Source organism: Zootoca vivipara, chromosome 14 (assembly GCF_965207765.1).
Source record: "Zootoca vivipara chromosome 14, rZooViv2.hap1.1, whole genome shotgun sequence".
Taxonomy (NCBI): domain Eukaryota; kingdom Metazoa; phylum Chordata; class Lepidosauria; order Squamata; family Lacertidae; genus Zootoca; species Zootoca vivipara.
This window is the reverse complement of record NC_142597.1, coordinates 11,912,097-12,439,951: the sequence shown is the minus strand read 5'-3', so window position 1 is coordinate 12,439,951 and position 527,855 is coordinate 11,912,097. Positions and strand designations below refer to the sequence as shown.

At 44.7% G+C, this 527,855-nt stretch overlaps 2 protein-coding genes and 1 non-coding gene across 19 annotated transcripts; 1 reads left to right on the top strand and 2 right to left on the bottom strand.

Annotated features, from left to right (window-relative positions):
• Positions 1-31,226: 31,226 nt before the first annotated feature.
• Positions 31,227-49,238, bottom strand: TMEM218 (transmembrane protein 218). Of its 12 annotated transcripts, none has more exons than XM_088657601.1 (7): positions 49,127-49,238; positions 48,789-48,817; positions 48,024-48,067; positions 47,827-47,899; positions 46,323-46,433; positions 43,948-44,050; positions 31,227-32,236 (listed from the first exon to the last, which is right to left on the bottom strand). In XM_088657601.1, the coding sequence occupies exons 5-7, from the start codon at positions 46,430-46,432 to the stop codon at positions 32,099-32,101; spliced, it is 351 nt and encodes a 116-aa protein (XP_088513727.1). In that variant the 5' UTR covers position 46,433; positions 47,827-47,899; positions 48,024-48,067; positions 48,789-48,817; positions 49,127-49,238; the 3' UTR covers positions 31,227-32,098. The 12 variants fall into 12 exon arrangements, with proteins under 12 accessions (XP_088513727.1, XP_088513725.1, XP_088513724.1 ...); XM_088657599.1 differs by having other exon boundaries at positions 49,166-49,238; XM_088657598.1 differs by lacking the exon at positions 48,024-48,067.
• Positions 49,239-98,777: 49,539 nt separating this feature from the next.
• On the top strand, positions 98,778-510,723 carry PKNOX2 (PBX/knotted 1 homeobox 2). Of its 6 annotated transcripts, XM_088658017.1 has the most exons (16): positions 98,811-98,935; positions 155,633-155,735; positions 192,724-192,791; positions 278,581-278,796; positions 337,762-337,921; positions 338,494-338,595; positions 369,072-369,180; positions 398,391-398,530; positions 421,717-421,888; positions 440,442-440,630; positions 477,437-477,566; positions 481,672-481,769; positions 485,368-485,487; positions 500,255-500,331; positions 505,270-505,448; positions 506,664-510,723. In XM_088658017.1, the coding sequence occupies exons 7-16, from the start codon at positions 369,097-369,099 to the stop codon at positions 506,906-506,908; spliced, it is 1,434 nt and encodes a 477-aa protein (XP_088514143.1). In that variant the 5' UTR covers positions 98,811-98,935; positions 155,633-155,735; positions 192,724-192,791; positions 278,581-278,796; positions 337,762-337,921; positions 338,494-338,595; positions 369,072-369,096; the 3' UTR covers positions 506,909-510,723. The 6 variants fall into 6 exon arrangements, with proteins under 6 accessions (XP_088514146.1, XP_088514145.1, XP_088514143.1 ...); XM_088658019.1 differs by lacking the exon at positions 338,494-338,595 and having other exon boundaries at positions 98,799-98,935; XM_088658016.1 differs by lacking the exons at positions 98,811-98,935; positions 338,494-338,595 and adding an exon at positions 146,284-146,312.
• Positions 492,150-492,251, bottom strand: LOC118097434 (U6 spliceosomal RNA). Its single transcript, XR_015947144.1, has one exon. It is a non-coding gene; the product is annotated as a U6 spliceosomal RNA (small nuclear RNA).
• Positions 510,724-527,855: the final 17,132 nt, after the last annotated feature.

Sequence of the window (527,855 nt, the reverse complement as noted above, 5' to 3'; positions counted from 1 at the left end):
CTGTTGTGCTCTGGATTTCTAACCCCTGGGTGAATGGCACATGACAGGGGTCAAGAATTTCCTTGACACACTATCCTCATTTTGCAACGACGTTTTGTGGCCCCCCAGAGCACCATCCTGCTGCTGCAGCGAAAGTGCCTTGCACTTGCCACAGAATGGTTTCCAACAAGAGACTCTGCTGGGTACTTAAAGAACTCGGGGCACAGGCCCAGGACCCAAATTTGCATCAAATTTGCCTATGCTGATTACCAAGCATAGGTGCCTCTGGGAAATTAAGACAGTAGGTGAGCTTGATAGGCATTGCCATTCAAATGGTATGCATGTACCACATACAGTCGTACCTTGGATCCCGAACACCTTGCGAGTCGAATGCTTTGGCTTCCGAATGCCGCAAACCCCAAAGTGAGTGTTCTGGTTTGCGAACGTTCTTTGGAACCCAAACATCCAACACAGCTTCCGCGACTGCAGAGCCTTCCTGCAGCCAATCGGAAGCCACACCTTGGTTTGCGAACGTTTTGGAAAATCGAACGGACTTCCAGAACGGATTCTGTTTGACTTCTGAGGTACCGCTGTATCGCGGTCGATTATGCAGGGCGGAGATTACCTCCTTCCCCACCCAAATATTTTATTCTAGTTGGCACTCTTGTCTGGGACCCACTGTAAAACAAAACTGGGACTCCATTGCCCCTTGCTAACAACATCCCTATTTCCACCACTAAGTAGCATGAATAGGATATATAAATACGATGCCCCATTTGCAGTACTGTTAGGAGAACTTCACTGAAGAACCTTTACTGGATCCAGCCTCTGGGCCACCTGGCTGTTGGAAGAGCCTTTCGTTCCATCCAAATAGCAGAGTAGCCTGAGACATTTGGCTCCCAGCAAGCCAAGAGTCACCACGACTGTTCATTAAGAGGTACATTGTAACCAGATGTGTAATAACCAACCTGTTCTCCAGATGTGAGATGCAGTTTTGTGCGCGAGTCCTTTTTTTTTTATTAAAAAAAGGCAATATATGCTGGAAATAAATTAATCTTTTAAAGGGTCCTTTTTGCCGAAGACAGCCCGATCTTTTCCCCGCCGGGGAAAATATGTGCCAAGGTGGCAGTCAGACTAATTACCCAACAGATCTTTCCACTGGTATTATTAAACACACTGGTGCCAAGTGCAGTGTTTATTTACAGTATAAACCTGAAGTCTAATTGACTTCACCTCCTTGGAACTTAACACACTGAGCAACATCTGTGCCTGATGTTATTTTATTAAGTGCTGATTCCTCCAGTAAAGGCGGGGAGGGCGAGAAAATTGCATGAAAAGCAATCCGTAAGGGCAGTTTTCTGTGTGCAGCACCATGCTCTCATGAGGAATCAACAGCAATCCTATGCACGCTTGCTGGGATGTAAGCCCTGTTGAAAACGGTGGGTCTTGCTTCAGAATTAACTTCTGCAAGGCTGCCATTTTCAAAACAAATACATCTGTTACACAGATGCAATAGTTACAACATATAGAGCGCAACAGGCTGAATGGTAATGTTTGTACCAAATTTATTTACATATGAATCAAGTCCAGGGTGTACACCATATACAATCCTTAAGCAAGGCATATTTAATTAAATACAATTCATTCATTCATTGGATTAATTAATTAATTAAACCTACTTTATTAAATCCAATGCAGATATATTTCTTCCTTTCTTAATACAGTCCTCGAATGCGGTTAAGGAAAGGTCCCCGGAATGTCACAGACAGTACTGCTGATGAGGTTGGCTAGCATAGGTAGCAGACACAATTTTCTGCATGCTAATTTGGAAATAAATCGAACACAATGTGACTTACATCCCACTGAACATTTGTAAGATCATACCATAAAGCTTCAGATTGTATTGCAAGGAAGGAATAAGGAGTCTTTTTTAGCCGGGGGGGGGGGCATGTCACATTCCCTTCTGGGAGATCTTTGGGTGAGGGCACCTGCCAGTGTGGGTGGAGCCGGACCCCCAAGTGTCCCGAATTTCCAGAGATGGTCCTGGAATTACAGGCGCCATCCTGGTTTCTGATTTGATCCTGAAATGTCCCGGTTTTCCATTTTCCTTCCCTTCCACATCTTGGAGAACAATTAAAAGTGTGTGTGTGCGAGCGCGCAGGTGCAAAAATGGAATCCTGCTTTTCCTGAAAATAAAATACTTGCACCAAATGAAGGAAATGATGAAGCTGGCATACAAAGCCCTTCCTATAATTTCAAAGGAAAATGTAACCAATCCACTTACAATTCTTTAATCACAATGCTTCCGAATCCTACCTTTTTTTTAAAAAAAAAGAAACGCATGGAGTGTTTATCCCTTTACTGTACATAGTGCCTTCCATGGTAAGCCTTTGTGTGTCTACCCAGAAGTAAGTCCCACTTTATTCAATGGAGATTACTCCCAGGTAGTGCATTTTTTTCTATAAAAAATAATAATGTTTAGGGGTCCTCTCATTTTCCTACTCATATTGAAATACTGCCCTTCAATGAGGCCAAATGAGGCTTCACAAAATGTTCAGGGGTATGCATACCCCTGCGTTCCCCCCAGAAAAAAAAGCACAGCTCCCAGGAAAAAGGCAATGACTGTGCAGCCTTACACTGCAACCCTAAGCATTTTTATACAGAAGTAAGTCCCACTTACTTAGGGACCCAGGTGGCGCTGTGGGTTAAACCACTGAGCCTAGGGCTTGCTGATCAGAAGGTCAGCGGTTCGAATCCCTGTGACGGGGTGAGCTCCCATTGCTCAGTCCCAGCTCCTGCCAACCTAACAGTTCGAAAGCACGTCAAAATGCAAGTAGATAAATAGGAACTGCTGCAGCGGGAAGGTAAACGGCGTTTCCATGTGCTGCTCTGGTTCGCCAGAAGCGGCTTTGTCATGCTGGCCACATGACCTGGAAGCTATACGCCGGCTCCCTCGGCCAATAATGCAAGATGAGCGCGCAACCCCAGAGTCGGTCACGACTGGACCTAATGGTCAGGGGTCCCTTTACCTTTAAGTCCCACTGAGTTCAATAGGATTTACTATCTGGTTTGTTCCTGATATTCTCACAGTTTCCATCATCATTCATCATCATCATCATTTTTCACCTTTTTCCCTGACAGGGACTCAAGGCAGCTTACAGCAACAATTCTATTTCATTCCATTTATCTATTGAAGTTTTGCCCATGGTCCCTTTCCTCACACATTTTCCTTTACAACAATCCTGTGAGGCAGATCAAACACGGGAGAAGCTTCCTGATGTGGAATGGAATGTCCCTATTTTCATCGGAGAAATGTTGGAGGGTATGGAGGGAGACATGCAAATGTTACCTTTGTAAAATAGGCTGGTTTATACACAGACACACACAAACATGATCTTCTAACCAACCAAGCAAGAAGATTGAGGGCTGTGGCCTGGGGAGAATTCTGAGGGCCAGACAGAAAGGCCTCATTCAGCCCCCAGGTCTAAGATTCCCCACTCCTGCTGCAAGCGGATGGTGTTGTTGCACTCTGGTCCTGTTGTGGGTTTTCCACAGGCATCTGGTGGGCCACTGTGGGGAAAGGATTCTGAACAAGTTGAGCCTTTGAAACAATCTCCTTCAGTGGTACCTCGGGTTGTGGACCCAATCCACTCCGGGGTGCTGTTCGCACCCCAAAAAGTCCGCAACCCGAGCAGAGCTTTTGTGCATGTGCAAAAGCATGATAGATTGCTTCTGCGCATGCGCGAAGTGCGCAGACCGCTTCTGCACATGTGCGCACAGCGGAACCCAGAAGTAAACACTTCCGTGTCCGCTGTGTTCACAACACAAAAAAGCACAACCCACAGCGGACGTGTGCTGCTCTGGTTCGCCAGAAGTGGCTTTGTCATGCTGGCCACATGACCCAGAAGCTGTACGCTGGCTCCCTCGGCCAATAGCGCGAGATGAGCACCGCAACCCCAGAGTCGGTCACGACTGGACCTAATGGTCAGGGGTCCCTTTACCTTTACCTTACCCATTGACATTCATTGGGGATATGCAATAGGCATTATGAGAGTTAAAGAACAGCTCCACCATGCAACTGACCATTGGCCATGTGGCATGGATGGAAATTGGGGTCCAACAACATCTGGTCGGTCCTTCCCTAATTTATAGGGTATGTGAGTGGGGGGGTGCACTGTATTGGTACCTAAGGAATGTAGCTTAAATACTGTATAAGGAAGGTGGGGGGAACCAAGGATAGAGACCCTGCAACTTTGATAGCCACAAAGAAGACTGCTGATGGGAGTTGTAATCCACCAACATCTGGAGAGCCACAGAACCCCCATCCCTGTTTTTGTGTGTGTGTTTACTGGTAACTTAAGGGAAGTAGCTCAAACATAAAGGTGCAAAAAGAAAGGCCTGACCCCTTTAATAGCTATTTAGAAGAGGGAATTTCAGCAGCCCTGACCTCTTCTTCTTCATCTGGTCACCTTACTCAAAATACTTTGCAAAGCAGCTGAAATGAAGGCGTCTTGAACATGCCCCAAAAGGAGGAATACAAAAAGTCATTTCATCCTGCTTGATTTATGATGTTTGTGTGTTTAAAGGAGAAGGCAAGGGGGTATTTATTTATTTTTTTATGCACAGGGCAAGATAAATACATGCTGTTTGAGGACTCGGTTGGTGTGCGTGCTTTGAATTGCAAAACCAGTGTTGTCTCTGGAGAAGGATCACTTGCCGGCTTTAAGAATCTCAAGCATGAAAGAAGATGTGCCAAGGGGGAAGGGCTAAACCATTTTCTTCTGAGCACACATTCAACATCTCTTGCACTTTGTTGATGGAGCCACTCATAACAGAAGCTTGTTTTAAAAGGAAGGTTCTGAAATCGTGGCATGAGACAAACCAACATTCAGCACCCAAGTCGCCAAAAGAGGTATCCAAGGCCACATTCACACCATCAGGGGCGTCTTGCCCATTGAGGCAAGTGGCGCGGGGCACCAGGGCGCCAAGTTTGTGCCGAGTTCTGGAGGGCGCCTGGGAAGAGGTGGAGGCTGGACGTGGCACCTCCCGGCATCAGTTCACTGCCCTCGTCCGCCGTGCTGAAGCAGCACGGCGCCCGGAGCCTCCGCCTGCCATGGCCACCGCAGCACGGGCGCCAGGGAAGAGGCAGAGGCGGAGGCAGGGTGCAGAGCCCTCGCCTGCCGCCCTGAAGCAGTGCTGCGCCCGGAGTCTCCACCTCTTCCCTGCCAGAGGAGCCGCCCTCCAGCCGCTGCCCACCTCCTCCAGCCCCGCAAAGCTGCTGGCAGCATTGTAAAAAGGTCATCAGCTCTGGGAAATGGGGGGCGGGTGCCGGAGGGATCTTTGAACCATGGTGCTGGATAGGCTTAAGACGGCCCTGTACGCCATAAGCTTAAAGCACTACAATACCACTTTAAGCAGTGATAGCTTGATGCAGGGCCTTCTGGGGCCTGTAGTTTGTAAAGTGTGCTGAGAGTTGTTCAGTTCAGAGCCTGCTATTCCCCTTATGGAGCTACAGTTCCCAGAATTCCTTGTAAAGAGGAATTGACTGTTAAACCACTGGGGGGGGGATACAGGTCTCCTAACAACCCTCAGCACCTTTAACAAACTACAGCTCCCAGAATTCTTTGGGAGAAGCCATGCCTATTTAAAGGTGCTTTGATTCAGCCATTTGCATGTACACCAAACATTTCTTCCCACTTGATGACTCTCAGCTGAATGTGTGATCAGTCAAGAGTCAACTGTATTGTGTCTGAAGCGATATTAATTTACCGCTCTTCAAATCTGAGTTATTAGTTTGTAATGTGAAAAGAACTGGAAAGGGCCAGCTATTCATCTAGATCCGAGCTTTCCAAACTTTTAATGTGGGTGATGCACTTTTTTAGACGTGCATCCTTTCATGACACAGTAATTCAGTTTTACTAGCAAACTGGAGGTTAAACTAACCCCTTTCCAGACCCGGGAAGAGCCCAAGGAGCGTTCATGGGACACATCTACACACTGCAGCCGACACACTTAACGTGTCGCGACACACAGTTTGGAAAGCTCTGTCCTAGATGTTTGGGGTTTTTTTTAAGTATTTCTAAATCAGCTCACTAGGTAAAGGTAAAGGGACCCCTGACCATTAGGTCCAGTCGTGACCGACTCTGGGGTTGCGCGCTCATCTCGCATTATTGGCCGAGGGAGCCGGCGTATAGCTTCCAGGTCATGTGGCCAGCATGACAAAGCTGCTTCTGGCAAACCAGAGCAGCACATGGAAACGCCGTTTACCTTCCCGCTGTTGCGGTTCCTATTCATCTACTTGCATTTTGACGTGCTTTCGAACTGCTAGGTTGGCAGGAGCTGGGACCAAGCAACGGGAGCTCACCCCGTCACAGGGATTCGAACCGCCGACCTTCTGATCAGCAAGCCCTAGGCTCAGTGGTTTAACCACAGCGCCACCTGGGTCCCAAAAATCAGCTCACTAGGTGGTGCTAATACTATGTGAAACATCTTGTGATGTTCAAAGATGGTCACATGTATAACAGTGTTTTCAAATACAGTGGTACCTCTACTTACGAATTTAATGCGTTCCGAACGCACATTTGTAAGTCAAAAAAAATTGTAAGTCGAATCCCATAGGAATGCATTGGGAGAAAAAATTCGTAAGTAGAAGCAACCCTATCTAAAAATTCGTAAGTAGAAAAAATCCTATCTAAACCACATCCAAGATTGCGGATGGAGCTCCATTCTTAAGTAGAAACATTCGTAAGTAGAGTTATTCGTAAGTAGAGGTACCACTGTATCTGTTTTTCTTGAATCTGGAGAGTCAAAGACATTGGGTGACCCTCTCCAAGTCTTGCTAAGGAAAAAAAAGTGGGGGGGCACCTTATTTCTCTTTCCAGTTACTCTATACCAGGCATCCCCAAACTGCGGCCCTCCAGATATTTTGGCCTACAACTCCCATGAGCCCTAGCTAAGAAGACCAATGGTCAGGGATGATGGGAATTGTAGTCCAAAACATCTGCAGGGCCGAAGTTTGGGGATGCCTGCTCTATACCCTGAACCATGTTCTAAAGCTTTATTATGTGCCCTCTTGCTTTCCCCCCTAAACTAAAAGAACCAGAACACTTTAGCTTTTCCTTACGCCAAAGGTGTACCAACCTCCAGTTCCCTTCTCTCTGAGATCCTTTTACAACACAAGCCTGTATGCAGGAAGCAGGCCCCGCAAGGTCCAGTGGGTCTTGTTCATGCACAATAGTGCAATGGGATAAACCTAATTATGTTTACTCAAAAGTAAATCCAGTTGAGATCCATGTGGCCTACTCCCTAGTAAGCGGGTTTAGGATTTGCAGGGTTACAAGGCCTTGAACTCAATTAGGACTTAATTATGAGTGAATGTGCACAGGATTTTGCTCTTACAGAGCTACCTTGAAAACTATGGACTCAGCAACATTGGCAAAGAAAAAACACTTTATATGCGTTGTTTATGCATTCTAACATTGTGAAACCAGATGGCACTGTGGAGTTCCCATTTTGCTTACCTGATTTCCCTTACAAAGTTTGCAATGCATTTAACTGAAACATTTCTTTGATGTGTCTAGATCAGGGGTCAGCAAAGTTTTTCAGCGGGGGGTCAGTCCACTGTCCCTCAGACCTTGTGGGGCGCTGGACTATATTTTGAAGAAGAAAAAATGAACGAATTCCTATGCCCCACAAATAACCCAGAGATGCACTTTAAATAAAAGGACACATTCTACTCATGTAAAAACATGCTGATTCTGCGGGCCGGATTTAGAAGGCAATTGGGCCAAATCTGGCCCTCGGGCCTTAGTTTGCCTATCCATGGTCTAGATCCAGCCCATGTACCATATTTATGTGAATCTAATGCACCATTGCATCTAAACTTAATTGTAGGGACCCAGGTGGCGCTGTGGGTTAAACCACAGAGTCTAGGGCTTGCTGATCAGAAGGTCGGCGGTTCGAATCCCTGCAACGGGGTGAGCTCCTGTTGCTCGGTCCCAGTTCCTGCCCACCTAGCACTTCGAAAGCACAAAGTGCAAGTAGATAAATAGGAACCGCTCTGGTGGGAAGGTAAACGGCGTTTTCGTGCGCTGCTCTGGTTCGCCAGAAGCAGCTTAGTCATGCTGGCCACATGACCCGGAAGCTGTCTGTGGACAAAGGCCGGCTCCCTCGGCCTATAGAGCGAGATGAGCGCCGCAACCCCAGAGTCGGACACGACTGGACCTGATGGTCAGGGGCCCCTTTACCCCTTTAATGCGCCATTGCATCTAAAGCACATCTCAACTTTCAAAACCTTGAAAGTTGTATGTATGTATGTATGTATGTATGTATGTATGTATGTATGTATGTATGTATGTATGTATAATGGGACGTGGGTGGCGCTGTGGGTTAAACCACAGAGCCTAGGGCTTGCCAATCAGAAGGTCAGCGGTTTGAATCCCTGTGACGGGGTGAGCTCCCGTTGCTTGGTCCCAGCTCCTGCCAACCTAGCAGTTCGAAAGCACGTCAAAATTTTAAATTTTTAAATTTTTTAAATTTTAAAAATCCGCCCGGATGGTGATTTTACCTCAGAAAAAGAGGACATGTCCAGGAAAATCTGGACGTATGGCAACCCTAAATTATTCCATGGCTTCCTCATGCAGGGGGGGGGAGGATGAGGAAGAGGAAGAAGAGGAAGAGTAACAAGTGGAGCTGGGATTTTGGCAAGAAAGTGTATTTTCCCTGACAACCTGTTAGTCTCAACCCTACCCTCTGCTGACTGCAGGCATGCAAGCTTGCTGAAACCCACCATTGTATTTCCATTGAAATTATAGTTAACTATTTCTCAATGTGCATCTACGCATATAAATTAGCATATGCACATTTTATGCAAATCTTTCTCTCTCTCTTTTGTCTTCCACCCTCCCCCCCCCTTTTCTTTTCTTTTTGGATGATGCATTCCATGTCTTCTGGTCATGCATTAAATGGCCCATTCTCAGCTCTGGGGGGCCTCTGCGTGGTCCTCGGCTCCGGTGCCCTGTCTTGGCTCTCGGTTCACTTCTGACAGCTGCCTGCGGGGCAGCACAAGTTAAAACGGATGGCTGGGTGGTGTGTCCTGCATGTGCGTGTTCACCTAGGCGCATCAGCATGGCCTCCTTCAGCAGATGAGAGAGGGACTCTGCCAGACCTCCCACATTCCCACCTCCCACCCGTCAACCCGTTGCTTTTTGCCAACCCCTATGTCTCTGTAGCTGTGTCTCTTAATTGAATCTGTACTTTTAATTCAGTACCTATAAATGTTAATGGAGTTCTTTAGGGCTCCCTCGCTGGAGATCTCATTGTGCCTGGTAACCAGGGCAATCACATTTTATTGGTTTGGCCCTTCTGGAAGTACCCATGAAATTTCCAGCGAACAAGTGGAGCTCTGAGGATTGGCATTAGTGATCGGGGGCGCTGTCTGAATGAAAGTTGTCGGAGGTTCAGCTCTGTTACAAATGCCTGTGTAACTTGAGCTAAGTGGGAACAATTTAATTCAGAGCGTGAACACACCCATGCAGGGCAAGATCGTTTTTGGAAGCAGAACTCCGCTTTGCGATCCCCACAGGGTCATCTCAATGGACACATAGGACTCTGCCTTATACCAAGTCAGATCATGCATTGTCTCTGAATTGTCTACACCAGTCTTCTTCTTCTTGGCGATCACTCACAGCCGAGTAAGATTGTCTTCCATAAACACGGTTTTAACAATGAGTCCGTAAGTGGCTGTGGAGGCCAATTCTGGATCCACACGTCCTTCCACAGTGGGGACATTGGTTTCTGGGCAGGAGTTGACCACAGTGTGGATTTGCCAAGTGTGCCTTCCTCTTAGCACGTTTCTCACTTGCGTTCTGAGTTGGAGTGTCTTTAAAGCCCATGACACCTGGGCCGCAAAGGGCTTTAAAGGTCAAAAACAGCACCTTAAACCTGACCCTGTACTCCACCGGGAGCCAGTGCAGCTGGAAAAGCACTGGGTGAATGTGGTCCTGCGGTGAGGACCCTGTAAGGAGCCTCGCCACGGCATTCTGCACCCGCTGGACAACTTCAAGGGCAGCCCCACGTAGAGTGAGTTATAGTAATCAAGCCTGGAGGTGACTGTCGCATGGATCACTGTGGCCAGATCAGGGCAGGAAAGGTAAGGGACCAACTGCTTGATATGGAAAAGTAGTGGGGCTAAATGGTCCCAGTCTATGCCGAGGTTCAGGGAGGAGAGTTTCCAAGGCACTTTTATATCTTACCAAAAGAAACATATTCAGAGATGGTGAACTTTGGACATAATGGAGATGCAAAAATTTGGATTATTATAAAAGATGCAGGAGGAAAGGACTAGCAACAGGACCCACAAAGGGGAGGAGGGAAGTCCAGGAGATTCTTTGGAATCTTGTTTCTATATTGTATGTTCATATATTATTGTAAAATTTTAATTTGGAAAACCCAAATAAATAAATTTACACAAAAAAGAAACGTATTCAGAGACGACATGCATCGAAACCAGCGCTCCTTTAAAAGGTGGATCACCTTAACACTCCGCCAGGCAGCCCTGTTTAGGGAAGCTTTTAATCTTTAAGAAATTAGTGTATTTTAATATTTCTGTTGGAAGCTGCCCAGAGTGGCTGGGGAAACCCAGCCAGATGGGCGGGGTATAAATAATAAATTATTATTATATTATTATAAGAAAGCTGTAACGGACTGGGCTGGCTTGCGATAGAACCCCAGGGTGGAAAGGGTTAATCCCAAACTCATTGTTGAGTGACACATTCCATTCCTGAGGGGCGGGACTGCCATGAGTTTAAAAGGAATGGGGAGCAGTTATTTCAGTTGATAGAGTGGTTAGAGTGGATAAAGTTGAGAGGGGTTTTTGGGGAGAGGGAGCGTGTGGATAGTAGTAGGAGATATTAGAGTGTTTTTGGAGAAGTTTACTAGTATTAGAACTATATTATTCAGTCCATCTTATCTGTAACTAAGAACATGATCCAAGAGCTTATATGCATGAAACCATTGCCATTTTACATGTCCTCTAGATTAATAAAGCTTTCTTAAATGTTACTTTAAAAACGGACGTGCCTAGTTATTCCAGTGAAGTATCCTAACTCAAGAGGGTGGTGATGGTAGTGAGGAGGTTAGACTAAACCTGAGGAGCAGGAAAATAGTTTAAAACCTCAAGGTCAAGCCCAGGGAAGACAAGTGCCAGGAAGAAGGTGCCACAAAGTAGCAACACAGGCTGCTGGGGTGAACCTTAGGTAAAAGGGAATCCTGACTGTGAGCACAAGGTATAGAAAGGGAGGCACATCACATTGGTGGGATCCACACATATTAGGTGGGATCATTGAAAGTTTTTAGTGACAACGCCGGGATTGTCGCATTTAATTGGTGGCAACGTCCTGGGTTTGTCGCGAAAGCCACCTTATTAGCAGGTGTCCGAACACGAGAAATGCAGTTCCAAGTAAAATCTGGGATTGAGACACAACTAACTCGTCACAATATAAAGGTCTCCCACATTTCTACTACAACTAGTTGCATGCAGTGTTAACCTCTCTTGACATACCTATTTATCAACCTGTTTATCTATCAAATCATAATATGTGTATATTCTCTGTACATGGACATAGAGGAAAAAATGTTAGCCTGGGGGCTTGATATGGTTCACTTTTCTGGCCATTAAGTTCTTGGTGCCCATCTTTTGGATAAGTGGGGAAGGATATTTTCCTTGTTAATTTATTGTTGTGACTGCGTACTTTCAGTATTAATTATGGTGATGCTTGTTCTTTTCTCATTTGCTGTACTTTAATATAAATTGCTTTGTGACTCATCTGTTGTAAAAAAGTGTCAAATTATTTAATTAAAGAGCAGTAATCAGTGTGATCTTCCTCGCATCACAGTGCTGAATTTAACACTTGCAATGGCAGAAACAGAATGTTGGGTTGTATCTGATGCTAGTTCTACTGAAGAGTAGATCCATTCAAGATAATGGGTGCCTACTTAGGCTCATTAATTTCAGTAGGACTACACTGAGTAAAACTTTGTTGGATTCAAGCCCCCGTCTCCACCGAGCCTTAAACAGCTAGAATGAGACTTGCTGGTGAAATTCTAGTCCAGCAAATTGGTATCCTCCCTTGGACATATCACATCTATTGGGCATCTGTGAAGCCGCCAGAACTCTCAAGGCACCCTTCTGAAGGTCCGTAGGCTGTTAAATCATTTTAGTGAGTTGCTTTGATTTACAGGGTTTCCTGGCGAGTCTTTACACTCCAAAGCAACTGAAATGGGCACGTTCATTCCCAGAGGAGCTGGATAGTTCTCTCTGTGTGTTTGTTTTTCCCTAGCAAGAATGTAGTCATCTGCAAAAGGCATCAAGGCCTCTTCTGCCTGCTGTCCTCTCTGGTCGCTTTATGTCAGCTTCTGTACAATCTATTACATTGTTAGCTGCCTCCCGATAGCCATTTGCACCTCAGCTTTCTGGTCGGCTGGGTTCTTCCTCTGAGCTGTTTGGTCTGCTCATCTTACTTCAGAAGTACTTCCTTTGGCTCCCCCCAAAGTGGATTTTCAGCTACCTGCATCCCTCCTGCTCAAGGCTGTGGTGGGCAAGGAAGGAACTCCCACATCGGCTGCTTCTGTTGCAGAGACTTGCTGGCAGGGGGGGGGGGAGAGAGGTTGTACCATGATCTCACAGAGATGACTTGGAATAGATCCCTGGAGGCAGCTAAATCTTAACCGTAACAACCAGCAGCAAATCTGAAGGGATGAAGGATGCCACAGTTTAAGCTGGAATTACAATGACTCCACTAAGGCCCAATTCTTGTGGTGATTTTTAAAATTGAATACGGTTAGTTACATCCCCCTTTTTACATGCATAGCTGATGTCTGGTTGCATGCTCGTGTGAGCTTCTCACTATTATACAATTCAGTCTGTCTCAGATTGAATTGTACATTCCTGGTAAGTTCCCTTGAAAGAATAAAGACGCCACAATCTTATTCAAAGTCAATAAAAGTTTACTTACATCAGTTCACAGTTGGATTCCTGAAGGCAGGCTTAGTTACAAATATGTACATGTGGATCTACCCCATATGGGGGAATAATCCCAGTGCTTATGTTAGCTGAGAGCTAGCAGAGCAGTCCTAGCTAAAAGCTGGTCAAACGAAGAAGGAAGTCAAAAAGAGGGAAGGGTGCTGCGTGACTCATCCTTTTGTTACCTGGACAGGTAGGTCCCGCCCACCTTCTATCACATGCAAAGGGAAGGATGCGCCAGGCCAGAAGGAACAGGAAGTTTCAACTGGCTGGACCAAACATTCCCTCGCATGTCTTCTCTAGCATTACAAGGAATGTTGTACTTGACTGCCTCTCATGGATCACACCCCACACTTAGGTGGCAAAGTCGTTGGAGGGTGACACGTCCTCTTTCTTCTAGGTGTGTCTTTCTTCTGGATGAGGTAGAATAGACCGAGAGGTCGCGACTGGCCCCAAAGGACACATGGACATGTTAGCTGGGAATGACTCCCTTCCAAATCTTGAAGGGCTGCAGCACCTGCAAGTCAGTGTAGACAGTCCTGAGCTAGGAGAGCCAATGCTCTGAGTTGGCATAAGGCGCTTTCCTCGGTTCCTATCATTCTACCCATTTTAAAGATGGGGAAAGAAAGAGTGGCGAGTCTGAGGCAACCAAGGAATCCAAAACCAGGGTATGTCTGTGGCCTCCGATCCAACGCCACTGGATGCTGCAAACGTGTGAACCGCCCTGAGATCTTCTGATCAATTATTATTTTATTAATTATTATTAATTGAATTTCTATACCGTCCTATATCCGGAGGTCTCAGGTCTGAAGGGTGGTGTATAAATTTAATTAATAAACAAACTCCCCCCCCCCCATCAATAGAATCTCAAGAACTGCAGTTTATCTACCACAGAGCTACAATTCCCAGCGCCCTGAGCAAGCTACAGTTCCCAGGATCCTAGGGGGGGGAACCACATGCTTTAAAGGGATGGTGCAGATTTCCCCTTGCCAGGAAGAACATTCGTTTCTCCTTTGAAAGTCTCCCCACCCTCGATATCCTTTCTGTTATTTTGCTTTATCGCTTCCAATTTTAACTCCGTTGCTTCATTTTAAAAAAAGAAAATTAAAGAAAAACTTTCAAATCCTTCCACCCTTTTTAAAAGACATGAAAAAGAAAAGTTCCTTCCCCCTCCAAATCTGGTTCCCAGCAGCGGGGTTTAAAAATACCCTCAAATATCACGAGAGTTGTGATAGAAATCGTAAGCGTTGCCCGCGCAGGCAGAGACGGAGGCCCCTCCAGGCTTCCTCCTCGCTGGAGTTCTGTATCCTTCTTCAAAGCAAGAGGAGGAAGAGAACCCTCCACACTGCTGTCATTTGCATAAAACCAATTTCTTAAAATCTTTAATTAAAATCTTTGCAGATTAGGTTTGCCAGGTAAATGGGAAGCGCGTCGTTCTCTGCTGCCTGCCAGCTGCTTAGGTCCTTCAGAGTCTAGCTGTTTATATCTTCCTGTCTTCTGACCTTTCCCTTCTCAGGCCTTTCCTGACCAGTTGGCATTTCTCTCTCTCTCTCTTGTGTGTGAGTGTGTGCTTTCTTTGTGCTCTTATCAGCTCCTGCATCCATAGCTTATCTGATGGAATTTCCTGGATGAACAGGAACCTCGAGGGCAACAGCACAGCTCTGAAACACCAACTGTGCACGACCCCCAGCAAATCCTTTCCGGTCCCAATTTCTGAAACGTACACCATAGTCCCTCTTTTGACATTTATTTATTTAAAATACATTTTAACCACCAACTAACAACAAAATATCCCTTCCAGGAGCTTCACAAAATGTTCACAAGAATCACGTAAAAGCCAAAACACTATTTTTTAAAAAAAATAAAACGAAAGTCTAACAAGGGCCTTTTAACTAAAACAAACTAGCCCCCAACAAAACTGACCAATTATCAGAAGCTGGGGAGAAGGGAGATATTTTAATTTAGCAGTTAAAGCACAAGAAGGGTGGTGCCCAAGGGTGGCCAGGTCTGTCGATTTCAGTTTCTCCTAGTTCAAATCGTAAGCTTGGTTCGCTACATTTCCACATTGGTTTGCAATTTAAAAATAAAACAACTCGCACAAATTCACCACGATTTTGGTGTGAATTTCTCCTTCTCTGCACATTTTTGTTTGTAGTTTTTCTTAATATACACATTTCTGAAAAGCAAATTCACACACACACACACACATTTCTATGCACACTTTAGTAGATGCATTTTTATATGCACGACTTTGTTGGTGAACTGCATCGCAAAAATTGGAAAAATGCAAATTTCGAAAGAGACCTTCAGTCTGCCTTTAAATGAGAGGTGAATCAAATCCCCTCTCCCATCGCTGCTTCCGCCTCATGTCAAGTTGAATATCACTCAAGGCACCAGAGGACCAAAATCCTACAAGCCTGTCTTCTCATCCCTTGCTACAATAATAAAGTGAATAATCAATAATTTGCAGACCTTTCATGACACCCAAAATCAGCTAAGTAAGAAGACCTGCCCAACGGTAGGGCCAGCCCTGCTTTCCTGTACAGAATTTAATAGGAGGAACCTGTTGCAGATTGACAACCAAGGGCAGTTGCATTTCCATGGGCACAAAGTGTCAAACATGGGGGGAACTGGCAAAATCATAGAATTGTAGATTTGGAAGGGACCCTGAAGATGATTTAGTCCAACCCCCTGCAAAGTTGGAATATGCAGCTGTCCCATACAGGGATCAAACCTGCAACCTTGGTGTTATCACCAACTGAGCTATCCAGGCACAAATGGTATGGTGATGAACAGCGAAATCTAGCTTGCTCACTCAGACCATCTCCCCACATCTTTATGTGGAGACAAACCCTTTTGCAAACAGGCATCTTTGGATCAACTCTGCTGAAATTAAGGGGCAATTCACACCCATGCTCTGTAGTGCTGACACGGGGCAATTCATATGCCCTGCCATTTTCTGTGGTGGTGATAACAAAGCAATTTTTTTGATGTGGGAGTTCAGGTTCAGCATGCATGATGAGATGAGGAATCTCCACCTCCAGCTGCATTTTAGCTGTTGTTCTTTTTCCTTTCCTGGCAGGTTGCCATGTCAACATTTGTCAGAGAAATAGCCTCTGCTTTATGCCAAAAAAAGAGAGAGCATACTGCTGGACCAAGAGACACTGAGCAGAACATCGATCCGTGATTTGTTCTAGGGACAGGAACTTGAATTCTACTAATATCCCCATCCAGTGAAATACTGGAACAATAAGAGCAGGAAACAGATGCTTGCTCTGTGATATTTGCGAGTGCAGAAAGTGCAAGCTCAGCTCTTGCCGGACTCTGGTCCGATTGATCTCAATAACTGCTCAGGAGAAAAGGAGGACAGTGCGAGGAGTCCTGCGTGCCAGAATGAAGGAGTGTTATTGCCCAGCTGTTGTTCCCCTACATCTTATAAGAAGGAGCCACAAAGCTGCTTTTAAGGTTAGGTCAGCATCTTCAGTTTTCCTGCCTCTGCATTGATTGGATGGCTCTGCATTCACATTCCCCTGTGGCATCATGGTTGGTGCTGTAAGCGGGCATGGTTCCGCGGCGAGAAGTTCCTGCCTATATGGGTTAGCCCCCCCAGTGCAGCCGTCTTTAATGGAAGGCAAGGTTCCCGAGCAGATTAACACCTTGTAGGGCATTACGGAGTCCGTGGCAGACTTTCGCACTAATGACTGCAGCCGCTTTGTGCTGGGTGATGCTAATCCTCAGCTGGCTGGCCTGCTACTTTTTCAGCCAGGGTTTCCTGTACATGTTAATCCCTCCCTTTGCTCATGAAGCAAGAGGTTTAGGCTGAAAAGAGAAGGGCTCATTCTTTGATGCAAATCGGGGCATGGCGATGGCTGCCAGTGAAAAGTCTGGCTCTGCAGGTGCGTCTGTTCCAGCGGTGGAAAGGAAAGCAGCAGAATTGGTTCTCTGGTTCTCTTAAGGATGAGAAAAGGCAAATGTATTTTGTAGGGTTGCTGCCTCCCCATCCCGATGTGACTCCTGTGCCTTTGGCAGCTGCAGCACAGACAGGAATGCAACAGGCAAAGCTTTTTGAAGCACGGGGGTAAGACGTTAAACTCTGGCTCTCTGCCTGTCACACAGCTGGTAAATGCATAGGAGTCCCACTTGAAAAGGTGGCAACCTGATTTTGAAATCCTCAGGGTTGGGCCACCCATAGCCACAGATTGGAAACCAGTGAACACTGTTATTACCAAGGCAAAATTCTAGCCTGATCTAGAAGCTGCCACAATTCTTCCAGCTCAGAGAAGTCTAATGTCTGGCCAGGCGCAATTCAACAATTGTAGTCTCTGCATTTAATTGCCTTACATCGCAATGTAGTAAGCTAGTCCTACTGTGTTTAGAGGCCCTCCTCATTCTGCTAAATAGGATCCTGGACGTTTGTCCTAAAGACATGTCCCAAGCATGGACAGCTCAGTTGGTTAGAGAGTGGTGCTGATAATGCCAAGGTTGCAGGTTCAATCCCTGTATGGGACAGCTGCATATTCCTGCATTGCAGAGGGCTGGACTAGATGATCCTCAGGGTCCCTTCCAACTCTACAATTCTGTGATGCCAGAACTCGCAGGAAAAGGAGGCAAAGATGGTGGCAAGAGTGCCGCACTGCAAGCAGCTCAAAGTGAGCAACTTGCTCAACAAACGTTGGGAACAGAATGAGGTTATTTCAAACCACCGAGGGATACCTCAGTCGGTAGAACACGAGGCTCTTAATCTCAGGGCTGTGAAATATGGGTTGCCATATTTCAAAAAGTAAAACCCAAATTGTTGAGCTTTCTTAGAGAAACCTGACGTAAGGCAAGCCTATTCAAGCCCCACCTTGGGCAAAAGATTCCTGCATTACAGGAGGATGGACTCGATGATCTTTGCGGTCCCTTCCAACTCTATGATTCTATGACAGTAAGGTAAAGGGACCCCTGACAATTAAGTCCAGTCACGAACAACTCTGGGGTTGTGCCGCTCATCTTGCTTTACTAGCCGAGGGAGCTGGCGTTTGTCCGCTTCCGCAGAGTTTTTCTGGGTCATGTGGCCAACATGACTAAACCGCTTCTGGTGAAACCAGAGCAGCGCACGGAAACGCTGTTTACCTTCCCGCTGGAGGTATTTATTTACTTGCACTGCGTGCTTTTGAACTGCTAGGTTGGCATGAGCTGGGACTGGACAACGGGAGCTCACCCCGTCACGGGGATTCGAACCACCGACCTTTCAATTGGCAAGCCCAAGCGGCACACTGGTTTAACCCACAGCGCCACCCGCGTCCTATGATTCAATTGAACCTAGGGCAGAGTTGGGGAATTTGTGGCCTTTAGTTTTGTTTGACTCAAATTCCTGCAAGCCCCAGGCAGTATGGCCAAGGGTCAGGGATGATGGGAGTTGTAGTCCAATGCCACCCCAGACTCCGTAAATAAGGACAAAGGACATAGGAAGAGCTTGGCTGGATTGAACCAATATCTCATCTAGCATCTTAGAGTACCAGGTGCCATTGGGAAGCCCAAAAACAGGACATGGGAGGCCATTGCCTTCTCTCATTGTTGCTCCCCAGTGGCACACTGCTTCTAAACCTGCATGAAACCATCATAACTAGTACCTTGAATTGATCTATTCTTAATGAATCTATCTAATCTCTTAATGTCTTTGAGCTGTTTTTAACCAAAATTGGAACACCTTACTTTAACTGTAAGGTGTGTATGCAGCCAAGGTTGTTTCTTTCTTCTGATAAACAGATGAACTTAAGTCAGAACAATCCGTACTATGTTTGGTTTTAATGAAACGTTCTCTCCGCTCCAGTAAAGGCAAGTGAATGAAGAAAACAATGGCTGAGAGCGAAAGCAAGGCAATTTTACTCTTCAAAAATATGAATGGATTTTTATTTGGAATATCATAAGGTGAACTGCAACCTTCAAATCAAACCTAGGTGGAATCTACACACATATACAAACCATTCTGAAGATGCTTTTTAAAAAAGCGTTTTTAAAAATACACTGTATTTTCCATAAGGCTTGCCATCACATTGTATATAACACTTAAAACATACTTTAAACATTTTATTTGCAGCTGCATAGAGGAGTCCCTAATCTGTACACCATGATACCAGTTACTCTGGCTCCAGTGCACTCCACTGCTGGTGTTTGAAGCCATTCACAGAGTGTTAGCCATAATCCCTGGGTGTCCTGCAGTTTCCTGAAAAGTGCTGCTTTTTGATGTGCTGCCCCTTAAGCCAGCTTCCATCCCATTTGAAAATATAAGCCATGGTCATGCAGACCGTGCACATTTGTGGCAGCCATTGTGCATGCTCAGAGAACAGCTTTACTGGAGTTCCGCATGTGTGTTGCAAAAGCGAGGAAACAAATCAAGTAATGCACATGGGGTGAAGAGAGATGCATCTCTGCCCTGTCCCCAGCGTGTATAGCAACGTAAAAATGCAACTCGAAATGCAGTGTAGGGGACAACCTCATTGCACTTTAAGCCACTAATGCATACATAGCTCTTTTGCTTTGGTGACGTTTGCTCTGTCTACTCTGGAGATGCTTGGTCGGTATCTGCCAACCTCTTCACCAAGAATTTAGTTCATTCCTTTATTGTTGGAATAGAACTACTGGAAAAGTTCCACACTACATATGAGGCTGGTTGGTGAAAAAGCACAATGGGAACAGAAAGTGGACATTGTGGTACAAAGGAAGAACTAGATGTAAGAACGAGGAACTGCAGAACGTAGCCCTGTCTATGGTTGCCTCTAGGCTGTCAGGGATTTGAGTGCATACCTAAAATTAGACTTAAGCTATTAAAATGGATTCCCCTAAGGCAGGCACCCCCAGACTCGGCCCTCCAGATATTTTGGAACTACAGCTCCCATCATCCCTAGCTAACAGGACCAGTGGTCAGGGATGGTGGGAGTTGTAGTCCCAAAACATCTGGAGGGCCGAGTTTGGGGGTGCCTGCCCTAAGGCAACAAATCCACTTTTAAAAAAAACCCTCATACTTTCTGCAGTTAGGAAAGTGATGGGGAAATGCACTGAAAAGTGTGGGATGAACAAATTGGTTAAAGGGAAGACATGTAAACGCTGCGCAAGCAAATTGGGACAAATGCTCACTGTCATATAAATCAGAACAGCTGCTCAATAAAGAACACACATGGCCTAAACTCCATATAAGCTTTATGTCAGCAAATCAGGAAGACTGCTGAGAAAACCGGTGATCTGGAGGAGCCTTGTATACATCATTCCGCATTTCCCTTTGGATTTGTCACTAGATGGAGCCAGAGTAGGGAAAAACAGAGGACTGGGGCCTTGTTCTACAGTTCTGTTTTCCTTCCCTGCAGGCCTCCCAGCTGCCTGGCTTTCTTCCGCTGCCACCCTCATAAAAAAACCACGGCGTGAACCTTTGGCTTCTTTATGAAAAGCCTGGCAAAATAGCCCACTTCAGGAAACCACACTATTTTCTTTTAACCCAGATATATGAGGTTGGGAAATGGCAGCCACCGAGTTGAAGCCAGCCCATTGAGGAATCCCATTGGATTTAGGCAAGCTTCAGAACGTAAGTAGGGCCTTGTTGGATCATGCCAAGAGCCCCTTGAGTCTGGCACTCTGCTCTTACAGTGGCCAAAAAGATGCCCACCAGCAGAACCTGAGTGCCTCCCCAAAAAACCAGAGTCCTTTCTGTTGGGGATAATTCAGACTGAGATTCCCAGGTGTCAAAGAAAAGTTTATTTATGTATGCCACTACTGCAGCCCGTGTTTTGTTAGTCCAAAAATGGAAAACGAGCAAGGCCCCAACCAAAGAAGAGTGGCAACTTAAGTTGACGGAATATGTGCAGCTTGCAGACTTAGTATCTAGAATAAGAGGAACATATGTTTAGAGAAGATTGGAAAACGTTTATTGAATATATGGGAAATAACTGTGTACAGCTAAAAATGCTGGCAGCATTAAGATAAATTCAACAGTGTAAATAAGTTATGATGGAAGTAATAATGGAATACTGAATGGTATGGTTTTTGTAAAATATGCAGCGATTTATGATATGCAAAATGAACCATGGAAAGAGAAGAAGGGAAGTCATCGATATTTTAAGGATGTACAAATGAGTTGTTAAAATGGTAAAACAGAAAATTTAATAAAAATTATATACAAAAAGAGAGAATTGTATAGGGAATAGGGATTCCTTAACAATTCTCAGCACCCTTAACAAACCAAAGTTCCCAAGATTCTTCGGGGGAAACCATGGCTGTTAAAGTGGTGTAATACTGCTTTAAATGTAAGGTGCAGGTGTGGCCTGAGTGTCGTTGGACTACAACTCCCATCAGCCCCAAGTGGCCTGGCCAGTGGTCAGCGATGATAGGAGCTGGAGTACAACAACATCTGAAGACCCACAGGTTCCTCATCCCTGAGCTGTGTGGTAAGGTAAAGGTAAAGGGACCCCTGACCATTAGGTCCAGTCGTGACCGACTCTGGGGTTGCGCGCTCATCTCGCATTATTGGCCGAGGGAGCCAGCGTATAGCTTCCAGGTCATGTGGCCAGCATGACAAAGCCGCTTCTGGCAAACCAGAGCAGCACATGGAAACGCCGTTTACCTTCCTGCTGTAGCGGTTCCTATTTATCTACTTGCACTTTGACGTGCTTTCGAACTGCTAGGTTGACAGGAGCAGGGACCAAGCAACGGGAGCTCACCCCGTCACAGGGATTCGAACCGCCGACCTTCTGATCAGCAAGCCCTAGGCTCAGTGGTTTAACCCACAGCGCCACCTGGGTCCCTGAGCTGTGTGGTATGAAGCACTAATTCCCATGTATGCCTGAGAACACTGTGTACTTTACATTGGTCAATGAGGCTGGTCCCTCTGTAAGAAAATAAAGACAAACAGATCAGACATTTCAGAGAGAAACATGCTCAAGCACTGGAGCATTTCAGTCTCCCTGGACACTCCATCTCTGACCTTAGGGTTGTGAGACTTAAAACAGACCTACTTGACAAATTACAGCAGGAGGCTGCAGAATTAACACATTTAATTAAGTCTCCCAGGGCCTGGACAAGAACTATATGCGATTTTCTCAAATGGGAAGGAAGCGAGGAGGGCTGACTCTTGGGCTTGGCTGCCATGCAAATAGGCTGCAACTTTTATTAAACTTAGGAAGAGCTGGGCACTTAAAAAAGCAGGAGGGCCTGAGGAACGGTAGACCCTTTTCCCTTCTGACATCCTGTGGGCAGAACAGAAGGGATACAGTTTCCTCTCGGGAAGTAGCCCTGTCTGGCAGCAGTTAGGTTGGCCTGGCACTCTTTTGTTTCCCACAATGCCCTCCATGTGCCGCTCTGGGGCATTGTGGGAAATTTTAAATGGTGGCTTGCTTGCGCAGTTGCAGCACATGGGAGGGGGGCTGAATCAATATTCTAAAGCAGGTTAGGTTAGGAGATAGTGGCTGCCCAAAAGTCAACTGGTGAGTTTCCTGACTTGAGTACAGATGTGAGCCTGGATCTCACCTAGCCTAGTCCAATGCTCCACCAGTTACAAATGTTGTGCCCTCTGGATGTTGTCGGACTGTAACTCCCATCATTCCTGACCCCTGGCCACATTGGTGGGGTGCTGATGGGCACTGGAGTCCAACATCTAGAGGGCAGCTCCCCCTGAAATAACCACACAATATGGGCCAACCTATTGCCTATGAGGATGCGGGTGGCGCTGTGGTCTAAACCACTGAGCCTAGGGTTTGCCGATCAGAAGGTTGGTGGTTCAAATCCCCGTGACGGGGTGAACTCCTGTTGCTCAGTCCCAGCTCCTGCCAACCTAGCACTTCAAAAGCACGTCAAAGTGCAAGTAGAGAAATAGGCACCGTTCCAGCGGGAAGGTAAATGACGTTTCCATGCGCTGCTCTAGTTTCGCCAGAAGCGGTTTAGTCATGCTGGCCACATGACCCAGAAGCTGTACGCTGGCTCCCTTGGCCAGCAAAGCGAGATGAGCGCCGCAACCCCAGAGTCGTCCGCGACTGGACCTAACAGTCAGGGGTCCCTTTACCTTTTTTATTGCCTATTAATTTACCTACCCCGTTTTGAATCGATCTAAGCTAGTAGTTTTCAATGACACCCTGCGATAGTAAATTCTGTATGTTACTTGATCGCCTGCCGAATTAGGCATGTTTAAATATATTGGGTGGTACCCAGGGTTAGTCATATTCAGAGTTGTCCACTGAAATCAATGGGCATTGCTCACTTTGGTTACTTTGGTTCATTGATTTCAATGGGCGAACTCTGAGCAGAGCTTAGTTGGATACAAACTATGGATTTAAATTAACTTAAATTGCACTTGCCTTGGTACTGAATTAATACTAATGTACTTTTATTTAAATGGGTTATTTGCTGCTTTTTTCCCCATTTATGAGCCAAGCTCATACTTTTCAGCTTCTTCTCTGCAGAAATGAAATCACAGCCTTATTACTTTATCATCGTGAGGATTGTGATTTTTGCCTATAAGATTCCCCTGCTTCCTGCAAAAGATGAAATGGCAACTGCAAAAGAGAACTGGCAACTTTGTATTTTGCAATTTCTTGCCACCTCCCCAGCTTTTTACGGGTTTCCAAATGGGCTGTTGCCAATTAATATGTGATATGGAAACACTGGCAATCTATTTCAGGAAGCTCTCCCTGCTATTTGCTGGGTTTTAAAGTATTCCTTAGCTGGTGTGAGGGACAGGGGATATCGCGAAGTCCCTCCCCTCCTGAGTTCAAGCCCGTCCCCGAGCAAAGGGGAAAGCAGGGAGAGTTCCGATTCCAGTGGGGAAGCAGGAAGTCGTGTCCGAGGCTCAGGCAAGGTAGAGGAGCCAGGGTCCCAGGTGGGACAGGAAGGGGCAAGCAAGGGGGGAAGACCCATCCCCCCAACTCCAGAATTACGCAGGAAGAGGAGGGGCAAGAGGATGGGTCTGCCAAAGCTTTTGTGTTGGAGAAAGACGCGCCAAAAGCCATTAGGAGGTTCTGAAACCGACTGACCACATCACTCCGTGTAAATAGCAATGACTTGAGCACTGTAAATACGCAGCACCAATAAAAGAATAAAATGCAGAGCTGCGTGGCGTCGTTACTCTGAAGTAGTCCACTCCGGCCACCGTGACAGCAACCTCCTAATCATTTTTGGGCTACTTTGGAGTTGCCGGGATGAGCGTGTCAGAGGCGGAGAAGTGGCGGCAGATCGCGGAGCAAGCCCAGCTAGAACTGCAGCAGCTGTCGCTGCAGGCGCAGGGAGAATTGAAGGCAGCTAAAGAGGAGACTAAGAAGGTCCAGGACGACCGGCTACAACTTGCGAAACAGGTGAGAGAGCTTCAGGAAAAAGAGCAGCAATTAAGGGCGGTGGCGGTAGACCTCCAAAACAAGCTGGATGCAGAGAAAAACAAGGCGGGAGGGGCACCCCAAGTCCAAGTGCTGCCAGGAAGGAGAGCTGGGACCCTAGTTAGCAAGTTCAATGGAGACCCGAAGGAATTTCAAGGCTTTGAGACTGAGATTGTGTATGCTCTTGAGCTGCACCACGATGAGTTCCCTGATGATGAGCACAGAGTAGCGTTTATTGTGGAGCACCTTACCGGGGCAGCCAGGGAGTGGCTAAGACCGTTAATTGCAACAAGGAATCCTTGCATGAAGAATGTCAAACTATTTCTAGAAGGTTTGAAAACGATGTATTCGTCCGATAGTCATATGGACCAGACTAAGGAGGAACTTCATAATTTACGCCAAGGAAATATGACAGTTCGCGCGTATTGGGCGAAATTCACCATGCTGGTGCACAGATTGGGGTGGGAACTGGGGTCCCCCCCAATGCAAGCGGCGTTCTACTTGGGGTTGCATGAGGAGGTGAAGGATGAGCTCTCGAGAGGTCCAAAGCCCAGTGATATGGATCAGCTGAGCAAAGCGGCTCTGGCGGTGGGGGTGAGACAGGAATCCCGGTGGAGCGACAAACAAGCAACGCGCGCAAAGCGGGCTTGGTTCCCACGGTCGCAGGAGAAACCACTCCCCCAACAACCCTTTCAAGCCACGCCTGGGGCCAGCCAGGACCAGGAACCCATGCAGATTGATAGCGCGCGCGCGCGGGCTTTTCAAACCCCAGCGGCGCCAAGACGCAAGGAGGGAAAGGGCGGGAATTGCTTTCTCTGCAACTCCCCCCAGCATCTCGTCAGAGACTGCCCACATCGCAGGGAGTGGCAAGGAAGGGCGGGAACGGTGGTGCCCTCCCCCACTGACGCAGCACCACAGCAGGGAAACGGGAAAGCCTGGCTGCAGGAGACAAGGGGCAGCAGCCAGGCACAGTCAGCAGACAACAGCCCCAGCCCACCCACCCGCACAGAGAGGAGCAGAGCCAGCCCACCCCTCCCAGAGCAGGAGTGGTTCTAGAAGTCACGCTAACGCTCCCTAATGGCTATCCCCTGACAGTCCTTGCCTTAATTGACAGTGGTGCCTCAGCGAACTTCTTCTCGAGAAACTTTGCAGAAGAGCACCAGATCCAGCTTCTGCAGCTGGATTTTCCCCTTCACGTGGCAACCATTGACGGCAGAGAGCTGCTGGGGGGGGCCATCACTCATCAAACCCCCCCCATGAGAATGACGGTGGGAAGGCACTCAGAGACACTGGCATTCAACGTCACCACCATCTCAGACCCCCCCATCGTCTTGGGCATGAGCTGGCTGGCGCGCCACGACCCCTCCATCAGTTGGCACCAGAGATGCATCACTTTTGGATCGGACTTTTGCCTGGAACATTGCATGCAGCACCAACCAGGGGAGGGGCCTCCGATAGCCACGGTGGCCACCATGCACGTCAAAGGGGGTGAGGCGATACCCAAGCCGTACTGGGACCTGCAGGAGGTCTTCAGCGAAGCGGAGTCCGACCACCTACCCCCACACAGGCCTTTTGACTGCCAGATCAACCTGGTGCCAGGGGCAACTATACCCCCAGCCAAGCTGTACGCCATGTCAGACCAGGAACTGGAGGATCTGCGCGCTTTCATCGACAAGAACCTCAAGCGGGGGTTCATCAGAGAAAGCAAGGCAGCAGGGGGCAGCCCGGTCTTCTGGGTGGACAAGAAAGACACGCAACAGCGCCGCCTGGTGGTGGATTTTAGACGGCTGAATTCGGTGACAGAGCCAGTGGCTTTCCCCATGCCCAGAGTGGATGATCTCCTGACAGCAGCACGCAGGGGCAAGATTTTCACCAAGCTAGACCTGAGGGGGGCGTACAACTTGATCAGGATCCGGGAAGGCGATGAGTGGAAGACCACGATGTTCACGCCTCTCGGCTCTTTTGAATATCTGGTGATGCCCTTCGGTTTGCAAGGGGGCTCAGCATGCTTCCAGGCCTTCATGCACCACGTCCTGGGGTCCCTCCTCTTCAAGAACTGCCTGGTCTTTCTGGATGACATCCTTATCTATTCCAATGACCCAGTGCAGCATGTGAAAGATGTCAGGGAAGTGTTGCAGCGCCTGAAGGAGAACCACCTGTATGTGAAGCTGGAGAAGTGCAAGTTTCACACCAAGGAGGTGGACTTCCTGGGCTACAAGCTGTCAGACAAGGGGCTGGCGATGGACAAGGACAAGGTGCAGGCCATCCTGGACTGGCACAGCCCCAGGACGCGCAAAGATGCCCAACGCCTACTAGGCTTCGCCAACTTCTACAGGAAGTTCATCAAGAACTTCTCTCGCGTTACGGCTCCCATCACTGACTGCCTGAGAGGCAAGCAGAAGTTCAGGTGGACACCAGAGGCGCAAGCAGCGTTCGAAAGCCTCAAGAGGGTGTTCGCCTCGGACCAGAACCTGTTCCACGTGGTCCAGGACGCGCCCCTACGCATTGAGACAGATGCTTCTGAGAAAGCTGTGGGCGCCATTTTGTTGCAACTGGACACCAACAGGGAGTGGAGACCCTGTGCCTTCTTCTCCAGGAAGTTGACACAGCCCGAGCGCAACTACACCGTGTTTGACAAAGAACTTCTTGCGATCCACGCTGCGTTCAAACATTGGAGACACTTCCTGGTGGGCGCCAAGCACCCCATCCGGGTGTGCACAGACCACAAGAACCTGGAGTTCTGGAGAACTGCCAGGGTGCTCAACCAGCGGCAGATACGGTGGGCAGAGTTCTTCTCGAACTTCAACTTCTCCATACACTACATCCCGGGAGAGCAGAACGTCAGGGCGGATGCCCTCTCCCGCAAGCCAGAGTACATGGAGGAGGAGGAGCCACCAGCCCCAAGGCACATTTTCCCCCCGTCGGCATGGTCCTGCGGAGCAGCAGTGGTGAGCGAGGCAGAACTCACAGCACTGACGGCAGCGGATGACTTTGCCAACCGCATCTTCAGAGAACTGAGAGGGGGGAGGGAGCAGGCAAAAGACTTTGCAGAACGCAGAGGGCTGCTTTTCTACAAGGGGGCACTGTACCTGCCCACCACCCAGCTCAGACGTACGGTCCTCAAACAGATGCACGACAACCCAACGGCGGGGCATTTTGGAAGGGACAAGACCACTCACCTAGTCATGAGACACTTCTGGTGGCCAGGGGTGAGGGAAGATGTTCGAGACTATGTACGGGGCTGTGACACCTGCCAGCGGGCAAAGGTGGTCAGAGCAGCGCCACCAGGGTTGCTGGAGCCCTTAGCCACGCCACGCAGGCCGTGGGAAGTGCTGTCCATGGACTTCATCACAGATCTGCCTTCTTCCCGGGGTAAGACCGCAGTGTTGGTGGTGGTGGACCTCATGTCCAAAATGTGCCACTTTATACCGTGTGCCAGGGCAGTCTCTGCAGAAGAGACAGCCAAACTGTTTGTTGATCACGTTTTCAGACTGCATGGATTACCTTTAAGGGTTATTTCGGATCGTGGCCGCCAATTTGTTTCCAGGTTCTGGCGGCGGCTCATGAACCTCCTGCAGGTGGAGGTCAGCTTGTCGACGGCTAGACACCCGCAGACCAACGGACAAGCGGAGAGGGTCAACGCCATTCTGCAGCAGTACCTGAGATGCTACGTCAGCCAGAGGCAAACGGACTGGGTGGATCGCCTGCCACTAGCAGAATTTGCCTACAACAATGCAGTGCACGTCTCCACAGGGGTGTCGCCCTTTAAGGCCAATTACGGGCGCGACCTCAGATCTTTCCCAGAGAGGGAGGGGGAGGAGGAGGAGGAGGGCCCACAGGCTGAGGATTGGGCAGAGGAACTGGAGACGGTGCACCAGCAGCTCAGAGAACACTTGGAGAGGGCCAAGGAAGCGTACAAAAAGGGGGCAGATCGCCACAGGCGACTAGGGGAGGTCATCAGGGTGGGGGACAAGGTGTGGTTGTCCTCGGAGGGCCTTCCCACCAGAGGGAGGTGCAAAAAGCTGGCACCCAAAAGGCTGGGCCCCTTCACGGTCACGCAACAGGTCAACCCGGTGGCATACAGGCTGGCACTGCCAGAGGACATGAGGGTGCATCCAGTGTTTCATAGATCGCTGCTGTCGCCGTACAGGGAAAGCAGCAGGCTCCGAGACAGCGAACAAACCCCCGAGGGAGGGGGGGAGAGGGAAGGCAGGGAGCAACTCAATGAGGCCACGGCCATCCTGGATTCAAGGTGGGGGGTGGGGGGACTGGAGTACCTCATGGCATGGGAGGATGCTCCACCGTCCCAGAATGAATGGGTCCCAGCCACTCAGATACAGGAGGAATTCTTGGTGGAAGAATTTCACGCCCTCTTTCCCCACAGACCCAAGCCCTGGCACATGGAAAGGGAGGGGGAGGAGGAGGAGGCACGGGAGAGCAGCTCACCATGGCGCTGGGAAGCGGAGTTTGAGGAACCAGAGGATGAGGTATGGGTGTCACCGAGATCCACCCAGTCAGAGGAAGGAGCAGATTGGCAGAACGTTTTTACCCCCACCAGCTCTGACGCCACGGACTTTTTGGGATTCCCGTCCGCCCAGGCGGAAGGGGGGGGCTCGCAGGACTGGGGGGAGGTATTCACACCAACGGGCTCGGAGAGCACTGAGTTCTTAGGCTTCCAGTCGTCACCGACACATGGGGGGGGCCTGGGGAGGGGTGAAGGAGAGCTTGGGAGGGGGGTGGATGTGAGGGACAGGGGATATCGCGAAGTCCCTCCCCTCCTGAGTTCAAGCCCGTCCCCGAGCAAAGGGGAAAGCAGGGAGAGTTCCGATTCCAGTGGGGAAGCAGGAAGTCGTGTCCGAGGCTCAGGCAAGGTAGAGGAGCCAGGGTCCCAGGTGGGACAGGAAGGGGCAAGCAAGGGGGGAAGACCCATCCCCCCAACTCCAGAATTACGCAGGAAGAGGAGGGGCAAGAGGATGGGTCTGCCAAAGCTTTTGTGTTGGAGAAAGACGCGCCAAAAGCCATTAGGAGGTTCTGAAACCGACTGACCACATCACTCCGTGTAAATAGCAATGACTTGAGCACTGTAAATACGCAGCACCAATAAAAGAATAAAATGCAGAGCTGCGTGGCGTCGTTACTCTGAAGTAGTCCACTCCGGCCACCGTGACAGCTGGCCAATTACTTTCCTACTTATTTCTCTTGTTAAAAATGAGGTTCAGCTATTTTAGAATTATTCTAAGGTGTATTAAAAAAAAAGAACCCACTCCTGGGGCAAGCACCTTTAATGAAGTTAGAAAATGTATCTACACTCTTGTTAGAAAGAGCCCTTTGCCATCTCACATAGCTCTTTCGTTAGGAGAAAAAAGGGGGCTGTTCTCCCATTTCAAGTTTAATTTTTTAGGCCAAATGAAATTATTCTGCAGCTAGTGCCAGAAAAAAATGGGAGATCTTAGTCCAAGGAAAATTTGAATGGCCTGAGGAGGGTGGTGGAGCAAGAACTAAGACGGTAAGTTGAAGCAATGAGACTGTTTAATATCCAGAAGTTATGGAATTATAGAACCACTAGCCTTAAGTGTGTGTGTGTGTGTGTGTGTGTGTGTGTGTGTAAAGGGTAAGGACCCTACTATGGTCCGCCAGTTCCAAATCTGGGTTACGTGCATTCCACAACACACTTCTGCAATTGCACAAGGCAAATATAAAATATGATACTGGATGCAGAATTAAGGTCCTGGAAGCCTGGTTTCCATTTTGTTTCTTTCCCATCAACTGCTGGCTGAATTTTTATCTGAACTGGAGATGCCAGAGTTTGAACATAGGACCACCTGCCATCTTACCGATTAATTTCATTGACAAAGCTTAATTGTTAATATCTTCAAACCAGTTAACACATAGAATAAACTAATAAAACTATTGATACAAACTGGTATTTTTGTTTCAAAAATGATTTAAAACATTCCAAAAAAAAATTGATAAACTAAAAACAGATTAAAACACATGTCAGTATTCTACATGTCTGGGCAGGCTTGCCTGAACAAAAATGTTTTAAGAGTACAGTGACGGTACCTGCCTGATGTCAATAGGCAGGGAGTTCCAAAGTGTACAGGCTGGCACACTAAAAGATCAATTTCTTACAAATACAACCGGAATATTATGTGGTACCTCTAACAAAGCGAGTTCTACAGATCGAAGTTGTTGTGTGGGTATATGTTAATATAGTCAGAACCAACCATCTATTTGGCAAAGGAGATCTTTGCAAATTGCATGGCATGCAAGGATATTTAGATCAGAGAGCCACTATTCAAGAACAGAAAGAATTGATACAGAAAATATGATTTAGCACTCTAAGCAGTCCTGGGCATGGATACTAATTGTAATCGCCATCATGTGTAGGATTTTTTTAAAGAAGCAAGTAATAAAGAATAATATAATTATGTGACCCATGAAATCAATTTGAAACTTCAGACTTTGTGTGAGCATAAACAAGATCTCCAACTCATCCATTCAGACATTACATTTTCCCCTTTCTGTGTGTGCAGGCAGATGTGAAATGACTCCCAGCTCAGTTTTTTTTTAATGCACCATGAGGTTCAGCCCCAAGAGAGGCATTAAATCAGATATGGGTTTCCTTTGTACTTTTTTTAAAGGGGTGGACAACAATAATTTGGTGACTAAGAAAAATGATCTGTTTCCCTTTTGTCCTCCTGGAACAACTCAGCCCAGCCACTTCTCAGAGGGACTCATTAGCATGTCTCACCTGTGTCAGGAAGGAGGGGGAGACAATAAATAAGCCCTTGGGGATCCATTAAATTAAATCCACTAAATACAGAAGTTACCACAAAGAAATACACAGGCATAGTTTCTTTGAATACAGCATAGAGGGAAACAGAAACTGGTTAAAAGTCAAATTAGAATTTAATGTGAAAAAATGTCTATTTAATAAACTGTCCTAGCTACAGAGCAGCTACTAATACTATAGTTGACATGGAATCAATACAGCCAACCTATACTGCTTTGCAAACACACCTTATAAACATATTTTGCAAGGGGGGTGAACTGAAGGGGGGGGCGACCACAACATGAAGAGCAGGCTTAGAACTTGCAGTACATTTAAATGTATTTACAAAATTTGCAATCTCTCTTCTCCCAAAAAGCTCAGGATGTCATACAACATGATATTAATAACAAAATTATACATACATAAAGGTAAAGGGACCCCTGACCATTAGGTCCAGTCGGACTGACTCTGGGGTTTCGGTGCTCATCTCGCATTATTGGCCAAGGGAGCCGGCATACAGCTTCCAGGTCATGTGGCCAGCATGACTAAGCCACTTCTGGCGAACCAGAGCAGCACATGGAAATGCCGTTTATCGACTTGCAATTTGACGTGTTTTCGAACTGCTAGGTTGGCAGGAGCAGGGACCGAGCAATGGGAGCTCACCCCATCGCAGGGATTCAAACCGCTGACCTTCTGATTGGCAAGCCCTAGGCCCTGTGCCCTAGGCTATGGTCCATGGGGTCACCAAGAGTCGGACACGACTAAACGACTAAACAACAACAGGCTCTGTGGTTTAACCCACAGCGCCACCCACGTCCCATTATACATACATACATACATACATACATACATACATACATACATACATACATATATTTAAAAATTAACAGAACGTTTTGATCACAGCAATTTAAGTTTGCTTTCCTTTTGTTACAGGAAAATATTTCTCCCTAAGGCCAAAGTGGAACCAGCGATTGGCAGCCTGTCTTCTTAGGAGGTGGTTCTCAAGGGCTTGGCATACACTGGTTGCAGTACATAGTGAACCAAAACCATGAAAAGGCACCCAAGGAAAACCACACAGAGAAGGGACAGCAGGACAAAGCGGCCGATGAAGAAGGTGTCGACAATCTGAGAAGACAAAAACGCACAAGTGACAGCTGAGCATATCAATGACAGCAAAATTCCTTGTTTTTCTTCCCCTTTGACTAATAATAATAATAATTTATTTATACCCCGCCCATCTGGCTAGGTTTCCCACTCTGAGCGGCTCCCAACAGAATATTAAAAATAGAATCAAACATTAAAAACTTCCCTTCAGATGTCTTCTAAAAGTCAGATAGTTGTTTATTTCCAGCTCTATAATTCTAAGATAATATGGCTGGCTGGAGATCAGATAAAGGCCAGACAGGCTGAAGTTGTTGGTGTATGAAGGCAGTGAAGGGTTGCATTAAAGGCACACAAGGCCCAATTTGAAAAATGCTGCATAGATGTGCAATTAGATGGTTCCATTTCATTATCATCATCAACAACATCATTTATTTATACCCCACCCATCTGGCCCCAGCCACTCTGGACAGCTCCCAACAGAATATTAAAAACATGATAAAACATCAAGCATTAAAAACTTCCCTAAACAGGGCCACCTTCAGATTTCTTCTAAAAGTCATATAGTTGTTTATTTCCTTGATGGGAGCGCGTTCCACAGGGCAGGCGCCAATATCAAGAAGGCCCTCTTAAATAAATAAAAGGGGGGGCTCACAGATCAATAAAAGCAAGACAAATCTCCTGCGCTCAGGGTTACCATCTAAAAAGACATGACACAAAAGGAAAGTGTATTTGTAGCAGGGAAAGCAAACTCAGGAAATAATTATTTGTTACAAAGCTCTTACACTGAGCAGCTGGAATGGAAAACAGTTCAACGAGAGGAGCCAAGCATTGATGGTCTCTCAGCAGTGCCAATGAAGTGTCCTTGCACACTTCTCTTTCCCTGCCTGCCACGCAGCTACTGCCAGATGGAATGGCTGCTGCATCGCATCTCTTGCTCCCTCTGCCTGGGTGAGCAAACATCACGGAAAGACTTGAACATCAACCTTCTTGTGCGCCAGGCTCACTGGCAGAGGCTCTCCACTAGGGGGCCTTATTGTGGGAGGCGAGGCAGGAAACTAAGGAAAGTGTTAGGATCTCTTACTTGCGAGTAGGACCCTGGCAGGGACACATGCCCGACTAGCATGTTCTCTCCCTCCTGGTTGATCGTTCGGGAGCTTCTTCAGCCCGAACATCACAGCGACTGATGCCAACTGACATCAGCACACTTACGGATCCGCAGAGTTTGCGCAGTTGCATAACAGAACTCAGCAACTCAGCATTTTGGCTAATCTACTTTTATTTACATATAAACCACACACGGAGCACTGCAACATGGCTCCCTCTCTCTCTGGCATCAGACAGCAAAGAGAATGAACAAAGGACAATGGTCCCACTTCAGGAAACACAGTAACACAAACATCCTGTTTCCGCCACGTTCGACTCTGTGGAATGAAAACATACACCACCATGTGATAGACAACAATCCCATGAATGCAAACACAGGGAATGAATCTCTAACAGAAAGGGCTTCTTCATTGGTGATGGAGTGTTTGTGCTCATGGAACTCTCTCCCTAGGAAGGCTTGCTTGGCTCCTAATCTGGTATCTTTTCAGGGCCATACAAAGACCCACATTTTAAAGTCCTACACTAGTGGCCAAAATTCTGGAAACCTTTTGGAAAAAGTGTTTTTCTGAGGGTTGATGACTAGCTCTCGAACACTCATGCTCATTGGTGACATTCAAATGAAGGAAAGCTACTGCATATCAACCTAAGCAAGTTGTGCTTCCTTTTTCTGATAATTTGGCTATAACTTTTGATAGAATACAGATAATTGAACAAACTTTGTTGCATTACATTCTTCATTAAATTATATTTCCAGTGATAAATAATTTTATGGTATTACTCCAAAACAAAGTGGTGTTATGAGCCATCAAACCTCGGAAACACACTTTTCCCAAAAGGTTTCCACAATTTTGGCTACTATTGTATGTATATTTTAAGTACTCCTCTGTTGTTGGCTGTTTTATAGTCGATTTGCATTTTCCTGTCTTGCATTGATTTCATTGTTGATTGTATTTCATTACGAGCTATCTTGAGAGTCATATGTTAAAACTGCCACAACCAAAAGCCAAATATTGCAATGTCTCGCCAACTTCAAGGAGGAGACGATAGGTGAAAATCAATGTCTTGGGATAAAAAAAATCAAGAAAGAGTTAAAGAGAGACTGTAGCAACAAAAAGAATCAACAGCATATACTGTAGCTTTGGCCTCCGGTCAGAGGACTTATCCCACCAAATTCAACAAACTGTATTTCGTATCGAATATATTCTCACGCAAGAGTGACTTCAATTCTTGTTTACAGTAAAAAAACAAAAAAGCTGCTGGAATTAATAAATGCACAAATTAAAAATGTGTGTTTTCCTTCCATGTTCATTAAGGCTTGAATTATTTGCAAGAAGCCATGGGTTCGGCTGGCTTGTGCTCTGCCTGCCCCACGGTTGCCCCCATACCCTTGCCATGAAAACTGAACTCCAATAAGTTAAAGCGGACAGTTTGCCCTACAAATATAAGTAGAGATGCATGCTAGGACAAGAGAGGAGGAGTGAGGTTAAAGCTGCCATATAAGAACCCATGAGCCTGGAAAAAAATATAATAAAAAGAAGAGTTTGGTAGTGAGGCAACCCACCCCACCAGTAAGAGACGGGTTCCCACACCCTCTTCCCAGCTCCTGGGACTGCCCTACACTCTGCTTACAGCAAAGGTGAGTTTCATGAAACAGCATTAACACAAGTTTGACCTCGGCTCTGCTACAGAACAAGTCTCCTGTGGGTGACATGTTTGCTCGCTCAACAAGCTGCACTTTTTAATTAGCCAATTAGCAGGCTTTGGGTGCCGAAAGCTCAGGGCATGTATTATTGATACCATATTGTGCTGGGCTGCTGCCGAGGTGAGTCCTAGAGATCCTCGGAATGGACTCTTTTTGCGGTACAGGGGCGTCTCTCAAAGAAAGACTGCACTGCTAAGTCCAGTATCCACAGTTTCTCCTGATCTTGCTGTGATTCTATAGAGGAAAAGAACAATATGGAGGGTAGAACATGGTAGCTGAAATAGGGCCGGGACCGAAATTTCAGAGATACAGGGACAGATTTGGTTTAACACCAGGCTTAACCTAGTAATGGGTTGCAAAACAGAAGGAAAACTATATTGGCCTGAATACAAGCCTCACTTTTTTTTTCCAAATTCCGACCGCAAAAAGTTAAAGTGCAGCTTAAATTCGCAACCTTACAAAAATGGGCTTTTACGATATCGCTGCTGAAACAGACGTACAGTAAAATGGAAAGGGTGTGAGTGCCTGCGGAATTTTAAGGGAGCGGCTTATATTTGGGTTTTGTCTTTTTTCTCTCCCCCCCCCCCCGAATTTTAAAAGCAGGGCTTATATTTGGGCCAATACGGTACTACTTTGCAAGACTCTACCCTAAGAGCAGACGATTGGCCCTTGCTGACGCTTGCTAGGTATAAATATTTCCATGAAACAGGGCATTAGCTGAATGCCTGAATAGGGCATTAGCTGGCCTGCTTCTTAGGCCATGCAGCCTTCTTCACTGAATCCACTGCTCTTTCTTCATTGCTTCTCCTTGCCTTTTTGCACTACCTCCATCACCAAGGCCAGAACATACTCGTGATATCACTTGTTGCCAGCTCCATATGTACAGCAGACTCCTGTTCATCTCCAACATAGACTTGTTACCTGCTGAACTCTACTGCTGTAGCCCCCTTGGCTCCTGGAATGGACAGATCTCAAACCTATGCCACCTTTCCCAGCTCTTAAGAAGGTAGGAGGTCTCATCTTGAACCAGTCTCCAACAGGCACTTCTTGGTGCCTTACTTAGCTCCTATACTACCAGCAGTCTGGTCCTTCAGGATACAAGGCAGATCTGCCTCTGTGGATCAAGGGTGCCCTTTAGGCTGTTTTAGCCTGAATACAGTCACCTGATTCCAAATTATATAAACATCACACCCATGTCAGTTCCTCAGTCTGAGCATCTTGTAGCCACACAAAAACTCAGTGCAGTTCTGCCATTATTAGTTTTTACTGCGAGAAGCGAAGTTACAGGGAACCAGGCAGAGGGCCTTCTCGGTAGTGGCACCCTCCCTGTGGAACGCCCTCCCTTCAGATGTCAAGGAGATAAAGAATTACACAACTTTTAGAAGACATCTGAAGGCAGCCCTGTATTGGGAGGTTTTTAACCTTTGATGTTTTTATTATGTTTTTAGATATGCTGTAAGCCACCCAGAGTGACTGGGGAAACCCAGCCAGATGGGCAGGGTATAAATAATAAAATTATTATTATTATTATTATTATTAATCAGTGTTAAGCAAAAGTGCATGTACAGGACTGCAAACCAGCATAGGTAGTGGCTTGCTGGTTCAGACCAGGAGACGGGTCAGCATTCTTGGCAAGAATTCCAAGTGACCAAGTGGGCACAATGTGGCCAACCAGGCATTGCCCAGTGGTCCAAAAAGTGGGCACTGGTCTACCTTCTGCCTACCCTTGAGCGAGAAAATAGCAATTCTACTAACCCTAGTTGCTCTCTGGAATGGAGTAGGGTGGAGGGAAAACTTTGCTGTGTGCATACGAGGAAGCTGTGCAACACCCACTGTGCTTCTTTTCTTTTGCAAATATCACACGGCATGCATCCAAGAGCATACCAGGGGGTGGGGGTGGGGGCACAATCAAGGCAAAGTCTGGATTTCTCATACTTAGTACCCAGTGTAAATCTCCTTGCAGCTAAGGAGATGGGAGAAGTTGTATTTTGTCCTTGTTACCTAGAAGCACAGACACTACCTAACAGGTGTCCATGACACTCTTGAAGACAGGAGTGCCTGGCGTGCTCTGGTCCACGGGGTCACGAAGAGTCAGACACGAATAAACTACTAAACGACAACAACAACATGACACTCTTGCTGTGGCAGAGTGGCACATTACATGCTCTGCATGCAGAAAAGCCCCAAGTTGAATCTCTGGCATCTCCAGGTAGGACCATCTGGAACCCTGGGGAGCCACTGCCAGTCCATGTTGACAGTAACTAGCTTGAAGGACCAGTAGTCTGACTCGGTACAAGGCAAATTCCTATTTTCCCATGCAATCACATTCTGGGCACCACTCCAGATCGCAGTGACCCAGTTGGCAAGGGAAAATGCAATTCCACCCCCCAACAGATGCTCTGGGGTCCGAGAAATGACGCCTTAATTCCTTGCAGCAAGGACGCATGCGCTATAAACGGAAATTGCAGACAATAAAGTTCTTCTTCTTCAGAAGAAAGAAAGATACAGCTGTCCTAAGTAAGTCTAGGTGATTTCCCCTGCTGTTGGAGTGTGGCGGCAGCAGCGCCTTGCAGAGGAATGCAGTCAGGAAGGAGCCTTGCACCAGAGAGCTCAAAACATTCCCAGTGTCTCCAGGAGATGAAGACAGGAGAAGGACTGTGTAATGAATGTGGAGTTTAAATAATTAGGACCAGGAAACCTTTGGGAAGAGGGAGAATTTCCTCCGAAGCTGATCCATGAGGGAGCCAAACTGCTGGTAATGGAAATTCAGATGGGGTGGGGGGAGGTTGTTAATCTTGCAGCAGGGGAAAGCCTTGAGAAGGAACATTTGATTATCGGTGAAATCTGCTGGAGGCAGCAGCTGTGCTAGTGAAAGTGGGGGTTTGGGGGGAAAGAGGGTAGGATTACAGTTGCCTCTGGAGAAAGGGCACCTGGAGGTGGGATAAGCACTCTAATAGCAGCCAAGTGTCAGCACCAAGATAATTAAAAAAGAGCTTCCAGGATCAAAGATGATGTGATCATCACAATTAAAATCTGCATCTTCATTGCCAGCCATTTATACAGCGGTCTTCTTAACAGCCTGTCAGTCTGTTAAATCAAAAGATTTAACTCTGAAGCAACAAAAAACTCCACGTGAATAACTTTTCTCTTTCTCTTTTTAAATTTAGGGCAATGTAGAGAAATGGGTTGAGGGTTCAAGGCTTCTGAAAAAGAGGACACGGAGAACAATCCAGTAACTCTTTGGATCAAATAGTTTGGCCTTCTGCTTGTAGCATGTAACAGCACAGATTTATGCGTCTCACTGCAGCATTTATCGCTCCACCTTCCAGGCTACAAATCCTTGCAAAGTGACGTACAAAGTAACAAAGATTTATACCCTGCTTTTCCCTTTCAATAGAGGTGCTTGAAGGGCTTTCCAAAAATGCAAACACAGGCACAAATTTAACAACAACCCATCATTAAAACACAATTGCCAGGCTGAAATTAACATCAAAGACCTAGCAGACAAAGAGCCCAAACTAACCATGAATACATTAAAATTAAGCAACAACAGAAATCAAAAGCGCGGGGGAAGAAATAGAAGGGAAAAACAACCTCTTAGGCAGGGTATCACCCTGAGAAAGCTCCACTGGATGCTGGAGACTGTTGGAGGCAAACAGGTAGGACGCAGTAATATCAGAGCACAATAATCAGGCAACGAGGCAGGTAGAAGAGGGAGGAATAACAGGGAATGTGGCATTGGTGACCATGGGGTCACAGTGGAAAGCTTGCTGAATATATACAAGCTTTCAACCTATGCAGGTTCCTTAGTCAGAACATAAAGGTAAAGGGACCCCTAACCATTAGGTCCAAACGTGACCGACTCTGGGGTTGCGGCACTCATCTCGCGTTATTGGCCGAGGGAGCCGGCGTACAGCTTCCAGGTCATGTGGCCAGCATGACAAAGCTGCTTCTGGCGAACCAGAACAGCACATGGAAACGCCGTTTACCTTCCCGCTGTAGTGGTCCCTATTTATCTACTTCCACTTTGATGTGCTTTCGAACTGCAATGGTTGGCAGGAGCTAGGACCGAGCAACAGGAGCTCACCCCGTCACAGGGATTCAAACCGCCAACCTTCTGATCAGCAAACCCTAGGCTCAGTGGTTTAACCCACAGCGCTACCTGGGTCCCAGTCAGAACATAGGTACGGTATTAAGCCAATTTCAGTTAAGAGCAAAGGCAACCATTAATGGAAGCTTGCATAAGATTTGGTAGGTAGAGAAGAAGTAGCACTAATTCACACAGGCCCCTAGCTATGTTGATGCAGGATGCCTTTGAATACCAGCTGCTGGGAACTACAAGTTGGGAGGGTACTGTTGTGTTCATGTCTTCCTTGTGGGCTACCCAAAGGCACCTGGCTGGGTGCTGGGCTAGGTGGGTCTTTGGCCTGGCCCAACAGGGCTCTTTGTATCTTATGGCAAGGCTTTTAAGAGAGGATGAAACAAATCTACATAGGACACATCAACTGATTTAGCCACTATGACTAAATGAAACACCTGTGTTGAGAGGCCATGTGCCACTGCCTACCATTTGGGGTGGGGGGAAAGAGTAGGGAGGGCTATTGTCTTTATGCTCTGCTTGTGGGCTTTCCAGAGCCACTGTGGGGAACAGGACACTAGATTACATGGACCTTTGCTCTAATCTTAGGACTTTTCACTACAATGAGATGTGGTGGAGCAGGAGTTAAAACAGTTATGCGAAGAGCTGTCAGGAAAACAAGGTGAACACATAGAGAGAAAGCTGGACCGTGTATAAATGATCAAACCTTTGTTTAATAGGCTGGGATATGCATGAGCTCCTTGCAGCAGCATGCAGTCCCTTCCGACAAGCAGGGAAACACACCAGGAAGCCACAGTTAACCATAGTTTCCTGTTATATGCAAACAACGAAAATATGGTCAATGGCTTTCAAAGAAGCCAAGCTACAGAGCCATGGTTTAAAGCTGGCTTCTGTACAAACTGGGATTTGTAAACCAGGGTATAGTTTAACTGTGGCTTCTTGGCTTGTTTCCTGCCACGTGCAAAGGGAGGAGTGACGGGGCTGAATATTCAGCCCAGGAACTCTCAGACAGATCCCTTCCATTTCTCTCCCATGTGTGCACATACTTGACTTCCTAATTTAGGAACTAAAAACAGCTTTCTCCCCCCCCCCCTATTGTTGACTTCCACTAGGAGTTGGAAGGCCTTGCTGATCTGCTGCAAGTTACTCAGAGATCTACCAGTTGATCCCGATCCACCTTCTTCCAACTACTGCTGGATATCAGAAAAATGAAAAATGAGCAGAAAGAGGTACCAGATAGCTCCCACAATATTTTAACAAGCAGTCGCAACCAGAGTTTCCTGCTAATATGCAGTAAACCTGGTTACAGGCAAGTATGCCCATGTGATGATGAACGCCAAGCCAGGCATCTTCTATGCACCTTCTAGTGAAGCAACCTATTTCTCTCGCAAATGACCCAGAGTGGAAACAAATTCACTTTGCAAACAGACCTCAGTGTAAAAGCATTTCCCCTCAGGCTGCTACAAGGCACCTAGTAGGGTGACTTGGGTAAATAATGCAAACATTCCATTCAAGGGTCATCTTCCTAGCTCAAACACTTAAAAAAAAAACTCCAACATCTGAAGACAAAATGAGCTTCAGTCAGATCCCATTCGCCCCCAACAAAGGTTCAATCGAGGACTGTCCAGACAAAAAACTCACTCTCTACTTTGGAATTAAGAGTCCTCTGACATCAAGCGGATTGCAGAAACCTAAGATGCTGCCTTACACCAGATCAGACTATTTGCCCTCCTCTGACTGGTACTCTCCAGGATCTTAGGCAGGGTCTGTCTCATTACCTGCTCATCATCTGCACTGTTTTTACCTAGAGATGCATAGGTCTGGCCCATGAAACCTTCCCCACCAACTGCTCTCTTCTTTTTGTGCTGCACGGCAAGGAAGGTGCTCCTTTTTTCCATGGGCAGATGGCAGCATTCCTATGCTGCATGAAGAGAAAGAGATCACTCTCTTTCCTTGCAAGCAGACTGCTTTGCTTCTGTGCTACACACTGAGAAATGGAGCCCATTTCTCAATGCATAGCAAAGAAGTGCTCTCCTGGCTCTTTCTCCCACATTCCAGCACCTAGGTCTTGCTTTTTGTGGTTCTGCATGCACTAAAGGTGTGGGATTGTACAAACTCTTGGCTCTTGCCCTGTCCAGTTATGGAAAGAGTAATTGACAGCTTCCCATTGGGGTAATGCAGTTCCTGGCTTGACTAAGGATCCAAACCCCATTTTTGCACATGCTTTACTACTAAGCTACCATTCCTTCCCTACACTGGAGATATCAGCAGTTGAACCTGGGACCTTGCATGCAAAGGACATGCCCTGCACCTATAGCCCTTCCCACTATCTTGAGATCTTACTCTTTCAAATGGGTAAAAAGAAGCAGAGTGTAGATGGACAAAAGAAAATGTAAGTAAACAACAGTGGCAATGTGGAGGCAAAATGTCCTGATGAGTATTGTAAATTAAGCTATTGATTAATCTCAGCCAACAAACCACAATGCTTTTTATACAGATTGATTTTTCCTTATGTGTATCGCTGTATCACACATAACACCATTGTCTTTTAGAGGTACATTAGGAAGAGCACCCACACTTCAATATTTTCTATGAAACATTAGTCGAATGCATTTTGATTGCCCTTCATTTATCTCCATTACACCTAATGGTAATTATAGCTCTTATATTGGTACTGCAACCTCTCTCAATCTCCAGCTAATGGGAGATTGCAATGGGAAACAATCTTTCTTGTTTGGGAGATGCAAACCCTGAAGAGGCCGGGTTCACATTTCTCTGGCATGTAGGGCCTTAACATAGTGAACTTCTGAAGCAAGGGCACTCTTGCGCCCATCTCTGCATCCAAGGCCATGACCGTGTGATCCATATGCACCTGACGTACCTTCCTTGTGCCAGCATGTGCCAAATAAAAATGTCTGCAGGGGCACACACAAATTCCCATGTATGGTCATAGATGTGCAGTCTGCTACATCTGCAAATAAGCCCGCCTGCATGAATCAACAACATCTGAAATGGTTTTGTTCTTTTCCCTTCCTACCTACCTAATGCCATCAATCAAATGAAGAGATTAAGGGCCTCTCCAGAAGTCCTCTTCATTGTGCATTCACGATGATTTGTATTAATGTATCGGTATGGTTATATGTCATTTTGTTTCCAATACAGTATTTTCCTGGCCTGGGTAGTCAGGTAACGCTGAGGCGATACAAAGGCCTGCAGAAAGGCCTGTACAGTGGTACCTCGCAAGACTAAATTAATTTGTTCCGCGAGTCACTTTGTATAGGGAAATTTCATCTTTCAAAGCACGGCTTACCATTTACCCGGTTTACCCGGTCTACTCATTTAATCAATGCGTTCCTATTCGTCTTGCGAAGTGCGGCCATAGGAAACTTCGTCTTGCGAGATGCCTCGCGCAACGCAAAACGCTTTCGTCTTGCGAGTTTTTCGTTGCACAAGGCATTCATCTTGCGGGGTACCACTGTATTTGAAAGCGGGGTACTCAAACTGCAACCTTCTTTGTCTTGAAGAGGAAGGGCCCATTTCAGCTAATAAGAATCCTCAAGTTACACACACACCCAACCACTTTTCAAATGAAAGGGGTTTTGTTTGTTTGTTGGCTTTGGGAATGGGAAGGGTCCAAGGGACAGCGAATAAGCTGCTAAATCAGGCTGTTTGAGAGATGTAATTAAACACTAACCACCACCCCACCACCCTCAAGACTTTCTTTTGTTTTTAATGGTTGACAAGAAAACTGTTTTCACAGGCCCCATCTGTATTATCTTCTATTTCAGTATTTCACTTTTTTTTTACGGTGGGTTTATTGTTTGTCGGGTGGAGTTGGTTTTTACTAGACACTGCAAGCTGCTCTGGGAAGAAAGTTCCTCAAAAAGCAGGGCTATAAATTTATGAGTGAGTGAATGAATGAATCCTGCTGACTGCTCAGTCTGGGCAATTAGCTACGGTACTAGGGCATCCCACCTGGTTCTCTTCACTTCCAAACTTACTGGCTCCCACCTGACCTCTAAGCTTGCCTTCAGTCCACTGACGTCCAAGGTACCTAAAGACACATCATCTGTGTCTCGGATCCCTTTTCTGAAGGATGATTCAGAGTGTGATGATAAGGGAGAGCCTTTTCAGTTGTGGCTCCTCATCTGTGGAATGCTCTCACCACTGAGTTCCATCTAGCACCTTCCCTTACACCCCATAGCTGTCAAGTTTTCCCTTTTCTCACGAGGAAGCCTATTCAGCATAAGGGAATTTCCCTTAAAAAAGGGAGAACTTGACAGCTATGTTACATCCTTTCAGTACTAGCGAAAGGCTTCCCCTTCCCCGCCTTCCTATGGCTCGTGGGGTGGTGGGACTGTTTTTGATTGTTGAATGAAAACATTTAATGTTTTATATGATCTCTCCCCCCCCCCCCCCGCTATGGTATAATGCATTTATGTTTATGTTTTTAAATGTAAGCTGACTGGAGACCTTCTAGGTAGCATGAGATTAATAAGTCAAATAACTAAATAGGTGCCTGCTCTCAGCCTGAACACCTGACTCCCAACTACCAATCGCAGCCTTAGTCATCTAGCAGCCCTTTCGTGGCAGCATGCTGACTTCTCTTCTCCCTTTCCCAGCAATAATGCATTTGACCTGGCAGCATTTGCTTTCCCTTGGAAAATGGGCAATTAGCCAATCACCTGTACTGATTCACTGGGACTATACTTAATGATAGAACTTGGCCCTCTTGAAATCTGTGTTGGCTTGTAAACAGCACACATTTGAAACAGTTAGTATGAAATGCTACAGATTTGTGGAGGGGGAGCTTCCCAATAATTTTACCTTAATTTCTGTAGCCGGTGCAGGCAACTCGCTGGCACGAGGGAAAAGCAACAGAACCAAGGTGATGATCACAGCACCTAAGAAAACCACAATGACAGAGAACCTGGGGAAAGAGAGTGGGGAGAAACCACAGGAATCACTGCTAATCCTAGCCACACTTTCTTAGAAGATTTAAATAAACCAATATAAAGTTGCTCAATGTCACTACCCGGGCACACACTCCTTTAAATGCCCCAATGGGGCAGGGCAGAAAGCAACCAGGATAGCTCCCACCCTTTACCTTCCCGGTCAAAGCATCACTCATTCCCTTGTCTGCTACCAGCAAGCAAGAACCCAGGAATCTAGATGGAGAAAGTGGTGGGAACAGGTAGAAGGGAGCTATGGCTGCCTTCTCTACCACTGATCCAGGAAATTTAACAGACTATGCCAGGCATCCAGGTGTGAAGACCTGCACAGGGTTTGGCTTCCAGTATGCTAGCATCTTCTGCTGTTTCCAAGCACCTCAGTTCCTCCCAGAGCAGCCCCAAATGGACGGATCTGTAGCAAAGAGTGGCATTCAATGCACTTATTTCATTAGTGCAGGGATTTATGTTTGCACAACAGAACTCCACCCCCCTTCCCTCTTCAAATCTGTCTAGAGGATTGAGGGAACCCCAATAACAGATTTTGGGTTGGGACAAGCGGGAAGTCCCATTCTGCACAAGCGTAAATATTTGCTAATGGATTGAGTAACTTAGTGCTACATTGGATACAGCCCAAAGTGTTTAATGACTGTAACTTTAGGGTGCAATTTTCAAGAATCAATTCAATGACGCCAGTGAAAAGTGCACTATGAATTTACCAGGACTGGATTCTACCTTACTACACTACAGGAAGGAGCCTCAGAAGGATATGGCCATGGCCAGTTCTGGGGGGAAAGTGTATTCTGCAACCCACATCCATTTGATGCCAGCTTCCTTTCCTTTCTTTTTAATAGACAGAAAAAGGCTGGGCAATAACTGCCAATATACACCATGTCTTGAGAAGCTAAAAGATCCACTTATTAGATTAAGTAGAGGATACGTGGCTGCCAATATTCCTTTGACATTCTTTATTATTTATAGACTTTGCCAAATAAGAACAAGAACAAAAACATTGACAATAATGTCCACTGCAAAGATAAAATCATAAAATGTGGTCTACATTTTTTAAGGGGGTTGGGCAGAAACATAAGGTGACTATCATATGGGTCCTGTGAGGGGGGCCATAGGATACAAGACGGCTCCCTCCCTGATGTTGGTTGGGTCTTCCCAGCTGCTGAAGACATAGATACCCTAGCCATACCAAAATTTGGGTACCTAGTCAATAGCTGGAGATGAATTAGACAAGCAAAGGCTCCCTAATTTATCAAATCATAAGTAAGAAAAGAAAGCAAAGTACACAAGCGAAATGATCAGGTAGCCCTTTCTCATTAAAAGTGCTATGAATATTTGATTTTACAAATGAAACATTATGCAGTAAAAAGGAAGATATTAAATATCCCAAGTCTTCCTTGAGAATAATTGTATAGAACATGGAGAAGTCTTTCATTTTGTTTTGGTGGTGGCAGGGGATTTAATGAGTCTATTATACTTTTCAAATAATTTCACAATCCACATTATGAATACTTAGGGTTTTGTTTTTTAACGGCTGCTCTCCAATTAAATAAATCTTGGCTGGTTAATTATACAAGTTTCAGCGGATTAATTGATTAAATAAAACTTGCAACTTCAGAAAAACAATAGTTCTGAAGGAAAAAAGGATGCTCCTATTTTACATGATATCATAAGCAGGCATCACCCTAGAAAAGGCATTCACTCCTATGAGAGAAAGATAAGGAAAGTTTCTTCTAAGCTGGTACTTGCTATCTGCAGTTTCCATTAGCACCTGCATTTTTAAAAGATTAGCTGTGACGAATTGGTGCACCTTTTCAGTTGATCAATTTTTATTTTTAAAAACATCGCCTAAACATTGATGCCCCTTTTTTAAAAAAACAACAACAACAACCCATTAACTTGCAATATTCTCCTCCCCTCTAAACATAGTTGCTTCACTGCAAAAAAACACATGCAGAAAAATAGCAATTCATAATACAGTAGATCAGTAGTATGCTGGTTAGCACCTCTGATATCTTTTCTGTCCCCTCCAAAAACCAATCAAGGGTCTATTGTGACAATGCACTAAAAATCACCACACCTTGAGCTCCCTGGAGTGATAGGTGGGAAAGTAACATGTAATTAATTAAATGATGGAACCCAACCTTCTTCTGAGGAGGAATGACCGAAATATTTGCCTGAAATCCATGTGGTTAGCAGTTTCCTCTCCAATTACTTTCCCAGCAGGAGATGGCACCTTACCTAGCGAGTCCAGAAGCTCTGGATAACAACACGCAGAGCAGCAAGGTCAGTACCCAGAGCAGCGCTAAGATAAATACTCCTGGCCCAACTCCAAGAACTGTGCCAGGCATCCTGCAAAGAAAGAAGCACTGCTAAACTTTTTGTTAGCATAGCACCACCTTTCCCATTTATCCCTGGGGGTTTGGTGTCTGTGGAAGCTGTGCATTTCAACACCTCTTAAGATATTGCAGCCCAATACTGCTTGATGGCTCTTGAGATCAGGGGGTAAATTTTCATACCATTGGGTGGCTTTTTGAATCAAGATGACAGAAAAACTGTACTGATTCTTTGGTTTCTTAGAATTCTTGAACATCACTGAGTACAAGGCTGCTAATTTACAATATTTAGAAGCCACCTTTTAGGGGGAAATAACATTGTAAGGCAGTTCCCAAAAGAGATTTGAACTAGAGTTATGAATCAAAATTTAAAAATTACAAAAATGATCTTAAGAACCGTCAGTGTCCCCTGAAAAAAAAAAGGATGGTGTATCATTACAATTACATGCAACAAGATAATACTATCGATGCATCAATGCAGTGTGTCCAAGAACTGTACACTTTGAATTTCTTTGAATTGTACAATTTTTGAATATATTGTATGTAAAATTCTATTTTAAAAATAATATTAACCATAAATAACCATAAAAACATTATCACCCAGCATAATGTAATTTTAAACCAGTTAAGTAAAGCCATGAACATGTCATTCAGATACCAGTAAGGCCATTCAATTACTGGTAAAAAGATCAAGAGGATCACAGGGCTTGTTTAGGGGGGGAAAGCAAACTGAAAGAAATATGGTAAGTCTTTACTGCCCATCTGGAAGCTTGTAAAAAAAGTCTAGCAGAAGGGACAAAATTTTAAAAGGAGGAACATATGGCAACCCTAGACATGGGTTTAAAAAATGATCAAAAATAATGGATATTGAACCAGAAATGTAGGTCACTGGCCAGAGTCAAACAAGATTGCTGCCCCATAAATTGTGAAACTCCCTTAAGAAAACTCATGGGTGAAAACATTGCATTGTCTTTATGCCCAACTTGTGGTTGGCCACTCTATGAAACAGGATCTCCGGGATCAGCAGCGGCGTGGCACCGGAAGTCACTTCTACGGATGCCCAAACATGCGTAGAAGCAAATTCCGGTGCCGGCGCTGCCCGATTTCCGGTGCCCAGACATGGGCAGTGGCACCGAAGTCGCTTCTACGCGTGTCTGGGCACCATAAATCGCTTCTGCACATGTCCAGACATGCACAGACAGCCGGGAGCCGGGACATGGCCGCCGGCAGGAGCTGCATTCCAAATCCGGGGGATTTACGGGTTATAAATCCATTTGGGATAACAGCGGGAAACGGTAACAAAATACGGGGGTTTCCCGTGAAAAACAGGAGACTTGGCAGCTATGGACGGAGGTCTGATCTTAGGTTCTCACTTCCCAACTTGAGAAATAGCAATATTACAGACTTACTTCACAGTAAGTGAACACTGCTTTTTCCTCCCTTTGGTGGGGCCTCTTGCGCCTTTCAAAGCAGCATCACAAGCTAGGGGTAGAAATGCAACAGATTAAGCTTTCTCCCTTTTGCTGTGTTGTTTCCATCCCACCTGATCACTAGAAGAACTCAGTAACCAAGAGGATGAACTTTCCCTTTTCCTTTTGCAACACACCTGAGCCTGATTCCGTCTTGATCCAAATACTATTCTGAGGGCTTCTGGGGAAGTGGAAGTGCAGGGTAAAAGATAAATAAAGTACCCCACCAAGGATCTCCAAGCTCAGGGCAGAACACAGGGTATTCTCGTTTGAGTTATATTTTTATTTATTCCATTCATTTACCACCCTTTATCAAAAGATCCTAGGTCATGTACAACATTAAGAACAAGCTTTACAAAGCATAATACAGTGGAACCTTGACTTTCGAATGTAATCCGTTCCGGAAGACCGTCCGAGTTCCGAAACATTCTAAAACTCAATATGGAAGCCTCAAAACAGAAAAAATAATACAAAAAACTCAATACAGAAGCCATCTCAGGAGTTCTTATGAGGCGCATTCAAAAACGGAAGCAGTTACTGAAACGTTCGTCAACAGAGACGTTCGAAAACCAAGGTTCCACTGTGATAATAATTTTAAAAAGCATAACGATACAATGGCAGTTATTAATAAAATAATCATTTTAGCAGTTAATAAAATAAATGACAAAATAAATAATAAAATAACAATTAATAAAATAATCATTTTAGCAGTTGATAAAATAAATGACAAAATAAATAATAAAATAACAATTAATAAAATAATCATTTTAGCAGTTAATAAAATAAATGACAAAATAAATAATAAAATAACAATTAATAAAATAATCATTTTAGCAGTTAATAAAATAAGTGATAAAATAAATAATAAAATAAACATTAATAAAATAATCATATTAACATACCCCCAGCTTTAACAGGCCTCACAACAACCCTGCAAAGTAGGTCAAAGTGGGAAGTGGGAGGGGAGGGGGAAGAGAGAGAGGAGAGAGTAAAATAAATGACTATTAAGTGCTTCTATGCTTTTAACAGTTGTGTGAAGGAGGAATGGTGGGGGGGGCGTGTTAGATAGATACAGCTTCTCCCAACAGGGAGAGGCCATAAAGCTTCACCTGTTGAATCCCTGCCTGGCACAACAAGGTGAGCCCAACCTCGCAGGGCTGTTGTGTAAGAGGAAGTGCGAGATTGCCCTTTGGAAATCAAAGATTTGCAGCTGTAACAGACCCAGGGGTATCCCACTCACAGAGCGGAGCCCAAAGCGACGCCTGCTCCCTTTTCATACCTGCGGGCAAGTCCCGGAGAGGCCCGCACAGGCGGCGAAGGCCCCTCCGCGAAAGTTTTCAATCCTCGCCCCTACCAGCGGCGAAACACCTCAACCAATCCCAGCGAAGATTCTAGTCAACCCCGCCCGGCAGGAGCCAGTGACCACTTTCGTTTCATCTCTCTTTCCAGGCCGGATTGGAGGTTACCATGGGCAACCCGAAGCCTTCTGTCGGAGGACGCCGCGGCTTTTTCGGGAACGCGCCGGCTGATTGGCTCAGGGGACGAGGGGAAGTGCGCTATGCACCAATCGGCTTCTCGCTTTCTTCCCGCCGTCCTCCCCCATCGGAACGAGACCCGTCGCTCTAGCCGGGAGTCGCGCAGAATCCGTCCAAGAAACAATGCAATGCATGTTAGTTGTATTTAAATAGATGCCGTTTTTTAAAAACAAACAAACAAACTGTCAAATTAGCTAGCGCTGGGGATGAGCTAAAAATAAGGATAACGAGAAGCCCTAGAGCAAGAAAGTGGCAAAGCAACTGCAGGAACAAAAAGCAATCACAACTTCCTGCTCTCCCCCCCCCCTCCAAAAGTTATTCCGAATTTTTGACCCATTTTTACTGTTTAAACACGATGAGGGTTTAACTCTGCTTTTTCCCATGGTGCCCAAGATCACTTGACAATAAAATGTGTCACACTGAAATAGGGGGTTATCATTCTATTATTATTATTATTATTATTATTATTATTATTATTATTATTATTATTATTATTCTAATGTTCCTATTGTACCAAAGCCCAATACAGTACTAAGGCCATAGCGCAGATCCACAAATATGAAAAGTGAAAAGCATTGAAAGTCCTCAATTCTGCCCCCAACTTTGATTTCCTAAAAGAAAGCCCAACAACTTTGGGTGCCCCCCTCCCACCCAATACTGTACTGTATATTGATTCATTTTTGGGCAAAGATGGTGGGTTGTGCAGAGATGAAATAGTGGTATATGCACATGTGTCTCTGCATTTTCTACCTCTCTGCTAAAAAAAACTTTATATAGAGGAAAACATATTCCTATGCTTGTCATGCTTGTGGTATTTTGAACATTAAGAGGAGACCCAAAATAGAAACACTTGTAATATCAACTTGTGACTAATTTACCATCTGTCCTCCCCCCCTTCCCCCCCCCTTTTCCCAGATTTGCTAAGGGACTGCAGTATCTGGATTTCTGTTTTGTTTAAAAGTCCAGCAGCGTCAGTAAGAAACGAAGATGCTGTGTGAGCTCATGTTGACATATCCTCCAGCAGTCAGCTTTAAAAGGGCATTAGACACATGCATTCATGATGCAGGGCTGGAGGGTGGGGATGCCAGAGGGCCATTGGGTGGGGGGGGGGAGGGCACAGATTTAGACAGTTGCTGATTTGTTGGCATTTAATAAGTTTCTCAGCTTATTTATAGGCACAGGACAGAGACCCAAATGTGACATGATCTCTCAGCTTTGTGTTGCAAGTTTAAGCAAATAAAGAGGATGCGGTTTGGTAAAAGACATAGCTTTTTGTTTTGTTAGCTGATACAGATTAGTTATTTGGTTTATTTGAAATCATTTTTATATGGTTTTAGAAATACAAAACTATAAGAGTCCAAATATGTATCCATATACAGAAATCTTGTGATTTCTCCCCACCCCATCCATGGGGCCCCTTTTTGAACATTTACAGCTGCATATTCTTCCATACTCTTAACTTTTATATCAATCCATATTGTCCATTGTATTTGTTACACTACAAGTGAAATCAAAATACAGATACAGATTTGGTCATAATAAAGGGTTTTCAAAATGTTCATGATATATTCAAATATATCAACCCTGATGGCAGAAGATCAGACACAAGATTTAGTGTGTCATCTTAAAAAATATATATGTTTTTTTTTACTATGGCTAGGGGTCTCGTAAGCTGGAAAGGGCCCTGGGTCTCTATGAACTTCTAAGAGTGTGGGATGGAACACTGGGGCAGACAAGTCACAACAGTTCCTAGAGTGTCCACTAACAGGAACTCACCTGGAGGGACACCTGACTACAGGTCAGTTCCTGTTCCTCCAGATATGCTGAAGAGATTAGGTGGGACAAAAGCCCTAGCCTGCAATCACTCGCTCTCTTAGCTACTTCCTCCTTCGATGAGGACACATCTCCAGAGAATCTCTAGTTAGCATGGTTCTCACTCTAGGCCTGCAGCCAAGAGTGAGACCAAATGGAGTCTTACTTTACTAAGTAGTCTCTAGATATATATATACTTGTAACTTTTCTAAGCAAGCCTGCCTTTCTGAGATTATGCTGTAACTCAGGATGAAACTGTAAGTAAACTCTATCTTATTTTATAAACACTGTGTTGTGTATTTCTTTTAAGAGGGACAAAGGGGACCTTTGCCAGGAAGTGTAATATTGAACTATAAAGTGTAATATTGTTATAGAGATTCTAGCGAATCTAACGCACATGCTTTGCTGCGCACAAAAGGGGAATGTCACTCTGCTGATATTGGAAGCTTGCTAACACAAGCCTGGATAGGATCTATCTAATAATATATCCTAATCCACATCCCTAACATTCCCACAAAGGGTTATTAGGGCCCAGGACTGCGTATTTTTGTGTATTTTTGAAGGATTGCTTTGGATTGTGATTTTGAACTGAGTAGGATTTTTTCAGTTAGAACTTCCTGGTAAGCACATGGTCTATTGTTATCCAGTGTGCCTAGGGGATTAGCTACCCCTCCCCTCCCTCAGAGTTTACAGCACTGAGAACTCAGAGGCAGTGAAGATTATTTTGCATTTTGAGATATTTTTTTTAGAGATTTTGATTTTGGAATTTTTGGCAAATTTTTGAATTTTGAGAAATTTTTAGAATTTTGAGATTCCAAGATGGCTTTTGCAGATTTTGATAGTGGAGTTAAGCCAGGATTCATGGCTCTAGATGATGACAATTATGTATTTTGGAAACAACGCCTGATAGCATTTTTAGATGCAAGGAATGTTTTGGATGCCATTGAAAAACCTATGCCTACTGGCACAACAGCAGAGGATTTAGCCAAGATAGCAAATTGGAAACGCATGAACAGCGAGGCCAGATACATAATTTTGAGTGGACTTCGCAACAGGCATCTAACATCAGTTAATAGCAAAGATGATGCAGCTAAAATCTTAAAAGATATTGAGCGCAGGTATGGAGCATCTACTAAGAACTCCTACAGGAATTTGATGAGCAAATTAACTGCGCTGAGGATGAATTCAAGAGAAGAATTCACTGACCATATCAGCAAATTTAGTGAAATTGTTCAGAGGATTGATCTTACTACTAAAGCCCTTGATGAAGAAACAAAGGTTTCATTTTTGATAGCATCTCTAGGACCAAGCTTCAGTTCATTCAAGAGTTGCATGGATCGTGAAAAAGACCTGACTTTTGAAGAACTGATTGATCATTTGAGAGAGGAATGCAGAGATTACCTTGATTCTTCAGAAAGGAATACAGGGAGAAAGGACACTAATTATGCTTCCAAGCATTTTCAAAGGTCCAGACAAACGCCAAAGGAAATAATTTGCTTTAACTGCAATTTAAAAGGGCACATGGAGAAGGAATGCCGGGCACCTAGGAATAAATCCCGCCCCTTTCCACCAAAAGGCGAAAAGAAGGGGGGTCGTGGGCGTGCAATGATATTGCAAGAAAGAAATGTAGCTTTCCAGAGCTGTGAAGGAAAGCGCAATAAGTGGCTTCTGGACAGTGCAGCAAGCAGCCACTTCTGTTATAAAAGGGAATATTTCAATGAAATAGACAATAATAAACAGTCTGAGATTGAAATTGCTGATGGAAATGTTATAAAGTCAATAGGTGCAGGATCTTTGAACTTGAATTTCAAAGTGAACAATGAGTCTTTTGATACTACAGTGAGTAATGTTAAGTATGCACCAAAGCTGAACTGTAACCTAATAAGTGTGTCTAGCTTGGACAAGAAAGGTTGTGAAATTATATTTAAAAATGGACAATGCAATGTGATAAAAGATGGTGAAGTGTTTATTCAAGCCAAACTAATCAATGATGTGTATGAGATTGATATTTCAGAGAATGAGTCTGCAAGGGTTGCACAACCCAGCGAAAAGGATCAACCAGATCTGGAACTCTGGCACAAAAGGCTTGGACACAGGGACACCAACGTTATCCTGAAAATGCAGAAGGAAAATCTGGTAAAAGGTCTACAGGTAAAGAATTGCAGTACACCAATGCCAAACTGTACAACTTGCATAACTGAAAAGGCAGTCAAGCCTTCCTTCCCACGTTGTACAGAGAAGAGAAGCACAAAAGTCATGGACACTGTTCATACTGACCTATGTGGTCCGCTGAATGTACCTTCCCTAGGAAACAATAAGTACATTCTGATATTTATAGATGACTTCTCAAGATATTGTGTTGGATATTTTCTAGAAGAAAAGAGTCAGACACCGGAATTGTTCAAACTGTACTTAAACATGGTGAAGAACAAATTCCAGAGAGCTCCTTCCACCTTAATTTCGGATAATGGTGGAGAGTTTTGCTCACGGCAGATGAAGGCCATCATGGCACAAGAAGGCATAGCACATGTAACTACAGTTGCTTACACGCCTCAACAGAACTCCATTGCTGAGAGAAAGTTTAGGTCTATTATGGAGATGACAAGGTGCATGTTAAAAGAGGCCAACTTGTCACAGAAGCTATGGGCTGAAGCGGCGAATACGGCGATTTATCTGCAAAACAGATTGCCTACAAAGGGTGCAGAACGCACACCATTTGAACTTTGGCACGGGAGAGTCCCAAGTCTGCAGCACATATGTGTGTTTGGAAGTGTCTGTTATTACCACGTGCCCAAAGAGCGCAGACACAAGCTTGACTCCAGAGCAAAAGCAGGTATCCTGGTTGGATATGCTCCTGGAGGAAAGGGATATAGAGTTCTAGATCCAAAGAGTGGCAGAGCAGACCCATGCCATGTGGTTCATTTTGATGAACTAGGAAAGTTTGATACAAAGAACACTGTTATTGACTGTTCTAGAGAGTCACCAGATGAAGAGTTTATAAGTTTTCCTTTAGCACAAGGAACTAATATACCTTCTAGTGTCACAACACCCCCTACAGGCGACACCCCAGAAGACGCAGAGGTCCAGACCCCTGGCGGCACCAGAGACGAAGAGGAGGAGCTGTATGTGGACATGCCAGCGTTGGAGGAGGATGAGGATGCTGATGCGGTTGCACAACCAGAGGTCAGATGCTCATCCAGAACCAACAAGGGCGTTCCGCCACTACGACTGTCCTACTTTGCAGGGTCGGCGTCTCCACCAGAACCTTCCACTTGGGAAGAGGTAGAGCAGATGCCAGCCACCGAAGCCAGTCTCTGGAGGAAAGCCGCGCAGGAGGAGATTGACGCACTGCACAAGAATAAGACCTGGACACTCACAGAATTACCTGCTGGTAAGAAAGCAATTGGGAGCAAATGGGTGTTCAAGGTTAAAAGGGGTTCAGAAGGGGAGGTGCAACGTTACAAAGCAAGACTAGTGGCACAAGGTTTTTCACAGCAATATGGCCATGACTATGACCAAGTCTTTGCACCGACAGTAAGATACAGTAGCGTAAGATTACTTTTAAGCATCGCAGCATCTAAAGGGATGGAGGTGAAACACATCGATATAGCTACTGCGTTTTTGCATGGGGAAATTTCTGAAGAAATTTACATGAAGCAGCCTAAAGGTTTTATAAAGCCAAATGAGGCACATTTAGTTTGCAAGCTTCAAAAGGGACTGTATGGTTTAAAACAAGCAGCCAGAGCCTGGAACTTGAAATTGCATGGAATGCTGGTGAAACTTGGGTACAAGCAAGGTGAAGCTGACAAGTGTTTGTACACTAAGCAGAGTAATGGACAATTTTCTTATATTCTTGCCTTCGTTGACGACCTTTTAATCGCAACGTCAAATGACAGGGATTATAAAAATGTAGTCCAGCACCTCAACAAGGAAGTGCAAGTGAAGGAATTAGGACCAGTTGAGTATTACCTCGGGATTCAAGTGGAAAGAGAACAGGATGGTTCATTTCTACTCAATCAGAAGCAAAAGATAATTGAACTGTTGGAGAGTATGCAATTGCAGGATGCAAAACCCGTCGACACCCCGATGGCTACAGACTTCTTAAAGAACCAAGAGGATTCGAAGCTGCTGCCAAACAACACAGAGTATCGTTCAGCAATTGGTAAACTTTTGTATTTAGTTACCACATGCAGACCTGATTTAGCCAATGCAGTAGGGATTCTCAGCAGGAAAGTGAGTAGTCCCACTGAGCATGATTGAGTTGGTGTGAAGAGGGTGGTTCGATATCTTAAGGGTACAATGGATTGTAAATTAAAGTTACCAGCTGTCAGTGACCCTAAACTCATTGGGTACACTGATGCTGACTGGGCGGGTGATAATTCTGATTATAAATCCACAAGCGGGCATGTCTTTATGTATGGGGGCGGAGCTATCACATGGGGCAGTTATAAACAGAAATGTATAGCTTTATCGTCTACAGAATCGGAATATGTTGCGGCTACAGAAGCGTGCAGAGAGATTTCCTGGCTGGACCAACTCCTAACAGACTTTGGCGTGGAGAGAAAGGAACCTATAAGCCTGCTGGAGGACAACCAAAGCTGTCTAAAGCTGGCGCAGAATGAGAAGTTCCTAGCACGCTCAAAACACATTGGGGTCAGGTACCACTACGTTCGCCAGATGATACAAGATGGACTTGTCGAACTGTCGTACTGCTGCACATCGGAGATGACAGCAGACATCCTGACGAAACCCCTGCCAAGACAGAGTTTCCAGAACCTGCGTGTCAAGCTGGGACTCTTGGGTGGTTGAATAAAGTTGCTTATGTTTTGTTTTGTATGTAATGAATGTTGTGAATTGCCTGAGAAGGGGTTTGTGGGATGGAACACTGGGGCAGACAAGTCACAACAGTTCCTAGAGTGTCCACTAACAGGAACTCACCTGGAGGGACACCTGACTACAGGTCAGTTCCTGTTCCTCCAGATATGCTGAAGAGATTAGGTGGGACAAAAGCCCTAGCCTGCAATCACTCGCTCTCTTAGCTACTTCCTCCTTCGATGAGGACACATCTCCAGAGAATCTCTAGTTAGCATGGTTCTCACTCTAGGCCTGCAGCCAAGAGTGAGACCAAATGGAGTCTTACTTTACTAAGTAGTCTCTAGATATATATATACTTGTAACTTTTCTAAGCAAGCCTGCCTTTCTGAGATTATGCTGTAACTCAGGATGAAACTGTAAGTAAACTCTATCTTATTTTATAAACACTGTGTTGTGTATTTCTTTTAAGAGGGACAAAGGGGACCTTTGCCAGGAAGTGTAATATTGAACTATAAAGTGTAATATTGTTATAGAGATTCTAGCGAATCTAACGCACATGCTTTGCTGCGCACAAAAGGGGAATGTCACTCTGCTGATATTGGAAGCTTGCTAACACAAGCTTGGATAGGATCTATCTAATAATATATCCTAATCCACATCCCTAACATTCCCACAAAGAGGGCCTGCATTCATATAGGATAATAAATAATAATAATAATAATAATAATAATAATAATAATAATACAATTTGTATGCAACAGCAAGAAGGCTGTTTATCCTCATGCCTTACTTGTGGACTTCCTGAAGGCATCTGGCTGAGTTGGAAGCAATATCCACGCTAAACAGAAAAGCCATGGATATGAAGATATTTAATAGATGCCCTCTAAAATCCTTCAGTGCAAAGAGGTTTCAAAGATTGTCTAAGTTTCCATTATTTTCCAGGAGTGGCTTGTCAGTCTTTCTGAACACCCTGCCCTCACACCAAACCATGATCTAGAACCCAGTGTCTCTCTCCTCTTTGTTTCATAACAGAGGATTTCATAACACAGGGAATTAAGCTTTTCCAGATTCGAAACAGAGTCTGGAGGTGAAGAGGTGGGTGAGAGGGGGGAAAGGGTGATGGAACTGAACTGGAAAAAGAAGTTAGGGCAAATTACAGCTGACTGACCTTTCTGAAACACCACTAACTTGGAGGAGAACATGCATATGGGAAAGGTCATAGCAACCCAGAGACAGAGGGCAGGGAATGTGAATAACACAATCCTTGCTTCTATTTCCATAAATCAGCATTTGCAGTCCAGATCCAGGTGTGCCACAGCAAGACAGGAATGCAGATTCCATCCCGTAGTAAGAAGAATGTAGGAGGGGGGGTGAATAATACAATCATGCTTAGGATGACCTCCCCTTAACCCAAATGTGTGGTTTTTTAAAAATCACCTTTGAAAATATTTGACCTTCACCCAAATGGCAATTAAAGAGGGCACAGAAGAGAAAAGCATCTTAGAAATTTGTGAGGGCGTCTCAGCTATGAACCGCAAATAACCACTAACTCAAGGTAAGTACAGTATGCCTTTCCTGACCAATCATTGAGGAGTGGAAATATTCTGTGGAGAAGCTCACCCCAAAATGGACCTTCCCTAATGTATAGCCTGTGTTTCTTTGATCAACATTTCTTACATCGCTGTGGATCACAGACTGAGTGACCCTGCCCTGGATTTTCACCCCCCACCCACCCCCCAAAAATGGTCCAGGTAGTAGATGAGAGGAAAGACTTCAGGAGAGTGCACCAGTCAGTTTAGCTATTGTGGGGATCTATTTATTTAAAAATGTAGGCATTGCATACGCAGAGGTCACAGCCTTTCTCCATAACCGCTGAACTGTAATGAAACGAATTTGGCCACAATGTTCCATGCCCATCAGTGAGGGATCTGGCATAATTCCCCCCCCCCAAAAGCAAACCTTTCATGCCTAAAATAATGATTAAACACACAAAAAGTGGCACCCAAATTAGACATCACCAGCAGAAGCTCTGAAGACTCCAGCAGCATCCAATAGAAGGCAGATTGCCCACTGCTGCCTCAAAAGCCGCACCACCAGATGACATCACAAAATTCCACAGCAACCAACTGAAAACAGGCCTTTTGCAGCAACAAGGCCCAACCAACTGAAAACAGGCCTTTTGCAGCAACAAGGCCCAACACTGCCAAGTGGAGGTAGGGGCCTGCCGGGGGGGGGGGACTGAATAGAGGGCAGGGATAGGTAATGGGTCAGAACAGGGTGGGGGGAGACACAGGGAGGAAACCTGTCCTCTCCACAGTATCTCGCCTTGGCTTTGCAGACTGGATTTAGGGGCCTCCCTGGGTGGGGTGGGGCTGAATAGGTCACAGCATAGAATCAACTGAATATGGGCCTTTTACAGGGCCGTGCCTTTGGGTAGAATAAATGTTATTTCACATAACACACACGTGGGTAGGGGAGCCAGGGTTGGGATATGGCAAAATTTTACAGTACATGCGCATTGGGGGAATGATTGTGTGCAAAATGAACGGGTCACAGGGATAACCCGGGGGGGGTGGACGGAGGAGAGGAGGGAAATCACAGAGGTAAGTGGGGGGGGGGGTTAGCGGGAGGAGAGGGGGGAAATCACAGGGATAAGCCGGGGGTGGGGGGAAGAGGGGGCATAATAGGTTATGGATCAGGACAGAGTTGGGGAATTCACAGGGATAAGCCGGGGGGTGAGGGGAGGAGTGGGGGAATCACAGGGATACATCATGGATCAGCACAGGGTAGGGGAAATCACACAAATAACCCACAGCAACGCGTGGCAGGGCCAGCTAGTATATTAATAAATAGCCTGACTTGGTATTTGGCTGCTTAGATTCCTGGTTGTTAGTGTGGTTTCTTTGTCCTACTCTGAAAAAATCCTCAATTTCAGGGGTGGGGCACCTGTTCTGGCTGGCGAAACAGATCATAATCTCTCCTACCCCTCAGGGGGGGGGGTAAATTTGACAGGTGGGCATGGCTGGACACCTGTCAATCGGCTCACCTCACAATGAAATCACATGATTTTGGGACTTCAAAGCACCACGCAGGGTCTTGCACGATGCCCTGGAACACTGCTGACCAGCAGGCTTGAAATCATTGGATGGGTGGTGGCTGGTATATGCAGACATTTGTACAGTGGTACCTCGCAAGACGAATGCCTCGCGCAACGAAAAACTCGCTAGATGAAAGCGTCTAGCGATTCTTTGTTGCCTCGCAAGACCAAGCTTTCTATGGCCGCGTCTTGCAAGACGATTTTTTTCGCTTTTTTTTTTGCCGTCTGCCGTTTGTTTCCGCAAGACAAAAATTTTCGTGAGATGGCACAACCCGCGGAACGAATTATTTTTGTCTTGCGACGTACCACTGTATTAATGCATTTATTTTGTATGTTTTAGCTTGCTGTGCACATCATAGAGGGTTTTAAGCAAATATATATATTAAGGAATATGGAAATGGTCTAAGTTAACAAAATAGGTAAAGATAAAGGGTAAAGGGACCCCTGACCATCAGGTCCAGTCGTATCCGACTCTGGGGTTGCGGTGCTCATCTCGCTCTATAGGCTGAGGGAGCCAGCGTTTGTCCGCAGACAGCTTCCGGGTCATGTGGCCAGCATGACAAAGCTGCTTCTGGTGAACCAGAGCAGCGCATGGAAACGCTGTTTACCTTCCCGCCAGAGCGGTCCCTATTTATCTACTTGCACTTGGATGTGCTTTCGAACTGCTAGGTGGGCAGGAGCTGGGACCGAGCGACGGGAGCTCACCCCATTGCAGGGATTAGAACCGCCGACCTTCTGATCAGCAAGCCCTAGACTCCGTGGTTTAATCCACAGCGCCACCTGGGTCCCATGTTAACAAAATAATAAATATTATTACTTTTTTCACCCTGCTTTTCTATAATGTAGTCCGTGTCATTATGCATAAGGTTTCTGGGTGTTTCCATGTGATCTCCCATCCAGGTGCTGACCAAACCCACCTTAGGCCTTACCAGGGTTGCTCCATCACACCAAGGATTCTGCACTGTGCGCTGGAATTGGAGCAGGCCCCTTCCAGCTCTGTGAAATTCATTTCATCTAAAGCTGCTGCCAAACATCCATTAAGCAGGAAACAATTTATAGCCCCTACTGAGTGGATCTGCCAGAACTTCATAAGACGTGCCCTTAGGTGCCTAGTTCCCAGTAAATGCTAATATTACGACAGCTTCCAGAATAAGGCTTTACTTTGTGAAAGTGAAAGATTATTTTGACCTTTTCCAAGTTTACACAAGCAGTGAATTTCTCTGTCGGACATCCAGTTCTTCTTGCAGTTTCTTTCTTTCTCCCCCCCTCCCTTTTTTTTTGTTCTAAGACCTGTTCCAAAATGGAGCATCTCTGATTTCCTAGGCTATGTGCACATTACCATTTACTCTGGCTCCAGTGCGCTTCCGCCACTGCTGTTTAAAGCTGAGTACTGTACACATGATGCTAGCCACAATCCACCTCTATCCATTCGTTTCTTGAGTAATACTGTTTACTGATGTGTTTCCCTTCAACTTCCACCTGGTTTTAAAACTTAAGCTACGGTTAAGCTGAGGTGTACATTTTATACATCCGCTGCACATGTGCAGATAATGTCCTCACTGAGGGTGCATTCAGTTGTGGGGAACGTGACATTAGTTTTCCTGATTATAATGCTAGCGTTTTTGTCCCATGCTCTAATGTTCCTTTCACACTGCAGTACCTGTTGAGTTATGGAACTGTGGCTACTTGACGGATATACCAACAGGTTTCACTAAATTTCACTCACACCTCTGGGTGTGACACAACAACTGGGCAACACCACTACTCCCCCCCAATTTCTGCACATGTGTGCTTCCGTTACCACATGATTCTCCCGTGAAAACAGCAGGAAAGAACTACGTGCTGGAGAGATTTCTGAACATGTACCATTTTATTCTATCTTGTGGCCACAACCAAGCGATGGAATCATGAAATACCTGCAGAGCAAAGTAATTACTAAGAAGAATCAACACAGCTATGCATCTTTTCTTGAAATAACAGCAGCTGATGTTGCATCTAAACAGAAGCACTGTGGTGACAGAAAATAGAAAATGATGTTGCCATTTCTAACAAAGCAGAATAAATACAACATTAACACAACTTGTACACATTTGCGTTTTAAAATGGCATTTCACAGCTGTTGCTTGATGCTTTTGCACAGAGAAACCTTTCCATCTGATTTATCCCCAGCATTGAATTCATAATATTCAAGCCCACAGCGCAGCTCTCTTCGTCTTGAACTATGAATCAGTCAGTACAGCACCGATCAATTTTATTTATCAGTTTTAATTTTATTCTTTTCCAGTCTATACCAAAATCAGGGAGAGTACCCTTATCTGTGGATGGGTGAATCCCATGGAATGTACCTAATACCGTGCAATAAGTACTCCACTAAAAGGAGATTTGAGCCCAGCTTGAGAGCTTAACACCGTCTACTACACTACACAGACTCTAATATAAACATGAACCCATTTCCAACCCTCAAACAAATCCCAGCCAAGGAACCTTGAGAACTATCGCTCTATGAAAAGAAACCTGTGACAACTTAATCTGATTCATAGTGGTCTAAGTTTGCATTATAGATGAGACACAAAATCACTTTCTTTGCATTTTGTAGGATGAGTGATGTGAATGCAAAATTCAAACCAGCTAGAAGTTTTGGGTTGAATCTCTTTAGCTCCCCCAATCCCAGCCCACCCTACCAGTTTTGTACTCCGCATCAGGGGCACCCATTCTTGCAGATAAGAGGGCATCAAAGGTGATTATGCTGTCGTGTGTGAAAACACCCTTGGTTTTGTGTGTCCCCCAACTTCAACTTTATGTGTCAGCCAAGAGTACTGAGAGCTGATCCCTGGCTGGAGACACCACCTGGAGATTTTGCATGTCTTCTTTTAACAGCAGGGAAAGATTATGCAGCACATTAAGGTTGGCCTTGCCACCCAGCAGAGAGAGGCTGCAAGGTGCATGAGTGAGGTGTAGGAGGACAAGAGCACCATGTGTGTGCCACACGACCTGCCTTGCATCCCCCAAGTTAGCCTGCAACTTCCAGGAGCACTGTCCCCTTCAAACCTGCTTCAATTGGCCACCTGGGGCAATTCTGGTCCAGTCTGCTGGATTCAATCACATAGGGCTCATCCAGATTTCCTTTTGCATCACACTTTCCAGGCACAGGTCTGTGCTTTAAAGCTCTGTGCCTGGTGTGTCTGAGTGGTTATTTTTTTGTCCTGATGCTTTCCCCGGGGAAACCAGTGTTTTATCATTGAATCAGAGCAAACGGCAATCTCCGGGAAACCGGGAAACTCAGCTACATTAGGAAAGAAACAGCGTTTTGAATGCACTATAAACACCAGATGGCGCCAGAGAGCAGGGAATTTTTAAACATGATTTTCAATACGTATTTTCTTTTTCTTTAGTTATAACGATCTAACTTATGACTACTTATAGCGTTCCACCCCCCCTGTGTGTAGCTCCACCCTTGATTGATGTTTGCTCTAATTTAGTGGTAAAATGTGGATTTCCCCAGGAAGAGGCGGGGAGGCACACTTGGACACAGAGGTTTAAATCCCAGACCTATGCCATCCAGACACAGCATCTGGGTGAGCCCATAGATAGGCACATTCAGGTTGCGCAATGAAACCTGATTTAGAGCTAATGTGCAAGAAATCTGCTTCCCCACAAAGATTGGGCTTTCTGCTGAAAGGAAAGTAATGGGGAAATGCACTGGAAGGTGTGGGATAATGCAATGTCATCTAATCCCACCCAGAAACAAATCAAGGTGAGCAAGTCACTAAATAGCCAACGTCATCTAGCCTCCCTGCAAACAAATCAGATGAATCCTTAAATAGGTCATCTGGAAGCAGGTTCTGTATGTGGACTTGGGGTAGACTTAACTTTAGACTCCAGGGGTGCCATCTCACCCTCAGGATTGTGGATGCCCACTGCTGCAACGTGGATGTGCGACGTCACACGCGCACACCTGCACATAGTGCGTGTGACATCACAAACACCACGTGAAGGTGTGGGGATGTGAAGTTGCACCTCCAGGTTGCGGTGGCTGGCGGTGGTGGCAGATCCTCTCCCTCCTCCTTTCCACAGCCAGAAAGGCACCCTTTTCCACAGGGAAGGACTCAGACTTGGAGGCAGAGAGACTCTGCCTTCGCATCTGAGCCCCCCACCCCCCAAAAGGCTGCCTCATAGGCTAGCTGAACTGCTTCTCTCTTGAAGGCAACACCACTGCTGCTTGCTGGCAGTTCTCATTGCCTTTATGGGTGCTCAGCCCCCATAATCAAATTATTGTGGAAGCCCAAGCACTCACGGCCCCCTGGAATTGTCTCCTATGTTGGACACTCCTTCCATTCCTGTTGTGCTCCAAGCCACCCTCTTTTATCTGTTGTAGGCAACTCATAATAGCAGTTTTACTTGTTTTAGCAGGTGGGAGTGGAAACTGGGGAAGATCGCGGTGGAAACTACATTATCTTTCACCTCCACGGAGATGTATAATATCTGACGCAAGCTGGCAAACTGTATTGTTAGAGGGAGAGAGAGGTAGCTAGGGGGATATTGCATTGCTTTCCTAAACAAGGTGGCTGTGTGTCTGATTTTGTGGAGGACAGTCCTCTATTTGAAAAGCTGTCGGGTGACAATCCTCTGCTCAAAGCCCTGTCTGGTCCAAGTCTGGTTTAAAAGAAAAAGAACCCTAAAAGGTGTGACCAGGAGGAGACTTGAAGTCAACAGTTAGCACTTGTGCAGCAGAATGAGAAGGCTCCCAGGCGTGGATCCACCGGGGGTGGGGACCCCTATAAATAAGTCAGATATTAGATCGTTATAACAAAAGGGAAAAAAAAACCTTATGGAAAATCGTGTTTAAAAATTTCCTGCTCTCTGGCGCCACCTGGTATTGCATGTTTATAGCACATTCAAATCATTGTTCCTTTGCTAATGCAGCTTAGTCCCAAATCTCCTGGTCACAGTCTTCTCTGGCAAGATGCATTCCACATTTGAGGTGTTCGGAACGAGCATAGCCAGGATTTATTTTGGGGGGGTGGGCAGGCTTTATGTTAGGGGGAGGAAAACCTCAGTGTGTTAAGTTGGGTTTTTTTATTGATGTACTTGATTGGGGGGAGGGTGCAGCTGCCCCCCTGCCCACCCCCCTGCTATGCCCATGGTGCTCAAGTGCAGAATCTCGACAGCCAGCCCACCTCCTCCATTTTGTTTCTGCTCCCATGCTGTCGAGGCGTTCCAAACACGGAATCTCAATCAGTGCAAGGTGATCAGAAAGCCGGTTTAATACTGTGCGAAGGATGCTTTAATTAACAGGAATTGTATAGGAAAAAAGTGGGCTGGACAAAAATAGCAAATTGCTTTGTTATTGCCTAAGCTGCTTCCATTCAGGGGAACCGCTTTTGATGCCCAACAGGAAGATGGGAGGTGGAGGAGAGAGAGAGAGAGAGAAAGAGAGAAATCCATTGTGCAATGCTAGAAAGCTCAGTTCTGGTTACTTTTTGGTTTTAATAAACCTTTTCCCATAGTCTTGAGTTTTTCCCTGTGATGTGGAGCTGACAAAATGAGGCTGGAGGGCCGGAAATCAAACCAGCGAACCTTCTCCCAGCTCTCATTGTGTCTGATGAAAGCAATCTTAATATTGGGGTGGGGAGGGGCTCCCGGGCGAGAGCTCAAAGTCATGCAAAAGTTCTCTGCTCTTCCTCCGAGCCTTGATTTCTTTGTTCTTGCTGGCTATCTGAAGATCTTGAAGAATGGCAAGGCATTAACCATTTTATTATAGAGAGGGAGGGAGGGAATATCGACACGGCTAGGCAGGAGAAAATAACAGGCCAGGCCAGAATAACAGGCCACATTTCCCCAACATGGTTCCCTCCACTGCAACTCCCATGTTCCCTAGCTAGGGAAGGAAGACGAGGCAACCAGAACCACCATATGGCTGTTTTAATGCAGTTGTTTTAATTTAATGTAGTTTTGTTTTAATTATGGGTAGCTGTATTGTCTGCACTAATGATGGGTAGCTGTATATTTACAATTGGCTTTATCCTTGTTATTTTGCTGTTTTATTTGTGAACTTTTTTGGTCTTTCATCTTAAAATGAAGAGGAGGAGGAGGAGGAGGAGGAGGAGGAGGAGGAGGAGGAGGAGGAGGAGGAGGAGGAAACCTTGAATAACTGACTCCATCCAGGTTCCATAATGCTCCCCCTCCTTAAAAACCGACACCACAGGGTTGTCTGAAGGACCCTCTTGCCCTAAGGGGTGAGGGGTGGAGAAGAAACAGTAACAGTTTTTACTAAACGCACAAATTGTCTTTTCCATTCTTTTGTAACTTTTTTTTAAAGTGATGCTTCTTGGAATAATCTTACGTAAATTGCTTTGTGAGGTCTGCCTGAAAAGAGGTATATAAATACTGTAAATAGATAATAGGCACCAGCAGTGCTATTTTTCTAGAAAAAAAGAGGTGCGGAACACCTCCCTCATTCTCTTAGAATGGCAATGGCGCCCACCTGAGAGTCCCGGCTGGAAAAAAACACCCCTGGGCATCAGTGAGGGAGGACTATAACGCCATCAAGCCATCAATACTCAGGCAGAATTACAGTGGTACCTCTACTTACGAATTTAATGCGTTCCGAACGCACATTTGTAAGTCGAAAAAATTCGTAAGTTGAATCCCATAGAATTGTAAGTCGAAGCAACCCTATCTAAAAATTCGTAAGTAGAAAAAATCCTATCTAAACCGCATCCAAGATGGCGGACGGAGCTCTGTTCGTAAGTAGAAACATTTGTAAGTAGAGTTATTCGTAAGTAGAGGTACCACTGTACAAGATCTGACCTGTCCTTCTGGCCTGGACACTGTCACCCCCTCTGCTCTTGGATCTGATGGGGGCAGAGGCAGGCAGGTAAGAGCATTTCAGAGGCAGGACTGACCGTTTTCAAGGGCGAGTCCATCAGAACTGGCACTGCTACCACGACTGCAGCTTTAAGGACTGTAACTTTCAAGAACCGTTGCTTGAGCTTTAGCCTTCTCCCTCCTGTTCCTCTTTTCCTTGTGTGCCATGTACAGTGTTTTTACTTAGTGAGCCTGGCGACAAAGGCTATATATGAAATTATTTTTGTAAGCTGCCCTGGGATAAAAGGTAAAGGGACCGCTGACCATTAGGTCCAGTCATGACCGACTCTGGGGTTGCGCGCTCATCTCGCATTATTGGCCGAGGGAGCCGGCGTATAGCTTCTAGCTCATGTGGCCAGCATGACAAAGCCGCTTCTGGCAAACCAGAGCAGCACATGGAAACCATAGCTGCCAAGTTTTCCCTTTTCTCGCGAGGAAGCCTATTCAGCATAAGGGAAAATCCCTTTAAAAAAGGGATAACTTGGCAGCTATGATGGAAACGCCGTTTACCTTCCCGCCGGAGCGGTCCCTATTTATCTACTTGCACTTTGACGTGCTTTCGAACTGCTAGGTTGGCAGGAGCTGGGACCGAGCAACGGGAGCTAACCCCCGTCACAGGGGATTCGAACCGCCGACCTTCTGATCAGCAAGCCCTAGGCTCAGTGGTTTAACCCACAGCATCATGGGGGATACCTTCAACTAAAAAGCAGGGTATAAATTGTGGAAATATCAAAATAGGGACAGTGAGGCTGCAATCACTTAAACGCTATGGGACTTGCTGCGTGCGTGCGTGCGTGCGTGCGCACACACACACACACTGCACCATATATATAACTTGCAAATATTTATAAACACACACACACACACACACAAACATTCATTCTGCTGTGATTTACCACCAGCCAGTATCCAAAAATAGGAACTGTTCTCTGGTAAATAGGACCTGGTTTCTGGATTTTAGCTACTGTGTGGGGAAAGAAGTGTCTGGCCCCCGTGGGGATTAATTCTGAACTTTTTTTTTTTGCTCAGGAATATAACTTGGGGTTTTTGTTTGTTTTTACAGTTTTAGCAGACCTATTCTGGCTTGATCATCAAATATTAGAACTAGAAGAAACAAGCACTGATGCAAATAAAGAAATATTCTGCTGCTGATTTAAAGACTAGTGAATTGCTAAATATTTTTATTAGCTGCTTGCTGGAACTAATTTCACGCCCTGTAGATATAGTGCTTAAGTGGGAAGTAGCGTTAAATTATTCTCCTTTGCAAAGGCAGGGCGATCTCCATCACCACAAGACACCACTAGGTGGCAGGCACATGTCTGAAAGGCAGAGCCAGGAACTTCGTGCTTCTGGATAGGTTGTCTGAAGGGGACAGGGAGAGAGAAGATCCTAAATTCATTCCCCCTTCCCGCAAAGGAAGCTTTTAGTCTGACATGGATCTGAATTGAAATGCAAAAACGCTAAGGAAGGATATGAAGCATGGCTGGTGTAGGGTGAAGCCTGGAGAAAGATGATGTGACTGGGGAGGAATGTGCATTCTGGGGAGAGTCCTGAGGGCCAGATGGGGAGGTCCAGAGGGCCACTTTTGGCCACCAGGCTCCCTGTTCCTGCCCTAGAGAGCTCAGGATGGAACACAGCAGGTGTTCCTAGTCTATCTTCACAAGAACTCTTTGAGGCAGGACATGGGACTCACCCCATGTCACCCCAGTGACTTTAATGGGCTAGCCGAGATTTGAATCCAGTTCAAGTCTCCCAAGGAAATGTTCGTATCAACCTCCTCACACCTGCTATATATTTCGGAAAGTTCTGCTTTGTATACATTTGGACAGCTCTCAAGATATCGTAACCAGTTTTTGCATAATGGTTCCTGAGGTGACGGAGCAGTTTTTTCACCGTTGCTGCCTTGAATTCAGTTGGACGCTGTTTTGAATTAAGATGGCGGATTGGAACTTTCAAAAAGGCACTAATTTCTACTCCCTGCTTATCATTCCCGAGCAACGCTGAATGCCACACTCTTAGTACTGTACTGTACTTAATAAATTTGTGGCAGACTAGCGCAAGTGTAGAGAACTTGTAGCCCCCCCCCCCCCCGGTCTTGCCATACTACAACGTAGCAAGGATGGGTATGTTTTGGGTCGCATAGTGCAGGCATCCCCAAACTGCGGCCCTCCAGATGTTTTGGCCTACAACTCCCATGATCCCTAGCTAACAGGACCAGTGGTTGGGGAAGATGGGGGTTGTAGTCCAAAACATCTGGAGGGCTGAAGTTTGGGGATGCCTGGCATAGTGTTTCAGAAAGTGTGAATTAGCTGGGTTTGCTTTTTAAATGCAAACCTTCTTCCCCACTTCCCAGCTTGTGCTGTTCTCCTCACTCTTTCCTACAATGGGCTAAATCCCTTCGCTCCATGTTGTTCCCAGCCCAGCTCTTTAAAGGGGTCTTTACTCTAAACGTCACCTCAATTTGGGGGTCTGTATCATCACTTGGTGCTGTTGGGCCGCTGCTGGGCCCCCAGCAATATGGCAGGGCCTGACACCTGCCCTACCGTAGGTCTTCCTAAAAAAAACCTCTGGCCCCGCATTCAGAGCAGCACTGGGTGGCTAAGTCCATCCACCATCTTAGTTTCCCACAAAGGCTTTTACTGTAGTACCATTCTGGGGCATTCTCAGAAATTTAAATGGCACTTAGACTCTGCCACAGGGTCCACTGAAGAGGGTACATTCCCTAGTGCCTCCTCAACCCTAAAGCACCCGTCCCATTCTTGGGATTGCTATCTATTTTAAATTGTTTTTAAGCTGGTATTTTAAATTGTCGTGGCCCACCCTGGGTGAAGGGCAGCTAATAAATCAATTTGTTTTTTTAATGATCGCTACTACTACTTCCCTGACCTTGTTCCACAGACAGCAAAGAACCAATGGCATGGATATCCATAATGTTCCTTACGTTGTTTTAAGTTACAAATAATGCTATGACCATCTTACATGTGATATGAAACCAAATATAAAGCTGATTTTTCCATAATTCTTTATGATGGACAAAGATCCCTGTGTGTGTGTGTGTGTGTGTGTGTGTTCATATTCTGCCATGGAAACAGTGAAGGCCAAAAGCTTCTCGCCAGTTTTCTTGAAATACAAGTTTGTTCTATAAACAGCCAAGGGATAACTTGGCCTTTTCTGGGAAGAACAACAAGAAAAAAAGAAAGTTCAAATAATATAAGGGGTTGTAATGGCTCCTGTGGGGATAAAGTGTGTATGTGGTGTTTTTTTAAAACCTCTCCTCACAGGAACCCATTTTGTATTATCTTTCTCTTGCTGATGGCGGAAATCAATTTTAATAGAACTGACAGGAAATGAGGATGTAAAACTTCAAATAGAACAAATCCTGCAAGGTTCAGAAAAAATAAAATAAGATATGAAGTCATTTATAAAGTTTAGAAAAATCTGATTTTTTTCCCTCAAGTGAGCAGCCTTTTAGAAAGATCCAAACACCACAGCCATGTCTGGCAAAAGTCTCTCAAATGGCAAAGCCAGAAATGTGCAGTTAAAACAGTTCCTTCCAGTAGCACCTTAGAGGCAGTGGATCTGAAGAAGTGTGCATGCACACGAAAGCTTATACCCAGAACAAACTTAGTTGGTCTCTAAGGTGCTACTGGAAGGAATTTTTTTTTATTTTGTTTAGACTATGGCAGACCAACACGGCTACCTACCTGTAGTTAAAACAGTGTACATCTAAAAATATAAATCAAATTGAATAATATAAATATAATTTATGTTCCACAGACAATACCGTTGTGGGGAAATATATAACAAGGAATATCACTCAAACCATTATTCTGCTTTTGAGCCATATTGTCAGTTATAACAAGAGAAATTTACAAGTTCATGTTCTTCACATTAGGCTTGATGCTTGCCCCAAATTGCAACTTGGATTGAATATTGTGGTTCTGTCACTTCCAACCACCATTCCAAAAATTAAAAATCTGGCAGATATTCCAAAATCTGTCATGTTTTTGATCAATCTTCTTATAATGAACTATGCTTAAATGAAGGCTTATTATACATTCCTCACCTCAGTGCTCACAGAGACGGTGGGGAAGGGGTAAAGGGAAGATTTTGTTTTTCAGCTGGGCCAGTTCGGTTCCAGCCAATGAAAAGAGTTGGATGGCTTTAGATCTACCTGAAAAGGGTTTTGATGCTCTCCCCACCCCACCTTACTTTGAGCTGTGATCCTCTTCCCATCTCGTGTCTGATGTGTTAACAGATTGGATTCACTCCAACAACATATTCGATTGGGCCACCTACGGTTTGAACATTATCAAGGGACAACCTTTTCCATTGGTGCAAGATTCACAGTAAGGAAGGGGAAGGAATTCAATTCAGTTTGCGTTGAAAGGGGAATTTATATAATCTGCACTTTCTGAAACAGCATGTGGAGTGAAACACAGCCATCTATTGAAATTCACACTTCTATGAATGTATTGTTATATTGGGGGAAGGTGTGTATTAGGCAGAATTGCATACAGAATGTGTGTGTGTGTGTGTGTGTGTGTGTGTGTGTGTGTGTGTGTGTGTGTATCCCACTGAAATACTGCTTAGTTTTCATCATGAGGCCTTTAATTTTTTTTAAAAAAAGGATATGAAAATCTGAATACTGTAACAGAATCCTGGAAAAATAAAAAACTGGAAAAAAAACTGGATTCTAGATTCAGGTAGGTTGGTCTGACGCTGTTGAAATAAATAAAAAAGTAAAAAATTGTCCAGTAGCACCTTAGAGACCAACTAAGTTTGTTCTGGGTATAAGCTTTTGTGTGCATGCACACTTTAGATACACTGAAGGGTTTTTCTCAGAAGGGTAGTAGGACCCACCCCCACCCCCACTATATATAAGGGCATGGTGACCTGCCTTTTAGAAAGATCCAAACACCACAGCCCTGTCTGGCAAAAGTCTCTCAAATAGCATAGCCAGCAATGTACAGTTAAAACAGTTCCTTCCAGTAGCACCTTAGAGGCAGTGGATCTGAAGAAGTGTGCATGCACACAAAAGCTTATACCCAGAACAAACTTAGTTGGTCTCTAAGGTGCTACTGGACAATGTTTTAATTTTTTGAAATAAACTGAGATTGACATATTTGCCCATGCCTGTTTTGCAACAAGGACTTGGATGGATGCAAAAATTAAACTACCAGAAAGAAATCTGTGTACTTTAAGAGCATTTATGGTAGTTCTTATCTCTCATAATAATCAGAGATACTTGTTCCTGAAGAATAATCACATTAGAATCCCAAAAACCTCTGTATGGAGGTGTGAAAAAAACCTATTGTAACTTTTGGCACTGATTGGCGCTTCTCCACCACCACCAGCAGAGGTGGCAAGGTGGGGAGCGCAGGCGGCAGCAGACTCAAGCGGCGAAACAGGATGTGCAGCCTCTGGATGCCCCACAATACATACCAGTACAAGATATGCTTTCAATGTGTCATTTCTGTGCAAACAATGTTTAACCATCTGCACCTGATTTATCCTCACAGGTAAAGGACCCCTGGATGGTTAAGTCCAGTCAAAGGCGGCAATGGGGTTGTGGTGCTCATCTCGCTTTCAAGCTGAGGGAGCTGGAGTTTGTCCATAGACAGCTTTCCGGGTCATTTGGCCAGCATGACTTAACCGCTTCTGGCGCAACGGAACACCGTGATGGAAACCAGAGCGCACGGAAATGTCGTTTACCTTCCCGCTGCAGCAGTACCTATTTATCTACTTGCACTGGTGTGCTTTCAAACTGCTAGGTTGGTAGAAGATGGGACAGAGCAACGGGAGCTCACCCCGTCATGGGGATTTGAACTGCTGACCTTCTGATCGGCAAGCCCAGGAGGCTCAGTGGTTTAGACCACAGCACCACCTGCGTTACCTTGTGAGACAGTGGAGGCTGGTCCAACAGGTCTAATGGGTCGCTGCCCCAGAAGTCTCAGTCTTCCCTCACTAAGCCCCCACCTGCCTGCCTTCTTTAATTACAACGGGTCCAGGAGGGAGCACGGGCTGTCAGCTTCATCCTATGCAGTCTTGCCTTTGTAGGACCCGTCAGGGAAGAGTGTGGGGGACGGGGCACGCTGGCTCTGCCTGTCATTGGCTTTGCCTCCACTTCCTGTCAAAACGTGTGCCATGCTCTGAAAAGAACAAATTGCCCCAGAGATTCCCTACCACGGCCAAAAAGAAAATGAGAGAAGGCTGAAAGGCACAAATTGCATGCAGACAACAGCGACGATACACAATCTGCAGACATTCTGCTCATTTGTAGCTTTGTCTCTCCGAGTCCGAGAAATCACTGCAGGCACTTAGCCAGAAAAATATGGTGGTAAGGGAGCATGATAACCCTAGAGGGGGCATTGAATCATTGCACCAGAGCCAGAACATGAATGCAGGAAGCCTAATAATGTTTTAAGTTATTTGATTGCATTTCTTCTTAGTGAGCAATTTGGCAGAATGCTGCCTGTGCAATTTCTCAAAGGGGTTAGCTGCTCCTCTACGCCCTACAGCCCTGGATCAGAAGCACTAGTTAGCATCAGCAGAGGAAGATGATTTGCACAGCATCATCCTGGAGCCCATCTATTCCAGCTACCCGATCCTTTTGACTGAGGATTGAACCTGTGTGTGTGTGTGTGTGTGTGTGTGTGTGTGTAATGGTAGACTCTAAAATTTTAGGAACTGCTTGGATATTGTGACCTTAGGGCAAGTCCTCAAATTGCCAACTTCTGAATACTAAGGGACGATTTCTAAATTACAAATCGTCCCTTAGTATTCAGAAGTTGGCAATTTGAGGACTTGCCCTAAGGTCACAATATCCAAGCAGTTCCAAAGATTTTAGCTTTCTCAAACCCTTCCTCATTTCTCCAGTTTTTTCAGTGGACTCTGAATCATTACATGGTATACGGCCCCCAGGAGGTTGACTACGAGGGAATGTGCCCCTTAGGCTGAAAAAGGTTCCCCAGCTCTGTTCTAATCCATGGTCAGCAATGCTATCCATTGCATGCATTGTACCCCTTCTTTTACCCCCACCCCTATATTTCTGGACACACATTACATCCCAGGAGCAGAAATATATCAGGCCAGTTATGCCTCTGCACAATGAGTAGCTTTTGTTTAGAATTAATGGCCTCTGTAGTTGCTTTTACATTAGCCATTTCTCTGAAAAGGGCTTCCACTTTCCAGTGTTGTGTTGTTGTTGTTTTGTAAAAGCTTTAATGTCCATGCTCTTGCCTGGTAGAGCTAGTCAGCTTCAATTCAACACAGCTGGGTTGCACTGCTCTCTCTCTCTCTCTCTCTCTCTCTCTCTCTCTCTCTCTCTCTCTCTCTCTCCCCATAGAATGTGATAAAGAAGATCTATATCCCAAGCCTCGGAGCAAATTCCATGCCCTGAACACATGGCAAATGTTGTCAGATGGCAGCATCCAGACTGAGTTCCAAGAGAAGCCATCCAGTCATTGATAATGAAACTGAAATGCTTAACTGTAAAGTGGGTAATCATCATTAGTTCCTTTGGTATTCCTCATAATGACATTAATCATGGCGTACTCATTAGATTTTAATAGGCCTATAATATGTTAATCCATAGTAATTCTATTGCAGTTCAGCATTAGCTAATGCCCACTTCTTGGAAAGTGTTCTGTAAGTCCGTTTTATAATACAGCTTACGTATTCCATCTGGATAAAGAGAAGAAAAACGAGGTTTCTCCGAAGCTTAGGGCTGAGGTGATGGGTAAACGATAGCCCAGTGTGATTGTCCAAGCAAAGGGGTTCATAGGATCATGTCCCTGTACAAGGGGTGTTGAGTTGATATGGTCACAAGAATGCAATATAGCATCCTCATTTCAAGGCAATTTATATTCTTGTTACGACCCAGCAGCATAGACCAGTGATCTTCGACCAGTCCAGACCCAAGACCCACCTCTGACTCCCAAGCTGCAACATGGGACTCATGTTCACTTGTGATTTATTTTTAACTAGCTGGCCCTGCCTCACATTGCTGTGGGATATTTGTGTGATTTCCCCTACCCTGTGCCGATCCATGACGTATCCCTGTGATTCCCCCACTCCTCCCCTCATCCCCTGGCTTATCCCTGTGATTCCCCCCTCATCCCCCTCCCTCATCCCTGTAAATCCCCCAATTCTGTCCTGACCTATTATACCCCCTCTCCCCCCCACCCCCCAGCTTATCCCTGTGATTTCCCCCCTCTCCCCCCTCTCCCCCCCGCTTACCCCTGTGATTTCCCTCCTCTCCTCCATCCAACCCCCCTGGGTTATCCCTGTGACCCGTTTATTTTGCACACAATCATTCCCCCAATGCGTGTGTTCTGTAAAATTTTGCCCTGTCCCAACCCTGGCTCCCCTACCCACGTGTGTTATGTGAAATAACATTTATGCTACCCAAAGGCACAGCCCTGTAAAAGGCCCATATTCCCTACCTCCACCTGGCAATGTTGGGCCTTGTTGCTGCAAAAGGCTTGCTTTCAGTTGGTTGCTGTGGAATTTTGTGATGTCATCTGGTGGCGTGGCTTTGCAGGCAGCAGTGGGCGATCTGCCTTTCTATTGGATGCTGCTGGAGTCTTCAGAGCTTCTGCTGGTGATGTCTAATTTGGACGCCACTTTTTGTGTTTAATCATTATTTTAGGTACAAAAGGTTTGTTTGTTTGTTTTGGGGGGGGATTATGCCAGATCCCTCACTGATGGGCATGGAACGCTGTGGCCAAATTTGTTAAATTACAGTTCAGCGGTTACGGAGAAAGGCTATTACATCTGCGTGCGCAATGCCTACATTTTTATATTTTTGATAGCGCTAACAATGTATGTTATTAATCCTAACGTGGCAATTCACCGAGCGATATGCATTGTGTTACCTCAGCATTGCCGCTAAATGAAAACTAGTCCTGCTATGGGGCAGGAGAAAGTCACGGACATGCAGCTGGCCAGAAATATGTATCTTATTTTTTAAAAATGGCTCGCACCTTTCTTCTGCCACATTGCAACTCTTGTGGAAATGGATAAAATTAGCATCTCATCTGAATGACGTGTCCTGGTCACACACAGCGCTCCTTTGTCTTATCAGCCCAAGATGAAATCCAACATGGCAGCAACATCTTGGCTGTGGGTCCCAACCCACTGGTTGAAGACCTATGGCATTGACCAATGCTGGTATTGTCAAATGGGGTAGAGCATCAGTGTGCAAAATAATTTTTTGATAAGAGGGGATGTAGTGGGGGTTGGGGGGGAGGATGGCCTGCTTTTACCTTCTGGCTACCCCTGCCCCAGTGTTCAAAAATTGTCCCCCTGCATTTTGCACATATTGAATGCTCCTCTGACAGTGGAGTTAGGAGCACTATGTGGGCATGCTTATTCTGCATCTATGGAGTGCTCACATGAGTACATGACGCCTTCTTGGAGAAACTGTTGCCCCAGTCTGCTGATCACCTGGCTATTGGAACAACAGGAGAGTAATTGTACTAGGTTCTGTGAGACTTGGGTTCAAATCCTTACTCAGCTGTGAAGCTCACTGTGATCAATCACTGCCTCTCAGCTGAGCCTACGCCGTAGGTGTGCTGTGATGATAAAATGGATAAACATCTCTCCACTAATGAAAAAATAATTAATTAGTTGATTTGGACAGCTGTTTAAAGATTGATTCCCCCCCCAAAAAAACCTGATGATGAAATTAATGATGAAATGCAACTAGCCCACCCACAAGGTTCCCAAAAGATTTGGGATATGGAATATCATAGGTAGCTGAAAATAGCTTTGACAAACTGTTCCTCAACAAACTATTGAGGGGAAATGGAAATAAATCATATACAGATGTACTTTTGAGGGTATCTAACACATGCAGGACTCATTTGTACTTATGGGAGTGCAAGTAAATTGTGTTGGAGATATAAACAAATCTTAGAATGTACACAATGAGTTTCGATAAGAGTTTAATAAAGAGGATTAACCTTTCTTTCCCGTGCTATTGATATCCCCTGATAAAAGTCCTTTCATTTTGTAGTAGCACAATCTGATTGGTACAGTGTGACCATATCATGGTCCAGGAGTAGTTAGAGTGGTGGATTCTGAAAGATATGGCCCACAGTTCTCATCATTCTTGACCGCAGGCCATGCTGACTATAGCTGATGCAAGTTGTCATCCATAACATCCGGAGGGAACTACATTGGCTTCCCCCTCTACAGTCTATCCCCTGTAGATTGGTTGCGCACTCAAAGCTCAACTAGCTTGCATAATCTGCACTGAAAACATGTGCAATTGCTGGTGTAATTGTGTGATATGTGGTATGTACACAGCATCAGAAGCAGAGGCAGTGTTGGGTTATCTACAGCCACAACTCTCTCCTTCAAACAGGGACACTCTTGCTTAGGAATGGTTCTGTTGATGTCTGACACATGGTGTCTGACGCAGATATCGAACCTCAGCAATCCTATGCACAAAAAGTGGGGGGTGGGAATGAGGAACAGACAGTCAAACGAATCCTTGCAGATAATCAAATGAATTCCTGCAGATCCTAAGTCACACCAGAGGCCACGTATTTTTAAAGCCAGAATTCATTCAATATAAACCTGCATAGATATAATTTAAGCAGGGATAAAAAAAACCCACACTAACCTAGTAACTAAAGCTACTAAAAATGCAAAGTTTATAGTCCATCTGTCTCTTTGCTTCAGGGAGCCTGTATTAAATTCATTGCTAAATAAAACAAATAAGCCCAGCAAAAGTCGGCACTGAAATCTGCATACTCATAAGAGAATTAACAGAACTCTCTTGTTATGATGGCTGATTCTCAATTTGCATCTTTAAAGAGTTGTGACCATGTCTAGGTTTCTGCCTTCCTAGTTATATTGGAGGCAGGATGGTCTTATGGCTTTGGTGTCCTGCATGATTAACTTCTGAACAGGTGCTGGATGTGAGCAGGATTCTACAACGGGACCCGAGGGGGCTGGTAGGAAAGCAAGAATCAATAGGGATAAAATATTGTCTCAGCCAAAATTGAATGTCATTTATCTTTGGGGAAACAATCAAAGGTGTATTACTATACATTTATATACAGTACAGGATGTCTACGCCGAAACAATCAAAGGTGTATTACTTATACATTTATATACAGTACAGGATGTCTACGCCAAACTATTGGCTTTTTGGTTCTTCAACCAGTACTTGCCATTTTACTTGTACCACCCCACTTCCCCAAAATTCTGGAGTTGGCACTAACAGCTCCCCCAAACAGGTGAATTTTTTATTGCCTCCTTCTGGATAACTTCAGGATTCTTAAAAGCCTCTGGCTTGAAGATGGTCCCTCTGTTCCATAGCCCTGTGCCTGTACCACTGAAATTGTGAAGTATTGAGTGAGGCCTTTGGTTCCTTAGGTTTAGCTGCCCATGATGGTCTGGGCTCTGGCCCTGCAAGCTCTGGTGATATGGTTGTTCCAGGGGTTCCTGGCTGTCCGTGTGAGGCTCAGAGTCCTGAATCTGATCCGGCTCCCTACCTGAAGAATCTGCAATCTGTGACTTTGAGGTCCCACCTGAACTATACATTTAAAGCACTATTATGCCACTTTGAATGCCATGGCTTCCCCCAAAGAACCCTGGGAAATGTAGTTTAATGGTGCTGAGAGTTGGTAGGAGACCCCCATTCTCCTCACAAAGCCACAATTGTCCAAGTGATTTAACAGGCAATCCCTCTTCCCGAGGAACTCTGGGAATAGTAGCTCTTTGAGGGGAATAAGGGTCTCCCAGCAACTTGCCGCAACACCCTTAACAAACTACCCTCCCCAGAATTCTGTGGGGGAAGCCATGACTATTTAAAATGGTATGATACTGCTTTATAGTGCAGATAGGGCCTGAATCTTGACAGCAGCTGGACTCTGACATCATGGAATAATCTACTTCACAGATTTGTTGAGAAAATAAAAGATAGGGTGAATCTATGTGTCACCCTGAGCTTCTGGGAAGAAGGGCAGGATAAAAATGTAGTAAATAAAAGAATGTGATGTGTGGTATTTTTGCATACAGGAACTTGGGTTCTTGTCACATGGCTATATTTGACAGGCTGAAGAAGTCCTCATCAACTGGCTTTTTCAGAGGAATTGTTTACCCTAAACTTCCCCAGCATCTTCAATGTCTTTTATAAAATGCAGCCACTAGAGGTGTCCTTAGAATTCTTTCCTATACTGTATAATTACTTTCTTATGACAAGATGCTGCTGTTTTACAGGATTGTTATTAGGAATCATCTTTAAAGGCGTCTATCCACTTATTAATTGTCATGCTGATAAGCAGCAAACTCTGTTTGTTGCCAAGGGAAGAATTAAATATTTTGATTCTTTTTCTTCTCCCTGAGTGACAGATAGAACTAAAACTGTCTTGCGTTAATGGATACAGGCACGAATCGTGTTTTCTCCATCAGTTTGGCTTTTGAGGGCGTCCTCCTTCAAAGAGAGAGTAACTTTATTTTCTGCTCCGGAGAAGCACATTGCTAATGAGGATTTAAAACACTGCAATTTGGCTCCGTAAACAACACAATTTCTTACGCAGGCGGGTGGAGGTGGAATGGTCAGGATACAGGCTTGAAAATGCTATGTGGATAATTAGGTATCTCTCAAGGCTACTTATGACCTCTCACATACCGTACTATAGTCACAATAGCAAGCGGTGCTGAATTTGTTGAGGAGGTCTTGGGAGCTTTGAATGCATGTGATTCTGGTGCTTGCATTGGCTGCCTGTACATGACCAGCCAGGTTCAAGGTCCTTGTATCAATTTATAAGGCCCCTAACAAATTGGGTCCAGGATATATTAGGGACCACATGACTTATTATATCCCTGCCAGATCTTCATGGTGATCTTCAGGGGTGTCATGGTTAATGGTCCCCCATTACTTGGATACATGGCTCATATCCACCAGTCATCTTGCATTTTGGAATCACAGCTGTACATGGAGGTGCAGGTCAATTCTGTGTCCAGGGCAGCTGTCTACCAGCTCCATCTGCTGTGCAGGCTGAGATCCTACCTGCCCGCAGACTGTCTCTCCAGAGTGGTGCATGGTCTAGTTATCTCCTGCTTGGACTACTGCAATGTGCTCGATGTAGGGCTACCTTTGAAGGTGATCTGGAAACTACAACTAATCCAGAATGCAGCAGCTAGACTGGTGACTGGGAGTGGCCGCCAAGACCATATAACAGCTAAAAGACCTACATTGGCTCCCAATAAGTTTCTGAGCACAATTCAAAGTGTTGGTGCTAAACAGCCCTAACAGCCTTGGCCCTAAACAGCCTTGGCCCAGTATACCCGAAGGAGCGTCTCCACCCTCATCGTTCTGCCCAGACACTGAGGTCCAGCATCGAGGGTCTTCTGGCAGTTCTCTCACTGCGAGAAGTGAAGCTACAGGGAACCAGACAGAGGGCCTTCTCAGTAGTGGCGCCCTCTCGCCAGATGTCAAGGAAATAAACAACTATCTGACTTTTAGAAGACATCTAAAGGCAGGCCTGTTTAGAGAAGTTTTAAATGTTTGATTGCTTTTTTATTATTACTAATATTCTGCTGTGGAGTGGATTGGCTGGGGAAACCCAGCCAGGTTGGCAGGGTATAAATAATAAATTATTTATTAAATTATTTATAAATTATTTATTTATTATTATTATTTATTATTATTAGTATTATTATTATTGCATTCAGCAGTCTGGGCTCAGTTTTATGGAGCACATTTTCCATTGAGGACAGACAAAGCACAACTGTGTACATTCTTCTCTTGAAATAGAATGCTGATGGTTGTTGCAGTTGGGGAAATAAAGCAAGTGGGATGGGGAACAGAATGAAATATCCAGGAAAATGGCTTGCTCCTGAACAAGAGCATGTCATGACTCAGGGTTTTGTTGCTGGTCCCCATCACAATCTCCATCTCTTGACCCTCTGGTGCTCTGAGGACTAGAGAGTGAGGATCTTGGAGCCGGTGCAAATTTATTTAAAATTACAGAACTGGGTCCAGCTCAGGATTAAAACTTTCCATCATTATTATGGCAGCCTTACGCTATCCTTTGGGCCAACAGCTTTCAGGCTCTTTATCTGCAGAAAGCCAATGTGGAGTTAAGAATAAGAACAGCATTGGGCTTCCGGTTCAGCGCCAGCGCCGATCGGCGGGGTCCCGTCTCGTCTCCGAGACGGCCCGTCTCTGCTAGGAGTGGGGAGGGCAGCGAGAGCGACGCTGCGCCCCTTAGAACCTCGGGAAGAGCGTCCCAGGGGCGAATTTTGCTCGGCAGAGCCCCAATCCGGACTCCCCAACTCTCCGGCAAGCTCTAATAAGAGCTCCGGAGCGAGGAGGGTAGAAGTCGCGGGGGCCATCTTGAGCGACAACGTTATCCTAGCGGAGAGAAGCTTCAAGCCGAAGGCGGAGAGCGCTGGATTCTTCCGAAAAAAAAAACGATTGGAAATAAGAGTGTAAGTAATCTCACGATTTGGATTTGGACTATAAAATAATTTGGATTTGGGAGAGAGGGGAAAAAAGAGGAAGCCACCCCCCCCACCGGCAACCTAAGAGACAGTAAATAGAAACCCGAAGCCGTAAATAGAAGATTTCAATTTAAAAGGTTCCCTCAAAGGCATCAAAGAGGATCTCCCCTAGATGCAGGGTAAAAGGGGAGAAAGACTGTGGTTGTGAATACCCTGCAGAAAGAGGTTAAGATCAAGAAAGACCTTTCTTTTCCCCGGGAGCCGGCAGCCCAGACAACCCAGTGAGCTGATCAGGATCTATAAGTGGAATTTTATTTTTATTTCTATTTTTGGACTTTTTGGAAATCCTTTTTTTGGTTTATATGCTTTCGAAATGTGAGTTTGAACTTTATCTCTAATAAGATTTGGAGAATGCAGCCAGCTTGTTAAAATGGAGTCAAGAAAATAAACTGTGACCATTTTCCACCCCATGTGACAAGTTTTGACCTTGACAGGATTGAACTATGTCAACAAAAAGGTATTCGCCTGAGTTCCAGCGGACTGTTTTGACCATAATGTGGGAAGTAAGAATAGGACTATGTCAAGAGGAGACACAACAGCAAGAGTTAAAGCAACAATTCCAGATGGTGATGGCAGAATATGACTTCTTAGAGGATGAAGCTACTGAAACTGAGGAAGACGAGTGTGAGAATGACAGTGACAGTGATTTGGAGGATTTTGACAATGATGGGGACTGTGATTTGGAACGAAAAGATGAAGATGAGGACTGTGACAATATAATACAAAATGAAGCTCACCACGAAAAAAAAGATGATTTTACTCTACAAAAAGGTCAGGTGGAGTGCCCCTCCTTCGAGGGGGGTACGATTGGATTTACTGGAACTCCAGAATGCCCACAGGGAAGAGGAAAAAAATAAGCAGAGAAGAGAAGAAACTCAGGGGTGCTGTATGGAGGCCTGGATGGCAAAATACTGTAAAAAGGGGGTGGGGTGAAGGGAAAGTGAAGTTGTGATTAATAGGATGGATTACTAGGATTAAAACTGGACTGCTGACTACGGAACTTGCTGGATTGGGGGGTTGGAGCCGGAAATTGGGGATGAAAGGTTAGATTGGGAATAGTTATAGTTTAAAAGTGAATTGATTTCGGAAAAAGGTGAAAATATGGAGGCTTATAGAGGGGGGGGGGAATTAGGCACGGGAAGAAAAATGGGAGTGTGATTTTTCAGTGATTTGGATATTTGGTGAAAATGATAATAGCTAAGTTTTAAAGTAGTATAAGGTATAAAGGTAATTATTTCATAGAATAAGAAACTGTTGAAGAGGATAAAAAAGGGATGAAAACCGGGGAAGGGGGGAGGTTGGGGAAGCCCACAAAATATGGTTTATTAATTATGAATGAAAAAAGATTATTTTTGTTTTGTTTTTCCTTTTTTGTCTTTTTTTCTCTCTCTCTCTCTTTTTTTTTACTCTTTTTTGGTATGAGAATAGATGGTTGGATGGACGCCTTCCTGCGTACTGCCCTGGTTTCCTGGAGCTCTCTGGTGGCAGGGGGGGCTTTGGGGGCAGGGGAGGGGGAGGAGGACAGAAATCCAACCATAAAATGGACCATCTCTGACTGTTCACCTGCGTGGGATACTTCTGTGGCAGGGGAGGACCCATGGAGGGGGGCGGGAAGAAGGTAGAAAAGGTGTTCATGTATGTACCGTTTTTTGTAATTTGTAAAATCAATAAAAATTATGATTTAAAAAGAATAAGAACAGCATTAAGATTAAAATTGTTTATGACTTGAGAGTCCCATGGACTGCAAGAAGATCAAACCTATCCATTCTGAAGGAAATCAGCCCTGAGTGCTCACTGGAAGGCCAGATCATGAAACTGAGGCTCCAATACTTTGGCCACCTCATGAGAAGAGAAGACTCCCTGGAAAAGACCCTGATGTTGGGAAAGATGGAGGGCACTAGGAGAAGGGGACGACAGAGGATGAGATGGTCGGACAGTGTTCTCGAAGCCACCAACATGAGTATGACCAAACTGCGGGAGGCAGTGGAAGACAGGAGTGCCTGGCGTGCTCTGGTCCATGGGTCATGAAGAGTCAGACACGACTAAACAACAACATGACTTGACCTGAGCTTTTACAGCTAAACAAAAAATTGAAACTCGAGTGACACCAAAGGAAAACCTATCTGCTTTCAAGTAAACATGCTATACAGTAATACAGTGATACATCGGAAGTCAAATGGAATCTGTTCCGGAAGTCCGTTCGACTTCCAAAACATTCAGAAACCAAGACATGACTTCCGATTGGCTGCAGGAAGCTCCTGCAGCCAATCGGAAGCCGCAGAAGTCGGGTTGGATGTTCAGGTTTCAAAGAATGTTTGCAAACCACAGCACTCACTTCTGGGTTTGCGGCATTCGGGAGCCAAAACGTTCAACTCGCAAGGTGTTCAGGATCCAAGGTACCTTGGTTCTCAAACGGCTTAGTTGCCGAACAAATCAGCTCCCGAATGCCGCAAGTAAGTGTTCCGGTTTGCAAACATTTTTCGGGAGCTGAACATCTGATGTGGCTTCTACTTGAGTGCAGGAAGCTCCTGCAGCCAATCAGAAGCCCGTCTTGGTTTTTGAACAGTTTTGGGAGTCAAACAGACTTCCAGAATGGATCAAGTTGAACCAAGGTATTACCGTACATTACTTGCTCTGTATTTTTTTAAAAAGTAGATTAATAAAAAACAGTCATCTGGTCTTCTTTTGACCACCAAATAAAAGGATTCCTTTGACTTCCACATAGTCCATTGAGTCCAAACATACACACCCCAATGTGGTCCTATAGGCTATAGTGGCCAAAATGCACTTATTTATAATGTGGTTGGCCTCTGTGACTAGGAGTACCTATGCCCAGCTTCCAATGCTGTGCCAGCTGTGACCTTCCCCAGATAGGAATAGACTGCCTTCAGACACCCATGCTCTGGTAACCTCCTATCTAGACTACTTTAATGCACTCTGTGTGGGGCTGCCCTTGAAGACGGTTCAGACACTGCAATAATGCAAGTGCAAAACGCAATGGCCCGTGTTGACAGGAGGGGTGGGCTGAGGAGACATAACTCTGATTTAAAAATAACTACCTTGGTTGACAGTTGTTTTCCAGGCCCAATCAAATGTGTGTCCCCCCCCCACGATGGGTTCCCAATAGTTGAATGTGCTCCCCATTGTGGTGTGCTTACCTGCATTGTGAGTTAAGACACACCTCTTTTGTCAACCTTTGGGGGGAGGGAACTGTGACGGAATGAATTTACGAACCGTTTTATGCTTCTGCTTTATTGTGAGATGCATTGAGGTAATTGCTTTTAAGCGCTTGCTCTGTATGGCTGCTATATGCTGCTTATTATGCTGTGAACCGCCCCGTTGTCTTCTGGTGAAGTGTGGCATATCTATTTCTTAAAGGAAATATAATAAAATAAATAAATAAACGGAGTTATTCCATTTTGAAGTGGGAAAGGCGACTTTTCTTCATCTGAAGAGCTACAACGGGCATCTCCGTGATAAAATAAAAATAAAAATGGTGCTGATTTTTGAGCATACATTCTTCAATAATTTACTGTGCTTCAATCTTATGTATATTTAACTAGTTTCTCTCTTCGCATTTACACATAAACCTGTAAGCATTAATTTCCCTCTGCAACCTGACACAGTTCTTGTGGAGAAACTGCACACCAGCAATAATATAATCTTGTAAACAGAATTTAATTATTTATGTAAAAGTAGTGAAATGACTTTACAATCAAACTCAATGGATTTTTATGTAATTTGTTTTCTCCCCTAAGCCTGTTATGTAAAAGTGTAAATATTACAAATTATACACGCTGCTTCACTTGTAGAGTGTTTAATATTTTAACAAACTTAAGATGGCCTCCCCCCCCCCCAGTTCTTGTCACCGCAAAAGCTATTAAATGGTGCCTTTAGTGACAAATTCTTAGCACGTAGTAATTATACTTTTACTGGGATGTCTTTTAATAGTGTGAGATGGAAGCACATGGGATTTTGAAGCTGGACTCCTGGGTGGTGATGGGTAGGGGGTGGGGGAGAATTACGATGCGGTTTATATTTAAAGTGGAACCGACCTAATTCATGATTTCCGGAAGAAAAATGCACAGACCAAACACCGTAATCATTCAAAGCGCGCACTTCTCCGAATTTTGCTGTGCTCTTCTCCAGTTAAGTGAAATGCATATACCAGGGTGAAAATAATGTGTGGAAATGTACTGTGTTAGGGGAAATGGCTTTGCAAAAGTGTGGTCATTGGGGAAGACTGCATGCAGAAAACTATATTAGAAGAGCTGGGTATCTTTAGCCTGGAGAAGAGAAGGTTAAGGGGTGATATGATAGCCATGTTCAAATATATACAAGGATGTCATATGGAGGAGGGTGAAAGGTTGTTTTCTGCTGCTCCAGAGAAGTGGACATGGAGCAATCAATTCAAACTACAAGAAAGAAGATTCCACCTAAACATTAGGAAGAACTTCCTGACAGTAAGAGCTGTTCGACAGTGGAATTTGCTGCCAAGGAGTGTGGTGGAGTCTCCTTCTTTGGAGCTCTTTAAGCAGAGGCTTGATGGCCATATGCCAGGAATGCTTTGATGGTGTTTCCTGCTTGGCAGGGGGTTGGACTGGATGGCCCTTGTGGTCTCTTCCAACTCTATGATTCTATGATTCTATGAATATAGAAGGGACCCTGAGGATCATCTAGTCCAGTGATGGTGAACCTTTTGGAGATCGAGTGCCCAAACTGCCAAACTACTCTCATTTTGACTCAAGATTTGACCACGGGGGGGGGGGGATAAATACATTTCAAATTGGGGGGCAGGGCGGGGAATACAGTGGTACCTCAGTTTTCGAACAGCTTAGTTCTCAAACTACTTGGAACCTGAACACTTCAAACCCAGAAATGAGTGTTCCGGTTTTGGAACTTTTTTCGGAAGCCGAATGTGCTCTGTTCTGAACATACCTTCTGTTTTGAGTGCCACACTTCCGTTTTCCTAGTGAGGGAAGGCGGAACGGGCAGCAAGCAAGCGGGCACCTGCCGCCCTCCAGCACTGGGTCCCTCCGCTGCCTCCACAACAGCAAACTCCCCCTCCAGCTCTGGTGGTCCCAGCAGGCTCCCTCACACTTTCCATTGAGGGGTTGGTTGCAAGGTTTTTGGTCTCAGTCCTCGCGTACAAGAAACGAGCTGGAATGCTCCTTGAATATTGATACCCTAATATAGTTTCCTATATGTCTTATGTAAATACAAAATGATTCATCCATGGTTTATCCAAGGTTCTTCCCCCCAAATGCTGTAGTGTAATCCCACAGATCTACTCTATTTATATGTTAGAAATTTGTATCTCTGTTTTTTACGTCTGATTTATTTTTGTGGTGTGGGCTTATAGCCGAATAAAGATCTATCTATCTATCTTTCCACTGAGGGGTTTGCGGCTGCACTCCCCTCAAGGGAGAAGTTTAAAGGAGCCCCCACCTCCACATCAAATCCCCTGCAACCCCATGAAGGCAGCCAGGCTGAATAGTTGCTGGGGTTGGGGAAGGTGGAGGGAGTCCGGAAGTTGCACCTGAGAGCCCCTGCACCACCTGAAGGCAGCCAGGCACTCCTCAGCTGAGCTGCCTGATCCCACTCCTACTTGCATGCAAGCAGGAGTGGAGGCGGGGAATCTCTCAGAAGTGGAGCAGGGCGGGGAGGGGCACAGCGCTGGGACCGGAGGGCTGCATTCAAAATAAAAACTGAAAGTTTCAGAAAACCACAAAGCCAACAAACTTGCAATTCATGAAAAAGCAGCAACTGAAAAAAGCAAACCAACCACAAATGAATCAATATCACAAGAAAACATAAAACAACACTGACCCTAACCCTAACCCAGCCTTCCTCTGTTCCTCACTCCTCCCCTACCCCCGGCATGGAAGCTACGACACCAGGGCTGCAGGCTTTGGACGCATGTGTGAGCCTCCTCCTCCTCCTCCTCCTCCTCCTCCTCCTCCTCCTCCTCCTCCTCCTCCTCCCCCCAGCACTGAAGCTATGGCCCTGTTGGGGCAACGGCACGCGTGCCCTAGTTTCACCACCAGTGATCTAGTCCAACCTACAGCAATGCAGGAATATGCAGCTGTCCCTTATGGGCATCGAACCTGGGACCTTGGTGTTCTCTAACCAACGGAGCCATTGAGCAGGTGAAATTCATGCTAAAATGCTGATTAATTTTCTTGAGGGCATTTTAACCTAAAAATCATAGACTGGATGGATGCAGAAGAGTGGTGAGAAGCCCCAGTTGATGAACCCCCCAGGGGAAGAAGACTCAGAGCCAGGGGATTGGTGGTGGGACAGCAATGAGTGGTCAGAGAGAGAAGACTAGGAGGAGGAGGTGGAAGCTGAAGAGGCCACTGGGTTTAGTGAGCAGGAAGAGGCTGTGGCAGAGAGCTGTCCAGACTCAGAGGCAGCAGAAGAAGCCAGTGGGTCTGTGACCAGCTTCCCTCCCTCTAGTCTCCCAGAACACACAAAGGTATGAAGAGGGCAGACAGAGCAAAGGACAGGCAACACGAAGGAGCCTCATATTGCTTGGGAAGGACCCAGGTGAGGAGGAGACAGTGGGAAGGCTTTGTAGGAGGAAGATCTACTGGGACAAGTTGCTGTGCTCACTAGGCCTGGCCTCCTGAGCAGATCTTGTTTCCTTGAATAAAGAGCTAACTACACTTACAACATGTGATCCCCCCCCCCGACACCACAAACTGATGTCGAAATATGGAGAACTGAACTTAAGACCGGAAGAATGAGAGGCTAGGAAAATATAGAATGTTTCCCCCCATATTAATAGTGTTGAAATGTCATTCTTGGACCTGCATAAGGTTTTGCATTTCTTTTGTGGTAGTTTCTGATTCCCTTCTCATTTCATTCTCCCCTCCACCTAAGAAAATGATATGCAAACTCTTACTATGGCTTGCATGTCAAGACGGAGGTTTTCTGCTTTCCCCCTACTTACCGATCCTATTCCAATTATGCCGTCGCCAAAAATCTAGACTCTCCCCCGCCCCCACTTTCCGTTATTTTTCTTTTTCTTTTTATCTGGCACCAAATCCAACTGAAACAACTTAGCACTGAAGACAGTTTTATAGCTCCTTGTCTTCCCTTGCTCTTGTAGAATAATAATGAGTGTGTGAGGACCATCCTGTTTTTTGATTTACAAGACACTCCGAGGTCTCTACTGTATTCCAAGCCCAGAACAGTGAGAAATTATTATAAATCATTGTTTCCCACCACCACCACCCCGGGAAAAAAATATCTCTAAAGGCACCCTGACAGGGAGGGAGAAAAGGGAGTCACTCCAAGTTATTCTTCGAATGATGTTTGTCAGGCTGACATGCTGTACTGATAGCAATCTGGCTGTGTCTTGCGAAGACATCTTCTCCATCTGTCTCATTGGCTGAATAATATCCCTTTGATTTACAGTAGGAAGGCTTGGTGCAGTATCAAGGAGGCTGTGTCAAAGCTTAGGGATTGCAGTGTCAGGACTCAGTGACCTGTTTATTCACAGCTCTCAGCAAAAGATGAAGCCTTGTTAGCCTGCAAGCATCTGCCTGCTTGCCTTCCTGCCTCTTTCCAACCACCCCTATGCAATATCCACGTGCACAGGCCAGTTCTTATGTAACATTGCCCGGTGGATTATCTCATTTACTCCAACTGTCCCTGTTTCCTAGAGAGAGTTCTTATTTCCCCCCCCCCCCCGAGTTCTTTTTCTAGTAAATCACACGAGAATGCTCCAGACAACTTGGCCAGTCACCATTCTGTGGGATGGGTTTTAATGGGTAGGAAAAGCTGTTTTAATTGCAATTTATCTCTCCAGGCACCCATGTGTGTGGATTGAACAGAGTTTCAACATCCCGTCCTTGGTAGCAAAATTTAAATGATAACCTTGTTTAGAGCAAGTCTACCTATGAGGTAAGCTGGCTTCCCCCTTCCCCCACAAGAATCAGGCAACAACTTGTAAAGTAAGTTTAAAAATAAGATTTACTTACTTACTAATCATGCATTGGGAGCAGTAAAAACTATGTAGGCAAAATACTTACAATTACAGTATAACCAGCTTCATGTGTGTACCTAAAGCTAGAGTAAGCAAAGGCATGTCTGAATACAATGGACACACAACTTATAAAACGGTTTCTTAAAAAATATCCCAGAACTACTCTTTTGTCTTACCAGCTGCTTCTGCTGCTCTCAAAGTCATGGTCTGGGAAAGTCTCCTAGGCCTTGAGGGTGGGGCAAGGCAGGTGGAAAAAGCCCTTGCCTGATGACATGCTATTTGGAGGAACCTATAGCACCTGCATACCTTTGGATATGAATATGACATACTCTCTCTTTCTGGGGAGGCTATTTCTAGCTTAGACTCTTTGATGATTATTAACGACATTGGAAACATAGGACCACAGGAAGCTAGAGTCCACCTGTATTGTCTGCCATTGACTGGCAGCCACTTTTTAGATAGGAGTTTTTTCCTAGCCCTACCTGCTGGAGATGCCAAGGAATGGACCTGGGACCTTCTGCACACAAACCAGTTGTTCTACCACTCAGCTGCAACTTCTTCCCAGAAGGTAATGATGGAGCCACAGATAAAACTTGTGGACTAAAATCCAAATGGACCGCTATTAAGTTGTTGTGCCTTGCAGTTCCCCTCTTCTGTCTAAGCCCAAAGAGTCATTTATATTTCTTCTCTAATGTACTTCTGAATACAACAGGTATGATTCAGCCAAAGTGAAATGCTTTCAAGTCCCATTAATTTCAATTAACAGAGAGCATTTCAGCTCATACTTAACCTTCCCACTGAAATCAGTGGGACTCAAATGTGCTTCATATTGGCTGGATTGTGGCCAGTATCTTTTTCCTCAGTGATACAGCATGACTTGTCAACGTTGCAGCCGTGAAGCATTCTTAGGGTCTTGCTCTGTGTTAACCCCCCCTTTCTGAAATTGGGGTTGAAAGAAACAAGGGTGAATCTTCTCTCCCCAGTTACAATCACCTGTATAGGAAAATTGCTGCTGCCACCGCCACCCCATGCCAAATAAAGCTTCATAAAAGCTTTAAAAATGCTGATTCCTGATGCATTTTAGGTGTGCATGTGTTTGCAGTGGTTATGTGGGGTGAGTGCGATTGCTATGCATGCATGTGATTGTAGTGCATGGTGCCCGCAACAATTTCTCTGGTTTGCAAATGCACCCCAAAAGGCTTGGTGATTCCTGCATTGCAGAATTTGTGGGGTAACAGCACAACCCATGTGGCGAAACTGTATTATTGCTAAAGTAAGTATCACTGCCGTACCTCCACCTCCACTGGATGTGGGTATGGCTAAATTTAACTTTCACATTGTAGTTTTGCGTGATCAGTGTGCTCATCTCCATTATTTTGTTGTTATTTTGCCGATCACCATCTCAATGCTGCTGATATGGGAAGGGGGCTAAAGCACAGACAGGGAGGCCCTGTGACCTACTTTGCAGGGAAAATACCGTAATATTTTCTGCACAATTTCAGTGATCTGGGAAATTTTGTTTGCTAAAAAAAAGAGAGAGAGGAAGCCACAAACCTTGTTTAGCTCTCGATATCCCTTTTCACCAACAGAACCTTTAAAGTATGGTATTAGACTTGGGTGGAAATTCTTGCCTTCCCCTAAAACAGTTCAATTTATTAATGACTTGCTCTTGTGAACCACCTCGAAGAGAAGTCTCCCTCTGTTTGATGGCTAGCATATTTCTAGACCCGTTATATTTTTTATTTGACTGCCTCCAACTGAGGCACACTCTATTATTGTCAGTAATTCTCAAAACTAGCCTGATGCCCAGAGGCTCATCCTCCCAAGTTAAAAAGATTGGTCGATATCTTTATTGCAGTTGCCCAGAAAAATGTCATGACACTTTGGAGCAATCACTGACTGTGGGCTCCCATAAAATTGATTTAGAGAGCAATCCTTCGAGCAACACGATCCTGAGACAGCAAAAAAAAGGGGAAAGCCCAGCTGAAGTTTTCAGGCTACACTTCTTCATAAGTGCAGCTCCACAGTTACAAAAGTTCAGGCTGCTTTCTTGAATCCAATCCCCATGAACATCTGTGGGGAAAGAGGATACCAGGCAAGCACAGGATTCTCCCCCCTGAAAGCGTCTAGCAGGCTAAACATCAGAATGAACTTTCTGACAGCAAAGAGCTGTTCAACAGTGGAGGTGGAAGACTCTCCTTCCTTGGAGGTTTCTAAGCAGAGGTTGGGATGGCCATCTGTCATGGATGCTTTAATTGAGATTACTGTGTTGCAGGGGGCTGGACTAGATGACCCCCAGTTCCCTTCCCTTCTGTTCTGCAATTCTTTGTGCACCATCTTGAGCTCCCTGGGGAGAAACAAGGTGGGATATAAAAGCAATAAATGGACTCTATGATAATTGCCTATGTAGATCCAGGCATTTGTGCATAAGAGGGGATGATTCACTGCACAGAGTGAGCAGATACTTGCCAAAGCTCAGTGAAAGAGCAAATGTATATATGTATACTGTGGTACCTTGGTTCTCAAACTTAATCCATTCCGTAAGTCCATTCCAAAACCAAAGCGTTCCAAAACCAAGGCTCACTTTCCCATAGAAAGTAATGCAAAATGGATTAATCCGTTCCAGACTTTGCAAAATGGATTGATCCGTTCCAGACTTTTAAAAACAACCCCCAAAACAGCCATTTAACAGGAATTTTACTATCTAACGAGACAATTGCTCCAGAAAATGAAAGCAATAAACAATGTACTGCAATCAATCCATCAGTAGCTGAACTGGGTTCCACACAGTCACAAAAACAAAAGCTAAAAGATGCAGAAACAAAAAAGCAAAATAAATAGCAAAAGCAGACAGGACTCAGCGTAACACTCCAAACAGAAGTGTGGCACTCAAATCGGAAGCATAACACTCAAATCGGAAGTATAACACTCAAAACAAGAGTTGGCAAACCGGAACACTTACTTCCAGGTTTGCAGTGTTTGGGTTCCAAGTTGCTTGAGTGCCAAGGCGTTTGAGAACCAAGATACCACTGTATACATTGACAATGTACTGGGCTCAGTCCAGGTTGGGCTGGAAGGGACCCCTGCCTGAAACCGCAGAGAGCTGCATCCAGTCCTGACCTAGATGAACCAACCAACCCCCCCCCCCCATTTTATGAGGACCCGCCAGAATAAATCTGTACTTGGTAGATGTGCTGGTTTTTACACAGCATGCAATCTGAAAGGGGAGCTTGAGCATCACCCGAGATGTCACAAATAGCCAAAAGAAGCCCCACAAAGAAAGCTGTAGGTTTAGCCTGGGCATGTCTCCTACTTTACAGAACATGATCCTCTCTTTGAAAAGCTGTGTGGTGCAAGTCTGGCTTAAAGATAAGTAACTGTAAGAAGGGAAAGCAAGAGGGACCTTGAAATAAGCCGGTCAGCAGTGGGCAGCTGGGCAGCAGACCAAGGAGGCATACAGGTCACCTGGTCAAATGTGCCTTATTTCTATTCAAATCATGTTATTCCTAAATTTGCATCTGTACATCCAATGAGCATATGCAAACTTTGGATTGATGCGTTTCCTCTTTTTGCTTGTGTGGGTCATGTTGTAAGAAGCCACCTTTATTCACGATGCTGAAAAACACCTGTCTGATCATCCTGCACAGAAACAACCAGGGTGCAAGCAAAGGCTAATGGGCCTTAGTCCAAAACAGTTGAGGGCAGCCGCTTGGGAAAGTGTGCCCTGGAAAATAAATAGGCAAAATAAAAACAATTTCTGGCACGCTTTCTCCGCAAATGGCTGCTTGTCCTTCCTCCCACATGCCTTCTGTTGTCTTTCTCTTCCTTCCTCTTCTTTCAGTGTCACATAATCAGGGGTGGGTCAATTTGTTTGTTTGTTGTTGTTTTGGAGCGGGGGAATCTTATAGTGGACCATATGGTGGCATTGCTAGTCCAACAGATTTATTCTTTTGAAGGAAGCCATCGACCCAGCAAACCCCGTCAACACAAATCATTATTAATTGCATCAAGAAAGCTCACCTTTAGCTCCTTATACTGTACAAGCAAATATATTTTTCAGCTTCTCATTGCAGGCAGGGAAAAACTGTACTTTTCGGCCTTCCAGAAATTGTTGGCCTTTAGGTTTGTTCACCCTTGCCAGCTGGTTGAGGCTGAGGGCAGTTGTGGTTCCACAACATCTTGAAGGCTCACAGGTCCCCACTCCATGTCTTAACAGCAGCCCATCACATGACACTTTCTCCGCAGATTAGTACTGTTTCAGAAAAGGCTTGAGCATATTATAAAGAGATCATTCGTTGGGCCTCTTCAGGGATCACCTGCTAATGGTGGGCATGGCCAAAAGGTTGGCGTGGCCACACTTTCAGACACACACAAGTGAGGGAATTGCACGTCTACATGCACACAGCCCCCCCCCCACGCTTACAGGCTCACACTAGACTCTCTCTCTCTCTCTCTCACACACACACAGGAACACCCCCCCCCCCACATACTAACTCATGCTCCATGTTCCCCATTCTCTCTCTCTCTCTCTCTTTCTGGCACACATGCAACAAACTGGCAAAGTATTTACTAGTCAAACTTTCTTAGAACGTTTAGGGTCCTCGCCAATGTTAGCCATACTGAGAGCAGACCCATTGAAATCAATGGGCCTAGATAACACCAGTCTATTGATTTCACTTGGCCTGTTCTGAGTAAATTGGGAGATTACAGGTTAACTTCTAGAGGATCATGAATCCATCCTTGTGATCATTGAGGTTTGTTGTCTCTTGTCACCCTTTCTTACTTTACTCTAGTTTTGTTTTTGTTTTAAAAAAGACACCCCCCCCCAAACCCCACTGCTGCTGAAGCAATAATATCTAATGAGGTGAGCGCTGTTATCTTCTTGCTGCCAACTGCCTCACAGTGGTGGGAGGTATTTAGCTGACCCGAGAAGAAGTCAAGGGTGGCTAATGGTCCATTAAGAAGCATTTTCAAATTAGGATTATAATCCATCTCAACATTAAAAAAAAGAAGCAGCAGAAATGTTTCAAGTTATCTGGTTCCTTAATTGCATCTTCGAAAAAAGAAAGAAAGAAATTGGCAGGAAATTAACATGAGCAAATGGTTCTGAATTTGACCAATTGTGCTGCTCTCTGCTTTAAACTAGAGAGCTAGAATAATGAGAGATCGAGTCCCTTCCCCTTCAAAATATGAAAACAGCAAATGTATTATTATTTTTTGCTAATGGATGCAGACTTGGAGCTATTTACATGGTATAAGCCATTCTAAAACGAGCCCACAAAACATAACTGTATGATCACTCCCCACTTTCTACATAATTCAGTATATAATTCTTATTTTGGAATTTTATTCAAAGAGGGCCTAATCCATTGTTCTCCATCAGCTAGTTGCAAGGGCTCTTGCGCTAGCAGACAGGTGAGTTTGAGGCCTCATCTGCACTAAAATTTAAAGCAGTATCAAAACACTTTAAACAGTCATGGCTTCTTCAAAAGAATCCTGGGAGCTGTCATCTGTTAAGGGTGCTGAGAGTTGTTAAAGGTAAAGGTAAAGGGACCCCTGACCATTAGGTCCAGTTGTGACCGACTCTGGGGTTGCGCGCTCATCTCGCATTATTGGCCGAGGGAGCCGGCATATAGCTTCCAGGTCATGTGGCCAGCATTACAAAGCCGCTTCCGGCAAACCAGAGCAGCACATGGAAACGCCGTTTACCTTCCCGCTGTAGCGGTTCCTATTTATCTACTTGCATTTTGATGTGCTTTCGAACTGCTAGGTTGGCAGGAGCTGGGACCAAGCAACGGGAGCTCACCCCGCCACAGGGATTCGAACCACCGACCTTCTGATCAGCAAGCCCTAGGCTCAGTGGTTTAACCCCCAAAGCAACAGTTTTCACTGTATCAGTAGTTTAACAATCAATCCTTTCCCCCAGGAAACTCTGGGAAACTCTGCAGCTCTGAGAGGATATAAGGTCTCTTCCACACAGAATATATGTTGTGCTCTCCTATCTGCTCTTCCCACTGCTGATCTCTTCTGCACGGAATCCCTGTCCTCTTTTGCATCTGGTCTACCTAATGCTGCAACTCCATATCATGACTTTTTTTAAAAAAATGTTCCAGAGTAGAGCTGCCAAGTTGTTGTTTTTTAACTGGACTTTTCTCCATTGGCCAATAGCAGCAGGCTGATGCGTAGACAGGAATGGGTGCTTACATTTAGCTCTGTGTAATGAAAAGCTCCATTCACTGATGCCTGCAGATCAAACTGCTTTGATGTCTTTACAAGTAGGAACTGCAACAAAATGTTGCCGCACAGAGTGATCTGGTTTAGGGTGCTGGCCAGCCAGGCAGCCATGCTCCTTTCCAGAGTCCTCTATTCCACCTTTTCACATTTCCATCCTGCCTCCAGTGCCGCTTTCCCCCCTAAAGGGTGTTTGTTTTGTACTTTTACAAACTTTGGGGGTTCCCTCTTGTTCCTGGATGGTTTGATTTGGCTGCATAGGGAACAGAACTCGCAGGACTGAATCTACTCCTTGAACGCAACCATCACTATCACCATCACCATCAAAACGTCCGTTTTTCTATTGTGCAAAACCCATGGAGGCTTAACAAAATCAAAATACAAAACTAAGTTTTAAAACAAGAACACTGTTGTTGTTGTTTAGTCGTTTAGTCGTGTCCGACTCTTCGTGACCCCATGGACCAGGCACTCCTGTCTTCCACTGCCTCCCGCAGTTTGGTCAAACTCATGTTCGTAGGTTCGAGATCACTGTCCAACCATCTTGTCCTCTGTCGTCCCCTTCTCCTAGTGCCCTCCATCTTTCCCAACATCAGGGTCTTTCCCAAGGATTCTTCTCTTCTCATGAGGTAGCCAAAGTATTGGAGCCTCAGCTTCAGGATCTGTCCTTCCAGTGAGCACTCAGGGCCGATTTCCTTAAGAATGGATAGGTTTGGTATTCTTGCAGTCCATGGGACTCTCAAGAACACTAGAGCCACAGAAATGGCACTGTGATGATAAATATATATAAAAGCAACTGAAGTAAATGTACAGGCAATAGCAACTAGCTGGCAACCAAGGCTGCAATCCTACATACAATTACTTGTGAGTAGGACTTATTCAACACAGTGGGATTTACATCTGATCAAACTTGCATAGGGCTGTGTTGTAAGGTGCCCATTAAATACAGAAGACGGAGCCAGGTATCTTGGCAACGCTGTCCTAGCGGGGTTAATGCGACCTTCTTTTTGCTAATATCAAGACCAGGGGAAACTGAAATAATATTTTAGGAAGCAGTTAAATGTCAATCATGCTCATCGAAGAGCCCTGCTGCTCTAAGAGAGATGTTTGCTTTTCGGGAGAGCTGCTTGTTTTTGGAGAAGAGAGTCATGAAAGAGCTGGGATGACTTTGCAGAGTTTCCCTTGTGCCTATTGGCAGGGAGAGGGGATTTTAACAGCCAATTTGTCAGAGCATGTAGAGTGGAGGGGTGGGTGGGGGACAGGAATGTATCTTTAGAAAGCGTTTTAAGAACAGGATTTTTAAAAATGCATGGCAGACAGAATGAAGGAGGGAACTGGCATGAATCATGGCAGAGTTATGTGCTGCTTTGTGCCGTGGTGTTCATGCACATGGATTTTTCAGCACTAGGAACAAGATGCAGCCTCAGGTGCCACTCAGGGGCTTATTGGGATTGTGGAAAGGGCAGTGAATGAAACCCCAGAAACTAGCACTAGCACTGTTTTAACAAGGTATAGTCAAAAGGCAAAAATCTGGACATTCATAAATGGAAGTTGCAATAAACTGCTGCAGTACATCTTCACTCATTCTCAGGGTTTAAGGGTACCGACCATTCCTCTGGGATGCTATAATTAGGGGCAGAAGTATGCCAATTCACACCCCCACTGCCCCCATCAGTTTCCCTTTAGTCACTCAATTCAACATCACACTGATTTGGGAGAACCTTTTGGGGTACAGGTAGGTAGCCATGTTGGTCTGGGTCGAAGTAAAATAAAAAAATTCCTTCAGTAGCACCTTAAAGACCAACTAAGTTTTTATTTTGGTATTAGCTTTCGTGTGCATGCACACTTCTTTTGGGTAGTTTATACTTTTTTAAAAAATCACACTTCTGCAAAATTTTGAGCACCCTCTACTAATCATGTTGTTTTCTAAGGGTATAGTAAAAATACTATTGGACTTGCTTGTAGTAATAATTGAATAGATCAACTTTGAATAGTTTAACACCTCTGGAACCATACGACATCTCTCACTCCAGTCTATGCTTAACAGTTGTTTTCTGTCCCATTTTGGTTTCATTGCTATTTGCAAGGAGGCATCGAGATTCCCTATTAGAGGGAATGAGAGGGGCATTTTTTCGCAATGGCAGCTGGAATGCAAGTTTCCGGTAGTCTTATTTCCATAAGATGGGCTGTAGCTCAGTGGTTGAGTTTTCATGCAGGGGATCCCAGCGTCAATCCCTGGCATTTCCAAGTAGGGCTGGGAGAGATCTCTGTCTGAAATGCAAGAGAGCAGCTGCCGGTCAGTGTAGACAGCACTGAGTTAGATGGACCCAATGGTCTGACTTGGCACAAGGCAGCTTCTGATGTCCTGCGCAAGTCTGCCTAGGAATGCAGTAAGTTAGTTACAGTATACAAAACTCTTGTTTGGTTTTGTTTTCTTTTGGTGGCGGTAAGAGCAACAATAACAATTTGTCAGTAGCCCAAAGTTTTGCAACATTGTAGGACACTGGTCATGCAGGAAACACAAGGAGTGGAATCTAGCTGGAAGAAAGATACAGTTGCTTGTGTTTTCCCCACAGCTCCACAAGCATGGTTGAAATTCAATTACTGTACAGTAAATACAAAACTCTTGTTAAAAGGGTAGGAAGGAGAGATGCAAGCAATAAGAATGCCTAGGGATTCCTGGGTCCACATGCTGAAAGGGCTGTTGTATTTCTTAGGAGGCTGCATAGAAGGCAACATTTCACCCGAACGGCAGTGAGAGTGAAAGTCGCACATGATGGAATATTTTACATGCAGCTTTTCAATGTGCAGATGCAGTCTCACATTTGGCCATGGGCTGTGCACACACTAGACCTTTAAAGCACATTTCAGCATGTTCTTTCACTCAACGAATTCTGGGCACCACAGAGTTACCTTTAACCCTTAACAAACTGCAGTGCCCAGAATCCCCCAAGGAAAAGGAAGTGCTGTGAATGTGCACCAAAGGCATAATGTGTACACAGACATGTCCTTCCGAGTAAACATGTACTCTTTATGCTTTTGGTCTAAAGCAGTGGTGGTGGTGGGGCTGTGGCTCTCCACATTCTGTTGGACTACAACTCCCATCGTGGCTGACCACTGGCCTAGCTGGGCTGTATGATGAGTTCAACAAAATTTGGAGGGCCACAGGTTTCCCACCCCTGATTTATCTGGAAGGGCAAAAGCCCCAAAGCACATTGTTTTTCTTCTCCCCCTACCTCCCAAAATATCCCAGCCTCTTTCTGTTTCCAAAGAAATGTAATAATAGCATGAAAGATTTGAGCAGGGCTGTCACTGGTTGAAGAAATTTAATTGATTGATCTTCCGCCTTCTGACAGATTAATTGTTAATTTAATTTAAATAAATTTGCATATTGCCAAAAAACCTCAGTATTGTGGCCTTTTTAAATAGAGGCAGGGAAGGGAGTGCAAGATAATTGCCAATTTAAGGAACAAAAGCTTCCAACAAGTGGTTATGTTATTTTTTTTTCCATTCCCTGTCGCAGCAATGCAAAGAAAGAGAACTGCCTTGGGACTCACTCTCCAGTAAAAATACAGGCAGGTGGGAGCAACCAGCCAGCATTAAAATCCAGTCTTTCCTAGTCCTGTGTGCCCTTTTCAGAAACCTCAACATGCAGGAATCCGCCGGAATCACGGCATGCAGAAATCAGCACCACGTGCTGTGTAGTTTACTGTACAGAAACCGGTAAGTTGGCAACTCTTTAAACCGCAGCAAGAACAAGAAGAACTACCAAGGATTTCCTTCCGGCAAGCCGCACCTGCCGTATTTGTGCCCCTTCCCTTCCCTCAAAGTAGAGAGAGAGAGATGCTCTGTTTTGGCACCCACTGGGGAAGCATCTCTAGAAGCCAGCAGGCAAAAAGCTCTGGGAAAGGATTTCCTCTTAGCAGCGGCGGCGGCTGCTTGAAAGCCGAGAGAGTCCGCAAGGGGGAGACAAGCCGGCTGGGAGCGCGAGTGCGCGCGGGTGCGCGCCTCGCCTGTCGAGCACCAGCGCTCGGGGCCGGGCTGGGGGCGGTGCGCGGGCGGCAGGAGGAGGTGTGCCCGTCGAGGGCGGGGCCGGGCTGACGCGCGGCAGGGCCAGGCAGTGAGTATAGGCTGCGCTGTCAGGCCGGTGTCAGTCTGATGAAGATTGGCATGCAGGTAAGCTGTCATTCAGGGAGCCGAGTCGCGGCGCGTCGCAGACTCGCAGGGGCGGGCAAAGCGGGTTCTGCGCTCGCAGCAGCAGCAGCAGCTGCTCCCGCTGCTGTGCTTGCAGCTGGCGCTGGGCAGCAGGCACCGGCCACGAGCCAGGCTTGCGAGCAGGGGAGGGAAAGGGGGCACGCGGGGGCTTTCCGTGCAGCGCCGTCGGGGAGACGCCCCCCGGTTTCTCTTCTCCTCCCTCCTCCTCCTTCACCCTAGCCAGGGACTTTGGCTGAGCTCTGAGCCTTTGACGGGCAGGATAACCGAGCAGCCGGCGGGGTGGTAGTAACGGACGGAGGGGAAACGACTTGCGGGGGGGGGCAAAGCGGGCTTGGTGGGGACAGTGCCGTCGAGAAGGGCAGAGGTGGAAAGGACCCCGTGAGGATGTGTTTGGCGGAGGGCGGGCGTCTTTCTGGGTTCCTCTGCAGGTGCGAGGCTCCGTGGAGCGGCGGTGGGGTGTTTGAGTAGAGGCAGGCGCCGGGAGATCTCCGGAAGCTGTCGAAGGCGCAAGAACTGGGTTCGGAGGCAAAGGGGACCCTCCAAGGCCGAGTGGATGTGGGGTGGGGAGCGGGGGTAAGAGAGAGAGACTGGCATGGGGTTCTAGGGGGCGGAGATAGAGGTGAGGAGAGGCGCGAGATGCGGAAGGTTTGCGGGGCTGCCTTTTGGAGGAGAGGCTGGCGGAACCGCAAAGTTGAGAGAGGACGGGTCGGGAAAGGAGAAAAGAGGCGTCGAGGAGATAGAAACCCGACTTCTGGAGGATGTGCGGGGTGCGGTGGCGGGACACTAATTTTGGGGGGCTTTGAAAGCTTGGGGCGCGGGGAAAGAATGACCCCCCTTTTCGTACTTTTGAGCCGCGAGTGGTGCAGGAGAAGGTTAGGGAAGCCTCGCTGGTAGCGCTTTGGACGGCTCCGAATGCCGGCAGTGGCGGAGGCGGGCTGCTTCCGAGACGCGTCGTCGTCCAACTTTTGGGATGCACCTCGGCGGGGGCTGCTTCTTCTTCGGAGGCAGAGTCGGGAAGAGCGCCCGGGAAGCTGCCGCTGGCTCGCTCGAGGAGCCAGGAGAACGCAGTTCGAGGTGGCGGTGTTGGGGAGAGACCCTCGCTCAGGGCGCCACGAGACTTGGTGGCCAGCGGCCTATCTGGGGGGCCCTGGAGCCTATTTTGGCGGAGCGATTCAGGAGGGGGGGGGGGCTTGTTGCCGGATTCTTCCACGGGGCCTCGCGCTGGGCCGGAGGGCGGCGGAGATTCGCTGCTTGGGGTCCCTGGGCCGAGTCGTGAGCACGGCCTGCTGAAGGGAGATCCAGCCGATTGCGCGACAGGGACGGCCGGGGCTCTCCGGCTAGCACGCGCGGCTGGCTGGCTGGCTGGCGAGGGAGCAGGTGGGGAGGACGGCGGAGGACGGCGGCGGCGCTCTGCTGGAGGGGCGCCCGAGGCGGAGGCGGCGACCACCACCGCCCAACCTGGGCGGGGGCCCGGTGACCGAGGCCGGGATGGTGCTGTTCGTTCAAGCAGACTTTCCTCGGCTCTCCTTTTCTGCTGGCTTGCTCCGTCTTCCGAAGAGACAAAGGGGCGCGCGTCGCTATCGCCGCGGGGGGAGAAGAGGCTGCGCTCGCTCCCTGTCTCTCTCTCCCACCCGAGCCTTGCACGACGGCAGGCGCCCGGGGGAGCAGCGCCAGGCTTAGACAGGATCACTCGCCTCCTCGGGCGGCGCCCGTCTCCCGGGGAAGAAACTCCGGCCAGGCGCTCGTCGGAGAACAGGGAGAATCGCGCTCCCGGGCTGTTCTGCCTGAGCAACAGAAAGATCCCCGTCTGTATGTTGCCGGCTAGGGAGTTCGTTGGCGAGCGGATCTCTTGCGCGAGGCTGCAATCCGGTCCGCGCTGCCGGTGGGCAACCGGGACGGGGGTGGTGGTGGCGCGGACGCCTTCGCCGGGGCGCTCGCCGACTTGGCAGAGTTTCGAGGCCGTTTTCTCAAACGAAGGAGAAACCCCTTCTTAACATCCATCTGTTTCTTTAAACGCCGCGAAGCTGTTTTTAAGTCTCATTTCCCCACCCCCACCCTCCAGAAAAAAAAAACCACCGTCAGGAATTCGGTGGTGGCTCTCTATTTCCCGCACCTAGGGCAGCGCTTCTTAGGAATAAACCCTTTGAACTAGGTGGGACTTACTTCTGGGTAAACGTGGGTTGGATCGCGCTGCTGCTCCGTTAGACATTATTTGGCCATTCGCTCTCACGATTGGGCTCTAGGCGAGTTGGTTTCGCAGGAAGTTGTTAATAAAAAAATTAAATAAATAAAACTAGTAGCACTGTGGTAATATTTTTTTTCCTTTAAAACAGTATAATTTAATAATATTTTTTGTTGTGATCATGCCGATCCGATGATAAAAATGCAATTATGTATGTAGTTATATACAGTGTGTGTGTGTGTGTGTGTGTGTGTGTATTTCTTGTGATCATCCCCATCTGGAGAGGGTCTTCGGAGAGTGCTCTGGTCCCGGCTTAGCTTCTCCCTCCCTTTGACTCGCTGGAGAGGGAACAGGAAGGCGGAGGCCGGCTTGGAAATCTGTGTTGTCGTTTTTTGAGTTGTACGTCTCTCACCCTCGTCGTGTTTGCCTCGCTCGGCGTTTGTTATGTCTTCGATTCTTTCTCCTGTCTCTCTCTTCCACGCCGCCCTCCTCCTAAGACAATAGGTCATGCACGCTCCCGCAGAAATAGCAATAAGTTATGAAATCTCATTGGTGCGTGGTGACATAAAGAAATCACTTTGTTTGTTTGTTTGTGGCACGATTTAGTAAACTTCCAAGAGGGTCCAGCGGACTAACCTTCCCACTTAACAACTCCTCTTCCTTTCCTTAGAGAACATCTCTCGGTTTCTGGAATCTGCGGTCCCGATGGGGGCTTGCTGGGCTGGCGCCGTTCATTCTCTCTTTCTCTATTTTTCTCTCTCTATTCCCAGCTTATTTCTCTGGCTGCCTGCGGTTGTTTTTGCCTGCATGTCATACCCCTCCCCCCCAAGACCCTTGTGGCTGCCCCCCACCTCCAAAAGGGTCCGAGAGTTGCCTTTGATGAACTCCCAAACCCAGTTGCCTCCCGAGTTCAGGAGCAAAGAAGATTGGACAAAAACACTTGCAGCAAATATGATGAAATAAAAGGAGTGTATTGCACTATGTTTATCCCCCAGTGGGGCTGAGCAGAAGATCTGTCAAATGGGCTTTTAATAATAACTTAAAAGAAAAAAAAACACCCAACACCAGAGCCTCCCACTTTCGCTCTTTGGCTGCCCTCCTCTTCCAGCCTTTGCTCACCTGGTCTTCCTCCAGTTGTAGCACAAAACAGCTGGAGGGCACCTCGTTGGGGAAGACTGAGTTAGCTTAAAGGATTTGAAATTGACTTAAGGAGAAGGGGAGTACGGTGGGGAAAGTCAAAGCCAAACCAATTGTGCATAAAGGTGATTTTAAACTAAGCTGAGTTTCCTGGTCTTCACCTTGGGATATAATCAGTGTTACCCTTGGGGTGCTTCTTTCCAGAGAAGCCCAAGTATAGTGACTGGAACATACTGATTAAAATATCCCTTTAGAGATCATTCTCCTACTCTCCTGTCTTTCCTTATCTAGGATAGTTCATTTCATGACTTCCAAAGAGCTGTCATTTCTATAACCTTAGACTTACACATTGAGTTGCCCCCCCCCCCATCTTGAGCTTCACAGCAGCCCTGCGAAGCAGGCTAGGCCAGGGACAGTGACTGGCCCAAGGTCACACAGTTGATTTCTTACAGCTCGGCTGGGATCTGAATCTGGATCTTGCTGCTGCTTTAGTCTGGCTCTTCAACCGCAACAGCACAGTGGCTCGCTCTTGCTGGCAGTTGTGCCTTGGTCTTCAAACAAGCCCTATGGAGGAAAACTCCTTGTATTTTGAAGTCTGGTTAGGTTGTGAGAGCCTGAAGATACAGCCCTGCCTGTTATCTGTATTTACCCAGCACTATCCATGCATACCAGGTGGCGCTGTGGGTTAAATTACAGAGTCTAGGGCTTGCTGATCAGAAGGTCGGCGGTTCGAATCCCTGCAACGGGGTGAGCTCCCTTTGCTCGGTCCCAGCTCCTGCCCACCTAGCAGTTCGAAAGCACATCAAAGTGTAAGTAGATAAATAGGGACTGCTCCGGCGGGAAGGTAAACGGCGTTTCCGTGCGCTGCTCTGGTTCGCCAGAAGCAGCTTTGTCATGCTGGCCACATGACCCGGAAGCTGTCTGCGGACAAACGCCGGCTCCCTCGGCCTATAGAGCGAGATGAGCATCGCAACCCCAGAGATGGACAGGACTGGACCTGATGGTCAGGGGCCCCTTTACCTTTATCCATGCATACAGCAATCCCCAGAATTACATGAGGGAGGGTGGGTGGACATTTATCAACCTTGTTGGTTTATTATTGCTTTTATATATTAACTTTCCTCCAAGGAACACAAGATGGTGTTCTTGTCTCCCTCTCTCCCTATATTATCCTCACGGACAACCCTGTGAGGTAGGTTGGGCTGAGAGTTGACCCAATGTCACCCAGTGAGCTTCATGGTCAAGTGGGGATTTTATCCCTGGTCCTACACTCAGATGTGGGGATTCTTTGTACCTCCAAATGTTGGTGAATTGCATCTCTCATCTGCCCTAGCTATTTGACATGCTTACTATAGCTCAGGCATCCCCAAACTTCGGCCCTCCAGATGTTTTGGACTACAATTCCCATCTTCCCTGACCACTGGTCCTGTTAGCTAGGGATCATGAGAGTTGTAGGCCAAAACATCTGGAGGGCCGCAGTTTGGGGGTGCCTGCTATAGCTGATGGGCCACCAACATCTGGAGGACCAAAGGTTCCCTCCTCCCACTCTAATCAATGCACCACATGTTCCCCATGGAAATGAACTGCTGACCATTCTTCCTAATTCCCCCAACTCACGCTTACAGAGATTTGGGAACGAAAGACCAATGGAAACTAACATGGAGGGAAATGTGGCTGGGAAAGAGTATTTGGGTAGTGGCCTTCTTAATCTAGAATGCCCTATATTTCTGTGGTAAAAATGGAACTCTTATTCTTGCCCTTACAGTCTCCTCCAAGGAGCTCAAGGTGGTGAAGCTAGTTCTCTACTCCATTTCAGTCCATCTACAGCAGGAACGACTTCCACACCAGTGAAACTGGTCAGTTTCAGTGCAGACCAGAGTGGAGGGTAGACCAAGTGAAGGAAAGGGTCGGTGTGTGGATGATGCAGATGGACCAGAGTTATGGGGTTATGGGAGTCACTGTGGACAAGAGAGAGTCTACAAAGCAGATGTCAGAGGACTCAGATCTGGTTTGGATAGAATATATCTTTGGACGAGTGACAAACTGCAAGGAGGGTGAAATGCAGCTGTAAATACACCTTCCTTTGTTTGCTGTACATTTATATTAACCTCATTACAAGCACAGTATTTGTGTCTCTTATGCATGTACATCAACAGCAGGGGAGAGACTTGCAATCACTTCCTTGCAGCATGTTGAAAACTGTTTGTGTCATCCCTACTTCTAGCCCCGCCTCTCCCCCCCTCCACCGCCTACAACTTGGCTCCTGCCAAAAATGTTAACTATGACAAACCAACCCCACTTCATAGTTGCAATCAGAGTAAACTGTAATAGGAGTAGTTTGAGACTGACATAACTTAGCCTGATTGTAGAGTTATTTTGGAAGGTTGTGTGTGTGTGTGTGTGTGAGAGAGTGTGTGTGTGAGAGAGAGACAGACAGAGAGACAGAGAGACAGAGACAGAGAGAGAAACCAACCAACACATAATTCACTATCAGATTATAAAGTAGAGCTACAAAATAAGGATGCACCCATTTTAACTTTAAATAAACCTTCATATTTTTAGAAGAGGAGTTTTTAATAGGAAAAATAAATAAATATCTCAAGTAGAAACTCTGGTGTATCCTTTCATCTGGGCTGCTGCCAAAAACAGACCTACAGCCTTGAGCCAATGAGATAGCAACAACACACCCTTGCTCCTTTATTGATCTCTGATATGAAGCTCCTGGCACTATCTTGTTCTGAGCGAAGAGTATTGGTCCACCCAGTGCAGCTTTGACTGGTAGCAGCTCTTCAAAGGTCTTGGGGAGATATCTTGATGCCTCTGATCCTTTCCACTGAAGATGTAAAGAATTGAATCTGGGACCTCTTACGTGGAAATGTAGGCTACTGTTTGAGGGATGTATAAGGTTCATCAACATAAGCCGAACTCTGCTCTCTCCCTGCCCCATTGCAGCTCCATGCCTTTTGCTGTCTGTAGCTACCTTAACAAGACTTAAGCCTGACATAGGAAGATCTCTGCTGGATCAGGCCAAGGGCCCAGTGCGTGCAGCATTCTGTTCTCATTGCGGGCAGCCAGATGCCACTGGGAGACCTGCAAGCAGGAGATGAGTGCAAGAGTGCTGCTCTCTCTGCATTTGTGATTCCCAGCAGCCGGCATCCACAGGCCGTGGAGGTAGATCCCAGCCACGAGGCACCATGGATTGCATCCCTGAACTTATGGGGCAGTGGGGAAGCTTCTTGTGGCTCACATAGCCCAACCCGTGCAGATCCCAAAGGGTTTCTGCCTGCTCCTGGCTTCCTTTTAATGAGCCTCTGGAATTTAATAGCCTGGAATGAAAACGAGCTCCGTTGCTCTTTGGGGAGACATGGGTACTATTCAAGGTCGAAGAAGAAAGAAAGATGAATGTCGGAAAAGTCCTGCTGAATCTGATCAGAGACCTGTCCAGTCCAACAGCCTGTCCCCCTGCAGTGACCATGCAGGTGTTTGTGGGAAACCCATAGGTGGAACATGGGCGCAGTAGCCCTCTTCTGCTGCTGTACCCCAGCCACTGGCCTTCAGAGGCATGGCACCTCCGGTGGTGGCAATACACAGTCATGACGTCTGGTAGCCATTGCTAGACGAAGTCATTAGATGGTAGAGCTAATCCCCCTTTTAAATCTCTCATTGGATCTCGTGGGGCCAAATCCCACATTTCGATCTATGCTGTGTGAAGAAAAGCTCCCTTTTGTCTTTTCCTAAAATCTATCATTCAGATTCACTGGATGACTTACGAGAGAGGGAGTAAAACAGCTACCCGCTTTCTCTACACTGTGCATATTTCTAGATATATCTTCCTTGTTGAATCTACTTTCTTCTCAACTCAAAATCCCCCAATATTTGTAATCTTTCCTCATAGGAGAGTCGCTCCGACCCCTTGATTAATTCTGCACACCTTTTTCTGCACCTGAGTTTAGAGCTGTGCTTACAGACTGCTCAACAAATCAGTTGTTCCTCTCTTAAGAACAGCTAGACTAGGGAATTGGTGGCCTTATGGATGTTGTTGGACTACAACTCCCATGAGCTGCAGGCAGCCACGTCCAGAGGATTTATGAACTGTGGTCCAGCATCTTGATTCCCCCCACATCTGGATAGGTCCTGTATCCTGGTTCATGCTAGAGAGCCAACATTGCATGTGTGAACCTTTTGCCTGTGTTGTATCTCAAAACAAAAAGCGCTGACCATGCATATGTACCAAGAGGGGAAAAAGTAAAACAGTGGAGCTGAAGGGCCATGAATTTCAAGGGTAGCATTCTACACAGACCCCACATGTAATCTAAGGGTATGTTCACATTAGTGGCTTAAAAGACAGCGAGGCAATTACCCATCTCCAGTGCTTTTGGAGATGCATTTGCATGATGTTTACATTAGAGAGGGGGCAAGACTGTCTTCACCCATTGCAAATGACCTTTTTGGCTTCCCCACCCCTGCAACCCCAACTGCCCAGCCTCTTCCTGAAGTTGATGTGGCATTGTGGGACTAGGACCTAGGAGATTAGGGGCCAAATCCCCACTTGGCCAAGAAGCCCATTGGGTGACCCCGGGTCAATCACTGCCTATCAGCCTGACCTACTTCACAGGGTTGTTGTGAGGATAAAAGGAGGAGAACCATGGGTGCTACCTCGAGCTCCTTGGAGGAAAAGGTGGAACACAAACGCAATAAATAAATGAGAGATGAATGAACAAGACAAATACATAAAATACCGTGACTGTTAGGGTAAGCTAACATAACCGCTCCAGTTTTCTAGTCTGATTGAAGCCAGTTTGAGGAAAAATGCATTAAGCAGCAACATTTGTCAAGAAAATGCAGGCACATGGAACCTTACGAAAGGACAATATGCATGGACTCTCTGTGCCCTTACCACACCAGAAAGACTGATACTGATGAATTGGAAAAATAAAAATGTGGCTCCCTTCTCTGATTGGATAGAAGACTTATACAAACTCGCAACATATGAACAAATTGCATATAAATGCAGACTTGCCATGGACAAATTCAATGATATCATTCTTACAAATACTGTAATAGGTTAAGATCTGGTGAAGAACAATAACAACTTTGTAAAGTATGAAAAAAGAAAAGAAGATACAGGCTCTCTATGGTTTGTTGCTAGTGGTGTGTGAATGTGGCTTCAAAAACTGGATGCAGATTAAGCGGTATACTGTGAACATACCCAGAGCAGAAACAGTGGTCCACTTACAACTGCAGCTGCCAGTATAATCATCTAAGCTACTCTATGGGAAATAGCCACTAGAGGGGGATGAGAAGCATAGGTTTCATACTTGTTTGTTTGTAATTTTTATTAATTTTTATTTTTTAAACTAGAAGCCTCACATGACTTATGCCAGGTTAAAATGCATGCATTTTCAAGTATTTTCCCTGCTCTCCTCTCTTCCAGTTCATACCATAGCATCTTCCTCTGTACCCCTCTTGTAACAGCGCTCTTGTCTCCTCTGCATCACACACTTGTTCATGCCAACCAGGATGCCACTTTCCTGAACGTCTGGCTGTCGCCGTGCAGGCCACTGCTCCCAAGGCTTAATACAAATAGGTGCTGGAATAAAATGTTGCAATGTGGAATGCTCCTCTTCAGCGTGCCAGCCAGCCAGCCATTCCCTTTACAGGATATTCTATTCCTTTCCCCTCTGGTTTTCATTTGCCAGCTGCTGACAGTCTTTGCCCACTGAGCCTGCTCTGTTTTCATTGGGCTGTGCCCTGTCTTATATACACATGCGTGATTTGTTCTTCCCTGTTTGTACTTCTGCAAACTTTCCGTCGTGTCCAATGCTTGCCCTGCTCAGAGTAGACTTGCTAGGTTCATTAATTTCAACGTCCCTCTTCTGTGCGGAGAGAGGAATGGGTTTGTAAGAACGATGAGTATGTAAGAAGGAACATTCTGCTGATCAGAAGGTCGGCGGTTCGAATCCCTGTGACGGGGTGAGCTCCCGTTGCTTGGTCCCAGCTCCTGCCAACCTAGCAGTTCGAAAGCACGTCAAAATGCAAGTAGATAAATAGGAACCGCTATAGCGGGAAGGTAAACGGCGTTTCCATGTGCTGCTCTGGTTTGCCAGAAGCGGCTTTGTCATGCTGGCCACATGACCTGGAAGCTATACGCCGTCTCCCTCGGCCAATAATGCGAGATGAGCGCGCAACCCCAGAGTCGGTCGCGACTGGACCTAATGGTCAGGGGTCCCTTTACCTTTAACTTTATGTAAGAATGAATAGTGTTTGTTTGTTTTTTATTCACAAATGAAAGCTTTGCAGACTTCTTCCGATTCTAGGCTCGATTCATAAGGAACACAATTGCATCAGTGCTGCAGAGAGACTTGGCACTTTGCCTCTTGATGCAACCAAAGTTTGTGCTCAAGAGCAAGCTGCCTGATGTATTTAAGAGGTGGGGACATAAAAGTGAAACTGTGGAAGTTGTTGATCTGTTGGAACCTGAACTTAAAGGGTTTAGATTCCCAGGCTGATCCTACACTCAGAAGCAAACTCTGCTGGCTTCCTAGGTACATTGTTTACAGCCCAAAGCAAGACAGTAGCAAGGAAACCTTTTTGTTTGTTTTTGTCCTGTTGGTTCAACTTTGGCAGTGTGAGTAAGATGAAGTGGGAAACCTGTGGCCCTTCAGATCCATACCCTCCAACATTCCTCAGATGGAAATAGGGACATTTCTCACTACCTCCCAAGTAACCTCCCTCAAGCCCCAATTTTTGCCTTCTCCAGCAGAGCATTTTCACCGCCACTACACCAGTGGGCCGCAGCACACATGCCTTCCACCGTCCCGAGAAAAGCCCTTAATTCTAATTTTGTTTAATTTTATTCTTTGGAAATTTTACAAAAAGAAAAGCACACACCAATTAATAAATTTGAAAAGGGGCAAAATTAGACATGGACACACAAAGCATTGTTTTTAAATTTTAAAAAATCAAGACTCCCTCTTTCTTTCTGACCATGGTGGGCCTGCACCTCGGAGCTGGCACATAATGTGAGGCTAGGCCTCAGAGGTGGCAGTAGCCTCTCCACCTCGCCTGTTCTCTGGCAGCTGCTACAACAACAACAACAACAACAACAACAACAACAACAACAATTTATACCCTGCCCATCTGGCTGGGTTTCCCCAGCCACTCTGGGCGGCTTCCAACAAAATATTAAAATACAATAGTCTGTTAAACATTAAAAGCTTCCCTAAACAGGGCTGCCTTCAGATGTCTTCTAAAAGTCAGATAGTTGTTTATTTCCTTGACATCTGGTGGGAGGGCTTTCCACAGGGAGGGAGCCACTACCGAGAAGGCCCTCTGCCTGGTTCCCTGTAACTTCACTTCTGCCAGTGAGGGAACCGCCAGAAGGCCCTAGGAGCTGGACCTCAGTGTCCAGGCAGAATGATTGGGGTGGAGACGCTCCTTCAGGTATACTGGACCGAGGCCGTTTAGGGCTTTAAAGGTCAGCACCAACACTTTGAATTATGCTTGGAAACGTACTGGGAGCCAATGTAGGTCTTTCAGGACCGGTGTTGTATGGTCTTGGCAGCCGCTCCCTGTCACCAGTCTAGCTTCCGCACAGTGGTGTAGCGGGGGGGGGGGGATGAGGGCGGATCGCCCCGGGTGCCACCCTGGAGGGGGGGTGACACTCGGTGCCCTCTACTGGGGAACTTTATTCATTTATTTTCTGTTGCATGATATTTTTCAACTGTTCTTATATGTTCTTTCAATGCTGATTTCATATCTGAAGTCGGTTTTGTTCTGTAAGCTCTAGATTTTTTGCAATTCATGTTTTTCACTTTTCGCTAGAGCCATGGGGGGGTGGGGTGACAAAATAATTGCGCACCGGGTACCACCTGGGCTTGCTACGCCTCTGCTGCCGCATTCTGGATTAGTTGTAGTTTCCTAGTCACCTTCAAAGGTAGCCCCACGTTGAGCACATTGCAGTAGTCCAAGCAGGAGATAACTAGAGCATGCACCACTGGCAAGACAGTCCCTAGCAGTTAGGGCCTCAGCCTGCGCACCAGATGGAGCTGAATTGACCTGCGCCTCCGTGGACAAGCTGCTCAAAGGAGGAGGCTAGCGGCAGTGGCCATGGAGAAGCAATGGGAGGCCTCTGCTGCTGCTGCCACTGCTGATACCAGCTCATCCTGTCCCTGAAGCTTGCGATGGTGGCACTGGTGGTGGAAATAGGGATATTCCGGGATCAAATCATAATTTTTCGTAATTCCAGGACTGTCCCTGGAAAATAGGGATACTTGGAGGGGATGCATGTTGCTGGACACAGCTCCCATAATCCCATAATCTCCAACCACGGGGGGTCCCTAGCCCTGGAATAAGCAATGACTGCCTAGAGCAAGGTGTTAGCAGGAGATGGTCTTTGGGCTGCAGCATTAGATAAGTGACCTTTTCTCATTCTAAGGCTGTCTTAGGCCCATCAATGAAATTGCCCTACATGACTTGACGACTTGGTGGTAAAAGTATTTCCTGGAGTGGGCTCTGTGTAAGCAATTGCTGATTCTATCTCCACTGCCCCCAATTTTCTCAGTGGTTCTCAGTGTAAGGTACAGTCGTACCTTGGATGTCGAACAGAATCCATTCCAGAAGTCTGTTCGACTTCCAAAACGTCCGAAAACCAGATCACAGCTTCCGATTGGCTGCAGGAAGCTCCTGCAGCCAACCAGAAGCCGCAGAACTCCTGTCGGATATTCGGGTTCCAAAAGAACGTTCACAAACCAGAATAATCACTTCGAGGGTTGTGGCGTCTGGGAGCCAAAACGTCTGCGTTCCAGGGCGCTTGACAACCAAGGTACGACTGTAGGTTTAGACTTTAGGGCTCAGTGGTCCCTTCTTTGGACAGCAATGTGTATCATTTCAAAAGTGTAGTAAGCCAGCCCTGCTTCATTTTGCCGAATGGGACCCTTGACCTCTGCCCTAAAGTCCTGCCCTGATGACACCACTACATTCCTTGAGAAGTACAGGTACATGGAAGATTTCTGTAAAATTTATTTATTTTGTTCAGGAACAGCAAGATAAAGGAGGGACAGGATCTCTTCTGCATAGCTCTTAGCTCTGTATGGCAGGAGAGAAATGGATGCCAGTAGCAGCACACAAGGAAGACTTTGAATCACAGAGTTGGAAGGGACCCTGAGGATCATCTAGTCCAGCCCCCTGCAATGTAGGAATATGCAGCTGTCCCATACTGGAATCGAACCTGCAACCTTGGCATTATCAGCACTACGCTCTGCAGAGCGTGGTAATCACTAGGTATATAAGAGGGTAAGCAGGGCTGGCGCTAGGGTTTTTTGCGCCCTAGGCGAGATCACCTTCTGGCACCCATAAAAAATAAAATAATAAATAAATAAAAATAGAAAATAGAAAAAATAAAAATAAAATAAAAAACAGCTGAGACGCGCAGGGAGGTGGTCCCAGACTACCGTGCGGCTCTGGAGCTTCGCGCGGGAGCACGAGCCTGGGGCCACCTCGCTGCGCCTGTCAGCTGTAGCCTGTAGAGCGGTTTCAGGCCGCTCTCTGGAGGCACGCACGCGCCTCGGGATAGCGGCCTGAAGTCGCTCTACAGCTGACAGACACAGCGAGGTGGCCTCAGGCTTGCGCTCCCACGCGCCTCCGGAGCACCTCCGTGCGCCTCCGAAGCTGCTCAGCACCGGAGGGGGGGGCAGCAGGCGGCGGGCAGGCTGGCCAGTGCCCCCTCCATTCTGGCGCCCAAGGCAGCTGCCTAGGTCGCCTGAATGGACGCACCGGCCCTGAGAGTAAGACTCTTGATGCGCTTTTAACCTAAAATAGGCATTTTGGGACTCTTTGAGCTGAAAGTTGCGTTGCAGAAATTCAGGAAAAGTGTGAAAACTGAAGGATAATTACACTTTGATCTGTCTGTGATCTGTCCAGGAAGTGTGATTTGGTTCAATTCACCTGAGAATGCAAACTGAACATCCTCCAGCTGTCCCTACTGTGTGCCTGCACAGGTGTTTTTAATTCCATGTCACATCCCTGAAATGTATCCTAAACTCTTTTCTCCTAAGGGGTAAAATTGTCAGTCTCCTTCATAGCAGAATAGTAGCAGAAGTTAGAAAAGATTGGCTTGATGCCTTAAAATGTATGAGTGAGGGTCGTCTTCTTTTTTAAAAAGAGAGAGAAAGAAATGTAATTATGCAGGTACAGTCGTACCTTGGGTTACAACCACCTCGGTTTGCGAACAATTCGGGTTACGAACTGCGCAAACCTGGAAGCTTTTTTGCCGCGCGTGTTTGCGCAAAGCGCGAAAATCACAAAAAAGTGCTTTGCGCGTGCGCAAAATGGCACTTCGGGTCGCGTTCGGCTTACGAACTTTTCGGGTTACGAACTGCGATCCGGAACGGATTGTGTTCGTAACCCGAGGTATTACTGTATGTCTCTCTCTCTCTCTCTCTCTCTCTCAAATCAGAAGTAAACTTTTTTTGAGGGTGAGAAGAACCAGGGAGCTGCTGCTGACACATTTTGCAGGTTCCTACAATGAAGCACAATTTATAAATAGTTTTTGCAGAGGCATTAACATAATTACGGCTGCCGGGAGTTCGGCTTCAGCAGAGCTTGCTTGCAAAGGGTTGCCTTGTAGAGAGATGCCTGTCCGTCTCTCTCTCTCTCTCTCTCTCTCTCTCTCTCTCTCTCTCTCTCTCTCTCTCTGTGTGTGTGTGTGTTGTTTGGACTGCAGCAGAGCTGGCTTTCCTCGGTATCTGGTTACACGAAGCTTCCACGAAGGACCTTTATGCTAAGACCTATCTCACTAAAAACATATCCCTCCATGTAACAAGAAACCCCAAACCAAGCAGGATATTTTAAAACTGAAGCAATGAAGATTAGATTAACTCTCCTCCAAACTGGGCTCTTCTGTTATTATTTTTGGCTGGAATGTGGAGGAAGGCAGCTGTCTCCAACGAGGGTCAGGAGAGTCAGTTTGGGTTTCAAATGTGGGGTGGGAAAGTGGGGCTTTCTCCCTTTGTTTCTTTTGGGGGAAGAAAGGGGGAAATGACAAGGATGGGTCTTTGTGTTCCTTGCATCAATAACAGGGCAAAAAGGTACACACACACACACACACACACACACACACACACACACACACACACACATTTAGGACCCCTGGACGGTTAAGTCCAGTCAAAGGCAACTATGGGGTTGCAGCACTCATCTCGCTTTCAGGCCAAGGGAGCCGGCGTTTGTCCACAGGCAGCTTTCCAGGTCATGTGGCCAGCAAGACTAAACCGCTTCTGGCGCAACAGGACACCGTGATGGAAACCAGAGCGCGTGGAAATGCTGTTTACCTTCCCGCCAGAGCAGTACCTATTTATCTACTTGCACTGGCATGCTTTTGAACTGCTAGGTTGACAGGAGCTGGGGCAGAGCAACAGGAGCTCACTCCATCGTGGGGATTCAAACTGCCAACCTTCCGATCGGCAAGCCCAAGAGGCTCAGAAGTTTAGACCTGCGTCTCTATAAACTGGGCACAACATACCTTCTGGCTGGGCCTCTTCAAGCTTTTCTGCCAGCAGTGCTCCAAGTGGGGCTGGAATCTGCCCATTTCTCACCGTGCCCCAGAGCATTGTCTATGCTCTGCCTCCACTTTCAGAGGCTGTATATCAGTTGCTGGGAACCACAACTATGGTTGCACCTAGGTGCTATCATAGAATCAAAGAACTGGAGAGTTGGATGGGACCCCAAATGTCAATCTAGTTCAAATGCAGGAATCTCAACTAACGCATCCATGACAGGTGCCCATCCAACCTCTGCTTTAAAACCTCCAAAGAAGGAGAGTCCACAACCTCCTGAGGAAGTCTATTCCACTATCTGACAGCTCTTACCATCAGAAAGTTCTTCATGATGTTTAGGCGGAATCTCCTGTCTTGTAACTTGAATCTTCCAGAGCAGGAGAAAACAAGCTTGCTCCATCTTCCATGTCACATCCCTTTAGATATTTGAAGGGGGCTATCATATCTCCTCTCAGTCTCCTCTTTTCCAGTCTTCCAACTTTTCACAGACATTTTGTTAGCTCCTGGGAGAACGGGATACTGGGCTAGCTGGGCCATTGATGGTTCAAAAGGCTCTTCTTTTATTCTTAACATGGTTTCATTGGAAAACATCTTGGAAATTTTGAAATGCAGGTTTACACAGCCAGCTGCCCCATATGGAGGGCCTGAGACCAGTTTCAGAGCTAGTGGGTCCTGTTTTTGGGCCCCTGGTAGTGACCCTGGCATGGCTCCAGGCCTGATAGGTAGAAGAGAAAGTTCTGCATTACAACCTTGTGTAGTAATGCTGTAGCAGGGAAGAGTTCTGAGATTGTTATGGCATTTGTATCCTACTTCCCCTCTAAATTGCTCCAGGTGAAGTGCATTCCCCCCCCCCCGCCATCCCATTCAATCTTCTCAACAACCCTGTGAGTTGGTTAGGCTGAGAGATGGTGACTGGCTCAAGTCAGCTAGTGAACTTAAAGGGTGAGTCAGGATTTGAAACTTTATCTCCTAGGTCCTAGCCCAAAACACTAACAGCTCCATCAGTCTCACTCACATCTTACTGATACATCACATCTTACTTGGAAAAAAGGTGTCGGTACTCACCAGGTTCCCAGTAGCAATCCACCTGCTACCGCCACTGCCCTTTTTACAGGGGGGCATCACAGGAACCCCCCAATGTCTGCCACCCAATGGGCTGGCCAGGCAGCCAGCCACCCGTCCTGTCCTGTCCCTTCATAGCAGCTGGGCTGCACTGTGCCTGTGCCGCTGCCTGACCGCACATGTGCAGGCTTGCGGAGGCTGCATCTCCCTCTACCCCAGACTTCTTGTTTTGCCCTCCTGCCATGCTCCACCCACCACCACTGCCACTGGCTAAAGTGTGGGAAAGTGGTGCGCATGCGCGACAGCCAGGCGCCTGCGCTGCGGGTGTCTCTGAAGCCTTGCCCTGTTGCGTGGCTGGGAAGCGCAAGGGGATAAAAGCATTGATTCTTGCCTTTCCACCTAATCAACCTTTTCTTAGGAACTGGGAGCATGGAATGGGGGAGGCAATAGTTGGATCATAGAGTTGGAAGAGACCACGAGGGTCGTCGCAAGATTTGGGCAGGGGGCAGAAAGCTGATGGTACTGCGTAGTGTTGTGTGCCGCCAGAAAAAGAAGAACCTGATATCTAAAATTTGTTGAAGCATTGTAGAGTGAAGATGCTCCAAAGTGTTTAAAGTACCCTTGTATTCATTCTGATTCCTTTCTGGCCTTTTTAGTAGTGGTAGTCTCAAAAATAGTTTTATTGATGCACCCAAGCCAGGTTTTGTTTCCTTTGTGGTTGTCTTTAAAAGTTACAGCCAACTTTAATCTCTTTATAGTATGCAGCTGATGGAAGCTGTCCATCAAACCTCATGCAGCAATAAATCTGTTGGTCTTTAAGATGACACAGGACACCCTTGGCATGGTGATATCTCTCTCTCTCTCTCTCTCTCTCTCTCTCTCTCTCTCTCTCTCTCTCTCTCTCTCTCTCTCTCTCTCTCTCTGTGTGTGTGTGTGTGTGTGTGTGTGTGTGTGAGAAAAGAAAAGACCCGTGTTTGCTTTTATGGCTTGTGTTAAGGTTCTTCTTCCCTGAGACTGATGGCATAAACCTACAGAATTAACAGATTGCCTTGTTAAAAATTGGTTGTGTGAGAAATTCCTGCATCATGACACCCCTTGTCAAGGGACACCCTTTATTTCCAAAAAGCGAGGTTGGCGTTTTTGTTTTGTTTTTAATCCAACAACAAACAAATGGCACACTGCTTTTAGTGTTGCCACCTTATGGATATTCTGGCAGTACTACGGGTCCCAGCTCTGCTGAACTCTCCTGTCTATACCAGGGGAGGGCAGACTTCAGGCATGTGGGATCTGCCTTGCGTTTTGCTAGGATCCACCGACAGGAGCTAGGTGCAAACACTTGGCATGAATCGGTGCCTCTGCACAGCTGCTGAACATCGGGGTTTGGGCACTTGAGTTTGTTCTGAAAAAGTAAGTACTATTAAAAGTTGAGCAATTCTGGAAGTACACAAACCCCTCTGCTGTATGCCTTGGGAGGTAATAATGTGAAAGCTTGTCCAAAATGCTGTGGCTGGACTCTGCCAGGACATAACACTGGTGCTTAAAAGCTTGCACTGGCTGCCCACATGTTACCAGGCTATGTTCAAGGTTTTGGTGTTAATTTTACAAGGCCCTTAACAACTTGGGTCCAGGGTATCTTAAGAACTGCCTGATCCCTTGTACCCCTACCTGATCATAAGATCTTGGGGGGAGTTTCTGTTGATCTTCTCACTGACTCATTGTAACAACCAAGAGACATACAGTACTTTCAGTCTTGTGAGCCCAAGGCTGTGGAATTCCCTCCCAACTGAGATTAGACATGCACCCTCCTTTCTGACCTACAGACTCATGACAAAGACCTTCCTTATTCCAGCAGACATTTTAAGGCAGTTTTGCTGTTCTTACGGTGTATTTTTAATTGTTCTTATTTCCTGTATGTGTTTCTTTCTAAAACATTTTTTGTTTGTTTATGTACATTGCTTGGAAAGTCTGACTTTGCAGCGATATATAAATATCCGAAATGAATAAATGAAATATTACGGGTGGGGGAAGGAAAGAAATCACTTCTAAAGCAATTTGTCTGTTCATACAGCTACTTAAGGAGATGGCAGCTCCTAAGACTGGAGAGATCTGATTCTCTTCTTAGAAAAATTCGCAGCTACTTGTTACCTTGGGGCAGTGTGTGTTTGAAGAGACATTCAAAGCAGCGACACTATCTACTGGGAATGCCAATGCCCAAGAAAGATGTCAATGTGGTGATCGGAAAACATTCATGTAGTTTTTATGCAAATAAAGGCAGTACCTAGTTTGCATAGTCTGAGAATTAGCTCAGGCTGCAGATTAAACCTGGTCCCGTACCAACTTCCTTTCTTGATGTGGAATGCAAGTGGCCCAGTTCTCTAAGGCAGTTCGTCTTAAATGGCTAATCTGTGATTCATTTCTACTCTAGAAGTTGGGAAGTTAGCAAGGCAAGAGAAAGTTAGGACATGCTGGATTGCATCCAACCAACCTACTCAGAGTAGACCCATTGAAACGGATGGGGCTAAGTTAGCCCTGTCTATTAATTTCAGTGGGTCTGCTGTAGCATATGACTCTCATTGGATTCAACCCATTGACTTCTTCCTCTGTTAGAAAGAGAGAATTAACCAGTAATGGGCAAACATCCCTTGGGTCAATATGAAGTGAATTCATTCTGCAGAGCCTAATCTTTTGAAAAAGAAAGAAAGAAAGAAAGAAAGAAAACCTTGAAAATAACTTCACTTTCTCCCAGCCCAATTTGGGCCCATTTAATTCCCAATGAGATCACATGTGCAACAGGGTCTGAATGCTCTGTGGTGTCCCCAGTACAAAGTGCATGTATTTTCAGGGCCGTCTTAAGCATGTCGGGCGCCCTGGCGCCGTGGAACGGAGATCGCTCCGGCGCCCCCGCCCCGCCCTGTTTCGTGCTGCAGCTGGTGGGCGGGCACAGTGTGCAGCATGGCTGCTGTGCGGCGCCCCCTGGCAGCCCTGGCGCCCCGCGCCACCCAGTCTTCCCCTAGAGCCGGCCCTGTGTATTTTTGTCACCTGCCTTTTATTGCATTTATATCTCACCTCTTTCCCAAGGAGGTCAAGCAGCCACACATGGCTCCCCACTCCCCATGTTATCTGCACAACACTCCTGTGAGGTAGGTTCGGCCAAGAGAGAGAGTGGCTTGGACCCATCACCCGATGAACGTCATAGCATAGTGGAGAGTCTACGGCTGAAGGCAAAGAAACCAATAGCATGTGAAGCCAGGACCGGTGACTGTTTCGCCTCCCTTCTATGATTCTACCACTTTCCTCTTTGCTGAGTTCTCTAAGAGCAAAGGAGGGATAAATCTGTCCATTTTGGTTTCTCTCGGTTTTTCATGTTTCCAATCTTTAGTTTGGTTCTCCTTATTTCTACACCAGCTTGCCATTTTTTTAAAAAAAAAACCCTCCCCACGAGACTTCACCATCCTTTTAGTGCTAATTTCTCCTAATACACAACGTTCGCCTGCACTTTTGCCTAATATATGTGTTTCTGCAAAGCAGTTTCCCCGAATGCGATGCATTTTTTTGGTATATTATTTCACTAATACGTGCATTTTCACACACACTTTACCCAAGTATAGGGTTGTGTGTGTAAACGCTGGGCTGGAGAAGCGCAATGCAAAATTCAGAGAGCCACGAATTTCGAAGGTGGGCTGTGTTTTGGTTCTTGTAAGGTATTGTTTCACAAAGTGCGACTTCGGTGCAGTTTGCCTTAAAATGCAGACTGAATTGAATTTCTCCTCCATTCCTAACTGGGGCTGAGGAGCTGGAAGCTGGCAGGCAGTGCCACCTCTTTGATCAGCCGCAAGTAAGAAGGCAGGAAAAGGAAAGCTGGTTGAGGTTGGTGGTTGGGGGAACAGTGTGTCCCACCCCTAATAATAATAATAATAATAATAATAATAATAATAATAATAATAATAATTTATTTATACTCCGCCCATCTGGCCGGGTTCCCCCAGCCACTCTGGGCGGCTTCCAACAAAATATTAAAATACAGAAATTCATCAAACATTAAAAGCTTCCCTAAACAGGGCTGCCTTGAGATGCCTTCTAAAGGTCTGGTAATTGTTGTTCTCTTTGACCTCTGGTGGGAGGGCATTCCACAGGGTGGGTGCCACTACCGAGAAGGCCCTCCGCCTGGTTCCCTGTAACTTGGCTTCTCGCAACGAGGGAACTGCCAGAAGGCCCTCGGCACTGGACCTCAGTGTCCGGGCAGAACGATGGGGGTGGAGACGCTCCTTCAGGTATGCTGGACTGAGGCCGTACCAACCTGCCCAGTCCAACACTCGCAAACACTCCACTGCCCTGACTCATTTTTGCTGGGGCACCTTAACATCCATGCTAAGGGCTCGGGTACCCTGGGAAAATTATATTTCCCTGCTCACCAGACTTTGAAGGAAGAGAAGAAAATTGCTTGATGAATGCAGAGGGGAAGGCAAGGGAGAGGCTGCTGCTTCCTGGCTGTCAAGCTCCGTGTCTCAGTACCTACATTATTGATGATATGATAGCTGCCAGAAGCTACTTCTGCATGTAAGAAAGCAAACTTCCTCCTCAGCCAGTAAAAGCATCCTTTTTACCCTTCCGTAAGTGCTAAGACCATGACTTATGCAGCAAGCTGAATTTTTGACTATAGCAAGGTGGAAGAAATGGATTAACATTAAGAACCGGACATCTCGCTGGATTAAATATTTAAAGTGTGATGGGCAGAGTTTCAAGGAGTGATGTGCCGGAGCCTGCAAAGCATATGGTTGTTGGTTTTTTTTGGTCCATCTGCTGCTGCTGTGGAATTTCCCAATAGCTGCAGAATAATGGTCTGTTGCAGTGCAGATGTCAGGAGGCGACACGGCTCAAATCAAAATGTGATCTATTGCAAGAAGCCTCGGCTCCAGGACTATCATGTGCTGGAGGAGACAGCAGCTGTCTTCTGTTATTACTCATACAACGGAAAGTTGGGCCCAGCTCTCAAAGCTGGTCATATTAAATGTCAGCGGGGAAAGGATACTGCTATGTGCTCGAAAAAATGTCATCTCTTTAATCTTCGCCCGCATCCAGCAAGCGATTGGGCCCCGTTTGCTTATTTTCCTTGCACTCTTGCCAATGCATGTAGCCGGTTGGAGGCTGCCTATCTGCGGAACGCTGCCAAGATTGTCTGCTGAAGTATAACTTGTGTGCGAACAGAAGGGAATGAATGGCTGGTTAGGAAGTCCAGGAGAACGAACATGGAAATTCTTGTTCTGTTTGTCCATTTTGCTCATAGTTCTGGAAGTACAGCAGCAGGGATCATTCGGCTGGTCAAATAAGGGGTGGAGGTGTTGCAAAACAGCCAGACAAAATAGCATGATCTTTGCAGAGGTAACTCGTGTTCTGATTGACTGAGGGGAGTTTTCCGTTTGTTTGAATGTCTCCCTGCTATGTGCAAAGCCAGACTTAGGAAAGACGTTGTCACCTGTTGCTTATTATATGCTGGTTTTGTTCAGTTTTGCTCAGTAAAGTGTTATTGGGATTTCTTTTCTCCCTGGACTCTATCAGCTTTGATTAAATGGCATTGCGAATGTTGGCCACGGGTAGAGAGCACTGTGAAGATGCTGTAGTTTGGCTCTGTGAAGATGCTGTAGTTGGGCAGGTCTGGCAGGAGGAGTGGTCCGCATTGTGTTCAGGATTTGCTTGGTTCTGTATACTTCCAGAATGCGTGTTTTTCAAACCCTGTGTGATCTGTGGATTTGGGAGAAACCTTTGCCGTGTGTGTACCCAAATAGTTCTTTTAATCATGCAGATGAAAACGTTGTGTGAAACATCCCTTGTGAAAAGTGTAATAGTCCACGAATTGGACTGCAAACATGCATAAGAAGTCATTGAGGGAAGTCCTATAATCATCTGAGTCAGCAATGTAGAATTTGTGGTCCTCAAGATGTTGCTTCCATTAGCCCTGCTGGCTGGGGCCAATAGGCAGTTGGTGTCCATCAACTTCTGGAGCACCTCAGATCGTGGTCTGAGCAAATGGATTATTAAAATGTAGTCCTAGGGCAGCAAGAATGCAATTCCTTTCTCATTGTTAGTGTTTTATGCCATATGCACACAGAGCGGAACAGCCAGTGTGATTTAGTTCCAACAGAGTTGGGCTAGGATTTGGGAGATCAGGGTTCGAAATTCTACATAGCCAAGAAGCTCATTGAGTGACCTCAGGCCGGTCACCATCTCTCAGCTTCGCCTCCCTCACTGGATTGTTGTGAAGATAATATGGAAAAGGAGAGAGCCATGTGCTCTGCCTCCTCGGAGGAAAGCTTCATGAGGTGTCAGGGGCTGCACAAAATGAGGTTGGGGGCCACATTCTGCTCCTTGGCTGCTGGTTGGCCACCTGTGTTTAGGTTGCTGGTAGCTGAAAAACTGTTTTTGAAAGAGCGTTACCTGGAACTGGTTTTCTGTGTTAGTATATTTTAAAAGCTAAAGAAGCAGATTTAGGCTCTTCACCGCCTTATATAGAATTGCCCTCACATTGATCTTGCTTGGAAATAAAGACAATACCACGAAATATTATTGATTGCATTTCTTGTCCACCTTTCACCATAAGGTTCCAGGGTGGGTTACAGCAATTTAAAATTCAATATTAAAACCAATTTAAAGCAAATGACTGTCACAGGACTAGGGTGGGTCCTGAAAATACATATCCTCTTGGCTGCCCAAGGCTGAGGGTCTGAGGCTGCTCATATGGAAATAATGCAGACCAAACTTCTTCATTCTTGTGTGTGTGTGTGTGTGTGTGTGTGTTCCAGCCAGACCCTCCAAGTTGGAGAGCGGTTCCTTAGACAAAATGAGCTGCCTAAAGAGAAAGAGGTTCTGTAGAGTTGGGGTAACTTTCTGGGTACCCTATGGAAACTGGGAACCATAGGAAGCCCCAGAGATTCTTTTCCCCTGTCTCCCTGGTCCCAGGGCTCCTTGGGAATCTGATTATGAAGGTGTATTGAAATAAGAGACCCCTCTTTTCCAAGGTTGAACGGTGTTGTGCTGGAAGGAGAGGTAATGGCATGGGCATAGTCCGCGTTCCTTTATCCAGTAAATCCCAGGCTGGTTTGGGGAGGTGCCTGGAATGGAAAGTCAGTGGGCTAGTTGGAAATGGCTCTAGGGATCCAGCAGATGGCAACCTTCACTCTGATTCAACAGGAGACCTGTCAAATGCCAGCCACACAGAAGACGATCTAGAATAAATAACTGCCCTCTTTCCATCCTTCCATCCCTTCTGGCTCCCCTGCTCTGTGTTGTTCAAGGTTTTGCCCTTCTAGGATATAACTGAACACAGTGGTACCTTGGTAGTCAAACGGCTTGGCTCCCGAACAAATTGGCTCCTGAACGCCGCAAACCTGGAAGAGAGTGTTCCAGTTTGCGAATGTTTTTTGGAAGCCAAACATCAGCCGTGGCTTCCGATTGAGTGCAGGAAGCTCCAGCAGCCAATCAGAAGCTTTGCCTTGGTTTTCGAACAGTTTTGGGAGTCGAACGGACTTCCAGAATTGATTAAATTCGAAAACCAAGGTACCACTGTACCAAGACTGTCCACGGTCACTTCTAATGGCTTTCTGCCCTTTTCTTCAACCAGCGTCTAACTGTTTCCATTGCTCTAACCATTTCCTTCCTGGGTCTTTTTTCTTTTCTTTTTCTTTTGATAACAATTGATTTTCCAAAAACAACAACAAAAACCCAGAAAAAAAGGGGAAATATCATAAACAGATTTAACCACAATTTTTGGGTCAACTTCCCTCCACTCCCCCTCTTGGTTCCATTATAATACACTTGTTTATGCATGTCCATAAAACCATATATACTTAACAATCCAACTTTAAAACCTTCATCATCTTATTACAAGTGACTTTTAGAAGTTATACTAACGTAAAAATCTGTACACAAAGCTTAAGAAATATGCACTGAGCAATTGTCCTTTTTTTGTAATATTATGTCCTGCATAGTTCAATAATTTATTTTGCCAATCTTCTTCTTTATGTTCTTTGGCCGAGGCTTCTTCCTTCCATTAGAGCTGGCTGGTCATGGCCTGGCATCCAGTCTCACATATCAGAACAGAGTTTTTCGTTCAAACAATTCATCAAGTCCTTTACATCTCAATATTATAACTTCAAAAAATTTAACAACGACCATTTCCCACATTTTCTTCAAATCTTTATGTCTTTTCCCAGGCCTTTTTGACAATTTTATATTGCCACCACATAGGGTAGCGCAGGGGTCAGCAACCTAAGGCCCGTGGGCCACAAGCGGCCCACGGGGGTTGTTTAACCGGCCCATGAGCTGCCCCCGAACCGAGCCACCTGCTCGGTGAGTCCCCATGCGTTGCACTAAACCAGCACAGCACAGCGCGGGCACTCGCTTCCGCAGCACCGAAAACCGCGTCTGCGCAGATGCCGACGTCGGAAATTGCGGGTGCGCGCACTCACGCATGTGCATAATCCGGCTGACAGAGGGATCTCCGCGGGAGTGAACTGGCCCAGGTGAGGTAAACCTTGCCGACCCCTGGGTAGCGTCTTAAACCCTTTGCCCTCTCTTCTTGTTTCCTCTCTAACACAGTCAAAGCCTCCCAAATCATTTCCCATGAGGTGCCATCTTTATCAGTCAGGCCCTCCTATATCATTTCACATGAAATTTCATTTTTGTCTTTGACTATTTTTACTTTCCCATGTATTTTCCTCAGACCTTGTTTGTCTTACCAGTCCCACCTTGGTGCTTGGTGCTTTCACCTCTTTTAATTGTCTTGCAGCCTCTGAAATTTCCTTTTCTTCTTCTGTGCCTGGTTTCCCACGTGGAACCTGCCTAGCAGAAAGAATGTCTATTGCAGATCCCATGCTGCTTCTGTCTCTACCCCAGAAGCAGGTGCGTTCCATACATGGGAGAATCGCGTTCGGCTGCCAGTTTAAATATAGGCATATCTCCCTGTGTCTTCATGCGCACATCTATATAGGGACCGCCAGTTTGCACTTCTGTTGGAAAAGGTGGCAGACGGTCAATCCTGGCAAAATGTTTTGGTGGTGGGAACGGCGGTGTATGCTGAGGGATGCTGGAGAGCAGGGGTGGTCCCAGCGAGTGGCTAGAGCAGTGATGGCCAAACTTGGCCCTCCAGCTGTTTTGGGGACTACAATTCCCATCATCCCTGACCACTGGTCCTGCTAGCTAGGGATGATGGGAGAGGTAGTCCCAAAACAGCTGGAGGGCCAAGTTTGGCCATCACTGGGCTAGAGGATCCAAGCTGAAAGTTGTCTGCACTCATCCCAGGGTCTCCTGCCTCTTATTTACTTTTGCTTTCAGCAGAGATGGGAGACCTCTGACCTAGCATCCTATCCCCTTCCCCAGGCCTGTCTACATGGTCCTTGGAACTATTCCCCAGGTCACATTTCTTACCAGCTTTGGACGCTCCTTGAGTGTTTCCGTGTGGTTGGAGAGCCAGTGTGGTGTAGTGGTTAAGAGCGGTAGACTTGTAATCTGGGGAACCGGGTTCGCGCCTCCGCTCCTCCACATACAGCTGCTGGGTGACCTTGGGCTAGTCACACTTCTCTGCAGTCTCTCAGCCCCACTCACCTCACAGAGTGTCTGTTGGGGGGGAGGAAGGGAAAGGAGATTGTTAGCCACTTTGAGACTCCTTCAGGTAGTGATAAAGCGGGATATCAAATCCAAACTCCTCCTCCTCCTCCTCCTCCTCCTCCTCCTCCTCCTCCTCCTCCTCCTCCTTCTTCTTCTTCTTCTTCTTCTTCTTCTTCTTCTTCTTCTTCTTCTTCTTCTTCTTCTTCTTCTTCTTCTTCTTCTTCATTCTTGCAGTGCTGCTCGCCCGCTTGGTGGCAGATAGAAAAGGGCGTGTGCAGAAAAATGGCTGGCTGTACGACAGTAAAAATTATATTTGTTGCTCCTCTCATTCTTTTGTCTAGCCCCATTCGCCACTGGCCTGTGGCCCATAGGAGCTTGTGAAGAAGGAGGTGCTGCCCTTTGGCTGAAAAAGGTTCCCAGCCCTAGCTGTGCAGGGAAGCTTTCTCTCTGAAAAGTTGCCTAAATTGGCACATGCAATTTGTATGCAAATTTTTGCCCTAGGCCTTTTGAGGATCCAGCAGCGATCTGGACGGGTTGGAATGTGGCTAAAAGACTAACAGACTGAACCACTGGAAGCAATGAAATTAGACTCTTGTGTCTTCTGTACGCTTAGTTAATGCCTCTTGGGTGTGCTACTGAAAGTGATGGTCCCTGGTTTTTTTCTCCTTTGAAACCCTGCCCTGGTATATGCATTTTTCCTCCCCTTTTTGGCACAATAAAATGCATAGCATCAAATTGCAGGGAGTGTTAGAGCTGAAATTGTATGCACAGCTCTAAAAATGATATTTAGGAATGGTATCAGCCTGTTTGAAATGGGCCCCCTCTCAGAAACTCAGGTACAACCAAAAGGCATTAGGTTTTACTGGGTTTCAGGTCTGGTTACTGCTGCTCAAAGTTTATGATAGCATCCAGGCACATTGAGCATCAAAATAATGTAGCTGCCATGTTTTACCATGGCAACATTGGGCTTGCCAAACGTGGACAAACGTTACAACTATATCATACGCTTAAAGCACATGGCTTTCCTTAAGGAATCCCGGGAACTGTAGTTTAGCTTTCATAGAGCTCCAGTTACCAGGATCCTTAAGAAACTACAGTTCCCAGGATTCTTTGGGGGAAGCTGCATGCTTCAAATGTATGGAATGAATGGTTGCATGCCGGAGGTGTAGTTGCCCTCATTGACAAATTGCTGACGTCGTGATGGAAACCTTGTTGTTTGCTGACTAGCACTTTGGATGGCCTAAAAGCAAGGCATTTATTCCTTTAATAATGTGCTGGCCCAAACAAAAAAACCCATTTAATATCTACTTCCTTACTTAAATATTGGATAAAGTTATTTTCTATGGAGTGGCATTTTCAACACCAGCTGTTCCAAGGTAACGTCCAAATCTTATGTAACCTTTACAACAGAAGGATCATTTCTATGTTTTGGTCCACTTATAGATTTTTCACTGTTGTTAAAAAGAATGTTACTAAACAATAGAACAAACAAGAAAAAATATTTCAGTGCCTTGTTAAAATCCCTTTTTATATTCGAATTACTTTTTGCAGGAGAGAATATGCTCACTGCTAATGTGCAAGTCTGTTTGGCACCTTCTGATTTCTCCAGACTTTCCAGTTCAGGAGAGCTGAAAATGTTGTTCTTTCCCTTTTATTTACATTTTGGGGATGTTTCCTTTAAAGAGGAATTTGTAAATCTTAGGAATGTAGCTGCTCTCTCTCTCTCTCTCTCTCTCTCTCTCTCTCTCTCTCTCTCTCTCTCTCTCTCTCTCTCTCTCTCTCTCTCCTGAAGCAGCAGAATTCTCTCTTGAAAATGTCAGCAAACATTTAAGTCAGCTTAGACGGATATCCCCATGGGTGAGCCTTATTTGTCAATTACAATTCCATGAGAGATGCCAGTTGCTGTTGGTGCCTCTATACTAAATGTACTTGAGAATATGGGGATAATTTTCTGATGTCTTTGTTTTTCAGCACTGCTTGCCTCATGAGAGAACTCACTGTCCTTACAGATAAAGGAATGCTGCAAAATCTGTATAGTTATTATGATGCTGTAGATACAGGGAAATATGATTCTTGATGTTTAAGAGGATGTTTCTAGTCCATAGCAAAGTCCTTTTGCAACATGAATTCCTCTGTGTTAGGCTTAAACATCAGAGGTGATTGGAAAGGGGGGAGGGTAGGCATTTTCAGATTTGAATATTCCATATCACAGAGATATTTGTTGGTCAAGAGTAGGGATGCGCAATTCTGTCAGTTTTGATTTCTCCGAGTTCCTCATTTTTGTAGTCTTAAAGTTTACTTCTCTAGCATCTGTTTGGGATTTTGTTTTGTTTCAAAAACGAAGTCCTCATGAAAACTGCATCAACATTTTAAGGTGCATTTCCCCAAATCTGAACATTTGCAAGCAACTTATCTAAATACAATGCATTTCTGAATGCCATTTCCACTAGCCTATGACATTTTATGCACAATATACCCTTAATATGTGACTCAGGTGGCGCTGTGGGTTAAACTGCAGAGCCTAGAGCTTGCCGATCAGAAGGTTGGCGGTTCGAATCCCTGCGACGGAGTGAGCTCCTGTTGCTCGGTCCCAGCTCCTGCCAACCTAGCAGTTTGAAAGCATGTCGAAGTGCAAGTAGATAAATAGGTACCGCTACAGCGGGAAGGTAAACTGCGTTTCTGTGCGCTGCTCTGGTTCACCAGAAGCGGCTTTGTCATGCTGGCCACATGACCTGGAAGCTGTACGCCGGCTCCCTCGGCCAATAATGCAAGATGAGCGCCGCAACCCCAGAGTTGGTCATGACTGGACCTAATGGTCAGGGGTCCCTTTACCTTTACCTACCCTCAATATAGGTATCTTTGCACACATTACTTGGCTGGTGAGCTGCGTTGCAAAATTCAGAGAATTCAAAGAATGGTTTTGTTTTGGTTCACATACTGTTGTGGGAAGTGAGAATTAGGTAGGTTTATCTTTAAATGAGAACTAAACCCAATTTATCCACCTTCCCTTGCTAGGAGACGATTCATGTGTTTAGTACTGCTGCACTGGAGTGCAGAAGAAGCTGAGTTTGGGTTCTTTCTGCATGGCAGCTGTAAACCAATACAACAGTGTAATGGTCTACAATAGGGGTGGCTAACACCACCCAAATTTTATTGGACTGCGGTTTCCATCAGCTCTAAGAAGCACAGCCCATGTTCAAGAATGATGGGAGTTGTAGTCCCACAATATCTGGAGGGCCACAGGCCCTACGCCCCTAGTCAATAAGATGTTCAATACTGCCAAGTTTCAAGAGCAGTGTAACCTGAATGTGAACATCAGTGCATGGTCTGGGAAAAGTACAGGCAGGTTATTTTGCTTTCTTCTCCACTATTGGCAAACTTGATTGTAAGATCGGTCAGCTGTTTCCGTTCACAACTGCCATCGAGGGGTGTGTGTGTGTGTGTGTGTGTGTGTGTGTGTGTGTGTGTGTGTGTAATAGCTCTTTCCATGGTGAGCTCACAACTCTGGAATGATATCTTTGGTACAGCTGCACTGGAGTGCAGAAGAAGCTTGGGAGTTTCTTGTGTGACTATGGAACGGGCACCTGGTTAGCCACTGTGAGAACAGGATGCTGGAGTAGATGGGACATTGGCCGGATCCAGCAGGCTCTTTTTATGTTCTTCTCTCCCCCTAGAGATATTTCTGTTGGCCTCATTGTTGGCCTTCAGACATCGGAGACGTTTTTGGTTATCTAGGTTTTTGTAGTTTGATAACAGGATGTTGACTTCTCAGCAGCAACGTTTGGGACAGTGTTTTAAGGAGCTGTTAAAATTCCCTTTTAATGTTGTGTTTTATATTATGGTTTGTGATATGATGTTTATATGTATGTTATATAAATATAGTATAAATATAGTTATATTAATAACTATGTTATGAATATAACTATATTTATAGCTATTAATATATAACTTACATTTATATACCTTATACTATATAAATATAGTATAAACATAGTTATATTAATAACTATGTTATAAATATAACTATATTTATAGCTATCCTAAATGAAATAAGTAAAAGAATACTCAAACTTGGCAGTCCAAGAGAGAGAGTAATACTATTTTTTACAACAGTTAGGGTTGTAGCCAATGTTTGTCCTATTCAGAGTAGACCCATTAGCATTAATGCACCTAAGCTACTCATGACTATTCATTCCAATAGGTCTACTCTGTGTAGATCTAACATTGGTACAACCCTTAATTTATGGAGCTCACTGCTACAAGATTTAATACTCCAACCAATCTGCCCCTTTCCCAGTGCTTACAGTCAGCTGGACAGAGAGTTAATCCTTTCTATTGCACTTTGTACATATCCTCTAAAGCAGTGTTTCCCAACCTTGTGCCTCCAACTGTTTTCGGACTACAATTCCCATCATTCCTGACCACTGGCCTTGCTAGCTAGGGATGATGGGAATTGTAGTCCCAAAACATCTGGAGGCACAAGGTTGGGAAACACTGCTCTAAAGTTTTCTGAAATCTGACATGTATGGCGGAAATACCACACAATCCAGATTAGAGTCCATGTCCTTAGGAACTAGAAAATGCAGGAGGGTGCTTGGATGTTGCAGATCTGGGGCTAAAGGACTATTGTGTGTGATTTCCAGGTAGGCATTAAAAAAAAAACCCTCAGAATTTAAGTAGCTATTACACAATTGAGGCCTGTAATGCCATTTCCTTCTGCTTTCATTGTGTTCTGTCCACTTTGACCACAGATGTTATAAGCGAAGTGCACTGCCTATTGCATTCCTCCTGCTACATAATACGCTCCCAATACAACATTATGAATAGTTTGCTGATGACGCAACTTTTCTGTACAAGAAAATCAGACCGCAGGATGAGAGCTCAGATTGAATTATTCTGCTCCAGGACATGAAAGACTGTGATTATATAGCCAGGTTGGTACTTTTCACCCTGTAGAATGTTGACCCCCCCTGCTGATCCCTGGCGTTTTCTATTTTTATACTCACTCGGGAGATCATCATTTTCAACACTTGATGGCTAGAGCTTGTTGTCATGGAGCAGGAGAATCCGTTTAATGCGTGGCTCTCTTGGGCTGAGATGCTTCCAAGAATGTCATTCAGCCATTTCATGTTTTCTGCTCTTTTTGTTTGTGTCTCTTATTTTTGAGTGAGGTGGGAAACCAATCACTTGTACCGTAAATGTTAATTTACCGTAAATGTTAATTTAGGGTTCGGGAGCCTGTGACCCTTCACTTGTATCTGGACACACAACTCCTGTCAACTCTGGCCATTGGCCATGCTGTCTGGGGAGCTGATGGGAGTTGGGGGTCTAGCAACATAATGAGGGCCACAGGTCTTCCATCCCTGCGACAAACCACAATTTGCCAGATTGAGATTGATAGGCCCTATGTGCACCCAGGTGGTGCTGTGGGTTAAACCACAGAGTCTAGGGCTTGCTGATCCGAAGGTCGGCGGTTTGATTCCCTGCAATGGGGTGAGCTCCTGTTGCTCGGTCCCAGCTCCTGCCCACCTAGCAGTTCGAAAGCACATCAAAGTGCAAGTAGATAAATAGGGACCGCTCTGGCGGGAAGGTAAACGGCATTTCCGTGCGCTGCTCTGGTTCGCCAGAAGCAGCTTTGTCATGCTGGCCACATGACCCGGAAGCTGTCTGCGGACAAACGCCAGCTCCCTCAGCCTATAGAGCAAGATGAGTGCCACAACCTCAGAGTCGGACATGACTGGACATGATGGTCAGGGGCCCCTTTACCTTTATGTGCGCTATACATGTAAAGCAGTATCATACCACTTTAAAGGGCCATGGCATTTTGCAAAGTATTCTGGGAACGGTAGTTTCTTAAGGGTCCTTAGAGTTGTTAAGAGGCCCCCATTCTCTCCACAGAGCTACAATTCCTAGAGTTCTCTGGGAAGAGGGATAGAAAGTTATTCCACTCTGAGCACCGTAGCTTTATAAAGGGAATAGATGTCTCCTAGCCACTCTCAGCACCTTTAACAAACTACAGTTCCTAGGATACTTTAGGGGAAACCATGACTGTTTGAAATAGTATGGTACACCTTTAAATGTGTCATGCATAAGGGGTACCAGGTAGAGGGCCTTCTCGGTAGTGGTGCCCACCCTGTGGAATGCCCTCCCATCAGATGTCAAGGAAATAAACAACTATCTGACTTTTAGAAGACAGTTTAACTGGAAGCCGTTTAACTGGAAGCATAAAGTTGGAGCCCCGTTAAAGGGAAAGAGAGCTCATTTTTCAAATCTTAAATTCTGTTCTCCACATTTTGCAGCAATTCACAATTTTATTCTATTTCTTTTAACAAACCCTCATGAAAAGGCACCAGCCTATTAGTGCGAACTTCTGCTAACGGCTACATGCTTACCTGCAGTTTTTACTAAAATGTGCACATTTTTGCAGAGCAATTTCCCAATATATAATGCAGTTTTGCATGTTATTTCCACCATCTTCACTTTCATGCACACTTCCCCCTAATGCATGTCATTTCGTAAACACTGGATGGAGATCTGTGTTGCAAAATATGAAAGAGTGCAAATTTCAAAGGATAGTTGTCTCGGTTCACATATTGTTTAGAAAAGTACATATTTGCATAGATTTGCATCCTGAATTGAATTTCCCCACCGTCCCTAATGGTGGGACCTAATGACTTTTGCATGGCTAGAAGGTAATCTACTCTACAGAGGATAGAGCAGGGGTAGGCAACCCAAGGCCTATGGGCCACAAGCAGCCCAGGGGGGTCGTTTAACCAGCCCACGAGCTGCCCCCAAACCGAGCTGCCCACTCAGTGAGTCCCTGCACGCTGCGCTAAACCAGCACAGAATGGCACGGGGACTCGCTTCCGTGGTGCCGGAAATCGCGTCTGCTCATGCTCAGATGCAGAAAACCGCTCTGCGCAGACACAAATGCTGGAAATCGTGTCTGCGCAGGCACAGGCACCGGAAATCGCGGCTGGCCCACTGAAGCATCTTGGCTGGAGTAAAGTGGCCCAGACAAGGTAAACCTTGCCGACCCCTAGGTTAGAGGCTCGTCCATTGCTATTCCCACGTTTTCCATCTGATCCTGCCCAAGCACTCTGGAAGCCTGTTCAAAGGGAAGTGATCCTCGAGCTGAGAAAAGTTCCCCACTCCAGTTTTTGGCCATGGGACCGCTTGTGTATACGACCTCTGTGAGTGAATACAAATGGCACCGCAATGTGCAAATAGAGTAAAAGCCTGAATTGAATCCTTAACCAGTCTGTGCATTGCAGGCTTCTGGATTTGATTTTAGAGCGAACAGGCCAGCAGGGAAGCAATTCTTATACCTAACACATTCCTGCATTATGTGTCTATGGATATTACTTGCAGCAATAATACCTTAATTGGACAATGTACTGTAAATTGGCTCTGAGTCTGTGGGATGTCTTGGGCTATTGTCTCTCCTAGATAATCTGTTTTAAAGCTTAAAAGATTTAAACTAAATAGATTGATTCCAAATATGTATCTTTATTTCAGGCTGCTATTAGGACTAGTTGAAGCATCGTAAACAACCCCCTTTGTGCTCAAGATTTGATGAAGGAAAGGTTTTGCTAGAGCAAAGTCGGCTTCTAATCATTTGATAGATTATTTGGGCATGGGGGGAAATTCAGCCAACATGAAGCACACTAAAGTCCTGCAGACTTCAACAGGAAAGATTGTGTGTGCTTCTGTTTCCCCAGTGAAGTCAATGGGAAAATGAAGGTCTTAACTCTGAGTGGACTGTGGCCCTGCTTGTTTTAAGATGGACCGGCAGTGGTCTCTTAAAATGCTACCAAGGCAGGAGATGTAGCTGGTGCAGGGGACCACTTTTATGGCCTGTAAAATGCCTGTACTTTTTTGCAAGCTTGGGTGCCTGTGAGATGCCCTTGTTGTCTTTCCAGAGATCCCACCAAACGTCCACACAACTGTACGGCTACTGAACCAACTAAGGAACGGCATGGCAGCTAAATGTGAATTGGCTAAAACAGAATACAAACTGAAAAAATAAATATTAGGGTCTTAAAAGGCAGTTGTTTTCCTCTCTCCTTTAATGCAGGCTTCCTGCTTCTGTCTTATTTTCTACACAGAAATTCAGTAAGTTAAGCTTTTTCTCATATGCGAAAGCAGTTAATCACCATGATTGTCCATTTGCTAACTGTGTGTTCTGCCATGCCCTTGCCTGCAGACTTTTCCATAGACGTCCCTGATTTAGAGAAGCCGTCCTGGTTTCTGATTCAATCCCGGAATGTCCCTTTTCCTTAGGACACCCCTATTTTCATTGGAGAAATGTTGAAGGGTATGGTAGGGTGTCCCTATTTTCACTGGAGGGTATGGAGTTACCTGACCCCAGAGCCACCTGAAGGCAATCCTGTATAGGGAAGGTTTTTTGTTTTTTTTAAAAAAAGTTTAATGTTTTATTATGTTGGGAGCTGCCCAGAGAGGCTAGGGCAGGCTTCCTCAACCTCTCCAGATGTTTTTGGCCTACAACTCCCATGATCCCTAGCTAGCAGGACCAGTGGTCAGGAATGATGGGAATTGCAGTCTCAAAACATCTGGAGGGCCAAGGTTGAGGAAGCTTGGGCTAGGGCAACCCAGTGAGATGTGTGGGGTATAAATAGCAAAACTATTATTATGAAAGGGGATGCCCCTATTTTCATCGGATAAATGTTGGAAGGTATGCGCCTGTGGCAGCCGTTTTATGACTGACGCCCCCCAGCACTCTCTCAAACAGCTAAACGTGCCTCTAGTTCATGCAGCTTGGCAACCCCTCCTGTAGCTGCATCATAGCTGCCAAGTATCCCGTTTTTCGCGGGAAACCCCCGGATTTTAATCCGTTTTCCGCTGTTCTCCCGAATGGAGAAAAATCCCGGAAATCCCCCGGATTTCCTACCTGCCAGGGAGCCTCCATTTTGGGTGCTGCTTTGCCCATGTGTGGGCACCGGAAACAGGGCAGAGCGGCACCGGAAGTCGCTTCTACGCATGCCCATCTTGGTGGTGGCCGCATGGTAGAAGCGTGGCATGCGTAGAAGCGACTTCTGGTGCCGCTCTGCCCTATTTCCGGTGCCCACACATGGTCAGAGAGGCCCCGGAAGTTGCTTCTACACAACTTCCGGTGCCGCGCCACTTTGTGATCCTGCATTTTTCAGTGGGAGACTTGGCAGGTATGAGCTGCATGCATCCTGTCATGAGCTGGGGGCTGCCTTGGATGACTTCCACGGACCCCCACAACCCTGACATTCTATGAGAGAGGAGGAGCTTTGACTCTTAAGGCACCTGCAGATACACCATTGCATCCGGGGTGAGATTTGAAGTCACTGTGACAGTGTGGCCTCTCCGTCTCTTGAACACAGTTTATTGTTCTGACAGCGATATCACAATGCGGTGGTACCTTGGTTCTCAAACTGAATCTGTTCCAGAAGTCCATTCCAAAACCAAAGTGTTTCAAAACCAAGGCGCGCTTTCCCACAGAAAGTAATGCAAAACGGATTAATCCGTTCCAGATGTTTAAAAACAACCCCTAAAACAGCAGTTTAACATGAATTTTACTATCTAACGAGACCATTGATCCATAAAATGAAAGCAATAAACAATGTTCTGTACTATAAAATAAATAAGACAGAATTGCCGATGAAAATTTTTATTTTTTTTATTTTTACCTGCACTGATGATAGTCATTGTTTGGTTGTGGAGCTTTTATCTATTTCCGCAGTCACACAATCAATCAATCAATCAGTAGCTGAACTGGGTTCCAATCAGTCGCAAAACAAATTCACCGAAAAAGCCTCAAAAACAAAAAATGCAAAATAAATAGCAAAAACAAAAGCACCAAACTTAATCTGTTCGGGAAGTCCGTTTGACTTCCAAAATGTTCGAAAACCAAGACGCAGCTTCTGATTGGTGCAAGCGCCCCGGAAACAATAGCTGACAGCCGCATCGGACTTTCGGCTTCCAAAAATTGTTCGAAAACCAGAACACTTCCAGGTTTTCGCCATTCGAGTACCAAGACGTTTGAGAACCAAGGTACCACTGTAGAGCAGGCATCTCCAAACTTCGGCCCTCCAGATGTTTTGGACTACAATTCCCATCATCCCTGACCACTGGTCCTGTTAGCTATGGATCATGGGAGTTGTAGGCCAAAACATCTGGAGGGCTGCAGTTTGGGGATGCCTGCTGCAGAGTCTCTCACTGGTAATATCGGCCTCTAAGAACCCCAAATGCCCATTTTATGGCCACCAGGTTTATTGAAACATGGAGGGGGAGGTAGCCCTAAAGGGAAATCTTTGTCTCTCCTTCAAACCTGTCTTAACGACAGCTGGTCTGCTGAGAAGTTTATTTTATTGTAATTTACTGTCAGCAGTTGGCAAAAAGATATGGAAGCATGCATATGTGGTGGATGGGTATTTTCTTGGAATGCAGAAAGTGGGTAAATCAAATGTGCAGAAAGGCCATGGCAAAGAATACTAGATCCCCCCCCCCCATTTTTTTGGTACAGGAGGCACTGTAATGAAATACAACTTCAGTGGATTAGGCAAGTGCCACCAGTAATTTTATACATGTAGCTTTCAACTTTAATAAGGTGTTGCAAAACCTATGAAAACACAAGTAAGTAAAACCACATTTCCCCCCCCCCCCAGCCAGCCCAGCCTCTGTTCTCTCTGTTACAATGTGGTGCTTTGTACTGTAAAGAGAGAGGAGTTGGGAGCAGGAGTTGTTAAATCCAATTTGAAAAACTGGTAATTGTCCAATCTCTCCCCCCCCCCCTCAAATGATATATTTATATCATCAGTGTATGAAAAGTCCTGTATTGCTTTAGACCACTCTTGACAAATAAGCCGGGTTGTGTTTTGTCATGGGTACAATCAGCTTTGAGAATCCGTCTCCAAAATACGTTGGGGTTTTTTTTTTGGCCATTAAAATCACATCAAGCGAATTCAGGAAACTGGCCCATAATTATTTCCTGTTAAAGTATTAACATGGGAGGTGGTTGCAGAATTTAGAATTTGAGGATTGAGAAAATGATTTAGAGCTTAAGTCTTTCTAGATAATCTACCCGCTGTCAGGAAAATTGGTGAGTTGTTTGGGGAGAGGGATGGAATTAGGAATTTCTTTTTTTAATTCTAGCATCACACTTGTGTGCAACAGCAGGTATGAAATGTATTTGATGCTGTCTCGTGTCATGGGCAGATCTCCCTTCCCCAGCCTTGCTTCTTGATAATTCTTTTTAACTAGAGAAATTGTGGGAAGAAGGTTGCTGATGTTCTGCTTATGGGCTAGTTGGTCGCTGTAAGAACAGATTGCTGGACTTGATGGACCTTTGGTCTAATACAGGCATAGGCAGACTCTAGCCCTCCAGATGTTTGGGACTACAATTCCCATCATCCCTGACCACTGGTTCTATTAGCTAGGGATGATGGGAATTGTAGTCCCAAACATCTGGAGGGCTGGAGTTTGTCTATGCCTGGTCTAATACAACAGGGCTCTTATGAGACATCAGGGTTTGAAGCTCTGGCCATTTACACACAAGGCACATGCTGACCCATGATTATTCTCCATATACATGGAGTATACCAGACCCTCCAAGTATCCCTATTTTTCAGGGACAGTCCTGGATTGACAGAAGCTGTGCTGGTTTCTGATTTGATCCCACTTTTCCTTAGTGCGTCCCTTTTTTTTCATCAGAGAATTGTTGGTTATGCAACCCCTGAGCCAAGGAGATAAGTATACAACCTTTAGAAGACATCTGAAGGCAGCCCTGTGTAGGGAAGTTTTTTTTTTAAAGTTCAATGTTTTATTATGTTTTTATATATGTTGGAAGCTGCCTAGAGTGGCTGGGGCAACCCAGTCAGATGGGTGGGGTATAAATAATAAAATTGTTGTTGTTGAATAGGACATCCCTATTTTCATCAGAGATCACTGGACATCTGTGGTAGATCACTGGTGGATCATTGGCTCCCCACAAAGAAGCTGAACAACTGTGGTTCCCCTAAAAAACTCAACAACTTTGACCTGAACCCCCCAAAAGGGGGTAGATCACTGCTAGTTTTTAACTCTGTGAGTAGATCACAGTCTCTTGGGAGTTGGCCACCCCTGGTATACACAAAGAAAAAAATAAGCTATTCGTGAGGCCACCACATGTGACAATTTGCCTTCTGTTTCCTCAACAGTATTTAGAAGAGTATTTTATGGATAGTATAAGGCAGGCATCCCCAAACTGCGGACCTCCAGATGTTTTGGCCTACAACTCCCATGATCCCTAGCTAACAGGACCAGTGGTCAGAGATGTTGGGAATTGTAGTCCAAAACATCTGGAGGGCCGAAGTTTGGGGGTGCCTGGTATAAGGTCCGGCACTGAAAAGAGCCCATGCGGACACGATGCCGAGAAATGCTGGTTCCTGGTAAACCAGTCCCCTGTGGTGGAGCTGTGGTCTACATGAAACAAAAGGGGTGTTTATGGGTGTAGTCTCACACCCATCACAGTTTGGACCAAGACAATCTCACCCCTTATATACTCATCCCATCACTGCTCTCTGCAAGCAAGGGCCTCCTGCAGATACCATCTGACCAGGAAGTCCCTTTCCTCCCTGGGGCAGGCACCAGGTCTATCATGCCCCTATCTTGTGGAATTCCCTCCCCTTGAACATTAGACTTGTGCTATCTCTGCTGCCTTTTTGTGCCACCCATTGAAGACCTTCCTTTTCCAACGATCTTTTTTTTAAAGTCAAGGTCTTTCCTAGTCTCCATCTGTACTGGAATTGTTTTTCTGATGTATTTATTTTATTATCCTTTGTCATTTGCCCACCCTTCCTGGGCTCCATTGGGAGGAAGGGTGGGATAGAAATGTAATAACAATGATAATCACATATGACAATTTGCCTGCTGTTTCCTATGTGGAGAAGCTTTCTGTTTGTTCCGTATAACGAGGCCCCTGCAAAGTGTGATACATTGGCATGCTCCTAAATAGAAAGTGAGCTAGAATGTCCCAGGACTGCGGGGCACGGTCTCCTTTAGCTTCTGAGAAATAGAACTAGGAACCACCCAGCAAGCCAGAAGTCATTCCTTCTCTCTCCTGCCAGAATTCATTTCTTCTCTCCTTATTTTGGAGATAATTTCCTTAATCCCTTTCGAAAATTATATCTCATTTCCACTGTGCCATTTATGAGAACCTTGCATTGTAATAATCAGTGGTGTATGATCCCATGTCCGCAGTTTCTTGGCAGATTAGTTTCCTTTTCCCTTTCTTTTTAAAGATATATTACTTTTAGGTTTGTTGCGAGGCACTTTATAGCTTTATAAAGCCCTTAAAATGTTTTTAAACACTACTCCGAGCTTACAGGGCTAGTTTTAGAATTGCAATTACAAGCTTCCTTATCCCCAAGCAAATTCCCACTGTGATGGTGTATGTAAACTGTTTTAGACATTTTAATGCTCCTAAGCAATAAATCTGAAAAAAGGGGGAAAGCAAGCACCTCGGTTTGTATAAATGAAAAACATCGTGTCCTAATTTATGCGGCATATAAAACTCTGTGAAGTCGCTTTGTATCTTTCTGTGGAGAAGTTTTTATATATATATATATATTAATTGTTTCAAGCTGTTAATTTGTTTCCCCAACTTGGATGTTGCTTTCTGGTTAACAGGGACTGTGCAGAAATTGTTGCTGGGAGGAGAGGCTTATTGTTTATCATTTGCATAGTTCCAAGTTGGGAAGGAGGAGAATTTTGCTCAGTCCATGTTTCAGAGTGAACAGACCGCATTCGCACTTCCCAGGCTTACATGCAGATTGGGACAAGGTTACCCATCAGATTGCATCCTTCTCCAGATTGTGCAATACACAAAATACTCGACTATCAAACCTTTATTAGGCATTTTAAAATAGAACCGTGAGAAAAAGAATCACATACAAAAGTATTAAAAATGCATACAAAGAGGCAACAGTAAATTGCATACACTAATTGTATGTGTGTGTGTGTGTGTGTGTGTGTGTGTGTGTGTGTGTGTATATATATATATATATATATATATATATATATATATATATATATGCTGAGATTTCTTCCTATTAAACTACTCCTTGAAATCTAAAAAGATCTTAGAGGATCCACCGATACGCTTCCCCCCCCCCCAAAAGAGTGGCAAATGGCTGTATTTATGTAAGACAAAACCCTTCTCTGAGCTCAATAACTGAACTAGACTGACTAAACTCCGCAAATCAGCCCCAAACTCAAAAACAGACTTTACGCTTGCTGTCCTGGAACACCTCAGGGTGGGGAAATAAAGGCGGAGACCCAGACCTAATGAATTTTCTTAAAAATTTTGAATTAATATTTCTACAAGAAACATGGACAACTAGAGACATCAAGATCAGTGGATTCACCTCCTATATGACACCTGCACAGAAAACAAATACTAAGGGCCGGCCTAAAGCAGGCTTTTGCTGTCTGATTAAAGACACAAAATACAGAAATGAGTATTTTGTGGCCACATGGGTACAAAATGAATTTAAATGCAACTTTTTGTGCATTATTATTACTTAAAAACAAAAAACAAAAACACAATAAACAGGCCAAAATGGAAGAAGCGAGGGGCAGGGGCCCCCCCTATTTTCATCTGAGGAATGTTGGAGGGTATGGCACCACTGCCTCCGACCATAGAGACAGAACACAGCGATCACGGCTTGTAGGATCCTCTCCGTGCTTCTGAGATTAAGGCCTCATGTACACCATACCTTTAAAGCAGTATTGTGCCACTTTAAACAATTGTGGCTTCCACTAAAGAATCCTGGGAAAACTAGTTTTTAAAAAAGTTTTATTTATATTTTTTCATTATTACAATTTCCAAAACCACATTCACATTGAAATCAACAATTCCTTCATTCATATCTTACTTTGTAATAAAACAATCATTTACGACTTCCCTTCTTCCTGCATATACTTCCTTTCTTCTTTCCCATCATTCCTGCATATTCTTATATATCCATATTAGTTATCCTTTCCCTTTATTGTTCCTTTATTTTATACTATATTGTGGAATTTACCTTAATCCTGCTAACGTTTCCACATTTTTACAATTTTTTCCCAAATACTCCACAGTTTTTCCATTCATCTTTTTATATTTGATCCTCTTGTTTTTTAAAAATTTATCTTGTTATATATCATTTCCACCACATATGGAAGAATGTTCCTTCTGCTTCTTTACATTTCCAAAATACATCAGATTCCAATTTTTACATCTTAGGGAAATCTAGTTTGTTAAGGGTGCTGAAAGTTATTAGAAAGTCCCTAATCCCCTCAAAAAGCTGCAATTCCCAGAGTGGCTTAACAAGCAATCCCTCTTCACAGGGAACTCTTTGACCTCCCCATGTATGCTTCTTATTTTTCCTATCCAGCCCTGCCTAGGTCCATTGCTCATCCATTTCACAACTGAGTTGTGTAAAAGAGCAGCAGAACTTTCTTTTCTCCCTGTGTGAAGTCTTTGACTTCGAACTTGAAACCTACCATTTGGTAGTCTCCATGCTGCACTATAACTATATTCTGTTTCCTTCTGTTTCCTTTTCTGTCCCCTCTCTCCCTTGTGCTGACTTTGAACTGTGAGTCTCTTGGGTAAGGCTGCCATACATTTGGATTTTCCCTGACATTACCGGGATTTCAAAGGCAGAATTGACATCTGGGGGGTAATTTCCAAAAGGCAAGTCAATTGAAAAATCGTGACTCAAACATTTGGGGGTCTTTTTTTATTGCAACCCTACTATTGGGACTCTATGAAGTCCCAATCATTTCCCATTCTGAGCTGTGTTTGTCACATGCGGCCCTGTTTCTGTTCCACTGCAGTTTGTCTTCCACCAGAAATGGCATTATCCATTTTGCTGTCTGCTGTGACAAAACTATGTAACTTATGCTTTTTATTATCTGAATTACGTAAATTACACTGTCATTACATTATTCCACCCTATTCGTTTCAGTGGAAAGGAAGTGTAATGCTAATGGGATGGGGAGGAGGAGATAATGGTTTGCCAAACTTAATGCAACAATAACAGAGAATACTGTTTGCATTTGCTGGATTGATTTCCTGTTCCAGATATAGGATGAATGCACGTACATTGGCCATTACCACTCCTGTTTCTGCTTTTCTCAGAATTCTCCAACATCCCTACTTGAGACACGGCCCTGTCCCCTCCAGTTTTACTATGCCATTCATCTAGAGCAGGGGACAGTTCCCCACCCAAGGGCCATATTTCCTTGTAAGCAACCTTCTGAGGGCCGTGTGCCAATGGTGGGTGTGGCAAAAGTGGATCCCATACCCCATTTTCCATCCAGGCAAGCCAGAGGTATTATCACAGATCAAGGATCCATTCCAACCAGTTAAAAGCATGAGAAGATTGTGTGTAGCACAAAGCCAGTGAGAGATGTGGCCTAGAGAGGGACGTGGCCCTCAAGGGCCTGATAGAAGAGGCCTAGGGGCCACATTTGGCCCTTGAACCTGATGTTCCCTACCACTGGCATATTACATTTAAAAAGTGGGTTGTATTTCATTAGCAACCCCCCCATTTATTCTTCTGCAGACAAGGAAAAAGCAGGTGTGGGGAAGGGGAACCTAGTGGTACAACATATTAACAACTTGCATTTCATTGTCTTCTTTTCCCCCTATTTGTTTTGTTATATCTTCTTGCCAGTGTGATTTCATTTGTGCAGAAAAGTGCCCTGGAAAGGTCTTTTAATGCATTTGTGGAGAAATTGGTTTCCTTATATCTTAGTGACAGATCCAGCATCTCTAACTGCGGCAATTAATTTAGCAGCATAAAAAATTAAGTGGCGTGTTTTGTCAGCTGAGCAGTTTCCCCCATTCGTGAGCTCCGTTCGTGGGCTGGTCTTGAAAGGCATTTTGTTTGCTGGGGCATTTAGAAACGTTTTTAAAAATAGCATTTCAAATGCACTTTTGAAATGTGTTTGTGAGGCGAAAAGGGTACTTCTGGCAAATGTTTAGTGCAAAGTGAATGCAAAAGCTATTTGGAGCTAAGCGAATGAGCGATAAATCCAAGCCGCTTGACAAGGGGGAGAGCAAGACTTAATAAAACAGTATTGTTGGGTTATTTTTCCATGTAAGAATCTGAGCTGTCGCTTAATGATGGGATGGGTAAGAGAATCGGGAACGGAAGAAAAAACGATGGGAGTAAATCTTAATTTATTTAACCTGACGTGTTTATTTTACTCTAGGACTCTCTCTGTGCTTCACTGTCTCCGGGTAGCAAATGTGATTGGCATTTTGTTACATCTTTTTGCTCCTTAACAGACACTCGGCTATCTTTTCATGTTGCCTGTGTACAGTTTTGTTGCATCTTTCAGATGACAGATTGTTGAACAGGTAGGACTGGTTGCTGACAACTTTAATTGTACAAGCAACCTAACAGCAACATGGGAATTAGCCTCATACAGAGGCAGACCACTGGTCAGTCTAGCTCAGTTCTGCCTGTGACACGGACTAAACCTCAGACCATTTAGATGCAAAATGCATGTTCTGACTTTACGCCTGCATAAAGCATTCTGGAAGTCCTGGGACCACTTCCTCTCCTTTTAGGAAAGGAGAGTAAGTCCAAAAGAGAATTTTCAACACTGCCTGCTCTGTATTTACTGGACCCTCCCTCTGTGGTGAATGCTGGGATGAAACAACTCACCATTTTTTGTTCTTTTCTTCCCAGCTAATTCTTGAAGGCAAAAATTAGATAAAACTTTCTTTCCGAGTTCGGCTTGTGCTTGGCCTGCCTTCCAGGCAGAGAAGATTCTCGGTGTTGTTGTTTGTCTGCGTTCTGAATGAAGTTTTGAGAACTGTTCATTGCCCTCTTTCAAGAGAGGCTGGATGGAGAGGCCTGAGGGAGGGATCTGCCGGCTAGCGCCAAAATTTTATTCTGCTTAACTGTGTCAAGTAATAGTGTCGAGAGGGATTTTAACTCGGCATGTCTTTCGTATCTGACACCCGCTTCTGCCCACAAGGCCTTTTATTGTGTGATAGGGTGGGTAACCTTTTGTTGGCCATGGCTACCAAAGTTGTGCCTTCCAGATGTGTCTGGACTACAGATCCCATCCTTCTTGACCATTGGCTGGGGGCGGGGCTGATGGACATTGTAGTCAAATGACACATGAAGGCCTTGCTACAGGACCTGCCTTTTACAGTGCTGAATGGACTCTTCTGCTGGTGACTGTCGTCCCTTGCTAAGAACTGCTCTTTGGAATCCAGTCCAATCCAGTAATAGTACTTTGCCCACTGTCTTTTGAATAACCATAGATGGGGTTCTTGCAGTTTCCCAAGTAGTAGTCTCTCTAGCTCTTTCCTTGAATTAAGGCTGCCTAAATACACTTTCTAGTAAAGGTAAAAAAGCTAAAGGTCTCAAGCATGGTTAAGTCCAGTCAAAGGCAACTATGGGGTTGTGGCGCTCATCTCGCTTTCAGGCTGAGGGAGTCGGCGTTTGTCCACAGACAGCTTTCTGGGTCATGTGCCCAGCATGACTAAACCGCTTCTGGCGCAACAGAAGACCGTGACGGAAACCAGAGTGCACAGAAATGCTGTTTACCTTCTCGCCACAGTGGTACCTATTTATCTACTTGCACTAGTGTGCTTTCAAACTGCTTGGTTGGCAGGAGCTGGGACAGAACAATGGGAGCTCACCCCATTGCGGGGATTCGAACTGCTGACCTTCCCCGTTGAACACAGTCAGCCGGCTTATGAGTCGAGATGAACAGAACTGACAATTTCCATTCTCTCAGTTCCTCATTTCCCCAATCATAAATCCAGCTCTCCACATTGCTGCAGAATTTTACAATTTTTAATAAAAAACAAATCCTCATTAAAATTTGTCAGCTTTTTAGTGTCGTAAACACTAAATTGTATGCAATTTGCCTAATGCCTACATTTTTTTTTGCAAATCAGTTTCCCATAATATAATGCATTTTTGTATGTTATTGTTCACCAACATGCACATTTTTACCCTAGTGTATGCATTTTTGCACAAATTACTTGGCTGGAGATGTGGAAAATTTGAAGGGTGGCTAGGTTTTGGATCACCCAGTGTTTCAGAAAGTGCAAATTTGTAGTTGCAAACTGAATTGAATCTTCCCCCCCCCAATCCCTATTTATGCATGAATATGCATAGGATTGCAATGCCTTTCTGTGATCCTTTTTAGCTAGTTCTTAAGCAAAGTTGGGGTGGGGGAAGAGAATAAAATCCCATCTACAACATGCTGTTTAAAAATGAATTTGAATTCATATTCTTTCTTTTTAAAATTTGAATATTTTTACAGCATTTCCAAAGATTAAAGTTGATGGATCTATAACTGGTAGGAATAAAAAAGCATAAACACTTTATTCCAATAGGTTAATACTTATTGTGATTGCATACACTTAGTAAACAAGGCCTTTTCTTCTTTCTAAAAAATGCCCCTTGAAATTTCAGTTAAATGTAGAAATCTAAAATATTTGAAAAGCAGAGTTTCAGAGTTCAATTTAAAATACACACCCAACTTTTTAAAAACAAACAAACAAACAAACCAGCTTTTGATTAGACTTTATGAAAATTATTGATCCTGTTTTGTAACCCATTTTTTCTTTGTAGAATTTAGAATAGCTTTTTTTTATTCCACTCTTATCCTTGTAGCAACCTTATGAAATAGGTTAGGCTGGTAAGTCATGATTTGCCTAAGGCTCCCTGGTTATCTTCATAGAGAAGCCTATTTTTGAACCCAGATCCAAGTCCACTACTGTTGTATCTTTATCACACTGCCTTTCCTTTCCCTCCAGATTGTAGGTTTCACTATAATTTCTAAATAAAAAGGTGTTTGTTGCTGCTTCTGCTGGTATCCATCTGTCTCGAGAGACAATGGAGTGCGCCTCTGGGGGTGAAGTCAAACCACTGTGATAGCAGCACTCCCTGAGGCACAGATCTGGGCACTGTGTATGGAGGTGTCCAGACGACAAGACCCCCCCCCCTCACTATTGTGGTCCAAACGAAAGCAGAGCAAGATGGTGCAAGACACCATCCTACTATTATAGGAACTCCACTCTGGGTTTGTGTAGGAGCCCAAGGGTCAGAGCTGAGTGCAGAGTGGGGACCAAAGGTGCACAAACTACCCCAGAAGGAGCACAGCGTTCCCTCATCAGATGCACTACCTCTCCCTTAGCAACCCACACACCCCATATAAGTGTAGACATCTGACTACGCAATGTCTGAGTGTTTCACCATACGGCCTTTTAAAGATACTTTATTGTTCATTGTCGTTGGAATATTTGTCCACCCCTTGAGCATCTTGTACTAAAAAGGCATTTGATAGATGTGTGAGCAGAGCAAACAGATGTAACCCTGTGTGTTGATTCTGTGTTAAAATCAACAATGGAACAATCGATTCACGGGATTGTTTTTGAGGAAAGTTCCATGGATGTCCATCCCAAAGACGATAACATCCTGGCATGTGTTCTAGGAGCCCCAGGTATGATCCCCTGTATGTAAAATCTTACGCCAGAACCAGCCATTTCTGTGCGGATAACAAGATCAGGAATCAACTATGCAAATTGAGTGTAGCAATAATTGGAATCGGTGGAATTGTAATGCTAGAATTCTTGCATGGGTCCTCTCCCCCACTTGGGTCCAAGGAAAAGATGGGACTGCAAGACCTTAGAAGCTCACATGGCCCATTTTGTGGAAGAGACCATCCCTTGAGATGACAAGCACCGAGCTGGACCAGGAAACAATGGATACCATGTATTAAAGCTTTTTATTACTGTATTGTGAAGCAGCTCAATAAGTGGACCTTGGCTTTCTATTTCTTTAGCAATGGGGTTCCCCTCATTTTCCTTGGGTGGAAATCCCACTATCTAATAATAGACCATTCAGAAAAGCTCCTTGCTACCAAATACTGCATTTTGTGATTGTGAACTCCATCCTCTTCTTTTCCGCCTCCCAGATGGCGCACACAACTTTGTATCATGCTGAATAATTCCTCTCCATCCTCCAGTGTTGATAGCTTCAAATATCTCTTTCTAGACAGGGAAGCAGTCAAAGCACCGATTTACCTTTTCTCTCTTCACTCCTCCTCACACCCACCCCCCGCCCCGAAGCCAAACATCTCAAAACTGCTGGGATGGAGACTCCTATGGGAATATGTATGCTAAAAGCACCAAATAAAACCTATTTCACTAGGGGGTAGTTAAGTGAACAATCTGGCTTAGTAGCATTGCTGGTAGAACACCTGGAAGGGAGCCAAGGTGATCTCAAGGTAGGTCATCTTATTGTTTTCCTGCAACAATTTATGTTTGGATTTTGTTATACAGAGACCGAATTTTTCAGGCTGATATTACTGGGGAGATCTGCTCTTATCTCTGTGTGAATTACAGAAGCCTTTTCACTCAGAATTAATTGTACCCTTAGAGGGGCTTAGTGCATAATCTCTGGTCTATGATCTTCACTTGTCAAGTTGAGGTCCCTGCGTGCCGTGAGTTTGGAAGGCTCAGCTCAAGTGGGAGTTCCCCTTTTGCAGAGTCGGTCGTATTGTTGCAAAATTTGGCACGAGGCAGTCTCCGACGCTCTCTCTCCCCCCTCTCTCTTTGGAGGGCAGGCCTATTACCGCAAATAGAACAGAGATGAATACTGTACACATGCTGCCTCTTGCAGATGGGGGGCCTTTTCATTTTAGGCTTAAGTCAATTGCTGAGATTCTGTTGGGAAGCTGTCTCAGTAGGGGAGGGGAGCTGCTCGCCACTTCGAGTTAGCGAGAAGAAAGACTGTCCCAGTTTGATCGTCTTGTGAGTTGCCAACCCCTTTATTTTTAGAAGTGAAAACAAAGTCAGCTCCTTATGTGAGTTGCTGAGACGTTGCACCTATAACGCAGGAGGCTACCTGTTCTTGTCTTTTGCTTAGAGATTTTATGTGGAATTTCCATTCTCCCTTACATTTTTCTTCTTCATTGTTCTTGCATGCTTGAATCCAGCTACACCAGCCATCTCTCAGTGTGATCACATTTTAAGTGTGGCAGGGGTGTTCCAAAAAGCTCCTTTGCTGCCCTAAAAATCCCAGACCCAATTCAAAAGGCTGGTTTTGACCTGTAACACCTTGCATGGCTCAGGACCTCAGAACCTTTCCCTATATAAGCACTGAGACCAATATCTGAAGCCCTTTACTGTGTTTTCCCTTACAATAGATGTTTGGAGGGTAGAAAGAAGAGAATGGGTCTTTTCTGAGTTGGCCCCTATTAAAAAATCATCTTCAAGGAGAGGCTTGCCTAGCCTCAACTTTGTCATCCTGGCCCCACACAAAGACATCTTTACTCACTTGGGCATTTGGACAGCTTTTGGTTCTTATTTTTTCATGTGGGTGGGATGGTTATTTTGTGTTGGGTGAATATTTGTTGCCACCATAGGAATCGACTCCTAGGGGCTTCGGCCCCCACAATAAAATATTTGAGGGGCCAGGCCTCCACAAAGTTGATGGCCATTCCCATTCAAATTGTGTGTGCGCGCTACATCATGTGATCGATTATGCGAGGCAGGGCTTACCTGGGCCCCCACAATATTTTATTCAAGTTGGCACCCCTGGTTGCCACAGCATTTCCGTATACAGTCGTACCTTGTTTTGCGACAGGGATCCATTCCGGAGCCCTGGCCGCTAGCCGAAAAGGACGCAGGGCAAAGTGCCACGTCTGCGCATGCGCGCGGAGTGGTTTGCGTGAAGCACGATTTAGCGCTTCTGCGCATGTGCGAGCGGCAAACCTGGAGGTAACCCGTTCCGGGACTTCCAGGTTTGCCGCAGACATTCACTGGAATGGACTCTAGACGAGGCGGACGTTTGCGGAGGTATTACTGTATTTGTTTGGTTTTAAAGGATATTTATTGTGTGTGTATGCTGCTGTAAATCACTCTGTGGACTCCTTCTGGCTGCATGAAATGATATATAAACTGAACAGAGTTTAACTGTGAATGGCAGGTGGTTTTGATAATCTTGGCCCTAACTTGGCCCTAACTTATGTCCTTTAATTTCAGTGGTCTACTTTGAGTAGAAGCTAGTTGGATACGATCCACTGGATTATATGCAACCAAATTCTACTCTAAGGAGACCTCTTGAAAAATAAAAGATCTTAAGTTAGTCATGTCCACCGATTTCAATGGATCTACTCTGTGCTGGACTAACATTGAATGCAACTTTGCATGTTTAGCATCCCATCTAGTTTGGCCCTTTCATATACAACCTTGTGAAAGGAAAAGGTTTGCACTTCACAAGTGTAAATGCTTGTGCCCCACCACCACTGCCACCAGAAGATGCAGCTTTCGAAATCCTTTAGTGGGACTAGCTCACTCTGTGGTTACCACATGATGGGAAGCTGTTCTCTCCTGACATAAATGTACCCTTCCCTCGCTTTCCTTCTTCATACTGACGAACGTGCAAGGATATGCCTGCTGCTATCTGCAGGTACCCACCACTTTGTCCATTTGTATCAAATCACAGCCTAAATTTGTGCTTTCTGACTTCTTCCTGGAGAACTGTGCAGCGGCAAGAGTCGGTTGCTGACACGCGCTGGGCTTGACAATGCAGCCATTGATTGTGTTTATGTCCTTGGGTGGGTCTAGGACTTTCGCCCTCCCTCAAACACTTTTTCTTAAGGTCTGCGTGCCGTCTGTTTCCCACCTGTAGTGGTGACAAGAGCGGAGGAGACCTTTTAGGTCATGAAAATATATAACTTATAAGGACTTCATTGTCTTTTGTGTGTATGTACCTAGACTAGGGATGGGCCAATCTTTCAGTTTTGGTTTCCCTCAGCATCTTGTTTCGCCCCCAGTCCTATGTTCAGTTCTCCACACTCCCACATCGCTTCGTGATTTATTTATTGATTGATTTATTTATAAACTCCCCATGAGCATTCATTAGCATTTCTCCTCATGTACACATGATTGTGATTTTTAATTACATGCCCTTCACCCTAAGATCCCAGGGCAGGTTGCAACAGTGAAAGACCGTATTAAAAACAATTTAAAACATTTTAGAACCCTGAAAATAGGGGGGGGGTCCCACAAATATGCCCTTCAAGAGTCAGAAGCCAGGGTAAAGAGGTGCATATTCAGCTGTATAATGAAGGTGACAGGACACACTTCTGTGCGGACAACACAGGAGGTGCCACAATGGGCTGCAGGAGCTTTCCTGCCCCCCCCCAAGCCTTTGAGGGCAGAGGAACTACCAAGAGGGCCCCCCTCTGTCAATCTCAGCACCCTTCAGAGTCTGTAGGGAAGGAGGCAGCCTTTCAGGTATTGGGGCCAGAGTCATTGAGGGATTTGAAGACTAACATGAGCACCTTGAATTGTGCCTGGAAATGCACTGACAACCGGTGCGGCTGCCTTAATGCAAGGGTTGTAAGGGCTAAACAGAACCCCAGCCAGTAATCTGACAGCTTCATTTCCTACCGAGGGCAGCCCCATGTTAGGTACCTTTGTCTAATATACAACTGATTTAGGCGCCCTTAATATGTGCACGGTCGCGCATGTGCACATTGCGCCAAACTCGGAAGTAACCCAGAAACGTCACGGAAAGGGGTGGGGTGGGGTGGGGCGGGAGGGGGGAACGGGGTGTTTGAAGGATTTTCAATGGGTTTTCCGCTTATATATGATTTCACATCTGCATGCGGTGCCTTGGAAAGTAACCCCCATGTACATGGGGAGTTGCCTGTAAACATTTTTTGCAAACCAGTGAACCCTAAGGCGATGCATTTGTGTATCCTATTTTCACTGATTGATTCCTCTGTATCTACACTTCAGTGTTCAGTCTGCTCTCCAGATACTCACTGCTGCTGGGGGGGACTTCAGGACCTCTCTTCCTCTTCCTCAAGGCCCTTTATATTTAAGAAGGAGAGTCCCTCAAACAGAGGTCTGCGAAGTAGGACCCACAGATACTCCCTTTCTGACTTGCCTAGGTCAGTGAGTGTTTCCCAGCCTGTGGGTTGCAAACCACAAGTGGATCCCAAAACTTGCGCAGGTGGATCATGGGCTTTTATGAGTAAAACCAAAATAATGCTGGTACGATGGATGCCACTAACAACTTTTTGTTTTGTTGGCATATTATAACACTGCACTGACACTTGTGGCAATAATGCAATTTGTCACCATAACAAATGAATGTGGACTTGTGTGTTGTCATGCCAAAAAGTTTGTGAATTAGTAGCAGCAGCAGCAGCAACAACAACAACATTTTGATTATTTATATCCTGCCCATCTTGCTGGGTTGCTGCAGCCACTCTGGGAAGCTTCCAACACACATAATAATAATAATAATAATAATAATAATAATAATAATTAATAATTATAATAATTTATTTGTATCCTGCCCTCCCCAGCCGAGGCCGGGCTCAGAGCGGCTAACATCATAAGAAAAACATATAAAAACATAATACAACATCAAACATTTTAAATAAACTACTGTTTGATATTACAGTCGTACCTTGGATCCTGAACGCCTTGGTATTCAGGCTCCCGAATGCCGCAAACCTGGAAGTGAGTGTTCTGGTTTGCAAACATTCTTTGGAACCTGATTGTCCGACGCAATTTCTGTGGCTTCCTGCAGCCAATCAGAAGCCGTGCCTTGGTTTCCGAACGTTTCGGAAGTCGAACGGACTTCTGGAAAGGATTCCGTTCGACTTCCAAGGTACCACTGTATTGTTCTAAGAAAGCCTCCCCACCCTGCTTTACATGTCACCTTCTTACAAATTACCAGTACAGTAGATCAGTGTTTCTCAACCAGTGTGCCTCCAGATGTTTTGGGACTACAACTCCCATCATCCCTAGCTAGCAAGACCAGTGGTCAGGAATGATGGGAGTTGTAGTCCCAAAACATCTGGAGGCACACTGGTTGAGAAACACTGCAGTAGATGATGCAGAGATGTGCTGGTCCAAAATAAAATGGGACATTTGTCTCGATTTTTAACTCTCCATTTGGAGGGGCAGGGTGAACGGTTGTGAATGCGAGTGAATATTTCAGTGCCATCAAATTGGTTTTCAGGTTAGGCCCTCCTGGAGCAAGGCAAATTTGAGCCAACAGCCTGACTGTTTAATAAAGTGAGGTGCCATTTAGAACGTGCTTAGCAGATGTGATGTGTCACTGAATAGATGGCAGATACCATTCTGATCCTGGATTAGCGCAGGGCACAGACTCCACATTCTTCCCTTTCGAGTCATTTTGCTTTTTGCCGTTTGCTTGTTTGCCTTCAAATGCTCTCTTAACATTTCTCTGCGCCTGCTCTGCCAGTTCCCTACTGTGCTGGTATTTGGAGCTGGTTCTCAGGCTGCCTTCTCTTGCTGATTGCGTGTGTGTGCCTGGTTGGATATATTTATTTTTTAATTTGGGAGTGGAGCTGAGGGGGTCTGTCTAACAGCCTTGTTGCTGCTGGTCCAAGAAGCTGGCTGGGTTCCAGCACCTGGCCATGACATACAGCACCCTTCATGAAACCAGACAGAATTAAACCCTTTGTTTCCTGTTTGCCTGGCTGGCTTAAAAAAAAAAAAGGAGCAGAAAAGCAGAGAGACGAGAGTGCCCAACAAGACAGTCTTTGTATTAATTTAATTAATCAGTTTAGTGGGGGGGGGGGGGGAAGGATGGGCGCTCATGTAATAAATGCATGTTTTTCTTAGGGTTTTGAGATAGTGATGCTACAAATGTGGGACCTGATCTCTTTGCCTGCAGGACTCCTTAGATACTTGATGCCCTCTTGTGATCTGGCGTTAGGGGGTGGCCCTTTAATTAATATTTATTTTACAAAATTTAGATACTTTTTGGTTGTTAAAACAAATCAAAACCGCTCTAAACAGTTTACAACGATATAAAATGAAACATTAGAAAATATAGATTAAAGGAAGGTATTAAGACATTTAAAATATTAAAACACATGTAACATGTAACATGGGACGCGGGTGGCACTGTGGTCTCTAAACCACAGAGCCTAGGGCTTGCTGATCGGAAGCTTGGCGGTTCGAATCCCCGCGATGGGGTGAGCTCCCGTTGTTCAGTCCCAGCTTCTGCCTACCTAGCAGTTCAAAAGCACATCAAAGTGCAAGTAGATAAATAGGTACCGCTCCGGCGGGAAGGTAATCAGTGTTTCCGTGCGCTGCTCTGGTTTGCCAGAGTGCGCTGCTCTGGTTTGTCATGCTGGCCACATGATCCGGAAGCTGTCTGCAGACAAATGCCGGCTCCCTCGGCCTATAGAGCGAGATGAGCGCCGCAACCCCAGAGTCGTCTGTGCCTGGACCTAATGGTCAGGGGTACCTTTACCTTTTAACATCTGCATGTCTGAATAGACTTGCCCGAACCCCTCCCCCCCAAAAAAAGAAAGAAAGAAATTATAAATTAGCATATGCAAAATTGTGTGGTGGACCTGTTGCCCCCAAGTGTTTTGAAGTACCCACCAAAGACCCTGATCTATCCCAAAGTGTACAGTGGTACCTCTGGTTACGAACTTAATTTGTTCTGGAGGTCCGTTCTTAACCTGAAACCGTTCTTAACCTGAGGTACCACTTTAGCTGATGGGCCTCTTGCTGCCGCCACGTGATTTCCATTCTCATCCTGGAGCAAAGTTTGCAACCCGAGGTACTACTTCCAGGTTAGCAGAGTCTGTAACCCGAAGTGTTTGTAACCCGAGGTGTTTGTAACCAGAGGTACCCCTGTATTCCATAATCAACCGTCTAATATTTTCCCCCTCCTCCCAGCTCTTCCAGCTTGAGCTTGCTCGAGTCCCCAGTCATGGCGGTGTTGTGTTTGTGCATCTGTTTCACGATGCAATGACTCACACCTGAATCAAGGCATAGGTATGTGCTAAAAGTCTTGGTTCAAGTCAGTCATGACATTTAAGGCCGATGGGATAAAAAAAACAAACTGGTATTTTTTAACTTTCTGAAACCAGTCCCTTCTCTTACTTAACTTCTTTAATTTTGGTTATAAATTGCCTAAGATGTTCCAGCTTCTAAACACTTGCTAGGTGTCTGAAGAAGGCAGGTGAACAGCTGATGTGGGCAGACTCTAGAGGTCCCCTGCTGGGATGTAAGCCTTGGCCCATGCCCAATAATTCGGACTCCTGGTGCTAAACTTTCACGAGACTATGTTGATGTTGCAGCGCTTCTCGGTCAATGGGTGAAATAGCCCAGGGCTATTGAAAAGTCGTGATTGGTTGTGCTACCTGGGTTTCACAGAGTTGGAAGGGAGGTGATTGCAATGAACTGCTTGGCTCCATCACCAATGATGACAGCTGGTGGGTGGGTGGGTATAGCTTGGGGAAAATGCCCTGCTGGGCCAAGATTGGCCCATGGGCTAATTCCCCACCCCTGCTTTAGGACAACTGTTCCTTAAATGTGCAGGGTATTAGCAAGTTTACAACAACAGAGGGCATGGCCCTCAGTAGAAGATTATCTATTTTTGGCTGTGTTTTGGGTCGCTACTGAAGACCTTCAGTTTTTCCCAACAAGCTTTTTAAGTGGAGATATTTATCCCAGTCTGTGTCTGTTTTGGATTTGAAATTTGTCAGTCACTTTTTCTTGCCCAGGACAACCAAAAGCACCTTGCCACCAAACAAATAGATGGAAGTTGTGCCTGGGAGGAGAGGAGCTGGAGAAAGCAGGGGGCTCCTCAGTTGCAGTGGTTCTGGAAGGTGGGGCAGGCTGGGTAGGGGGCAACCGGCACAGGCAAATATATGGCATTGCTTTTTATTGTTGAATTTATTCTGAATTCAGTCTGAAATTGCTTTGAGATGTACTAAACGTTGCTTTGAGATGTTGGAACTCCCTCCCTATTGACATCAGGGACGGGTTTTCACTGTACTCTTCTGGGCACCTGCTAAAAACTGTTTTTGGTTAGGGAAGCTGTCATGTGTTTTGATCTGGTTTTAGCTTATTGCCGATTTAAATTATTCATTGAATGTTTTAAATAATCATTTTTAATCCTTTTTATTGATAACTTGATCGCTCTGTTCTCTTTTGTAAACCGCTTTGAGGTTTGATTACAATCAAGCAGCATATACAAGTTGTTCAATTTTTTTTTAAAAAAAAACCCAAATAGATGGGGTGAAATGAAATAAATTTGAACACAGATTCAGAGAATCAGAAGCCAAATTCTACTTGGGTGATGAAGCTTTCCTATCATGCATGTCTCTAGAACAGTTGTTTCTGAGATGTGGGAAGACTTCAGGAAAAATGGTGGAACTCCCTCGTGTGCTCCCTCAAGGGGCTCCCTGGATCCTGCCTGTAGAACCTGGATCACACAACGGCCATAAAATTATGTTGAAAGATGCCCATTGCACCTATGAGCTCCTTGTTGCTGTAGAATGATAGGGGAGGGTTGAGCATGTGGAATGTATTCAGAAGTTCCCAGGTTTTTTAAAAAAACATAATAATAATTATGATTTTCATTTTTATACATTTCAACATTTTTACAATCATTTTAATATCTCGAAACTCGACTTCCTTCCCCCTTTTTGCAGTTCCTTAAATTTATTTTTTTTATATTTTCCGCATATTCCAAATTAACTTAATCATTTATTCATCTGCTTTCAATGTATACTCTTATAAAACTGCAGGTTATTACAATAATCCTGCTAATGTCCTTATCTGTTTACAGTTCGTCTGTAAATGTTCAATCAACCATTTCCATTATTTTATAAAATGTTTATCTTGATGTCTCATTTTTCCTGTAAGTTTCACCATTTCTGCATATTCCACAAGTTTTTGTATCCATTCTTCTTTCGTCGGGACTTCTTCTTTCTATTTTTGGGCAAATAACATTCTTGCCGCTGTAGTGGCATACTTGAATAAATTCCTTTACAATTTGGGTAGTTCTGTCCCTATAATTCCCCAAAGGGTCCCAGGTTCAGTCCTCACCAACTCCAGTTAGAAAGGTTCAGGGATCCAGCAATGAAGAAAGACTCTCTGCTCAAGATTGTAGAGAGTCAGCCCTACTTAGAGTCGACAGTTCTTCACTAGATAGACCAGGGGTCCCCAGACTTACCCGCCTTTGGGCCGTCGCCCGCCGTGCCGATCGTGCGGCGGGCCGGAGGGCGGGGGAGTGCGTGCGCAGTGGGCCGGAGGGTGTGGGAGTGCGCGCCAGTGCGCATGCGCAAACCCATTTACTGGCGCGGTGGCACGCTTCCAGGCCGGAAAAATTGCCGAAAATTGTTTGTGCGCATGCGTATGGGCCTCCCCCGACCCGGGAGTGCACCGGAAATGACCTCTTCTGGGTCGGGAGAGGCCCATACGCATGCGCAGAAACGATTTTTGGCGATTTTTTTTAGATCTGGAAGTGCGCCGCCGCGGAGCGCCGCAAGAGCGGGCGGCGGCAGTGGGCGGCGGGGGTCGTCGCGGGCCGGATTGGGAGGCCAATTGGGCCGCATCTGGCCCTCGGGCCGTAGTCTGGGGACCCCTGAGATAGACAAATAGGTTGACGGTATCGACTGCAGCTAGCATATGAATCTCTGGTTTACATCAAGGCAAGAGCACCTAGAGCTTAACTCTTAACTGTGTGTTCTTGTGGTGATTTTTTGAAATTGTCTCCATTGGATTCATATCCTTATAGGTGGTTCCAGGTATTATTATTATTATTATTATTATTATTATTATTATTATTATTATTATTATTATTATCCCAGTACGTTTCCAAGCACATTTCAAAGTGTTGGTGCTGACCTTTAAAGCCCTAAACGGCCTCGGCCCTATATACCTGAAGGAGCGTCTCCACCTCCATCATTCTGCCCGGACACTGAGGTCCAGCACCGAGGGCCTTCTGGCGGTTCCCTCATTGCGAGAAGTGAGGTTACAGGGAACCAGACAGAGGGCCTTCTCGGTAGTGGCACCCGCCCTGTGGAACGCCCTCCCAGCAGATGTCAAGGCACTAAGCAACTATTTTACTTTTAGAAGACAACTGAAGGCAGCCCTGTTTAGGGAAGTTTTTAATGTTTGATGCTTTACTGTTTTTAATATTCGGTTGGAAGCTGCCCAGAGTGGCTGGGGAAACCCAGCCAGATGGGTGGAGTATAAATAATAAATTATTATTATTATTATTATTATTATTATTATTATTAGAGAGGTCTTATTCCATCTTTTCTTCAAAGGTGGCAAAGTTATTGATGGTTCTACATGTGCACACTCCTGATCTGGAAGATAAATTTGGAAGTGCAAGCTGCTCTATCTCCACCTGTCAAGCAGTCCAAAATGGTATGTCGATCTCTCTCTATGAATTGCTGTGCTTTTCTCAATGGCCTCTTCTCCCCAAGTCTTAGAAGAATTGTATGCTCTTAATGAGATTAATCCGGGTTGTGTCCAATGTTAGTTATACTCAGAGTTGACCCACCTGGGTTTTTTTTTTCCATTGTAGCACTAAGTTAAGGTCACTGATGTTTGTTTCAGTGGCAAAATGTTTGGTGGCTGCTGGACATTGTTGTGCAAGAGACTACATAAGCAGAAATCTTACACTAGTGGACAGAGAATGTTAGATTAACAGCCATGTGTAATTTACTGTACATCCATTAATTCTAATGGGTCTACTCTGGGTAAAAGTTAGCTGGATACAAACTTCTGTTTCTTTTTTAATTCCAGTTAATGAAAACCTAGTGTCTGTGTACCAGTGGGTCTTCTTTTTCTTCGGCGATTACTCGTAGCCAAGTAAGATTGCCTTCCATGAACACAGTTTTAACAGTGAGTCTGTAAGTGACTGTGGAAGCCAATTATGGATCCACACGTCCTTCCACAGTGGGGACATAGGTTTGCGGGCAGGAGTTGATCACGGTGAGGGTTTGCCAAGCGTGCCTTCGTCTTGGCACATTTCTCCTTTTGTCCTGAGTTTGAGCATCTTGAAAGCCCATGCCACTTTTGGTAAAGGCTGTTCTCCAATTGTCAGTGTTTATATTACATTTACTGCCCAGGTCAAGCACGTTGATATTTCCCCATGTGATCTTGGGGACTCAGGTAGCCAAGGAGGAATCTCAATGTCTCACATTTAAGGAGAACTGTCAAACTGTCAGATGTGTAACAGGACTTGCCTTGTTGACCACCAGCCTCCTGGTTTGATGAGCAGCTGTATGCTTGCATAGCTTCCAGGAGTACCTGTAGCCAGAGCACTTACTTTTCTCTGTGTGGATGTACTGGTTGATGGTGTCTATCGAGCTCTGTAGTTCAGTACAAGGTTATCAACCATCTACACCTGATAGGGACATAATCCTTCTCTCAGTGGGGTTGTCAGGCCAGGACTTTGGGTCAGACGTCCAGGGGGCATACCCTCCAACTCCCGGATTGAAAAATCCGGGATCAGCTGTGACGCGGCACCAGAAGTCGCCTCCAGACATGTGTAGAAGCGACTTCCGGTGCCAGCGCCGCCTGATTTCCGGTGCCCAGACATGGGCAGAGCGGCACCGGAAGCCGCTTCTACGCATGTCCGGACATGTGTAGAAGTGACTTCCGGTGCCGGGCTGCCCGTGTCTGCATGTCTGGGCACCAGAAATCGCAGACAGCCACAAGCCGGGACATGGCCGCTGGCAGGAGCTTTTTGGGATATTTACGGGATATAATCAATTCGGGATAACAGCGGGAAACGGTAACAAAATAGGGGGGGTTTCCCGCGAAAAATGGGAGACCTGGCAGCTATGCCAGGGGGCTGCTCAGCAGAATGAGCAAGAGGACCCCCCAAATGCAGCATATTACCAGATAAACGTTGCTAGCTAGAAACGGGTGGAGAGGACACATATAAAACCATCAAGGCAAAGACTCTAAGATTACTTGCCTGCACCCCTGCACTTCCTTTCTCTAGAACTGAATTTTGCAACTTTGCATTCAGAGTATGTTAGGAGGACTTTATGACAATAACTGATGGGAATATATATATATATATATATATATATATATATATATATATATATATATGACTTAAAGGACAGTAGTACTTGAGTTTTTTAATTCCTTTGGTTGAGCAAGCACTGGAGCATGAACAGAGGCTAACAGCAGGCCTTTCTGCAAGGCACGAAATTTGCCACCTGCACATTGGATCAGCTGTTGTTGAACTACAACTCCCATCAGCCCCAGCCATTACCATGGCCAATAGTCAGAGAGGATAAGAATCACATTCCCCACCAGTTGTTATTCAGAGGTGATTCACAGCCCTCATGGCTTCTAGCCGTTGCTAGCTCCTTGCCCCATGAATTTGTCTAGCCCCCTTTTAAAGCCAGCTGAGTAGGTGACCACCACTGTGTCACGTGATGGTGCATTGCATACTTTAGCTGTCCACTGTTGGAGGCAGTATGCCTCTGAATACTAATTGTGGGGAATTGCAATTCACAAGAGTCTGTTTCATTCATGTCCTGCTTCTGGATTAGATGGGCTTCTCGATTAGCAGGACTCTTCTCGTGTTCTTAGGAATTACCATCTCTTGGTTTACCATCTCTCCCCGTTGCAGTATCTTTACTAATCTGCTGGCTTTTGACTACATTACAAACACCCTATATTTGCTTAGTATAAAAGTGATACATTACAGTGAAGGCTGGTCCATTAAGGCAAATGAGTCAACTGCCCCCACAGCCTTAGCCTGCCTTCAGCCAGCTTCTCATCTGTCTCACTTCCTATTTACAACCAGTCCAGGGGGTGGCACTGCCTGTCAGCTTCCTCCTTGTTAGTCTCAGCATTGCCCTTTGTGGAACTCAACCGGGAGGAGAATACTGACAAGACTAGAATCAGATGGCTCTACCTGTCATTTGCTCTGGCGCCACCTACTGTTGGGCTCCCTGTCTTCCTCCCAATCAGGGCTACAGGGTCCCAGCCACTGCTGGATACACATTTCCTGTTGTAAGAGCAGAAGTGCCTAACATAAAAGTTTTCCCTCTGATTGAATCTGCCCCCCACCAAGCACAACACAGCACAGCACCCTGCAGATCCCATTTACCCTGTGCCACTCTCTTTCTTCCTAAGCTTCAAGCATCCTAAGGAGGCAGCGCTGGCGCCAAGTCCACTACAAATCCTCCCAGGGATGGCATAGCATGTGCGCATATCTCAGACACCACTTTAAAACCACTTCCTTAGGGGGACTGGAGACTGCAGAAAACCAAGGCTCCAATTGACCTTTTCTGTTACCAATCCATTGAACAGGAGAAGAATTCCTCAGCCATCCTTGCCCACAGGGAATAAAACGTGATGTTCAGAAGCTTTCTTTAAAAGAAAGATAGAAAAGGGAAAGGTCTAACTGCAAGGCCAGATTAGAATGCATAGCAAATCTATGCTCGGGGATTCCACACACCTCCACCAGCATTTTGTGCATGTACTTTTCATTTGTTTTAAAGCAAAAACATTTAGGGATTTTTAATACCACCAATCCAATCCAGTCGCTCAAGACTTAAGAAGCAGACCAATGTATCAACGTATAAAACCTAACCAGGAAGTATTGCAATGGAAATAGTAGCAGGTAGCAAGTTGTAATATTTGTGTGAGTGCTTTCAAATGTTATACAATAATAATTATTATAATTATAATTATAATTTATTATTTATACCCCGCCCATCTGGCTGGGTTTCCCCAGCCACTCTGGGCGGCTTCCAACAGAGAAATAAAATAAAATAATCTATTAAACATTAAAAGCATCCCTAAACAGGGCTGCCTTCAGATATCTTCTAAAAATCTGGTAGCTGTTTTTCTTTTTGACATCTGATGGGAGGGCATTCCACAGGGTGGGCGTCACTACCGAGAATGCCCTCTGCCTGGTTCCCTGTAACTTGGCTTCTCATAGCGAGGGAACCGCCAGAAGGCCCTTGGCACTGGACCTCAGTGTCCGGGCAGAATGATGGGGGTGGAGACGCTCCTTCAGGTATACTGGACCGAGGCCATTTAGGGCTTTAAAGGTCAGCAACAACAGTTTGAATTGTGTTCGGAAACATACTGGGAGCCAATGTAGATCTTTCAAGACCGGTGTTATGTGATCTCAGCGGCTGCTCCCAGTCACCAGTCTAGCTGCCGCATTCTGGATTAGTTGTAGTTTCCGGGTCACCTTCAAAGGTAGCCCCATGTAGAGCACATTGCAGTAGTCCAAGCAGGAGATAACTAGAGCATGCACCACTCTGGCGAGACAGACTGCAGGCAGGTAGGGTCTCAGCCTGCGTACCAGATGGAGCTGATAAACAGCTGCCCTGGATACAGAATTAACCTGCGCCTCCCTGGACAGCTGTGAGTCCAAAATGACTCCCAGGCTGCGCCCCTGGTCCTTCAGGGGCACAGTTACCCCATTCAGGACCAGGGAGTCCTCCACGCCGGCCTGCCTCCTGTCCCCCACAAACAGTACTTCTGTCTTTTCAGGATTCAACCTCAATCTGTTAGCTGCCATCCATCCTCCAATGTTCACCTAGAATCGATTGTGTGTGCAATCCTATAATAACCCTGTAAGGTGGGTCAGTATTACTATTTTAATCCACCTACTGCAGATGTAAGGGTAGTGTGTTGAATGCCCCTTGTGAGATTTATTTGAGGCACAGTTGCATGTGCCTAGGGATGTGCATATTTAAGTTTTTCTAAATTTCTCATTTTCCCAACCTGCTCTTTGCATTTCCACATCAATGTGATTCTTATGAAAATCAATCAGAAAGTTCCTCCTAATATACACATTTTTGCAAATCACTTCCGCCTGATATAATGCATTTAGCATGTTCTTCTCGTGAATACAGTCATACCTCAGTTTAAGTACGCTTCGGTTTGAGTATTTTCAGTTTAAATACTCTACGGACTGTCTGGAACGGATTAATCCACTTTCCATTACTTTCAATGGGAAAGTTCGCTTTAGGTTAAGTACGCTTCAGGTTAAGTACAGACTTCCGGAACCAATTGTGTACTTAAACCGAGGTACCACTGTATAGGCATTTGTTTGCACACTCTAATATATTGAGTTTTCTGCATACTGCATGGTTGGAGAACTGCGCTGCAAAATTCAGAGAAGTGCAAATTCCAAAGGATGGCTGTGTTTCAGTTCACGTATTGTTCCAGAAAGTGTGAGCCTACATAACTGTTTGTGTATGTTACGTTCATTTCAATCTAAGAGAAATATCAAACCAATTCTTAGACAGTCATTAATTGCATCTCCTTCGCAGACTTAGAAAAACAACAATGATGCGAATGCATACCAATCGTATTTGCTTGAGTGATTTCCATTCTTGACCGCAAACGAGCAGGCAAACTGCAGCAATTTCTGCTTCCTTGTCCGTTAGCATCAGGATTATCAAACATTCCTTGAAACACTCCACCAGCTACAACTAAGTGGAGCTAAATGGTATAAAATATACCTTCACTTTATCACTGATACAGCTGCTGCGCAAAAGATGGTGTGGATTGCTGCTGCAGAGAGAGAGGACTAGAAGTGGCAGGGCAGCATACCTTGGCTAACCATGACAGAAAACTCCCGAATATTATGAGATATTTGGTAGGGGAGCAGACTGCCTTGGGAGGTGGTCCAATCTCCTTTGATGCAGGGTGTTTAAGCAGAGGCTGGACAACTGTCTATCAGGGTTGCTGTAGCAATGCATCCTGCATTGTAGGACCTGCATTGTAGAACTTAGCTGGATATCACCCTTGGGTCTAAATTGTGCTGCAGAAATACAGCATAGGCTTGACTCTTCTATACATGGGCTATATGGGAACTGGCCAGGGCTGGATTTAGGTTTGATGAGGCCCTAAGCTACTGAAGGTAATGGGGCCCTTTATATGTCCAGCTGTCCTTTGTCAAAAACAAATTGCCACTGTTTTTGTGTTGAATATATGCTGCATGGACCTAATAATGAAGCCATTTGCACATGTTGCCATGCAACCAGTCTCTGCCGAATGTAAAAAGGTAAAGGTAAAGGATGCCTGACAGTTAAGTCGAGTCGCAGATGACTTTTGGGTTGTTGCTCTCATCTCGCTTTACAGGCCGAGGGAGCTGCCGTTTGTCCGCAGACAGTTTTTCTGGGTCATGTGGCCAGCATGGCTAAGCTGCTCCTGGCGCAACAAAACACCGAAACCAGAGCAGCGCACGGAAACGCCGTTTACCTTCCAGCCGGAGCAGTACCTATTTATCTACCTGCACTGGCGTGCTTTCGAACTGCTAGGTTGGCAGGAGCAGGGACCAAACGACGGGAGCTCCCCCTGTTGTGGGGATTCGAACCGCCAACCTTCTGATCGGCAAGCTCAAGAGGCTCAGTGGTTTAGACCACAGCGCCACCCACATCCCATGCCGAATGTAGGCACCCTATATATAGAAATGAGCAAACCAGTGATATTTTAGGGAGGAGGCTGGCAGGTGGGGCCCATTACTTACACCATAGGAGCCTTCACAACACAAAACACTGTTGCTGTATGTAGGTTTTATTTTATTTGTTTTTTTAATCTTATATTTTGGAAATGAACATCCAGGGTTTTTTTTCCCTTTAATTTTTTTTAGGGGCCCCAAGAGAGTGGGGCCCTAAGCTATAGCTTGTTTAGCTGATATGTAAATTCGGCACTGGACCTGGCCGCATATTGCTAGTTGAACTTTTCAAAAATGACATTGAGCAAGCAGCAGGGACATAAGCGGACACCTAAATCGAATCATATATAATTGTAGAGTTGGATCCCAAGGGTCATCTAGTCCAACCCCCTGCAATGCAGGAATCTCAACAAACGCCCCCCCCCATCCAATTTGGAATCATACCAGACCCTGCTTAGCTTTAGTAAATGTGCTAACAATTTTATTGCTGCATCACGAGGGGATTGATACAAGCAGTGGTCTGATGCAAGAATAGCTTGATCAGGTCAGAACAGCCAAATTCCTGTTTAAAATAGATTCCTCCCCCATCCTTGCGTCGTGTCATTTCGCCAAGTATTTTCAGCTTCATTCCAGCAGGAGCTCTTCAAGGTCTCATGCGGAGGTCCTTCCCAGCCCTCCTATCTCAGATCCCCTTTTAGCTGAAGATAACAGGGATTGAATCCTGGGGCATTTCTGCATCCCAGGCTCTACCCCATTACCATGGCCCCTTCCCTATGGCAACACAGTAAACAGAGAGCGGTAGCTGCTCCCCATACACATTTGATGCTGCCATTTTTTGTGTGTATGGTGAGCATATGTTGTCCATCTTTATTAATCCCTTAAAAAAAGGAGAGAGGGTAGATTGTCCAGGTTCTTAGTGTTTTTGGACCTGCCAACTCTGATTTAAAGAACAGGGAAAAAATGTAAGCGTTTGCAGTTTTTTTTTAATGTTTTCCTTTATAATGTGAATTGCAAAAGCCTCCAAAACTCTTACTGTAAAATCCCAGACATGTTTATTCAGACACCAGTCCCACGAAGCTCAATGGGGCTTCCTCCCCAGAGTTTGTGTGCCTAGGAAGGCCAGCTTTTAAATATCACATAAGGCTGGTTTGCATCACACTTTCTCTTGCACAACCCCACTCAGCTGTCCTCCAAAAGTGGAAGGGACGCGGGTGGAGCTGTGGTCTAAACCACTGAGTCTGTTGGGCTTGCTGATCAGAAGGTCGGCGGTTTGAATCCTTTACCTTTACCTTTATCGAAAGTGGAGGAGTTGTGAAAGGTGTGACCTGGGATTTTTGCAGTCCCAAATAGGTAAAAAGGTAAAGGCCCCCCTGGAAGGTGCAGTCAAAGGCGACTATGGGGTTGCGGCACTCATCTTGCTTTAAGGCGGAGGGAGCCAGTGTTTGTCTGCAGATAGCTTTCCGGGTCATGTGGCCAGCATGACTAAACCACTACTGGCGCAATAGAACACTGTGATAGAAGCCAGAGCACACAGAAATGCCATTTACGAATGCAGTTTTGTAAGACATCAGACTTACAGATGCTAAGCGTACTGTGTGGGTGTTGGGGAAAAAAAATCATGTAAAGGTGGGTTTCACTGAGAATTACACTGAGCTATCAACAGGCAGTGTTTTGTGGAACAATGATAAGTTGGCAGTAAACGCAAGTCTTGGATCCGTGTTGTCAGAACTAACCATCTCTTAAACCCATTCTCACACAATTCCGTCTACACTTCTCCCTCTGGACCAAATTCCTGCCACCACCCCAGATCATCAGTTAGGGGATGGGTGAAGGGGTTTCTCTCTGTTTTCCTTTCCCCCCATCTTAAGTTCAGTTCTTGGCAGCTATGGGTTGCATAGCTCTGCTTACAGCTCCTCAGGATGGAGCAAGCTCAGGTGCCAATTCCAGCCTGAGCCTCCTGGTGCCAGTGACCTCACCTCTCAGCTTGGCTCCTCTCAGAGCCCAGGAATCTGCTTCCACGCTCCACAATGCCTCCTGCAGAAGCTTCTGGCATTCCCGCTCCTTCTTCATCAGCTCCCACTGCAGCCTTCTCGTCTCTGCCTGAAGCTCATTCAGCTGGGCCATGAGAGGTAAACGGCCATTCAGGGAATGCTGGGAGTCCACCCAACTGCTGCTGCCGTGGCTGGAAAACTGCACTGCACAGTTTGAAGAAGTGTGGCTTTCGAAGGATGGCTGTGTTTTGTTCTGCACATCGTTTCGGAAAGTCCAAATTAGCTAGGATCACCTTTAAAAGCAAAGTGAACTGAATTTCTCTTTCATCCCGACCATCATACTGTGCTCTCTGCCTGCTCTGATGTACCTTAACATTGCCTGCTCCAAGTGATCTCGTCCTTCCCTCTCCCCTCCAAACAGAAACTCCTAACAAGATTCATTGCGTGAGCCCATGGTCAGTTTCAGGTCGATAACATAAACTGCCATTTCTCCATCAAATTTTTTGAGTAATGTAGTATATTGTGGTCCAAAAACTTCAGCGTTTAACAGTTTAATTGGTGGTATTTATTGGCAAGCTTCTAACTCAGCGTTTTTGCTGTGTTGCCAGAAGAGAGATGGACTTGCCTCCAGAGCCGGTTTGATTTTTGCACTCTAGACTTATGGGAAGCAATTACACCTGCAACTGACATAAGAGGAAATTTACATGGGTGGGGAGAGGTTTGAGTACAAACAGGCGTTCCGCAGTCAGTAGGAGTTTTGGCGGACAAATATATTTCGCTTGCTGATATTCAGATTTTACGCTTTCAATTTAACATCACAAAGGGTCTTTTAAAAGTCTAGGAGATGCTCTATGCTGCTTGATTAGTGATGGATTTCCATTTCCATGTGCTGTTGAATTAGCTACAGAAGGGAATTACATTCAAAACTTTTAAGATTTATTAATAATGAACAAATTAGGGCAGCAAATTAGGACTCCAACTGAGGAAGAAGCAATCCAATGGTTTCATGGAAGACTGGAGGTCAGTCATCACATATTTTGATGCTGAAGCAGTGAATGGGGACAGCCAAATTGCTTCAGCCAAATTATAACTCTGTTCAGATGTTTATCAGGTAGATCAGGAGTGGGGAGCCTCAGGCCCAGTGGTCAAATCCGACCCTTTCAGACCCTCAGAGCTAAGGATGTCCTCCCCTCCACAGCAGTAGGAAGCAAGCTTGCTCCACTTCCATGTGAAAGCCCTTGAGATATTTGAAGATAGCTATCATATCACCTCTCAGTTTCCTCTCCTCCAGGCTAAACATACCCAGTTCCCTCAACTGTTCCTCATCAGGCTTTGTTTCCAGACTGATTTCTGGTTTGCTTCGTAACACTAAGCAGGGCGAAATAAAAAGTGAGCAACCAGGGAAGACGAATGCAACTTCTCTCATTATTTCCATTATTTGCAGGGCGGGTGGGGGCTCTGTTTATTGCGTTCTCCATTACCCATTGTGAAATCTCAATAAAGCTGAAAGCTATTAAAATGCGGTACAAAGATCTGCTTTTAAGTCAAATGACCATTTAGTTTGTGGGTGCTAAATCACTGCAAATGCAGGCCGCTTTTATATTGCCTTCAATCAGGTGATAGGGTGCTGCTGTCCAGTTGTTCCCTGTGATTTGTATGGAAGATCGTTGCCCTCTGAGTGGCAGCCAGACTTGCAGATTGCAGAAATATACATGTATTTCCCATCCATCCTGGCTGTCGGCTGAGCGTCGCTACTTCTAGAATATGCTTCTCAATCAAGGCTGGCATTTATTGCATGCAAAGTGTGCCTTTTCCTTCCGCACCACTGGGGAGTGTGAGTGGTTCCTGCAACTGCATGGGACAGGGTGATTTCCTGGATCTTTGCAACCCAGTTAGAAAGGAGGGGCATCAATCAAGTGAGATAGACACAAGTGATTGGCTGTACCTGGCGCCGTGGTGCGACGGATCCCTCCGGCGCCCCGCCCCTGCCACGTTTCCCAGCGCGGCGGGCGGGCGCAGCTGCACTGCGCCACCCAGTCTGTTGTAGGGCTGGCCCTGGGCCAGGGGGGGCCTGCCTGCCCGTGTTGCGACACACCTGCGCCTGGCGGTGGCGGCCCCAGGCCCGCGTGCCTCCGGAGAGCGGCCTGAAGCCGCTGAACAGCGGAGGCGCGCCTGGGGCAGCCTCAGCCGCGCCTCTCAGCGGGTGCAATGGCGCCCCTGGCGCCCCGCGCCACTGTGGATGGGCCTAGAGCCAACCCTGTAGTGATATTTGCACCCCACTGCAAGGAAATTGGCCCTGTTCCGTTTTTAGAGAAGGGGCCTTGTGGAGTCTGGATAGCCTGGGCAGTAGGATAGGGTAGGGGTATGGGTTTGTCATTTTTGGTTCTTGTTTCTATTATGTACTTTGTGTTTTTATATCATATTTTTATGTTGCAAACCACCCTGAGATCTAGGGATCAAGGACACAACAACAACAACAACAACAACAACAACAACAACAACAACAACAACAACAACAATACTTCAGATGTAGTGTTGGTTCAGACTGACCCCTAGTCATTGGCTTTAGTCAGGAATCTGAGCCTTAGTTTGTAGAAAGCATTGTGGGTACCTCTACAGTAAGTAAAAGGTAAAGGGACCCCTGACCATTAGGTCCAGTTGTGAACTACTCTGAGGTTGCGGTGCTCATCTCGCTTTACTGGCCAAGGGAGCCAACGTTTGTCTGCAGTTTTTCTGGGTCATGTGGCCAGCATGACTAAGCCACTTCTGGCGAACCAGAGCAGCCCATGGAAACGCCGTTTACCTTCCCGCTGCAGCGGTACCTATTTATCTACTTGCACTTTGATGTGCTTTCGAACTGCTAGGTTGGCAGGAGCTGGGACCGAGCAACGGGAGCTCACCCCATCGCAGGGATTCGAACCGCCGACCTTCTGATTGGCAAGCCCTAGGCTCAGTGGTTTAGACCACAGCGCCACCCACGTCCCCTACAGCTCTCTGTTTACAGTTGCTCTTAATGGGTGTTAATTAGCAAACTTGCTGTTAGGCTTGAATAATCTGCAGATACTGATGTCCCGCCTTGGCTCCAGGAATCCTGACAAATTCTGGGCCATAGGCTGTCAACCCAGTAAAAGTTCTCTTGACAGAAGTGAACAAGCCTAGCAACTCTAGACTTGTTCATGTGTTACACTGAACACCAGTACAACAAGCTGTCTCTGCACAGGTACGTGTTTTTGTGTGAAAGAGTGTACACACTTGCTTATCTGTACAGCTCATGGTATGCTCAGAGTGCACGCTTGTCAAATGCTACATGTACAGTGGAACCTCGGTTTATGAACACCTCGGTTTACGAATTTTTGGTTTACGAACGCCGCGGACCCATCTGGAATGGATTAATTCACTTTCCTTTACTTTCAATGGGAAAGTTCGCTTCAGTTTATGAACGCTTCAGTTTAGGAACAGACTTCCGGAACCAATTACACCCATGCTTCAGGTTAAGTACACTTCAGGTTGAGTACTTCGTGGACCCGTCTGGAATGGATTAATCCACTTTCCATTACTTTCAATGGGAAAGTTTGCTTCAGTTTATGAATGCTTCAGTTTAAGTACTCCGCGGACCATCTGGAACAGATTAATCCACTTTCCATTACTTTCAATGGGAAAGTTCGCTTCAGTTTATGAACGCTTCAGTTTATGAACAGACTTCCGGAACCAATTGTGTTCATAAACCGAGGTACCACTGTACAGCTGGAGAGCTCAGCTATTATTATTACTATTTTTGCAGTTTGCACCCATGTTGATTGTGACATGCAGACAGCCCTTTTGAAAGTGAATTCTCTTCAGCTAGTTGGCTGTTTCCGTTCCTTTCTGTCCCCCAACATTTTGTGAGAGGATGTGACTTACACACACATTTTCCACGAGAGAAGAAAATAGCCAAGCAAATCAATGAAAGCTGAAGTGAAGCTGATGGAGGGCTCAGAGGTGGCCTTGCTTACAGGGTGGTACAATCTTGAGAGACATTCTGCTAATGTTCGGCCTTTTCTTCTAAGTTTTTTTAAAAGCTGAAACGTAAATGGATATATGACCTTGCACTAATGTTTTTAGGGGGTGTACAAGCTACCTTTCATTGGCCCAGATAGGGCCTTGGGGTTTTTATTTTTACACGCGTCCCAAGCGAAGACAAAACACCCACAAGCATTTTGAAGTGCCTACTTTCATCTCCACTGCTGCCTTCTGTTGCCCTTGCTCCCAAGGACCCCAAAGCTTTCCTTGGGCAGGAGATGAGAAAGATTAAGGGGGGGCATCATATTCCCACTGAGGAGGGCATGGAGAATATATGTCCCAGTGGAATGTGCCACCAGTCATGTCCACTTTATTGGTGGGGTGTCACTTTTCTTTAAAAAAATGTTTTATTAAGGTTTATAGAGAAAAATAAAAAACTTAATATCTTCCCCTTCTTAAACCAAACCAAGTCTTTTATATAGATACTATAAAAACATAAAGGGGGGGGGGGATAGAGTAGGAAAAAGAAATAAAAAAGAAGAATATAAAATAGGTTAAAAGAGAAAGATAGAAAAATAAATTCAGAAAGTAAAGAACTTCCCACTCTTCATCTGGCTGCTATATAAAAACAATATTCAATCAATATAACACCCCACAAAGCCACTTTCTATAAACAAACATTATCTTCGATCCTCAAATCCAGATGTCGTTATTTTGTTTTCTTTTTCATGCAAAAAGATTATGAGAGGTTTCAAATCTTTCCAACGTTAACAATGACTTTTCTCCTGATTAAACGTGTCAATTTCACCATCTCGGCTAAGTCCGTTCGTTTTAGCAGCCATGTGCCCTTCCATCTTTGTTGCATATACAGTAAACCAAGTTCCATGGTCCTTTTCTAACTGTATACCCATAAATCCCAGCAGGAAAAGTTCTGGTTTCAGTTGAATATCAATCTTCAAAACCTCTCTGTATCAAATGTGGGGTCTCACTTTGTGCTGAGTGCATCGGAACATGTAGTCCTTGTGGTCTGTCACTGGTGGAAATGTCACACAGTGCTTTGCTTTGCATGCAAAACATTCCAGGTTCAACCCCCAGTATCTCCAGAAATATCAGAGAGCCACTGCCAGTCAGTGTAGACAGTACTGAGCTATATAGGCCAAGTGTCTGATTGTATAAAGCAGGTCCCTATGTTCCCCCTGCCTGAATTTTTATTGTTATTATTTTGGTGGGTGCAACATGCAGAGGCTCAAGGTATGGGATATAAAGGGTCCTGCTCAATGTGCAACTGCTTGCAAACTTTTATGAGCACCAATCTTTGATTACTCATTACTCACCCTTAATAGGCAGGCCACTTACTCATCAGCATAAAAGTCGGAAAATTTGCATACATTATAATGTGCTGGTTTGAGAGATGGTGCTTGCTGCTATGCCTGTGCTTGATTTGTGCCGATTCTCTGTCTGCTTTAGGAGCACAGGCCTGGCTTGATCTTGAACTTGCTGTTGAGTTTTAGCCCGCCGAGCCGACAGTGTTGGGCTGTAGCTCGAAAAGGTCGACTCACGTCGACTCCAGTGCAGAACATCTGCCCCTAGGGCACACAAAAATGAGCACGGAGAAGAATGTAAGTTCTTCCTATTTTGTATATTCTATAATATGGTAGTCAGTTGCTTTAACGCTGTTAATATCCCCTCCGCAAAATAAACAGTTTTGTTTCACCACCACCACCCATTTGATATTCTACATTTATTATTTTCATTCCCCCTTCCAGTCACCTTTGCCTTAACCAGCCACCTCACCAGGGAATCCTTTCTTTGGTAGTGTCAGAATGCTGCCAGCAGCTCCTGGCTGGTTGCCCAGGAAATATAAAGAAAGGGAAAGGTTTCTTACCGTCCTTTTAAACTCAATATTTACAGAGAGGGGCTATAGAACTCAGCCTCTTGGATAAAGGTGTTGTCCCAAGTGAATCTCCACCCCCTGTCTCTCCCACATCCTCGTTCCTCATTATCATCATCTCCTCTACGGGTGCTGCTACGTGCCCCCTGTCTTTGAGCTCTTTGCTCTCCTACTTTCAAGGCTTGCCGGGTTCTGGGAGATGGAGGGTCTGGAATGCTTTCCAATGACACCATGTCTGTTAGCTGTCACTCCTCCTCCTCTCCCATTTCCCCCCAACTTTCCCCCTCATCTGCCTCTGAGCTGTGACCTTCTGCAAACCACGGTTGCAGATCTAGACTGTCTTCCTCTTCCTCCTCCCTGGAAGGGTCAGGATGGGGGAGACAGTCTCCACCATTCCTCCTCCTCTGCCCAGCCCCTGACAGGTAGCAAACAACATTATATTTTCTTCAACTAAGCCTTTTCTTCTTCAATATGATTACCTGAAGTACCAATGGCACACACTGTCCCTAGCCCCTGCCCCTGCTCCACCACGTTCTGATAAACAAGACATCTAATTTCTGAACTGTTGTCTCAATACGGGTAAATAACCAGCGCCATGTGAATTGTCAACCAGATTTAATGCTGATCTAACATAATTGTTAGTTTACCATGCTGCACTGAAAAAAATATTAATGGCGCACTTAGAAAAATCTAGCCACATTCACATTTTATGTACAAATACAAAATATATAATAATAGTAATAAAATGCTAAAAGTAAGCAAGCATTTAATTATTCTTCACTTTTAAAAAATCTGCTTCCTAAAAAGCAAAGTGCATTCAATTAGTAAGTGAATATTTTCTGGAAAATATTTTTAACATTCGAAACATTTCTAATTCAGCACGAGATTAAAGCAGAAAGGTGTGTGCATTGTTGAAAATGAAATAAATGCATGACATCATGACATTTTTCAGATATAAAACATTATACCCTCTCTTTTCTGCTTTTGGCAATGCATGCTGCTGATTGCTGAAAATCCCATCAGGAGTGGAGAGAATCTGGAATTATTATTATTATTTTAAAAAAAGGTTGTCTGTAATGCCAATGCAGGGTGCAGAATGAAAAAGCAGTTCCACTGCACATTTAAGCACATCAGATTGTATAGGAACCACAACAATGACAGCGAGCCAAGCGATATGAATATTGTTTATTTGTGTAGCTGAAGCCTTTGCAAAAAAAAAAACAATGAGCCAATCAAAGTCATAAGCTGGGAGATCAAGAACAGTGATGAGAAGTTCAGAGTGAAAAGTCGATCGCAAGATCAGTATGGATGGCTCTTCACAAGCAGCTGTATGTGAGGCGGGATATTTGGGGTGGGCATGAATTTTTCAATTCCATCAACGAGCTTTTCAGCTTGCTTTTGACAAACTTTGTCACCTTCCCTACCTGGTTCATATGTACAGATGCAATTGTTGCTAGGATTTGTAGGGACCCAGATGGCGCTGTGGTTAAACCACTGAGCCTAGGGCTTGCTGATCAGAAGGTCGGCGGTTCGAATCCCTGTGATGGGGTGAGCTCCCATTGCTTGGTCCCAGCTCCTGCCAACTTAGCAGTTCGAAAGCACGTCAAAATGCAAGTAGATAAATATGAACCGCTATAGCGGGAAGGTAAACGGCGTTTCCATGTGCCGCTCTGGTTTGCCAGAAGCGGCTTTGTCATGCTGGCCACATGACCTGGAAGCTATACGCCGGCTCTCTCGGCCAATAATGCGAGATGAGCGCGCAACCCCAGAGTCGGTCACGACTGGACCTGATGGTCAGGGGTCCCTTTACCTTTACCTTTACAATGGGTCTCGTTGTGGGGGGAGACCGTGATCCGGCGATCTGGGTGCCTACTCACTCTGCTGTCCAATGCTGAGGGTTGATGGCGGCAGCAGCTGGTGTGATGAGGTAGAGCCACCAAGCCACTCTCTTGACTGCCACTATTGCTACAGCTGGACAGGACTGACAGAGCAGGTTGGAGGGAAGGTTGGAGCCATATTGATTAATCCAAATCCCATCACCCCCAGCCCATGGTCAGGGATGAAGGGAGCTGTAGCATTTGAAGAGCACATGCTCTCTGCCCTGACCTATATGAAAACCAGGAAGATCCAGATGAATGGTACCCAACTTCTGGTTGGGCAGTCCAGCCATGTGTGATTTCATGCAACAACCCCCCAGTTATAATAGAGTTGTGAAATGGGTCGGTGATTGGCTCAAGAGCTTGTCAAATGCTTTTATTTAGAAGAATTTCATGCTGTCCTTCAACAATTGTCTCAGGGTGGTGTCCAATAGTTAGAACAAAAAAATAAAATGCATTCTCGTGAAAATAAGTAGACTTCTTGAACTTGCAAACTATGTGCCCTCGTTTTCAGTTTCATAGGTTTATCAGCTCCCCACCCAACCTTGCCCCCACCCACTCATCACCTAACTGTGCTGTCACTCACAGTGGGCAACATGTGAAATCTCCAAACTGGATTTGGGTGGCAACGGAGATTAAACTACACCCCCCCACCCCGCTTTCTAGGAGGAAAGAACTACTTGTTTTGAATGAGGGTCAAGAGATTTATGTCTCTTACTCATCTTGAATAATTCTTCCTTTAGAATTCCCTTCACTGTACTTTACATTTTATGTTGGAAATAACTTTTGAAGGCTAAAAAGGCTTGACAAAAACAGTACTTCAGAAGTTCGTTTTGAAAGCATTTCAGAAGAAATGCGCTGATGAGTGTCCCAGGATGAGGTTACAGGTCAGGGTCAGGGAGAGGGAGTTTGGTATTTTATCTTGGGAATAAGTTGTTTGGAAACGAGAGAGAGAGAGAGAGAGAGAGAGAGAGAGAGAGAGAGAGAATGTGATAAAGTCTTGTCTGCTGGGGATGCAAAATAATTAGATGTTTAGAAGTGGGGTTTTGAAAACCCACGCTGAGGAGCCTGGCTTCAGAGTTGATTGGTCTGCCGTTCCTTGTTAACTGGTTAAATTGCTTGCTGAAAAGGCCCGGATTTCTGCCTTCGGAAGCTAGAGTATTTGGGGATGTCTATCCATCCTGTCTTTTTCTTTGAGAAGCCGTGTGTCCTACTCTAGAGAGGATAGTTTCCCACTTGAGTGGCTGCCAGGGGACAGTTCTCTTTCAAGACATCCTCTACTTGAAGGACTGTTGTGTCCAAGTCTGGCTTAACGATTTTTTTAAAAAACCATTAGAAAGAGGGGAAGGATCCACAGCATTTCCCATTCTATCTGGGTGACTTTAGGCCAGTCATTCACTCTCAGCCTAACCTGCCTCGCAGAGTTGATGTGGGGATTGAATGAGAAGGGGGACAACCATATACCCCACCTTGAGCTCTTGGGAGAAATGGTTCAATATGAATTCATCCCCATTGGTCTCAGCCAGAGCACATCTGGACAAGTCACTTAACGAATAAATGGGATGAAAGTCAACTGTGGTGGCTGGTCTATTAGGGTGAGTGTGGCACCGCCACCTCCACTTGGCGGTTTTCCTGCTTGCAAGCAGCCCAGGGTGTGGCATTGCTTGCCAGCTTCCTCCTCCTTGGTCTCAGTCAGGGCAGTCTCTAGGCCCGGGTCCGGTGGCACGGGGCACCAGGGCGCCAGGCCACCAGGGGCACCGCTGCGCCCGCTGAGAGGCGCGACGGAGGCCGCCCCAGGCGCGCCTCTCAGTGGCTTCAGGCCACTCTCCAGAGGCGCGCGGGCCTGGGGCCGCCTCCGTCGCACGCAGGGGCGTCGCAACAGGGGGCGGGCAGCGTCCCCTGGCCAGGGCCGGCCCTACGGCCAGGCTGGGTGGCGCAGGGCACCGGCCCTCCAGGCAGCAGCCGTGCTGCACGCTGCACCCGCCCGCCTGCTGCACTGGGAAATGGGGCGGGGGGTGCCAGAGGGATCTGTCGCACCACGGCGCCAGGTATGCTTAATATGGCCCTGGTCTCATTGTTGTCCTTGTGGGACTCAGCCAGGAGCAGGATGGGGACAAAACTGGAACTAGTTGGTTCTGCCTGTTGTTGGCTCTGCCAACTATTGGTCTCTTTGCTTTCTGCCTTACCAGTCCCAATGGGACTTGCCACCACTGCGTACCAGAGGTTTTAGGGAGGGAGATAAATGAATAGCAGGGAATTTAACTCTTGCCTCCACAGTTGTGATCCTGACAACAATTGCCCATCTCACCATTCTATTAGCCCTGGGCAGAGAGGCAGGCGGAGTATTCTGTTGGCAATAAGGAAAGCTTCTTCTAGATGACTCCCCAGGCCTCTTCCAGCACTATAATTTTATGACTCTATAGCAATGGGTCAATAACGCTATGCTAAGGTCCTGACTGCAGGGTGATTGCCTGCTTTATTTTATTCTTCATTTGTTTAAATAATTATAGATCACACTTTTCATTTTTTAAAAAAATGCAGCAAGGCAGTACACACAAAACTACTGTAACACTAAAAGCATCACAGTGAAAGCATCAATAGGAGCATTTTTGAAAGGTTGGGTGGGCGGAGGGGAGCAGGTGGACAGTCTTGTCTGAATAACACTGTTCTCAATAGATAGGTGGGCAGTGAGTTTCATAGGGCAGGGCTAGTAAAGGCCAACCGAACCTTATAGCATGGGCAGTGGTGCTGCATCGAGGGTTCACAGGTTTGTGCTATGCTGCCTGCCCACCTAGCAGGGAGCCTGGGCAGCTGATACAGCCCTTGGCAGGCACATCCCCCTGATTGGGGATGCAGCCATTCAACAAGGGGTCCACGAGCATGGTGGCCAGGCTGGGCTCAAGGGGTGTCGCAATAGGGGGCGATGGGGGCGGGGTGCCCCGGGCTCCACTCTATGGGGGGCAGTGCGGCGCTCCCTCGCCACCTCCACCGATGGCTGCCGCTACCGTGGCAACGGCGTGACCGCCATTGCGGAGGCCCCAATGTTGCTGGCCTTGCTCCTCACTTCTTCCTGGTGGGGCGGAGGCAAGGGGCGGACCAGAGAGCAGTGTCAGCGGCGTCCGCTGATGCCCTTCGCCGCTCTGCCTGAGTAGGAAGAAGCACAAAGCACGCGGCAACCCCCTCTGTAGCTCACTTTGCTGCTTCTTCCTGCTTAGGCAGAACAGCGAGGGGCGTCAGCGGAGAGGCCCCTTGCCGCTCTGCCTGAGCAGGAAGAAGCAGCAAAGCAAGCTACGGAGGGGGTTGCCAGCGCTGCTGCTCTAGCATCTGGATCCTCGGATCCAGGCGCTGGAGCACCACCCCCGGCAACCCGCTCCATAGTGTACACATGCGAGCAACCCGCCCTGTTGTGCGCATGCATCATGACGTAGCGACGTTACGTCACGACGCATACGTCACAACGGAGCGGGTTGCCGCCCTGGGCAGCAGAGAGGCTTTGTATGTGCCTGCCGGGGTCCAGGACCCAGAGACCCCCAGCAGCAGGCAGGGAGGGGTTTCCTGAGTGGGGGTGCCTGGCTTGAATCCTGTTAGGTTGATGTCGGCGGCTCCTGGCTGGTTGCCCAGGAAATTATAAAGACAAGGAAAAGTTTCTTACAGTTCTTTTTAATTCAATATTTACAGAGAGAGGCTATAGAACCCAGCCTCTTGGATAATGGCATTGTCCCGAGCAAATCTCCACCCCCCCTTTCTCTCCCACATCCTCATTCATCATTCTAATCTCTCATATACACGTGCTGCTACCTGCCCTCTGTCTTTGAGCTCTTTGCTCTCCTACTTTTAAGGCTCACTGGGTTCTGGGAGATGGAGGGTCTGGAATGCTTTCTAATGACAACATGTCAGCTGGGTGTTGTTCTGGCTCTCCCATGATTTCCCAATTTCTCCCGTCATCTGCCTCTGAGCTGCGACCTCCCTCAAACCCCTATTGTAAATCTATAATGTCTTCCTCCTCCTCCTCCCTGGAAGGGTCAGGATGGGGGAGGGGGTCTCCACCATTCCTCCTCTAACCAGTTCCTGACACACACCGCCAAAATCATGTGCCTGGGGCTACGGGCCCCCTAGCCTTCCCCATGCTATGCCCCTGGGTGGGCATGGGGAACTGCCAGAATTGCTTCATCAGAGGGTCTCAGTGATCGACGTGGAGCATAAGGAATCTGGGGGTCCTTAAATTCCTTTGGCCCTCATTTGTTCAGAGCGTTGTGAATTCTCACAAGAATCTTGATTCTGGCCCGGTAACAAACGGACAACCAGTGCAACTCTCTCAGCAGTGGAGTAACATATTTCTTCTCTGAACACCCTGCCTGGTGCAGCCCCACCTGAAGCTCATTACAGTGATCGACATGAGATGAGAAAGAGCTCCCAGACGACTTTGGTCTTATTGGCAAGTCTTCGCAGAGCACTTACGGTCAAACACAGTATGAGAAAATGTGTTTTCCACTTCTTGAATATCCAGCCCAAATGAGAATATCTTTAATTATTTGGCTGCTGCTCTTCCCTCGTAATACTACATTTGTAGTGAGGTGTTTTTTTTTTAAGCCAAGGCATTTTAAAAATTTGATACGGGGGAAGGGCTGGATTTAAGCGCAGTGCCGAATGATGTCATCTGAAACCTAAAGGGACAGATAGTGCAATGATATCCCAGCTGCCTATCCTAAAATAACTATTTTCGAGTGTCGCAATGAAATCTCTCTGAGAAAGCAAGCACCTGGTTAGGCCCTGTAAAATTAACTTCCATCTGCTTCCATTTACAGTAAGGCCTTCTTATCATTCTCTTGGCATTATCTGGTATATATTTGGCAGTAACTGCCTGTCTTGAGCTATTTACAAGTTGTTCTAGTGGCACGGTGAGTGGAAAGGGATCAAAGCTGAAGCTCTCCTGATTGGTTGTGCTCTAAGTCAGACATGGGGAGCCTATGCCCTTCCAGCTGTTGTTGGACTACAGCTCCCATCATTCCTGACCATTACCCATGCTGGCTGTGGCTGATGGGAGCTGGAGTCCAACAGCAACTAGAGGATGAAAGGCTCCCTAACCCTGTGGCAGATGATGATGAAATATGCCTACACACTCTAGGTTGCGATGTAATATATATTGTAAACTGGACTACAATCAAGGCCTGGCTGAAAGTCCACTTTAGAACAACATCTAACTCCTTCTTAACCTCTATACCACATTTCATCTAGATGGTATAGAACAGGCATGTCCAACTCCCAAGAGACTGTGATCTACAGTGGTATCTCGACTTACAAACGACTCAACAACCGAATTTTTTGACTTACGAATGGGGCAAATGGCCGCATGCTTACGAATTTCTCGACATCCAAACGGAAACTGCGGCGGTTTTAGATAGGGTTTTTTCGACTTGCAAATTTTTAGATGGGGTTGCTTCGGCTTACGAATTTTTCAGTTTCCAATGCATTCCTATGGGAAATCGCGTTACCAATGGCGCTTTTCGACTTACGAATTTTTCGACCTACAAAGGTGCCTTCGGAACAGATTTAATTTGTAAGTCGAGGCACCACTGTACTCCCACTTAAAAAAAGAACTGGCAGTGATCTACCCATTGTTGTTGTTGAGCTTTTGTGGTGAAGCCAAAGTTGTTGAGCTTTTTTTGGGGGGGTGCCACTTAGGATCACACAATCGACAGGGAGACACCTCGCAATCGACTGGTACATCATGATCGACCTGTTGGACATGCTTGGTATACTGCAATTCAAGATAAAATTCATAGTTTAGGCATTGCTCTCGAGAGCCTTGAAGTATGTGACAAAAGTTACGGTACATATTCCAAATAATCAAGCAGCAGCTCTATGACCACGAAAGACAGTGCTTGTTACCTCATACTCCAAAATCCTGTTCTCCAGAGACTTTGGGTATTACAACACCCTATAGAACCTGTGCCAAATATCTAAAGGATCTACTACTCCCCTCCCATCGAAGAGCCTTTATGCTCGCGAGATTAAATGCTTTCCCTTCTGCAGGGACCAAAGGCAGCTTCTCACATGCTCCATATCAAGCCCGTTTGTGTGCCTGCAACCAAGGAGTACCTGATTCAATGGACCACATTCTGTTAGACTGGTATTTACACAGCAGACATCACCAACTGATGCTGAGCAAAATGTTGGACTTCCAGCCTATAACTCCGAGAAGAAGTCAAATGAGGTTTCTCCTGGCAGATTGGGAAAAATATATCACTGCTTTAGTGGCCTCCTTTTTAGCCACAATCTTACCTGAAAGGTTTCCCAACGACCCATCCTGTCGGGGAACAGACAGGGCGAAGCAGAATATCTAAGTGCACACGATCACTGTGTGACCTTATGACCCTCAACAGCTTCACCCTTGTCCTCTTAATTATCCCAATGACTTGAAATTTTCTATACTGCGATGCCAATAAAGGTATTTGATTTGATTTGATTTGTCAGCTGGAGACAGCAGGTTCTAGAATCATAGAATCATAGCATTGTACAGTTGGAAGGGACCCAGGGGATCATCTAGTCCAATGGAGAAATATGCAGAAATATGCAGCTGTCCCATACAAGGATCGAACCTGCAACCTTGGCCACGCTCTAACCAACTGAGCTATCCAGACCTTGTATCCAGCATTAGTTCTATTTAGAGAAGATCACCCCCTGAAATAAATTCAGACAAGACTCAAATTTTTGGTTTGGTTTTTGGCAGAATTTAGGCCACAACTTTATTGATCGAGTGAGTGGTTGCATAGGCTCTGGTTCGACTAGCTCCCTGCACCCTTGCAGTACCGCTGACCCAGGGCACGAACCATAAGTCAGCCTCTGGTGAACACCTGGGACAGTGGCAAGCAGGAGCCCTGCTAGAACTCCACCCAGATGTCCCCTGGACTCAGACTCTGGGCACAACCCCTCACAGGGAAGACCAACCATGAGTCTGTGGATTCCTTTAGCGGAATATCCAACGCATAAGGATGGCTAGGCATCCTGCCACCCCTATCCACAAGAACCAGAGCCTATCCGCAACCTTAGAAGTTGTGACGATTTGCTACACGGCAGGCGAAACCCAAATGGCACCAACCAATCAGCCAAGTGGGGGAAATTCCTGCCGTGCCCCTGTCCCAATGACAGGCGACACACGATAGCATAGCAAGGTCAAGCGCAAGCCCTAAATATAGGCGGAGGTGGGTGGGTGTTGTGATGCACTGAGCCCAAAAGAGGAAGCTCAGGGACATGTGCATGGGCTTAAATAGAGGTCCCTCGATTGATTTGATTGGCATCCCACTGGCCCAATTGCACCAGGCTCAAGCAACCTCCAATAGGGTGTTGTGGCCGTCCAAATGTTCCCACCCACAACACAGGGTCTGGTTGCCAGGTCGCACTGCAACACGTGCCCTCTTGTTAGGGGGGACCCGATACATCACAGGCACACTGAACTGATGTGGTCTGCATTTTTCAAAACAAATAAAGGTACAGGGGGTTGGGATGGATGTATCTGTCAAGTTTGGTGCTCTCAGTTTCTCCTGTTTCCAGTCTTTAATTCAGTTCTCCACATTTCTGCAACAATTTGCAACAGAAAAAAAAATTGCTCATGAAAATTCCTCAGTGTCTGAGTGTGAATTTCTCCCAATAAAACACATTTTTTGCATGCAGTTTTGATTACAGTGGTACCTCGGTTTATGAACACAATTGGTTCCGGAAGTCTGTTCATAAACTGAAGCGTTCATAAACTGAAGCAAACTTTCCCATTGAAAGTAATGGAAAGTGGATTAATCTGTTCCAGACGGTCCACGGAGTACTTAAACTGAAGCGTTCATAAACTGAAGCGAACTTTCCCATTGAAAGTAATGGAAAGTGGATTAATCCGTTCCAGACGGGTCCGCAGAGTACTCAACCTGACAATAAAAGCTTTTGTTCCCTGCGTTGTTTGCTTGAACATGAATGACTAAGGGACTTTGATTGAAGCAGGAAGGAAGGGAAAACAAATTGTTCACTAATGTGCTCATCACCGATGCCATAAGTGTCAGCAGTGTATGAGGCATGTTGCAATTAATCATCGGTAGAAATGAATACCTACATTGGAACTAGGGATATAATTTTCTGAAAATCTTGCATCAAGCATACCCTCGCAGATTCCCCCCCCCTTTTCTAATTCCATTCTCTCTCCTTGGTTTTGGAGAGAAGTGAGTTATTCCCCTCCCAGTTCTGCTAAAAATAAAATTGCCGCACTATGTGCATTAATGTATATATTTTTCACGCATTGCTATACATATAGCATTATACCGTGTTTCCCCTTTTTTAATACGTAGTCAAAAAGTAAGGCATGGCAGGGTTTTTAATCATTTGAGAAATGTAAGACATACCCCGAAAATAAGCCATACTTGTGCGACGTGCGGAGCAAGACCACCGAGCGCCCCAGCCAGCTAGCGGGACCCAGCACGGTGGCCGCAACAGGAGGAGGAAGCCTGCCGGGTTGGGTCAGTGCCCGGAAGCGGCGGCGGCTGCTGCAGTGCCGATAAAGCATGCAGCAGTGCTGCACGGAGCACTGAGGGCACAAGCCAGCAGGACCCAGCTCCTGCAATGCCGGCCGTGGCAGGAGGAGGAAGCCTGCCAGGTCGGGTTGGCGTTCAGAAGCGGCGGCTACAGCGCTGACAAAGTGCGAAGCAGCGCCGCACTCTCTGTATGTGCATGTCCGTCCCTTTCTCTGTGCGCGTGCGCGTCTCTCTCTCTCTCTCTCTCTCTCTCTCTCTCTCTCTCCCCGTGCGTCTTTCTCTCTCTCTCCCCGTGTGCGCGCCTGTCTCTCTCTGTATTTTTGTGATCGCGTCTCTCTCTCTCTCTCCCCCCCCCCCCGACAGAGAAAGGGTGCCGCGCAGGTTCCTCTTTGGCTCGTCATTCAGCTGCCCCGGCCTCCTCGCAGAGAGCTGACGCCGCTCCTCTCCCCCTCCTTCCCTTTCCCCCTCCCTTCCCTTCCTTCTGTCAGTCTGTCACTCGGGGTTGCGCGCGCCAGAGGCGCAGGCCCAAGCCTCGTCCCCCTCGCGCTTCCCTCACGAGTGTCTCGGAGCGGGACGGGTCCCGGCCTCCCTCCTCATTCCCCAGCCAGCGTGAGAGAGCCTGGGGAGCAGCCTCTATACCTCCGCGCGCACACACACCCAGCCGCCGCCGCCGCCTTCAAAGCCATGGGAGATGAGCAGCCTCCCAGTGCTCCCACCCAACCGCAAGTGCTTCGACTGCGACCAGCGCAGTCCCACCTACACTGACATGACAGTGGGCAGCTTCATGTATACCTCCTGCTCCGGCATCCTACGAGGTTTAAATCCACCTCACAGAGTGAGGTGTCTGTCTCCTAGGCAGGTGGCCATCCAGCCTCTGCTTAGAAGCCTCCAAGGAAGGAGAGCCCTTGATTCAGGATGGGGAGGAGGGGAAACGGAGAGAATAGAAGAGGCAGAAAATGTGCGCGGAAGAGAGCGCCAAGCGTCCTGAGCCAGTGGGACCCAGTTGTACCGGCACTTTAAAAAAAAGACACCCCCTGAAAATAAGCCACCGTGTGTTTTTTTGAGGAAAAAAAGTTGTAAGACGGTGTCTTAAAAAAGGGGAAACACGGTATGTACATTATACTCATCTGCACTCCAGGATTCCCAAAATAACCAGCACATAACCAGATACGCACAGCAAGGCTGTATAACTATGTAAATAGACTTAGGTAGTAATGCTTGCAAAATTTTGCTGCAAAAATATAGTGCAGGGTGGGCTTGACTCTTTCATATATATATGTATTTTTTCCATGTCATTTTGTGTATAATTATTTCAGCTTTTAAAAAAACACACCAAACAACAGCACATGAGAAGCTTGGACATACAGTGAGAAGCTTGGTGCAAAAGGTTGACTGATGCTGGGAAAGCTCAGTTGGGTGGGAACTGCCAAATTCCCTGTATAAATCTGTTTAAAACTAATCCCTCCTCCATCTTGATTTTGGAGTGCATCTTTCCCTAATGTCTGGGGTCCTTTGACCCAGCATTCTAGGTTGGCTGCATGCATCTTTTGCAAGTTGAATAATTCACTGCCATTGAGTTGACAGACGGAAACCATTTAGGTAATATCAGGTCTGAGTAGCCATTTGGGAAATCTGTCCCAATTCTTTTGAGTTGAGATGTGGGTTCTAAATGTGTCTCGGTTTTAGCAGGGGGAGAAATAATGCGATTGTTTCCAGTGTCTTGCATTTTAAGTGATCTGGCTTGCGTAATAAAAGCTATGAACGATTGTGACATGTCAACTGGGAAAGGTATCTTGTTTTTCTGGCTGCAGGCTGCAGTGCCAACTGAAAATGTAGGGAGCAGCCATCTTGATGTGTCCCACATCTACTATCTATTTTGGAAATTTATTTGTTTGCTCTGCCTTCGGACACTATGCAAGATACCTTGACTAAATTGTGCATGTTGGCTCCTGAGTTCAAGGAGCAGGTTTTCATCTATGTTTGGATATAGTTGGGTGCCATTTTGAATCAAGCAGGTGTACTGAACCTGGCAAAATTGCATGGTTGGTTTTTTTAAAAGTTCCTTAGTGTTCCTGGGGAATGCCTGGTAAAAGTGTTCTAGTACACTTTAATTTAAGCTAAAAAAAAATGTATTGCTCCTTTTTTATGGACAGGGGAAACTTTTTATGAGTTCTACTTAAACGCAGATCACCCTGCTGCTAGAGTGCCAGTAGTTAATATTTTTTTCCTTGCTTTTCTGTTAAAATAATATTCAGAGGCGTTTGCAATGAAAAACAACAACAGTGTAATATACTGAATATGAATTCCCCCCCATTTTTTTTATAACACCAATTTTATTAAAATAATATTCAAAGACACTTGCAAGGAAAAGCAACCAAAATGCAATATTAAACATTAAAATCGCAAATTCAAATCCGCAAATTCACAAAATCGCAAATTCAAGAACAACAAACAGCTTCCCCTCCTGCTGCCTTCAAGCAAAGCAGCTTCTGGGGCTCTGGCTCAGCATTTCTGAAGGATCACACCAAATGTTGCCTTTCCTTTGACAGCTGCATGAAGGCTGCTCCTAGGATGCTGGATTAGGTGGGCATTAATCAAGGTTGTTGTTGTTGTTGTTGTTGTTGTTGTTGTTGTTGTTGTTGTTGTTGTTGTTAAGTCGTTTAGTCGTGTCCGACTCTTCGTGACCCCATGGACCATAGCATGCCAGGCACTCCGGTCTTCCACTGCCTCCCGCAGTTTGGTCAAACTCATGTTGGTGGCTTCGAGAACACTGTCCAACCATCTCGTCCTCTGTCGTCCCCTTTTCCTAGTGCCCTCCATCTTTCCCAACATCAGGATCTTTTCCAGGGAGTCTTCTCTTCTCATGAGGTGGCCAAAGTATTGGAGCCTCAGCTTCACAATCTGTCCTTCCAGTGAGCACTCAGGGCTGATTCCCTTAATTATGGATAGGTGTGATCTTCTTGCAGTCCATGGGACTCTCAAGAGTCTCCTCCAGCACCATAATTCAAAAGCATCAATTTTTTGGCGATCAGCCTTCTTTATGGTCCAGCTCTCACTTCCATACATCACTACTGGGAAAACCATAGCTTTAACTATACGGACCTTTTTAGGCAAGGTGATGTCTCTGCTTTTTAAGATGCTGTCAAGGTACTAATGTTCTTTAGGGTGGTGTGCAAAGGGCTATCCTGCTGCATCCTTGCATCAGTCCTCTGAGATATTGGGTGGAGAGATTGTATTTTACTCAGAGTCATCCCAGGTAGCTAGGGGGGGCAGCCTCTCATCAGATGTCCAGGAGATAAAGAACTGCACAGGAGAAGACATCTGAATGCAGCCCTGTATTGGGAAGTTTTTAATGTTTACTGTTTTATGATGTTTTTATATGTGCTGGAAGCTGGTCAGAGTGCACGGGAAAATCCAGCCAGATGGGCAGGGTATAAAAAAGAAAACAACAACAACAACAACAACATTTGAATCCACAAGGACAGATTTCATAAAACCCACCTAAAGCCAATTTGAGCTTCCAGCTAACTGCGCTGTGCAGGCTTGGAAGGCAGAAATGCAGTTTAAAATGTACGTGCACTAGATTTTTAAACCAACCGTTGGTTGTATGGCAGGAATGGGGAATCTACAGCTTTCCAGATGTTGCTGCAGCTGCCATCAACCCTGATAACCATGGGGCTGCTGGGAGCTGGAATCCAAGAACATCTGGAAAGCTACAGGATGCTGACCATGTTTGGTGAACAGTCAATCTTTTATCTGTCAGTTTTGATGAAATTTCCCTTGATTGCTTTGAATTATGGTAAGAAGGCAGGCAGGGGGAGAATGGCTGGTTGGTTGGGCATTACCCAATTTGCCCATACAAACTACTCTCTACTATTGGCCAGTCATCGAACCTGCAGCCTCCGTGGCATCTACCACAAAGAAGCAGATTGTAGGGAAGGGTTATTTATAACATTGTAATAGCTGAGGTTATCTGAGTCATCTAAGGGAGATTATTACAATCGCACCCATTTCCTTGCAAGACTTGGAGGTGCCTGCATGATGGAATTGCCATTTGAATAGGAGCTTCGTTTGTGTGTGAGCAGAAATCCTTTTGTACTCGATAGACATCTGCTGTGGGTGCCACACTCAAGTCCACTTGTTTATAATACTATTTTGCAGATAACGTTTGTAATCTGAATCTATTCTACAATGTAATTATAGGTGATTGGGATTGTAGCCCCAGGCAGCCTGGTATTTGGTGAGCAAGGATGCCATTTCAGATTAGATGTTTATAAACAAGTTGTTTTTCTTCATAGTAATAGCACATCTCTTTTAATATTGAAATTCTATATGCACAGTGAGTTGACACACATAGTATTGCCCTGTAAGCATCTCAGTCACAACATAAAGGTTATAGGTAGGTAGCCGTGTTGGTCTGCCGTAGTCGAAAATAATAATAATAATAATAATAATAATAATAATAATAATAATAATAATAATTCCTTCCAGTAGCACCTTAGAGAGCAACTAAGTTTGTCGTAGGTATGAGCTTTAGTGTGCATGCACACTTCTTCAGATACCATAAAGGAGTAAGGGGGAATTCAGCTATGTCCTATTCAGAGTAGAGCCACTGAAATGAATGAACCTAAGATAGTCATGTCTATTAACTTCAATGGGTCTACTCTGTGTAGGACTAGCACTGCATACCACCCTGTGTATCGATGCAAACTTGCAGAAAAGTGTGTGCTACAGTCTACCTTGGACCTACCTGTACTACTACAAATTGTAGTGATTATATATATATATGTGTGTGTGTGTGTGTGTGTGAGTGTATATATATATATATATATATATATATATATATATAGAGAGAGAGAGAGAGAGAGAGAGAGAGAGAGAGAGAGAGAGAGAGAGAGAGAGAGAGAGAGTGCAGATGAAAAGCTACAGCGTCATGGAGAGGGCTGTAACCCAGCTTTCTCTCTAAGATGCAAACTTTCCGTGGGAATCAAAGTAATTGCCTTCCCTCTTGCTAGGTTTTGCTGCAACCTTCTCAGGAATGTTAATCATTATCACCATATAGGCTCGATAAAACCCTCTGCATAAATTAATGTTCCCTATCACTGAAGAGGCAGGTTAAGAAGGGTTTCTTATCAAGGAAGGGGGTGAATCATTTGGCTGCCTATGTTTTAGATATGGTATCTTTTACTGAAGGCAGATCATTTTTCTCCCCAGGGTTAGAGGCAGTTTGAAAGACGGATTGCTCTCTGTGGTGTGTATGCCCATCCTCTTCCTGGTCCGATAATCAAGTTGGGGTGGTGTTTTGTTGTTGTCGTTGTTCAAAAAATGTTTTCGACCAGATGCAATAGGGAAACCAAAGCAAGGTGCCTATATATGCTATGTCTCAAACAATAGGGATAAAATAGACAACTGGGGCCTGCAATAGAATGTTGCAGCATGGAATCCTTATTGCTCAGAACTCCAGACTCTGCTCTGTTTCCCTTCCAAGTTTTCTGTTCCTTTCCCACAACAGCCAGTCAGCATTGCAGTTGCCACTGACCAACCTCAGTCCTTATAGGGCTATTTTTGGGATTGTTTCCCCTCTCCCACTGGAAACACACCACAGTGACCAGAGGTAGTAGATCCCTAGAGGTATTCTAACTTCATTTTAAAAATACAAATGCTTTTTTTGGCCTTTTTTTTAAAACAACAACAACAACAAGTCTTGGTTTACAAAAGTATGTGCAGTTTCTTTTTTCAAGTTACATTTTCTACAGATCAGTTTAATTTGTTGAGACATTAGTGTTAAATTAGGAAGAAAAGGGGGAAAGAACTTTATTGGCTATGGGTAGTTGGAGATCGCCGTCTACTTTTGTGGTTACCTCTTTTTAACCTGCCTTCCTGCACAATTTCCATAGGGGCAAGTGTGTTATAGCAAATGCACACAAAAGGAACTAGCACTGCTCTTGTGGTGCCTGGTTGGCTTACAGATTAATTGCGCACACAAGGAGCCTGCTGGATCAGGCAGTTGGCCCATCCCGTTCTCATTGTGGCCAGCCATTTGCCTATGGGAAGCTCGCAAGACGTTTGTGAGTGCAACGGTGTTTGTTCACCATTTGGTGTTCAGAGGCATCCTGTCTCTGCCTTGGTAGCCTTGACAGGGGTCCAGCACCTGGAGCAGTGGGGGAAGGACGAGCTGCCCATGGGGGCGGGACGAGCCACCCACGGGGGCACTGTGACAATCTGCGCAGGGGGGTGCTGCGGCAAGCTGCCCACGGAGTCCGCCTGGTGGACGCAAGCCCCACGCTCCCGTTTCGGGCAGCTTGGGGCCCCAAGCCACCGTGTCACTCAGGGATGACCCCCAGGGTGTGCTGCATCCCCCTCACCCCGCTTCCTACACCACTGAGCCTTGTCCTCCAGGAGTTTGTCAAATCCTTTCAAAGCCACCCAAGTCAGTAACCACCACTGCCTCTTGTGGAAGAATGAAGAAGCAGAAGCTTTTGTGCATCAAATGGAAACCCTACGTTAGAGGCCAGGCGTTCCTAATGTCAGCAGTGCCGTTTTTGCTGATTTCCTTTAAAAATATATAGCTTAAAATAGCTCGGAAACTGTCAGGCTTCTGGGAATCAGATCCCTCCCCCGGTGGCAGCAAAGAAGCAGATAAAAAAAAAAGAGTTCTTACCAATTAGTTTATTCAGTAATCACAGCGAGAGACAAAGGAATGCGGTCTCTCTTTAGAAATGGCATTGCTCCAAGTGAAGTCACACCCTGCCCTTTATCCGTCACTCCTGCATCGATTAATCTGAGCTTTCTGTCTCTGAGCTTTCTGTTCTACTACTCTCAATGCTTGCCTGATCCTGGGAGAGGAGGGGTCAGGAATGCTTTCCAAGGACACTGAATCTGTCAGCTGCCTCTCCCCTTCTTCTTCTTCTTCTTCTTCTTCTTCTTCTTCTTCTTCTTCTTCTTCTTCTTCTTCTTCTTCTTCTTCTTCTCCTCCTCCTCCTCCTCCTTCTCCTCCTCCTCCTCCTCCTCCTCCTCCTCCTCCTCCTCCCTGCTGTTCCTCTCCCAATACTTCCCAGCTTCTCCCCTCTGCAGCCTCTGAACTGCAAACCACTGATCTAAATCTATACTGCCCTCCTGTTCTCGGGAAGGTTCAGGAGAAGGGGAGGGGATGGTCCCCACCATTCCTCCTCAGTCCAGCCCCTGACACAAATGGCTCAGCAACTTTTGTGTTTGGATTTTCACTTTCTGAAATATGGCAACCCTAGGCGCTCTGGCCCCAAATAGCACAGGGAATCAGAATTGAGCAGGGAATAAGATTTCCCCCTCCCCGCCGCTCTGTTTGCGGACTTCCCAGAGGTGTTTGGTTGACGGCGGTTGGAAACAGTATGCTGGACCAGCTGGGTCGTTTCTCAGACCCAGCAGGACTTTTGTGACTAGAGCCTAAGATGGCAGAGCACATGGGTTGCATGTGAAAGCTCCCAGGTTCAATCCCTGGCATAGCCAGGTAGAAAAATGACCAGGGAGCAGGTGGCATGAAAGATATCTGGCTGATACCAAGCTGCTGCTGCCACTGCTAATTTTTTAGTATTATGGTTCAAAGGGCAAATGTTCTAACAAGGTATGAATACAGTAAGGCAGCTTCCTGTGTTCTCTGAGGTGGTGCATATAGAAATATCTTGAGCATGCGGAGTACTGTTGCACTCAGGTGCATGGGCATCTGGTCAGCCTCTATGTGACCAGGATGCTGGACCAGATGAGTCACTGGGCTCATCCAGCAGACTACAGTCATACCTCGGTTTAAGTACGCCTCGGTTCGAGTATTTTCAATTTAAGTACTCCGCGGACCCATCTGGAACGCATAAATCCATTTCCCATTACTTTCAATGGGAAAGTTCGCTTCAGGTTAAGTACGCTTCAGGTTAAGTACAGGCATCCGGAACAAATTGTGTTTGTAAACCGAGGTACCACTGTATTTTTATGTTAACAAATGTATACCCTGCTCCCCCCCTCCAAGGACTGGCTCAAAGTGCTTCTCTTGTTTATCATTATTCTCAAAAAAACAGGCCAAAAGGTCCATGAACTTCAAGTACAGTCTGTGACATGTCTCTGCAAAGCTTCTAAGTATAGAAAGCAAGCTCAGTGACCATGATGGGTGGTGATCACACGATCTTTCTAAGCTTTGCCGTGCTAATTTAATGCTAATTTGATGTGCATGTGGAATGATTCCCTCTCCCCCACCGCATTCACATCAGACTAGAAATCCAGAGAGTCAGAATTGCTGCAAAGTTCTCTTACATCACCAGACATTGGAGCTAATGTATTGCACCCAACATAACATGTTAGTTGGGTCACACTTTGGCCCAAGGTGTGCAATTCCCCTTTGGAATCCTCCCTCCTACGAATTTCACAATGCAGTTCTCCAGCAGTAACAAAATTTGCGCAAAAATGTGCATGTTAGGGGAGAGTGTGCATAAAAATAATAAAATAACATAATGCATTATTTCTGGGAAACAGCTTGCAAAAATATGTATTGAAAGCAAAATTGCAAATATGTAAAATGCTAACAAATATTTGTGAGGGTTTATTTTTTCTTTTTTAAAAAAGAGAAGATTAGCAAACTGATGTAGAATTGTGAAACATAAATGTGGAAAAATGAGAAATAGAGAGAAAGTGAAATGGACAGATTCACCCATCACTAATGATGGAGAGAGAAATATGCTTGCCCATCAGACTTGTCCATTGTGGAGTTGGGTTTCCAGGCTATATACTAATGGGTTGTTCTTTGCTAAAGGACTAGAGAGCACTGATGAAGACCTCATCCTCTATTCCTGGTGTGTTCCTTTCCCTGTGTTGCCTCTAGGCTGGATCTTGTGGGTGTTGCTACAGCTGTGCATGTCGGTAATGAGCCTTACGCTAAATGTTTCCGGTCTGCTATGTTCCCGGGAGGATCTTGTGAGCTTCAGCCGAACGGGGTCTGCTTTATATGAGTGATTTAACGTGGTGTAAGCAATCTGCATGCTCGGGGTGTGCATATGTGTGAGGGAGAAGCTGCCATTGGTATCACATTATTTTATTAGAGTTTCAAAGCTGATATTAAGTGGACATGATTTCTTCCCATGGACCATTAATTTTGTTTTATTGCTGGCCTGATGGCTATTACCCCTTCTTGCCAATACATTCCTCCATTAGGCTTGTACAATTAACAAAATATGAGCTGTTTAAAGCGTTGCTATGAACAATGGGTCACTGAGAAGCAGGTCTGGGGAAAAGAGGGGTGGTTATGTGAGTGCTTTGTGACCACGAGAAGCTATGGGGCTGGCAGAGGAGAGTGTGTGCAGACCAATTTGTGTCCCTTTGCAGATAGAAAGCTCTTTTCCACAAAACATTTTCTATTTGGGATGTGCTTGCTCAAATGCAAAATACAATTTGAGTTATGAGTGGTGCGTGTTTGTTCCGTTTTTTCCTTTTAGAAATGTGCCAGAGCTGGGGCCCCAATTCGTTTCTCTTCTTTTGTGTACTTAAGGGCAAAGGCGATTGTAGCACAAGATATACATACCCAAATGCAAAATAACAGGACTGTCACATGATTACATCTAGTCAATTAATCATCCGAGTGTTAGTTTATTAATCAGATCTATCTGCATACATTTGCATGGGATTAAAATGAGTGGCTCAGATGTCAAAGCATGCATTCATTGCTTTTAGGATTGGGGGGGGGGGAGAGAAATCTGTGACCCTTCAGAAGTTGTTGGACTCCTTCGGGCCCAGCCTGCATGGCCAATGGTCAGGGTGGATAGGAGTCCAGAAATATCTGGTGGCCCACAGGGTCTGCACCCCTGTTTTTAAATAACTCGTGCATGCTTAGAAAGAGGCATGGATGCTTGAGCTGAGATTCCTGTATTTCAGGGAGTTGGAATAAATGGCCCTTGGGGTCCCTTCCAACTCTACAATTCTATGATCATATGGTGGAGATGTATGGAAGTGAGAGCTAGACCATGAAGAAGGCTGATGGCCAAAGAATTGATGCTTTTGAATTATGGTGCTGGAGGAATCTCTTGAGAGTCCCGTGGACTGCAAGAAGATCACACCTATCCATAATTAAGGGAATCAGCCCTGAGTGCTCACTGGAAGGACAGATTGTGAAGCTGAGGCTCCAATACTTTGGCCACCTCATGAGAAGAGAAGACTCCCTGGAAAAGACCCTGATGTTGGGAAAGATTGAGGGCACTAGGAGAAGGGGACGACAGAGGACGAGATGGTTGGACAGTGTTCTCGACGCCAGCAACATGAGTCTGACCAAACTGCGGGAGGCAGTGGAAGACAGGAGTGCCTGGTGTGCTCTGGTCCATGGGGTCACGTAGAGTCGGACACGACTAAACGACATGATGGAGGGGGGGGAATGCCTATTTTAAGAATGATACTTACCATCTGATGTTTTTGTTCTTGGGGACAAATTTATAGCTCTGCAAAATATCTGAGAATACTAGCCCACATAATTTTAAATTAAAGCTTCAGTTAATGTTTTGCCTACAACTGGATGAGGGTGGCAGCAGGAGCAGCACAACTCTTGCAATGAATTTAACTGAGTAATGTCAGCGCAGTTGGTTAAGAGCGTGGTGCTGATAACGCCAAGGTGGCGGGTTCGATCCCCATATGGGCCACCTGGAAATTCCTGCATTGCAGGGGGTTGGACTAGAGGACCCTTGGGTTCCCTCCCAGTTCTGTGATTCTACAGTTATATGTCCATTAACTTCAGTGGTACGACTAGTATTGAATACCACCCACGGAAAATAAGAAAACCAAGCAGGATTAATCATTTCTATCCAGAATAAGTGGATTTAGGCTCAAAATACTATGTTCCCATTGTTCCCCTGTTTTCTGGGGACCTTCATGCTTTGTTTTTTATTTCTTTTAGAATAGCAATGGCACTGTCACTGAGATGATGTTGGAGAGATCTTTGTGACCACTGTAGGCAATGAAACAAGTTGGCAGACCAATAGGGCTCAGTTATTTGGTGATAGCAAATCTGTGTATTAGTATTAAGTAGGTTGAATAATCATGCTGCTCCAACCTTTAAGAAAAAGTCATGCCTTTCCAGATCTCAAGGCAGGCTGGGAAATGAAGGCCACAGTAATAGTCTACTTTCTATTCAATAAAATATATGTTTGCGAACTTTGTGGAGTTCTATCCAGATTGAGAGAAGTCAGAGTGTTGGTCTAGGCCTGAGGAGATCTGGGTTTGAATCCTACCTCAGTCACAAAGCTTACTTTGGATGGCCCACAGTCCAAGGAACCGCCCCATTTGCCATCCAGTTTCCTTATGATGGGATCATAGAGGTTGTGCTGCTTGCTTGCTGTTCCCTTGAAACCTACTTTGCCTATGTATCATATTGATCTGAGTATGGAAGATTTTGGTAGAACCCATACTCCAAGTTCAAGTTCTTCATCCAGGGCAGTTTGCCTTGCAATCTTAAGAAATTTGAGCTTTCTGGCTGAGGGAAAGGGTTTCGTTGGCCCCAGCCTTAGCATTCTCTGTGCTGTACCACATTTCCTCGTCATCGAAAGGTGGAAACTCTAATGGTGTAAATGGTAGAAACCTTTCCATGCTAAATTCAAGTCATAAAGACCAAAATCCACTGCAGCAAACATGGCTATAAAACTATTTTTTTTACTTTCAAAGCTATTGGGACAGGAACTGAAACATGAAATGTAAAGAACAAATGCACTTTGTTTTCATAATAACAGAACACATTTTCTTTATTTTTTTGATAACAGCTGCAGTTTCAAGCTGAAATTCTTCTTCTTGTAAATGGAGAGAAAATGGCCATATATCTTACTTTATATTTCTAGTGTCTGGGCTGAGATGAAGGCAGCAGCCTGGGGTGGAGCCAGGAGCTATGGGATCAGGCCATAGTCAGGGCTGGGTTGGCCATTTGCACATTTCCAAAAAAAGAGGGAATGCATCGCCAAAAGAGGACAAAAGATAAAACAGAATTTGTCTCATGTCTGTTCAGATACCCTGGTCCCAGACCACTTGTGGACCATAGAGAAATAAATGGTTCTGTGGTGGTACTCATCTTAATGGGAGTCAATAGCAAGGTTATTGTACAGTGGTACCTTCAGGTTACAAACTCCACTAACTCGGAAGTAGTTGCTTCGGGTTGCGAACTTTGCCCCAGGATGAGAACAGAAATCGCATGCCAGCGGCACAGCGGCAGTGGGAGGCCCCATTAGAGAAAGCATGCCTCAGGTTAAGAACGGTTTCGAGTTAAGAACAGACCTCTGGAACGAACTAAGTTCATAACCCGAGGTACCACTATTGGGTTTCCTTAACTTTGTAAATCCATCCAAATAACTCTTGTTCAGAACTTTTCAACCAATTGAAGACCTATTTATACTGCAAGGCCAATATTTTAGTGCTTTAAAATATATTTTTTGCTTGATGTTTCATACTGGTTTTACACTGTTTTTTTAGAAAGAGAGAGAGAGAAAAAAAAGAGAGAGAGAGAAAGTTGCCCAGATTGACTGGATAGAAATGCAATGAATATTTGAAAAAATAATCAATATTCATTGGGACTTGTAATTGAAAATTTAGCAAACTGATGTAGAAATGTGGGACACCAAGCTGCAGACTAAAAACATGAGAAACACAGAAACCACAATGGACGAATTTGTCCATCCCTTACACAATATATTTTATTATTTTAATAGGTACCTTCTGGAATTGGATCCTGAGCTGTCTGCCTTTGCAGCTGATCTGTTCCAAAGTTTGCTGAATGGTAAGTAACCCGATTGGCATTTTATCCTGCATTTGACAGAGGTTACAGGGCCCATAAGGAGGCACCCACAATGTTGTAGTTGGTGTTCTGGAAACTTACTGAAATAATACACCCCAATTCGATGAAAAAGGAATGTGATGCATTTTAACTAGTCTTCATTGAGTCTGTGTTACAGCCAACAATGTTTTCTGTGTGCAGTTAGTTCCCATCATTCCTGACCTGAGGGTGATGGAGTTGTGATTCAGGAACACCTGGAGAGCTATGGGTTATCCACTCCTGATGTACAACAATTATCTGGAAAGGTTGGTGCACATATTGGAGTATAATGTTTGCAGGCACCCTGTCCCTTGCCCTCCTTTGTTTAAATGGAGAGATGGACTATGGCTTTTATGCCCATGATTTTCCTGGACTCAGTGTTTCCTGAATAAGTGTGTATAGCAGAGTCTGGTGGGGAGGGTCACCCACTTCTCTATCTCTTTCCCCTTCTCCACACCCAGTAGGCTCTTGGGAGAGGGAAAGTTGGCTGTTGCCAAAGGTCTGGACAGATCACTTGCAGAGGGCTTTTGAAATTAGGCTGAGAGCCCCAGGGCCACGGACTGCCTGCTTGAGTTGCCTGTAATTGATTTTGGTGCTCATTATACTGTTAATGCCATTTATCGTCTGTTAGCTTATGGTGAAAGTTCTGTGCATTTGGCAGAGCTTACAGAAGCATTGAGACTTTGCCAGTTCTCTTGGTTGAGCAAAGCCAGTTCTGCCTCTATTCTTGGTCCCTTTGCTTCCTCTTCCCATCAGTGATTGATTTACACAGAAAACTAGCTTAGCCAGGAGAACCGTAGATTTGTCTAGCTGGAAACGACATGAGAGGCAACCAAGCTGATCAGCTAAAGTATTAAACTGAAGTGAGGACCTGCCATTGCTTGAGTAAACCAATCAATCTGTATAGCAAAAGCATGTGCTCTGTGATTTATTTATTTTTTGCAGCATGGGGTGGATGGGGAGATAATTGGAGGGAAATGAATAACATAAAACAAGTATTAGCTGCTTGAGAATAACAGTGGGAGAGGACTATTGCACTCATCTTGTGCTTGCTTGGTTCCCATTGGCATCTGTTTGGCACTGGATACAGGATGCTAGACTAGGTGGGTCTTTGGCCTGATCCAGGAGGATTTTTATATTGTTAAATTATGTGTCAATAAGTAAAGGGATTAAGGAAAACCTGTGCCTGTACTGTGAACCCAGTCAGGGACTATAATCCTCCCTAGATTTTGTAGAGGCCAGGGTTGTCTGTTTGGTTGAGATTAAAACCACCCAGGGTTGTCTGTTTGGTTGAGATTAAAACCACCCAAAATTGATAAATGGAGCTGAAGGAATGGAGTGGATAAGAGAAATGAGGAATGAGTGAAGAAACAGCAGGCTGAGAGAAGGATGGGTTGAGGAGACTGACTGCCAGGAGCTGCCAGGGCTAAAACTGAGAACCTGGGAGCCAATTGGAGCATCTTCCCAGGCAGTGAAGTACTGTCAGTGTCTGGGCTGGCACTGCCCAGCTAAGGTGTCCATTGGGCCTTCCTGGACAGGAGGAGCTATAAAGGACTTCCTGTTTGGACTAAGACCTTGCCGGAGAAACAAAGACCTTCATGGCTCTGATGTGTTCCTTGCCTCTGACCCCTTGCTTAGATCCTTGGCTCTCACTCCTTGTGGTTGTCTTCAGAGATGAAGTAAGCAAATGTCTTCTTCCTCACCTCCAGTGGCAGAGCTTCATGCTCCGGCACTGGGGGGTGGAGAGCAGGCGGGACAGGACTGGCGCACTTCCTGGGGGCATGGTGTGCTGCCCACAGGGGCATGGCATACATCCTGGGGGTGTGGCGCACCGTCTGCAGGGGCGTGGCACACATCCTGGGGCCATGGAGTGCCACGTGGAGTGCCTGTGGCGCCCAGTGCGGGCAGGGGGTCAGCTGCGATGGCACTCCACCGGGATCGCACTGCCGGGGGTGGTGCACTCCCCCCGCACTCCTCTTCATTCGCCAGTGCCCACCTCATACCTAAAAGAACTCCTTCGGACCCTACAATCGGCAGGTGAGACCTTGCCCAGTTGGCATTGTGCCCTTTTCTGTGGTGGTTCCCTGCTTGTACAGTGCCCTCCCTAGTGAGGTGCAGCGGTCTCCCTCATTATAGACTTTCAGGAGAAACATTCCTGTTTATGCGGGTATTTGGTGGCTGACAAAACATTGTTCCCAGCAACCCAGATATCCCTGGTGGGGATAAGCTTTTTAAAAGAACGCTTTAACATTTTTGTAGATTATTTTTAATGTTTTATCACTGCTGTGTCTTCTGCCCTGGGCTCCTTTGGGTGAAAGGGCAGGATATAAATCACACAAATCAATAAATAGTACCTCCATTCCAGGAAAAGCATTGTCTCCATCAGGCTGCTGTTTAAATGGGCAACTCTAGAGGTGGTGGGGAGGTATTCAAGATGGTGGCAGAGGCCGATGCTTAAGAGGAGAGCTCTGCTGTGAAGAATGGAGGGAGTGTCGTTGTTGCTTACAGCCTTTGGGACAACATAGAGGGTGGGAGGGAAGACTTTATTTTTCCATCTAGAAACTGTTTGCTTTACCTCCAACGATGGCAATTCTAGAACTGAAGAGTGGTGGCTGGGCTTGGATTTTACATATTGAATGGAACCCAGCAGCCAATTCTTTGACTGCAGGCTTCTGGCGCCATTTTAGCAATGCTCTGGCTCCTAACTAATCTACACGTACATGTGATTAATTGTTATCAGCGGATATCATCACTCCCGTGTAAAAATAGACTGTGATGACTATTTGAATAAATCATAAGAACAGCTAACCTGATACCACACAGCATCATGCAGTTGGCTGAGCAAAGCACGTTCTCATCCTTGACCTCGTTTGGCTTGCAGAGATCAGTGTTTGCCTATGGGAGCTGGTGATTTAAAGTTTTGGCTGATGCAGACCTGCTTTTCGCACAGGGAGCCTATTTCACCACCCATTTCCATGCCTCATCCCCACTGTACGATCCAAACTAAGACATATCTCTTCACTTATCTGAATGCAGAGTGAGATCACATTGAGTCTTTTCCCATTATCTGTGACTTTTCAGTTGTTTTATATGAATGCTAGAGATCGAGATGAAATTTGCTTTGGCCACTAAATTCAGATTTGGAGTTGGCAGGGCATGGTGGGGGAGGGATGCAGGCGAGTCAAGGAAGAGAGAAATCCAGGAATATTGAGGGGGAGGGATTCTAGGAATTGAGGGTAGGGGTTCAGAAAAAGCAGTGGAAGCCCAGCAGACCCCACAACCTCCCTCACACTGTCTTACTTGGAATGATGCTGTTCTCTTGACCTATTATTGTTCCAAAGAACAAAGTGTGAAGGTAAAAAAAGGTAAGTCCAGTCAAAGGTGACTATGGGGTGTCCCTCATCTCGCTTTCAGGCTGAGGGAGCCAGCATTTGTCCACAGACAGCTTTCCGGGTCATGTGGCCAGCATGACTAGACTGCTTCTGGTGCAATGGGACACCGTGACGGAAACCAGAGCGCACGGAAATGACATTTACCTTCCCGCCGCAGCGGTACCTATTTATCTACTTGCACTGGGTGCTTTTGAACTGCTAGGTTGGCAGGAGCTGGGACAGAGCAACGGGCGCTCATCCCATCGAGGGGATTCGAACCGCCAACCTTCCAATCAGCAAGCTCAAGAGGCTCAGTGGTTTAGTCCACAGCAGCACACACGTCCCTGTGAACGAGACCTGTTGTTGTTTAGTCGTTTAGTCGTGTCCGACTCTTCGTGACCCCATGGACCATAGCACGCCAGGCACTCCTGTCTTGCACTGCCTCCCGCAGTTTGGTCAAACTCATGTGAACGAGACCTAGGAATGGCAATTTCCCATTGCTGACAAGGAGTCCCGGGCAGTGGGATGTTCCTGTGGCACTAATGTTGTTACCCGAGTTTTATTTGCATTTTTAAATGGTTTATGTTTCGACATGGTTAACGCCCATGCTGTTTAACAATATGGAGGTAACAGAAGTACTCTTATGAATGAATACATAGATAAATAAATCTGCTTGCTCAGCAGAGGACCCCAATAAACAGCCGGATACTTCTTGAATGATAAACAAGATGCCTGCATGATGTAGGATTCTGGCCATGATCATAAAAACATAGAGTTGGAAGGGACCCTCGAAAATCATCTAGTCCAATCCCCTGCAATTCAGGAATATGCAGCTGTCCTGTATGGGGATCGAACCTGCAACCTTGGTGTTATCAGCATCATGCTGTAACCAACTGAGCTAAAAAGCAATGGTCTTCAGCATCTGCAAGGCTGTGACGCTTTTCCGGAGCTTTCTGTTTTTATTCCGGAGGCAATAGATGTGTGTGATAGAAGAACCAATGTATTGAGAGAGAGAATCCTTTCTTCTTCCTTCTTTCCCGAAAGGCATTGATACCCTTTCTGTTTGCGTGTATCTTCCTGCTTTTCTTTGTTCTTTGTTCTTGATCAGGGTAAACTGGGAGCACATTTCTCTGCAAGCTTTGAAAGCCAGGCCCCCGCAGCCCACCCCTTTGCAATAACAGCTCCATAAGCTTGATCAGCTGTTTGCAAACTCCGCCTGTCACGTTCTGCAATTTTATGAACCCATGAATCTGACCCTTTGATCATCTCCATGGAGCGCAGATGCCAAAGGTCAGGACAGCCTTAAAGATGGACAAAAGGCTTTGAGGCTGGCCAAGGACTGTGTGAGGGGGTCAGAGTAATGAGAAGAACCTTGCCTTTCTGTTCTTTCTTGTAGTGTGTTTTGGAAATGACTCCTTTGCCTGCGCATCTCTGTGCATTACGAGTGTGGATGGTGAGAAATTTGATTCAGTTTGCATTTAAAGGGAACTTCCCAAATTCACATTTTCTGAAACAATATGTGGATTGTCTTCAGAGATTTGCACTTATTCAAGTTTTGCAATCCAGTTCTCCAGCCAAGCAAAGTGTACAAAAGGCATAAACTATGGTGAAATGTGCATATAGTAGTGAAAGTAACACAGAAAAATGCATTGTAATAGAGGAAATTTCTTTGCAAAAGTTTGTATATTAGGCAGAATTACATAGCAAAGTGTGTATACCTGAATAAATTTGCACAAAAATGCTGACAAATTTTCATGTGGACTTATAAAAAAAACCCTGCAAATTTATGTGGAGAACCGAACTTCAGAGTGGAAAAAATCAAAGAAAGAAACCAAAATTGACAGATTCCTAATTCCTAATTATGCAGGGAAGCCACTAAACCCCCTTGCCTCTTGCACACAAATGCAATGAGCTTCAGGCATGTTAGACACACCCTAGGGTAACCAATCTCACTTGGAAACTCTTGAGTTCAATATGAAAATGGATGGTGCTTTGAAAATAAGAATGGATGAATCTCTGTAAGGAGCTGGAGTCAGGGACAGGTCAGCAATAAAACACCCAGTGTCAGTGAAGTTAACTCTTTAGTCAAAGAAACAAAAAAGAACTCAGTCCTAGTAGTCACAGCAACCCTTCCCAGTAGGTCTTGCCTCAGGGAGACAGTTGCAAGGACTGAAGGTGCATGCCTTCCCACAGTTGCCTAAACCTTCTACTCCCTTGGTTCCTTCCCCTGTAGCCTAAGGCTCTGTTGTCTTGTCTCTCTTTGCTCTGCCCTCTTCATTCCTCTCTATGTTCTGGAAGACCGAGGTGGGAGGCAAACTGGTCACAACAGAAGCAGGGACTCCTTGGCTTCGTCAGCAGCTTGCCTCCACTCTGTCTCTTGATCCTCCTCTGCTTCTGCACTGCTCTCTGCCGCAGCCTCTTCCTGCTCACTAAACCCTGTTAGCTCTTCAGTTTCCCACACCTCCACCTCCCAGTCCCCCCTCTTCTCCCTCTGACCACTCATGGTCGCCCCACCATCAATCCTCTGGCTCTGAGCCTTCTTCTCTTGGGGGTTTCCCAGCTGGTACCTTCTGCCACTCCTCTGCATTCAGCCAGTCCATGACATTCTGTCAATTTCTGTGTTTTTCATTTTTCCAGCTTATGTTCAGTTCTCCACAATTCTTCATCGGATTCATTGGTACTTTAGAGCAAATTTTTTTCCAGATATATACACTTTTTTGGTAAGCAGTTTCTCTAATATGATGCCTTTTCCTGTGCTGTTTTCACTAGTTACACATTTTCATGTACATCCCCCCCCCAAAAAAAAACCAGTCATTTGCAGACACGTTATTTGATGGGAGAACTGTATGGGAACAAAAGTGAGAATTTTCAAAGGATAGCTGTGTTTTGGTTTGTGTATTGTTTCACAAACTGCACATTAGGAGCCTGAGGATGAAAATGTGAATTGCACTGAATTATCTCTCGTATCCCTGATTAAAAGCCTCAGGCAAATCCTCAGTAGGAATGTGATCTTTTTGGTTATTCTGCAGATATGAACGGAAAGCTACGGAAGAAAAGGCAACAGTAGAACAAGTGGCTTCACAAGACCTAGACAGTGGTCCCATTCCCGCCCCAGTGCAAATTTATGTAGCTGACAGCAGTTAGGGGACCATAGGACTAGCAACAGAATGTCACATTGCAAAATGAAAAAGGCTACCTTGTGCACAATCTGACACTCTTCCCCCATCCGTTCCCTCTGGTCCCCACACTGAAATTTAAAGCCACTAAGACAAAAGGCAGCCTGGCTGATGTAGGAAGGCTTGTGACCATGGAATCTGGGAACAGCAGGACAGCCTGAGGGCTGTAAAGTGTGAGGTTGCCTTGATTTCCACCCTGTTTTTGTTTCCTCACACGAGTCATCCTTCAGTTGCTACCTCAGCTCTCAAGCCTCCTACAGGATTTCCCTTTTCGATCTCAAAAGTGCACGCATCTGCCTGCAGCGATGAACCTTGGCTGCCTCGTTTTTTCCCATACCGCCACAGTGAGGAGGATCTGTCAATAGAACCCGTGTGAAAGGCAGGTGATGAGTACCAAGGAGAAACACTTGTGCTTACCTGGACTTTGGGAGAGGGGTAGTGGTGCTATTTATTTGCCATTCAAAGCATTTCTGCCCCCCTCTTGAGCTCCCAACAGCGGCTTGCAAAGATCAGTAATGATCTTTGCCCCAAGCTTAAATTCTAAATGGCGGGGCACAAAAATGATCGGCATTAGGAAGGAGGAGGAGAGCAAACTCGCAAAGTTCTTATCACGATGAGTTGGAATGGAAAACAGTTCAAGGAGAAGCAGGAGGCAAACATCTCTCCACTTGGGTGGCCCTGCTTCTCTTTGCTCTTGCTGCTGTTGCCTGATGGAGGGTGGAGCCTAATGGCAACTTAGCTTATTTAGGAGGAAGAGTGAGACAAGAAGTTTAACAAACAAACAAACAAACAAACAAACAAACAAACAAACAAACAAACTTTGGCATTGGGTTCTCAGTGCTGCTGCTGCTGCTGGCCTTGCACCCCTTTCCCTTTCCTTCTCTCTGTTTCCAAAGCATGCATCCCCTATGCTCACTTTGTGACGAAGTGAAGGCACATTTATTTATCTGAGTAGTCTTTTTGCCTCGATATCACCTTGTCCCATAGGTGTCCATCTGACCACTTCAGTCTGTGGAGCTTGCACTTTTAAAAGTGTCATGTAATGTTTGCTCTGCATTTGCAAGGAGCCAGTATCTTAGTGTGGGCAGCAGCCGGTGTATTGACATTAGGTGGTTCCCTCGCTAGATTCCTGCAGAAACTTATTTTAATTTCAGCAAGCCTAGTGAGATGTGTGACTCGGTTATCTTTTGTTTTATTTTGCTTTAATGGTTTTGCTGATACCTGTGTCTCATTGATGCATAAACTTTTTGAGCTACAAGGGGGGTGGTCATGTTTTTTGCCCCAGGACTCCAGAGGGGTGCCATAGCCTGTGTGTGTGTGTGTGTGTGTACACGAATGCACATGTTGGGGGTACCAAACTGGGTCTTTGACTGGCCTAGTTTTGCCCCTGCAAAGCTTGGCGATTCCTCTGACTAAGTAATCTATAACTTTTTTTCTAAAGAAATAAGTAATTAATAATGAATTTGAAACAGAGGGCCTTGTTCCTCCTTATGGATGTGTATCATTATTATTTTTAAAGTGATTCCTTATCTTTTGAGAGAGTCCATGCACATTACTTATTCAGATATACATGCAAGTGTTCTTGGGTGTTTTTTTTTAATGCATATCTTAATATCTAAAGTTGAACGAGATGAACCCCATGTTTGAATCACAAGGATCATATAGGGATGCTCATTAGAGAGCCAAGACAAGTTGCCATATGGGGCCAAAGATTGGCTTGTTGCCAAGTCACATGTGGAGTGGCCCAGAGAAACATCAAGCACAGTCTAGAGCAGGAGTGGGGAACCCTTGGCCTTCCAGATCTTAGCATAGATTAAAAATAAATAAATTGCAGATAATAATAATAATAATAATAATAATAATAATAATAATAATAATAATTTATTATTTTTCCTTTTTAAAAAATAAAATATCTTTATTGAGATTTTAAAATAAGACATATACAACAGCAATAACAGAAAAAACAAAAAACAACAACATACATATATAATGGAAAAAAAGAATAGATAAATAAAGTAAAAAGAAGACTAAACAAACAGACAAACAAACTAAACAATAATAGAAAAATTGAACTCAAATCTTAATATAACATAACATAACCTGATATAATAATAATTTATTATTTATATCCTGCCCATCTGGCTGGGCCTCCCCAGCCACTCTGGGCGGCTTCCAACAGAAAAATAAAATAAAAAAATTGATTAAACATTAAAAGCCTCCCTAAACAGGGCTGCCTTCAGGTGTCCTCTAAAAGTCTGGTAGTTATTTTTCTCTTTGACATCTGGTGGGAGGGCGTTCCACAGGACGGGTGCCACTACCGAGAAGGCCCTCTGCCTGGTTCCCTGTAACTTGGCTTCTCGCAGCGAGGGAACTGCCAGAAGGCCCTCGGCACTGGATCTCAGTGTCCGGGCAGAGCGATGGAGGTGGAGACGCTCTTTCAGGTATACTGGACCGAGGCAGTTTAGGGCTTTAAAGGTCAGCACCAACACTTTGAATTGTGCTCGGAAACGTACTGGGAGCCAATGCAGGTCTTGAAGTGGAAATAGAATGGAACAGTCTTATGAATGAACACAAACAAAAGTGTCCTGGAGTCAAAATAGATTCATCCACCCCACTCCTTCTTGCAATGCCCTTTGCTTGGAGTGGAATTTGCCAGTCTAGTAAGCTCCCATGCTTACCCATTCACTTTGTCCCTTTCAAAAAATTCATCTCCCCATCTGTATCTCCCCCTTGAGCTAGTCATACCTTTTCCATTCCTCTTCTTCTGCCTGAGTTAATAATCTTTGCTGAGTTTTCTGAGTCAATAGGCCAGCCCAATAAAAGACAGGAAACTTGAAAAATCTTTGACATTTAAGGCTTTCTTTCATTTAATGTTACCCTTATAGGTTTTTTCTCCTCCTCTTGGGGGCTCTTGTGTGATGATCTGCTTCCATTTGGATGCTGAAATTTTCAGTGCAATTGCTTTAAAATAAGAAATCTATTTTGATGCATTTTCATATGCTTCAGTGGTAAGCATCTGCTGGATTTAATATAAATTAAAAACCCTCTGAAAGGAGGTCCCTGATCTGGTCATGGTTTATTTATTGTCTCTGGTTAAATTGCATTCCACCTATCTACTAAGAAAGGTATTGGGAACCCATGGCTTGCAAATGTCATTGAACAACAACTGCCACCAACCCCTTCAGACATCTTTTTGAAGCACACAGTCTGTGTAGAGCTGTCCATCCAAATATGCATTGTCTCATTCTGCAATCTTCAAGTAAGCCTTGATTTCCTCCCTTCATGCACATAATCCATCTTTCCCAACTGGCTCTTTGACTGGGTCATCCGTACCAAGGGTTGAAGGAAGCATAGGGCTTCTGGCACAAGGAACAATCTCCCTGGGATGTTGAATTGCAGCCTCTTCACATCCACAAAAGGCTAGGCTTCCATTTGGCAATAACAGACTGGCAGTGGATGGAACGAGGCTAGGCTAAATAGCCCCCTTTCATGTTGAATTCTTGGGTACCATGTTTTCCATACTGGAAGCGATGTTCTCAAATGTCATCAAACAACAGAGAGTGCTGCAGATCCATCTGTTTTTCTTTGAATTTGCTCACATGTTGAGTTCCACAACAGCTAGCTAGGAGTATTACATACCTATTTTGATTTCATATTAATTGCACGATAAGTAAAACTCGCAATATTACATTCTCCCATCTGTGATCATTTAAAATCCATATTTCATCCACTTTGGATTTTTTTTGGAGCTGAAAGATTCTAAAAGAATAAGCATGATGTCATTATTCATAAACCTTCCTCTGTGCTACATTTCTGCTGTTCATCCATACTTTGGGAAATGTTTCCTGTATAACCCTTAGTTTGCAATTATATCTGAAATAAGGAGGGGTTGCTCCCAGGATGTGGATCAACATGGAATTAGGAAATAGGAATTAAGCTGAAAACCCTCCATGAAATGAAACCCTTCCTTTCTGGTTATAGTTTGGAGAGCTATGATATAAAAGCAAAGCTGGGGGACATTGCCCTTACTCTGAGCTGGCTTTGTGACACCATACCACAGCCTTCTTCAACTGGCTACATTTATTTATTCCTCACATATAGATGCTGCTAAAGGCTAAGGCAGTAAGCGGCTTGCAAAATAACAATATGTATCTATAGCAAACATGGAAACTTAAAAACTACAATATAACACAAACTGCAATGCAGTTACAGATAGGTAGACGTGTTGGTCTGCCATAGTCGAAACAAAATTTAAAAAATCCTTCCAGTAGCACCTTAGAGACCAACTAAGTTTGTCACTGGTATGAGCTTTCGTGTGCATGCACACTTCTTCAGACGCAATGCAGTGTGAAAGAGCCAAATTTACAAAGACATCGCACCACCTTTTCAAAACATATGAAGAGTCTGAGATCCTTTCTTGCCAAAGCACATCCTGACTCGTAATATACAACACTCATTCCACATCCACATCATATACAAATTCTGTTTTACATCTACGCAAATACTACAGTACTTACTACTCATCCAATACCCCTCACCTTGTTCTGCTCCCAAACACCCAACGTATCAACCTACACACAAACACCTCATCAACCCAATCACTCAAAAATCTCCCTCTTAATCACCAAACTGCTATCACCTGCCAAACACATGGTGCTGTGATGTCATCATGCAGGCTGTTTGATTCCTGATTAGCTGGGTCCTGTATCCAGCAATGAGTACCTTATTTGAAGCAGAAGAAAATTGCACAGAGCAATTGCTGAGAGAGCTAAGAGAAAGGAGAGAAGCGAGGTGAAAGGGCTAAGGCCTGGAGGTTCTTTCAGTGAACATTTTGGGACCTCCAAAATGGCCCTTTCAACCCCGAGCGGTCCTTGATTAAAATTTGGCACAGCCTTACATGGAACACTTTTCTCAAGTTAAATTCAACAAGGGTTATAAGAATTTCTCATTCAGTCTATTTTTTCCCTCAGGTGTGTACATAATAAACTGGACAATCCCCCCACAAATCTTTAATGCCAATAGATATATGCCGTATGTTGATCTCAGGATTCCCATGGGCATCTGGTTGGCCAGTATGAAAACAGAATGCTGGATTAAATGAACCGTTGGCCTGATCCGGCAGGACTCTTCCAATGTTTCTATGAAGTGAGATACAGCTTAAAGAAATAAAATTCTAATTTCAAATGTAATCTTCAAACCTGCATTCTGTCCAGTCTCATTTCTGTGTTGAGGTTATAAAATAAACACAGTTGTCTGTGGCACTTTAACATATACTTCAATCCTAAATGTAGATTGTTGATACAGGCCATTAGTATCCTTGACTGATCTGATGGCCTGAGGCTTTTTTCTCTCCTCAGTGCATTAAGTATTATAACTGACACCAATTTAACTCATACTGCTTTGTGAAGGGAGGCCATTCTGTTTCACTCTTTTTGCCCTGAGGCATTTGTGTAGCTTAGGGAAAAATGAGTTAGTTGCCACCTTTTCCATAACAAATAATAATAATAATAATAATAATAATAATAATAATAATAATAATAAAGTAGGCTACCAGGCATCGAAAACAAAGAATCTGCAAAATGAATAAAGTATTTCTGACAGTAAGAGCTGTTCGACAATGGAACAGTCTCTCTCGGGAAGTTGTGGTCTCTCCTTCCTTGAAGGTTTTTAAAGCTGAGGTTGGATAGCCATCTGTCATGGATGCTTTAGCCAAGATTCCTGCATTGCAGGGGGGGTTGAACTAGATGACATTTGGGGTCCCTTCCAACTCTGCAGTTCTACGGTTGCATGAAATAGTTGCTCAGACCAGTAGTTCTCGGTTGAGAATTAAGGCCTACTTACACCGTCAGTTACTCTGGGATAACAATCCTAAATGGTCTCTTGTGTGTTCAAGGATGAGTCAGAGGCAAAGGGGCTTTGAGAGATATGCAATCCATAACAAGATTAGGGGTTCTTGACTCAATTCTATTTTTTTGTCACTAGGTATGCCATCATGTAAACTAAAGTCTAACCTGTCACTCTCCAGATGTTATTGGACTCCAACTCCTATCAACCCTAGCCACTATGGCCAACAGTCAGGGGTAATGGGAGATGTAGTCAAGCCACATCTGGAGAGTCACAGTTTAGCCACCCTGACATAAACAGTAGGCAGAGTTGCTTGTGGTGCATCACATCATTACATTGTCTTTCGAACTTAAAGACGATAGTGTGATCTTAATGTGTTTTTATGGCATGGTGAAGGACAAAGAATGGAGCTGTATCTTGGACATTTATGCAGCTCTGGTCCAGCATGCTTAGATACAGTTCATAAACCAAAGAGAACAGTTCTCCCTCGAGTTTGGCAGGAAAGTTCCAGGAACTATGTGAATTTGTGTGTGTGCAGGCATGTGTGTACGCAATTGCTAGCTAGAGTTCCAGCAGAGCCCTCTTTACAGGAGGTCTATGGGGGCTTAATTGGGATGGATTTTGTTTTAATTACTTGGTGTGTGAGAGAGGGGGGGAGGGGGGAGAGAAGTTACGTCTCAGACATCAGGTCTCACTTGAGTTCCTCTTCCAAGGAGGCCAGTTACTGTGGAAAATGAGAATTAATGTGCTGAACTCTTTTAAAGCCCCAGAGTTTACTTGCTGGCGGTGCAGACCCCAGTCTCTCTCAAACACATGAACGTCAAACAGGAGTTGGCTTTTGTTTTAGTGGAGGACTTCCTGACAAAACTTGCCAGTGAGTGCCTTCCAGCATCTCACAGGTGGAAACAGGAAGATGCTTGCACTGTCTGCTAAAGATCACACTCTAAGCCCCTCTCCCACACACACACACACACACACACACACACACACACACAGTGTGTTGCTAAAAAATCTGCTAGGTGTGCATTACTTGAACCTGTACTAGTGGTACTAAGCCTCTGGACAAAGCTGCATTGTTGTTGTAAGCCACTCAGAGCCTGACCTGCAGCTTTCAATGTTGGGCTGCCATAAGCCATTCTCTCTCAGTCACCATTCATTCCAGCCTGCAGTATGGGCAGAACTGGATTTGAAATTTGCATTAGCAGGGTTATTAATATTTTTAATTCATAATGAAGAATTGGAATGTGTGGAAGATCTTCTCTTCGGAGCTATTTGTTTCGGTGAGGTTAGAGGAGGAAGGGCATGCTAGTACCCATTCTCGCCTATGTGGAATTTTAGGATTTCTTCATGGGTTTCCTGTGGGCAGCTCCCACTTCAGTCCTCAGGGATATTTTAAAAAGTAGCTTAGAATCATAGAATCATAGAGTTGGAGGGACCACAAGGGCCATCCAGTCCAACCCCTGCCAAGCAGGAAACACCATCAAAGCATTCTTGACATATGCCTGTCAAGCTTCTGCTTAAAGACCTCCAAAGAAGGAGACTCCACCACACTTCTCAGTGTGAAACAGGGAATGTCCTATCTAGGCAATGATGGTTTTCTCTACCCTCGTTATATCTATGTGTGTCTACTCCATCCTCTTGCTCGTTTCAATTGGAGGAGAAATGGATCAAAGAACAACAGATAAAGAGGGTTTTAACTCCCCCTCTTTCACTTTCTTTACTCCTCCTCCTGTGCTCCTAGCTTTCTCTCTGCTAGCCTGCCTACCAGATGTTTGGTAGTGTTTGGGAACCCCTTGGTCTGCTACAGCTATGCTCCCTGCTTTACCAGCTACTTCCATTCCCCCTTCCCCCTGGTTATTTCCCCCCAAACTATTCAGTCTTCCACACCCACTGAGCATGCTCAGTCCTCACCAGGCTTTAATTTGTTCCATCCATCCCGCAAATCAGGGATATTTCCCTGAAGGTTTGCTTTTATGCTTCTGCAAACCATGCCTGCTGACACCTCCCTGTTAGGTGTGGATGTGCAGTTTCAGCTTCATAAATATCAGCACTCAACCTTAAACTTAGCAGTGATTCAATAATATGCTATCATAATATGCTATAGCATTTTACGGAATGTCAAATGACAGGCTGTAAACTTCATGGTATTCTGGCACTATAGCAGAGGTATGCAAACTAGTGTCCTCCAGATGTTGTTGGACTCCATCTCCCATCAGCCCCAGGGATTATGGAAGTTGTAGTTCAGCAACATATGGAAGGCACCAGGTTGGATGCTCCTTTACTAGGGTTCATTACTAAATTCACACGGTTGGCGCTGTGGTCTAAACCACTGAGCCTCTTGGGCTTGCCGATCGGAAGGTTGGCGGTTCGAATCCCTGCGACGGGGTGAGCTCCCGTTGCTCTGTCCCAGCTCCTGCCAACCTAGCAGTATGAAAGCACACCAGGGCAAGTAGATAAATAGGTACCGCTGCGGCAGGAAGGTGAACGGCATTTCCATGCCCTCTGGTTTCCATCACAGTGTTCCGTCGTGCCAGAATCAGTTTATTCATGCTGGCCACATGACCCGGAAAGCTGTCTGTGGACAAATGCTGGCTCTCTCAGCCTGAAAGTGAGATGATCGCCTTTGACTAGACTTAACCGTCCAGGGGTCCTTGACCTTTTACCTTACTAGGATTCACCTAGCAAAAGAGGCTAGGACAAATATCATAGCAGAAGAGAGCCAGCTTGTAGGCACCAAAGCCATGCACAGGAGACTACAGTATAAATCAAAGGAACTTGAAAGGAAGTAGGATGTAGACCTTTGTTCCCTTTAAAGAGGCCAGTGTTAAGCTAGCTCTATAGGGAATTGGACATTCAGAATAAAATTTCACTTTGTGCCTAGATGTTTCCCATAGTTGACCTTCTTTAATTTCGGTGACACTTCAGTATGTAACAGAACAGTTCCATTGTGCAGTCAGGCGGAGTCCCCCAAAACGCCGGGCAGACCCCGAACAGAATAACGACACAGGACCGCGTTTTGATGGGATTAAAATTGGCCACAACTTTATTAATACTTCAGATGTAGGGAGACCTTGGCGCAGGCATTGGGCGTATATACCTCCCAGCCCCCAGCCTGGGGTGGGGTGATTTCCAGGGCTGTTCCAGCATGTGTGGGGGTTGGGCTAACTCTGGAGAACATATGTTCAAGCAGATAGCCCGCCCCCCTTGATCGCAGCCGCTGGAGGGGAGGGCAATGATGGCCTATGTGTTTGGTCAATGCCCCCCCTGCCCCATTTACAGGAACCCTGTTATTGCCGCCGCAATGGGGTGGGGTCACTGCCCCACGCCCCACCCATTTATGTAAATGACAAAGGATTACGCCCAAGGCTTGCATCTGCCAAGTTGTGACGAATTGCTACGGGAAAGGCGAAAGCTGCCAATGCAGGGAAATTCCTTTCCAGCCCTTCAACAGCAGCCTTGTCGTAGCAGCGCCTGCGTGCGTGTACGCCTGTGGAAGGAAATAACCTGTAATGCAAATATTAAGTTAAGGAGTGGAGCAGGCAACCCCAAACTGTGGCCCTCCAGATGTTTTGGCCTACGACTCCCATGATCCCTAGCTAACAGGACCAGTGGCCAGGGAAGATGGGAATTGTAGTCCAAAACATCTGGAGGGCCGAAGTTTGGGGATGCCTGGAGTGGAGGGTGGGAAAGCTCTGAACGCGTCGGCTGCTTCCCACGAATGGCTCACCTTCCAGTGTGTGCAAGGTAAGGTTACCTGTTCCTACCTGGCCAACTCCCCCAGCACGCCTCCCTGAGCTGGATTGGACAGCTAACTGAGTGGGCAGAGAACACCAGGATCCAGCCCAGGTAGGCAGTGCTGGTCTCCAAACTTCCAGGGCTGCCTCAAGGATCTCAGGGGGCTGCGCGCGACTGCGCAAAATGCCCCCCCCCCTTTATGTGGGGAAACGGCCATTGTGTTTCTCCTGCTTTTAAGACAGCTATATAGGTAGTGTAGTATAATATAAGAAATAATTATATGGTGCTTTATATGATTTGCAGTCCTTGGACCAGTCTTCATTACTCCTGGCTTAAAATTACCTATTTGCAGTTTTAATAATGCAGTGTCATAGCTGCATTGTCCAGCAAATCTTTGCAGAACAGTATTTGACTTGCATTCCTAGGGAAGCAAATCCAAATATTACAGATACAACATCAAGGTAGAATATTTAGGCATTCAAAAAAACTGAGCAGGGACAATGTTCTCTTTTAGCGTGACTGTATGGTTGATGCGTGACAATCCCGACTGTCATTTTTTGTGTTATTCTTTGTTATTGATTTCATCTGAAGGTCCCCAAGACAGCAGCTATATAAATAGCAACCTACACTTAAGAGGAATTGTTATTTTTCCTCCTCTTTATGAAATCCATATTAATGCTACAGTTTAATAGGTGCTTAGAATCTGAGTAATTAATGTGAAATATCATAGCCCGCAGCATCTCACAGATGAAAAGAAGGATGCTCTTATGTACTTGTAATACCTCTGTTTTCACACCAAGAATTTGCTGCCGGAGAGCTGCTCCCTAGCCTCACAATTACACATTACTGAAGGCACTTTGCCTGCTATATCTTGTGCTCGTTTATTTTGCAATAGCCCTCCCTGTGCTGATTTTAAGAGCCGAGAGGGCTTTGTTCTTTTGGTTCAAAGATCTGCCGGGGAAGAAAAAGACTTGATTGACCTACAAAACAGCATCAGCAGTTCAGATTGAACCCTTACCTGCTGCCTGTGTCTAAAATGCCAAGCTGTGAATTGCATGTGGTGCCTTAATATTCACATGCATGCATTTGCATTGTGGCTGTGGCATTTAGTTGATTAATCAATTGAAAACATTAGAAAAGTTGTCCCTAATCAATTAGTTAATGACTTTTGATCCCCCCAATTGTTTTTGGTAAGTTATTCTTAAGATGGGTATTTACTAAATAACTTCAGATGGCTTTTAATATCTTAGAAGAGACATTCTCTCTTGTGTGCAATAGCAAGCACATCAGTCAAAGAACAAAAGAAGTTTGATTTCTTCTTTTTCTTTAGAGCCATAGGGTAGGGATGAATCAGTCTGTTTCCAGTACAGCTTGTGCATTAGTCTGTGTTGTTGTTGTTGTTGTTGTTGTTGTTGTTGTTGTTGTTGTTGTTGTTGTTTTAAAAAAAACTATCAAAAATCATTTTCAAAAACATATTTAAACATGTGGTTTATTTCAGTGTACACATTTCTAAATGCATTTTATCCTAAAATACACATTTTCTATTGCATTTTCCTATGCTTTTTGAGCTGTGAAGTATATTGCAAAACTTGGAGAAGTGTGAAATCCAGGGATAATTATGTGGTGATTTGTGCATTAGTCTGGGAGGTGTGAATTAGGTTGGTTCACTTACATGCAAACTGAAGGAAATTCTCTTAGATCTTTACATACCTGTACAGTGCTGAATCCAAATTTGTGCATGCAAAAGGCCCCTCACCGAATAGAGTATTTCCACCCCATCTGCCTATGTAGTTTCCTGTACTGTGACTAAAAAGTAAGGCTCTGCATTGGCTCCAGCTGGATGCTGGATCCTGAACTGAATTGGGCTCATTAAGATCAACCCAGGATCTGGCCAGAGTGGGTTGAGGCAGACCCAGATCACCTCAGGTTAGATCAGGTCTATCCAAGGCTGTCAAAAGAGGGTTAGTTGGGTGGTGAAGAGACGGTGGGTGACACTCATGCAGACTGTCTGCATTTGTCTTCTTCTCAAACCCTTCCTAACAGCATGTTGAATCAAACACTGCATGAGTGTCAGGAGTGAGCCAGCAGTAAATCACACAGTGCATGTTGGAGTTAACTCTTTATTAGCCCAAACTTGAAATGCACAGTCTGGGTGGAGTGTCAGGTCTAATGAGCACAACAACGTACCTCTGGTAGGTCTTGCCCCCATGAAGCAGTTGTTGAGAATGAAGTCATTGCCTCTTCCAGGGTTTCTCTCCCCCACACCACAAGCAATCAGAGACTGTGTCTGTGTGCAGCCAATCTCTCTCCTGCCCTTTTCATGCCTCTTCTGGTTCTAGGAGACCAGAGAACAGGGAAGCTTGTCACTCTTCATCAGTCTGACTCATGTCTGGCTCTTGGCCTCCCTGCTTCAGCTTCAGCTTCTGCTTCTGCTTCTGGACCTCTCTCTGCCACAGAGTCTCCCTGCTCACTAAGCCCTGTTCCAACACCTCCTTTTTCCATTCTTCTGTCTCTTCTCCCTGTGTCCACTCATTGTTGTCCCACCACCGGTCCCTGGGCTCTGAGCACTCTTCCCTTAGTGATTCCCCAGCTGGTTCCACCCACAAAGTCCAACCCATCCATGACAATAAGGCCCCTGATTCAGGGCCTGGATCCAGGATCAGATCAGAGGGGCCCTGCAAAGCCATTCCAAAAAGCCTCTCTGGCGGGTTGAGCGACTGCTGCACATTGTTGGCAGTGATGCAAGTGGAGGCTGTGGATGGAATGGCCCAAACTGGGCAGAGCTGGATCCAATACACTGTTGCTTTTAATCTTATTCAATTGTATTCTGATTTGATCACATTTTATTTATTCATCTTGCTTTAATTTAATCAACTATAGAGCAGCTTCTTGGGTGGCTTCTGCGATTTTAAAGTTCCGCGTTTTGGTTTTCTGAGTTTATTGTATTCAGAATTCTCTGCCTGTTAAAGAAGGGCAGCTTATATACTGACTGACTAGATAAATAAAAGTTCATATGATTAATTAAGGAAGATTAATTGGTTGACAGTCCTAATTTACATGTGTGTCCACCAGGGAGAATAAGGCGTGATTCATCTGCCTCCTGTTTGACTTTCTAAAAAGATGTCAGTAGCGCATTCAGGGAATTTCAGACTCTGGCCTCTGTGGTGTTATGGGGGGTGCTATTCAAATGGGAATGTATTAAGCCAGTTCTGCTGCATTTTCAGGGTGTGTATATGGTTCTCTCCTCCTCATTCTGTTGAGTGGGGCTCTGTACTTCTGTCTTGATGATGCCAATATAAATCATTTCCTGAATCTTTCCAAAAGGCAAAACAGGAGATATTCCTGGGACAGATTCATAGGGAAACAAACGCAAGGTCCAGATTATTTGTCCATCTTGAATCCTGTTGTCTTCCCGCTGCTCCCAATTGTCCATTTTTGTTCTCATTTTTCCAATTCAGCCCTCCTCATTTCTGCGGCTATTTGTGATTTGATTTGGTTTTGTTTTTTAATCTCATGATAATTTATCAGTATTTTGGTGCATTTTTCTTCTTTGCAATTTTGCCTACCCTGTTTCTCATATTTTAAGACATACCCATAAAATAAGCCATAGCAGGATTTTTAAGCATTCAAGGAATATAAGCCATACCCCGAAAATAAGACATAGTGATAGGCACAGCAGCAATGCCGGCCGCGGCAGGAGGAGGAGGAAAAAAATAAGACATCCCTTGAAAATAAGCCATAGTGTGTTTTTTGAGGAAAAAATAAATATAAGACGTGTCTTATAATATGAGAAACACGGTAATAGGCACATGTTTGCAGAACAGCTTTCCCCTAATGCATCTTTGCCTGCTATTTTCACTAATACATGCATTTTTAAAGCACGCTGTATTAATTATTTAATTATTTGTTCCCTTTATATACCACCCTTCATTTAAAAAACAAACAAACACAGGGCGGCTTACATCACAGAACATAACAAATAATATAGGTCAATTCATAATTATATACATACAAATACAGTATAAAACACATACTCTCCAACATTTCTCCAATGAAAATAGGGACGTTCTAGTCTTTAATAATATTTTTGCTATTTATGCCTCGCCCATCTGACGGTTGCCCCAGCCACTCTGGGCGGCTTCCAACTTATATTAAACCATAATAGAACATTAAATATTAAAAAACTTCCCTATACTTCAGATTGCTTGGGGATTGGATCAGCACCCTGCAACATTTCACTGATGAAAATAGGGACGACCTAAGGAAAAGTGGGACATTCTGGGATCAAATCACAAACCAGGACGGTTTTTGTAAATCGGGGACTGTCCCTGGAAAATAGGGACCCTTCGAGGGTCTGAAACACAGCGTCTCACAGCATGTTATTACATATGTATCCCAGGTGCAACCGTAAAACTTAATACATACCTAAGGGCAACAGCCTAAAAAATAAGGGAAGATAAAATCAGCAGCAGGGTCTCTAAAGTTCAAAAACACTGCACCATTACAGCAATCTTCTTTCTATTCAAAAGAACATCTTAATCACCACCACCACAGAAAATGATAGAACCTCCCAGCTCTTATCTGGGAGCTTTCCTTTCTTCTCCCACTGTCTCCCAGTCTCTCACTCTGGGAGATTTTAACATTCAGGGTCCTTCTGCCATACATCTGCCATTTTCATGCGTCTGTGGACCTTGACTGCCAGTGACTTCACAGAAGGGGAGACACCAAAGGCGTAATCCCCATGGTGTCTCCTCTCTCTCTCTCTCTCTCTCTCTCTCTCTCTCTCTCTCTCTCTCTCTCTCTCTTTCTTTCTCAAGGTGAGTCCCATGGGCGTTGACCCATCACTGCTCAGCCTAGTGCCTGAAGCATGCCTGACTTGCCCCTCCCCATCCTGAAACACACACTCAGGGTGGGTAGAGTCCAGCTTGCCTGCTTCTATGAAGCAGCAGCAACAGCAGGTAAATAAAGCTCACCAGCAAATTAAATAAATCACCAGGAAATTAGTGCTTTAAAAAAATCAGCAAACTCTCTTAGAGAGTATATTCCTCACCAGAGTCTGTAATACCAAAATAAACAATAATGGCAACAGGAGACATCCCTGTCTTGTCCCTTTTGTGATTTTACAGTTTTCCGATATTACATTGTTCACTATCAACATAGCCTGCTGGTCTGTATAAATTGCACCAATTCCCCTTTGGAATTATTCTCCAAAATTCAACACCTCCATAGTTTTTTCCATAAAGGTCCATGGCACATTATCAAAGGCCTTTTCTGCATCTACAAACACTAATGCCGCTTGCTTTTCATTCCTGACTTCCAGATATTCTAGTATATCAATTATACTCCTTTCCTTGATAACCTGCCTGTTGGCACCTCTGTCATTGCTGCCAATGGAGTTTTTTTTTGCCACTGCCCACAGCGTGCTCAGCATCATCTGTCCCCTCAAGATGGGCATAGGTGCAGCCATCCCAAATCTGCACATCGGTAGCCAGCTCACACTGCCTGAAGCATCAAATTGCTGGCAAGTTGGTCCAAAGAAAAGTCTTTATGCCACTTATATGTATGTTAGAACACTTTTGCTCTAGAAGGGCATTGCAAAGTTTGGAGAAGTTTCATTTTCTCAGGATGGGTTTCTCTTGGTTCGTGAATTGCTTTGGAAAGTACAAAAGGATCCCCTTTGAATGTGAACATAATTCCCCCCCTAACCCTAGTAGACAGACCCACGGAAAAAAAACAGGCAGGAGCAATTTTAAAGGGATGCACATGATGCCTAGGTAATAAAGTGGAACCTTTTTTTGCTCCTCTTTCATAACAGTAATACAAACAGCAGCTTGCAATACGGAGCAGACACTCCTGTTCTTTTTAAGAAAGAAAGAAAGGCCGTAAACAGAAAACATATTTGGACCTGCTGTTTGTGATTCCTTGGTTCAAAGCCACCAGCTGATCTTCTGTTGTCTAACAGCGTCTTGTCACTTTGAATGGACTGCACTTTCTCTTTCTCACAGCGCAGCTCACTGTAAACGGGCCCTTTCTTCTGTGAACTTCTGGCAATTTGAGCATATGGGATGTCTTCTCTGACCATCCGGATAACAAGTCACCTAATCTAGTTTTAGTACCTTCTGGATTCTAAGGGTGGAGCCAAGCTGAAATGAAGCTCTTTCTGGGTTAAACTACCTTTGTGATTAAAGAACCCCTGGGAAATTTGTATGCTTGTGTGGACATAGCCAGAACTCCTTTCGTTTAATCAGCTTCGCCTAATGGCACTCTCAGTTCACTTGTTTTATATTTTTTTCCCCAGCTTCTAATCTGCCTGCTAAAGCTAGGATTTTTGTGGAGTGGGTTTCTTTTTCTTTCTTTCTTTCTTTCTTTCTTTCTTTCTTTCTTTCTTTCTTTCTTTCTTTCTTTTTCTTTTAAATGGCTGTTCTACATCTCTTATCTCCTATGATAGTAGATTGCAATTTACATTATGCAAATATGCATTATGCAATCAAGCCACTTTAACTGAAATCTGGCAAGGAGGACCTGCTGATGAGATGTAAAAATCTGAAGACCTGATTTATTTTCTCCTCCCCCTCTCTTCCCCCATGTTTCTGAAAGCTTGGAGAGAACCCTTTGCATTAAACTCAGAAAGAGTCGACTCAACTCAACCCTGAAGAGGTAAAATCGAGCCAGCACAGAGGATGAATGAAATCAGTGAGCTACTGAAGCCACTTTTTCAATTAATGACTTTGTTTAATCATACCCCCTGTCCAGAGGAGGATTGTCTTACGGATAATTTCGTTTGCCTAACGAGATTTTGCTAATTAAATCTCCTTTTGGTTGGTGTGACTCTCCCTGCAGGGATAGGGGAAATGTTTGTGAATCCTTTCCCCACTGCTGGCTAAATAAACCTTTCCACTCTGCTACAGAAGTGGGGTGCGGGGAGCCAGGAATTCTTGTCTCCAAACACTGCTTTGGAAATTAATTAGCTATAGAAACCCCTGAAAAGATGCTTTGTTGTATGTGAGCGAGGGTGGCTGTCGAATAACATTGCCTGCCTTGCAGCAGGCTTTAAAGCCAGACAGCTTTTGGAGTGCCTTCCTGCTGTTCCTGGGTGTTTGCTGCTAAATCAGGTAGCAGCAGCTGTTTCCCCCCCCCCCTGCAAATGTTTGTCGTCGCCCCCCCCTTCTGTATGGCAGAGTGTCCCTGCAAATAGAGGCCTTGCTATAACCGCTCTCACACATAACGCAGCTGCAAGCCAAAACCGGCACCAGTTGCCAAGTGATTTAGCCACCAGAATCACAGCATAAACTCGAAATGATGCTGGAAATTTGTCGGCACTCGGGATTGTTTGCAAGACACAGGGACCGCAATCGCCTGAATGTTTTGCTGTAGGTTTTGGCATCCCCCCCCCTCTTGAATAATTAACTACTCTCAGATAAATGTTTCCTGTGTTCAACCAGGGCTAGCTGGAATGTAAACGCCAAAAGCTTTCCACGATGATGGACTGCCAGTTGGCTTTGACTCTGGGCTGTGGGCCAAAGATGTGGAGCGACGCTCCCATATATAGAGAGGCAGGGAAATAGAACCAACTCCAGGTTCTGTCATTCTTAGATCCCCACAGTTTTGGGGCATTTTCTCTTGAAGATAAGGCTGCCGATGGCTGCTATCCAAGACAGATATATTCTGCTTCCAGTTTCTGAAGCAAATTGCTTCTGAAGAGCAGTTGCTGGGAATCGCAAGTGGGAGAGCGCTGTTGTGCTCATGTCCTGCTTGTGAGCTTCTCAGAGGCAACTGGTTGGCCGCTGTAAGAACAGGATTCTGGACTAGATATTGGCTTTTGGCCTGATCCAGTGGGCCTCTTGTTTGCATTCTTCTGAGAGTTGATGTTGCAGAGCTTCTGCCTGTCTGTGGTACGGACAGGTGACATGGCCTTTCACAAGGCAGATTCCCATGCTCCTATGACCCTTTTGGCATGTGGCACTTGTGGTTTTGGATCAGGTAAGTTTACCTGCTTCCATAGATGCCCACATGTAAAGCTTTGTGTGCACTAGCTTTCTTAAGGCCATCTTTCATTGGGCAACTTGTTTTTTCATTCGAAGGGAAATTGGTGGTGGTGGTGAACTGGTGGGACGTATCCTATTCCAAGTTGGACTAGCATTGGCTATAACCTTTAATTTTATTAATGTTGGCATCAGGCCTGCCCAACCATGCTGGTTGCTGATGCTTGGTGCAATCAAAAGCAACCTTTTTGACTTGAAACGGGAAATCTATGGGAGCGAGTGAAGTTGTTTCGGAACTAGAGTAATATGTTCTGTGTGCTGCACTGCTCAATAACTGGCAGCTGCATTCTGGATCAGATGCAGTTTCTGGGTTCTGTTCAAGGGCAGCACAGCATAGAGACAACTGCAATAATAATGACTATGTTTATTTATTCAGCACAGTTGAGTCTTGGACATTATTTTGTCATATATACATACCCTCCAACATTTATCTGATGAAAATAGGGACGTCCTATTCAATGATGATGACAATAACAACAACCACCACCACAATTTTACTATTTATACCCCACCCATCTGACTAGGTTGCCCCAGCCATTCTGGGCAGCTTCCAACATATATAAAGACATAATAAAACATTAACCATTAAATAACTTCCCCATAGAGGGCTGCATTCAGATAGGTTGGGGGTCGGATAACTCCATACCCTCCAACATAGCTCTGATAAAATAGGGACATCTTGTTCAAACAACATATATGTGTTTCTGACCTGGATGGTTCTATTTACATGGCAATTTTTGTCTGCTACATAATTTCATTTAATTTTTTAATTACATACTGGCTTTGCAGACTTATGAATGGCTTAACTCGTGTTTCGATCTCAAGCTAACAACACCTGCTTGGGGGATCTGATTTATGGAGCTTGCCAAGCCTGCATTCCCAACATATGTTGGAACTGTTCAGAAAGCCATAATGGCAGATGGATCTCTTTCCAAAGGTGATCATAGAGGTTCTGGGGGTTGGATAGGAATTCCCATATTGCGGGAGAGGAAAAATTGTGTGAAGCTGACCTACATTTTGTGTGAGCTGAGAGGGCAAAGAAGAAGAAGAAAGAAAGAAAGAAAGAAAGAAAGAAAGAAAGAAAGAAAGAAAGAAAGAAAGAAAGAAAGCCATGCAGTGTGTTTACTCTGTGATGTCTCAATGAAGTTGGCTACTTCAGCAGTTAACAATATTTATGCTCAACCACAAGCTCCTGCTGCTGTGGGTGATGAATCCTTGATATGGGATGTAGTAATTTGTGGCGATGTAAATCACAGCTAACAGGTTAATGAACTGTAGCTTGACTCTATATAAGTTCTGCCACTCTCACCTGCTGCACTCCTTCTGCCACCCTCCTTTTAAATCTGTTCAGCGATACTTCACTTGCAAGGTGAGTGGCATGAGAGTTGGCTAAGTGTAAAAGAGATCTTTCATTAGTGCTGAAATGAGCCGTACATTCAACACCGCCTTAGAATCCTTCATGGGAAGAAAACCCCTAACATCTCATATGACACTCCCTCCGATGCAAGTTTGCATTCTCCACCCTAAGAGCTGGTGGCATGAACCAATGGGGTGCCCTCCATACGCTGTTGACTACAACTCTCAACATCTCTGAGATGAGATTCTTGATGCCATGGGTCATGGGTTTGAGCCCCACGCTGGGCGAAAGATTCCTGCATTGCAGTGGTTTGGTCTAGATGATCCTCATTGCCCCTTCCAACTCTACAATTCTATGATTCTAGAACATCTAGAGGAAACCATTTCGGACACCCCTGGCAGAACCATATGTGGGCAATCCTTCAGCTTAGACTTCGCAGATGCCAACTCACTCCTCTAGCTGCCACATTTTGATGCCTCTCCATAGAATCATAGAATTGTATAGTTGGAAGGGATCACAAGGGTCATCTAGTGGCTGCTCACCTCTGGCATAAATGCCACTCTCACTATGCCAATTTTGTTATTGTGAGCCTTGTTTGTACATAAGTGGATCATAACCAGTAGCAGTACTTAATTGGGCTGCTGGCATGCCAGCTTACTCACTCGGATACCTGAAGCCCATTATCTCTGCCCATACGGGCGTATGCTAAAAATTGCGCTTTTTGCATGACGCACTGGAGAAAACATACACAACACTACCTAATAATAACACTTAACATTTGAATCGTGCTTTTATGTGTTTGAAGGCACTTCACACCTCACAATCTAGCTATAATCCTTCCACCGGTCCTGCCAGGCAAGCCAGTCTTACTATGCCCATATTGCAAATGTAGGCCTACCTGAGTCAAAGACACTGTGGTTTGCTTAAGATCATCAAGAGAGTTCATGACAGAGGTGAAATTTGAACTGGAAACTTCATAGTTTGTACCTCAGTCTCCTAACAACTATGCTACGCCACCTTTGTGCTCTCTAAATATTTACTGAATCAGTCCAAATGTTCACCTATCACAAGCAAGGAGAATGCCAGTGTGCTTGGGTCCTGCTTCCAGGCTTTCCAACAGCATCTGGTGTTAGTCCTATTCGGAGCAGATCCTTTGAAATCAATGTACATGAGTAACTTTGTCACTTTGATTTGCAACCCAATATAATTGGTTATTCCGTCCCCATTTGCTGTCCTGCTGCAATGAGAAATTGTTCTCTTTTGCTGGATGTCCAATGAATATTTTCTCCTGATGAATTATGATGGGTTTGTGTCTAAACGGTGACTGTTCCTTCGGAGTTGATTTTCCTTCTTTTTCTCAAGTCTAACATCCCTTTCCCCATCCTTTTCTCTCTCTTGCAGATTTGCTGCAAGTGTAGAGACAATGAGCTGCCAAGGGAATTCCCCAAAGACACCCCAATTATCCAGGCCTTCCATCCTTGCTTCCTGTGGAGTCAGGGTCACGGATGCCATTGCTCTGGGCCAGCGCAGGAAGCGGGAGCTGCTTTTCTCTGATTGGTTGCCTTGTTTGTTTGTTCTGTTCCACAAGTCCTGAACTGGTGCCGGAGCTCTGCCCCGGCCTCTCACCCCCCACCACCCTGGGCAGCATTCTGGGCTTCCCGCCAGATGTTTCTCACTAACGCAGATTCAATAAGGCCCGAAGTCTCCAAGTGTTGGGTTTCTGGCCACCTGTTGGGACAGCTTAAGATGTGTTTTTTGAAGGTATTTTGTAGAGCCTGGACATGGGCAGAGCTGCTTTTATTAGACAAGCAAAGAATTTAGCTACATTTTGTGTGGCTGGTTGTCTTCATTTAAAACAAGCAGGCTGTGGTCCCCGGAATGAGACCCCTGCTCTCACAGGAACAAAGCCAAGTATTCATGCTAGCTATTTATCTCAGCTGCAAGCATGCTTAAAAAGAAAAAGAAAAATATGCATCCTCCAAAGTAGGGAGAGGAATGGGGAGAACTGTTGGGCATTGATCAGGGTAGTATGTGTTACAAGGTAAAGGACCCCTGAATGGTTAACTCCAGTCAAAGGCGACTATGGGGGTGTGACGCTCATCTCGCTTTCAGACCAAGGGAGCTGGCATTTGTCCACAGACAGCTTTCCGGGTCATGTGGCCAGCATGACTAAACTAATTCTGGCACAACAGAACATCTACTTGCACTGACATGCTTTCGAACTGCTAGGTTGGCAGGAGCTGGCTCTTGAGTCGGCAGTTTGAATCCCTGCAATGGAGTGAGCTCCTGTTGCTCTGTCCCAGCTCCTGCCAACCTAGCAGTTTGAAAGCACGCCAGGGCAAGTAGATAAATAGGTACCACTGCGGTGGGAAGATAAATGGCGTTTCCATGCACTTTGGTTTCCGTCACAGTGTTCCGTTGTGCCAGAAGCGGTTTAGTCCTGGTGTAGAAATGGGAGGCCCTGAACTTAAAAATTTGGAATAATTAGGAACAGAAATTGACATTTCTGCTCTCAAACCATCCTCATTGTGTTCAGTGGCAATTACACCATAGTAAGTGAGTTTGAATTTACAACCTTAAACTCAAATGATTAACTGATTTAATATTAATTGGTCAACAGCCTTGGGTTTTATTTATTATTATAATTCGATAGTGCTAAGTCTGTTTTCATAATTAGAAAGCAGGCAAGGAAAAAGCAAAGTCCACTCTAGGAAAACGCATGGAATAAATCTTGCTGCTCTGGGATTGTGAGCACGCACGGCTCTGCCCACCAAGCCTTTTTTCTGGAACATATATAGAGAGATATATAACATTTCAGATTTCTCTCCCTAAGCAACCTCACAAACAGCACGTTTTCCCGGAGCTAAACATAACTCCTCATCCCCTCTCATCAAGAGCCAAGGCTCTCCACATTCAAGGAGTTTTGGATAGGCTGGTCGCTTTGGTTGCCTGCTAATGCGCCTAACATTTGTCCAGAATCCTGCTGCAGTAAGTAATTCTCCTAATCCTCTGAAACCGATTCTCTGCCTGCTGTCATTGAGATTCTAAGAGGCGTCCAGCTTCCCAAGCCCCACTCAGTGCAAGGATCTGCCATCGTGGCTGTGCAGCGATACAAGCTGGTGAGGACAACAATTACCCCAGATGTTTGGTGCCTAGAAATGACCTGAGATGTCTAGTGCCTCTGGCAAGGGGAAGGGGAGAAGAAAGCACCTTCCATGCTTGTTCAAAGAAACAATGGTTGTAAATTTTGGCTTTAGGGGTGGGTTGGAATTCCTGAGCCTTTTAGGAGCTATGTCCAACCTGCCTTCCTGCCCCACCGCAGTCATACCTGCCAAGTTGCTGTCAGAGAAATAAGGGACCGGGCCAGAAATAGCAGACCAGAAGTAGCGCTGTCACCATTTTGGAACTGGGCGGAGCATGCTCAGAAGTGACTTTTGATGCTGCTTTGCCCAGTTACAAAATGGCCGTCGTGCCAGAAGTCGCACAGCAGCCATTTTGGAACTGGGCAGAGCAGCATCAAAAGTCGCTTCTGAGATGTTTTGCTTCAGCCGAGCAGGTTGAGGCAGAGCACAGCTGGCAGCATCCCTGCCTGTTGTGCTGTGCTCTCCCTTTTTTGCTTCTGGGGGGCAGCTGCCCCCCTGCCCCGGGCTGGGTATGCCCATGCTCTCCTTCAAGATGAGTGAAAGCTTCTATAGCCAGGCTATGGATACTTCTCAGTAGTCTCCCAGGAATATCCCCTCTTATTTTGACTCTGCACATCTCAGGAAAATTCTCATTTGGAGTTGTATTATATTTGAACCTATGTGTTGTAGCAATAATAAACTGCTCAAGGATGAATAGGTGGAGTGGTCAACGCCACTTGTCATGTTCAGAGGGAAATGCTCTTAAGTTACTAAGGCTCCCACTTACCTGGGAGTAGTCCCATTGAATATAATAGGTTTTACCTTTGAGTAGACATGGTTTGGAGGGACCCAGGTGGCGCTGTAGGTTAAACCACTGAGCCTAGGGCTTGCTGATCAGAAGGTCAGTGGTTCGAATCCCTGTGACGGGGTGAGCTCCCGTTGCTCGGTCCCAGCTCCTGCCAACCTAGGAGTTCGAAAGCATGTCAAAATGCAAGTAGATAAATAGGAACTGCTACAGCGGGAAGGTAAACGGCATTTCCGTGTGCTGCTCTGGTTCGCCAGAAGTGGCTTTGTCATGCTGGCCACATGACCTGGAAGCTATACGCCAGCTCCCTCGGCCAATAATGTGAGATGAGCACGCAACCCCAGAGTCGGTCATGACTGGACCTAATGGTCAGGGGTCCCTTTACCTTTTAGACATGGTTTGGATTGTGCTGCACATGGACAAGTCACTTAAGAATGGCTCTGGAAATGGTCTCAATAGCTTTCTGGTGGAATTTGGCCAGCAGGCATTGGAGCTGGCATGGAGTGAAGGGCCGTACCTAAACAAGTAGCCGGAAGAGCACCCTGAGGAAGTGCCTGCTGTACAGATGCTAATTCTAGAGACCCCAAGGATGGAGTAGAACCCTGAAGACGAGCAACACTAGGCAAACTAGCAATGGAACTTTTTTGAAAAAGCAAATAAATAAAAAATAGGGAGAAAACAGAGACATTCACGGGGGACACATAGCAGAATAATCCTGTTACAACCACGCCAATCTCTGAGCGGTGTGAGATTCCAGGGGTTGCAGGGTTCGTGTTTCCTTTGGAAATGAGGCACAGTGAAGACTGTGATAACTTTATGATATATGGTTCATTTACTGTACACACATATATAACCTGAGCCTACAATGGAGGGGCTCACAGCATTATACACCAAGACATTCTTGCTTCTTCCATGGCAATCCTAAACTCTAATCCACTTCATCTCTGCTGACTCAAAGCTCAGGGCGGGTCTCCACCCATTTGCTCCACCCTGTGGGAATGTTCAGGGAGGCAGGAGAGGATATATTGTTTAATGATATCCTTCCTAACTTGCGTTATCAAGTTCTGTATCTTAGCAGAGTTTAAACATTCCCCTTTAAACGCACACCAGTTTGCTTGTTGCAGGCTCGTCTGAGCCTCTCTATAGAAGATTCTTGGTAAGATCCCTTCTTGTCCCTGTTAAAAAGAATAGGCATGACAATCTTATTGAAGTCTATATAAAAGTAATTTACTCACATTCATTCAGTTCACAGTTGGATCCCTGAAGGCAGACTTAGGTTACAAAAGTATATATACATGTGGAACTATCCCATAAGGGAGTTAGTCCCAAGTGACTGCTGACACATAGAAAAGCATGTAGGGGGGGGAGGAGAAGGAGGAGCAAAAGAAGAAAGTGTGCTCCCCTACCCAGATTAGGCCACACCCACCTCTAGCCACATGCAGAGGAAGTTTGTCCCAGCTCAGGAGGAAGCAGGAAGTTTTCTCCTGGCTGGTACAAAGCATTCCCTTGCATGTCCATTCTAGGAATGTTGTACTTGACTGCTATGTGTTTCACATCCCACACACCCATCAAACTGTCTTTGCTTGACTGATGTCCCATCTCCCTGTCTTTGTTCTCTGTTCATGGCCCATCTCTCAGGTGATCTCCTGAGCATGGGAAGCTGACTCTATTAAGAGTCTGACTTCCAATTTGACTTTCCAAGCATTGATTAAATTCTAACCAAATCCAGGAATATAGGGAAATCTGGCACCCACAACTCAGAACAACAGGGACAGTTGAGCTATATTTTATTATTTTTTTATTTTATAAACACACATGTGCACACCCCTGAGCTGCATCAGGGTGGATTCCAACAAACCTTGCTTTGGGCAACCAGACCATTGATCAAAAAGACAAGAACAGAACAGCTAAAATGTTAATTAAGTTCAATTCTGCTGCTTCTTTATGCAGTTTTCACTCTCCCTTGTATTGAGGAGTAATTGGGGATAGCACTTAAGAGAACAAATCAATAGGAAACCCCCTGCTGCAATTTCTATCAAGAAGGGGAGAAGTGTGAGGTTCATGAGAGCTTTTAGAAAAATCTTTAGGTTGACACTGCGCCATGCATGAGCAGAAACAGTTTTTGTTTCATGGATCTAGATTTTTCCCATTGGGTACAAACACAGTTGTTGGAGGTTGGTCTTTTCATTGTTGTTGTTGTTGTTGTTGTTGTTGTTGTTGTTGTTGTTGTTGTTGTTGTTGTTGTTGTTGTTGTTACCATACATCTAGCTGCTGTGCCTTTTGCAGAGAGAGGCAAAATCAGTTGTTCTGGCAAGAAAGGTGGAGACATTCTTTAGTGCTTCCAGCCGGCAGGCACCGAGTGTGTTCATTTTCCAAGCCTTATTTTTAGTAGCTCTTGTTCCGGGTGTTTTGTGACCCCCCAAATTCACTTTCCGCTTTTTAATCCAGGTTTCAGTTGTGTGAGCCTTCTCTCATTGTGCATTCCTGAACATCGGCGCCCTGCAGCAACATCTGTTGTGAGAGGTGGGACAGAACAACTGCGCACTCTGTTCCAGCTGTTCCCTGCCTCTGTTGCCCACAGGCTATGAATGCACCACTATGGAAAGCCAGCCCTCCATGTGCTTCCACTGTGTTTTCTTTCCTCTTCTCCAGTAGGTCCTAGCAGAGCACTATTACTTGAGGGGAGAATGCTAAGACAATGCCAATAGTCCTTGGGTTCCCCATAAAAGTTTTTTGTTTGTTTTTTAAGTGTGGTGCTTTCAAAATAAAGCATTGTTTATCTTTTCCTTTCAGTTTCTAGCCGGGCTCAAGGCAGATTCAGACTTGTATGGGGGAGAAATTCAACTCAGTCCATATTTAAAAGCAAACCCTTAAAATTTGCCCTTCCAGAATCAATATGAGAACAGAAGCACAGCCTTCAAAATCCACACTTTTTCCATATTTTGCAATGCAGGTCTCTCTCCAGGATGGTAATGTCTACCAAAATGCATATGCTTTGGTAAAGTATGTGGAGAAATGTGTATGTGTTCGTGAAAATAGCACAAAAACTGCATTGTAAGGGGAGTCACTGTGCAAAAATGAATATATTAGGCAATATTACATACGGACATATGTATGCATGTTAGGGGAAATAACACTGATGAATTTAAACACATGCATGGAGAGAGAGAGAGGGGGGGTGGGAATGTGGAGAACTGAATTTTAGATTGGAAAGACGAGAAACTGAAATGGACAGATTTGCCCACCATAAATTCAGAGTCAACCCAAGGCATTTTGCTCAGCAACTGGCACCTCTGTTGCCCCCCCCCCGGCCCCCAGTCAAAGTGCAGAGTACCCAAGTTATTTTGGTACTTGAGGTAGATAATCCCACAAACCTCTCTCCCACATTGCACCTTACCTGGCAGTAAAAACATTTAAATAATGTTTATATGATATGCCTTCTTTTTTTAATTTGTAAGAAAAATTGTGTGGCATTACTTGTCCCTAAAATGGGCCTGTGTGGCTTGCAATAAAATAATTGATATCTAATAAAATCTATTCCAATACAATACAAAGACAAGACAAGACACTGGACAGCTGTAACACACAAAGACCTGGTTCACACATCACTTTAACTATGGCTTAAATATGGTTCATTCACAGCACGTGAGTACCTGCTGCTGAAATTGTAGCCACGTTCTTCCTTGCTTCCTCCCAGGGCCGTCTTAAGTATATTTGGCGCCCTGGTGCCGCGGTGTGACGGATCCCTCTGGCGCCCCCGCCCTGCCCCGTTTCCCAACGCGGCGGGCGGTCTGCACCCACCACAGCCCCCATCCTCCGCCAGTGGATTGCAATCTGAACAGGTGGGACATAGCGCAGCACTTCAGATGTTGAGCATAGTGGTTGAGCATGATTTATGAGAGGAGGTGGTTTTTCAGATATCTTGGTCCCGTACCATTTCCTGGGCCTTTCTAGGCAAGTCCCAACACTTCAAGCTATGCCCAGAAACGGAACTGGGGAGCCAGGGCGAATGAAACAGGATCTGATTAACATCCTCTGAAAAGTGGGCTCCAGAAAACCTGACAAACCAGCTGTCGCCTCCAAAATCTTCCTTAGCCATTGCCTAGGCTGTCATAGAATGTTCCCAAAGATACCCTCCGTTCAAGGGTTAAACTTAGGAATGCCGAACAACAGGCATGGCAAGGTTATGCTCTGTTGGTGGGGAGGGGTGAAGAGGGCTTGATCTTTCCAAGGTGCTCTGTGCTCCCTCAGAGCTGTTTGTATTGCTTCCTGGAAGCTGGCATCACTGGAGTTGGGGGAACTGAACAGATTTCCATTCATCGTGGAACCTCAGTAGCTGTGTTTTGTAGGCAGGAGTGTGGAAAGACGAGAGGGGCCGGACTTTGGATTCTGTTTGTATAACTAGCAGCAAATACACAAACACACAAGGCTTGTTCACCAAATGTAGACTTGCCAAGCTCTGGCATGCTGGATTCCAGTGTTGTATGAAAGGTTATGGCTGCAATCAGTGCTATTTTTTCTAGAAAAAGAGGTGCCAGAACTCACCTTGTTCTCTTATAATGGCAATGGTGCCCACCTGAGAGGTCCTGGAACTGAGTTCCAGCAAGTTCTGGCTGGGGGGGGGGAGGCTTGGCTGAAATCATGTACACCAGGCATCCCCAAACTCGGCCCCCGAGATGTTTTGGGACTACAGCTCCCATCATCCCTAGCTAACAGGACCAGTGGTCAGGGATGATGGGAATTGTAGTCCCAAAACATTTGAGGGCTGAGTTTGGGGATGTCTGATGTACACATTTACCCGAGAGCTTACTTCTGAGTAGACAGACATAGGATTGCACATTTTGCAGCTTTTTAGAAAAATAACACTGGGAAGAAAACGACATTTTTTAAAAAAATCTAAATCCAGTGGAACCAAATAGTTGAATTGGAAAGACTCCTTGGCATGTGAAGTGATGGCACTCAACTTGCAAACTGTCCCCAAGTTCCTGAAGTTTTATTCCCTGGCAAAATAGGCTTCCACTTTTTTGTCTCACTTACAGGGCACTCTAGAATTCCCTTTTAAGTTCATAGAATGTGGTGTTGAGGAACTTACCTTTTCATGCATTGTGTACAGGGCCGTCCTTCCCAATGGGCTGACTGGTGCGGTGCACCAGGGCGCCCGCCTAGCAGGGGCGCATCAAGGAGGCACATGGAGCTGCCCACGCCTCTGCCTCGCCCGCTTCCCTCCTTTCCCGGCAGCAGTGGCTGAAGTGAGGCAGCAGCAGTGGCAGGAGAGCTGCCTCCGTCGAGGGAGACCTGGACCTGGACCACCTTCCGCCCACACTCCTTCAAGTCACAGCGAGCACAGACAGCACTGGTGCCACGGAGCATTGTGAGGCAGCGCTGTCTGTGCTCGCTGTGACTTGAAGGAGTGTGGGCGGGCATGCACATGAGGTGCCACGGAGCAAGCCTTCTGTCGGGGCGGCAGCTAGGGCTCCCTGGACTGCAGCACTGCTCTGCCGCTTCGGCTGAGCAGGCGGAGATGGAGCACAGCTGGCAGCGTCCCTGCCTGTCGGGCCGCACCCTCCAGCTGCCCGCTGCGCTGGCCCTGCCCGGCGGAGCGCAAGGGGCACAGGAGGGATCATCGTGCCACGGCGCCCGATACACTTAAGACGGCCCTGATTGAGTAGTTGTGTGCCCAAGGGTTCTGTGTGTTTAGCACCATCCATTTCTCCCATGCCTGACAGCCTCCTTAACTGCCTGCGCTTGCTGAACTGAAAAGTGGAAGGAGCCGCCTCATGACATCTCTCTTTGGGCTTTCAGTGAAGCACTGGAAAGAAGGGAGGCTGGTTACTGAGTGTTTAAGCTAGTTTTGTTTCTTAAGGGAAGTTCTTCTTTTTACCTCTAAAAAAAACACTTTTCTACACCAATTTCCTTTAATATATATATATATTTGTTGTTGTTGTTTAGTCGTTTAGTCGTGTCCGACTCTTCGTGACCCCATGGACCAGAGCACGCCAGGCACTCCTGTCTTGCACTGCCCCCCACAGTTTGGTCAAACTCATGTTCGTAGCTTCGAGAACACTGTCCAACCATCTCGTCCTCTGTCGTCCCCTTCTCCTAGTGCCCTCCATCTTTCCCAACATCAGGGTCTTTCCCAGGGAGTCTTCTCTTCTCATGAGGTGGCCAAAGTATTGGAGCCTCAGCTTCACAATCTGTCCTTCCAGTGAGCACTAGGGGCTGATTTCCTTCAGAATGGATAGGTTTGATCTTCTTGCAGTCCATGGGACTCTCAAGAGTCTCCTCCAGCACCATAATTCAAAAGCATCCATTCTTTTTTTAAAATGCTAGCAATCAGCTGCCATGCACATGGTAGACACTTCTCCACCTTCCCAAACTTACACGAAAGCTCAGCCAAAGATGTAATAGGGAGGCTTGAGTGGTGATTGACAGCACGAAAGGAACAACATTTAGAAAAATTCCTTCAGTAGCACCTTAAAGACCAACTAAGTTTTTATTTTGGTATGAGCTTTCGTGTGCATGCACACTTCTTCAGGTATCTGACGAAGTGTGCATGCACACGAAAGCTCATACCAAAATAAAAACTTAGTTGGTCTTTAAGGTGCTACTGAAGGAATTATTTTATTTTATTTTATTTTACTTCGATCCAGACCAACACGGCTACCTACCTGTAACCAGAACATTTAGAAATGCCACTTGAATCTAATTTCTCCTCTGCCCCAAAGTATAACTGCACAGTGGCAGAAAATAGGTGGATGGAGACTATTATTTATCATTTTCTTATACCTCTTCCCTGTTTAGGGAAGTTTTTAATGTGTGATATTTTAATGTATTTTTAATCTTTGTTTGAAGTCACCCAGAGTGGCTGGGGAAACTCAGCCAGAGCGGTGGGGTACAAATAAATAAATAAATATCATCATCATCCTCCTCCTCCTCCTACTGCTCACAAAGGCCCAGGGTGGCTAACTACAATGGCACACCATTGAAAAGATGTTGTCGTCTTCATCATTCTGGCTTGTTTTCAACCAAGCTCTGCTCAAAGTAGACCCACTGAAATTAATGCACCTAAGTTAGTCATGACGATTTGCAATGGGTCTATGCCGAGTAGCATTGACTACAACCCTCAAGGCATCCCTTCTGACTTCTTGTGCGGTGGAATTGCCTGTCCTGATTTTGTCTGGAGAGTCCCTAAAATAAAATAAAATCACCATGTCCTGAATTGAGAAGCTGTGCTTTTAGGCTTGTAATTTGTCAGGCTAAGTTGGTTTTAGTGGGAAACTGTAGTTTTTACCTGCTGTGCCTGCCCTTGGTGAGTTTGCTGGCATTGTCGTTATACTTTTATTTTGTAATTATTTATATTGTTAGTACATTTTTTTATACTGCTACTTTAATGTATGTAAAGCGCTTTGTGTTCTACTGGTGTATTAGAAAGGTAGAGATTTATATATAAATAATAATAAATAATACACACTACAAAAATAACAAATTGTACTTAAGTGTCCCTCTGGAAATTCTCTAGACTTTTGGATACTGTAAATGTTGCAGTTTAGTCAACTGGCTGCTATCAATTTTATCGATTTTTAAATTGCTGTTTTACCTACCTGTTCTTATGTTCTGTATTTTATGGTTGTTGGGAACCTTGAGCACCATGTGAAAATGTGGGGTGTAACTTTAGTCATGAGTTTGACATGAGTCATGAGTTTGACATGATATCCACAAGTTCTAATGTTGTGAGAGAGGTAGAAGACGTTTTCTCTTTCTTTCTCCATGTCATGTGTGATTTTATAAGCTTAAATCATGTTACTTCTTACTCGCCTTTTCTCTCAACTAAAACCCCCCCAAACGCTGCAATCTTTTCTCATAGGGGAGTCTCTCCACCCCTTTGTCCAACTCTACACTATGCTTTTTGAGATGAGGTGGTCAAAACTGGACACACTATCGCAAATGTGGCCACAGATTCGTAAAACAACATGATGATATTGGCAGTTTTATTTTCATATATATATATATATATATATATATATATATATATCACACACACACACACACACACACACACATACATTTTTTATTAATTTTGCATATATTTTCCATACACCACATAACATTCTTCCTTATCTTATACAGTGGTGCCTCGCTAGACAAATTTAATTCGTTCCACAGGTCTTTTCTTATAACGAAAAATTCGTCTAGCGAATCCCATAGGAATGCATTGAATTTTTTTTTGAATTTTTTTTGCCCATAGGAACGCATTAATTGAATTTCAATGCATTCCTATGGGAAACCGCGATTTGCTAGATGAATTTTTCGTAAAATGAATTCGTCTAGCAAGGCAACCTCCGCTCGAAAAATCCTTTCATTAAGCAGAAATTTCGTTAAGCAGGGCATTCGTTAAGCGAGGCACCACTGTACATTATTTTGGCTATAAGCCTTGGACTTCCATCAACCGCATCAAATGATTTTCAATCTTCCTCACTTATCTTGCATTTCATTATTTTCACTATTACTTTTTTATTTTATTTTTTCCAAATTAATTTTTATTGTTAATGTTTCCATACATGTATGATATCTTTACATAATCTTTACATAATAATACATATATATTATATTTATACATATACATTATATTTGTAGATTCTCATTTTCACATTTCATTATATACCAACATTTTTTCTTTTCTTTTTTGCTTCTTATTTCTTGCCCTGTGTCTTCCCTCCATCCGTGCGTGACTTCCTTGTTGTTATTTTGTAACCTTATTATTGAGATAAATTCTTGTTGGAGCATCTTTTGGTCATCTATTCTTCTACACATTTCCATTTTTGTTTGAGATTTTGGTTAGATTGCATTCTAATTGTTGCCGCCATTTTTGCTAATTCAATCATTTCAAAGAATTTATATTGCCCATTTTTCAATGTTGGTACTTCTTCTGATTTCCAAAGTTTTTCCCAATGGTCTAATGAAATTGCATATCCAAAATCCTGTCTCCACTTGATCATTACTTCTTTAATTTGTTCATCTTTGAGTTCCCATTCGAGTAATAAATTAAACGTTTTTGATAGATGTTTTTTGGGATTGTTCAGAAGTTCTAACTGGAATTTGGATTCTTCTTTTTGGAAGCCTATTTTATTGTCAGAGTTGAATTTGTCATATAATTGATAGTATTGTAGCCAGGAAGTACAAAACTGTTTAAGTTCTTCGTATGGTTTCAGTTGTAATTGACCAACATTTATTACTTATTTTATACATTTTTGCTAATTTCACTGGTGTAATATACCATCTATACATCATTTTCATTACATTTTCTCTCAAGGCATTGCATGCTGTAAATTTTATTCCCTCTTTCCACAATTTTTCCCAGTCTTTTAGCTGTATATTGTACCCAAAGTCTTTGAACCAATGTATCATAACTGACTTTACCTCTTCATCTTTCAGGTGCCATTCCAACAGCAATTTGTACATTTTAGACAATATTTTATAATTTTTATTTAATATTTCAATTTCAAATTTTGATTTATTATAATCAAATCCATTTTCTTTTAAAATCTTTTTAAACATTTCATTGATTTGGTGATAGTGCAACCAGTCATTTACATATTCTTTTACTTCTTCATAAGGTTTAATTTTCCATTTGTTTCCTTCCTCCTTTACTAAGTTTTCATATGCAACCCAATTTTTGCTCATATTTATCTTTTTCACACTCATTGCTTCCAAAGGTGTTTTATGTTCTAATAGGTTTTTTATACTTATCCCATATTTCAAATAGAGACCTTCACAATATATGGTTAACAAAGCCTTTATGTACAGTCATACCTTGGTTTAAGTATGCCTCGGTTGGAGTATTTTCAGTTTAAGTACTCCGCAGACCTGTCTGGAACGGATTAATCCACTTTCCATTACTTTCAATGGGAAAGTTCGCTTCAGGTTAAGCACGCTTCAGGTTAAGTACGGACTTCCGGAACCAATTACACTCATACCTCGGATTAAGTACGCTTCAGGTGGAGTACTCCGTGGACCCATCTGGAACAGATTAATCCACTTTCCATTACTTATTCACTTCAGGTTAAGTACGCTTCAGTTTAAGTACAGACTTCCGGAACCAATTGCGTTTGTAAACCAAGGTACCACTGTACTTTCGTTATGTTATACTATAAATATGCATGCCAACCAAATCTATTGTCATAACCTTCTAAATCCAACAAATCTGTATTTTCTAAAAATATCCATTCCTTTAACCAACGGAGGCAGTACAACTTCATAGTACAACGTCAAGTCTGGCAGGTGAAGCCCCCTCTTTCTTTACTATCTGTTAGCAATTTAAATTGAATTCTTGGTTTCTTCCCCTGCCAGATATATCTTAAAATTATTTTCTGCCACTCCTTGAATATAGTTGCCCCTTTGATTATTGGAATTGATTGAAATAAAAATAACATCTTAGGTAGCACATTCATTTTAATAACACTTATCCTACCCCATAGGGATAGTTTCATCCTTCCCCATATTTCCAGGTCTATCTTAATTTCATTCCACATCGGTGTATAATTATTTTGGAACAAATCTACCATATTTTTCACTCCATAAGAAACACTTTTTTCCTCCTTAAAAAGTAATTGGAAATGTCTATGCCTCTTATGGAGCCGGATTGCCCAGGGGCGAAAAGCAGAACGTGTTTTTTTTTTATGGAAGAGCTAAATGCGAACAAGAGGGAAAGAGGGAGTTGAAAGGAACCTGCTCAGCAGCTGATTACAAGAGATCAGGAATGGAGATAAGGGATATATTCCGCGCCGGCGTCTCAATCTCGCTGATCTTCTTTCTCCAAAAGGAGCTTTTCCGGGCATTGGAGAGACCGCTTTTCGGTGCCACTGGGTGCCTGCCCTCAGGATCTTCCTCCTGAGATTTTGGGGGGCTTGCAGCACCCACGCAAAAAAAAACCCTTCCCCCCCAAAAAAAGCTGGATTCTCCCTGAGGGGCTGAATCCCGCTTGCTCACAGCTTCATGATCAACCGGAAGTCCTCGGCAGTTTTATTTTCAATTCCTTTCCTAATGATCCCTAGGAGTATCTTACTTACCTAGTCATACATTGCGCCTTGAAGCCTGTTGAATAGCTGAGGACTCTGAGGAGAGTGGCACCCATTTTGTCAAGAGGTGCTGAGTCTCTGAACCCCAGCATATGAACTCGATTGTGTTAACCTGTGTTGACACGTAACATAACTCTTCCTCTCTCCCCCTACCTTGTTCATGGGGGGGGGGGAATACCCAAAGGGCTAGACTAACTAGCTGGTGGTAGGTGTGCAAGGAATGCACAGAAGGAAGGTTTGTATAGTCAGGGGGAACCTTGGCATAGGAAGTATGTATTATGTCCTTTGCCTGCACAGATGTGCAGATTTTCCATTTGACTTCTCAGAGACTGGACTTACATGGCACAATCATGTAACCTGACCATTTATGTGTGTCTGTTCAGTTTTTTGGGATGCATTTGAGATCCTAGCCAGCATAGCCCTGACCCTAGGATCCATTTATTGGTCATGTTGATAACCAAAACAGCCATCCTTTTGAAATTCACTCTTCTCTGAATTTAGCAATGCAGTTGCCTAGCCAAGTAACAAAAACGATTATGTCAGGGGAACAGGTGTGTAAAAATCCACATATTGATTTAATAAAATAATACAATGCATATTAGTGAAAACCGTAAAATGCATTATATTAAGGAAATCGCTTTGCAAAAACATATATTCGGCAAAACCACGTACAAATATCTGTATATTAAGAGAAATTTGCTGTTGAATTTTCATGAGGACTTTTACACACATACACACACAATCACAGATTAGGGCAGAAATGTGGAGAACTAAACATATGATTGGGAAATTTGAATAAGAAAGAAACCCAAATTGACAGGTGCCTATCCATGGACGGAACCCAGCACCCCCCTTTCCCCCCCATAAGCACACACACACACAGCACATTATTGATCTAAATTCCTGCTTTATAATGTATCCTTATTATGGTGTGGGTTTTAGGTCTAAACTTGAGGAGTTCCATCTTGTTGGCTTTGGGGTTTGTTTGTCCTGTGTCGGCTTAAGTTGAGGGGACACTTTTTTGCTTTCTCAGTTGGAAACGGGAAACTGTTTGGATGGGGATAAAGTCTTCGTGTTTGGTGCCCCCCCCCCAGAGATTTGTCAAATGCTGAATAATGGTGCATTTCTCGTTTTTTCAAGCTGCACATGCAGGCAGCTGAAAAGCTGATCTGTGACTGGGCTTTTTCAAGGGAGTTCTTTGTAATCATTTTTGGCATCTTGGAACTTTCCTGTGCAGACAGCGGCTCCCTCCTCCTCCTCCTCCTCCTCCTTATGGCAGGCCGCTTCTCCAGAGGTCATCCTAGTGCTGAGATCTGAAGATCAAGTAAATAATCGAGTTCATTTTACTTCCCCCCCCTTCCCCCTCCTCTTTCCTGTACACGTTGAACACTTGCCACCCTGCTGTCTGTTTTTCCTTGCCAAGGTTCAGTTCTAATTATGTTGATTTTCTTCAGCCCACCCCCTCCTGGAAGCTTATTAGGGTGAATATTTTTATTTATTATCATTTCGCCCAACTCCTGCCAGCATTTCCAATTACTCTCGCCGCTTCCTTGTAATTGTCTTTCTGTAATGGCTCTGAAACAATTGCGCTAAATGAGGTGTCTCCAGCAAGATGAGAGTTTCACTTCATTAAAGGCTAATGTATTCTCAGCTCTGGCTCTGTGGGGCTAGCTTGGAAAGGAGACATTTAAACAGCTTCTTTTCTTCTCTCTCTCACAACGCCCCCCCCTTCTGTAGGGAGCAACTTTAAGTCGCAGGAGATGCTTTCTTTTGTGCATGTGTGAGTTTGCACGCATGTATACATGCGTTTTTGCATAGCAAGCATGCCCTGGCTGGAATGAAAGGAAGGCGCAGACGAGACTGTACCAGGTTCTTGCTCAAGAATGTTAAGATTCCTCCTGTTTAGGGATGGCTCAGATATGGTAGAGCATATGTTTGCCCCTCCCCGCACCCCCGGGTGAGGGTACAGTGCTTGGCATTAGCGTTTTTAATCCGTCTCTGGCTCGTTCCGTTCTCTTGGCAGCTGCCTGGTAGGATTATTTATACAGAATATGCCAGAGATAATCCAAGCGGACCCCCCAACACTAAGCATTTCATGTACACACTACCTCTGAGTTTAAACTCCAGTGGTGGATTAAATACAAACTGGTTTTAAGGAACTTAAGATGTATGTATGGGTTTCTTTGTTTTGTTTTTGGTCACTTTATCAACAGCTTTTCAGCTATAGGTCACCTCTTAGAAGGAGCATACAGAGCTCTGAAGGAGGGATGGGCAGAAGGTAGGGACAGGGAACAAATTCAGTTTTTGCATTTTAATGAGAAATGACCCAATTTGCACTTTGTGAACCGAAACGCAGACATGCCTTGAAATTCGCACTTCTCTGAATTTTGTGGTGCTTCTGCAACTAAACAGAAATGTTAGGAGCAGTGTGCATAGGAATACACGCACACAAACACACACATTCTAGTGAAATGGACATGCAAATATGCATTACCTTAGGGAAACTTGCTATGCATAAATGCATATAGCACTCAAAACTGCATGCAGAAATGTGTTTGTGATGAGGAATTTGCAGTAAAATGTGGGCAATTTTTCATGAAGCCTTTGAAAAACAAAATAAAAAACTGCAAACTGATGCAGAAATGTGTAGAAATGAATTTAAGACCTGAAGAAATGGAGAGAGAAGCCAGAATTGACATATCTTAGTCCATCTGTAGCAGACAATAGACCAGGAACTACAGGTGTTTTGCAGTAAGGATTTCTGACTCTCAATTGTTTAAAAAGAGCAACAGCAGTAACAAAATACCCAATAATTTCTACCTAAATTAGGCTGTAGAAATAACGAAAGCTAACCAGGAGAGTTGTGTGAAAGGACTGTGAGCTCAGCTGATGTTGTTGTACTGAAAAATAACCCCCAAGCTCAGAATGGGGCCAGAGTCTTCTGTTACTTAATTCTGAGTTTATATTGTTTGGACCTGGTCAGAGCTGGTGTGAGGAACCTCTGGCTCTCCAGATATTGCTGAATTTCAATTCCCATAATCCTTGACCATGGTGGGAGTTGTAGTTCAGCAACATCTGAAGGGCCAAAGATGGAGACACCCTGGGAATCCCATGAATTGCATAGCTGCCAAGTTTTCCCTTTTCTCGCGAGGAAGCCTATTCAGCATAAGGGAAAATCCCTTTAAAAAAGGGATAACTTGGCAGCTATGGAATTGCCATGTTAGAAGAATGATGAAATATAAATGTAAGACTGTAAAATAAAATATTAGGGTTATAGAGAAAAACAAAATAGATGTGACACACCTGAAATCTGCCCACATCTGCCCTGCAGTTGATTCTATCCCTCATCCCCATGTGTGAATTGAAGATACCAAACACAGTTAGATTTATTGTGCCATCCCAAATTCTCTTTAACATTCTTACTCTTTAAAACAGAAATCCACAGAATGCCGAAATGCATGGGATTGTTATTTTTTCAGGATTGGTTTTTTTATTTTTTATTTAAAAAAAATAGTGCCATAACTGCTTAATCAGTTTTGTAACACATGTTACAAAAGCCAGTGCAGAACAAGGGTAAATCAACACAGCATATGGCCAGGCAGCAGTAGCAAGTTCAGGAAAGTGTGACATTGTGAAGGACTGTGTGAAAATAGGGGTGAGCTTGGTGTGAAGACAAAGGCATTGCATGTACACAAGAGGTGCCCCCCACCTAGTTTCATGGGAAAGATTATGTCCTGTGAGCTGTTCCACTGCCAAATACATGTCCAGGCATGGGACTCCATTACTGTTGCTCTAGTATACTGGTCTTAAGGTATTGTGAGCCCACCCAGGTCACTATGCACAAGCCCACCATAATGGCTGCATCCCTGCTGGAATTATGCTGTTACCATTTCAGAGCATCACTCTTGGCAATGTCTGCAGAGAATACCAGTGCATACCAGTGCAAGTAAAGAAGGCTGATTGCCGAAGAATTGATGCTTTTGAATTATGGTGCTGGAGGAGACTCTTGAGAGCCCCATGGACTGCAAGAAGATTCTGAAGGAACATTCTGAAGGAAATCAGCCCTGAGTGCTCACTGGAAGGACAGATCGTGAAGCTGAGGCTCCAATACTTTGGCCACATCATGAGAAGAGAAGACTCCCTGGAAAAGACCCTGATGTTGGGAAAGATGGAGGGCACAAGGAGAAGGGAACGACAGAGGATGAGATGGTTGGACAGTGTTCTCGAAGCTACCAACATGAGTCTGACCAAACTGCGGGAGGCAGTGGAAGACAGGAGTGCCTGGCGTTCTCTGGTCCATGGGGTCACGAAGAGTTGGACACGACTAAACGACTAAACAACAACACTGGTATGCTTTCGAACTGATAGGTTGGCAGGAGCTGGGGCAGAGCAGCAGGAACTCACCCCGCCACACAGATCTTCTTATGTTCTTGATTTGAAGAAGTCTTAACTACAAGATGCCCCATTGACCAATGTGTGCCTATGCCTTACAGTTTTCAAGTTACCACAGCATTTACAACATCTGTGCTCCTGACTCTCAACTTTGGGATTGTTGAAATATATACGACAGAAATAATCAACTTGAGTTGTGTGACTCAAATTGGGTCTACGGGACCCAAAGCTTTTAAGCAATGTAGACTAAAGTCACTTTTGGTGTCCCTCTGGGATTAGGGGCCCTGAACCTTAAGCTTCATTAGTTTCATAGTAGAATCACCCCTGGGTGGGACTAGTAACTCCTCACATGCAGAGCTGATCCCCAGAATTGTCATCTGCATAGGGCTAAACGAGAAGGACAGAGAGGGGAGATGACTCATGAACTGGTCCCAGTTTCCATTAAGGATGGGCTGCTCTTGGTTGACCCTGGGCTAGGGATAGACAAATCTGCCAATTTCAGTCTCGGTTTCTAATTTTTACCAATCTTAATTACAGATTGCCCAATTTCTGCATCAGTTGCCATTCTTTTTTTAAACAAACCCTGCATTTAAACTTGTGCATGTTTGTATGTTTGTGTTTCCACTAATATAATATATTTTTGTATATTGTTTTTACCAACATATGCGTCTTTCTACTTCTTTTGGCTCCTGATGCATTGAAAAATTCATCGAAGTGCGGATTTTGAAGGATAGCTGTGTGTTTGGTGTGCACGTTAGTTTGGGAAGTGCATATCAGGTAGTTTTGCCTTAAAATGTGAACTGAATGGATTTCTCCCCTATCGCTAGTTTCTATTCTGCTTCCGTTTTTGTTAACTTGATTTGAAGTTAATGGAGTTCATGTGGACCTGCTTTCTTTTGGCCAGTCCTCAACACGCCCTCCACCATTTTTTAATGTTTAAGTTTGGTGGGTTTCTTTTTTGCATGATAAAACTCATAATGTGGACTGGTTTGGTTCATGATGTGTCATGCAGTGGCCAGCACAACTTTCCTGAACTACAAATTGGATACTGAAGAACTAGGGCTGGCACCCTTATGGGATATTACGGTATTTATTTTAGCATCAGGATTGCAGAGATATGTATAATTGTGTGTGGACAGGTTTATTTTAAACCCCTAATTGTGTCTTTTGGCTGCCTCCACAGTTCCATTTCATATTTTCTCTTTATTCCATTATCAGATTATGAGGTGTTCAGAGACATCCTGCAAAATGATCTGTAAAGCTATGTGTGGAATGAAGTGTTAACAGGTTAAGATCACACACGGTGCCTGAAATTATACTAGGCATGGCTCATACTTTCTGTTATCTGTCTCTGCTAAGTCACTGCCCGTTTTCTGAATTCTGATTAAACTTCTTTTGGCCACATTCTAGGTGCAAAAGAGAAAAACTATCAAGCGGGTCACCTTCGCTAGGCTTGCGCCAATCCATGCAGGTGTAATTTGAAAGCTGTTTTGAAAGCTCTAGAGCTGTCAAGCCACTTTGCTTGCAAGAAAAATGCACAAAGAGCTATTTGGAGTTATGTTGGTTGAGAATCCAGTAGAAAATGGCTAGTTGGTCATCAAGACAGAAAAGTCATTAGCTTTTGTTCAGTGGGACTTATGTTACCAATTTGCAGCCGACTTGCAGATAGACCAAGCAAGGTAGGATTCAGTCTTTATTTCAGGGTCCTGTTTGTTATTTGTGAGAACCCTGGGCTTAAGCGTCATGGGGCAATGTGAGTGGAGTGTATATTGATAATTGTGCATATGGGTGTGGAAATGAAGGCTGTGCGCCGGATTTGGCTGAAGCCTGAAAGAATGCCGGCATATTTCAAAGGTTTTGGACTTCACCTGAGTTAGGGTGGAGAGAGTCCATGAATCAGTGGCGATCCCAGGCTCTCAGGGGGAAGGGATGAGAAGCAGGAGTTGGGCAGGAAAAGGGAAAGGGAAAGCAGGGAGATGGAGAAGCAGTGAAAGAAAAGGCTTAGGAAAGGCTTATTATTAATTATATTTGTATACTGCCCTATACCCGCAGGTCTTAGGGTGGTTCACAATATAAAAACACAAAATACATAATAAAAATAAGAACAAGAACAATCCAAGGACCACTCTCCCCTCCTCAGCACATTTAAAAGGGCATTGGATGTCTATCAGCCAAAGGCCTGATTAAAGAAGAACATTTTTGCCTGGAGCATAAAAGTATATAATGACGGCGCCAGCCGAATATAGCACAACCCCTACCTCCTTCCTGGAAGATGCAACCAGCCTGGCTCACTTGTGGTGATGGTTCTCCAGGGTCTTTGCCAGTCATGATCTTTGCCAGTCATGATCTTTGCCAGTCATGCCTGGAGATGCCAAGGATTGACTCTAGGAACTGTAGGTTTTGAGAACAGTTTCTTCTCATGGTGTAAACATCATGGTAGTGGCACCCACCCTGTGTAATGCCCTCCCACAAGATGTCAAAGAGAAAAACAACTCCCAGACTTTTTAGAAGGCATCTGAAGGCAGCCCTGTTTAGGGAAGCTTTTAATGTTTGACGCACTATTGTATTTTAATGTTTTGTTGGAAGCCGCACAGAGTGGCTGGGGAGGCCCAGCCAGATGGGCAGGGTATAAATAATAATTTATAATAATGAATAATAATAATTAATCATCACCATCACCATCATCTGGAAAAGCAAATGGCAGCTGGACCAACAAAGGAGCAGCTGAGCAGCAAGTAAGATTAGATATCTCAAAATAACTTTGCCAACTATAGATGTTTGCTTTGAACATCCAGTGTGGTGGGGAAGGTGTAAATAGAGGCTATTTTGCCAAGTGCCTTTCTGAACTACACAGAACTTAGCGAAAGCACCTGAAGCACTTTCTGTGCCTTTGTTTTGTCTTGGGATGCATGCAGAGTTGAACACTAGGAGAGACTTTCTGTCTGGGCTGCTTAACAGCCTCTGATCAGGCTTCTCTCTCCCCTAGCCCAGCTATGGCGCTTCCGATAGTTGTAATAAGCTTCTCTTGTAGCACAAAAACAAAACAAATCCCAGAGTGTCAGAACATTTTGGAACAGAACAGAAGGCCACTTTTCCTTGAATACAGCCAAGAGCGCCTGATTTTCGGAAGTGAACTGGGTTTAGAATGCCCGCAACAATTCCAGATGTCTGCACAAGATAATTTAATGTCTCTAGATCTTGATTTGGAGTGGTGACAGTGGTATTATGCCAATTGATTTGCAAGCCCCACCAAGCTCTAGGTTCTCCTGGGGTCATGCAATTGGATTTCCCCCTGTTTGCACAGAGGCTGGACCTGGGTATGGATAGTGAATGGGAGAAGAATCACATTCCCTACTCCCACGCTTGTTGCTCTTGGTCCACCAATTTATCAGAGTCTTGCATCCATCAGTTCCCTTCCTCTGAGTCATATTCTCAGCCCAAGAGAATGGCCTGCAAGTGTCAAATTCAGGGCATTTCTGAAGAGCGGATGCTGGAAAGCGAACACCATTAAAATTATTATTATTTCCTTCAATTTTCCCCCAAAGAGCTCGTTTTTTAAAGTCTTGAGTTAATTACTAGATTGTGTGCTTGTGGTTCAAGTTGTGTACTTTGTTAAGATGAGTGTTATTTTTGGGTCTCATTTCTTTTTATATATATATGCTGCATGAAGTTTTGTGTTCATAATAAACAAATTTCTTAAATTAGCATTATTCTCCTGCTTCATGCTCTGCCCTTTGTCCAGTGCAGGGAGGGAGGAGAAATTTGATTTGGTTCTCATGTAAAGGCAAACCTACTAAATTTGTGGTTTCCAAAACTTTTTGAGAAGTGAAAGACAACTGCTCTTCGAAATTAAAACTTAGCCGAATTTTGCAATGTAGTTTTTGTAATATGTACAAAAAGGCATGTACGGTGGTGAAGGGTGAGAGCCTGCTCTGGTACAGATCTGGGCCCCTCTCAGGTGAGAGGTGGAAGAAGAGCATTGATGGTTCAACAGAGGTGGGGCATGAGTCCATTGGTGTTTCGGATGTGTCTTATTTGTGTTTGCTTGGCAGTGTTCCTTGGTTGGTGGGTTGTAATATTGCTTGTGGTAAAGAATCACTGTTGTGTTTGTGAAATGAATAGTGAGTGAGATTGGATGAATGTATGTTGCACAGTTTGAATTTTTTTTAAAAAGATTTTATTGAAGTACGAGAATTTTTACATACATTATATTTTCTCCTTCCAATTTTTAATTTCCCGTACCATTTTTCCTTTCCTTTCCCTTCCCACCCCCTCCCCCACCCATAATCCAATGGAAGGGTTCAAACAGTTGTCCTCAGCCACGGGCACAATGTCTTTAATTTCCACTGAATGTCTTCTGGTCCAGTAGTTGTTATCCATTGAAGATAGGGGTTCCATCTGGTCCTTATCACAGTAAACTTGGCCTTCCATGTTATTTCCTGTGACATTACTGCCACGATGTCTGACTGAATAAATTCAAACAAATAATTAGTCCAGACCTCTACTGTCCATTTTTCTCTATCTTTCCAACCTAAAGCTATTGTTGCCTTTCCTGCTAGTATCATTGCTTTGAAGGTGTGCTGGTCACCTTTCTCTATGGCCGTGTTTCCTAGTATACCCATTGTCATAAGATTTGAAATTTTATAGTATACTGTCTTGCAGTGCTCTCTGATTTTATTTACTTTATATTATGCTTATGAATATTGTTCATGTCTTTTGTTATGTGAATCATTTGACATGGTTTTATTGTATTTGTGTGTGCGTAAACTGCTTTGAGATCTTTTAGACAGTAAGTGGCATATAAATGGAAAATAATAGTAATAAAGTATTCACATATGTGTATATTAGTGGAAAAGCAACATAATAACAAAATGCATCAAATTAGGGAAAATAGCTTTTGCAAAAGTATGTATACATCAGGCAAAAGTGGCTATAAAAATGTGAACAGTGGGAGAAATTTGCACAAAAAAATGTGTATGGTTTTTTATGGCAAGCTGATGTAGAAATGTGGAGAACTGAATGTAAGATTGGAAAAAATGAGAAACAGAGATAGGAGTAGGTTTAGCTTTAAATGTGAACTGAATCACATTTCTTCCTCTCCCCGGGTCCCCAGTTGCTTCAGAGCCCCCAAGAGACACGCCTGGCTCCCTTTCAACCTGCAATGCTCTCTAGCTGCTTCAAGAGGTTAGATCCTAGAAAAGGAAATCCTTTAAAAGGCAGACCACCTCAAACATGCAAGCACTTAAAAAGTTATAAAGAAATGAAATGAAAACGCACTTATTTAATTTAAATTTAAACAATTAAAATGTTCAATCTTTATCTTTAAAATGTTTATACCTTGGATGCAATGATGAGCAGGATAGAACAGCCTTTGTATCGGTCCTGTGCAAAGTTGGCATGGACTGGATTTATACTGATCCATCCATTTCTGTCCCCAGAGCAGATAATTATTTCTCCACAGGCTGGCAAATATAGCTTTCTGCTATACACCCATTTTTTCTTCATCAAATTCTGGAGGAAAGGTGCAGAATTAAAATCAAAACAACTTTCTGCTGACTATTTTTTACCCTGTTATTGCCTGGCAGATACCTTTTCTTTGCGATGATAGGGTTCTGCCCCTGATGTTGTGGAGATTAACAGCATAAGGAAAATAATGCACATTATTTTTAAAACCCTTTTACCTATTACTCTCCTAACTTACTTTATTCAAAAAGCAGCTCTTTAAGAAAAGCCTTGCCTGCTAGTAAAACATAATCATTTTTGCAGCACTTGTCCCATCAATGCCATACATTTAAAGCAAATTTCAAACACTTTAACAGTCATGTCTTCCCCTCCAAAGAATGCCAGACTGTAGTTTACTCCTTGCAGATCTACAGTTTCTAGCACACTTAACAAACTACATTTCCCAGGACTCTTTGAGGCAAGCCATGTGCTTCAAGCGCATGGTGTAGGTGTTTGTCCTGATCACAACAACCAATGAGTAAGTTTAAATCATTGTTCTTTGGCTGGTGCTTAGAAAGCAAGCACAGCCCTTTAAAAAGCACATCTTTTGGGCTCCGTGATCTCATGTGGGTTCCATGGTTCACGCAGGAGCTTGGGTGGGAAGATGCGCAGCGCAGTTTTAGGACTCAAGATGTTGGAGGGTATGCTGTATTTAATGCTGCTTCTGAATCAGGCCTCTTTGCATGCGGTTTGATCCAGAATCAGAATCAGAAGAATCTTTATTTGCACCAGCTGCTAGCAATAGCAATAAAATAAAATAAGATGCACTGAAGATAGAGGTAAAAACTTAACTATACAATATACATTTTGGAGGTTTACATCAATAATAAAATAATAGATCTTATTCTGATTGCCCCCGCTAAAAACCTTGCAGTTTGATCCACTGAAAGGCAATCAGTTGTGTTCTACAGACGCTATTAAGGATAATTCACATTTTTCATGAGTTGGGGTTCTGCCTCAGTGGTAGAAGATATGCTTTACAAGTAGCTCGGTCCCTGGCATTTCCAGCTAAAAGAATTGATCAGTCAGAGACTCTGGAAATCCATTGCTGATTAGAGTAGAATATATTTTGGCCAAAAGCAGCCATGGAATGCCTTGATGTAACTCAGTTTCCCATGAAAGACCACTGCGAGTCAGTTTCATTGCGCACGGCAGCGGAGGAAGCCACTCGGGCGCCTGGGGCAGCACACCCAGGGGCGGGGCGAGCCACCCATAGGGGTGGGGCAAGCTGCCCATAGGGGCGGGGTGCACCGTGGGGCCTCCGGAGTCCGCCTGCCTCCTCCCACTCAGCCGCCCTACAGCTGGGGCGAGGCAGTGGGCAGACCATTCTAGCAGTGCAGAGCCTGCACGCGCCTAAGCCACCGTGTCTATCCCAGGAGAGATGCTGCAGGCCCCACGGTGAGTGCCGCCCGGGATTTTGTCACCCCCTCTCAGTGGTGACACCCGGGGCGGTTCGCACCCACCGCACCCCCTTCTTCTTCCCCTGATTGCTCGTGGTCTTAACCACAATGCCACAGCTGCTTTCAGTGCCCCTTGCGCTGGATTTCCTGCATTGGCTTGGTGGGTGCAATGGGTGAGCTTCAATGTAGCATTAGTGCAAAGGTATGGGAGAGTTTTGACACTGTTGTGTGAGGTTTAGTTCCAGCAATAGCACACAAGCTTATCTGCGATGTCACTGAGTATAATATTGCTAGTGGTTGCTCAAGGGTTTGTGCCACAACTTTTGCAACTGCAAGTCACCCGATGGATCCTGCTTCTCTATGTAAAGACCCCCCAAACCTCTCCAAAATAAATCAAACATAATATTTGTTTAAGATTTTTGGCATTAATTGTGGCCACAAGTTTATTGATTGGTTGCTTAGGCATTGGTTCGGACTACCTGAACCTGCACGGTGGCAGGAACAGGACAGACAGCTGGAACCTCCAGAGGTCAGTAAGGGAAAACATACTGGGGGGGAGCACACAGCCGAATTTCTGCCTCTTAGTTCACCCTAGATGCTCCCAGGAACTCTGGCATGGCCCTACCCCTGAGAGGAGATCAGACAGATCAAATTGAGCCGCTGGATTCCTTTAATGGAATTCCCTAGCAGCAGCAACAAATATGTGGGGCAGGCACAGCCAACCCATAATCCCCACCACCAAAGAATGAACCAATGCCTAACCGCCAACCTTACAAAGTTGTGACGATTTGCTACACGGTAGGCAAAAACCAAATGGCACCAGCCAATCAGCCAAGTGGCAAAATTCCTACCAGGCCCCTGCTCCAAAAACAGACGACCCGTAGACAGGCATAGCAAGGTCAAAAACACATCCTTAAATTATAGGGAGGGAGATCTGCTGCACAATGCGAAAGAGAAAGTACTTTGCCTCATCCCGCCCCTTAAATAGCCCCTTAGTTGCCAATCAAACCCCAACCGACAGCAAATTTCCCCCGGCAACAAAGGGGTAACCAATGAGGTGCGGAGGTCATCCAAATGGGCCCGCCCCAGCAACAAGAAGGCAGTTGGGTGATCTCACCACAACACATGCCTCTCCATGATTTGGAGGACACAATTTGTGCCACACAAGAATTGTACAAGTGATATCTTGGTGTTTCTCTTCTCTTGCTAAAACCTTTCCGCTGCCTAAATCTCTAAATCAGTGCATCAGATTTCCCAGTGCAAGGACTTACCTCTGAAATATGCGATGAGAAATCAGTCCTAACTGCCAGCACTTTAAAGTCTATTTCTCAGAGCTAAGAAATGTTTTAAGCATTATGTATATTGTAGACTAAACTTTGTGCAGAAAGTGTTAATGAAAACCAGGAAATGTTTTGGAACATTTTAGTGAATTCCCAAAACACAATTTCTCACCCACCCATGCAAAAAGCATCTTAATCTTTCCCTCCCATTCCTTCTTATGAGGGGTTGTGAAAACGAGTGTTATCGAATTTAAAAGTTAAATAACACATTATAGTTGCATTTTTAATTCTAAATAATTCTGAGTGAATGATCTGATATTTAAATCTACCTTTTTTGGCTGTCTGCTGTTCTGATGCAAAGGCAGTTTTACAGTGAGCAGGAATGAACTCAAGTTTCTGAATCCCTTTCCTGTTGATTCTCTTCCTTGGAAAATGGATGCTTCGGAAATGCTGAATACGGTAGAGCATTATAAATGAAGCCATGTTCTTCCACGTTCCTTAAACCTGAAGATCCCATTACCTGCTTAGTGGCACAGTTCGTGCTCCAGCATCCCCTGAAATTTTCCCTTGCTCTCTGAAATTGAAGGAATGACACAACAGCATCAAATGTCATCTTGGTGGACTGAATATTGGTGCAGCAGCTAGTGGAGCAGAGTACATTCCTGGGGGACTCCAGAATTCCTGGGGGAATTTCAGAGAGGTAGCCATGCTAGTCTGTTAAAAAGCATCCTGTGGCACTTTAAAGAATAATAAATGTATTGTGACACACTTTCAAAGACCAGAGCCCAATTTGTCAAGTGCATGAAGTATTATCCTCTGCTTGTGTCTGTGTGTGTGTGTGTGTGTGTATATCCATCCTCTGTAGGGTCAAAATTGGATTCAGTTTTTATGTAAAGGAGAACCTACCTAATTTGCATTTTCCCAAACAATACGCGAAGCCCTACTTCAAAATTTGCACTTCTCCAAAGTTTGCATCCCAGTTTCCAGTCAAGTAGAGTATACAAAAGTGCTAGGGTAAAGAATGCATGAAATGGATGTGTTTGTGAAAATAACATGCAAAAATACATTATGTTATTGCAAAAATGTGTATATTAGGCAAAATTGCACAAATATGTTTATATAAGGAGAAATTTGTACTCAACTGCCAAAGAATTTTAATGAAGAGGTTTTTTTTTTTTTACAAAAAAATAATTAATTAATTGCAGCAACCTCAAGCTGATGTGGAAATGTGACGATCTGAATTTAAAATTGAAAGACTAACAGATAAACCAGATCGCCAAAGCATCTATATGGCCATATTCTAAAATGGCCTTTGCTTTCCTTCTTTTCACCAGGAGCTCCACATTGTCTAATAAAGATCTTATTGTTCACCTGTTAACAGCTGCTAAGCCTGTTCTAAAACTAGATATCGGAGCACTCTTAACATGGTTGTCACATATATGGGATATAATTCTTAAGAATAAGTTAACAACATAGCAAAGAGACTACTAAACTGGAAAATGAAACACAACTTTTTAAATGACATTATTTCTTAAAAATGGATGTCTTTGTGAAATAATATACAAAAATGTGTTATATTGTTGAAGATTGCCTTGCAAATATTAGGCAAAATTGCATACGAACATGTCTATAGAAGGATAAAGTGTACAAAAATGCTGAAGTATTTTCATGAGGAGTTAAAAAACCACAACCCTCAAACTGATATGGAAATTTGGAGATCTGAAATTAAGATTGGGAAACCAACAAAGAAACTTAAATTGACAAATTTGCCCATTCCTATTTGCCAGTATATATTGAATATGGGCATAGAGAGAATTGCAATAATATCACCCCATCTTTGCCTGTAGCTGGGTATGTGCAGCTATCTGCTGACTGCATTTGATAAACTGTTCATGAACAAGGAGACTGGAGACATCAAAGGTACACAGAGTACTATCTATTAGGGCTCATTGGTTGTACCCAATGGCAGTCTTATTCAGAGTAGGCCTATCAAAGGTAATAGATATTACTAAAAGTTCATTATTTTCAATGGCTTTCCAACTTAGGTAGTTGGATGCAACAGTGAATTTAGGCTGCAATTCTGTATCCGCTTTCCTAGAAGTTAGCTTCATTTAAATGAATGGGATTTACTTCTGAGAAGGCATGCATAGGATTGTGATGTTAGTGTCTTAAGACTCTTCTTCAGGGGCAGCTATTTCAGTTTATTCAAGGGGTAGTTCAAATAATTTTCTTGGCTATCTGATAAAACAGGGGTGGGCAGGCTCCATGTATGTTGGTTCTACTTTGGTGTTTTGATCCATCTGTTAACCCAGGCATCCCCAAACTGCGGCCCTCCAGATGTTTTGGCCTACAACTCCCATGATCCCTAGCTAACAGGACTAGTGGTCGGGGAAGATGGGAATTGTAGTCCAAAACATCGGGAGGGCCGAAGTTTGGAGATGCCTGTGTTAACCAGAGCCAAGTGCATAAGACACTGTTGTTGTTTAGTCGTTTAGTTTCGTGACCCCATGGACCAGAGCATGCCAGGCACTCCTGTCTTCAACTCCCTTCCGCAGTTTGGTCAAACTCATGTTGGTAGCTTCGAGAACACTGTCCAACCAACTCATTCTCTGTTGTCCCATTCTCCTTGTGCCCTCAGTCTTTCCCAGCATCAGGGTCTTTTCCAGGGAGTCTTTGTATTCAACTTCAGGATCTTCCTTCCAGTGAGCACTCTGGGCTGATTTCCTTAAGAATGGATAGGTTTGATCTTCTTGCAGTCCATGGGACTCTCAAGAGTCTCCTCCAGCACCATAATTCAAAAGCATCAATTCTTCGGCGATCAGCCTTCTTTATGGTCCAGCTCTCACTTCCATACATCACTACTGGGAAAACCACAGCTTTAATTATATGGACCTTTGTCGGCAAGGTGATGTCTCCGCTTTTTAAGATGCTGTCTATGTTTGTCATTGCTTTTCTCCCAAGAAGCAGGTGTCTTTTAATTTCGTGACTGCTGTCACCATCTGCAGTGATCAAGGAGCCCAAGAAAGAAAAATCTCTCACTGCCTCCATTTATTCCCCTTCTATTTGCCAGGAGGTGACAGAACCAGTGGCCATGATCTTGGTTTTTTTGATGTTGAGCTTCAGACCATATTTTGCGCTCTCCTCTTTCACCCTCATTAAAAGGTTCTTTAATTCCTCCTCACTTTCTGCCATCAAGGTTGTGTCATCTGCATATCTGAGGTTGTTGATATTTCTTCCGGCAATCTTAATTCCGGCTTGGGATTCATCCAGTCCAGCCTTTCTCATGATGAATTCTGCATGTAAGTTAAATAAGCAGGGAGACAATATACAGTCTTGTCGTACTCCTTTCCCAATTTTGAACCAATCAGTTATTCCATATCCAGTTCTAACTGTAGCTTCTTGTCCCACATAGAGATTTCTCAGGAGACATAGTTTGAATTAAAGAAGAATGCACCTTTGAGCCTCATAATTTGTTTTCAGTACCAGAGCTCACACTTCTTTGTTTGTGCGCTCACAGTCCACACCTGGTGAGAAAATACATTTTTTAAAAAAATATTTAAATATAAACATATTTAAAAACATTCAAATATAATTTGCATGCCTTTCTTAAAAAATCAGATTAATGCAGAAGTATAGACTTATGAGTTAAATCAGGGGACATTGACACAGACTGGAAATAGACTGATCTGTCCACCCCTAGTTCTTTAAATAACTCATTCCCCACAGCATACCCCCCCCCCAAAAAAAACTTGTTCCCATTATGATTTAAATTCCAGAATTGGATGGAGTCTTTGGGCTGGAAATAGACTGATTAGTCTAGCCCTAGCTCTTTAAAATAGCTAATTTCCCATGCACAAGCACATTCCCAAAAAACAGCATTTGTTTTCATTTTGATTTGAATCCCAGAATTGGGTGGGTTCAAAAGGCAATCTATTTCAGTTTCTTGACAGCAGTCAGTAACTCCCTAAATATGTGTGTGTGTGTGTGTGTGTGTGAGAGAGAGAGAGAGAGAGAGAGAGAGAGAGAGAGAGAGAGAGAGAGAGAAATAAGAAAGAAAGAAAGAAAGAAAGAAAGAAAGAAAGAAAGAAAGAAAGAAAGAAAAGGGAGGCTGCCTTAACACACACAACCTCAGGCAACAGACAAATAATAGGTGTATTCCATAAAACAGGGATGTCCAACTCCCAATAGACCGTGATCTACTCACAGTATTAAAAAACTGGCAGTGATCTACCCATTGTCGTAAAAAAAAACACCTAGCAGTGATATACCCAAATTTTTGAGCTTTTTTAGGAAACCAAAGTTGTGGAGCTTTCTTAGAAAGCCAAAGTTATTTTTTTTGTTGTTGTTTGTTTGCTTTTTGTTTTTGCTTTTTTCTAAGGAGATCACTGGGGGGCCAGAGATCAACCAGGATCTACCAGGAACACCCCATGATCTACCAGTAGATCACGATTTACCTTTTGGACATGCCTGCCATAAAACATTGAACAGCCCCATCCTATTTCCGCAAGAAGCTACTAGGGGTGTCAGATGATTTTGGGTTGCTCTGCAATCCATTCAACCCCAGATCCATACAAGGATTGTAATGTAGATATTTGGATTAGTAAGAGCTTGTCTGGATCAGACCAGTGGCCCATCTCGTTCAGCATCCTGTTCTCACAATGGCCAACCAGAGGCTTTGAGAAGCCTGCAAGCAGGTCTTTCTTTTCTGCATAATCTACAAAGTGGTGCACAGGTGGGTATGGAAATGCGACTGATGACACTGACAAGGTGGTCTGAGGACTGTCTTCTCTTAATCCCCCCCCCCAGCTGCTTGGTGCAGATAGTAGTAACTTCACCACGACCAAGAACAAAAACAAAAAAAGTATTTTAAAATTTAAAATGCTGTCAGGATGTGACCATATGTGACCATATGTCATAACACGCAATCCCTTCCTGGTACAACTGTCCTCCCCCACTTGGTACCCCAGGGAATATTGAGGGTGGAATTGAGAATTCATGGTTATAATATTTGATTGGAATTATACAAGCCTAAATATAGATTTATTTATTTTTAGGGTGAAAGTGTAAACTATAATTGCATGTTTAATTCATAGTGTGCCATTTTATATTTGTTTTTTTTAAAAAAAATATTTGCATACATTGGTGTATCTTAATTTATTAGTATAGATGCTAATTTTGCAACAATGACTCAGATTTACAAAGAAATGCAGTGGGGAGGAAATCTTCTCTTCAGGTGCTAACTTGCTGATGGGCGATTTCAAGGCCCCTTCTCTTCCTTTTTATGGTTCTTCATCCTTAAGCTAGACGTGGACAGCCCTTCAGATACAGGATTTTCACCTATAAAGTAGGACATAAGGACACCCTATAGGAAAGCCAAGGTCGACAGTTCAAATCCCTGTGACGGGGTGAGCTCCCGTTGCTCGGTCCCAGCTCCTGCCCACCTAGCGGTTCGAAAGCACATCAAAGTGCAAGTAGATAAATAGGGACCGCTCCGGCGGGAAGGTAAACGGCGTTTCTGTGCGCTGCTCTGATTCGCCAGAAGCAGCTTTGTCATGCTGGCCACATGACCCGGAAGCTGTCTGCGGACAAACGCTGGCTCCCTTGGCCTCTAGAGCGAGATGAGAGTCGGACACGACTGGACCTGATGGTCAGGGGCCCCTTTACCTTTTTATAGGAAAGCCAGGTAAATATTATGAAGACATGGCAGTCAGCTTTCTGGATGAATCAGCTTGAAATGCCCCTCAGAAGAGAGGGGGGCCCTTATACTGCATCAGCCAAGTCGCAACTGGGGCCCTATAGGTCAGGTGAGGTGTGGGGGGAGGCCCAGCTGTAAGTGGGGCAGAGCCACCCACTGACTAGTTGTAAGTCAGACGGCAGGCAGGTGGGAGTTAGCTGAGTGCAGACTAAAGTTGGTGGGACAATTTGCCCCAGTTGCCATAACAGACCAGCCTCCACTGCATCAATTCCAGAACAAAACTTGACTCGGGTCTTTAATGGATTTCCCCCCATGGAATCATGAAATAAAACATCCTGTGTTCATTACCCCCTTTCCCACTTGCTTCCGTCTCCTATGAAGGATTCGTCTGTGCATCTGGCTGTGTATTTTTTGAGTCAGCGAGGATAATTAAGTTGCATTTCTGTGCATTGTTTACCGTTGCTCTGAACCAATCGCTATTCCACAGAGGCTAATCTTGGAGTTTGCACGCCTGTTTGCAATAAATTCTTCATTATGCTTCAGTTACAGTTTTAATTTTACTATTATTAAATCTTCATAGACATTGTGCGGCGAGGTGCCTTTGAGTTTAAATCCCTGCGCTGGGTACTGTTAGTATCTGGGCTTGCTTTGGCAAATGATTGATTGTTCTTCTTTACAAAAGAAGAGATATTAAGGCTGAATATTGACTTTGTGTGTGTGTGTCTCCCTCCACTCTCTGCATATGTGTCTAGGGCTCTAGTGTGCTTTGTTTTGGGATCGAACTGGCTGGGGGGGGGGGAGAATAGATGTTTGTATGTGTGTTTAATTCTTTATTGCAAAAGCAAAAGAAAATTTTCAGTCTCTTTTGAACAGCCAAGTTGCACAACAAAGAAGGGGAAAGTGTCAAAGAAGTCACTGTAAATACTGGATCGCAACAAAGCAAAAATTATGCCAGGCATGGCTTATGTCTTGCACTCCAGACTTGTTCATTCCATATGCCATATTCTTCTAAATGCACTTCCTTCTTCGACTTTGTCTCTTGAAACTAACGCTACCCCAGGGGTTCCTTGCCTATGGACTGATTTGTCACTATGGAGCCACTGAAGTGGAAAAGAGAAAATGTATTTTGCATATTAATCCAATGATCTTCCAATACCGGAAACCCAGTTTACCTGAAAGTTAAGAGCAGAGATTTATTTCATTTCATTTCATCTTCATCAACTTCATGACGGTATGCAGGTCATTTGTGTTCTGTTGGCAGCAGTGACTTGGTGAGACAGATCACAAAGTGCAAAGTTTTTTCCAGTGGTGTGAAACAATAATCTCATATAATGATTTATGATTTCTAGTTATTCTTGTGTTTTTCATCTTCCCTTCAGATGAAATTCCCGGTGGGGTGCATAATTCAAAATTAAAACATAGAATAAAATGTTCATCATAAACCCATTACAAATACAATTATCATAAAAAACAGCAGCGACAGGGTATACAGCCCAAAAGCTATAGGGACAGCTGACCATCTTATGAACCACGAAGGGCCAGGCAGAGCAAATATGCCTTCAGTAAATGACCAAAAGGAAGCTAACAGTGTGGGTGAATGTATCTCCAAGGGGAGTGAATTCCACGATCAGGGTGCCATAACAAAAAAGGCCCTGCCATGAGCCAACCATGTCTCAAGCCCCACTTATAGATGGCACTATCAGCAGAGCCTCCCTGGTAGATCTCAGAGTGTGGTCTTGCACATATGAGGAGAGATGCTCCAAGTTGTGTGGGGTTCTGAGAGACATATAATATTAGGGCAGCCACTTACCGATCACTGTGAAAGAATTGCATCACCAAAAAAGAAGGACACAAATTTCCATAATATTTGAATATGCTTATATAGATATGCAAATTTAAAAATAACTGATATGATTTAAATAGAAATACTGTAAAACAAATCTCATCATAGTAAGGCTAAAGGTAAAGGACCACTGGATGATTAAGTCCAGTCAAAGGCGACTATGGGGTTGCAGCACTCATCTCACTTTCAGGCCAAGGGAGCCGGCGTTTGTCCACAGACAGCTTTTCCGGGTCATGTGGCCAGCATGACTAAGCCGCTACTGGCACAACAGGACACTGTGATGGAAACCAGAGCACACAGAAACACCGTTTCCCTTCCCGCCACAGAGGTAACTATTTCTCTACTTGCACTGGCGTGCTTTTGAACTGCTAGGTTGGCAGGAGATGAGACAGAGTAATGAGAGCTCACCCCATCGCGGGGATTTGAACCGCCGACCTTCTGATTGGCAAGCCCAAGAGGCTCAGTGGTTTAGACCAGAGCACCACCCGCTGTGTAGAAGGATGTGACCAAGTAACCTGTGGTGAAGGTCCGGTCCACTTTCCAGGTGCTGAGTGGTGATGGGCAATTCAAGGCCCCTGCATGCAGAAGGTCCCAGGTTCAATCCCTGGCATTTCCACTTAGGGCTGGAGGAGACATACAGAAATCCCAGATAGCTTCTGCTAGTCAGTGTAGGCAATGCTAAACTAGATGGAGCAATGGTATAAGCTGGATTCCCAATGTTCTTATGTTTTCTCGTCTTCTGGTTCTTTATCTTTAAACTGGACTTGGACCAGCCAGCCCTTGAAATATTTTCAGAAAACAAAACCACCGGGACCATACATATATGGGTATGCTTTCAAAGTTAAACTAGATAGGTCAACAGCATTCCTGTTATTCTGTATCAGCCTTTCCCCAACCTTTGGCTCTCCAGATGTGGTCGGAGGCCAACTCCCACCAGATCCAGATAGTATGGCCAACGGTCAGGGATGATTGGAGTTGCCGTCTTAACATCGGACACGTACCAGGTGTTGGAAGGCTGTTCAAAATGTTAATAAAATTAAAATGGTGTGTCCAAACTGTTCATCATCTGAAATATAATACATACCTTGGAATTCGTTTTGTTTTGTTTGTTCATCTGCAGATCCTCTCTCTTTCAGAGGCAAAACAGATGTGACCTGAGCGAGCTTATAATTATTGAATCTCAGGACTCTGAAAACGAAACTCATGTGCAGCCACAGAAGGACTCGATTTAGGGCAAGGAAGCAGCACGGAGGGGAATGGAAATAAAAGGGAGGATTGCTGAAAGCTAGAACCGTCAGCACTGACCAAACAACTGCTCGCCTGCAGTTTGAGATTGGCAAAACTGTCAATTTCAGTTGCTCTCAGTTTCTCAGTTTTTAAAATTCTTAAGTTCAGTTTTTCACATTTCCACATCAGTTTGTGATTGGTTTAAAAAAGTAATCTCAAAGATTCACCAGCATTTTAATGCACATTTTCCCCGATATGCATGATTTTGTGTCCAATTTTGCCAGATTTATGCATTTTTGCAAAGCAATTTCCAAATTTTGTATGCTACTTTCACCAATATATGCATTTCTGTGCATAGTTTGCCCCAGCATATGCATTTTTGTACACACTGCTTGACTGGATAATCGCGCTGCAAAATGCAGAGTAATGCAAAGTTTGAAGAATAGTTCTCCTTTGGTTCATGTATTGTTTTGGAAAGTTTGAATTGTGTAAGTTCACCTTTAAATGCTAACTGATCTGAATTTCTGCCCTGTCCCACCCTAAAGTTAAGCTCCTGCATTTTGGAGAGAGACAGAAGCCCCATTTGGGCACTCGCTTCCCTTAGGTGATGACAACCACATAAGGAAGAGTGGGGATCCACTAGCAAGCCACTCTTCTCCAGCATGCCATGTCCCCTGTTTTTACCACCCTCTAAGGGCTTGCTGATCAGAGGGTCGGCGGTTCAAATCCCCACAACGGGGTGAGCTCCCGTTGCTCGGTCCCAGCTCCTGCCAACCTAGCAGTTCGAAAGCACCTCAAAGTGCAAGTAGATAAATAAGTACCGCTCTGGTGGGGAGGTAAACGGCGTTTCCGTGTGCTGCTCTGGTTTGCCAGAAGTGGCTTTGTCATGCTGGCCACATGACCTGAATGCTGTAAAGCGGCTCCCTCAGCCAATAACGCGAGATGAGTGCCGCGAACCCAGAGTCAGTCACGACTGGACCTAATGGTCAGGGGTCCCTTTACCTTTACTAAGTGTTGGTGGACAAAGATATATAGAAAGGAGAATTCCTGGCTGCCAAGATCCAAGTTTGGGGCAAATACTCTGGTGAGAGAACTCCAGCAAAGATTTAAAGTCACAAAATATGCAGGGAAGTAAAGCATGGAAACATAGGCTGTTAGAGCTTTAAAATATTCGCCCCTCCAAATGAGTTCCTCCAAAGGAGTTCCAGAATGTCCCGTTAAAAAAGCTTCTTTCCAAAGTGTCCATATTCCCCCAGCACAGGAAAAAGACCACGTTTGGTAAGTAAAATAATTGTTTACTTACACATTCTTCAGAGGTCAGCTTCATGTGCTTCAGAAAAGTTGCGTAGGTGGCAAAACTTACGGTAGTTTAGTTGAAAGTGGTAAAAATTCCTAGATTATTGGTACGGTATAAGAACTCAAGGGAAGCTTTTGAGAGGCTTGATTACCTGTTTCCTTCCAAGGTAATGTAAGTGACACAGCTAAGCCCAACAGCACAACTTAATACCCCGCCCCAATTAGTGGGGTAGCTAAAATATAAATTATCTGTAAAGATTATCATGTCCTTTCAGGAAACAGTATATTGCAGTTAGCATACCAAGACAATATACCCAGGGTAGTTTCTCACATTACGTTTTGTATCCAGGTAGGCACAAAAACAGGGGGAGCGCCACTGCATCAAACTGAAGTCCCACCCTAGTCCAGTATCCTGTTATCACAGTGGCCAGCCAGATAATTGTGAGGAGCTCAGATAGCTTCTTTCCTCCCTCATGTTCCCCAACAACTGGTATGATATACCCCTGTGATACTGGAGGTAGTACATAGCCATGGAGACTACTTTTTGAATCTAGGTCTCCCTTTAAAGCCATTCAAGTTTCTGGTCATCACTACAAAATCCTTGGAATGTGATATACAGGTTCTGTGCATAATAATATAATAATATTTTATTTATACCCTGCCCATCTTGGCTTCCAACACGCATTAAAATAATAATAAAACATCAAACATTAATACCGACATCAAACATCAATCTGATCGGCATGTTGCAGTTATTTTCATGTGGGTAGTCAGTTCACCCCTTTCCTGATTTCTGCTGTCCCTTTAAAAATATACTGGTGCAGCAACCCAGGGGATGCAATAAGTAGCCAAGTACTGTAGTTGAATACAGAATTTACCCTGCAAAGCTGACACAAGGAGCCAACAATCCGACTACTAGCCAATGGTTATATCTAGGACCAAGCTGAATATTCACCTGTGAAAATTCAGAATCGGGGATATTCATGAATCCTGCTGCTCCCCTGCCCCACTTTTACATTCTGTTCACAGCTGCTCTTTACCCCAACTTGCAGCTCCAACACCCTTTTTTAAAATGGTCTTTGCCCTGAACAAATCTACAGCATGGTGATGTCACGCTGTCATGCAGCCCACTAGAAATGAATTAGAGATGACATCATGAAGCCAAATCAGAAGAAAGGGAGGGAACACTGTCATTCTGAATAGGTTTCCTAATGAAAATCCCATGGCCAATTTGATTTGGCTACGTGAACATGTCACAAAGCCAAATCAGCACAATTGCCTTCACTCTGAATAGGTAAACAAAATAGCTGAAATTAGGGGAGGAGAGGCATTTATTTATTTATTTACTGTATTTTATTTTTTACACAGATCACCATTGTTGTTGTTGTTGATGATGATGACGATGGTTGTTGTTTAGTCATTTAGTTGTGTCTGACTCTTCATGACCCCATGGACCAGAGCACGCCAGGCACTCCTGTCCTCCACTGCCTCCCGCAGTTTGGTCAGACTCACGTTGGTAGCTTCGATGGTCCAACCATCTTGTCCTCTGTCCTTTGTTGTCTCCTTCTCCTTGTGCCCTCCATCTTTCCCAACATCAGGGTCTTTTCCAGGGAGTCTTCTCTTCTCATGAGGTGGCCTAAGTATTGGAGCCTCAGCTTCAGGATCTGTCCTTCCAGTGAGCACTCAGGGCTGATTTCCTTCAGAATGGATAGGTTTGATCTTCTTGCAGTCCATGGGACTCTCAAGAGTCTCCTCCAGCACCATAATTCAAAAGCATCAGTTCTTCGGCAATCGGCCTTCTTTATGGTCCAGCTCTCACTTCGATACATCACTACTGGGAAAACCATAGCTTTAACTATACGGACCAAGATCGCCATCAATGACCCCCAATTTAGGCTTAGTTCTATTCACACTTTGCTTAATCTGACTAGTAGCACTCCACTTTTTGCTACATGTGAACAAGGGATGGACAAATCTGTCATCAGGATTTCTTGCATTTCTCATTTTCTAACCTTGTTTGCCATCATTTTGCTTTTTTTTTTTAAAGTCCTCATGAAGATTCATCAGCATTTTTGTGCACATCAGTGTATTTGGATGACTTTGTATGATTTTATGATTTTACTGTTTTATCTTATGCCAATAAAGGCTGGTAGAAACTAGTAGTAGATATACCGTATTTTTTCATGTATAAGACTAGTTTTTCCCCTTAAAAATAATGTCAAAAATTAGGGGGAGTCTTTTACTCTGGGCCATATCCCCTCCCCATTTTTTAAAATCTGAGTCGCCAAAAATAGGGGGGGTCTTATACATGGGGGGGATCTTATATAGATGGAAAAATATGGTGTGTGTGTGTGGGAGAGAGAGAGAGAGAGAGAGAGAGAGAGAGAGAGAGAGAGAGAGAGAGAGAGAGAGAGAGAGAGAGAGAGAGAGAATGCAGTTTTCTAATATCTTCTGGGTTTTATCCAAAGCAGTGTTGAGTAATGTATTCAATCAGCACAAGTATTTCCACTAGCACAATAGGATTCTGCCCCCTCTTTTTCCCCAGCATGCCCCCCAAATCTGTTCTAGGAGTTCCCCTCTACCCTCTGGAGCAGATTTAGGGAGGGCATAGGGTATGCAAGGGAGGAGATTGAGAATGTCCTGTTGTAGAAACAAAAATCCTTGTGCTTATGACTTGTGCTGGTTGGATACTGACCCATCTTTTGCAAGCATTCCCCCCTCCTAATGCTATGCATTGCTGTTTGTTCACAAATACTTGTGTTTTTATGCACACATCTCCCAGCATATGCATCTTTCTACACATTTTTGGCTGGAGAACTGCATTACGAAATTCAGGAAAGTATGGGTTTTGAAAGATTGTTTTCAGAAGTGTGAATTGGGGAAGATTCACATTAAACTGTGAGCCAAACAAAACTTCTTCCCGTCCTTAGTGTGGACACATCCTCGGGCTTTTTGTAATCATGCACACACATACGGGTAGTCTGTACGCAAATGTTGAGTTTTGGGTATCTGCATGTATACACACTTTTACACACAATCTGCAACCTTCATTCTCTGCCCCCCCCCATTCCCATTATCTCTAACCCATATACTTCAGGAAGTTTAATTTGTTCTTGGTAGTAATCACCATTAAATAGAAATTGTCGTCTTCTGTGTAAACACGTCATTAGTGAAGCTGGTTTCTGCAGCGTCCAGATCTCATTTTTATTAAAATGAAACACTTTTTTAGACTCCTCACTGTGTCCAAGGATGAACAGTATAATTTTAACCCATTAGGCTGGCCACAGATAATTGGGCTGGCATTTGATTGGACGATTAGAGAAATATCCCCCTTTCTCCCCCTCATGTGGTATAATTTGCATTTTCTCTTACTTCTCTGGATTCCAGTTTCCACATAGGCAGCTTTAATGAGCATTATAAATCCTAATGAATATATCTTCATGTTCATTTTATTGGTTTGTTTTTATTGCCGAAGATCGGGAAAAACAGGTCCAGTTAAAACTCTGTGGGTGACATGATTGTACAGTTTAGACGGGTAAAAGGCACTATATTTTCTGTTCTCCTTCCTCCTTAATGAGGATCACTGTGAAGAGAGAAAAGCTCTTGATTTATGCAATAGAGAAATAGTCTTTGTCAGCTGGGCACAGAGTTGGGAAGCTCTTTGATTTTTGCTGCAGCTCAGAGAGAAGAAAACAGGGCATTCTCCCAGTAATGGGAAGGTGAAAACTTTTTTTTGTGGCAAAATAGCATATCTAGGCAAGAAGATTCTTCTGTGTTATTCACTTCAGAGGGGAATGACTTTGGAGGCAAATGAGGATAGTGTTCTGTGGGACTGGTGGGGAAAATCAAGAGCATTTTGCCTCTGTGATCTGCAGGCCCGGTTCAACCATTGGACAGAGTGAGGCAGTCACTTTGCGGAACAGAACCTGGGAAGCGGGGAACAGAAGCAAAGTTTGGTTGTGGGTGTACCATGCAGTCTTCTCTGTACCCCCTAAGATAACCAGCTGCCCTCAGGTGTGGTGGGAGTCACTGTCTCATTGTTCCAGTGGTGAAGGTCAGCTTCTGTGCATGGAATGGGGAAGGCTGCCATCAGGAGGCAAAATGTCTGAGCTGGCCCTGACTATTGTGGTCAGGAGGCAGTGTTACTGGGAAACATTTCCTCGCGCCCCCCCCCCTTGAAGTATGTGGAACTGGAGTCTGTTGATAGGCACTTCTCCAGATTTGGGAGGTGGGCAGGACCTGGGTTGGGTGCCCTTGGTGCCCCCACCCTTGGGCCCATGACCACGTGGTGGTGAGCTGCTGCAGCTACCAGCCTAATCTTACCTCTAATACCCTGTGAAAGATCCTAGATCAGGCATGTAAAACCTGCGGCCCTCCAGATGTTTTGGCCTACAACTCCCATGATCCCTAGCTAGCAGGACCAGTGGTTGGGGAAGATGGGAATTGTAGTCCAAAACATCTGGAGGGCCGCAGGTTTGACATGCCTGTCCTAGATGTTTGCCCACCTTGCATTTGACTGTTTAACAGAGAATGAAAGTCAACAAGCCAAGCCAGAGGAAAGCCATGTTGCAACCTGTTGTGAACTGTGCTCAATTCTAAATATAAAAAAATGCTAAGATGTGGAGAAGGCCCTTTATTTTATTGCCAAAGCAGTGCTCTGTTACTCATAGAGCCAGATTGCTTGAGGCTAATGGCCTTCATGAAACCTGGGGTACTTTGAAGCTAGTGACATCATTGGCTTCCCGTTTTCCAAGGAAAGGCCATCACTTTTTGTCCTCTGACATCTTAGTATTTTTTGGGTTTCCTTAGTGCAGCTGGGTAAGTCCACTTGCCTGTGAGTATGAAGGAACGAGGCAACCACTAGCCTCTCTATGATGCTCACTTACGAGTGGACTGCCCTTGCCAAGGCTCTGGCAATGTTGGCGCTGTATTGGCCTGAGAACAGAGCAGTTCCTTGCCCATTACGTTGTGAGAGCTGCTGCCACAGACCCTGGATAAACCCACAAAGAAGCAAGCAAGTGCACAATGGAGGGGGGTCGGTAGGGGCATTGCCATTAGGGATGTGAGAGAAATTTGATTCAGTTTGCAATCTTCGTAATTCACACTTTTCAAACCAATATTAGAACTAAAACACAGGCAGCCTTCAAAATACGGGCACCTCTGAATTTTGCAATGCAGGTCTCCATCCAAGTAATGTGTACACAAATGCATGTACTGGGGTAAGGTGTGCATAAAAATGCTTATATCAATGCAAACATCATACAAATATGAATTGGGTTACAGAAAATGACTTACAAAAGTTGTGCTTATTAGGCAAAATTGCATACAAAGATGTGTCCATTATGAGACATTTTCACAAAAAATGCAAATTTGGTTTGCAGTTGTTATTCCACACTTTTGCAGTGTGTTTCCCCCATCACTTTTCTTATATAAAAAAAAGTCTGATCGGGGTTGAGGAAGAGTGGGTCCGTTGTGCAAAAGCACCACATCGACTTTTATTTTGCAACCCAAATTTGCTGGCCTGTGGTTGAATTTTCTGGTGACGGTTTGGAAGGGCCCCCATTTTATTTGTTGCTGGGGGGAAAGGAAGACTTGGAGAGTAACAGTCAACACACCATGCAGTAAAACTGGAAAGCTTTATATGCAGGAGTAAATGAATGGGTAGGACAAATGCGGTGAAATGAATGCTGTTCTGTACTCCTCACAGTTGCTGATTGATGACACTGATACGGTGATCTTGTGCAAAACCTGTCTCCTGTCTCCTTGCATTTAGTGTATTTATTTAAAATCCCAGCACAGATTAGCCGGACCAGAGCCCCACTGCTCTCCATTTATACACAGAGCCTCTTTGGCGCTGTATATCTAAGACCACTTGGGGAGAGCAAAGGATTATGGGATGACAGAAAATGGCTAGGTGGAACAAATTTTAATCATTTCCCCCTCTCTAAAATGGCTCCACGGTGTCCAACATGGAACAATTTTCTACTTAAAACAGTCCCCCCCCTCCCTTTCTGTATGGTCTTCTGAAATCAGGATCATTAAATTTAATAAAGATCTGCCTGAAATAAAACCTAGAGGCAGGGTTTTCTCCCTCCCCCCTACTGCACCCCCCCAACAATTTGCAACTCTTCAAGAGCATTAGGTGATGTCTTGTTGAGCTGTGGCTTTGCAGAAGGGATGTGGAGGGGGATCTTATTTAGATACAGTACTGTGGACAGCAAAAGTGATAGCATCTCTGCTGTGACCTGCAAGGGGCATCTGTCAAAAAGACGCGCATCTCTAGCTAGGGATACAGAGAGTCTTTTGTTGACAGATGCCGTGTGTGTGTGTGTGTGTGTGTGTGTGTGTGTGTGTGTGTGTTGAGAGTCCTTTCAGCTCCCTCTTTGATGATTCCTTCCTATCAAGGCCATGAGAAGTGAATGGCTGCACTTATAATAACAAGGACCAACACCCTCTCCCTCCCACATTATCATGGCCTCTGCCATTCCCAGAGCGCCCTGCCACCATTGATTTGTGTATGTGGTTGCTAAGCTCTTTGATGCGCAATCGGCGGTGCCGTGCCTCGTGCATGCCGCTTTGCACTTTTGACAACAAGCGCTGGCCCATAAACATTCATCCCTTCATCTCCATCAAAGGAGGGTTCTCTTCAGTTTGGTAATACTGCATCGGCTGCTCCCTGGACCGGCAGTGGGAGGGTCCCCCTTTCACACAGTATGCCTGATCGTACCCTGTAACAGCTGCAGTCCAGCTGCTGGCAACCCTGCTGAGGCAAGTGCTAAACCTCTCAAGGGTCAGAACTGTGGTATGTCGGTCTCCATAGCAACCAGGCAATGGGCTACTTTCTCAGAACAATTCCTCTCCTCAGGCCGAGTTGGAGAGTTAGCTCAGCCGATGGGTATGTGTCTTGGGGAGTGCTGGGTTAGCAAGGTCTAGGGGGGCGTATATTTTGAATTTCCTCTTAACCCTTAAGGTAGGGAAAGTGAAGAAGAAGGTGGGGAGACATATGCTTGCAGTTTTGCACTGGGCTGCCAAAGTGAATGAAGAGATTTTGGTTGAACGAGGAGACATAAATGTAAATGATTTTTTTTGTTAACCCCCAGAAGCTCAAAATTAATCTTGTGTCAGCTTTGACAGCAGCCTGAAGAATAGGTTGAAACCAGTGGCCAGCAGTCAAATGTCAGGAAGACCCCCCAAATACACTGTGGCCCAGTGGTTAGAATTTAGAACCAGGGAGACTTGACTTGAAATCCCCACGCAGCTGTGAAGCTCACTAGCTAACCTGGGGCCTGTTGCTATCTGTCAGACTAACTTACCTCACAGTGTTGTTATGAGAATAGCATGGTGGACGGAAGAACGATCCTTGCCATCCTATGTGTCTTCCGAGGAAAGGTGGTGGTGGTGGGAAATAAAACAAACTCAAAAGTGATAAAGTCATATGCAACTAATTTATGTTCAGAGTAGACCCATTGAAATTAATGGATCTAAATTAGCCAGGTCTACTAATTTCACTAGGTCTATTCTGAGTTCTTTCTTTCTTCTTCTTTGGCAATCAATCGTAGCCGAGTAAGATTGTCTTCCATAAACACGATTTTAACAATGGGTCCGTAAGTGACTGTGGAGGCCAATTCTGGATCTGCACGTCCTTCCACAGTGGGGACATTGGATTCCAGGCGGGAATTAATCACGGTGTGGATTTGCCAAGCGTGCCTTCCTCTTAGCACGTTTCTCCCTTGCGTCCTGAGACTGAGTTTCTTCAAAGCCCACGACACCTTTGGTAAAGGCAGTTCTCCAACTGGAGCGCTCGCAGGCCAGTGTTTCCCAGTTGTCAGTGTTTATACTACATTTTTAAAGATTTGCCTTGAGACAGTCTTTAAACCTCTTTTGTTGACCACCAGCATTACGCGTTCCATTTTTAAGTTCGGAATAGAGTAGTTGCTTTGGAAGACGTTCATCAGGCATCCGCACAACATGACCAGTCCAATGAAGTTGATGTTGAAGAATCATTGCTTCAACACTGGTGATCTTTGCTTCTTCCAGTACACTGATATTAGTTTGCCTGTCTTCCCAAGTGATGTATAAAATTTTTCAGAGACACCGTTGATGGAATCTTTCGAGGAGTTGGAGATGGCGTTTATAAGTGGTCCATATTTCACAAGCATATAGTAAGGTTGATAGTGTAATAGCTTTGTAAACAAGCATTTTGGATTTCCTGTGAATGTCCCGGTCCTCAAACAGTCTACACTTCAATCGGGAGAAAGCCGCACTCGTAGAGCTCAGGCGATGCTGGATTTCAGCATCAATGTTGGCCCTTGTGGAAAGGTAACTGCCTAGGTAGGAGAAGTGATCAACATTTTCCAATGTTACACCACTGAGTTGGATTTGTGGCACTGCAGAGAGGTTATTTTGTACTTGTTGGTGCAGCACTTTGGTTTTTTGGATGTTGAGTGATAGGCCAAGCTTTTCGTAAGTTTCTGCAAGATATTTAGGATGGTTTGGAGGTCATCCTCTGAGCGTGCACACACTATGTTGTCATCAGCATACTGAAGCTCTATGACGGAAGTTACGGTAACCTTACTTTTTGCTTTCAGCCTGTTCAGATTGAAGAGCTTTCCATCTGTTCGATATATGATTTCTACTCCGGTGGGGAGTTTCCCGTTGACAAAGTGTAAGATCATGGCAATGAAAATAATGAATAGAGTTGGGGCAATAACACAACCCTGTTTAACACCTGATCCCACTGTAAATGGTTCACTTTGAGAGCCATTGTTATCTGCGATTGTTGCTGTCATATTATCATGGAGGAGCCAAATGATGTTTACAAATTTATCTGGCCAGCCAACTTTCAGAAGGACAGTCCACAAGGCATTATGGTTTACAGTGTCGAAAACCTTAGTCAGGTCAATAAACACCATATACAGTGGTTGGTTTTGCTCTCTGCGTTTTTCTTGAAGCTGTCGAGCAGTGAAAATCATGTCCACTGTCCCCCTAGAAGGCCGAAAACCATTTTGGGATTCAGGAAGGGTCACTTCAGATATTGTTACCAGACGGTTTGCTAAGATCCTTGCAAGAATTTTGCTGGCCGCAGGTAATAGAGAGATGCCTCGATAGTTTCCACAATAAGTTCTGTCACCTTTTTTTTTAAGAGATTGATAATTTTGGCATCTCTAAAGCTGGGATTTCTTCTTTTCCCCAGATTTTTTCGATGAGCTTGTGAAGTTGTTGTGTAAGTTCAATTAAACAAAAACTCTCTTTTGGATTGCAGCTGGATGGGCAGTCTGTGAGGCAGGGGCTGCTCTCATTTCCCACTCCCACTCTCATTTCCCATTCCCACTCTCATTTTCTACAAGCTTCTTCTTCTTCTTTGGCGATCCCTCATAGCCGAGTAAGATTGTCTTCCATGTACATGGTCTTAACAGTGAGTCTGTAAGTGACTGTGGAGGCCAATTCTGGATCCACACATCCACAGTGGGGGCATAGGTTTCTGGACAGGAGTTGATCACAGTGAGAGTTTGCCAAGTGTGACTTCCTCTTAGCACGTTTCTCCCTTTAATCCTGAGTCTGAGTGTCTTCAAAGCCCATGACACCTTCGGTAAAAGCTTTTCTCTAATAGGAGTGCTCGCAGGCCAGTGTTTCCCACTTGTTGGTGTTTATACTACATTTTTTTTTAGATTTGCCTTGAGAGAATCTTTAAACCTCTTTTGTTGACCACTAGCATTACACTTTCCATTTTTATGTTCGGAATAGAGTAGTTGCTTTGGAAGACAATAATCAGGCATCCATACAACATGACTAGTCCAACGAAATTGATGTTGAAGAACCATTGCTTTGGCACTGGTGATAGTTGCTTCTTCCAGTACACTGGCATTAGTTCACCTATCTTCCCAAGTGATGTGTAAAAATTTTTGGAGACACTGTTGGTGGAATCCCTTAAGGAGCTGGAGATGGTGTTTATAAGTGGTCCGTGTTTCACAAGTATACAGTAAGGTTGACAGTACAATAGCTTTGTAAACAAGCATTTTGGTTTTGCAGTTAGGGTGATTGGAGCACTGCCCTGTAAGAATTCTGTGTTCCGCCTCCTCTCCTCCTAAATCAGTATCCTTCCTTTTCACTTACAAAGAGGAGACTTCAATCTCCAACTTGTTTCTCTTCATCCCATCGCTAGCCAATCCATTCTTTAGACCAGGGTTTCCCAAATGTGGGTCTCCAGCTGTTTTTGGACTACAGTTCCCATCATCCCTGACCACTGGTCCTGCTGGCTAGCGATGGTGGCAGTTGTAGTCCAAAAACAGCTGGAGACCCAAAGTTTGGGAAACACTGCTTTAGACAATTGCAAATCATCACTATGTTCAGAGTTCTACCCCTTGTCTCTAGCTGGGGAGAAAATTCCCATCCCTCTTGACCAGATGAATCTATCAATATACATCTAAAACATTCAGGTGCCTGCTGAACCTATTTTTCTACACGGCTGAAACCTAACAAGTGAAGTGTTCATCAGTCTCACCACTCTTTGCTTGTTTCTCTCCTGCAAGTTACCTCTCCTGTTCCTCTCCAATAAATATTTGAGGGCTTTGTGCTGTTGGGTGTGGGTGGGTGCTAAGATGTCTTATTTTCTTGGCAGTGAATAATCTTTATTTATGGTGTTCTCGCAAAAGTTACGGTGTTCTCACAACAAAACACACAGATATGTACTCCAGTCCAGAACATCCAGCTATTTGATTTTGTTTTTGTTTTTGCTCAGGATTAGAACCAGATAGTTCCCAGCCAATATTTCTGGCTGAGTTTCTCTAGTCTGCCCTTTCCAACATCCGTGTGGCCTCTGCATATAAACCATAAACGCCACATTTTAGAATTCTTCAGCTTGTTTTAAGCTTTATCCCCTTTCAGGCTTTCAATGCATGTTGACATTTTCATGAAGGGGAGTGGGGCACATCGCCAAATCCCACACCCTTTGAACACACACACCCTTCTTCTTTTTTCAGCCTTCTATGTGTTGGCTACTACCGTAGCCACAATGGCTATGTTCTTTCTCCACTCTCAGAGGTGGTATATCTCAGGATAGCATTTGATGGGCCTCACAAGTAGAGTGAGTGCTTGGCAAATTTGTGGCCCCATCTCCATGTTTTCCAAGATAATGAGAATGTAGGGACAGGGTCAAACATGTCAGAGGCCCAGTAGTCCTGCTGGGGTGGCACTTAACATCTCTTCTGCCTGGCCCACTGAAATTCCCATCAGCAGGATTTCAGAGCCCAGCTTCCATTGGCAGGCTTCTCATAGGCAGATGTTGGACACTGTAAAAACAGGATGTTGGGTGAGTTCGGCCTTTCAGCTGATGCAGCAAGGCTCCTTTTATGGAAGGCAAAGTTCTGAAGTGGAAAGTTTCCATAAGTACAGGGTGTTCCCTGCTTTAGAACTTCACACTCAGCCTCATGGGTTGTTATCTGTCTGTCTTGGGGGGCAATGGAGGAGTGTGCCTTTGGGGGTGAAGTGAAATGGTTGAAGAGTTACAGCACCTGCTGTGGCTGTAGAGACATTACTGGAGAGACATATTTTGTTGCAGCCGGGGCAGATGAAGGCATCCAATTGTGCCGATCCAAATGTGCCATGGTGTTTCTTCTGTCTGTGCTCTTCCCAGCAATCATTCCTACACAATTATCTCTCCTACTGTCAAAGGCAACCTGGGAGCTTTAAATGAAAGTAGTGTGGCCATGCTTCGGAGTGCAGGACTTAGCATCATGCACTCACTCTCCCACCTGCAGTGGTCTTCATTCAAGAACAATGAAAGCCTGAATAGGCCTAGTGGTACCTTCTAAAGCATGGGTAGGCAAAGTAAGGCCCGGGGGCCGGATCTGGCCCGCGGATGGTCCGGGAATCAGTGTGTTTTTACATGAGTAGAATGTGTCCTTTTATTTAAAATGCATCTTTGGGTTATTTGTGGGGCCTGTCTGGTGTTTTTACATGAATAGAATGTGTGCTCTCTGGGTTATTTGTGGGACATAGTAATTCATTCATTCCCCCCCCCCAAAAAAAATATATAGTCCAGCCCCCCACAAGGTCTGAAGGACAGTGGGCTGGCCCCCTGCTGAAAATGTTTGCTGACCCCTGTTCTAAAGTGACCTCATTTTGAAATGACACAATTCTGTATTTTGCCACCAATTGGTAAATAAAGAAACTGCTTATAAGAGGGATATGGCCACAATATGGCCACAATTATCTAAATGTGTTTTATTTCCTTATTTGTTTCAACAAGATGCATACCACTTAATTGCAATCACCTCTAAGTAGTGTACAAAGAAAAAACACAATACAATTAAAATAAATATGAATTAAAACTATAAAATAAGAATTCGGCTAGAACAGCTGCCAGAATTCTTCTCTTCTTCTTCTTCTTCTTCTTCTTCTTCTTCTTCTTCTTCTTCTTCTTCTTCTTCTTCTTCTATGTCATCAGTTTGTGCAGGATGTTTAACAGTCTGTTAATCTCATCTGGGAGTTCCATAAAACTCGATCCACAATGCTGTGGTTGTTTATTGGGTTTCTTACCTGCCTTTCACCATAAGATCCTTGGGCAGCTGTATTAAAATAAGTTAAAACAATTCACAACCAAAAGAATAGGGAGGGTCTTAATAGATCTTCCTTACATACATCAAAATGTAAGGCTGTTAATGCACAGCTCATACTGGACGATTTGTAGTGTAATATCAGAATCCTGGATTTGCATGAAGTCAGCTTTGGGACCAAAATAGAAGGCAGGTTGCACAATAACAGTAGCCCTCCCCTCCCTGTGGAATGCCCTCCCTTCAGATGTCAAGGAGATAAAGAATTACACAACTTTTGGAAGACATCTGAAGGCAGTCCTGTACTGGGAGGTTCTTAATGCTTGATGTTTTTATTATGTTTTTAGATGTGCTGTAAGCAGCCTAGAGTGGCTGGGGAAACCCATCCAGGTGGGCAGGCTAATAATAATAATAATAATAATAATAATAATAATAATAATACAATTGTGGTTTAAAACAATGACAGAAGTTTGAGTCAAGCAGGGATGGAGAGAACTCAGAGGGAAATGGCAAAAAGTTTTGAGTAAGGTAAAGGTAAAGGGACCCCTGACCATTAGGTCCAGTTGTGACCGACTCTGGGGCTGCGCGCTCATCTCGCATTATTGGCCGAGGGAGCCGGCGTTTGTCCGAAGACAGCTTCCAGGTCATGTGGCCAGCATGACAAAGCTGCTTCTGGCGACCAGAGCAGCACATGGAAACGCCGTTTACCTTCCTGCTGTAGCGGTTCCTATTTATCTACTTGCATTTTGACGTGCTTTCGAACTGCTAGGTGGGCAGGAGCTGGGACCAAGCAATGGGAGCTCACCCCGTCACAGGGATTCGAACCGCCGACCTTCTGATCAGCAAGCCCTAGGCTCAGTGGTTTAACCACAGCGCCACCTGGGTCCCAGGTAGTAAGGTGCCTTAAACTACCTCTACCCATCTCTGCTATATATCCTTGTTAAAACTAGTTTTGTTAGTTTAAAAACCCCCTCAGTGTTTATACAAATCTGAGCCATTGTTTAAAACCACATTTTTGTATCAGTGTTACTCAGCCACTGTTTTACTCTTTACTTCTGCTGTTGTTTGAAAACAGCAAGAAGGTAGAGGTACTGAAAGGGGGGGAAATATTGGCTTCTTTTAAACATCTCCCTTTCCATTCCTCAGCTGCCTGAAAGTCCACAGGTTCTCTATCCTTGTCTAGGGCCAGGTCATTTGAAGTACTGCCTGAATCCGTATGTGCCTACCCCGGCTTTAAGGTTTATCCAGGAAACTTTTATTGCAGCTGTATTCTGTAACGTGTTTTTGGTGGTGGATTTATTCTGCTTTATTAGTTATTATATGAAGCTTCCCCAATGCTACCCTATTATTACTGACTAGAGAAGCTAGAGCACAACAAAACCAGGTCAAAAACACAACCCTAGAACATTTGTGGGATGAAAAGTTACGGGATTTCAGCAGTAAGTTACAGGAGGTGCACTAATTGGAAATGAAACAGTATGATTGCCCCCCAAACTTTTGCGGGCATAAATAGTTTTGAAAGAAGGATCATGAACGACTTCCCCAATAGCACCATTAGCACAAATCATCATGAATGTGCAATAAAAAGGGACCCTCTGGCTCACCAGTTGGAACAAATATACTGCAGGATGCTAAGGACCGGGCTATTTCAGTGATGGCCCCAGGTTTGTAGCACTCTCTTCCCCATAGTTCTGCCATGTCCCTTCTCCTCCCATCCCCCCCCCAAAGAGCACTAGATGTTTCTCTCTTTTTTTTGCAGTGCCCTTTTGGAATAATTCCTGCTTTAAAAAAAAGTTTGCTCAGTTCAAAAGTTTGATGATTTGATATCATTTCAGTGGTATCTATTGTTTTCTTTTTTTGTTGTGAGGTGCCTTGGAAAGGTTTGTGCCCTGAAAGGTGGGTTATAAATTACTATAATAAATAACAATACATAAATTTAATGTATAGAGTCTCTGAAAGAGACAGCTGAATCCTGAACGACAGCTCTAGTGACACACATGAGCAATGATTTAACAAGGCATTAATCTGAAAGCCAAAATGGGGCAAGCAATTTATCAGTGGCAGCGGACAGGTTTCAGGAACGGAAACTGGCCCTGAAAAATAAAGACAGAACATAGACAAAGGGAAGAAGGGGTGCCTTGTCCATCCAGATATGATTATTCCTCCCACTCTTCATTTTTTATTACGTTTTATAATCACGACAATCTTGCCGAAGTTGCTCGGCTGCTAACAGCTTTCCCTACTTCAGAATTGCTGTGTGGGTGGCAAGGTAGTGATTGCACCCATTCATACCCAACTTCATTGCTGTTTGTTCCTGTAATAAGACATGCAAATAGATCACTAGCAGCCCTAGTACCTGGTGTTTCTTGGGAACTCAAAGAAACCGAAAGATCAGTGCAGTTTTGAAATCAGTGATCCAAAGCAATGAAGTTTTGGAAGGTGAAGTCTAGCATCTTGATTCAAACCTGTGCCCAGTTCTCAGGAACCGTCATACAAAACTTGAATAAAATCAGTGCGGTTTTGAAAAGATTCAGTTCACCATCTTTATTCAAAACGACACCCACATAGACAAACACCTACTCCTTGCTCTTGAAATCTGGTTGAAATATAATGAGAGGTGTTCAAATGCATGGCAAATAGACAAATAACTTCCCAAAATATATATATCGTAGATTCTGGATCCTATTTTTGAACCCATGAGTTTGGTGTCAATAGGTCATGAAGTGTTGCATGCAGCTGATTAAAAGTTTAACTCAGGCTTTTGGGAACTGACTACTTTTAACGAAAGGACTGGTTCCATGCTGTTTTTCTTGTAATTATTTGTATGGTTTTAATAGATTTGTGTGTATGTGTTTGGCTGTTCTTATTTCTATCTGTAAGCCACCTTGAGACTCCTGTCAGGGAAGAAGGCAGAGTATGAATAAATATATGTTGTTGGCATCCATCTGTCTGAGAGACAATGGAGTGTGCCTCCCGGGGTGAAGTCAAACCGCTAGAGAATCACAGCGCCTGCTGTGGCTGCAGAGACCAGCAACTTGTAACTGCTGCCTCCCGTGTTGCCATTTACTGAAGCAGAATTGTTATAACAGAGTCTTACTTAAAATAAATAAAATGCTGCCTATTTGTTTGAATTATATATATATATATATGTGTGTGTGTGTGTGTGTGTGAAAGGGAGAAATGTCCACAGAAACCTCAACTGTCAAAGCAGTTTATAAATTCAGCTACTCTCATAGGAGTGACATTGTAATATGTGTCGGATGCTAAGAAGAAGATATGTTGCCCTTATGTTACCGGGCCAAGTTTAAAGTTCTTGTATAAATTAATGAGACCTTTAACAACTTGGGTCCAGGATACCTTATGAACCAGTCCATTCCTTATATCCCTGCCCTATCACTGAGATCCTTAGGGTGATCTGTTAGTCATCTCCTATGACCCAGATCCACAGTTCGTATTCCCCAGACGTCGGTATTGTGGGTCCAGTTTTGTGAAACTTCCTCTTGCCAGAGGTCAGAGGGATGCCCTCTCTGTTGAACTTCAGTCACTTGGCGAAGACCTTTCTATTTCAGCAGGAATTGTAAATAAGCTTTCTGTTTTTCTGATTAATTTCAATTGATCATCATCCTTTGTGTGCTTTGTGTGATCTCTACATACACCATTAAGAAATGTTGGTTATTAAGCAGTGTATAAATAGTCTTGGTACTAAACGCATTATACAGCTCAAGACCAGGTTACATGAGAGACTGCTTATGTGCCCACTAGGTCACTATTGGGTCTGCAGGAGGACCTCTCCGGCAAGTTCCATAGTAACTCAGAGCAGGGCTTTCTTGGAATCATAGCTGGAAGGAGCCATGAGGGTCATGTAGTCCAACCCCCTGCAATGCAGGGATTTTTTTGCCCAAGGTGGGGGATCAAACACACAACCCTGGGATTAAGAATCTCATGCTCTACCAACTCAGTGCATCCCCTGTTCTCTGGAATACCATTCCTGCCACTATATGACTGGCGCCCGCAATCTGAACTTTCCGTAAGCTGGAAACTGGAACTTTCCATAAGCTGGAAACTGGAAACATTTCTGTTCCAAAAGGCTTTCCCAGCAGAGTGAAGGGATCTCTGCCAAGAGTGTGTATTTTGGTGGTGGTAAGGTGGGTGTGGGTGGGTGTTTAAACATGCCTGATTTTTTGTGTGTTCCTTTAACAGCTTTTAGCTGTTTTATTGCGCAGTTGAGATGCTTGTGTGGAAGGTGATTAATAAATGACTAGCAATTATAATAAATAAAAATAGCAGTCGCTTCCGTGGGGATGTCAGGGGCTCAAATGGGTTCACTGCAATTTCACAGTATGAATTTTGTAGAAGAACTGTGACGTGTCCACTAGCTATCATCTGCCACCTTTCCGTGAAAATGATATCCAAATTATGTTGATTACATGCAGCTAAAATATGCAAATAAGATGGATTTCCTGCAGCTCATGATGTAGCTCTCAGGATTTTAACAAATTCCTTACCCCTGCCTAGAAATAGCATATATGTGGAGAGAGGGAGAGAGAGAGAGAGAGAGAGAGAGAGAGAGAGAGAGAGAGAGAGAGAGAGAGAGAGAGATTTTGTGGGTGTGGGTGTGTGGTAGAAATGGGATTCAGGATGAGAGCTGCTTAATCTTTCTGATATTACCCTGATAAAAAAATGAAACAATTGCTGGCCAAGTTTGAAAGGGAAAGTCTCCCTAGGGAAAGCAATCGGAATTTATTTGCTAAACAAAGTCCAGTGGAGCAACATGCATTTGGTTCAGCAATCTCTCAAGGGTGAATATTTGGAAGGGGAGGAAAAATATAGGTCATATTTAGTCATGGTGATTATCTTCCACGAAAGGAAGAAGGGGCTGTTACACGGGGCTCCTGTTGTGATGCTGCGACAAAAATTGCCAATTGCAATCAGCCACCACGTAAAGAGGTTAATATCTAGGAGCAGGGAGAAAGTTGTGTGCAGCTAGACTATTGCCCCACTTTGCTGCGTAAGGAAGCTAAGAGTATTACTCCACCCCTACCCACTCCAAGTAAGTAGGTTATATGGCAGACTACTACCAAAAATGTCACTACATAAAAAAATGCCCCGTGTGTGATAGCTCTAACCACATACAGAGCACAGCGGTGGTTTTCTGTAGCATCTGAAAACAGAGTAAACACAATCTGCATGAAACTGCTGATTGGGCCCATCCAGAGCTTTGGAGTGTGTTGTCGTCAGTATGCTGATGCCACACAGCTCTGTTCTTCAAATGAAAAAGTAGATGTCCGGAACTGGTGGGTGTGCCTGGTCATAGGAATGGATTGGATGAGGGTCAATAGACAAGACAGATATGATGTTAGTAGATGATCCCCCAGCTGGTTGAGCAGGCCTCAGTCTGTTCTGGACATGATTGCTTTCCGCCAGCTTGGCAGGCGGCCTAGAGATAACCTGGCTTTGGTGATCGGTGCTGTGGTAACTTCTGGGTTAGATTACTGCAATGTGCTATACATGGGACTGCCTTTGAAGATAGTTTGAAGCCAGTGGCTCATCTAGTCCAGCATCCTGTTATCACTGTATTAAAAAGGCATGCAGGTGGCACTGTGGTCTAAAGTTCTTGAGCCTAGGGCTTGCCGATCAGAAGGTCGGAGGTTCGAATCCCCATCACGGGGTGAGCTCCCATTGCTCGGTCCCAGCTCCTGCCAACCTAGCAGTTCAAAAGCACGTCAAAGTGCAAGTAGATAAATAGGTAAGGTAAATGGCATTTCTTTGCACTCTGGTTTCCATCACGGTGTCCCATTGCGCCAGAAGCGGTTTAGTTATGCTGGTCACATGACCCGGAAAGTTGTCTGCAGACAAACGCTGGCTCCCTCGGCCTAAAAGCGAGATGAGCGCCACAACCCCAGAGTCACCTTTGACTGGACTTAGCCATCCAGGGGGTCCTTTACCTTTCCTCCTTTTTTTTTACCTATCACTTTGTTGTTTGGATGCTTAATTATTACTGTTTCTATTTTTTTTAAAAAAAATCCTTTAATTTGGTTATAAGTCACCTTTGTATAAGACAACTAAAACTGAATAAGTTATAATAGGAAACCAAATGTTGCTCCAGTGGAACCTCGGTTTACAACTACCTCTGTTTATGAACGCCGCGAACCCGGAAGTGTTTACATCCGGGTTCCATGGCGTCGGATGCACAGAACGCTTCTGCACAGTGCACGTGTGCGCAGAAGCGCTCTATCGGCGCTTCGCGCACGCGCAAAAGCGTACCTTCGGGGAGCGAATACCTCCGTTTACGAATGTTTCCGTGGAATGAATTGTGTTCGTAAACCGAGGTTTCACTGTATTAGGTAAGACAAGCTTCCCTCACTTCTTCTGATATTTTAGTGGCTGTGGCAATGGGGAAATACTTGTTTGACCCCTGTGATTAGAGGCAACTGTATACCTGAAGTTTGTCACAACATGCTAAGTTGTCCTGGTGGCCATATGTCCAGATAGCTTAAAAAAGCTCAAGAGCTTTTGGGGTGTCCTGGTTTTTATATTTTGAAAATATGGCAACCCTACTATGATGTGGCAATAGCAGCAGCAGCAGCAACAACAACAACAACAACACAGTAACTGAGTGCTACTTTTTAGTAAGCCAGGTTTTCCCCACTACTTCCCATTTCAGTGTGTATGTGGCAGTGGGGTGACCTCTGGGGTTTGAGATTACTTTATACATACAGAACTACCCAAACTCTAAAGAAATTTATTCACGTATGCGACTACAGCATACTTGCCCAATGTTACTTGCCCAAAAATGGAAAGAAGAAGTCCCAGCGAAAGAAGAATGGATACAAGAACTTATGGAATATGCAGAAATGGCAAAACTTACCAGAAGAATAAGAAATCAAGATAACAAACTTTTTATAGAAGAATGGAAATGGTTTAGTGAATATTCACAGATGACTTGTGAACAGATAAAAACATTGACAGGATTATTGTAATAACCTGCAGTTTCATAAGAGTGTATATTTAAAGAAGATGAATAAATGAGCAAATTAAGTTAATTAGGATATGCAGAAGATATTAAAAAAATAAATTTAAAGACCGCAGAAAGAGGGGGAACGAAGTCAAGTTTTGAAATGTCAAAATGATTGTAAAATCAGTGAATTGTATAAACCTGGAAAGTAAAAATACTTTAAAAGAGAAAGAGAGAGAGATTACTTTATGCATGCAGTTAGTCACAATATGCTATATCAGCCTGTCCGTCATGTGGTTAGCCTTGATCAGTTTGCAAACAGGGATATATATCTCTAGCCCTAGCTGCTGATCTAGGTGTTTTCCTTCAGCGGAAAGGTGGAGGCCATTTGAAAATACAACTGTTTAAAGCTGGATAGAAGTTTCCTCTGCGTGCAAGGGATTTCTTTTGCATGGGGGTGCTCAAAACGGTGTATCCCCACAAACACCCTTGCACTTTACGATGTTGCAGTCTGTTCTTCCACCTTTTTCTGCCGCACCTGTAGACCCAGCCTCCCTCCCTCCCCCCCTCTTTCTAGCGGAGATAAAACGGAGGTTAAGGTTAGTAGAAATAAGAGTTTATCTCAGTCGTGGCCTGCTTTTTCTGTTTGCTGCAAGACTGTTCTCATGCAGCTGCCATAGCACTGCAATTGCTTCCCAGTTGGTGGAGCCAGAGGAATCTGTAGGCAGAGAGGCAGAGCTTTGCAATACTAGACTAGGTGTCACTTCCAATGTGTTTGTTTCTAAGTCTGTTCCTGCGTTAATCTGCAGTTTTTCAAAATGAAGATCTCTGGATTTATATCGGTGCAAGCATTTTAAATGTATCTTATTCTAAAAATATGCATTTTTAAAATATGCATATCGGGATATCCTGTGCATTGCAAAATTCAGAGATGTGCAAATTCTGAAGGAGGCAATACATTCTGATCTGCACATTACTTTGGAAAGTGCAGGTCAGATCAGTTAACACCGGAATTCCCCAAATCCTTAGAATTTGCAAAATTCCCCCAAAACTCTCCACCGTCTACTGAAATATAATTCTGCATATTCAGTATTTTAAGGGTTCCTGTGCAGCAAGATCTCTAGGTAGGTGAGGGAAACCCTGGAAAATATTGATAATGAGAGCAGTACAAGGGTTTGGAATCTCAAGGCCATTCTGACTTGCTTTCCCTTTCAGTTTTTGAGCAAAAGAAAAGTGAGACCAGATCATTAAGCTTTGCCTGCTACCTAAGAAAATGTGGTTCTGAACACACACACACACACACACACACACACACACACACACACACACACGGGAAGAACCAGATTCCCAGAGTAGTGGAAAACTATATTGGATTGTGGTGGCCTTTGGCTGTGAGCAATAAAGTTTGCCTGGGTATGCCGGAAAACCCTGTGTATTTATACATTCTCTGATTTTGTCCCCAGAGATCTGCAGTAGTTGAACCAAAAGTTATCGCCTTACCTCAATAATTACAGCCTGAGTTTTTTATGAGCTGTCTTATGCAAGAGGTCAGTCTGAGTAATAATAATGGCCCCCTCTGTTAAACACACAGATCTCCCCACACACACCTGTAAAATGTGGAGGGAGATCAACATTTTCTGCACTGGGTCATTGCTTTTCCATCCAAAATGGCTCCGAAAACACAGAAGAGGGTATGGTTTGGCCTCATTGGCATGTTGTCAGCATTAAATGTGGCATCAAAAGCAGCAAAAAGTAAGTGTGTTTCCCCCCCCCCCCATGCCGGATTTTTTTTCCTCCTGACTGAATCGAACAATGCCGTTGCCATAGAAACAGCCTTTCTCAAAAAGGTCACTTGGAAGAAACTGTGTTTTAGGTGCAACTCAAGGAGATTATGGGGGATTAGCTAATTTATATATATATTTCTTTAAAGGAAATATTATGAGCGAATAATATCCAGCTGAACTGGAAGGCTCTCTCAGTAAATTAAAAACTCTGTGATAAAAGCTTTATTTCCCCTTTTCAAAATGGGAGCGGTATGCAGTCGGGTGATATCTGAAATAGAGATTGTGTGTGTGTGTGTGTGTGTGTGTGTGTGTGTGTGTGTGTGTTTAACTTAGTTTTAATTAAACCTCAGTCAGGGCTGAGAAATGTGGTGAGAGCAGATAATTGCCATATTCCCAATGCAGATTTTAAACTATGGCTTTGATATGCGTAACTCCTGACTTACTTGTACCCCTGCATTGCTTCCAAGGTGAACTGATGCTCTTCGACCTTTCAAGGAGAGTAGGCCAAGGGCACACCCACACCAAACATTTAAAGCACTCTTGTGCCACTTTATTACCCCTCACAGAATCCTGGGAACTGTAGTTTGCTATGGGGGATGAGTCGCCAGATCCCTGTTCCCCTTAGAGAGTTTCAATTCTCAGAGTTCCCTGGGAAGAGGGACAGTTAGTGAAGCAATTTTGGAAACTGTAGCTCTGTGGGAGCGAATAGGGGTGTGTGTGTCTCTAAACAACTCTCAGAAGCCTTCACAAACTGTTTTTTGTTGTCATCATTTATTAAATTTCTATAACAATCTTCATCCGAAGATCATAGGGCAGTTTACAATTAAAAAAACCCACAAAATGCATAACATAGTAACAAACAAAAACAACAGTTCCCCAATGAAATCCTGGGAGAAGTGGAATGGTTTTTTGCCTGGCGCCTAAAGATATTTAGGTGCTGGAGGAGACTTTTGAGAGGACTAGGACTCAGGTAAGCTGTGCATGGGCCTGCCAAGAGGGGCAGTTGGAGGGGGGCACTCATAGGCTCTGTGGGTCTGCAGTGAGATAGTACAACATCTCTATAAGAATCAGAAATACAGCCTTCAAATGGTCAAATTTACATTCACTAATCATTGCCATAGGAATATATTCGAACTATTTTTTCCTCCACTAGATTTCTCCTCCTCCTCTTCTTCTCCTCCTCCTCCTCCTCCTCCTCCTCTTCTTCTTCTTCTTCTTCTTCTTCTTCTTCTTCTTCTTCTTCTTCTTCTTCTTCTTCTTCTCCGTTGTAAACCTTTAATTGCTATCTTGATGTTTTTCAGATCAGTTTGCCCACTGATGAAGCTTGGCTTGAGTTCTAATCATTGTCAATCCAACTGTCCTCCGCCCGAACCAGCATTGTCAAACTTTTCAAACTTCATGGGGCTTCTCTCTACATTTTCATCACTGAACACGTTGAACAGCATCTGGACCACAACAGAGTGCTGAGGGACTGCACATGCTATCTCTTGCCAGCTGGATAAGAACCCATTAAAAAGGTATGGATTTTCAATTTCTAGGTATGGATTTTCAATTGATTCAAGAAAGCATCTAATAAGTTATTCTGTTCAGATGAACTTTCCCTAGCTTAGCATATCGAACTATATGAATAAATTATATTTACTGTATCAATTATACCACTCATTTCCCCAAAAGGAGTTGTGTTCATGAAAAACCTATGGTAGGTAGATACCCGCTAAATTTATGATTATTTTTCCTTATAATGTTAAAAGCAAGGATTCTGGCTGTCTGTGTCCCCTGACTGCTCTCTGATCTCAGCTGAACTCTCCATGAATCTCCTGGAAGTGGGGCCGCTGGAGACATGGAGAGCATGAGTGATGTGCAGAGCTCCCCTTCTCCTCCAAGCGTTTTCTGAATGCAAGTAGACATAAAGCTTGAATAGGGATTGCGTGAGGTGAGATGGCAATGAAGCAAGTCGTAAAAAGCGTGTGTGGCGAGGGGATGCTGATTGTGTTCAGTGTTGAGGAGGAATAGCAACCTTCTGTGGTTCAATTGATGAAGGATATGCTATGAGTACAATGAATGAATGAATGAATGAATGAATAGAATCATAGAATCATAGAGTTGGAAGAGACCACAAGGGCCATCCAGTCCAACCCCCTGCCAAGCAGGAAACACCATCAAAGCATTCTTGACATATGCCTGTCAAGCCTCTGCATGAATGAATGAATACCTGCTTGAAGAAGCGGTACCATCTGCTTAATATTGCTCTCCTTGAGGTAGGGTCTGGCTTAGGGAAAGGCGACCTAGGTGAGTTCCCCCTGAAAAAAACCTCTGCAAATAGCCATTAAAATAATAATAATAAAATTTAAACAGCTGCAAAAAGCCTGCTGGCATCTAAAGTTCTTCAAAAATACACTGGAAAGCCAAAAGCAAGGATGGCTGCTGTGTCTCTGCTAAAAGATTGGAACATGCAACACTCAAAGCCTGGCTTCTAGCTGTGGCCAGTCAGGCCTCTGTACCACGAGAGGCAACAGGGCTTCTCCAGATGATTTCAGCAATTAAGCTGGGATATAATGGCTCAGGTGGTCCTTCAGGTATCATGGACCCAACACAGGTTCACATTGTTGAGCTCCTTGACACCACCCTGACTTTCCCCCACCCCACAATGCTTTTGTCTGAGCAAAACTCCCTTCTGCTTTCTGGTTAGGCTGTGACTTGTAAATATCTTGACTTTTTGTGCTACTTTAAATACTGTCTTGAGATTTTTTTTGTTAATGTGCCGAGGAGTTAAATGTAATAGTACCATCATTAACCAATTTTATTGAACTAATAACTCAGAAAGACCCTGCTCTTACCGTTTGTAGCTGGGCTAACAACTTAGCCATTTTTAGCACCCCAGTTAAGAATGCTCCTAATTAAGAACCAGGAGATATACATAAAGAGACTGATGTGAAGTCCTCTTTCAATTTTTCAAACTGTGAGAATACCTCTTTGAATTTTATGGTGTTACAATCTCTGCTTGAACAATCTGCAGACAGAATGTAGAATTATGTGCTGAATTGTGTGTGCGCGTGTGTTTAATTACTGTTAGACAGGACAGACAGGAGCCTTTTAAAAATGCAAAAATTAAAACATGCTATAAATACAGGGATAGTATAGTAAAACATCACCATACATCTTGGTAGCTTAAGAAAGCATTCATTTTATTGTAGAGTTATAAAGAATTGATTGTTTTATTGCACTATGTTATTCCTATGTCTGTTGCTCCTAATTGTCATGGTGGGGCACCTTGAACACCTTATGGTGGAGGGGAAGAATACGGGTGCTTATTTAATAAGTAAATAAGGGACGCAGATGGTGCTGTGGGTTAAACCACAGAGCCTAGGGTTTGCTGATCAGAAGGTCGGCAGTTCGAATCCCCATGACGGAGTGAGCTCCTGTTGCTCGGTCCCAGCTCCTGCCAACCTACCGGTAGCAGTTCAAAAGCACGCAGTGCAAGTCAATAAATAGGCACCGCTCCGGCGGGAAGGTAAACAGAGTTTCCATGTGCTGCTCTGGTTCGCCAGATGCAGCTTACTCATGACCCGGAAGCTGTACGCCAGCTCCCTCAGCCAGTAAAGCGAGATGAGCGCCGCAACCCCAGAGTCGTTCTTGACTGGACCTAACAGTCAGGGGTCCCTTTACCCTTTACCTTAACATGCATTCAGCTTCTTCCAGAAAATAATTCTTACACCTGAACTAGCAGAAGCCAAAGCTAGCAGGGGAATATTATTATTATTATTATTATTATTACTACTACTACTACTACTACTACTACAATACTACTACTATTTTAAAAAATCACTGCCACTCCAGTTTCCAGTAGAAGAGTTGATGTGAAAGAATTCCTATTATTATTATTTATTGAATTTACATACCGCCCTATACCCGGAGGTCTCAGGGTGGTTCACAGAACTGTGTACTGTATTTCTATTCTTGCTCCCATGAGCTGGAGAAATGGTGCTGTGAGATACTTTCTCATATGGAAACATATTTTGTTACAAGCTACATAAAGAATCCAGGCTCTCTTTGGATCAAGGGCAAATGGATCTTGTGAAAAACAGGCAGGTAAAACAGTTTAGATGCCTCATCTAATCCAGCCTATTGACCCTAAGGCAGCTTCCATTGTTAGTCAACCTGCATTGACATCCACCACCTGTGACATTGTGGGCAGAACATATGGGACCAAAGATATTTGCCACATACTGAGCTAAGCAGAGAACAGACATTCCACAAGGGTCTGAAAGCCTACAACTGTGATGGCGCAGGACTAGGCGATCTGGTCTCAGCTTGCTGGGGAACTCATAGATGACTGACTCAGCCTATGTCAGAGCAGCACGCATATTGGGGAAAAATACTGATGCAATGGCTTCAGATGGTCATGTGACCCTGTACTAATAGGTTTGGTTTTATGGACTTGGACTGATAGAAGGCCATCAATCAGTTAAAGATGGTTGAACTGATTAAATGTCTAGCATTTAACCAATCTGTCAGTTTGGATAAATGTACAGAGGAATTACCAAGAGGTGCCCCCTTTACTGATCTTAGCACCTGGATGGTTTGTAGGGAAGGATACATTTCAGATACATTTTTTCCACCTTCCCACATCAGTTTGCAATTATGATTATTATGATTTTTTTTAAAGTCATTGTGAAAATTCAGCAACATTTTAGTGGGAATTTTGCCTAACACACCCTCTTTTTTGCAAAGCAATTCCGTTTTATATAATACATTTTTGGCTGGAGAACTGCATTGCAAGATGATGAGGATGGCTGTGTTAAAGTCCGCCTATTGTTTCAGAAAGTGTGAATTGGGTTAGGTTTGCCTGTAACTGTGAACTGAATCGAATTTCTCCCCATCCGTATTCAGAACACCATAGGAAACCTACCAAGGAATGTGGTGAACAGGGATGAATGAGTCACTCTGTTTCCAGTCTGTGTCACCTTTACATGTGTTCTCTTAGAAGTTCATTCCATCCCATTTCCTCATCAATCTCCAATTTAAAAAGCAACGAAAAAAATGTGCATGTCTTTAAATATGCATTGTAAACATATTTTCTCCAAAAATGCACTTTTCTAGATGTATTTTCTCCCAAAATTTGTATTTTGTAAATGCATTTCGAAATGCTTCTTGAGTTGATAAGTTCTATATAATGTTCAGAGAAATGTGAAATCCCTGGAAGGTATGGATCAGCTCTGATTGTGTTCTGATTTGCTATGCTAGAACTCCTAAAGCGCTGCTGCTGGTGGATCCACAATCTGGGTGCATGATGGAAGAATCCGAGGCTTTCCTACCCACTTGCTGATTTGCTTGCTGTATTTTTAAAAAATCTGCCCTGAAGATTTGTTGACCATTTCTTCCTAATTCTCGCACACCCAAATTGAAGTGGGGTGTCTCTAAATTGAAAGAAGAAGCTGGAACCAAAAATAGCTGTCGATTGAGAGAGAACTCTTGCTTGCCTGGTATTCTGCCTGTTTACATTATTTTGGCTCTTAAAACCACTTTAGCGATGGGCCGGGCTGTGTTTCCATCTTGTAATCTCTGCTGTCAAGTAAACAGGACATGGAGGAAAGCTTCTTGTTAATGAAGAAGTAGGAAAAAAAACCAAAACTTTTAGAGTGTGCATGTCGTTCGAGCCTTTAACCCCACGTTGGCCATTCGAATTGCATTTGACTGACACAACTATGATGTTCTTGCAGGAGGGGGCAGGGGGTATGAAGTGATAACACACGGGCTGCTACTTCAGAAAATCCAGTTGCAAAGAAGTTCCTGTTTGTGCTTGAATTGGTTTCAGAGCTCATTTTGGGAATGTTATTTACCTGAAAGATCAGGAATGCAGCTTTGCCTCAGAGGAGGAGAGGAGCTCTTAAACTGTGTGGAGTTAAAGAAGTTTTCCTCTCCTCATCTCTGTTCCCATCCGCTTCAGGGGCAGAGTGGTGACAGGTTGAAAAATGGACCGTTGCATAGCTGAGATAGCTATCCGGGGCCAGAGACTTCCCATTTGCTCTGTCCTGCTACAGAAGATGAAGTGGAGGGCAGCGGTTATAGGTTGTGTACTGTGCAAACCAATGGAGAATTTCTTTTTTGTCTTGGCAACTTTTGGTATTCCTCAAGTCTTGGGTTGTGGGCCAGTTCACACAATGCACAGGCGCCCGTGTGTATTTGCGCGGAGGCAGAGCCATAGTTAGGTGATCTTGCGCCCCTGGCAGAACCGTCCAGATTGTGCCCCCTAGCCATGGATAAAATTAGCTCTTCTTTCTGCCTCCACCACCACCCCATCCACCCATTCAATTCACCTTCGCCTGCGCCCCTGGCAGTGGAGAACCTTATTGTGTGAACCCACCTCACCGCCCCCTAGCAGTGGAGAACCTTATTGTGTGAACCAAGACCCCCATAGGAAACAGCTGCTACTTCACAGCAGTTGCTCCCATGACTGCCTGTAGTTGAAAACACAGCTGGGATTGTGGAAGCAGGAAGTTCTCCCTCTCTCTGGCAAGAACTTGGTTCACAAACTCTATTTCTCCCTGCAAGCGTGTCCCCCAGAACAGTCTGCATCCAAGTCTTTTAATCCAAGTCATCGAGAGAAACAGCAGTCACTTCTTGTCTCCTGAACAAAAAGATGTTTTTATTTTATTTTTGTGAAGAGTGCTATTCTCAAATGCATTGGGCATAGCCAGTAGACAATTGCGAGTGCTTTTATAAATAATACCATTTCCCCAGTACTTTGTGAGTTTGATGTTTTGGCCGGGGTGAGGGTGGGAAGTGATACTGTCCCCCTCTTTTGGGGTTAATTGGCAGTCTCTCTCTCTCTCTCTCTCTCTCTCTCTCTCTCCCCTCATGTTTAGCTACAAAAGTAACTTTGATAATAATAAATAAATAAAGTAACTTTAACCCCGAAAGCTGACATTTAATCAGAACATTTAACATACTTGGAACAAATAGTTGTTGATGATGCAGGGAAAATCAGGGAGAGAGAGAAAATGCTTATCATTTCCAGTGACAACAGGAGACCTCATACAAAAAACACTTGAGCTAGCAGGAGTTCCATTTCGTGGAAAGCAAAGAGAGGGAGGGGGATATCTTGCAAGTTCAGAAAATAACTCGTCAAAATAAAACAGGAAAAGAGGCAGCAAACAGAAAAGAGAGAATCAAGAAGAATGAAACAGGGTTGTCACCAGACTAAAGAAACCTTAGGGTCAAACTGTACATTGCACTTAATCCATGTGGCTACATGTCTTGCTTTTCCTTAGATTAATAGCAACTGTAGCAAGGGGGGGGATTTTTATCAAGATCACAACATGTAGGGAGGGGAAGTCGATCCTTCCCTATCGTAGCCACAACCTCCCTTCCCCACATTGCTCCTGTAGCTTTGCAAAAAGGAGGAGAAGAAGAAAATCCCATTTGTGCAAAGTTCTTGTTGGCATCACTGCACACAATATACAAAGCATTGCAAGTTAACTTAGTTGACTGGTGGTTTCATACCCTCCAACTCCCGGTAAGAAAAATACGGGATCAGCAGCGGCGCGGCACCCAAAGTCGCTTCTACGCATGTCCAGACATGCGTAGAAGCGACGTCCGGTGCCAGTCTGCCCGATTTCCAGTGCCTGGACATGGGCAGAGCGGCACCCGAAATCGGTTCTGCGCATGTCCAGACGGAGCCTCCCTGGCAGGTAGGAAATCCAGGGGATTTATGGGATTTTTCTCTATTCAGGATAACAGCGGGAAACGGGTTTAAATACGGGGGTTTCCCGCGAAAAATGGGAGACTTGGCAGCTATGGGTGGTTTAAGTTTTAGTGGATCAGTAAATCAAATGATTCAATTTGCATCAATGAGATTATGTATAAAATAGAAGGTCTGAAGCTGAAGGCGTATTTCCCTTCTGGGGCATATGTGGGGTGTAGCAAGCATATTATGAGAAGAGGCATTCCAAACACACATGCTCCAAACCCAGTTTCTCAAACAGGAAAGACTGTATTCTAAGAAGGAGTTGGGTATCTTCTGCTGGAGGAGAGATCATTAAGAGGCAATATAACAGCCCTCTTCAGATATTTGGAGGGCATAGCTAGCGCAGCAAATTTGCTTTCTGTTGCTCCAGAGCACAGAGCCCAAGCCAATAGGTTAGATTATGAGACAGGAGACTTTGGTGAAACATCTCATTGGCTTCCCATTTACTACTGAGCCAGGTTCAAGACTCTTGTGTTAATTTACAAAGTCCTGAACAGCTTTGGTCCAGGGTACAATAGAGATGGCGTGAACCCTTACACCCCTTTCTTGACCACATCAAAAAGTGTTGTTGGTTGTCACCCAGGTTGGCAAAACTCATACACTGGCAATTAAGACCCTTCTGTGACTGATAGATTGATAGCATTTATACCCTCCCCTCCAGTTTCTCCAAGGAGCTCACCCAGTGAGCTTCATAACTGACTGGGGATTTGATCCCTGTTCTCCCAGGCCCTAGTCTGACGCTCTAACCACTATAGTACACTGTTAGCTGATCTCTGATTTTTATTTTTATTTTTTATACTGTGGTACCTTGGCTCCCGAACGCCTTGGGAGTCGAACATTCTGGCTCCCGAACGATCAAAAACTGCAAGTTGGTGTTCCGGTTTTTTAACATTCTTTTGGAAGCCGAACGTCCAATGGGTCACCTGTGGCTTCTGATCCACTGCAGGAGCTTCCTGCAGCCAATCAGAAGTCGCGCTTTGGTTTCTGAACATTTCGGAAGTCAAACGGACTTCCGGAACGGATTCCTTTCGACTTCTGAGGTATGTCTGTATTATTGTTGTGAACTGTTCCGAATTTTTTATATGAACAGTGGTATATCAATATCTTTATTAATAAATAAATTCGCCCCAAAAGCTGCTTGGGTGGAGAGGGTTAATTACAATTGTTTGTTACACACCTTGCTTTGTCCTTTCTTTTTTGCATGGATTTCTTTCTTCTCTCCGTCTCCCTCGCTTTTGTTTTTTGTGGTTTTTTTAGATCCTCTGAACTTGGAAATATTCCTTTTCTCCCCCGCTTCCTCCCCCCTTCTTCATTTTGCCTGAACGTACGTCTTTGTCGCTTTGCGATTCAGGGTATTAACATGAGAGTGATGGCATTAATATTGATGTGGACCTCCCTTAGTAGAAGCTTCATTTCTGAGAGTGCCAGCAGCATATAAATAGTATTACTGGGTAATTAGCGAGCATCAAGCTGTGCTCTGATTTATCAGGATTTTATGTTTCACTTTTCTTGCCTCATCTAGCTTGTATTGGGTTTCCATTTCCAGATTGTGCCTAGAGAAACAGAATTGAAATTGAAGAGAACAATTCAGGAGCAATGCCATGTTCTTGCTTGGCTCCTGTTTTCACCCCAATAGACCAGCTCTCATCAACCCTCAACAGCATGGCCAATGGCCAGGGATGATGGGAGTTGTAGTTGTAGCAGCAGCTGGATGGCCACAGGTTAGCCATCTCTGTTGTAGAACAGAGATTATGCTTGTATACAGAATGCAGCTGCTAGAACGCCAGCTGGGACTGGGTGTTACGAAATCATAGAATCATAAGAGTTGGAAGGGTCCCCCAAGGATCATCTAGTCCAACCCCATGCAATGCAGGAATATGCAGCTGTCCCTTAGGGGGATTGAACCTGTAACCTTGGCATTACCAGCACCACACTCTGAGCTACCCAGAAACACATTTAACTCTGCTGCAAGAGATGCACTGACTTCCAGTCCATTTCTGAGTAAGGATGGCAGAGAATTTCGATTCAGCTTGCATTTAAAGGCAGAGCTACTTAATTTGCACTTTCCAAAACAATGCACAATTTGAAACACATCCATTCATGGAAATTCACTCTTCTATGAATTTTGCGATGAAGTTTTCCACCCGAATTTTGTGTACAAATATATATACCAGAGTAAAGTGTGCATAGAAATGCATATGCTATTTATTTGTTTTTCTTTCATGAAATTTATACACCGCTTAATTGTAAAAAAAAAAACACACTCATAAACGGAATTTTACAAAAAGCATAATGTTAGTAAATGTAACTTGCAAAAATCCATTATATTTGCAGAAAGTACATTGGAAAAATGTTTGTATTTGGAAAACATTCATAACTTGACACCTTCATTCTCTTAATTTTGGTGCTAAGCAAAGGCCTTTAATTTCCACCATGCCTTTTATAACTTTTCAAAATTTTACTGTTCTGCTGTTTTCAGGTGCTTTTTCAATTAAATTGGTTGGATTCCTCTCTCCCCTGCTGTAAAATGCCCTGGAATCTTTGAAGGGTGGTATATACATCTGTTATATACAATATTATTAGAAAGGGAAACTTCTGGATCTATCCATCTATTTAAATATTTATCAACTGCACTTTGATATAAAACATCACAAGGCAGTATACAACCTAAAAAGCACAGTAAAAATAATTTTGAAATGTCAAACTGGTTGGCAAAGCATCTTAGGTTTGAAAGGCCTGTCTGGAAAATACAATTTTTAGAAGATGTTTGAAAAAGAGCAAAGGTGACACCTGCTAATTTTAGATCCAAGACCTAAAACCACAGGGATTTAATATGGAAGACAAAACTCTTAAAAAATAATAATAATTCTAGCCTCTGATTTTTAAGAAAATAGCTCTCTTTTTGCACATGCCATGTTCCTTAGAATCTTTCCATCCTGGGTGCTCATAAAACTAGAGGGGGTTTCACACATGTTGAACGAACCGGGGGGGGGAGTTCTGGGGGCCATGCAGTCACCCACCCCTGTCATCTGGGCCGTTGCCATAACCACACTCCCTTGACATTTGCACACCCTTTGGATATTGAAAGCCATTCTACTTCTATATGTTATGTCAAAAGTTCGTTTCTGCACTGCCTTTTAGCCAAAAAGGCCCCCAAGGCACCTCACAAGGAGTAATACAAAGGATAATCCAAGCAAAATAAATTTTAAAAAATAGAGTGTACAAAAATCTAAAACAAAATCTAAAATGTATTTTTTTAAAAAAAAATAGTGTAGAAAAATTTAAAACAAAATCTAAAATGCATTCACGTTCCTGCCAGAAGGAAGTACAGTGGTGCCTCGCAAGACAAAATTAAATCGTGACGTGAGTCGCTTCGTCTAGCGATAATTTCGTCTAGCGAAGTGTGGGTTGCCGCGGCAATTTGTTGTTTTTTTTTAAAGAAAAACTTTGTATTGCGAAGCGCAGCCATTGAAAACTTTGTCTTGCGAGTCACCAAAAACATTGCAAGACACTTTCGCCTAGCGAGTTTTTCGTTGCGTGGGGCATTCGTCTTGCGAGGTACCATTGTACTCAGCAAGATACCAGAGATTGGAGGAGCAGTTCCTCCTTATAAGAATCTCAGGCAGGGGTGATGAGGTGGAGGCGGGCAGCAGAAAGTAGCCTCTCGATGGACCCAGCACAATTTCTCCCTGTAGCAACCTGCAGTATGTGGGCAGAGCTCCTACACAAGAGGAAGCACCTTACTAGAGGAAAGGAGCCATCCTTGTACGGAGAAGCCATACCGTTATGTCTGTGCAGACGTCAGGGAAACATAGAAGCAGCAGTGGGTGGCACTAAGCAGCATCGCTCCATAACCCCTGTAAATATTTCAGTGTGTAGAGCAGGCATCCCCAAATTTCAGCCCTCCAGATGTTTTGGACTACAATCCCCAACATCCCTGACCACTGGTCCTGTTAGCTAGGGATCATGGGAGTTGTAGGCTAAAACATCTGGAGAGCCACAGTTTGGGGATGCCTGGTCTAGAGGGACTTAGTTGAACCCACCACTGTCGTTGTGTCCCATGGCTTTCATTCGAAACCCCAGCTGTTTTAGATAAGAGAGCAGAAGTTGAAATGTTTTAACTAATCAAATCCATATAATTTTTTAATAGAACAATGAGAGTCATGAATTTAGATGTCAGAGTGCTGTGTTGTTGTTGTGATGCTGTAAATTATGATGTTGTTGCATGCCACCCTAATTTCCCAAGCAGTGCGAGATTCCAGGGGTTGATTACCCAGGGTTCGTGTTTCCTTTTGGAATGAGACACAGCAGAGACTGTGGTGTCTTTATGAAATATGGTTTATTTACACACATATATACTACCTGGACAGGGACACGGGTGGCGCTGTGGTCTAAACCACTGAGCCTAGGGCTTGCCGATCAGAAGGTCGGCAGTTCAAATCCCCGCGACGGGGTGAGCTCCCGTTGTTTGGTCCCAGCTCCTGCCCACCTAACAGTTCGAAAGTGCAAGTAGATAAATAGGTACCACTCCGGCGGGAAGGTAAACGGCATTTCCGTGCACTGCTCTGGTTCACCAGAAGCGGCTTAGTCTTGCTGGCCACATGACCCGGAAGCTGTCTGCGAACAAACGCCTGCTCCCTCGGCTAGTAAAGCGAGATGAGCGCCACAACCCCAGAGTCATCCATGACTGAACCTAATGGTCAGGAGTACCTTTACCTTTGTACTACCTGAGCCTATGATGGAGGAGTTCACGGCATCAACATCCCAAAAGGGTCTTGTTCCTCTTGTAGCTACAGCCTTGGATTCAAACAGACATCAAACATTGCTCTGACCTTCTCTCCGACTTGCTCTGCTCTCAACTATGTCTTTGTCTGTCTAACTACCACGAGTAAGCCGTTTGCCGTCTCACACGGGGCACCTTTCTTTTGTTCCTTTTAATGGCCCATCACCCAGGTGATCACCTCATCAGATTTATATTTTAACACTTGCTGGATCCAGGGGCTAGAAGTGTCTTGGCATACAGCCTACATCTCCTCCCAAAGCTCACAACACAACACAACACAACAAAGTGCAACATTTTAACATTATTCATTTTAAGTTGCATTTTATGTGATGCATTTTATGATTGATATTGCAAACCATGCTGTGGTCTGTTGGACAGAATATGAGGTTGTGTTTATATGTGTGTATGTACCAGTGCTGGATTTACGTATAAGCTAAATAAGTTATAGCTTAGGGCCCCACTCTCTTCCCCCCCCCCCCCGAAAATTCAAAGGGGAAAAAACTGGATGTACATTTCCAAAATATAAGATAATGAAATAAAATAAAACATACAGCAACAGTGTTTTGTGTTGTGTAGGCTCCTATGATGTAAGTAATGGGCCCCGCCTGCTAGGCTGCTCCTTAAAATATCACTGCTTTGCTCATTTCTAGATATAGGGTGCCTACATCAGGCATCCCCAAACTTTGGCCCTCCAGATGTTTTGGACTACAATTCCCATCTTCCCCAACCACTGGTCCTGTTAGCTAGGGATCATGGGAGTTGTAGGCCAAAACATCTGGAGGGCCGCAGTTTGGGGATGCCTGGCCTACATTCTGCATGGACTGGTTATTTAGTTATGTGCAAATGGCTTTAGATACCTATTAGGTCCATAAATTACCATATAGCATATATTCAACACAAATAACAGCGACAATTTGTTGTTGGCAAAGGACAGCTGGACATATAAAAGGCCCCATTACCTTCAGTAGCTTAGGGCCTCATTAAACCTTAAATCCAGCCCTGGTATGTACACACACATAGAGAGAACTTCTAGTGATCGTTGCACCTAATCTGAATGCTTTAGTCATTCTTACTGCTGCCCTTAAACAGACTTCCCTCCATTGCTAATTTCAAAGACGCATCACATTGAACATCGCAAGGTATAGGATTTCATGTAGCACTAAACATACCTATCCAAATGTTTCCAACCACTTGTTTTTGTCCTATTAATATTCCTTGGTGCAAATGCATCCCTTCACTAACAAAGCCCAGGGTGGAGCATAAGGCTCCCCCTAGAGCTGCTGCCAAGCTTCCAAACAGTTCAGACTTCCCAGTCGCTTACTAACTTGAGCTGAAACCAAAGATGTACAGATCAGATAACACCAGCCTGAGATTTGGTCTAATCCTGCAGGGCTCTTAAAATTTTTGCTTCACCGAGTATTATTTTGCTCCCTTAGCTCCTGTGCCTAGGCAATCACAAGTTTTCATTTGAGGCTGTTTACACATGGCATGCAGCACAAACAGATTGTGCTGCTTCCAGTGCGTTTCAAAGAAGGAGAGAGTTTGATATATGGAGGGCTGTCGGAAGTGTGAGTCCAGCTCCTGACCTGTACCCACAACTCACAGATTATGTATGGTCAGCTCTGCCTCTTTCTCAGTGAGACATATTGAGGTTTTATCCAGGTGCTCCATTGGTATTCCATGAAATTGTATTAGTGCTTTTCTAACAGTGGCCAACCAGATGCCCATGGGAAACCTGCAAGCAGGACCTGAGCACAAAGGCACTATCCCCTCCTATGGTTTCTAGGACCTGGTATTCAGAAGCATTACAGCCTCTGACCATGACATAGCTGCCAAGTCTCCCGTATTCCCTGGGAAACCCCCGTTTTTCCAGCTGTTCCCAGCCGAAAAAACATTTTGTTTTTTGTTTTTCCCCGGTTTATTCTGGTGCGGCGGCCATTTTGGAACTGGGCGGAGCATGCTCAGAAGCGACTTTCGATGCTGCTCTGCCCAGTTCCAAAATGGCTGCAGCGCGACTTCTGGTGCAGCGGCCATTTTGGAACTGGGCAGAGCAGCATCAAAAGTCACTTCTGAGCATGCTCCGCCCAGTTCCAAAATGGCTGGCGGCAGCGCTACTTCCGGTCTGCTACTTCCGGTCCAATCCCTTATTTTTCAGGCAGGAACTTGGCAGATATGGACCATGAAGGTAGAGCCTAGCCCTCATAGCTGGTGGCCATTGATAACCTTATTCTCCACGAATTCATCTACTCTTTAAAACCTTCTCTATTGGCAGCCATCACTGCCTCCTTTGGGAGTGAGTTTAACTATGCGCTGTAGGAAGAAGCACTTCTTTTGTCTGTACTGTCGAGTCTCAGCTTACACAGGGGTTATGTTCTGGGGATAGTGCATAAAGCCAAAATCCCCATATAGTCAAAACATACTTTCTCAAGGCCACTGCACACTCTCCTTGCACCTCCAAATACTCTTCCCAGGTGAGTGCAATGGGGGTGGGGGTGGGATTGCCAACTAACCCCCCCACCAGTGACTGACCCCTTTTCATTTTAACCTTTTTTCAGCCAAGTGCGTAAAGCTGAATTCACTAAAGTTAAATGCACTTAAGCAGCAAGTCAACTGTACTGAATTTTCAAACATTCAGCTTCACTGGTTATCCACAAATTCTAGTGCTGTTTCTTACTTAAAATTTATGACAAAGCAAAATACAAACACATACTCTCTGAATACACATGAGGAAAATACAGTGGTACCTCTACTTACGAATTTAATGTGTTCCGAACGCACATTCGTAAGTTGAAAAAAATTGTAACTAGAATCCCATAGGAATGCATTGGGAGAAAAAAACTTGTAAGTCGAAGCAACCCTATCTAAAAATTCGTAAGTAGAAAAAAAATCCTATCTAAACCGCATCCAAGATGGCGGACGGAGCTCTAGTCGTAAGTAGAAACATTCGTAAGTAGAGTTATTCGTAAGTAGAGGTACCACTGTATTAGATCAGAACGAACAATAGCCAAAGTCAAATTAAGTATACAATGGTACCTTGGGTTGCTGACCAGATCCGTTCCGGGGTGCTGTTCACACCCCGAAAAGTCCACAACCTGAGCGGCGCTTTTGCACATGCATGAAGCGCGCAGAATGTTTCTGCGCATGCGTATGCGACGAAACCCAGAAGTAAACACTTCCGGGTCTGCTGCGTTCGTAACCTGGAAAAATGCAACCCACAGCAGACGCAACATGTTGTATAATTATATAAAAATGCACAGACATTACTAATTTCACCGAATAATTTTGTGTTTGGAAGGTATAAGAAACCAGAGAGGTTGATTATTCATACGCAACATAAAATTCCACCACTCTACTAAATAGTTCTCCTTGCCCTCTTTAAGATGCACAAATAGTAAGTTCCTCAGAAGTTGCTATAAATAAAGCTTGTTTATGCCAGTTATCTAATATAATTGATGAAACAGTTTTTCATCCCTGTGAAATAACTAGGCGTGCTACTACCATCAAATAAATAATTATGGGTCTGCAAACAGTACCAGCATTTTCTCCTATCAAATACAGATAATAAACATAACCTAGGATCCAGTGCCACTCTGTCTTCTGCGAAGACATTAATCTCTATGACCACTTGTTCCCAAAAGGCTTTTACTGTTGGACAGGTCCATCAGAAGGGCCAGTAAGTGGCTTTTCCAAGTGGCATTTTTCACCAGCACAAAGCATTGGCGTGTGTTGGTGGCAAAGTTCATCAGCTATTGTAGAAGATGCAGGTTGATGCACCCAGGGCTAGTTTGGTAGCAATGCTTGGGATGTGAGTTCAATGGCCTTTGGTTAGTATAGTTTTCTCTGTTTGCCCTTTCTCCATAGTCACTTAATGCAATCAAATGCAAAACGATTTTCCTTTCAAATAAAAGGAGGAAAAAGGCGAAATGGAGGTGATGGTTCTTTAATACAAGCTCCTCTATTTCTCATAATTTTGCAGTGGTAGCAGATTCATATTTAAATGCCATGTGAATAATTTAGAAATATTTTACATCTTTTATACATCTGGAATTCAATGTAAAACAGCTCTCGTGTAAAAGGAGCCAGTAAAATCAGGAATGAAAGCATCTGAAATGCTGAAATTGGACAGGATTTTATAGACCAAATTTTGAAATGGGAGGTAAGGCAAAGGGGTACAAAACTACAAATGAACTATTTATTGTGAAGGCATGGGGGAGAACCGGAAATTAGAGTTGGAGTGCATCTCAGAGAAATCACACAGCGGGCTATAGCCAACACTAGTTTTGCTCTGAGAGTAGACTTACAAAAAATATATAGGCATGGCTAACTTAGGTCCATTAATTCCAATGGTTGTGCTCTGAGTAGAAGTTAGTTGGATGAACCACAGACACAGCTGGTGATGTGATAACTCACCATCCCTGGGGCCATATCTTCTAGCACCTATCATGTCAACTTTTCTACACTATCACAACCAGTTGGTTGATGCTGTCCTGGAAAACTTTGCGCGTCAGGTACCATATGATAAATGTAGCAGGGCTAAGTCACAGCACAGAGGCCGTTCCCTTTGGGTCTCCATATTATGTTTTTGACATGTGCTCTGGCTGTTAGACAATAGGCTTAATCTTGGTAGGCAAAAACCTTTTAAAGTTTAGACCTTGCTAATATAAATATTTTAACACATCATTAATCGCCAAGTGTGGGACTTTTATAGGCCAGACGTCTTGTAAAGTACAAGAGGAGTTCCTAAAGTACACAGATTGCTGCTTTTTGTTCTACATGCCAGCAGAGGTTGGCTTATTACATCGAAAACTTCACTAAGCAAGTGACACAACACATGCAGTCTAAAAGGAGGGATTTGCAAATCTGTCGATTCTGATTTCGTCCAAGTTCTGATTTTTTCCAATCTTAAGTTCAGTTCACTACATTTTCACATCAGTTTGCTTTTTTTAAAGTATTTACGAAAATTCTTCCAATATTTTAGTGTGAATTTTTGCCGATGCACACATTTCTGCATGTTATTTTTGACTAATATGCCGTTTGTACACACACTCCAACCTAGTATTTTTGTAGGTGGCTGGAGAACTGCTATGCAAAATTCGGAGAACTGTAAGTTTCAAAGGATGGGTGGATTTCTGTTTATTTATTGAACAGAAATGTAGTTTTAATTCATCACATTTTGTCAGCTGTGTATGTATTGCTTTCATAGGATGCGTTTAGCGCGGCCGGCCTGTGTTCATGTTCTTCATTGGATGCAGTTCAGCTAACCTAAATGCATCATGTTCATTCACCATACCGGATCAACTGACTGCTTGCAATGGTTTCGTTGGGAGGAGTTCACCTTGGGAGGAAAGCTATGCTTGCTTTAGAAGTAGTTTGTGGCTGGGTGGAGCAGAGGCTGTATCCTAGTTTCACAGCACATGGGTCACTGTTGCTTACCCAGAGGGGGGAGGCGACAGGGAGGTCTGTGGAAAAGCACCAGAAACTTCATGCCTCCATCTCTATCACTGAATGAAAAGCTACAGGTGGAACTCGGAAAATTAGAATATCGTTGAAAAGTGCATTGATTTCACTAAGGCAACTTATTATTTTTTTCTTTTCCTTTTAATTTTGACAAATGCTTTCTTTTGGAAATTCCACAGGACTCAAATAAATAGTGACAATAATACAAAAAATAAACATCGCTATGACATTTCATTAATTACATTCCATTTATAATTGACCCGCCTAACGACAAATAATTACAATTACAACAAATAAAGGCTTGACATATCTTGCTTTGCATATCATGCATCTATCTCATAGAATGGTTCACCTTTTAAGTTGCATTACTGAAATAAACACACTTTTCGACAATATTCTAATTTTCCAAGTTTCACCTGTAATTGCAAGCTCTTTGGGGCACAGAGTTGTCTTGTACTCTATAAGGCACAATATAGTGGCACCTCTGGTTATGAACTTAATTCGTTCCGGAGGTCCGTTCTTAACCTGAAACCGTTCCTAACCTGAGGTACCACTTTAGCTAATGGGGCCTCCTGCTGCCGCGCAATTTCTGTTCTCATTCTGGGTCAAAGTTCTTAACCCAAGGTATTACTTCCAGGTTAGCGGAGTCTGTAACCCAAAGTGTTTGTAAGCCGAGGTACCACTGTACATTGTTGGCACTATAGAATCAATAGTAGAGTGGTAACTCGGATTACAAACACCTCGGGTTACAAACACTTCGGGTTACAGACTCCGCTAACCCGGAAGTAGTACCTTAGGTTAAGAACTTTACCTCAGGATGAGAACAGAAATCGCGGGAGGCCCCATTAGCAGGTTTTGGGTTAAAAACGGACCTCTGGAACAAATTAAGTTCGTAACCAGAGGTACCACTGTAACTAAACCTTTGCTATCACTTTCAGTCTTCCATTATGCTTCATCACCTCACCTGCTGAGTAGGCTGCTAGCATTTCCATTGAATTTAAGAGCAGCATGCGTCCCTTATGTTCATGGCTCAACCAGCTCCCACCAAAGGCTGCTAGGCTACGGTTGAATCATGTCAGGTCCTTTTCAGTGGTGATTTCCTATTTGTGGAAAACCCTCCATGGTGAGGTGTGCCCGTCTCTGTTGTTACTGATGTTTTTTAAAGGGAGAATTTGAAAACATTCCTGTTTACTCAGGCGTTTGATGGTTGAACGACACTATTCCTGTCAACCCTGAGACCACGGGATGAGATAATATTTTCAACTGCTTTTAGGATGCTTTGACTGTTTTCAGAATGCTTGTTTCGTTGCTGCTGTGTTTGCCAGGATGGGCTTCGTCAAGAGGAATGGTGGGATATACATTGAATTGTTGCTGTTGTTGGGCCTTAGAACGGCCCTGTGAGGTAGATTAGGCTGAGACATGGAGATAACCAAAGCCACCTCAAAAACTGCAGGGACGATCCCTCTACCCAGTACACCAAGCCAGTTCCCCCAGCACGGCCTCTGGTTGAGTTACAAACACTTTGAGACAGAAAGTTTGCTATGCCCTCACCCCCTTACCAGAGATCAACATGTCAGATGCAAAATTGGCGGGGGTGGGGGTGGCCTGACATTTCCTTGCATTCTTTGAGTGGTATGTTTCCTAAGAATGAACAAAGTAGGGATCGATCTCTGGCTCTTTTCAAACAGAACAATTGTTCAGTGTTCTTGCTCATCTAAAATAAGTTGTCTTCTGCCAGATTGAGTGAGCGAGCAAATAAGTACATTGGTTGAAAGACTGAGCGTGTGAGAAGAAACTGAAAACGAATGCACTACATTCAAGAATTTCATTACAAGAAACAAGAAGGGTGCAAGTGTTGCTTTAATTAAATCTGAAGTTAAATCAAATTGAATGGTTGTGACTCTGTACTGTACCTTTTCCCCCCCTCTCTCTCTCTTTCAACGATGGTACCATACGGCCTGATTCCGTCTTTGCCCAAGGGTGAAGGGTCTCCTCAGTCTTCTACAACACCTCTCCACTAAAACTTTTTTTTTTTTGCACCGCTTCCACTCCTCTAATATCTATTCCTGCAAGAAACGCTGTGGTGCATATGTTCAAATGTAACGCATTGCCTGGGATTTTGCTCATCGCTTCCTCTTGCGAAGTACACCTCCCACACTGGCCTTGCCATTGCCTCAGTTGGCCATGCAACTTGGAAGATTAAATTTAGATTGCAGATGTATGTTCTTGTGATACTGGAGATACTTGTCAAGCCTTCTGAGAAGTGTGTGTGTGTGTGTGTGTGTGTGTGTGTGTGTGTGTAATGACCTTCAGAGCAGGAACTCTCATCAGTTTTCTATAGCGGTTTCTTGGGGAATAAATCTCTTTGTGACAAGCAATAACCATGTGTACATTTAAGGAAACCCCGAGGATTTTCCCTATTGGCCATAATGAGGCTTCCAGTAAATCCTTCAAGTCGAACATTCCCAAGTGTTCCCCTCCCCCACTTTCCAGATGTTTTAGCAGCTTATCTTCCTCACTGCTTGCTCTAAAGCTGATCTTCCTAGCTCCTTGCCTTGTGCCCTCTCTGCAAGAATATATATCTACAGGCATCCAAGTCCCTGCTGTTTGGAAATATCAGTGACCCTAAAGCAGGCAATCATGTCTTCAGTACAAACCATCAGCCCCCACTGTGTTCTTGTTTCTCATTTTACCTTTTTTCTTCTTTCTTGTGACATTTATGGAAATCAGGCTGCAATCCTACATATACTTACCAGGAAGTAAGTCCTAGTGAACTCAGTGGGACTTACTTCTAAGTAGACATAAATGAAATTGCTCTCTGAGACTCCTAGGTCACAGAGAAGTCGACCAGATTTCTTCCTTTTTTATTTTATTTTTAAATGTACATTTATATGTACATATGTGCACAAAATTTCTTCATAATGAAAACCCAACTTTTCCTGCTTATGACAAAGACATAGACACCCAAACCGATTTGTGTGTACGCATGCATCTTCCGTCTTCTTTGTATTATTTTAAATTATAATTTGAGGTTAAATTTAAGCTGTAACTTAAATATATCCTTATCAATCATAAGTGTTAATGAATTGGTTGTTTTTGCATAAATATTTAAAAGGGATTTCTTTATTTTCTAGAGTATGCACTCATAACCACTAGCATAGATGAATTTAAAAGAAGAAACAAACTTACAGAGAGGGACAGGCCTCAGGTAGCCCTTCCGTTAGACAGAGTGCGACAGCTGCCTTAGATGGCAGGTGCTAGATCTGGAGAACAGACTTTGTGTGGCAGCAACCTTCACTAGCCCTCCTGAACTAGTGTCCTGCTCCTAGGTGTGCTGGAGGAGTTGCCCCACTGCCAACACTGAAGGTATACATACATTTGAAACCCATTGTCAGTCTTCGGGGAATCAGATACCTCCCCCAGTGGCAGTGATTAAGAAGATCAAATAAAAGGAGCGTTCTTATCAGAGTTTCTTTAATAATCACAGCGAGGGACAAAGGAATGCATATCCCTATAAAAATGGCATTGCTCCCTGTTAAGGTTTACCCCCTCCATCCCCCTTAATCTACGTCACTCCTACGTCGGGTAACCTGAGCTTGTTGCCTATGCGCTTTCTGTTCTATCACTCAGAGCCCGTCTAGTCCTAGGTGAGGGGTGTGTGTCAGGAATGCTGTCTAAGGACACTGAATCTGCCAGTGTGGTGTAGTGGTTAAGAGTAGTACACTTGTAATCTGGGGAACCGGATTCGTGTCTCCGCTCCTCCACATGCAGCTGCTGGGTGACCTTGGGCTAGTCACACTTCTTTGAAGTCTCTCAGCCCCACCCACCTCACAGGGTGTTTATTGTGGGGGAGGAAAGTAAAGGAGAATGCTAGCCGCTTTGAGACTCCTTCGGGTAGTGATAAAGCGGGATATCAAATCCAAACTCTTCTTCTTCCTCCTCTTCTCTCCTGGTGTGCCCTCTTCTAGCTGTTCCTCACCCAGTATTTCCCAGCTTCTCCCCTCTGGACTATGCCCCTCTGCAAACCACTATTCTAAATCAATACTGTCCTCCTGCCCTTGGGAAGGTTCAGGAGAAGGGGGTGGCAGCTCCCACCATTCCTCCTCAGTCCAGCCCCTGATGCCCATGTATACCACTTTAACAGTCAGACTTCTTCCAAAGAATCCTGGGAACTTTAGGTTGTTGAGGGTGCCAAGCATTGTTAGGAGACCCCTCACAGAGTTACGATTCGCAGTACTCTTACCAAACTACAGTTCCCAGGATTCATTGGGGGAAGCCGTGACTGTGGCGTGAAAAGTGCTATAAGCATATGTGGTGGGTGTGACCGAAGTATGATTCAGCTGCCGGCCCAGTTGGCTTCCATATGTGGAGTGGAGGAGGACGCCATCTTGCACTTCCCTCCAGACAGCGAACTGTCTTGTGCCAGCCCCAAAGAGCCTGTATCCAATGACTGTTTAGCCATGACCTCTCAATGGAGACCTCAGATTTATGCTCTGTGTACCTCTGCTTGGGGGAGCAGAGAGCACAAGAGGGTTGTTAGCTTTCATGTCCTGCTTCTGGGCCAATATCAGAAACAGAAGATACACAGAAGACTGCACAAAGAAGGTAGATCTTGTGTTCTTATAGATACACTTTGAATTCCTTACTGACTCATTCACAAAACAAACGAATCTTCAGTGGTTTTGTTCTTAGCAGCTGCTAAGCCCTTTAATTTATCCAAGTCATTTACAATTTCTGATGGAACTGTTAATGGTGTGATGTGCACAGTGGAGGGGGAGGAATCTGAAAAGCTTAAATACTTTCTTTTTGTTTACTGCTGCTGTTTGTAATTTGTTTGTGGTTTTTTGGGGTTTTTTTATACTTCTCTCCCCAGAGGCAGAAAGCTGTGTTTGGAATATGTCATTGCCATGTCCCTAACCCCTTTATCATGTTGATGCAGTGTAGATTGAAAGAGCGAACTGCAGCCCACCCAGGGGGGGACGCGGGATTGCTACCAGCTTTCAGTTCAAAGTACCTGCCTGTGATATGAAACATACCATAAAATTAATGCTTTCCAGATGTCCCCAAGAATTCTCCACCATCCATTTCACCTACGTGAATGTTACTGAGTAGGAAATGTTTTTCCTTTCACCTCATTGTCCTTCTTAGCTAACACCCGGCACTTTGATGGATTTAGTTGCTACTACAATGTGTAAGCTAGTTGTGGTCATATGTTCTTGCCAGCAGCAGCAGCAAGAGATTTTCTTTTCTTTTTTTAAAAAAACCGAAACGGTTTTAAATACTGGTGTTGGGAGTTAAATGGACATTTTTGGTAAGCGCTTAATTCTGCTACTGAGTTACTCCGTTGAGATTCCAATCCAAAAGCAGGCAAGGGCAGATGCTAAAGATGTAAGTACCACTGCTGGCTGATTTGCCAATGTTCCTGGCACCTCCAAAAGAGGAGTGGAAAACACTGGCGCCATCTCCAGGGGTGTCTGGCCACCCACAAAATTTTCACGGTGTGTGCCTGGCCTCCACCGCCACTGTCTTAACACTGACTCTCCAGAGCTATAGCGGAGACTGGGCCAGGGCCTCCACCGCAGGGCCTCTGTTGGGGTCCACTGTGACCACTGGGGTGCGGCTGCAGTGGGCCTCAACAGGTCCTGAAGCAAAGGCAGAGACCCCGGCTCCTCCACGGTGCCAGAGAGCAGCGGCAGTGGGAAGAGGCCGAGCAGTGAGCACGATGTGACATGTCACATCATGCGAACCACTGAGCACCTGGGTCTAGGGCCAAGTCTGTGCCCCTGGTAGGAAAGGCTACTTTCTGAAACCTTGAAGAGCCATTTCCATACAGTTGAATAAAAATCAATTGTCATACTCAGTAGAAGGCAGCTTCATATGGTCACCTTTTCCCTCGGCCCAACCTGCACCACAAAAGGGAAATGGGCGGCTGCCATGGGGTTTGTGCAAAAATCATGTGCAGCCCTCCAAGCTCCTTGGAGTAGGGCAGGATATATATATATATATATATATATATATATATATATATATATATATATATATATACTGATTTGGTCGGAAGGAACATTTATTTAGGGGACCCAGGTGGCGCTGTGGGTTAAACCACTGAGCCTAGGGCTTGCTGATCAGAAGGTCAGCAGTTCGAATCCCTGTGACGGGGTGAGCTCCCGTTGCTTGGTCCCAGCTCCTGCCAACCTAGCGGTTCGAAAGCACGTCAAAATGCAAGTAGATAAATAGGAAGCGCTACAGCGGGAAGGTAAACGGCGTTTCCATGTGCTGCTCTGGTTTGCCAGAAGTGGCTTTGTCATGCTGGCCACATGACCTGGAAGCTATACGCCAGCTCCCTCGGCCAATAATGCGAGATGAGCGCGCAACCCCAGAGTCGGTCACGACTGGACCTAATGGTCAGGGGTCCCTTTACCTTTACCTAACATTTATTTATGCCTGTAATTTAATCAAGTTAAGGTCCATCTTGCTGTCCTTGAAGGGTGGGGAGGTGGAGAGGGCCCAATCCACAGTCAAGCAGGATGAACATTTTGTGAAATAAATAAATAAATCCGCCCTGCATTCCTGCCCAGGCGGTAGCCCGCGTGGCACCATTGGGCCCCTACCCTCTGGCACTGCAGACGACTCTACGGGGCTGGCACTGCAGACCTGATTCATGCCTCGGTCGGCCTGATCCTGTGTTTTGGCAGGCCTGGTGTGAGTTGACACAAAGAAAGGCAGGGAGCTGTTGGATCTAACTGATTGCCCCATAGAACAGGTTCAGTAGAGCGGGGCAAAATGAGGACCACAATGATCTCCTTAGCAAAGCTTCATTTTGTTTGGATTTATGCACTGCCTTATTTTGCACACAGAGTAATAAATTATGTGCTGTGCATATCCAATGGGTACTTTGGAAAGATATAAATGCAGAGGAGTCATTTCCAAAGTCAAGTTTTGATTAGCTTAAGTTTTGTATAGATCACTTTTTAGAAACTTGGAGCTAGTATTATATAGCTTTGATGTGTTCAGTTTTTAATTTCTTTACAGGTTTTCTTTGCAGGTAGTTTTATAGGCTACCTTAGTGTTTAGGATGTAACTTAGGATGTAACCTAGACTATTCATCAGAACGTATGAACAGAACTGCTGAGCAGACATCAGTTTTTAATAGTGATCAAATCATGCTGGTGTGATGTCATCAGCATGTGCCTGGCTACCAGTAGATCTCTCACCCACACAATCTCTCTCTCTCTCTCTCTCTCTCTCTCTCTCTCTCTCTCTCTCTCTCTCTCTCTCTCACACACACACACCAGTGCTTGGAACTTGAAGACAAAGACACTAATTGTGTAAGAGCAATTGCGTAATGTTTTCTTTTAGTTTTTTATGTTTTCTTTTTTAAAAAAAGCATTGCTTTTTAAACAAAAACAAATACAATAACCATTAAACACTTATCCAGCAGTACAGGTAATGGTGTTTGTTTTTCTTGAATGGGGAGATATTCATAGCTGCCAAGTCTCCCGTATTTCCCGGGAAACCCCCGTTTTTCCAGCTGTTCCCAGCTGGAAAAACGGATTTTTTTTGTTTTTTCCCGGTTTACTTACCGGCTGGGGGGAGGCTCCCTCTGCGCATGTCTGGAGTCTCTGGACCTGCGCAGAAATGTTTTCTGGCACGGTGGCCATTTTGGAACTGGGCGGGGCATGCTCAGAAACAACTTTTTATGCTGCTCTGCCCAGTTCCAGAATGGCTGCAGCGCGACGGCCATTTTGGAACTGGGCAGAGCAGCATCAAAAGTCGCTTCTGAGCATGCTCTGCCCAGTTCCAAAATGGCGGCAGTGCTACTTCCGGTCTGCTACTTCCAGTCTGATCCCTTATTTTTCAGCCAAGAACTTGGCAGGTATGGAGATAATTCCTAAAGCCCTTGCACTTTCCCCTCTGAGAATGCAATTGACTAGACTACAAACAACTGTGAACAGAGCTGGGACAACTCAGTCAGATGGGTGGGGTATAAATAATAAAGTTATTATGATTATGTCCCTATTTTCATCTGAGAAATGTTGGAGGGTATGTGATCAGGGTTCCGCTTCATCCGGATGATTTCATGGGTACAGCTGTACATGCAACTTTTGCACTCTGCATACAGTGGTCCCTCGACTTACGAAGTACTCGACTTACGAAATTTCGAGTTACAAATGGGGAAAAATGGCCTCATGCTTACATTTTTTTAGACATCCGAAAGGAAAACCATTGCGGTTTAGATGGGTTTTTTTCGACTTAACGAATTTTAGATGCGGTTTACTCGACTTACGAATTTTTCCATTTCCAATGCATTCCTATGGGAAACTGCTTTTTTCGACTTACAAACTTTTCGACCTACGAATGTGCATTCGGAACGGATTAAATTCGTAAGTCAAGGGACCACTGTTTTAATGACAGCAGGTAGGGCAAGTCAGAGTATTTGGCATCAGGGGCCTGGCTAGTTGGCCCATTCCCACTTGAATGTTGATACAACTTGTGAGCCAGTCATCTGAATAGGGTTCTGGTCTTGTCCCTTTCACCGGATAACCTCAGAGAAGCTGAACAGTTGGGGAAACAGCTTCCCTCTGCCTTCCCTACTGCTTTTTGTTTAGTTATCATTTTATGCACAAGCTTGATTAGCCATAAATTGTACCAGTTGTCTTATTGAAATGATCTACACACACTCCATGGACAAAGACAACAGGCATATTTTTCACATTAAAAAGTTTTAATGGAACTTCAGAAACATTTTAAGGTTTCAGGAGATGAGCGCTTCCAAATTTGGAAATGTACCAGCATGATTGGAGCAGTGGTGATGGGGATTCCTCTTTAAGGAAAGGGTGTCTCAGAAAACAGAAAATATAAGGCCAGTCAGTGTGTAGGTTGATATTTGAAGATACATCCCCTGGCTGCATGATGGAGGAAAAATTGCTCTGAAACATCATGAACACCCACGCTAGCATCAGTTGATTCTTCTTCTTCTTAGGTCAGCATCAGTTTTCATAAGGCCACAACTAAGAATACTTAGAGCCCATGTAGAGATAACCCCAGATCTCCAAGGATTCTCAACAGAGGAGACAGATACTCTCCTCAGACAGCTTTCAGAGGTGATCCAAGAACCGAGACAGGGATTTGGTGCTGAGGAACATACAGAAGAAGTACAAGACAGCCCAAAATACCTTGTTGCCCAGGCAAGATCTCAGCCCAAACAGGAGGCATTTTACCTTGCAAGTACAACAGCAAGGATCATCCAGATTGCAATTTAAGGGTTAATTCTGTTTAGTGTGAGCATCCACTCGCCAAGAGGGGAAAAGATGGAAGTGTTGCTTAGCAACCAGGCAGAGTGTCATGGTCTTCAGTGAAGTAGCACATGTTCTGATTGGCAATGTAGTTCTGAGAGAGCTTTCCTCTGTATGTTTGGTTGCACACATTCCTTTTCTGTGCAAGGCCTGAACTGAAAGACAAAACCTCTCTGTTCTTTTCTCCCCCAAGGAGACACTGCTTTTGTCCAGTTTGTTCAGCAAAGTGTTATCAGGACTTTTCTGTCTAGACTGTGTCTGAGTTATATAAGTGACTTTGCTCACACCTTGCATCCAGGAGGGCCCAATGGGAGGGTGGAGCCTGTCCAAAGCCTGAAAGTACTCAGCTGCCTGGGTAGATGCTCCAGGCTGCATTTCTGATAGCTCACTACATGAGGCTGCTGCACACCAAAAGGTTCCATTTCTGGCCTCAGCAGCCCCTGGAAGAGCTTTTGCGCTCTCAGCTGCTGCTTCCTCTCAGGCAAGCACAGAAAGTGCTTCTTATTCTCTGCTGGGTTGTTGTTTGATTGTTACACCTTGCAGTTAAGGGCCCTTGGCTCCTGGGTGCTCAAAAGGACTATTATCAGAAGACTATTTCCAGACAACCTGGAGCAGGTTGTAACTTATGGCATCTGAGTGGAACCTGGCAGAATAGCATCCCGTGAATTCATTTCTCCTGCCAGAAAGTCCAAGGATCAGAGTCTCCCAGTGGTGAATGAAGTTCCATATTTGGACCATGTTCGCATTCGATTCCTTTCTGAACCTCTAGATCCATCTTCCCCATCATCACAAACTCTCAGCAAACCGGGAACCACATAACTTGTGCCAGGAAAACCTTGATGATAACATATTACTGAATCATCTGGAAGGAATAGTTGACTTTCTCTGATCTCCATTTCAGACCCATAGAATAGTTTTCATAGGTTGCAGTCAATACTAGTTGTAATTCCATAACCCTCCAACATTTCTCTGATGAAAATAGGGGCATCCTATTCCATACCCTACAGCATTTCTCCAGTGTAAACAGAGACGTCCCCTACAACATTTCTCCAGTGAGAATAGGGACATTCTATTCCATACCCTCCAACATTTCTCCAATGAAAATAGGGGAAAGGGGGACATTGCAAGATCAAATCAGAAACTGGGACTGCTTCTGTAAATCCTGGACTTTCCCTGGAAATTAGGGACACTTGGAGGGTCTGCTACTCAAAGCAGACTCGTTGAAAATGAATTAAGTTATGTCCATGAATTTCAGTGAGTCTATTCATAGGTGAAAATGAGTTGACTCCTCCACCATCTTAGCATACCCGCCTTAAAACCATCGCTTGCCTCTTAAAGAGGACTTTCTCCCTGGATGCAAGTGTCCAGCACAGCTGAAACGACCAATAAATGTTGCATATGGGCTGTATGTGGCGAGCATGTGTGCCGTTGCCCATTCATTTATTCCTCCGCATCCCTCTGGGCTGCTCCTGGGCTTTTGTCACCGTCTCCTTACCCTAGCTTGCTGTGTGTGTCATTCTTATTTTATGTTTTCTGAGTCTGCTCCCACAGAAAATCTATTATTAGTCTCTAGGGTGAATGTCAGTGAGTAGGATTATTTATACATGTAAATCAGGAGGACTGGGGGATTGAAGTTATAATGACAGGCTCCTCCAGCCTGATGCAGGTGATTACGACACGGCAGGTTTCGTTCTTTCTGCCAGAATCCATGTACCAATAGAGACGATTTACTGTTGGTGCAGATGGGAGCGTTGGGCTGTAAATCTAAATGCTGGATGTGTCCACTTGCTTGTTTCTTAGGTTCTCCCCCCCCCCCCCCCGCCGATAAATCAAATCCCATGCTCTTCGAAAAGGGGGGAGAAAAATGAGCATAATATGCTCATAGACCATGGCATTCATGGAAGAAAGAAATATTCTGAGCTTCCTGCTTTCACCTCTTCCTTTGCACCTTTGGAATGGCCCACTCTTTTATATTTTTTGTAAACCAGGGTGGCCAATGTAGTACCTCCCAGATTTTGTTGGACTCTGACTCCCATCAGCCCCAGGCATCAGGGGCAAGCAACATCTGGAGGGCACGACTGTGGCTATTCCTTGTGGGATGTGATACATAAGTAGCAGTCAAGTACAACATTCCTTGTTTTCCTAGAGTGGACATGTGGGGGAATGTTTGGTCCAGCCAGTTGAAAACTTCCTGTTTCCTCCTGGCTAGGACATACTTCCTTTGGATGTGACTAGAGGTGGGCATGACCTTACCTGTCCAGGTAAGAAACGTACAAGGCACACACACTCTCTCTCTCTTTCACTTCCTCTGTCGTTGGAGCAGCTTTTTAGCTAGAAATGCTCTGTTGGCTCCAGTCAACAGAGGACACTGGGATAATCCCCATATGGGATAGATCCACATGTATATACTTTGTAACTTAAAAAAAATATTTTTATTAATTTTCCAATTAAAACCAATTATATCACATTCAATATTTCAAATTATACACATATATATATCAATCAGACCGAATGTTATGCCAAATCATCTAAAGAATTTTTTATTTGGGTTCCCATGCTTCAAGAAATTGGGAATTCCTCGCAACTGTCCACTGCCGTCTTTTTTCTAAAGTTCAAATCGTCCTTCAAGTTCATAATAATCCAGATCTTCCCCTTACAGTCACGTAGATGTTTTCCACTTTCACGATTGTTTCCCAGCTGCTGATATAAATATCAAACAAAGTCTCACAGATGTTCTTTCTCCTGTGTGAGTTAATCAGTCCAGCCTCCCCATAAATCTTCTTAATGGAGCTCCTGTTGCGTTGAAGCAATTCGAAGTAGCGCCATCTTAAAAAGCTCAAATCACTTTCGCTTTCCTCTCATGGCCATGAAAATTTACGATCATTATAGAATTTACAGCTTTTCCAGGCAGGAGACCCAAACATCAAACCATAGACTCTTGGTAAATTAATGGATCTCCTTGCCCTATAGCTGAACTTAGCTTCAGGTCGCTGCTCCAATTTAAAGTGCGTCACAGCTCATAAATCCTCCGAACGCATTCAGAACTCCTTCCGTCCGACTAGGGGGGGGCTTTTCTCATCGGCAACTCCACATCTTTAAAAAAATATGCTCAGTAACAACAGTTATAAGGTTCAACTCACACAGTCTTTTGCTTCTCTTTCACTCCAAACAAGCCAGGACATCGCGTCCGGGAAGGTACGAGGCAACAATATGAAGAAAAAAATAAAATAAAAACTCACTCCCCTTATCGCTCCGTCCCCATCAATCCTTCTTCCAGATGCAGTACAATCTTTGACTCCTCTCACTCGGCAGCATAAATTTCTCAGCAGTAAACAGCGCTTCTTTCCCTCCTTCTGAAGTATGTCCATAGATTTAAGCCTAATTATCTTCTTTAACCATGGAAATCCCCGCCATGCAGATTAGCGTCCGGGAGTCCTGGCCCTTGTAAGTGCTCAGCCCAAGCTCCCCCCACTCCAAAAACAGTCGGAGTGGGTCTGGGGGCATCGCGGGCCAGCGGCCCCTCTCCGTAACCCCCGGAGAGGGTAGGGGGTTGCCATTTACTCCCCTAGCAACCGCCAAATTCCTTACAAAGGTCAGAGAGATGGAAAACAGGTCCGCCATTCCTGCAGGCGGAAACCGGAACCGGTTTTTTTTTTTTTTTTTTTTTTTTACTTTGTAACTAAGTCTGCCTTCTGGGATCCAACTGTGAACAGAATGTGAGTAAACTACTTTTATATACTTTACACAAGATTGAGGCGTGTTTTTTCTTTTAAGGGAACTTACCAGGAACCTAATAGTGAGAGGCTTACACAAGCCTGCAACCAGTTATCCGCTGTGCGTTTAAAGGGGGCAGATGAAACTCAGCTAAGTAAAGGAACTTGCTAGCGCAAGTTAGAAAGGATATTAATAAACAATATATCCTCTCCTGCCACCCTGACCATTCCTACATTCCTGCTGTAGATGGCCCTGTGAGCAGAGGTGGGATTCCAAGAATACAGCTAAAAAAGTTTTCAAGCACCTGTCTGTCTCAAGAGACAACAGAGTGCACCTCTAGAGGCGAAGCCAAGCTTCTACAAAAGGAGACTTGTGAACATTTAGTTTAGGGCTGTCATACGTCTGTCAAAATTAGCGTCCAGGTGGAATTTCATAAAATTGGTTGAAATTTTAGGGAAAACCCAGGCGTATGACAACTCATGTCAGAAGTGTTGATTTTTTTGGCAAATCCCCCCCCCCACAAAAGCCCCCCACATAAGCTCAACAACTCTGCCAAAAACACTCAACAACTTTTGTGTCCGGATTTTCACTTTTTGAAATATGGCAACCCTTATTTAGTTTTAGCCTTGCAAGTGGCTTGAACTTTGCCACGCCTGAAAGGTGAGTGTGGTTCAAAAAGCCTGGCAGGCCAAACTTAGGAGACCTGTGGGCTGGAGGTTCCCCACTACTGGGGTAGATGTAAATTCAGGTCTCTGGTCAGTTTAAAAAGGTGGGTGGCCGGGGTCTCACCCGCACTGCACTCAGCAGCTGTGTAAGCAATGGGCAGTATCCAGTATCCAACAAAACAATTCCTCTAGCTCAAGCACTTTGGGCTGCACCATGCAAGGTACCTCCTTCTCCTATCTCCATGTACCCTGCCCCCCCCATCTGCTTTGGAGGGTTGGAGGGAAACCCATAACATATATAGGGGGTGCACACAGGGCGAGAAAGAGGAAATTTCATTGTGCTGCCCAAAGCACTTGTTTAGTTGGATACAGCTCAAAGCTTCTTTTTAAAATAAAAAAATAAAAAAATCAAGTTTTGTAAAGGAGGAAGTATTAGGAGATCCAGGGCCCACCAGTGCAGACTCGTGTGTGTGTGTGTGTGTGTGTGTGTGTGAGTGAGTGAGAGAGAGAGAGAGAGAGAGAGAGAGAGAGAGAGAGAGAGAGAGATATCCTGGGTTCTCTTATCATCCCTGAGCTTCAAGGATTTTTCCACGTGCAAAAATAATATGGCATCTGGTTTCACTTCCAGCAGCTGGCAGCTTGAGGTCTATATTTTGTGTTGTGCAGAGCAAAGAGAAAATAAAGTGTTGAATTGTTTGGCATTATCAAGGATTTCTGCACCCCAGGAATCCTGCATAAAGAGATGGAAATTCTAGCCGCCAAAGCCAAGAAACAGGCAGAAGTATATGAATTTATTACGTTTTATCGCATTCTCTTTCAAGCAGCGCTGAAAAATGTCAAAAGATCATCTATTGTTCCATCATTTATAAAGGATCTTTTTTGTTTTGTTTTTCAGTTGTAATTTTTTTTATGCATGGCTTATAGAGAGATGGGAAAGAAATTGGGACAGAAGACAGAGGCAGGCACTGATGCTGGTCGAGCCTGCCATTTGTCTGGCTGCAGAACTGCCTGCATTTAAATTTCTCATATTCCAGTTCTTAATTTAACAAATGTAATTAAGGCTGAGGTAGGTCCTCAGATTATTCATTTACTCCAGATGGGGAAAAAATTAAATTGAATGCAAATTTTGCAATCAGACGTGAAGTTCAGAACGCTGGACATGATGGGGAAATGGCTGCAACTTAATAGGGACCCACTTTCCCTAAACAGTGCCCGAGTTTAGAAGCTGGGATTATTTGAATAATTGAGGTGGCATTAGATAAGATATCTGATTGCTGATATGTTCCGAAAAACGAAGTCCTTGTTATTCTCCACCGAGGGGGATTAGTCTGTGCCACAGGGCACGCTGGAGAAATGAGGAGTTCGCTGATTCAGATAGCTATGCGCCTGAATTTCAGCCGAGTTATTTGTGGCCTTTAAAGCTTCCAAAAGGTCCAGCACAAGAAGAGCTGGCTGGAACAGGCCATTGGTCCTCCAGCATCCTGTTCTCACAGTGGCTAACCAGATGGCTGCAAGAATCCCGCAAGACCTGAGCACAACCACGCTCCCCCTTCTTGTGATTCCCTTCAAGTGGCACCTAAAGGCTTATAGCCTCCAACAGTGGAGGCAGAACATAGCCATTGTGGCTAGTAGCCACTGGTAGCCTTATCCCCCATAAATCTGGCTAATCCCCTTTAAAGACATCCAGGCTGGCGGTGCCCATCACTACGTCTTGTGGGAAGGAATTCCAGTTACTGTTTATAGACAACTGTTCATATGTAATGAGATCAGTGTAGGATTTACATATAAGCTAAAACAAGCTATAGCTTAGGGGCCCACTCTTTTGTGGGCCCCAAAAACATTTAAAGGAAAAAAACCCTGGATGTACATTTCCAAAATATAAGATAAAAAACAAATAAAATAAAACCTACATACAGGAACAGTGTTTTGTGTTGTGTAGGCTCCTGTGATGTAAGTAATAGGCCCTGCCTGCTCCCTAAAATATCACTGGTTTGCTCATTTCTATATATAGGGTGCCTACATTCTGCAGGGACTGGTTATTTTGTTATGTGCAAATGGCTTTAGATACCTATTAGGACCATAAATTACCATAAAACATATATTCAACACAAAAAACAGCAACAATTTGTTGTTGACAAAGGACAGCTGGACACTACCTTCAGTAGCTTAGAGCCTCACCAAAGCTAAATCTGAATGAGATCATATACTATTCTTCCCATTTCCTCGAGGAGTAAGAAGTTTCAGGTTTAGTGCTACCAATTTTGCAGTGTACTCCTAGCTGTGTCTACACAGAAGTAAGTCCTGTTAAATTTTTGTACGGTAGGGTTTACTCCCAGGTAAGTGATATTAGGATTGCAGCCAAAGTCAGGGGTGGAAAAGCTGAGGCTCTCCCAATGTTGTTGGACATCATCTGTGACCCTTGGGAATTTTAGCTGGGCCTGAAGAGAAGTTGCAGTTAAGCAGTATCTGGAGAACCACAGTTTCCCCATTCCTGGCTTAAGTGAGTGCAAACAGGTACTCCATAAGGCAAGGGACTTGCTGCTCTGTATCAGATTTGCAGAGCAGAGGTGCCTAATTTCTCTGAGTTTCTGTGAGCTTGTTAAGTCGTAAGGCTTCTTCATTGTGCATTTGTGATGATTTGTCATCAAGAAGGAATTGGGGTGATAGTGCACAATCCCACCTTCAATAATGTTTCTGAAATATACTCGGAGTCGAGAGTGAATTTCATGCTCTTTATTCAGCTCGTAGTCATCAATGAGAAGAAGAGAAGAAGAATGCCCTTTTCCCAAAACCATCTGCTTATATACATTATTCACACAATGGGCTTTACGTGATTGATTCAGCTCAGTACATAACAGTTTCCTTCCGCAAACGTCTTGGGGCAGGCTAATTTCCAATAAATGCATGTCCTGTGACTTCCTGCTGAAATCCTGTAACTTTTTGTAGCACAGGTGTTCCAGGGGAGGTGGGCACTTGCCCCACTTTTATTGCACTATAGTGCAAGGGTGCTCCTCCAGATAATGTGTGGGTGGTCCAGTATAAATCTAACACCAATGCACTATTCCTACATTAATGTCCTGTTGCAGAATACAGCAGCAGCAGCAGCAGCAGCAACAGCAACAGCAACAGCAACAGCAACAGCAACAGCAGCAACAACAACAACAACAACAACACAGAGTTAATTTCTCCTCTTGCATTAATTGTACTTAAGAGTTGTGTGTCAGCACCAACCTCAACAATGGTTGTGGTTAACCATGGTTCTTACTTAATCAGGATTTGAAACCCTCATGCTGTTGCATTCATGTCCTGCTTGCAGGCTTCCTATAGGTGTCTGGTTGGCCACTATGGGTACAAGATACTGGACCAGATGGGCCTTTGACATGAAACAAGAAGGATCTTCCTAAATTTCACGTCCTCCTTGTGTGCTTCTCAGTGGCTACTGTGGGAGGCAAGAGGCCGATCTGATCTAGCAGGACATGTGCTCTTATGAGACCCTGAAGAGTTTGTGTGCTGATGAGATTGTGTGATTTCTTCTAATTTATCTCCGTTTCTCACCTTTTCATGTGTGAGGATATCTTCTAGGTCTAAAAGGCCTAGAAAAACCCTGACGGTATTTGAACTCCACCTAGGGTTGCCAGACTCAATAGTGGACAGGACTTCTGTGCCTTTAATTGCCCTGCTCTCGTTTGACTCTGGAAACCTTAAAGAGAAACCAGCAGACCCTTTGTTTAATTTCCAAGCAGAGGGTCTGCTGGTTTCTCTTTAAGGTATCCAGACTCAAAAGAGACCAGGGCAATTAAAGGCACAGAAGTCCTGTCCTCTATTGAGTCTGGCAACCCTACCACCCACCCAAGAAGGGTAGCTTTCCCCTGGAACTTAAATCACATCAGACAAGGTGGGTGTTATCTTAAGGTTTGCAAATTGCTTGTTTGCTTTTTCCAGCTGGAGCTGTTAATTCAGAACAATTAACATGCAGTTTAAAACTGAAGCGAAGCATATGGAAGTGGTCCCAAGGAAAAGAGTCTCTCTCTTTTTACAGCATCTCTTTAGTATCAGGGAGGGAGCCTGAAAAACAGTCTGCTTGCAGCGGGAGGGAGGAGAACAGGTCCTGAGCTGCTTGGGAGCAGGTGCAACATCATTCACATTCTTTAGGGAAATAACAAATGTCTAGTGTAAAATGCTTCAGCAATACATCTTCATTTTAAGGACTTAGTGCATTTCAGTTCAGCAAATGAAGACATAATGCAGGGGCTGATTTCTCTTCCTGACAAACTCGGCAAATGCTAAGGCTCCTTGTCTCCAAAACCTACTGCATTCCTTCTTCCAGTCAAGCAAGTGAGGTTGCTGCAGAGCCCATGCCAAATATGCTACCAGCAAAGGCAGCATTACTACCCTTCAGTCCAGAACTTGGATGGCTACAGGTTTCCAACCATAGCTCTTGCTTGTGTTAACATGGTGCTTTGTGAGCTCTTGCCTCAAAAACCCTTTAGGCAATCCCTATTACGGGGGAGAGTGAGGCGCCCAGCTGAAACCCTTTGGGGTGTCAGAAAAGGGCAGGAAATTGCTAGTGAATTAACTTATTGTTGTATTTTTGGGAGAGGTATTTATTTGGAATATTTGTAAACCTCTAAACTTTACAAAATATCATGCAATGACAATCAACTGCATCCAAACAAAAACAGGTAGAGCAGTTCTCCAGAGAATTCAGGTGCTGCCCACAAATCAAGCCATTGTTCTGGGGAAACCTGTAAAAAAAAAAATCACAATAACAGTTTTGAAGCTGTGACAGATTGGGCTGGTTTGAGTAGAACTCCAGGGTGTTAAGTGTTAAACCCAGCCTCTTAGTTGATTGACGGCATTCCATTCCATGAGGGGTGGGACAGCCACGGGTTTAAAGAGGATGGGTAGCCGTTAATTCTGAAGAGAGAGGGTTTTGGGAACGTGAGCGGGTGGGAGGTTGTGGAGTAGGTTACTAGAGTAGGTGTAGATGAGGAATTGGTTAGGGTTATAATTATATGATTAACAAGAACAGTTCTATTGAAACCACATGTTTGTACACATGAAACTTGAACACAACCGTTAAGATTTTAAGACATTAAATGTTAAGTTAAAGTGCCATTTAAACTACCGTCGGTGTGATCTTTCCAGCAGAGGTATCTATTGCTCATCTGGTGGGGATACTCATTAAAAGGACAAAACCCCTATCTAAAGCAGAAGGGATAGTTTGTTGTCCCTTGAGTACACCGAGAGGGGGAGGAAGAGGGAGACTGGTTCAAGGGTGACACAAAGTTTCCTCGGGAGTGAGGAGAACCCCTTACTGGTGTGTACACTAAGAATAGTCTCATATTCACCCCAGAGCTTAAGAAGATACCGGGCCACGTTTGGGCTGGAAAAGTACTCTCATTTTATTTGTAAAACTCACAAGGGATAGGGGGATTACAAAAAGGCTATAGGGAAGAGTGGAGAGGTTTAGTGTTACCTCAGAAATCCCTATTAGTGCTTTTTATAATTTGACAGGTTTGGAAACAAAAGGCGTAAGGTGGGGACCTCTTACGTCGCAGAAGCATCTGATGTAATGGCTACAATGTTGAGACCTGCCTGACTTCAGTGGGTTGAGGTGTGTTCCACAAGTCAGGTGCCATTGCATTGAAAAATCTAGTCCGAGCCACGATGGAGCCAGGGGCAGGGGAGGGGAGGAATTTGATTGATAAATTTGTGGGTGGTAGTAAAAATGGGATGTGACATGCTGTAGAGGAGTGGCTTGTTAGTATGTCCCAACTTTAGGTGATTGTCATCACCTGAGGGAAGTGAGTGCCCCAACAGGGCTTCTGTCTCTCTCCAAAATGCAGTGGCTCAAAAGAGGGAAGTCACCTGTAGGGAAGTATGGCAGAGAAATTCAAATCAATTTACATTTAAATGGAAACCTACCAAATCCACATTGTCCCCAACACAGCCATCTTTCAAAATTTGCATTTCTCAGAATTTCACAGTGCAGCTTTCCAGCCAAGCAAGGTTTACAAAAATGCATAGACTTGGTTAACGTTTGCATAAAAAAGCATATATTAGTGAAAATAGCATGCACAACATTGAGGGGGAAATGCTTTGTAAAAATGTGTGTTGGGCAAAATTGCATTAAAAAAAATGTATATCAGGAGAAATACGCATTAAGATACTGATAAATTTCCATGAAGGCTAAATAATAATAATCCAAAACTGATGTGGAAATTTTTAGGACTGAGCTTCTTAAGATTGGGAAATTGCTAAACTGAGAGAATCTAAAATTGACAAATTCGCCCATTTGTACAGTCATACCTCATGTTGCGTCTGCTTCGGGTTACGTGTTTTCATGTTATGTCCCGTGGCAACCCAGAAGTACAGTGGTGCCTCGCTAGATGAATTTAATTTGTTCCACGGGTCTTTTCTTATAACGAAAAATTCGTCTAGCAAATCCCATAGGAATGCATTGAATTTTTTTTGAATTTTTTTTTGCCCATAGGAACGCATTACTTGAATTTCAATGCATTCCTATGGGAAACCGCGATTCGCTAGATGAATTTTTCATAAAACGAATTCGTCTAGCGAGGCAACCTCCGCTCGAAAAATCCTTTCGTTAAGCGGAAATTTCGTTAAGCAGGGCATTCGTTAAGCGAGGCACCACTGTACTGGAACGGGTTACTTCCGGGTTTCGCCGCTCACGCATGTGCAGAAACACTAAATCACGCCACACACATGCACAGACGCAGGGCTTCGGCTTGCGTCAGTTCCGTGTTACGGACAGGCCTCTGGAACAGATCCCTTCCGCAACATGAGGTTCCACTGTACATGGAACAAACTTCCAGCACATGTGGCACCACAACAAAGGGCCCCATAGATCACCATATTTATAATGACAAATAGTTAGATGGGTACTTGTGTGATTTTATGCCTTAGATCAGGCATCCACAAACTTCGGCCCTCCAGATGTTTTGGACTACATTTCCCATCTTTCCCAACCACTGGTCCTGTTAGCTAGGGATCATGGGAGTTGTAGGCCAAAACATCTGGAGGGCCACAGTTTGGGGATGCCTGCCTTAGATGCTGAAAAATATTGGCTAGCCTTTGGTGCAAGGGACCAGGCCCAACTCTTTGCAATAGGAAGAGTGTGGCAGGGGCAGCCTTAGACACTAGGCACTGAGGGGAAGTGGTGAGGTGCTGGAGGAAAAAGCTGTCTGCTCCACACAGTCTGCCCCACATCACCTAACATTTCCTGCTGCTCTGTCCCATTGCCAGCATCCAAGTGCATTTCAGCTATCATTGGAGATGGCTTTCGGAATGGGAGGAAGGCCATCTTGTCCGTTGCCTCGGGCAGAAAAATGTCTTCCTCTGGACCTGCTCTGGACTTTGGAGGAGAGGAACAGTGTTTTCTACTGTGCTTCAGGCAGCACTGTTTGGTGTCTTTCAAACTTCCCTATCCAGCAGGCACACCTACGGTACAAACTAAAACCTGGAGGGGATTGGCAGGAATGCTCAAAAATTCCATACACCTCCAAAAGCTGCATTCAGCTACTCAGCTTGTACTCACAACACAACCTTTAAGATGATGACAACAACAACTGTGAATCAACACTAAGTCCTATGTCTGGGTATAGGGAAAAAGCTTCGGATAAATCATAATCTGTCCACGGGGAGAGTAGTGTTGAACCTCGGTCCTGCTTTCAGGTGTCCCATAGGCTTCTGGTTGGACATTGAGAACAAGAACCTGGACTAGATAAATCACTGGCCTGATCCAGCAGCCTTCTTCCCATGTTCTTATCTGTAAAAGCCAGCTCTATTGTGCAGAAAAACAAGTGGTCCAATCCTTTCTGGAAGGACTGCAGGTTGTATATTATGTATCTGAGGCCCACACATACCATGAACCACCATGAAGATGACTAGCCCATGGAGGAGGTTGAAAATCCCCCCCCCCATGCTAGCTTTCTATGTACATGGAGTTTTTCGCATGGCCGGTGTGCATAGCTGCCAAGTCTCCCGTTTCCCCCAGAAAATCCCCGTTTTTCCAGCTGTTCCTAGCTGAAAAAATGATTTTTTTGTTTTTTCCTGGTTTATTCTGGCACAGCGGCCATTTTGGAACTGGGCGGAGCATGCTCAGAAGCAACTTTTGATGCTGCTCTGCCCAGTTCCAAAATGGCTGCAGTGCGACCTCTGGTGTGGTGGCCATTTTGGAACTGGGCAAAGCAGCATCAAAAGTCACTTCTGAGCATGCTCCACCCAGTTTCAAAATGGTGGCAGCGCTACTTCCGGTCTGCTGTTTCCGGCCTGGTCCCTTATTTCTCTGACAGCAACTTGGCAGGTATGCCGGTGTGTTCAGGCATGCACTTCCTCCCACTCACTTACAGTCTGAACTCTGCTTTCCCTGCACGGTTGAATTAGTTCTATGTCCTCTCTTTTGATAATGGTCTTAGTTGGTTTTTAAAGCTGAAATCAGGAGCTGGGCTTGCCAGTGGCAAAACATCGCTTTCCACGTGGCATTTTCTGCCATTAACTTCTGCACTTGTACCGTGCTCGGCGGTGAGAGGCGTGACAGAGAAATGTGTGGCTGTATTGTCTAATGTCACTGTGAATATTCTAAAAGTAATTTTGCCCATCTAGAGGGAGCCGCCAGGTCATCTCTGCTGCCTTTTCCCTCCACCCCTGGGTGTGTTGCGCTGACACTTGTCAGCCCTAACTACGGTAAACTGATGTTAGGCTTCCAGATTTTACTAGCAGTGTCAGGGGTTAAGCAGCACTCTGTCTAGAAGAATAATGAAATGATGTAACCCCCACATGCAGGTACAAGTAAGAAGACCCCGCTTGCCTATAATGGAATAGTTATGACACTTAATGGAAGCTGGGGGCAGATAAAGAACAAAGCCATAAATTCAGCCTTTCTTTTTTAAAAAAGGAAAGAATTATTCCAGAGGTGAGAGACATAAACCCATTTAAAACATCTCTGCATTGGGGAGCAAAGATCCAAGATCATTATTTTTGTGCGAGGATATAAAATACTAAACACCATCTTTATTAGACTTTTTTTTTAAAAAAATATGAAAGTCTGTGTAAAATATGGCTACTTCGAAAGAGTTTTTTTTTTTTTTTGCAGAATGGAATGAGAAGCACTTTAAAATAATCATCCAGACTTCTCTGGAGGGAAATCCCAAAGTTCAACAAGATATTTTAAGTGTCCTTCCTTATAGTAAATACCCTTTCCGTTCCTTGCAAAGTCAGGTTGTTACAGCAATGGAGCTTACAGTATAACAGCTGTGACATAAAAGCAGGCATTTGGTCTCTCTTGCATCTACAGACCTGGGAATTGTAGATATAGCTCCCTGGGAAGAGTCAAAGATCAATGGTAGAACATGCAAATGGTCCCACGTTCCGTCCCTGGCATCTCCAAGTAGGACTGGGAATGTCCCATGTCAAATACCATGGGGAGCCGCTGCAAGTCAGTGTAGACAAAACTGAGCTATACGGACCAATAGTTTGACTCAGAATAAGGCAGCTTTCTATGTTATTGTGTATTCTTTGGCATTTCCCCCTCACCAGCCTTGACATGTATGTTTGTCACACTTGCAAAACAAAGGATGGGGAGGTCTTCGGTGCTTTGGGGGTGTCTCCAGCAAGGTGCCCCAAGGCTCTCATGAAGTTTATGCCCAAGCTAATGAACCCATGGTTGGTGCTCTTCTCCATAGTAAATGGTGGTCTTACCCGCGAAAAAGTTCATAAAAATGTTATGTCCACCATAAAAACTGTACTATGGCATTCTGCATGATCCAGGCATTAACATTTCCCAGGCAGTTATTGTGCGATAATGGTCCTAGCTATAATTCAGCTCTAACGTTCCTTCAAGCAAATGTTATGGAGGAATAAATGACTTCCCGATTACATTGAAGGGGAAAGCTTGAGAAAGTTCCTTGGCTGTAAAATTCACATAGTTACGCGGGGGCTGGGGGGGCTGGGAAGGAAGAGGTGGCGAGAATATCCACAATGGTCATAGGCACTCTCTCTCCATACCCCAGGTGGTCCCTATGGCACCCGCCACTTGCTCCCAATTGCGCATGGCTCTCAACCACATGAGAGAGAAGATGGGGTCCTTTGCTGAAAGCATGGAGGTCAAAGGGGTAGATCTGGGTGGGAATGAGGTCATTGGGGGTATAGGCGGTGGGGTATATGTCATCAGAGGTGGGGCCAGGAGATGCTGTCATCAGCTCCTTCTGTGTATTAGAAAACCATCCATGGCTGCATATTATTATTATTATTATTATTATTATTATTATTATTATTATTATTATTATTATACCCCGCCCATCTGGCTGGGTTTCCCCAGCCACTCTGGGCGGCTTCCAACAGAAATATTAAAATACACTAATTTCTTGAAGATTAAAAGCTTCCCTAAACAGGGCTGCCTTCAGATGTCCTCTAAAAGTCTGGTACAGTAGTTGTTTTTCTTTTTGACATCTGATGGGAGGGCGTTCCACAGGGCGGGTGCCACTACCGAGAAGGCCCTCTGCCTGGTTCCCTGTAACTTGCCTTCTCACAGCAAGGGAACCGCCAGAAGGCCCTCGGCACTGGACCTCAGTGTCCGGGCAGAGCGATGGAGGTGGAGACTTCAGGTATACTGGACCGAGGCCGTTTAGGGCTTTAAAGGTCAGCACCAACAATTTGAATTGTGCTCAGAAATGTACTGGAGTTTCTGTCTTATATTTAAACAAAGAGAACCAGCAACCTCTTGGCTTTTAAATCAAGCTATTACTGAGGTATATGAATGCAGCATCAAAAGAGGTAGAATGAAGTTGTCAGTGGTGGGAGATCTGGAGGGAGCGAACTTGGCCAGTGATCCTCAAGTGTGAGCTTAGGGTAGGGATGGAATGAGCTGCCCATTTCAGTTTCCCCGGTTTCTCAATTTTCAAGTCTTAATGACCGCTCCCCACTTCAAATGGGGGGGCGCTTTTTGCGGGGTCGCGTGCAGCCACCTGATCCTACACGATCCCCAGCAGTTCAGCCTGGCTTCGCCTCCACAAGCTGGATACCTGGAGGTTCCTGCCTAACCTCAGACAGTTAGCCAATCCCAGCTGGGGAGGTGTTGCCAGGAGAGTTGACCAGGTAGGGTTAGGACCGCCCTGCACACACAATAGAGGGTGGAACTTACCTGGGAGTCCTCAGTCGGCTCCAGAGCTTCTCCCCCCCCCCGAGTTTACACCTTCCTTTTGCAGGTTAACCTCTTCTTTACAGGTATGCGGGCACTGCTACGGTGATTGATGGTTGCTGTTGAGGGACCGGGACGGAATTTCCCTGCATTGGCAGGTTTTGCATTCCCCGTAGCCAAAATGTCACAACTTTGGCGGTTTCAGGTCTTGAGCGGAATCCTTTAGTCTATCTTCCCTAAATGGGGCAGGGGGTGTGAAGCGGTGACCCACGCCCCCCCCCCCCGTGGCGGCAATCCCAGGGTTCCCCATTAAAGGGGTTGTCACTGGCCATACGCCATTAGGTTGTCAGTGCTCTCCCCTGCATTGCGGTGAAATGGGGGGCGGGCTCTCTGCTTAAACAGACGTTTTCCAGAGCCAGCCCAATCCCCACACAGTTTGGATAACCCTGATGTTCCCCAGATCCCCGGACAGGGACTGGGAGGGATAAATGCCCAATGCCTAAGCCAAGGTCTCCCTACATCTGAAAGTTTAATAAAGTTGTGGCCAATTTTAATCCCATAACACATTGTCATGAGTAAGTATTCCTCCCTGGGGTCGGGGGGTCTCTGCCTGGCCACACAAATTCAGTTCTCCACATTTCTGCAGCAATTTGAAATCCCCTGGAAAATTCACAAGCATTTTAGTTTCATTTTCTCCTAATAAACATATTTTTATCTGTTTGCAAACAGTCTGCCCATATACAATCCATTTCTGTATGTTATTTTTCATTCATATGTATTTTTTTTATGCACACTTCTCCCTAATATATGGATTTTTGTACACATTGCTTTGTTTGAGAACCGCACCACAAAATTAGGAGAAGTGTGAATTTTGAAGGATAGCACTGAATAGGAAGAAACAGCGATTGGATTTTCCACTGATTGCCCTTTGTTTGAATTTAGCGCTAAAGAGCAGGTTTTCCAGAGGAAAGTAGCAGGGCAAAGGCAAAACTGCTCGGAGTCCTGCCTAGAAAGCATGGCACACACGGAGAACCTCTTGGACCCAAGCTTTCTAGACATGAAGCAAGTGGAAGTGTGGACGAGCTCTGAACTGAATTTCTCCTTCATCCCTAGCGTAGGGGCAAAATTACAGGCCCTCTTCATCTGTGAAAGGTGCCAGGATCTCAGGGCTTGATTTCAAAGTCAGGGGTGAAGTTTCTTTTGATGGCGCCTTACGTACAACAGCTGCAAACCCCGTGTTCTTCCTGGGTTAACATGCGTCTTAAAGGGCATTTCTCACTTGTTGCCTCTGTTATTTGGGCTGCTCTCTGTCAGTTCAGCTGAAACAAGCAGAAGCAGCTGAATTTCACCATTTATTTATTTTTTGGAATATGCATATATAAGGGCATTTCCACGTGTTGTTCCAAATTGTGCTGGTAATGCAACATAAGACACTTCAAGGAAGTGAGCAGGGATGGGGAAGCTGTGACCATTCAGGAGCTGCTGGGCCAGGACTCCCATCTGCCTTGGCCAGTATGGCCAATAGTTAGGAGTTGTAGTTCAGGACCACATGTTGCCTATCCTTAGTTTAGAAAGACCATGAGCACATATAGCAATGCCATCATCCTTAGCACATCAATCACAGCTGTGACTTATACAGGGACCAGCAATTTGAATGTGCAGATTGCGGGTGACCAGATCTGCAGTCACCAGTGGAACATTGACTAAAAATGCCCTAAGGCACCCCATCACATTTCTCGAGATGGAAGCGGATTTGGAGAAATGTAAATGGCGAGAGTGACGTGCCAAAATCTGGGGCAGCATGGCAGTGGAATTTCTTTCCTTCTGTTTTGAAGGGAGAATCGTGGGGGGACAGAATAAGACATGCACAGAAAGGGTTGGGGGTGGCGGCAATGTTGACCAATTGTGGTTGATGTTGTGTCACACCACGCCCACCGGTGTGCATGAAATTTAGCTCACCGTGCAGGTATGCCAAAAGCCGCAGTCTCATAATCCCACAGATCCTGTGGCGTGAAAGGAGCATCAGAAAGGGGGACAGAAGCACTAGCATTGATTTGGAACCCAATTATCCCAAGCAGATTTCTCGTTCTGAGAAAGAAGCTGGAATATCTTAGGTGTTACCTACCGATCTCCTGCTTTATTTTTGTTTTGCTAAACTTGAGTGTTAGCTTCCCCACCCCCTTCTAGTTCATTTCAAAGCATAGCTTCTCGCCGGGTCACAGACAGGAACAAACACTCCTCCTGGCAACAATCAAATTCAGGTCATAAAATGAAGCTCTTGGTTTGTCAGCCATATCACAAAACCAGCTCTGCCTGCTCAGTCTTGATAGCATTGACAGCAGCCAGGCCTACAGTGCCGAGACCCTTCTCCCTTCTCACCCCCTGCCTCAGTCCTCTACAAACATAGTGCTTATTGATCTTGTATCCTATGCACCAATAAAATCTGTTTGCAGCAGACCAGGTATGTGGACTACTAAGCCGACCTGATATAAAGCAGCTCCTTTTGTAGGTTGTTGAGCACATATTAAGATTAGGGATGTGGGGTAGATTTGATTCAGTTTGCGTTCGGCAGTGAAAAGGCCAAATTCGTGCAATGCAAGAATCAAAACACACCCATCGTTCAAAATTCTCTGAATTTTTCAATGCAGTTCTCCAGCTAAGTAATGTTTACAAAAATGTGCATATTGATGAAAATAACATACAAAAATGCATTATGCTTAGTTGTTCTGCATAAATGTGGATATTAGGCAAAATTGCCTTTGAAGATGTGTACATTAGCAGACGCGGGTGGCGCTGTGGTCTAAACCACTGAGCCTAGGGCTTGCCGATCAGAAGGTCGGCGGTTCGAAAACCCGTGACGGGGTGAGCTCCCGTTGCTCGGTCCCTGCTCCTGCCAACCTAGCAGTTCGAAAGCATGTCGAAGTGCAAGTAGATAAATAGGTACCACTCCGGCGGGAAGATAAATGGCATTTCTGTGCGCTACTCTGGTTCGCCAGAAGCGGCTTAGTCATGCTGGCCACATGACCCAGAAGCTGTACGCCGGACCCCTCAGCCAATAAAGTAAGATGAGCGCCGCAACCCTAGAGTCGTTCGCGACTGGACCTAATGATCAGGGGTCCCTTTACCTTTACCTTTACATTAGCAGAAACCTTTTCATGAAACAATATATGAACCAAAATACAGCCATACTTTCAAATCTGCACTTCTCCAAATTTTGCAATGTAGTTCTCCAGCCATATAATATGTACAAAAAGGCAAAATTCCACACAAAGATGTGTGTATATTAGCAGACATCGAGGGCCATTGTAGTATAGTGATTTGAGTGTCACATGAGGGCCTGGGAGTTCGAATCCCCACTTGGCTATGAAATTCTGTGGGTGACCTTAGTCCAGTCACTGCTTTTCAGTCCAACCTACCTTACCATGTTGTTGTGGGAATTCAATGCGATGGGAGAGAAGCATGCACGCCACTTCTAAGTCCTTGGAGGAGAAGGTGGGATATGAACGTAACAAATGAATAAATAATAAACCAGCAGTAAAATGCTGATAAATTTTCATGCAGACTTTCTTGCTGGAAAAAAATGGCAAAAACTGAAAAACCAGAAACCGAGAAAAACCAAAAGTGGCAGATTCACTTAGCCCTATCCGGGAGAAATGAAAAGATGCAGGGAGAGAGAGACAGCCATTCATCATAAAGTTAGAGAGCCAGGAAATAAACTTCCTGGTGAAAAGGAACAAGTACCTTTGCTGATATTTCTGTAAAAGCCAATTTCCTATGTGCTGTGATTCTAATTTAATTTTTTTCCTTTCTTTAAAATGCACCCTGAACTATTGCTGCATATTCTGCTTGGGGTTCCTAATCTTGGGTGCGCGCGCACACACACACACACACACACACCTGCCTTTCACCTGCAGACAGTGCTTTTTTTCCTAAAGAAAATGTTTACTCTCATTTTCCTGCTCATATTGAAATAATGCCCCTCAATGAGGCCAAACTTAGATTCACAAAATGTTTAGGGGTGTGCGTACCCCCGCATACCCCCAGAGAGAAAAAAACAGCACTGCCTGCAGATATCCCAACCATTTACAATTTTACAAAAATTCTAATTGAAGAGGCTGGGTTCCTTTGACAGTCCAGACGTACATCTTTGTCAAAGGGCCGTCGGAGGGTTAATTTTCCAATAAAGAAGCTGAGCAGACACTGAGGTTTTATGCAAAGGGTCGGCTGCCTTGTAAGAGGCACAGTTTCAAGTGATGTTAATCCCCATATTTGATTATTGGTGGGGCAAGAAAGATGGGTAGGAATAATACAGTATACCTAAGGACTCTCTCTCCATGCTCTCTGAAAAGTTTAAAGCACCAAGAGAAACATAGTATTGAATCTGCAAGGTGTAGCTGGAGCTGGCTTGGAAAAACAGGAGTGGGGAGGAAATGTATTTTGTGTGTGTGTGTGTGTGTGTGTGTGTGGTAGTTGTTGTTGTTGCTGGGGTTTTTTTTAAGAGCTGCTTTTTTACATCCTCCTCTCCTCCCCCTCTAGTAGGATGGATAGAGGCAGTGCAAGGAAATCTGAATAACTAATCAGAGTCCTCATTAACCCCCTGCTGAGATGCTCAAACATTCACTTTGCTGTTTATGAAGCAGGGGGAAGGAATCCGCATTAAAATTGATGTGTTATTAATCCCACTGTTCTAGACCTTGTGGGTGCTGAATTTCCTTTCTTTTGCCTGAGGCCAAACAGTATGTGGGCAGCTTCTGCAGGGCACAGTGACTTTCTATTATTTATTGGCCCAGTGCAGCCAGCCAGCCAGCCAGATTTCACATTAAGCAATCGGCGTTAAATCTAATCACGGTTGTTTCATATCATCTTTACACGCACACACTCCTAGGTATTCACACTGATTCGCATTCATAGCACACAGAGGTGACTTAGAATCATAGAATCATAGAATCATAGAGTTGGAAGAGACCACAAGGGCCATCCAGTCCAACCCCCTGCCAAGCAGGAAACACCATCAAAGCATTCCTGACAGATGGCTGTCAAGCCTCTGCTTAAAGACCTCCAAAGAAGGAGACTCCACCACACTCCTTGGCAGCAAATTCCACTGCCGAACAGCTCTTACTGTCAGGAAGTTCTTCCTAATGTTTAGGTGGAATTTTTTTTCTTGCAGTTTGAATCCGTTGCTCCGTGTCCGCTTCTCTGGAGCAGCAGAAAACAACCTTTCTCCCTCCTCTATATGACATCCTTTTATATATTTGAACATGGTTATCATATCACCCCTTAACCTTCTCTTCTCCAGGCTAAACATACCCAGCTCCCTAAGCCGTTCCTCATAAGGCATCGTTTCCAGGCCTTTGACCATTTTGGTTGCCCTCTTCTGGACACGTTCCAGCTTATCAGTATCCTTCTTGAACTGTGGTGCCCAGAACTGGACACAGTACTCCAGGTGAGGTCTGACCAGAGCAGAATACAGTGGTACTATTACTTCCCTTGATCTAGATGCTATACTCCTATTGATGCAGCCCAGAATTGCATTGGCTTTTTTAGCTGCTGCATCACACTGCTGACTCATGTCAAGTTTGTGGTCTACCAAGACTCCTAGATCCTTTTCACATGTACTGCTCTCAAGCCAGGTGTCTCCCATCCTGTATTTGTGCCTTTCATTTTTTTTGCCCAAGTGTAGTACTTTACATTTCTCCTTGTTAAAATTCATCTTGTTTGCTTTGGCCCAGTTGTCTAATCTGTTAAGATCATTCTGAAGTGTGATCCTGTCCTCTGGGGTGTTAGCCACCCCTCCCAATTTGGTGTCATCTGCAAACTTGCTCAGGATGCCCTCAAGCCCATCATCCAAGTCATTGATAAAGATGTTGAACAAGACTGGGCCCAAGACAGAACCCTGTGGCACCCCACTAGTCACTACTCTCCAGGATGAGGAGGAGCCATTGATGAGCACCCTTTGGGTTCGGTCAGTAAGCCAGTTACAAATCCACTGAATGGTAGCATTGTCTAGCCCACATTTTACCAGCTTCTTTACAAGAATATCATGGGGCACCTTGTCAAAGGCCTTGCTGAAATCAAGATAGGCTACATCCACAGCGTTCCCTTCATCTACCAGGCTTGTAATTCTGTCAAAAAATGAGATCAGATTAGTCTGACATGACTTATTTTTCAGGAACCCATGCTGACTTTTAGTGATCACAGAGTTTCTTTCTAGGTGCTCACAGACTGTTTGCTTAATGATCTGCTCTAGAATCTTTCCTGGTATTGATGTCAGGCTGACTGGGCGGTAATTGTTTGGGTCCTCTCTTTTCCCCTTTTTGAAAATAGGGACAACATTTGCCCTCTTCCAGTCTGCTGGAACTTCGCCTGTTCTCCAGGAATTTTCAAAGATTATTGCCAGTGGTTCTGAAATCACCTCTGCCAGTTCTTTTAATACTCTTGGATGTAGTTCATCTGGCCCTGGAGACTTGAATACATCTAAACTAGCCAAGTATTCTTGTACTACCTCCTTACTTATTCTGGGCTGTGTTTCCCCTGCTGAATCATCTGCTCCATATTCTTCAGGTCGGGCGTTTTTTTCTTTCTTGGAGAAGACTGAGGCAAAGAAGGCATTGAGGAGTTCTGCCCTTTCTCTGTCCCCTGTTTGCATTTCACCATCTTCTCCTCTGAGTGACCCCACTGTTTCCTTGTTTTTCCTTTTGCTACGGACATACCCATAAAAGCCCTTTTTGTTGCTTTTAACCTCTCTAGCGAGCCTGAGTTCATTCTGTGCTTTAGCTTTTCTGACTTTGTCTCTACACGTGCTGGCTATATGTTTGAATTCCTCTCTGGAGATTTCCCCCCTTTTCCATTTTTTGTACACGTGGCATTTTTTGTACACGTTTTTGTACACTTGCACGTGGCCAGACACTTCCGCTCCCATACACGTGCACAAAAGCATCAATAACCTAAAAGTGCATGCATTATGTCTTCCAGAGTTCCTGGAAGCAAGCAGGGTGCAGACCTCCTCTGGACTGCCAGGATCTGCTTTGTGCTAACAGCAATGGTTTTTGTACAAAGTGGGACATATAATTTTGTTGTTGTTGTTTAGTCGTTTAGTCGTGTCCGACTCTTCGTGACCCCATGGACCATAGCACGCCAGGCACTCCTGTCTTGCACTGCCTCCCGCAGTTTGGTCAAACTCATGTTCGTAGCTTCGAGAACACTGTCCAACCATCTTGTCCTCTGTCGTCCCCTTCTCCTAGTGCCCTCCATCTTTCCCAACATCAGGGTCTTTTCCAAGGATTCTTCTCTTCTCATGAGGTGGCCAAAGTATTGGAGCCTCAGCTTCACGATCTGTCCTTCCAGGGAGCACTCAGGGCTGATTTCCTTAAGAATGGATAGGTTTGATCTTCTAGCAGTCCATGGGACTCTCAAGAGTCTCCTCCAGCACCATAATTCAAAAGCATCAATTCTTCGGCGATCAGCCTTCTTTATGGTCCAGCTCTCACTTCCATACATCACTACTGGGAAAACCATAGCTTTAACTATACGGACCTTTGTCGGCAAGGTGATGTCTCTGCTTTTTAAGATGCTGTCTAGGTTTGTCATTGCTTTTCTCCCAAGAAGCAGGCGTCTTTTAATTTCGTGACTGCTGTCACCATCTGCAGTGATCAAGGAGCCCAAGAAAGTAAAATCTTTCACTGCCTCCATTTCTTCCCCTTCTATTTGCCAGGAGGTGATGGGACCGGTGGCCATGATCTTGGTTTTTTTGATGTTGAGCTTCAAACCATATTTTGCACTCTCCTCTTTCACCCTCATTAAAAGGTTCTTTAATTCCTCCTCGCTTTCTGCCATCAGGGACATATAATAGTCTGGCATAAAGTCAGACTTGTTGTCCATCTCACCTAGTACTGCCTATTGTGACTGCAGTTCTCCAGAAGGTGTTTCTTATGACCAGCTGCGCCTGGTCCTTATGACTGGTTAGAATATGGGACATTTCATGTGCAAAGCATCCTTCCCAGTGCCCTGGGCTTAGTATAGTTTCAGGTGGCACTGTGGTCTAGACCACTGAGCCTCTTGGGCTTGCTGACCAGAAGGTCGGCGGTTCGAATCCCTGCGATGGGGTGAGCTCCTGTTGCTCTGTCCCTGATTCTGCAAACATAGCAGTTCGAAAGCACGCCAGTGCAAGAAGATTAAGGTTTCCAGATTTTTTCCAATGAATCCGGGGACACTTTTCAACTTCAGTAGGAATGATAGGATTTTGTCAGGGGACTGATTTGTAAATCCAGGGACGTCTGGTAACCTTAAAGTAGATAAATAGGTACCGCTGCAGTGGGAAGGTAAATGGCATTTCCATGCGCTCTGGCTTCTGTCACGGTGTTCCGTCACGCCAGAAGCAGTTAAGTCATGCTGGCCACATGACCCAGAAAGCTGTCTGTGGACAAATGCTGGCTCCCTCACCCTATTCACACCTTAAATGTGCCCTTAAGGCAGTATTTGTGAGCACAGAGACAATGGGGAGGCTTTTTCATTCCCCCCTCCTTGCAGAGAAACCTTTGGTCAGTTTGGGAGAGTCAAAATGGTTTCAGGACTGTCTTCCTGTACTGTTTCAGACCTGTGGTTTATGTATTTATGTACGCGTTTGCCTTGTACATTGAATTTACATATTTGAGACCTTAAATTCTTATAATACTGGGGAGCCTTTTGCAGACCAAGGGCCACATTCTCTTCTGGGCAACCTTCTGGGAGCCACACAGTGGGGGTGGAGACAGAGGCCGGGCAGCAAAAGGGAAATTTGCCCTTGTACAGTAGGCTAGTTTCTCACAGACCCACACCCGTCCCTCCTGATTGAGACAAGTTCAAGGGTGCTATTCTAGCCAGGCAAAAACAGTCAAGAAAGGTGCAAAGTAGAACCAGTGAGGAGGAGGAGGAGGAGGAGGAGGAGGAGGAGGAGGAGGAGGAGGAGGAGGAGGAGAAGAAGAAGAAGAAGAAGAAGAAGAAGAAGAAGAAGAAGAAGAAGAAGAAGAAGAAGAAGAAGAGGAGGAGGAGAGGGAGGAGGAGGAGGAGGAGGAGGAGGAGGAGGAGGAGGAGGAGGAGGAGGAGGAGGAGGAGGAGGAGGAGGAGTTTGGATTTGATACCCCGCTTTATCACTACCCAAAGGAGTCTCAAAGCGGCTAACATTCTCCTTTCCCTTCCTCCCCCACAACAAACACTCTGTGAGGTGAGTGGGGCTGAGAGACTTCAGAGAAGTGTGACTAGCCCAAGGTCACCCAGCAGCTGCATGTGGAGGAGTGGAGACGCGAACCTGGTTCCCCAGATTACAAGTCTACCGCTCTTAACCACTACACCACACTGTCTCCCAGAGGAGGAGGAGGAGGAGCCTGGGGAGCGCCCCAAGGGCCAGGCAGAGGTGTCTGGGGGGCAGCAATGGGCCTCGAGGCTTGTGGTTCCCCCAGTCCAGCCGTACGGTGCGATAGGTTGCCATGTAGGACAGCTGCAATGGTATGCTGTAGGCTCCTGGTCCTAGCACCCCCAGACACACCTTTCGTTATCTTTTATTTGTTCACATCTTCCTCGTGATATTGCCATATTCCATTCACACAAGTTCCTTCTGTTTCCTTCATCGCAACGGACTTTCTGAGTTTTCTTAGGGCAGTGTATATCCAGGCTCATTTTTGCGGGGTGGTGTATGCGTCGCAAGGGATCAGTATGCAAACTGAGGCGGTTTGATAAGAGTTTGAGCTGCAGCTAATTTGTTAGCCGATTCAGCCTCTACCCCCGCCCCCAGTTTGCAGACTCACTTACCTCCCATGGTGCTCCAGTAGAGCCAGCCCTCTCTGTTAATTAGGCATCTGGGGAGAAACAGCTTGATATCTGCGCCACTGACCATTCTGTAGCCTGCGGGCCAGTTGGCTGGAGGGAGAACAGGTTAATCATAAATCTCTTCAGACTTTCTGCACTAAACTAAAGTTTCAAGCTGAAGTATCTCCAATATGGTCTTTTTCAAGAGAGAGAAAGCTTTCTTGGGACTCCTAACACCCTCGCAGGAAAGAAGGGATCAACTCTCACTTACCCTAATGATTCATCCCATAGGCCAGGGCTTACCTTCTGGGGCCAAATCTGCCCAGGTCCTCTTGCTTTCCTTTCATTTCTGAAAGTATGGGTGTAGCGCTGCTGCATTTTTTCACAGTGAAGTGGGGTGGGCTTCGGGATGGGGGAGAAATTCATTTGCATTTCAATCAGCCTGATTTGGACTTTGCAAAACAGCGCCCAGACCAAAGCATAGCCAGTCCTTCGGAGTCTGCACTTCTCCCGATTTTGCAATGCAGTTCCCCGGCCAAGTAACGTGTACCAAAATGCCGATATTATGCAACTTAACAAAAACAGTAAAAAAAAAAAAAGCTTTGCAGAAATGTGCATGTTGAACAAAATTGCATACAAAAATGTGTGTAAAAGAATATTTTTTAAAAAATCTCAAAATGACGTGGAAATGCGGAGAACTAAATTTAGGACTGGGGAAATGTGTCTTATTTCTCTTCCTCTGCTAGAGAGCAGGCACCCCCAAACTTCGGCCCTCCAGATGTTTTGGACTACAATTCCCATCATCCCTGACCACTGGTCCTGTTAGCTAGGGATCATGGGAGTTGTAGTCCCAAAACATCTGGGGGGCCGCAGTTTGGGGATGCCTGCTATAGAGGATTGCACTGTTAAACGTGCTTTCTGGAATCTAAGAGGTAAGCATGTGTTTTGCAGATAGCATTTCAAAAAAACATTGGGCAGGGTTTCCAACTACTTCAAGTGGCTCTCTCATTTTCGTTTTTCACTACCATACTGCAAAGCGCCTCGTGTTCCCTTAGTGTCAAGCACCCAATCCTCCCCACCCCCAATCTGTCAAATGTTTGAGGATATGGCCTTCCTACATGGTCTGCAGCAGCACAAGGCAAGGAGCAGAGCAACGCTGTAAATTCAGGCAGCTTGACATGGGCCGTAGTTTCCTCCTTCCCTCATTCCCTTTTCGTTTTGCCTTCTCTCTTCTTCCCCTGTCAAATAAATTGTTGCACTTACACTTCAAGGTATGGCTTAGTGGCAGAGAAAATGAGATTAGGTGGGATATTTCAACCTGAAAGCTTTCTTTGGGCGGTCGTAGGGAAAATGAAAACAAGGTGGAGCATTAATTATGGGGAGAAAATCTGCTTATTTCCCCCAGGCTCGAGAATGTCAGGGGCGACAGTGTCACCCGAGATGCTCTCTTCTGTTCCAGAATGTGTTTTATTAATCCCCAGTTGCTCGAATGGCATACAGCTGTAGCAGCGTAAATCCAGGATGCCCTTGCAAAGCAGTCTGGCTGCAGCATATTTCTTGAAGACAAACTTTCAGCAGCAAAGGCCATTCGCATCTATGCATCCAAAGAGGAATGCAGTTATGGAGCAAGGGAAGTCATTGTTCCTAAGAAACTGATACAGGGTCATGGATCAGCGGTAACCAACATGGTGCCCTCTAGAAGTTTTGGGCTACAGGTTGGTTGGTTGGTTTTATTTAAGGTGTGCTGTGGCCAAGTAAGTTCTACTCAGAGTAGACCCATTGATGCAAGAGAGTCTTGTGGTTCCTTAAACATGGTTTGGTGCGATGTCTGTGGGTTGCTTTGCCAGACGAACAATTTGGCAAAGCCTGGTGTTCCCTCTGCCCATTGTGTGCTCTCATTTCTTCTCACTTTCCATTTTATTTATTCATTGTTTATTCAAATATTTAAAGTCCACCAACTCATTAAACTATTGACAGGTGGATAGAATGGTGTACAATAAACATAATAAAATTCTAAAATCATAAACTATGCTAACAAGTACTGAATCTATTTGATATTTATTTATTTATTTGTTCATTTAAAGGGTAAAGGGGCCCCTGACCATCAGGTCCAGTTGTGTCTGACTCTGGGGTTGCGGCGCTCATCTCGCTCTATAGGCCGAGGGAGCCGGCGTTTGTCCGCAGATAGCTTCCGGGTTATGTGACCAGCATGACAAAGCTGCTTCTGGCGAACCAGAGCAGTGCACGGAAATGCCGTTTACCTTCCCGCTGGAGTGGTCCCTATTTATCTACTTGCACTTTGATGTGCTTTCAAACTGCTAGGTTGACAGGAGCTGGGACCAAGCAATGGGAGCTCACCCCATTGCAGGGATTCGAACTGCCGACCTTCTGATCAGCAAGCCCTAGACTCTGTGGTTTAACCCACAGCGATTGTTTACCATTATATCTGAGCTAAGCAAACTATGGTTTGTCTATAGCAGGCACCCCCAAACTGCGGCCCTCCAGATGTTTTGGCCTACAACTCCCATAATCCCTAGCTAACAGGACCAGTGGTCGGGGAAAATGGGAATTGTAGTCCAAAACATCTGGAGGGCCGAAGTTTGGGGATGCCTGGTCTATAGCATAGTTTGTCCACAAACTGCACACTGTGGCTTGTAGATAAGCTCTGTTTGGTGCAGACCTAGGTTGTCTGGCTTGAATACAATTGCAAATGGCTGCTAAATTGGAAGTAAAGGGAAATTAGAGCCCATGGGAGGAGGGGGGAGGCACATGAATTAATACACATTGCACCATACTATCTGCTTGTCTAGTTGCACCTTTGCCGTGTTAAAACTTTGTAGCTGTTTGGGGCTGCTGAAATACAAGCGGGGTGGAACAAAGGAACAGGCTTGGGTTTTCAACCTGCCAGCACTCCTGAACTAAGTCTGCAAGGTTCAAGTTCTAACAGTAAGCTTTGGTTAGTCAATAGAACTAAACAAGTAATGCCTTGATATCAGTTCATTAAAAGCCATTTTAATTGCACTCTTTTCACTCTATAGACTGCTTGAGTTTGAGTAAAGGAGTTTGGGGCTTTTCAGTATCTTGTCAAAAAGCTGTTTGATATTGATATTCTGAACAATCTGATGGACGTCTCTTGACTGTCAGAGTTAACAAGCTGAAATCTTTTTAAATGATGGCTGAAGAACAGCAGCTGATTCAGAGACTAGAACCTAGAACTGTCAGTTTCGGTTTTGGTTGTTATTTAGGAAGGAACAAGTAGGGCACTTAATCTCATCTCTTCTCTCCTTCTTTTGAAAACCTGTTTTGTGAAATGTTAACCTCTTTGAAAAGGTTCCCTTTCGGTGGCAGGATGTTCACCGGGGTAACACATGCTCTGATTGGCTGTGTAGTTTTAAGGGAGTTTTCCTCTGAATGTTTGGTTGGATGCCTTATTGCCGTGGACAAGATCTGAAGAAAGGCAAAAGCTCTCTGTTACTTTCTCTTCAAATTATATACTGTTTTTGTTCAGATTCCTCAGTAAAGTGTGGTCAGGGTTTCCTTTATCTCTGGACTCCGTCTGTGTTGTTTGAGTGACTTTGCTAGCAGTGGAGAGGGAAGGGGCATGCATGCAATTCCTGCCCCCAATGTCTTCATGTGTGTGTCCCTGCTCAGTGCCTGACTTCCCCATGTAGCGTGAGGAAAGCCTGCTTGTGGTGATTGTACAGGGGGTTCTATCTGCATTCAGACAAGTGCGAGAAGATGCCCCATGCAGATCTTCCCTTGGCAACATGAGGCGGTTGGGACTGACCAGGCAGGGAGGACAAGCATGAGAATGTGGGTGTGAGTGGGTGTCTTCATGGGTGCCTCTGCCCCCATCCACACTTTGAGCATTCACATGTTCAGACAATTGCCTTAAGAAAAACAAGGGTAAATGTGCAAAAATGAGCAGATCTAAATCATCAAGTTTCAGGTACATCAGTAGTGCTCTGCCATTCTACAGGAGAAAGGCTGGTTGAGGCCCTGTTGGAGGACAGTAGGGGTATGCAATGTTGTGGCAGCAGTATCATCTGGATTCTCTGTAATAACAGAGTGAAGAAATGATGTCCGTTCCAGAGAAAACAGCCAGTGTGTAAATATCCAAAGAAAACAAATGCAAATGCAAAATTCAGACTCAGGCATGCCTGGCTGCCGTAGCTCTTTGGACCACAGCCATCAAACAGTCCTGCAGTTCAAGAAAACTGAAAGGCATGGCGAAATAGGAGTAAGATCTGGGAGAGCATATTCTCTCCAGGCAATCCCACACATGCAAAACGTAACAGCTAAAATGGTTTTTCAGGGTGCCGGAACGACAATTAATTTTCAGGTTTCTGTGGATTGCTATGCAAACTTGTAGGGAAGGGTTGTAAAATACATGCTTTGCACGCAGGAAGTCCCTGGTTGAATCCCTGGCAACTTCCAGGAAGGGCTGGAAAAGACCCTTTTCTGAAACCAGGCAGAAGGCCTTCTCGGTGGTGGAACACCCTCCCATCAGATGTCAGGGAGATAAGGAATTGCACAACTTTTAGAAAACATCTGAAGGCCGCCCTGTTCAGGGAAGTTTTTAATGTCAGACATTTTATTATTTTTTATATTTTGCTGGAAGCCGTCCAGAGTGGCTGTGGAAACTCAGTCAGATGGGTGGGGTATAAGCAATAAAATTATTATTATTATTACAGTGGTATCTCTAGTTACGAACTTCATTTGTTCCGGAGGTCCTTAACTGTTCTTAACTAGAGGCGTGCTTTCGCTAATGGGGCCTCTTGCTGCTGCTGCGCCGCCGGCACACATTTTCCATTCTCATCCTGGGGCAAAGTTCTCACCTCGAGGTAACTCTTCCAGGTTAGCGGAGTTTGTATCCTGGAGCATTTGTAACCTGAGGGGGTTGTAAGTAGAAGTTCTACTGTATTATTATTATTATTATTATTATTATTATTATTATTATTATTATTCCCTGGAGAGCCACTGCCAGTCAGTGTAGCCAGGGATGAAAAGTCTGTGACTCTCCAAACTACATTTCCCATAGGCTCTGACCATTGGCCATGCTGAGGATGGCTGGAGCCCAACCAACAACACCTGGAGAGCCAAAAGTTCTCCATCCTTGGTACAGACCCCAAAGTGGGTCATAGCGCCCCCTGGGAGGAACCAGAACAATCCAGGGGGGGAGGGCGGGCGGTTGAAACTTTTGAAAAACCATTCACACATGTTTCATCTGTTGTGTAATGATGCTTACCACCAGGATGGGTGCTGTTGTGGGACAGCGACAATGCACCCCCCTCCCCCGGATCTGGCAGTCATGGTGGAGGTGGGGGGGGGTTTTCCGGGCTTGGGTGAACCCTTGTTGGCTTTACTCAGGCCCATGAAGTGGACGACAGCTCTCTGCCTATTTGGCCAATGGGAGACGGGCTGCGGTGCCAGTCCTGCCCTTGGGGTGGATTGGACTAAACCAGCAGGCTTCACTCCATTCCGTCCCAGTGGTTTTTAACCCCAGGGCCTAGTCCACCTCCTTTTGAAAAAACCATACATGTTTCATTATATGATTCATTATATGATGTTTGTGCTATATGATGTTAGCTGTTCTGAGCCCAGCTCCAGCAGGGGAGGGCGGGATACAAAAATTATTATTATTATTATTATTATTATTATTATTATTATTATTATTATCAGGGTTTCTTGCGACTACTCCAGAGTAACGATTCTCCACATGCTTGTCTTTCAACAGTGTTTTATTGGTGCAGTCTATTTACAGTGAGATAGGTGTAGAAAACGTGTCTGCTCATTCCGATGCAGAATCCGGCACTGCCCCTCCCCGTGACTTCCTCCAACATAAGAGTCTTGGGACAGTAAACCTCCTCCCCCATTTTCTCCTGCGTAATTCCAGAACTGGAGGAAAGGGTCTATGCTCCATGCTTTCCTTCTCCCCCTTTCCCCCCTCTCTTTCCTCCCTCCTGTGTAGCCGGGGCTCTCCCATGCTGCCAGAGCCCCGGCACTCTCCCTCCACTTCCTGACAGGCTTCCTCAGCTCCTGCGCTTTCATCACTGCTGGGGGAGGAGCTACTTCTGATGCACGGGGGAGGTTCTCTATACTGTCTCCCCCTTACAATTATTATTATTATTATTATTATTATTATTATTATTATTATTATTATTTATTGTGTAATTATGCTTACCAATGTAACATGGAGTTAAAGTCATAGTGATTACTCCCCTCCCCCCCCATAAACATGCAAAGTGTAAGTTGTAACTAATCAGTTGTCAAGTCCACTGACAGAAAGTAGATTTTCAGGATGGCACTGAAAATCAGGGGGGAAATAGAGACCATGTTTTGCTTTTGGTTTAGCGGGTTCTCTAATTAATGAGAACATGTGTTGCGGGAGGGGAAACAGAACGACCCCTGGGTTGCTGGGCAGATTAGTCAAGATGGCCACAGGGTAACTGGGCATTTTGTGTTGTTGCTGGGGAAGAAGTTACATTGCAAGTTAAATGACTGACAGCTCTAGCATTTATAAACCCCTGTGAGTTGGTTCTGGTTTCACTTTTGCCAAAGGCATTGGATCTCCCGCCCGCCTGCCCTCTTTTTAAGGTTCTCTTGCGATTGACATTGCTGTGCCTGTCATGGGGTCGGCTGCCTCGGGGCAGGGGCCCAGTAGGAATTTGGTCCAATTGGCTGATTAGCTGTTGCCACTTGGTTTTTGCCGACTGCGTAGCAAATCATCACAACTTGTAAGGTTGGCGGTTAGGCATTGGTTAGAATTGACTGGTAAGAGGAGCCTGAAAAGGCTAGGCTACCCCACAAAATTGCTGCTGCTTATAGAGGTATTCCGTTAAAGGAATCCTGGGGTTCGAAGGGCTCTCATCAATACCCCAATAGGGGATTGGGCCATACACAGATCCTTGGGGAACATTCGGGGAGAGATTGAAGGGTTTGTGGTACCCTGCCCCGTCCTCTCTCAGGGAGTGTTTACCTACTGACTTCCACAGATGGCTAGAGGATGTTAGTGCAGATCTATCCCAGTACGTTTCCGAGCACGATTCAAAGTGTTGGTGCTGACCTTTAAAGCCCTAAATGGCCTCGGTCCAGTATACGTGAAGGAGCGTCTCCACCTCCATCATTCTGCCCGAGGGCCTTCTGGCGGTTCCCTCATTGCGAGAAGCCAAGTTGCAGGGAACTAGGCAGAGGGCCTTCTCGGTGGTGGCGCCTGCCCTGTGGAATGCCCTCCCAACAGATGTCAAAAAGGAAAACAACTACCAGACTTTTAGAAGACATCTGAAGGCAGCCCTGTTCAGGGAGGCTTTTAATGTTTAATAGATTATTGTGTTTTATTTTTCTGTTGGAAGCTGCCCAGAGTGGCTGGGGAAACCCAGCCAGATGGGCGGGGTATAAATATATTATTATTATTATTATTATTATTATTATTATTATTATTATTATTATTATTACCACCCAGGGTTGGGGACAGATGGATTAACCAATGCCTAAGCAACCACTCACATTTGATTATATTTAAATAAAGTTGTGGCCAAAATAATGCCAAAAACCTTAAACTTAAATTGCTGTGTGTGTGTGTGAATTTATTGGGGAGGGGGGGAGTTCTGTGACCTCGATGCGCAATTAGGGAGAAGAAAAATAGGGTCTGTTCTAATCTCAAGAAAACAAATGGATAAACCATCTCTCTCTCTCTCTCTATCTCTCTATATGATGTTAGTTGAGATCAGGTAGGATCCCATGGCCAATGGCTGTTTCCAAAGATCCGGGCTGATTTTGGCTTCTGCTGCTTATCAGGGGTGGTTGCCTTTGGAAAGTATTTCCCCTAAAGGAAGCACCTCCTTCTTTGCAACTGATGGTTTTATCTGTCTCCTCTCAGGTGGCTCTGCTGTGGCTGGAAGAAGCAGCTTTTGTGTAACCGGCAGAGAAAGGGCAGAGGGGAGAGTTTCAAAGGACAAGCGGCTCCCAGAGAAGACTCCATAGAAAGCACCGCATTTTCCATCGCATCACATACACAACAGTGGAGCAGATTGATTTCCGTAAGTCCCACCAACCAACAAAAAGCTACTTTGCATACGGAATTGATGGGGAACGGACGTATTTCCATTTTAAAGGATGCCTTTTCAAAGTTATTTTTAGTGGGGCACTACAATAAGATAACCCCCAACACCTGAATTGCAATGTGTGGATACAGCAATATGATATAGGTCCTGTTTGTCCCATCACAACACACACACACACACACACACACACACACACACACACACACACACACACAGTAGGCTTTATGGGCCCCCACCCCCAATGTTGGCTTAGGAAAAACAAAATAGAAGAGATCTGTTAGGGTGGAAAATACTCAAATGTAAATCGGTCTCCTTCTCCACTGAAAGAAGTAATTTGAAGACACTCTAAGGGTATTATGGCTCCAGGAAGAAATCTCTTCCTGTGGTTTTTAACAATTTAACTGATTAGTTTTTAAAAAGCTTGATGCTTTAAGAAAAATACAAAAGCATTCAACACCCCCCCCCTCCGCTGGAAGACTACTTCGCAGAACATACACGATTGCCAGTGAAAATGCACAATTCAGCCCCACTCTCCCTTCTGTCTTTAGGCCAACCTTCCCCAACACGCCGCCCTCCAGAGGCAATCCCTATGAGCCCATATTAGCTGGAGGTGATGGAAGCTGTAGACTGAAGCATCTGGAGGGCACCAGGTTGGTGAAGGCTGTTCTAGGCATTTTTCTCCTCTCTTCTTGAATGTCCACCCACCTTCATGCCCTGTTCCTTGATTTGCAGACCATTGTTCTTCCTTTCACCTTCTGTGACCCATACAGAGATATTGTAGGTCCTCTTCCAAGCCTTCATCTACTTCTTTTCACAAAGTCTGAATCCATGGGGGGGGGAAGATAAAATAAATATTTATGGATGGATGGATGGATGGATGGATGGATATTTCTAAAGCATGGTTATGATTTTTTCTCGATCTTACTGTTTTATCTTTTTATAAACCACTTCAAGGGTTTTGTTTTGTTTTGTTTTGGTATATAAATTTTATGAAATAAATGCACTTTTATAAATGCATTCTTAATGCATTCATGGGTTCCATGTATTACAGAGTGCAGAGTGGAAATATTTTGCATTATTCCCATCTACTCCCTGTGTTCAGCCCACCTGTATTTTGATCCTGTGAACAAAGCTCACCTTGTCTTAATATCTCTGTGGGGTTTTTTTTGAACAAAGCTTTTTATTTAACCACAAATACCCAACCCATGGGCATAGAATCAATGAAAACACAATGGGTTATATTTTGTTTTTGTTTTTTTTTTAGTTTAGTGGTTTCATCCTTTGTCTATTTGCAATTGTTCATGTTAATTCCACAAATTAATATTACCAATTCTATGTCCATTTAATTTACATTATTTGGGAGTTCGGGTCCAATTTTGTTCATAATCACCTTTCTTAGTTTCCCGGGAATTACTTCTTTTTTATTTAGATAGAAGTCATGTACAGTGGTGCCTCGCTAGATGAATTTAATTCGTTCCACGGGTCTTTTCTTATAACGAAAAATTCGTCTAGCAAATCCCATAGGAATGCATTGAATTTTTTTTTTGAATTTTTTTTTTTGCCCATAGGAACGCATTAATTGAATTTCAATGCATTCCTATGGGAAACCGCGATTCGCTAGACGAATTTTTCATAAAATGAATTCGTCTAGCGAGGCAACCTCCGCTAGAAAAAACCTTTCGTTAAGCAGAAATTTCGTTAAGCAGGGCATTTGTTAAGCGAGGCACCACTGTACATCAGTCCAAAATGATGTGATATTATGCTCTGAGCATATGCACAGCCCCTAAGTAGAGTTGTTTGGGGTCAATTTGCAATAGGACAGGGCTGGTGAAAACTGGAATCCAATAACATCTGGAGGGTATGATGCTAGCAGTTACATCTGCTGTTCACTGGCTTGATCCCCATGGCAGAAATGCAGGATAAAATGTATTAAACATTTAAGCTTATGACCTGAAGGCCACATACAAGCCTCAGTGTTGTACGTGAAAAACTGGTTGTTGATCACCAGAGCCGTAACGAGTTACCCTTAAGAATGCTGCAGCGTTCCAGCAAAAGTAAGAGGAGAATCTTAAGATTCAGTCTCATTTATTCCAGTTTCCCCATGGCATGGATTTCAAAGGCATTCCAACTGCATGTCACTGTAACTTGGATAAGAATCACTATATGGCTGACAGTTTGTGCTTAAATTGAAGTTCTCGTTTGGAAAACTCTGTACACTGTTTCCTTAGGTATCTGTCACAAGGATAGAGGCAGGATTTCAATGATTCCCTGCCCACTTTATAGTGTCTTGCCGTTTAGGCTCTTGATACATAGATTTCTGCTTATAGGAATACATTCCAATTAGATGCCCTTAAAAATGAGAGAGTCCATTTTTTAGTGACATTTTTCTTAGTGAGAGCTGCAAACTAGCAAAAGGATTGTCACTGCTAATTCCTCTGTACAATTCGGAAAGGGTGTTTAAGTAGCTGTGAACAGGGGTGTCTGTAGTTTCAGAGAGTTTGGGTTTTTAAAATAATAATAATAATAATGGTGATGTGGAAGGGGAAACAGTTTTGCTAGGTCTCCCCCCCCCCCCCGGCAAAAAAAGAACCCCAGCAGACTCATTTGCTCATGGTACACCAGGTATCTCATTCAGATTTGGATTCTGAGTTATAACTGCAAAAGAGTTACCAGGAAGTCCAAGGATCTGTGCAAATGATCTTTTGTCAGAATCTACAGAACAGAACCCTTTTGCACCTCATGAATAGCTCTTCTTTGCTAACTGCATTTAGATGGTTACAAGTCCTGGGGAAATAGCAGGTTCAGGCCGCCCTTCTTTCTAGTGAGATGAGTACTGTATTTACTTTCAAAAGCATCTATTAGCCCAGTATCTTTTTCACTCTCTGGTTTGCTGTTAAGTACCAGAGGAAAATATATGATACATTATTGCTTTTCATTACTTCCATTTGTATCCTGCCTTTCTTTGACCATTGAGCTGAGGGTTATAGCCAATTGTAGTCCTACTCTGAGGAGACTCATTGAAAACAATAGTTATGGCTCACTTAGGTCCACTAATTTTAATGAGTGTACTCTGAATATACATTAGGTAGAGATGACCTTCAGTGAGGTGACTGATGTAAGTATCCTTTTCCCATAGATTGCAGAGCAGTATCCCACTTTTTGGTCCTGTCTCTTTTCCTGCTCATTTAGATGGGACATACATTTTTTTTATCATGCTATGTCCCCCATAGCAGCCATTTTGTGACTGGTGCCCACTGCAGTTTTCAAAATTCAGAATGTTTCAGACTGGCCCCCAAAAAAGTTGGGGACCCTGTCCTTGGCTTAGAAATATAATGATAGGTAAAAAGGTAAAGGACCCCTGGATGGTTAAGTCCAGTCAAAAGTCCAGTACGGCGCTCATCTCGCTTCAGGCCGAGAGAGCCGGCGTTTGTCCACAGACAGCTTTCCGAGTCATGTGGCCAGCATGACTTAACCACTTCTGGTGCAATGAGACACCGTGACGGAAGCCAGAGCGCATGGAAACGCTGTTTATTTTCCTGCCACAGTGGTACCTATTTATCTACTTGCGCTGGCATGCTTTCAAAATGCTAGGTTGGCAGGAGCTGGGACAGAGCAATGGGAGCTCACCCCATTGCGGGGATTTGAACCACCAACCTTCCAATCGGCAAGCCCAAGAGGCTCAGTGGTTTAGACCAAAGCGCCACCCGCGTCCATAATGATATGTACAGATAGGATAACTATACGCAGAAGCAGCGCTTTTTTCAGGGGGATCTTGCCAGAACTCAGTTCTGGCACCTTTTAGGTCAGTTTTGGAATTTCTCAGGTGAGTTCCAGCATCTCTCAGGAAGGTGCTTATTGCCATTCTAAGAGAAAGAGTTGAGTTCTGGCACCTCTTTTTCTAGTAAAATAGCACTGACCAGAAGCAATCAGAAAAACAAAGCTCTCAACAAATATCACAGGATAACAAAGGATCAGGGGCCCAATACCATTGTTGAGATGGTAAAAAATCTGGGTACAGCCACTGAGTTCATATATGACAGAATGGCAAAGGGTAGCCATTGAGGGTACAGTTGGAGACAGAGATCCTAAGAGGAGAGAGTGCACAGTGACCGAGACATTAGGGTTGCCATACATCCAGAATATCAGGAACGCTGTAGCCAGCAGCAGTGTCTGGGTGAAAATCATGAAAAATGGCAGCCCATGTTGGCAGTGCTGGGTTTTTTGCTGATTTTCCACACACACAAAAAAAGCTTTACTTTATTTTGTCAATAAAGCTCAACAACTTTGCTCAAAGAAGCTCAGTAACTTTTCTGCCCAGGTTCTCACTGTTTGAAATATGGCAACCCTATGTAACACAAAATGCCTTGAGGGTGAGATGGCTGTAAATCAAGCTGTAAAAAGATTGAAATTCCCTCTTCCATGCTACTATTTTTATTTTATTTTTAATTCCTCCCTTCCTCCAAAGAGCTCAGGGTGTGATTCATGATGCCCCTTTGAATTTATTTCACATAAACCATGTTGAATAGGTTAGGCTGAGAGACCAAGTGGCTGAGCTTTGATGACTGAGTGGGTATTTGACCTTCATAGGAACATAGAGAACCATTATTCTGAGCCAGACCATTGGTCCATCTAGATCTGTATTGTCTACACTGGCTGGCAGCAGCTCTCCAGGGTTGCAGGCTAGAGTCTCTCCCAGCCCTACCTGGAGATGCTGTGGGTTGAATCTGGGACCTTCTGTGTTCAAAGCAGATGCTCTACCATTGGGCCGTCGCCTTTGTGGCAGTTCAGTTCTTTCAAATTGTGCCACCATTCCTATGGAAAATAAACTCCATATTTTGTTTGAGGGCCCTGGTTTCTCCTTAATAATCCAGGGCTGGCAAGCCTGTGGCCCTCCAACTGTTCTTGGACTACAACTCCCATCAGTCTTAGACAGGATGACCAATGGTCAAGGATGATGGGAATTGTAGTCCAACATCTGGAGGATCACAAATTTCCCATCCTTTGTTATAACCACTCACTTTCCCGTCTCACAGTTCCTTATGGTAGACACACAGCAACTTTTCCATCAACGTCTGGCCACAGAACTATCGCTGAATGTTTCCATGGCCTTTATATAATATTCAAAGTGAATGCCTTTTACCTTTCCCCCCCCTGTTTATTTTGGAGCACACTACCCCATCTATGAACTTTAGAATCCTTGTAAACTTTAAAATTCTGCTTCCACTTACAGATAAAAACAAGGTTGTTCAATGCTGCTGTTCAAGGTACATTAACTTTGTCTGCTAAATATCTCCTTGCCTGTTGCTGTGGTGTTCAAAATAAAAAATAAAAAATCCCAGTGTTTATGTTATAGAAACATCCCTGGAGCAATCTATTCTTAAATATTGGTTTGCGATTAGTTCCTTTGGAAGGGAGAAAGTGGCTTATTTGTAATTATTACCCTTCTCTTTCTCCCATCCAAAGCTTCCGCTTCAGATACCTCTAGACCACCCATTTGGAAAAGACCCCAAGGGATTGGCTCCAATGTACTGAACTGAGTGGTTTGAATAAGGTTGCAAATCCTTGCTCAGGCAGGAAGGTCACTAGGCGGTAGTTCTCATGAAAACTCTAAACTAAACTAAACAAAACAAAATATTGGCATGGTTTATTATTATTATTTTTCATGCTAGGCAGCCAAGTGCCAAAAGAAATGAATAAGAGCAGGCCCAGGAGATGATGAATCAATTGGAATCGGTTGTGAGTCCATCTTAAATTGTATGAAGGAGCTGAACCAGGTAGCGTTATGCAAGCGCTACAGAAGGTGGTGAATTTTGCCATCAAAATGCAGGAAACCCAGGCAAGGAAATAATGAAATATTCAGCTGCTATTTACGGAATTGATTTGAAGATCAAGAAGTTACAAGCAGCTAGATGAAAAGGATTAAGTAGGAAGCGTGAATGGAGAGATACTATGGTGCAGAATTAAATTGGCGTTTCAGCTGTTCAATACTTTATGCGGATTTCATGAACAAGGAAGGGAAGGATACGGGCATGCAGATACGGTAGAGCCTTTGCTTTTCATAGTAGGGGGTGGTAGCTCCTTCCAACAGGGGGTGCATGGCATGGAGCGCATAGCATTTCCCTCCCCACCACCCATCAACTTTTGTATGTGATTCCTTGGCCTTTTGTTTCTGCATCTTGAGACCCAGCAAGGAAGTGACCTTCTAAATCACCCGCTAACCTCTCCCCCCCCTCCAATAACAATGCAGGGAGAAGTGTGGGCTGCTTCTCTTGCTTTTATTGCTGTGTTTGATGCAGCTGAATGAGGCAGCCCCTTGCTTTTCACTGTCTTTTGTGGGTAGGGTGACCAGGTAAAAATGAGAACAGGGCTCTGCCCTACACAACTAGTATAGGAGCTGGAGCCCTACCCTCTTTTTCACCTGCCCACCCTACTTGGCAGGGGCGGGGAATCTTTGGCTCTCCAGCTGATGCTGAACTACAGCTCCCACCATCCCTGGTCATTGGCCATACTTGCTGGGGCTGGTGGGAGTTGTAGTTCAGTAACATCTCTTCCTTCTCCATGAAGCCTTGATTCAAGTTAGCTTCCAGATTGTTTTACACAATGCATTTGTTCCCACTGAATGCATGAAGGGAGAAATCATGATCACACCCACAGACCCCAAACCTAAGAAAGGTTGAAGCAAACCCAACACACAATTATTTTGCATTATTTGGACAGAGCCTGAAACATGCAGTGGCTCACAATGGGAAAATATCAATTAAAAGAACTACACATACTTAACAATGTACTATCAAATACTTTATCTAATCAAATCAAATAGGAGAAGGAACAGAAAAAAATAAAAAAGCAGCAACAAGAAGTTAATAAAATAATCATAATAAAATATCAGAACCAGTAAGAATCTGGAAATAGATTCTGAATACATCAATATTGCTTTCACTAAAAAGGTCCTTAACTTGGCACCTAAAACTTAGCAGAGAAAGGTGTAGATGAACCTCACCAAGGAGATTTTATATATATAGTCCAGTAGCACCTTAGAGACCAGTTAAGTTTGTTCTTGGTATAAGCTTTCGTGTGCATGCACAATTCTTCAGATAATTAACTGAATCTCTCCAAGGAGAGTCTTCCAGAAGTGGGTCACCACCACCAAAAAGACCCTTTCCTGTAGTTGCCATCTGCCTAACTTTTTCAGGCAGAGACAGACTTTGCAGTAATGTGGTTAGGTAATTACAGACTCTGGGGAGCCCATTAAGATTTTAATGTCCATAAAGGTGGTAAAGGCAGCTCTGTTGCATTTGAGAGCTGTCCTGCTCACCCTGCTGAGTGAGGCCCTGGAATCGGGGGGGTGGTGGACTGCCCTGGATGTCTTCGCTGAGGGGGGTGACATTTGACAGTCACGGGTGGGCAGCACACCGAATATCCGCCATCGGCGGCTTGCTCCACTCTGTGGGCAGCTCTCTCTGTCCTCGGCTTCAAGGCCCGCGTGCCGCACCTTGCACCCGACCAGCTATCCCGCACCTGGGAGGGCACCATCTGTGCCCCGCGCCACCCCTTGGGAGCATGCCCACCTTGGGCAGTGCGGGCATATGCTCCGCCGCTGCCTGGAATCCTGCCCTCGGTATGTTTGGATGTAGATATGAACGAGAAAGGGAATGAATGAAACCTACCGGTATATCAATAATTATACTACTTGGAGTGGCATGCATTACAAATAGATGCCGTTCACAGGCATCTGCAGCCAGCCCCCTCAGCTGTATTTTCTTTTGGAGTGATTCAGCAGCTTATATTCCAACTGGGCATTTTTTTACTTCCCCCCTCACTGTTGTATGAAGTCATGCCGTTAATCAACAGAAACTAAACACAAAATAGGTATGAGACTCGTTTCTCTCAGTGCTGCCATTGCTGCAGATGAATTAAAGTTCTGGGTAAGGATCTCTAGAGGTCACTTTTGGCTAAACGTGAACAATCATCAGTTGTGAGAGCTGGGCTCGGCCAGTCGCCAGCTGTACTTTAGATTTTTCTGCATTATGAGCTAAAGGGATAAAGCCAAGATTGGTCTGTTTCTGTCGTGAATGATGCTTCTGTTCCCCTCCTGGCTTTTACTTTCTGGCTAATGACAGATGCGTCCCAGTCTTTCTGATCAAGGCTAGGGCATGTTGGGCTGGTGAATTCCAGACTGGAGTGGGGAGCCTGTGGTGGTCCACATGTTGCTGGTCAGGGATGATAGGAGTTGTTGTCCAGAAACACCTGGAGACCCTTGTGCCTGCGACTGTGCGAATTAGTGCATGCTTCGTGGGAGAAAAGCAATGACAAACCTAGACAGCATCTTAAAAAGCAGAGACATCACCTTGCCTACAAAGGTCCGTATAGTTAAAGCTATGGTTTTCCCAGTAGTGATGTATGGAAGTGAGAGCTGGACCATAAAGAAGGCTGATCGCCAAAGAATTGATGCTTTTGAATTATGGTGCTACAGGAGACTCTTGAGAGTCCCATGGACTGCAAGAAGATCAAACCTATCCATTCAGAAGGAAATCAGCCCTGAGTGCTCACTGGAAGGACAGATCCTGAAGCTGAGGCTCCAATACTTTGGCCACCTCATGAGAAGAGAAGACTCCCTGGAAAAGACTCTGATGCTGGGAAAGATTGAAGGCACAAGGAGAAGGGGATGACAGAGGACGAGATGGTTGGACAGTGTTCTCGAAGCTACCAACATGAGTCTGACCCAGGGGTCAGCAACCTTTTTCAGCCGTGCGCCGGACTATATTTTGGGGGGAAATGAACGAATTCCTATACCCCACAAATAACCCAGAGATGGATTTTAAATAAAAGCACACATTCTGCTCATGTAAAAACACCAGGCATGCCCCACAAATAACCCAGAGATGCATTTTAAATAAAAGGACACATTCTACTCATGTCAAAACACGCTGATTCCTGGACCATCCGTGGGCCGGATTGAGAAGGCGATTGGGCCGCATCCGGCCCACGGGCCTTAGGTTGCCTACCCCTGGTCTGACCAAACTGTGGGAGGCAGTGGAAGACAGGAGTGCCTGGCATGCTCTGCTCCATGGGGTCATGAAGACTTGGACACGACTAAACAACAACAACAACAACAACAATACTTAGCATAAGCGAGCGTTCTTATTCCCAAACTCTCCATCTTTACTCAGCTGAAAATAGGGACATTATCCCAGTGTTAATACCTGCTGCCTTGTGGGACATCTTCAGGAGAAGAAAGGGCAAGTCCTGGCAACTCCTTCAGCCAAGCTGGTGCCAGATATATTGCTCTGCTTTCCTTTGGAGACCATACCTGTGAGCACAAGAGGACAAGGGGGTCTTGTCATCTGGGCAGCCTAGGTTCTCCACACACACTACCCAGGCTTGTGCCCTGGGGAGGTCCTTTGGTGCTGCTAACACAGTGGTTTAACTTCACCCCCCAGAGGTGCACTCCATTGTCTCTCAAGTGTCTCTCAAGTGGAGCCAGTGTGGTGTAGTGGTTAAGAGCGGTAGACTCGTAATCTGGGGAACTGGGATCGGGTCTCCGCTCCTCCACATGCAGCTGCTGGGTGACCTTGGGCTAGTCACACTTCTTTGAAGTCTCTCAGCCCCACTCACCTCACAGAGTGTTTGTTGTGGGGGAGGAAGGGAAAGGAGAATGTTAGCTGCTTTGAGACTCCTTCGGGTAGGGATAAAGTGGGATGTCAAATCCAAACTCCTCTTCTTCTTCTTCTTCTTCTTCTTCTTCTTCTTCTTCTTCCTCTTCCTCTTCCTCTTCCTCTTCCTCTTCCTCTTCTTCTTCTTCTCAAGACAGATGGATGCCAAAGGATCACTGACCAAAAGAGCCACATCCTGACATCACACAAAGTTCTTCTCCACCTGCCTTTCAGTATGTTCATGCTCCAGATTCCCTCGGTTCAACCCTCAGGTCACATCCATACATTTAATGTATATGCATACCACTTCAACAGTCATGAAAATCCTGGGAACTGTAGTTTACTCCCCCACAGAGCAACAGTTCCCTTCACCCTTGGCAAACTATAGCTCACAGAATGATTTGGGAGAAGCCATGACTGTTCAGGTAGTATACCAGTGCTTTGAATGTATGGTGCAGTTGTGACCCTCTTCTTCTTTGGCGATCACTCGTGGCCGAGTAAGATTGTCTTCCATGAACATGGTTTTAACAATGAGTCCGTAAGTGACTGTGGAGGCCAATTCTGGATCCACATTTCTTTCCACAGTGGGGACATTGGTTTCCGGGCGGGAGTTGATCACTGTGACCATAGTTGCAGGATGAATCCCTTCTGTTTTGCTCTACTTCAGCCATGTGCTGCTTGGATTGGGATAGTTTATTTGTCTCTTCCTCTCCCTCCCCCCTCTCTGTGTGTCTAACACCAGGCTGATGAAACAAAACTCTTTCTCAGCCCTTCATGGATTTTGCGGAACTCATCATGTGTATTTTTTCTTCAGATACATCCATGGAGCCACATGAAATTGGTGACAGCTTTACACCTTTATTTCAAGATTCATAGCTGAAGGTTCCCAGTGAGAGAGAGCTGTCCAAATCTTTCTAGCAAACAGAATGCTGTTTCCTGGCATATTTATTGCAGCAAAGCGAATTTGTGTCCCAAAGATAAATATAGCGTTATCAGCAACAGCTGTCTCTCATTTTTATTTGTTTTTATATTTGACTATAAGTTCAATTCTCTAAAAACACCCAGAGCTGTAAATCCTATGACATGAGGCCCTATGATTTAGTAGCTTGGGGTGTTTAGGGGCTGTGATTTAGGGAACACATTTATGGTACACCAGACAATTAAATAATGTGTCATACTGCCACCCTCTGGAATATACAAAAAAAAAACCCACATCCTGGCTGTGGGTATTTGGTTCCTCAGGACAAGGACACTTCAAAATGACCGTAACAGATTAGACAACTGGGCCAAAGGAAACAAGATGAATTTTAACAGGGAGAAATGTAAAGTACTACACTTGGGCAAAAATAATAATAATGAAAAGCACAAATACAGGATGGGAGACACCTGGCTTGAGAGCAGTACATGTGAAAAGGATCTAGGAGTCCTGGTAGACCACAACCTTGACATGAGTCAACAGTGTGATGCAGCAGCTAAAAAAAGGCAATGCAATTCTGGGCTGCATCAATAGGAGTATAGTGTAACAGCCAGGGGTCCTAGCAGCTTGGAGTGTAGCAGCAAGGCTTGTTACAAAGTAACAGCCAGCTGCTAACAGCCAGCTGTAGCAGCAAAGGGTATAGCACCGAGGCTTATTACAAGTGGTGGGCTCTCGTGAAGGAAGACAGACAACTGATAGAATCAACCAACCGTGGGACGAGAGCCCCGAGCTCTCTCGTGACCACATATTTATTAGGTATAATAAATGCATATGCAATAGCCATAAACCAATTATTACAATACACCTATATAGCAATAGCCAATAATATCAGCAGAACACTCTTATGCCCATATATGCTCAGACCCTATTGTTCTCCATAGTATGCATGTTTCCCATGGGAAGTTTGAGCTCCTGGGGAATGAATAATTAAAGATGGATGAAAACGTTCCCAGGACTGGCATGACCTGAGGAATGGATAACTTGTGATGTATGTGAGATGTTCCTCATGGCTGGCTTGGCTTCCTAGGACCATCTATCTTGTGGTATGGGGAGAAGTACAGACTCTACATCCGGCTCGTTATGCCTAGCCAATCTTGCCATGGTGCCTGCATACCACTTGGAGAGTGGAGCGCAGAAGCACCATTTCATGGCTTTAGGATGTGGCTGCATTATTCCCACATGTCCACTGTTTTTGTTTTTTCAAGGCTAAGAGAACTGGTCTGAGAGGTACCTTCCCATGGATCGAGAGCCAGAAGGTCCCCCACTGGGGAGGGAGGTGGAGCGATGGGGGTAATGTGTTGCTGGGCAAGGAGAAGCATAACTTGGGCAGCTGCTTTGCGTTCTGCAATTACTGACAGGCTATTGGTAATGGTTCTCATTAGAATAGGTAACACACAGGGAAGCAAAATACATCCAATGGCTATAAAACCAGTGAGGGCCACAATGGCCTATAAACCTGGGAGCTTTGGGAACCAGGATCCGAAAACATCATGCAAACTAAACCCTTTCCAAACTTGGTCTGGGTTGTATGTCAATTGGCGAAGCTCTGTAGTGTCTGTACCACCTTACCAACCGAATTGATTTGGAGACAACAGTTGGTAAGATTGAATTTTCCAGGGGATGGAGGCAGAGGAATTTAGGAAGGGGAGAAGGGACACATTGTAATGGGGAGGGGCACTCAAATTACCGGGGGAGGTCCATGAGGTATAAGTATCGTCCCATAGGCCCAAACAAATGAGGTCACCAACAGGGGTTGAGCCATTGCAGGTGAAGCAATTATGACCGACCAGATTTGTGGTGAGGGACCAAATCAAGTCCTGATTGGATGTGCGGGCCGTAATGTTACCCGCTATGGACATATTGTTGAAGGTTTCAGGGGAGGCTTCAAGAGCCTCCCACGGCCACTGCTCACCCATGTTGGTCCCTCCACATACAAAACAATTTTTAATGCTGAGTTCTTTTGCAATGTCCTCTGCCATTTCCAAAAACAAATTAGTAGCCTTTTGGCTAAGTTGCAATGGGTTGGAGGACAATTGTTCTAGAGAGTCATAAACGGACCAATGAAATGAGCGCTGGGAGCCTTCAAACAGTTCGGAGACCGTGACAGTGATGTATGTGATGGGGTCGGAGCTGGGGGCCGTCGATGCCGAACCCATAGCTGGCAACTGCAGGATGGTTGCGACTGAAAGTCAGGGAGACAATATTGGCGCGGTCCCGGCGAAAGGAAGTAACATAGGGGCAGCCAGTGTAGCCACCCCCCGTATAATCACAGACACACTGCCAGCCGTTGCAGCGGGTGGAGCCAGCACAAGGGACCCAGGCCTCGGGGGAGCCATATTGCCACTGTGAATTAGCGGCACACAGGTACTTATGGTGGAATTATGCAGACAGGTGCGATGTAGGGGGCGACAAGCGCGGGGTTGCTGAGTATGGTAGACCAGCGTTGAGGTGACTGCTCCCCCTTTCCGTGCCTTAGTGATGCACTGATGACAATCATCGGCACCTGCAGAGGAATCAAGAGGGGGGGAGGGGTAGAAGGAGGAGGAGGAGAAGGGGAAGGTGGGGGATGATAGGGCCGGACGGCCCGAGCAGGAACCCAGATGACTTCATCTTGGAACTGGTCGGCGGCATAACCTCTGGCGTGCGTGATGAGTTCCCCAGGACCTTTCCACGTTGGATCCGGTAGATGACGGAAGAGAACCAACGGTTTGACAGGGCGGGCTGCTGGGGAAGTAGAGAAATGACGGGTGGCCGCAGAGGTCGGTGGCGAACCCGTGAGATTCAAAAAATTCAAAGTGAACAGACACAGGTTGAGGCGATTTTGGAATTCTGGCAGGGTAGGGGCGCCCTTATGGGGCTCAAGGCGATCGAGGGCCGTTTTAAGGGTGTGATTTGCACGTTCCACAACGGCCTGGCCTTGAGAATTGTATGGAATGCCAAATTTATGGATTATGTTCCATTGATGACAAAATTGTGCAAAGGCCAAGCTAGCATAAGCAGGGCCATTATTGGTCTTCAGTTCTTTTGGGCGGCCGAGGACCGAAAAAGAGCGAATGCAATGATTGATAACATGTTTCACAGCCTCTCCTCGCTGGGGGGAGGCAACAATAAAACCAGAGAAGGTATCAGCTGAGACATGGAAAAATTTCCAAGGGGAAAAGGGTGGGTACTGGGTAACATCCATCTGCCAAATTTGACAGGCGGATGTGCCATTTGGGTTCACCCCAATGGGGACAGAGGCAGCTTGGCGGCTGCAAGTGGGGCACTGTTGAATAATAGTCGCTGCCTCTGCCCCTGTGATGGCAAACTCCTTCATGAGGGCCTTTTTATTCTGATGATAGAAGGAATGGCTTTCCCACGGAGTCATGGCATGCAGTGGGAACAGGGAAGGGCCCTGAGCTGCAGCATGATCTGCGCGGTCATTGCCCTCCTGCAGTGGGCCCAGAAAGGGCTGATGGCTTCTGATATGCGTAGCGAAAAAGGGAACAGGACGGCTCATTACAGACTGCTGGAGGGCAATGAAGAGGGACAGAAGATCGGGTTCAATTGAGGGGGGAAAGGTAGGCAGCATAGATGGTAAGCAGGATCTGAGTAACATACAAACTATCCAAGATAAGATTGATGGGTTGCTTTGGGAACCGCTGGAAGGCAAGGAGTTGGAACCCAGTTGGTGGGGAACTCTTTTAAACTGTCAAAACTGCCTTTTAGAGGAGGAAGGTTAATTGTGTCTGAGAGTGCACCAAGAAAAGGAGGGGGGCTAAAGGAGGAGACAGGTTCTGAGCGATAATAAAGTTACCTCAGGAAGGAGGCTAGCTTTACAGTAAGGGAGTATCTAGTGAAGTGAAACCCTTATCTGAGTACACATAGGAACAGTCTTATTTATAGCTCCAAGTCTATATAGGTACCTGGCCACGTTTAGGCTGGAAGAGGACTCTCTTTTATTTTTGAAAACCCACAAGTGCTAGAGGGTTTAAAAAAAGGCTAGAGGGATAAGTGGGAGGTTTGATTTACCTCAGAAATCCCTGTTAATGCTTTTAATAATTGAGAGGTCAGAGTTATAAGACTGAAAGTGAGAGGACTTTCGTCTCAGGAACATTGCGTAGAAGTTGGAACCGGGGATCAGAGGGAGGATGGCAACTCACCCTGCCAGGCCAATCGGCAAGAGCGGCCTGCAGGGCCTCACAATTAATAAAAAAATGTGTCCCAAATGGTCAGAGAGCAAGGCACAAAAAGGGTTTCAGGTTTGCAACCAATGAGAGCTTTTGCACGGAGGCGGCCTCTGGCGCAAAGTTGGGCAAATTGAGAGGGTTTGGGATTGATGGTAGCGCGGGGGGTATGGGGGAGGTGCAACCATTCCAGGATCCGCACTGAATCAGAGGGGGGAGATTGAATAAGGGCGGCCGTGAGCAAGGAGGGGGTGTTCAAGAGCACCAGAGATAGAGAGAAGTTAGGTACGCCCCAGTCCACCCACCTGGTCGGCAGGGCCTCTTCAATCAGGTGAATAACCTGTCATTGGGCCGAGGTGAGCGTGATTGGATCAGAGGGTTTAAGGCCGCCACGCAAAGCCTCGAAAAGGGGAGTTAAGGCTGATGTGGACAATCCGAGGAAAGGACGAACCCAATTAACAGAGCCCAGATACTGTTGGAGGCGAACAAGGGTGATGGTGGGTCCGAAAGAGAAGGAGGGAAAAAAGAAGGGATAGCCGCTGATACAAGGACTTTATGTCCCAGGTAAGAAATATTGAGTGGGTGTGAGGCACATACGTGCCAGATCTTTCCAGTCTTGCGGGATGAGGAAGTAGGAGTGGGCCAGGGTATTAAAAAGTCCCTGCGTATACGGGCTTGTGACGCCGTACTTCGTGCAGGTGGACTTAGCTTCCTTAACAAGGTCTAGGGGTATGGCTATCCAACTGGCAGTAGCGTCTCCGGTAGCTGGATCAGTGGCATATGCGAGGGGGAACGCAGCAAGTTGGGAGAGGTCTTCAGGGGTTAGGGCGCCGCTCTGGGCACCCTGGAGAAGAGTGAGGCGGATGTGACCGATTTGCTGCGGTCCCTCAGCCCGTGTGGTACATGTAGTACCGGCCGGAGTGGCCAGGGCTGAATCCTGAACGGAGACCGGTTCCGGGGTCAGGGGCATCGGCAGTGGGACCTGTAAGGGGGCACTAGGCGTTGGGGATTGATTGGGGGTAAGGGGGACCTGCAGCGGAGCAGAGGGGGGTGGAGAAACAATATCTAAAGCAAAAATATCAGAGGGAGAAACCACCCAGACAGAAGAATTGTACGGAGGGGGATCTAAGAGGGGTTTCATGAGGGACTGGTCATGGGCTAAAAGGCATTCAAAGACCAGTTTCCATGCACTAAGAATCTTGGGCGGCGCACGTGGGGAGGTATGAAGAAAGTTACCAACCTTCCGCCACGTTTCAGGTTTTAAAGAGCCACCCTCTGGGTACGTGGGGCAATTATCCCACACGTATTTTAGCAATGAGGCAAGTTCAGATTTAGAGATGGAGTTATGAAGAAACTTGCCATTAGAATGAAATAAATAGAGGTTGTGCTTGGTTAATTCACACAGCTCATATAAATGGCGCTGTTGGAGCTGTGAGAAACCACCCCCCATACTCACGAGAAGATCACGGCTGCCAGCAGCGAGATCGGGTGCACCGAGCCTGTTCCAGGCGATGAGCAGGGGAGGCCCAAGGACGTATCCGAAGATCACGTCGGGGTCACCAGATGTAACAGCCAGGGGTCCTAGCAGCTTGGAGTGTAGCAGCAAGGCTTGTTACAAAGTAACAGCCAGCTGCTAACAGCCAGCTGTAGCAGCAAAGGGTATAGCACCGAGGCTTATTACAAGTGGTGGGCTCTCGTGAAGGAAGACAGACAACTGATAGAATCAACCAACCGTGGGACGAGAGCCCCGAGCTCTCTCGTGACCACATATTTATTAGGTATAATAAATGCATATGCAATAGCCATAAACCAATCATTACAATACACCTATATAGCAATAGCCAATAATATCAGCAGAACACTCTTATGCCCATATATGCTCAGACCCTATTGTTCTCCATAGTATGCATGTTTCCCATGGGAAGTTTGAGCTCCTGGGGAATGAATAATTAAAGATGGATGAAAACGTTCCCAGGACTGGCATGACCTGAGGAATGGATAACTTGTGATGTATGTGAGATGTTCCTCATGGCTGGCTTGGCTTCCTAGGACCATCTATCTTGTGGTATGGGGAGAAGTACAGACTCTACATCCGGCTCGTTATGCCTAGCCAATCTTGCCATGGTGCCTGCATACCACTTGGAGAGTGGAGCGCAGAAGCACCATTTCATGGCTTTAGGATGTGGCTGCATTATTCCCACAGTATAGCATCTAGATCAAGGGAAGTAATAGTGCCACTGTATTCTGCTCTGGTCAGACCTCACCTGGAGTACTGTGTCCAGTTCTGGGCACCACAGTTCAAGAAGGATACTGACAAGCTGGAACATGTCAAGAAGAGGGCAACCAAAATGGTCAAAGGCCTGGAAACGATGCCTTATGAGGAACGGCTTAGGGAGCTGGGTATGTTTAGCCTGGAGAAGAGAAGGTTAAGGGGTGATATGATAGCCATGTTCAAATATATAAAAGGATGTCATATAGAGGAGGGAGAAAGGTTGTTTTCTGCTGCTCCAGAGAAGTGGGCACGGAGCAATGGATTCAAACTACAAGAAAGAAGATTCCACCTAAACATTAGGAAGAACTTCCTGACAGTAAGAGCTGTTCTGCAGTGGAGTGTGGTGGAGTCTCCTTCTTCGGAGGTCTTTAAGCGGAGGCTTGACAGGCATATGTCAATAATGCTTTGATGGTGTTTCCTGCTTGGCAGGGGGTTGTACTGGATGGCCCTTGTGGTCTCTTCCAACTCTATGATTCTTTGATTCTATGAATGCCTCAGCATCTGTTCTTCTGCACATCTGTATAGGTTTACTGACTTCTGCCCACCTAATAAGTCTATCAAAATGTAAACACATTGTGGACATGAAGATGGACCGAAGATGGACTGCTGATCAGAAGGTCGGCGGTTCAAATCCCTGTGACGGGGTGAGCTCCCGTTGCTTGGTCCCAGCTCCTGCCAACCTAGCAGTTCGAAAGCACGTCAAAATGCAAGTAGATAAATAGGAACCGCTACAGCGGGAAGGTAAACGGCGTTTCCATGTGCTGCTCTAGTTTGCCAGAAGCGGCTTTGTCATGCTGGCCACATGACCTGGAAGCTATATGCCGGCTCCCTCGGCCAATAATGCGAGATGAGCGCGCAACCCCAGAGTCGGTCACGACTGGACCTAATGGTCAGGGGTCCCTTTACCTTTACCTTTAAGCGGAGGCTTGACAGGCATATGTCAAGACTGCTTTGATGGTGTTTCCTGCTTGGCAGGGGGTTGTACTGGATGGCCCTTGTGGTCTCTTCCAACTCTATGATTCTTTGATTCTAAGAATGCCTCAACATCTGTTCTTCTGCACATCTGTATAGGTTTTCTGACTTCTGCCCACCTAATAAGTCTATCAAAATGTAAACACATTGTGGACATGAAGATGGACCGAAGTATGATGCAGAAGGCCAACAACAGGGCAGTTTTTTTTTTTATCACCATTAAGCTTCCTACTATTGCTGCAGACAGTTCTGCAGCAGTGACTAACTATCATAGAGACTGGTAGGAGGAGCCAGAGCGGTCGATAGGTGGAGCCAGAGTGAATGACAGGCAGAGCCAACTCATTCTAGTTTTCTCCCCGTCTTCCTCCCTACTGAGTTCTACAAGGGAGAACACCGCGGCCAGGGCTGGCTCAAGACATTTTGACACCCAAGGTGAACCACAAAAAGGTGTCCCTACTTAAAGGTTTACCTTTAAATGTGAACTGGACCTAATTTCTACCCCATCCCTAGCAAAGGCACACCATGGTGTGTACGAAGCAGAGGTCACTCCACAAACTAAAAGCCCCGTTCACAGAAGTGCCCGTGATATTTCTGATGTACTATATCTAACCCACATGTCTAAACTGTTGAAGCACTGAGCTGTCTCTCCTTTCCCACATGAGATTAGCTGTTATGATGCTTTGCAACCAGTCCTTGAATGCACCAGCCTTAGCTGAGAGGTTTAATCCTGGAGGGAGTCGGAGGACTTAACACGTCCCATGAGAAATCCAGCATCATCCGCTCAGTGGAAGGGTTAGGTTTGTTTTCAAATATTTTCCATCAGTTGTATCCTTGGTGATGACACACAAAAGGGATCCTCTCCGTTTTGGAAGTGACCGATGCAACACACAAAAGCTATCTAATTTACAATCCCATCCTAACCATGTACACCTGTGATCCAAAGATTCCAGTTACTCCTATTTACCAGACACAGCCCCCAGCGCAAAGAGCAAAAATATAACACGGTCCCTTTTTAGGGTTGCCAGACTCAATAGAGGACAGGACTTCTGTGCTTTTAATTGCCCTGCTCTCTTTTGAGTCTGGAAACCTTAAAGAGAAACCAGAAGACCCTTTGTTTAATTTCCAAGCAGGGCCGGCTCTAGGTAGACCCTCGGTGCGCCAGGGCGCCGGGCCGGATAGGCAAAGCCGCGCGGAAACCATGCTGCACCCTGCAAGAGCGGGGGCGCCGGAGCGATCTCCGCCCCTCAGCACCAGGGGGCGCGACCTGCTCGAGACTGCCCTGTTTCCAAGCAAAGGGTCTGCTGGTTTCTCTTTAAGGTTTCCAGACTCAAAAGAGAGCAGGGCAATTAAAGGCACAGAAGTCCTGTCCTCTATTGAGTCTGGCAACCCTATCCCTTTTCCTTCCCGATTTTTTAATTTATTTTGGGGGTTGCCTTATTAAAATTTTGTTAGGACGAGTTGCTGGAGGTGTCTGTCTTGAATTCAGCTCCCTCCAAAGAAGTTAAATCCACGGGTGCACTTTTTCTTTAGTGCACATGCGTTTACGTGCTTGCGCATAAACAACAAGACATCACGCAATGCACAGCATGCCACTTAACTGGTAACTGTGGAGGAAGATTCAGGTAGGTAGCCATGTTGGTCTGACGCAGTCGAAATAAATAAAAAATTATCCAATAGCACCTTAGAGACCAACTAAGTTTGCTCTGGGTATAAGCTTTCGTGTGCATGCACATTTCTTCAGATACACTAAACAGAAGTCACCAGACCCTTATATATAGTGGGAGGGTGGGGTGGGGTTTTTCTCAGAAGGGTAGTAGGAGATGGGTGATTGACTCAATGGGTATGGTAAACCTGTTGACGACTGTTAACGACTGCAATTAGTCCTACAGGGAAAAGCAAGGGATAGTATGCAGATGGTCAAAAATAGCTTTAGCATGTGTAATGAGACAAGAATCCAATATCTCTATTCAAACCAGGTCTCTCCATAGTTTTCAGTTTGGTTATAAGTTGTAATTCAGCAACTTCTCTTTCAAGTCTATAGATAGAAAAACCCCAAATTCTGACAAGACAAATTCTGAAAAGACCCCTATAAATCAGCAATCTCTGGAACAATCCATACTATGGTGAAAGCAGAAAACAGTGAAAAAAGTTAAACAGGTCACAGCCAAAGGTAACAGAACACCATGAAGTTGCTAGCCAAAAGCTCTGGGGAAATAAAATAGTTTTTACTTGCTTCCTAAATGCCATTTTATATCCCAAGTGGATATTTCTGGAGAGAGGAGGTATCCTGTGCTGCACCTCATGAGAAATATTTCTCTGACACGCAGCCAAGCGACGTTTTGCTTCCTTCTGTTTATGTCAGTATTCAGAATGCAGGCAACAACATTCGTGGTGGTAAAACAAATGGTATTGCTCAATATTGCCCCCGAAGAGATGTATACATTGGAGCCTATTCAGCTGAAAACTAAATTTTACTGCAGGATTCTGCAGGGGAAAGGGGTTCTCTCCATGCAAGGAAATTGGTTTTTCCTCTATTTTTCACAATGCACCAATAAGAGAACCCAAAGGAATGTAGAATTCTATCCGTTGCATTAACTTATAGATTTCTGTCCCCAGAAACATCCATCCACCTCCAACCCCCCCCCCCCCGGTTCTCTTTCATTTGATACTGGCTTCCTCTGCAGCTTCATTTCCCTGCCTCCCTGTGTAATGTATAACCAAGTACGGTAGATAAGAAGTAATAGTAGTCTGGCTTTTAGCTTCCTCTTTCCACAAAAATATTTTTTGGTTTGGCTTGGCTTGGCTTTTGCCACTATTATAACACTATGGTTTCTCCCCAAAGCATCCTAGAGCTGTAATAATAATAATAATAATAATAATAATAATAATAATAATAATAATAATAATTTATACCCAGCCATTCTGGGTGGCTTCCAGCAAAATATTAAAATACAATAATTCATCAAATATTAAACGTTTTCCTAAACGGGGCTGCCTTCAGATGTCTTCTAAAAGTCTGATAGTTGTTTATTTCTTTGACATCTGGTGGGAGGGCATTCCACAGTGCGGGCGCCACTACCGAGAAGGCCCTCTGCCTGGTTCCCTGTAACCTCGCTTCTCACAGTGAGGGAACCCCCAGAAGGCCCTCGGCGCTGGATCTCAGTGTCCGGGCTGAACGGTGGGGGTGGAGACGTTCCTTCAGGTATACTGGGCCGAGGCCATTTAAGGCTTTAAAGGTCAGCACCAACACTTTGAATTGTGCTCAGAAACATACTGGGAGCCAACGTAGGTCTTTCAGGACCGATGTTATGTGGTTTCAGGGGCCACTCCCAGTCACCAGTAAATTAGTTAAAGGTGCTTGGAATTGTTAAGAGGACCCTTTGTCCCCACAGAGCTGCAGTTCCCAGAGTTCCCTGGGATTGATTATTAAACCACTCTGGGAACTGTGGATCTGTGAAGGGAATACGGGTCCCCTAACAACTCTCAGAACCTTGAGCAAACTACAGCTCCCAACCCGCGTCCCTCTCCACAAGGAGGTAGAGGTAGACAAATGTTTCAGTTTCTTCCAGTTTCTCACTTTTCCATCTTAAACTCAGTTCCTCACATTTCCACATCAACCTGCAGCTTAAAAAGCAACTCAAAGCTCCTCACGGAAATTTGTCAGCATTTTAGTGTGAGTTTCTCCTATTGAACACACCATTGTTTGCTTTCAACATATGTACTCATTCCTGCAAGAAATTCTCCATAAACTGAGGCATTTTAAAAAAATGTATATGCATGTTTGTACACACTGCTTGGTCAGAGAACTGCATTGCAAAATTTGGAGGAGTGCAAATTTCGAAGGATAGTTCACGTATCATTTTGCGCATTGATTTGAGAAGAGCGAATTTTGTAGTTTCTCATTAAAATGAAAAACAAACAAACCCTAATCCGCGGCCCCAACCTTAAAAGCAGGGCAGGGGCAACAGCGCTCTCTCTCGCATGATCAGTTGCAACTGGCATTCAGTAGCAATATTCTGTCTCTGATACTGGAATATTGTACGTTGGTCTGCCTGGGAAACCTAGAAAGGTTTTATCATCACTAAGCAAACTTTTCAAATATCTTGCTCTTTAGAACTCTAGAAGAATAACTTACAACTCAAGCTGCTTTTGGAAAGCAGGGAGCAGAACTCGCCTCCAGCAATTTGGTGCCCCGCCCCAATCTTGTTATGCTTTGATATGTGGGGAGGGATGTGATCCTGAGAAAGAAGAGGAATGTGACACCTGCATTATACATTCAAAGCACAGTGATATCATTTTTAAACAGTCGTATTGGGAGCTGTAGTTTGCTCAAGGTTCTGAGAGTTGTTTCCGTGTGCTGATCTGGTTCACCAGAAGCAGCTTAGTCATGCTGGCCTGATGACCCGGAAGCTGTCTGCAGACAAGCGCCGGCTCCCTAGGCCTATAGAGCGAGATGAGCGCCGCAACCCCAGAGTCATCCGTGACTAGACCTAACGGTGAGGGGTACATTTACCTTTACCTTTTTACCTCCTTGTGGACCTCCCAGAGACATCTGCATAGCCAGTTATGGGACACAATGTACAGACTTTTACTCTGATCTGGCAGGGTTCTTTTTATTTATTTATATTTTATTTATTAAAAAATAGGTATAAATAATGTGAAATATATCAATGCAGAGCAGAAAATACCATAAAACAATACAAATGTTCTTAATGGTTTTTTTAAAATAAATAAATAAATTCTACAATAAATCCTGGACAGTAGATGTTTCTTCAACATCATCCTTTTATTTGTATGCCCGAAGTGGCTCCAGAAACATCAGATGAACGGTAATAAACATAACAGTTCTAAAAGCAAAATAGGAACAATTACAAGTAGCCATATCAGTAGGTAAATAAATGAAAACTATTGATCAATCAATGAAACAAATAAAACTGACCTAATCCAACTGCTTAAAATAAATCAGGAGACAAAGCCTTTCACAGAAATAAAAATGCAATATCGATCGATTTAATAAATATCTGTACCGCCCTCTGACAATAAAACTCTTCCTAAGGCGGTTCACATAAAATTCAACCATCAATATGTCAGCCTTTGCCATTTTCCTGTGTGGAAGGTTCGAGCAAGAGGCAGGTAAAACTCAGGGTGAGAAAATTAGTACCCAGGAAAAAGAGAAAGTACAGAAATCATAGTTTTAAAGGGTTAAGTAAAGGAACTCAAAAGGTTCAAGGTGTTACAAAGCTGTTAGCTAAATTATAGTTAAAAAAGACTAAAGAGGCCAAAAATCCTACAGTATAAGGCGAGGAATTCCCCCTTGTAAGACCATCAGAATTTAAACTGGAAAATACAGAGTTATTCTGGTCATTTGATGTAACTCTGGGATTGTACACTTTCAGTTGCGGGCAGAACCTGTGACCCTCCCCGTGTCGTTGGACTCCAACTCCCATCAGCCTCAACCAGCATGGTCATGGATGATGGGAACTGTGATCCCACAATCACTTAAATGCCACAGGTTTTCTACATCTGCTTTGACTGTTTAATTGGCATCGGCACTTAATGCCTTCATTTCATATTAAAAGCTGACATCTAGTGATACAACAAGTGGGGGGTGTTTTTCGGGCTGAGGGCCACATTCCCTTCTGAGCAGCGCCCTGGGGGCCACATGCCAGTGGTGGGCAGGGACAAAGAGAAATGTATGACTGCTGAGGGGTGCGGCTTAGGGGGAGAGGGTGTGGTCATAGAGGGGGTGTGGCCTGGGGTGAGTCCCACGGGCCAGCCAGAGAGACCTGGGAACCATGTTTGGCCCCCAGATGTGAAGTCCTCCCCACCTTATGTGTTAGGGGGTGAAGGCTGAATCCCAGACAGCACAGCAGCACAAGCTTCTTTTCTTGTTCCACCAGAAACTGGAAAGAAAACACATCTTTAGCAAAAAGCTAGCAGGGAGCCTGTTTGCATACAAGGCCAAACCAATCTGCGCTCCCCAGAGGAAACCTGTGGTTCTCCACAAGTAAGCTGAAAATAGTAGCTAGAACAGGCATCCCCAAACTGCGGCCCTCCAGATGTTTTGGCCTACAACTCCCATGATCCCTAGCTAACATGACCAGTGGTCAGGGATGATGGGAACTGTAGTCCAAAACATCTGGAGGGCCGAAGTTTGGGGATGCCTGAGCTAGAAGCTGCTCTGCTCACTTGAGCAACTTTCCTCCCACTTCTTCTCCTGGCTTCGAGGAGAGTAAGCAACTGTGGGGATTTCAGAGATGCTGGATAAGGGAAACAGGAAAGAAAAAGAAAAACCGGGAAGAATCTTGAGGCAGTCTAAAGAGTAACAAATTAATTATGGCACAAGCTTTCCGCAGATGCATGAAGTGAAATCCTGAACTGACAGGTTTACGTAGGTGTAAATGAGAGAGGTGAACGTAGTGGATGGGATTAAATGGTAATGAAATGCGAAAAGTTTGTGACAATCCAATTATAGGAGTTATATGCAAAATAAGCACAGTGACCCTTTGCAACAGCAGTAATTGGTGATGACATAATCATCTTAACATTGCTAAGTAAATCAACAGCTTTAATAGGACAAGAAACCATGGTCTCCATTCAGCCCCAAACAGGTATAACGGAACTTCTTGTTAAGTTGTAATACAGCAGCTTGATCACAATTTGATAAATTCCAATTCAGTGACTAGTTGTTTCTTTAAGCTATTAGATTTATATCTGGGTGTCAGGAACCAGCATCAAAGCCCTGGTAGGAAACCTACTGTCAGTCCTTGCAGCTGTTTACCTCCTTGCTGTCATTCTAAAACATTGATATAAGCATGTAGTAGCAAACTATCATAGTCCCCTGTGCTTTTGTGTCCCTGCACACTATTACTCAGGGTATTGGTGTGGCTGGTAAAGGGAAGGAGAGGAAAATGTCATGCTGGGTGAAAATGTCATGTCATGGGAAGTGTGGGCCAATACATCTGAAGGAGACCAGATTGGTGAAGGTTGTTTAGGGTTTTAAAGACCAAAACAACACTTTGAATTGAGCCTGAAAACAATCTGGAAGCTGGTGGAGATCTTTCAACACTGGTCGAATATGTTCTTGGCCCTTGGTCTTTTAACAGGCTGGTTTCTTGTGTTCTGCACCTGTTGAAGTTTCCGGGTGTTTTTCAAACTCAGGATTCTTTGGAGCCAACTCTTGATAGCCCAAATTCTAAACATTCCTACTTGGAAGTAACTACCATGATGTTCAGTGGGACTTTCTTCCTTCTTAGTTGGCTCAGAGCTGTGGCATATGATTAGCCGTTATCTTCACTTAAAGCTATGTGGGCTTATGGCCAAGAATTCATTAGTGCTGTATTAACTAGAGATGAATTAAACTCCGAAGAATTTGTGTCTTAAAAAAGAAAAGAAAGAAAGAAAAATGCTCAACGGATAAAATTAGGCCTTGGAATGAAACTCTGTTTTGGATAAGAACACTTCAACCTCTTTTTGTTTTTTTTATTTTTGTAATGTCAGAATTTAGAACTGCTCTTTGAGTAATTCCCAGAGAGGTAGCTGTGATAATCTGTTGCCGGGAAGGGGGGGAGGGAGAGTCTTGTGGCATCTTAAAAGACTAAGGGCGGTATCCAATGTCCATGTTCCATTGGCACTATGATTTATGATTGTGCCAATGAAATATTCGCCATATGCCCTCCCCAAATCTGCTCTGGAGACTTGGTGGAAAACCCAAACTGGGAGAAACAGGGGGATGAGAGAGCTAACAGAATGACTGACTTTAAACTGCTTTGTATACAATCCTAATAAATTTACTATGGCATAAGCTTTCATGGGGCCAGAGTCCACTTCAGCAGACGCACTAAACTACATGCGTATGATAAAGAGGACTCTAGTTCATGAAACCTTGTGCCATAATAAATGTCTTCATTTTTTAGGTCCGGGATGTAGCTGCAAAGATGCTGGTGGGATCATGTTACACTGACCCTGCAAAAGTTGCACTTGCTTCTGAGTTTTGGGGATTCCCTTTAAAGCCCTAGATACCTCAAGTCCAGAATACCATAGGGATCACTTCCTCCCATACCATCCTGCCCATTTCCTTAAGATCAGAAAGAGAAACCCTTCTCCATGTCCTGACAAAGATGGAACCCATGGCTGGGTGGGATTAAAGACAGGGCCTTTTTGGTGGCTGCATCCAACTAATGGAGCAGCTTGCTCCATGATGTGTGGCTGGCTCCATCCTCCCTCACCATATTTGAAGATTCTTTAATTCCAGCAATCTTCTATTTTATGAAGCAGACAATGCCGGGGGTGGGGCTGGTTTTTTTTATTTAAAAAAATACCAGTTGCCCAAGCCTCTTTTTTGACTTGCTCATATGATATTGTAATTTTTAGATGATTGTTGTAAGCTTCATTGAATGGTGCCACCCTAAACTAAATAAGTACATAGGGTGCCACAACACTTTACTGGTTTTGCTCAGAATAATTGTAATTTCTTCTTCTTCTTCTGAAGGCCAACCCCCCCCCCACCTGTCCCGCTTGCGTGTTCCCACAAACTTGTATGTTCCTACAAACTTTGGATCCTGTAAATTAGAGATGGCTCTGCAGATGTTGTGGGACTCCTAGCTCCCATCTGCCTCAACCAGCATGGCTCTAAGTGGAGGAGAATGCAACATTCACACATGATACAGTCATTGATTTAAGCAAACATTTGCTCCAGTGCTAGGGAGATGGTGTGGATCTGTTGTTTTGCGTAGCTACCCCAGTGTCTTGAGGCTTCACAATTAGTCCTGGTTTATTTTTCTCAGGAGGGAGTGCCTGTCGTTAATTCCGGCGTTTGAGGATACACCTCTCAGATGCTCACAGAGCAATTATCATGATGCAGAGATTAACTCATTGGTGCTCTGAGGAAGGCTCAGTGCCATTTAATGGAATGTTAATTGGTCTAATGGGTTTAATGTCAACAAGATCTAATGAATGCTCCTCTAATGAGCCCATTGTTTTTCCAAGCCTGTTTTCAAAATGTACTTTATTAATAATAATCAAAACCATTCCGTCATCTAAGGCATAAAACAACACCAAAGCTATGAAAACTTCAGTATTCAGTGGGAGGAGGGGAGGTCAAAAATAGCAGCCAAAAAATAGAAGGTCCAACTCCCCTTTTTAAAAAAAAACGAAACATAATTCGCAAGTCATGTGAGGACCAGGCATGTCAGGAGAAGTTGCACTATAAGGAATTTAAGGGGAGCCCTGCTAGATCACTCCAGTGATGCCCTAGTGCCATTTGGGATTGGTAGGTGGGCAGGGGGGGGGCAGGTCAGCAGAAGATGGAGTCAGAGCCAATGGCAAGCAGAGTGTCATGAGCCAGAAGTCGGCTTCACCTGGTGAGCAGCAGCCTGAAGGAGCAGGAGGCGAAGTGACTCCCCCTGCTGTTGATCAGCCTTCTTGCTCCAGATGAGTACCAGCTGGCTCCAGCTTTCTTAAGCAGGGTTCCCAGCCTCTTTCAGTTGCTGCCAGCCATGGAGGGAGGAGCCAGCCAGCCAGCCAAGTCTCAGGGGAGTACTTGCCTGGAGGCAGAGTCCATATACAAGGTCCAGTCCAGTCACAAGGTCAGGAATATCTCAATTCACATAGTCAGATGATCTGGGGGTCAAGAAAGTCGAGGGTCTAAGCTCATGAGAAGAAAGAAGCAGCAAGGTCTGGCCAGGAAGTACGAACATGCCAATCTCTAGACTCTGTGTCATTAAGAAGGCAGGCCTGCAGGGGCTGGCTGAGGTTGGTGGTGCAGCGCCCCATTTTTCCATATGGGCCAACCTCCATTGGATCACACCATAGATCCATCACATGCATCATCCTATTCCTTGTACTAAACGCCCTCTGGGAAGCAAGGAATGAATGCCAGCCCTCCCTTGCTGCTTCCCTCCGCAAGTGGTGTTCAGAGTCATACTGCCTCTAACAAGCAGGGTTTATTTAGCTACCAAGCTACCTGAGCCCTGAAGTCCACATCTGCCAGGGCTTGATCCTGCATTAGTTCTTTCTCCATCCATACATTGGCGCAGCTTGCTTCCCATTATCAGAACAGAAAAAGGTAAGCAGAATGCAGCCCATGAATCATGGTGCCACAGGGTAGCCAAATGTCCTGCTTTGCGGAGTACAGTTCTCTACTGAAGAGCTGTCAGAGAACAGTCCTGTGTTTGAAGGAGTCTTCTGCTTGAAAGACTGCCTAGTCCAAATCCAGATTGAAGACCAAATGCCCTAAGAAAGAAGCCAGGATGTAATAGCACCTGGACAAGGAGTCTGTACAGGCACAGAGGTCAGCTTGTCAATATCCGCCAACATCCACACAAATGCTGTCTCCACTCTGAACCTTTGCATTCAATGTGAAGGTGGATTGTGGATGTGTCTAGAATTCATCCAGTGATCTGGAACCCTCTGTTCCAGGGTTCCTCGTTGCAGGACGGCTTCTAAGCATGTTGACTTCAACTCACTTAGAATCCCCCTTCAAAGCTTAGTGCCAAATGTAGAAGGTCTGAAGTAGAGCTTAGGTGCATGAGGACATTATGGGTTTGCATACCTTCTCCACTTGAAGTCCACATGTGTTTGCCCTGAATGTATGGACATGCTCAGGTTCTGGGTTCATGACTGAGACTGTATGGAAATAAGGAACCTTTCACCACTTTTAACAAAAGAGGGCATAGAGCTACACCAGCTAAAATTAAACTTTGAGTCAGCAAGAGCAGATAATTTAACATGGAGTCTTAAGGGAATAATCTGAAGAGTTTTGGTACCCTAGATATTAATTAGAACAGACCTTGGAAGCCAGCGAGAATTCTTCTTTGTTGATGAAAGACAATGAAGACCTGATATTTTATTCTGCCGTCATTCTGCTGAAAAAGGATCAGAATGAGTAATTTGTGGGTCTCATCCAAATATTTTGGTTTTTTTTTTCACTTGCTTATATGGTACACACTCAGTGACTCACAGCTGAACAAGAAAACTGTTTTTGCTGAATAGCCTTGCATTTGAGGTAGAACCATAGAATTGTAGAGTTGGGCAAGGACCCCAAAGATCATCTAGTCCACCCCCTGCCATGCAGGCATCTCATCACATGGGTCCCCATCCAATTTGAAACCATACCAGACCCTGCTTAGCTTTATAAATGTGCTAGCAGTTTTATTGCTGCACCATTAGAGATATGGCTCATGTGATGTGAAAACTCAACCTGTAATCAATACATCAAGTGTGAATTTATCCTTAGGAATGTTGAATTTGTTCTGATCCAGATGAGATCAAAAAATATTTGGTTTCTGTGTGAAAGAAGAAGAGTTTGGACTTGATATCCTGCCTTTCACTCCCCTTAAGGAGTCTCAAAGCGGCTAACAATCTCCTATTCCTTCCTCCTCCACAACAAACACTCTGTGAGGTGAGTGAGGCTGAGATACTTCAGAGAAGTGTGACTAGACCAAGGTCACCCAGCATGTGCAGGAGCAGGGAAGCGAACCCAGTTCACCAGATTATGAGTCCACCGCTTTTAACTACTACACTATGCTGGCTAAATGAGAAACTAGAGAGCTGAATTGACAAATTTGTCCATTCCTAACCCCTGACATGAAAAGGGACGCAGGTGGTGCTATGGTCTAAACCACTGAGCCTAGGGCTTGCCGATTGGAAGGTCAGCGGTTCAAATCCCCGCGACGGAGTGAGCTCCTGTTGCTTCATCCCAGGTTCTGCCAACCTATCAGTTCCAAAGCACGTCAAAGTGCAAGTAGATAAATAGGTACCGTTCCAGCGGGAAGGTAAATGGTGTTTCCGTGCGCTGTTCTGGTTTCACCAGAAGCGGCTTAGTCATGTTGGCCACATGACCCAGAAAAACTGTCTGTGGACAAATGCCAGCTCCCTCAGCCAGTAAAGTGAGATGAGCGCCACAACCCCGAGTCGTTCGTGACTGGAGTTAACTGTCAGGGGTCCCTTTATCTTTACCCCTGACATGAGTGTTCATCATCAGGCCTTCCAACTAATGCTTGGAGGTCTGAGGAAGATGTTCTCCAGGGCATGGCAACATCAGAAGCAAGGGCAGCAGGTATAATCCTGCTTCCCTCTCCGTATGTGTACTATACACCTGGAGGCATTGCTGGACAAGTTCTTTGGACACCATTCTATGAAGGCACCTCTTTGCGGGCAGCCTCTCCCCATGCCATTCTGGCCATTTCAGACCCATCAGTGCAGCTCCTTCTTATTGTGTGTGTGTGTGTGGTTATGATGGAATGGTTGGCAGAGAACCGCCTCACAAATGTGTGCCTGCAGAAGAAATCTTTTAAATTAGATTAAATTTGGACTGTTACCTGTAGGCGTGTCCTCGTGATGGTAGGCAGAGAACATTTGCTGCGTGAGTTTTGCATACCTTCCAAGGGTCAGCTCCTCCTAAGAGCCACCAGATGTTGATATTGTTCTCTTTCTTCTTCCTCTGGCATTTCATGATGGGTTAATTTGGTGTGGCTGAGAGTGGGGCACTCAGGGCAGGACTTTCAGGCAAATTTACAGGGACCCAGGTGGCGCTGTGGGTTAAACCACAGAGTCTAGGGCTTGCTGATCAGAAGGTCGGCGGTTCGAATCCATGCAACGGGGTGAGCTCCCTTTGCTTGGTCCCTGCTCCTGCCAACCAAGCAGTTTGAAATCACGTCAAAGTGCAAGTAGATAAATAGGGACCGCTCTGGCTGGAAGGTTAACGGTGTTTCCATGCGCTGTTCTGGTTCTCCAGAAGCAGCTTTGTCATGCTGGCCACATGACCCGGAAGCTGTCTGCGGACAAACGCCGGCTCCCTCGGCCTATAGAGCGAGATGAGCGCCGCAACCCCAGAGTCAGACACGACTGGACCTGAAGGTCAGGGGCCCCTTTACCTTTACCTTTACTCAGCAGAGAGAGCAGGAGGGCACTTAGACACAATTTATCATATTCACCATAAATGTTACTACACAAAGACACTTCAGTCATTACCTCGCGACACCACTGTCTGTTGTCTTCCTGAGCTTTTTGCATGTGTGTCATGCTTCCTTCTTTCCTCTTCCTTCTGCGGTTCCTTAACCCAAGCTGAACTTTCTCCCACCAACAGGTTCTAGATGTGAATCAACCCCAGGATGCAACATGTCTCCCCAGCGCCAGCTCTGACAATGATGGCCACACAGACTGTGCCCCCTCCCCCTTATCAAGAAACCCAACAGGTGAGTGTGCTCTTAAACTCTTCCCCTCACCCTCCGCTGCCCCTTTAAAACATTCCAACTGCAACTTTTCAGCTTTTCAGTGGAGGAAAAGAGAAGAAAAAGTGGTGTGTGTATGTGTACTTCTGCATGCATGCCTTTATTTACATGTATATTTGTATCCTGCCATTCTGCTCTAAGCATAAGGCCTCCAGGGTGCTTTCTTAATAAAATTAGTCACAAAAAAGGAGAACACATAAACACACACACACACACACACACACACACACACACACACACACACCTAAATTCTTATTCCAGGTAAGGAAGAGGCATTATAACATATTCTAGAATGGCAAAAGCACTCAAGGGGCGTGTAGAGCAGGACTGGTGGGGTGTGGGACCTAGTGAGAGATGGTATGGCCGATGGGAAAGGGGTGTGGCCTGGGAATCATAGAATCGTAGAGTTGGAAGGGAGCACGAGCGTCATGTAGTCCAACTTCCTTTAATGCAGGAATGCTTTGCCCAATATGGGGCCCAAACCCGCAACCCTGAGATTAAGAGTCTCATGCTTTACTGATTGTGCTATTCCACTCATAGCATCCCAATGACCTGATAGAGAGACCTTGAGGACTGGGTGTAGGCTGTGGGAATTCGGTCTTAGGGTTGGCGGCAGGGCAGGAATAATTGCCTTCACTCTGATTGGATTTGGAACTGTGCATCACATGGCATCACTTGGAAGCCATTCAATGTGAGAGCAGGGCTTCCTGCCCTGGCTGTAAGGGTTCCGTGAGCTGGGGGGAAACCCAACACTGACCACCAGCCACAATGCCTGAGTAGACATTGCTTCTGGCTTCCCCCCGTTTTGCCAAAATGGCCTCCTCCCAATTTTGCCACTTGCAAATGGGTTGGCAACTTTGTAGGAGGTTGGGATGGAATCAGACTTGGCACTAGCATAAAATCTCTTTGTACCGTGTTTCTCATATTATAAGACATGTCTTATATTTATTTTTTCCTCAAAAAAACACACTATGGCTTATTTTCAAGGGATGTCTTATTTTTTTCCTCCTCCTCCTGCCGCGGCCGGCATTGCTGCTGTGCCTATCACTATGTCTTATTTTCGGGGTATGGCTTATATTCCTTGAATGCTTAAAATTCCTGCTATGGCTTATTTTATGGGTATGTCTTAAAATATGAGAAACAGGGTAACTCTATTACTGCCAAATGCCAAGTGAAACTGTACTAGGGGGAGGAGGAGGAGGTTATCATCTTGTGATTTGGAGCGAAGTGTATGTCAAGTATCATTGCTCAACGTCGAAGGAGTTCTGCTTTGCTTTTTTGGCTAGGTCTGCTGTTGTGAATGCCAATTGCCAAGTTCATCCCATAAAGGCAAAGTCCCTCCCCAGCACCAACACGACGAAATGGAGTGCTTAAGCACTCTTTAAACAACACTCCACTTTTTCAGAGTGTTATGCTTATTCAGGAATTTCAGCAGGAGGAAATTCTCTTAATTTCAGAATGGTGCTTACCTATAAGGGTCCATGTCTGAATATAATAGTCCACCATCTTTTGTGTTTCTGCTCATAGCAGAGGGTGGTAAACAGATAAAAGGAAAACATGACCCACACATTTATTATCTACTTACACAAGTGGATTAATGGGTAGGAGTTTTAGAAACCTTTCAATTACTTCAGAAACCAAATCTCATTCACCTTTGTGAGGGCTTGTTAATCTCTGTCACTTCTAAGTGTGCATTTTAAAAAATTAACGTAGTCATATATTACATAAGAGACTGCAACAGGCAATAGTTCTTTCTGATATTTTCCTACTCAAGAATATGCTGATGCCAAAGCTGGAGAATAAAAGATATAGAAAGCTTATAAATAGTATAGAAAAGTTAAGTGCAACTTTAATCCAAAATAAGAATATTAAGATACAGTCAACATAGGCAAAATTATTGAAATACAAAAACAAATTGACTTGACCAGGCAGGTCAGTGCCTGATCAACAACCTAATAGGACCAATAGATGGCAATGAAATTTGTTGAAAGCCAAACATGTTTCAGCCCAACTGCTCTTCTTCTTGTTAAAATGGTAAAATGGGGAGGGGGGAATTATATATAACTTGGTCAGAGAGAATTCACCCAGTGGGTTAGTCTGCCTAAGTGATGTGGTGAGCCAGCCAGCTTAGGGGATAAATGTTCAGGTTGTTAATATTCTAATGCGGCGCTTCAGTTTTCTATATTTTTAGAGGTATTCTATATTTTCTTCTTACCAAGCTTCATTTTTGATTTCAGTAAATGAAGTGATATTCATGACCCCCATAAGACCATTGAAAATATTAGATTCTAACGCTCTGACATTAACCCGGAAGTAACTGCAAGGGTGGCTGAGCTTTTGTCAATAGTATCTCTTAGAGTGGGGAATGGCGCCAGTTAGCGGGAAGAAACCTCAATGAAAATCCCCATCATTGCATTTTTATATGGCTCTTGCTTTGTATATATTTTAAAAATTTGAATATATTTTAAAAATGTATATATGGGTGTCTTATGATGGCCTATATTTGTAATGCCTAATAAAAGTTTGGCTGGCAAAAGAAGGAAGAGACGATTAAGCAGCAGTGTAGCAGAGGAAGGATGGAATGGGATCACAGCTCCAGGTCTTCCTCTTTTTTTCAGAACAGAAACAATAACATTCTTTGCTACAGCACCTGAGCTCAAGGTGGTATACATAGGTGAGGGGCATTTCACTTCTCCCTCCTAATAATAGCCTTGTGGTGTGGGCTATGCTCAGATAATGACTGGCCACAGATTACCCACTGAACCCAGGTCTCACCCAGCCAAAGTCTGGCATGCTGGCAGCTGCATTACCCTTTGCCAGCCTACTAGAATGGCTGTTTGCTGTTGGTGGTGGTGGTGGTGTGTGTGTGTGTGTGTGTGAGAGAGAGAGAGAGAGAGAGAGAGAGAGAGAGAGAGAGAAATGCCAGATTTACGTATAAGCTAAACAAGCTATAGCTTAGGGCCCCACTCTCTTGGGGTGCCCCCCAAAATATACTTCTTAATTGTATTTCACTATTAATATACTTCTTCTTAACTGTATTTCAGTTCAACAATTAATTGATAAAATACATATTTTGTTATGTGCAAATGGCTTTAGATACCTATTAGGTCCATTAGGGTGGCGCTGTGGGTTAAACCACTGAGCCTAGGGCTTGCCGATCAGAAGGTTGGTGGTTTGAATCCCCGTGATGGGGTGAGCTCCCGTTGCTCGGTCCCAGCTCCTGCCAACCTAGCAGTTTGAAAGCATGCCAGTGCGAGTAGATAAATAGGTACCGCTACAGCGGGAAGGTAAACGGCGTTTCCGTGTGCTGCTCTGGTTCGCCAGAAGCGGCTTTGTCATGCTGGCCACATGACCTGGAAGCTGTACACCGGCTCCCTCGGCCAATAACGCGAGATGAGCGCCGCAACCCCAGAGTCGGTCACGACTGGACCTAATGGTCAGGGGTCCCTTTACCTTTACCTTTAGTTTCATAAATTACCATAGAGCATATATTCAGCACAAAAAACAACGACAATTTGTTTTTGACAAAGGATATCCGGACATATAAAGGGCCCCATTACCTTCAGTAGCTTAGGGCCTCATCAATCCTAAATCCAGCCCTGAGCAGGCACCATATATAAATTTATATACAAAGTAGATCAACAACTGCATGAAAGTTTCAGGCTCTTCTTGGGGCAGCAGTAGATCTTGGGGTCTCAAATTTCAGTGGCGCCATGTGCAACACCAAAATTTGGTGCCCCCCCAAGTCTTGCACTCCTTTCTAAGTCATAGTTGTGCCATCCCCCCCTGCACCCCCAGAGGCTCCGTGCCCAGTGCAGCCAAACCACTCATGCTCCTCTAAATTTGTCTCTGCCTGAGGGGGAGGGTGTGGCTGCAAATTCTTCCTGAGGGTTTGCCTATAGGGGCTTTCATGAGAAGCTCCTGCACATCAAAATGGGTTAGAACACCTCTGCCATGAAGCGAAATTAAGTCTACCCACTTCTTCTGATAAGGGGAACCCAGTTGGGACACAAGGGGTCGCTGAGCATGTGCTTCAACATGCCTCTCTCCTCTCTATTCCAGACAGAATTCTGCCCCCCCACCACCACTGCCGCCCAGAACACACACATTCTCTCCCCCACCACCACCTTTTGATCAAAGTCTCTCCTTTGGAATTTCCCCATCCCTAAATTTTTGCAATATAATACTCTGCCCAAAACACAAATCAAAATGAGTTAGAAATAAATGTTATAGAATGCATAAAGCCCAAGCCAGCTGTCCCCCCCCCAAGAAAAACTAGGGTATTTAAATAGTGTTTTTGTGACCAGATGCATATTTTAATACACTTTTTGTACGTTCTTTAAATTACTAATTGATGTGGAAATAGAACAAAACAAACTTATGAATGAATACACGTGAAACTGATATGACTTGAAATAGACTGATCCTTGCCTCCCTAGCTAATGGCACATTTGCAACTTTCATTGATCAGATATAACATCTGCAGGCAGTGTTTACCTCTGGGTTGTTGTTTTTTAGAGTGGTGATTGATTAGATTTGATCAATTGAATTGATTAGAAACCTTCCATCTCTACAATTCTATGATTAAAAGGCCACTAAACGGAATCCCTAATTAATTGGGCTGTGTGTGTGTGTGTGTGTGTGTGTGTGTGTACACAACCTAATAATTGTTTTAAATATAATAATATAAAAATGCAGATAGCAGGCACTGCCATAGAAGATGCAATATACCATTACACTCACACAGGGAGCCTTTTCGGATATATGCACTCAGCATCAAAGAACAATGAAAACAATGTTTTTATTCTCCAAAATTATTGCTTTGTCACAGTTTAATTGATTGATTAAAAACTCCACATTTAGTCAATAAACAGGAGATAGCACCCTCACTTTTATTACATGTAAGGGACCTGGTGGGTTTTATTTTTTTAAAAAAAAAATTACAGACCCCTAGAATAAACCAATTCTGCTTTGCTACAGTTGTAAGATTGTGAAGTCCTGGGGGTGGGGACCTAAATGTAGTACATACTCATTCAGGTTGTTGACAATGTGGTTGTCATCATTTTTACAGTGCTTAGAAAGCCTTAGTGCGCAGTCTTCATAGGCTCTAGCAACCTGTTTATTTTATTTTTATTCATATAAATATTTACATGATGCCCTTCTCTCATGGTCACAGGAAATGTACAGAAAATAACACGAGTGCCCAATTATTAAAAAAAATACCAAATTAAAATTGTAGGCAGATAAAACATCAACATCATAAAACAGTACAACAGGAGGAAACTCGTAAGATTTATTCAGACTTTGCAGAACCAGTTGGGGTTCCCTAACATTGGGGTTCCCGATTGGAACAGGACTCTTTCCAAAGCAGACCCCACTTCTTGCACTAAAAAAAAAAATCTGCTGCAAATTTTTAATACTAGAGAATTCAACATCTTCCCTATTATTTGATCCATATAAACTGGCACTGAAAGACTGTTAAGGCAGTTTTCACACATGAGGCTTAAATTGGCTTTTGCCTTTCCCACATCCACAGTGTGAATGCAAAACATGTAGAATGAGGGTAAGAGAGTGAAGCAGCTATTTTAGACCGGCAATATAAACGACTCCTTTGAGGAAGATTCCCATTATGGAGCCTTCTGTCTGCCATTTCCATGTTCCCTCCGAAAGCTAGGCCCTGCTCCCATCTTACTGTTTGTTTTGTAAAATTTATATCCTGCTTGATTGTAAGAAAAAAGAACATCAACTTCAAAGCGGTTTAGGGGAAAAAGGTAAAGCAATCAAATTATCAATAAGAAGAATTGACAACCTTGAAAGTTTCAGAAAATTAAAAGCAGCAATGAAGTAAAAACACATTAAAACCTCACATCAACCTTCTAAACATCTAGGTAGGCTTGTCTAGACAAAAATGTTTCTAGCAGGCATCAAAAACAGTACAGTCGTACCCTGGTTCTCAAATGCCTTGGTACGCATACGTTTTGGCTCCTGAACACTGCAAACCTGGAAGTAATTTTTTCCGTTTTGCGAACCCGAATGTTCAATGCAGCTTCTGATTGGCTGCAGGAAGCTCCTGCAGCCAATCGGAGGCCACACCTTGGTTTTTGAACAGTTTTGGGAGCCGAACGGACTCCTGGAACGGATTAAGTTCAAGAACCAAGGTATGACTGTACAGCGAAGGTGACTGCCTCATATTAATACCGTGTTTCTCCAAAAATAAGACACCGTCTTATATTTATTTTTCCTCAAAAAAACAAAACACGGTGGCTTATTTTCAGGGGGTGCCTTTATTATTATTATTATTATTATTATTATTATTATTATTATTATTAAGTGTGGTACAGTTTAACCTACAAGTTTAAACTGCCTATCACTATGGCTTATTTTCGGAGAAACACGGTATTAGAGGGTTGCCACATTAAGAGATCAAGTTTTTACAATGGGTAGATTGGGTATTATGTGGCAGTTCCACCAATGGAAACGGTCGAATTGGAATATATGGGTAAGGCAATAAACTTGTCCCAGTTTGTTCAAGACTTCATATGCTAACAGTAATACCTGGAACTTGGCCCAGTAGCAAATTAGCAACCAGTGCAGAAGTATTATCAAAGGGGTTATATGCCAACAAGGCCTCATACCAAGAAGAAGAAGAGGAAGAAGAAGAAGAAGAAGAAGAAGAAGAAGAAGAAGAAGAAGAAGAAGAAGAAGAAGAAGAAGAAGAAGAAGAAGAAGAAGAAGAAGAAGAGGAGGAGGAGGAGGAGGAGGAGGAGGAGGAGGAGGAGGAGGAGGAGGAGGAGGAGGAGGAGGAGGTTTTTATTTATACCCCGCCCTCCCCGGCCAAGACCGGGCTCAGGGCGGCTAACACTGAATATAAATACAGTAAAAACATTGAAAACAAAACAAAACAAAAAACAAAAACAGTTGAATAAAATATAAGTTAGAATACAGTTTAATCTAGGGTGCATTGCAGCAATCCAATCTTTCATGTGTGTCCATGTGCTATAGTTTGTCGCTGCACACAAGTGGCTGAGATGGAAAGGAGAGGGGAGTTGAGAATGAGCAGGAGGCAATTGAAGCCAAAATATAAGGCACATATGCAACAGCCCCGAGAAAGACTAGCGATCAAAGCAAAAGAAGAATGGGTCCCTAAACGAAATGAGTTATTTGGAAGCTCAACTCTGGAGAGAAATTCAAATGTGGAGAATTCCCCCACTAGAGATTATCTTGGGGTGACTTATCAATTTGTGCCCCGCCTTTACACAAAGGTACACAAGGCAGCTCAAACAAAATCGACACAGAGGAGTTCAGTGGCATCCCTAAACACTGCTAAGCTTTTAGAAGAACTAGATCTCTATGTACGAATAGCGGACTCAGCTCTGCAAATGTGGGTCCTTATGGAGCCAAATCGGCACCATTCACATCCAACAGGGGACGGATACCAGCAGCTGGCTTGGAGGAACCCAAAGGTTTTGGTGACCTAAAAATGGGGGGGGGACCCTAAGGGAGAGACACTCAAAAGCACCCCAATGAATACTAAGCAGTGTTGACTGATGACCAGCTATTGGTAGGGTGGGAACGGCATGTGTGGTCTTAGAAGAGGGCATTGTTGGATGTCTGGAACCCTGAACGGGAGTACTCTGTTCTGCAACATTTTGTTGAAGGCCCCATTGATTTATATATTGCTGATTTTTTATATTAAAAAAACCCTGATGGTACAAAAATTCCTGAAATAAAAAAAATAAAACCAGACTTTAAATTAATGAAAATTTAAAAAAATGATCATAATACAGTAGTACTTTGGGTTATGAACTTAATTCATTCCAGAGGTCCGTTCTTAACCCAAAACCGTTCTTAACCTGAGGCGCACTTTTGCTAATGGGGCCTCCCACGTCCGGCACATGATTTCCGTTCTCATCCCGGGGCAAAGTTCACAACCCAGGGTACTACTTCCGGGTTAGCCGAGTTTGTAACCCGAGGTGTTTGTAACCTGAAACGTTTGTAACCTGAGGTACCACTGTATAGACAAAATCAGCAAATGAATCAAATGTGCATAATTGTTCTGAACAGTCCGCAAAACCAAAATAGTACATACGTTCGCTCTAAGCCATTCTGCCCCATGTGAACAACATTCACACACATTCACAAATAGCTTGAGAGAGATTCAAAGGCAATTAATTCCTCCGATCCCCACCCCCAACTCTGTGAAACAGCCGGCCACACTTTCTTCCTCCCTTTTCTTTTTAAGTACAGCCTTGGAGCCCCAGAAGCAGTTTCTTTCCAGACCCTTGGCATGAGCAGGAAATATTTCTTAGGTTGGCATTTACATTGCCTGAGAGGAAACGGCTCAGAGGAGGGGAGCTGGAGACTGGCCAGCTGAAAGGAGACTCTGCTGCATTCCCAAGTTAATGCTCTCCTTGGAGAACTGTAAAAGATACAAGCCTATAAAAGACAGCTGTAGACTCTCAGCGACTGGGATACGTACCTGCGTGGCACCCAGTAGATCCTGGTGAAGCCCTTGGGCTACTAACATTTGAGCCAGTGACTTTTAAGCCCTCGTTATTCTTTTACTCAGAGGCCAAGGTTAGATTCTTAGGGTAATTCTGGGTCTCTTTCAAGTTCAGAGTCTCTGGTAGGGTTGCCAGACTCAACAGAGGACAGGACTTCTGTGCCTTCAATTGCCCTGCTCTCTCTTGAGTCTGGAAACCTTAAAGAGAAACCAGCAGACCCTTTGCTTGGAAATTAAACAAAGGGTCTGCTGGTTTCTCTTTAAGGTTTCCAGACTCAAAAGAGAGCAGGGCAATTAAAGGCACAGAAGTCCTGTCCTCTATTGAGTCTGGCAACCCTAGTCTCTGGAACATGGTAAAACCAGATCTCTCCATGCTCACTAGGCCCAGTTCTGATGATCATATCTCAGCTTATTAAGATGAGATGTGTAGAAGCCTTATACTCATGCATGAAGCCCTTTCACTCTTCCTTTTGTGTTTCTACCTGTTTTTGTCAGAGGTGACACAATGTTCAGCAGCAGATCCCATGCTGTCCATGCAAAAGTCCCCAGATTCAATCCCTGGCATCTCCAGGTAAGACTGAGAAAGGCTTCTTTCTGAAACCCTGGAGAACCATACCAGTCAGGATAGGCCAATGTTCTGACTCAATATAAGGCAGCTTCCTCTGTTCCTATATTCCTGTGTTTGTGTAGACAAGTGTTATGCAACCTGTGCCCTCCAGATGTTGTTGGACTACAACTCCAATCCCCTCTGGCCATTGGGCGTGCTTGCTGTAACTGGTAGGAGTTGGGGTCCAAAACATCTGGAAGGCACCAGGTTTGAAAAAGCTGGCACAAACAAAACACAGTAAAAAATGAACCCACTTATTTTAATCCAAGTATAACTGACCACATAAAGAGGCATCAATTCTTGTAAATCACAGAAAATATGACCAAGGTATTTTTCACCGTGGAAAAATAGGTGCCCCCAGCCTATACTTCTCAAACTCTTTGCAGAGAGTCGAATTATTTTTGTTTTGTTTAGGGAAAGGAAAGCAAATATTGAGCTTGCATGATCAGGTTCTCATACCAGGGATATTTCATATTTATGCAGTCTTTCCAATTCTCTTGATTCTAGATAGATATTTTTTTCAGAAAGCACCAGCTGCTAAAATTAGGCGAATCTCAGCTTTCATTTGAGGGTGGGGGTGCAAGTGGGAAAGATTGCAGAGAAGCTGAAAACATAACTGCAAGTTGTGTTTTAAGATGCCAGAAAAAGTATATCTGTGTTACATTACAATTATGGGGATATTTATATATTGCAATCTTAGCCATTGAAAAAACCATTGAGCAAAATTTCACTCCATTATAATTATACCTGCAACACTATCCATTATGATTTACAATAGCCTCAGACTAACACAGTCTCCTTCACATGTCCCCTCTACAAAGACTTGCGGCTCGATCTCATTACACCACTACTTCTAACTATCCCAGGCCGCCCAACTGAGGCCAAAAGTTGCCAGATTCACCGAGGGTGCAATGAGACTAAGGCTACCTTTTAAACGATAATCATAGTCATATGACTGATCCTTTTATCCATGTTGTTTTTAATTGTATATCGTGTGTATTCTGTTGCTATGGCTGTCAGCAATCCCACGTCATCAAAACTCTAGCGACAATGGTTAGCAAGAACAAACCAGGATTTGCAATATAAGGAAAGCTCTCATTGTTGACAACAAGAGCTTTCCCTTTGTTGTGAACCACCAGCATGGAGTGGGGGATTCTGATTGGGACCATGACATGTGCAAAGGGTTAAATACCCCCCCCGAAGCCATGGTCCCATTCTGGTTCTTGGGGGAGGGGGCCTGCATTGCCTATTTGTTAAACAAACAAACAAAAAAGAGGGCAAACTACATGACAACATCACATCTGGTTTGGTCCTGATTTTTTAGTTTGGGGGTGGGGAACTTGTAGCACCCCAGATGTTGTTGGACACCCAACTCAAATCACATCAGCCAGCATAGCCAATGGCCAGTGGTAGCTCAACAACCCTGTCCTCAGTGGTGAGTGGTCTGCTAGGGCACATGGGGCATTGCTCCACCAATTCCAGGCAGTCCCCACCTGCCTAGCTTCTTTCTTATATATTACAGGGAGTGGCCCTGGCTTTCAGCTTCCTCTGCCGTAGTCTCTGTGCTGCTGTTGTAGAACTCAGCAGGGAGATGAGGGCAAAAGTAGCATTAGTTGGCCCTTCCTGCCATTGGCTCTGGTTCTACCTACTGCTGGGCTCTCTGCTTTCTGCTCCACCAGTGTCTGTGGGCACAAGCCACCACTGCCTACGCTTCTTCTGATCACCACATCCCTGTGTCTCTCGATTATTGTACATGAGCACAAGGCCCTCTCTAAACATTTCTGTGGAGCAAATGTGCTAATGCAATAATTCCTATGGTCAATACTTTCTAACAAATGAAGGAGGGTGACAATGATGTTAGCAACGGTCTGATCCTTTTGCAAAAGTGACCCAGCATGTGGCCCTTCCCATACCATTGTTAATCTGGCTGCGGCTGGCAAATCCTTTTTTTATGAGCCGAAAGCGTTGCTTGGCATTCTGGAAATTGTTCCCTTCTCCCTGGATTTATAGCCCTAGGACCAAGGCAATTAAAAAACACCCAGGAAGAAAAAGGCCTGACTGAGACAAAACTGGGATAAACAGGAACCAAGACGATTACCGTGCATATATGAGACTGCTAGAAATGCTGAGCTGACTCTGTGCTCTCAGTCCAATAAACCTAAAAAAAAAGTTAATAACCTAATCCATCCTTAGAGGCAGCCATATACATTTTTGTAGATTAAGAACACTGAAATGCTCTCAGCATATTGGTTACACATTTTGAGTAGCCTTTTAAGTTGCTCTGAAGGCTCCTTCCTTACATTGGGTTGTTTTTCAGATCACATTCCAAAATTCTAAAATTACTTTGGGGGGGTGTCTTAACATGTTGGGGGTGGCATGCCAGCAATGGCTGGGGCCCGAACCACAAGTATGCATGTCCACCCCCCACGGTTCCTTTCACCCAGGCACACAAACACACAACATCCCCGGCTTTCCGTTTGCACACAGACGCATGCCCCTTTCACCTAGACTGCAAATGAAGGGCAGGTTATAATTACATTGTAAATAAATAAGTCCTCAAGCTTTTAGCAAGATGGAGGGAGTCTGCAGCCAGGCCTCATCTCCAGAACCTGTTTTGAATAGCATGGTCTCAGGCATGGAATACATGGGCTTTGAAGATGCTCAAACTCAGGACGAAAGGGAGAAATGGGCAAGGAAGGCATGCATGGCAAACCCTCACCATGATCAGCTCTCGCTGTAGAGCTGTCCTCACCGTGGAAGGACATGTGGATCCAGAATTGGCCTCCACAGTCACTTACGGACCCACTGTTAAAACCGTGTTTATGGAAGACAGTCTTACTCGGCTCTGAGTGATCGCCAAAGAAGAAGAAGAAGACATGATGTCGTGTGAAGAAGAGGGTCTCAGGTCGCCATGTGTCAAACTTCCTTTTCACACTAGCTAGTCTACGAGCATTTAGGAACAGAATGCAGGTTTTCTAACTTACTGGATCTGGCACTGAACCATGTTTAGATATTCTGGGTGAGCATGAGATGAACCAAGGTGCATCTATCCTAGTATTTGGCACAAAATAGTGGCCAGCTAGATGCCTCTGGAAGCATGCAAGCAAGGTTGCGGTGGCGATATTCCATCCCTTTTGCGTGCATATTGCCTCTAAATCTGGATGCTCCAATTAACTCTTGCTGCTAATGATCCCTCTAATCAGTTTCACCAGGTTTCCCTACATTCTAGTATTATGCATGAAGGGCAGGGGGGGGATGGGTGATATATTTGCATCCGTTAATTACCCGATACCTACTATTGATATGTATTCTTTACCCTGTTGTAGCAAACAACCCTTCTGCCCTTTAAGCATAAATGTATATGTAGCTCGTTAGCAGAGCACATGCTTTGATTGTAGAAGATCCCAGTTAGAAAATATTAATCTTCTAGTTAGAAAAATTTTAAATAGCAGGGCACGGAAAGACTCCTGCCTGAGGCCTTGGAGAACCCCATTACCAGTCAAAGGTAGCAAGAATGAGCTAGATTAAACAATGAGTTGATTCATGAGTAGGAAGGACTGTATGGAAATAAATGTGGTGCTGCAAAGGTAGCATCTTTCCATTTCCAGAGAGAAATGTGTCCAGGTCAGGCATAGACATGTAGCCCACTGAAAACCTAGTCTGGCCTAGAAGACCATCCATTGTAGCTCAGTGGTAGATCATCTGCCTTGCATGCAGAAGGCCCCAGGTTCAATCCCCGGCATCTCCAGGTGGGATTGGGAGAGATTGCTGCCTGAAACCCTACAGAGCCATCACCTGTCAGTGTAGACAGTACTGAACTAGATAGACCAATAGTATGAATGAAAGTTCTTATATTCCTTGTGTTTTGGTCTACTCATCTGCAAGAGGTACAGGCCATGTCAAGACTGGTTTCGTTCATCCCTCACATATTGCTTTGGCCAATATTGTTCTTGCATATATGTGTGCTATAAATGGAGGTACATAATTACCAGTGCAGCCCATGCACCGACACAGCTGGACTCAAAATGTCAATATGAAGATAGCATGCTAGCAATGGTACCCATTGCAACAGGGCGTTGCTCCCCCTACAAAGACACTTAGTCAATAACACCAGCAACTTTTCAGTTCCTGTACATTTTGAAATCTTGGTTGTTGGGCAATCATGATTACTGCCAATTTTGGCCTCTCTGTTATTTTTCCATTCTTAAGTTCTCCACAGTTCCATACCAGTTTGCAATTTTTTTTATTTTCTATTTAGATCTTCATGAGAATTCACTAGCATTTTACTACAACTTTCTCCTAATTTCTGTATGCAATTTTGCCTAATAGGCACACTTTTGCAAATCCATTTCCCTTAATACGATGCACTTCTGTATGTCATATCCACAAATATCTGCATTTATAGGCACTCCTTACCCTGGTGCATGCATTTTGGGGCACACTGTGTAGCTAGACAACTGCAATACAAAATTCAGAGAATGCGAATTTCAGGTTCATTTTGATCTGCAATTATTATTTTTTTTGAAAGTGTAAATTAGATCAAGTTGCCTTGTGAAATTACCCCCCATCTCTTAATGCCAACTGAGCAAAACTGTTACATCCTCTTGGCCCGTCCATCCTAACACAGGATGTAAGTGCCAGTATTTTCTATATACTATAATCTGTAAGATCCTAACAATAGTATCGGCATGGCCAGAGAGCCCAAGGAAGCTGGGGAATAAGCAATGCAGCATGGCTTTCTCGCTAAGCCCTATGCTTCGGCACGTAACCTGAATGCCTCCTTTCCTGTTAATTAAGGCTAACAGCTTTAAATTGGTGGGTCTCGTTATTTTAGAAGAGCCTAACAGCTTTAGGATTAAGTTTACTGGCCCCGAATTGTTGGAATCCCTCCATAACAGCTATGAGCCAGCAGCTGGGAGAAGTTTAGGGCTGAAGGGATTAGCTGTTGGCTGCATCGGAAACCTCAGGAGTTACAAAAGAATGCAGATTGAGGGTTAGTTAAGTGTGAAGAGCCTAATTTAATTCACATTATACTGTGGATTAACAAATCGCAGCTGCTGAAAGGAGCCCCCATGGCTAGTCATGGTGCCAAGTGCTTTCATGTCCCAGGAGAAAGTGATCAGCGCTCCAAACACTCGGTTTCTGGGTTGGCCAAGGATTTGCCAAACAGCAGCACTAATGTTTCAGCAGTAGGGCTTTAGAGTCCGAATCTACGGCAATATCCATATCGCTGGAAAGCATTTCAAGTTGTTAAGAAATGTGATCCCTCTGGAGAAATGTGGCTTAGTTTCTTTGAAAGCCCCCTGATGGTTGACTCACATGCTTCTGAAGGTGGGTCAATTGGCAGGACTGGATTTTGGGGTACACCCTGAAGTTGCCATGGCATTACTTTGCTGCACGCTGCAGTCTTGATATGGCCATGCAGGTGTTTTCCTACGTCCCCATTATTCAACTTCCAGAAGCTGTTGCAGCTTGGCAGTGGGGCTGCAGAATATTTTTCACCAGGCTGGAAAACCTTTGGACACGGATGGAACTTGATGAAAGTATGATATAACTAATTGCACTGGGCTCCTGGGTAGTGTTGATGGAAACACAGTCACTCCCTGTAGATCTCATGTATCATCTCATTATTACCAAAGTAATTAATGTCCTGAGAAGTAGCAGGTCAGTTTTCAAAATGTGCTTCTAGGAACATAGGATACTGAGTGGGAGTTTTGGTTCATCTTTGTTGTTGTTGTTTAGTTGTTTAGTCGTGTCCGACTCTTCGTGACCCCATGGGCTATAGCACGCCAGGCACTCCTGTCTTCCACTGCCTCCCGCAGTTTGGTCAAACTCATGTTGGTGGCTTTGAGAACACTGTCCAACCATCTCGTCCTCTGTCGTTCCCTTCTCCTTGTGCCTTCAATCTTTCCCAGCATCAGGGTCTTTTCCAGGGAGTCGTCTCTTCTCATGAGGTGGCCAAAGTATTGGAGCCTCAGCTTCAGGATCTGTCCTTCCAGTGAGCACTCAGGGCTGATTTCCTTCAGAATGAATAGGTTTGATCTTCTTGCAGTCCATGGGACTCTCAAGAGTCTCCTCCAGCACCATAATTAAAAAGCATCAATTCTTTGGCGATCAGCCTTCTTTATGGTCCAGCTCTCACTTCCATACATCACTACTGGGAAAACCATAGCTTTAACTATACGGACCTTTGTCGGCAAGGTGATGTCTCTGCTTTTTAAGATGCTGTCTAGGTTTGTCATTGCTTTTCTCCCAAGAAGCAGGCGCCTTTTGGTTCATCTAGCTCGGTATTATCCAGTCATAGGCAAACTCGGCCCTCCAGATGTTTTGGGACTACAACTCCCATCATCCCTAGCTAACAGGACCAGTGGTCAGGGATGATGGGAATTGTAGTCCCAAAACATCTGGAGGGCCGAGTTTGCCTATGCCTGGTATTATTCATGCTGACTGGCAGTAGCCTTCCAGGGTTGCAGGCAGTGCCTTCAGAGTTTGGGGAAGTGGCTTTTCCAACTCTTTCTCCAGGGAGCTGCTTTTCTGGCACCTTCTGCTACTGAGCAACCATCCATCCCTCATTCTGATTTAACTCCTGGACTGTTGTCGTGTGGGTTTTTTCCCCTGACTGTTGTAACTCATGGCTCAGCACCTCCTCTGGGGAATGTCTAATACACAACACTCCTAGGCCAGAAAATCCCTTTCGTTCAATTGTCAGTGTATCTCAGGGTAGAGATCCACAACAAAAATATGGCGGAGCCAAAGTCTCCCCTAATTTAATGGGACCATTCATTTCCCCCGCGAACATCAGCAAATGGGGGTAGGAGCGAGCAAATGGGGGTGGGAGCGAGGGGTTCTGTTAAAGATGAAGTGTTCCAAGATATCTTCTTCTTTACAGGAATAAAAACACTCTTTTGCCATGTGAAACAACAGCTAGTTTGCTATTTGTTTGGACAGACCACTCCATGAGAACAGAGTTATGGGGGCAGCCATAATCCCCCACCCCAAGAATGCCCCCGGAAGCAGTGCTGAAACATGGTGCAGTGTTGTTCCCATAGGGAATTCTGTCTCCTAAAGATGAATCCAATATTTGAAGTAGGTGCTTTCTCCCAATCCCAGAAATTCTGCAAATGGTCTGGGCTTTGGCAGGCACAAGTTGCAGGCACAAGTTGTTCTGTGGGAGTCTTAACAGAGAAGTGCTTGGGAAGGAAGCAGCAGGCACAGAGATAGTGTTATTGGAATGGGCATCCAGCTTTTTCACATCTTTTTTTGCCCTCTGATCTGTAGGGATTTCTGCTGGTTGGGACAGCAATGAAATGGCTGCATTTGAGCATCCAGTCTCTGTGCATTTTTTTGTAAAAGTCCTGTTCTCTGCAGAATTCTGCCTTTGGATTTTAGCCATGTCCTCTGATGCGTTGCAGATTTGGACAGAAGTCCAAGGTTCCAAGGTTTAACCCAGGTGGCGCTGTGGTTAAACCACTGAGCCTAGGGCTTGCCGATCAGAAGGTCGGCGGTTCGAATCCCTGCGACGGGGTGAGCTCCCGTTGCTTGGTCCCAGCTCCTGCCAACCTAGCAGTTCGAAAGCACGTCAAAATGCAAGTAGATAAATAGGAACCACTATAGCGGGAAGGTAAACGGCGTTTCCATGTGCTGCTCTGGTTTGTCATGCTGGCCACATGACCTGGAAGCTATACGCTGGCTCCCTCGGCCAATAATGTGAGATGAGTGCGCAACCCCAGAGTCGGTCACAACTGGACCTAATGGTCAGGGGTCCCTTTACCTTTTATATATTAATAGCCCTGACTCACTTGGAATCCTTATGGAAGCTTTTAACTGACAGGTTCGCTTTTGTCAGATGCTCAATTATTATTTAAGTGGTTCCTTAAAGATTCCTGAAATTAGCCGAAATAAAAGTTCTATCTATAGTTATCTATTTCAGCAAAGTTTGTTCCATGCTTATCATTTCATATTTCTCTTTCTTTCTTTCTTTTTGCATTTTACATTTTTATTGATTTGGGTTTGTTTGTTTGTTTGTTTGTTTTTGCAAGTTATAAAAATAGCACACCAACCAAGCAATCATCATCTCCACAACCAAGCCATCTCCTCTCACAGACACACATTTATTTATGTACCTTGGAGCACAGTTGTTGCGTCCCAAACATCTGAAAGACCCAGTGCCAATAGCAGCACGTCTAGCATTTGGAGCCAAATTTAAATGGCGTCAAAGGCAAGCAGCACACACATAGGAACAATTGGGAACCCTATCTGATATGCTATAAGTGTCATTGCGCAGCTTGTGAGCTCTCTCAGTGGCATGTGGCCTCCCCACATTTCGCAAATGAGCATGCTTATAACAGCCATGTCCCCATAACAAGGCAAAGTTTGCAAGCCTTTCCATTTTCCATTTTAAAAACCAAGGGAGTGTTTGCTCATAAGAGATCCTAGAAAAGCAAAAGCATAATTTCCTTCTAGGGATCACTTGTCCTGATTCTCTGAGAGCCTGTTGGTCAAAAGGTTTTGTGGCATAGTGGTTAGAGCGTTGGACTGGCTTGGGGAGACCTGGGATTGAATCTCACTCAGCCATGAGGTTCACTGGCAATTGACTTTGGGTCAATTGCCATCTCTCAGCCTAACCTACTTCACAGGGTTATTGTAAGGATAAAATTGGAGGAGTGTGCATGTATACTACCTGAGCAACCTGTGCAATAAACGTGTACCAGATGAAAATAAAATAAAATATAAACTATTGGCCAGCCTCTTGCCAAGCTCTTTCTGATCCCTTTTGCAAGAGCTTCTGGGTGCTTGGGAACTAGAACAGCCATATCAGCCTCACTCAGTGTGCAGCAGCAACAGGGCCAGCTCTAACCATTAGGCAGAATAAGGAAGCCTTCTCAGGCAAATGATCTGGGGTGTCATGAAAGGGCAGGAAATGGTTAGTTAGTTTTTACTGCCAGGGAACATACTTGTGGGATTTATCGTCTCAGGTGTGAAAGTAGCTTGACTGCTTTTAGATGGTATGGGTTGTAGCCAACCAAATTCTACTCATAGTAGCCCCATTGAAATGAGTGGGTCTCAGTTGTGTCCTTCAATGTCAATGGTCTCCTCTGAGTAGGACTAACATTGGATGCAACCCTATGGACCTTGACTGGGGGTTGCAGGTACTATTTGTTATTCCTCAGGCAGAAAAATGTATTGGGCCAGATCTGTGCAGCATACAAGGTTAATGGGAGAGTCCTGGTAAAGGGTTACATCCAAGGCTAGTCCTACTCAGAGTCAACCCGCTGAAGTTAATAGACTTCATTAATTAGCTTCGTTAATTTAGCTTCATTAATTTCAGCAGGCCTACTTTAGGACTGGCATTGGGTGCCAAAGTACAGAGCTTGCAAAGTTCTAGTTCAACATGTCCAAAAAGGAACTAATTCCAGTTCATGTTTACCCTTTGGCAAAGCAAACTGCTTCTATTCACATTCAGTTCATCGTTCAAGTCCGTACCATAGGTGCCAACTCCCAGATGGAAAAATCCGGGATCGGCACCGGAAGTCGCGCTGCAGCCATTTTGGAACTGGGCAGAGCAGCACCAGAAGTCGCTTCTACACATGCTCTGCCCATTTCCAAAATGGCCGCAGCACCAGAAATCGCTTCTGCGCATGTCCAGAGACTCCAGACATGCACAGAAGGAGCCTCCCCAGGCCAGTAAGAATCCAGGGGATTTACGGGGGGGTTAAATCCGGGCTGCCAGCGGGAAACGGCTGGAAAATCAGGGGTTTCCCGGGGAATACAGGAGACCTGGCAGCTATTGTCCGTACATACAATCCTCAGCACAAACCCCACTAAAAATCAGCATTCACAAGAGGGTTACAAGCTGCTGTGCTAAAGTATAAAATATATGTAAGAAGACTAAGAAAAACAACAGAACGCACCACAGTGGAATGTGAACTGTTTAATTTTATTTTCCCCAACAAGAATTATCTTTAGGCTTAAAGGTTCAAAGAGACTAAAGAAAAAACCACATTAGTGAAGTGAGTGAATTAAGTTCATTTTGAGGTAGAACTTTGAATGATTTCTTGTTCACCTTCAACTAGAATACCCCAAAATGAACTTAATTCACATTTTGTTCACCCAGCAGTCATGAGACCTACTTTCAGGTGTAGCTCACATATTTCCAAACGTCACTAAACCAAACTAGTTCCTTCCAAGCACTGACAAAATACGAGAGGAAGTGGCTGTGACCCTGGTTAGGTGCAGGAGTGGAAAGAGGAATGCAAGTGTTCTGTGCACACACAGAGAGTGTGAGCGTGAGAGCTGATTTGTTTCGCTTCTGGCTTTCTGAGATATGTGGCAAGGGGCAGCTCCCTGCATTGCGAAGGCCACTTTGCCACCTCGTAGAGGATTTCTGGGCTGGAGTGAAATCTTTGCGTTATGAGCCTCTTTCAAAGTCACACGGGCCTCTTTATCCTCATCTCTTAAATGTGTCCCTCTGGTGAGAAAGGTCACTTTGCACAAATGATACCTTGGTGGGGTTTTTATGGCTCTTGGAACTTCTGTGTCATCGTTTGTTCGCTTCGCTGCTCCTCTTGGTTCCTTCTTTCACTTCTTCCCCCCACCCCCACCCCCCACTCCAACGAACTAAGTTGAATAGACGTGGTGTTTTATCAAACACAGCTCCATTTCCCATTAGCTGTTCCTTGAGTGTGACTTCTTTCCTGCTTAGGCAGCTGAAACTGGAGACGGAAGAGGCAGCGGGGAAATGTAGTTAACTGTTCATTCCTACTGGGAGTTTCGGAGGGGGGGGGATTCTGACACTAGAAGAGTTTCATCATACTGTCACACTTTCCCACCAAAGTCTGTTTGAATTCTTTTACTTGTGCAAAGAAGGGCAATAGTGGAAGACTGCTAAAAATGAAATGGAACACCAACGCCCCAGCCCGAATCCGTCAGGAATGACCACCACGCCCAAACACAGAAACAGTTCAGGTTCCAGGTGCTTTTTCCCCCATCCCTCCCAGCCACCCTGATCCCCAAAATACCCTCCTGGGCAAGCACCTTGAACTCTCTCCCTGCATTCCCTCCCTGTAGTTTCCTTGGGAAACTGCCTTTGCCTCCGATCAGTGTTTTGTGGCAGGGATACCAGCGCATACCAGAAATGGAGGCAGAAATTTGTTGCAGTGCATACCAAAAATTTAGGTTTGCACAGTTAAAAATGGATGGAATCACTCTGTCACCCAGTCCACCCCAACCTTTTAAAGTGGTTTTTCAGAGTTTAGATATTGACTGAGAAACACACTGAAAAACGCAGGATTAATGAACTATTAGCAGGAAGATGTGTAAATGTTGCATGAGCAAATGAGGATGTCAGGCTTTCAAATTTCAGCGACACCCTGTGCGGGGCCAAAATCCGCCCACGACACCCTCTGGCCCATCGTCTTCCATTCTGCTCAGTTAACTGCATCACAGTTTCAACAGCCTGCAGGGGCCCCGTAGAGCCAGCTCCCAGTGCAGCAGAACTGGTTGGACTGCCATAAATCCACCTCTGAATTTCCACTGTTGTCAGCGGCGTAGCGAGCCGCTGTGACACCCAGGGCGGCAAATTGCGAATCAGGGTGATTGCTCAGTAAACTGGTGGTTGGTCAGGAGCCATCCTTAAACTGCCAAGGGCCACTGCAGCCTTTTATCATGATGTAATAGGAGTTAGGTCTCTTCTGCATTGCACCACCACCACAACTACCACCACCCTAGAGCGATCCAACCCAAACTGGGACCTAATCACAAATGCTGGACCAGGCACCAAGCCCTGGACCAGGCATAGCCCTAGTTTGAAAGTTGTTCCTGTTGCGTGTTCAGACATTTAAACCTCCCCCTTAAATTGACACAAGACTCAAAGTTTGGTTTGGTTTTAGGCCACAACTTTATTGATTACAGAAAGTGAGTGGTTTCATAGGCTCTGGTTCGACTAGCTCCCTGCACCCTTGCACAGGTAGTCAGCCTAGGATGAACACCTAGATAGGCGGAAAGCCGGGAACAGACTCAGGCACAGGCACAACCCCCTCACAGGGTTGACTAAACCATTGAGTCCCTAGATTCCTTTAACGGAATACCCTTCACATAGGGATGGCGAGAGCGTTCCCCCATCCCTATCACCTGAACCAGAGCCTATCCGCAACCTTACAAGTTGTGACGATTTGCTACGTGGCAGGCGAAACCCAAGTGGCACCAGCCAATCAGCCAAGTGGGAAAAATTCCTGACATGCCCCTGTCCCAATGACAGGCGACACAGGAAGGCATAGCAAGGTCAAGTGCAAGCCCTAAATATAGGGAGAGGTGGGCGGGTGTTCCAATGCCCACACCGAAAGAGGAAGCTCTGGGTCACGTGCATGGGTATATATAGGTCCCTTGATCTGTTTAGCCTGCATCCCATTGGCCTGATTGAACCCTGCATCAAGGGACTTACCAATTGGGTGTTGTGGCTATCCAATCTTACCCACCCACAGCACAGGGTTTGGTTGCTAGGTCTTACCGCAACACGTGCCCTTGTTAAAGGAGGACATGATCTTTCATCTAATTCTGTTATCTGGCCTGTAAGAGAGAAATTCCTATGAGCTTCTGCCCATATAGGGTATAGGGTTATAAAGACCAGAACAAGCCTCTTGAGAAATAGCTTCTATCCAAGAGCAATTTCGGTTTTGAACGCAGCAAAAGGCAGTCTGTGAGGGAGGGTCTGTATTCAATTGTGGGGCATCAGAGTTTTAGGGGGCAATCAGGAGGGGTATTAGAGTTTTTAGGGGGTTAATCATGTATAGGCAGGATGGGAAGTGAGTCGATATGCATTTTTGGGGTAGTAGGCTGGTGGTTGTTGTAAGTTTGATGTAGATTCTCAGTTTCGTTGTTCTGCATGGGACAATGACAATAAAGATTACCGTATCGTATCAAGTGTTTAGGAATAGATGGACTTGCCTTTGGGTTCAGGTTGGACTAAATGACCATTGAGGTTCCTAATGTACCATGGGCCTATGGATTTTGCACTTCTGTAGCATATCATCATCATCGTAGCCTGTTTAATCGTGTGCCACTTTCCCACAGAATTGTGCCCAAAGTGGTTTACAACATATCAAACAAACTGCAAGTTTTTTAAAACACACACACACACACATTTTGTACATACGAAGCATCACCCTGTTCCAGATGCTGTAGTTTGGATATGAGACACAAATCTTCAGTCTTCCAGGGGCCCCGAACCACCTCACAGCTGGGGAGTTGCAGAAACTCTCTGCCCGGCTTTTCACCCACCAAACAGGTCTTATGTCTGATGTTATTTTGTGGCGATGACCCTCCTTCCCATGAAATAAGACACAAGACACACTGTATAGATTTTAATTGGGCGAAAAGGCCACAACTTTATTGGTTTCGGATGTTGAGCGGTATTGGCTTAGGCATTGGAACCTAACCACTAAATCTGACTGTAGCCCGTGTGTTGCAGTCTGTGAGAAGTTAACCACCAGCAAGGTGCCCAGTGATGTACATCTACCGGAACCGCCTTCTGTGGCTGTCGTTGGGGCATGCATTACGGCCCTGACCTCCGCAGGCTCAGGACAAGCTCCGCCCCCAACACCTTTATCGGAATATTTCACTACTCTCTGGGCAGATGATGACGTAATTTATGCTAATTTCCAATGCCTAACCGCCAAACCAAAGTTGTGACGAATTGCTATGAGGTAGGCGAAAAAACCATCTTGGCTAGCCCAAGTGGGGAAAGTCCTACCAGGCCCCCTGGCCAACCAAGGCGACCAACCGAAGTCCATAGCAGCGTCAGCCTAGCCTAAAGGGTGGGCGGGCGGGTGATCCGAACAGTTGAGGGGGAAGCGGGCAAAGAGGCAGAGTTCCCGCCTCCGCTCTGTTTAAAGGGGGGTGAGGCCCTGCCCCCTAGCCGACCTTATTGGTCAGCCTGGGCGTGACGTAGGCGGGAACTCCCTGCACGCGAGGGGCTGGGCTCCCAGCCCCATCGCGGGAGTGCAGAAGGGTCCCGCCCACAACACCACCTCCGTTGGGATGCGGAAGTGGTTTTGTGGGCTCTCATCCCACCTGGGAAGGTATTTAGATTCTCCTGAAACATACCTGTTTGTGATTTTGCAGAAAGAGTTCTTGTGTGAAAGCATCATTTTTACAGAAAAGCCCGGACAGAAGGCAAAAGTAGACTTCCTATTCCAGTAGCTTAGCATAAATATCCTCTCCCCCTGCCCCCACCAAATAAAAGGCTGCTTGATGGGGCTTTTCAAAGGCAGCAGAACTGACTGTCATAAAAGGGCTGGATTTTATGAAAATAAAGAGGAAGCAATGGGAAAAACATCCTTTGAGGACGGAGCAACTGCTTTAATAATCTTCTGGTTCTGCTAGGGGCCAGTAATATTGAGCATAATCTCTCCAAATACACAGGAGAATCTGTCTTTTGAAAATTGGGAATCTGCATAAAAATCCTGCACTTCATATGTTGCTTTATAATAAATTAAAGCATTTCTAATGGAAGTTCTTTCCCTGCTATTTTGTCCTTGAAGTTTAGGGAATAAAGTCCTGAAAAGTGAGTGCATACATTAAAGATGCAATATGTTGTGGATGAACCCTGGTGATCAGAGTACAGGCGGTGAAACTGCACTTGATCGTTGTCAGTCAGATGAACAAGAAGACGGTTTGGCTGTCTCTGTTTTCTGATTTTCTGTCTTGGTATATCGCTCTCGGACAGTAAAGACCACATAAACCTGGTGCAACTGAGAAGGGTGGAATCATCTGTGTGCTGCTGTTGCATGTGTAGACCCTTTAACCTTCCCCAAATAAATTCAGACAAGACTCAAATTTTTGGTTTGGCTTTTGGCAGAATTTAGGCCACAACTTTATTGATTACAATCAAGTGAGTGGCTGCATAGGCTCTGGTTCGACTAGCTCCCTGCACCCTTGCAGGCAGCGCTGACCCAGGGCACACCATAGGTCAGCCTTGGGTAAACACCCAGCACAGTGGAAGGCGGGGTCAAGCCATTCCACCAGCCAGATGCCCCCCTGGACTCTGGCTCTGGGCAGAACCCCTCTCAGAGAAGACCAGCCAAGAGTCCCAGGATTCCTTCAACGAAATACCCATTGCATAGGGATGGCGAGAGCATTCCCCCATCCCTATCACCTGAACCAGGGCCTATCCTCAACCTTACAAGTTGTGACAATTTGCTACACAGCAGGCAAAACCCAAATGGCACCAGCCAATCAGCCAAGTGGGGAAAATTCCTGCCATGCCCCTGTCCCAATGACAGGTGACACAGGAAGGCATAGCAAGGTCAAGCGCAAGACCTAAATATAGGGAGAGTTGGGCGGGTGTTCCAATGCACTGGCCCAAAAGAGGAAGCTCAGGGACATGTGCATGGGCTTATATAGAGGTCCCTCGATACAAATTTGCTGGCATCCCATTGGTCTGATTGCACCCAGCATCGAGGGACCTCCAATAGGGTGTTGTAGCCATCCAAACATTCCCACCTACAGCACAGGGTCTGGTTTCCAGATCACACCACAACAGGTGCCTTCTTGTTAGGGAGGACCCGATTAAGCAGTATACCCCAAATTGACTTAGGCGTTTTCATGCTAGTGAGAGACTTGAAGTCTGGTATGTGTGCAGCCCACGGTGATACAAATCTTATCCTGATTAAATAAATGAGGCATACATTTTGATGTTTCTGCTGATGCTCCTCCAACTGTTGCTCATTTCTCATGCTATCATGGAAATGAAAACAAATGGGCGACCAGAACATCATGTATCTGGTCCCCCACTTGCTGTCATTTCCATGTCAGGTTTCTTAATCTAAGCCACTGTAAGTGGCCTTTTTTTTTTACCGTGTTCTGTTCCATTTGTAATATTTGTAGTTCATTTTTATTTTTTACTCTTTGGTAAGCTAATATGGGAATGCTAACTGGTCGATGAAAGACAAGACGTATCTTTAGAAATAATTAAAATGTATTTTGGACCAGCTGTAGTTTCCTAACTGTCTCACAAGGAGAGAATTGCAGTAGCCCAACCTGGATAGTATCAAGAAAAGTAGCAATATAAATAAATAAGTATATGAGTATAAATGTAATAAATAAATGTGTAAGTTATAAACAGACGCACTGGTACTGTAGTTTCTTCTTTTGCCACAAACGCTTCCTTTATTTTACCTTCTCATATTTGCCTCTTCTTAAAGAGATGCTGTGAGCCAGCGAAGCCTTGGAACGTTCCCCAATAGGACTTCGTCATAGTCAGCAAGTTGGTGCTTTGATCAATCATTAGCACCAACCTTCTGGTTTAATTAAGTCCAAAGAAAGTGACCCGGGGAAGGCAGGCTGGATGGCTTCATGTCAGAGCTGCGTTAACGGGCGACAATGGTACTGTGTTAAAATGCATTAACGTTCACTTTTACATTCCTCTCATCTCTTTAAAAGCTCCAAAATCTCTTGCATTACACAGACCTCTGGTCACTTGGCTGTGAAATGCATTCAGTCCGTAGCAATGGAGGCAATACAATTGCTTTAAATCCTGTTTAGAATTTCCAAAAGCCCTTTGGAAGCCCATAGTGATTCATTAGCCTTGTTCAGGCCAGCAACAATGGAGGCGACAAGGCATTTGCACCATGAATTTTTCGGAGATTTAGTCCGAGCGCTTCCTTTGTGCCTTTCTTTCTCAGCTTTCTGCCATTGCCATATATATATCCTTTGTTTTATTTCACTCTGAAGTTTTCAACTCCTTTTCTCCATACTGCAGGAGAACAATCTGCTACTTCAGAGATCAACCCAGATGTTTTCTTTTAGTGCTACTACAGCTGTTGCCAGGGCTTTTCTTGCTTTGCTTTGGTGACACGTTACAGGACATGCTTGGTAGCGGCCTCTAGATTATGAAACCACTGTCTGCTTTCTGTTCAGTTGTCCTCCAATCTGGCTACTTTTAGGTGTGTTGTGAAAACCTTTTTATCCCACCAGGCCTTGGGGGGATGTACATTTTTTTCTGTTGACCTTGCTGGTGTTCGGTTCTGCTTGTTTTATATGTTTCTGGTGGGTTTTCTTCTTGTTGTTACTGTAATCCATAGGAGCCAGCTCCTAGGGACTGAGGTCCCTTTGGGCCCCAAAATAAAATATTTGAGGGAGTCACACACACCCCAAGTTGATGGACATTCCCATTCAAATAGTGTGTGTGTGTGTTGTGTCATTATGGTGTGTGTGTTGTGTCCCCCGTGCCGCCCCCCCCCATATTCAAGTTGGCACCCCTGCATTAATTATATATTTGCCGAGCACCTTGTGCTCCCTTTGGGAGGAAGGAGCAGAGTAGAAACCCATTGAATTAGGTCACCATCACATAGCTTCCCCAACCCTTATGTCGGAAATAATGCATTTTGCACAACCTAGAGAGGGGGTTCTCATACACTGATTTAGAAATGGTACACTTTTATCATGTTTGGGAGTGACCAGTTTCAGGATGACGTGAGAACATATGCTTTATTCTCTGTGATTTCTTAGTCTGGCCTGTCTGCCTGGAAGCAATCCCTCCTGTGATCAGTGGGGCTTGCACCCAGGTAAGTACCGGTATGTACAAGATTCTGTCCTAGTCACGTTGGCTGTATTGAATCTCCATGTTCATAGGTAGCGTGCCTTTGAATACCAATGGCTGGCAACGAGAAGAGAGGGATTAAAGGCTCAGATTCTGGGCTTCCCAGAAACATCTGCCTGACCACTATTTAAAAAAAAATCTGGACCAGCTCAGGCTTTGATCTGATCCACCCAGCAGGGCACTTCCTATGATCATCTTGAAAAAAATAAACTTTCACCGTAAAACTTAGCAGGTACCTAGCACTTGTGACTGGTAGTATGTGTATGCCAGGCAAGACTTCCAGGGCTCACTTTGCAGGGTGTTATCGCACAGGCATGCAAGGGACTTGTGGCCCTCCAGATGTTGCTGGCCAGCAACTCCCATAGCGCCCAACCATTGTACATACTGCTTGAGACTGATGAGAGTTGTAATTCAAAAGTATCTGGAAAGCCAGAAGTCCCCCCCCCCCCGCTGCTGTAATAGAACTGCAACCTGAAGAGGGTAAAGTAAGCAACTCGGTGGGCTCGTGATCCTGCTCCTCTTAGCTATGACCTTTTGGTCGATTCCAACAGAGTCTCTTTGCATTGACTTTCTTGAGCAGAATAGGTTGGAAAGACCTCTGCATTGCCCACATTCCTGTCTCCTCTTCCAAGGCAGGCTTAGTACGTTATTGGGATAGCTTGAAACCAGCCTGACCTCTGTCTGTTTGCTGCAAAATACATGAAGGGCATTTAGACCTCATAATCTACTTCTGAGGTATGGAATCCCTTTTCACTGCCAGGAAACCTTATACAGATACATTACCTACTGGAGGTATTTGCACAGGGGCCTTGCTCTTTCTTTCTCTTTTAAGCTTGGCACTGTAACACATTAACAGTGGACTTCATTAGGCATGGAGATAATTGCATTTATTCCAAGGAGCAATGATAGTTTAGCAAAAGCCACGCGCAAAAAGATAGCGCCCAGCCTAGTACCCATCAGCCAAACCACTTCTGTGCTGGTTGTACAATAAGTTCCACTGGAGAATTCCATGTGTGGTTTGACTAAAAGTAAGGACATGAAACAGATACCACCTTTGATTCTACTTTGGTGGGTGGAGAAGGTGGGGTGGAGAGAATAGCAAAAGATAAATGCTACTATTAAAAGATCTGGGTTAAGGGCTAAAAAAGAGGCAGAGGAGTTCATATTCTGCTGCCCAGTGTGGTGGTTAGAGTTGCCTTCCCTAACCTGGTGCCCTCCAAATGTCGGACTGCAACTCCCATCACCCCTGACCATGGGCTGTGTTAGCTGGGCTGGTGGGATTTGTGGTCCGACATCAGGAGGACACAGGTTAGGTAAGGATGGGTAGAGTGTTGAGTTCAAATTCTTACTCAGCCATGAAATTCACAGGGTGTTCTTGAGTCAGCCTTGCCTACTTTGCAAGGTTGTTCTAAAGATAAAGGAGCGGAGAAGAAGTTTATATACTGCAATGAATTTGTTGGAGATAGACCAGGATAAAAACACGAATAAAAATCGTGTAGAGTATAAGAGTTGCAACAGGTTAGACCATCTGATCCCATCTACTATCTATATATATTTACCCCCCCCCATGGGTCAAATAGCAGTTTCTGGTGAAGCATGTTATATTGGGGAAATGGCATATGCGGGGTTAAATATCCCCTTCCTCAGTGTCACAAACCTGATCTGATTCTGAGGCCCTCTTTCATTTGTTTTTAAAATAGACCGCTCTGTTCACATATCTCCGGTGACTTCATCTGTAGCATTGGCTTGAGCTTCCAGTGTTTAATGAAAACCTTTATATAAAACATGCATCCGTGACTAAAGAGAAGATTAAAAATGTTTCAAGAACAAATCAATGAACTGCAAAAGATTCTTGGAACTCCACAAACGCAAACATCATTTTGGCATAAACACAGTTCAACAGCTACATATACAGGAAAGTAGGCTGGCAGCACTCAAATTTCCATATGGAATACAGAAAATGTTGCTTCTTCATATTCTGATATGCTTGCAAGCAAGGATGTAAGGAGGCATCAGTTTTCTGTTCCAACCTGTATTCTTTGCAACCAGCACTGTTTCCGTTCTGCTACAGTTTGGCTTCTGCTAAGATGTACATTATCTGTCTTGCTACTATGGCCCAAACTGACATAATTATGTAATTGAATGCATTTTGACGGGAGGAGAATGTCTAAAGCAATGCAGAAAACAATGTGGTTATTTATGGACTAAAGAAAAAACCCCAATGATTAGCAAATATCAGTTGCATTCACTTGCGTGATTTCCATTCCTGACCTCGGGCGAACATGAGAATGGTGGCAATTTCCACTCGTGCTTCCATTTCCTACAGAACTTTCTGACATCCCTACTTTCAAGCGCCCCGTAGAAATGCTAGTGGAGTTCCCCGCTTCTCCTCCCAAAAGCAAGCGCATGTGCATAATTTGATTTCTTTTGCCTTTAAACCTCTTGCTTTCCTGTCCTCTTCTTAACAGATGACTGCCACAGCGCAACAGCCGGCCAAAGCCCAGCCAGTACACATCAACACACCTTCGGCAGCCGCCAACACTCCTATCCCCAGCACTCCCATCGACCCTCAGGCACAACTGGAGGCTGACAAGCGGGCTGTCTACAGGTACAGAGGGATTCTGCTGCCAGGCTGCTCTTTAATGTCGCTTCCCATCCCTGTAGCGGCATGCTGAGATATTACTGGAATCTGGCCTGGGGCTAACTTGTCAGCGAGATGCTGCACAGAGGCTGCTTCTTAGCCGTCTTTGTCAATAGACTGAAAAAGACAGGTTCCACTGCATGTTAAACTAGGTGAGCCTCAAGCTGAGGACTTAAAAGAGATTTGCTTTCTTTGTTGGAGCTGGAGTTAAATTACAGGCAACAGAATGGTGATGTGGCAATGAATGTTTTGAACGATGGAGGAAAAAAGGCTTAGGGGCCCTGTCGGCGTGATCCGTTTCTTCTTTGGCAATGCAAATGCATTTTGATTCTGCACTTCTGTTTTAGGGGTCGGACACATTCAGAGCACTCAAAAGTAAGGTTGACTCTTGATTTAAAGAAATCTAAAAATTTCCTGGGGGTAGGTAAAGTTAAAGAACCCCCGGGCGGTTAAGTCCCATCAAAGGCGGCTATGGGATTACAGCGCTCATCTCACTTTCAGGCCGAGGGAGCCGGTGTTTGTCCACAGACAGCTTTCTGGGTCATGTGGCCAGCAGGACAAAACCGCTTCTGGCGCAACGGAGGACCGTGGCGAGTGTCAGAGCACACAGAAACGCTATTTACCTTCCCCCTGCAACAGTACCTATTTATCTACTTGCACTGGCGTGATTTTGAACTGCTAGGTTGGCAGGCACTGGGACCGAGGAACGGCAGCTCACCCCGTCGCGGCGACTCGAACCGCCGACTATCTGATCGGCAAGCCAAAGAGGCTCAGTGGTTTAGACCACAGCGCCACCCGCATCCCTCTATCCTTGGATTAAGCTCCATTGCATTCAGTAGGAACATAGAAAAGGGAACCAGCACTGCTTGCCCCACAAAGCAGCCAAATGAGAAACAGGTCTGCTCCGTAGCCACCAGGTGCAAAGGAAGTTGGTTGTCAGTTGGAAATAAAACTGTAGGAGAGAGAAGGAGGATTAGTTGCCCTGCTGGAACCCTTTCCATCTTGTAGTATCCTGGAAGAAGCCATGGCTGACTGGACCCTGGAAGAGGAGCACATTTTGTTGCTGGTCCCACTTGTCAATATCTAAAAGCACTCTTAAAACAATATTAAAATGTATAGCATAAAAGCAACATCTTAGAGAAGAGTCTATACCAGAGGTGACATAATAGCAGTGGTAATTGATTGCATGCATATAATACTCATTTGCTTGTACACCACCAGTGATAACTCATTTTGGGGAATCGCTCTTCGCTTTCTGCACCTACTGCCGATTGCCACTAGGCAGCCAATTGCCAGTGTGGTGCTTGAGTATGTCAACACTCCTGAAGGGGACTTGCTATGCTAGCGTTATGCGAAAAATCCCTCTGCAAATGAGCTGCATGAGTGAGGCAGCCTGCAATTTTGAATCCTTTTGTACTTTTTGATTTCACACTGCATATTAGCAGATTTGTGTTTTATATGTGAAGAAAGGAGCTTGAGAAAAGGGAAGCAGAGACTTTCATGCAGGATAGAACGGCGGCGGGTGGGGTAGGGTGGCAAGGCAAGAAGAAGGGTCTTTGAATCGAAGCCTTGTACATCACACTGAGTGCCTAGAGGGGTTTCTTTTTGTTTTTTGTGTTTTTTTTAATTAAAATTTCTTGCCTCTGGGTAGCATGACAGTTCAAAACCGCATTGGGGATTTTTCATTTCATGTCAATAAATTTAACAAGGCCCTATTCAATTCAAATTAAGGCTTAAGCTGTATCTTTTATGTTCTCCTCTTGGAGAGGACAGATAAAAAAGAAAAATATATGTGGCACTTAATTTCTCGTCCCGCACCTGCATGCTGATGCGCCGAATCCCCCAGCCTAAGCTAAAAGAGAGCAGTAAGAGGAGAATGTGATAGCAGTAAGTTTGTGTTTGTGGTGATTGATGTGTTAGGAAAGATAATCTCTTTCCACCAATCCAAAACTTTGGAACGAAGTGCCTGGTTCTGAATGGAACATGCAGGAGTGTCTTGTTTGCTACCTGGCCAAAGTACAACGCAGTTTGGAAGAGCCTCTGTATAAGATGTGGTACCTTATTTTATATAAGATGTGCTTATTTTACTCTTCTCCTTCCATCCCCTTTTCCAGTTGCCCTGTGTCTACTAGACTGCAAGCCCATGAGCAGGGCTGGTGCCATTGCTCCTAAGTTTTGTTCAGCCCCTACAGAGTTTAGATCTTTCCTGAATCCTCATTGCTGTTGTCTGCATGATTGTTCTGTGTTGGTCAGTAGGACATTGACTGTGGCTGGGTGGGTGGGCAGGAACAAAGGAGAGGAGCAAAGGATGGGTTTTGTTGTTATTAAACAGAAAATTCAGTATTTTAATAGTTAAAGTAACAATAATGATAATGAGTGGTGCTAATTGCAAAATAATCTTAACGTATGAGAAATCTGGGTGTGTATCAGTGATATATCAGGAATATTTCTGTCTCTTTTTCCTTACACACACACACACACACACCAGTGCATAGTATGTCCATGCCTACAAGAGGCAACAGCAAAACTCAGTTGTGGCACACTTTATTATGCCCATCTCCTGTTTTGTTCATGCCACTTACCGAGTTGGCCTTTGATCTCTTCCATCTTCTGCCACTTTTCCCATCTGAAATACATTAGTTGCTATGGAGATGCGTCGGGGAGGGCCTATGCAACTCCCAAATGCAAAGTAAAGGCAGTTTAATAACTGGTGCCTTGGCCTGGAAAATGCTCTGGATTACTTAAGGCCATTACTGGTGTACGTGTCTAATTTGTGCACACTCAGCGATGTGCTCCATAGAAGCAGCCACGGATAGGAAGAGATACACCACCATACCAAGAGCCAAGGCAGGAGGGAACCCAGTTAGGTGCAGCTTCAGAGAGACTTAAATTCCGACAGCCAAATTCTCATTTCTTACTTCCTTGAGCTGGCATACCTCATAGCAGCAACAGTGCACTGGTCAGAGCTGAGCATGAGCAAGGAGGTCCCCACAATAGGATCCAGGAGCAGAAAGAATCAGCTGAGATCTAGGAAAGGCTATCATGAGCCAAGCAAAGTTTCAACCTGATGTTGATAGGAAGGGTACATATGGCATTGTTGTTTGAGCGTGTATGGCAGCCCGCAAAAAATCCTTTGCGGGGCAACCACTATGCCACAGCAGAGTGAGACGGTTCTTAAGTGGTTTGAGCCTATTATGTGCTTAGTGGTGATGTGAGTCAGCTCGGACTCTAAAGAGCTGGTTGAGGATAACACATTTTTTGTCTACAGCGGTTTAATCTATTTCACCGTAATGGACAGAAGTGTTCTGCTTGTTTGTTTTTTGGCTGTTGTGGAAGTGATGCTGCTTGAAAGTAATAACTCATGTGCAGTCTTTGCAACATTTAGCGGAACCCCCATTTATATCCGGAAGCTTTCTTCTGCCAGAGTGCACTCTACGCTTTCCGTAGACATCCAGAGAAATGCACTTTCTGATAGATTTATGGTTAGTGCTGAAATTTATAACTCACTCAGTTGCGTGGGGATCATTTTCTATTTTATTTTCCTTTAATATCTAGTAAAAGCAGCTTTTTTTTCTCGGAGACAATAGAATAAAATGTTTCTGTTGGGAGCCTTTGGCTTGAGGTTGTTCGCTGCTGAAAAAGATTCTGCGGAAAACTCTTCTTTGTGCAGGTTGCAACAAACCTCAAAACCTTGCTTACAAGTTCTTCGTTGATGCTTCGAAGATACGGGAGGGGTCCAAGCGCTGCCTCCCTTTATTCTGAAACCTGCACAAAGTTTTATGGAATAACTGTCCCATTATTTTAAAGCCTGCACAAACATTTTGCACAGGAAATGTGGGGTGAAATGACTGAAAATGAATTGGGGCCTGTCAAGCAGCTCCTTGGTCAACAAAATCCCTTGGACCAGGGGCTTCAGTGTTTAATCAGGCCAGTTCCTCACTCAACATACTGTATTTTTTCGTGTATAACATGTATAAGCAACCCCTATTTTTTCGGACCGCAACAAAAAAATTGGGTGAGAGGAGATTGCCCAGAGTTGTTGAGCTTCAAAGAAAATAAGATCGTCTTATACAAGGAAAAATATTGTATCCCACAATGCTAAATCTTTCCTTATTGGGTAGACATCAGAGGCAACAACTCCCTGAACAAATAAAACCCACTTGACTTTGTCCTCTTTGGTTCCTTCTGATTACCCCTTATCAGAGCCGTAACTAGGTGATCTTGCACCCCTGGCAGAACTGTCCAGATTGCGCCCCCTAGCCACGGACAAATTAGCTCTTCTTTCCGCCTCTCCTTCAACCCCCAACCCCCATTCAATTCATTCTCTATTTAAAACTTTTTCTTATGAGGCAATAATCAATATTTTTATTTATAGACATATTTATGGACATATTTTTGCAGGGAAGCCTTTGCCTGCGCCCCTGGCGGGGGCCCATCTCACCACCCCCTAGCTACGGCCCTGCCCCTTATTGCTGCATATCATAATACTCCATGTTTTCCCTTTCTCATTTTATCTCAAGGTAATTTTTACTGCTGAATTTACTCTAGTCTTGCCAGCGTTCTAACCTGTTTACAATGATTCTTCAAATATTCAACAAACATTTTCCAATCTTCCTTAAATACCCTTTCTTCTCGATCTCTTATTCCGCTGGTTAAACTTGCCAATTCTGCATACTCCATCATTTTCATCTGCTACTCCTCCTCCTGCTCCCTCCCTCCATTTCTGGGCATGTGCCATTTTTGGGCTGCCATAGTTGCATAAATAAACAGATCCTTTTGATCTCTGGGGACATCTGACCCGGTTATTCCTAAAAGAAAGGCTTCTGGTCTTTTTATAAAAGACCTTTTTTCATTTCATTATATATCATCTCCCAGAAGCCCTTAGCCAATTTACATGTCCACCACCTATGGTAAAACATGCCTTCTGTTTCTTTGTATTTCCAGCAGTTACCTGATTCTGGTTTATGCATATTTGCTAACTTACTCGCCGTCTGATACCACCTTCATAAAATTCTCTCTTAACACATAACACACTGTAAATTTTAAATCCCAACTGGGGATATTCCCAGCACTACTTGAAGGCACCAGGGATTGAACCTGAGATTTTCTGCGAGCAAAGCACATGTTCTATCATTGAGCTATGACCCTTCCCCATTCCCATCATTTGCAATAGGTTAAAAAAGGGGGGAACAGGGGTACTATGGGGTCTGTAGCCCATGTGCTCGGATGGCAACGTGGTGAACTTTTCAGAGCACAGCCCTCCCTTTGAATGGCTGTCACAGGACAGTTGTCTGAAAAAGTCCGGTTTAAATATGAACAACCATTAGACGTGAGAGCAGGAGGGGTCTAGAAGCAGTGCCGGAGGAAGCCGCTCGGGCACCTGGGATGGCGCACCCAGGGGCGGGGTGGGGCGGGCCACCCATCAGGGCCATCTTAAGGTCCTCGGGCGACCAGGTGCAGGGATCCCTCGGGCGCCCTCCCACTCTTTTAAAAAAAGGGGGAAACTCTTACCTGGCGTGCCGGGCAGCGGGAGCCTCATGGCGGCCCCCGCGCCTCACAGGGGGGCCGTGCTGTGCCAGAGGCCGCCCACCTGTCCGATGCTGCCAGATTGAGTTGGGGAGGGGGCGCCGCTGCTCCGTGTGGCCTTCCTTCCTTCTCCCAGCGGGCCAGGGTGCCTGGGCAGGCCAGGCCGCGCCAGGTTCCTTTCCGCCAACAGGGCGCTGTGTTTCATTGGTAGAGGTGCTGCCATGTGGCATCACCTCTACCAATGAAACGCAGCGCCAGGGTGAGGGGTGACCCTGGCGCTGCAGAGCGGAACAGGGTCCTAGTGCCCCTGTTCCACTCGCTTACCTCCCTGCTCTCCTGGCTTGGCTGGTAGAGGGCAAAGGGAGGCTGCCGTGAAGTTTCCCCACTTGCTGGGGCGCCCCTCAGTGCCCCCTGATCACCGTGGCACATTGCGCCACTAGAGTCAATGGGCGAGCTGGGCCTGCCACCCATAGGGGCAGGGCGAGCCACCCATAGGGGTGGGGCACACCATGAGGCCTCCGGAGTCTGCCTGCCTCCTCCCCCTCAGCTGCCCCACAGCTGGGGGGAGGCAGCGGGCAGACCGTTTGGGCAGCGCAGAGCCTGCACACACCCAAGCCACTGTGTCTCTCCTAGGAGGAACGCATGGCTCGGGTGCGCTGCAGGCCCCATGGTTAGTGCCGCCCGGCATTTTGTCACCCCCCTCAGTGGTGACACCCGGGGCAACCGCCCCCCACCGGAACCCCCCTTCCTCTGCCCCTGTCTAGAAGTTGCCCATTTGTAAAAAAAACAACAACACAGAAGACAGGAAACAGCAGTTACAAGGCTCAGTCACAGACCCCCATCTGCACTAAACATTTAAAGCAGTATCGTACCACTTTAAACAGCCATGGCTTCGCCCAAAGAATCATGGGAGTGTAGTTTGTTGAGGCTGCTGAGAGTAAAGAGGCCCCCAGTTCCCTTATGGAAGAGGGGGATTTGATTGCTGAACCACACAGGGAATTGCAGCTTTGAAAGGGGGAGAGGAGTCTCTTAGCAACTCTCAAGAGCCTTAACAAACTACAGCCTCCAGGATTTTTTTTTTGGGTGGGAAGCTATGATTGTTTAAAATGGCATGATAGTTCTTCAATTGCACAGTGCAGTCTTTCCCTCTGCGGTGAAATGCATTGTATTTCTTCCTTTCTTTTTAAATTGTTTTTTTATAGATTTTTTTATAAATATATATAAATTCATTTTCATAGACTAACAAAATAATATCATTTTTAACTTGTAGACCGAGTTATGAGAGAGAATGAATGCCAGAGTTATTGCAATTGCATTATAGTTTACAATAACACTAGATGTTATTTAGACTGGTGAACACACAGGCAAGCAATAGCTCATACCAGTAACAATTCAAAATTATATGATTCAATACTCGTTCTTTTTATCATTAGTTACATATATAAAACTTAAATAGAGAAATAATAGTGGGTGAAGGGGGTGTATTTCTTTCTACATTATAGTAATTATTTTTGAATTTGCACCTTATTTATTTATTTAAAGAATTTTTTCTCCCGCTCTTCAGCCATAGAATAAAATAAAAAGGCTTCGAGGGGCTTACAGATCGCTCAAAGAATCTAAAAAGAAACAGCACCAAAGGAAAATGTATTGGGAGGGAGGAGGGAATTAGAAAACTTGGGCGAGCTGGGACTCTCGCCTCAGTTCTTGCAGACATTAAGGGAGGTTTTCAGCTTTTCAAACACTCCTGCTTGATTACTTGTGACATCTCGAATCCCTAAATTCTATCAATTTCAGTAGAATCTGATCACAACTAAATTGGCCTGAATCCAATAGATGTGTGTGCAACAGTTTGGAGTACCATATTTTTCTGTATATAAGATGCCCTCGTGTATAAGATGCCCCCTACTTTTGAAATTGCCCCAAATTTAGTAAATGTACATATGCACTATCCGTGTATAAGATGCCCCCAGATTTTAAACCTTATTTTAAAGTGTTTTTTTAAAAAAACAAAAACAAAAAAACCTAGTCTTATGCATGGAAAAGTACAGTAAATTGTTGTATACGTCCCTGCTGGCCTTATAAACAATGAGTCACTGACCATCTAAGAGACTTTTAATGTAATGTAAATGAACTTATATGTGCTAACTCTGGGAATTCTTGATCACGCTTGATGACAGATTTTTGGTATTATGGTCTCTAACTATTGGTGTGGGGGACAAGTGAGGCAGATTATAAAGGCCATGAAAAATGTTACTGCTGGGATAATTACCTGGACTAAACAAAAAGCCATCAAATTGAGAGCTGGAGGAGAAATTCTGCCCTATCCAGGTGGGGCGGATCAAATCAAGGCCACAGGACTTCACATGCTTAATGCTACGCGTGCTGTTATGCATACTTAAGTGTCCAGACATCATTCCACAGCCCAAAAGCAATGAATGCCTGGAACATCCAAACAGGACTTCCCCCCCTCCCCCTAAATAAGAACTATAAAATTGATTGAAATCAGATTGGGTTAGAAATATCCATTTGAATTGCAAACGGGTAAATAAGCTAGAGGGTACGGATAAACGGCAATGTGTCCATGTGAGAAAAGTGGGAATCTATTGAAATTAGTACTGATTATGTACTGATTAGTACTAAAAGTGGCTCTGCACTAGGAGTTTAGCATGGAATTGCCATGTTTCGTTCACTCTATGGGGCATCTACATGAAGTTGGCATCAAATTGTTGGGCCGTTGCTTGCCACCTGTGGGGCTTCCATCTTCCCCTGCCCACCTTGACTGCAGAAAACCTTACATTTTCTTTTTTTTAGACAGAATGGAATAATCGCCGCAAGGATAGATCACAGGATAGTGCTTGTTGTTTAGTTGGTTAGTCGTGTCCGACTCTTTGTGACCCCATGGACCAGAGCACGCCAGGCATTCCTGTCTTCCACTGCCTCCACACTCGGCCATATTAGTGCTACTCTGCCATAGTTTTCAAGAGGTGTGAACTGTAACCTCTGGAACATCTTCACTATTGCTGTTCCAGTCAGCGCCATTTTATATATCTCTCTCTGTGTGTAATTCATCTTTTAGATTAGAGTTAATATGGGTTTTTTTTGTTACATTAAAAAAGAATCACACAATAGTGCTTAAATGAAAAAGTGTTATGGCGCTAATTAAAAAAATATTATTTTGTCTTTTTTATATATTAAAAAAAACCCTGCTTCTAGGTCACAATCATTTCTCAGCCTTGGTTTTGTGTGAAAAGTTTGTAACACTGAAAAACTATTTTTTATTTAAAAAATCCAACAGAGATTTAATTTATTGATTTTTTAAAGTGCTTTGGCACAAATTTAAAAATCAGTCTTAAAATGGCTGCTGAGGCGAACTGTGACTTCCCCGTACACACAGCTATGTCATAACCACTGTGGCAGACAGAACATAACAGGGAGGACACACCAAAACAACTGGGAACTCAACTGCAATTCTGCTTGTAGCTTACAGCAGAAGATCAATGACTGGATAGCGCTAGGAGGAGGCCCAGTGTGGAACTGAGCATGGCGCAGCTTCAGTGACTGGTTCCTCTAGAGCGCTTGGCTTCTTCCAGACGGCACAGTGGCGTATCATGACATTACACACACTCAACACGTGTGGCATCACACACACTCAACACACAACTTGGCACCTCTGCTTCTGGGAATGTTCTGTTCCAAGTTACTTCATCTCTTGTGGCACGTACACAGGAGAGGACTTTTTCAGTAGTGGCACCCAGGCTCTGAAAGTCCCTCCCTTGGGAGGTTCTTCCAAGACTCTTCGTCCTTCCTCACCACCCATAGCTGCCAAGTCTCCCCTATTCCCCGGGAAATCCCCATTTTTCCAGCTGTTCCTAGCTGGAAAAAATTGGATTTTTTTGTTTTTCCCGGTTTATTCTGGTGCGGCGGACATTTTGGAACTGGGCGGAGCATGCTCAGAAGCGACTTTTGATGCTGCTGCCCAGTTCCAAAATGGATGCAGTGCAACTTCTGGCACGGTGGCCATTTTGGAACTGGACAAAGCCGCATCAAAAGTCACTTCTGAGCATGCTCCGCCCAGTTCCAAAATGGCAGCAGCGCTACTTCCGTTCTGCTACTTCCGGCCCGGTCCCTTATTTCTCCGACAGCAGCTTGGCAGGTATGTCACCACCACCTTAGAAAGATCCAGGGCTTCTTTTTTCCCCAGCCAGAACTCACCAGAACTCAGTTCTGGCACCGCTCAGGTAGGCGCCATTGCCATTATAAGAGAACAAGGGACGCATTCACGGTGAGTTCTGGCACACCCTTTTTATTTTTAGAAAAATAGCATGGGGAAGATAAGGAACAGTAGCTCAGTGGATGAGTGTAGACTTCGCTTGCAGAACACCCCAGCTTCAGTCCCTGGTATCTGCAGCTACAAGGTTTGAGTAATCCAAGGCCTGAGACACGGGTTTCAATCTATGTTGCTAACCTCATTTGGTTTTGCCACATGGCACAGTGCCTGTAAACAGTTATCAGTGGTAGTCATGCAAATCACACACACTTTATAGTGGATCTCTCTGCACCAATCTGTGATAAATGAGCAGCGTGGATCCAGCTGCCCCGTAGATCTGCAAGAGGGGGGGGACAAGTATGCAACTGGTAGGTGAAAGACAACTTCCGGCTCCCGAACTAAATATCAGAGTTAATGCCCTGCTAAATTATTTTTTCTGTCTGTTAGCGTCGGCTGTAAAAAGCCAAAACGCAGAGTCCCTTGCACTCAGCAGAGGCTTCCAAGGTCGCTCATGGGGGAAGGCAAGCACTGCCCGGCAGTCAGACTGCGGTACAGTTGGTTGGCTCTCTAATTGAGGTCGGCTTTCCCGGCCAAGGTCACTCGGAAGAAAATGGTTGAGTGGCTATGAAGTTACTGCTCGGGTTTATAGTGTGTCGGGAGTTTTATCACCCATAAAAAGAACTTTGCAAAATTATTTCTTCCCCCTTGCTCTGCCTCCACAAAACATGTTTCCAGAGCCCTGCTATTCAGCGAGATGTCTTTCAGTTTCCTCATGTGTGACGGCTTCTCCTTCGCAACCTTTTCATATTCTAGAAGCTGAGATTTCCTCGCCGGTTTGGGCAAAACAGGAGCAGAAGTGCTGTGAAGATTTATTATTATTATTAATATTATTATTATTACTTTCTTAGCCTCCGCAAAACAGACTGAGTTCCTTTCTCTCCAGAAAATGTACATTAAAAAATGGTTTCTCCCCTGCCATGAAAAACAAAAATTAAATAAAAGCCCGAATCTACATTTCTTTCTCCTACATGGAAGGATTAGGAAATGATGCTCATTGACATTCATGAGTACGATGGCTCCGTCTCCTTCTTGACATAGGACAGGTCTCTCTTTCAAAGAGTTCTCTGTTCGAAGGGCTGCCCTGTCCAGTTCTGGTTTAAAATTAAAGATTCTTAAGAAGGGAGAGCAGGAGGCATCTAGAACAGGCATCCCCAAACTCCGTCCCTCCAGATGTTTTGGCCTACAACTCCCATGATCCCTAGCTAACAGGACCAGTGGTCGGGGAAGATGGGAATTGTAGTCCAAAACATCTGGATGGCCAAAGTTTGGGGATGCCTGATCTAGAATTTGTCCATCCACAGTGAGCACCTAGACACAAGGCTGAGGAGGCAAACAGGTCACTTGGTCACAGTTTCCCCCACCATGTGGAGATGTACCATGGTTCCTATTTAAATTAATAGTAATTAGTTCTGAAGTATGCATGGGTAGGGAAACTAAGGCCCGTGGGCCGGACCCAGCCCAATCGCCTTCTAAATCTGGCCCGTGGACGGTCCGGGAATCAGCGTGTTTTTACATGAGTAGAATGTGTCCTTTTATTTAAAATGCATATCTGGGTTATTTGTGGGGCAAAGGAATTCATTCATTTCTCCCCCCCCCCAAAAAAAAATATAGTCCAGCGCCCACAAGGTCTGAGGGACAGTGGACCAGCCCCCTGCTGAAAAAGTTTGCTGACCCCTGATCTATACATACACATTAGCGTATGTAATATTATGCAAATGGCTGTCCCTTTTTTGGATGATGTATTTCCTCTTTGGGGGCTCTGTGTAAATGGTCACCCTATTTGAGTTATACATGATGTTAAATATGTCCCAACAGCTCTGGCAAAAACAAGTCACTTAGCATTACAGTGGTTCCTCACAAGACTAATTTAATTCGTTCCGCGAGTCAATTCATTTTGCGAAAAATTCGTCTTGCGAATCACAGTTTCCCATAGGAATGCATTGAAATTTCTGTTTTTGCCCATAGGAACGCATTAATTAAATTTCAATGCATTCCTATGGGAAACCGCGATTCGCAAGACAAATTTTTCACAAAATGAACTCGTCTTGCGAGTCACCATCAGATCGCAAGACGCATTTGTCTTGCGAAAAATTCGTCTTGCAGGGCATTCGTCTTGCGAGGTACCACTGTACTTCGCTATGGAGAGAGATCGTCAGCTCATGAAAACTCATCATATATATTGAAACAGAGGGGCTGTTCACATCAGAATGCATGTGCGTGCACCCTTCAACTGTCTGGGTAATGGGGACATCCCGTTTCTGCGCAGCAGCACAGCAGCCATTTTGGGCGCTGCAATCTTTGCACTCAGATCTTGAGCCCACAAAGCAGTTTTTCAGGGCTGCGACCTCACACGGTACCCTAAACCATGCTTTTGGGTGCTGTGCTCTCATGCAAGAGCACGTTCCCAATAAATGTGGGTCTTTGTGGGCCATGCTCTCACATGGGCCATTTGACTTCTGTGAGAGCATCCTATTTTTTTGCCTCAAAATGTTGGAGGGTACAATGTGTGTAGAGTTTACCTTATAACACCAGTCCTAAAGGATCTACACTGGTTCCCAGTACGTTTCTGAGCACAAGGTGGTGACCTTTAAAGCCCTAAATGGCCTTGGCCCAGTATACCTGAAGGAGCGTCTCCACCCCCATCGTTCTGTCCGGACACTGAGCTGCAATACGGCCGCAGTTTATTCATTATTTGGCCTACAAATTCTCAGACCTCGTTTCACAGTCATTTATCCCGAGGTAACAGTCCCTGAACCTCATTAAAAACCTATGGCTATGCAATGTTCAAGGGGTATATGAGAGGTGATTGGTGAGTCAACAATCCCTGCCAAATGTTCTTGACTCAACTCTCTCTCTCTCTTTTTTCTGGGATGAGAAATTATTCAAAATAGTGATGGCCGACTGGTGGCCCATGAGCCAAATCTGGCCTGCAAAGCAATTTTATCAGGCCCTAATTATATGGGAACAGAGAAAGGGCTGATAATTCTTGGGGATGGGATTCAGATTCCATAAAATGACACAGTGACCTGCAAATGACACAAAATAAATCAGCAGGCACGCTCTGTGGCTTCAACATCCTTGTTTGTGGTATAGATGGGATTTTATGCTGGGATAACAGCCCCTGGGCTAATAACCCTCAAACAGCATCCTTTCTCCCCTTCCTTATGAAATGAGAACCCTGTTAATAAATAGGGGGGGCGTAATTACCTGTCACAACATTGCAGTTTTAATGTGGGGAATTGTTTTGTTTTTTTTGCTGTCTTTCATTTTTGTAATGTAGAGAACAGCATACAGTATATCCCCATCTGTTGCTCCTTATAAGAAACTGGGCAGCAAGAGGCACATACTGGTATTTTAAAATCCTTATTCCACCCCCCCCCTTCCCTTCCCTTCCCTTCCCTTCCCTTCCCTTCCTTTCCTCCCCTGTCCGCATTCTCTCCTGGCAGTTCCCCTCCTGGCTCACTTGCAGGCAGAACAGTGCTGAATGTGCTAAATTAGGCCATTAGAGGAATTCATTTCTCTTTATTAGCGTGTGTCAAATCCTTTTTATTAGTGGCTGAAAACGACCTCTCTTCTGCAGTAAAATGTCAGGCCAGTTCAGCCCTTTTATTTGTTCTGCGCTGACGAGGATCAAACTTTCCCTGAATTAGTGTAGAGAGATTTATTTCCTCCAAATTCTGAATGGCTTGAGAGAGAGAGAAAGAGAGGGGGGAGAGAGGGGGAGAGATGGGGGATTCGCGAGTGCGTTCTGCTCAATATCTGTGCTCGTTTTATTCAGCTAGGGTCCTTCCAGTTGATTTAAAAAAAAATACTGTACACATATTCACACCAATACTGACCACTACAGTGGTACCTCTGGTTGCGGACACGATCCGTTCCGGGGTGCCGTTCACACCCTGAAAACTCCACAACCAGAGCGGCGCTTCTGCACACACACGAAGTGTGATAGAGCGCTTCTGCGCATGCTCACGCAGTGAAACCCGGAAGTAAACACTTCCAGGTTTGCCGCGTTCTTAACTTGAAAAGACGCAACCTGGAGCGGACACAACCAGAGGTGCCACTGTACTTAGATCTTGTTCACTCATGGAAAGAAGGTGCTTGCTGAAGGAGTACTCTCACTCTTACTATTATTATTTAAGATTCCTTACCTGCTGTTTGCTGCAAGGTCACAGCAATCTAAAAATGCAATATTTAAAAAAGTTAAAATATTCCTGCATTGCAGAGGGTTGGACTATCCAGGGCTCAGCAAACTTTTTCAGCAGGGGGCTGGTCCACTGTCCCTCAGACCTTGTGGGGGGCTGGACTATTTTTTTGGGGGGGGAGAAATGAACAAATTCCTATGCCCCACAAATAACCCAGATATGCGTTTTAAATAAAAGGACACATTCTACTCATGTAAAAACACGCTGATTCCCGGACCATCTGCAGGCCGGATTTAGAAGGTGATTGGGCCGGATCTGGCCCTCGGGCCTTAGGTTGCCTACCCATGGACAAGATGATCCTCATAGTCCCTTCCAACTCTGCGATTCTGTGATCTATTAACTGATATTAGCTGTGATTCCAGCATTGTAGGGAGTTGGACTAGGTGATCGTTTGGGTACCTTCAAACTCTACGATTTTTTGATTGCAATCAAGATCCCCAAATATACGTTTGCCTGTGGAGACCTTTTAACCACCCCAACCCCCCGAAAAAATTCAGACAAGACTCAAATTTTGGTTTGGTTTTTGGCAGAATTTAGGCCACAACTTTATTGATTACAATCAAGTGAGTGGTTGCATAGGCTCTGGTTCGACTAGCTCCCTGCACCTTTGCAGGTAGCGCTGACCCTGGGCACCAACCATAAGTCAGCCTCGGGTGAACACCTGGGACAGTGGAAATCAGGAGCCTTGCTAGTCCTCCACCCAGATGTCCCCTGGACTCAGGCTCCGGGCACAATCCCTCACAGGGAAGACCAACCATGAGTCCATGTATTCCTTTAGTGGCATACCCAACGCATAGGGATGGCTAGGCATCCTGCCACCCATATCACCTGAACCAGAGCCTATCCACAACCTTACAAGTTGTGACCATTTGCTCCGTGGCAGGCGAAACCCAAGTGGCACCAGCCAATCAGCCAAGCGGGGGAAATTCCTGCCGTGCCCCTATCCCAATGACACGCAACACACGACGGCATAGCAAGGTCAAGCGCAAGCCCTAAATATAGGGAGAGGTGGGCGGGTGTTCCGATGCACTGGCCCAAAAGAGGAAGCTCTAGGGACATGTGCATGGGCTTATATAGAGGTCCCTCGATACAAATTTGCTGGCATCCCATTGGTCTGATTGCACCCAGCATCAAGGGACCTCCAATAGGGTGTTGTGGCCATTCAAACGTTCCCACCCACAACACAGGGTCTGGTTGCCAGGTCGCACCGCAACACGTGCCCTCTTGTCAATGGTCCAGGTAAAGAGGTGTGTATTTAGCTTACGATGAAAGCTATGCCAGGTGCACCTCCATGGGGAAGGAATGCCACAACTTAGGGGTTGCCACATATAATGCCCTCTTCTGGGCTGCCCCTCCCCCCCAAAAATAAAACCCTTCTGAGATCAGTGGAACTACCAAAAGGATCTCTTCTGCTGATATTGATACCTGGGAGGAATCTGTAGGGAAGGAGTCAAACTTCCATGACTTTGAAAAATGATGTTAGTGGAGATGCGAAGTCCTGCACTCGAGAAGGAGAGTGCTTTGTGTTCAAAGAACTATGGGTATAATCCACTGTGGCAGTTTTAAGTCCTATTGACTTCAACAAGAAGGTAAAGCTCCTCTGGGATGGTGACTAAGATTCAGCAATTCTCTTTTTTAAAAAAAAAAAAAACTAACACTGTGGCTAGTTTAAACTAATGTTTAAACTAATGAAGAACCTAGAAAACCACTTGGATAAGGGGCTTCTGAGATGTCTGCAAAAGCAATGAAATTTTGGGATACTCTGCCTTTTGCAACTATCCTAGGAATTCAGGGGAGAATGACTTGTGTGTGTTTCTTGAACTTTGCATCAAGGCTAAGCTGGTGTAAGTTTCCCAGGAAACTTGTGCTTGGCTTCTGAGCTGATGAGGATGTCATTACGGCACTCTTAATACATGCCAGCCCTTGCTTATATCCTGAAATAACATCATTATCAAGTGCCATTGACGTTACAGCATATCCAAAACACCCCAAGCCTGGTATGCCGTCTTAATCTTTTGCAAAGCTGCTTCAGATGTACAGGTGTAGTCAGTGAGCTGTCAAATGTGTCAAAACCACCAAGACGCTGCAAGTACTTGGTAATTAGCTTCAACCATGTAAATTTTAATGGATTACCAGTTCTCATTTTTCCCTGACTCCAAGGATTAGTGCGGCAACTAGACCTGGAACCTGGAAGCAAAGTCTAGTCCATGAGCTTAGCTGCCAAGTATCCCGTTTTTCATGGGAAACCCCTGGATTTTAATCCTTTTCCCGCTGTTCTCCCAAATGGAGAAAAATCCCGGAAATCCCCCGGATTTCCTACCTGCCAGGGAGCCTCCATTTTGGGTGCCACTCTGCCCATGTGTGAGCACCGGAAATTGGACAGAGCGGCACCGGAAGTTGCTTCTACGCATGCCCGGCGGCCATCTTGGTGGTGGCCGCATGGCAGCGGCCGTCACCAAGATGGCCGCTGCCATGCAGCCACCACCAAGATGGCCACTGGCCATGCGTAGAAGCGACTTCCGGTGCCGCTCTGCCCGATTTCCGGTGCCCACACATGGGCAAAGCGGTACCGGAAGTCGCTTCTATGCAACTTCCGGTGCCGCACCGCTGCTGATCCCGCATTTTTCAGCAGGAAACTTGGCAGGTATGTCCATGAGTCTCCCAACCAGCGTCTAGAGAGCGGCAGATGATGGAAGACGCAACAGTGCTCACAAAGGCCCAGGTTGATCACGACAGCCTTCCTTTCGTATTTTTGAAAACCCTTCTACATTCCTTATCTGTTACAGCAAAAAGAAAAAGCCACAGTTTTGCAGCCCTGATTTTGAAAGAATTCTATGAGCCTGTACAAGCCTTTTTTGCTCTAGCATGTTAGGGGTGTAGAAGCAGCTGTAATAATAATAATAATAATACCCAACCCATCTGGCTGGGCTTCCCCAGCTACTCTGGGCAGCTTCCAGCAAAATATTAAAATACTGGTACAATAATTCATCAAATATTAAAAGCTTCCCTAAACAGGGCTGCCTTCAGATGTCTTCTAAAAGTCAGGTGGTTGTTTATTTCCTTGACATCTGGCGTTAAAAATGGAGGAGGCTGGAGGAGTACAGAAATGGTAATGGGGTGCTTCATGGCTGGAGTAATATGAGTGGCCACCTAAAACATCCAGGTTCTACATTTGTTTAGCTACACCTTTGCCTTCGGAGGCCAGGTTCCCTGCTGCAGAAGATATAAACATTTTCCAATGAAAGCAAGGTTGCAGATGCAGCTCAGTCCAAACCTGCCAAGGTCAAGAAGTCTACGTTCAAGCACAACTCAGAGACAAAGCTAAGCAGCAGTCTGAGGGCAACATCAGAAAGAGTTCAAGAAACAGGCAACGGAGGAAGCCAGGGCAACTTGAATCAGATCCTGGGAGCCTAAATAACCACAGCTGCTGGGAGTGGAGTATTAGTAGGACTTGCTTACACTTAATTGACCCTCACTCCCAAGCAGATGAATTCTGCGTGAATTCAAAGCTGGAGCTCTCATGGATGGTTTGTTTTGTTCTTATTTGTATTATGTATTTTGTGGTTTTTATATTGTAATCTTATGGTTGCGAACTGCCCCGAGATCTACAGGTAAAAAGGTAAAAGCGATCTACGGGTATAGGGCGGTAAGCAAATTTTAATAATTTCAGTAATAATAATAATAATAACAACAATTAATTAGGGTGACAGTGGAACACAACGTTATCCTTTTGCTTTACAGCCATGTTAGCAGCGACCCGCTTTTTTTGTCTGCCGCAAGCAGCTTCAAAGCCTTCACAGAAACTTTCTGTTTGAGGCCATTTCAGTGAATGAGGTGACCTCCAGGGGGGTTGAATCAATAAAACCACCACTATATTATGTTATTTTCTTCACTTTCTTTAGGAATGACTGTTTCTCATGATGAATGGACACTCCCATCGATAATGGCTAGAAAACACACCAGCTGAGACTGTGTCCTTGCCTCTTTCATGCACAGAAATAGTACCAATAGTCGGTAAAAATAAAACTTTCTGTAACACTCAGAATTCGATTCCTAGGACTGTAGAGTTGGAAGGGACCTAAAGCATCCATGAGAGTTGTGAGATAATATACCACATTTGTATTATGGGATAGGATCAGGGCCACTTTTGGTCACTTGCTTTACCATCTAATAAGACTTTGCTTGATACCGCTAATGAAAATTGGCTATGTCTTGCCAGTACTGCCATAATGCTTTGCGCTTTTTTTCAATGCAGTGCAGTATTTATTTATTTTTATTTTTTTAAGTAATCTTTATTTTGATATCACAGAATAAAACATAATTTCACACAATAAAATACAATAAATTTATTTAAGAATAATCTATACAGGGGGGGAGAAAAAAGGGGGGTAGATCAAAGAAGATCAAAAGTAAAAATGTTACCGCATATCTATACCAAAACAAAGAAACAAAAAACAACAATAAAAGATTCTTTATATGGTTCCACCACCTTCTACACAGAAGTATTGTGTTTCATTATTCTGCTGGTTCGTCCTTTGATAATAAATTGTCATTTTCCCTTTATATACAATAATTTTTCGCCTTAAATTTTTCCTCCTATTTTCATATCCTGCTGGGTTAGTCTAAACATAACCATGTGTTATTTCCCATATCTGATTTTCTTAAATACTCATTTAAACACTCCCACTGCCTCCTAGTCTTATCTTTCGAATTTCGTCTTATCAAATCTGTTAGTTTGGCTAATTGCAGATATTCACATAATTTGTCTACCCATTCCCCTTTTGTTGGTATAGTGGGTTCTTTCCAGGCTTTAGCAATTACTACTCGAGCTGCTGTTGATGCATACAAGTAAATATTTATTTTGTCTTGTGGAATATCATTATCTAATATTCCTAATAGGTAGGACTCCGCTTTCTTTGAAAAGGGTGTTTTTATTAGTTTTTGAATTTCTTCATGGATCATTTCCCAAAACCTTTTAATTTTGGGGCAGGTCCACCACATATGGTATAAAGTGCCCATTACCTTCTGGCATTTTCAACATTTGTTATTAGTATCTTTTATCATTTTTGCAATTCTATCTGGGGTTAGATACCATCTGTAGTGTAGTTTCATAAAATTCTCTCTTAATAACAAGCCGTGAAATTTATATGTTTCTCCCTCCTTTGCTGAGACTTAAAAATGTTGGCTATAATAGCAGGACCAACCCAGTCATTAGGCAGCTGATTTGGGTTGTCTATGAAAGGGCAGCAAATTATTGGCTCTTCCGTTTATTGCTATTGCCAGGAGAAGGAGATGAATGTGTAGGATTTTCTTCTTCAGATACTAAAATAACTTGACTGACCAGTGGTATTATGCATCTTTGCCTTGCTTCTCCACCCTGGGCAGCAAAATTTATTCCTTAGGAACAAAACTTATTCAGTGGTGCCTCGCAAGATGAATTTAATTCGTTCCGCGAGTCAATTCGTTTTGCGAAAAAATTGTCTTGCGAATCGTTGTTTCCCATAGGAATGCATTGAAATTTCTTTTCTTTCTTTTTTTTTTGCCCATAGGAACGCATTAATTATATTTCAGTGCATTCCTATGGGAAACCGCGATTCGCAAGACAAATTTTTGGCAAAACAAATTCGTCTTGCGAGTCACCATCAGATCACAAGATGCATTCATCTTGTGAAAAATTCGTCTTGCAGGGCATTCGTCTTGTGAGGTACCACTGTAATGGGCTGTATCCAATGTGGAGAGCTGTTAGATCAGGCATCCCCAAACTTTGGCCCTCCAGATGTTTTGGACTACAATCCTCATCATCCCTGACCACTGGTCCTGTTAGCTAGGGATCATGGGAGTTGTGGAAATCTTTGTGCTGACGGAACACGTTAGTGGATACCACCCCAAGTTTTTGTTTTGATGATGAATTCATTATTTCGGTCACGGACCAGTTCCAGCCCACATACAATATCAAGGAAGTCGTAATGAAGTTTTTGTTTTCGTTTTTTTTAAGGGAGGCAAAGTGGGCAGGACATACGAAGCACAGCTCAAAAAGCCCTGGACCCCTCCCTCTCCTGCAGCAATCATTACTCGTGAATGTCAACTTGCTCCTGTTTTAAGGAACAAACAAACAAACAAAAAACACCCTAAAAACTACATGCTGCTATGAGAGTCTGGGAAGGAGATTCCAAGTGTCCTAGCTGGTGTTTTTACCATCTTCCACTTTCTAGGACTTTGTTCTTTTTGAGCCACAGCCATGTCCAAAGAGGTTGCTTCCCTCAAAGATTTTGCCAAGGGGTTGCAAACTGCTGCTGCTGATTCTCTCATTCTCTCTCTCTCTCTCTCTCTCTCTCTCTCTCCTCCCACTGCCTGCACTTTAATTCTCTCCATAACATTGAGAAGGAATTTGTGCTGTGTGCAAAGGTGTGTGCATGTGGGGGGGGGGTTGGGGTGCGTTGCTGAACTCCTACCACCTGGCATTACTGCTTGGATTATTAGTTCCTAGTAATTTAGTGCCCTTGCGCAGGGTCGATTTGTGCCTTTCATTTCTAATTGATCTAGAGGCTGTTTAAATGACAGCAGGCATCTGTTGAGAGTGGGAAGGTTCATAAGGCGAAATAATTCATAACACCGCCTGGAATTTGCCTTTCATATCCCTTAGCTAAGCCTCGGCAGGGCTGCCTAAATTACGACCAGGGAGGATTACCCCCCCCCCTCCATATTCAGCTCATGGCTTGAAGAATCTTGCATTAAACTGGGATCAGTCTAGATTAGACTGTAATATGCTGCAGTATTAGTAGCTGCAAATGAAGACTTATACCAGAGTTTAACCCCTTCACCTGCTTTTCTCTTTGCCTTGGTCCTGGAAGGCTTGGCTAATCCATTGGTTCCTCCAATTTGTTGATGTGTATAATAGATCTTTCAACTCACCGGACTCCTGGGATAACTTTAGCACTAAGCATTCAAGACAACAGGTTTTGAAGAAATTAAAACACACTTGCTTTGATTAAATAAAGAGTGACTTTTCAGCCCTTAGTGAAATGGGTATATGGTTTTTGCAGCTCCTCACATATGTGAAGGCAAGAGGGAAATGTGATATCTGATATTATGTTAGGCCTGTGCTGCCAATCTCAGCAGCCTAGTTGCCACATTAGTGTACAGAGGTGTGGAGTACTTAATTTACTTGCAATGCACTCCTTGCCCTTCTTAATTTCCCTCAGTGTGATGTCAGTTAGCAGATGGGTAGCCCAAGTAAGTTTACTATTCTCAGTTTAATGCTGCTTACTGTTTTCACCTTTAAACTCTGAGCAGGTGACCTTAGTTTCAGGAGTAGTCAACGCATGGAGCAAGCTGTCCCAGACTCCCAACCTCCATATGATAGTTAAGTTGTTTTCCATAGAGTCTACATGGGTACCCTCCAGTAGTGTAGTGGGAAATTCAGAAGTACAGGGTCCCTTCGTTATAGTCACATCCACATTCCCTCACAGCCATTGTTTATTATACAATAAACTTAGGATTATACAATAATAATAATTGGGGTGCATTGCCTTGTGTTGCCTTTCAGCTAAATCTACTACAATGGTACCTCAGTTCTTGAACGTAATCTGCTCCGAAAGAATATTCGAGTTCCAAAACGTTTGAAAACCGAGGTGCAAAGGGCTGTCTGAAAATTCAATTGAGAAAATTGAAAAACACCCAGTGGAAGCCATTCGACTTCCGAGGCGCGTTCGAAAACGGAAGCATTTACTTTCAGGTTTTCAGCATTCGGTTTCCGAAACGTTCGTCAACAGAGACATTCGAGAACTGAGGTACCACTGTATTTTCTGTGCAAGTACAAATGCAAATCTTTTAGGGGCCCATTTGATGGGTTTCTAGTTTTGTCTCTGGGTTAAAATCATGAGTGACATCTGAGGAAGCTGTTTCTGTAAATAGTTCTGTGTGCATTGAATGAATTGGGGTGTGGAGGCGGGGGGATGGGAGGGAACAGCCCCATCTCCAACTTCTGTTCATTCAGCCAAAGGTTGCTGTGAATGAAGCTCTGCATTTGGGCAGCTGTAAAGAGATCCTGCCTTTTGCATTGTTCCTGAACGAGGATACAGAGCCTGTGCACAGCCTCCTATTGTATTGCTGTTGTTCTTAGCTTGTGCTGTGCTTTCATTGCTTGGCTTTCATTTGTCTCCTTTTGTATTACTCTCTGGATGGCTGCATTTGGTTGCTTGTTTTTAATTTGTGTGGGCTCTCTGAATGAGTAGTATGCAAACATTTTTAAATAAATATATTTAAAAAACTTGTATACATGGAGACTGGATAGGATAGATGCGTGTAGCTCAGGAGCAGTGACTGAGGACACAATCCCATGCTACACACACACACACACACACACACACACACACACACACACACACACCATTCTCCAAATGTATGAAAAGAGCCAGTGTCATTTCCCAGATGTGTGAGCAGGACTTCTTCTTCATCACAGTTTCCCTGTATGTAGTTTTCAATTCTCATTGGTCAGGTTTTTTTTGGGGGGTCCCTCCCACTGGGGGACCCAGGTGGTGCTGTGGTTAAACCACTGAGCCTAGGGTTTGCTGATCAGAAGGTCGGTGGTTCGAATCCCTGTGACGGGGTGAGCTCCCGTTGCTCGGTCCCAGCTCCTGCCAACCTAGCAGTTCGAAAGCATGTCAAAATGCGAGTAGATAAATAGGAACCACTACAGCGGGAAGGTAAACGGCGTTTCCATGTGCTGCTCTGGTTCACCAGAAGCAGCTTTGTCATGCTGGCCACATGACCTGGAAGCTATACGCCGGCTCCCTCGGCCAATAATGCGATTTGAGCGCGCAACCCTAGAGTCGGTCACGACTGGACCTAATGGTCAGGGGTCCCTTTACCTTTTACCCTCCCACTTAGGAGTTCTTTCTAATTATTTTTTTGTCCTTCTGCAAAGCTTGGGATTGCTCCAGAACTGCTAATGTCACTCCTCCCTTGTGCACAGGTGATAGTGTTTTGGTTTCATGATCAATGGCAGTGGAAAGAAAGGAAATGGTGGGCCTCATCCACAGCATAAGTGAACTGTGTTTATCTTTGAAAATGACATTGCGTTTCCTTTTTCTCTTTAGACATCCTCTCTTCCCCCTCCTGACCCTGCTGTTTGAGAAATGTGAGCAGGCAACGCAAGGCTCAGAGTGCATCACTTCTGCCAGCTTTGATGTCGACATTGAGAATTTCGTACACCAGCAAGAACAAGAGCACAAGCCATTCTTCAGCGATGACCCTGAGCTCGACAACCTGGTAATGGTTTTGCCCGGACCAGTTAGTCATGGAGAGTAGAACATTCTCAGGGAAGATAGGTAGATAGATGATCAATGGGTAGGTAGTTAGAGTGGGGGTGGGGCAAAAAGAGGGGGTAGAAAAATGGTAGTGGAAAACTGGATATGATGGAGACTTTTGATTCAAAATACACACTAAAGTGTGCATACACTGGTGAAAATAACATAGAAAAACACATTATGCTACGGGAAATTGCTTTGCAAAAATGTGTAGTTTAGGCAAAATTGCATATAAGCAAGTTCATGCAAGGAGAAATTTGCACTGGAATGCTTGTGAATTTTCACGAGAAACTGTGAGAAACGGAAAACTGGTGGGTTCGGCCATTTCTTTGGTTGACTTTTCTGATGACTTTTGAGGGCACATTAAGAGGCAGAAAGCTTACAATTTTTAATTTTCAGCAGTTAGAGACAGCGGCGCAGTCAGAGACTCTTACTTTTAAACATTACTCCTCTGCCATTCCTGCCTTAACCAGTTCCCATGGAGGCAGCAGTCCTCTGTCATGGGCCACCTCACCCCACATTTCATCTGAGGAAGGATGCTACTGTCCTTCTTCAGATGCTTTGCAGGGCAAGATGGTCCCTAAGGGAGGAAGGCTGCCGACCACCATGGGAAAGCAGCAGAAGAAACTGTTTAAAAGAAAGAGAGGATTGGGGTGGGTTGGCTTTAGTTTTGTCATTGCGTGATTTTTGTGGACAAACACTTTTAGTACATTTGTTTCATTTCAATAGCCATTTATTTATTTAAGGCATTTATATGGCGATTAACCATTAGCATTTCTAAGTGGTGTACATAAAAATAAACCATACAGAGAATAAAACTATAAAAAACACATCATAAAACTGACCATAAAACCTGAACACTACATTAAAATGCCTGCTGGAATAAGAAAGCCTTTGTCATGTTCTTGAAGTTCAGCATGGCCGTCTCAAGCAGGTTGGGTGCCCTGGCGCTGAGGCGCGGAGATCGCTCCGGCACCCCGCCCTCGCAGCGCGCAGCACGGCTTCCGCCGCGAGCAGCCCCCCCTGCCGGCCCGGCGCCCTGGCGCCCCACGCCACCAGGACTACACCTAGAGCCGGGCCTGAAGTTCAGCAAGGAGGGCCCCTAACCTTATTTGGGCAAAAGTTCCACAGGTATATTGAACACAATATACAATGTTGTGCGTTGTCCCTTTAAATTGCTACGGGAATCCTTTTGTTTGAGGCAGTATGTACACTTAATACATCTAATCCATTTTGAAAAAGGAGAACCCTCTGGCCATGCTACTTGGCTAACGCCAAGGAAACTCGGGTTGGGCTGCTGGAATATGTTAGGCCATTTGAGAAAACGTGCATATGTCTTATTTTTGCATAGCGGAGCCTACTTCTAAGAACCAGCAGTCATTCATGGGGGCTGCCTTCTTGGGAGGATAGGATCAGTCACGTTGAGAGAATGGTTACGCTTGGGAATTGACATTTTTGAGAAGGAAATAGCCAATCTGGAGAGAGGACACTATGCCTAAAGGGAGCACGCCTCTGGCATTTATTTAGCTCTACCAATAGTTCCTTTGGAGAATAGCCTTATATTACAAGGGAAGAATCATTAAGGAAGCCTCGCATCCCAAAGGGATTGTGAATCCATGGACTCCTCCACATGACCTATGTATTGAGCGTTCCTCCTGATTTGCTTGCACAAAGCTTATGCGGAGGTTGGATGAGCTCCAGTCTTTATTGAGCATCCATTTTGATTTGTTTATGGGGCAGTGTTGGGGCAGCGAGCATTCATCCTGATTTGCTTGCAGAGTGTATATTTGGTTTCCTGTTAGTCGTCCATGCATCCCGCTCTCCAGTGCATCTCACACATCACTTTCCAAACCACAAAAAGTCCAGTTCTTTGTTGCCAGGGTGACAGAGCCATTTAATCCACTTTAATTGCGCAAACCCAAAGTTCCAGTATGTGCTTCCATCCCTTCCACAAAATACTGACCGCCTGGAGGTATCCCTTGCCAGTTAAAGATACCCTAGATCAGGCATGTCAAACCTGCGGCCCTCCAGATGTTTTGGCCTACAACTCCCATGATCCCTAGCTAGCAGGACCAGTGGTTGGGGAAGATGGGAATTGTAGTCCAAAACATCTGGAGGGCCACAGGTTTGACATGCCTGCCCTAGATCTATGTCTGTGGCTGGCCGCTTGTATATGTACTTATTACAGGTGTTGTAATAATAATTAATGGCAAGAATCACCTAATGTCAGCAAAATGTTATTTACAGCCACTGTCTTATGTGCTAATGGTTCACCGTTTCAGACAAGCCTGGCTAGCAAAGATAATGTTAACTGTCGGCCATCCTCTTAAGTTTCCATATTACAGCTACATAATATCAAGCTCCGCTTGGTCAAACTCAGGGTCCCTCCACTCCATGGCAAATGTTACATAACTTGAGTGATGTGGTTGGTGTGATATGAGGAATATTTAAAGCAGACAATAATTTTGCATACACGGATCCCCATGTTAACGTCAGATTGTGTTGTGATGTCAGTTAAAATGTTATGGCTGAAAAATGTCAATAGCAGTGTCTCTTCTGCATGATTATTGCCACCAGGGCAAGACTCTTGCATCTGGTTTTGTAAATACAGTCCCACCTAATGCAGGCATCTTCGTAGGTCTGCATCTGGTCAGTGCCTGGTGTGGGAGGCTGTCTGGGAACGCTGTTCATGTTGCTTTGAGTTCGTTGACAGAAGAAGGGAAATGTATGGGTGATAAATACCTTGAAACGTGCCACCCACTCAGGCCATTGGCCCATCTAGTCCAGCTTCCTGTTCTCACTTTGGCCAGCCAGACTCCCACGGAAAGTCTGCAAGCAGGACCTGAGGACAAGCAGAACTCTGCTACGCGTGATTCCCGGAAACTGGCATTCAGAGGGATACTTCCCATAGTAATGATGTTCCCTGATATGTAATGGCTGCCTGATTTGCATAATTAGTGCATAGTTATCTCTCTTAGGTACTCTTGGCAAATCCATGCATTGTGATTGGCCTGCCCAATTATTACCCAAATAGAGCACGTAGCTTTGAATAGTTATAACACTGTGAACGGCTCAGTAGCCGCGCTGCAAATATGCTGATAATTCCTTTAACTGGCTAATATAATCCTGTCTTCCAGCCTTTCTGTCCCTTTAAGATCTGACAGCACATTTGCTGCCTCAGCTTCTAGGCCACCTTTAGGAGGAACCCCCCCCCCTACAAAGAAATCTTAAGTGGACTTTAAATAGTAATAAATACCAAGAAGGGAAGAAGAAGAAGAAGAAGAAGAAGAAGAAGAAGAAGAAGAAGAAGAAGAAGAAGAAGAAGAAGAAGAAGAAGAAGAAGAAGAAGAAGAAGAAGAAGAAGAAGGGGAGCATTAACCTGCATAATATGACCAAGCACTTAATTCTTTATCATCCCCCCCCCCCCGCTTTCTCTGGGCAGTCTCTTCACTCTCTTCAGGATTTCTGTTAGGTTTCACATTATGTACCTAGAGGGTGCTTAACTTTTGCCCTGCATAAGTCCATGCTTTCCTGGTCCATGTCTGAGAATGGCAGGGGAAGGCTGCTCTTTGCTGCTGAATTGGAGCAAATGGCAATTGGAGTAAACAGGTTTTCTGCGGATAGCTCTTTACTCTGATTCAGTGCTAAAGAGCAGAGTTTTGCAGGGGAAGCGCCAAGGCAGGAAGAAAGGCTCTCAGGCATGGACCTTGGAAAGCCCGGACCTGTGCCAATAAATGCAAAGGTGAGTGCAGAGTAGTTGAGAGTTGTGTTATATTTGGTCACACTCATGTCCACATTCAGAGCAGAGTGCCATGGCAATGAAAGTGGACACATAATAAGCACATAAGAGTCAGATCAAAATCCATCAAGCCAAGCATCTTGTTTTTCACAGCGGTAAACCAAATACTCCTAGGAAGGCGGTGGCGGTGCTGATTTGGTGTTTACAACTAAGCCTCAAAGCGACTTACAAATACAATATGACTTACACAAGTATTTGAAAGACAAAAATGCCATAAAATTGAGAAAACAGTCAAACGCAGACAAGCTAAAAGTATTTGCCCTACCAACATCAATGGCAAGGAAAACATGCTACTCCACCCCAGTAAAAGCTGAATGCTGGAACAGTCATCCCACATTAATATCCAAAAATCTGGCAGAGCAGGAACATATTTGCCTGGTGCCTGAAAGTGGACCTTGTTGGCACCAGCTGTGTTTTCTTATTTATTATTTTGCATACCACTTGAAACAACAACAACAACCTCAACAAGAAGAAAACTCTGAAATTATCTGTAAAAGGAGTCAAAAACAACTATTTAAAACATTCAGAAATAGTTGAGCTAAGAACTAGATTAAAATACACATCAATATTCCACATTTATGGATAGGCTTGCCTAAACAAAGATGTTATTAGCAGGCGCTGAAAAGAGTACTGTACAGGGAAGGCAACATGCCTGCTGCCTATTGGCAGGGAGTTCCAAAGTGTGGAGCTGAAAAATCAATTTCTTCCAAATGTGGAACAAGTATTATGGGGCAGCTCTAAACAGTGCCAGATGAAAGCCGTTGAATTAAGGGATGGGATAAGGGCATGTTGCAAGGAAACTGGTTCCAAGCTGTTAAGGGCTTCCTATAGCAATAGCCCAGGTGGCGCTGTGGGTTAAACCACAGAGTCTAGGGTCGGCGGTTCGAATCCCTGCAACGGGGTGAGCTCCCGTTGCTCGGTCCCAGCTCCTGCCCACCTAGCAGTTCAAAAGCACATTAAAGTGCAAGTAGATAAATAGGGACCGCTCTGGCGGGAAGGTAAACGGCGTTTCTGTGTGCTGCTCTGGTTCGCCAGAAGCAGCTTTGTCATGCTGGCCACATGACCCAGAAGCTGTCTGCAGACAAACGCTGGCTCCTTCGGCCTATAGAGCGAGATGAGCGTCGCAACCCCAGAGTCGGACACGACTGGACCTGATGGTCAGGGGCCCCTTTACCTTTACCTATAGCAATAGTAAAAACTTTGAACAAATCAGCAGGTCTCTGAGCACAGGTGTTACTTGCCGATGGAATCTCACTCCTATCAGCAACTGCGCTGCAAGCGTTCTGCATTAAATGCAGCTTCTGGATCAAGCATAAAGGAAGCCCCACGTACAGCGCCTTGTAGTAAGCCAGTCTCGAAAGCAACTGCAGCATGAGAGCATTCCACAATTTTGCAACTACATCCCACGATGAGCAACTTTCAGTTGAAGGTACTTCGCCACCGGATCTCTTGTCTTCATATCCAAAGCACGTGATGAGCCGAAAGATATTGGCCCTTCCCACAAGCCAGCTTCGTGAGAAAGAAGACCTACAGTCCTTAGATCCGGGACAGCGGGGTGAGTAATATTATTGTGCATTGAGAACATTGATCATTTTAAAGCAGCTGTGATTTTTATCATTCTCGGCTTCCCGCTTTTCGTTTTGATGCATATGACAGTTTATTTATTTTGTTATTTTTCCAGGCAACGGTGGTATGGAGACTTCCTTCGGTGAAATTGACAGGCTTGGAGGAGACCACAATGGGTTAAACGCCTGGGCTTCTTTCTCCCTTTGTTTTGAGAGATTGTCTGCAGAGTATAACCAGCTTGTTGCGACTGCCTCCTGCTATTTTTGCACAGATTATATTAAAGTTCACCGTTCTTATATCAGCATCCCGTGTCATTTATCCAAGGGATTCCGTGTCAAAGTGAAAGCTATGCCAATGAATTCAGGAGCATTGCAAGGCGCTGCTGTCTTCCCACGAGGCTGGCTGGATCCATTCCTTGCCGTCACTTGAACTCGCTGCCATACATCTGTGGGACATAATTAAATGCCATAAATAGGAGAATGCCCTCGGCTCCAGCCTGCCAGGTTGCCGCTTGAACATTTCCATGCCTAGAAAACATGTCATCCCATCCTCTCCCACCCCCTGGAATGCCCAGCCATTGCACCAGGGCTTTCAAGATAATACATAGCCGCCAACCCTGGATTTCTTCGGCTTTGACGCATTAGCAGTATAGGAAATACACTTACTCCTTACTGAGCACCATTGATTCTGCAGACGTAAACAGCCGTCCAGCCATCGCCACCAGTGTGCTAGGATATGGAGCAGCTTTGAGAGACAGAATGGTATTTTGCTTAAAGCAAAACGATCCCACAAAATGACTAATAGCTCAGTTGTTTTCATGTCTTTCCTGCTGCAATGGCATTCCCTGCAACTCACACTGATGTGGCTAGAGCTTGTGCATAGGAAGTTGCTTTCCATTGATACGTCCACCCCGGGATTGTCTAAACATGGATGAGGAACCTGTGGCTCTTCAGGTGTTATTGGACTCCATCTCCCATCAGCCCCAGCCAGCTTGGCCAACGATCAGGGATGAAGGGAGTTGTAGTAGAACTATTCTGACTGGCAGTGGTTCTTTAGGGCCTTGGGCAAAGGTCTTTCCTATCACCAGCTTCCTAATCCTTTTAGCTGGAGATACCCGAGATAGAGATAGATACCTGGGATCTTGAAATGAAATGAAATGAAACTTCATTTGTGTTAACCATTGGCCAGGCATCCCCACACTTTGGCCCTCCAGATGTTTTGGACTACAATTCCCATCTTCCCCCAACCACTGGTCCTGTTAGCTAGGGATCATGGGAGTTGTAGGCCAAAACATCTGGAGGGCCGCAGTTTGGGGATGCCTGCCATTGGCCATAGCAATAAATGGGCATTACGATGTACACAAAATAAGAGTCGATTATAATAAAACACAGTTTAGGGTCCCGAATCAGCAGTCAAACAGTCGGTCTTATTCTGATTGCCCCAGCTAAAAACCTTGCAACCTTTGCTGTCGTCTGTTCCTCTTGATCTGCCAGGAGGAGGGACGCAGACATAATTTCCCAGACAAACCCCCCCTGCAACTACATCACCCAACCTCTCCAAGAGGTTTGTTTTCTGTCTGAGGATACCTGGGATCTTCTGCATGTGTTCTACCAGTGAGGTGTGACCATACTTCACAATGAACTACTATAACCCTCATAGTATGCTGCCTTATCTAGTCCAATGCTGTCTATTCTAGTAGCATATCTCCATAATCTCATGCAAGGTTTGGTTTTTTTCCCCCATCCCTTGGTATGAGGAACTAAACCTTGGGCGTTCTGCATGAAAAGCATGTAGCTTGACCAGTGATATATGGTATTGTTTATCACTATGTACACTTAAAAAGCAGAGACATCACCTTGCCTACAAAGGTCCGTATAGTTAAAGCTATGGTTTTCCCAGTAGTGATGTATGGAAGTGAGAGCTGGACCATGAAGAAGGCTGATCACCAAAGAATTTATGCTTTTGAATTATGGTGCTGGAGGAGACTCTTGAGAGTCCCATGGACTGCAAGAAGATCAAACCTATCCATTCTGAAGGAAATCAGCCCCGAGTGCTCACTGGAAGGACAGATTGTGAAGCTGAGGCTCCAATACTTTGGCCTCCTCATGAGAAGAGAAGACTCCCTGGAAAAGACCCTCATGTTGGGAAAGATGGAGGGCACTAGGAGAAGGGGACGACAGAGGACAAGATGGTTGGACAGTGTTCTTGAAGCTACGAACATGAGTTTGACCAAACTGTGGGAGGCAGTGCAAGACAGGAGTGCCTGGCATGCTTTGGTCCATGGGGTTACGAAGAGTCGGACACGACTAAACAACTAAACAACAACATGTACACATGCACTGCTACTAGAAGGTCCCAAATTCCATCCATGGCATTGGTGGCATAGGAAGGGGGGGTGCGGGCCACCCCGGGTGTCATCACGGAGGGTGTGACCACGGGGCCTGGCCTGCAGCGCACCCGAGCCACACGTCTCTCCTGGGGACTGACACTCTGGTTCAGGCACCTGCAGGCTTTGTGCTGCCAGAAACAGCAACGTGGGGCCTGCGGATTCTGTGGAGGTTCTGCTCAGCATGCCCCCCACCCCATGGGCGGCTTGCCCCGCCTCCCAGGTTCAGGGAAATGCTGCTGCCTGGCATTTCCAGGTAGATTGACTAAGACCTCTCTCTCTTTCTTTCTCTCTCTCTCTGAAACCTTGGAGAGCCACTGCCACTAAGGGATGAACGTATAAATTTCAGGATCACGTTCTCATTTTTACTCATGAGAATTGGTCAGCCTTTGGTTCCCAAACCCCACTCACCCCACCCCGTCTCATGGACCACATGAAAGTTGCTGAGGGTCTTGGTGGACAACTTAAATATTTTTCTGCCTGTTGTACAGTTCTAATGTGCTATGCTAGGCATTGTATGGTTTGTTTCGAACTGTATTTATATTCCTTCTGTTAGCCTTATATACATTTTATTTTATTTTATTATCTTCCACAGAAGTCAAATTGTAATGCAGTAAAATGCAATATAAGAAATGAGAGAAGCAGCTCAAATACTGTTTAAAATCAATGTGAATATTCAGTGTGAATATTCAGTGTGAATATTGTGTGTCTCCACAACCACAAATCGGCAGGCATGTCACTGTTAGCTGAGTCGGTAGAGCATGAGACTCATAATCACAGAGTCATGGGTTTGAGCCCCACGTTTGAATTATTGTTGGGGGGTGGAATAGATTACCCTTGTGACCCCTTCCAATTCTATGTCTGATTCTACAACCCAAATGAAACTCGCAGATGACTGGTGGTCCATGGGCCGCAATTTGGGAATCCCTGTTTTAGTGCATTTTTATTTTTTTGATTTTTAATTTAATGAATTCATATACCGCCTTATACCTGGGGGTCTCAGGGAGGTTCACAGAATATAATCAAGATATAAAACCACAAAATACATAAATCAAAATAAAAGCAACAACCCAATAGTTCCCCCCTTTTTAAGGGCATAGGATGTCAATCAAATCAACCAAAGGTCTGATTAAAAAGGAACATTTTTGCCTGGCACCTAAAGGTGTATAATGAAGGTGCCAGGTGAACTTCCCTGGGAAGATCATTCCATAGACAGGAAGCCACAGAGAAGGCCCGTTCTCATGTTGCCACCCTCCGGACCTCTCAAGGAGAAGGCACTACTATACACATTTATTCATTCATTCATTCATTCATTCATTCATTCATTCATTATTTTGCAATTTCCCCTAACATAGTAAATGTTGAATGCTAATTTCATTAATACGTGCACATTTATGTACACACCCAAGTACTGTACAGGGTTTCCCAAACTTGGGTTTTTGGACTACAACTCCCATCATTCCTAGCTCCCAGGACCAGTGGTCAGGGATGATGGGAGTTGTAATCCAAAAACAGCTGGAGACCCAAGTTCGGGAAACACTGGACTAGTATTATGCATTTTCGTACACAAATTTTGGTGGCATCAGAAAATTTGGTGAAGTGTGAATTTTGAAAGATGGCAGTATTTTGGTTCACATGCTTTATCAAGAAGTACAAATTATATAGGTTCATATTAAAGTGCAAACTGAACCAAAATTATCCATCCCGAACTATCAATGAATCCAGACAATACTGGGTTATGCAGACTCAGTATAAGATATTTTTATCATTATCATTCTCTCACACGTTCCTCTCATTGGCTCATTTCCCGCTGGGTCGCAGTTTGGTGGGAATTCTGCAAGAAATGGCTCCATCTAAGACAGGCTGTAGCAAATATGGTTTTCCCCCCAAAGTTTGTTTGTTGTATCTACAAAATTTTAATGCTACTAATCCTATGTAAATTGTCCACCACTGCTGACGGCAAAGAGGAGATGAAAAGGCCAGCGACATTAACCATCATTAGAATAAGAATCATGTATTCCTCACAGGCGAGATGCACATAATTAGAAATTAGAAAAAGGTCAGATCTTGCCATTATCAACTCAATCAGCTGCTGAGTGCCACACAGTCAATTAATTCAGCATCTGTATTTTTTACAACCCCGCGCACGTATTCCATCGGACTGTAACTCTTTATCCGGACAGATATACTGCTCAGCGAAGCAGGGACATAAAATGAGAGACCCCAAGCAAATGAGCTGAGATAATTGAGAGATTTATTTTACATACACACACATGTATATGTCAAGTCTTCGTGCCTTTGCCCTTGAATGCTGACTTTCAGGAAAGCAGATAGTTGGATGGACGCGCCGGGCTGACAGAGCATTCCTTGAGGACTTTTATTATTATCATTCGTTTATGTTACTCATTACATTTTTATCTTGCCCCTTCCTCCCAAGGAGCTCAGGGTGGCCTTTGTGCATTTCATTCTCACAACAAACCTGTAAAGTAGGGTAGGTTGAAGCAGGCTTCCTCAAGCTTGGCCCTCCAGATGTTTTTGGCCTACAACTCCCATGATCCCTAGCTAGCAGGACCAGTGGTCAGCGATGATGGGAATTATAGTTTCAAAATATCTGGAGGGCCGAGGTTGAGGAAGCCTGGGTTGAAGGACAGTGATTGCCCCCCAAGTTTGAGCTAACATGGCTGATTTGAAACCAGCACTCATTCCAGTCCAGTACTCAATTTGTTCAATAAGTGTGTGTGTGTGTGTGTGTGTGTGTGTGTGTGTGTGTGTGTGTGTGTGTTAAATAGAATGTGTGAGACAACCTGTTTGTTCAGAAAAAGCTGTCACTACTGCTTCTTCTTCTCCACTCCTCTCAGGGCAAGATGGTCATTCAGTTTCTTTCCTTCAACTTTATTGGTCAGACTACTTTCCCATGTAGTCATTAAAATTAAAATAATGCTTGTTGTTGTTTAGTCGTGTCCGACTCTTCGTGACCCCATGGACCAGAGCACGCCAGGCACTCCTGTCTTCCACTGCCTCCCGCAGTTTGGTCAAACTCATGTTCGTAGCTTCAAGAACATCACTGCCTTGTCGTGGCGAAGGGGCTTAAATAACTTAGAGAAGTTATGTTTTGACCAAACGTGACCCACCTGGAGAAGGAACCGGCAAGCCACTCCAGTATCCCTGCCAAGAAAACTCCATGGACAAAGACAACAGGCAGATTAAAAAAATGCTTACCAAAACAAAAAAAACCATACACAAATTTTATACAACTTGATGTTGCCTTTCTTTTCTTTTCTGGTGATGCAAATCCTCTTTTCTGGCAATACATTAGTGTCAATCCTAAATGGGAGGCAACGAATCAAATACACATTAGTTTGCCTCACCCTGTGAAATTTCATGGATTCTTAATAAGTGCATAGGGTGACCTTTGAAGCACGTTTAAAGCACAAGCCGCTGCCGCCCCCAATAACCGCGGGAACTGCGGTTTATCCCTCACAGAGCTGCAATTACCAACACTCTTAACAAACTGCAGTCCCAGTGTACGGTGTGAATAAGACCAAAGTGTGTGTGTCGGGAGACAGACAGATAAAAATCCAAGGTTGCATTCAGCTAACCTCTACTCAGGGTAGACCCACTAAAAATTAGCCATGTCTATTAATTTCAGGCTAGACAGCATCTTAAAAATCAGAGACTTCACCTTGCCGACCACAATCTGTATAGTTAAAGCTATAGTTTTCCCAGTAGTGATGTATGGAAGTGAGAACTGGACCATAAAGAAGGCTGATCGCTGAAGAATTTATGCTTTTGAATTATGGTGCTGGAGGAGACTCTTGAGAGTCCCATGGACTGCAAGAAGATCAAACCTATCCATTCTTAAGGAAATCAGCCCTGAGTGCTCACTGGAAGGACAGATCCTGAAGCTGAGGCTCCAATACTTTGGCCACCTCATGAGAAGAGAAGACTCCCTGGAAAAGACCCTGATCTGAGTGGATGTAGCAACCGAGTAATTTCGTTGTTCCCGCAAGGGGACAATGACAATGACAATAAAAATATCTTATCTTATCTTATTGTTATGTACTGAGCTGAATCCTAGAACAATAGGATTCAGAATCAGCAGGAGCTACCCAATCCAACTCCAGGTGGAAGTGAATCCGCAACCTGATTGGCCTGCTGGAGCAGCCAATCAGGCGGCTGGCAGAAGTGAATCTGCTACCTGATTGGCCTGTAGGAGCAGCCAATCAGGCTGCAGGCAGAAGTCAATCCACAATATAATTGGCCCACAGGTGTAGCCCTGAAGTAGCCAATCACGCAAGGCCCATTGTGTAAATAATGTATATAAGCAGATGGTTTTGGGAAAAGAGCCATTCTTCTTCTCCTTGATGACTATGAGCTGAATAAAGAGCATGAAATTCACTCTCGACTCCGAGTATATTTCACTTATGATGTTGGGAAAGATTGAAGGCACAAGGAGAAGGGGACGACAGAGGACGAGATGGTTGGACAGTGTTCTCAAAGCTACCAACATGAGTTTGACCAAACTGTGAGAGGCAGTGGAAGACAGGAGTGCCTGGCGTGCTCTGGTCCATGGTGTCACGAAGAGTCGGACACGACTAAACGACTAAACAACAACATTAATTTCAGGAGGTCTTCTCCAAGTATGAGTAGCTTTGGGTGCCACCTATAAAAGACAGGTTGATACTACCTATATGTATTACAGGTGGTGAACATTTTAGGCATGTCGTGTTGACGTGTGATCGCCAATGTGCAGGTCCTTTGGGACCTTGAAGGGGGCAGGGCGGGCTGTCACAGTGCATGGTACCCTTATGCGCACTTCGCCAATGCACATGGGGGCTGGGAGTGGAACCCTATGTGAAATGGTCATCGCCTGTCCTTGATTCCTGTGTGAATGTACTGGGGTGCCCTGTGTTGCCGTGAGCTAGTGATTCTTGGATGTGGCTCCAGACAGGCCCTGTAGTCATTGTTTTTGTTGTTTTTGGGGGGTGCCAGTACTGCATACCCTTGCGTGCCCCCCAGAAAGAAGCCCTGCCCGTAGTCATCATTTCCTGCTTTCTTCTGAATCACGCATATACACACATACCACCGAATCACACACGTGCATGCGTGCGCATGAGCTTACACGCCCTCCCTGTCCAAAATACAAAATGGCAACTGTGGCATCAGGGTTTCCATAGGAAAGGCCCAGTATAGGGTTGCCAAACTCAATACAGGACAGGACTTCTGTGCCTTTAATTGCCCTGCTCTCTTTTGAGTCTGGAAACCTTAAAGAGAAAGCAGCAAGAGCCTTCGTTTAATTTCTTTTTTTAAAAAAAAATATTTTTATTAATTTTCCAATTAAAACCAATTATATCACATTCGTTATTTCAAATTATACACATATATATCAATCAAACCGAATATTATGCCAAATCATCTAAAAAAATTTTTTTGGGTTCCCATGCTTCAAGAAATTGGGGAATCCTCGCAACCGTCCACTGCCGTCTTTTTTCTAAAGTTCAAATCGTCTCTCCAAGTTCATAATAATCCGAATCTTTCCCTTATAATCACATAGATGTTTTCCACTTTCAACCGATTGTTTCCCAGCTGCTGAGATAAATATCAAACAAGGTTTCACAAATGTTCTTTCTCCTGTGTGGGTTAATCAGTCCAGCCTCCCCATAAATCTTCTTGGTCTGGAGCTCCCTGTTGCGTCAACACGAAGCAACGCCATCTTAAAAAAACTCAAAACACTTTCGTTTTCTCTCATAACCGGGTAGATTAACGATCTTATAAAATTTACAGCTTTTCCAGGCAGAAGACCCAAACATCAAACCATAAACTCTTGGTAAATTGATGGATCTCCTTGCCCTATAGCTGAACTTAGCTTCAGGTCGCTGCTCCAATTCAAAGTGCGTCACAGCTCATAAATCCTCCGAACGCGTCCAGGACTCCTTCCGTCCAACTAGAGGGGGGCTTTTCTCGTCGGCAACTCCACATCTTTAAAAAATATGCTCAGTAACAACAGTTTATAAAGTTCAACTCACACAGTCTTTTGCTTCTCTTTCACTCCAAACAAACCAGGACATCGCGTCTGGGAAGGTACGAAGTAACTCATATGAAGAAAAATAAAAAAGGACTCACTTCCCTTATCGCTCCGTCCCCATCAATCCTTCTTTCAGATGAAATACAGCCTTTGACTCCTCTCCCTCAGCAGCATAAATTTCTCAGCAGTAAACAGCGCTTCTTCCCCTCCTTCTGAAGTATGTCCATAGATTTAAGCCTAATTATCTTCTTTAACCATGGAAATCCCCGCCATGCAGATTAGCGTCCGGGAGTCCTGGCCCTCGTAAGTGCTCAGCCCAAGCTCCCCCCACTCCAAAAACAGTCGGAGTGGGTCTGGGGGCATCGCGGGCCAGCGGCCCCTCTCCGTAACCCCCGGAGAGGGTAGGGGGTTGCCATTTACTCCCCTAGCAACCGCCAAATACCTTACGAAGGTCAGAGAGATGGAAAACAGGTCCGCCATTCCTGCCGGCGGAAACCGGAACCTCCCCGTTTAATTTCCAAGTAAAAGGGTCTTCTGGTTTCTCTTTAAGGTTTCCAGACTCAAAAGAGAGCAGGGCAATTAAAGGCACAGAAGTCCTGTCCTCTTTTGAGTCTGGCAACCCTAGCCCAGTAAGCAGCATTGCTCCTGCATCCTGACAAAGCTTTGCTCCTTCCTGTCATCTGTAAAAAAATGTAAACTGTAAAAATGAACAATGGCATACAGAAGTTATTCAGCAGTTCCCATTCAAGGGACAAGCCCCATCCAAACTGCAGCTGCAACAAACTCCCAGGAGTTGGGGGGGGGCGGTGTCATCACTTTAATCTCAAGAATTCTCTAGAGTAGAGCAGGGAACGAGTGGGATTTGCCCCCTATCTGATCCTGGGTTGCTATGCTTCTGATTAACCTTTTTTCTTTCTGTGTTTGTCAATTCCGCCCCCCCCCCTACACACACACACACACACCCATGCCCTTTCCTCCTGCCTCCCTTCTGTCTTTGTGATTCGATTTGGAAAGCCTTTGCTGTGCATTAGGAGAGAAAAACACCTCCTTATCTTCAGATCATCCTCACTAGGCTCTCATACACTGCCCAGCACTTCCGCTGCTTCTTACCCTGAGGGGAGACATATGGTGGCAAAGAGCAAAAGCACTTGTCCCTGTTTGTTCTAGACTCCTTCCCTAATTGTACCAGGCAAGCTCCCTAGCAGACTAGAGGGCCATCCCGAGTTAATTTGCATAGTCATCTTACCCGTGAGCAGCCTGTGACTAATAGTTTGTAAAGGTGGCCACTAAAATTAGCAAGTTGAAAAAGTGCTTTGAAATTTAAAGACTCTTTGTTACATAAAAAAGCAGATTTATTGCCCTGTGGTGAATAGCTGGGATTTTATATATTATTCAAGATTTTGAGCCGGGGCTGTAAAACGTACGGTCTCAGTTCCATGCATGGAATGTTTTATGTGTAAATTTTTTAACATTTATGGGGTATATTTTACTGAGGCCAAGGCTTTGCTCAAGGGAGAGCTTACAGGCATGTTTCCACTCTCCAGCCTTGTTAGGCAGAGTGGCCAGCTGAGGATAATCAGGGACGCTTTTGCATAGAACACTTACAGCTGGGTCCCAAAAGCAGTCCGGGAGCAAAATGCTGAGTTTTGCAAATGGAGCTTCTGGTGCTTTTGGCCTGGTTAGGCGACAGAAGCATCCATTTTAAAACATTGATGCAATACCTGGTTCAGATCAATGGAAAACCATGGTTGCCTGCCACACAAGGGAGCCATGAAAGAGCATGCTCTCCGCCCCCTTCCCTTCTCTTTTGCACGCCAAACATCTTCACTTCCAGTTTTAAACTGGAATTTAAGTGCAATTCCCCCCAATACGTCCAAACTTGAGAAAGGAAGCATGGTTTGTTAAAGCTATAGTTTAGGAGCCAGCTGGAGTCAGAAACCGTGGTTTGATTCTGGCTTGCTCTTACTGACTGTTGTTTAAACCAGGGATGCCTGAACATGTAATCCTCCAGGAGGCTTTTGTGGTCCCCTGAAGTTTCTTCCAAAATTTATTTTAAAATTAGGGACGCGGGTGGCACTGTGGGTTAAACCAAAATTAGGAAACTATAAATATTATTATTATATGATGATGATGATGATGATGATGATGATGATGATGATGATGATGATAAAATCAGTGAACCCGGAGTGGGGAAATCTGTAGCCATCCAGGTGCCTTTGGATTCCAACTCCCATAATCTCTGACCATTGGTGATACTGGCTGGGGCTGATGGGAATCTGAATGGCCACAGGTTATCCATACCTGCTGTAAGGTACGCAGAAAGTTTCTAGTTTCCATAGCAATTTACAATTCTGGCATATCCCTTCCTCACTGATAGTTAGTGTTTGTGACTCTAGATTTGATGAAATCCAGCACAGCCATACTTAGAAAGACAGCGAACTTCAGAAGCTAGAACTACGTGTCTGAAGCAAAGGTGCACACTCTCTCATTCATAAAACACTAGTCCACTAAAAGGTACCATGAAGGAACATGTCTAACAGCGCTTGTAAAAAGATGTCTAGTGTTTGGCAACTCTCCAGGGCGAGGGAGTTCCATCACTGCAAGACAACCACCAAAGAATATTATTCATCCTATTCATCCTATGCCCTTTTAAAATGTGCTTTTCTCGGGGGCGGGGAATTCTTGGGTTGTTGTTTTTATTTTGATTATATATTTTGTGGTTTTATATTTCGATTTTGTTCTGTGAACCGCCCTGAGACCTCCGGGTATAGGGCTGTATATAAACTCAATAAAGAAAAAAACAAAAAAAAAACATATCATTATTGTCTATCTACAGTTGGAAAGTCTCTGAGAATACAGGTGCTGCTTTCAATGAAACTCAGTTAGGATTGAATTTGGTTGGTTTGAATCAACTCCTCGAAGGCACTTTTTAGAGCGCAGCCAAGATGCGCATAAGAGCAATCTGATCCATTCTCAGCAGTAGATTGCAAACATTGGTACAGTCAGTGAAAAAGGCTATAGATTGTATCCAATGCTAGTTCTAGTCAGTAGACCTACTGAAGTTAATCTACATGGCTAACTTAGGTTCATTAATGTCAAAGAGTCTACTCTGAGTATAACATAGCTGCAGGTAGGTAGCCGTGTTGGTCTGACACAGTCAAAAGATATTAAAAAATATATAAAAAATCGGTATCTGAAGACGTATGCATGCACACGAAAGCTTATACAGTGGTCCCTCGACTTACGAATTTAATCCGTTCCGAATGCACATTCGTAGGTCGAAAAGTTTGTAGGGCGAAAAAAGCGGTTTCCCATAGGAATGCATTGGAAACGGGAAAAATTCATAAGTCGAGTAAACCACATCGAAAATTCGTAAGTCGAGAAAACCCCATATAAACCGCAACGGTTTTCCTTTCAGATGTCAAAAAAAACGTAAGCGTGCGGCCATTTTTTTCATTCATAACTCGAAATTTCGTAAGTCAAGTACTTCGTAAGTCGAGGGACCACTGTACCAAGAACAAACTTAGTTGGTCTCTAAGGTGCCCCTGGACTATATATATATATATATATATATATATATATATATATATATATATATATAACTTAGCTGGATATCTATAATGTTTGAAAATGGAAGGGGGGGCATTTGAAGGGCAACAAAAACTGGAAGTGATTTTTATAAATTTATATCCTGCCCATCTGGCTGGGTTGCCCCAGCCATTCTGGGCAGCTTCCAACACATATAAAAACATAATAAAACATCAAGAATTAATAGTAGCAATTTGATTCAATTCAAAACAGGTCACAATATCTTTAAAATAAACAACTTATATCAAATAAAGCAACATTCGACAATCTATTTAAAAATACAGTTGTAACTCGGCTCTCGAACGCCTTGGGAGTTGAACGTTCCGGCTCCCAAACAACCGAAAACTGGAAGTGACTGTTCTGGTTTTTGAACTTTTTTTGGAAGCTGAATGTCCAGCGTGGCTTCTGCTATTGTTTCTGGAGCTCCTGCACAATTGGGAACCAATTGGTTTCCAAACCTTTCGGAAGTCAAATGGACTTCCAGAATGGATTCCGTTCGACTTCTGAGGCACGTCTGTAACAGTAAACAGTAAAATTAAATATAGCAAGTAATAATTAAACAGTTTACTACTATCAGTTACAGTAAAGAATTATTAAACAGTCAAAATAATGGCAAGTCCCAATGCATAAAATACCACAAAACATAAAAAGCCAGGAAACACAACTTATCAAATTATTTTAAAATCATTGTTAGTATATGTTTAGGTTACTAGTAGGGCTGCCACTGGGTTAAATGAACATTGGTCGATAACCAAGAGTTTTATTTAGTTCAATTTGCCTATGAAAAAAAAATAGTTCTGAAGAAAATTATATACTTTGGTTTTTATGATACACTGAGGTGCCTCCATAGTCCTTTTCATATAAGATGCATTTTATCTCGCTCATGAGAGGGGAAACCAGTCCTAAGATGGTGCTTGTCTTTTGCAGTTTCTGTCAGTACTCGTGTTGTAGAAATAAATAAATTACATTTGCTAGGCAATTAATCAGGCAGGAGGCTTGTTAATCCATAAGAATATTTTAACTGTTTCATGCAGCCAATGAATGGATACATTTTGGCAACCCTGGTTGCTACGTTTATCTTTTGAATGTGGTGATGAATGCTTTCCGTTGTTGGACTGACCCTCTGCTCTCTTGGGTTTCTTCATCCCTAGATGGTGAAAGCCATTCAGGTCCTGAGAATTCACCTCCTGGAGCTGGAGAAAGTGAATGAATTGTGCAAGGACTTTTGTAATCGTTACATCACCTGCCTCAAAACTAAGATGCACAGCGACAACCTACTCAGGAATGACCTCGGGGGGCCTTACTCCCCAAACCAGTCCTCCATAAACCTACACACACAGGTAATAGTTGAAAAATGTTCAATATAACAAGCCTCCTTAAAGAATTGCAGGGTTTCTTCAAGCTGTTTCACATTTTCTAATGCAGAAAAGTTAGCATTTATTTCATTTCTTAATTTATTTTGTGAACTGGCAAAAGATCTTAGAGAAATGTGGATATTTCCAGGCATCAGAGAGATGAAGGTATGGTATTTAAAACTCTGCACCAGGGTGAGCCAAATCCTGCTCTGAGAAAAACTGATTTATGCAACCTGTATAAATAGCATCCACTGATCTGAGCAGCATTATTGGGTAACTATGACTGAGGATTGATTCTGTTTCTGGTAGTCAATGGAAGGGGCACTGAAGCACTTTTCCCTGATCACAGGAAATCCTTTTGAGTCCCCAGCCTTATCCCCAGCTTCTGAGACTTTACCCAGCCGCCTTCCAGCAGAACTTCCCAAACCGAAGTTACTTTAAAAGAGAAGGAGAAAAGCAGAGACTCAGAATTAACTATAACTGAGGTTGGCAAGCGGTAGATTAAGATCTGCTGGTAGAATGGATATTTCAGTAAAAGGACTGCAAAGTAGCTTCAGTTCTGGTGCCCCAAACAAATTCCTGAACTCAGAATTTTTGAATTATAAGTGTATGGCTCGGTTTGGGGGGGGGGGTTGGGGGATTCTAGCAAAAGGGGGGCGGGAATTAGAACCTACATTTGTCCACCTCTGTGCCATGGGGCTTGTGAACCCAGGATTTGGACTAGTAAGTTGGAGGGGGTGATCTCTTACGATGTGCCATTTCTGGTTGTATTCAGCTTAGGTTCCATCGACACACCAATTTTTCCGTGTGCAATGGAATGTTCTTCGCCTATCCTCTCTCTGTGCACCCACTAAATATGTTCATGGGGTTCCGCTAATTCCGCTAATTTGGGGATAGCATGGGACATCCATGGAGGAGGGGGGATTCCCTTGGGCTAACGCTCATCCTTGAAAAAGATTAGTGCAATACAACCCTTCATTACAGCACTGTCATGTTTCAGTACAATTTTTCAGTGTCAACATTCCCTATTCTGCTTTGGCTGCTTTGGTTCTTAAAAGGTTTGCCTGTGCATAGATAGCCCTATTCGGAAGGAACACTTGCTCACATCTTGAATTAACATGCAATCAGAGAACAAAGCTTCATCACCAACATTATGCACACCAGCTTGCGCTGCACCCTGTCCATTTGGATGTGTGCAGAAAGAAAGTCTGGGCACATATGGTGTTGGTATATTTAAGCATTCACTTGAACATGTGAACACTCAAAGTCTGGGCAGAGGTAGGAGGCTGCACACAAGCCCTGGCCGCTACATCCTGGAGCAGGTTACACCTCCCCTCAATCTTGAGTTTCCCCCTGTCAAGCAGGAAACATCTGCAGGAAGTGTCTACTCATATTTGCTGAAATGCAAGCAATTGCATGGAAGGTTCTACCCATGTTCAAGAGCAAGTTGAACAAGTTGGAAGCTATCTTGCAGACCTATCCTGCTGAATGTCGAGATTGCCAGAGACTGAGCATGCAGAATGGCATGCACAGGGAGGTTGGGGGAAGTGTTTGTGTGTGCGCCCCTGCCATCCTGCCCACAGATATAGAGTTCAGGAAAATGCACTGATGGGGGGGGGAGTTGATGTGCATGGGATTGAGGCTAAGTTAATCAACAGAGCCTGGCTCCTCACTCATATGTTGTTTTGGCATGTGACCAGTGATTATTTTTTTCTTTAAAAAGATGTTTAGGGGTACTCTCATTTTCCTACTCATTTTGAAATACTGCCCCTCAATGAGGCCAAACTTAGATTCACAAAATGTTTAGGGGTATGCGTACCCCTGCATACCCCCGGAAAAATGCACTGCGTGTGAGCACTTCTAAACAGGACTTCCCTGTACTAGCTGTTGTTGCTGGCATCTGTCTGTCTCAAGAGGCAATGGAGTGCGCCTCTGAAGGTGAAGTCAAATCACCACAGAATCACAGCGCCTGCTGGGGCTGCAGAGATCGGTAATTCATAACTGTTGCCTCCTGTATTGTTTTTGCTGCATCAGCAGCACTGAAGTGACCTCTCTGGGGCACAAGCCTGGGCAGTGTGTCTGGAGGTCCTGGGCTGCCCAGACGACAAGACCTTCCCCTTCCCCCTACCTCGCCTCACTGATGTGGTCCAAAGGAAATGAAATCAATCTGCTTAGCACCAGCTTGGCTGCAGGAGTTGCCAAAAGGAGATGTACAGGACACCATCCAACTGTCTTAGGGACTCCAGTCTGAATTTGTGTAGGATTTGCTCCTTCGCCTTTTCTTCTCTTGAAGTCGTCCTGCAAGGCAGCAGGTATGGATTTTTCCTAGGGGGTTTACTCCCAAACTCTTTCTCGGGAATCAGTATAGCCCCAAGGCAAAGGAGGTTTAGAATCGGAGTTTCCTTCTTCTAAATAGGCTACCTTCCCAGGTTGACAAGCCTCATCTGCCCATAGCAATCTGTACTGCAGTGCTTTTAGCAGAAGTTTAGCTGAACATGGGAATCTAATTTATATTAGGTCAGATTATACCTGACGTCTTTCCCACCCACCTGCTATCTGATGCTTTCAAAGAACAACAACAGAAGATTGAACCCGGGGCCTTCTGCATGTGAAGCACTTGCTCTGATGGTCCCTCCAAAAATATTAGCTATAATCCTGATATTCTTGGTATCACCTGAATGTTCTCATTATGAAAGCTCAAACTCACCTCTCTGCTCCTGAGTACCGTTTACTCTGATGCTTTTATAAGTCTACCCATGAATGTTGCCTTATTTCTGACTTGCTTACAAGTATGGTTAATGAGGCATGTAATGTGGGAAACAGCCCTTTTTAATTCAAATCATAGCTCCGAGAAATGCAGTAGCTTAATTTGAATGATCTGGTAGATATGCAGTTACCTGTCCCTGTATTCAGTCCTAAAGAGGAGCACTATTGAATGTCTATCATTATTTTTGCATTATAATTTTGGGGCTCTTCCTTCTATACCAAGAGGACCCTCCCCACCCCACCTTCACCCCGGCAAAGAGGACCGCATTCTCTTGGGGTAATTTGTCATGAGCTAAATGCCAGCATTAGAGATTTTGAAGAATTGCCTTGCATTTCCATTGGGCATGGGAGCTGAAATTGACACAGTTTGCACATTTGTCTAAGGTCAAGAGGGCATATCACACCAGGAAATATTCACAGTGTTCTCTGCAGTTGGGTTATTTTAGTCCTCAAACACTACGTATATAATAACGTTTTTAGCGTTGTTTTTGACGCTTCCCTAACATTTACATTCATTGAAAACAATCACATTATTCAATATATTAGTTTTGGTTATAGTGGATAGTGAGACAAATAACGTAGACTTTGACAGAAGCCAAACTGTAGCAGAACTGAAACAGTGCTGATTGCAATGATCTCTGAATTGCATTTCTTTGCATAGGCTTTGGTGCTTCTTTGCAAAATCATACTGCATTTGCTCACCTAAACATGTCTTATGTTTTGTTTTGGGTTTTTTAAAAAATGCGTGTACATAAGGGTGGGGAAGAAATTACATTATTTCCATAAAAATTCTGAAACAATATGTGAACCAGAATGCAGCCATCCTTCAAAATTCACACCTCTGAATTTTCCAGTGCAGTTCTCCAGCCAAGCAATGTGTACAAAATGCATTTACTAGGATAATGTGTGCATTACATTGCATATGTTATTAAAATTAACATAAAATGCAATATGCTAGGAGAAAATTGTGTATATAGGATGAAATTTCATACAAAAATAAGATTATTAGGAGAAATTTGCACTAAAATGCTGGCAGATTTTCACGAGGAGATATCTATATATATATATGTCTTGAAATGTGAACAACTAAGATTGGTAAGATGAGAAACTGAGAAACCCAAAAATGACAGGTTCGTCCATCCCTATGTGTGAGTTCCTTTGCACACTCATCAGCCCAGTGGATTTGGATCACAGCCTGTAAACGCAGTTCTCCATCGTGAAATTCCATAGGTTCTAATGAGATCCAGTCTCCAGCTTTGGCCAGTCATGTTAGCCTGCTGGAAGGGTGCTGTGCTTGCTGCAATGTGGTATTGCTGCTTGTATAGGAATCATAGAATTGTAGGGTTGGAAGGAACCCCAAGGGTCATCTACTCCAACTCCCTGCAATGCAGGAATCACTGACGGATCCTTCTCTGAAAGATGCACTAAACAGCAACAGCAACATTGTATTTATATCCTCATGAAAGAGGCCAGGGCAGTAAGAGTAGGAAGAGCAAGAGGAGTAGTAATGTCAAGGCTCTGTCAAGGCTTTGGGAAAGCTATTCCTCCCCCGGTTGCAGCAAGAGCAGAGAAAACAAGGTAGAGTCCTTTTTAATGGTATTTATTCAATCCTAATAGCGAGAGACAAAAGAAAGCAACAAGCCTTAACAATGGCATTGCTCCAAACTGGGCTCCTCTGCCTCCTTCCCAGCAATAGCATCTTCCCTTATGGTGGCCACTCATGGACACTCAAATGTCTTTGAGTCCTTTGTTCCCGTTTTCTTAGCAAATGCCGTTGTCCTGGGAGAAGAGGGATCAGAAATACTTTCCAGTGACAATGTGTCATCTGGCTGCCCTGCCGCAGTCCCCCCCCCCATTCTTCTAACACTTCACAACTTTTCTGTTTGTTTCTCTCTCTGAGCTGTGGCTTTCCTCAAGCCCCTCAAAGCCCTGCTGTAAATCAAGGCTGTCTCTCCACCACTCCTCCTCCTCCATCTCGCCCTCTTGAGTCCAATCCCTGACAAGTAATAGAAATGCAACTCTTTCAGGTTTCAAAGCAATTCGGATGCATTGTCAGGTTCTGATGTGCACATCAGCCCTGCAAGATTGGTCAATGTCAATATCCCCATTTTGCATATATAGTTGACTGAGTTGAGGAGATCATGGTAGGTCATGGTAGAAGTGAGAGCCAGACAAATATTATAGTTCCTTAGGCACTGCACTACATCAGGTCTTAGGAACATAGCAGGTCATCGGAAGCTGCCTTATACCAATTCAGCCTAATGGTCCACCTAGCTCAATATTGTCTACACTGATTGGCAGTTGCTCTCTGGGGTTTCAGGCAGGGGACATTCCCACCCCTTCCTGGATTGAACCTGGGACCTTCTGCATGCAAGGCAAGGGCCCGGCCCATTAGCTACTCCTGCCAAGAGCTATGATATTTTGAATGTCCACGATGACAAAGTCCATCAGCAATATGAAATCGAGGGCCCTTGCTCAAAATTCTCCTGCCCTTTCTATTGTCCGTTCTCCAGTTAAGCCCCATCTTTCTAAACAACAGGTTGTTGAGAGAAATAGCAAAGAATGCAGCAAATAAAAGTCTTTATTCCTCCTACTTCACATTGACGCAGTGTCATTATCGTAATTTAGAAGTAATGTGGCTGAGGAATCAGACATCTACGAAGTCTGTGCAAAAGGTGTACAAAAAAGCTTCTCCCAAATACATTGGCACATTTGCATCTTGTGTGTGCATTTTAACGCAAGATTGCCAAAGTGCATGTTGAGGCAACATTTTTGAAATTCAAAAGCCCAGGCTACAAACCTGTGCACATTTACAGGGGAGTAAGCCCATATGTGCACAGTGGATCTTCTAAGTAAATATACATAGGATCAAGCTGTAAAGTTGCCGTCCTTTTTAATTTTATTCTTATATTTGCTCCTACCGTGGTTGTATTCCTAGACTATTATGTGCAAGATCACAGCATAAAGCTGCTCTCTCCCAGACTTGGCAGAAACAAAGCTGCTTTTAAAAATCTTTTTTTAAAGAAAAGAAAAGTCTTATTGCGGCAAAAAAAAAACCCCGCTTCATTTTCCTGAGGTTTTTATAAAAAATATAAATAAAAAAATCTAAACATACCTGTGCATTCTAAAGCAGAAAATTTGCTTTTCAGCATTTCATTTCTCAGCCCTGGAGATAGGAATAAATCTCTGTTACGTGTTACTGGCAAGAAAAAAAATTGCTTCAGGAGCAGAAAAAACACACAACAAACTTTCCTTTCTACCCCTTACGTTCCTCTTGGAAGAAAAATATAGCACAGCAAGAGAACAGCTTGGAAAGATGAATATACTTTTTAAGGCATATGTAGTAGCAATTCATGAATATCCCGTTGTTTTTCCTTCTTGCTTACTTCCAGCAATCTATCTAAGTACAGTATCTCTCATTCCTCTCCAAGCACTTATGTAGTCCAGTCCCAATGCCAGACTCACAAGATGTGTCAACCCCTCGCTCCAGCATTGGGATCTGCCCACACTTGCTGTATAGAGTGTAAGAGCAGCACCAAATAAATAGCTTTTGGGGGGGATACGGTGATGATGTGAGCCACAGACTTCAAAATTTAGACTTGGAATAGGGCACCAATGGCTCCATTTGATGCCTTACTTTTCTTCTTTGTAAAAACCTGATGGACAGAAGCAAAAACGTGTTAAGTGGTGGTGTAAGTAAACACATGTCAGTTAAATAATTTGCAATGTATATATTTTATTGGGCTGAGTTTGAGGTAGATAGAGCGTTTGACCAGGACCAGGCAAACTCAGGTTAAATATTTCACTTGATCAAAAGCTTATCTTAGGGCAGTCGTGCTCTCTCAGACTCAACCTGGCCTTCCTTACAGGTTATAAGGCTAAAACCAGGAGGAAGCAGGGTGGAAGATGTCTACATGCTCTGCCCTGAACTCCTTGGATTTGGAGCAGAATAAAAATTGGTGGGGGTTTTGGTGGGGATAAAACCCTCTATTTGCGGTCCAGAGCTATATGTGGGCACTGAGGCTCCTCATGATATTAGTTGGGGTTGTGGTAGGTTAAAGCCCCACCCAGCACAGCATGAGACTCTTAATCTCAGGGTCGGGTCATGCATTTGAGTGCCATGTTGGGCCCAAAGATTCCTGTACGGCAGGGTCTAGATGACCATCGTAGTCCCTTCCAACTCTACAGTTCTACCTCCAGAGCCCCAGTCTGTGCACCAGCTTTTTTAAAGGGACGCAATGGCAAATTATGTGACAAATGTCATTTATTAGTTTGGCTCTAAGCAGGGCCGGATTTAGGTTTCATGAAGCCCTAAGCTACTGGAGGTAATGGGGCCCTTTATATGTCCAGCTGTCCTTCGTCAACAACAAATTGTCACTTTTTTGTCTTGAATATATGGTAATTTATGGCTCTAGTAGGTATCTAAATCCATTTGCACATAACAAATAGGAGCCTACGCAACACAAAACACTGTTGCTCTATATAGCTTTTATTTTATTCGGTTTTTTTATCTTACATTTTGGAAATGTACATCCAGGTGGTTTTTTTTTCTTTAATTTTTTTGGGGGGACCCAAAGGGAGTGGGGCCCTAGGCTATAGCTTGCTTAGTTTATACATAAATCCAGCACTGGCTCTAAGCCAGGGGTCAGCATACTTTTTTCAGCAGGGGGCCAGTCCACTGTCCCTCATACCTTGGGGGGGGACTATTTGGGGGGGGGGATGAATGAATTCCTATGCCCCACAAATAACCCAGAGATGCATTTTAAATAAAAGTACACATTCTACTCAGGCTGGCCCCACAAATAACCCAGAGATGCATTTTAAATAAAGGATACATTCTACTCATGTAAAAACATGCTGAATCCCAGACTGTTCATAGGCTGGATTTAGAAGGCGATTGGGCCGTATCCGGCCCCCAGGCCTTCGTTTGCCTACCCATGCTCTAAGCCTTCTAGTTATATGGTCCAAACTGTCAAGGACCAGGGGTTGGAGAGGCTTCTTCAGGCAAAGAAGACTCCAAAACAGAAGGGGAGGGGCACACAAGTCACACCTCAGAAGCATTACTTATAGGGTTGCCAGACTCAATAGAGGACAGAGGACAGGACTTCTGTGCCTTTAATTGCCCTGCTCTCCTTTGAGTCTGGAAACCTTAAAGAGAAACCAGCAAGACCCTTTGTTTAATTTCCAAGCAAAGGGTCTTCTGGTTTCTCTTTAAGGTTTCCAGACTCAAAAGAGAGCAGGGCAATTAAAGGCACAGAAGTCCTGTCCTCTATTGAGCCTGGCAACCCTACTTACTTACCTGGGGAGCCTGTGCCCCCGCTGCCCCCCAGCCCCAGCCCGAGGATTTGGCACTTCCATCCTCAGTCTTGGAAGGCTCCATGCAGGACTCACTGCGTCTGGAGACTCCCCCTGCTCAGTGTCAGGATGAGACTAATGAAGAGGGAAGGGCCCCTTTAATCAAAGCAACATCTCTAAGTTCAGATGCATCTCTCAAAGAGGAGGCAGCTGTGCTGCTGCTGTATAGGTCTGAGGCTCACTCAGTGTGTTCCCGGCTGGAGAGCCAAGCAGCTTTGTGGTTTCAGAGGGCAGCCTGATCCCCTGCATTCAGCCTGATCCAGCCTACGCCTAGCATTGCCTGGTACCCAGCCCGAGTTCCGCCTCGCCTTAGCACAGAGCGCGACACAAACACTCATTTGCCTTTGCCAGGTGATGATGTCTGTCCGTGGAGTATTATTTCAGAGATGCTCAATGCAGCTTAGGGCATCTAAGGTGATAATCTAAAATCCATCTTTCTCTGCAGCAGATCCATGCGGCATGAAGGCAATGGTGTCCAAATGCCAAAGTGTTTCTGGCAGGAGAAAAAGGAGAGGCGGTGAGATTTTTTAAAAGTTTATTTCCCGTTTAGATATACTGAAATAGCGAAATCACTTAATCATTGATCTAAAAACAAAACAAAAAACCCCACCACAGACCCCAGCCTGTCTGTGTTTTCAAATATTCTCTAGGAATGGACTTAATATTCCTTCACTGCTTTATTGTAGTTTCCCTTATGATCAAAATTAGCAAGAAACTTGCATAAAGGAGAACAATAATTGCTCAACGAGCATCTCGTTTGTAATTTATTAGTTTCTATTATTGCGAGTCGCCATGGCAACGCCTCGCATCCAGGGCGATGAGAGAGATGTTAGATATGAGCTGACAAGGCTCCAAGTCCCAGCAAATGGAGATGCACATTTTTATCAGTAATTTTCATGAAAATAATATGTGAGGAGTTAATGAGATGGAAAGCCGTCCTGTGGCTATTGTGAATTTTTTTTAAGTGTTGATCTAATTAGAATGCATCGGTCAGGAAAAGTAATGAGGATTTAGCGCCTCACAAAGATGTGAGGATCATATCAGAAAATTAGCACAAGTCTTTGGAAATAATCGGGTCCTTGGAGAGGCACTGAACACACACCCCCACCCCCGCTCCCTTTTTTCTCAACCTGACATTTTTTACAAGGAATTCTACCGTCAAGGAATGGTTTAGCTCTCCTTCCCTTGCAAGGCTGCTAGGATGCACATACCTCTATCTGCTGGGGGAGAAGTTCACACGCTTCCGTTAAAATTAGTTTTAAAAGCATCGACTTGTGCAAAGGTGATGTGTTGTTGTTGGAGCTTGAGAGGGGGGCATCATCCTCCATCTAATCAAGGGACAAACAGTGGAGCATCTTCTCTGCATGGCGTTTGATGGAGGCGGGCAAAACAGGAACCCAAGCTGAGGTTGGGGTGGCCTTGTGTCCTACTTTACGGAGGACAGTTCTCTGTTTGATAGGCTGTCTTGCCCAATACGGAGGGGGGCTGCTAGTACTGAGCTCCTCAGCAGGAGTCTGAGCTGCCACACACTTCCCCTAGTCATGTCCCTTACCGTTGTGAGATGCATTGTGTTCCTATGGAAGTGAGAGCTGGACCATAAAGAAGGCTGATCGCCGAAGAATTGATGCTTTTGAATTATGGTGCTGGAGGAGACTCTTGAGAGTCCCAGGGACTGCAAGAAGATCAAACCTATCCATTCTGAAGGAAATCAGCTCTGAGTGCTCACTGGAAGGACAGATCGTGAAGCTGAGGCTCCAATACTTTGGCCACCTCATAAGAAGAGAAGAATCCTTGGAAAAGACCGTGATGTTGGGAAAGATGGAGGGCACTAGGAGAAGGGGACGACAGAGGACGAGATGGTTGGACAGTGTTCTCGAAGCTACGAACATGAGTTTGACCAAACTGCGGGAGGCAGTGGAAGACAGGAGTGCCTGGCGTGCTATGGTCCATGGGGTCATGAAGAGTCGGACACGACTAAACGACTAAACAACAACATCCAGCCAAGTTCTACTCAGAGTATACCCATTACAGTTAATGGACATAGGTTAGTACTGGGTCTGTTCATTTTTATTCCATCCAATCTAATATGTACAACTGTTGCCCCCCCCCCATCACCTCCACCACCAAGGTTACAATTCCTGCACTTCCTAAAAGATGCATCAGAATTTTGGATTCCTAGGGCAGATGTTCAGAGTCCAAATGGGCTTTCTCACATTACCTCAAGCCTTATAAGCATATGCTGGCACTCCAAAGTTGCAACGTGAGCCAAAGGAACAACTTGTCAAGTGCTATTTCCTTACACAGCAGGGCCCCTGCACATGTCGGAAAAGATTCCCAAAACATGGTGTGGCATTGCTTTCCAAGAGTGTTCATGCTTGCCTTTCTGTACAGCGGTCATTGTTGGGATAATGTGGGCCAAAGACACAGAGTTCAGAGCAGTCATTCGCAACTCCTATTAGCCTCTGGTCCAGAATGAGGGTAGATAACCTATCAGAGTCCTATCGGGGCTCAGCCTAGCCCCACCACAAGAGGACTTCATTTTCCTAAGCAAGGAGTTCAGTTTTTCACTACATTTGCCAGTTTAAGTGAACAGTGCACTGTGTGTCTACTGATTGCCCTTGTGCTTTTAACAGCTGCATGACAAGAAGAAATTTAGCAGCTGAAGCTTTCCCTTTACCATTCATCTCAAGACCAGGAGAAATGTTTTACCTGCTGCAATTTTTAGCTTGCCCTATAGTCTTTTTTTAAATGACCCAAGAGTCCCACTGGACAAAAAAGCTAGTAACTCTCTTATAGATTATGTTTAAAGGTAAAGGTAAAGGTAGCCCTGACCATTAGGTTCAGTCGTGACCGACTCTGGGGTTGGAGCACTCATCTCGCTTCCAGGTCATGTGGCCAGCATGACTAAGCTGCTTCTGGAGAACTAGAGCAGCGCATGGAAATGCCGTTTACCTTCCCGCCAGAGTGGTACCTATTTATCTACTTGCACTTCGACGTGCTTTTGAACTGCTAGGTTGGCAGGAGCTGGGACTGAGCAACGGGAGCTCACCCCATCGCGGGGATCCAAACCGCTGACCTTCTGATTGGCAAGCCCTAGGCTCAGTGGTTTAACCCACAGCCCCACCTGCTAAGATTATGCTTAGCTCTGAGTTTAATCCAAATTATGGCTCCAGTCATTATTTCCATGGTAGCCCAGTGAAGGCAATAAACCCCACTGCTTTTAGTGAAGAGGGATTGCAACCCAGAAAACTTACTGGGTTTAAAAGCCAGTTTAGTTTAGTCCAGTAACTGCTGTGTTTGAAACTCAGCGCTCAGGTGATAGGGAGAAGGAGGAGATATGAAGACCCTGTGGAGTTTTTGGCACCAGTTATAAACATATTTATTCACTCCGGCTTTCAGCTAAATGGTTCTTGTTGGAGATGAGCCCTGCCCTTGCTGAACATGCTGCTGTTGTTCTTTTAAGGTTATATCCATTTTATATATAATGAGGTTTTATTATGTTTTGTGAGTTATGCTATGCTCCACTCTTGGATTGGATTTAATGAAGAGTGGACTAGGAGAGCCTGAAATAAATAAAATGAAAGAGTGAATCTAGCCTAATAGAACATTAAAAGTTCATAAGGAGTAATGTGCACCAGCTAGATATCTGTGATCAATGCATAGAATTTAGGATAGTGTCAAGGTGAATTTTTGATTTTCCCAATGTATAATGGGAGGAATTCTACCTTCTTAGCACAGCTAAAGATTCTCGATTTACATGGAAATGATTGTTGCTGGAGCAGCAGGACCGTTCTATAAATATCTTGGATTTATATCTTGAGCCACCTTGTGATGTTTTCATCCATTCTGTAGTATTTGATGCTACTGTCCTTTCAGAAATGTAGGAGGTGTTTCCCCCCTGCTTAACAATATCAGCTTTCATCATATAAATAGGCATTTTGTCTGTATGTCTAAAGCGCAGGGCTGGATTAGCCATGATTCCAAGTGCGCTGCACTCTAGTCCTGTCTAATGCCATAAGGAAGCAGCCTGCATAGTCTCAACTATACAAGGGGCTTAATTGGAGCCCTGGGTGAGGAGCACGATATACATACATTGATGCTTTCATCATTACACTACAGCAGTGGTTTTCTTTTGGAAGGATTTCTTCCTTATTGCCAGACCAGGGCCGTCTTAAGCATGCATGGCGCCCTGGCGCAACGGATCCCTCTGGTGCCCCCACCCCATTTCCCGGCGCGGCTGCCGCCTGGAGGGCCGGCGCCCTGTGCCATCCAGCCTGGCTGCCCCCTGTTGCGATGCCCCTGCATGCGGCGGAGACGGCCCCAGGCCCGCGCACCTCCGGAGAGCGGCCTGAACAGCTGAGAGGCGCGCCTAGGGCTGCATCCGGCGCGCCTGGGGCGGCCTCCGCCGTGCCTCTCAGCGGGCGCAGCGGCGCCCCTGGTGGCCTGGCGCCCTGGTGCCCCATGCCACCCGGGCCTAGAGACGGCCCTGTGCCACACTATTCATTGGATGTATGATGATAATTTATTCCCCCGTTCATCTGGCTGGGTTTTGCCAGACACTTTGAGTGGCTCCCAACAGGATATTAAAAACACGATAAAACATCACACATTAAAAACTTCCCTAAACAGGGCTGCCTTCAGATGTATTCTAAATGTCAGGTAGTTGTCTATTTCCTTGACATCTGATGGAAGGGTGCCACTACCAAGAAGGCCCTCTGCCTGGTTCCCTGTAACCTCACTTCTCGCAGTGAGGGAGCCACCAGAAGGCCCTCAGAGCTGGACCTCAGTGTCTGGGCTGAACGATGGGGGTGGAGACGCTCCTTCGGGTATACTTCAGGTTTAAAGCCATTTAGGGCTTTAAAGGTCAGCACCAACAATTTGAATTGTGCTTGGAAACATACTGGGAGCCCATGTAGGTCTTTTTGGGACATCTTTCACAGAAAACCCAAGGTCCACTTCACAAATCTCAGCTCCTGTACACCAAATGAATTACATCACCCAATGTGATGTATATGAATTTGCCCATTTTCCAGACGTCTTCTGTTTGGGTCATTCCAAACTCTGGGCCATTTCGCACATTCTGCAGAGGCTAACCCCTATTTCATTTCATTAAGACAAAGCGACTTTAGACTGGAGCTAAGATATAGGAGTTCTTTGTGGGCTCATAGGGCAAGCTGCCGGGAGGACGGGCGAGTGGGGCCTCCTCCCGTTCTCCATGCCCCAGCATTTTCTGTTTCCTTTCTAGGTCCTGAACCTCTCCACTTAGTTCTCTTACCCGGGAGATACCATTTTGCCATCCAGTGAACACTCATCCTTCAATGTGGAGAGGGGGTAAAGTGGCATTGTGTGTGTGTCCTGATCAGATTAATTTGAAGTTCTGCTTACACATGCAGAAGGACCATAGTTCAGTGGTAGAGCATCTGCTTTGCTTGCACCAAGCCCCAGGTTCAATCCCCACCCAGCATCTCCAGGTAAGGCTGGGTATGTTCCCTGCCTGGAACCCGGGAGAGCTACTGCCAGTACGATTAGATAATTCTGAGCAAGATGCCCCAAGGATCTGACTCACTGTTATGATGTATGGCGTACTCTGTACATCAGTTGTACGCCCCTGTCAGCTCTATTCCAACCTTCAGCTTAATGGGTGGAAGTCGATAGGGAGAAGATCAGTAGTGCCATTAAAGAAGGACAGTGGAGCAGAGGTCCAGGGCCCCTGCACAGCAGGGTCACCCAGCACAGCAGGACTGGCTTAATAAATTTTAAAGCAAGGTTCCAGTCTCCCCACTTAAATAGGGGTTACATTCTGGGGCCCCATGCACATAAGTGAAATTGCACCCTCCAAACTCCCTCTCCGCCGCTCTCTCTTCTGCTCTCTCTTCAATCCATACCAAAAAAAATACTTTATCGGAAAATATCCACAACTAGAATTGAAGCTCTGGGGTCGGCTGGAGACTGGGGGGTGCGCAGGGAAGCAGCTGCTGCTGCTGAGCTACCCTGCAAATCTGCTGTCAGGCAGAGAGGCTGAGCAGTGCAAACAAAGCCCTCAGGTCTCCACCGATGTCCTCTTCAGGCTCTGGGATGTCCCTGTGAGCCACAAGGACTCTCCAGCAACCTCACACCATTTCTGGGTTTGAGTTTTTACATTATTTCCCAGCGCCGCACGTATATACAGTCGTGCACAAGTCGATCACGTATAAGAGGGGGTGGGGTGGGAATACCTGTATACACTTAGCAGTGTGAGTAAATCCCATTGAGATCAATGCGGCTTACATCTGAGTAGTCATAAGTATGGATTGCTCTGTAACTTTCTAATAATGAGCGCTTTGGAGCACCTGGCAATATATAGCTTCTCAGCTTCCTGGCTAGATTTTACTCTGCTTCTGTCATTTAAAATCCCAGCGCTGAAGAGGTCACTGGGCATTTGATCATTAAAGTTAGGAAATGTTAATTACTCCCTCTCAAAACCACATGACCTTTCAGAGCTACTCCCAGGGATGGGTGCTGAGCAAACGCTTGGAATAATGAGAAACCGTGTCTGTCCCAAGAGACCAGCAGCTCAGCAATTTGAGGTACACAGTCGTCTCACAATCACACTCTCTTGATTGTGCAAAGCACACATTCGTACTCCAGACAAATAAATAAATACAATACACTGGCCCAATAAATAGATGACAAAATAAGAACTCACCCGCAATAAATTATATTACAATTTATTTATTTAGATACAGTGGAACCTCGGTTTATGAACACCTCGGTTTACGAATTTTCAGTTTACGAACGCCACGGACCCATCTGGAACGGATTAATTCACTTTCCCTTACTTTCAATGGGAGAGTTTGCTTCAGTTTATGAACACTTCAGTTTATGAACAGACTTCCGGAACCAATTACACCCATGCTTCGGGTTAAGTACGCTTCAGGTTGAGTACTCCGCAGACCCGTCTGGAACGGATTAATCCACTTTCCATTAATTTCAATGGGAAACTTCGCTTCAATTTATGAACGCTTCAGTTTATGAACAGACTTCCGGAACCAATTGTGTTCATAAACCGAGGTACCACTGTTCTGTGGTGTCACCCTTCTAATGCCTATGTGCTACCTGGAGTGGCTTCTAACAATTTAACATCACCGTCTCATATAAGTGCAAACAGAATCAATTGAAATTCCAACAATAAATATACATTTTAAAATCTAGCAAAAGTGGTGGCCCAGGCAAAACGGCTATCTAATAAATAATATTAAAAACCAGTTCAACAAACATTCTTGTAAGGAAAAAGAAATATGTGTCAGCAACTCTTTCTGAGGAGAGGCATTCTGGCACTGAACTAAGAACTCTTTTCTTTGTTTACAAGTGGTTTGGAAAACCCCAGGCAAAGGACTAGTCACTATACAATGCAAAACAACAAATGCTTACCTGTAAATCTGAGGCTGTCCCTGGAAAATAGGGACACTTGTGGGTTCCTCAGGAGGAATTGTTTGGGTTGTATTTGTTTTCGTTTTCATTCCGTTATGTACAAATTTCAGATTGGGAAATGTTTGAGGGATGGGATTCTGCCAGTCAATGGAGATCTGATCAGGCACGTTTATTTGACTTTTAATTTATTACAATTATTTATATCCTGACTTTTTGTGATACAAATCCTTCTAAGGTGGTTTACAGGTAGCACTAAATTACAAATCTTAAAAATGCAATAAACAATATTAACATGTTAAAAGTCATCAGGATCCTTCCCACAGACCAGCTGATCACCCTGAGGGCAGGGAAAGTCCAGCCTGGATATCAGCTGAGTATGGTGAACATTTAGTGATTAAAAAATAACATGTTAATATTACACACTGTACAAACAACTAAAAAGTTTGTCCACTACGCAAAAGTAATTGAACTGAAATATTTCTTTAGGAGAGAACTGCTATAAAGTTCAAATCTCTTAATGCAGTTTAAATGTTATATTTCAAGAAAGCCAAAGCTTCATTTGGAAATTATTTTGACTGGGGTACTTGTAAATATCTTAAGAAAACTCAGCTCAGTCATGCACTTCTCGTATATCGTTATTTGGATTTTAAGAAAAAATGCAAACACTAGAAACTAAATGTCCACAGTTATTGAGCATTCATCCTGATTTGTAATGTTGTGAAAACAGGATATGCTGTGAATGTAGCCATGCTCAAGCATTCCATTCACACAGTGGCCAACCAGATGTGTATGCAAAGTCCATAGAGCTCTCCCACTCCTGTTGTCCAGCAGCTAATATTCAAGGGCAGTCTGCCTCTGATACTGGAAATAGCATAATAGCCATCACGATCACCCATGAATCTCCTTTCAGAGTTGTCTGAGTGGATGACTATCACTGCAGTCCTGTGTTTGTGAATCCCATGGTTTAATCCAGGGGTAGGCAACCTAAGGCCCTGGGGGGCCGGATGCGGCCCAATCGCCTCCTCAATCCGCCCCGCGGACGGACCAGGAATCAGCGTATTTTTACATGAGTAGAATGTGTCCTTTTATTTAAAATGCATCTCTGGGTTATTTGTGAGGCATAGGAATTCATTCATGTTTTTCTTCAAAATATAGTCCGCCCCGCCCCCAAAAACATGGTCTGAGGGACGGTGGAAGATCCCTGGTTCTACTATTAGGAGAGATGGAGAAACAGGGCCGTCTTAAGCATCCCTGGCGCCATGGTGCGCCGGATCTCTCCGGCGCCCTCCCGCCCCGTTTCCCAGTGTGGTGGGCGGGTGGGCACAGCGGGCGGGCGGGCAGGCAGGCACAGCACGATCTCTCCGGCGCCCTCCCGTCCCGTTTCCCAGCGCGGTGGGCGGGTGGGCTGCGCGGCGGACCGGCAGACCAACCGGCCAGCGGGCGGGCGCAGCTCGCGGCGCCCTCCTGGCAGGCTGGCACCATGGTGCCCTGCGCCACCCAGCCTACACGTAGGGCCGGCCCTGTGGAGAAAAACTGATGAGCCCAATGGGGGCTCGTTTAGCTAAGCTGGAATGAAAATATTGTGATAAATGAACTAGATTGTGTAACACACACACACACACACACACCAGCCAAAACACACAACCTAAACCAGGTCGCTCCAGTGGCATAATCATGTTTGCTGTGTCTTTCTTTTCTTTTCTAAAGGAATTGTCATTTGTTAGAAGAAGAGAGAGATGGAGTCTGCAACTCAGGCAAAGAAAGAGAAGCATAGAAAAGTGATAGGCAGAAAGGGCACGTGAAGTGGAGAAAATTAAAAGTGAATCCCATGTTCCCTGTTTAGGGAAGTTTTTTAATGTTCGATGTATTTTTAATATTTTGTTGGAAGCCACCCAGGGTGGCTGGGTAAACCCAGCCAGATGGGTGGGGTATAAATAATAAATTATTACTACTATTACTATTACTACTGAAAATAGGGAAGTGTTCTGCTGTATAACATAGCTTGTTTTGCAGCTGTTTTGCTCTTGACTTTTTACACCCAGGGAAGTAAAAAAAGCAAAGCAGGCTTAGTGCGCATGGGGAAAAGAGACACATTTTGTACTTCCTCTAATTTTCCACCTGTACATCTAATCTGAAGGCACTGGGGGGGGGAGCATGAAGTCAGTGCCAGCAGTGTCAGTGCGCAAAGGGGACAGGTTGCACAAAATCAGCATAGCGCAGGTTGTTCATAAATGCGATGCTCTTGGGCTTTCCTTTAAAGCCAAAGGGGTCGATTTCGGCTAAACCCGTCGACTAGACTCACAACTGCGTAGGGGGGGTCCGGAAAAGGGCTCTGCATCTCACAAGAGTTGGGTAGGAACACTGGAAAAACTCCGGTCAGGGATTTTTCCACAGCAACTTGGCATTAAGTACGCGTTTTCTAAGAGAGAGAGAGAGAGAAAGAGAAAGAGAGAGAGAGAGAGAGGACACGGGAGAGAGCAAGTGAGAGTGTGAAATTCGTCATGGTTCAGAATTAATCCCAGCAGCTTGAAATAGAAGAGTCATCATCTGTGCTCAGGGTGAGGTTGCTCCCCACTGGAAAATGATACAGCAGGCTAAAAATTCCACTCCGCTGCCAGCTTTGTTGAAGGCAGCTTGCTAATGTTTTTCTCAAGTTGTTAATTACTCAGATTCGTGTTACAGAGAGAGAGAGGAATAAGTCGTCCCTGGGAGAAAAAAAGGATGAATATTAAACCCCATGCTCAATTCTGGCTCCAGGGTGCTGGGGCTCCTGTCTCCCCCACTGCGATGCTAGAATTGGGCTGCCTCTGCTCTGTCACATGCAAGATATTAGGTCCCAAAGGATCTAATATTACAACGCTGGAATGAAGCATTTGAGCATAGTCTGCATTACTGATCGGGGCCAGGAATTTCGGGTGCTGCTGCCTCCACCTCACTCTCTGTTTCTCTTACCTTTGACTAGAAGCGGAGGCAGGAGGAGAGATTTCATTCGGTTTTCATTTAAAGGTGAACCTACAATTTGCAAAACAAGAGACAAACTGAAACACAGTAGTCATCCTTTGAAATTGGCACGTCTCCAAAGTTTGCAATGCAGTTCTTCTCCAACCAAGTAACATGCTCAAAAATGCGTATGCTAGGCGGAAGTGTGCCTAGAAATGCATAAATGAGTGAAAATAGCTTACCAAGTTTTGTTACATTAGGGGAAATTGCTTGACTGTATTGTGCAGAATTACGTACATGCAGGTATATGTTAGGAGAAATTTGCACTAAAAGGCTGGTGAGGACTTTTAAAAAGAAATGCAGTCTGATGTTGTAATATGGAGAACCGGACTTCAGACTGGAAAAGTGAGACCCTGAGAAACCCAGGTGGACAGATTGTCCATCCCTACCTTTGACACGATATCTGGTGTGATTTGCATCGTTGTGATTGCTCGGTTCCTTGGTATTTTGCGAGGTGCAACCTAGATGACGGTAGAGAAAAAGGAGATCCTTTGTGCTGCTTCTGGGGGAAATCTCAGCCAAGAGATACATATACAGAGAACTAGCCTGGTTGGGAACGGCTGCAGTTCTCCCTGGCTAACAACAGCCTCCCATTTGCCAGGCATGAGAAAATCATGGCTCTCTTTCTCGCCATCGTTCCCCTCCCTTATTCCCCGACCTCATTGTGTCTCACACTAGGATGCTACAAGGAATGGAGGAGTCAGCTTATCAGCCCCAGCTGGAGCAGGAACCTCATGCCAAGGAACTGAGAAAGCAGAAGGGGGCCCTAACAATTCCACACTGGGGAAGCTACACAGGCATTTAAAACAAAAAACAAAAAGGATGCCGTTTTATCATCTGTTGGGAATCATATGAACTGAGGAGGCTCATGCAAACAGCTTGAACTTGGAGGTCTGATTGACTCGTGGTTCTGTTTTCTTTGGCTGTCCAACAATTAATAGAGAGCTAGCTACCTGCGACTACACAAGCGTTATTGACAGTCTCTCGCAGCATCACTTTGCCAGCTCCAGAAGCTGCAAGAACTTCCAAAACAGGGATGGGGAACTTGAGGCCATTCCAGATGTTGTTGGGCTCCCATCAGTCCCAGACAGCATGGCCGATGGTCAGGGATGAATGGAGCTGTAGTCCAACAACATCTGGGAAGCAATAGGTTCCCTATCCCTGTTAAGGGAAAGAATTATTTCAGGTGTTGCTTCTCTTACCTCTCCCAACTCTGGCAGAATTTTGGAATTTTGAAGCGATAGTAAGGTGTGCCTAAAATAAATTTAGCTTTCTAGCTCTTTGTGTAAATGTGATCTAAAGAAAAGTGAGTCTGGCATCTTTAGGTTAGATCAGGCATCCCCAAACTGCGGCCCTCCAGATGTTTTGGCCCACAACTCCCATGATCCCTAGCTAACAGGACCAGTGGTCGGGGAAGATGGGAATTGTAGTCCAAAACATCTGGAGGGCCGAAGTTTGGGGGTGCCTGGGTTAGATCCTCTTCTGTATTCTGCAAGGGGCAGGTGTTAGCTTGAAATGTTATTGATAAGAGCTGGCAAAACTTGAACAGAAAGGGGTAACAACCTAAAAGAAAAGAACACTGCTGTCCAAGGAAAATCAGGGTTGACTTGACCATTTGTTATGCTACCTGGGACTGAAGGGAGTTGGATGTCTGCAACATCTAGAGCCCCCATTCCTGAATTAAAGGAAATGAATCTCTGGATATAACACAAAGGCAATTCATCACTTAAAGGTGCCTACTCAAATAACTGAAAGAAAGGAATTGTACTAATCTCTAAGTCCTACTCATTATTGAAAAAGCAAAATATGGGTGTAATATATGCAATACACATCTGATTCTTCCACACACAGGCACACACTTGGGTTAATCCTTCCCTATAGGAAACACTGGGGCTTCACGAGAGCATTCAAGGCTGGGATTCCAGTCTTGTTATGTTTGATTTCCATTAAAATTTAAATAAGCATGTTTGTCTAGTGTGTTCATTCACAGAATTTTAAATTCACTCTGTACGTGCGTTCACATTGGACTCTGAATTTGGGCGTCACTTTCACCCAAAGAAGGGAAACAACTTACTTTCAGTATTGTACAGAAGTTACATTGCAGGTCTCGGTTTAGGGTGGGCAAATGTAAAAAAACGCAGTTGTGGAAATTTCATTTTGCAGTTGCGAGTCTCCATCTTCAGCACTTGAATTCCATGAAAAAATGAATCTGCAGTTTAAATTCCAGAGGACTGTAGCTGCACATTAGTTCATTCCGTAGTATCAATTTCTCATCCTCGGTGAAGTCTTGATAGTATTTAGCATGCATACTTTTCTCACAGTTGCACTGCCTCATGGTATGGAGTGGGGATGTTGTTGTTGTTTAAAATCTACCTACGGTGCCTCTTGTGCATCATATTTCAGGGAAGGGCAGTAGCAGAAGGTCCCAGGTTAAATCTCTAGCATCACTAGATAGGACTGGGAAATACTTCCTTTAAGAAACCCTGGATAGCTGCTGTCAGTTACTGTAGACAGTGTAGTCAGTACTGGACAAAGGTTCTGACTTGGTATAAACTATGCTTATATATGTTTATATCTATATATAGTATATTGTTGTGTTTGATCAGAAGAAGGACAGCAAGTTTGGCATTCAATATCTAAAGTACCATAAGAAAATAGGTGATTGAATTTTAATACAGTGCGGTGCAAAAGGTCTGAAATTTTGCATGAATGCACATTGTTTGCAAGAATACAGCATATTGGTTCATGTAAGCTCAATGCCTAAATAAATTTGTTGAAAAGATGTGCATTTTGGAAGGGCTGGGAGAAATTTCATGCCAAGTTTACAAGTGCAGAGCCACAATCTTCAGTCTGAAATCTATAATAAATAATATTTAGAAAATGCCCTGGGGAGCCCTGAGCACTCCACATACATTATCTGACTGTAATTCTTACAACGATCCAGTAAGGTAGACAAATATTGTTCCCATGCTGCAAATAGACTGAGAGTGAGAGGCTTGTCTAAGGTCATCTAGTGACTTCCTGAATTTCCCGGTCCTGAACATTTTAGCGGCAAGCCTTTTTAGGGAATTAGATATATTGCTTCCATGCACTCACTCATCCTTCCCTCCCATAAGGATGCTAGCCCTCCTCCACCAGACTGAAATAATCCATTTCAGAACCAGAGGCTGCACAAGCCTTCACAGCTGGATTCCAGCTTCCTGTGGTAACCAGGAGAAGGATGACTTGCCCCCGTCTAAAACAACCTTTCCTTTCCTTCCAGTTGCATGCTGTTTTATCACCAAAGGGGGATCAGTTTAGAAGAGGTGGCCCTTGTTTACTGCTTGCTGTCCCTTATAAACCCCTGCCTTGATTTTGCACTGTTTTTCATTTGTCTTGCTAAACCATTGCTATTGTGAGTTGTTGTCATTTGTCAGGATTGAGCTTTTCCTTCCTCTGGACCTCTGGAAGTTAAAATCCCTGAGTGGAAGGAAATAGATGCATCAATATTTTTTTTCCAGCACACATGTCTGCATGTGACTGCTTGCCCACGACCATTAAGGCACTTTGCAGTACGTGGCCTCCCAGCTCTCCCACGACAACTTGTGAAGTATATTTTTAACTATTGAGAGGAACATGGGGCAAACACCTGACTGGCCTTTAGAGCAGTGCCAAGAAGAAAAGGAGGGGAAGGCAGCAGGGAAACTCCAGCTGCGCAGAAATACAACTGCTACAGAGCACTTTGGGAATACACAGGGCTTTGTTTTACAGTTCCCCTGATGTAGAGCTTGCTGTGATGCATCTACAGTACTGATTTTCAAACAGAGAAAGGGCCATGGTTCAGTGAGAGGGCACCTGCTTCGCATGCAGAACGCCCCAGGTTCAAACCCCAGCATCTGTTAAAAAGGTTCATGTAGCTCTTGATGAGAAAGGCCTCCTATATTCTGAGTGTTAGGCCACATGCTCTGCATGCCGAACATCCCAGGTTCCATTCCTGGCGGTCTGGAAAACCCTGGGGTGATGCCACCAGTGTTGAGGTTGGAAGATTCAGGACAGATACTGTAAAAGAAAGGACTTATACCGCAAAGTGAAAATATGAGTTTAAAAGAGTATTGGATAAATTGATGTAGGTAGTAATGCTTCTGAATACCAGTTACAGGCAGGTAGCCGTGTTGGTCTGATGTAGTCGAAACAAAATTTAAAAAATCCTTCCAGCAGCACCTTAGAGACCAACTAAGTTTGTCATAGGTATGAGCTTTCGTGTGCATGCACACTTCTTCAGATACACTGAAACAGAAGTCACCAGACGCTTATATATAGTGAGAGGGTGGGGAGGGGTATTACTCAGAAGGGTGGTGGAAATAGGTGATTGATTGACTGATAGCTGTTGACGACTGTTAAAGACTGCAATTGGTCTTACAGGAAAAAGCAAGGGGTGAGAAGGCTAAAGCTTTATCATGTATAATGAGATAAGAATCCAATGTCTTTCAGGACTATTTAATTGCTCATCCTATATAATAAAGTCCCTGTGTCTCTGCGTCCACTCCCTGTGTCCCTGTGTCTGCGCTAATGCGCATGTGCCCCACGGACACAGGGACTGGACGAAGAGCTAGGACGTACACACACACGCGTTCTCTCCCCCCCTCAACCCTCTGCCTCCCGTTCCCCTGCAGCGGCGGACCAAGATGGCGGCATCGGGCTCCGGGGCCGTGGCGGCGGGAGCCCGGTCCAGCTCCAGGGCCGCCACAGCAGGCCGCGGCCCCGGAGCCCGATGCCGCCATCTTGGTCCATCGCTGCCACCTCCTGACAACCCTACCTGGCCCGTGGGAGGAGCAGCGGGGCCGTGGCCCTCCCTCCCTCTCTGCGCTCAGCCGCGGGACACGATGGGAGAGCGCTTTGTTTAATTGCATTCCTGGCACGCCCCGCGGCTGAGCGCAGAAAGGGAGGGAAGGCTGCGGCCCCGTCGCACCTCTAGCGCCCGTTTTCTTAACAGGCTGAATGAGACTAGTCTTCTAATATTGTGTATACCATCAAATGCCAACAGCTTTCTTCAGCTCTCTATATTGGACAAAAAGGCCAAACCCTACGCCAAAGGATAAATGGACATAAATCTTACATCAGGAATCACAAGACAGAGAAACCAGTAGGAGAACACTTCAATCTCCCAGGACATTCTATACAAGATCTCAAAGTAGCTGTCTTATTACAAAAGAATTTCAGAAATAGACTGGAAAGAGAAGTTGCTGAACTCCAACTTATTACCAAGCTTAAAACCATGGAGAGACCAGGTCTGAATAAAGACATTGGATTCTTATCTGCTGCTGGAAGGATTTTTTTTTATTTTGTTCTGAATACCAGTTGCTGGAAACCACAGGAGGGGAGGGTGCTCTTGTGCTCAAATCCTGCTTGCTGGTTTCCCACAGGCATCCAGTTGGCCACCGTGGGAACAGGATGCTGGACTAGATGGGCCTGATCCATCAGACTCCTCTCACGCTACGTCTCTTCCAACCTGGAGTCCTCCAGATGTTTTTGTCTATAGCTCCCCAGCCATCATGGCCAATTTTTAGTGACAGTGGTAGCTGAAGTCCAAAAGACCTAGAGAGCACCAGGTTGTGGCTGGCAGGTGTAGATGCTGAGTTAGGTCAGCCAAGGGTGAACACCTGGGAAGGCGGAAAGTCAGGGACGTACTATGTCCGCCACCCAGATGTCCCCCTGGATTCAGGCATGGGCACAACCCCCTCTCAGGGGTTGACCAAACCATTAGAGTCCCTGGATTCCTTTAATGGAATACCCTTCACATAGGGATGGCAAGAGCGTTCCCCCATCCCTATCACCTGAACCAGAGCCTAGCCACAACCTTACAAGTTGTGACGATTTGCTAAGTGGCAGGCGAAACCCAAATGGCAACAGCCAAGTGGGGAAAATTCCTGCTGTGCTCTGTCCCAATGACAGACGACACACAACAGCATAGCAAGGTCAAGCTCAAAAGCCTGAAAAATAGGGATAGGTGGGCAGGTGTTCTGAATGCACGCGCCAAAAGAGGAAGCTCTGGGTCACGTGCATGGGTATATATAGGTCCCTCGAACCTTTTGGACTGCATCCCATTGGCCAGATTGAACCCATCAATGAAGGACCTACCAATAGGGTGTTGTGGCTGACCAATCGAACCCACCCACAACACAGGGGATTGGGTTCCAGGTCTCACCGCAACTCATGCCCTCTTTAAGGGAGGACCCGATTTGCCACAACAGCAGCATAAGATGGAAGCTCATTACCAAATTTATTTGTTTGTTTGTTTATAAGCCACATCGCAACAAAACATAGGAAGCTAGGGTTTTTTTGGACTGAGTCGGAGCATTGGTTCATCTACCTCAGTGTTTCCAACACTAACTGGCAGTGGCTCTCTAGGGTGCCAGACAGGAGTCTCTCCCAGTGTGGCCAAGACATGGTGTGGATTGAACCCAGTATCTTCTGCATATGTTTCACAACATTGCTATTGTCTTTTCTGGGGGAGGGGGATTACTGAAGTGGGGTAGAATAAAATACAAAGGATTGTGAACTAAAGGCAATAAAACCCGTTCTACAATTCTACTGCTATACAGTGAAAAGTTCATAAAATGGCTGGGTCACATTTCAGGGAAACCATTATATGTCATTCCATAAAATTACTTGGTGAGGCTTCAGGGAAAGACATGGCAGCGAATTGATAGAATCAGGCATTTCCAGTTGCTATACCGTTTGTGAGTAAGACATAATAGTTATTGTCTAGCTTCCTGACTTGTGTGCCCGATAAGCCTTTTTTTAGAAACTCATTAGGACTTAAAACCACAGACTATTTAAATAACCAATAGCAGTATTCAGTTCATTGTGCTAGAACAAGGGTTGCCAAGAATTGGGGGGGGTGAGCACCTTTGGGGGTTTGAGAGTGCTGTGGGTGCCAGTCACAAAATGGCTGCTGTGGGGGACGCTGCACATCTCAAAATGGTTGCCATTGTGTGTGGCATAATGACTTCATTGTAGGGGAGGCTGAGACAGTGCAAACAAGAACTGAGCAGGAAGAGCTAACAGTCTCTGGTGCATTGAGCGTTTATGAGGCGATATTTACTTTATCAGGTGCTATAGGTTGGCTAGACAGCATCTTAAAAAGCAGAGACATCACCTTGCCGACAAAGATCCGTATAGTTTAAGCTCTGGTTTTCCCAGTAGTGATGTATGGAAGTGAGAGCTGGACCATAAAGAAGGCTGGTCGCCGAAGAATTTTGAATTATGGTGCTGGAGGAGACTCTTGAGAGTCCCATGGACTGCAAGAAGATCAAACCTATCCATTCTTAAGGAAATCAGTCCTGAGAGCTCACTGGAAGGACAGATCGTGAAGCTGAGGCTCCAATACTTTGGTCACCTCATGAGAAGAAAAGACTCCCTGGAAAAGACCCTGATGTTGGGAAAGCACAAGGAGAAGGGGACGACAGAGTGGATGTGAGGGCGATCTAGCTGTGACATCTGTCAGCCCATTGATCGCCAGGGTTGATTTGGCTGATCTGGATGGCTAGGCGGGTGTCCCCTTCCTCCCTCACCGCTCCATGTGCGTCCCTCCCGAAGCTGCGCGCTCGGTGGAAGAGGACGACCATCCCAGATAGAAGGAGTGTACCGTTCTTCGGTCAAGGGTATACAATAGCTGCGCTCCCCTGCTAGAACCTCCAAACAAGCTCGAGAAGGGGGCGGCAGAGGACGAGATGGTTGGATAGTGTTCTCGAAGCCACCAACATGAGTCTGACCAAGCTGCGGGAGGCAGTGGAAGACAGGAGTGCCTGGCGTGCTCTGGTCCATGGGGTCACGAAGAGTCAGACATGACTAAACGACTAAACAACAACAACATTAATTTCAGGAGGTCTTCTCCAAGTATGAGTAGCTTTTGGTGCCACCTATAAAAGACAGGTTGATACTACAGATATGTACGGTATTACAGGTGGTGAACATGTAAGAAGATCAAACCTGCAAGAAGATCAAACCTATCCATTCTTAAGGAAATCAGCCCTGGGAGGACAGATCCTGAAGCTGAGGCTCCAATACTTAGGCCACCTCATGAGAAGAGAAGACTTCCTGGAAAAGTCCCTGATGTTGGGAAAGATTGAAGGCACAAGGAGAAGGGGACGACAGAGGACAAGATGGTTGGACAGTGTTCTTGAAGCCACCAACATGAGTCTGACCAAGCTGCGGGAGGCAGTGGAAGACAGGAGTGCCTGGCGTGCTCTGGTCCATGGGGTCACGAAGAGTCGGACACGACTAAAGGACTAAACAACAACAATAGGTTGGAGTAGTGGCTGAGCTGATGCCCGCAGGCACCCCGTTGGTGCACTAGAAAAACCAGCAGCGCTCTGAGAACAGCACTAAATAGAGAGTCACAATTCCAAGCAGGTCCCTATTTTCAACTGCAGGGTGTACATTGGGCCAAGTGGCCCTGAGATGAACCAGCAAAACATTCCTGGGGGTCCGGAATAGTGAGCCAAGCTGAAAATAAAAGTCTTTCTCGGGATCTCAGCACTGTAAAAAAAAAGAAAAATGCATGAAAATACAGAGGGGAAAAATAAATTAAAAATCTGCCCCCAATGTGTTTGTGCTGGGTTGTTTGCTCAGACTTTCCTGGGTGTGTTTTTTTTCCTGGGCGCTTGATGCTTGTTTACTTGTGTGCCAAGCAACGAAGTTGAGAAAGTAATGCCACGCCGTATGGGTTTACTCAGATAAGGCAAATATTTAATCAGCGACAAAAAAAGTGTTAATTGAATGGTGACCTCTTATCCCAAACAATGACAAGAATGTCTTCTTTAATAATTGAATAATTCTATTCTGCATCATTTGCTTTGGGGCTTTCCCAACGCTGCAAGCTGTATACCGATAGTGCCGCCAGCTCACGGAGGAGAATTTCTCGCTGTATATTTAGCTCGCCTCGGCAAGAGACACATCTCGCCGGCAAGGCCGGTGGCAGCCAAAAGGAGCAGATGGCTTGCACAATGGACTAAACAAACCTCAAAGCTGAGTCACGAGTGCCATATTGTGGGGACACAGTGAAAGTCAGAGGCATAAGAAGGGTGCTTCTTTTTAAGCAGCAATGTGCCACAAAAGTCGCCCTTTCAGTAAACGTGTAATGGCTTTGATTTCCTGGAGGGCAAACTTTCTTTTCTCTCTCTCTCTCTCTCTTTCAAGCATTTATATCCTGACTTTCCAACCAACATAAGTTTCTGAGGCAGCTTTGAATGAAAGCCAAAAGCCAATATCATGTCATGCAGTGGACCCTTTTTTGCCTCTTCCTTCTCTTGTCTTTCTTTCTTTCTTTCTTTCTTTCTTTCTTTCTTTCTTTCTTTCTTTCACATCCTTCCTTTGTGCATCAAAGTAATTTCAGACCCTGAGCTTACGAGGAAGAGGGGTGGCTTTAGACAGACTTGTGTACTACATCAGGACGGTCCAGGAATCAGCGTGTTTTTACATGAGTAGAATGTGTCCTTTTATTTAAAATGCATCTCTGGGTTATTTGTGGGGCATAGGAATTTGTTCATTTATTTTCCCCCAAAAATACAGTCCATCCCCCCCCCCAAGGTCTGAGGGACAGTGGACCAGTCCCCTGCTGAAAAAGTTGGCTGACCCCTGCATTAGAGCCACAAAGCCACAACAAAAAAGTTCTCCACCCATTATATAAACCTAAGAGTCTGCTGGATCAGGCCAATGGCCCAGTTGGTCCAGCATCCTGCTCTCACAGTGGCCAACCAGATGCCCATGCGAAACTCACAAGAGCCCTCTCCCCTCCTATGGCTGCCAGCAACTGGTTTTCAGAAGCAATGCTACATTCATTTGTGAAGGTGAAGGATGGCCGATGATTCCCTCCATGAATTTGTCTAATCCTCTTTAGAGCCATCAAGTTTAGTGGCTACCGTTTGTGCAAGAGTTTCCACTTGCACAGCGGATCTCCCCTCCTGCCCGTCACACACAAGAATTTATGTTTACAAAATAGAACTTCCCCCCTCTCCCGCATGCGCCCTGAGCCCTCCAAAATCTTATCCAGGGGATTGGGGGAACCCCCAAAACAAATTCATGGGGTGAGAGGGAGGTTCTGTTGCTTGAAGGTAACATGAGACACTTGGCTGTACTTTGGTTATTAGCCTATCGGAGCATGAGCATTTTCATGTTTTAAAAACTCACTTAAAGCATTATGACTACCGGAATAAAATGGTGTTTGCTTCTGCTGCCCTGATAGCAAACACATTTACTTGTGGGAAAGTGTATTTCATTGTAGACAATTTTTAAAATGGATCTCTTCATGAAAATAACATACAAAAATGCTTTCTATTTGGAAAATTGCTTGCAGAAATGTATACATTGCTCAAAACTGCATTAAAAATGTGATTATTGGGAGAAATTCACAGTAACATGCTGTCAAATTTTCATGAGGATTAAAAAAGAAAATCAAATTGCTGAAATTGCTGAAATGTAGAGACTTGGGTTTAAGCCTGGGAAAATGAGGAATGAAAGAGAAAATGAAATTGACAGAGTCATCCACCTCGATGCAGGGCCAGCTGTAAGTCAAGGCTGGGTGGCACAATGTGCCAGGCCGCCAGGGGGCACCACGCTGCGCCCGTGGCAGCCACGCTGCACCCGCCAGACAACCCGGCCGCCCTCCCACTCGCCTCCCTCCCGCCCACCCGCCACAGGTTCGAGTCCCGGCCTCAGCCTGGCAGGTCGGGTTGGGGGCATGAGGAGGACAAGAGGCCGGGCGCTGCGCGGCACCGCCCCCCCCCCAGCAGAGGCATCTGTGCAGGAGGAGGCGGAGGCGGTGCCCCGGAGGACAACCAGGCAGCCCGGCCCACCCACTGCGGTGCCCCTGAGCCTGGCCCACCCTCAGCGCCCAGCCCGCCCATGCCATGTCCCTCCTCTGCGTCCGCGGTGAACTGGGGGGGCGGCGGAGGAGGGACCTTTGCGCCACGGCGCTCGATGTGGTTAAGACGGGCCTGCCTCAATGGGTCACCCAGCTTTCACCTGTCAACCTTGATTTTTGATGTTGGACCTGTTTGATATTGCCTGTGTCATATGTTACCCCCTGATTTGACACTGAGGTGCAGAGCCCTAGACTTTGGCCCAGATGCCGTACCTCTGTTATTTTTGTTGGTCTGTATAAAATACTGTGATAAGCAGGGGGCAAGAGCAAGGACAGGAAAGGGAGAATAGTGACTGAGTCAGGAAGAAGAGTGGGAGGGATTAGATGGTTTTAATGTTGATTTTTTCCCCACAAAACTATTAAACTTGCAATAAAAACAAATGGGATCCATTGCAAAATAAGCCACAACTGGTACGTTAAGCATAGAAAACACTCCCAGAAGCTTGGGCAAGTAAGGGGGGAAGACTTTAATCAGTGCATTGACGGTAACACTGTAGGAGCCAAACATACATGATCTAAACTCTGGGTGCCACCACAGACAAGGGCCTGTTCCCAGGAGCCACCGGCCTCCCTGCATCTCAATTCTGAAGGCAATGGCACCCAGAGCAGGGCTTCAGCTGAAGATCTTAGCAAGGAAATTCATATGGCTTAGTCAGCAGGTGCTATAAACCCCAGTCTGCAAGCACAGAAATTGGTACTGTTGCACATTGTTCAGCCTCAGGAAAATATCAGTGTTGTTGAAAGAAAGAAAGAAAGAAAGAAAGAAAGAAAGAAAGAAGGAAGGAAGGAAGGAAGGAAGGAAGGAAGGAAGGAAGGAAGGAAGGAAGGAAGGAAGGAAGGAAGGAAGGAAGGAAGGAGGAGAGTCATAGACCTTAAAACTGCAGACATATAGGCAATACCTGATTAAATTTCAAAAGCCAAAATGGGTCTTCTGACCATTAGGAGCAAAATGTGAGTATTCTTCACGGCTCCTTTCTATTGCTCGCAAAAGCAGAACAAAGTACACCATGTAGATATATTCAAGTGACTCTCATTTACATAAGTTATGTACATTACAGAATTTGGGTTGCCTCGATGCAGAATTTGAGAGTCAGTACCGTACAGTATGTTGGGCTACGAATCCAGAAAAATCCAGATTCAAATCCCTGCTAAGACGTGAAGTTCACTGAATGACTTTGGGTCAATCGCCGTCTGTCAGCCTAAGCTCCCTCACAGGATTGTTGTGAGGATAAATTGTGGAAGAGGAAGAGCTCCTTGGAGGAAGAAAGTGATAAAATAAAACGCAAGCCCTCCGTTTAAGTTTCCAAGCCTGACCTTGGAGACTTGCATCAGCTTAAAACTAGAGTGGGAGTCAGCAAGACCTAATGGAGGACAAGTACTATTTAGGGGAATGTAGATAAGGCAGTAATATTTTATCCCTTATTAATTAATCTGGAATAGCTATCATTTTTCATAGTTCAGCAACTCAGGGTTGCTAATTCAGATTAGAATCTTTACTCCCCACAAATTAGGAACCCCTAATGGCGTGAAAAAGAGTTAGGTTCAAGGAATTAAACTGAAACTGCCTCCTATACTGTAGATTCCTTTTCGATGCACATTTCTCTACTCTCTTTCTTAACTCCTCTCTCAAAATAGTAAATGTAGCATCTGGATTCGTGATTATCATTTGACCTTGTCTTTAACTAAACTCTTAAAACTACAAGAGATACTTGGCCCGCCAAACACAACAGATTTGTTGTTTCAGTAAATGGAAGGACAAATGTGTTGCAACACATTCATTCAGTAGGTTTTTATTTTCCATGAGTTTGCTGCTGAAGCAGCTTGATTCAGACAGATAGAAATGGAAATAAGGCAACTTTGTGCAAGCATGAGGCAAACGGAGATGATCACCCAAGGAAGAAATTCGGGGTGAAGTAAAAGGGGGCAGCAAAGGGGGAAAGGAGAGAGTTATGACCCAAGATGGGGCAAATCATGGAGGGCACATGTTGCAGTGAGATCACCGTAAACTGCCTCCCTGTGGTGGGGTGGGACCGTTTGGATGGCTGCAACACCCCATTGGTTGCCCCCAGTTGCTAGGGCAGAGATTTGGCTAATTGGGATGGCTATTGGCTGCCGGTGGGAGGCTATATAAGTTGCTGCACGTCGCTGGAGAGTTTCACGTTTTTTCGACATGCAGCGCATCACCTGCCCTCCCCTCCCTTTAGTTAGGTTTGTTCTTCTGACCTTGCCATGCCTGTCTAAGGGTCATCTGTTTTTGGAGCAGGGGCCTGGTAGGAATTTTGCCATTTGGCTGATTGGCTGGTGCCGCTTGGGTTTTGCCTACCGTGTAGCAAATTGTGACAACTTTGTAAGGCTGGCAGTTAGGCGTTTGGTTCAATGTTTTGGGGAGGGGACACAGTTGGCTGTATATTAAAGGAATCCAAGGGCTCACCTTGCTTTTGTCCGAACCCTGTCAAGGGGATAGGGCCACGCCAGAGCCCCTGGGAGCATGTGGGGTGAGCTGTGAGATTGAAGCTGCTTCTCGCTCCCCCAGAATGCTTTCCCTTACTGACATATGGTTGGTGCCCAGTGCCAGTCCTGTTCCTGCCACCGTGCAGGGTCAGGTAGTCTGGAACCAACGCCTAAGCAACCACTCACATGCGGTAATCAATAAAATTGTGGCCTAAATTAATGCCAAAAACCTTAAAACTAAATTCTGTGTCTATTGTGTCTTTATTTTGGGAGGGAGGGTTGGGGGTCTTCACTTGCAAAATCCACGGAAACATCTCTTGTGAAAATATGGTGGGACGAAAATATCCTTAAATAAGAGACACGGGGGAATGATCAACGGTCTTCAATGTCTGTATACTAATGCACAGAGCATGGGAAATAAGAGACATGGGGGAATGATCAACGCATGGGAAATAAACAAGATGAACTTGAGCTCTTGGTACAGCAAACTAAATATGACATAATAGGCATCACTGAAACCTGGTGGGATGAGTCTCATGACTGGAATGTAATAATAGAGGGATACAATCTATTTAAGAGAAATAGACCAAACAGGAAAGGAGGAGGAGTAGCTTTATATGTTAGGGATATGTATACCTGTGAAGAGATCCAGGATTTAAAACTTCAAAGCCAAATTGAGAGTATCTGGGTCAAAATTAAGGGAGAGAAAAACAACAGTGATCTCATTGTGGGAGTTTACTATAGATCCCCAAGCCAAACTGAGGACACAGATGATGCCTTCCTGGAACAGATGGCCAAGCATTCCAAAGGAAGTGAGATAGTAGTAATGGGGGATTTCAACTATCCTGATATTTGTTGGATGTCAAACTCAGCCAAGAGCATAAGGTCGAACAGATTCCTCACTGGCCTTGCAGACAACTTCATTGTCCAGAAAGTGGGAGAAGCAACAAGAGGATCAGCCATTTTAGATCTGGTCCTAACCAATAGTGATGACTTGGTTAGTGGGGTAGAAGTGGCAGGATCATTAGGTGGGAGTGACCATGCTCTTCTGGAGTTTATTATCCAGCGGAAAGGAGCAACCAAGCATACTAAGGTCCAAATTCTAGACTTTAAGAAAGCCGACTTCAGAAAACTTAGGGAAACGCTGGGTGAAATCCCATGGACAGTAATACTAAAAGGGAAGGGAGTTCATGAAGGTTGGGAGTTTGTTAAAAGGGAGATATTAAAAGCACAACTTCAGGCAATACCAATGAGACGGAAACATGGAAGGTGCCTAAAGAAGCCAGGCTGGCTATCTAAAGAACTTTTGACTGAGTTAAGATTTAAAAGGGATATGTACAAAAAATGGAAAAGGGGGGAAATCTCCAGAGAGGAATTCAAACATATAGCCAGCACGTGTAGAGACAAAGTCAGAAAAGCTAAAGCACAGAATGAACTCAGGCTCGCCAGAGAGGTTAAAAGCAACAAAAAGGGCTTTTATGGGTATGTCCGTAGCAAAAGGAAAAACAAGGAAACAGTGGGGTCACTCAGAGGAGAAGATGGTGAAATGCAAACAGGGGACAGAGAAAGGGCAGAACTCCTCAATGCCTTCTTTGCCTCAGTCTTCTCCAAGAAAGAAAAAAACGCCCGACCTGAAGAATATGGAGCAGATGATTCAGCAGGGGAAACACAGCCCAGAATAAGTAAGGAGGTAGTACAAGAATACTTGGCTAGTTTAGATGTATTCAAGTCTCCAGGGCCAGATGAACTACATCCAAGAGTATTAAAAGAACTGGCAGAGGTGATTTCAGAACCACTGGCAATAATCTTTGAAAATTCCTGGAGAACAGGCGAAGTTCCAGCAGACTGGAGGAGGGCAAATGTTGTCCCTATTTTCAAAAAGGGGAAAAGAGAGGACCCAAACAATTACCGCCCAGTCAGCCTGACATCAATACCAGGAAAGATTCTAGAGCAGATCATTAAGCAAACAGTCTGTGAGCACCTAGAAAGAAACTCTGTGATCACTAAAAGTCAGCATGGGTTCCTGAAAAATAAGTCATGTCAGACTAATCTGATCTCATTTTTTGACAGAATTACAAGCCTGGTAGATGAAGGGAACGCTGTGGATGTAGCCTATCTTGATTTCAGCAAGGCCTTTGACAAGGTGCCCCATGATATTCTTGTAAAGAAGCTGGTAAAATGTGGGCTAGACAATGCTACCATTCAGTGGATTTGTAGCTGGCTTACTGACCGAACCCAAAGGGTGCTCATCAATGGCTCCTCCTCATCCTGGAGAGTAGTGACTAGTGGGGTGCCACAGGGTTCTGTCTTGGGCCCAGTCTTGTTCAACATCTTTATCAATGACTTGGATGATGGGCTTGAGGGAATCCTGAGCAAGTTTGCAGATGACACCAAATTGGGAGGGGTGGCTAACACCCCAGAGGACAGGATCACACTTCAGAATGACCTTAACAGATTAGACAACTGGGCCAAAGCAAACAAGATGAATTTTAACAAGGAGAAATGTAAAGTACTACACTTGGGCAAAAAAAAATGAAAGGCACAAATACAGGATGGGAGACACCTGGCTTGAGAGCAGTACATGTGAAAAGGATCTAGGAGTTTTGGTTGACCACAAACTTGGCATGAGTCAGCAGTGTGATGCAGCAGCTGAAAAAGCCAATGCAATTCTGGGCTGCATGAATAGGAGTATAGCATCTAGATCAAGGGAAGTAATAGTACCACTGTATTCTGCTCTGGTCAGACCTCACCTGGAGTATTGTGTCCAGTTCTGGGCACCACAGTTCAAGAAGGATACTGATAAGCTGGAACGTGTCCAGAAGAGGGCAACCAAAATGGTCAAAGGCCTGGAAACGATGCCTTATGAGGAACGGCTTAGGGAGCTGGGTATGTTTAGCCTGGAGAAGAGAAGGTTAAGGGGTGATATGATAACCATGTTCAAATATATAAAAGGATGTCATATAGAGGAGGGAGAACGGTTGTTTTCTGTTGCTCCAGAGAAGCAGACACGGAGCAATGGATTCAAACTACAAGAAAGAAAATTCCACCTAAACATTAGGAAGAACTTCCTGACAGTAAGAGCTGTTCGGCAGTGGAATTTGCTGCCAAGGAGTGTGGTGGAGTCTCCTTCTTTGGAGGTCTTTAAGCAGAGGCTTGACAGCCATCTGTCAGGAATGCTTTGATGGTGTTTCCTGCTTGGCAGGGGGTTGGACTGGATGGCCCTTGTGGTCTCTTCCAACTCTATGATTCTATGATTCTATGATTCTATCCCCAATGGAATGTGTAGAAAAGGAGCAACGCCACTTCTCCCTTTCATTTCAATGGAATGAACATATGGCCTTCAAAATGACATGGATTATCTCTGCTCTGTGTGAGTTCTGTATACATTTAACCATAAATCCATCCTGTCCCATTTCCTGTGAATTTGTGTCTGTTTATTTTTTAATTGCATGAAGCCCATTGGGTTGTATCCAACGCTCATCATACTCAGAGTAGATCCTTTGGGATTAATAGACCTGGTTAACTTGAGTCTGTTAATTTCAATGGGTCTTCTCTGGGGAGAAGTCATTTGGAAGCAGCCCATCTTTGCTACAATAGCAAGTGTCTGGGGAGATTGCTTGACACTGCAGAATCACAGGAGGGTACAGGTGCCTTTATACTGAGTCAGAACATTGGTCAGTTTGGCCCACCAGTATTGCCTACTCTGACTGGCAGTGGCTCTCCAGAGGTCTTTCCCAGTCCTATGTTCTGAAATGCTTTTTTTTAACTGGAGATGATGAGGGTTGAACCTGGGACCTTATGCAAGCAAAGCATTTGTTCTGCCTCAGAGTTATGTGAATGCAAACCATCACTGTGCCCCCATCAACAAGGGACATTTCTACAGATTTCTGGGACCATTACAGACCTTCCTGCAGTCCTTCTCCAACCTGGTGCTCTCCAGATGTTTTTGACTGTCCCTACATGAACCTACCTGGACCCTGTATTCATCATCTAAGGCTCTTATTTGTGTGTCACCTCCAGGTGGTTGTGGAGGGTGTCAATGCATGGCTGGGGCTCCTTAGTGGTGGCTCCTTGCTTGTGGAATGCTTTCCCCAGAGACATGTGCCTGGCAGTGTCAATGTTTGGGTGCCAGGTGAAAACATTTTTATTTACCCACGCATTTTGCTCACAATTGGTGTTCACTTTTTAGTTGAATGTGTCCGTTGTATGTTATGGCAGGATGAGCACTTTTAGTTTTTTTTATCTTTTGATGTATTTTAATTTGATATTTGTACTTTTAAAAAATTGTAAGTCACTTTGAGACTTTTTGGGGGGGTAGTTAGTGGCAAACAAAGATAAGTAAATAAATAAAAGTTATTTATTACATTTATATCTTGCTTTTTCTCCCCAAGTAGCACAGTGGCAAACAACACAATAACAAAACAATACAGTTTAAAATGAAATGAAAAACGTATTTAAATCATTAAAGAACATCTAAAAACACTAATAACATTTCAAAACGTTTAAACTTAAATTATATACCCTCACAACTAATGATTTCAAGGTTGCCAGAAAGAGTGTATTTCAGCCATCAAATGCCTAGGTGAACAGGAATGTGTGTTGTTTTGAGGGAGGGGGAAACCTGAATGTTAAAAAAAAGAAAAAAAGGTAGATAAATACACCTAACAGGGAGAGCATTCTACAAATGGGGAGTCACCACTAAGAAGACGCTGTCACAGTCAACGCCAACCAGGCTGCACCCAGATTATATATGACATCTATAATGCAGCTGTTTGTGGAACGGACGTCTTCTTCATTCTCATCCACAGAGTTCTATGATGTCTTCAGAGTTGAAGTGCAGCAGAGGCCTGCGATGGGCACCGTGTGTTTTAAGTTCCTCTCTTTCGATCTCTCTGTCTGTCTCTAGGATATGCTGCAGAATTCTCCTAACTCAATGACTGCAGTATCCGGCAACCCCCAAGGAATCGTGGTCCCTGCCTCAGCACTGCAGCAGGGGAACATCTCCATGGCAACAGTCAACTCACAAGTTGTGTCAGGTGGGAGGCGTGGAGCGTACGTCTGACCATGTTAGTCGCGTCTTTTGCATGCTTGGTATTTTTAAACTCCCTCAGATAGTTAGCTTTGAATTGTGCATAATTGTGAGGAAAACCTGGGGAAACTGGCTTTGTAAAAAAACAAAACTCATGGCACTCTGCGTTTCCCTCTTAAAAGCTACCACCATTCTCCCACAGACCCACTCTGATATCTCTCCCACATAAATACAGAACTTTTAACATACAGATCACTCGACATGTGCATTGTTGGGCTTTTTTGTAATATTTCAAGGGGTTTTGAAGCCCTAAACGGCCTCGGCCCATTTACCTGAAGGAGCGTCTCCACCCCCATTGTTCAGCCCAGACACTGAGGTCCAGCTCCAAGGGCGTTCTGGTGGTTCACTCCCTGTGAGAAGTGAGGTTACAGGGAACCAGGCAGAGGGCCTTCTTGGTAGTGGCGCCCTCCCTGTGGAACACCCTCTCTTCAGATGTCGAGGAAATAAACAACTATCTGACTTTTAGAAGACATCTGAAGGCAGTCCTGTTTAGGGAAGTTTTTTAATGTTTGATGTTTTGTCGTGTTTTTAATATTCTGTTGGGAGCTGTCCAGAGTGGCTGGGGAAACCCAGACAGATGGGTAGTGTATAAATATTATTATTATTATTATTATTATTATTATTACTACTACTACTACTACTACTACTACTTTCTGTCTGATTTCCACCGCACCCTAAAGCAAGACTAAGGTACTTTGTGGGACTGTGGAGGGCCACAGCTCAGTGGTAGAGCACCTGCTTTGCATGCAGAAGGTCCCAAGTTCAATGCCTGGCTTTTCCACACAGGGCTGAGAGATAGTCCCTGCCCCAAACACTAGAGACCTACTGCCAGTCAGTGTAGACAGTATTGAGCTAGATGGACCAACGGTCCTAGTAAAGACTACCAGAAAATCATCTCGCCTGGTCTCCTTCCACCATTTCTTGAGGATGCCAGCACGTCTGTCAGAACCATGCCTCCATGAACCCCCTGAATTCCATATCAGTTCTGATGAGTGAAGTGAGCAAACAGGTAGACTGTACCTGTCTTCCGGTGGCCAATCAGACCCTGCCCACTGTCGGCGGCTGGCATCCTTGTGGAGCCGTGCCTGCTCTTCCCCCTCTCCTCCCACCCCACTATTTATTTATTTTTTCCCGCAGCACCTTAAAGCAAGACTAAGGTACTTTGTGGGACTGTGGGAAGTTTAAAGTTGTGGCTTCCCAGGAATTGCTGCTGCGCCCCATAGTCCTCGTGGTGCGGCAGCATGGCTTACCTGGCTTCCCAGTCCCAGAGTCATTGCCAGTTACCAAGGGAGGGAGGGTTTAGGACAGGCATCCCCAAACTTCGGCCCTCCAGGTGTTTTGGACTACAATTCCCATCAACCCCTGACCACTGGTCCTGTTAGCTAGGGATCATGGGAGTTGTAAGCCAAAACATCTGGAGGGCCGCAGTTTGGGGGTGCCAGGTTTAGGAGGTCGGAGCAGTGGCAGGAGTGGTGGTTTGGCTCTGCCACTGCGCCCATACCACACCAGCCTCCCTGCCACCTTGCCTCTCTCCCTCTCGGTAACCCACAGCGACGCCAGAATTTGGAATCCAGGTAAGAAGTGTCACCCTGCCCCTATGGCCTGAGAGGTACCAGGCAGCATTCCAGGGCCTGGAAATGACTCTGATTCAAATCAAGTCAATGTGTGGGATGGGATCGTTCCCACTGGCCCCTCCGTGTGCTATTTCCCTGCAATAAGAGAGAGTACAGATTGCAGAGACAATCCAGTTTGCACATGGATAGACCCCGTGCAGGCTCTGTTTGTGCTTCCCCCTCCCTTGTCCACACATTGACTTTACCTGAATTGCCATCTGAATAGGGCTAGGAGCTCGTGAGCAATTGTTATTCAAGAAGCATTCTCTCGTCGGGAAAGTGACACAGGGGCCTCACTTTCGATTCTTGCTATATTCCTTCCCGGCACGAAAATGGTGGATCAGGATCAGGCCTTTTGCATTGTAACTGAGACCAAGTCAGGTTTACACACACACACTCTCTTCCTGCTGAAATGTCACAGCATTCCTATATCTGCAGCAGATTATTCTTCCCAGTCCATCTCATCCCATCCCACCTAGTTTGGCGGCAGAGCATCTCCTTTGCATGCAGAAGCTCTGCGGTTCAATCCCTGGCATCTCCAGGTAGGGCTGGTTGAGACCCCTGCCTGAAATCCTGGAGAGCTACTTTCAGTCAAGATAGACGATATTGAGCAAGATGCACGGATGGTCTCACTCGACATGACAGCTCCCTTTGTTCCTTTGTACCAGAGCATGGACTCTGGCGGTTTGCAGAGTCCCCCTTCCCCGTCTATAAAAGTGTTGCCGCTTTCTTCTCCTTTCCTATCAAAATGATGCCAAATTGAATCGGTTTAAATGTCCTGGAAATTATTTAATACACATTCACCTCCCTGAATTTTTTATTATTATTACAGGTATTGATTAATATGTATTTGTATATTATGTGAGGTAGGTTAGGCTAAGAGATGACGACTGACCTAAGGTCACCCAATGAGTTTCATGGCTAAGTGGGGATTTGAACCCTGATCTATCTCCCAGGCCCTAGTCCAACAAGCTTACCACTACACCACACTGGCTTAGAGTGTGGTGGATATTATTTATTTATTTATATCCCGCCCATCTGGCTGGGTTTCCCCCGCCACTCTGGGCGGCTTCCAACAAATACCGAAATACATTAAAATATCACAGATTAAAAACTTCCCTAAACAGGGCTGCCTTTAGGTTTTTCTAAATGTCAGGTAGTTGTTTATCTCCTTGACCTCCGATGCGAGGGCATTCCACAGGGCGGGCGCCACTACCGAGAAGGCCCTCTGCCTGGTTCCCTGTAGCTTTGCTTCTCGCAGTGAGGGAACCGCCAGAAGGCCCTCGGTGCTGGATCTCAGTGTCCGGGCTGAACGGTGGGAGTGGAGACGCTCCTTCAGGTATACAGGACCGAGGCCGAGGATATGTGTTCATATTACTTTCACCACACTAGCAGTGCAATCTCTACGCATGTCTCTTGAGAAGTTATTTCCATTGAGTTCAGCAGAGCTCAGTAAGTGTGTGTGTCCATAGGACTGCAGCCTTAGAATGATACATCTCCCTTCATCTTCACCTGGGCCAGGGAACCTGTGGCCCTCCAGTTGTTGTTTGACTACAATACACATCATCCCTAACCATTGATCATGATGCAAGCTGCAGATCAATACCATATGGAGGGTCTCTGGTTTCCCATACCTACCTTTAAGCCTTTATGCCTGTCTTCATCCTTAAACTGTCTTTTAAAAAAAATTTTTTTTTCTAAGAAAGAACCGAAGTAAATCAGACAAAATAAAGTTTCTTAGTTCCAAAGAAGACCAGAAAATGCAATAAGCTAAACTGAGCACTGCCATCTATTAAGACAGATTGTCATAGAATGAACAAAACAACAATAAACAAACAAACAACAAAGGCTGATTTGAGAAATGCTATACCAAAGTATTGTTCATATAAGAAATAAGTGTAAAGCATCTGTCAATCAATATATGAGTCTGATTGTGTTTGTCCATCAAATGCCTATATTTGTTCAGTCAATTCCTCCATCAAGGCTAAAACCTAAATCCTTCTGTATCACTTTATCCATTGAGGAGCAAATTCTTACTCATTTTCTCAAAAGACCAAACAAACAAAAATGCCTGTGACATTTGTCTTCACCCTCCAAATGCCTTCTTATGAGGAATCCTTCAAGAAAAGTCTTGTGGCTTTAGAGGGGTGCGCATGATTCTGTTTATTTTTCTCGTGTCCCTCTGGAAATATACTAAATCCAAATTATGGATTTAGATCCATTATGTTTTGGCTGGTCCTGATTTCTAAGACCATTGGACAGCCTTTGGGATCTTTCAGGAGAAGATGACTGTGTGGATCCCTTCCGATACAGGCTCCCCCCACTGAACGTTCGATTCAAATGCATGAGGCTGGTTGAAACTTCTTCTTTTTTCTGTTCTGCCGATAGATTTCAGCTGTCTTCCTAAAATTCTGCTGTGAAATCCTGTCTCTTTGCCAGGTGGAGCCCTTTACCAGCCTGTAACTATGGTAACGTCTCAGGGCCAGGTGGTAACCCAAGCAATCCCACAGGGAGCCATTCAGATCCAGAATGCGCAGGTAAGACCAACTGCCTAAGAGACCTGGGGAACCAAATATATCCAATGAATATATGTAGAATATATGCTGTTTCGGAATGTGGATAGGGCGGCACTGTGGTCTAAACCACTGAGCCACTTGGGCTTCCCAATCGCAAGGTTGCCAGTTCGAATCCCTGCGATGGGGTGAGCTCCCGTTGCTCTGTCCCAGCTCCTGCCAACCTAGGAGTTCGAAAGCACAGTCTAAACCCTCTGCTTTAAAATAAACTTCCTTAAAAAAAACTTATAGGATATTTGATGGCCATGCACAACTTTAATTTCCCAGTGGCATCAATACAGATCCATTCGCATTGGGAATGGGGGGTGGAATTCAGTTTGATTCACATTTTAATGCACATCTACCTATTTTACCCATCCTAAAAGAGTATAGAAGCCAACATGCACATGTTCTGTGAAATTCACATTCCTCCGAATTTTGCAACCGAAGAAATGTGAACAAAAATGCAAATGTTATAGGAATGTGGGTGTAAAAACGCATATATTGGTGAAAATAACATACAAAAATGCATCATATTGGGTGAAATTTCTTTCTAGATATGCGTGTGTTAAGCAAGATTGCATACAAGCATGTATCTGTTAGAGAATCATGTGATAAAATGCTGGTCAATTTTACTAGAGTTTTTTAAATGTGCAAAAATGTGGCAAACCAAACCTAAATTTGAAAAAAGAGAGAGAGAAAAACTGAGAGGAAATTGTTTGTTCCTAATTTGTATATGCAAATGTTATGCAATTTTTTGTGCACCTGTTCCCTAAATGCTTTAAGAATCTAGCCATGCCCCTAAATACAATTTTCAGTGGTTTCCCCCCCCCAAAAAAAGAAAACACTACCATCTATCTCCATCCTGGGAGGCACTGGAATCATTCTGCTAATTGAAAAATTCAGAGAACAGAGGTACGAATAATGGAGATTATATTGTAGTAGGAAATAGCATTCCCAGTTATTAACTCCATCAGAGTTTTGCGGGCAGAAAATCCTTACCTACTTCTTGAAATGTGTCCCACTTATTCTGCCCCCGCCCTATTTTGTATTAATGAGAAGCAAATCATATAGTGCTTGCTATATAAGCTCAGATCTCTTTTTTATATAAAATAATAATAATAATAATGAAAAAGCGTAGGCATTGATGTACTGACATTTCCTACTGAGTCAGCACTGGTGGGACCAAAACTGCACCAGATCAGTCTCTGAGCTCCTTTAAAATCTCTCTGGCCCTCTCTACATTAGAGCTTTTCTTTCTTTCTTTCCCTTTTTACTTAAAGCTTAATAATAATATAAAAACCTATTGGAAAAGGCACTGGCAGGCCTGTCATTCCCCCAATTCCTCGTCTTTCTCTCAGCTCGGGGACGAGGAGTGGAAAACAAAACCTGAATCTCAATTCTATTTAATGTGTAAAAGCTGTTGCTAGCTCAGATCTTAGAGTGAAATTGATCAGATCTGTTGAATACAAGTATGCTGGGAATATTGTGGCACTGGTGGAGCCCTGGACAAGCACTCCTAATGTTATTTCTGTATTGCCTGGGTAATTTATTCAGCCCAGACCTTGCAATACATCCCAAGCGGTACCTGGGGGAATCATTTATACCTGACACAGGGCTGCCATCCTGATGTTTAATTCATGCAGGAGAAATGTTTTTATGAAGAATCTTTAAAAAAAAGGTCTGTGTCTCTCTGTGTGTGTGTTTTTTAACTTGACGTTGAGATTCCAGTTTCCTGCAACCTCATTAAAAACTTCTCTCCCCCTGCTTCCCAAGATCTTTGCATTTCCTCTTCTTTTTTGCCAGCCTTAAAAAAAAGAATAGCCTGTTTCTGCTAAGAAGAATCCTATTGGGAATTTTACATTTTAACACTGATTAATAGATTGAAGGGTATTTTAAGGCTATTTACTGGGAAGCGACTTACACGGAAATCAAAGGGGCCAAAGCAGTGCTATATTAACCAATAGGCACCTCAACCTCAGACATCAGCAAAGCAGGGGCACCCAAAAAAATATGAAAAAATTCTGTTTGAAAGGATTTTGCATTCAGAAACTCTAGGGAGGAAACACTATTTTAATTTCAGCATACATGTAAGTTTTCTGTCACTTTGAAAAATTAAATTTTTTTTTTTGGTTTAGCATTTTTTCAAATTTTGAAATGTGTACGGCGGGCACCATATGTTTTTCAGTACTTTGGGCCTCTAAAACTCTTGATTCAGCCCTAGATGAAAGGCTGGTTCACACAACAAGCAAGCAGCTTGAGTTTGTTCCTCTCTTCCCCTCTCTCCATGGGTGTACCCAAACTTGCATTGTGTGAATACACATGCACTGTTGCCTGTACTTGAGTTGCTGGTCAGCTGTTGTCAAGGGATGTTCCCCAGCTTCTCCCTCCCCAAGACTAAAACAGTGGACATTTGCTTATTAATAGATAGGAGCAACCTATGACCTGAAGAATTAGGGCCATTCCGCACTATTATATGGCAAGAGCACGTGCAGAAGATTTCAGCGTTCCCCCAGATTGCATTTTCAGGTAGGGCTGTGGGTAGGTAGCAGCAGAGGTAGGATGCAAACATCATTTCTTAGAAACATAGGAAGCTGCCTTAAACTATTGCTCCATCTAGCTCAGTCTAGTCTACACTGACTGGCAGTGGCTCTCCAGCGTTTCAGACCAGAGCCTTTCCTCCACTACCTGGAGAAGCTGTGGGTGGAGCTTGGGGTCTACCTGATAGAGTTACTTTCTCCTTTATGATTCTCCCCATCTTCCAAGTCTGCGCCTCGACCCCAAAAGTAGCATTTGGAGATGAGATTTCCTGAGCTTTGCTCAAATTATTCCTTCCATGTATTAGCTTTTCCACAACCTTTCCAGCATTAATTTGGTGCAAGGGTGCTTTCCGAGTAGAAAGATCATAAGTCACTCCCTGTCCAAACCACTATGCAGATGAAAATGCAGGGTGAAACCACGCCATTTATGTGTGCGGTCATAATTTGATGAGTAGCATGTTCTACCTCCAGAATGTCAGTTGCTAGAATCATCATCATTTATTAAACACCCTTCATCCATAGATCTCAGGGTGGTTCACAACACAAAAATACAATATAAAAAACCACAAAGTACATAATAAAAATAGGGGGGGGGACAAACAAACCAATAATCTCCAGGCAGAGAGAGCACTCTTGCACTAAGATACTGCTTGCAGGCTCCCCCTAGGCATCTGGTTGTCTGGTATGAGAACAGGATGCTGGGCTAGATGGACTTTTGGCCTGACCCTGCAGGGCTCTTCCAGTCTTGCATCTTCATTCATAAGCAGATTTATTTATTTATTAACTCTAACTTTTGGCACAGCGGGAAAGCCTACTGATCTCTCTTTCTTTCCCAGCTTCTAAGTGTTCCTCTTAAGTTAGTTTTGCTCTCTTCCTCTCTGAATAGCACACGCCTCTCCAGCCTCGCAGAGCCACCATGAAATCGGACCGACGTTGCGATCTGTGTCACCATGGCAACCCCAGGCTCCTCTTTTCCTTTCTCCCCCCCCCCTTTCTACCTGCATTGTTGCTTAAGCTTCCCTTTCTCTTCCCCTGCCCTGTAGGTTAACCTGGACCTGACCTCCCTTCTTGACAGCGAAGATAAAAAGTCAAAGAACAAACGAGGAGTCCTGCCGAAGCATGCCACGAATATCATGCGGTCCTGGCTCTTCCAGCATCTTATGGTGAGAGACGTTAACAAGTGTGCCTGAGCGATTAACCCCTTGGGATCGTTTTCCCATTAAGGAGAAGCCAGTCCAAAGGGTGCTCACTGCCTGGGTTTCCATGAAGTGGCCTGCTTATCTAGGATAAGCACAAACATCTTCACAATAGCCAGAGAAAGAGACTGCAGGCAGGAAGCTGTGCACTATTCTTTATCTTGCGGATTAGAGGGAAAGCCAAGCAGCCCATTCCTAAGGATCTGCTTTTAGTAGCTGTACAGTAGGGGCGAGCAGTGACTTGTGCCTCTGCAGTTTAAGCATGCACATACTAATGGCAAGCAGGGCAGGAAAGGCCTCCTTTCTCTGCACTGTACCAAAGAATGACAGACTTCTCAGGCTCTAAGGGACTCATTAGGTGCATCTGGCTGCACAGAATCAAACACCTTTCTACCCAGGTCTAGGATGTGCCAAATGTTTACCTGTTTCAGTTTGCAAAAAAAATCTTGTTTTCAGCGGGACTAAAATATTTCCTTTTTTGAAACCCGTTTACTGCTGTTAGGTGCACCTGCTTGCTGCTGCTTGTTCCTTCTCTCTCTCTCCCGACTTCAGTGAGGTTGTGTTAACCCATTTCCGGTTAAAGCTGTGTTTTCTTGGGCAACATATCCCAACCAATCAGGGATCACTAAGTGAATAGAATGTCACAGCACTACATAGCCAATCAGATTTGCAGCAGCGTTACTGAGGGTAAACATAGACAATTGCCCTCAGAGTGAGGGTAAAAACAAACAAATATTACCTGCCCTACGTCACCCTAAGGCCCCCGGGGCATGTCCACAATGATTTAAAATACAACATTAAAAAACAGTTGAGAACAATTTATAATCACAAGAATAGGGTGGCTTCTAAACATATGCAACTCAAGGGTCAAAGGACAAGGTAAAGAATTGCATCTTCAGTATTCGATGAAAACATTATTGTGAAGGTGTCACAATATCTCTCCCTGGACTGGGCACATGGGTCTTCCTAGCCAATCATCCATGTGAAAATACTTGGAGAAACCCTTGGGAAAGAAACAGCCAAAAGGAGGCAGCCTTTTGCTAAATACCAATTTTAAAAATCTTTTTTTTAAAAAAAAAAGTAAATACAGTAGCACTCTCAATTTCTGCACTCTTAATTTATATTACCAATGTTGCTAACAAGACTGAGCTACGTGTCTATGGGCGCACGCAGATATAGTAAGTGCCTTTCTTCTAGGAAACAAAAGGTGCCACTACTCACCATAAAGTTGTTACAGTGCTGTAAACAACTTTTAACCAGTGCTTTTGTTCTAGGGGAAAGGGTGCCGGTACTGCGTACTCTTGAGTATACCCAGGAAAAAAGCACTGGATATAGATACAGTACAGATTCTCTCCCTCTGCAGTATATCTGTACTGTATCGAGAGAGAGAAGAGAGAGAAGAGAGAGAAGAGAGAGAAGAGAGAGATTCAGTAGCATTCAGTGAGGCAGAACGTGTGAGACACTGCTGCCATCCCAGCTTCCCAGCACAGCAGGTCACTGGAGCTTACTGTGGGGAAGCGCAGGAAGCTCAACATTTCATGGCAGGAGTGTTGGACTGGCTCCGCCAAACTGCACCAAGCACCTCCCCTCTTCCTCTTGGTAAGTGGTAGTGACCCGTTTGTGTTGGAAAGCCAGGAGAGCAGGAGTGCCCAACCCACATGCCTCACCAGTCACTACTGAATATCTTCTTCTTCTTCTTTGGCGATCCCTCTTAGCCGAGTAAGATTGTCTTCCATAAACAGAGTTTTAACAATGAGTCCGTAAGTGACAGTGGAGGCCAATTCTGGATCCACACGTCCTTCCACAGTGGGGACATTGGTTTCCAGACGGGAGTTGATCACCAAGCGTGCCTTCCTCTTAGCACATTTCTCCCTGGATATATGGACCTCAGTCCCATCGCCTATCTAGCCCAGCCTCCTGCTCTCACAGTGGCCAACCAGGTGTCTTTGGGAAGCCTGAGAGCAGAAGCTGAGCACAACAGCCCTCTCCCCACCGGTGAATCCCAGCAAATGGCAGTTGGAAGCTTAGCGCCTCTGACAGTGAAGCAGTTGTCACAGACTAAAGCAAACCTGACCTACTTATAATCCTCCACATCAAATGCCACCCGTAAGTTGTGTCTCGTAGCCTATCAAGGATTCAATCAATCTATTGATCTTACTACCTTCTTTGGTAGGAAACAGGGGCAGCTGTCAAGCATGTGACAGATCACAAGACATGACTGACAGCTTTGGCTTGGTGTAGGCTTAGCTTAAAGGGAGGGACGGGAGAGAGCATGTCAGAAAGAAAGACTGGTGTGAGTTCTCATACTAATCCACAGACTGAGATCTGGGGATCTAGATTTTGAAATCCTTACATTTTTATTTTTGTAGTTCCGAGTTAGTTCCACTGGTGTGTTCATTTTTATGCAAACTTTTCCCCTAATACATGCATTGGTTGATAGGATTGCAAAATTGGTTGAACTGCATTGCAAAATTCAGATTTTGAAGGAAGGTTGTGTTTGGGTTTCCTTGTTGTTTTGGAAAGCTCAGATTTGATAAATTCAGGTTCAAATGTGAACTGGGAGAAATTTCTCCCCATCCCTACCCCTTATTTTAAAATGTTTAAAACATCGATCACTTGATCCATGTGGCATTTTGGCACAAAGTAAAATATCTCATTCCAATGCATCTTGGCCTGTTGAACACAATAACTTTAAGAAGATCCTGGCTGTTGGATCGGACCAAAAGTCCCCCTTGTTCTCATGGGGGCCAACCAAATGCCTATAGGAAGCCCCCAGGCAGGATTCTGTGTGTCATGTCTGCCTGTTGTTTCTGGATCAGCCAAAGATAACATAGTCCCAAACAGCCTGCATTCAGCTGCTGCAAAAGTTGGGAAGGAAGAGGAGTCAAGCAATTTGCACAATGGCACCAATTTTGTCTATTTCTAGAACACACAGAATATGTTCATATTCTACAATAAGTGATAGAGTTCCTCTAGACTAGAAGGAAAGCTCAACCATGCTTTTGCATTTTCCCTCCTATTTTCCAAAATTATTGGATAGAGGGAAATTGACCATTATTTGGAATCATTACATGCTCTCATATTTAGGGCTATAGCTGCCACCTAGTGCCCAAGAGAGAAAATATATTCTAATTTACTAGACAACCAATGACCATCATACATGCATATGCCAACCCACAATTTCATAAGGAGATTTTGGGCATAATAGCCTTTTTGTAGATGTATCCTACTGCCTTGGGCTTCTTTGACTGGTTCAGGCCTCTTCATTCTCATAGGTTATTGAGCCCCCTCCCCCTTTGTGGATCAGCATTCCTTCTGTTCGTTCTCCAGTGGTGGACTGAAGCTGCATTTCACTCATTTGTGTGTTTCCTATAAGACTCTGCTCCCATATCTCAATGAGAACTAGAAACATGCAGGCACCTTTTCTAGATTCTACACCAGAAAGCTTGATTTTGAGCTATAAAATGATTCACATCTCTTCATATTTCTAAACCATAGGTGTCACCTTTTTTTTTTCCTTTGCAAGATCTGTGTTATGTAAACAAAGCAAAGGACAACATAGAATCTAATGGCTGCGCTTGGCTAGTATATGTATTAATCACTGGGTAACAAAGGAAGCAGGTGATATATATATATGCAACCCACCAAGTAATATCACACTCAGCACTTTGAGAATAAAGAGCTTCAGCCCTAACTTTGAAATTTGGCTCTTTAAAATTATGCTTCACTAAGTTAAGCTAAGGGTGATTCACGTGTTTTGGGGTAAACGTGCTTTATATATTGGGTTGCAATTACAAAGCTGAAAGTAAATAAAAAGCTGAATTAAATATTACAAAAAAAATATGTTAGTCAAGGTGGCTGGGTGGCGGGGGGGAGAGCAGTTGAGAACAGTTACAATTATTAATGCTGGGAGTGTCCCTCCTTATATTACAACCTGGGGTGGGTCGGCCAGTGGGATTCATTGGCAATGAGATGTCTCCATCTTTTTTAAAAAATAATAATACTTTTTATTAGATTTTCCAATTAAAAACCAATTATATTACATCAATTATTTCAATTATTTCAATTTATACAAGCAATGAGATGTCTCCATCTAAGCTACTCATAGTAAGCCAACTGAAATTATTGGTTCCCAGTTAGTTTTGTCTATTAATTTCAGTGTGTCTACTTGAGTAGAACTATCACCAACTATAATCCACTAGGCAGGATTCAATGGCATAGTTGCACGCTCTGCTCTCTCAGTGGGACTGTCTGCTCTGGAGGGTTGGAGGAACCCCTGGACCAGGTTTAGGGAATGTGCAAGAGGAAGGGGGGGGAGTCCCATTGCATAAGCAGACCTTGTTACCTATGTGCATACCCCACTTTGTGCTACGTTGATTTCCACCCAGCATGTTGGCAATTTACAGTGCAATGCCCTCCTTTACACAATGCATAATGGCACCATTAATATTATAATAAAAGCTATAGGACCCCTGGACGGTTAAGTCCAGTCAAAGGCGACTATGGGGTTGTGGCGCTCATCTCGCTTTCAGGCCAAGGGAGGCGGCGTTTGTCCACAGACAGCTTCCCGGGTCATGTGGCCAGCATGACTAAACCGCTTCTGGCACATGGAGGACCATGACAAGTGCCAGAGAGCATGGAAATGCAATTTACCTTTCCACTGCAGCGGTACCTAGTTATCTACTTGCACTGATATGCTTTCCAACTGCTAGATTGGCAGAAGCTGGGACAGAGCAATGGGAGCTCACTCCGTCACAGGGAATCGAACCGCCGACCTTCCAATCAGCAAGCCCAAGAGGCTGAGTGGTTTAGACCACAGATTAGCTCTTTAGAAAAGGATAGGTCTATTGTATCATTTATTTAATTAGCTCTTTTTATATTTTACTTATATCATTTATTTATATCCTGGCCTTCACCTAAAGACCTCAACGCAAAATGCTTGGTCCCCATTTTCCTGCTTCCATTTTATTCTCACAACAGCCCTGCGATGAGGCTAGGAGAGAGGGGGGGAACTCAAGTTCACCTTTGTGATCAAATGAGCATTTGAACCCAGGTCTCCCTGGTCTTGGTACAATACTCATTATGTACTAAATCACGGATGGGGAACCTATGGCTCTCCATATGTCGCTGAACTGCAGCACCCGTTGTCCCTAGTCATTGGCAATGTGACTGAGACTGGTGGGAATTGGAGCACAACTACTTCTGGTGAGGTCCAGGTTCCTCACTCCTGCTTTAGATGCTGGGGACATTGGACAAGGGGGGCCGTTATCCCGCCCACGAGCTTCCCAAAGGCATCTGGCTGGCAACCGCTGGAAACAGATCACTGGAGTGGATCTTATATCTGATCTTACACAGCAGGGCAAATCCTTTTTTATATATGTTTTGAGGCGAGTTCTAGGAGAAGCCAGGGAAGCTTTTGCTTGGATCTTGGGAGCCTGTAAAATGATACAAGGCAGGAAAATACAACACAACAAGCAATATTGCATGAAATACAGAGGTGGGCTGGATGTACATCCTAGGTACATCGCCCTTTCTGTGACTCATTTGTTTCAGTCGCTGTTGTAAATGTACCAGAGCCTATAGGGTGCTGCCCTGAGGAGCAGTTTTTTATTTTCCATCATCCGTTCACAACAGTTGGCTCCAACTGCAAAAGAATTAAAAGGCATTTGGCAGATTTTCCAGAGCACTATTTTACACAGCAATTAATACAGATTTATGCAATTAGCACTGTTAGAAAATGACTCTGGGGTATTCCAGGCTTCTTGTCCCAATTATCCCTGAAGCTTTGGGGGAGAAGGAGGTCGTTAGGATGCAATTTTTAATCTAAATGTTTTTCGCATTCAGTTTGGGGGTGTGGGCGTGGGGGGGGGGAGTTCATTTAGCGATCAGTTCAATGGGCTGCATTTCACGGCAGGCGGCAACCATTTCTCATAGGTGTAGCCAAGGGGAGGGCAGAAAGAAGATAGATCTACTGGCAGATCCCCTGGGTGATCCACAACAGTAGATCCACAACAGTGTCCGACCCCTTATTGTTTAACAACTGCGACAACCAAATGACTCCCCACCACTGAAATGGGGAGGGGAGAGGCAAACAGAAATGGATTTTGTGTGTGGAAGGGCTGTGAATTCAATAATAATAATAATAATAATAATAATAATAATAATAATAATGATAATAATAATAATAAATGTTATTATTTATATCCTGCCCATCTGGCTGGGATTCCCCAGCCACTCTGGGCAGCTTACAGCACATATAAAAACATCATAAAACATCAAACATTTATTTTTAAAAAGTATATCTTATGCAGACTATAAATAAACCACTAAATCAACTGAAGATCATAATCATAACCATGATAATCAGTTTACAGTTGTACCCAAATTAAAATAACCACCAACCCCAACTAACATTTATTATTACTACTACTACTACTACTACTACTACTATTTTCAGTTTCATACATTTCAATAATTTTACAGTCGTTTTAACATTTCAAAACTCGACTTCCTTCCCCCTCTTTCTGCGGTTCCTTAAATTTATTTTTTATATTTTCTGCATGTTCCAAATTAACTTAATTTACTCATTTATTCATCCACTTTAAATATATATTCTTATAAAACTGCTGGTTATTACAGTAATCCTGCCAATGTTCTTATCTTGCCCAGGGGCCATGCTAATCTTCTCTGTATTGTTCCAATTTTAGTATTTGTGCTGCTGAAGCAAGCCCAACCCCAACTAAACATTTAATCAACCCCAACCCAACAAAAACAAAACAGAGGAACCAAAATTAAAACTGCTTCAAACATTTTAAAACCTTTTAGCCAGTTGAGGGGAAAGGAGATTGTGAGCCGCTTTGAGACTCCTTTGGGTAGTGATAAAGCGGGATATCAAATCCAAACTCTTCTTCTTCTAATTTATTACTTATACCCGCCCATCTGGCTGGGTTTCCCTAGCCACTCTGGGCTGCTTCCAACAAAAGATTAAAAATACATTAAAACATCAGTCATTAAAAACTTCCCTAAACAGGGCTGCCTTCAGATGTCTTCTAAAAGTCAGATAGTTGTTTATTTCCTTGGCATCTGGTGGGAGGGTGTTCCACAGGGCGGGCGCATCTACCGAGAAGGCCCTCTGCCTGTTTCCCCGTAACCTCACTTCTCACAGGGAGGGAACCGCCAGAAGGTCCTTGGAGCTGGACCTCAGTGTCTGGGCTGAGTGATGGGGGGGGGGAGACGTTCCTTCAGGTAGGCTATACTGGGCCAAAGCCGTTTAGAGCTTTAAAAATCAGCACCAACACTTGCGCTCGGAATTGTGCTCAGAAACGTACCGGGAGCCAAGGTAGGTCTTTCAGGACCCCAAAGTTCCCTGGCGAGAAGAATTGGTTATTGAACCACTTTGGGAATTGTGGGTCTGCATGCTTAATAAACTACAGTTCCCAGGCTTCTCTGGGGAAATCAATGGCTGTGGTATGGTACTGCTTTAAATATATAGTGCAGGTGTTGTTCTTGTCGAACTCAGAAGGGAGGAGGATGGGGACAAACTAGACTTAGTTAGCTCTGCCTGGCATTGGCCGTGGTGGTCTCTTACTTCCCACCCTACCAGTCCCAAGGGGGACCAGCTGCTGCCGAATGAGAGGGAAATTGCCCAACACATCAGTGGCGCTTAAGCAATATCTCTGATCTTGAGTGGATTCTTAGATTCCTACACGCACACACACAGCCTCTACAAAAGCAAGCAAAGCTGTCCTGCCTAGGAAAAGGTTTGCTCTTCTCCCCTCGATGGTGCTGTATTTTGTTCCTTCAGGCTGCAAGGAGGACACTTGCAATAAATCTTTCTGTTTTCAAAGCACCTTTCCCGTTAATTAATTACATTGCACAGCCGGCAAATAAGGGCTGTCAATCAGTTGCCATTGATTTGGCAGGCGGAATAGGTTCTGAGTTGCCCAAGGTCAAACTCTGAGTCATGGAGAGATCCCAAATAGAGAACCTCTCGCAGACCTTCTCCCTTTGAGCTGGGGATGAGGAGGAGCTATAGGTATTTTAGCTCAAAGTAAGTAAAAGACGCGGGTGGCGCTGTGGTCTAAACCACTGAGCCTCTTGGGCCTGCCGATCAGAAGGTTGGCGGTTTGAATCCCTGCGATGGGTTGAGCTCCCGTTGCTCAGTCCCAGCTCCTGCCCACCTAGCAGTTCAAAAGCAAGTCAAGTGCAAGTAGATAAACAGGTACCACTCCGGCAGGAAGGTAAATGGTGTATCCATGCGCTGCTCTGGTTTCCAGAAGCGGCTTAGTCATGCTGGCCACATAACCCAGAAAAACTGTCTGCGGACAAACGCCGGCTCCCTCAGCCTGTAAAGCGAGATGACTACCGCAAACCCAAAGTCATCTGCGACTGGACTTAACTGTCAGGGGTCCTTTACCTTCACCTTTAAGTAAAAGAAACGAGATCATTTGACAGCAGTGGCACTCCTCCCCAGCCGTTATTGCAATATATTTCTGCTCTGCCTTTTACGGCAAGGCCTCACAAGGCAGGTTATAATTTTAAAACACTCTGCCAAGAATATAAGGTCCAAGAAATTCCTCCATGGCCTCGTTGACAATTTCATTTCCCAGAAGGTAGGAGAAGGAACAAGTGGACCATCTATATTGGACCTGGTCCTCATCAACAGGGAGGAACTGATTGACAAAGTGGAAGGACTCAGAAACTTGGGAGGGAATGATCATGTTTCATAATGCAGAGGCAAGGGAAAACTGAGTGTAGCTCTGTGTGTGTGTGTGTGTGTGTGTGCACGCGCAAGTTACTATATGTACACATTAGAAAATTTTGTGTGATTTATTTATTTTAAAACATTAATAAACTCCTTAATTTAAATATATATATATGTATATCTTAAGAGGCTTATAGCATAAAAACAAACAATATCGTTAAAACAAAAATGCAACATAAAAACAATAAAACATTCTATAGGGAGTGGAACCACAAGTAGAATTTCCTCAGATGATCTAAGTTACTTTCCAGGTCTATAGGACAGGAGGTGTTTCAGGAAACCTGTTTGCAAGTTGTTGTTTTACGTGCAATCATCACCACCATCATCATGTTACTATTAATAATAGTGTAACCAGTATAAGATTGGTATAATGTGAGCTGGTCTACTAGGATCTTAGCAGCTGCATTTTGCACTAGCTGAAGTTCTCCGCAGTCTTTAGGGGTAGCCCCATGTAGAGAGCAGTGCATTCATCCAGTCTGGATATAACTAGTGAGTAACTGAGGCCAAACCTGTTTCTCCCAGGAAAGATCGCAGTTGGTGAAGCTTCTAAAGGCACTGATGCCAAATACATTTTAATTTCTCTTGATTGTTTCATTTGACACATTTATATTCTGCTTATAGCATGACTCGAAAGAAGCCAACACCCAAATAAATATTGTTTCTTTGAGAACAATAAAAGGTTAAAAATGTACAGTAAAGGCAAATCAATAATTATTTCACAGCCACAAGAGAGCCCCACTTTGGGCAACACCCCAGTGACCCCTAACTAAGGAGCTACCAGCAGATTTTTTCCTTGAAAAACATTTTTTCTGTTAAGCTACATTGGACATTTTGTACTATTTCTTAACTTCCTCTTTTCTCAGCTTCCAGTCCTTGAGTTTAGTTTACTATGACAATAGCTCGAAATCACTCTCTGCAATGCCTTAAAATGTCCAATGAGCACTTTCCCCCTCTGCTTAGATAGAAATAACCCATCAGGAAAGCATCTTGGGAAAGCAAAATTGCTCCAATATCACTTGCTATAGATTTTAGCTTAGAAGTTGTAGCTCCTCGTGAGGGCTTTAAATCAAGAGCAGCTTTTATTAAACGAGAGTCTCTTTATAAGACAGTGTTGTACGAGTCGGTTACTGAAGATGGCATCTGAGCTAAAAAAAATAAAAAGGCGATGTCCAAGACCAGGCAGGGGGCTTTGAATAAAAGGAGAGTGTCGCTGCAGAAGATTATTCATACCTGAATCCTTACACCAGGGGTGGTGAAGCTGTGGCCCTACAGATGTCCTCCCTGGCCACAGGGTTGGCAACCCCTGCCATGTACCCATTTCCAACACAGTTGTCTACATTTTGCGCAGTAGCACCTGGTGCTCCTTGGCCCTGGTGGAGTCGAAAGCAGGGAGGGCAACAGTAGGTGGAGTCAAAGGCAGGGCCAACTAATTCTGGTTTTTCACCCCATCCTGCTCCCTGCTAAGTTCTGCAAGGGCAAGACTGAGACTAAGGAGGAGGGAACTGACTGCCTGGGCCAGTCTCTGCGTCAGTTGTAAGAAGGCGGGCAGTTGTGAGCTGGCTGATGGCAGACTGAGGCTGGAGGGGCATTGCCCCATTCTCCCTAATGGATCACCCTCCGCTGGTCCTGTTGGATGGGAGAAGAATTCACAGAACACAGATTCAAAAGCAGACTCAGATCAGATCAGATCATGTTGAGAATCTGTAGTCCAGCAGATTCCAATGAAGGTAGTCCCAGGGTACAAGAGTTACCTCCATCCTTTTAACTTTTCCTTTTTAAAAAAGTTCCAATACAGGTATGCATCATTCACCCAGCGCAGGGATCCTCATCTCTGTGCACTTTGAAATCCAAGTCGCCCCGGGAGCAACAGGACTTGATGATGTTCCATTGCTCTTAGAGGGGGATGCAGGATAAGATCATGGCCAATCCTTGTCTATACAGTGATACCTCTACTTACGAATTTAATGCGTCCTGAACGCACATTCGTAAATAGAAAAAAATTGTAAGTCGAATCCCATAGGAATGCATTGGGAGAAAAAATTCGTAAGTTGAAACAACCGTATCTAAAAATTCGTAAGTAGAAAAAAATCCTATCTAAACCGCATCCAAGATGGCGGACGGAGCTCCATTTGTAAGTAGAAACATTCGTAAGTAGGGTTATTCGTAAGTAGAGGTACCACTGTACATGGAGCCAACCATGATTCTTCCATACGATTTCCTCTGAGAGTGAAAGAAGCACATGGTGGCATGGGCCTTTTAAAGAATTGGGGAGGGAGAGGGAGGGAGGGAGGGAGGGAGGGGTGCACATTACACACAGGTCTTGCTCTCCAAACACGATGCTCCCTCAGGAAATTGTTTGCTTGGCAAGCATTTGCATAACGAGTCAACGATTTCTATTGATTTCTATGGGGGGATTTCTAATGCGTTCCTGACCACAGCATCTTGACCCTGAATTGACGAAAAAAAGAACTTGGAAAAGCCCCCTAAATCTTTGCAAAAGGCAAACTAAGAAGGGAAAAAAATGCTCTCGGTTGTCCAGTCTCCCCCCTTTCTCCTACTCACCTTCCCTCCCATCATGGTTTCTGGTGAAACAGCTGTGTGGACCAGCAAAACACCAAAAGTAAGGCTTATTTAAGGCTGCTTATTTGTTCACAGTACTACCCGCAGGTCCAGCTCTTCGTATATCTGAATCAGTGGTGTGAATAGTGAGGTTTGGTTACTAATTCTTCACATGTGGATAAGTGAATTTTCTATAATGAGCATTTGGATAGCCGGACCTTCGTGCAACCACTGGACCTCCTCATAAGTATATTTGTCTGTTTATTTTAACTTCACAATTTCATGCAGATTAAAAGACTTTTGCCTTTAAAATCTGCATTGCATCTGGATGGGATGAAATTAGTTCCGTCCCCATGTAAAACTAGGACTGCCTGAGATTCATTGGATATGGACCCAAAACTTACTCTCCAGTGTTATGGAGAGTAAATAGCCTCTGACCTAGACTTTGTAGCAACTAGTACCATCAACTTGACTTTTTGAACATGGTCACAGAAACACAATTGGAATAGCACTGTGTGGTTTTACACACATAGTGCTTAAAACTTAGAAACATGAATGGCGGCAAGAACCAAAATCTGTTGTGATTCAGAAGCTTTTGTGGTGATAAGCTGTAAATCAAGGTTCTGCTTGCTATGCAGCAAGCAAAATTTGAATTAACGGTTCATCTACCATCACCAAGATAAGTAGCTGCTGCCCTCTGCTGCCCAAACAGTAGAACAAACCTGTTTAAAGAAAAACATTTGAAAAATCTGAAAAAGTACCTGGCATTTATATGTAAGGATGGAGGAGAAATTGGATTCAGTTCACTTTTAACTGATTTGCTGCTTCCAAAATGATACAAGAATTAAAACACAGCCATCCTTTGAAATTCTCTGAATTTTGCAACCCAAAAATGTGCACAGAATTAATATACTGGTGTAAAGTTGTATAAAAATACATGTACCGTATTTGTGAAAATAAGTTACAAACACACACTAGGTTAGGGGAAATTAATTTGCAGAAATGTGCATGCAAGATTGCATATATACATGTGTGTGTGTGTGTGTGTGTGTGTGTGAGAGAGAGAGAGAGAGAGAGAGAGAGAGAGAGAGAGAGAGAGAGAGAGAGAGAGAGAGATGTTAGGAGAAATTTGCATTAAAATGCTAGCGAATTTTCATGAGGACTTTCAATTTTTTAAAAATTGCAAACTGATGTGAAGGGGTGAGCTTAAGACTGGAAAATGGGGAGAAACAGAAAATTGTCGGATTTTCCCATCCTCATTTACAGGCACAGAATTTCTGGAGCGTCCAAAGTATTTCATATACTTACTTGTAAGGACATAAGAAGAGCCTGTCAGCTGGATCCGACCAAGGGCCCATTGAGTCCAACATCCTCTTTCCCACAGTGAGGTGCTATGGGAAGCCCCCGGGAGGGACAGGAGGGCAATAGGCCTCTCCCAGTCTTGTTCCCCAGGCAACTAGTATTCAGAACCATGCTGCCTTTGATACAGGAGGTAATATGTACTCATTGCGACCAGTTGCCATAGACAGCCTTATTGTCCATGAATAATCCTTATCCTTTCAATAACCCCTTTGAAACAACCCTCTAAGATAGTAATACTAATTCCACATATTGCAGATGAGAGCCTGAAGCTCAGAGATAAGCATTGAGCAAACATTACCCTGAATGCATGTGGAGAGGCAGTCAGAATGTGTTAGCTGGCCCACCTTCTAACCATTTCCAGTGTAATGTCCAAAAGAGCCTGTGGACATACAAACCTTATCCTATGACCACTCATCCATCCAGCACAGTTTCAGACAGGGCCTCTCCCATCCCCACCTGGAGATGCTGGGGATTGAACCTGGGACCTTCAGCATGCAAGGCAGATGCCCTAGCCCTGAGCTGTGGTCCTTCTCCAAAGACACGGTTGCACAGCCTTTGAGAAACAGCATCCCCACTTGGCTATTTCAGAAATTGATGCAAGTGTGGGGATAGGGTAGGTCCAGCAGACATAAGTGGGCCCAATCCAGCTCCACCATCTATGTATGCTCCAAAGAACGCTGCTAGAGTGCAGAGGTAGGCAACGTGGCATCCTCCAGATGTTGTTGGACTACATCTCCCATCATCCCTGACCATTGTTGAGGCCGATAGGAATTGAAATCGAGCAACATCTCAGGGGGATCATATTGGCTGCTTCTGCTGTGGTTCCATGGTTGAAACAAGACTTGAAGCTGGGACATTTCGTTGTTGTTGTTGTTGTTGTTGTTGTTGTTGTTGTATATAATTTTTATTAAATTTTCTGCTTTACTAATTAAAATACTAATTTAAACGTCCTTAAAATATCAATGGCTTCCCCTCTTTCCATGGTTCATTTTGCATACCATGAATCCCTGCATATTTTACAAAAACTAAGCCATTATTGCATCCATCAAGACTTATTTACACTTAATGCTGCCAACGTTTTCAAGTGTACACAATTTTCCCCCATATATTCAATAAACGTTTTCCAATCTTCTCTAAACGTATGTTCTTCTTGTTCTCTTATTCTATATGTTAAGTCTGCAAGCTGCACATATTCTGTCAGCTTAAGTTGCCAATCTTCTTTAGTTAGGACCTTGCTTGTTTTCCATTTTGGTGATAACAAAACATAGGCCGCAGTAGTGGCATACATAAAGAACTTTTCTTTTTCCTTCACTGATTATCTCCTGCTTTTCCTCCCCAAGAGAAACCCAAAGTGGCTAAGAGCAAAGCAGAAAACAACTCTGTTAACATGAAATATCAGTCAGCAGAGCATCTTTCAAAACCTAAGGCCAGTCAAAGCCATATTCATGTTGAAACAGTACTAACAAGAGAAGAAATACATTAAATCCATAATGAAGTAATGCAAAAAAAAAAACCAAGGGTCTTCCCTCAAGCCTTGATCTCTCCAGGTCCTTATGCTTGGCCTAATTTGTCCAGTGATGGGAGCTGTTTCTCTATGAGTGCCCCCATGGCTTCCCCAAATGCTACAGTTCCCAGGGCGCCCATATTGGCACACAGGCCACATTGCCCAGGGCAAGGATGGGAAATCTGTGGCCCTCCAACTCCCATTTCTGTTGACCATTGGTGATGCTGGATGGGGCAGTTGGGAACTGAGTCCAGCAATAGCTGGTGCTCCTCATCCCTAAGGTAGGGGAAGGACCGTGGCTCCCTGGTGGAGCACATGCTTTGCAAGCAGAAAGCCCCGGGTTGCAGGACAAGGAGCGCTTCTGCTTGAAACAATGCAGCAAGGATTCTGAAAACAAGACATGTGAGCTGAGCCTTCAAAAGGCCACACATCCACTGCAGTTCAGATCTCTTCAGAGAGGACAAGCTCTGGATAATCCCTACAGTGGCATGTGCTGCAACAATACCGTTATCTCTCTCTCTCTCTCTCTTGCTCTTCTTTTTCAGCACCCTTACCCAACAGAGGACGAGAAAAGGCAGATAGCAGCACAGACGAACCTCACGCTTTTGCAAGTCAACAACTGGTGAGTGAATTATTGACCTCCTCTTTGGAAATTGAGGGAGAAATGACGGTTTCTTCACCAAAGATGCCGTTCTCTGACCTACTGTCTTATCCTCTCGTCTCAAGTTGTTGCTGCTGCTGCTGCTGTTCCTAGGTCAAAGCAGAGCAGGGCCATAGCTGTAGAAAGTTCTGGCCTCTCAGAGATATTCCAGGCTTCCAGTTCCCTTTCCATTTTTTATATAAAAAAGTAAGCCTCTTGCCCAGAGATAGCCAATGTGGTGCCTTCCAGATGCTGGAACTCCCACCAGCCCAAGCCAGCTTGACTAGTAAGAATGGATTGTGGGAAATGTAGTCCAATAATATCTGGATGACACTGTGTTGGCTGTCCTTGCTCTAACCCTTTGGAAAACTGTGCAGCCGATATTCTATCCAATAGATAGAACAGGGCAGTCTCGAGCAGGTCGGCCGTCCTGGCGCTGAGGGGCGGAGATCGCTCCGGCGCCCCCGCCCTCGCAGGGTGCAGCATGGTTTCCGCGCGGCTTTGCCTCATGGCCCCCTGGCGCGCCGGGGGTCTACCTAGAGCCGGCCCTGAGATAGAATTGTTACTGTGAGAAAATGATATTTCTCCAGGGTTCCAGGCAAGGAATACAAAGTCACCAGGACAATGGTTAATTATTAGGCTTGTTTGTGTTTGCAATTTTTTGCAAATGATTTTATTAACATTGAATACAATTAAATATGTTTATAAACATTGGATAATCAGTGTTTACTGCCAACCTAGCAGTTCGAAAGCACGTCAAAATGCAAGTAGATAAATAGGAACTGCTACAGCGGGAAGGTAAATGGTGTTTCCATGTGCTGCTCTGGTTTACCAGAAACGGCTTTGTCATGCTGGCCACATGACCTGGAAGCTATACGCCGGCTCCCTCAGCCAATAATGCGAGATGAGCGCGCAACCCCAGAGTCGGTCACGACTGGACCTAATGGTCAGGGGTCCCTTTACCTTTACCTTTATAAACACTTTAGGTTCCCTGTGCAGAGGCTCTGGAAGTTCCTCAATGATTCCCTGCCTCCTCAGGCCGCCTCGCCACAGAAACTGTGGCTATAGGCCATAGCTGCCAAGTTTTCCCTTTTCTCGCGAGGAAGCCTATTCAGCATAAAGGAATTTCCCTTTAAAAAAGGGAGAACTTGGCAGCTATGCTATAGGCTTATAGAGGAAGTTTGGGCTGAAGGAGGTTTCATGTTTTTTAGGAAAATTAAAACCTGGGTCTGAAGTGGACAAGGCTACCCATCATTTTTAGAGCAGGCAAACGCCCACCCTGCCTTGACAGGCACCTCTTGTCCTTCTGTAGTTAAAGCATTCTTTGTCAAGATTCACCCACGTGGTCCTGGGAAACTTTCAGGCAGAACTACGTGTGACAAAGCACATTTGAGGTTTCCAACCCCATCTTTCTTTCCCTCTTTTGACTAGTATGCTTATGTGAGGCAGGAGGACATTTGGAGGAGAGAATCGGTGAGGAACTCTCTTCCAGCAAATAAATGCCTAGAAATAAACGGCATAGACAAAAGTATCTGTCAATTTCAGTTTTTTCAGTTTTCCCGTCTTAAATTCAGTTTGCCCATTTCTGCATCAGTCTGCAAATCTTTTCTTTAAAAAAAAAAACCACACAAAAAAACCTTGCACATTTCTCCTAACACGCACATTTTGGTACACATTTCTTTTGAAAGGCACTTCCCTTAATGAAGGGCATTTGTGTATGTTATCTCCACTAATAAACACGTGTGGGTTTGTGTATAAGAGAGAGAAAGAGTTATACTTTTATGCAGGTTTTCAGGGTTTGCTAAATTCCAGATCTCACCACATGAGGGCACATTCCGAAAAGAAGTCCAGGCCAACATAACAAGAAAATGTCACTTTTTAGAAGTGGAGTTAGATCCCAGATATGTTTATATGTACAAGCACCAAAAGTTTTTTAATCTCACGTAGGTGGTAAAAAAATGACCAGATGGGCAGCCTTACTTGTAATGGGGATTTTTCCAGGTCAAAAATAAACATGAGGATCAGGCCTTACATTGAGATGGGTTGAGAAGGCTTAAATAATCAACTTCTGGCAACACACATACACAACACTAGAAGGAGGGAGAAATTCGATTTTATTTGCACTTTAATGAGAAACTACCTAACTCACACTTCTCAAAACAATGTGAGGACCGAAACACAGTCATCCTTCAAAAGTCACACTTCTCTGAATTTTGCAGTGCAATTCTCCAGCCAAGTAATGTGTACAAAAAGTCAGAAACGAGAGTACAGTAAGCATAAAAACACATATATTAGTGAAAGTAACATACAAAAATGCATTATATTAGGGGGGGTTGCTTTGCAAAAACATGTGCAAATCAGACAAGATTTCATTCAAAAATGTGTAGATTAGGAAGAAATTTTATCTAAAATGCTAATGAAGGACTTGTTTAAAAAAACATAAAAACAAACTGCTGTGGAAATGCAGAGAACTTAACTTAAGACTGAGGAGAGAAACTGAAAGTGACAGATTCACCCATCCCTACTTGGGAGAAAGCCTCGTTGAACTCAGTGGGCTTACTTCTGAGCAAGCATGCATAGGACTGCAGTGTAAAACAGTGGTGGGCAGCAGGTAGCTCAGGATCTCCTGGTCGATCTTTGGGTGATCAACAAGATTTTCTGATTCTTGGCTTTCTAACGGAAGTAGCTTCTAAAAGGCTTCCTCCCTACCTTAAATTAGGGGGCTGAGAAACACAGAATGTGTGGGAGAAAAAAGAAGTGTCAGATTTTGTCCTGGGCTGACCAGTTGCTCAGAAGTACCCTGCCCTGCTTTTTTGAAATGTGAGAGGCTATTTTGCACCTGATTCCAATTCATGAACCTCGTGTTTCTAGTAAAATAAATGAATAAAGTAAATTGCACAAGCATAAGGTCTGCCTCATCCCTGTTGTAAAAGACTTGGGGTTTGCTTTTGTTTTTGCATTAATATATTTTGTATTTCACCTGTATCCATCATGTTAGATAATTTGCAAACCAGACCCCTCTTTTTCTGTGAAAGCAGAAACACACCTCAAGATGATGCAAATCCACTTTCAGCGCCTATATATTTTTAGTCTTTTGACTATCTGAAAAAGGGTGAAATTCATTCGTACAGCTCCCTCTCATGTCTGATGCTCCACAGGGCAGCACTGAAAATGCATGTATTTGTGAGATGCATCTTGTTGGCACTATAATTCCTCCACCCTAAGTGAGTCAGACTGACTTTGGTTGATACACATTAGTTTGCAGCAGCAGCATTTTCAAATATGACATTGACTACCATCCTGTAACGTTTCTAAGTTTCCAGAGGGGGTAGCCATGTGTCAGGGGCTGGACTAAGGAGGAATGTTGGAGACCACATGCCTCTTCTGATCCTTCCCGAGAACAGGAGGACAGTATAGATTTAGAACAGTGGTTTGCAGAAGGGCATAGTTCAGAGGCTGCAGAGCTGGGTAATATTGGGAGAGGAACAGCAGGAAGAAGAAGAAGCACCAGGGGAGAGACAGCTGACAGACTCAGTGTCTTTGGAAAGCATTCCTGACCCACCCCTCAGGACCAGGAGGGCATTGAGGGTGGTAGAACAGAAAGTTCAGAGGCACAAAGCTCAGATTAGCCGACACAGAAGTAATGTAGAATAGGAGAGACTTTACTCGGAGCAATGCCATTACTGCAATATAGAGGCACTTTCCAAAGCCTCTCTCTGTGTATATTGAATAAAGGAATTGGTAAGAACTCTTCTTGTTATCTGTTCCTTGGCTGCCCCACTGTGGGAGGGATCGGATTCCCTTGAAGCCTGACACCATGTTCCCCTGTGCCCATCAGGCCTAGTGGGATGGGTGCTGGACTAAATGGGCCTTTGGGTTCCAGCAGTGTCCTTCTTATGTTCTTAGTAGTGGTGGCTGGTGCCCATGAAGACCTGTAGGGTGGGAGGTAGGGAGACCAGCAACAGGCAGAACCAGAACCAGGGGTGTAACACTGGGAGAGCCAGGAGGGCCGAAGCCCTAGGTGCATGGTTTTGTGGGGGTGCGAGCCAGGTGCCCCCACCCCAGGATCAGCGATTTAAAATGTTCAAAAAGTAATTAAAACCTGATCAAAACACATCTGAACATTCTACATATCTTGGGGAGGCTTGTCCAAACAAAAATGTTGCCAGCAGGCGTTGAAAAGTGTACAGTGAAAGTGTACAGTATACAGTGAAAGCTCCTGCCAGTTGTCAATAGGCAGGGAGGTCCAAAGTTTAGATGCTGGCACACTAAACGATCCATTTCTTACAAATGCGGAACAAGACTTACATGGCAGCTGCAACATTGCCAGTTCCGTAGATCGAAGTGCTTAAGTGGTCATATAAGAGGACGTCGGGTGGCACTGTGGTCTAAACCCCTGAGCCTCTTGGGCTTCCCAATCGAAAGGTTGATGGTTTGAATCCCCACGACGGAGTGAGCTCTCGTTGCTCTGTCCCAGCTCCTGCCAACCTAGCAGTTTGAAAGCATGCCAGTGCAAGTAGATAAATAGGTATCGCTGCAGCAGGAAGGTAAATGGCGTTTTCATGCGCTCTGGTTTCTTTCATGGTGTTCCGTTGCACCAGAAGCGGTTTAGTCATGCTGGCCACATGACCTGGAAAGCTGTCTGTGGACAAACTCTGGCTCCATCGGCCTGAAAACAATATGAGTGCCGCAACCCCATTGACTGCACTTAACCCCACCTTTGACTGCACTTAACCGTCCAGGGGTCCTTTACCTTTTTGCCTATATGGAGTAAGGCAATCTCACAAGTAACCAAGCTGTACAAGAAATAGAATTGCAGAAGCCCTTCTTCCTTAAAACAAGGTCACTTAAAACAGAGATAGTCCAAACATGTAAATAAATGCATCCATTCATGCTGGTTTTTTCACTTCTTGTGTGAAGGTTTATCAATGCCCGGCGACGTATCCTGCAGCCCATGCTTGACGCAAGCAACCCAGATCCTGCCCCCAAAGCCAAGAAGATCAAATCCCAGCACCGGCCTACGCAGAGATTTTGGCCCAACTCCATTGCGGCTGGAGTACTGCAGCAACAAGGAGGCAACCCCGGTACTAACCCTGATGGTAAGAATTTGAAGCATGGCTGCAACCCTCAGTTGGCTTTTGGACTCTGTTGACTCTGACCATTTTGAAGGTGAACTACTTAGATATATTATATAAGGTTTCTCTGCCTCTGATGTTTTTTTTTAATCTGATCCATGCAACACTCCAATTTTGCACTTTTTCTCTTTGCCAGTGATTCATTACCTGCTGTTCTGATAATTTGAAGCTAGCGTTTAAAGCTCTAAACAACTTAGATCCCAAATATCTGAAAGACCACCCCCCTTCCCTACAGAGCCTCTTGGGTGTTAAGATGAACAGAGCCCCTCCCCTGCCCCAAGTCCATGTACAGGGCATGGCTGCTATGCGCTTTATATGGGGCTGCCCTTGGGTCTTGTCTGGAAGCTCCAGCTAGTGCAGAATGCCAACAGATGACAGCATGAGACACCTCTGCTATAACAGCTTTACTTGGCTGCCTGTGTGGCACCAGGCCAGACCCAAGGTTCTTGTGTTGATATTCAAAGCCCTGAACAACTTGGGTCCAGGATACCTTAAGAACTGCCTGAGCCCTTATGTTCCAGCTTAATCACTAAGATCACCCAGAGGAGGACTGTAAGTTATCCCCTGAGTTACAGAGGCCCCATTTGGCTCAACTCGAAGCCAAGAGCCACCAGCCCCATGCTGGTGGAACAGTCTTCCAGCATAGATTTGGCAGGCGCCCTCACTTTTGACATTCTGGAGTCTCTTGAAGACCTTCTTACCCAACTGTTGATTTTTTTATTTTGATTACAGTGGTACCTCCGGTCGCGGACAGGATCCTCTCCAGAGCGCTGGTTGGATCCCAAGGTTTCCGCCACCAGAGGGACCGCTTCTGCACATGTGCACGCAGCGGCAGGCAGCTTCTGCGCATGCGTGTGGCGCAGTAGAGCACTTCTGTGCATGCGCGCGCGGCGAAACACTTCCAGGTTTGCCGCTTTCGCAACGTAAGCCGAGGTGCTACTGTATATGCATTTTTCAAATGGTGTTTTAGGTTTTAACGCTGACATTTTATTATATGGCAGTATAGAAATACTTTCATAAATAAATAACAGGACTGAAGGAAGCCAATTTCCTTCAGCACGAGCAACAGTTCGTCTCAATTTTATCCTCAAACAATTCAGTGAGGTCAGTTTCATGCACTGTCCAGGTCCCAGAGCTCTTGCCCGTGCGCCAAATCAGCTGTTTGCTTTTTCGTTCTAGGCTCTATAAACATGGACAACCTGCAATCCCTCTCCTCTGATAACGCCACCATTGCTATGCAGCAGGCCATGATGGCAGCGGCTCACGATGAGTCACTTGACGGGACAGAAGATGAGGAGGACGATGAGATGGAAGAGGAGGAGGAGGAGGAAGAAGAGGAGGAGGAGCTGGAAGAGGAGACCGAGGAACTCCAGACAACAAATGTTAGCGACCTTGGCTTGGAGCACAGTGACTCGCTTGAGTAAAGGACCCTGGTCAGTGGTGAAGCATATGCCTCCTGAGAAACCTGGCTGCTTGCCTAAATCATTGGCCTGAGAAGAGAGCCTGAACTTTCATGTACAAGCCCTGCACCCCTTTGAAGAGATCATTCAACGACAATGCCCTTACCCTGAGTCTGGCTCACCTGCTTTCAGTTGCAGGAGCAGACACAAATGATGCACATTTAAGAGACCTGCCGAATGTGCAAAGTGATTATTTAAGTGAAGGAGACACGTTTACAAGGCACATATTGTGGCCAGTTCATTTCTCTCTTTTTTTTCCTTTGTTTTTGATAATAACAACAACAAAAAAGTGTTTTTAGGGTAAGCTGTTTTCTGTACGACTGAATGTTTTATGGATGTTCTAATGCAAAGCCTTTTGGTGACATGCAATTGAGAGGCAAGTCTGTTTTCATTTTCACGACTTTTATGAGAGATTTATAGATGCAAAGAGAGAGAGAGAAGAGATTGATGGTTTTTACAAAAAGAAACTAAAAGACTGTAATGATTATAAATATCTAGATGTAGAGGGAAAAAAACAAGAGTTTGCAAATTTGCAAAAAACAAAAAACCACACGACTGGACGTTGAGTGAGAGTTTAATGCTGGACCCAGGTAGATTCCTGGTTAGTTCTGAAGAACTGCATATCAAGTCTTCAGGATTTCACTGGGCCAGATCCCAAGGCATATGGAGAGAGCCCATGCATTGTGGTTAATGTGAGAAATGGATACCACACTGCCATCTGAACCATTTGGGGAGGGGAGATGAAAAGTTTTAGCCCTCTGAATGGAAATGTCATAATAGTAACATGTCTGGTTTGATTCCCTGGTACAGGATGCAAAGTCAACAACACCCCCCAAAAAAAGAATGCCCCTGAATAATTATGTTAATTGTTTAGAGGATCATAAATTGAAAAATAACCATTACGGCTTTATGCATTGGTTGAATATGAGCAGGCTCAGATTTCCAAATGTTTACAGGTTCACAGGCCAAGCAAAAAGTGGCTTGGAGAATTCACAGGTTTCTGAGCAAAGAAGAGTGTTTCTGGAGCTTAGTGGAACTGCTCTCCAGATGGTGAGATAAATGCCCCTTTCACAATCTCATCTCCCTGGAACTCGTCACCTGTCACCTTTTATCACCTGTGTCTCTGCCACCTCCAGAACCCCCAAATGCAAAAGTCTCCCAGGCACAACATCCAACTGGATGTGTTTTATACATTCAGGATCAGGATCAGATGAAAAATACCAGTAGCTTCCCCCCATTGACCACCATCACTCACTGCTTTTGGGCAGACTTTTCTTTAAAGGCACACAGTAGCTCACCAAGAGGACCGTCCTGTATTTTCCATCTTGCTGCAGTAATCTTTTAAAAGCCATTTGTCACCCAGGGGAAGAGGGGACCCACCACGCATGAACAGCTCACCTTGTGGTGACAGAACTTTAAAGCAGCTCCCATGTGGCTGAGTTGATATAAGCACTAACCGTAAGAATGCCTTGTTGGTCTCTGAAGCTGGTTTTTTTTGCCACTTAAAACTCATGAGTGTGGCACGCAAGTCAATAAACAGCCGTTTTTAATTCCAACAAGCGTTCCTGGAAATGCAGCTGTGTAGTTCACCTAAATCTGGTGGAGTTCACCATCAAGCAGCTCATGCCTGCTTCAGCTTAAACCCACGCAAAGCGCACACATGCATGCAGGCTCCTCAAATAGCAGGCGCAGTCCTAAGGCCAGCAAAGGAATTTGCGCATGGAGCCAGCCCCTGCGATACTTCCGCCATAGACATATAGCAGATTGCACTTTCCTCCTAGGGAGCGTAGACACTCCCAAACCAGAAGGTGGTGCGTCTGATCATTCAGTGAGCATGACATTTGAACATGCAGTTTGGTGGGTGGGGGGGGTGTTTGCTGTGCTTGCACGACTCGTAGCCAAGGAGGCTTTGCATTTTGAGTTTCGTGCATGCAGTACTGTTGCACCGGTCCTGGGTCAAAGTGCTCCACCACACTCATCGGCAGTGAGGTCAAAAGGAGGCAAGAGGGGATCACAGGCTGATTTCTCCAGGAAAGGAGGAAATGTGGTCAGTGTACTGTACATCCAGTGCATACCAAATATCCCTCCAATATCCTGCACCACCAACCCTAAGTCCTTTCTCAGAAATGGCAAATGCATGCACTGGTAAAGGATTGTAACTTTTAACGCAGCATTGGGCAGAAATAATCAGAATCCTTAATGGAACAGCATGTGCAGTGTGGCCTCTGCTGACACCAATGCAAATCAACCTAAACCAGGGGGAAGCCAATGTGGCTCCAGACATTCTTAGGCTACAGCTCCCATAATTCCTGGCTGTTGGCCATGCTGGTTGTGGCTGATGGGAGTTGGAGTCTTCCTGAAACCTAGACCAATTAGAAAGGCCAGAAATCTCAGGGTGGCTACTAAAGAACTGTACGTTGGACTCCAACCATGTAGGGTACTGGTCACTGTTGGGTCCAGGTTTGGGGGAGCCCTTGGGCAATGTTATTTCAATGGGCCCCCTACGAGACTGGGTGTCCGTGCTCCTTGCCCCAGCTACCCTTGCCCATATGCTTGCTTTTTTTTCTCTTTGGGCCCAAGCTCCACCACCTCCCATGGAGAGGCAGCAAAGCATGTAGATTTTACTGGTCCTCCTCACTCCATTCAGCACTCGGAGATGGCAAATGAATAAACAGAAGCAGCAAGGAGGAAGACTTCGCATGGCCAGGAAGCTCCCAGGATTGGCTGTGGGCTGTAGACTTTTGCCCAGTTATGCCAACCCTAGACGCCAGCCCAGTTCTTTGTACTGCTTGGTTTTGTGGTCCTCCATTTCCCCACATTATCAAAAGGTAGCAAATTCCCCACCAGGTGCTTGGAGCCTGCACCCAACAAGCTCTCCAATGTGTTGAGGGTTTTTTTTAATGGTCATTTGAAGCCACGTTGAAACTGATAATCCAGGAGGGGCGAATTTCTCAGAATCAAAATTAACGTTCACACTCAGTCTTTCCACTCACTTCCCAGTACTAAATGGAAGAGGACTCCAAGAGAGAGCTCCTAAATTATCACTGCCCCGATCGTCACTTAACTTATTATTTTGTTTTGTACATTGTGCTCAGGAAAATGTCTCCAGTGTACAAAAAAAATTGGATTGTCAGCTTGTGAACAACAGCTCGTGGACCTCTGGATTATCTGGTGGTCAAATGTCCCTGAAATGAATGTATTTTTCCTGGGAGGAGGGAGCTGCTGTTTCAACAGAGATGTAGGACCCCAATAATCTTATTTATAATCTGTGTTATCCTAGCAATCTGTTATGGGGTTGTTTTTTTCCTATGCTGTCATTGCAATGAAGCTCACCGTTCCAAAGTTAGGGGTTCGTCTTCCTTCCTAGCAAAGGCACAATCTGCCCTGACTCCTGCAAATGGTCCACACACCTTTCCTCAATGTGTCAGCCGAACAAACTACAAACTTCCGAGACAAAACAATTCCCCCATCCCCAATTTTAATGTTTTGATTACCCATTAAAGCTTTATTTGTCTCTTCCAATTCTTCCCTCACGAAGCACAGTTTTTTTCAACTTGCTCCTTCTTTTGGCTCTTTGAGGAGTTGAGAGGTTTGATCAATCGCTTTACATTAAGGGTTGAATCGATGATAATTCCTTGGGAATGTATTGGAATATCAGTGGGCAGGAAAGCTCCCGTTTTTTGGATACTGATATGGCATGAATGTAATATGTAATTTCATAGAAAATTCATTGTAATTTAGTATTAATTCATGTCCATTTATTATAAAGTGCTACCAGATGAGGTTTTCCAGCTGTATTTCATTGTGTTTATTTATATGCTCTTGTTAGTAAAAAGGATTAGGAATAAAGAATAAATAGAGGCCCAAGTCGACAGGAGGGAGCCCCATGCTACCTCATCACAACATGATGTACCCAAGAAAGATGTCCATTCTCAATGGTTATTTCAGCCAATGGCTCATGCGCTTGCCCACTCCTCTCCTCCAGCACAGCCCAAAGGAGCTCAGAAGGATGGCTTCCGCTTTCTTATAAACCATGGCTTGTCATGTCGGCCAAACCCCGCAAACCGTGGCAAATCCTATGTGGTCTGTTTGAAGCATCCCAGCTTGTTTTGAAGATGCCTTGTTTCTGCAATCTGTAGTTAGGATTAATCACAGTTTAGAGTCCCAATGTGACAGTAACCTGCAGTTAACTGTTTTTTTAACTGAAAATTCCTTTGGGGCAGAGAAGAGGGGCAGTGTACACAAGCCCAAGGCTTGCACAGATTTGTTCCCGTTGTGATAGGCCATGGTTTCTCACTACTGAATGCAGCTTGTACGTTGGAATGTGGTCTTTTGTGGCATGTAGATCATTAACTTCACAGTAACAGTTTTACAACAGGTGTAAGAGCTGCCTCCATTCATGTCAAAGGATGAAGAAAATCCCCCCCTGAACACCCTTTCTGTGTGGAATATACGCATGCATGTATCAGATCATTGATCTTGTGTAATAGGAATCTACGCCGCATTTGACACCAAGTATGTGGCTCAAAGCTCTTATCTCCCTCCTGTGTGTTGCATTAATTTGCTCCGCAATAGTCAAGTTCCATGGTTGATTACTGTATTTAGAAAATCTCGCCAGCTGCAGCATGCACACTACATGGCGCTGTACTGCTCATGTGCTTGCATCCACATGCATGCGCACTAAGGTCAGAAGGCCTCTCGCGAACTTCAGAGATTTCACATCTGGAGAGCCAGTAGTGGGGACTGAAGAAACCCAACAACTACACAGGACATTTGTGAACTAACAATATTTCAGAAAGCTGTCTCCCTCCTAAGAATTTTTTTCCCCATCCCCAGCAAAACAGGGACAAATTAGGGGTTGTGTTTCTTTTAGGGTCTGGGATCAAAATAGGGATCTATATATTTAATTATAAATTATAAACCCACTCCCCTTTCTGCAACGAGGCCCTCAATACAGAATTAAATAACACGGATGACAAAAAACTAAAAGATTAGGAGCTTCAGCAAAACAAACCACAACAGCAGGAGGCACAACTTTCAGGCACCTGAAGAAAGAAAGAGCCAGTTAGGCTTCTCAAAGGAAGGAGAGCCACAATCTTGGCACCACTACTGAGAAGACTCTGTCATGGGTCCCAGCTAGCTGAACCTCTAAAGCAGAGATGGGGAACCTCAGGCCTGGGGGCCGAATGCACCCACTCCCAAGCATCTGCCGTCATGACTCTTCCCAGGGCATACACCCTCCCGAGTGTCAGGCTTCAGGGAATTGGCTTCCTCCCCCCTTGGCAGCAGATAAGCAGAACAAAGCGAAAGGAGTCTCTTACCAGTTAGAAATTTTAATGATCACAGCGAGAGAACAAAGAATCCATTCCTCAGAATGAAGGTGCTCCCAATTAAGGGTTCCACCCACTTCCTCCCTATTCACCCACTTCACTTCTGCACCTTGCAACCTGATCTCGCAACCACTGTGCTTTCTGTGCTGCTACCTTATCTGCTCTCCTTGACCTTGGGGAGAGCGAATGAATGCCTTCCAGCAACAGTGAGTCTGGTAACCCTCTCTCTCCCAGTGCTTCTTCTCCCAGCTGTTCCCCATCCAGTATTTCCCAGCTTCTGCCTTCTGAACTATGTCCCTCTGCAAACCACTGTTCCAAATCTATACTGTCCTCCTGCTCCTGAGAAGATTCAGGATCCTGATCAGGAACAGGGGGAGGCTCCAAGTATTCCTCCCTCAGCTCAGCCCTCCTCGGCACGGTCCCTGACACCAAGTTACACCCCTCAGCAGCCCATACCTTCCAACATTTCTCCAGTGAAAATAGGAACATCCTACCTACCTTGCCTTATTCATGCCCTGCCTCCTGCCCCAGAAGATTACCCAGAAGGGAATGTGAAAAGGCCCCCCCCCACTTCTGTTCTAAAGGCAAAAGGGCCCAGAGCAAGACAGGGTGGTCCTACCACTGGGCGGGGTGAGGCAGCCACCTTAGGCCACAGATGCTGAGGAAGAGGGAGAAGCAGCAAGGTGTTGGAGGGCAGTGATGTGGGCAGCTCTGCATCCCCTAAGCCAGCTTGCATCCCTTAGCCGAGGTGGAAGATGCTGTACCACCATCAGTAGTGTTGAATTACGTTTCATCTCTGGGGCCAGTCTCCTTCTGTATGGGCAGGAGGCACCACCTAGTCCTCTTCCATGGACAGGAAAATGTCTTGGGTCAACACTGGTTCTGAAAGGCCTTCAGTGATGAGCCCAGTGGCTGGGCAGGCTGGGCCCACAACTGCACCAAACATTTGAAGCACTATAACACCATTCCTGACTGAACCAAAATAATCCTGGGAAGTGGGAACTGTAGTTTGCTAAGGGTTCTGAGAGGTGTTAAGAGACCATCCATTTCCCTCCCAGAGCTACAATTCTCAGCATGCCCTGGAAAGAGGGATTGCTTGCTAAGCCACTCTGGAAATTGTAGCTCGGGAGGGATAGGAGTCTCTCAACACCCTTAACAAACTATGCTTCCTAAGATGCTTAGGAGGGAGCCATGACTGCTTAAAGTGGTATCATAGTACTGTACTTTGAATGAATGGTGTGGATGGGTCCATGCCGAAGAAGGCGATCTTTCAAATTATCTGGTCCCAAGCTATCAATTATAGTTGTATAACTGAATTGTGTGTGCTTTCTGCATATCCGCTGTCTATAGTGAAATTATTGCGACATCCCATGCGGTCGACGGTTTTGTTCTGTGCGCACTTTGGAAAAAACTCATTTGGCAAGCAAAGGATCCAGAGGGATGCCAAGACTCCTCACTTGATAAAACAGAAGGGGGAGTGGCATTCATGTGCCCGAAGAAAAGACACAAGCATGCAACTCTGCACAACCATTTTAGGTTGGCCAAGCATAGATTTACATGTTACATTGCTCAAACAGCAGGGGGACTTGTGGCCTTGTAAATTTCATTAGGACCCCCCCCCCACACACACACACACACACACACACACTCATCATCCCCAGACAGTCTTGTTCACAGGTCAGGGATGATGGGAGTTGTATGCCAGCAACATATGGCGTTCCCCACTCCCTTAATACAGGGGTGCTGGGTGAACACCATTGAGTCAGAAGAAGAAAACATTGGCCTGGTTCACGCTTAATGCTTGGCAGTTGTTTAGCACTATGTGAATGGCCACAATCAGAAACATCTACTTCCCTTTTTTTCCCCAACTCAAGGCAGGGAACTGAATCTAGAACTATGCTTAGTTTTAACTGTGGTTTGTCCAAGCATGTCAGGATCCAAGTTCAATTTGGGTTTTGGACAAACCACAGTTAAAGCTAAACACATTTTGTTGGAGTTCAGATGTGATGACACGCTGTTGAAAATGGAATCATAGAATCATAGAGTTGGAAGAGACCACAAGGGCCAGGCAGTCCAACCCCCTGGCAAGCAGGAAACACCATCAAAGCATTCCTGACAGATGGCTGTCAAGCCTCTGCTTAAAGACCTCCAAAGGAGGAGACTCCACCACACTTCTTGGCAGCAAATTCCACTGTCGAACAGCTCTTACTGTCAGGAAGTTCTTCCTAATGTTTAGGTGGAATCTTCTTTCTTGTAGTTTGAATCCATTGCTCCGTGTCCGCTTCTCTGAAGCAGCAGGAAACAACCTTTCACTCTCCTCTATATGACATCATTTTATATATTTGAACATGGCTATCATATCACCCCTTAACCTTCTCTTCTCCAGGCTAAACATACCCAGCTCCCTAAGCCATTCCTCATAAGGCATTGTTTCCAGGCCTTTGACCATTTTGGTTGCTCTCCTCTGGACATGTTCCAGCTTGTCAGTATCCTTCTTGAACTGTGGTGCCCACAACTGGACACAGTACTCCAGGTGAGGTCTGACCAGAGCAGAATACAGTGGTACTATTACTTCCCTTGATCTAGACGCTATACTCCTATTGATGCAGCCCAGAATTGCATTGGCTTTTTTAGCTGCTGCATCACACTGTTGACTCATGTCAAGTTTGTGGTCTACCAGGGCTCCCAGATCCTTTTCACATGTACTGCTCTCAAGCCAGGTGTCTCCCATCCTGTATTTGTGCCTTTCATTTTTTTTGCCCAAGTGTAGTACTTTACATTTCTCCGTGTTAAAATTAATCTTGTTTGCTTTGGCCCAGTTGTCTAATCTGTTAAGGTCATTCTGAAGTGTGATTCTGTCCTCTGGGGTATTAGCCACCCATCCCAATTTGGTGTCATCTGCAAACTTGCTCAGGATGCCCTCAAGCCCATCATCCAAGATAAAGATGCTGAATAAGACTGGGCCCAAGACAGAACCCTGTGGCACCCCATTAGTCACTACTCTCCAGGATGAAGAGGAGTCATTGATGAGCACCCTTTGGGTTCGGTCAGTCAGCCAGTTACAAATCCACTGAATGGTAGCATTGTCTAGCCCGCATTTTACCAGCTTCTTTACAAGAATATCATGGGGCACCTTGTCAAAGGCCTTGCTGAAATCAAGATAGGCTATATCCACAGCATTCCCTTCATCTACCAGGCTTGTAATTCTGTCAAAAAATGAGATCAGATTAGGAAGCATATGCGCTTGCTCTCCTCCTGGGGCTATGCCAGACGGGGAGAGCAGTACAGTTTAGCCTTATTCATATAGCATTGAACCAGAGGTGGAGAACCTTTGTGACCTATGTGGGCCTATTTTGACCAGCGGGCAGGACAATCATTTGATGCCCAAGTGGTGTCAAGGCATTGACAGGTGAATTGTCTCGCTGGTCAAAGCTGGCCCATGGGGAACTTGTAGATAATGCCAAAGCAGGATTGACAGGGTAGGACACACATGTGGCAGAAGCCCAAGAGGTGGCACTGGCTCCTGGAAAGATCTTGCGGAGCACATGAGATACTCAAGACCTCACCAGAAGCCACTGCAGGATCACAGGTACCATCATGAAAGCCCCAGAAGATTGTGCTCTCAGTTCAGGCACACCAGCCACTTTCCTGTGGGAATTCTCTGAGTAGTTTAACACTCGATTCCTCTTCCCAAGAAACTCTGTAAATTAAGAGTTCCAAAAAAATTATAACCCCCTTCTGTTCTTTAAGGAACCATGCTGTTCCCAGGACAGGGGTGGGGTGGGGTTGTCCTGGTAATTATACCTAAGGTGCAGGTAGCTGATAGATGCATCACCTCTAGTTGTCACACACAACCAAACGCACCTTTGTTGCCTGATGAAATAGTCAGTAACGTCCCTTCTAGGGCTTAATTGCACACCATAGAGCAGGCATCCCCAAACTGCGGCCCTCCAGATGTTTTGGCCTACAACTCCCATGATCCCTAGCTAACAGGACCAGTGGTCGGGGGAGATGGGAATTGTAGTCCAAAACATCTGGAGGGCCGAAGTTTGGGGGTGCCTGCCATAGAGTAACTATGAAGAAGTAGAAAAGCTCACCGTGACTTGTTGGGAATGTTGAGGGTATCACAGAGACCCTTCCATAACTGCCAAGTACCCCGTTTCCCCCGGGAAACCCCCGTTTTTACTTACCTTTTCCCGGTGGTCCCCCGTATCACTTCATCTCCCGTTTTTCTCTGTTATTTTCTCCTGCCGGCGGCCATTTTTTCTGATTTGCCCTTCTATGGGCACAAAAAATGGCCACCGCCGGCTTCAAAAGTCGCATCTACGCATGACCGGAAGTGCTTAGACGCGACTTCCGGTGTCAGCGGTGGCCATTTTTGGTGACCATAGAAGGGCAAAGCGACACCGGAAGTTACGTCGATGCAACTTCCGGTGTCACACGGCTGCTGGTCCTGGATTCTGCAGTCCAGGACTGGGAAGGTAAGGACCCTTCCCTCCTTAGTTGCCACCCACTGCACAAATGGGAGCGCTCTTCTTGAAACCAGTACAGTGGTACCTCAGGTTACAAACGCTTTGGGTTACAAACTTCACTAACCCAGAAGTAGTACCTCAAGCTGAGAACTATGCCCCAGGGTGAGAATGGAAATCGCGCGTCAGCGTCAGCGAGAGGCCCCATTAGCAAAAGCATGCCTCAGGTTAAGAACAGTTTTGGGTTAAGAACGGACCTCCGGAACGAATAAAGTTCATAACTACCACTGTAGTTTCCTTGACATTGAGGTGAGAAGGCGAAGAGGGGGGGGGGGTGAATCTAAAAGTTCCCTCTGCCCCAAAAGTGTAAATCGCTGTAGACAGTGTGATGCCCTTCATATGTTCTTTGGATCCAACTCCTATGAGGCCCAGAAGGGGATGGGCAGACCTGTCAGTTTCAGTTCTCTATTTCTCATTTTGCCTCTCTGAGATTCATTGCACCACATTTCGGCAGCAATCTGAGTTATATATAAATTTTTAATCCTCATGAAAATTCATCTGCATTTTAGTGTGAGTGTCACCTAATAAACACATTTTTGCATACACTTTGGACTACAGTGGTACCTTGGTTCTCAAACTTAATCCATTCTGGAAGTTCGTTCTAAAACCAAAGCGTTCCAAAACCAAGGTGCGCTTTCGCATAGAAAAAGTAATGCGAAATGGATTAATCCATTCCAGACTTTTGAAAACAGCAATTTAACATGAATTTTACTATCTAACGAGACCATTGAGCCATAAAATGAAAGCAATAAACCATGTACTGCAGTCACAATCAATCAGTAGCTGAACTGGGTTCCACCCAGTCACAAAAACAAAACAAAAGAGCCGCAAAAACAAAAAAGCAAAATAAATAACTAAAACAGACAGACCTCAGATTAACAATCAAAACGGAAGTGTGGCACTCAAATCAGAAGCGTAACACTCAAAACGGAGCAGATTTGGCTTCCAAAAAAAAGTTCACAAACCGGAACACTTACTTCCGAGTTTGCAGTGTTTGGGTTCCAAGTTGTTTGAGCATCAAGGCGTTTGAGAACCAAGGTACCACTGTAATGCATGCCCACCCACCCCCCCAAAAAACAACACACAATTTCCCCTACCAGAATGCAATTTTGTACGTTATTTTCAGAAATATATTCATTTCTATGCACATTTCCCCTTCATATGTTAATTTTTGTAAATGTGGTTTGGCTGGAAAAAACAAAATTTGGAGGCGTGCAGATTTTGAAGGATGGTTGTGTTTTGGTTCTCATGCTGTTTCCGAAAGTGCTAAATAGGGAGTTTTCCCTTCAAAAGCAAACTGGATTGACCCCCACCCCACAAGCCATAGCGAGTGCAAAGACTAACACCCCTGCCATTTGCAGAGTTCTTCATTGAAGATTCATCATATAATGATTTAAACACATGCCTTCCCCCCTGAATAGAAAAGGATCTTTGGGAGGGGGGAGGCAGCGAGAAAAGCAAATGCTCAGCGCACAGCTTCCTTGGGGATCTACGGCTGGCCGTGCTAATTAAAAACCAGCCAGCAATTCTGCTGCCAATTTGCATATCTGCCGCTTTGAAGTGATTATGAATATGCATGGCAGCTCTTCAACAGAAATACTGGCCTCTTCAGAACATCTCCCAGAAAGCACCCTAATAAATTATGTCGAATGTACCTTGCATGACTGGCAATGATGCTTTTTTATAACCTTCATCATATTGCAGTGGCAGCAGGGAGGGGAAGAGGACATGATTTAAACACATAAAGAAATGGGAGCCATAATTTTTCTCAGCACCACAGAGTGCTAAACCACAGGAGCCCATCAAATTTGTGCCTAGCATCGCCGCCTCTTGGGTGAGCCATTCTTAATCTCTGTATTTTATCTCCTTGCATTACAAATTGCCAGAGGCTGCCAGACCTGCTTTCAATAAGCACCCCTCTCTCGAAAAGCAAAATAAAAGTCTGTGCACTATTTTTGCTCAACGATAAGGATCCTTTTTGCAGTCAGCACTGATAAAAATTGTTTGCATTTGTTTCACTCTCTTTCCCTGTTGCAGGCATCCATATGGCACAGGGAAGGAGTAAAAGCTTGCGCCTCCCTTGAAGTAACACGTAGGACTCAGCTACGTTAGTAAAAAAAACAAACACCTTTTTAATGTGTTATAAACATGCAGCACCAGGTGGCGCTGTAGAGCAAAAAAAATGTTTCTGTGCAATTTTCCATAGCGTTTTTGTTCCTTTTGTTATAACGATTTAATTTCTGATTTATTTATAGCAGAGTTGCTATTGTCTGCTTTCCCTAGTTCTCCTGAACAGCACATAGAAGAGAGAGTAGAGTGCGATTTTCCCACACCCTGAATTAGCACCAAAGGAGAGAACAAAATAGTGTGTAATTCAGTGGGACCATCTAGCCCGGTTCTCACAGTGGCTGACCACATGCCTGTGGGAAACTCACAAGCACGAATCTAGCACAAGAGTGCCCTCCATGCCTGTGGTTTCCAGCAACTGGGATTCAGAAGCATTCCTGCCTCCATCGTCGCTAGTAGCCTCCCATTGCCCCCTCCTCCACGAATCTGTCTAATTCTCTTTTAAAGCTGTTGTGAGAATGAAAAGGTATAAGATATAAAATAAATGTTCATAAATGTATCGGGCAAACACATACATACTGTATTTTTTTGCTCCATAAGACACACTTTTTTCCTCCTAAAAAGTAAGAGGAAATGTCTGTGCATCTTATAGAGCGAATACGTGGTCCCTTGAGTCGAATTGCCCAGGTGCTAAAGGGAGATCATGCCTTTTTTTTCTTTTTTCTTTTTTGGAAAGAGCTAAAGGCTAACAGGTGGGAAAGAGAGTGTTGAAAGGACCCACTCAAGGGCTGATTGCAAGAGATCAGGGAGGGAGATAAGAGACGCTAGCTCCCTTCCCAGCCTGCCCAGCCCCTTGCCTAGGCCTCAATTGTTGTCTGCAGAGGGAGACATGTGACTGGCTGATTAGACTATCTGTCTGGAAACTGAAGAAATGGGTCCCTTTCCTTTCCTAGAGAAGCTGCAGAACTGTGAGTTGAACCCCATAAAAACAGGATTTTCCCCTTTGCAAAGAAACTCAACAACTTTGAGCTGATCCTAAAAAATGGAGCTTTCCCCCTTTGCAAAATAGATACACAACTGTGAGCTGACCCCCCCCCCCCAAAAAAACGGGGCTTTTCCCATTTGCAAAAAAAAGCTGCACAACTTTGAACTGATCCTAAAAAAAATGGAGCTTTCCTCCTTTGCAAAAGAAGCTTCCTCAAATATTTAAAAAAAAAATTGGGGGAAAATGGCACCTAGGCCTCTAGGAGTTGGCTGCTATGCCTAGGACAATTCAAGAAAGCAAAATATTTTTTTCTTGTTTTCCTCCTCTAAAAACTAGGTGTGTCCTATGGAGCGAAAAATCCGGTGAATATATAAACCACATGTCTGAAAACAGTACAGGAAAACAGTCCTAAAGCCATTTTGACTCTTTCAGTGACCTCAAATATTCCTCTGCAGTTTGGATGGAAATGGGAAAAAGCCTCCCCATTGTCTTGGTGCTCACAAATCCTGCCTTAAGGGCACATTTGTGTATGAATAGGGTGAGCCTGTGACCTGGACTCCGGAATTAAGGATTTATCATCACAAAAGAATGGCCAGGCTCTCCAGGTAAACCCATTAACAGGTTTCCTGCCAGACAGGATTCTGCTGTAGACCACCCCTTCTGTGATGTATGTATGACGTTTTGGGGGGTGGTCTTGAGCTACAAGGTGGGCAATTTCAAAAGTTTCTAGAAGGGCTTGCTCACCATTGTTCAGGGTTCTCCTCCCTCCTGAGTGGGGGACCCTGTTGCAACAGTTTTAATAAAGATCAGGCTTACTAGCTGCTTTGCTTCTCAATATTCTCTGGTTGGCCTCCTACCAGTTTTCTCCTACTGATAGGGAACCTTCATAAGGACTCTATGTAGCTCTTGGGTACCCCATAAGGGAAAGGGAGCAGTTTTTTTCCATGGTTCAACTATACACTGCATGAAGTAGTACTTTCATTTATCTCTCCTGAATCTTCCAGCATTCAGCATCACTGGATGTCCGCAACATCTAGTGTTGGAGGGAGGGAGAAAAAGCTTTCTCTATCCACTTCCTCAGTGCCACGCATAATTTTATAAACTTCCATCGCATCAATTCTTGCTGGTCTTTTCTCTAATCTAAAAGCCCCAAGATGCTGCAACCTTTCCTCATAGGGGAGTTTCTCCGTCCCCTCGATCATTTGGGTTGTCCTTTTCTGAACCCTTTCCAATTCTACAATTGGGTGCTGGTGGAGGAGCGGGGCTTCTGCTGGTGGGGGTACCCTAGGTGAATCCTGCCCATAGTTCTTAAAGCTATATATACATATAGTTTTGGCAACTGTATTTCTTGGTTCTTGCTTCATTTCACTTGAAGAATATTATTCTTGGCGCACCAGTTGTATTTTTATAAACGTTGTGGGCTTCTCTTGAAGACTGTAGCTGAAAAGCAAGATTCGAAATGGTGATATTCCACATATACCTCTATCCTGCAGCACCAAAACATAAGTTGTTGTGGAAATAATTGTTTTCAAAGAAACTAAAACCCATTAAAACTCAATTAAAACTGTTTCTGTGGAGCTTCAGAGCTAACTGCCTGCCCTGTTGCCATCTTGACCGGAAGAGTCTGGTGATATTCAGTAATAGTTATTCTCAGGAGCGATGCCTTGAAATGAATGTGTGTGTGTGTGTGTGTGTGTGTGTGTGTGTGTGTGTGTGTAAAATTTATAGAGAGAAGAAATGCCATGGTGTGCATCTGCAGCAGCACAACCAGACACCTTCATCTGCCCCAGCTGCAACAAAACATGTCTCTCCCGCATCGTCCTCTACAGCCGCAGCAGACTCGGCAACCTTCCAACAGCTTGATTTCAGCCCCAAAGGTGCACTCCTGCGTTGTCTCCTGAGACAGACAGAAGCCAGCATGCCAACACCATAGCTGCCAAGTATCCCGTATCCGCCGGGAAAACCCCTTTTTTCTTACCGTTTCCCGGCGGTCTCCCGTTTAGGTTAAAATCCCGGTATTGTCCCTTAAATCGGCTTCGGCCCGGCGGCCATTTTTCTGGTGCCGCTTTGCCCTTCTATGGGCACCAGAAAATGGCGGCGCCGGCGCCGGAAGTTGCGTGACGCGACTTCCGGTTGCGCTTTGCCCTTCTATGGGCATCAGAAAATGGCGGCGTCGGCGCCGGAAGTCGCTTTTACGTGTTTCCGGTCATGCGCGGAAGCGACTTCCGGTGCTGGCGCCGCCATTTTCTGGTGCCCATAGAAGGGCGAAGCGCCACCGGAAGTTGCGTCACGCAACTTCCGGTCATGCGCGCGCTGCCGATCCCGGATCTTTACGTCCGGAACTTGGCAGGTATGCAACATAAATTCATACCGAAAGAAGGAGGGACTCAACCAGAGTAGTTTGCAACACTTGTACATAAACTACAAAACTACACAATAAAAACCATGAAAAGTTAAAATAAGAAAACAGATGACTACTGTGGAAAGAGGTATTCTTAATTGCCTGCATAAGCTTGACAGAAGAGAGAAAGAAAATTCAGCAAGCATTTGAGAAGTTGAAACAGAAGGTGCCTGCTGAATCTCTGTTGGTGGAGTATCCCACAGGACTGGGCTGGTGACATTAAAGACTCAGTTCCTTGTTGTTGACAAATGAGCCTTGCCAACTTGGGCAACAGCCAACAACCCTCCTGCAGATTATCTCAGTGTTCAGGTTGAGATGTAGGGGTTCAGGCCATCCCTAAATTGTTCAGGGCTTTGTAAATTAATACAGTGATACCTTGGTTTACAACCATAATCCATTCTGGAGGTCCGGTTGTAAACCAAAACAGGTTGTAACCCAATGCGCGCTTTCGCCAATGGGGCCTCCACTAAAAATTGGTTGTAATTCAAAAAAGGGGACACACACTTCAGGGTTTGACGTGGTTGTAATACAAAATGGTTGCAAACCAAGGTACCACTGTACAAGGAACTTGAACCTGGCTGAGTTCAAGGTGGGCAGGCAGTGCAGATATTTTCGGTGAGAGTCTGTTGGATATCACCCAGTATCTCTGGATATGGTCATATGAACAGGGCTATTATTTGAAGGGTTGGGGATGTCCTTATTTAGTTTTGTTTCTGTGTTATCCTTGCAAAGCAAGAAAACCTTCTTCCTGCAACTGTGTGTGGATTGTGTGCATGTCTAAATGCCCATTTATCACACCAGGGCAAACCTTAAGCTATAGGTGAGGTATTTGGGACTGGATGCCAATGAGAAGTTTTCCTTTCTGTATGTAGCTCTGTATGCGATGAGATCAAGTCTGCTTATTTCCAGGCACCTTTGATGTGGGGTTTTTTAGCCTGTCTAGAAGCAGATTATGTAAGACACAGAAAGTCAGAAATTGTTTTCCAAAGCATGCATCAGAAATAGAGGTTGCTGCGGAAATAGACACATAAATTAATGTCACTGCTTTGAAAACTTGTTGGTAAACAAGTTACCATTTGATATCAATTCCCTTTACAGATATAGATATAGATACAGATATATAAAACCCTAACTCCAAGCAGCTCCAATCAGGCTGCACGTTTTCTCTTTGAGCTCCCAACTTAGCAGATGACCTAAATAGAGGAAATTGCAACCACTGCCCAATCCACTCCATGGAATAATGTTTGCACTGTTTCAAAAAGACATTCTAGGGAGTTATTTGTGATTGTGCTTAACAGGCTTATTTATGCCATGCAAATACTTCAGCTATCTCTGTTTGTCAGGGACAAGCCTATCATTTTGGTCAAACACTGGGTTTTTCTTTTGCTGCAAAGCTGAGATGCCCTCGGTAAAATAAACAATCCAATTACACAATAAACAATAACACACACACACACACACACACACACACACACACACACACATCATAACAGGGGTAGCCAATGTGGTCTTCTCCAGATGTTGATGGAACACACCATATATTTAATGTTCACACACAGACACCAAGATTCTTGGTAACTGTCATATGTTAAGAGGGCTGGGAATTGTAGCTATGCAAAGATAAACTACAGTTCTCAAAATTCTTTGGGAGAGTATGCTTTAAATGGATTTTGTGTGTGCAGCCCTGGTGTAAAACTTCTGCTTCATTGTGTGGTGTGTTGTTTAATGGATGCATCTGCTGTATTTTTACATGTACAATTTGAGAAAAAAATTAGGGGTGTGTTATACAAGGAAGGAAGGAAGGAAGGAAGGAAGGAAGGAAGGAAGGAAGGAAGGAAGGAAGGAAGGAAGGAAGGAAGGAAGGAAGGAAGGAAGGAAGGAAGGATATGGTGAATATAGATATAGGACTCATTGCCTCTGGCCCTGACTCCACACAATGTAACATTTATCTATGGCTAGTGCTTGGAATGGGCAGGGTGTGTGTGTGTGTGTGTGTGTGTGTGTGTGTGTGTGTGTGTGTGTGTTTCTGTTTGCACTTGAAGGTGAACTCACCTAACTCTCATTTTGCAGAACAATATAGTAAGATTGTTTTGAAATTTCTGCTTCTCCAAATTTTGCAATTCAGTTCTCCAGCCAAGCAATATGTACAAAAATGAACATGTTGATCCAAACAACGTACCAAAAATGCCTTACATTAGAGGAAACTGCTTTGCAGAAATGTGTACGTTAGATAGAATTACATACAAATGTGTATCTGTTGGGTGAAATCCGCACGAAAATACTGGCAAGTTTTCCTAATTCAGTTTAGATTTTTATTGAAATTTATAGCAAAAACAATCACAACATAGTACTACAGAACTGTTGTAGTGGCTAACATCATAAAGGAGGGGAGGCCAGCAAAAAGAGATTGGTTTCAAATTGGATGGCAGACTTTGTGTTGAGATTCCTGCATTGCAGGGGGTTGGAATAGATGACCCTCAGGGTCCCTTCTATGATTTTGCAAGTGAGTTCCTGGCTGAGACCGATGAATCAATTCACAGGGAAGGAAGGGTTGCTGGAGTCTGAAGTGGTTCATCCTTCGTATTAGGATCAGCAATGAATTGAAACCACACCTCTTGAGAAATTGTCCTTGTGTATTTCTTAGTTCTTCGACCTCGCCTAACACCAGCCGTCAGCCTCTGGCATTCTAAGCATTAGCAGAAAGACTAGCAAGATCTTTCCAGTTTCGAACAATTTTCAGCCTGACAGCCACACACAAACAATTTCACCCTCAAGCCCTTGTGTACTCAACACCTCCCCCTAAAAATAGAAAGAAGGGCTGGGACAGAATCACATACCGCAGGTTGCTGCACATTGGCAAAAGGCTCTAGTTTATGTAGTTCAATCTGACCAGAGTCCAGTATCACCTATGTATTAGCTTTCATCCAGCCTCCCTGATTTTCGCAGAGCTTCAGTGAGCAGAGTGCTGAGATCCACCTCCCAAAGAACTTAAAGTCCTCCCCCATCGGGGTATGAGCAACCCAACAGTAATTTATAGGTTGAAGAAAGCGCCCCTTTCCCCCCTCCCTCACTGTATTGTCACCTCATCCCTCAAATAAAGGTCATGAACACAGAGTGCCTTTGAGAGATATAACAAGAAAGAGACCATATTTGTACCTTCAAAAGATTATCACATCTTGCCCACACCTAACCCGGTCAATCTCCTATTATAGGGTTACCTTTATCAAACAGATCCTGCAACATGTGTAGCCCTTTCATAGACCGGAACAAAATCTGAATGTCTGAATATCTTTATCTGACTACAGTGGTACCTCAACTTACGAACGACTCGGCAACTGAATTTTTTGACTTGCGAATGGGGCAAATGGCTGCACGCTTACGAATTTCTCGACTTCCGAACGGACACCGTGGCGGTTTTAAATAGGGTTTTTTTGACTTACAAAATTTTAGATGGGGTTGCTTCAACTTATGAATGTTTCCATTTCCAATGCATTCTTATGGGAAATCGCGTTTCCAATGGCGCTTTTCGACTTACGAATTTTTCGACCTACAAAGGTGCCTTCGGAACGGATTAAATTCGTAAGTCGAGGCACCACTGTATCTGAAATTAGGATTCTCTAAATGGGGGGCCAATTTTTCAGCTCATTTCTTCCGAATTCTAAAGGACATATTAAGAAAGGGATTCGCCATATTTTTGATCTGAGTGAATTAGAGAGGTTAAAAATGGCATCAAGTTAATCCTGGTTGAGGTGGAAGTAAGCTCCACCAACACCTATCGTCAAATCTAATTATAGGAATTGTTTGCGTCGACTAACAAGACTCAAAACATAACTGCAAAGTAGGGAATCCAAACCCTCCCTTTGGGGTAGGTGATAAAGAACTACTTTACACATCCTAGATCTTTTACCCTGCCCCAAACATAGTTTGCTACTTTTACAAAAGCAAGTCAGGAATCTATATAGGGAGTGTTTAAGACAGGGGCATGAATTTTAGGTGGATCACCGTCTTTAGGTCTGCAGCGCGACCAAGACAAGTTAACTGAATTCCACCCAGTGGAATTCCTTCTTAATGGATTTTGCAAGAGTATTAAAAATTTCTCCTCCGTAATTGATGCAAATCATTGGTAATGTGGACCTCTAAATAATGGAAACTGCCAAAAAATAACGAAAGACCCAGCAAAGCTTTCAGTCAACCGTGCACTGAAAAGGGGATATTATTCCACAAACACTCTGATTTAGAATAATTAATTTCTAAGCCTCCACAAGCTTGAAATTCATTGATCCCTAGCTTCCTCATATTGTCAGCAATGCAGTAGGATATGCCTCATACAATGAAGTCCTGAGAGCTTACATAGAGCCTATTCTGATAAGGGACGCCTCTCAGTCTGCCATTTAGCACTTCTGATGGAAATACATTTAATCTGCCTTTGGTAAGAAGACGCCGTTAAGTTGGTACAGACAGATTTCTAAGATATGCAGGTACAGTGGTACCTCACTAGACGAATGCCCTGCTAGACTAATTTTTCGCTAGACGAATGGGTTTTGCGATCGGAAGCTGCCTCACAAGACGAATTCGTTTTTGTGAAAAAATTGTCTAGCGAATCGCGGTTTCCCATAGGATGAAAATCATACCCGTAAGGAATTCCTACTGTTATCGGGCCATAGAAGACACGAGATGAGGATCATAAATAGCTTTTCCTCCAAAGGAATACTGACCAGTTTGAAGCATACTTCTAAAAAAAAAACAGTGTTTTTATTGTGCTTGATTTGGTCCTACATAGTGCCATAGATGTTAAGAGGCAGGGGAAAGGAGAATATGAGTTGAAATTGTTTTGATTCTAGCAGATCTGTATACCCTGTTTGCCGTATGGTATAACCTCTCACCTAGAAACCCACTGTTTTTTCCACCTTTGAACTCTTCAGCTACGTTTATTAACCAATTAAGTGCTTAAAACAAGATTACGACTTTCCCATCTGCATCTCTGCCCTCTATGTTTTGCCAAAGAATTAAGAAAGTAGAGCAGCGGGTCAGATTAAAAAGGAAGTCAGAAAAAAATGCTGGCAACCTGACAAAAAATTTAAGACATGAAAACGGATTGTGTCTGAAGATCAAATAGGTTAACATTATCATCAGGAAAGAGACGTGAAAATGAAGCAAATATTGGCCCAAAACAAACTGTAATTCATTTTGAAGGGGAACACAAGCATCCTCGAAATTTGCACTTCTCTGAATTTTGCAGTACAGTCCTCCAACCAATAAATGTGTGCAACAATGCATATACTAGAGTAAAGTGTGCATAAGATGCATGTGAAATAATAAATAAATTGTCCAGTAGCAACTTATAAAACAACTAAGTTTGTTCTGGTATAAGCTTTCATGTGCATGCACACTTCTTCAGATTTGTCTACGTGAATCTAAGATGCATATGTTAGTGAAAACATAGAAAACATAGAAAAATGAATTATATTATGGGGAAATGCTTTACAAAAATGTGTATATTAAGCAAAAAAATGCATCCCAAATATGTATAGTAGGAGAAATTTGGGCACAACTGCTGATGAATTTTCATCGGGACTTATTTTCTTTTTTAAAAAATATC

Excerpts from the sequence above, each read along its gene's own strand:
- PKNOX2 (XM_088658020.1), top strand. The coding sequence starts at position 369,097 with ATGCAACATGTCTCCCCAGCGCCAGCTCTGACAATGATGGCCACACAG. Across the intron at positions 369,181-398,390 it reads CTTATCAAGAAACCCAACAG|ATGACTGCCACAGCGCAACA; the intron begins GTGAGTGTGCTC and ends TCTTCTTAACAG. Across the intron at positions 500,332-505,269 it reads CTTTTGCAAGTCAACAACTG|GTTTATCAATGCCCGGCGAC; the intron begins GTGAGTGAATTA and ends TCTTGTGTGAAG.
- TMEM218 (XM_088657595.1), bottom strand. The coding sequence starts at position 49,163 with ATGAAAAGGGAGCAGGCGTCGCTTTGGGCTCCGCTCT. Across the intron at positions 47,900-49,126 it reads GTCGCTTTGGGCTCCGCTCT|CTTGTGATGCTGCTTTGAAA; the intron begins GTGAGTGGGATA and ends TTCTACCCCTAG. Across the intron at positions 32,237-43,947 it reads CACCGGCTACAGAAATTAAG|ATTGTCGACACCTTCTTCAT; the intron begins GTAAAATTATTG and ends TTGTCTTCTCAG.